Raw genomic sequence first — 576,716 nt, forward strand, 5'->3', positions numbered from 1 at the left:
ACAAGAAGACATAACAGTCATCAATATTTATGCCCCCAACCAAAATATACCAAGCAACTTCTAACAGAACTAAAGGGAGAAATTGACCAAAACACAGTTATACTAGGGGACCTAAATACATCACTGACAGCTATGCATAGATCATCCAAACAGAAAATAAATAACGAAATAGCAGCCCTAAATGACACATTAGATGAAATGGACATAATTGACATATATAGAGCACTTCATCCTAAAATATCAGACTATACATTCTTTTCTAGTGTACATGGAACATTCTCAAGGATAGACCATATATTGGGACATAAAATCAGCCTCAGCAAATTTAAGATTGAAAGCATATTCTCTGATCACAAGGTTTTGAAATTGGATATCAACTGCAAAAAGAAAGCAGGAAAAAACACAAATACATGCAGATTAAACAACACACTTTTAAAGAACGACTGGGTCAAAGAAGAAATTAGAGGAGAGATCAAAAGATACATAGAAACAAATGACAATGAAAATACATCCTACCAAAATTTTTGGGATGCAGCAAAAGCAGTTCTAAGAGGGAAATTTATATCATTACAGGCCTATCTCAAGAAACAAGAAAAATCCCAAATAAATAACCTCATGTTACACTTTAAGGAACTAGAAAAAGAAGAACAAGTGAAACCCAAGGTCAGCAGAAGAAAGGAAATAACAAAAATCAGAGCAAAACTAAATGAAATAGATAACAAAAAGACAATAGAAAAACTTAATGTGACAAAGAGCTGGTTCTTTGAAAAGATTAACAAAATTGACAAACCCTTGGCTAGACTCACTAAGATAAAAAGAGAGAAGACACTAATTAACAAAATCAGAAATGAAAAAGGGGAAGTTATCACGGACACCACAGAAATACAAAGGATCACCCAAGAACATTATGCCACCAAATTCAATAACCTAGAAGAAATGGAGATGTTCTTAGAAACATATAGCCTTCCTAGGCTGAATCACGAAGAACTGGAAAATCTGAACAGAATGATCACCAGTAAGGACATTGAATCAGTCATCCAAAACCTTCCCAAAGGCAATAATCTGGGACCAGATGGCTTCACTAGTGAATTCTACCAAACATTCAAAGAAGATCTAATACCTGTCCTACTCAAACTCTTCCAAAAATTGAAGAAGAGACAGTACTCCCTAACTCATTTGATGAGGCCAACATTACCCTGATACCAAAACCAGTAAGGATAACACACACAAAAAAGGAAAATTACAGACCAATATCTCTGATGAATACAGATGCAAAAATCCTAAATAAAATTCTAGCAAATCAAATGCAACAATGCATTAAAAAGATTATACATCATGACCAACTGGGGTTCACCCCAGGGGCACAAGGATGGTTCAACATATAGAAATCAATCAATGTGACACACCACATAAACAAAATAAAGGACAAAAATCATATGATTATATCAATAGATGCAGAAGAAACGTTTGACAAGATACAACATCCATTTATGATGAAAAAACTTAATAAAATGGGTGTAGACAGGAAAATGCCTCAACATAATAAAGGCCATATATGATAAACCCTCAGCAAATATCATAATTAATGATGAAAAACTGAAGTCCTTTGCTCTATGTTCAGGACAAAGACAGGGCTGTCCCCTATCACCTCTGCTTTTTTGTTTTTAAATTAGTTTCAGGTGCACAAGACAAAGTAATACTTAGACGTTTATCATTTATATCCCTCATACTGTATGAACCCCCCTCCCCCCATCCACTATCCCTCTGACATCGCACAGAGCCATTACATTTCCACTGTCTCTATTCCTAATGCTGTACTCCGCTTCTTGTAAATATATACATATACATGTATACATATATATACACATGTATATATATATACACACACACACATATATATGTATGTATGTATATATATATATATATAAACTTATAGTTGACATTCATTATTCTTCAGCTTCAGCTTCAGGTGTACAGTGCAGTGATCGGGCATCTACATCATGCCTGAGGTGGTCTCCCTAATGAGACAAGTGTCCATCAGATACCCTACAAAATCTTTACAACATTATTGATTACATTCCCCAAATTAATTTTCAAAGCCCTGTGGCCATCTTGTGGTTACTGACTGTTTTCTAATCCCCTCACCTTCCCCCTTATCCCCACCCCCCTCCCATCTAGCAACCCTCAGTTTTTCCTCTGTCTCCAAAACTGTTTCTGATTAGTTCATTCACTTATTCTTTTCTTTAGATTCCACATATAAGTGAGATCATATGGTATTTGTCTTTCTCTATCTGACTTATTTCACTTAACATAATGTTCTCTAGGTCCATCCATGTTGTTGCAAATGGTAAGATTTCTTTCTTCTTTATGGCTGCATAATACTCCATTGTATAAATGTACCACAGTTTCTTAATCCAGTCATCTACTGATGGGCATTTCGGTTGTTTCCATGTCTTGGCTATTGTGTATAGTGCTGCAATAAACATAGGAGTGCATAAAGTTTTTTGAATTAGAGTTTTGGATTTCTCCAGATAGATACCTAGGAGTGGAATTGCTGGATCATAAGGTAGTTCCATTTTCAGATTTTTCAGATTTTTCAGATATCTCCATACTGTTTTCCATAGTGGCTGCACCAATCTGCAATCCCACCAACAGTGCACAAGGGTTCCATTTTCTCCACATCCACACCAGCACTTGTTGTTTGTTGATTTATTGATGATAGCCATTTTGACTGGGGTGAGGTGGTATCTCATTGTGGTTTTTATTTGCATTTCTCTGATGGTTAGTGAGGTTGAGCATTTTTTCATATGTCTGTTTGCCATCTGTATGTCTTTTTTAGAAAAATGTCTCTTCATGTCCTCTGCCCATTTTTTAATTGGGTTGTTTGTTTTTTTGGAGTTAAGTTGAGTGAGTTTTTTATAAATTTATGATATTAACCCCTTATCAGATATATCATTGGCAAATATCTTTTCCCATTCAGTAGGATCTCTTTTTGTTTTATTGATGGTTTCCTTTGCTGTGAAAAATCTTTTTAGTTTGATGTAATCCCACATGTTTATTTTTTCTCTTACTTCCCTTGCACAAGGGGATATATCAGTAAAAATCTTACTCCGGGTAATGTCTGTGAAGTTTCTTCCTATATTTTCTTCTAGTAATTTTATAGTTTCAGATCTTACATTTACGTCTTTAAGCCATTTTGAATTTATTTTTGTATATGGTGTAAGGAGGTGGTCCAGCTTCATTTTTTGCATGTGTCTGTCCAGGTTTCCCAGCACCATTTATTGAATAGACTGTCTTTACCCCATCGTACATTCTTGCTTCCATTGTCGTAGATTAAATGGCCATATAGGCATGGATTTATTTCTGGACTCTCTATTCTGTTCCATTGATCTATGTGTCTGTTTTTATGCCAGTACCATTCTGTTTTGATTACTGTAGCCTTGTAGTATAATGTGATGTCAGGTATCGTTATACCTCCCACTTTGTTCCTATTTCTCAAGATTGCTGAGGCTATCCGGGGTCTTTTATGGTCCCATATAAATTTTAGGATTATATGTTCTATTTCTGTGAAAAACATCGTTGGTAGTTTGATAGGAATTGCGTTGAATATGTTTATTGCCTTAGGCAGTATGGACATTTTAACTATATTAATTCTTCCTACCCATGAGCATGGTATGTGTTTCCATCTATTTGTATCTTCTTTCATTTCTTTCTTCAGTGTCTTATAATTTACTGAGTACAGATCTTTCATTTCTTTGGTTAAATTTATTCCCAGGTATTTTATCGTCTTTGAAGCAATTATGAATGGGATTGTTTTCTTAATTTCTCCTTCTGATGTTTTATTATTGGTATATACAAATGCAACTGATTTATGAATATTAATTTTGTATCCTGCTACTTTACTAAATTCATCTATCAGCTCTAATAGTCTCTTGGTGGAGTCTTTAGGGTTCTCTATATATAGTATCATATCAGCGGCATATAATGATAATTTTACTTCCTCCTTACCGATTTGGATGCCTTTTATTTCTTTTTCTTGTCTGATTGCTGTGGCTAGAACTTCCAGCACTATGTTGAGTAGAAGTGGAGAAAGTGGGCAACCTTGCTTTGTTCCTGATCTTAAGGGGAATGGTTTTAGCTTTTCCCCATTGAGCATGATGTTAGCTGTGGGTTTATCATATATGGTCTTTATTATGTTGAGAAATGATCCCTCTATTCCCACTTTCTTAAGGGTTTTTATCATAAATGGCTGCTGGATTTTATCAAATGCTTTTTCTGCATCTATTGATATGATCATGTGATTCTTATTTTTCATTTTGTTAATGTGGTGTATCACATTAATTGATTTGCAGATGTTGAACCACCCTTGCATACCAGGGATGAATCCCACTTGATCATTGTGTATGATCTTTTTAATGTATTGCTGAATTCTGTTCACTAATATTTTGTTGAGGATTTTTGCATCTATGTTCATTAGAGATATCGGCCTGTAGTTTTCTTTTTTTGTGGTGTCTTTGTCTGATTTTGGGATCAGGGTGATAGTGGCTTCGTAAAAAGTGTTTGGAAGCCTTCCCTCTTTCTGGATTTTTTGGAAGAGCTTGAGAAGAATAGGTGATAATTCTTTTTTGAACGTTTTGTAAAATTCACCTGTAAAGCCATCTGGTCCAGGGCTTTTGTTTGTTGGGAGATTGTTGATTACTTATTCAATTTCCCTGGTGGTGATCAATCTATTCAGGTTTTCTGTTTCTTCTTGAGTTAGCCTTGGAAGGTTGTATGCCTCTAGAAAATTGTCCGTTTCTTCCAGATAGTCAAATTTGTTGACATATAGTTGCTCATAGTAATTTCTTAAATTTTTTTGTATTTTTGCAGTGTCTTTTGTCACTTCTCTTTCATTTCTGATTTTATTAATTTGGGTCCTCTCTGTCTTTTTTTTAATGAGTCTGGCTAAAGGTTTGTCAGTTTTGTTTATCTTCTCTAAGAACCAACTCTTGGATTCATTGATCTTTTGTATTGTTTTTCTGGTTTCTATTTTTTTATTTCCGCTCTGATCTTTATTATCTCCTTCCTTGTACTCCCTTTGGGCTTATTTTGCTGTTCTCTTTCCAGATCCCTTACGTGTGAAGATAAATTGTTGATTAGTGATTTTTCTTGTTTCTTTAGGTAGGCCTTCAATGCTATGAATTTCCCTCTTAGGACTGCTTTCGCTGAATCCCATAGATTTTGGGTCGTTGTGTTTTCATTTTCATTTGTCTCGAGATATCTTTTGATTTCTTCCTTGATCTCCTGGTTGACCCATTCATTATTTAGTAACATGTTTTCCATGAATTGGTGTGTCTTCCAGTTTTTTTCCTGTAGTTCATTTCTAATTTCATAGCACTGTGGTCAGAGAAGACAATTGGTATGATTTCAATTTTCTTAAATTTATCAAGACTTGTTTTGTGGCCTAATATATGGTCTATCTTGGAAAATGTTCCATGTGCACTTGAGAAGAACATGTATTCTGCAGCTTTGGGGTGAAATGCTCTGAAAATATCGATTAAATCCAAGTGGTCCAATGTGTCATTTAAGGCCGTTGTTTCCATATTGATTTTCTGTCTGGAAGACCTGTCCCTTGTTGTCAGAGCTGTGTTGAAGTCCTCTACTATGATAGTGTTACTGTTGATCTCTGTCTTTATGTCAGTCAATATCTGTTTTATATATTTAGGTGCTCCTATGTTGGGTGCATAGATGTTTACTAGGGTTATGTCCTCTTGTCGGATTGAACCCTTTATTACTATATAGTGCCCATCTTTGTCTTTTAATACGTTCTTCATTTTAAAGTCTATTTTATCGATATAAGTATTGAAACTCCAGCTTTTTTCTCATTTCCATTTGCATGAAATATCTTACTCCAACCCTTCACTTTCAGCCTGTGTGTGTCTTTTGACCTGAGGTGAGTCTCTTGTATACAGCATGTACAAGGGTCTTGCTTTCTTATCCACTCAGCCACCCTATGTCTCTTGATTGGAGCATTTAATCCATGTACATTTAAAGTGATTATTGATAGGTACATAGTTATTGCCATTTTTAAATTTGTAGTTAGATTGTTTTCATCTTTCAACTATTTACAGAAGTCCTTTTAGTATTTCTTGCAATGCTGGCTTGGTGGTAATAAATTCCTTTAGCTTATTCTTTTCTGGGAAGCTCTTTATCTCTCCATCAACTTTAAATGATAGCCTTGCTGGATAAAGCAATCTAGGTTGTAGGCCTTTGTTTTCCATCACTTTCAGTATCTTCTGCCACTCCTTCCTGGCCTTCAAGGTTTCTGTAGAAAAGTCATTTGATAGTCTTGTGGGAGTTCCCTTGTATGTAACCCTCTGTCTTTCTCTTACTGCTTTTAGGATTCTCTCTTTGTCTTTAAGCTTTGCCATTTTAACTATAATGTGTCTTGGTGTGGACCTGTTTGGGTTTATCCTGGTTGGAACTCTGCACTTCCTGGGCTTGTATGTTGGTTTCCTTCATCAGGTTAGGGAAGTTTTTGGACATTATTACTTCAAATATGTTCTCAGTCCCTTGCTTCCTCTCTTCACCTTCTGGTATTCCTATGATGCGCACGTTGTTGCTCTTGATGTTATCCCAGAGGTCTTTTAAAACATCTTCATTGTTTTTTATTATTTTTTCTTTCTGTTGTTCTGTTTGGGTGATCTCTGCTAACTTGTCTTCTAAGTCGCTGATTCGATCCTCTGCTTCATTTAACCTGCTGGTAATTATTTCAAGTGAGTTCTTTATTTCAGTAATTGTGTTCTTTAGTTCTAACTGGTTGTTCATTATGATTTCTACATCCTTATGTCGTCTCTAAGCTCCTTAAACATTCTTATCACCAGTGTTCTGAACTCTGTCTCTGATAGGTTGGTTACCTCTGTTTCATTTGGTTCCATTTCTGGAGGTTTCTTCTGTTCTTTTATGTGGGACATGTTTCTTTGTTTCCCCATTCTGGTTGACTCTCTGTGTTTGCTTCGATGTATTAGGTAGATCCCCTAGAGTTCTTAGTTCTTGCTGTATTATCTTATGTAGTATGTGTCCTTTATATTTGACTTGCACTACTTCCTTTGTCTCCTCTGCATGTGCTCCAAAGGTGACTCTTGTGTTGTATATATTGTACTGTTTAAGAAGATCTTTAATTGCTTTTCGCCTGTGAGTAGGTGGGGTAACTCCTAGGCTGACTAGTTGTGAGACTTGGCTCTGCCCACTGCAGGGTGTTCTGCTGCATGAGTGTTGACCAGTTAAATGTTGTTTGGCCTCTATGGGTTCTTGTGCCCCCTCGGCGGGAGAGATCAGCTGTGGCACACAGGGAAAGAGCCCACCTCCTGGCTTTTGTGTTCTCTGTTCCGTCCTGGGATCCCCTGTGTCTCTGCAGCTGCGGATGCTGGCCGCATTTCCACCACCGCAGATGCAGGTAGCGTCTCCACAGCCTTGGATGTGGGCTGTGTCTCCACTCCGCTCCCTTCCCTCTTCCCTTGCTCGCCCAATTTGCCCACCTTCAAGTAATCCTTGCACAAGTCTCTTAGCTGTTCTGAGTGATGAGCAGAGAGTCCTTTGATGTGTTATAGATGTCCCGTTTGTGATAAGATCTGGAGGAGAACTCAAAAAGTGCGCCCCGCTACCGCCATTCCTATGACGTCATTCTGTGAATCATCTCCTAGTACTCTGGTCATTCACTCCACTCCAGTTTCACTGCACCTTCTCCCACCTGTGCTTTTTAACATAGCATTGGAAGTACTAGCCAGAGATATCAGGCAAGAGAAAGAAATAAAAGGCATCCAAATTGGGAATCAAAAAGTTAAAGTCACTTTTTGCAGATGACATGATGCTGTATATAGAAAACCCTAAAGACCCCACCAAATAATTATTAGAAACAGTAAACAAATACAGTCAAGTTGCCAGCTACAAAATCAATGTACGAAAGTCCATTCATTCCTATATGCTAACAATGAAATCTCAGAAAAAGACATAAAAAGAACAATTCCTTTTGCAATTGCAACAAAAAGAATAAAATACCTAGGAATAAATTTAACCAAGGATGTGAAAGACTTATATACTGAAAACTATAAGGCATTTCTAAAAGAAATTGAAGAAGACACAAAGAAATGGAAAGACATTCCATGTTCATGGATTCAAAGAATCAACATAGTTAAAATGACCATATTACCCAAAGCAATATACAGATTTAATGCAATCCCCATCAAAATCCAATGGCATTTTTTAAAGAAATAGAACAAAAAATCATCAGATTTGTATGGAACCACAAAAGTCCCCAAATAGCCAAAGTAATCCTTAAAAAAAAGAACAATGTTAGAGGTATCACACTCCCTGACTTCAGCTTGTACTACAGGGCAACAATAATCAAAACAGTATAGCATTGGCAGAAAAACAGATACACAGACCAATGGAATAGAATTGAGAACCCAGAAATAAACTCACATAAATATGGACAGATAATTTTTAACAAATAAGCCAAAAATGTACAATGGAGAAAAGACAGCCTCTTCAATAAATGATGCTGGGAGAATTGGAACACCACATGTAGAAGAATGAAATTAAATTGCTATCTGTTACTGTGTTCCAAAATTAACTCAAAATCGATCAAAGACCTGACAAAAGGCCTGAAACAATAGAATGCATAGAAGAAAATATAAGTACTAAACTTATGGACCTTGTGTTCAAAAAGCATTTTATGAATTTGACGCCAAAGCCAAGGGAAGTAAAAGCTAAAATAAATGAATGGGACTACATCAAATTAAAAATCTTCTGCACAACAAGAGAAACCATCGAGAAAATACAGAGGCAACCAACAGAATGGGAGAAGATTTTTGCAAACAACGCCTCCAATAAGGAGCGTTGATATCCAAAATATATAAGGAACTCATACAACTCAACAACAACAACAAAACAAACAACCCAATTGAAAAATGGACAGAGGACCTGAAGAGACATTTCTCCAAGGAGGACATACAAATGGCAAATAGACATATGAAAAAATGTTCCACATCACTAATCATCAGAGAAATGCAAATAAAAACCACAATGAGATATCACCTCACCCCAGTCAGAATGGCTATCATCAACACCACAAATAATAACAAGTGTTGGAGAGGCTGCGGAGAAAAAGGAACCCTCATACACTGTTGGTGGAAATGAAGATTGGTGCAGCCGCTATGGAAGGCAGTGTGAAGGTTTCTCAAAAAATTAAGAATAGAATTACCATATGACGCAGCAATCCCTCTCCTGGGTATCTACCCAAAAAATCTGAAAACATTTGTCCATAAAGATATATGTGCTCCAATGTTCATTGCAGCTTTATGTACGGTGGCCAAGACATGGAAACAATCAAAGTGTGCTTCAATAGATGATCAGCTAAAGAAAATGTGGTATATACACACAATGGAATACTATTCTGCCATAAGAAAAGATGAAGTAGTACCATTTGCGACAACAAGGATGGATCTTGAGATTATTATGCTGAGCAAAATAACTCTGAAAGAAAAAGTCTAGAACCATGTGATTTCACTGATACTATGTGGTATATAAAACTGAAAACAACAAAGGAACAAGGTAAACAAATGAAGAAACAAAAACTCATATACAGAAAATAATTTAGTGGTTATCAGAGGGTAAGGGGGAAGAAGGGGGTAGATGAGGGTAAAGAGGATCCAATATATGGTGACGGAAGAACTGACTCTGGGTGGTGAACACACAATGTGATATATAGATGATGTAATACAGAATTGTACATTTGAAATCTAAGTAACTTTACTAACAGTTGTCACCCCAATAAAATTTAATTTAAAAAAAAGATCTGACAATCAAGTTCACGAACTCATCCTCGAAAAAGTGCTACATATCTCATCGCTGAATATCAACACAGTCACCTTCAAAGTACTCCCCTTAGGAAGCTATGCACCAATGCCAGCACCTAGTCCACCCTTCAAAGCAATTTTGGAACTCCTTCTCTGGAATGGCCATCAGAGCTGTTATCTTATTATTCTTGATGTCCTGAATGGCATCAAAATGTCTCCTTTCAATATTTCCTTTATCTTCAGGTAAAAAAAGAAGCCATTGGGGTCCAGATCAGGTGAGTAGGAAGGCTCTTCCAATACAGTTTTTTGTTTACTGGCTAAAAATTCCCTCACAGACAGTGCCATGTATTGTCATGATGCAAGAACCATGAATTGTTGGCAAAAAGTTCAGGTCATCTAACTTTTTCATGCAACCTTTTCAGCCCTTCCAAATAGTGATCTTGGTTAACTGTTTGTCCAGTTGGTACAAATTCATAATTAATAATCTCTCTGACATAAAAAAAGATTAACAACAACCTCGCAACAAAGTTCGCGAATATACTTGTCAGAGCTCGTATGAAAGAACCATCACAGTAACCTCCCTTTATATGCCTCATTGTTTGCAAAACACTTTTGTGAACATTTTCTCATGTGGTCATTTAACAAGGAGAAGTAGCTGCAGAGAATGATGAGTGATGACCCTGACTCGTGACACTGGGTCAGGCTAATACTCTTGTTCTCTTTTCCCCAGCTGTCCTGGTGTTCTGGAACAGGAGTGACATGGCATGAGCAATTCTTGTTCTCCACCCCACTTGTGCAGCCCCACTCCCCTCCTGTGCTCGCCCATCCTCCCTGGCTCACTCAGCAGGTGCCGTGAAGGCCTGTCCCTGTGCCCACTCCAGTCTTGGCCTTCAAATCCTCAATGGAAAAGAAAGCTCCCACCTGGCCGCTCTCGCCAACAGCTTTGGGACTTGATTTCCTCCTTTCCAAAAGGACACAGAGGCAAATGACCACCAGGTTTTCAGGAAACAAAGGGAACCTGATTTTCCAGGGACAACTGCTCAATAAGTATTTTCTAATGTTACTACCAAAGGAGGCACGGTGGTCTTTTCCCGAGACCCTCTAGAGCTCCACAGACCTCAGGAGAGTCTTCAGTCCTCTACCAGGTATGCACACCACCAGACAGATTTAGGTCAGATCTTTCAGAGCCCACCATCTAGTAAGTGACATGTCCCCCGACCCGATGAAATCTGACCTTGCCAAAGTGTTAAGGGTGGGATGGAGTACCAGTGGGCAGAAAGAGGGGGAGTTCAGGGAGGAGAGAATCTGAACCCCCTCTAGACAAAGCCCAGTTGCTTTGGGTCTTCACTCACAGAGTGAACCGATGTATCTGAAAACAAACAAACAAACAAAAACTCCTGGTGCATGGGGAATTAGACATTTTCTAGGGAAGGGTAAACCTCATTCAACAGATTTTAAAATGCCAGTCCATTGAACATGACCTTCCTTCTTCTGCAATAGGCAAGACCAATAACCACCCAGTCGATCAATGCCCTTTGGATTCCAGGTTCACCTAGCCGTGTTGCAATCATGATGTGGCTTCCCATCTAGCTCTCTCCCTGTAGAGAGAGATGTGTTGACCATGCTATCGTGTGAATCCACTTCCCAGTACAGGTATAGTGCTCATTGTAAATTAATGAGTTAGCATTCTCATGCTAACTCATGAGAACATGCTAACTCATGAGAAGCTAGACTTTAATGCAGACTCTTGGAACTGGTTGTGCGTGAAATCAGATGAGTAAATTTGCAAGTAAATTTGCAAATGTTGTAAGCTACATCACCTGCTGGGGTCTCTTGGAAAACAGCCAACTTGACCTCAATGGAGACACCCTACCATCACCATTAGCTATGTGCCATTTCTATATAAGCTTGTGTCACTGTTTATTTATCTTCTACCACAAGGGTAGGCATCCTTGCAAGCAGGAAATATGGACTTATTCATCATTGTACATCTAGAACCTGGCACAGAGCCTACTGCATAGCGAGGGGTCAACAAATGTCTGTAGATTGATGATTAAAATTGAATGAATTACTTAAGTAGAAAGAGGGTGAATTAAAGAAATGCTTCTACTTTTGCTCTCTTCTGAAATCTCAATAAAATAACCATTTTTCAAAAAGGCATTAAACCTCAAGGGTAAGAAGAACTGGACAGGAGACAATAAACAACATGTTTGAAAATCAGAAAGCAGATGCATCCTATGCTTGTACAGGAAAAAAAAAACAGGAATCACCACAATTTATACCTCAAAATCCCCAAAGGATTAGCTACCTGTAGCACTGACTACCTCTACCTGTGGGGGCTGAACAAAGCAGCTGAAAAGAAGGAGGATTGAGTGAGTCTATTTAGGAAGGACTACTAGATCCTCTTCCTGACTTAGCCCAGGCAACAAACTTCTCTGGTCCTGCCAAGCACAGGACTGGAGATTTGTTTTCTGGAGAGGGTAAAGCACTTTTGGATGGAGGGACACATAGCACCATTAAGGATGAGCTTATCATATCCCCCAAATGAGGACTAAATAAACATATCCAGAAGAGATGTAAAGCCTCCAGTCCTCTTTCCCAACTTGATTCCAGAGGCAGGCAGTCAAGCCTTGACCCTCAAAGCAGAAAATTGAAAGAGTTGTTCCTGAAGAATCTGACTATTCCCCAAAAAGGAGAAACTGCTATCAGAAACTGAAATGGCCCAGCCAGAGCATCCTCCAGGGGGCCTGACAGTTGTCAAGCCTCGTCCTCTGGTTCCCAGAGTGTCCTTTTAGCAAGTTACCAGATATCTGAGGTGCTAAAACAAACAAATATGAAAAAGCGTCTTGGAGGAAACAGAGATTGTGCAGGAAGAAGAAAACTTCAAATAGAAAAGATGCTACAAAAAAAATAATACTAAATGAATCTTAAGGAAATAAAATTATGGGCTCTTGGAAATTAAAATATGATAGCAAACCCAAAAACTCAATGGGAAAATTGTAAGAAAAAGTTGAGGAAATCTTCCAGCACATACAACAAAAACAAAAAGAGATGAAATTGGGAGAAAAAAAGATAAGGAAATGAGAAGTTTCAGAGATTCAACATCTAAGCGACAGGAATTCTAGAATGAGCAAATGGAGAAAATAAGAGGAAGGAAATCATCAAAGAAACACGACAAGAAAACTTTCCAGAACAGAAGGCAATGATGGAAAGGTCTGCCTAACGCCCAACACGGTGGATATACATAGTCCCACGCCAAGACCCTTCATGGTGACATTCCAGAACACTACAGGCAAAGAGAAGATCCTGCTCATTTTCAGAAAAGATGAAAGGATGAGGAATGAAACTGACTCTTGACATCTCAATATTATAGAAAGGTGGAAGAAAAATAAAGACAATCTTTTAACATTCTGAAGGCAAATGATTTCTGATTTAGAATTTTATACCTGACCAAGCTGTCAATCAAGTAGAATAGAGATATTTTCAGATACACAGTCTCAAAAGAATATACCTCGTATGCTTTTTTTTCCCGAAGAAACAGCTGTAGAATATATTCCTCCAAAGTTGAGAGAGCAAACCAAGAAAGAAACACATGGGAGACACAGGAAACAGGGGATGCAGTATAGAAGAGGCGAAGGGACAGAGATGCCAGGAAGCCAGCCCTACCCAGGCAGACCACTCCATACCAAGGGGGAATAGAAGACTCTAAGGGAGATGTTTCCATGAGATGAAGTTAATAGGACACCTGATGTATCTGGACATTTTGAGAAGAGATTGAAACTGTCAAAATTTTTTCATTGAGATTGGTGTTGAGAGCAAAGAAAACTAAGCAAACAGCCAAGAAAATTATGACTCCAGGGAAAACAAAAACTCATGCAAAACAGAAAATGTAGTCTGGTTTACTGCATGGATTAGCTATGAGTAGAATTTTGTAGACAAAATAATTTCAAACCTGAATATTTATCTAACAAAAATGATTATGTAACTCCATTGGGTGAACAGGAAATGGGAAGGATATGCATGTGTGGTAGGGATGAGGGAGAAAAGAGAGCTAAGTTCCCATTTTTAGTGATAGCTTCTGAAATGGAAGCATCTGGAAGTATTACTACAGTCGTAGCATTTAGAGATAGATGGCAAGACCAAGGGGGGAAAATAGCCAAAGAGAAGAATGTGGTAGCTTCTGGAGACTGGGAGAGGGAGAAAAAGAAGGCCTGACTGTTTTCCTATCAAACTAGTTAGAACAATGTGATGCTTTGAATATACACACATATTACTTTAATAAAACAAAAGCTAAAGACAAAAATGAACGAATGAATAAATAATGCATGCTACCTAATGAGAAACCTTTCAACCACTAGATGGTGCTATTGGCCACTTGTGGAAACTGCCAAGGAAGGACAAGTGCTTGCTGGTCAGGATTTCTATGGAGTTCTCTACAAAACAGAATAAAGTGAGATTTTTATCAATAAAGTTAGAAAGGAATTAAAGTTGTTCATTTTCTTTCATTTTCAAATACTATCCCTCTTCACGGAGTGAGAAGAAAAAAATCATTTGCTCCTAGTGGTGCAATAATTGAAAGCTCTACTCTGGGGACAATATTCAGTCGTCTTAACTGTTGAGTGCCCCACCTTCTAGAAGCACAGATGTTGGCTCAATAAAATCAACTGTGCAGCCAATTGTGTAAATGTCTCCCTCAGGCACCTAGGCCTGGACTCATAAATAAGAGGAAAATCAGGAATCGAAAGTTTGTTTTAGGAAAGCTGAAGCTGCAGTTGGTGCTGATGTTGGAAATCAATGAAACTCAGTGAAAAGTGGATTTGGGATCCTCAGGTGACAGGTGGAATGCTTATCCACTCCGGAAGCAGAGGCACAGGCATGGCAATCAGGCATGAAAAGGGAGTATGTTAGCACATGCTGAAGTTACTATGGAATGACATCCTGATAGTCTGGTCAGTGGGGGTTTTCTGTTTTGTTTTTTATATCTTAGCCCTATTTTCCTTGACTTTTCTGGAACTGTGGTGAGCGGAAACTGTGGGCACACATTTCTTACCTTCTGCAGTGCTGAACACAAGTCTATATGCAGTAAGTACTATTCAATAAATCTGTATTCATGAACGATCTGGTACACTGACCACTCTGTTTTTTTGCCATCCTTATCCTTTCACCATGGTGCCACCACATTGGCCAGGCTATCCTCCGGCCAGTCTGATCACAGCTCTATGTCCCATTCTGTATCCTCTTCATCCCTCACCTCAGACGAGAGCATGGTCCCAGCTCTGGCCTCTCTTCCTCCTTTCCACTCTCCTCTAGATATCTAAACTAGCCGCAGAGCTTCAGTCTTCTCTTCTCAGGAGATGGCATTCCAAAATCTATACCTCTTTCCCTGGCTCCCTTCTCAACTCCAGGCATCCATTCCCTCCTCTTCTCAAACAATTCCTTTTAGGTGACGCATCCATCCTTTAGTTAGTGTCTAAAATCAAATCTGAATCTCTCCTTTTCAAGCCACCTGCTCCTTCTGATTTTCTTATTCTTGTCACCAAGCATGCATGCATTCAGTAAGAATTTATGGAGTGAAGGGCACGATGCATGAGGCCAGACACTGGGAATTCAAGGATTTTTAAAAACAACAAAGTCCCACCCTCAAGGAACTTGTAGGTTGCAAGTAGAAGAGAGAGACGGGTAATGGATCCCCCAGCACCCTGTGATCAGAGCTGGCTGGAGGGAAGTGGCAGTGGCAACATGGACACTCAGTATCCCTGGGGACTCCTGGGAGCTTAGTGCAGCTCAGCGATAAGCGATCCACTTCTCCTTCTTTTCTCCCTGTTCCCCAGATGCTATTGTTACCAGAGAGCAGACCCTTCTCTGCACAGTGTCCAGGTTCTTGGTATCCTGAACAAAGAATTGAATGGGATACCAAAAGGCAGTGGTGAAAGAGCAGTTTATTAAAAGTGAAAGTACACTCCAAAGGGATAGGCGCCGGCCTGAGCAACAGAGGGGCTCAAAAGCCGCCGACTGGTGAGGACTTGGAGTTTTTATTTTCTTTTTTTCTAGAATGGGCTACTCCTCTCCAGGTGTGGGACCACTTGATTGGCACCTGTGATTGACAAGAGGCTATTACCTCATCTTTTTAGACTGCACATGTTCCTTCCCAGAGTTCAGTCTGCTATAATGACATTAATGAACTTCCGGTCATACGTATATTATAACGATGCTATAATGAGGCTCAGGTAAGGAGAAGGTTGTTGTAGCCTTTACTGCGCAGATGTGAGGGACCAGTCTAATCTAGTTAGGTATTCTGTATCCTTTAGCTTCCTCATAGTGGTTGATGTTTATAGTGGATAAGAGAAATGTTTGAGCAGAGAGGGGACGTCTTCTGGGTGGTCTTTCTTTTTTTTTTTTTTAAGATTTTATTGGGGAAGGGGAACAGGACTTTATTGGTTATTGGGGAACAGTGTGTACTTCCAGGACTTTTTCCAAGTCAGTTGTTGTCCTTTCAAACTTAGTTGTGGAGGGTGCAGCTCAGCTCCAGGCCCAGTTGCCGTTGTTAGTTGCAGGGGGCGCTGCCCACCATCCCTTGCGGGAGTCGAGGAATTGAACTGGCAACCTTGTGGTTGAGAGCCCACTGGCCCATGTGGGAATCAAACCAGCAGCCTTCAGAGCTAGGAGCACTGAGCTCCAACCACCTGAGCCACTGGGCCGGCCCCTGGGTGGTCGTTCTTCGTAAGCTATGTTGGACGTGCAGAAATGTTACCTGACATGTTCAGGTGTATCGGAGACCCAATTCCTGTCTCTAACTGCCTGCCTTATGTCCCCCTTGAAAGACGTGATCCCCATAAATTTCTATGGGCATCTGAGGGACAGGAGATCTCTTCTTCTGTGTCTGCTTCCTGCTGAATGTGGTCACTGTCCCTGCCTATCAGGGATTCACGGAACTCTCACCCTATCTGATCTTAAATGAGAGGAAGCGGTCTCGAGATCCACCTGGGAGACCACACTGGCTTTCTTGGTCAGGATGTACTGGAAGTCTTGCTGGGGCATCATTTGTATCCCATCGGCCCCTAGATGAGGAGAGATAGATTTTTGTTAAACAGGGTTAAAAATGTTGGTCCAAGAAGCAGGACCCAAAGCTATTGACCCAAGGTGACTGTGTGATGGAAATTTTGTTTAGCTTCCTGGAGTCTGTGGCCTTTTTCTCTGGTTTAACCAGTCATTCAAGTGGCGTTATTCACCCAGGAGCTGGGCCTGGAGTGGCCTGGAGCAGGGGCTAGGGGACTGCCTATGACTCAGGCTAGGAACAATCTTCTGTTTAAGATTAAAAGGCTGATTTGAAACGTGATTAAGATCAGGAACTAGGGAGCTAAGAAACTAGGGAAAAGGAGACTTAAAATTCTTATAGTGGCAGGGGGCGCGGGGGAGGGGCTCTCCTGTATCCCTGTCAGACGCTGGGTCTGTTGAGTCTTTCTCAGCTATGTCTTCTACACTGTGCTTTCTCTCAAACCCCAGTGTGCATAGGAATCACTTGGGGCTCTTGCTAAAATGAAGCTTCTCTTTGAGAAGGATTATGGTGGAGCCTGAGATTCTTTATTTCTTACAAGCACCCACAGGGCTGGTGCTGATGCTGCTGGACTGTGACCACCCTGAGTCGTGAGGTTCTGTCTTCCACTGTCGTTGTCGTCAGCTCAAGCCAGCCCACGAGTGTACTCCCTGCCCCTAATTCTGGATCGTGCAATATGGTAGCCCCCAACCATAGAGTCTATTTAAATGAAAATGAAATAAGATTTAAAATTCAATTTCTTATTCTCAGTAGTCACCTTTTACATGTTCAATAGCCACACGTGCCACATAATACAAAACAGATATAGAACATTTCCTCCATTGCAAAAGTTCTATTGGGTGGCACTGCCTAATCTCTGCTCCATTTTAACTGACTACTTTGTGGAACTAGTTAGACACTGACAAACATCCTCACCACACTCTAAACTCCTTGAAGGCAAGCTCTGTGTTTGTCTTGCCATTGTTTCTATCCCCAGAACCTGGCCCCTAACTTTCCTTTCATTTGACAAATATGTATTGATGGCCTATTATGTACCCAATCTGTGCTTAGTACTGGGAGTGCCTGGTGCTCAGACATGAACCACACAAATATGGTCCCTGCAATTGTGGAGGTCACAAACAGGTGCTCAGTAATTATTCATTGAAATTAATAAGTGCATGAGTAAGATACAAACCACCTCCAGGGAAATCTTCACAAAAATGACTTTCACAATTCTCCCCTACAGAAATCTTGAACAGATACTTCTCATCTGCAGAGTATAAAGTCCACATTCGATGATGGCCTGGGACACAAGGTCCTTCTGAGATGCAGAGGTACATCCATCATGCCCTGTGTACTGGTTTGCGAGGGCTGCCATCACAAAATACCACTGACTGGTGGGCTTAAACAACAGACATTTATTTCTCACAGTTCTGGTGGCTGGAAGTCTAAGATCAAGGTGTCGGCAGGTTGTTTCTCCTGAGAACTCTGTCCTTGACTTGCAGATGGCTGCCTTCTCACATGTGTCCTCTGAGTGCACGCATCTCCAGCGTCTCTCTGCGTGTCCGAATTTCCTTTTCTTAAGAAGTACAAGTCGGTAGTTACAAAATAGTTTTGAGGATGTAAAGTATAGCAAAGGGAATATAGTCAATTATATTGTAAGAACTATATACGAGATAGTGCTAGGGGGGTACTAATCAGAGAATCACTTCATAAATTATATAAATGCCTAACCATTATGCTGTACACCTGAAACCGATATAAAATAATATTGAATGTTAACTATAATGGAAAAATACGTGCATAATACATACGTACGTACGTACACAAGACAGATTGGATCAGGGCCTATTATAACAGCCTCATTTTAACTTAATCACCGCTTTAAAGGTCTTATCTCTAAATACAGCTATCTTTTGAGGTACAGAAGATTAAGGCTCCAACATGTGAATCTGAGGAGCTGGTGGTGGGGCACACAGTTCAGTCCATAACGGTTACAAATATGATTTTGGCATCTAACAAAACTGGGCTCTGAAATTTACTATTAATAACTGTGCCAATGAGAGGATACTTTACTTGTGTGAGCCTCAGTTTCCTCATCTGAGAAATGATGATAATACTACTATTCTTACCACATTGTTAGCAAGATTAAAACCTTTTATTTATGTGAAGCACTTAATAGAGCTCAGCACACAGTAGGCTCTCAGTTAATCAGAGCCACTTGTCATCATCACTTCCTTACACATCACCTCTCTTTAGCCCCCAGCACCAACCCCCGTTACTTCAGATCCCTGAACTTGCTTGGGCTTTGCCTCTCCAGGATGTTTTTCATACACCAAACGCCTCATATTCAAATCCTGGTCTTACTACCTGGCTCCCCCCAATGCCCCTTCGTTCTCGAGTCAGATGTCAGCTTTCAGCTCCTACTCACCAAGATTTGTTGGCTGGTACTATCTATTCTACACCACCAGCCCATCCAATTAACATCTATAAATTAAAACTCCAACTTGTGAATTTGTCTGCTAATTTTTCCTGCACACAGGTTGACCTTCCCAATTAGATTGTAAGGCATGTTAAATCAAAGCCCACCGTAATACTATTTAGTTTTTCTCACAGCTCCTACCAAAGTGTCTTAAACATAACAGCAGGCCTTAATTAATCAATCAAAAGATTTTGTGAATATAAAAACACTTATATATGGTCAATACTCACAGATTGATTAGATGTATGTGTGTATAAAGTTGGGGCTGGGGGTTAGCATAAAGAAACCATGAGAAAGAGAAACACCAAATTCAGTCTACTTACCGATTTTCTCTTGAGGGAAGAGGAGGTAATCCAGGGCAGATTCAACAGTGTTGGCAATGTTGTGTTGTGTTATGTAAGATGGATGATAGCTTCATGATTATTTGTTATACTATTCTCACACCTTTTTGTATCCTTAAATCTTGCAAATTGATGTTTATTAATTGACTTCTATCTGCTGGACATGGACTTATTAACGTACACAACTAATATATGAGGAATTCTCCTGACATGAGAGAAGATACTTAAAATATTTGTTTTAGAAGATTTTTGGTTAGGACTTCAGAGTACTCAACAAACTCTTTTAATTAATATTTTATCTGGCAGAAAATATTTATGAGACATTACCAGCCTCATAAATGCAAATGGAATTTCTATAAATAGGAGAAAAATAATTTCCTGTGTGTCATATTCTAAAGAGAAAACTTAATTGCGAATTCATCTCTTGCTCCATGAAGGAAGGTAAGCGAAGCAGATGACAATGGAGAGAGGAAGCAATTCTGTGCTTTAATTAACATGAGAACACACAAGTTTTCCGTTGCTTTCAAGCACTGCCTCATCAATTTTCACACAATGAAATGCTTAGCATCTTCCAAGACCCCCGTATCCCCCACTTGTAGTTCTTTGATTATGTCCACTACCCTCAAATGTCACCTGTGCTCTTTGAGAAACCTGGGCATGGAAAAGTTAGGCTCACCTACATTTGCAAAAACCAGTCAGGGCTAGAACCACCGTATTTCTCATTTTTCAGGTCCAGGCCAAGAACTGGACCCAAGTGTTCTGTCTCTTGGTCCAAGGTCCTATCACTGTGAGAATACCTACAAAACGACATTTACCAGACCACCCTACATTTTGCTTCAAAGTCAGCCAGGCTTCCCCCATCAGGACAGAAGAAATCCCATGGTCATTATGCTAAGGAATCTCAACAGATTGAGAAAATGCTCCAGAGAATGGTAGTTTTGCAGCTGTTTTATAGGTTTATACAAAGGAGGAGAGGTAAGGAGGGTTACATGAAATCCACTGGTGGTAGGTTAAGAGGGTGGGAGAGAGCAAAGGGGGCGAATCCCTGGGGTTGGATAAAGATTAAAACAGAGAGAAACACACTTCTTTTACATTGGTGGGTGCAGGATAGATAATACTTCACATTTACAGCACATAGAGATGGTGTTCGGTGGAACGAGACAAGAATGAGGGCTGCTGTAGTCCCAAGCTCTGCTGCTGTGGCTGTGCCGCTGGAGGTCTGGAAAAGGAGATTACGCAGACATTTAAAGGTGTGTTATCTTAGTAGATGCAAAAACACAATAGATAGATTCACTTAAGGTAAAGATCGACCTTTGTCAAGGAAGCTACAGGCCTAGGAAGTGACTCCCCACCATGACCTTTTCGTTAGGAATTTTCATGTTCAGACCATCCTATGTTGCTTTCAGTCTCTGAGTTTGTAAGGCCCACGATGCAGGCCTCCCTTGAACTTGTCAGGTTTAGTATGTGGCCCCTTTCTCATCCACACTGGTCGACATGGCAAAAGGAACCCCGGATTGTCATCATAAGACTAAGCTTTTATGTGGCGGTCACGTTTCTGTGCTTACAGGAAAAGACAGGCTTAGTACACAAGCATCTGTCCCAGTGACAAGCATCTGTCCCCTTATAATTTAATAAACCATTTTCTTGTTGTTGACAATGTTTACTTGATATTCATTGAGCACCTGTGCTAGGTGCTGGGGACACAGCAGAGAACAAGACTGTCAGTGTCCCTGCCCTACAGGCTGGTGGACACTGGTCTCTCAGGCTTGATCAGGTGTGCCTGCCCCCTACAGAGCGGAGACACATTCAGGGCCTAGGGCAGGGGTGTTGAACCCAAAAGGCTGAGCAACAGAGAGGTGCCCTAGGTAATGCCACAGGCTAGGAAGGGTGCCCTGAATGGACCTGTACTCAGGGAAGCCTGTCCACCCTCTGCAGACAGCAGCCCTCCCCTTGCAGGGTCTGTGATGTCTGCAGCTGCCTTTCCTACAAATCACTTGAATTAAAGAAAAAATGCATGCCATTTTCTTTCCTCAAGTCAGGCAGGAATCCAAGAGGGCCTTGGCTCTGCCCAGCAGGGTGTGCATTCAGCTCAGTCCCTGCCTCTGCGCTGTGCGGAGATTTGAGTGGAGGGAGAATTTCCCACTCTTTAAACTCAGCCACAGGCCACATGATTCTGGAGAGGACGGCTAGCCGGTGAGCAGAGAGCCAGGGTCCTAGAAGATCTGATTCCTGTCTCTGGACAGGCTCAACCTCCAGCAAGGGCTCAGGTACCCCAGACCCTCACAATATCCACAGGAGCCAGGGTCATCGGGTGGTGATGCAGTGCCCAGCCTGTGGCTTTCCCAACTTCCCCAAGGCATGCCTCCCACCTGCTCTGTTTCAGCTATAGAAAGCAGCTAAATTTTGCCAACCGCCCTCAAAGCACCGAGGAGTGACTGAGCAGCCCCTCCCAGGCTCTGATCCAAGATTTCTGCCCTCCGGGTTCATTCCTTCTTTCGGTCTTATCTGCCGCACCCCCTAAACACGGGCGCGCTCACACCTGCACCTATGAGCTCTCACACTCATGCACACACGCGTACTCACACCTGCACCTGCGGGCACGCACACACATGCACACGCGAGCGCTCACACCTGCATCCACAAGCGCACAGACCTCCGTCCTTTGCAGCTGCAGGACCAGAGGCACACCCAGTACCGCTGCCGAGTGTAGCGGGAGGTGGCGCAAGCCTGGGGGAGGGAGTGCAGAGCCACCCGCCCTTCCCTCGCTGTGGTTCTCTCTCCACCTTCCAGGATCCGAGTCTTTCAAAACTGATGGTGTCCCCGGATCACGTGGGAAGTCCGCCCCCACCTCCCACCTCCACCCCCTCTGCCTTTGCCTGTGGCCCTTTAAATCGGTTATTACACATTATTGCACAGAGATCCGTTTGTAGTAAGGGGCAGAAGGGGAGGAGAACAGGGGAAAGAAGAAGGCGGAGGGAAGAGAGAAAGGAGGGGAGAGCGAAGAAGGGGGGTGGAGAGAGAGAGAGAGAGAGAGAGAGAGAGAGAGAGAGAGAGAGAGAGAGAGAGAGAGAGAGAAGAGAAGAGCGGAGAGAGAGCCTCCCGTTGCTCTCGCTGGAGAAGGGAGTGACTGAGGGGCTGGCGAGGAAGGGACAGGATGGCTTAGAAGCCTCTGCTCACAGAACCCACGACAGGGAGAGGCTCTAGGCAGAGTCTGAGGCTGCTGTAATGGCTGGGGCTGGTGAGTCCCCTCAAGGGCCCTGAGAGCCCCCTACCCCGCCTCTAAGGGACACCCCAGAAGTTAGCATCAGTGGGACTTGGAAGCTCCGATTGCAACAAGTAAGTTGTCTTCTTTTCCTCTTCCATTCCTCCCCCAGCTTACCAGATCTGGAAGGCAGGACTGCACTCTCAAGGTGCCTAGTACCCCTAACAGCTAGCTTTTACCAGAAACCAGCTTGTTTAGGAGCTGGTGGGGACAGGAAAGGGCTAAGGGTGGGTCCAAAGTTCAGCCAGGAAATCTGAATTCGCCGTTGCGGGAGGGCTGCCTTGGGCAGGGTAGTTTTGCCTCCAGACAGCTAGCTGTAAGGCTATCAACATCTCTGTTCTGGTGCTAGAGCAGGGATTCCTTAGGGTCTCCTGGAAAGCCCCCTCCGTCTTGTGAGAGGCAGAGGGGGGAGGAGCATCGTTCCCCTGGGAAGTGGAAGTGGCTTTGCCTTTAGGTGGGGGTGTAGAGGGCCAGGGTCGGGTGGTGAGCTCTGTCAACCTTAGATCCTCAGCTTAATCTTGCTTTCTTTAAAGTCTGGCCAAATTGGATGCATGGCCTTGCTATTTCTGTCCTCTTGTTGCCCAGTCACTTCCTGCATGCCTCTCTATCTCTTTTTAAACATCTTTCAAACTGTTCAGAAAGGCCAGGGGTCAAGACACCAAGGGCAGGGAGAGGGAATAGGGTACGGCCTTGCCATTATTCCCATTTTCCCAACCCACGGATCTCCCTGAAGAGCTGTCTGTGTCTACCCTCAAACAGGGCTTCCCTCTGCGGCGCTCATGTGGTGTGGGCTCCCCAGATCACCTCTGGCCCTCAAAGGCTCAGGGCCTGACTCCCAATTTCAGGTCAGGTAAGGCCAGTCCGGCAACACCAGAAGATCCGTGGGCACATAATGTTTGCTTTGTGTCAGACTGTGCCAAGTACTTCTGAAGGATCTAAAGCTCTCCTTTGATCCTTTTAATGGAACAGACATTATCATCCTCAGTCTATAGGTGAGAAATTGCAGCTTAAGAGGATGTGTAACTTTTGGAGGTACACAGCTTACAAGTGAGATTCCCACCCGGGTGTCTCCAAAATAGACCTTTTTTTCCGTCACTAAGTTAAGCAGCGTAGGGCTTTCTAGTTCACAAAGCACTTTTCCATGGGGGAGAGAGGCAGTGAAAGAAGCTAATATTTATGGAACCAAGTACTGAGCTGGACACATTCATATGAGTTAATTTGGACACAATCCTGAGGTAGAGGTCATTTCACTGGCTTTATAGATGACACCAAAGCTTAGAGAGTTCTGAGCACTACTCATAAATGGCAGAGTTATTAACTTCTAAACCTTGTCCTCTGACTTCAAATCCAGAATCTTTCCACTGTCAAACACTAACCCTGGAAGGTGTTCTGGCCTTCCCAAATCCATGCCTTTTTCTCAAACCCAGGTATAAATCATATCAGCTGGCTGAATGAGGCCCTGGGCTTCGTAGAATCTGAAGGAAGAGCCAGTGATGTGGGGGTTGGAGAGAAAGGGCCCTTGGTTGGGTTCCGACACAAAACTCTTGGTCAGCATGACTGCAACCTTAAACTATTGATCTGATCTGAGGTGGCATCACTCCACTTAGAGGCCGAAGGCAGCGCCTTCAGTGGGGTACTCAGGCTAGGGTGTGTGCTTCTTTGCAATAATATCAAGGAACTGTCACTTAATGAATGCTTACTATGTGACATTAGGCGTTTTATGTATGTGACGAGATTGTTTTTGTTTATTTTCCCACCCACTGCTTTTCCCATGACTCTTCCCTCTATCTCCCTTCATCCCTACTCTACAGAATCCTGTACCCAAACACTCTGAACCTAAGTTCACGGGATAGAGACTTACGACCTAAGGCTAGGGGAAAACAATCAAACAAACAAAACCCCATTCTTTTAGCTTGGAAGGAATTGGGGAGGGGTCATTTAGCAAGTGATTATTACTTGTCAGGCTCTGTTCATTTATTATGACATTGATAATAAATTATGTCCACAGAATAAATGATTAGAAAAGCACCAGAGCCACCATTGGAAGACAAAAGATCACACAGAGATCTTGTCTGCATGGTTCACAAAAGCACAATGCTCCCTATCCTCCCCAACCTGTGTCCTAGATTCATTCACTCGAGCTTGCCGACAGACAGGGGATCACTCAGACACAGGTTCTCCTGTCCTCTCCGAAAGGCAGGACACAGTGCTGGCATTCCTCACAGGAGGTGCTTCTTATTTAAGCAGCACACCCTGAGTAAACAGAGAATGAGTGCACACCATCCCACAAGCAGAACCGCCATGGGAGGAGGAGGAAGTGTGAGCAGACAAGGGGCTGTGAGAAGCTAGCTGCCTTCATTGGTGATAAAGTCAAGTCCCAGTGGGATCCCCAACCTGGGCGCCCCTGAGTCTGCAGGGCACATCCTGAGCAGTGCAGAGCTCAGAAAGCCCAGCAGAAACATCAGTGTGACTCTGTCACTAACATTATCTCAGCCTCACTGCCCCTGGCAGACAGTGCAGCAAGATCCCCTTGGAACTCTCCAGAAGCAGCTCTGGTCACCTGTGATGAAGTTAACCCTATAGCAGACAAGAGATGACTAGATAGCCCATTCTCTACTTCTCATTTGCTCTGAAAATGATCTAGTCCTCTATGCCTTCTGTGGTCAAAGCGACGAAAGGTGTACTGTGCATTCAAGTACTGAAAAACCATGTCTACTTCTATTTTCTGTTTTTAAATCAGTTCAACAACCATTTATTTGATCACCTAGCATCTGCCAGGAATAATTAATTTTTGAAAACCTTGGAATGTGGTTATGCTTTCCACTCAGGAGAACGTTAGCAAAAGCTTGCGTTTTCTAAGTAATATAGATTGATTATTTAGGCAGTGGGGTGGAGGGTGATGGAGAGGAAGGAGGGGCCCAGTAATCCATTCGGTAGTTGGAAGGAGCCATTTTCACTGTGTTTGAACTACAGACAGGCCACTGAGAGCTGGCAGTGTTTCTAAGAGAGGGCCCATCATCAGATCTCTGTTAAGACAGTTGTCAGCCATGGAGGAATTTTCCTGTTTTTCCTAAAGACAAGAAGAATGGGAGTTCAGATACAAAAAATTGTAGGGAAACATTTGAGGGGGAAAAAAATACCTGATTGTATTTCTCTAGGAGACTTGTGGAATGGCTTTCACTGGAATAATTTAAAACAGAGGGGACAGCTTCCCTTTCCTGAGACCCTGGCTGCTATGGTGGCCCTGCCAATAGCTTATCTAGTTCCTCCTACCTTGACATTCTGATAAGTGAGCTATTCTAGTCAACAGAACAGAGGCTGGCAGCAACCCTTGCCAACAGCCATGTTAAGTTAAATGTCAGAGCCAAACCTTTAACACATGACCCTGGAGATCCAGGCTGGTGCATAAATGTTAAGTTCCATTATCATTCCAGACTAGAGTGGGCTGCGGGGCAACGGTCAGGGACAATCTGATCTGTTCAGCAGGTGGCAACAGCACTTCCTGGTCACCCAGGGTCAACCCATATGGCGGCCAGAGGCTGGGGTGGGGGTGAAAAGGGAAATGTAGGGGGAGTGAGAGCATGACAAGCTTTTCTCACCTCCTGTGACTTGGTTGTTTGTGGCTGGCTGTGCTGCTCACCCCTTCGTCTTTTCTCACACTTCAGGCTTCCTCCCTTAAAATCAGGTAGGCCCTGAAGCCATCATCCTGCTTTATCACTTGCTGCTCATAAAGGAAAAGGGGGGAAAAGCAAGGGCTGAGAAATGCCACCTGGGAACAAACCTGTGTCCTGTGCCTTGCCCTCAGAGTCTGCTCTCCTCCCAACATGTGCTATTGAGCACTTGATGCTCAAAGCCTGGCCAGGAGGAAGGTCGTGAAAGCACCAGGGGTGAGGCGCTGCCTCTGCTCCAGGAAGCTGGCCATCCAGTGGGGACAACAGATCCCACAGGTGCCTGGGTCCCAGAGACCCTTACAGACAAAGGAATAACAGCCAGCTACCATGGGCTATGGCAGAGCAACTTCACTGGACGTCACGCTATGCTGGCCTCCCAGTCCCAAGTCAGGCTGCCTCAGTCACTTTGGAAAGTTCCCTCTGTTGGATGAACTTAAAATCACTCATATATTCCTCCAAAACTGTGTACAGAGCTCCTACCACAGGCCAGACTTTGTATAGGAACCTGTTATAGAAGATTAGGTCACATACACACCCTGCCTGCCCTACCTTGGATAGCTCTCTCTGAACTGGGGAAGGCAGGCGTTCTTGTGAATACATTACAACACGACAGTAAGTGCTATTAAAGAGATGGAAGGAGGACAGAGGAGGGCAAGTGAGAACCAGGGAAGTCTTTCCAAAGGGGCTTGGAAAACAGGAAGGTTTGCAGAGATGGTGGAAAAGAGTAGGGAGCCCAAGGCAGGGACCTGTAGAACCCAGTTCCGTGGCCCTGAGTGAGCTCTGGGGAAACCGGCCCTGGTCCTTTTCTTCATCTGTTTGGATTTCCCAATTTCTCCTCTTAAGTGCTCACACTCAGCCACATTTTATTTCTTTTTTTGTCCTTCCTTTTTCTTTTCAGTTTGTCCCCTTTTTTTCCCCTTCATTTTTGTCTTTTTTTCTCACTCATTCTCTTGACCATAAATGCCCTTTATGGATTCTCTAGTTCAATTCCTTTTCTGCTGCATTCATTCTTTTATTTCTTTTGAGATAATTATAAGTTCACATGTAGTTTAAGAAATCATGCAGAACTCTCCTATATTCTCTACCCAGTTTCTCTCAATGGTAACAGCTTGCAAAACTATAGTTATAATATTTTTAAAAATTGACAATAAAACAAATTTCCCACAGCAAAAGAAACACTCAACAAAATGAAAAGAAAACCTAAAGAATGGAAAAAATATTTTCATACTACACACCTGATAAAGAGTTAATACCCAAAATATATAAAGAACTCTGACAACTTAATAGCAAAAAATGAGAAAAGAATTCAATTTAAAAATGGGCACAGGACCTGAACAGACATTTTTCCAAAGAAGATATACAATGGCCAACAGGCATATGAAAAGATGCTCAGCATCACTAATCATCAGGCAAAGACACATCAAAACCACAATGAGATATTACCTCACACCAGTTAGAATGGCTGTCATCAACAAGACAAGAGATAAATGATGGCAAGGATGCGGATAAAAGGGACCTGTGCACTGCTGGTGGCTATGTAAGTTGGTGCAGCCGCTATGGAAAACAGTATGGAGATTCCTCAAAAAATTAAAGATATAGCTGCCATATGTCCTAGCAATTCCACTTGTGGGAAAATATCCAAAGAAAATGAAAACACGATGTCAGAGATACTTGCACCACGATGTTCCTCACAGGAGAAATATTAGCAATAGCCAAGGCATGGAAATAATATATATATATATCATCCTACTTTATCAATTGCATTTCCCTAATGGCTAATGATCTCTTCATTCCATATAATTATTATATGGAATATAATGGACTTAGATATATATGTGGAATGGAATTATATATATAATGGAATTGTGTGTGTGTGTGTGTGTGTGTGTGTGTGTGTATAATTATTATTCAGCCATAAAAAAGAATGAAATACTGCAATGACATGGATGGACCTTGAGGATATTATGCTAAGTGAAATAACTCAGACAAAGAAAGTCATATATTGTTCGATCTCATTTATGGTGGAATCTAAAAAACAAAAACAAAACAAAGACATAGAAAAAGACATCAGACTTGTAGTTACCAGAGGTGAGGGGGGAGGGAGAATTGGGGGAAAAAACCTTTCCATCACCACAAAGATCCCTCATTGTTGCCCTTTTTATAGCCACACCTACTTCCCTCCCCTCCCATCCCCTCCTTAACCCCTGGCAACTACTAATTTGTTCTCTATTTCTACAGTTTTTGTCAGCTCAAGAATGTTATATAAAATAGAATCATACGATCTGTCACATTTTGGAATTGGCTTTTTTCGCTCAGCAGAAGTCTCTGGAGATTCATCCAAGTGTGCGTGTGGATGTGTGTGAATTGCTGTGTAGTATTCCATGGTGTGGATGTGCCATAGTTTGCTTAACCATTCACCCCTCGAAGGACATCTAGGTTGCTTCCAGTTTGGAGCTTTTACGAATAAAGCTGCTTTAAATATTTGTGTACATGTGAACATAAGCTTTCATTTCTCTAGGATAAGTGCCCAAGTGCAAGTAATGGTTCATGTGATAGTTAAATGTTTAGTGGTGTTTTTTTTTTTAAGAGACTGCTTTCCATAGTAGCTATACCATTTTACATTCCCCCCAGCGATGTATGAGTGATCCAGTTTCTCCACATCCTTGCCATCACTGGTGTTGTCGCTATTTTTAATTTTAGCCATTCTGATAGATATACAGTGATATCTCATTATGGCTTTAACTTCCATTTCCCGAACGGCTAATGATCTCTTCATGTGCTAATTTCTTTCCATAGATCTTTATGTCTTTTGCCCATTTTCTAATTGGATTGTTTGTTTTACTGCTGAATTTTGAACTTGGAGTTCTTTATATATTCTAGATTCTAACCCTTGTCAAACGTGTAGTTTGCCAATATTTCCTAGAACTCTGTGGCTTGTCTTTTCATCTTCTTCACAGGGCCTTTTTGGAGCAGATGCTTTTAATTTTGATGAGGTCCAATTTATCAGTTTTTTATTCTATGAATCAGGCTTTGGGTTTTGAGTCTAAGGACTATTTGCCGGCTATAGATCTTGAAGTTTTTCCTATACGTATTTTCTAAAAGTTTTATAGTTGTATCTTTTACATTTAAGCCCATGTTTTGCTCTGAGTTAATTTTTGTATAAAGTTTTAAGTCAAGTTTCACTTTTTTTGCCTATGGATGTCCAATTGCTCTGGTACTGTTTGTTGAAAAGACTGTCTTTCCTCCACTGAATTCCTTTTTCACTTTTGTCAAAAATCAGTTGGGCATACGAGGTGTGACAATTAAATTTGCAAACTTATTGCAACGATGTTGCTAACCTTTTTTTTTAATATCAGAGGGATTATTCGTTTTAAATTTGTACCAACTGGACAAACAATTAACCAAGTTTACTATTTGGAAGTTTACTTTTCACACAGCTGAAAAGACTGTGTGAAAAAGCTAGACGAAAACGACCTGAACTTTTCGCCCAACAATTCATGGCTCTTGCATCATGACAATGCACCAGCTCACACGGCACTGTCTGTGAGGGAGTTTTTAGCCAGTAAACAAATAACTGTATTGGAACACCCTCCCTACTCACCTGATCTGGCCCCAATGACTTCTTTCTTTACCCGAAGATAAAGGAAATATTGAAAGGAAGACATTTTGATGATATTCAGGACATCAAGTGTAATACAACAGCTCTGATGGCCATTCCAAAAAAAGAGTTCCAAAATTGCTTTGAAGGGTGGACTATGCACTGGCATCGGTGTATAGCTTCCCAAGGGGAGGACTTCGAAAGTGACCGTAGTGATATTCAGCAATGAGGTATGTAGCACTTTTTCTAGAATGAGTTCATGAACTTAACTGCCTGACCTCTTATCTGCGAAGGTCTTTTTCTGGGTTTTTCTGTTCTGTTTCTTTGATTTATGTATCTGTCAATACCACATAGTCTTGATCACTGTAGCTATATAATAAGTTTTAAAATTGAGTAGACTGATTTTGTACACTTTATTCTTGTTCAAAATTGTTTTACCTCTTCTAGTTTCTTTGCCTTTCCATATAAATTTTAAAATAATTTTATCTATATCTACAAAAAATCATGTGGTATTTTGATAGGAATTGCATTAAATCTATATATCAATTTGGGGAGAACTGACATTTTACTGTACTGCATCTTCCTATCCATAAACACAGTTTATTTCTCCATTTATTTAGATATTCTTTGAAATCTTCCATCAGCATTTATAGTTAACAGCAGTTCCTTTTTATCAGCCATGACCTAACTCTGTGCCCTTAGCATATCACTTAGTTTCTCAGACCTTCATTTTACTTTCTGTAAAATGGGTACAATAATACCTACCTTGAAATAGCATAGAAAGGGTCAAATGAGACAGCAAATGAGAAGTGTCTGGCTCTAAGTATTCAATGACTTGTTTCTCTTGGACTGATTCTCTTACCTGTTCTTTCTGTTCTTTTTCCCAACTCTCATTTTGATGCCTACATTTACTTTCACTTCTCTCACTGTCTTTTCTTTTCATCTGTTGTTTTCTTAATTTTCTTTCATTCTCAACCCCATTCTAATTGCCTTCACTCTAGTCTTCTCTTATCTCACTGGCTTTTCCTGTTACATTCATTCTGCCATAATTTTTGTCTCAACCCTGTTTTTTGGATCATTTGGGGGTATTCTCTTTTCCTTGTTTTCCTTCAACTTAGAGTGTGACTCCAGAGTCAGTCATCCTGGGTTCAAATCCAGATCAAGAACACTAGCAGTTTACACACCATCCCTTGTGCCTCAGTTTCTTCATCCACAAACTAGGGGAAACAGAACCTACCTCATATCTTTTCTGAAACAATGAAATGAGTTAATTCATATAAAGCTTTTAGAATACAATCTGATATATGGAAACCCCAATAGTTTTCAGCTATAATTATTAGGATTTTACCTTTTATGTCCTGTGTCTCTGGTCCTTTCTCACTGGCTTTCTTGCCGTCTATCACATCTCCTCCCCACCGCACCCCCGTTTTTTTTTTTTACTTGTATATAAGTATTTTCATATTCACATCATCTTGGTTTCTTGCTTTCACTATACCCATCTCATATTCCCTAATCATCATTGATAAATTGGCACCATCCCAGGAAATCTGTCCCTTGGGCTGTAGAGAGGAAACAAGTGGTTTTTCATTTTGATTTAATTATTAATCTCCTTTATTATTTAATGCAGATTACATACTCGCAGTGCAGGGTTGCAGTGAAGAGAATGTATTATAACTGTGCTGCTTGCTTTCAAAGAGATAGCAGCTTAAAAAGGAAAAATACTGGATAGACAGATACAAATATGAGGAAAATGTAAAATAAATTAATTTGATTTCCATGCCCTTCTATTCATGATTTTTCAGACATCTTCTACAGGGGTTTTGGAAGGTAACTCTGGATCATGGCCAGTAAACCATGGCTAAGTATTAAGATTAGTGAATGGATGTAAGGACTCCATGGGTGGCCCACAGCAGCTTTCCAAGGAGGGAAATGAAATATTCCATCTTAAACAAATGAGAGCCAAATAAGTTGAAAACCTTTAGTCACAAGCTTACAGCCTGTTCCATAGATGCATTGCTCAATAATTAGCTACGTATGAAATGTTAAATTGCTTGAAAGGTACTCACATGTGATTAAGCCTTTCAAATCTACATTCCATACCTTGCATTAAACCTAATTTTGCCATTTTAATAATTGCTGAGTATATTTGGACTCACTTAGATATACTCAAATGGATCTTTTAAATACCACAAAAAATGATCTTTTTGTCTCTGTATTAATTTCTCCAAAGATTTGAACTCCACAATCAAATGCCAGATCTGTCGGCTCCCACTTCAGATGAGAACTCTGTCTTCCTTTAAAAACCCTAAGCGAAACACCATTTAATGCTCCTTTTTTTCCTTTCATCTTTATTGTGAACTCCCAATAGTTTTGTTTCTTTAATGACAAAGTAAGCGTGGGATTAGTCCATAGCACTCCTAGCAGGTGCATGTTTCTCTCCAGATACCATAAAATAATGCCCAGGGGTTTATCACCTCCTTAGAATTGTGGTGGAGAATGCTCACCTGGTGCCCCTTATGCCACCAACTGGCCCCCTTCACTGTCCAGCCAGAAATCAGGGCCACCAGTTAGACTTATTGTTAAATCTCTCAGTGTTTACATTGCATAAAACTTCACATTCTCTATTTCTGTGTCTACAATGCCATCATCTTGGGAGTTGACCCGCACTCCTGTGCCCTGAGCAAGCCACAACTATCCAACCATGAAGTGGGACTAATAATATAGGGTTCTCATGAGCCAATCCAAGAGTTTTGAAAGAACCCCACAGAGAGGCAAATTACCATTATTATTCCACATTACTTCCATCTAATAATAATACTGGAGTTATTTCATACCTCATACCTGCTCTTAACCTGTAACAGTTCAGGTAAGGGGGCTAAGTACATTATACTGGTACTTAGCAGGGTAGGATATTTCTGATAAAATGGCAGATATTTCATTGATATTATGATTCCTGTGGATATTTCCATTTCTTACATAGGATAGAGACCCAGGGTTGGGAATCTATGGAGAAATGTATAATCCAGGCCCAGGAGAGTCAGGATTTATAATTCAGGACCAAGGTCACACTCTGTTTATTGCTCTGGACTTCGATGGGCATCGAGTGGGAGAGTGGGAGAGCATGGGCTCTTTAGTCAGGCCAGTGTCATTCAAAAGCCAGGTGCTGCTGCTCACTAGCCATGTGACCTTGGGCCAGTTCTCTACCTTCTCTGAGTCTCAGACTCCTTATCTGTACAGTGGGCACATTGCACTCACTCCACAGTGTGGCTGAGATGATTAAGTGAGTTAACATAGATAAGGCAGCTAGTGCAGAGTAGCACACACAGAAATGTCACTTCTGGGGCTATCCTGCAAAGAAAAACAAGAAGTCAGCAGAAGCCGCTGCAGGAAATACATTGAACATATGTTTAAAACAAAAGCAAACAGAGTGCAAAGGGCATAGGGAAAGCGGCACAGATGGATAGATGTTCCCTAAGAGCTTGCTCTGGTCATGGTGTCTCTGAGTGAAAACTAGGGACATCTAAGTCACTCTGGGAGCAACTTCAGTCCTACATTCACATTGCCACCCTGACTTTGATCTAAAATATAATCCCACTCATGCTGAGGACCAGATTCCAGAGCTCCTCTTGGAGGGACAGAGGCAGCCCCAGGACGGGGGCCTGGGATGCTTGGGGAAGTGAGACCTGTGACACCCCCAGGAAAGTCATTCTGAGCAGTCTGATGCAGCAGGGCCCCCATCCCCTGAGACTTCCTCACCCGCCTTACCCAGTGGCTCCCTGGCAGAGGCCTTAGCAGCTCAGGAATCAAGAACACGGTGTGCAAGGGTGAGGAAGTGTCCCATCTGACACAGCCTCCATCCACATTATCCCTGACTCCATGTTCCACTGAAAGCCCCTCCCCCTGCTCCTGGCACACGCTCCTCCTCACACAGCCACGAAACACTTTTGCACTCCAGAGAGAGGGGTGTCAAAATTCCCTTTGGCTATGGCACACCTCAGCAGAATCCTCTCTCTTGGGAACTCGGCTTAAAACAGAGCTAGCAGGAGTATGCATTGCTCGAGCCCGCGGGACTCCATGACAGTGAGGGGCATTCTGGGCATAAAAACCAGCACATGTGGTCTACCTCCACTCCTCTCGCAAAGCTCCGCCGTCCTATCTTCCCAGGATGCCCTAATTGTTGGTACTCAACATCCATGACATCTGAGCCAGAGACAGCTTGGGAGGTGACCTAACCCACTGTCCTCTGGAGAGGGAGCTCCCGCCACCTTCTCTGAAGTATTTATAGTCAGAAATCTCTCCCCGTTGAGAACCACTTTTACTGGCAGTGAAATGGAGGACTGTAATGCCTACCCAAGACTGATCTCTGCAGCATACTTACAGGGGTGCAGTTGGAAATGGCAGCCGGGCAGAAGATGCATTGTAAGAACAGGCGTGTCATGGCAGCCACCTGCATGATGGAGGGGATGCGGGGTGGGACATCGCTGTGGGCATAGAAACGGGGCTGGTGGGAACAGAGGGAGAAGCTCAGTGACCCCTGCTTCTGCTATGGTGTGAGTCCCAGATTGGCCTCCTGGTTTCCTTCGTGGCAGACTCCTTAGTGCAAACAGGAAAGCTTTGAGGAGAATGTATGGACGTTACCACAACCTCTTACCTCCACGCTCAGTGTGACTCAAAGGACAACCCAACATGTGCATGTGAGGAAAGACTCTCTCCGACTCAGGAGCCCAGGAGCATAAATTGGTAGCTGACAGAATGAATCTGACTCACAGATACGTTTTCGTAGGCTAGCTCAGTGTTTCAAAATTGTTGAATTAGTTGGTGACATTAACAAAAGAAATTTCATATGTAAAAGCCTTCATTTCTAGATTTTTGGAGAAAGAAAATGGAAGATCGTGCAGCACTAGCTCCACGTTCGTGCACGGCTAGAGCTTGTGTAGCTGGAACTGAGTCGCTGTGGGCCCCTTTACGGTTTCATGTGTGCTCAGCTCAACCTCAGTCCCTATGGGTCCCCAAAACCCAGAGCAAGTTTTGATTGACCGTGTGTTCATATAATTAATTGCTTTTCCTAAAATAAAGAGAATTGTCCCTTTTTAAATCTTTTTCTCTCTCAAAAATATGAAAAACGAAAGTCTGAGAAGACTTCATATTTGAATGAAAACAGGAAAAAGTGTATCATCTGATCGATAAGCATTGGCAGTGTGTCTGTGTTGAAAGAAGCAGCAGGTCCGTTCACTGACCTCACTCATCTGCCTTTGTAGGCAGCAGAGTTTGGTACCAACCTCATAGGTTCTGGTTCCTACAGTGTGCACACCCCAGTAAGCTAAAATATTCACAAGTGACAAGGTATTCGCACCCCCTCCTAACTTAGATAGAGGAAAATCCAGCCATAAATTGTTATGAGTGACACTGGTGGCTGCTAGTTAGTGGTCTCTGCCTCATAAGGGACCATATTGTCCAAACAGAGACTCTTCTAGGATTGAACAGGGCACTCAATGATTATTCCAGAACAACAGATGTTAGCTGGGACATGTGGACACCCTGTCTCCCTGGAGCAATTAGTGACCTGTGGGAGCAAATATTGCTGTAGTTAAAAAAATTCAAGGAGCAGCTGTAAGCATAAACAGGGGACTTTTAGCTCTGGAGGAAAGCAGAAGAGCGGGTGGAGGATATAGCCCCAACAGGAGGAAAGGGGGATGGTCGCAGCTCTGCAGTACAGCCTGGGCACAACGGGCACAGAGCCACAAATCATAAACTGGTTTCCTGACACAGATCAGGATGTGTCGGCTGGCTGTCTCCTGTGCTATGCATTTCAAGGCCTGACCCCCGCGGAGGCTCAGAACCACTGATGACCGGGTCAAACCCCAAGGGCCCAGGAGGAGCAACCTCAGAGGCAGCGGTGGCTGCTTTTAGAGGCTTTGGAGTTAGACATACCTGGTCTTGCCACTTAAAAACAGAGTGGTCTTAAGCCAATCACTCTGCTTTTGTGATCTGTCAACGAGACTTCTAAGACGGACTTAATAGATTTGTTTGCATATTACATGAGACGGTGCATAAAAACCATCCAGCACAGAGATGGCATATAATGGGTGCTCCATACGTGACTATTAGTATTGTCTGCTCCCCAGTTTCTCAGGTCAGGAAGGCTCACCCCCCCCTTCACCAAGGCTTTTCTGACTCTTCCTCCCCCACCCTGGCCAAGCAGAATTAAGAACTGTGCCTTGGTCTCTCTGTCACTCTCTCTGTTGCCCTGATTGTTGCCTTTGTGTTGCTGGGCATACATGAGCTCTCTGAAGGCAGAAAATAGAGCTGTGGTCCTTAGTCTAGGTGCCTGCCTGTTAGAAGCCCCTGGGGTCAAGTTCTCTGGGCTGGGACATAGTCCTCAGCATGGCGTCCAGCTCCCAGCTGATTACAACCTGCACCCAAGGTGGGGGCTGGATTGAGGACCAGCAGCATCCACGTCACTGGGAGCTCCTTGAAAAAAGTGCAGACTCTGGTGTCCATGTCAGAAACATCCAAACCTGTAGAGAATTTTATGAGTTTATTTGAGCCAAACTGACGACAACTGCCAGGAAGCAAAATCTCAATGGATTGAGAAACTGCTCCAGATAATGGCAGTTTTGCAGCTTGTTTTATACATTTATACAAAGGAGAAAGAGACGTAAGGAGGGTTACATGAAATCCATTGGTGGTAGATTAAGGAGGAGGGAGAAAGCAAAGTGGGGAAATCTCTGGGAAGGATAAAAAGTACTCGTAAAACAGGCACATAATTCTTTTACATTGGTGGGCACAGGAGAGTTAATCATTAACATTTTGCAGCACATAGGGACGGCATTCAGGGAACAAAATAACAATGAGGTGTTTTGTGCTCTGGTGCAGTGGGTTGTGCCCTGAGGGGTCCAGAAAAGGGGTTACTCTGACATTCCAAGGGTATGTTATCTTAGATACAAAAAGACAATAGGCTTACTTCAGGTAAAGCTTGGCCTAGGTCAAGGAAGCTACAGGCTTAGGACTGGACTACCTGCCACCACCCCCTTTTAGAGTTAGGAATTTTTATGTTCAGATGTATGTGGCTACTTTCAGTCTCTGAGTTTGTAAGGCCTGCCATGCAGGCCCCCCCTGAGCTTGTGAGGTTTAGTATGTGGCCCCTCTTTGTCCACACTGGAAACCCCAGACCTGCTGAATCAGAATTGCACGTAACAAGATCCTGTGAATGGAAAGCACAGGAAGGCTGGTGAAGGGCTTTTCCACTTCCTCCCACCCCCAGGGCTCAGCATAGTGCCAGCTTGCAGTAGCTGTTCATTGGGGGTTTCACTGATTGACAGAACTGATCTGCGACACAGTTTCCAGTGGGCTTTCACGCCTAACATCTCATGTACAATCACCTAGATATTTTTTGAACCCAAGTTCAAAAAGTAAAACCATGAAATATCCAGGAATTAAAGAATAGACTTCCACCTAATTTGTTAAGAACAAATAGCTGCAAAATGATGACGTTTTAAAATAAAATACCTGATGGGTTTTTAAAGATTTATTACTACTGAGCTCTTTGCCATTAAACCTCAGAATGCACCAAAAAGAGAGTTTGTTGTTGTTTGTTGTTGGTAAGGTTAGTAATGTTGAAAGCTGGGAAACCAGGTTTGGTCCCGTGGGAGGAGCCTCCTCATCCGTGTGGTGTGGGCACAGGCTCTGGGTGGCTGGGGTCGCTGGCGACCCCTTCTTGGCATAGAGAGGGTCAGACACTGGCTTTCGGCCACCTCGCTGGGTCCCCAGAGACAGGGCCTCTGTCTCTGCTCGCAGACCCCCTTGGACTTTCTCAGCGCTGTGTTTATCCCGGGCTTGGGGGAGGCGATGTGCCTGCCCGTCTTCCCCCACCGCCGCCGAGGGGCAGCTGTCCCGGGACTAGAGGCAGAAGAGCAGCTAGAGCTGCCCTTTACATCGGGGCGGGGGCGGCATTTGTCCCGGGATAGCTTGCTGAGAGAAGGGGGTCATGGAAAGCCGAGCTCACGGCAGGGCGGCCAGGGCCCCGATTCCACATTCCAGGCTGCCGCTCTCGGGGATCCCTGTCCCCTCTGCGTGCTAGGTTCCCCGGTCCCCTCCAGGCTTAGGGCTCACTGGTCCCTGCTGTGGTCTGGGACAAAACCAGTTTCCTGCCGCAGTCGGGTCTCCCGTTTCCCAGTTGCCTCCCCTACTCCTCTCCCCCAACGCTCCTGCGGGTAAGGGTCGGGGTAGGGGCTCATCAGGGACCCAGGAAGCCAGGAGCGGAGGAGAGGCAGGTCATGGAGCAGGAGAAACGCCCGGATCTGAGCTCCAGAACAGTCTCTGCCTCAATGTGGAAGCGCCAAAGCAAAAGTTCTAAGAAAATTTTTCATGCCCAGCTTCTTGGGGGAAGGGATCAAGAGGTTCCCAACCAGGATCGCACCGAGATGGAGCGTGCTAAAGACCTCCTCTGGGAGAATCAAGGACAGCTCTCTTGTGCAGACACCGGAGTCTGGAGCTGTGTTTGGATCTCAGCTCCACCGCATTAGCTGTGTGACTATGAGCAAGTTATTCAAGCTCTCTCCCAGTAACCCCCTTTGTGGAATGAAGACAGTCCCACCCTTGTAGGAGCAAATGACATGAAGCCGTGGAAGCATAATGCTGACACACAGTCGGCCCTGGGGACCAGGTGGTTCTCTTTCCTCATTCTTGAATTGCTTGAAGCACTGGGGTGGGCATCTCCTCCCGTCTCCCAGCCCTACCCATAGATAAAACATAATAATAATAATATAGCTACCACTTTAAAGATCTTCTATAAGCCAGGCACTGTACATGCACCTTTCATTTAATCTTCACAGCAACTCTCTTTGGTTGCCACTGTTATCCCCATTTGGCAAATAAAGTAACTGAGGCTTAGAGAACTAACGTCCCCAAAAGTCCTGGGCTCAAGATATAATAAGGAGCTAGACAATCTGATGCCAGAGTCCGTTTGCCTGACTCTTCACTACCTGGTTCCCCTTTCTAGACTGTGTTTTATCTCTGCCGTAGTAAGGTACCACCGACGTAGTGGCTTAAAACAACACCCATTTATTAGTTCACAGTTCTGTAGGTCAGAAGTTCAGTCACAACTGGACTCTGCTCAGGGTGCTACAAGGTGTCAGCCAACCACCTTCTCCTCTGGAACTCCAGGCCTCTTCCAAGCTCCTGTGGTTGTAGCAGAATTTAGTTCTTTGTGATACTAGGACTGAGGACCCCATGTCCTTGTTGCTGTCAGCTACAGGCCGCTCTCAGCTTTTAGAGGTCACCTACATTCCTTGCTCCATGACCCTCTCCATCTTTAAAGCCAGCAAAGGAGAATTTCCCTGTCGTCTAATTCCTCTCATGCTTCCAATCTCCGGCTTTAGGAAAAGCCGAGTCCCTCACCTGATTCGGTCAGGCTCACCCCAGATAATCTCCCCTTCTTAAAGTCACCTGTGCCATAACATAACCTAATCATAGGAGTGAGTGTCCTGTCCCCAAAGTCTGGAGGCATATACAGGGAGATTATTCCTGGAAGAGGGGGGCAAGAATCTTGTAAGCATCTTAGAATGTGACCTTTCTATGCCTAGTACATGCTCTATTGATAATACCTTCAATACCCCCTGCAAACCTGGAAGATCTCTGTAGGCATTGGGGCAGCCTATTCAACAACCTGTTTGCAATATTTCTGTATTTTAACAACCAGTACAACCATCTAGATTTATATAGAACAGTATACAAATATCTCAGTGTGAGATCTTAGTATATCCTCTACATTAATCTTCCAATCTCATCTCATATCCCAAATCTTAGAAAATGAAGACTGACCCCTCACAGTTAAGAGAGAAAAGAGGAGATCGTTAAGCACATCTGCTGTTTCCATTTTCACAGCAGGGAAACTGAACCTGAGACAAGACTCCCAGCCCAGTGCTCTCTCAGAAAACCCTGTTGACTCCCCAAGTACAGTGCCTATCAACCTTCTGTGTCCATGACTCTTGACTTTCTAGAGCATCTCCACGGCACAGTTTTCTTCACTGGGGGAGAGGGGTTAGAATTTTTAATACAGAAGTCCATTCATTAATGGATGTCACATTCATTAATGTATCATTTAAAACACAACTTCTTTTGATTTTGCCTCTTTTGATTCTTTCTCCACTTGTGTTTATATATCAAAGAGATTAAACCACTTTGTTGGACTTTAAGCTCCATCTTTCCCAAGAGCTTTAATCGCGTCGCGCCACAGCTTCCCATCAGGAGTAAAGATAAAAAGTGGTGACGGGCTTGCTGAGGTTTAACAGGATCAGCTCAAGTTGGTGCCTTTCTCTGATCCTGCAGAGAGCAGCCGTGGTACTTGGCTTGCCTCAGCCAGACCACATCTTTCTCACTGCCTCTCTCTCCACAGGCTGTTCTGCAGAGACCCCCGGGTTCAAAGGGTCAGTGATAGAATATAAACTACACAAAGGCTGAATATGCATTTATCTTATTCACTGCTTTATCTCCAGCTCTTGGCACAGGAGCTAGACTATAATAGTTCCTCAACTAATGCTTGCTGAATAGACACATCAATTAATAGAATGGATCTTGAAAATCTCATTAAATAAGCTTCATTGTCCCTGAATGTTCTTTTGACTCAGCGGGCCCCCAGCACTGGAGGCTAGGAATTCTAGGATGGGCATTTTGCTTGCCCTTTGAAGAAATCTGGTTAGTAAAGGCTCCAAGCCTTTCAGCTCCAAGCCTGCCCTGCAAATCGGCTACTGCAGGGTGGAATGGTGGTTGGGGGCAGGGGCGGTGCTTTCCATACATGCTTAGGCCTCTTTCTTCATCTTTAAAATGGCATTAATGGGATATTGCATTAAATTTCAGTTCAAGGAGAGTTGAATACATATATTTATATTTACATTTATACTTATATTTATGTTTGTATTTAGACATCCCCCTAATGGCACCCAGGGCTGGATGAGCAGGAAATATTATCTGAGGTTTATAGCAATAAACTGAGACAAAGAAAGTTAGGACTGTTTCTTTGGATCACAGAGTGAGTTTGTTGGAAGCTGGGCTGGAATCCAGATCTCACCTGAGCTGAGCGAGGAACTGCTTCTGCAGACAATTCCAGCGCACTTAGAAAATGTATGCCAATATCAAATTGGAAGTAAACCTCCTTTTCCTCTCTGCTGAATACAAGAAGTTTTCCAACCAGGGCTGAGGTGTCCTAAAAAACCTTTTTCTGTTTCCAGGACAGCACAAACCCTTCTCCTACAAGAACATATGAAAGTATGTTTAAAAATAAAGAAGGAAACAGTGCAGAAAATCAGCAAAAAGCAGTTTTTCCAAAAGAGCTGAGGGCAGGAGGACGTACTTGCCCAGGTACCCTGGCCAAGGACTTCACTCTTGAGGGCACTGTGTCTGCCCTGCCTAGCATCAGGTGTTCAGGGAGTCCATGGCAGCACTTCTCCCAGACCCTTTCTGGGTTCTAACAGCTGAGGTTCCCGGGGCACACAGGGCCTTGGGATTCAAAGCATTTCTCACTGTTTCTGGGCATCTCCCATCAAGTTTTCAGTAAAAAGTCTTCCACTAGGGGCAGAGCAAAATCTTGCTTGGGATCCTGCAAAGCAGCACCAAGTGCTTCCCTCATTTGTCTTTGTAACTGTCGTGTCAGGGAGCAGGTGGCCCTGTGCAGAGTGGGAAATGGGCATCGGATGTCTGAGACAAATAGCCCTTCCTGTGACCCTTCAATACAATATTTTAAAGATTACCTTGAAATTGCCACAACCACCCAGGCAGCAGAGGAAAAGGTCTGTCAGCATCATCTGACTTTCCATGGTGGGTGAAAGCTTCCTCGTATAGTCAGTGAGGCGGTTGGCTCAGTGGTTTATAGAACATTCACCCAAGTTGTTCTATCAGGGACACAATTTCCGGGCAAGGTAAGAACCTGGGAAATCAAGAAAAGCTTGGCTTATAATGACAAAGAAGTGCTGAATGATAGCATCCCTGGAGGTGACTTCTCTCAGGATCAGAAGCTCATAGAACTTTCTGGAGGGAGCAGCTCATCAGTCTAAGCACAAGCCATAGAACTGCAATTTCTGCAGGCCATTGTACGGTGGGTGCTGTGAACCCTCAGGCTGGAGCCAGATGAAGCGAGATCCAAACCTAAATCAGTCACTTACTTGAGCTTCATTTTTTGGATCTGAAGATTGGAGAGTAAATAACAGTACGTGTTTAATAGCTTTGTTGTGAGAATTATAAACGAGTTAATGGATACAAATTACCTAGCACAGTGCCTGGCTCATGTAATGATCAGAAATTCAGGTTGCTATTATAAGCTGCAGAGAGTCTCATGGTCTTTTCTAGCCTCATTAGTATCTCAGAGCATTTCAAATGGGTATGAGCAGAATAGCAGAAAAACAGACTGAGTACTATAGGTTTCTGGGTAGTGCTTTAAAGTGCAGTATATACTTCAAAAACATTTTGCAGCCTTTTTAAATTTTAATTTTTATTGAGATATAACTGACATATATTGATGTATTAGTTTCAGGTGTACAACACAATGATTGGGTATATGCGTATATTACGAAATGATCACCACAATAAGTTTAGTTAACCTCCATTCCCACACAGTTACACTATTTTTTCTTGTGATGAGAACTTTTAAGAGCTACCCTCTATTCAACTTTCGAGGTAACTATAGTCATGATGCTGTGTATTACGTCCCCAGGAGTTACCTTACGACTGGAAGTTTGGACCTTTGATCCCTTCACTCATTTCACTCACCCCTTCATGCCTTCCCCACCCCCTCAACCACCAATCTATTCTCTGTATCTCTGAGTTTGGTTTTATTTTTCGATTTCATGTATAAGTTTATAGTCTTTTGAAAATCTTGGAGTATTAATATCATGCCCACCGCCATTTTTTAGAGGGCAGGGAATTACTGAAAACAATTTTTAATGGTGGGGCTACACAGCAAGTTGTCATATTAGTGCTCAGACAGCCACAGACTCCCCACTCAGACAGTAAGAATGACCAAATGGTGAATTAGATCCATGCTACCATTTCCTTTCTGTCTGCTGCTAAGATCTGATAAAAGGGGGATATAAAGGAAAGAGCACAGGCTTTGGGCTCAACGAGCAATAATTCAAATGTCAGCTCTGCCACTTACTTGTTTGGTAGCCCAGGTGTCACTTGACCTCTTTGGGATGTTTGCATATTTATTTACCCATGTATTCACTAAGTATTTTTTGAGTACATAAAATGTGCCAGGCTATGATCTGGGTGCTGGGAATAGCTTAGGGAGCAAAACAGATCAAAAGTGTGCCTTTGTGGCGCTTACATTCTAATGGAGGGAAAGAGATTATTAGAAATTAGCATGATGCATAAGCAAACAATATAGTATTTATATGATGGAGATTACGAGATTAACTCTGACGGGTTGTTGTGGTGGATACCGGTGACAGTCCATGTATAATACATGGCCTACAGTAGGCATTTAATAAATTGTTGCAATTGTTATTTTTTAAAATTGCTCTCAGATTTCTTGAAATCTTTTAACACTTAGTGTATACTTTGCACTTAAGAACGGTTCATTTATTCATTCAACAACTCTAGAGCTTTTATTATATGCTAGACCCTATACTAGTCACCAGTGATACAAGCCAATAATAGAAGAAAACATAGTCCCTGCCTTTGAGAACTCCACAGTCTTGTCTGCTGTATACTAGATGTGAGACCTTTGAGTGCACAGAGGTGGGAGTCATGTCAAAGTCTGGCATTTCTGGGAATCAGAGCAGTCCACTTCACTGATGATGTCTTTTTGAACTCAGCATAGCCCAGCTATGGCTGGCGATTCTAGGAATGCTATGAACCAGGATATGGAGATTGGAGTCACTCCCTGGGATCCTAAGAAGATTCCCAAACAGGCTCGAGATTACATCCCCATTGCCACTGACCGCACCCGCCTGCTGGCGGAAGGCAAGAAGCCCCGCCAGCGCTACATGGAGAAGAGCGGCAAGTGCAACGTCCACCATGGCAATGTCCAAGAAACCTACCGATACCTGAGTGACCTCTTCACCACACTGGTGGACCTCAAGTGGCGCTTCAACCTGCTGGTCTTCACCATGGTCTACACCATCACCTGGCTGTTCTTTGGTTTCATCTGGTGGCTCATTGCTTATATTCGGGGTGATTTGGACCATGTTGGTGACCAAGAGTGGATTCCTTGTGTTGAAAACCTCAGTGGCTTTGTGTCTGCCTTCCTGTTCTCCATTGAGACTGAAACCACCATTGGGTACGGCTTTAGGGTGATCACAGAGAAGTGTCCAGAGGGGATCCTACTCCTCTTGGTCCAGGCCATCCTCGGCTCCATCGTCAATGCCTTCATGGTGGGGTGCATGTTTGTCAAGATCAGTCAGCCAAAGAAGAGAGCGGAGACGCTCATGTTTTCCAACAACGCGGTCATCTCCATGCGGGATGAGAAGCTCTGCCTCATGTTCCGAGTGGGTGACCTTCGCAACTCCCACATCGTGGAGGCCTCCATCCGCGCCAAGCTCATCAAGTCCCGGCAGACCAAAGAAGGGGAATTCATCCCCCTGAACCAGACTGACATCAATGTGGGCTTTGACACAGGGGATGACCGTCTCTTCCTAGTGTCACCACTCATCATCTCCCACGAGATCAATGAGAAGAGCCCTTTCTGGGAGATGTCTCGGGCCCAGCTGGATCAGGAGGAGTTTGAAATCGTGGTCATTCTAGAAGGGATGGTGGAGGCAACAGGTAAGACACTTCATCCTCCTTGGGCCTTACCACACACAGTAGCTTAGGTTACTGGGATTCCAGAGGATGAAAGTTCATGCCTGAGAATCCTGAGATGGCACAGTCAACGAGCCCAACCCCTAAGTTGTGATCTAAGGCGTATAGTTATTCAAGATGGAGTAATAACAGCAGGTAACAAAGGTTCACTGAACTTTCCCAACTTCCAGGCAGGGTTCTAAACTTTAAACATTTATCTCATTTAATGCCCTCCCATGCCCTCTGAGATAGAGTTCCTTACATCACAGATTAAGAAACAGAGGCACAGACAGGCAATTTATTTGTCCAAGAGGAGTGCTACTAGGTTGTAGAGTTGAGGAAGGGGGACCCGAAAGCCAACTCTTGTTTCCAACAGGCTACATCGCCTGCCCTTCCCATCCTGGAGCAGGTAAGTGTTTACCCCAAAAGAGGAGTGCAATCCAATAACTTTGGGAAACACGGGATTAAACAAAGGTGACCTGGTTTCTTAAAGGTACGGCTTCACGGTGTCTTACATGTTGTGAATTGCTTCATGAGGGTGAACAGTGAGCAGAATTTCCCAAACTTAAGGATTCCCAGTGTCACAGAAACCTCTTTTTGAAGAGACCTATGCCCTAGACCTGTGGGAGCAGTTCTTCTTGCTGCTACTCTCCAGAGCAGCCTGCCCCCCGGCTCCCCTATGGAAGGCTGGTTCAGTGATCACTGGTCATGCAGAAAACAGTGCATCCAAGTTCAATTATGCCCAAGGCATGACCTCTCCATGGCCAGCCTGGCATCTCCCTGCTTAACTACCAATTCTCACAAGCAGCTGGCAGCCAAGACTTTCCACCATTCCTCACTCATGGCAGAGCTCTGTGTGGGCCTCCAAAGAGTGCCAGGCCTGACAACCCCAAATGCCCACCCCCACCACTCTCTGGACCGCCTGGAGAGAAGAGCGCTCAGCAAACTCTGCACCCTGCTTCTTAGTCCCTTGCTCTTGCTCCCTGTCTCTTTTTTTCACTGAGTAGGCTAAGCACTTGTAGAAAACTCAGTCAGGCTTGGAATGATATGTCTTTTTCTAATTCTTGCAACAAACACCTCGGGGCTGGCTTCAGTCTTACTTTACAGTTGTGAAAGCTGCATGGGGCAGCTTCATGTAGACAGGAGGTGGCCAGACCCAAGTCTTCCACTTACAAATCTAGAGCTTTGTCTACCACACCACACTGCCCCATAAATATTAGGAGCCTGCCAAAAAGGTGGCCAAACAAGCCTTCTTCACCTTTCAGAAGCTGGTTGCTGGGTGGGAGAGTTAGAGAAGGGCAGCCACAGACCTTCCCATGCAGGGCCAGTAGGACCTGGCTGGGGGGGGCGGCAAATGGGCTCCAGGGGCTGGTGTAGCTGGGCTGCTTGGCCATCTGCTGGGCTAGCGCCTGTACAGGCAGCATATGGTGGCAGCCACAGGAGTCCCTGGGGCCAAGGACAGTCGGGATGCTGGAAGCTTCCTCCAGCCGGGCCAGGTGCTCACAGGTCATACCGCCCTTGGTGCTAGGCTCAGGGTCAGACCACAGGCTGAGTTTCTGGGGGAGGAGCTCAACTCCAAAGCCAAAAAGGAGGGGTCAGGTCAGACACATGGGGACAAATAGGAAAGCCATGCATTACCATTCCTCTGGCTACCTTCACTGCCACCTGAAGCGGGGAGAGTGAGTGCTGAGTCTGCCCAGTTGGCTTCCTTCATCTGGACTCCTACAAAGTCAGTGGCCTGCGGTTGACCTTCCCCATCTGGTTGACCTCCCTTCCCATGACCTGGGTTACCCTTGCTGCTGTCCTTGGGACTGCAGGGAGACCAAAGACACAAGGGAAGGAGACCACCCACCCACATTTGTTGTGATCTCAATGATCTCAGTGGTTTGATTGCTGCATTATGGAGGCCAGCATCTGCTGTGATTTCAGGCCAGGGTTTGACTGCACAGCTCTGCCATAACTTGCCTGTGTGAGTTGAGGCAAGTTGCTTAACTTGTCAGGAAAATGAAGATAATAACCTCACAGGATCGTTGAGGGAATTGAATGATTAAATGGAGTAACATATTCTAAAGCACAGTGCCTGGCACCTAGAGGGGCTTCTGTCCTTTACAAATGCATTGGAAGATGACTACAAGGGGCACAGGTAGGGTTTCTAGCTATACGTTTGCCCACTGCCACATCCCAGGAGCAGGGACGGAAGAAGAGCAGGAAGAGCTCCAGAGGCTTGGCCCAAAGGCTCCCACAGAGGTACTGTCCAGCTCTTAGTGAAGCCCTGAAAGTGTAGACATCTGACATTCCTGCATCTAGGCTGGTCAGCGCCCAGCTTGAGCCTCCACAACTCTGCTGAGACTGGGCTTTGGGCAATGAGGGGCAAGGACTGAATGGCAAGGCCTGACCCAGACAGCCCTGCATCCCCACCCCCAGAGCAGAGAGCAAGCTATGAGCCCGCATTGGGGTTGCCCAGCACAGAGCACAAAGGGATGGGAAGCAGCCTTCAACCTGGACTTGTTTGTATGAGACCCCCACCAGAGAAAGGCCAAAGCTGGAGTGAGCTTCTCCTTCAGTTCCCAAAGAGCACTTGCTCATACCTTCCTTGGCCAGAAGATTAAATATCAGAAAGCTGCTTTCCTGTGACCCTAAGCTCCCTTCTCTATAAACAAAGCTGCCCTCCCTCTCTGAAGAGAAAGTAACACCTAAAAATAACACAGGCATGTCAGGGCTGAGTGGACAGGGAATGGAGGCATTGGAGCATGCTCAAATCAAGAAGCCAAGCTGTGTGTGTGTGTGTGTGTGTGTGTGTGTGAGTGTCTGTGTGTGTGTGTGTGAGAGAGAGAGAGAAGGAGAGAGAGAGAGAGAGAGAGAGAGAGAGAGAGAGAGAGAGAGAGAGAAGAAGCTTCTGCCCATATGTGTCTATCCAAAACAATCCCCATGTGTTCGAAATGCCTGTCAGCTTCTCTGAATTCACTCTCTGAATTTATCTTTGTTCAAACCATTTTCCTACCTCTTTTCTTGTTTTGATCTTCCAAATCTTAATGCTGTTTTCAGGAACCATGTCTCCAGGTCCAGCTATTCCAGAATTATCCACTCCAGTCTCTAGGAACCTATGCCAGAATCTTGCGTTTCTAATTTTCTGCCTTCATCACACCTTGCGCTCCTTCAGGGCAAGGACTGGTTCTTAATTAGCTTTATATATCCATCATGCTTAGCACAGAGCAGATGCTCAGCAAACAAATGCCTAAATAATCAGATGGGTGGACGGATGGATGGATGGATGGATGATAGATGGAGAGATGGATAGATAGATGAATGATTGGATGATGGATGGATGGTTGGATGGATGGATGGATGAATGGACAGATGGATGGATAACTGGACAGTTGGATGGATGGATGGCGGTGGCCAGTCCTAATACATGTACCCTCTGTTGCCCCAGGCATGACTTGCCAAGCACGGAGCTCCTACATGGATACAGAAGTGCTCTGGGGCCACCGGTTCACACCAGTCCTCACCTTGGAAAAAGGCTTCTATGAGGTGGACTACAACACCTTCCATGACACCTACGAGACCAACACACCCAGCTGCTGTGCCAAGGAGCTGGCAGAAGTGAAGCGGGAAGGCCGGCTTTTCCAGTACCTCCCCAGCACTCCCCTGCCAGGAAGCTGCGCTAAAGCAGAGGTGGATGCAGAGGCTGAACAGAATGGAGAGGACGAGCCTGAGGGGCTAAGTGGGTCCCGGGAAACCAGAGGTTCCGTGTAAGGGCTGCAGTCTCCTCACCACCTCCCTTCACTGACTTCTATGAACTCAGACACTGTAGAGCCAGGGGTGAAGGGGCTGAATCAGCTGAGTGTGGTGTTTGGGGCACCCAGAACCCATCAGGGCTCTGTGGGGAGGAACAGTATATCCAGTCCTGGAATCTCCCAGCTCAGGGCCTCTCCCAACAGGTGGCCTGTTGCCTGGGCCACCACAGCAATGCTGCCTCTTCTCTTCCAGCCTCTGTGGGCGCTGGCTAAGGGGCTGGCCTGGATGGGTTTCCTCACTGAAAATTACAGGGTGGCCTCTGTCTCACACACACCTCTGACATCTGACCCTAAGACGTAAGGATCACCTCCCTCCTTACGCCTCACAAACCAACCGGCAGCTCCCCGCTGGAGGTTGACACCTAGAGAGAGCTGTCACCCATCCTCTCATTACAACCACCCTAAGGCTCATCATGGATTTAGGGAGGAGAGATTCTGCCCTCCGGGAAGCTCAAACCCCCATCATAGAGTGAGTCACAGACTTCGTGGGTAATGGTCAATCCAAGTCACGCAGGCACTCCCTTTCAAATCTGAGACCAGTGACTTTTTGAGAGCTGCCATGTCCAAGGCCCTTGATGATCTGTCAGTATTTGGGAAGTGTGTGTGTTTTTCCTCTGCTGTGTTCTCCATGTCAAATGTAACCTACTGGATAATTGATCTCCTTCAAGTAACTCTTAGAAGGCAGCCTGCACCACAGAGCACCTCTGAGCACGTGGATAGTTGCCTTAGCCACTTCCTGGCCACCCCTAAGTCACACTGTACTCTCTACCTTCCCCCACAGGCAGAACCCCAGAAGCTGGTTCTTTTTTGTACTTTTGGCCCAAGAATCTCAAAGCACTTCGAACCTTCACTGTGGTTTTCTTACAGTCTCAGGGAGACTGTGAGGAATCCAGGTAGAACGCAAACTGAGTTTCAGAGGGCAAGATGAGCCAGTCAGTGCTGAAACAGGGACTGTGTGAAACAGGGAGAAAGGCAAGCAACTGCAATTTTAAAATAAGCATGGGCACCTATTGTTGCCGAGGTGTCTGACTTCAGGGCTCAGCACATCTTTGTTATCCGGAGAATTAGGGGAGGCGACGCAAAGGGAGAGTTGACTCCAGAGGCAGCTTCACCTTCAACCTCACGCTGGACAAATTCTCAGCTGGTGCGAAGAAGCCTCTTCGGCAGGCCCAGGTCTAAGAAGGCAGCTGGGCTGGGAGAGCAGGAATGGCGCCCAGGAAGGGGAAGGGGAGCACCGCCTCCTCCCAACTGGCAAACATGGGGTGAGGGGAATCAGCGGGAGAATCAGGATGGGGTGAATGTTAAGAGAGAAAAGAGCAGAGAAGAGCCTTAAAACTGACAGCTTCAGAGGGCTTTTCATTTCCAGGATAGATGGCATAGAAAGCGGACGGACAGATGGACAGATGGATAGTGCATGTTCTCATGTTGATGGATGGAGCCTGTCTGGTACATGTTGAGACAGAGAGGCTTCAGATTAACTGACTTAGACCTGGAGAGAGAATTCTGTTCCTCAGTCACAGAATTATGGAAGCCTCACCCACAATTTTCATAGCTCTCAATTGGCCTTTGAAAATGGAAGTATTTTCCTGCCCCAAATATGATGCGCCTTCCCCAGGAGTAAGAGTAAAGCCACAGTGAGGCAGAAAGTTAGGGTAGAGCAAAGGGGAATGTGTGTGGACCTCAGGCCCAGGTCCCCTCAAGCTGGTCTTCTAGGTTCTGGGACAGATGAGAAGAGAAGGCAGGCAGCCTGAGATGAGGACCAGTCACTCGTGGACTGCCACCCTCAGGGCAGGGGATCCCTGTGCTTGGGCCCGTGGCTGGATCTTGAGAGGTGGGCACAGGGAAGCAGTGAGCAAGCAGGGGTCTTCTCCAGGGGCATAGTGCTGCGTTGAGGTTCCAGGCATCCTTCTGTGGTGAAGAAGGGACCACAGAAGGAATGGAGGGAATGGGGAATGGGCTGGAATCCTGCCCTTGGGTAAAGGAAGCAGACAACCTACAGCACCCCAGTATGCAATCAGGAATCTAAGGCAGGGAGTCCATTACTGAGACTGGATGCCTTGGGGTGAGAAGAGCCACCGCTGAACTGCCCCGGTGCTCACCCAAAGCTGGCCAGATCCAAGGCTTACACAGCAGGACTATTTCCTTGCCCTCAACTGAATCTAAAACTCGGCTTAATCATACTGATTAGTGCCTGCAAGCCACAGCCCTCAGACAACTAAGCAAGGACAGGGAAACCACAGATAAAAGTAGTCTTGTAGCTGGACTGGGGCCTGGGGCCTGTTTCACAACTGTCTCTGTTTATGATTCTAAACATCGCGCAACTCACCAAGCAAGCCCCTCTCCCGTTCTCTAACTCTGCGGTGCCTCCATGAATACAAATCACATCTCTTGGCCAACTACAGAAGCTACAGAAGAGGAAGATACTGTAAAGGCTATAGAAGAGGAAGAGATCAAAGTAGTCCTCTTCTAAAGCTCCCTGATCGGCCAGAGCCCACGTATATTGGGATTAGTCACATACTTATCTAAGTGTTCATATTAGCTGCTTTCTCTCATGGAAATGCCAATGCAAGATGACTGCCATTCATATCTCTAGGAAATCCTTCTTCGTGACCAGTTGATCCAACTAAAGCTTGGAATGTTCTTCGAATCGTTTTCTGGAAGTGGACTTACTCATTGTAAAGTCTGATGCGGTCCAGAGCTTCAGTGGGTCGGTCACTTTACAAACATTGTGCCTGCACACAAGCTACTGTGGGTCATAGCACCGAGCTGCATAGTTCAAAGCCCACCCATCGCTTCTGACGGGCCACACATTGTTCAGCCGCGTAGTAAGGTGGAGTCATTGGTAACTCCCTCAGGCCTCAATATCTCCAAAGTCCCAAAGCATTATTCCCTGATCAGATGCTAAAAGCATTGGGAGCTAACTTCCTGCCTTAACTTTTATGTCCTTCCTTTCTGAGAACAAACATCCCCTGTCAGGAAAAGGCCCCAGGAACTCTGAAGAAGGTAAGTTCCCACTAGTTCTCCTCTCCCCGTCAATTTGACATCTGACAGATGTTGACATCATTGCCCAAAGGACCCTGTTCTCAGGCCAGGGAGAATGGGCATCGTCCATGATTCAGACGCTACACTAGCTGTGCAGTCAGAACCCAGTTCCTGGCATTTCCTTCTGCTGCTTTGAGATGATGGCTTGAGCAGTTGACCTTGGTGGAGGAGAAAGATCCCTTGTGTGTCTGGGGAGAAAACTCCCTGCTCGTGATCTATAACAACTGAGCACCTTCTTTCACATTAGTTATCCTATGCCCTGCCTTCCAGCAGGCCTCCACCATGTGTCTCTTTTGAGTTGGAGCCATAGAAACTTGAACTTTTTGTATTGAAGTTGCTAAACACAAAAACAGTTGGCCTGTTGTCTTTTAAGAATATGCCCTGAATACATCTCTGCACATACACCATTTACTAAGCACCTACTATGTGCCCAAAGGTGGATGTGGCACTTCACCTGGGTGATTGCATATAATTCTCAAAACACTGCAGAAAAGCTCTTAGAAACCCCTTGTTACCAATGATTCCACTGAGGTTCAGAGAGGTTAATTAATTTGCTCAAGGCCACAGATGATAGGTGCCAAGTGCCCCCAAGCAAACACAGATGCGCCGTCATCCTGCCTAACACCCACTTCTGAGGCATCTTGGTGAGCTTGGGCAGCAAACATAAGGACCCCGCGGTTCTTCAGACGGCCAGTTTGTGTGCCCTGCCATGCCATGCTGTGACGTGCCAGAGGGCTTTAGATTCCATCCACCAGCAGGTTCTCTTGTGGCAGCATAGTTGGGAAACACCTTTCTTTGATTCCTAGAGAATTAATGAGCTATGAAGGGAGATTAGATGGGGAATTATTGCTTTCAGGAAGAAGCCAGTTGTTCTGCTTGGGTTGGTTTTCACTAACATCTCCTTAAACTACCATGTCAAATCTTTCTCCCTGTGTAGGATTTGTCAGTCTTCTTATTAAAAAGAACATCACTGTACTGCCAAACATTCATCCAATAAAGTGGATTTGATCTTACTGATCTTTCTCATCTTAAATAGATGGCCATTGGCTTCCCATTGAAATTTACAGCCAGTTTAAGCAAGCTTGTCTGTGTTGTTTTCATCAGTCTAAAAACACAGTAGCAACATCAAGACTAGTGTTGGGGTGAGAGCGTGGGCAAAGGTGAGTAGGAAGAAGCTGGATGAGGAGAGCTGGACCAGGAGTCAGGGCACAGCCTCCATGGGCAAAGTGTGGGCATGGGTACAAGAAATGCAGAGAACATAAGCAGTGTGACTCTCATGATAGTTCCTTTGTTCCCTCTCCCAAAATAATTTCCACATATTCTCTAATGCTAAAGATACAGAATCTACATTACGTAAGTAATGCGTAAGTAAAAATAACCACTTTAGGGAGCCCCTGGACTGGCAGTCAGCATTCATGGCATGAACTGGCAAAATGACCAATGTTACCGAACAATGCAGAAGAGCCAGAGGAAGTTGTAATGTTTAATATTGGCAAAAGACTTTAGCGGTTTTGCAAGGCCAAAAGTCTCTGTTGAAAATGTCAGTAGTAGTAGAGGATTTCAGATTGGTGTCTCTTCTGCTCTAGCTGACCCAATGGGACTTGAACAGCTCAGATTTGCAAACGAGGTTAACTGAAGATCTTTCACTTAAACCCACTCCAAAAGGATAAAACAGCTCACCAAGGCTTTGATTTAGGAAAAGAAGCACTATTTTAAGTTGTGAAAGGCAGCACAGCAATGATGCGTGTGGGAGGTTTCCCATGTCTGGCTCAGTGGCCCACCACGTATGGGCTCAGTGGCCCACCATTGGTAACCAGTTATGTCTTAATCCATTCCGGCTGCTATTACAAAAATATCCAGCTGCTTAAGCAACAAACATTTATTTTTCATTGTTCTGGAGGCTGGGAAGTCCAAGATCAAGGTACCAGCAGCTTTGGTGTCTGGTGAGGGCCTGCTTCCTGGTTCATAGAGCCATCTTCTCACTGTGTCCTCACGTGGCGGAAGGGATGAGGGAGCTCTCTGGGGTCTCTTTTGTAAGGGCGCTAATCCCCTTCATGAGGGCTCCACCCTCACGACCTAATCACTTCACAAAAGCCCCACCTCCTAATCCTATCACATTAGGGCTTAGGGTTTCAACACATGCATTTGGGGAGGGCACATTCAGTCTGTAAGAAGGCATACGCAGTTAGTGCCTGTGACCTAGGCCAAAGCAGGTGCAGAGCCTCCAAGTTGCCTTTGTGGTGGTAATGTAAAATATAGACATACGCAAAGGCCAGGAGGTTCTGGGAGCAGTTGTCTGTTTGTCTGAGGGGAAGCCTATTGGCTGCAGATGGCACTACAAATACTGTTCAATATCAGAAGGGAGACGTGAAGTCAGAGGGCAAGAAGTGGGCCCCTCAGTGGACACATTTGCCAGGCAAGCCTGGATTGCAATTTGGGAAAGGAGAACAATACCCACCTTTCTAATAAAAAACAAAAATCTGAACACTACCCTCAGCAAACACACCCTGACCTAAAAGGTCCAGACTTTGCTTGTGCCAGTCAGAAGACCACTATGAGAGACACACCCTGGATGTCCCTACAGAGCCTGTTAGATGCCAGCTATAAAGTATGTTGACTTCTTCATGGCAAATAAATGTCTAGGAAGTTTCAGAAACAGAAATGTTGCTGACTTTTTCCTCTAACAGACCATTTACTTTCACTCAAAGCTGCTACTAAAATAACCTTGCCTCCCTTAATTGAGGCAAAAATCCTAAATCACAGAGGAGGAATTAATGAGAATTTGGATACATTAGCATACGCTTTGAGCTGTATCCTTCTACCAAGTGGCAAAAGCCTAAGTGAAGAAATCTAGGGCTGAGTGGGGTGAGACTGCGGGTAATAAGAAAGCAGGTGATACATTTAGAATTCCTTTATGTGCACGCACGACTGTCACTGTCACATTCCAAATTGACTCTTAAATAAACATGTTCATGGAAGAGTCGGCAGTCAGCCCTGTATGATTGGAACCTTCACAGTGGTAACCATTTTCCCTCTGAACCTGAAGAAGTTATCAGCATGGTCATTCAGGAATTCACCCACTATCCGTTCCTCTCACAGTCCAGCTGGGTCTGGTCCATGGAGCAGATGGGAAAGAGGGGAAGCGTGTTTGCAGAACCCGGACTGCACCCTGATGGAGAGAAACGTGGCTGTTTACATCCCTGTCATTCCCACTCAGGAACTGTGTTGGTAGAGCCCTCACCTTCTTATTCTTCAGATTAAGCACCAGATTAGAATTCCGCCCAATGGGCAGGCCCCGTCTTCAGGGGTCCTCATGGTCTTTTCATGTAAAAGGAGAGAATCCTGTGGGGGAGCTGTTTCTCTTTACTTGTCTCCCAGAATCCCAGTGAAACCACAGTAGCTGCGAACCTGGCCATCAGGCCAGTAGCCATCCATCCCAACCATTCCCACCAGGCCCAGTGGACCTATGTTAGGAGTTCCAACAGCCATCTCATGTCAGAAATCACGGGGCCAGCTCCACACGATGTCCAAAAGGTCTCTGATTTTTCAGTGTCTCCATTTCCCTACACATTCTTTCATTCGACAGATACTAATTGAGCACCTTCTATGTGCCAGAAGCAGGAATGTGTGCCATGGATTCTGATGCAATCAAGACAGGTATGATCCCTGCCTCCAAGGAATTTGCTGTCTGTTGGGGAGTGGGGAGAGAGATGGAAAAAGAACACCAAAAAATGAGAAGATTAGAGTTTGCAATAAGGGCTGTGGAGAAAACAAACAGGGTACTGAGGTCAAGAACATCAGGGGGCTACCTGAGGAAGGACGTAGGGACTGCCTCCCCAAGGAAGTGCCACTGAGCTGAGACATAAAATATGAGGAGGGATGAACTGATCAGGCAAAGTGGTGGGAGGGATTGATTCTGGGCCGAGGGAACAGTGTGTATTTAAGAGTCCCCAGGTGGGGGCACCCAGATGGCTCAGTTGGTTAGAGTGTGAGCTCTGAACAACAGGCTTGCCGGTTCGATTCCGACATGGGCCAGTGAGCTGCGCCCTCCAGAACTAGATTGAAGACAACGAGCTGCCGCTGAGCTACCGGAGGGGCGGCTGGATGGCTGAGTTGGTTAGAGCGCGAGCTGTCAACAACAAGGTTGCCGGTTCATTTCCCACGTGGGGTGGTGGGCTGCACCCCCTGCAACTAAAAATTGAAAATGGCAACTGGACTTGGAGCTGAGCTGCGCCCTCACCCAACTAGATTGAAGGACAACGACTTGGAGTTGATGGTCCCTGGAGAAACACACTGTTCTCCAATATTCCCCAATAAAATTTAACAACAACAACAAAAATGTCCTCAGGTGGAAGAAAGGGAAAGAAAAGGCCAGAGAGGCTGCAGCACTGGCATCAGGGGAAGCACTGGAGCTCAGGCACTGCCGGACTGGGAGTTATGGCTGTGAGTGTGGACTTTGTCCCGAGTACACTGGGGAGCAGTGGAAAGGGTTTTATCAGAGGGGTGACACGATGCGATCCTACACTGAGAGAGTGTGGTCTCAGATGCATGGCCCTTTCATTCCTCAGAGGTCACAAGTTATCAGCCACATTGGGGCACCTTCTGAACCTCTCAGGCTGGCTGTACCCAACCTTGGTCTCCGTGCCACAGGCCTAAAAGCCACAGGTAATTCTAAATGCTTCTTTATAAACATTTCCAAGTTGTACACTCAGGGCTATTTCTGAACATTCTGAGCAAATTCATTCCAGGTATTACCGCACATCTCTTGCATGTCAAGACGCGGATAGAATTGTGTGAGAACTCTTCTAAGTGCCACAAGCCACACCCCATGTCCATTTCCCACCTGTGCCTGGCAACAGCCTCATTGAGCCGCCGGCACTGGTTGTCATGCTACGCTTGGGCAACTTAAGAATATCCAGAAAGACTTCCTGCTGTATAGCACTGACCTTGACAGCTCATTCCACATTTGTTTCAAATAGGTAGCAGGCTGTTTTCATTGCAACACTTCCAGGCAGTATCTGCAAGAGAAAACTAGTCTCTTTTCAAAGCCTTTAAAGTTTCCACATTAAAAAAGAAATTGCGTTCTGTGAGGAGCTGCTGATGTGTATGACGTATGCACAACATCTTGAAAATTGTGATTGGTTGTGTGACAATCAGAGAAGTCCAGCTCTCACCCCACTTCCCAACTCCTTTCCCCTTCATGATCTCTCTTCCCCATTCCAATCGTGGACCCCCTCGATGGCTCACACTCTGCCCTACCTCCCCACTTCCCTCCCACTGCTTAATGCCTCACTGCCCTCTGAGTTTTCCCTCTAAAGCTCTTCCAAGTATGGTGTACCCCAACCCGGTTCAAGTCATTATTCCTTCCTCCTCCCGTGTTTCCCCGAAAATGAGACCTAGCCGGACAATCAGCCAAAACACATCTTTTGGAGCACAAATTAATATAAGACCTGATATTATGTTATATTATATATTATATCATATTATACCCAATATTATATCATATTATATTATTATATTATACTATATTATATTATATTATACAGTATTATATTATATATTATATTATATTATATTATTACATTATATTAAAGACCCGGTCTTATATTATAGTAAAATAAGACCAGTCCTGTATTAATTTTTGCTCCAAAAGACACATTAGAGCTGATTGTCTGGCTAGGTCTTATTTTCGGGGAAACAGGGTACGTATATGACAATAAGATTGTATTTAAAAAACAAAAACCTTTTCAGGATGGAAGAGTTCAGGAGAGTGGAATTAGGTTGTGTCCAGCAGTCCTTTCAGGCCACCCTGTTAGGCCATACATAACTCGTAACCATTCACTCACTTATTCAGCACCTTCTGTGTTCTGAGCATCCTGCCAGGAGCTGGGGAAACTGCATGGAAGAAGACCTGGCCTCTGCCCTTTGGGATCCCAGAGACAAGTTGGATGGCAGGTTGCGAACTGCTTTGACTCGTCTCATTGACCAATCATCTTAATCTTTTTATAGACACAGACAAATGTGCACGTTGTTGGGTACTAGAGGGAAGAACCAGATAAAAATACATGGGTACATTCAGGAAAAATTATTGAAAGAAAAGACTCAAAATGAAGGTTTTGTCTATAAAAGCAATAATTTGTCATTGAATCAGTATTAATGATTTATATATTTAAAATGTGCCATTAAAAGGCAGTACCAATTCCAGGCAAAACCTTTATATCCTCCACACCTACTACTCTCTTCACTTTAATCTGTGGAGAACTGGTAAACCAGCAACAGTTAACCCTGTGTACCATCCGTCATTTGCCATCTGTGATGAGTACAGAGTTCACAGTATGCAGAGAATAAGTCAGTATTGTGAGAATTTTTCTGAGTTCCTCCTGGCTAAGTCATAGGCATGGATTAGATCTATGCATCCCTTTTTCTTGTGTTGTAATTGTGAACACAGTTTCCAGGATTTTTTTTCATGCTGCAAGTGGGGAAAAAAAAAAAAAGGGAATCACAGCCATTCATCCCCAGACCTGGAAAAACTCTGGTGTCCAGACCTGCGGTCCTGCAGGCTCTCCTGAAGCCCTGTCTTGTCCATATCACTGCAGACAGCCAGGGAGAGGCACCATTTCCCAGCTGGAAGCTCACAGCCCACAGAGGGAATTTCTGCAGAACATGCAGTCCAGGGTTCTCACTCACTCCCAGCATTGAGCAAACCTCAGTGAGTTCTAATGCCAGGGAACAAGAACACGATGCACCTGGCACCGCACTTGGGATTGGAGTTCCAACAATGAGCAAAAGATACAGCTCTTGTCTTTCAGGAGCTTATATTCCAGTCAGGAAGCAAGCATTAATCTAATCAATTTGCAGATACGAGTAGTGTAAACTTATGCTTACACTTTTGCCCTGTCCTTTGAATTAGAGGTATATATATGGGCAATGAAAGTATGAAAAGCATGGGACAGAGCATCTTACCTGGTCTGGAGGAGTGGTATTTGAGCTGAAATCTGAACCATGAGAAGGGCTTAATCAGGAGGAGTCGGGGAGAAGAAGGGCCCTCCAGGAGTGGGCATTGCTTTGAGAATGATTCAGATTGGGTGAGAAGGGGGAAATGATGCTCTGAAAGATCTAAAAGCAAGCCAGGGGAAGGGGCTGGAACATGGGGGCGGGGGGAGGCGTGAAGCAGGACCTGGGCTGCACCGGAGCTACCATGGTGGTACAGACTTTGATTGTTATCTTAACAGCAATGGAATGCCACTGAAAGGTTTGCATTTTTAAAAATAATTTTCTGGCTAAGAGAACAGAATAAATTGAAAGGGTCGAGAGGACATTTTAAGGGGCCAGGTGGGTGAGAAATGATGGTAACTTGGACAAAGAGGCATCAGTGGAGCTGAAGATACATTGATGGATTTGAGAAAGTACCAGAGCAATAATTAACATAACAATGGGATCCTGGGGAGGTGGAAATGTTAGGGTGGATGCACAGGCCTCTGTCTTGCAGAACCAAATGGATGGCTGGGTCATTCCCTGAGCCTAGCCACAATGGAGTGGAATAGAATTTTGGTGGTGGTTGTGGAGAGGGGAAACTGGCATGGGTTTGGTTTTGGACCCCATGGAAGAGTCACGAGATGAAAACATAGCAGAGCCAAGCAACATGAGGCAGCATACATTTATTTGCCCCCTAAGCAGAGCGAGTTCTTCAAAGCTCCCACTGCAGCCACCTGCATGTTCCCAGGCATGCCAGCATCCCAGGGTGGCCAAACCAGAGAACCCATCGTCAAACAAGAGAATCTCTGTGTTTCACACTTATATCCTCTTCTCTTCCTCTGAATACGGCCTATTTTTCTACTTTCTTATATGTCACCTGATCTAGATGGCTCTGAATTCCTCTTAATTAGTTCTTTTTACACTGTATCTTTGCAATTTCTTTTGTGCTCCACTGCCCATTTAAGCACCTTATTTTCATTTTTGAAGCATTCCTTTAAACTTGATGTCATCGTATTGTTTTCTATTGTGGTGTATGACATGTAACAAGCTTAAAAGAGTGAATTTCCATATTCTCCTTACAGATTTGCATTTCATATAAGCTGGAGAAACGACAGTTAAATCCTATGAAATAGCTGGTGGGCAGATAGGTGCATGGAATGAAACAACTGGCTTTTTCTGCCAGTGTGAGATCCAAAGGAGAAAATAAGAAATTAACCGTGGGCAGAGAAGTTTGATTATCAACAGTTCATATAAAATTCCATTTCTACAGAGGCTCTTCGGTCAAGATGGTGGAGTAGGTAAACACTGTGCTTATCTCCTCTCACAACCACATCAAAATTACAACTAAACTACAGAACAACCATCACTGAGAATCACCTGAAACCTAGCTGAAGTCCCTAGTTAAGGACATACAGAAGAAGCCACTTGGAGACTGGTAGGAGGAGCAGAGATGTAGCATGAGTTGGTCTTACAACTGCATGAGGTGGTTAAAAATCGGGAGGGATATTTCAGCTGCATAGGTCCCCCTAGGGGAGTGAGGGGTTCCAGCCCCACACCAGACTTCCCAGCCCAGGGTTCCAGTGCCAGAGAGAAAAATCACCATAACTTCTGGCTGTGAAAACCAGTGCAAATTGTGGCTGAATGAGACAGAGGGCAACTTGATTCCCAGGAGTTCTTCTTAAAGAGCCAGCACATAGATTTACTTGCTGAAGGACTTACTCGCTCTGAGCTCCAGCGCAGGGGTGGCAGCTCGAAAGAAGAGTAACTGAGTTGTCTGGCTTCAGGGCAAGGGTAGGAGGGGCAGCTTTCTCTCAGAGAGAAGTGCTGGCAGAATCCAGTATCTTTGTTGAGCCCTCCTCCCTCTCAGCATGCAGACACAGGCATCCACCATATCTGAGTCTCCACCAACCTGGCTAACACTGTTGACCACACCCTGGTGTTTCCCTAGAACCCTCCCTACCCAACTTGTGGACCCACTCAAGCTTGCTTTCAGTGGCTTCATCATACAAATGGCCTGTTGGCTCATGCTTCAGACTTTCTTAAAATCTCTCAAAAGGTTACAAAACACAAACAAGCAGCATCCAGCGTCGGCATGTCTAATGCCTCTTGCTAAGAAGCCTAGGCCTGGCATTAGTGGCAGCTAGCCTCAGTTCACAGGTTGGCCTCTCCCAGGTATCTCCAAGCCTAGCATAGGTGGCGGCCATCTACAGATTAGTTTGTGCCCCATTCCAGGTGTCCCCAGGCAGGGCACAAGCTATGGTTGAAACTGTCTTGTGACGTGGCCCATCACAGGAGGCCTAGGACCAGCATGCACAGTGGTCAGCTTTGGATCAAGCCAGAGCAAAACCCAGCTTTGCCTGTGGGTCATGCACACCCAAAGGGCATACTGGACAGGCACCAAAGCACTGTTAAAGTGAATCCTGCTCTGTAGAATCAGCCCATACACAATAGCTTTTCCACTGAAATCACAAGCAGTCCTCACAACCAATCAGATCGAGGGACAATCTGTCCTATTGACATGCAAACAGAAACCAAGGCTCAACTACAACAGGAACACACACACAAACCATACAAAGGACATACCTGGAGCACCCGGCTCAGGTGACCAGGGAGAGAGTACCACTGGGCCCCACAGCAAATCTACTACATAAGACCACTCTACTAAGACTGGGAGACATAGCAGCTTTACCTAACACATAGAAGCAAACACAGGGAGACAGCCAAAATGGGGAGACAAAGAAACATGTTCCAAATGAAAGAACAAAACAAAGTTCTAGAAAAAGAACTAAACAAAATCTAGACAAGCAATCTACCAGATGCAAAGTTCAAAATATTGGTTATGAGAATGCTCAATGAACTTAGAGGAAGTATAGATGAATTCAGTGAAAACTTAATCAAAGAGATAGGAAACATAAAAATGGAGATAGAAAACATAAAAAAGAACCAGTGAGAAGTGAAGAATACAATAACTGAAATGAAGAATATATTAGAAGGAATCAACAGTAGATTAAATGAAGCAGAGGACTGAATCAGCAATTTAGATGTTAAGGTAGCAGAAAACACCCAGTTAGAACAGCAAAAAGAAAAAAAGAATTTTAAAAAATGAGGAGACTTTAAGGGGCCTCTGGGACAATGGAATATTAGTCAGATAAATGAATGAAATCTTGCCATCTGCAATAACATGGACAGACCTAGAAGGTATTATGCTGAGTGTAGTAAGTCACACAGAAGGGCAAATGCCATATGATTTCACTTTTATGTAGAATCTAAAGAACAAAATAAACAAACCAGAAACAAACTCATAGATACAGAGAACATTTTGATGGTTGCCTGCTGGGAGGGGTTTAGGGAGGGTGAGTGAAAAAGGGGAAGGGAGTAAGAAGTACAAAGTGGTGGTTACAAAATAGTCATGGGGATCTAAAGTACAGCATAGGGAACATAGTCAATAATATTGTAATAACTATGTATGGTATCAATCAGGTCATTACTAAATTTATCAGGATGATAATCTTGTAAGTTAAATAAACATCTAATCACTACGTTGTACACCTGAAACTAATATAATATTGTATATCAAAGCTAATTGAAAAATAAAACAATTATTAAAAATAAATAAAAGAGAAAAAAGATTTTGTGAGAATATTAAAATTATACTGCCAGCAAAAAAAAAGAAAAAAAAATTCTTAACTGTGTTTCCCCGAAAATAAGAACTAACCAGAAAATAAGCTCTAGCATGATTTTTTTCAGGATAACATTCCCTGAACATAAGCCCTAATGCGTCTTTTGGAGCAAAAATTAATATAAGACCCAGTCTTATTTTTGGGGAAACACAGTATATTACTGCCCCTCACTCCATCCCATCTCCTTTAATTTTTACTCACTATGCCTAGAATAGCCTATTCTGGAAGATAATCCAGAAGCAGTTTGGGTGGCAGTTTCAATGAACCATCCCAAATAGTTCCACTTTATTCATTTTATTTTATTCACTTAGGACAGCCTTTGTATGTCATGTGTTGGTGCCTTTTATTTCCAGGGAATCCATTTATTGTTACTCCTCCATTCTCAAGACAGTTGTGCTTCAAGTTTCTATAGCAAAATCCTCAGCCAAGTTTCATGAAAATGTCCAATAGATGGTAATGGTTCACTCACACATTTACAACACAGATACACAAGACACACACATCCCCTCCAAGCTCTGTAGCCATCATTAATTCATAATTCTTTAGCTCACTTTTTTCTTACTGACCTTTGAGTTGATTACAATGAACATTGCCTTACACACTAATTTACAATTAGACTTATAACTAGAAAACCATGCACAAATACTAATATCCTACTGTTACGTTAACATATCACCATTATCTTCAGATAACACATAGGCAAGCAGCAGGAAGTGCTAAAGCAGGGAGCGTTTTTGTCTGAACTTTGAGTGTTCACACTGCCTTGGAAAGAAAAAAGCCTTTTTGATCAGACAGACCCAGATTCAACCTCTGAGCCTCTCTGCAGTAGAACAGTGATAACTACCTCATGGAAGTCGTAGAATTAAATGAGGTTTTATGAGAAGGCCCCATTGAAAGTGACATCTCTATAAATGTTAGCTCCTCTTCCTTTAAATTGGGGGTCATGTGTAGAGAAAGCAACTGTCTTTTCCGCCCTCCTCTCCCCTCAGGTTCACCCTGCCCTTTAGTCAGCTACTAACGAAGGCGTCCCGGTCTGCTACACCTTTTCCTTAGTCCCTCTTATTCCCTTTTTTTCCTTCACCATTCCACTGTTTTGCACCTAATTACTGGCTTTCCAAAAACCTCTTGGGTCAAGCTAAGTACCTCTTATCCTGGACCTGACAGCCTTGTTCTTATAGCTATTCCTCTAAGCAGGATGCTCCCTGTCTCAGAGGTCCTCCCGCTCTATAACGTAACTTTGGCTTTTCATTCGTTGTCTTATTTCACAGTGATTTACTGAACACCTTCTGCAAACCTGGTCTGCTCTGTGCCTGGCACTGCATGAGGTCCTTATTCAGGGATTTACAGTAGGTAAATCTAGTCATGCCTCACACATGCTGTCTCTGCAGAGCAGCAGGGCAGCACACCCATCTTGGCTGAAAATATTCAGGTCCCCTATTCTTTCCGCACACTGGAGGGCAGATTAGAGGGAGGGACTCAGCTTTCGAATATCAGAAATCACAAGAGGCCAGCCATGCTCAGAGCTTCACCAGGTTCCTGATCTCCTTGCTCAATCAGCTGCCACCATCTGTTGACCATGAGGGTGAGGGCTCCCTGCCCTACCACAGAGACAGTGCTACCCAGCCCACATCTACACAGGGTACAGCCACAGAACTGGGTTCTCAGCTCTGGCCCAAAAGGGGATGGTCAGGAGCAACAGGGCAGCCTGGCCCTGGGAGCACAGTGCTGCCGTAGGGGCAGGGGACATGGGGAGGTGGTACGTGGCAACTAAAGAAGCAGTGGGGTCCTGGACTCTGAACTGATGGTGGCCACTAATGTGAGCGAAATGAACTGGGAAAGACTGCTGTGGGGACAGAGCCAGGAGTGCAGTTTCCAGGCTCTCGCCCGCATGTGGAAAGGTGCTGGCTCAGGTAGTAAATGGCCATCACCTGTGATTGGATGGCTATCAGCTGTCGCTAGTAGGCTGTCAGCTCTAACCAGTGAGCCATTGGCCACCAATATAACTGCTGTAGCTACGCTGGCAGCAAATGGGGGCTAGCAAGAAGACGGTGGCTGGCAAGCGCGGATTGCAGTTAGCACGGCGGACTGCAGGTTGCGGATTGCAGAGAAGTGGACGGAAGGTTGCAGATTGTGTGGATCCTGTTTCCTGTGTCTGCAACCCAGCCGCCAGCGAGAATACAGTGGTATGATTCCCCTATCTATAACTCCGTGGATATTCCTTTTTGGCCTCACCATATCCTGCGTTCTTATGTGGGGAGCGGGAGCTGAGATCCGCATGACACTCTGCATGACAACCGCCTTGGGCTTCCAGAGCTCCGAAATGTCCCTGACTCAGATGGCCTCAGGTATATTGCAGATGTACTGTGGAACTGTTATCCTGCAGTTCTCATAACCATTAGGAGTCAACCTGGCCTCTTCAGGCTATTGGTGCTGTCCCAGGTGCACCTAAGAATTCTAGTAATATCCTAACTCCTGCTATCAACAAGAACCCAATCTTGCTCTGTTTGGTCATCATGTTTGACAGCACAACCACGTCGTCAATGACACATAGGTTTGCAATTAAGCTCCTGGATCCTGAAGCCGGGTAACCTGAAAGCAAGGCCTGGATCCACAGCTTGCCTATGACGTAGTATCAATTACTTAACCTCCTCTGCAAAAGGAGATAATGATCTCCCTTCATGACAGAACTGACCACAGGAACGCAATTAGCTGACAGCCTCCAGCTGCAGGTGCCTTCAGACCCTACCTCAGCTTTCCAAACCAAGACAACACGTTTCACAAGCAGTGCCAGTCAGAGACGAGCATGGCGGGGCTCCTCACTGGGCGATCTGGTGCTGGAGCCCTCCTTCAGGTTCACTGCGCTTCTCCAGGCTGTACTGCAGTATGAGGATCTTCCTGCCCCATCTTCCCTCCTTCTCCCTCTTCTTTCATAGATGCAAGACCTGCATTATGACCTGAAGGCTCTCTCTACCCATTTTTGTTTAATCTCCCATTTATCTTTCATCCCCTACAAATCTCTTGTAGTTCTAATTGTAGCTTGACATAGTCTTCCTAGGAGACCTAACTGGCTCATAATTGGCCTACCAATGGAAACTGGAGGAATATACACCAACTCTTTGCCCTCATCAGTTGAGAGTTGCTTTGGAGTTTTTAAATCAGCAGAATTTCAGTGTTGGGCTACCCTGCACACCAGCTGAGCAAGCTCTTATTGCACTGAAACAACAGCCCTCAAGTGCATGAGGTGGGGATTCATCAGCAGGAATGGGGACTGTATACTGCATCTGTGGAAAACCCGGAGATGGAACAGGGGGGTGGGAGTGGGTCTCACCATCGTCTTCTATAAATGACATCAAACTTAGGTACTTATATTCCTAGTGCAAGGTGGTCCTGATGGTATGTGACCCTGACCCAGTTTCCCCTTCATTCAAGGGGTTCTGGGTTTATAAATTGGCCAAAGTCTAGGAATTGATTAAGGGGCCATGACTCTCGGTTTTTATGATTCAGGTTAGACTTTTGTGCACTTGAGTGAAAACCTTTGTTCTTATGCAGATCGAGTAAGAGTTTAGGGACACCAGGACTAACTAGCCAATGCCGCAGTTCTGTGGAAGTCAGAGTATTATGATTGCTGCTTTGATTCTGCCGTCCATTATGGTAACTATGCCCACCTTGCCTTTGGTGGTTGCCTCCATTTGGGCCCTGCCACCCTGAGACCCAATTACTCCCATTGCATTCAGGTTTCCCAGGTCAGTGACTGCAGCTCCCGCTGTGAGGTATGGCCTACAGAAAAGAGCGATCACAGAGCTCTTCAAGGATGCCAGGGCTTCCCTCACAAATTTATTCCTCACAGTGATGGTGAAAGGTTCGTCTTCCGGACTCTCCTAGTGTGGGTGAGTGGGTCTTAAATGACAATCCACTCAAACATTCTAATCTCCCTAAACCTTTGAATCCCTTCCTTTACATTAAACCAAAGCATGTCTAGCCTTTCCATTTTGTTCATGGTGGGCCACCTTTCAGTCCATGTTTCAGCCAGCCAACCCCCAAAAAATGTTAGACACCTTCTAACCCCTGAGCTGCAACATTCAGTGTAAACTATGTGCTTAGTGAGTTCATGTCAATAATTTTGGCCTAATCTAACATCATGTTCCTTTCACCATTATCCCACACATGTTCCCCAGATTTCTGTCTGTATAAATTAGAAAGTTCAAGTACTTCTTTTGGAGTGTAGTGCATCTCCTCATGGGTCACACTTTGTACCTCACCTTTATGGGTCTGCTGAGACTTGAGTCTAGTTATAGGTCTAGAAGCAAAGAGGGATGGTGGGGTGCGTCCTGAGGAGAATCAACAGTGTCTTGCATGGTAACTGTCTCAAAGGAGGCCATTATAGTTTCCTTAGGCAATGCAGGGTTAATCCCCTCAGCTGGGGGTATAGATGCTACTACCCCTGGGGGAAGCTGCTACCACTAGTGGTGGGAAGCCACTTCCACTGAGGTTGGAGAGACCTCTTCCACTGGTAAAGACTCATCAGAATTCAGGGGCTTAATGTCTTCAGCTTTATCAGACTCTTCCCACGCGTCCCCATTTCAACTTACAAGATCCCATTCCTTTCTAACCAATGCCCTCACTTTAACAGAACTCCCTGCAAGGCTGGGAGTTCAACTTGCATTATAAGTCAGCCACTCACAAGATGAAATCCTGCATTTGATTTTCAGCCATCTCAGCCCTGCAGCTCCAGGAGATAAGGGTCTCATCAGGGCACACGTAGAAACTGTTAGGTCATTTATTTGGGGGTTTCAGCTGGGAATTCAAATCCCTGAGCTCATCCTTTTCTTTCACCACTTTGTCCAGTGATGTTAGGAGCAACCAACCAATGTCATTATATTCATCAGTTTTCCAAAAATCTTCAAGTGTCACATACACAGTCACCCAGCATCTTGCTTCTTATAAGTGGTTAATTAGGAGAATCCAATGCATATATTCTGTATGTCTCTATAAACAGTTCATGTTATGGACTATCAGTATTCTCTTTACTACTACCGTGTTTCCCCGAAAATAAGACTCGGTCTTATATTAATTTTTGCTCTAAAAGATGCATTAGGGCTTATGTTCAGGGGATGTCATCCTGAAAAATCATGCTAGGCTTATTTTCCAGTTAGGTCTTGTTTTCAGGGAAACACAGTAGAAACAGAATCATTAGCGTCTTCAAATCTAATTAGATTATGAGCCATTTCCAGAAAGCCCAGAACCAATTCAGAAAATCCATCCTTAATATTCTATTCCTTTAGACCCACTATCAGGACCAAAATCTGTATTAGTCAGGGTTCTCCAGAGAAACAGAACCAGTAGGAGTATTTATTTATTATGACAAATTGGCTCACATAATGCTGAAGGTTCAGAAGTCCACAATCTGCCTTCTGCAAGCTGAAGACCCAGGAAAGGCAATGGTGTAACTGAGTCTGAGTCTGAATGCTGAGAACGAGGGGAACTGACGGTGTAAATCCCAGTCCCACGGCAGAAGTAGATGAGAGGAGGTGTCCCAGCTCAGCAGTGAGGCAGGAAAAGAGGGATAAATTCCTCCTTCTTCTGCTTTTTGTTCTATTCGGGCCCTCAATGGATTGGATGGTGCCCGCCCACATTGAGTACGGCAATCTATTAAGTCCATGATTCGAATGCTAATTTCATATTCAGAAACAATGTTTAATCTGGGCACTCTGGCCAGTCAGGTTGATACATAAAATTAACCATCACAATGTTAGAAGAAGTGGACAGCTTCAGGTGATTTTCAAGAAGTAAAGTTGACAGACCTGGTAAGGAATAAATGAAGTGGACAGAGTAGGGCAAGAGATATAAAGAATGACTCCCTTGTTTTGGGCTTGAGCAACTGGGTGAATAGTGATAACATTTACTAAGAGAAAATAGTGGAGAATGATCAGGCTTGGAAAAAAGTAAATCTTACTTTTTCCATGTTGGATGCGAAGTACCTGCGATACATCCAAGTGAAAATGTTGAGCTGGGAACAAAGTCTGAATAGGACAGCCAGCAGGTAGGAGACAAACCAGCAGAACCTGTCTGAGGTCACTGAGAACAAAGGAAAGAGCACTCAAGGAGCAGAGAGTGGTGAACAGTCTTGTGTGCTGCTAGGAGGTAGTGTGATGAGGATTGAGAAATGTTCCTTAGCAAAGTTTTCTCAGGGGTCTGCGGGCACAGAGGCCAGCTTATTGGGGGCTGAGGGGTGTGTAAGGTGAGAAAATTGAGATGAATGCCATGTAACTCCTTCTGGAAGACTGGCTCTGAAACAGAGGAGAGAAGTAGGGCAGTGGGTGGCAGAGAGAAATGGGTGGGGGGAATGGTTTTAGAGTTTGGATTGTGTGCTGCTGTTTTAAGATGCTAGAGACTTAGCATGTTTAAATGCTGATAGGAAATATTAAATGCTTTCTCCTAAAGAAGAAAAAGAAGAAGATGCTCAACGGTGAAGGAATCATCAATAGATGATCCCAGAGAAAATGGGAAGGGTTAAATGCAGAGCACATTGTCCAGACCGCAATGGAGAATACCTCTCCGTGGGACGCTTTGCTGTTCCTTGGTTTTCCTAATTGACTTCCTTCACCTTTCTTTTTGCCCCTTTAAAGCCCTATTTATCCTTCATTGCCCAGATGAGGTCAGCACTCCTTTTTCCTTCTTACCCAACCCAACCCTCGGTGCTCCTTATCTCACCAAATGTCCACAATCTTAGCAGTGCTCATCGCTTACACTCATGTCCTCTAGATGTTCCAGAGGTCTCATTTACCAGTTGGCCTGTCAATCAAGGTAGTATTTCCTTTCTTTTATTGTGACTCCCTCAATATCAAGCCCTGGCAAAATAAATGGGCTTTTACTGTAAAGATATCTCCATACAGGAGTCAGGATAAGGAGAAAGGCAGCTCCCCTGTGCTCATCAGGACTTCAACCTTTGAGTGAATGTTCAGAGACAGATGTCTTACTAACTAGGTCCATGTTTCTCATGAGGATGGTAGGACTGAACTACTGGCAATTAAAAGAAGGCGCAAAACGAAAGTACAGGATGGTGTGCCTAGGAGAGCCGGAGGTGTTGACAGCATTCCTGTTCCTGTGTATGTCCTCCTCTCCTCATCAAATGTGTCAAACTAAGATAGGAGCTAATCCCAGAAGCCATTAGAAGGTGCTAAGAACTGATGAGGTGTGAACACCATGTATACCCTGAACAGGCATTAATCAGTTGTTCAGTAAAAATAGCAGGAAAGAAGATTGGCAGGTGGGAGTGAGATAACTAGCCCCAGGCAGCACAGAGCCCTCCTGGGTGTCCATGCCCAGGCATTGTTGACTGCAGGCATTTCACACCTTCACATGACTTATCACATCTGTCTTCAGAATTCTAGGTGATGGTTAGGATATTAAGAGAGTTAATGTCTGTAAAGTGCTTAGAACAGTGCCTGAAACATAGTAAGCATGTGGTAGATATAATAATAAAATAATAATAATATTAATAATATTTGTTATCATCCTCAACAAGCAGGACATAAAAAAAGATAAACTTGTATTTGAATAATATAGCTTCTAGTTTTTCAGAGTTATCTACTAAGAAATCATTTAAACTAAGCAGTGAATCAAACTCTGATTTCTGTTTCTTCATTTGAAAAAATTAAGGTATTCCCATCTATTGTGCAGGATAGTTGTGGGGATAATAGAAAATACTACAGTGAAGTTTAGCCCCGCCCAGCAGTACTTCACAGGGAGGTGTCTCCCCAAGGTAATGAAGATCTTCGACAAATGCAGCACCTTCACTCTAGACATCTTCCTCAGAAGGCACTGTGATGCTCAATTTATGTGTCAACTTCATTGGGCCAAGGTGCCCAGATATTTGGTCAAACTTTATTCTGGATGTTTCTGTGAGGATGTTTAGATACAATTAACATTTAAAACAGTGGACTTTGAGGAAAGCAGATTGCCCATCAGAATATGGTGGGCCTCGTCCAATCAGCTGAAGGCCTGAATAGAACAAAAGACTGATCTCCCTGAGCAACAAGGAATTCAGCAAATAGCCTTTAGATTGGAACTGCAACATCAGCTCCCTCCTGGGTATCCAGCCTGCTAACTTACGCTGCATATTTGCAGATTTTGGACTTGCCAGCCACATAATCCCAGGAGCCAATTGGATATGTGTGTGTGTGCGTGTGTGTGTGTCTGTGTGTGTGTGTGTGTATAGAGAGATGCAGCTATATATACACACACATATATATATATACATATATATATTACTATATATACATACACACATACAGAGGGTGCCAAAAAATGGATACACATTTTAAGAAAGGAAAACTGTATGAAATTTGTAACACTCAATATATACTGACAACAAAAGATGAATACAAGTCACGTTTGACTTCTGCAAGTACAAGAGGTGCTCAATGTGGTTACCATCAGTGTCCAGACACTTCTGATTACAGCGAACTATGGTTTGAGCCACTTTGACCAAAGTGTCCACTTTGTGTACATTTTCTTGGCACCACCATATAGATGTGTATATTTATATACATATGTATAAATATATTATATATGAATATATACACACATATATTACACATAAATATATATTTACATATATAATATACATCCTACTGGTTCTATTAGTCAGAGGAGGACTCTGACTAATACAAACACAAAACTCCCTCTGTTGTCAGAATGGTGCAAAATGAGGCAACCTACCTACCCCATCCGACACTGAAGAGCCAGGTGAAACGTCAGTCCTGATGGCTAAGAAGGAGACAAGGTGATCGCATGTCTCGTATCAGTGGCTGGTTGTCTGCCTCATTGAGTTCCTATTCTGATCATCACTTAGGGCACACTGATGATCCCAATGGCACTATAACTCCAGGAAAGGAAGGCATAGGGAGACACCTAAGAGGGAGAGACGTTAGTCTATCCAACGGTATGTGGAGTTCTTGTTATTGACCAGACATGTGCTAGAGGTGGGATAATAACAAGAACAATGAATTCAGTTGAATCTAAAATACAGTCCATTATAAAGCACACCATATTTAATGTATCAGCAGGACAGAAGAAAGGAATCTTCAGATTTCAGAGAGCTGTCAAAATGGGGAAAAAATGCATCTCAGAATGATAATAACATAGGATAATAATGGTAATCATAAGATGTATAGGACTTAATATGGGCAGGGATTGTTCTGAGCACTTAACGTGAATTCATCTATTTAATACAGCAGATCTATGAGATAGAACCTGTTATTGTCCCATTTTATGAATAAGGACACTGAGACTCAGACAAGCTAGGGGCTCTGCCCAGGTTCATGCAGGTCCTAAGTGGAGGCAGTAGGATTTGAACCCAGGCAGATTGGCTCCAGAGTCCATGCTCTAAACAGTGTTATAAGAACAAAAGTTCTTCTGCTCATTTCACGTATGTCCCATTGTCCAGGATCCTGAAGAGCAGCTCACAGCCCATTCCAGAAAGTTCAGTGGCAGTCTATCAGCGTGGCTGCAAGTGACTACTGCTCAGTATACCATTAGCTTTTTTGAGAAGTTCCAATAAAATATATCTACAGCAGTTCATGACTCTGTCATGAAGTCACTTTGTCAGATGGCAAATTTGGAAAGAAGCCTGAACTCAAAGATCCCTGTCTGGTTACCTGGATTTATTGAGAGGACATCAAATTATTTCATTTGATCACAGCCCTGGCCCATGAATTCATTCAATAAGTGATTATAACACACCAACCAGCTACAGGACAGTCGCTGAGCACCAAAGAGCCAGACAAAGTGGAAGAGAGTGACTATTCCCCTGCGGCCTCTGTGAACTTGAGAACACAAAACCAAGCACCTAAAACTTAGGAGAAAACGGAAACAGAGTGTGAGGAGGTACCCTGCAGGGTAATTTTTGGAATGGTTTATTCTTTTCCGATAGGTTTTCCCTTAGGGATTCATGGCATCCTGGGGGCATTTCACCTCAGCAGCCTGATGACGCTGCCACACCGGTTCCCATAGAAACTGAACTGGGACAGGAGGAACAAAAGGCTCTTCAAGGTCATCAGAGCAAAGAAGAGTGGAGACAGAGACAGCCAATAGCTGGGTGCTCTTCCTCCCCTTCTCCTCAGTGAAACACATGGCCTCCCTCAGCCTGCCGTGCTGGGGCCCCCAGACCTTTGGGGCTGCCGTGTGTACAAGTTCTGAGGAGAGGGAAGTGGGCAGCTGCGCGGCCTCCACCCCAGCAACCAGGCTCTGGGGCTGGGTGTGCCTGGCTCCTCTCAGTCTCACCCACCCCAGCCCTGAATCTGGGCCTCAGGACATGTGCTACATGCTCTGGGACTGAATGACCGTCCCATGTGCCCTCCCCTCCTCAGAGCCACAAAGCTTCCAGTGTGTCGTCTTCATTATTAGGTTCAGGAAAAGACTTTCTGGAGTCAAGGACGGCTGCTTGAGGATGATCTGCTCCGAAAGCAGAGTTGTGACAAAGTTGGAGCTCCAGCCTCCACCCGGAATTCTCCTCACCACGCTTTCCTTTCCGTACGTGTCTGTCTGCTTCTCCCCTTAGCGCTTCCTTGCTTAACACCCGGCCAGGAACTTGTCCTTGCTTCCAAAGGCCCAGGCTGTTTCTCAAGAAAAGACCTTTCTGCCTTCTAGCCACCGAGGACTGAGAGGAGGCTGGTCCTTCCCAGAAGCTGTTCATCAGGCCTGTCCAGTCCCAGAGCGGGGCACAGGTTGACAAACCTTGAGGACCCTGCTAATGAGTCACAGCAAGGCGGGGAGTCAGGGCCAGGACTCAGAAACCATGGGACTTCCATGAGAACAGAGTCCTCCCGGGGTCACTGGCAAAGACAAGTCCACGTGGTCGCCTCTAGTTTTTATTAGGATCCAAATTGTGTGAGGCTTCTCTCCAGCTGGACGGGGGCACCTGGGCCTGCCTTTCCCGGGTATCACCGCAGAGCTCTGGGTGTCCTGTCAGCCCCAGCTCTGCTTTCCGGACCCCACCATCTGAAGCTTGAGTGCATCTAAGCTCACTCCTGCAGAGACCCTAGCTGCAAAACATGAGGGAATTGGCGGCAGCAGCCTGGGGTAAATCACGATGATTGTTACGGTTAGGGTTCATTTATTCTTTTTGCAGTTTTCCTTGGATCACCGAGGGAGAGGTCTACTACCAAGAGTGAAAGAGCAGGGCTGAGCTATAATCACACACCTTAGAGACGCTTTTACAAACTCAAACTGAAAGCCATTTGTATGTGATTGGGGGTGAGGGTGAGGATGGTGGGGATAGAAGCCCTGTCAGTAACTAGCCAGGTCACTTTAGGGAAGGCCACCACCCCTCCGTTTCCACAACTGCAAAGTGTGTACTACACTGAGTCTTTAAGGCTGCTTCCAGCTGCAAAATCTTATGACTCTCCGGAAGGAAATCATATTAATGATTAACATTTATTTATTCATTGGGTCCCAGATGGAGAGCAGAAATCTGCCTGCCTGAACTGGAAGTCCCTACACACCTACCCAGAAACTAAGTGCCAGCTGCCCAAATGGAGGTCAAGGCCGTGGTTGGTGCCAGGAGCAAAGGAGGCAGGGGAGAAGGCTGCAGGTTAGGCTCATACGTCTTTGCCAGCATTCAGCATGTGCCCCCTCATGTATCCTCATGACAAGTCACCACGGACCTGCCTTTATTGTGCTCATTTTAGGCATGAGGTGAGTGAGGCTCAGAGAAGTAATGCAATTTGCCCAGAGTCACAGCTGGGGAGGGTGCAGACAGGATTTTATCCTGACAGCCTGGCTTCAGAGTTCATACTCATAAGAGGGACCAGAAAGTCCCCGGGAATTCTGGAGAAGGTTCACCCCGTTACTAGTCTTGGTCTCAGCTGGAAACAGATGGCATCTTCAAATAGGTAAGGGAGTTCCATGAGAGAGCCATGCGCAAAAGGAAAGCAGGGATGGTGCAGTCCCTGGAGTTAAAAGAGTAAAGGTGAGGGAAGGGGACCTGAACCTGGGCAGAGAGCAGGACGGAGAAGTCCACCAGCCAGGAACTTTGGCATCTGTAGAGGGACATAACCCACTCGACCCAGCGAGGAGGGAGCCCAGCAAATGGCACCATCTTCTCCTCCGCCCACCTTCTGATCGTTAGCTCTTCCACTGGCCAAACCTCACCAATGCAGGATGTGCAGTCAGTGTCAGGGGAGCTGACTGGGAACAGGGACAAGCCGCTCTGGAGAGACAAATGGAAGGCATGGCACGCTGCTAATGCCCTCCCATGGAAGGCCATTGCTCCGCCTGGATGGGAAGCACGCTGGGGGGTCACCAGCCAGGCAGCCTCCCCAGGACGTGCCTCATGAAAGGGTATCCAGCCCTGGGCCTGGCACCCTGCAGCAGGTTGGGGTGCAGGAGAAGCGGAGCTCCACGGAATGCCAGCAAACACTGTGAGACAGCCAGATGCAGTCAGAGGGAGCCCGGGGCAAGGAAAGGTCTGCACAGCTCCCAACTGTTGAAATCATTTCTCTTAAAAAAGGATTCCCAATAGTCCCCTTGTCTCTGACACCAAGACTAAAAATACTGTTTAAAGTCAGGGGTCACTGATAAACAGAGAAGCACTCAGGCTGGGGAAGAGCGAGCTACCCCTGCGCTCTAGGCCCGACTTCCTTGAGAACCTCCATTAGAAACTCTCAGATTCAGGGACAGACAGGTCCCATCTCACATGACAACCTGACACCATCCTGGGCCTGAACAGGTGAGGGCAAGATGCTAGCTGCCCTATCTACTTCCCACTTTCCTGCTTCCTCTGCCCAGGGCTTCTCCGTTCTTTGTCTTCTGCTATCCTCTTGGTGGCCCTCCTCAGTCCAGGGGAGCTGCCCCCTCACTGGTTTCCCACGGCTCCCTGTGGGCCCACCCCACTTAGGGGGCTGCCTGGTGACTTCCTTCCCATTTCTCTCTCCCACACAAGTCCCTAGTTGCTCAGGCCTCTAGGGAAGAGTTTCGTCTGAAGCCAGTACCCACGTTGCAGGGCTCATTCTCGACATTTGTGCCTCAGTGTCCATGGTCACCGCCTGGAAGGAACCAAGGCGCTGAGAGCAGAGAGTCCACTGAAGGTCACCCAGACCCCTTAGGGGACGAGACAGAAGCAGCAGGGAATGTACGTTCCAAGCTAGAAGCTGAGACCAATAGAGCCACACACTTCAGGTTTTAAAAAAAAGGTAGAGATCTTCCTTCCTGCCTTCCCCATTTCCAATCAGACAAATTTGCCAGTTCAGCCAATTTGGTGAACACTAAGCTAAGTACTTTCTTTACGTGTATCATTTCTTAAAATCCTTACCATAATCTTATGAAGTTCTCTCTTAATTTGATCATGGAAGAACCAAACCCAGAGGGAGCCTGCCCAGTGCCACGTTTCAGGAAAATGTGAGAGAACTGGGGTTCAATGTCAGGAGGGCACTCAAAATTCCTGTTCTTTCCAGGAGCCTCCGTCTTCCAGCTGTTTTGGGGGAGGTACTGCAGCCCCCAACAGTTTCCACACCCTGGGGCTCTGGAGGCTCAGTGATGAGGTAGTCCTCCTCTGAAGAGCTGTCCCCAGGACAGTGGGGCTTGCCATCCCGTCCTCGCTCCTGCTGCAGGTGATGCAGCTGCCCCCTCCCGATCACTGCAGAAAGCCAGGGGACCCACGATGGTCTGCAGGGGAGGGGTCGGGAGCGAAGAGCTTGAGCTGGCGCCTCTCTCCCCATCTCCCAGCCACTGAGAACAAGAGTCCCCAGAGTTTATTTCTGGCTCACCGCTGGTGTTTTGTCAGGCGTCAGCCAGCAAAGGTGCCATGACGCTGCCTCGGGGGCCACCTGCTGATGGCCAGCCTCAGAACTCAGACCCAACCTAAGGGACTCGTTTTCCCACCCTGAACTGGCTGGTTCTCTAAGAGGTCCTGCTACGACCCACCTTAATTCCAGAGGGATAATTGGTCAGGACACCTAGGTGGCCCTTCCGGGAACGTGCCACCGGGAATGTGCAATGAAAAGACAGCCACTTCTTTTGGAGAATTCGGTTGTTCCTACGGTAGCTAGAGTTGGCTGCACAAATAGTGTTTCCAGCTCATATACTTGGCTTAAAAGTTAAAATTTTCATGTCTAAACAAGCTTTATTCCCTTCCATTCTTTGTTGGAAAAGTGCGGTAAGTCGGCATAGGAAGGGTTTCCAGCTGTGTTTGTGATGGGATTCAGGCTGCACACAGCTTGAGGCAGTGGGTTATCCACGGAGGACTTCAGAGGTACAGCTTCCATTTGTCGTACAAATTTATCATGGCTTCTCCCTCCATGTTCTGGACCTGCCCAGAGGATCCTCACATGGTGCCCTGAGCAACCACCCCAAAACATCTGGAGGCTAATATGAGATGAAACCCATTTGCCATCCCTGGTCTATTATTACAATGAAACTACGAGGTTCCTGGAAGGGAAGCCACTCCTTAGATGGTGCAATGGGTAAGTTTTGGTTAGGACCCTGAGCTGGTGTTGGAGGGGAGAGAAGACCCTGCTTGTCTTCCCTTCCGGCTCCCAGGGCCCAGGCGGGAGAGCTGCTGCTTGGGCCCCCTTCTCTGACACAGACATCAGCACACTGTCTCAGGCAGAAGCAGCAGGCAGTGGAATGCCAGTGGGCGCCAGCAACCTCACCCGCACCCGCGGGTGTTTCCACCAACACCCTGGACAGCAGGCATCGGGGGTCTTGGCGCATCCTCAGTAGGCACTTGTTGCAGGAAGGTGCCTGTGGCCGGGGCTGGCTGTGGCATCGGCAGTATCAGAAGTGTCACCCACCATGAGCCAATGCAAGAGAGGAAGGGAGTACAGGGGAGCAAAGGATCACCTCCCGTGAGGTCCCCAGATCACATCCTGGAGTCTAGGGAAATGTGAGGGGGGCAGAGCCAGGGGAAAGGAGTGGCAGCTGGTGGGGTGGGAAGCAAGAGCCTACTGTGGAGGAGGGGGTGGGAAAGAGTGACAACAGCTTTCTTTTCTCTTTTGGCCCAAGGAGGTGATGTTCTCTGCTGAAATGAAACTTTGAAAAGCTCAGTATCTGCAATTCTCTCTCCCGAATGGCTTTTTGGGAAAGTTCATCATCCCCCACACTCTTACAAACTATTCCTTCTGCCTGCAGTGCCTTCTCTCTCCTTCCTCTGGCCAGTTTCTATGAGTTCTCCAAGACAGAATAGAAAGTATTTCAGGGAATATCTCACTAATCACCTTCCAACACAAGGCCACCATCCTTCTCAATTCCAAAAGACCATTCACATTGTAGTTTAAGTAAGTGGGTGCCTGGTGTGTGCAGTTTTCAATTTATTCCCTCTCAGCCCTAAATGCACCCTTCAATGCCTGACTCTGTGATAATGAAAGTGGGCCCTGTAAACATTTCTCCTTTGCCATCAGGCATGCTGTGAAGCTTGTGGGAGAGGGCACTGAAGGGACACTGCAGGAGCAAGGGCCCTCTCTCCTTGGTCCATGCTTCTATTTCTGCTTGTCCTTGGCTGCCAGGGGTGTGTGGGCTGAATACCCAGTGGTGCTCACCTCCAGGAAATGCCAGTCCCAGCCTGGGTTCCTGGCCTGCTGACACCCCAGGAGGTCTAGCCAGCTCTGGTCCACGATTCCCTGACCGCCCGCGATGGCTTACTGGTAACCCAGTGGGACGCTTATGGCTTGTCAGTCCCCGCGTGTGTGTCCTCGTTGCTCTCCACCCACAGTCTGTCAGCTGAGGATCAGCTGTGGTCTGGAACAACCCAGTCAGCATCTTCACCATCTGGTGGGCTTAAGTCACACATTCTCCACAAACGTGGGAATTCTAGGTGTGGGGAGGAGCCGCCTTGCAATATTCTACCTCAGTCTTGGGATGTTCTTTAGGGTTCTGTTTCATTCCCTCTCAGTAGCTAATCTTCTAAAAGTAGTTAATATTTTATATTAAACTTTCCCTGTATAAAAACAGGGTACCAACTGATACATGTGGAGAGTAGTTTTGCTCCAAAAACAGAGCTGGGAGGAGAAGGAGGCGCTATTTACGTGACTGGAACATGAAGAGACACCTCTCCCCTGACCCAGATCTACTGAATCAAAAACTGCATTCTGTGTTGTGACAAGCCCTTCGGGTGAATCTGATGTATGCAAACGTTTGGGAACCACTGATATGGGGTAACTTCTCTAGACCTAGTCTGCAAGTGGCAATAATTATACCTTTCTCACACAATTGTTGTGAGGGTTTGATGAGATAGCACAGAGTAAGAGTACAATTAGGGTGGCTACAGTATAGCCATAGATATATAGTTATAGAAATATAGATGTAATATAAAGCATCAGGACTTTTCCACTCCCTTCTCCTCTAGCCTCTTCTCCTTCCTAGAATGTAGAGGACCCATGGAAATGGTCTCCTGCATTCACCTCAATCACCAGGGGGTGCAGGTCTAACGGGACCATTTCTGAATGTGCCCAGTTCAGCTCAGTCTCTCTGTAAGCAAGCTAACCGATGCTGGAGCACTCCCTGGAGAGGCCTGTGGGTCCTTGGTTGGGAATGTCCCTGCCTGTTCTGGGCAAGCTGACAGTAGTTGGAGCTGGCTTGGGCATGACTCCATTCAGATCAGTGCTGTGACAGGGGAGGCATCCGGTGGGCAAACAGGGACAAAGTGCACAGCATTGCCAGGAGGTCTGGAACGGGCAGCTTTGCCTTGTGTGCAAATCGTTTTCATGTGTGTACTGGAAGTTGGGCATCTCTCCAGAAAGCTGATTTTAACGCTCTTCACCTCTTCTTCCTTAGCTTTCAATAGGCCTCTCTTGAGGGACAAGATGGCACTCCATAAAGCTTCATGAAGGCACAGCTAGACCAGATGAGGCAGGTTTCCCATCAGCCTCTGCAACTTAAGTTTAATGTGTTTACTTTGCAGATTGGTTTTCCAAACCCTCCATGCTCTGCCTCGAACACTTCAGCCTTCCTCAGGAGCTGGCACTCATCTTTGGCACCCAGCGCTGACTTCATCTCATCCTAACCACCAGGCCTGACCAAAAGACATTAATCAGATCCCAGCTAAAATGAGACCAGGAAAGATGGCCTAAGCTCAAGGTGAAATTCAGCTTTCCCTGGGAACGGGGCTGCCTTGTGCTATGCATCCTAGTTTTGGATCAGCTTGAATGTGCTTTCTGGTTACCCAGTGATATTCCAACTCCTACCTGGAGAGGACACATGTCTGATTTTGAATGAAGCGTCATCCACTAAAGATATCATCACAGGCAGAATGTTAATTTTTATCCCTAATACATGTTTCCAATTTTCAGATGCACAATTTCTTCTTATACCTCCAAATTCCTTGAAAGATGCTCATATTTTGGAGCTCTTTGTTCCCAGTCCTGGGTAGTTTCTCACTGGCTGTGTTTTTATTATAGAGCAAGGAAACCTGATGTGATGAACATTCACTGACTAGAAATCTGGGACTCTTAAGTACACCAGATAAAACATCTTACCCTGAGAAACACTCCCATTTGCTTCTAAAAACTAATTTATATTCTCTAAAAGATAGAATTCATATTTCCTTGTCTCATTCCTGAATCAGAAGTTATAATTTTGCAAAGAATAATTTTTGCCCAAATGTGTCTTCTTCCTAATATTCCAAAGAGTCTCTGATGGTGAGGAGAATGGACTCTGTCCATGAGTGGTTCTGATTCCATCATTCCTCCGACAACCTGGGAATTACAGGTGTTGGGAGGGAGGGAATCTCGGCCCTCTTCCCAGACTCCCAGCCTTTTCCCAACACTCCTTCCAAGACCCCTCCCCTAAAGTAAGGGAGGAATAATTACTTAGCCACATTTTACTAGTGAACAATTACTGTCACTTAAAGACTGGTAGCCGTGCGTGGTACTTCTCTTAAACTTTGTGCTTCCATGCAATAAGTGCACATTTATGAGGCGTGTCTCCTTAGACAGACTCGGCCAACTGTCATTCTCTACTCTCAGATCTCCTGCCTGGGCATAGGCCAGCCATGCTCATCACTTGGGAAAATGAATTCGGGGTCTGTTTTGTAGACTTGGGTACTGTGGACTCAGGTGAGGCATCTTGCTTTCTTCCCTTTATCCTCTGCTAAGCCATGTTGAGCATTTCAGTTTTTATAAGAGAACCAAGAACTCAAGGGTGTTGAGCATAACCTGGGCTACTAATAACGTGGTGCTTTTCTTACTTTTGCCTATTATAGCTTGCGGGGTAGAGCTTCTTCATTTAGATCTTCAGAGTGAAAGTGAGCGAGTGGAGGGCTGAGATCCAGGCATTCTGGGCTCCTAGCCTAATGCCATCCTGGTCCTTGACCCTGAATGCTGGGATTTAGGACATGAATGGAAGAATAGACATACATGAGGTTAGAGACGTGAGTACTACTGGGAAATGATGAGCAAGCATGCCATAGCAAGAAGATGGAATGATCCTTCCGGCCAGTGCTGCTCAATGTGGTCCAAAGACCATCTCTATCAGGGCAGTATGACATGTTTGTTTAAAAGGCTAATTTTTGAGGCCCATTCCCAGATCTACTGAATCAGAATCTCTGTGGGTGGGCCCAGGACTCCGCATATTTACAAGATGCCTGGGTAATTCTTAAGCACACTTTAGTTTAAAAACACTGGCACTATTGCTTGAGACATTAATTCAAGAACCTGTGCAGATGGATGACGTAATCAGATTGGTCACTTGTGTTGCACTTTATTTAAAAAAACGGAGACCTAACAAGGTATGATTATAATACTCCAGGTGAGAAATGATGAGAATCTGCCTTAAGCTACTAGTAGTGCGGCTGAAGAAATAAGAGGAGATCAGCTCTAGGGTGTCTGGCTTCAGTGATTGAGTCAATAAAGGATAATCAGGGAACTCCAAAGGAACTGTAACTTGGGGAGAAAAATTATTAGTTGCATGTTGAGTTTGAAGGGCCTGTGGGATATCCAGATGGGAGCTGTTCAGGAGGAAACTAGATTCAAGTTCGGAGCTCAGGAGGAAGTTCTGCGCAAAGATACAAATAAGCAGAAAAGGAAATTCTTGGCATAGATGTGATTTCCCAGGGAGAATGTGAGGGCCAAGATCATACCTGAGGACAAAATCTTTAGTAATATCAACATTAGATGTCTAGGCAGAAGAGAAGTTACCCAATGAACGGAGCTTATTATTAGGGAAAGTATTTTTTGTGTCCATTTTAGATAAATTTAAATTTTAACAAGACAGAATGTTTTGGTGGGTCGTGATTGGTAAATATAGTTCTATTCAAGTATCATCCCAGGCTATTTAATAAATATACTCAATCATTAAAGTGAGATGAATGCAATAACCATAGTTAAATGTTCCAATTAGAGACAGGAGGAAAGAGGACTGAGTTGGGTGGGAGAACAGTATACCATCAGTGAGAGTTTAGGTGATGGGGCATAAACAAATCCTCTTCACTGAGGCCCAGTCCCCATATGCTGAGAAAGTAAAAATTCTTTCAGTGAAATTGACTTCAGTAAGAAATGTCACTAGCCAATTCTTTCAGGCATGAGTGCAAGAAAAATAAAAAAGATATTTTGGAAGAATAAATGGAAACTGTTTTCTCCACCTTACATTTGAGTGGGAACAGAAGGGATATTTATTTAAATGTCTCTTGGTTGGGAACAAAATGGATTTTCCCCTTTTCCTTCTCTATGTGCATGCTGTTGCTAATAATGCACAAAACATTTTCCTATTTATACTTCAATTCCCCAAGTAAGTGTTTAACCATGATTGCACCTTAAGAAAAATAAGAACTTACATTGAGTGCTTCACCATGCCCCAGAATTCTTTCTAAGTGCATTATTGGTCTCAATCCATTTGTTCTGCACAAGCACGTTGTGGAATAGGTACTATTATCCTTATTTTACAGAACAGTTAACAGAGGGACAGGGAGGTCAAATGACTTAACCAAGGTTTCTCAACTTGTAAGATTTCACACCCAGGCAGTCTGACTCCTGTACCTGCTCCCTTGCCTATTATTTTATACCCCTTTCAGTTCATAGATCCTAGTGGCTATTAATAAATGAAGCTACATAGACCACACATGTACTTTTGATTTTCTCAGAGGAAGCCCAAGGCAGTCAACAACTATGAACTACTGTGAGAGTTTATGATAAAAAATCAGTGAAGCAGAATAACTCATAAATGTTCCTTCTTACTATTAGGCTCTATAATATATGTACATTTCATTACATGATCTTATGCATATTTATCACTTTAGATGATTTTCACCTGTCTGGTTTTAGCTAGATTATAAATTCTCTGAGGCTAAGAAATGCATACTCCCAGTACTTGGAGCCCTAGCATAGGAAAGCAGTGAAAGCCCAGTGATGCATTTTAAATGAATGAGTCAGGTAATGACAAGGAGCTCAAAAAAGCTTCTTTTAGTCACAAAAATATTTTCAGTTATTTTCCAAATTGCCTAAGTTTGGAAATCTAAATCTAAAATATGTTTTAGGGTTTAATATTTATTCTCTTTTAGAAGATATTTAAACCACATTTTTATAACTTCAAGAGAAATGTATCCATACAGACACAATTCATTTTGAAAGAACCCTATGAGATCCATAGTATTAAAAGCTTTTGTTTAAAGAAAAAAAAAAAAGAAACAAAATTTCTTGTCCAAGCCAATCTATGAGCCAAAGAGCTGCAAATGAAGGCTGATTGTAATCCAAAGTTACCTCAAACCCTTGTGCTCACATACCAAATCAAATGCCTCTCTCTTTTTCTCTCTCCATCAATGATATTCTCAAATACAACTCCTGCTTACTGAACAATGTCTGAAATTTAATGTTAAAGAATGAATGCTGGTGATCAAAGCTCCTCTGCTGAAAGTCCTAAGAAGACTTCTGTTCCTGCTAATGGAGAACTCAGTAACTTAAAATAATTCTCCTACTGAGAACAAATATAAAAGGTAGATAAAATATTTAAAAACTGCTCTTGAATGCATCCTTAGCTCTTATTTGTGAGCTAACAAGATCATGAGGAATTACTGGGGAACAAAATCTAGAAGAGAGACCAGAGACCCAGATTGATAAGCCAAGCAGTTGGGGCCACTTTTCTTCTGGGGTATATGTTGATTCTAAAGGAGTTGGCTGAAAAGCTGAGTGGCACAAAGCAGGGCTTAGTGTACCTGGATTAGAGTATAAAGCTTACCAACACAGGGGTGAGCCACTTTCTTTCAGTTGGGATCATTGGAAATCTACACACTAGCGAAGTGAACAGAAGTAGATTGCTCTCAAGGAGACTGCAATTCAGCTTCAGGCTATCTCAGTGTCTGAGACTGGATTAGGTAACTCCACATGTTGGCATTCCTAGACACATAGTTTAAGCAAGCATAAATCCTTTCTGGAGGAATGTGATATTATTCTAGTCCTTAAGTTATTTTAGCAAACATTTTTTCAAAAATAATGTTCACCACACAATAAGAAATAACAAGCACACAGTAAGAAAACAAGCTAAAAGAAAAAAAAAGGCAACAGAAACAGACTTACATGGACTACAGAAATAGGAGTTATTGGACATGGACTTTAAAATATCTATGCATGTGTGTTTATCATGGCAAAAGACAATACTGAGAATTTTGGCAGAGAACTAGAAAAAAAATTTTTTTTAATATTCCAGAACTAAAAAACATAAAAGTCTACTTGCAAAACTCAATACAGGTATTTAATAATAGACTGATCTAAAAAGATGATTACTGAACTTATGAACTAGTGAGACAAAAATATCCAGAATAAAGCATTGAGAGATAAAACAATAGAAAACATGACAGTTAGAGACAGAGAGGATATAGGGCATCTAACACACATATACTGGAATCCAAGGACAGGAGAATGAAAACAAGGCAGAGATAATATTTGAGAGATAATGGCTGAGAACTTTACAAAAATGCTGAAAAACATTAAGTCATAGATGTAAGAACTTCCACACCCCTGAGCCAAATACATTAAATATATATATATATATATATATATATATATATATATATATATATATATATATGTAACATATATGTCTACATCTAAGTACACTATAGTAAAGAAAAAGACAAGATCTTACATGCAGCCTGAAAGAGTGAAAAAAGCAGATTACCTTCAAAGGAGTAACAATTCGACTTAAAGCTGACTTCTTAATAGAAACAATGGAAATCAAAAGACAATGGAAAGAAATAATTGCCAGCCTGTATCCAGTGAAAATATCCTTCAAGAATGAAGTTGACATAAAAATTACAACTAAACTACAAAACAACAATCATTTACAATCTCCTGAAGTCTAGCTGACCAGAAGTCCTACAATTAAGGATACAGAAGAAGCCATGTCAAGACTGGCAGGAGGGGCAGAGACACAAAATGGGCTAGACTCACACTCGTGTGTGGCAGTTAAAAACTGGGAGGGATGCCTTGGCTGCACAGGTCCTCCCTGAGGAGGTAGAGATCCCAGCCCCACACCAGGCTGCCCAACCCAGGGTTTCAGTGCTGCGGAGAGAAAGTCCCACAACTTCTAGCTAAAAAGAACTAGTGGAGATTGTGGCTGAGTGAGGCAGAGGGCTGCTCGAGTCCCAGACATTCCCCTTAAAGGGCCCACACATGGATTTATTTGCAGCTGGACTCACTCCTTCTGATCTCCAGAGCTGGTGCCCCAGCTCAAAAGTCACCAGAGTGAGGGTTGGAGGGGCAGCTTTTTCCCACACAGAAGTGCTGGCAGAATCCATTGTTCCTGTGTTAAACCCTTCCCAGACCTAGGCGGGCACATGCTCATGCAGGTGGGCACCATATCTGAGTCTCCACCAACCTGGCTAACACCATTCATCCCACCCTGGTGATTCCCTGAGAACACGCCCCACCCAACTTGTGCACTCACCCAAGCTACTTCCAGTGGCTTTTCCATACAAACAACCTGTCTTGCTCAGCTCATGCTGCAGAATTTCCTAAATCTTTCAAAGGTTCACAACCCCAAACAAGCAGCATCTGGCCTCTGCATTCCTAGTACCTCTTATAAGGAGCCCCAAGCCTGGCACTAGTGGCAGCCAACCTCGGTTCACAACTTAGCCTCTCCCAGGCACTTCCAAGTTCAACACAGTGGCAACAACCTGCAGATCACACTGTAGCTCATAACAAGTGGCCCCAGGCAGAACACAGGCAGCAGCTGACATTGGTCTGCAACAGAGTCCCTCCCAAGAGGGCCCAGAACCAACAAACCCAGTGATCAGCTTCAGACCACACCAGAGCACCACACAACCACCTCCACAAAAGACACACCAGAGGGCAGACTGGGCAGCCACCAGAGGCCTGCTAAAGTGAATTCTGCTCCATAGGGTCACACAACAACTGCACAACAACTCCTCCACTGTAGTCATATGCAGATCTCATAGCCAATCAACCTGAGGGTCAGTCCCTCCTACTGATTTGTAAACAGCAACAAAGACTCAACTATGAAAGGAGGACACACACAACCCATACAAGGGACACATCCGGAGCACCCAGCTTAGGTGACCAGGGAAACTGCACCACTGGGATCCACAAGACACCTACTACATAAGGCCACTCTAAAAAGACCAGGAGACATAGCAGCCCTACCTAATACACAGAGACAAACAGTAGGAGACAACCAAAATGGGGAGACAAACATGCCAAATGAAAGACCGAAATAAAGCTCCAGAAAAATAACTAAACAAAATAGAGATAAGCAATCTACCAGAGTTCAAAACACAGGTTTTAAGGATGTGCAATGATCTCAAGGAGAAGTTCAGCAAAGAGACAGGAAACATAAAAATGGAGATAGAAAACATAAAAAAAGAACTTGTCAGAAATGAAGAATGCAATAACTGAAATGAAGAATACATTAGAGGGAATCAACAGTAGATTAGATGGCGCAGAAGACTGAATCAGTGATTTGGAAGATCAGATAGCAGAAAACACCTGATTAGAACAGAAAAAAAAAAAATCCAAAAAAATGAGGATAGTTTAAAGGGCCTCTAGGACAACATCAAGTGTACCAACATTTGTATAGGTGTACCAGAAGGAGAAGAGAGAGAGCAAGGGATTGAAAACCTATTTGAAGAAATAGTGATGGAAAATGTCTTTAACCTGGTGAAGGAAATAGACATATAAGCTCAGGGAGCACATAGAGTCCCAAACAAAATGAACCCAGAGAACACCACCAAGACACATCATAATTAAAATTCCAAAGATTAAAGGCAGAGAGAATCTTAAAAGCAGCAAGAGAAAAGCAGTTAATTACCTACAGGGGAGCTCCCATAGACTGTCAGCTGATTTCTCAACAGTAAGTTTGCTGGCCAGAAGGGATTGGCACCAAATATTTAAAGTGAAGTGATGAAAAGCACAGACCTACAACCAAGCTTATTCTACCCAACAAAGCAGAATTACAGGAGAGATAAAGAGCTTCCAAGACAAAAAAAAAAAAAAAAAAAGCTAAAGCTAAAGCAGTTAATCAACACCAAATCAGTATTACAAGGAATGTGACAGGAACTTCTTTAGGAAGAAAAAAAAATTTTACTGTAAATAATAAAATGGGAATATCTACATATCTATCAATAATTACTTTTTAAAATTGTAAATGGATTAAGTGCTCCAATCAAAAGACAGCATGGCTGAATGGATAAGAAAACTAGACCCTCATATATGCTGCCTACAAGAGGCTACTTCAGATGGAAAGGCACACACAGACTGAAAGTAAGGGAATGGAAATAAGATATTTCATGGAAATGGGAACAAAAACAAAAAGCATGGGTAGCAATACTCATACGAGACAAAACAGACGTTAAAACAAAGGCTATAACAAGACATAAAGAAGGACCCAGTAATCCCACTTCTGGTATTTGTCCAAAGAAACCCAAAACACTACTTCGAGGGGACATGTGCATCCATATGTTCATTGCATAATTATTTACAATAGCCAAGATATGAAGACAACCTAGGTGTCCCTGAATGAATGAATAGATAAAGACAAGGTGGTACATATATACAATAAAATATTACTCAGCCACAAATAAAATCTTGCCATCTGCAATAACATGGATGGACCAAGAGGGTATTGTGCTGAATGTAGTAAGTCAGACAAAGACAAATGCCATATGATTTTACTTATAAGTGGAATGTAAAGAACAAAATAAACAAACAAACAAAACAGAAACACATTCATAGGTACAGAGAACAATTTGATGGTTACCAGATTGGAGGGGTGTTGAGGTAGATGGAAAAGGGGAAGGGATTAAGAAGTACAAATTAGCAGTTACAAAAAAATAGTCATGGGGATGTAAAGTAAAGCAGAGGGAATATAGTCAATAATATGGTAATAACTGTATAGTGCCAGGTGGGTACTAGACTAGTCAGGGGGATCAGTTCTTAAATTATATAAATGTCTAGCCACTATGCTGTACACCTGAAATTAATATAAAATAATATTGAATGTCAACTGCAAGTGAAAACCTTAAAAGGGGAGGGGAGTAAGAGGTTCAAATTTCCAGATATAAAACCAATAAGTCATGGGAATGTCATGTACAGCATAGGGAATATAATCAACAGTAGTGTGATAGCAGAGCACGGTGTCAGATGGCTGCTGGACTTATCCTGGTGATCACTTTTTTAGGTACATAAATGTTGAATAACTATGGTGTGCCCCTGAAACTAATGCAATATTGTATGTTGGCGATATTTTAATAAAAATCTTTTTTTTTTTAAAAAAAAAAAGCAGTATCATCCCAAGTATAAGGGGAGTTGATTTTCAGACTAGAATCTTATATTTGGATACCAAACCAATAAAAAATATGCGAGTTTAAAAAAAAGATATTTTTCAGACATGAAAGAATTACAAAAGTTACTTCCCCTGCACCTTTTTTCATCACAGAGAGAGAATAAAATAAAACAGGAAGATGGGGTCAAGGAACCAAGTTATTCTTGGCCTGAGAGAGGTCAAGGGTAGTCCCACAGTAATCACAGCTGTGAAGGCTACCGCTCTAGATTTGAGTGGGAGGAGGAAGGTCTCCTGGAGAGAGCTCATTACTCCCCACCTCCAAGAAGAAAAACAACAGAAACATTATCTGATATTTTGGCTATATTGAGAGGAAATTTACAGTTCCACAGCAGAGGCTGTGGCTGAATTAATAGGTACATAGAAAATATTAGATATTGATTAGAGTGTACAGTAACTACAATAGAAAAATGGAAATGAAATAATGGAAATGTGTGTTGTTGGGACAGGGGTGGGGCAGTGACCAGGCACAGCACCAGAAAAAGTGGATTCCCCTCATCCTTCATTGAAAGTCAATACACAATGTTTAAAATTGAAAAATCAAGAAATAGTGCATTATTTAGAAACTGGGTGGTAAATAGCAGAAGAGACACCTAAAAGAGTTGAAAAAGGTTGTCTCTGGGCAGTAGAAAGTAGAAAATGAATGGGAACTGATGTTTCATAAGCTTTGTTATCTTATTTGCCTTTCAAAACTAATTACTTGAATGACTTTTATTACAGAAACTTTGTTTTGCAGATGATAGCTATTATAATAAGATTATTATAAATTTCTATGCTAGCCTGAAAATCTTCTACTCTGTGGAGGTATTGGAGTAATTCTGACATTCTCCTGGACATACAACCACCTTTCACTTGCATGCTACTTCCCTTGTGTCAGAGCACTTTCTCATATAGCACTTCATTTGTCCCTCAACAGTTGTGAGGTGGTCATGACTGCAGTTACTATCCCCATTTACAGATAAGGCAATGAAGACTTCAAGGGAGGAAATGACTTAGCCAAGTTACATGGCCAGTTTCTCAAATGCGGTGTGGAATCAGGTGGGTATAAACAGTCATGTTGTTATTAATAAAGCTGTGGCCAGAAACAAATACTCCCGACACCAAGTGCAGGTCGTATTCAATGAGACAGTATTTCCTAAAATGTCTTCTGAGGAGATGCTCTGGGAGCAGAATGCTCTGCCCCTTAAATACTCCTCCTAAGAGGCTGTAGATCTTTCCAGGATGGGGCTGGACAGGCTCCCATTAACAATGAAGATCATGAAACAAAACTCGGGTGACAGCACAGCAGGGTCAGGCTAAGCCTTGGACAGGCAGAGGAGTGGCGGGCAGAACTGGGAGTCTCTAGAGGGGGGACTGGAGAGAGAGCTCTTCTCCAAGAATAATGGCTCTTAAAGCACGGACGACACTGAATCTTCTGGAGAGTTCCTTCTAAAAATGCAAATTCTCTGCCTATTAAAGAATTCTGATGTGCCTCCAGGTTTGGAAGCTCTGCTGAGGTTCAGAAGCCCTGTCTGGACTCAGTATATGAAAACAGAGAAGCCAAACTAATACTTTATGCCATTGCCTCAAACTAGGAATAAACAATGTTTGAGAATTTAGAAACATGAAATCATCCTTAGAAATTATGGAGCCTCATAATGAAAGCAAACTCCCACGAGACTTCTTCAGACAGATGGCATTTTTATCCAAGTCCTGGGTGCCACAGTTCAAATCTTACCCTCTTTTTTCAGTGCTGGCTCCAAAGAAGTAGCTCCTTTTATCAGCTCCCAGTATTTGCTGCCAGGTCACTGCCCTTAAACTGCTTTTGTAAAAGTACGGTGAAAAGAGATGAGGAAGAAAGCCGTAGCCTATTGAATCACATCGGGAGGCCTAAGCGAACTTTTCAATAAACAGGAGCCCTTGAGGATAAAAAGTGTCAACAGCACCATCTGGTGGCGTCTTCCAAATACCAGTCTCTATGCAGTAGGCATGTCGTCTCATGGTGCCTGAAGAGACTCCTTGTGGTGACAAAGGACAGCTCTTTTCTGTGGGGCTGAGCATAGGCAAAATAACATAGTTTATTCTAAAATTATTTCCATGACCTCTTTCTTTCTTAAACATCATTCATTCATTCATTCATTCATTCAACAAATCTATGTGAGTACATACCATGTGCCAAGCTCTCGTGGAACTTACAAACTAGCAAAGCGATAGAGACAATTAATAGATAAACCAATAAATAATTATTTCTGAGTGATCAGTGGTATTTAAAGAATTAAGAGGATGATGTGATTGAGTGGCTACCTCCAGCTGGGTCATCAAGGAAGGTCTGGTGGAGTGAGATTTCAGTGAGAAGTGGCCTCTGTGTGAAGAACATTATAGGCAGAGAGAATACCTTGTACAAGGAACCTGGGATAGGAACAGATTTGGTATGGGAATAAAAGAAAAGGCCAGTGTCATCTGAACTGTAATGAGAGAGGGAGAGAGAACAGAGGGAAGTCAGCTCTAAATCGAATAGTTTGGATATAATTTTAAGTGCTATTAGGAGTCTTTGGATGTGGCAGATGCCTCAATGGGGGCAAGGGAAGAAGAGTGCTCTGGGTGGAGAGAATAGAGCTCTCACTGGGCAACACAGCAGATGATCCCAAGATGACCTCCAGGTGGCACAGGCCATCAGTCCTTACGATTTCACAAATATAACACAGCCCAAGGGTTGGGAGGGACTTCAAATTATACATCCAATGATTCAGTCCCTCCTGTAATGTCCTTGCTCCCTGTTACCCATTTCTGAATGCTTCCACCATTTAGGGTCAATCAGAACAAGTGTAAGTCCTATCCTGAGAGCCCTGCATATACTTAGGCTGACTCTCACGCTTGTCACCTTCCTCCCAAATCTCTTTCTCACTGTAGTGTGGGTTACAGATTAGCTGAATATGTTGCTGAGAAACTCAGGAGGAGCCAGAGTAGGTGACGAGGTACCTTCTCAGACAGTAAGGAGGACTTTGGACAAGCGTCACATTCTCTAAGATAGGGGACAAAAGGCGTCTATCATTGTAAGGTGGAAATGTCCCAGAAAGCCAAGGAGATTACCGTAAAGCAGGAGAGTGATTGTTATCAGTATGCTATCCTGGAATACCCATTTGTTACCAATGTAGCAAATTATTTTTTGAGTCTAACATTGGATGCTTTTGCCTAGCCCTAAGGAAGCTACTCCTACATGTTTTAATTAGGTTTTTTTCTTTTCTTAAGGGTCATAAAAATCAACAGTCAAGATAGCCTTTGGCACCCTAATAATCATAAACTCTGGTAGGACGAGAACAATTTCCCACCATAACCAAAGTAAAACACTTGCTAAGTGGCATCGACAGGATCACGAAGGGAAAGGAGGGGCCAGACAACAGCAAAATCCAGAGCCATGGCAATGACTCCCAGAGTTCTTGAGGCTTCTGGGGTCTTGGAGTCCCAAGTAACTTTATCCTGTAGGGCCGACGTAACTTCAATGAGATTATTTCCTGCACTTTTATCTATCTCATTTAAAACTCATGTAACTTAGAAAAGTACATCATTCGGGGACTAACTCATTTATGTTTTTTTGCATTCTACCATCCTTGCTACATAGGTTACTATATGTTTGCTGAAAACTATCCAAGCCTTAATTTTTTCTTCTCCTCCAAAGTTGTTATGGCCTAGAAGAAAAGGACTCATTACATCTTCTCAGGCCCACACCCTAAGATGCTTTTTAGGGTGGATTTGAGTGTGGGAAGAAAGTCTTCCCTGGACACTTAGAACATCTCCATTCCTTTCCTCCAAGTAACTCCCCGTTACCACTTTCCAAACACTTTTCAAAACTGACCACCTTTAAAAATATTTTCTAATCCTAGCAGTGTCTAATCACTCTGGCAGTTGAATTTGAGATAATCTAAGCCTACTTGTTTTCCTTTTGGGGGCCATCAGCCAACGCCAGTAGTCCAAACGTGCTTATAACAAAGGAAAGCAGACCAAAAAAGTGATGATGGGCTCATTCTTGCTGCTGAAGAAAGATAACCCATTATGCTCCAGGACCCAAACAAAGGGTGTCCTAGCACGTGCCTCCCATTGTGTTACCATGGATAACAGACCCATCAGTTCATTCGTTGAACAAATACCCATACACATGTTATTCTATAGCACGGCTTGAGGCACTAGGACATAACAGTGAACAAGACAAAGTTCTTTTTCTCTTGGAGTTCACATTCTAGAGGAGATAGAGATTACACATATACCAGAGAAAAGCAGAGTAAGTGCATTGAGAGTAATAAGAGATGCTACTTTAGACAGGGTGGTAAAGAGAAGTCTTTTCTAAGGTGGTGACATTTGGGAAAAGACTAAAAGTGAGGGAGCAAGCCAGGTAAATGTATCTGGGACCTGAGCAGTAGGTGGCAGGACTGACAGTCAGTGCAAAGGCTCAGATGGAAGAATGAGGAGGCAATGAGGCCAGAGTGACAGGGCAGGGGGAGGGTGACATTATGTGATTCAAACGTGCCCCTTTGCAAGCCTTCCTCCATTTCCCTGGGACTGGAGCAAGACACACCCTCTGTTTACTTCCAGAAGCTTTCCTCCAATATATGAACAGCAATTTATGGGTGCAGGGCCAATTTCTTGCAACCATTGTGGAACACTCAAAAGTGACACCTCACCAGGCAATCTGCCAGCCCTACACTGCCCCTCAATTTTTCTTTTTTGTTTTTGTCTGAAGAACTGTTATTCCTTGACTTTCTGTCAGGGGGTTTTGACCATGTTGTAGCACTGTTTCCCCACGCTGTGACTGTCAGTAATTAAAGTTAAGTGGAAGAATCTGAGTAGAAAGCTAAGTGGTGGCAGACGTAAATGCTGTTCTCTGCTACCCATTTGGGCTCGCCTTCCAGGCACACAGTACACAACACTGAATGTGCCACCTTCCTTCTGGTGGGGCAGGGCCTTGAGACTAGTTCTGGCTCATGAGCTATGAGCAGGGACGACTTGTATTACTTTTGGGCCACATTCTTAAACTACTTGCACAGTGGCCTGCTTTCTTGCCACAGCATTCCAGAATATGTTTCAGATGATGTAGCCAGTGGATGGGGCAGCCCCTTTCAGACTAGTTGGCTGAGTGGCCACAGAGGACTGTTACCCAGGAGAGCCACCTGGACCTGCAACAGACTTTGCTTGAGCAGGAAATACACCGTTTTGTGTGTTAAGGTACTGAGATTTTGATGTTACTACAGCATAAACTAAGCCTATCCTGATAGGCAGGGTTTGATTTTCCTGCAAATGAAGTGTGTCTTCACCGTTCCTGTGTTAGGGGCTTCAAGATCTTTGGAGATCCACTTTGGGCAGCAGAGTGAGAAAAACTGCAGGCTCCGGGAGTCAGAGAGCTTGGTCCTGCATCCCACTTAACCTCAGAGGGATGAACTTGGGCACATATACTTAAACTTTCTGGGCTGCAGTTTCTTTATCTGTAAGTGGCAACAAAAGTAATACTACTATTAATACTTTGCATCATTATTAGGAAGACTGAGTTAGTATTAACATATGTGTAACACTTACAATAGCCTGGTATATGGTAATTGAGCAATAAATTGTTAATACTATCAGTGCAATCATTGCACTCTCTTCTCAGGATAAGTGTTTTAACAGATCTTGGATCAGGAACAAAGTATGTGTGTTTAAGAACAATGAAAAGGCCCTCATTATTTACTGTAAGTTTCACTATTCAAAAATGGAGAGACAAAGTTATCTCTCTTTATAGCAACTCTTCCCTAAAATACCATACTTGTCCCCCCCCCCCTCCCATTTCTTCTGCAGCAACGCGGAGTGCTGCTTCTCTTCCAGCCACAGTGTGTATTAATAAGCACACGAGTGTTAGGGCAGTAGTCAGGCACACCTGCAGAAAGCAACTCCCATCACCACAGAAGGCACAGCTCTCAGGTTTTCGTAAGCCCGCTGCCCTGAACTGCAGTTACCACATTCGATGGAAGGAAAAGGAGGCTACGTATCTCTAATGCAGAATGTCGACATAGTTAGGTAGTCATAATCAGTGCTATCTGAAGGTTTCCATTGAATAACTGCAAAGCATTTTTTTTTTGAAAGCAAGGCCTCTCCACTACCATGTCATACTCTGTTTCTTCAGTGTGAAGTTTCATTTTAACCACTACATTGTGTCTCGCGTCTCTACTTGCCAAGGCTCTCTTCCTGCAAGATACATGTCAACTATGTGAAACTTTTCCATTTTTCTTTAAAAAGCACAATATAACCCTTTTTCTTTAACTGCTGTGTGGTCTTGTACCATTTCAAGTAAAAACACTGGATAGCTTTCATTGGGCACTTGCTCTCTTGCTAAGCCCTTTAGAAACATCTATTATCTAATTTAGTCCTCAAGGCAATCATGAGCGGTAGGTACTATTATAAGTTCCATTTTAGAGATGAGAAAGCCGTGTCTTCGTAAGGATTTTAGAAGGTTTTAGTAGTTCAGTAAGGGCTTTAGAATTGGTGAAGTAGCAGTCCGGATTCAACTATCCAACTTTAAACCCTGATTTTATGAGAGCATAAGCTCCTGTCAGGAGTGCCTGGGTCTGAACTCGACTCATTACCAAGCTGTGTGACTGTGTGCCGTGGGTTCACATATAAACCCCTGGGTCATGAGGAACAAATGAGTCCATCGATGTTAACATGCTCACAACAGTGACTGGCACTACAGTAGTCAGCGGTGTCAGTTATCAGTAGCTGTTAAAAACATTGCTATACTGTTGCTCACAATTGGTAAAAATACATAAAATTAAAATCAAATAATTATACACTAGTAGTGCTTGTAAGTTTTATCTAATTTAGTGATAAAAGAGAGCACATCACTTGGTTCTAAGTTGTTTTCCATGAATACAGTATTTGAAAGAATTGACAGCCTGAACAGTAAATATACATTAACTATACTTCCTAACCAGCCTAAATGTCTCACTCCCAAGACTTAACTATATAAATATACGAGGTCTGACAAGTTCGCGAACTTGTAGCAACACTATTGCTAACCTTTTTTGATATCAGAGGGTTTATTCATTATGAATTTGTACCAACTGGACAATTAACCAAGTTTACTATTTGGAAGTGCTGAAAAGGCTGCATGAAAAAGTTAGACCTGAACTTTTAGCCAACAATTCATGGCTCTTGCATCACGACAATGCACCAGCTCACATGACACTGTCTGTGAGGGACTTTTTAACCTGTAAACAAATAACTCTATTGGAACACCCTCCCTACTCACCTGATCTGGCCCCCAATGACTTCTTTCCTTACCTGAAAGGAAATATTGAAAGACATTTTGATGACATTCAGGACATCAAGGGTAATTTGACAACAGCTCTGATGGCCATTCTAGAAAGAGTTCCAAAATTGTTTTGAAGGGTGGACTAGGTGCTGGCATCGGTTCATAGCTTCCCAAGGGGAGTACTTGGAAGGTGACGGTAGTGATATTCAGCAATGAGGCATGTAGCCCTTTTTCTAGGATGAGTTCATGAACTTAATTGTCAGACCTCATATAATTGGAATCAATACTATCTATCGTCAGTCATCAGTGGTTCTTTTTATTTTTAAACCAGTTTAAGAGAATGTTTTCCTATATCGCTCATCAGCTCAATTAGTCCTAATTTCTGTGATTCTTATAAACAATTGAATCTGGGCTTAATATTCAAACACTGGGGACAGAGAAATTAATGATAAATTTCTGTGCTAGTATGACTAAAGTGATGGGGAATGAAGGTGCAAATGAGGATAAGTGGTAGTTAAGTGAACTAGAGATGGATTCTCTTTGAGAAAAGTCTGAAATATGCTGTCTAGATCAGTATTTTTCAACTGTCTGCATCAGAATCACATGGATGGTTGCTGAAATTTAAATTCCTGAGTCCAGTTCCAGACCTACTGCATCAGACTGATGTTTGCTCAAGGAATCTTTTAACTAGCTCTCCAGGTGCTTTATGAATTCTAAAGTTTGAGAAGCACTTGCCCAGTATGAAACATGAATCAGTGACCCAGAGATCTCAGGATGCTTTTCAAAATGCTTTTAGGAAATGAAAAAAGAACACTGACTGATTAAATGACTTAATGACAGGTAAAGCTGTATGTGTATGTGACTCTTTTCTTCCCACTAGAGTTAAGTGTGGACTCACTCAATGTCTTCTATGAATTAGCATTCTGCTGTGGGGAGAAATACTTGGCAGTTATTAACATGGAAAATGCCATTGTGTCTAACCAGTTTCCTCACAAAGTGTCAAATGGAGGGAGAATTTATAGTCTTTGTTTCATTCTCCCTTCTAAGCATCTATATACAATATCTGACCTCTGAAACTTCGCTTCTCAAGCACTGCTAGAATGAGGCTCTGAGTAGTGAAAAATAGATGACACAAAGTCCAAATCTTTGAGCCCCAGTTCAGAACCTCTTTTGTTCACCATTTCGACAAGCTTATTTATTTTGAATGGTTATTTATAGGAAGAAGAAGGTTTTACAGGTAGTTCACAAACAATAGCATCAAGTGGCATTAGAAAAAAAAGATATAGAAAAATTAAAACATGATGCAAGAACCTGAAAGAACAGTAGGGGTACATCATTTGGTATAGAAGCCATTTTTTTTTTAAATCTCCATGTGTCCCCAAGGGTATCCTGATATTACAGTGCAGTAATCCATAGGTATGTATATAAATGATTCTTTGGGTGTATTGACAGCAAAATTTGTGATCTGAAATATATTCTGGAAACATTTTAATTATTTAAAATAAAAGTCAAACCTTACAATTTTCTTTTTAAGAGGTACACTCTCAACTATGTGAGAAACATGGCCAACTAAAATGTCTTATTTCAGGTGGCTGCAGATGTCCAAAGTTTTCCTGTAATGGGGAGTCGATGTTACTTTAAAATTTGCCTTTTCATATAGAACCAGATTATTAAAATCTCAAACACCATTAATGTATTTGTGACCAATTATTCCATGATAAACACATTTTAAGAGGCACATACTATATTTTCATCAGTATGATGGAAGTTTGGTGACAAAATAGTTGGTATGAAAATGAGTCCCAGAAAATTAAATGGAAAACAGTGGAATTTTGTCATACATGTCTTTGCATTAATCCCTTCTGAGCAGTTTCCATGGGAACACCTGTTCAGGTCTGGGTGTGTTTATTGAAAGCAGTTGATGTATCTTTGCTTATGGTTTCTATTGTGTTATGCAGGTATATAAAAGATGGCTGATTTACCAGGATCATTGTACTGAACAGGCAACTTTCTTTATTACTGGCAAAAAAGGGAAAAACTTTAATATTTTAGAATGAAGAATGGTTTGTAATTTATGACTCTCAGGAAAACTAGGACTTCAATAACTGAATATTGTTGTGAGTTTTTTCCCTTCAAAAAAATCATGGTTGAAATTTCTTTTTGAGAACTCTGGCACAGGAATACACTCTGGATTCCATCAGGCAGCTAGCTGAGTGACGCAGCACTTGTCTTTTTAAAAATATTTTATCTCAGTTTGCCATAAACCAGCCTGCCACAGGTGAACAAGTGTAAGAGATGATTCTTTTCTGGTCATTCCACTCTGAAAAGTAAACAGGATGTTGAAGGTACTTTGTGGGAATCTTTAGAAATATGGATATTATTCAGAATCCCCTTCTGGAGAGTCCTGAAATTAAGAAGCCAACTCAGTTTCTTGAACTGCCAGCTCGGGAGCCAGGTGGCAGCAGCAGCACAATTCCTCAGGGCAGCCCCAGGTACCATGTCTGTCTAGACTTTCCAGTAAGATCAAAAGGCCTCTGCCGTTCTAAGATTCTTGTTTGACCCGGGGAAAATTGGGCCAGGCAACATACCGTGGCAAATAGATATAAAAAGGAGACATTAAACCCCTTCCATCAAATTACATACCATTTGCAATAATTTGCATCATACAAACACTTATCTTTGGGTCTGAATACCCCCAATTACCCGTTCTAGTTGTGGCTGGTATTAGGTTGAAAAGGAAACACACACGGAGAAATCTGTTTTAACCTGAAATAATTTTGTTGATATTTGAATTGCTTTCAATGGGACATTTGCTTTAAACCAGAGTTCTCCATCTGGATTATCAGAGTACAAAATCCCTCTTCTCCCTCCACCCCCAACCAAAACAAAGAAACAAACAAAACCCCAAACCCACAACTCAGGTTCAAGTAAGTTTTGAAGAAATGATACTCTATTTACATATGGATCAAGAAATAAATCACAAAACTATTTACAAAAAATACACAAGCTTATATGCATTAACAATTTACACCAGTTCACAAAAATATTAAAACATAAAAAAACCACTATATAAATTAAAATTAAGAACTTAAAAATATGATCTAAGACTTCCTAGGATGCTTCTCTCATGCAGGTCATGGTTGAAAAATCAGGTTTTGCTACCTTATAATCTAAACTGTAAAATAACCATTTTTATTCTTCGAACACTAACAATACTAATTGGAAAAGGAAAAAAGACCTCTGTGTACACTGACATTATCTTGCAGTTAAAATATACGATTCCTGACATTCCTGTAACACACAGTACTGAAAATCACATGCCTCTAACCATTTGGAAGTAACTTTCTGACACACTTTTGCTTTCCTTAGTATTTCCTTACACACACTGCTCAGACAGACGATACTTTGCCAACACGTCAAGTGGGTGATTGACAGGTCTGGGAACAGACATAGGAACTTGGCAGGCTCCTTTTTTAACTAAAGGGGCAAATTTCACATTTACATTGTATGCATGTTGCTGCTTCAAATATGTTAACCTACTCTATCCCCACTCACACTAATGGTCCCTCTTCTGTACAGAATTAGTCCTAGAAATTTTCAACCTGATCCCAACTTTAAAAAATGCTTTACCATTATAAAAATGTGCAGGTAGGCCCTATCCTTGGGACCATCCCAGGGACTGCATGTTTAAAAGGAAACTGAACACAGTAAGCAGTAAGGCTCGGATGAAATTTAGTAATAAGAAAATGTAATCTCTGGGGTTGTTAGCAAAGTCTCTGGCTAGACATCCAGGGAGTATATTTCAATCAAATTGAACTGTGCCATCAGAATTTTACTAGAAAGACCAAATCTGGAGATATGAATATGAAAATACCAATAGAATTAAATTATGGGTTTAATGCATAAGGCAGCTCCATTTCCTTGATCATAATGCTCCATGTCAAAATTTGAAATAGTAACATTTAATTACTCTATTTGTGAAGTCACTCACAAGGTGAACTATACTGAGGTAACCTGGCTCACAGTGATTTGCCATCCAATTTCTACCCTACAATATCAGAAAGGGAAAGATACAGGCAGAGTCCTTCAAATAACTGAATCCAAAGTTAAGGCTGTATCTACATACATTAAGTGAAACAACTCCAGATTTTACCTAAAGTTTGTGTTTCACACTTATACCAGTAATGAGTCACTATTCTGTATTCAAAATATTTACCTGATATTTCTAAGCCCATAGAAACATTAATAAAGTAACTGCTTTGAGGAATTAACCTTAGTATTTATAAAACAGACTTCAATTTCAGGAGTAAACAATGTGTGTGATGACAAATCCACAAATATTAAAACTGGATAGGACTTCTTCAGCCACATCATTGTTTTTTTAATGGAAAAAAAAACACATTGCTATAGAACAAATGGTCTGAAATGTTTTACTAGAATTACAGTTTACCAAACACTGAAAAAAATTCTGTTACTAAAGCCATCTGTATGTCCTTGTCACACCAGCTCCTCTTCCTAATCGTCATGCTGCTGGTGACAACTTACAGGGTTTATGTGATCTCAAAGGGGCACTGGGTTGCCTAACTTGACAAAAAAGATGGTTAAAGTAAAAAAAAATGAAACTAATGCTGCCTATTCGCCAAAGACCAAATTCCTGCATATGGCACCTGATGATGTGTGCTAAATGGAGGTATGCCGCCAGCTTTCCCAGCATTGTGATTTACATACCATTTGGGCCTGCACTTTTAATGCAGAGGCCTAAATTTCCACAGACCTTTACACAAATTGGTATTTCTAGATTTATTCCACGATCTTTATTGAATGCCTCTGATCAATTCTGGGGCAACAAAAGAAAATATTATAGAGTAGTTCCACATATAAATAAATGTGTTTTTCTTTAAACTTTATTTCTTTTTCTAAATATAAATCCTTAAAATGCAATCACATGATTTTTTTAAATAAAAAAAGAGCTGGCATGACTCCTAATCTTTATACAATTTCACAGCAACAATAGCAGCATAAATTTAGCTTCTTAAAAGATTTCCTCCTTTGCTCTAAATAAAAGTTAATTCCAAGTTTTAAAAAGCCAGAGCAGCAACCATCCAGTAAACGGAATGAAATTCTCCTAGTGTCTTCTACAAATTGAGCATTTAAAACATGAATGTACAAAAATCAAGTATTATTAAGAGTTATGGAATGAAATGACCACCTAAACTTGTTTTGTAAATGGAGGACTGCCTTGCTAGTCTGGCATATACTCCTATGTTATGGGAGAGTTGAGAAAATGGAGTGGAGTTAGTCTAGCGACTTTGCTCCAACTCTAATCAGGAATGTAACTTTCAGACAAAAGTTCTGGGTACTGAACATGTTTACCATGTCTACAGAGTTGTAAGAACTATACCTGAAATGCTGGTGTAGATGGCAATTACAGTAGACTGTGATTACAGAAGTAGAGTGAACAAACAGCAACTAATTCTTTACAATGGAAACATTTACTGCCCAAAATTCCAACAGGTAAAATAGGGCTGTGTACGAAGAGGTTATTGCAGGAAATTTCAGTTTTACTCACAGGTAATAAGTAGCTACTTTAAGAATTCCGAGGAAACCTGTACACTCTGGTTTATAAACAGAAAGTTAAAATGTAAATTTGTAATCATGATAAATTATGTGTTTACCGAGTTAAACCATACTGGGTTTTTCTTAATGAAAAAAGTTGCTTTAGGAGAAAAGGGGTGTGAAATGTTTTACTAGGATTACAATTTACCATATAGTATTTAGAAAGGAACTAACAGAAGGCAGGCAACACGTTCAAAGCATTGACCTAGTTTTCTGGTGCTAACAGTGTTCACCGACTTCCACCTGAGAAATGCCTGTAACTCTGTTAACAATCCCTTCCACAGTGAGAGGAGCCTGTTTACTGAACCGTGAGAAACAGCTATGAAAAATAAGAAGGTGAAAAACATGGTACAGCGTGGGTCTAAATGGTCTGACATTGTACAACTCTTTACGAAATGCTTAGTCGTAATTCCTCTATTTTTTAGTTATAATTTGCTAAATGTCTATTAAGACTTATCTGAATGATCATGGAGAAGTTTTTCTCGGTTCTAATTTAACACAAAAGACCCCGCTAAGACAGGGAGAATGATGTGAGAAAAATGGAGTGTCACTCTGGGCAAGCGTTATGGCTACTGATAAAGTCAGTAGGAATGCAACAGAAAATGCAAAAGCCTCCTAGGAAATAGACAGATGTAAACTGTTCTGCACTATACAGCTAATACTAAGAAGGACAAAGTCAAATTCAAGTTCAGGTAAAGGCAGTCCTCAGGCTCTTACAAATTAGCTCTATATGGCAAGTATGCTCTGTGACAAATTTCTTTACTAGGTTTTCAACAGTGCTTTACAATCATTCAGATCTCTTTTAATGACAAAAGTGACTGTCTATATAGAAGGAAGAGGTGGTAATGAAACAGGAAGGAAAAAAGATGGTGATTTATTCTTCTTCTTATATTTTTTAATGTGGTCGGGGGATTTGTAGCTTTTTTTTTTTTTCTTTTCTTTAAATCTTTTTGGTTACTGAAAAAAATAGAACAGTCCACTGTCCAGCAGAGGCTGCTTCAACTCTATTGCTCCCAGGGCTCATTCCGCATGGATCTGTGTTTCCGGATGCTGCAAGGATAATTCTGTGGGCAGGAAGGCCCCCTGACCCAAAGCTGTGGCGTATGTCCTGTTTTGTGGGTGGGGAAAGCCAGAGGGAACATACGCGCCCACTGCTCCTCCTCCAAAGCCTCCTCGCTGGGGCTGGGGCTGGGGCTGGGGTGGGGGCTGGGGCGGGGAGTGGTAGCCCTCCAGGTTGTCGTACTGGGACACAGCAGTCATGCTGCTCTGGCGCTTGCCGTGTGCTTGGTACTGGAACAGCACAGCGGGGTCCCTCTCCACGTTCTGGGTGTGATGGAGCTTCAGGCTATGACTCCTCTCCGGTTTAGGGGGTGGGATTATGGGCTGACTGAGGTGTTCCTCCTCCTTGTAGCAGTCTCTGGAGTGTTTGTCTGGGGCAGGAGGCTGCCTAACCCGAGGCCTCTCCAGATCTTTGGAGAGCCTCACCTCTTTGTGGTTCAGTCTTAAAGACTCCTGCCCTGGTGTAATATACTTCCCTCCAGAGTTATGGTAGCTGACAGGCTCAGAAGCGTCTGGAATCCCTTTGGACCCATAATCTAACTGGCCAGCTCCCTGGGGGTAAGGTGGCCCATTTTTGGATTCACACAGTTGCCTATGGCTTGCTTCCTGATGTGCCCTGTGCTCAGGGAGACTACAACCCATGTCATGAAGCTTCCTGTTCCTGAGACTGCTCTGTTTTTGCGGGAGGGACGGTTTCTCTGACTGTCCATTGCCATGTCCTCCGTGGTGGTGGGCTCTATCAAACTCTGGCTCTGGATGCTTCCTATAGAAGCGATCATCTCCCTCGGGACTGATGGCCTTGGTTGGGTGCCGCCCCTCCTTTCCCTCTGCCACTGAGAGAAGTCCAGTTTTCCCAGGATCTGATTTGCTGCGTAGATGGATGACATAGATCCCACCCAAGTCATCCTGCACTGCTGGGGTCATGTTATCATACTGGGACATAACAGGCCCTTTCACCTTCTGCCGAGCCCGGCTCTCTCTCCGGATGGACTGCATACGGTATTTTTCCATGTCCTCAAAATCCCATGAGGTGTAAGTGTGCTTCACATCTGCAGCTGGAGGCATGTTTACTACATTATGGTCATTGCCAGAAAAGTAGCCAGTCACGGTGGCCCGGGGACGTGGAGGCAAGCCAGCGTAACTGTACAAGTTCTTTCCTTGCAGCCGAGGATTGTAGAAAGCAAAATCGCGATTGGGCAGCCGGTGAAGTGGTCTCAACTGCACGGTGCTGTAAGTATCCATGTCACACAGGGCTCCGTCGGGACTGAAATAGGAACTAGAAGAACTGGAATATGGGCTATAACGGTAGTGGACGCGACCATTCTCAAAGTAAGGCTGAAGCTGAGTGACATGATAATCTGAGCGGGCCTGGGAGGACTGATATGGCTTATACTGATACAGGGGTCTTGAACAGTAGGCTGGCTCATCGTCTGGGGGAACTTCTGTCCGTGAAATGGGAACAGAGCGAATCATGGCAGGTGGAGGAGCATGGAGAGACTGTACTCTCCGGATGGTAGGGTATGGTGGAATATCGTCAGGGTAACAACCACTCCTGATAGATGAGCTCAAAGAAGAGACATACTCAACGCGGCTGCATGGCTTGGAGTGATGTCCAGATGCACTTCTTCCTGGGGCCATGTATGTGTTGTAACGAGGACCCATGGAGGCTGGTGGCTCTGATCTGGAACCATACACCTGGTGTTGTTCCAACTGATTGTGATGTGGAGGTACACTCTGGGGACGGTACTGGCAGTTTGGAGTCATACTGAAATGCAAACAGTTTTCTGGACCAAAGGGCTCAGTGGTGACATCAGGCCTAGCAAACGTGGAATAAGTAGTTTTCTGAGATGCATGCTTAGGTTGTGGGACGGGAAGTGGTAAAGGCAAAATATCATCCACAGAGGCTGAGGAAGCAGTGACAAAGGGATGATAACCGGAACTACTGGTTGCGTCTGCAATGTTGGAGTGTATGGTGGCAGCCACTTTACTCTCCATTGTCCTGGTGGGGGGAACTGGCACAGTAAAGCCACAAGAAGTGTGCACAGGGACAGACTCAGCACGCAGGTGCAGCGGTGGGGCCCTGGCACCTTCCCGCACCTTTTCAGGGAGGCCTGGCTGGAGAGCAGGAGCAGAAATGGGACACGGAGCAGCTGCACTGCCGTCACTCACAAGAACAGGAGCAAGGTCATCCACGGCTCTGGGTTCAGGTGGCCTCTCTGGAATTGGAACTACTCCTGGAACCTATTGAAAGATAGGAAAGATGATAAAATTATGAGTTTATTTTCTATGCTCTCCTCTATGGAACCAAACACTGTTAAATTTGTAAGCCACAAGTTGAGGCTATTTGGGTAGCAGCCTGAAAGTTCCTAAGCCATGCAGTCACCTTGGACAGGACAGTAGGCCAACCTGTCGCCACGGCCAGGAAATGGCCTATGTTGCTATCTGGTGTAACAGCCATTACCATCTTTGGAGAACTGCTCTAATTTATGACAGGTTTTAAATGTGAGATGACATTTAAATTGCCTATGACATTATCTTACTGTACAGACCAAAACAGAGGTTTAGTCAAATAACAGTCAAGCTTAAAAATATATACGCAGTCTATCTGTCTAGCTCAGGCTCAAAACCAAGAACATTCTGTTAAACAAAGAGAGTTGATTCTATCTGGAGAGATTTTTGAGGTGACTCACAGTTGCACACAGTAAGCCATTGTGAGGTCCCAAATTTAGAGGACAATAAAAGGACTTGTCTAAGGTGGCATTCGACTCATTCAGTTCCTGTCTTCCCTGCCTTCTATTCCCCCACTGCCCACCCCCTTCTGCGGAAGCAGAGACCACACATGATCCACAGAGCAAGCCTGCAAAAATGGCGTCCTTGAGAAGCAGCTGCTGGAAATAGCGTCCTCCACTAAAGGCTAAATATTGAAGTACTTTTAGTTCAAAGCGACCGCAAAAAACCTAGGGCACTTTTTTTAAAATATGAGAAAATTAGGAAGAAACAGTTCTGCATACAATATTCTCTCACCCAAACAGGTGCTTGACTACAGAACAACCTGGTTAGCATTGAGAAAATAACAAAAAGTCCTAAGACACTGTGACCTCACACGTCTGAAGTCTGCAAGGCCGAAAGTCTTAGAAATGTCTTGAGATTAAAGCACTTCCATTATGTAGATGTGAGTAACTGGCAGACGGTGGTTAAATGACTTGCCCAAAGTCACAATGAGTCAGTGATGGAGATGGGAAAAAAATAAAATCATGCAACCCTGACACCTAAAGCCCAGTATGACTCATTTGATCCTGATCTCTTGGTATTGCTATGAAGAAACTACCTAGGTGCTCTAGGCAGATGGCAGGTATAGATAAACCATAGTCATTGTGTAACTATTCCTTTCTTAGAGAAAAACCAGCATCCAGGTAAAGGCATATTCTAACCTCAAATAGGATGTTTCATGGAAACCCGCCAGAGGACTGAAAGATAATAACCCTGATGAAAAGAGACATACCTTTGGAAAAAGTGTATTTCACCTCACTGATGTCCCCCCCGTCTTACCTTGTGGGAATTATTTAATCCTACACTGGTGACTGGCAACTGCTCTGCTGATCTCTGGGAAGGAGGTGGGGGAAGAGGACGATTAGTTCTATGAGGACGCTGAAGGGTGGTGGCAGCAAAGTCAGCTGCAGTGGGTTGTTCAACCACATCCCAATTGGCTTCCCTGGTGCTCATTTCTGTTGTTGCTGGAGCAGTCGTCACATAAGCCATGGTGGCTATGCTGGTATTCTCTTCAGGGGACCCAGAAGGAGGATAGACTTTGTCCCTAGGCAAATTAGAAGGTGTAGGAGATTTGTCGGCAAGTTCTGAGGGGTGATGGGGCTTATCCACACTTGCACCAAGAAAAGGAGGAGGCTGATCGCCACTGTAGAAATGAAGTTGAGACTGGTCCTGATCCGCAAAGGAGACAGTCAGCACACTGGTCTTCCCAGACTGGTCTTCAGGGAAACTTATGTGATCAGCAGACTTAGAGTCTGTTAAGGGAACTGAAGTGATTCTGGCCTTTTCTGGGTCCCCAGATAAATAGGTTTGATGGGGCTGATTCCCTAGGAAGTCTGTCTGGTGGAGCTGCTCCCCAGACTCAGTGGCATTGGAATGGGTATGATCCCCAACAGCTGCCGTGGCTGGTATAGGCTGGTCACAGTCCCCAGATGCACTGCTCTGAAGGGGGAACTGCTCTGCAGGCCTATCGGTTGGGAAACAGGCTTTATCTAGAGTAACATGAGAGTAAGAACCAGGCAGCTTATCTTCAGTTGCAGCCACTGCTACGTCTCCGTAATTTGTATAAGCAGCCTGGGAAGTCCCTGGTCTCTTCAATGACTGAGTTGAGGCTTGCTGTGCAGACTCAGCTAAGGCCAGTGCCAACAGGCGGGCAACATTTTTCGGAGGCGGTGGTGGTGGGATAAGTGAGACTGAACTGACAGGAACGGAATCCTGAGGGGGGTCATGGGTAACTGCTCCTGGTGGGAAATCGGGAAAAAAAATGAGAGTGAAAAGGTAGCTTGTGTTATCCTGTACGGAAAGCCAAACACTCCCCATTTGATCACTAAAAAATAGGTGCCTTCCATATTTCAAAACGGCAATCCATGATCTTCCATCCCACATGCAAATGCTGTAGAGAACACATCTGGTTCAGAAGGAAAACTAAAACAGTGTTTAAAGATTGCAATCTCCTCTTCAATTGCTAGAGATGGGGGAAAAGCAGGTCCCTCATCTGGCTCAGAAAAGATTGCTTAGAAAACAAGCTTCAAGTGCTTGCAGATGGTTAAGAATAGTTTTTACATTTGATGGTGCAGGCTGGCTGGTTAACTTGTAAGGCTATAATACAGATACTTTATTAGAAGAGAAAACAGAATCAAGAGCTACGAAGCTGTGTAAGAATTATCCACGAATTCTGACTGTCCAAAGAGACAGGGGACTTTATGGAGCTTGGAAGCAGGACAATCGGCCCTTCGGGGGATTTTGTTTGATTGATTTTAATTTAGGGCTTTGAGCCATTGGCACCACCAAGAAACACATTCTCTTTGATTAAAGGCTAGCTGTGGAGTGAATTTCTCTTTTAAAAGGCACAGATGGCACACAGGATTGCAGATCCCTCTTAGCTTAAAGAAAGAATGGAGGAAAACAAATGGTACCTGTCTGAGTCTGTCCAGAAGGCACAGCCTTACTTTGACTGCTTGGGACGGACTGCTCCTCCTTCCCTGGAGACTCTACTTGTGCTGCAGCCACCTGCTCCAGGGGCTGGGCTTCAGACTCACATCCTTCTTGGTCCTCTCTCTCATTTGTTTTCATCTTTCCTACCTGGGTGGGGGATCTATTTACAACAGCACTTTCGTCAATACTTCTGTTCCAGGTTGGAGAAGATGCAGTCTGGGCTGCTGGAGTTGGGGCTGTACCAATGACTTCTGACACCCGAGTAGGAAGGGTCACTGAAATTGGCTCAGATATGTTCATAGAAGGTGATTTACTTAATTTCCGTCCAATCTTTGGAGAGAAAGCATAGACAACCTTTTCAGTGAATGTTGGCTTAGATGATTTCTCCTCACTTGGACTCAGGTCCAGGGTAAAGAATGGACTCAGTTTCTCCTGAAGAGGAGAGACAGGTTCAGAACTTGTAGTGCTTCCTGGCGTCTGAGACTGGCTACCACCCGCTTCCGTATCCTTTTTAGTGGTACTTGGTTTATCCTTGGAGTATCCTAATGAATCTAAAAAGGAAGCACCGCTCTCCAGACATTCCGATTCGGCCTTCGGAGGACTGCATTGAAATGACATAGGATCAAAATCCAGGCTGGCTACTCCAATGTCTGGTGGGCTCAAATCAACATCCTCAGCTGAATGAGGAGACACCAGAGCTGGAATATGGAGGAGCCCCACTTCCTCCTCACTTTCATTGTCATGGGGCAGATTATCATAGGAATTGCAACGGTTCCCCAGCATTTCTCCATTAAAAGAGGCACTCAGTGCATCACTGCTAGATCTCGGTCTTCTGGGTCGGAATAGCTTGGAATCACCTGGTGAAATGGACAATATTAAGTATGAATGTCGTAAGATCACAATACCACAAATCACCTACTTAGTACATATGGGGTAAGAAAATGTTACTTCTCATTTTCTCTCAGGTAACTGTTTTGGGGCACCCAGATAGAACTCCCACACCAAATGCTAAGTAACAAACACATTTAACAAAATCATAGGGAGAATGCAGCAGTTGATGGTTTCAATGGGAAAAAGGACTCAGAACTCCTAGGTTCTATTACTAGTCCAAAACTGACTCTTACTGTGACTTTAGGCAAGTTTTTTGTTTCTTTTTGTCTTATTTTATCACTGACCCCATGCATGACTTGTGAGGTAGAATTAATCACTTTAAATAGTACTTTGGATATACAGCAGCAAAAGCTTTTTGGTTTTTTTTGGTAGGAAAAAACTCCTCATAACATCCAAATTTCTAAAAAAAAAAAAAATTCTCGATTTAAAAAAATCTCTATAATCCCATAAAGAATTGACATATGTTTAGTAAAAGATTCCTTTCAGACACTTAACAAAAATTATTTCATATTTTTCCTTAACAATAGGCTTTAAGTTTCTCAGGTAGAGTCCTCAAAAGTGGGTATTACATAATTTTATGACATTGCTAAACATCCAACTGGTAAAAGTACTCTATCTCAACATTTGATTACAATTATTAGACTTGCCCATGAAAATGTACTATAAAGAGGCAGAAACTATCTTAACTAATGCATTGGCCTCTTGTAAAATTAATCTGCACTCAAATATTATTTTCTGCCCAATACTAGCATCTACCCAGCCACTGCATTGTTTCATGAAGCATTCTCTTAACTGCTGTCAAATGGAAAATCCTGGAAAATCCTTAAGGTGTTAAACACCCAACTAAAGTGATATGCAAGAATTTCTTCAATCACAAGCACAGCTACTGTTCAATGAGGAAGGATGTGGCAGTTAGAGGAATTACTAAGTGAAGATGAGAAAGTTGACCAGGATGATGACATCCCAGGATTCTTCAAAAGAGCATGATTTGAACATCAACAGATTAAGAAAAGCCCTTGGGAAGTCAATGTAGCTCTTGATTATTTTTGTAAAAAGGGCCTTCGTTACATCCTGCTGCACAAGCCAAACATGATGTAAAGGATGTCCTATTTGCTATTACATGGGTTTGTCAAAAAGTATTATTTCCTTCCAAGTCAACATTGAAGTAATCCTTTGTTCATTCTAAAAGTTAGTACACCATTAGAACTATAACCTGAATTTTACTACATAGAAGGTAAAGCAAACTTGTATTTGTAATTTTTTAATTTTTGTTTTTCAAATTACAGTCAAACCGTTTTGCACTATTTAGCATAAAATTTTGGTCCCCAATTTAAGCAGACTCACTTTAAGTTGTCTTGTCCTGATACTAACTATCCTCAGATAATGAGGATGGCCTGTAATTAATCTGATCTATGAAATTTAACATCAGGTTAAGCCATTTTCAGGACAAGGCTACTGGTCTGAATATCAAAACTGCTTAATTTTATGCTTTGCAACATTGTGCTCTCATTGTGAAATCTAAAGAAAGAAATACTAATAATACAATTTTCTCTTGTGCACTAATAAACATAAATGGTTAACATTTCTCCTCTTCTTACGCCAATTAAATAGCAATCATGTTAAAAGTGAAGAAATTTAAAACTGGTACCATATTAAAACATTAATGGACAATACTAAACAGATACTAGAATTCTTAAGAAATGATGGTTTACAGCCTATTAAGCATATATTTATAAAACATTCTCAATTGTTGTGTTCTTTTATTAAATAATTATAGAATAAAACAATTAATGCTTTTAATCTTACCATCAACTGCATGGAGAGAAGTAAGAGACTCTTCACTTTTAGCTGAACGGAGGGTTCCTTCTGCCCTGCCACCTTAAGAATCAAAACCAAATAGTATGAAGTTTTATTCATTGTTACACATGTAGTGAAAAGAAGCAGTGTTTTTCTCTACACATATTTAAACTTCCAAAAGTGATTAGCTGTACATTTTGACAATCATATTCAATTTAGCATCATATTATATAATGTGTTATATTGTTCTCAAATGGTTTCCTATGTGAAAAAAATCTCTTTTCCAATGGACTAGGAACTTGAGAATAGAGATGAATTTAAAAACATCTTCCTTTTATATTTCCTAAAGACCAGTATGATGTCATGCTGGATTTAAGATGAGCCCTTGAATCCAATGACTGGTGTCCCTTTAAGAGGATAGGACACAGAGAGACATAGTAGAACGCTATGTGAAGACTGAGGCAGAGATTGGAGTGATCCCACCACAAGCCAAGGAACTCCAGTGACACCAGACACTGGAAGAGGCAAAGGAGGGTTCTTCCCTGGATCCTTAAGAGGGAACATGGTTTTGCTGATAACTGGATTTCAGAGTTTTAGCCTCCAAAACTGTGAGGAAATAAATTTCTGTTGTTTTAAGCCACCCAATTTGTGGCAACTTGCTATGGCAGCCCTAAGAAACCAACATATGTACTTTAATTATACATATTGAATCTGACGTGTTAAATATCTTCATTCTCTTTCACCTCTGGGCAGCGTTCAACACTGCCGACACTTTCTTCCCAAGCCCCTCCTCCATCATTTCTAGTGATAAGCACTCGTCTCTTTTGTTCCTTGGCTGCCTTTCCAACCATTTCTTCTCACTCTCCTGTCATGACAACAGTGCCTTTTCCAGTCCTTTAAACACTGCTTTTCTTGAGGATTCAGCCCAATCTGCTTCTCTTACTCAACAGACTCTCCTTGGGCCAAAATCTATCTCTAGGATTTTCACTCTTAGCTGTTGCTGATGATTTCAGTCTGTATTTGTAGTTATATTAAACACCTTTATTAAATTCCAGACTCATACTACTCATCATCTCTTGGGCGTCTCCAACTCACTATGTCCAACGTAAACACAGTATTTTTCTTCGTTATTTAATCAAAACCTGAAAATTAACTTCGCTCCTCCTTTTTTCTCATCTTTCACAATCATTTGCTCATGCAGCACTGTAGATTCTAAATATCTCTCAAAACTATTTCCCACTCCCATTGCTTATTCCAGACACTCACTGTTTCTTGCCTGAATGACAGTGACTGTCTCCTATTAGTGTCCGTCCAGCCTTCAGTCTTATTCTCTTTCCATATACTCCTTACACTGTTGTCGAAGTCATTTTTCTTAGACCCAAACCTAATCATACTGAAGCCATTCAATAGTTCCCAAGGAATGCAAGACAAAAACCAAAACTCTTTGGCAAGCATACAAGCGCTCCCTAATGATCTGAACCTCTTCTTGTACCATACTACCCAGCCAAGTTCTTTAGAGTTCCCTGTTTCACACACGAACATACACTTTGCTCCTGTTTCCTGAACTGGGAATCCTGAATGAAACCCAAGTCAAAGGTTATTATTTTCTGACTACCAGCTCCTCTCCCCACATGAACTAATAATTCCTACCATAACTATCTCACGCAAACCTCTATTTCAATAGCTATGATTCTGCATGAAATTAATTTCCTTACACATATGACTTTCCAAGTAAGATTCTGATGGCAGGGTAGTGTCTTAAATTTCTTTCTACCTGCAGAGGCTGCTACCAAAATACCGTGTTTCTCCAGAAGGAAGAACTGGTCAGACAATCAGCTCTAACGCATCTTTTGGAACAAAAATTAATATAAGACGTGGTATTACATATATTATATATTCTATTATAATTATTATGTTATGTTATGTTATGTTATGTTATGTTATGTTATGTTATGTTATAAGACCCGGTCTTATTTTATTATAAGACCGGGTCTTATATTAATTTTTGCTCCAAAAGACGCATTAGAGCTGATTGTCCGGCTAAGTCTTATTTTCGGGGAAACATGGTATCTAGCACATGCTTAGTATACATGATTGCAAATTGAATGAATGAGGAATTCAATGAACTTAACATTGTATTTACAATATTACTAAGAAGAAAACACTGCTATCCTTTCTAGATTTAGAAGCTGTTAATATCAGTAGAACATGGGTTTTAAACTATTTTTAAGAGTAGTATTTTCAACAACAGTAACAGATTCATTTGACCCAATAAGATACTCTCATTAATGAGTCATCTAGGGAAAAGATAACTTCTTTGGTTATAAAAGTTAAAAACTTGAAAGGAATATTGAAACATGGTTTTGTCATTTTTTATATCTGTAAAAATATAGATCAATATTAATAAATTTAAACACTACATAAGTATTTATTACCAACAATATACAAATGATGCTACAAATATGTTATGAATTTTAAAACACGTTCATAAAATATATAATCTATATCGTTCCACTAAGAAAGTAGGTATTCTACATATTTACATATAATTTATGTATTTGGGGACAACTGTGGACATAGCATATTGAAGGACATTATAACAGTACATTGAGTCTGTATCCAGAGTAAGAGGAGAGCTGTCACGACAGCATGGAAAGTGTGAACCTACCGTGCAAACTGATCTTGCAGCAGCAGCACACAGGGAAGGTGTGAATGTACTAACCTTTCAGAGCCATGGCTTTCATCTCGGAAGGCTCACTCTCATTACGCTGCAACTTTCGTTTAGAAACAGATGATGATTTCCCCAAGTTGAAAAAGGAACGCCAGCTGCCCACGGGAGATTTTTTCATTTTATTTTGAGGTCTCCTTCTATGAGAGAAAATAATCTGTAGTAAGATATCGAAGGGGCTATCTTTACTTATAGAAAATGAACAAATGATGGAAAGAACCAAACAGCCTGGAGAGGCACAGCTGAAATAATACATATCCACCATTCATATAGCATACTCTACACAGTGCAGCTCAACTGTATAGATAAAGCACGAAACGGAAATTAAACGTATGGATTTCAATATTAGTAACTAGTTTCACAAAAACAATTTTTATACAGATTTTCATATTTAAATTTAACCTCACAATCTGAGACATAAGCGAGAATAAAACATATTTAGGAATAGGAAATATTAAAACTCCAAAAATAAAAGTTAAAGGAAATGCTTTTACATGTGAGTAAAGAGAATTAAGCCCAAAATGAAGACAAGTTTTAAAAATAATAACTAATATATACTGAATGCCAGGTACTGTGCTAACTACTTTATTTACATAGTTTACAGCTGAGGAAATTATGACACTATGAAGTTTAATTAAATTCTTAATGTTATAAAACTAGTAAATAATGGGAGTCAGGATTGGAAACCAGGTCCATATATATCACAGTATCTACTCTCTTGATTACTACTCTGTAAAGAGATTTTGAGACAATTATGGACCTAAATATAAATTCAAGTAGCTGAAGACGAACTCAGAATGACAAAGTAAAAGCGTGTTCTGACTTTTTGTTGTCAAGACATTTTAGTCATGGGAAGTGAAAGGAAGTTAGAGAGGTATACTAAAATATGTAAAGAATAAATTCTCAAGTTTTATTAATACTACCCAATCCAGGGAATTGAAATCCTGACATTCATGTATAATAGCCAAAGGAGTAACGGAGACACCAAAATTAACTTACATACATTAGCCTTCCTACCATATCTTAATAAAGAAGATACAGAAACCATGTTATCATTTCTTTAGAGACAGAAAATTTCAGAGCTGGAAGGGACACTAAGAGAATAAACTGCAGTGGTTCTCAAACTCTGGCATGTGTCAGAATCACCTGGAAGGCTGGAGAAAAGACTGATTGATTGCTGGACCCCACCCCCAGAGTTTCTGATTCAGTGGCTCTGGGGCAGAGTCTGAGAATTAGCATTTCTGGTGACTTCCAGGTTATGTTAGTTGGGAGCACACTGTGAGAAGCACTGGTCTATTCTAAACTTAATGTGGTACGAATGTCAAATAAGTCATTATCCATTTATTACCTTCTGAATACGATGCTCCAACAGTTTATTTCTGAACAAATTTCTAAACAATGTATCTCAGAGAGAAAAACCACACCCTATATAGAGGAAGTGTATTATTTTTCCTAACAATTTTCCCTGTACAATTGACTTTTCTTGTTCTTTAAAATGACATGATGTTGTAATGCTTTTCAAGAATCGTTTTATCATTCCCTGTGAAGTATCATCCACAGTCAAATGAATGGGTTTTTCTGGGACTGGCCCAGAATCAATATAGTAACTAAAATATCAAAGTAAAAGTGAAATAAAAGCATACATAGCCATGCAATCACATTTATGAGGATTTAATGAATTTTACCTTTCAAGTGGGAACTCAATTATGGTATGAAATTTTCCCTGAAGTGCAGCTGGTCCTTCTCCTACTTCAATATATTTATTTTCAGTCACAATTGGAGAATTGACCTGAGCTTGTGTTCGTGCCTGGGCTTCCTCCAATGTCAGCAGCTTGGCAGATGGAGAGGAAACCAGCAGAGATTTGGGTCTTGATAGAGAAGCTTTGGAAACAAAGAAAAACAATGAAGAGAATCAAAATTTTCTTCATGAGGAAAAAGTATAAATATGTGTGTGTGTATCTCAATCTATTTATCTGTCTATCTGTGTTGTTTTAAATTTTCTTCATTATGTTTTTTAAATGGCAAAAATAACAGAGCTTTATACTAAGTGAGGAATAGAAGGTGACACGCCAAGTTATTTGTTAACAGTGACACACACACACACACATATATAGAGGGTGCCAAAAAAATGTATACACATTTTAAGAAAGGAAAAAAAACTGTATTAAAATTATGCTGATTGTAACAACTTTGAGCACCTCTTGTAATTGCAGAAGTTAAACGTGACTAGTATTCATCTTTTTTAATGGGTATATATTGAGTATTACAATAGTTTTTTTTTCCCTTTCTTAAAATGCATATACATTTTTTGGGCACTCTCTTGTATATATTTAGAATTCTTACATAATTTAACTATTTTCCTTTCTTAAGACCTTGCCCAGCATCATTCAGATATTTTTATTTTTGGAAGGAATCTTTCTGCTGCTGCTCCATAATCTTCTGCTGCTGCTCTTAATATGTCATGAACTTTGATCATAAAAGTTCTACTACGCAGTATTCACTAAGTATACATAAAATAACTGTTAAATTGTGCATTTTGGGAAACAGACATAAATTAGTTGCTTTCTACCAAAGACAGATTTATTAAACTGAGATACAAAATGCAGTTTTCCATTCCTGTAGAAGTTCTGATGCATGTTCCGAGCAGTGAACAAAATCCGTGGGAGCCATACCTGCACCTTCCTGGATGACCGCACTGATTTTCCCACTGAAGAGGACATCGACATGGTTGAGGATGAATTCAACAACCACTGACTGAATTCTCACTTCCATAAAGGCTGCTGTTCCACTAAAACAGGCAGATTCTATCTGTTTTGATCTGTGGGGAAAACAATGTGACCATCAAAGAGTTCCAGTCTCAAAGGGCATTTTTTTTTTAAACGTGTAAATCACAGACAACCCAGAAGAAGAAAGCATACTTTGACAATGCCTTGACTAAGCCCCAATTGCCTGTTTTGGAAAGATGCTCATAAAAACAACATATCAGTTTTACTTTTAAAAATTGTCCTTAAGGAACACTGACGAATTCAACTTTTATTTAAGATGACTGCTTCTATTTAAGTCATAAGTCAAATGCAACTTACCTGAGCAGGTTTGGAGCCCAAACAATTGCTAGGTTTTTTGCATGCATATTTGTGATGGAACAATAGTCAGCTAGAAGAGACAAGTGTCTCATTAGGAACTCCAGTGTTCTGCAAAATGAAATATAACATATTAACAAAAAGAAATATTATGTAGCAGTACAGAGCACTAAAAGCTCCACTAATGAATTTGTAAGTTCTCAGTGGCAAAATGGAAGAAGAACCATACAAATGCCAGCAATTTTTTGTGCTGCCTATTAGGTCTGAATATTAGTATTACTACAGAACTGTGAGAAGAATGAGTTCGAAATTCTATATATAGTAATTACATCTACAGAATACTAAGAAAAAAAGTCTAAGGCAGATACAGCAAGAAATGAAAGTTTCTGACGGGACTAGTTCTGAGAAAGTAGCCTTCCTTAGTTAAAAAAAAAAAATTTTTTTAAATCTTTAGGAATATTTGTTCCTGGCTGCCCGACATCTAGTTTCAAGAACACCAGTGAAGTGAATCCTCCACAAAAGCCAGTTTCTAGACAAATGATATCATGAAGTTATGCTATTCTACTTGCAGCAGGCAAGCTAACAGGTAAAGATTTAAACTTTTCTTCTACATAAGAAACCAACAATGTTTCCCAAGCCTTAAAAGAGTTAAAAGAAAAATTCCAGTAGGCACCAAGGGGGAGATTATTTGAGCAAATAATGTGCTTTTAGAATAGAAAACCTACTCCAAATCCCAATTATCTTGGTTAATCTTATATATCCTGTTTGTTTTATTTAAACAAACACACACGTAGAGGGAGGGAAGGAGGGAAGTAGGGAGAGAGGGAGGGAGAACAGAAGGGAAGGAGGGAGAGGGAGGGCGGGGAGAGAGAGGTATAGCTAGATATAAAACAACAGGCCAAAGTATTTTTGGAAATAAAGTATGATCAGCTTAAATGTAAATTAAATCAGATAAACATACAAAGGTATTACCTATCAGCTACCACATCTCTCAAAGTGTCCCTACCTAACTGTACAGAAATTTAAACGATTAAAAACAATGAATGGGAAACAGAATTTTTAACTTTCTTAGTTAAACTGTGGTCAACACATGAGCCTCAAAGATACAGATGAGCCTAACATGAATTTGAGAAGAAAATGAAGATGACAGCTAGAGGCATTGTTCAAGATGCTTTTACAGAGAGTCTCATCTAAATCTCACAACAGCCCAAACAAGAACAGTACCATTCCCCATTTTATGGAACAGAAAGCTACGGTTTCGCCCAGGTTACACAGAGAAGCGGTGCTGGGATTCAAATCAGGGTCAGCATATCTCATTTATCAGAATCTACTGTAGCTTCTGTATGGTAAAAATAGTAATTCTCTGTCCCTCTTGTATATGGTTAAACAAGGAAAGACAGACAGGAGTGGGGCTGGCCTGGAGACAATGTAGCGGTGCGCAGCTTGAGAAATGTGTTTAGAACACAATGTAAAATTTCATTAGGAATGGGCGAGGTAGATGAAGGAAGGCAAAGATTAAGTGCTTCAGAAATGTATTTCATAAGAAATGCAAATTAAGAGCACCAAAGATACCATTTTATTATTCACATATCTAATTATAAAGATGCTTTTAAAAGCTAGTGGAGAATTTTACTCAGAGTGTCATAAAATGAGCATTTTCATATTCAGCACAGTGCAAATTACATAAACCCTCATGGAATACAATTTGGAAATTGCTGTATGTTGGGAAGAAAGTTTCAGTATCTTTTAATTTCTAAAAATTCCACTGTCAGGTCTTTATACTAAAAAATAATCTAGATTCCCTAAAATATTTATTTAAATGGATGGTCCTTATGGTAATGTTTAAAATTGGGGGGAAACCCCTGATCATACAAATAGATTATAGGTAAATTAGGGGAAAGGTTAAATGACATATGGGTCATCCACAAGAAAGAACACTTAAAAAATCATGTTTTTCAAGAACACTTAATAAAGGAATTAGGAAATGTGAATGTTAAAATCTTAAAAAGTCTGAATCAAAAGAGATATCTAAAGTAGGAGATACACAAATTATGTAGAAGAAGCTAGAGTTTGAGAACACATTACATAGCAAGAGATGTATGACAAGGAATTATATATAACATAGAGTCGTAGATGTGTGTATAGTAATCAATATATACAAAACAAGGGGACATACATAGTAGATAATATACATTAGGAGAGACAGCAGATAATAGGGTATACACACCATAAATAAATACACATATATATCAGCAAGGCATAAAAATGTCGTGAACAAAATACATAAAATGTACATACAATACATATTATTGCACATTTACTATATGCGTTCTATGAGAATACAGTGACAAACAAAACAGAATTCATGACCTCAAGAAGCTTGTGCTTTGGAGGGGTTATGTATAAAATAGGTAATACAGTGTGTGTGTGTGTGTGTGTGTGTGTGTGTGTGTGTGTGTATGAAATACACAGTAGGATGTATGTACAATATATAATATATAGCAGGTAAAGTATGTGATGTTTAACAGAAAAGATCAAATAGATATCAAAGGAGCTATATGTAATTAGTAGGGGAAATATCTATAAAATATCTGTATATAATAAAGGACAATATATAAGATAGTAGGGGAAATATAAATGTAATTAGAGTAGATAAACATAAAATAGAAGAAAAACTATACATATCAATATAGGAGATATACATGTATGTGTGTGTGTGAGATACACACTTATGTTTATGTACGTGTATGTATAGATAAAACATAATGAAGCAAATACATGGATATACATTAACAGACAGTAATAGTAATTAACTCATATAAATAGCACTTATTAACAGGCCTTGTTCTAAGTACTTTTCCTTTAATATTCATAATATTCCTATGAGAATACTATTGATAATTATAGGTTTTGTTCCAATTGTTCTTTGCTAATCACAGTATTTGTTTCTCCCTCATTTGGCAGCTCACCGTTATCAAGCCCTACAAAGAATTCAACTGAGGTTTTATAGAAGAAACAAAAATCCTTGTTTAAAAGAGCTGTGCTTTATACATGTTGACAGCATTTAACTTAATTATGAATTAAAATAACCTTGCATGAACAGTTATAGAAGTACTGTAAATTGCTTTTAGATAAGTTTGTAATTCAAATGATATTAGTCGAAGTGTTCAGCGATACCACAGAGAAACCTACTAGCCAATAAAACGTACTGTGCCTTGAACACGAGTCATTGCATTTTACAGAGAGAACTGCACTTGTCGGTGAATTAAGAGAACACCAGTAAGAAGAGACTTTGTCATATATATCTTCGTGGGTCCTTAAGAGCTCTTTAATTTCCTCACGGGCTACATTACTAGGACAATGACTCAATGCTAAGCTACCTTCTGGCTCTTGAATATCATGTGTTTATAGCGATAGTGCTGACTGAAAATATATGTAATTTTTAATGTTGATTAAAAATTTTAGTGATTTAGTGCCAAGTTTAACTCAGATTTTTGATAAACAGAGGGTGCCTAAAAATATATATACACATTTGAAGAAAGGAAAAAACTGTATTAAAATTGTAATACTCAATATACGGTAACAAAAGATGAATACAAGTCATGTGCATACTTTTTTTTGGTACCCCCGGTATATACATAAACAATATGATTTTGAAAAAAATCGGCACTAAATTACTTAATTTTTATAGTACTAAAACATCGACTGAATTTAATTTTTCATCAATAACTAAAATTTAAAAATTGTATCTTTTACTTTTTTGCATACTATAACCCATAATTTATGTTTTCTTTCTCTCACCAGTTTCATTCTAGTCTTCTCGGATATAAGCAAAAATATTTCTAAGAGTGCAAAGCAACATACAAATTAAATTGGGTTTTAAAAAGTAGCAACAACAACAACAAAACCAATAAACAATAACAAAACTTAAAACAAACCGAAATAAAAAACAGGTTTACGCATCATCTGAAAGTCTCATGAGGAAGAACTGAGACGACTGTTAGGTTTTGTGGTTTTATGTGGCTTGAACACCTTTTGAAAAACAAGAGGGCTGGAAAAAAGGAAACAAGGCACACAGCAGTGTGTCTGTATTTTGGATTCAAGCAATTCACAAGTATTCACAGTAGTGGGCATACACCCTAGCACCTTCAGCAATATTTCTGTTTCTCAAAAAAACAAACACAAAAAATAGGTTTAGTCAACCATTCGTTATCTATCCTCCTATCCAACATTTATTAAACGCCTACTGGGTGCCAAGCCCTGTGCCAGACCCTGGGAATACCAAGAAAAGTATACAGAGAAATGGAAGTTTAAATAGTTGGTATTCCCAAGAAAATTTAAATAGTTAGAAACCCAAAGACAAAAAGCACTTTTACACATCAACGGCCATCTACTTTTGCCTAGTATTTTACAACATGAGGTTTACCTGTAGTGTGGGGGGGGGAGTTGTTGGATGACATCATGAATTTTTATCAGCCTTTCTTCATCTGTTGCTGCTGAAACAGCATCCTGTAACAATCATAATACAAAATAAACGAGTGGGCTTTGTTGGTAAAAATGAAAGTTCTTTACTTACAATTTATAGTTTTCACTGAGATAATTCACCCTATCTACTCTTTGATGTAAACGGCGAGGAAACACCATATAGTATCAAGAAAGTAAACTGTTTCCACATTATATGGACATGGAAATCTATTAAATGATAATTGTTTTAAAAACTTTATGGTAACCAATGATTACAGGTGATAAGATTAGTGGCTCAAAGTCAGAAACTGAAAGAATGAAAACATGAAAACAGCAAAGACTATGTATGGACTAGCTAGCAAAGAATGCTTTTTGATTTTTTGTTTCCTTTCAGTCATCATTTTAGTCATAAAATTATTTCTTATATGATCAAATCAATTTTTACACGTTTTGCACAAAACCACAACAAAACTCCAAACAGAATTGATTTAAAAGTGACTTGTACTCACTGAAAATTTCTCATACAGCTGGTAGGTGAGCAGAGGGTTTGGGAGTTCTCGGAAATAGAGCTTACAGAGGGAGCCCACGGAATGAATGTCTTGAACATATGGTTCTTTTGTCAAGTCGGGAACATGTTCGGAGTCAAATTCATGGCTAAAAAAGACAAAAGAGAGACACAATTATTTTATAAAGGAAAAGCAAGTATATGAGTTTAAAACAGAAAGCAAAAGCACAAAGCGTTAACCTCTATCTCAGTGAGTTAATGTTTTCTTCAAATGATTGTATTTCATGTAAGTTATATTTGGATGTCTGATCATCAGGCACGTTCTGGTCTATGTGGAAATTAAGGGCATAGGTTTAATATTAAAATGGACAACAATCTCTGAAATGCATATGAATAAGCAGCTCTTAACACATAGATCTGAAAACAGGACTGCTAATTCCTAATGGTTTGCATAGCCAATATTGTAGCAATTCTGGGAACGAGGGATGAGTGGCAGGTATTCCATGAACAAGTATGCACAGGAATTCCTTAGATACAAGAAGTACGGTTCAGAAATGCTTTACTGTAAAGGGCCTGAAACACGTATATACTTCCCAGCTAACATCTCATTTTAATAGATGGTAAAGTCCGTAGCATTAAAGTGAGTGAATGAAAAGTTGTGCTCAGAATACAAGACAAATTAAGCTCACTTTCCTAGAGGTTAATTAATATTAATCTACAGGCATGAAACCACTTATTAACCTAGAGGATTAGTGTATGTGGACAATATGAATATGAGATTTGCTGCACAAGAAACTAAAGACTGAAACTGTCTTTAGGACAAAAATCAATTTAAGTATTCTCCAAATGTGTATTCTTGAAAATAGAGAAGAGCTCTGTGGTCCATTAGAATATTAAAGTCCCTATAGAGTGTCAACTTCCATGCACCACAGTGAAAAATAAAGGAAAACAACGTATTAAGAATAGACTAGAGAGCGGCAGGTTTGCTCAGTGGTTAGACCACAGTGCTCATAACACCAAGGTCGCCAGTTCAATTCCCACATAGGCCGGTGAGCTGCGGCCTCCACAACTACACTGAACAATGACTTGACTTGGAGCTGAGCTGCGCCCCCCACAACTAGACTGAAAACAATGATTTGATATGGAGCTGATGGGTCCTCGAAAAACACACTGTTCCCCAATATTCCCCAATCAAAAAAAAAAATAGACTTCAATCTAAGAGACTGAGCAAAAATAAAATTTCTCTTGCTGGTGTAAAGGATACCACTGTTTTGTCTGAGAAGGTAATGAGAATGTGAAATATTTAACACATGCACACCTGAGCATACACTACAGAACTAGTCAAATGAAATCTGAAGTTTCCCTCTCCTCAATTTTAATTATAAATTAAATAATAATTCTATTATAATGTAAATTTTCATCTCACTATTGTCATGGGGTCAAACTCAATTTGCTAAAATCTTCAAATACTGTAAAAAGACAAAATACAAGTATTGAAGAGGTTAAGGGGACATGGTTTTCTGATACTACAAATGAAAAAACAGCATTTAGAAAAATATATAAAGAGAACAATATAGATATTATTTCCTACTTTTTCTAAACCATCATACTGAAAATTATGGTCATTAATGTAAGAGACTTAATTTTGAAATAATTTCATTTTAATAAATTACAATAGGAATGAAAAAGAAAATGCCATATAAGGTTTTACCGTAGTCTCTGGATATTGGAGGCAACGCCAGAGAGACGATATATTCCATCCACAATGCCATATCTTTCAATGAATGCTGTACAGCTTTGAAGAACCTGGGGTACTAACGACAATTTTTAAAGACATGGATTAAATTGGGAGTATCCAGCAGAAACAAAGTCAACAAAAAAAATGAGAATATCTTAAATTTCCATAAGCAAAAAAAAAATTTGTAAATTAAAATTCTAAGGGGTGGAGATTAATCTACTACAAAAAAAATGATGAAGGCATATTTGCTTAATTTCACACCTCAAATAGAAAACCACTTCCTGAATAATCAAAACTGGCTCTACCTTGTTACATTTAGGTAAATGAAAGAGTTCCTACATTATTAGGATAGTCTAAGACCTTCTGCAGTAGACTCATTTAGATCATGTTCCAAAAGTAAAGTGAACTGTTAGTCCTAACACCATACCAGATTAAAAAAAAAAAAGAATACAGCTGTCCAGCTGAATTTCATACATAGCAAATAGATACGCGAAGGTAAATGCTTATCCCAACAAGACAACTGCCTGTAAGTACGGTAATTTTTTACTTTTAAAAAGTTTCTTTTACCTTTTCATAGTTAATGTGACTTCTATTTTTATCCAATAAACAGAACACCAACATAATGCAAAGGTCAAAGCAATTTCAAGTAGATGGAATCTTAATTTCCTGCCTATCTGTACTTTATAATTTCTGACCTTCTACAATATTAACCAGCTCATCATAAAGGGCACTCTAACAATAAGTAGAAAGAAAAGAAAGGTATTCTCTCTGGTTACCTCACTGAATATCTGAAATAAATGGACAGTTATTCTGGGCCTATAGTCTACAAAAGAACATTCAAAGTATATGATAAAAAAATTTATAGCTATTCAAAAATTTAAATAGCTGAAATTTGAACTTTGTTTTTCAATGCAGATTGATGAATTTACAGTCTTTAGTAACTGTTCTTTTGATAGTTTAGTTGAAATCCCAAAAAGAATCACTTGGATGAACATTATTTAATCTGCAAAAAACTACTATTCTAGGGATGAAACATACAGAGTGATGAGTGAAACAATTAAGATATTTTAATAAGATACTTTTAACTAATGTATTTCATTTATAGTATACAGTAACTTGTCACTTAAGGATGTTGATAGGTTTTGCATCTTTAAGTGAAAGGATGTATAATGAAACCAACTGTACCATAGGCTGATTGATACACACAAGAGTTAGGTTCCTAAGGTGGCATCTCATCGATGTTACAACAAAATGACATTGAAAGAAATGTTATTCCAGGAGCTGCTGTATATCAATCCTTTATTATTACAATAGACTTCTCCTTGGTTTTCTTGCCTTTTTTTGCTCTTCCTGCATTCTATCCTTTCAACTGTCAGATCCTATAACTTACATTTAAACTTAAACTCCTTAGCTTTGAATAATTTTTTTTAAAGTAGTTATATTATTGAACATATAATATGTGCCAGGCTACGTGTTTTATAATGGATACTCTCATTTAATTCTCACAGAAATTCTATGGGGAAAGTTCTCTCATTATCACCATTTTACAGAGAGGAAATGGAGTCTTATGAGAGATGAGCTTTTACTCAAGTTGATAAGCAGGAAACAAAGGACAGAAATGAGATTCTAAACCAAGTAGTCCAAGTACAGAGCCAATTTTTAACTGGCAATATACTGCCTAGAATATAAGATCCTTCACAATTTGCATTTATTTTATTTATTGTGTTTTTTCCATATTCCTCAATTCTAGACCAAGTGAAGTCTCATCTTTTGCCATATAAACCAGCCACTTTTTAAGCCCCTCAATTTCCACGTACAATTTCCTTGGTCTGGAGTCTCCCTCTACCACCACCTTCTTATAGAAAACTCTTGGCTACTATTCAAAACCCAAATGAACTCTTAAAAGAGCTTTTGAATATCTCCAAGTAGAGGTAGCTGCCTAGATGCCCACAGAACAATTTCATTTTGAATTATTATTTATTCGTTTATACAAATAAACAAATTACCCCTTCTTAGTGAAGCTTTTAATGGGAAAATCCATGCTCTGCTCATCTTTGTATATTCAAAATCCAGAAGCACTGTCCTGACACAATATACACAACTAGAAAGTGAATTAACTTACAGGTACCCTGTAAGCCTGACAGTTTTCTCACCAAGTTAGCAGAAGAGGGATCTTAGTTTTCATATGAAACTGTATTTATTTTCAACTGTTTGCTTTCTATATCTAAACACTTTCAATAATTTTACTAACAAGAAAAGGAATACGTTTATGTAGTGGAGATGAAGGGCAGGCAGAGTTGCTGGATACCTTCTGTGAATTGACTTTAATTTTATAAGCAATCTCTATGTCATAATGATATGCAAAATATAAAATATCTTTATGAGCTTGAGTCCTATTTCTAATATTATTCCATCAATGATAATCTCAAGTGCCTTAGGCTGCTATCCCACAAACTAGAGGTATAGTAATAAAATTTGGAGCTGGAAAATTTCTATCACAAAGGATATATATATTTAGAGATTACTGAGATAATTAACATAATTTCTTTAAGCAAAAAAGGAAAACAAAGCTTCAATTTTTTTTCTTAAAAGACACCTCTCATCATGTATGCATCAAATTAGGATGCTAACTTTCCTAGGTATACAAAAGGTTTTATTTTGTATAACTAAAGAGCACAGGGTTTTATTTCTGTACTATCAGGCTCTCCTAGCATGCATTATAGAATTTTCATAAAAATACGCTACCATCCATTAAAAAGTAAAGATAGCTTTTGGGATTCTTACAACCATGTGATATTAGATTCATACCTGCTTATGTGCTCCCAAAAGTATGCAAAATTTGAAAACAAGGAATTCGAGGTCTTTCCCTGGTAATATGGCTAAGCCTCTACAGACATAATACTTCAATGAAAACATTTGAATTGTTTCTTACATTTTATGTTCCCTAAGTAAAAGGATGGCATGTTCACAAAACAATCGCATAAGGAGTCTTCATAACTAAAATTATGTAACTAAACACTGCTATTACTTGGAACTTTAAGAGAGGCAAATGAGATATTTAACTAAAATAGAGCAAAATTAAAGAGAAAAAGCATAATCTTTCATTTTGAAGAAAAGAGAAAAGAAACTACAGAACGGTGTCTGAAGTTAAAAAAAAAGATATGGTTTATTCACTAACATATAAGAAAGCAACATAAGAACCCAACATATTAGAAAAAAATCTTAGTTAAAAAGACATCTTAATGAGCCACCTTTCCCCCCAAACCATCTAATAAACCACTCTAGTGCACATGAAATAAGGACCCACTGAAACTCCAAAATAGTTCTGCCAAAAAGTGATACGTCTTTAAGAATTATTTCCACACTCTCCAAGTAAAACACTTCTGGTCCACTTTTATCTATATTTTTTATCATTATATGACAATATAATAAGAAGTAAATGTTTACATTAAAACTGATGACCCTTAAGATTAGAATCATGGCTAAAAGAAATATGAGATAATATGACAAGAATTGGTCCTTGATTTTTCTTGACAGTTCTAGTTTTATTCGTTCTTTTCTCTTCATTGATTCACTCACTCACTCACTCACTCACTCATTCATCAATGATTTATTAGATCCCTTCTATATGCCAGGCATCACGCAAGCAATCTGTCACGCAAGCAATCTGTGATATAGATCAAAAAGTAAAGGTCCATTCTCAGGGTGGTAGCTTCCAGGCCAGAAGTACATTGGTGAGTGGTATTAGAAAATGCATCATGATTTTTGGTTAGGAAAATATGGTTACCTAAAAGATTAATTTCAGGAATTATTTGAGCCTTATTTTTTTTTAGTGTGCTCTCATTATAAAATACCTGCAGATTTACAATAGTTACAAAAACCAAAACAAACAAAAATACCTCTTGCTGAAAGGGCCAAATAACCTCAAACACAGAGAAATATGTTCAGGCAACAGAGTTTTAAATATTTTTTTATATTTTGTACCAAATATAATTTTACCTAGTTTTCTATAAAGTTCTCATTTTTTTAAAAAAAGCAATCTCATTTCAAATCTCATTTTAAGGAAATTCAGTTTCAAACATGTGCAGCAAATAAAACAAGTCCTATGAAAAAAATCAATGACACTTGAAAACTTTGTTTCGCTGGAATAGATTTTACCATAGTTATGGAATGCATGAAACTAGTTACTAAACTTGTTATTTTTCAGGCATCCATTTTCTCCTGTCATACTTACTAAGAATGGAAGCACACCACAAACTTCTCAGTACAACTAAAATCTGCTGAACTGATGTTTGAAAGCTAATGAGCATAGCGGAACAAACTGGAAAACACTCCCTCATATTATCATATCCAAGCAAGGTTGAACAAAAAGAAATACAAAATGAAAAAGAAATACAAAAAGAAACCAAGATAACAAAAAAACATTTTGACTCTAAAATTAAGGATGCCCACGAAAATGACAAATTAATCTGATCTAGCCACACAAAAAACACTATGTGGACAGATTTTTTTAAAAAAAATCAGTTCTATAGATAACTGTGATATTTTAATCAACTCAATTATAAGCATTGTGGTTTACTGTAGGTCTGTAAGATCATCCTGAGTGATTTCTGGCACCAGGAATCACAAATAAAATAATTTTTAAAATGCCTTGTCAAGCTCCTACATGTTGTTTTTTTACAACACTTTCTATAGAAGAAACAAGTCAGGTTTGTCACTTGCTCCAAGAGGGAGGTGCTTAAAAGTTTAGAAAGTATAACAAGATAATCTCTCTATAAAGTTGATTATTCACCAGGAATACAATTCAGAGAATGAGTCACATAGTAAAACATTGTTCTGATAAGAGCTTCCTTCTTAGAAAATTTGGTATAAAATCTATTTCATATAGAGTAAGGACACTAAAGTCCAAAGTACAACAGAAAAATCATGAGAAATGATTATACACATTACATTTCTATGTATATATCATCTCTCCTCACAATTATGTATATATGTCAATATATCATTCTTCCTCTTCATGATTATTATAATTATTTTCACTTAGACTTTCAAATAGTATATATATATATGTATATATATATTCATTGAATTAATTTAGACTTTAAAATAGTCTATATATACACAGTATAACTGTAGTTATAGACTATATACAGTATATACGAAGTCTCAAAAATCTTAAAAAAAAGTTTAATTCCTCACACATTTATTAAATCTATACAAACTAATAAATCAATTTAATATTAAAAACCATTTTATTTCCTAATTACAATTTTAGTTAATAAACTTCAACAGTTTCCCTTTTCCTGTTAATGTTCATTTGCATATTTGAATGACTATCTTTCATATGAATATCTATTTATTTTTCACCATGCCCATCAAACAGTAAGTTATTTTAATGTAGCAATTAGAATGTATCTAGCTTCGGTCTTCAAGGTTTCTGCCTTTTAAAGTTTATCAAATTACAATTATACTCTAATGTCACAAGTTAATATTTTTTGTTTTTCTAAATACTTGAATAGACTCTCCTCTGGGTCAGCCATTAGTAGAGAGTTTTCTCTTCCAAGATTATTAAATTCATTTCTAAACTCTTCTAGTGTTCTTTTCCTTTTTAATTAAAAACGCAAAAAAACTAAGAAATAAAGCACAAAGATATGCTCTATATGTAACACTCCACCATAACTGTATTCACGTTACATATCACCTAACTATTTATACTTTCAAAAGGGTAAATTTACTGTTTACATATATAACATTTTTCAAATTTCCACTTCATTCAAATTTAGTTTTAACAGCCTCACAAGATAGAACAATTTCCCTAAATTTTGAGTATTCAATTATTTTGCTCTCATACATAATGCTGTAATGAACACTTTGTTTCTATTGAAATATACCCTTAAATCTCTAAGAATTGCAATATGGAAAGAACACTATAAAGTCTCTTGCTATGAAGTACCAAATAATGTTTTTCAAAAAGGCAATAATTTACAGAGCTACCTGAAACCAACAATTTTTACCTCCAGGTGAAAATTACTGCTATTTTTAATGTCACTGGATATTGTGAAAATTAATAAACAAACATCTCATTTAAAATGAAGTTGGGAGGCTAGAATAGTGAGCTCTTATGCATGTGTCACTTACTGCACATTACAAGAAACATACCTTGCATCTCTAACAGGAACTGATCTTTTATCACAGGAAGTGATACTTCACTACCTCAGCAGGAGGAAGAAAAGATTCCTCCTTCCCAGTAACAGTTCAGCCAATGGGAGAATGCCTTCACTCGGCCAATGAAAAGTCACGATACTTTGAACTTTCAGTTTCCTCGAATGGATATTAGACTTAGAAAAGACTCTCCCAAGTCCATAAAAAAGCACTCCTCTCCTTTGTTTCTCTGGATTTGGGCGTGATTCTCAATTAGACACGTGCCCCAAACTGCAATTCTTTGTTGTTCCCAAATGAACCAATTTTGCTGAAGTATCTGGCTGTCGATTTGATTAAGGTGAACATTATCATAATTTAGAAGAGCAATTTTGTTAGTAATGTTTATCTATATAAAATGGTATCTCAAAATTGCTTAAAGGTACATTTCCATGATTACAAATGAACAGAAACACTTTTCTGTATGTTGTTTACTATCTCCTTGTGAAAATTATGTTTGTATCTTTTCTACATTGCTCTACTCAGGGGCTTTATTTTCTCATAAATCTAAATGATATTGTCATATACTATATTAGGTGCATTTCATCATATCCCCCCAAATATTATTTCACCAGTCTGTGGTACCTTTCCTTTACATTTGTTATTTTCATTATGGAAATTATATATTTGAGACCACATCTTCCTTTGTTTTTTTTTAATATGAGAAAGCTATTATTCCTCTTTGACCTCAAAACAACGCCATATCATATTAGCATTTCTATGAGTTTAAAACAGTTAACTCTTTTATACATTTGGAATTTTTCAGTGTCATGTATGTAAGAATTTTTTTTCAAAAACTGCTATTTCATTCTCTTAATATTTATTTAATAAGTAATTCCTCCTCATGACCTGGTTTTAAAACCATACTTTATAATAGTGGATTTTTATCTACAGTAATGACACTTCTGAACATTTTAAGCTGTTTCATTCATACCTCATTCTCTACACTAATAACATTGTAGTTTTGAATAGTGTTTTAATATTTGGGAAAGCTAGATGTTCCCTATCGATCATTGATTTTTCCCCCCTCTACAACACTCTTGATATTCTCATTTTGTTTCATGCACATTTGATTAATTACAAAAATAATCCTCAGGTTTTTTTGTTTGTTGCTGGTTTTTTGTTTGTTTTTAGTAACTGTAATCAGTTGATATTAGTTTGGGAATAACACCCGTTTAGAATAATATTGTGTCTTTTCTAAACGAACATGATACAGTTTGCACGACATTCATATTATAAGTACATTGGTATTCTTTAAGCATTGAGCAAGGCCTTAATTTAAACTTGATATTTATTGGTATTTACACTAGTTTCCATCAGTGGTCTTAAAAAGTACAATGGGTATTTCTGACCAGGATTCAGAACTTCACAAATCATCTATTTCTGGTACTTGTCAACATTATAGGTACTCCAGGCACTTCTTTAATAGTTTAGCACCTCTAAAGGAACTAGTAGAGGAAAGCACTATTTTAAGAAATCAAAGGAAAACCTCCTTATTACCTTTCTTTCTATCCTCTCCATCCATTCAGCTAACCTCTGAATTCTTGAGTCAGAATTTAATTTATAGAGAAAATTTAAATTTTCAGCTAAAAACATTAGGAGACTGGTCTGGGTACTTTATAGTCTCAAAACTATGACTGTTTTCCTCAAAAAAGAAATTAAAAATATTTTGGAATAACACATGAGAGGGAAAACTGGCTAAGGAAGCTGTCTGGACAGATACAAAAATAATGCAAATTAACAGTGCTGTTGTAGCCTTTGTGTGAATGTCTTACTCTTCCTAAAAAGTTCAGAAGTATTTCTGATGTCAAAGTTCATTCTTAGACCTCTCTTTACTCTCAGCTATCTCCAGAACTAAGGTAAATACGTGAGAATGTTCAATGTACGCTGCTCAACTTAAATGGAACAGATATTATTTGTCTAATCTACTGTGTTATTGATTATATAAAGTCAATATGGAGAAGTCAGAAGCTGAAATTATAAGATTATGAATGTTATTTTTACCTTCAAAACCGGAATTCAGAAGGTGCTCCCCCAGGTCACAACCAAATACCCTCTCTTTCAAGATCCCCCGCTGCTTCAGCTTCTGTTTTGTTGGACGAGACTTCATGAATGTGCGTAGGAAAGTAATGAGCTTGCCGTGCTTTTTAGACACTGAAAAATAGTAATACAGAGAAAATACCTTAGTTGTGGTAAGAGGTTACATTTTTACTTAGTGTGAAAAGAAATGGAGATCTTGACAGGCTGACTGCAAAATAATCTATTAAAAGTATATTCTGCAGGAAATTTTCAACTGAAGTTTAGTAAACAGTTCCTTTATAAATAATATCCTATTTTTGTACTTTCTTCTCACCAGTCTGTGATCTTACTTGATGGGACTGTGAGCAAATTTAAGTACTGTAATCCGTGACTTTTAAATCAAGCTTGGTAAATCAGCCATCTTCCCAATGCATGCCAAAGGATGCTACAGAATTATGACTGGTACCTGAGTCTTACTCTAATATGTTGCTGTAGAGATTTATAATAAGTGAGACTTAAAACAGTGTAAATGTGGTTTGCCTTTCTAGCCAATTTCTTAAATAATTTACTTCATGGTTAGAAATTTTCATAGCATTTGTAATGTGAAAAGTAAAACAGAAAAAAGAAACAACTTCTTTTTCATTTTATAAAGAGGACAATGCCATTATGATAGAGAACACACTTGTCCAACTCATTGTTATAAATTAAAAACATGCACACATAAAAAGCATTAGATCTTCTATTAACATTCATCTAGAGTATATTAAATATATCACATTAAATCCTTTGTAGATGAAGGCAAGAGATAAGTAAATTAACAATAATAAAATATTTCCATGGATTGACATATTAGAAAGACAACAGCGAAGGAACGGAAAGCAAACAAATCTCTAGAAAAATGACTTTTGCTGAGAAGTGCATCCTGCAAGGAAAATTAATTCTAAAAGTCAACATACAACAAATAATCAGAAGCCCAGAGATTAGCTGCTGGATGGAAGGCTAAGCCATATGGCCTCAATCCTCTTACTCAGTTTGCAGATGATTACTGAAAGTCTTACTGGATCCTACTATATAGATTGAGTGAACCTAAATCTTAAATCCCCTGAACTGATGAAGCCTCCTATAGAAATTCTGTATGCTGACAGTAACTTGTGGCCTACATGGACCACTAGATGGATTACTCTGGACCACATCAGGTGTTTGCCATCCATTTCATTTTATAGGAAATATTATGTACAGACATAAGCATTTTTTAAACTGTAGGAAGGTGAATAACTGTAACTGGTTTGGCCATAACTGAGAGGTTTCCTGAGACATAAGACTTCAAGTGCTAAAACCAGGAAAGTCCTGGGCAAAGTGGGACAAAAACAGTCATCCTAGACTGTATGCAGATTAAATAGGAAATTTATTTTTTCTATATCAATTATTAAAAATTTACTTAGAATCACCAGTATAATTTTGATGCTATCTCTGACATACTGGGTAAACTACAACCTCTCCTGTGTCTGAGATTCCTTGCTATAAAATTAAATGCTGTAAAAAAAAAAAAATTAAATGATGTGCTTCCTTACCTGCTAGTGAGACATTTATAGCACAGTTGGGTAACTTCAGAAATATGTCACACAGATCATAGTATTACTATATTAAAAGTTACTGGACTTGTACAATTTTTATTCTACCCTAGTTGCTGGGAGATAGTGTGCTATGAATCGTTGGTAAAGAGTGGCCATCAAACCATTTATGTTCACTTTCAAACATTTTCTACATAAACTTTAAAATGATTTTGACAAGATTTACAAAAAAATACAAATGAGTTTGGCTTACAATCATTTAACATGCATTTATATATATCATTAATGTATTAACATTACACTTATATATTTGTATATTCATATATTTGAAAGAATTTTAATTTCTACAATCAATATTCAATATTTCCACCTGGAAACAGGGCATGTCTTCATTTTTCTTTATTTTTATATCTCTCAGTAAAGTTTTTAATTTTCCTTATGAAAGTATACATTCCACATATTTCTCTGGGATACTGCTGGATATTTTACATTTTTTCGCTGCTCTTGTAAAATAATGCTTTTCTTCAAGTATGGCCTTAACTGGTAATTACTAGTATGCTAGAAAATAATCTTTCTTTTTTTTTAACTTTTAATTTTAAGTGTGTTTTTCCAGAATCCATCAGCTCCAAGTCAAGTGGCTGTTTCAATCTAGTTGTGGAGGGCACAGGTCACAATGGCCCATGTGGGGATTGAACCAGCAACCTTGTTGTTAAGAGCTCCGCGCTTGAACCAACTGAGCTAACTGGCCGCCCCGAAAATAATCTCTTTACAAGCTCAAAACTGATCCTTTACGAAACTCTCCACAATTTTAGAAGGACTTTAGTTGATCCTTTTGGATTTCACGGATATATAATTGTGTCAAAAATATGGTAATTCTATCCTTTTCCTGATAGGAATAATTTCTGAGTTGTTTTAGGTTGTAATAATTGGCCAGAACTTCCAAGATACATGTTAATAGTAGGCATTCATATTTAGATGCCGAATTTGATGAAAATCTGTTGAATTTGGCAACTGCATATTATGTATATGAGAAAGCATTCTTTTAGTCTCAGATTTCCAAGAAGCTTACAAAGGAATGGGAATTAAATTTTAACTATTATTCATTTAGCAACAGATACATAAGTGCCTAGTATATCTCAGTAACTGTTCCAACTCCTGATATTACAGTGGGAAACAAGCGAGACAACTTTCTTGCTGTCACAGAGCTTACTGAGGGGAGAAAGACAATGAATAAACAGTTAAATAATACTAATATAGCCAGCATTTATTTTATTCTTAGAAAGTGCCAGCAACTACACAACTGCTTATATTTATCAATCATTCATTTCTCACTGACCCCTATAAGGAAAATACTATTATTATCCCCATATTTTGAAGAAACTCCACCACAGTGTGCTACATGTCCATGGACACATAACCAGGACTTAAAATCAGGTGGTCTGGCTCAAAACCCAAGCCACTGTATGATGCTGCCCAAGTTAAGATAACAAGGTAAGTTCAGACTGCTTTCAACTGCTAGTAAGGGAAGGAAGAGAGTGAACTAATAGCCACAAAAAAGAAACTACATTGAATAGGGTGGCCAGGAAGGTCTGATGAAGTCACATCTGAGTTGGAAGATGTGAGTGTCCCGAGCAAGGAAGACGGTGGTATGCACTGAGGCTGAAGAAAGACGTGAAGGCCAGGTGCTAGAGGCCGTAATACAGAGCTTGGATTTTACGCAATGAGAACACAGGAACAGTTTGAACATTTTGAAAGGTTACTTTAAAAACAACCCCAGGGTGTATTAGAAACCCAAATGTGCATTAATAGGGAACTGGTTGAATAAACTATAATACATCTGCATAGAGGATTACTGCTTGATTTTTTTTCTTTTTTTCTTTTTTAAGGAGTATCTCTACCTACTGATATGGAGTAATCTCCAGAATATAATAGTCAAAAAGAAAGGTAATATTGGGGGCCAGCCCAGTGGCTCAGGCAGTTGGAGCTTTGTGCTTCTAATGCTGAAGTCTGCCGGGTCGATTCCCACATGGGCCAGTGGGCTCTCAACAACAAGGTTGCCGGTTCAGTTGGTTGGAGCATGTCCTCTCAACCACAAGGTTGCAGGTTTGACTCCCGCAAGGGATGGTGGGCTGCGCCCCCTGCAACTAGCAACGGGCAACTGGACCTGGAGCTGAACTGTGCCCTCCACAACCATGATGGAAAGGACAACAACTTGACTTGGAAAAAATCCTGGAAGTACATACTGTTCCCCAATAATGTCCTGTTCCCCTTCCCCAATAAAATCTTTAAAAAAAAAAAAAAAAAAGACGGTAATATTAACAATGAGTTGGAAATGTGAACATGAACCCAAAATTAAAAGATAGTCATGCCAATGACAAAGCACATATACCAGGGTGGTCCCATAAGAAGAACCCCCAAGAAATTTCACTGTAAAGAGTTTAGCGGAAGCTTTTGCAAACCACAATAAGCTCCTTAAAAAGTTTAAAAACACAGACCTTAACACCAAAAGGTTTTCATTAATAGAGAGGAATGTTCATGGTACATTATCTGCTTACAAGCAAATCTATGATAAAAAGAAGAAACAACCAAGCAAATCATCATGGTCATATTTCTGAAAAGAGTGACATCTCATCAAGTAGGGCCTCAGGCAGGTCCTTCAGGAGGTATTCCAGAAGAAGGTATTTATTGTCATAGGAGACGACCGCTCCATACATGTTAATGTCCCTGAGACCTTCCAGTGAGACGAGATGTGGAGGTGGAAGCCAGTGATATTAATGATTCGGACCCTGTGTAGGCCTAAGCTAATGTGTATTTGTGTCTTAGTTTTATCAAAAGTTTAAAAAGTAAAAAATGAAAAACTTTAAAAGCAGAAAAAAGCTTATAGAATAAGGATATAAGAAAATATTTTTTCACAGCTGCACAAAGTTTGGTTTTAAGCTAAGTGGTATTACAAAAAAGTTGAAGTTAAAAAAATTAAGCTTATAAAGAAGTTACAATTAGCTAAGGTTAACTTATTATTGAATTAAAAAAAAATAAATTTAGTGTAGCCTAAGTGTTTATAAAGTCCACAGTAGAGTACAGTAATGCCCTAGGCTTTCCCATTCACTCACCACTTACCCAGAGCAACTTCCAGTCCTGTGAAGGCCATTCATGGTAAGTCTCCTGTATAGGTAGACCATTTATCTTTTATATGGTATTTTTACTGTAACTGTTCTATGTGTAGATAAGCTTAGATACACAAATGTCATTGTGTTACAACTGCCTACAGTATTCAGTACAGTAACATGCTGTACAGGTTTGTAACCTAGGAGCAATAGGTTATACCATAGAGCCTAGGTGTATAGTAATCTATACCATCTAGGCTTGTGTTAAGTGCACTCCATTATGTTTGCATAATGGGGAAACTGCTTAATGATGCAATTCTCAAAATGGATCCCCAGCGTTAAGTGGCGCATTACTGTACACACACATTTTCCCTAAGCTCTAGCCACTGAAAAGGCTTAAAAACAATGACATTACAGTTGCAATGAACACCTCTGGTCTCAGATCTGGGTTTCTAAATATCATTCCGTAATAAAATAAACCAGGATTCCTTAAAGAAATGCCTGTTTGCAAATTGACAGTAAAACACTAGGTGAGACTGGGAAATTTTGTGGTGACAGAAAGGGAAACACCTACACCCATTAGGAGCTATGCCAACAGGACTGAGTTGCACAGACTCCTTTGGGCAGATATGGGACATCATAAAGATTCAAACATCACACAGATTGACTGTAACTTAGTGTGAAACATCAAATAAATAAAAATCCATTAAGTCCATGATAACACTTCCTAGAAGGAAGGAAGGAAGGGAGGGAGGGAGGGAGGAAGGGAGGGAGGGAGAGGGAATTTTCAGCACAAATGGAACTAAAACATTTAAAATACTGCATGAGTAGTTTGTCACAGTGAACTGGGAACCTCACTATTAGAGAAAGAAATATGTTTATTCCTTTCACATCAATTAGCAATATCATATCTGGAATTAATGATTGGAATTAATTACATACTAACCAGAAAAATACACATTCACAATTCAATGATAGCTGTATGGAAACTGATTTATAATTATGATCCTCCAACCAAACTCTCATACACAATAAAATCACATTAGTCAGAAAGCAGCCTGTGGAGAACTGGGCTTTGCAGAAGCTATGTAGCTTTGACTCTGCTTTTGGTGTGCTAAGTTTGGCTCAAGAACAAGGAAACTTGGCTATCTTTTCATGTTAGGGTAAAGACTTTATTTTTCCTAAATAATGACATACGAGTCAATTAAGTAAGGGTTCCAATATGACACATTAAACCCAGTGGAAAGTGTCATTAGCAACTCAGTGTGCCCATTTGGCACTTGAGCATTCTGGAAATTGTGTTGATAAATGTGCAACCTGGCTTCCTCGCTGTGTGGCCAACTAGCTTCTGTTAGCTTTCCCCAAAATTTACTAAATTAATGGGGAACTTTAAATCTAAACTTGTAATGAGAGAGGTGGTGGGGGTGGTCTTTCCTGACTATATTCCAATCTGAGACACTGAAATAACGAATATTCACACTTAAGACACACAGTCTTAAATGATTTCTAAGTCTTCAAAGAAAGATTAAAACTGTGTTGTACAGTTTTAGTGTCGCTATTATTTTGTCATTATAAATGGCATTCTAATTCACTGTGCTAAAATGTTTTTGTAAGCACTTAACTGCCTAAAACCAAACCCGTATTCTACCTTAACTGATTAAAACCAAATTCCCTTTCTACTACCCTCAGTAAAAGTCTTTTGATATTACTGACAGTATTTCAGACTTCTATTCCTCAAAAAGTAATTTTACTAGTTTACTAGCTTGTTATAAAAGGCAATGGGTGGGGGACAGTGTAAGTCTAAAATAAGCTCATTTGAGCCATTTTGTTGTTTAAGAAATGAGAAGAAAATATACAGTGAAGACAAAATTAATATGAAGAGACATTTATATTTGGAAATGTTGTTAGATCTTCAAATTTGAATATAACTAAATTGAATGTTTTTATTAGTTTAAATTTCCAATGCAGTGCAATTTACCTGTCTTGACAGGTAATTGATTATTTAATTCCAGCTGCCAGAATTTTTGATCACAACTATCTCTATCACAGAAAAACACTGGAATGCAGTGGTAAGGGCGGAAGGGCTAAGATCTACCAAATATGCTAGATTAGAGAAATAAAAATGATAACAATGGCATTTCCACAGATAAAATACATCAAAAATAAAACACAAAACAATACTCAGAAAAAGCAAACCATACCATTTTATATTCAAATTCCATATTCTAAGAGTTATAATGCAACATGTGCCACGATGTTAACTTCTTCCATATTATTTAGACATAATAGATTTTACACCTGCAATCTTTTCCAAACCTGAGACAAACTCAACCAGACCAGTCTTTCTAGTAGTTAAAAGCTTTAGCAGTATGACACATAACTTAATATCTCCAAGGCAAACCTTTATGACACCAATAACCAGTTTATAGGGATACACTAAAAACATATAGCTCAGTAAGCCATAGTGAACCTTGACATGGGGAAGTGGGGCACTGGGTGTTTTTAAGTACACAAGTATAATATTTTTCCTGCAAAACCAAAGAATTGTTACTTTCTCATAATACTTCACCTAGAGTTCTCGAAATTGGGTCTCAGAAATCTCCTAGACTGATTTGAGAGAACTCTGCGTTTGAATTAATTTCTCAGGAAATTAAAGAAAGATAATTCGTGCCAGATAATGGCCTCAGGATGAGGTTTATTTGATTGTATGCATCAAGTTCTAAGATCTGTAATAAAGTCAGAGAGTCAAGCAGACTTACTGAGAGGGCAAAGGTGGGACGCATAATAACGAGCTTGTCCTGAGTGAACCTAAGGTATAATAAAGCACGAGTGTAATGTGCAGCATTTCCAACGGATTTTCACAACTGTACACAATACCCTTCTTTTGCTCAAAGTTTTCAAACACAGACTAGATGACCACTTGGTGGAAATCTAACTATAGGCAACTGGACTACGTGATATTTAAGATTCTCTTACAACCTCCCAAATTCTAACTCTGTTGCATACTTTGAAATATTTGGATCACGATGGTAGAAGGAGAGGATCCCTTTGTATCTATCTTCCCTTCAATCTACAACTAGTAGGACATTTACAACCCAACAAAGGTTCCTCTGTTCAGCACAGAGGAGCCTGAAAGATCCACTCAGCAGTACATCTGCAGGCGTGGGTATTAGCACATTTAGGGAAGGCAGAATGTGAAAGGGACACAACCCACAACCCCAGCTCCCCAGGTACCTGAGCTGAACCCCCAGCCCCAGCACACATGGTAGTGGCGGAAGAGTCAGATGTACGCCTACACCACAGCCCAGCCAGCAGAGGGTAAGAGGGGCAGCAGCAAGCTTCGCAACCAAAACTATGGCTCTCTCCCTCGATTACAGCAGTGCTCATACCACGGGAAAGCCTGGTAGCAGCAGCAGAGATGAGTCTCCAGCCTCCTGTATACATCCCAGTGGTGCCAGCAGCCATAGGGAATCAGGTAACAGCATCGGGGCTTATAAATTTGGCTCCCTTCCCAACTGTCACATCCCCCCACCACGGTGGGGTGCTGGGAGACTCAGGTAACCCAGAAACAGCAGGGGTACCCAGTTACACGGGCAATGATTCCCACTACCATGGCAACATTTCCCACTCCCCCACCTCTACAAAGACACAGACAGAGGCAGGGCACAGAAATCCCAGAGGCACAAGTGAGCAGGTAAGAGAAAACCAAAAAATGCGATAGCACCCACTATCTACTGGAAAAGACCTCTAATTATCAACCTGCTGATTTGTTAAAATCAAAATGGCACCTAAATAAGAAAGTTGCTCACTACCTCAACTGTGCTGGCAGGGGAACAACACATCAAACACCATGAATAACCAAGGTAACACAGTATCTCAAAGAGAAAACAACAATTCTCCAGAAAATAAACTCAAAGTCATGTAAGATTGTGATCTAAATGATAGAAAATTCAAAATAGCACTCATGAAGAAACTCAATGAGATACAAGAAAACTGAGGCAGTTCAATGAGCTCAGGAACAAACTTAATGAACCGAATGAATAATTTATCAAAGAGACTGAAACTCTAAAAGACAACCAAACAGAAATTCTCAAGTTGAAGAACTCAATAAATGACATGAAGAATGCATTAGAAAGCATTGGAAATGGGGCAGACCAGATGTAAGAGAGAATTAGCAAGCTTTAAGATAGAAACCTAGAAATGATTCAGATAAAGGAAAATAAAGATTTTTTCAAACTGAAAGAACTCTCTCTATGAGAATTATCTGACTCCATTAGAAAGGGCAACATAAGGATAACAGGTATCCCACAGGAGGAGAGAGGGAGAAGTGAACAGAGAGCCTATTCAAAGAAATAATAGATGAGAATTTCCCAAACCTGGGGTAGGAACTGGACATTCAAGTACAAGAAGCTAACAGGATATCTAATTATCTCAACACAAAAAGACCTCCAGGACACAAAACTGACAAAAGGCAATGATAAAGAAAGAATTCTCAAGGCAGCCGAGGAGGAAAAGTTACCTGCAAAGGAAACCCCATCAGGCTAACATCATATTTCTCAGCAGAAACTCTACAGGCTGGAGAGAGTGGAACGATACATTTAAAATATTGAGAGATAAAATCATCAGCCAAGAATACTCTATCCAGCAACGTTATCCTTTAGATATAAAGGGGAAATAAAGGCTTTCCCAGACAAACAAAAGCTGAGGGAATTTACCAACACACTAACTCGCATTACAAAAAAGTTGAAAGGTGCTCTTCTATCTTCTGAAACAAAAAGACAAAAGTACATAAAACTTGAGGTAAGGTGACAAACAAACAGAAGCAGAAAACTGCAATTTTATAAAGCACAGGGTGTTAAACAATTATAACATAAAGGGGAAGAAAAGCGTTAAAAATAACTATAGCTACTTCAATTTGGAAGTGAGCACACAACACAAAAAGGCATAATTTGTGACAGCAAAAACATAAAAAGGGAAAGAGAAAATAATGGAATTTGTACAGGCAAATGAATATATAAGATGCTATCAGAAGAAAAAGGATTATTTTATTTATGAGATTTTATACAAACCTCATGATAATCACAAAAATACAGAGCTGAAACATGAAACAAAAAAAGAAACTTTGCTAAGTCAATATGAAAATATTTGAATTTTCATAAGAAATTCCATTAACTTGTTTTTATGTAAAGTATAACAATGCATTTATTCATACCAATAAATATAAAGAAATTTTCTCTAAGCAGTGTCAAGTTGATTTTCTTTTTACTCTGTTTTTGTATACATACTAATGCAACAACAACAAAAAAAATCGGCTCTTCAAAAGAATATCTAAAAACTGAATTTTAAGAAAGAAAAAAAATTGCTGAGACCAAAAGCCTATTGCATTATGCTTAGATTTAACCTGTTTATTATTTAAAAGGCCTACATACAGCTTGCTTAGCTTTGTACTAATATAAGCCTTTAGAGACTGTTTTCAGGACAAACTAATTGAAAAACACAACCAGGAGAAATAGTCCTGGGGTCACAACTGTCCTGGGTGAGTAAAAGCTAAGAAACTAATAGAATAAAGTATTAGAGCCCAAAGTAGATATATTTTTAAAAAATTCCTCACTACTTTGATCATACAGAAACGTTTAAGAGAATATGACAAATCTATGAAATTTTGCATTGTTTTTATGTATGGTTTCCAAGCTTTAAGATATCTTTCCTTACCTAAGGTCAGAAATATATAGTCCTATTTCTTCTAAATCTTTTTTTCCCTAACACTTTTTTACTTTTTTTAGATTTTTAATTGACTGAACTTTTTTATGTGTTTAGAGATAGATATACTTGTGTTACTTTTTTCCTGATGTACAACCATTTTATTACCTTTTATTGAATAATCCTTTCTCCACTGATTTGTAAGACTGATTCTTACATGACAAATGTGTGTATAGTATGTGAGGGGTCAGAGTTCTCTCAATTCTATCAGTCCATCTCTCCATTAATACCTCACTTTCTTAACTTCTAGCAATTTATAAATCCTAGTATCTGGAAAAATAAGTCTCTCCACTTATTCTTCAAAATTGCCTTTATATTTTCAGCCCTTTACTCTTTCATAAGAAGTTTAGAATCTGCCTGTCTCGATTATAGGAGGGAAAACTCTTTTGGAAATCTGATTAAAGCTGCACTGAATTACAGATTATTTTGGAGGACAGCAGATTCCTTTATGATTGTGAGCCTTCGCATCCATGAACACAGTATACTCTCCTTTTACTGAAGATTCGTTTATGTCCTTCTATAAATTTTTCAAATCATTTCCCATAAAGCTCTTACATACTTTTGTTATAGATATTCTTAGGAACTTCATGATTTTTGTTGCTATTGTAAGTGGTACTATTTTCTAAATTATATTTTCTAATCATTTATTACTAGTATATAGAAAGACAATTAGCATGATGTGTCAGACTGCCAGGGTTCCAACTGTGCCCTTGAGACTTCAAGCTGTATGACTGCGAACAAAGTACCTAATTCTCAGCCCTTCTTTTTCCACATCTATGAAAAAGTTAAAAATAGTAACTACCTAACTAGACTATTGTGAGGATTACGTAAGAGTATAAAACACTTAGTACTGGACAGAAAAATCTTAATCAATGTCAGGTACTATTATTGTTATTGTATTATTTATCTTTTATTCAACAACCCTACTCAACTCTGTTACTACTCCTAATAAATTAAGTATAAATTCTTCTGGATTTGTAGACAATCAAAGACTACAGATTTGCTTCTTCTTTTTCAATCCTTTTATTTCTTTTTGTCTAATATCACTAAACCTTCAGTAAATGACTACCTTCTTCCTGGCTTTAAATAGATTGTTTATGTCTCACTATTAAGAATAAAATCTTGGGTGCCGGTCATCTCAGTTGGTTAGAGCGCGGTGCTCTTAACAACAAGGTTGCCGGTTCGATCCCCACTGTGAGCTATGCCCTCCACAACTAGACTGAAACAACTACTTGACTTGGAGCTGATGGGTCCTGGAAAAACACAAATAAATAAAAATTTGAAGAAAAAAAAAGACTAAAATCTTCTTGGGGTTTTGCAGTAGAATCTTAAATATATTAAAGAAATTCCCTATTCCTAATTTCTAAGATATATAAAATGAACAAGTATTGATCTTTATCAAATAATTTCTCTACATGTATTAAGATAATCATTTAGTTTTTTTTGTTTAATTCTTAAGTTTTGAATGTGGCAAACTAAACTACTTTTAAGAGTCTTGCCTTTACACTTAGGAGTCTCCTTTACTCCTACTTCCTGTGTCCTTTGCAGGGATGTAAATGAGTGCAAGAGACTTGAGAAGGCAAGTAGCAAATTAAAAAAACTAAAGTCTTATGCCATGGCAAAGTTCCCTCTTAGAAATTGTAATAAATGGGAATACTGTAAATATATTAGAAGTGACTTTCAGTAAAGGAGCACAGACATAAAAGAATGCCATAGGGTACAAATGTAGGGAAAAAATGCTACAGGGTACAAATGTAGAAAAAAAAGAATTCTAAAAACAGAAAAATTATATATAATAGGTTGCTAGTGCCTTAAATACTAGCAGCAAAGAAGTATGTCACAGATTTACACTTACAGTCTTAATAGCTAAAGTGAAGTGTTACTTAGTATTTTCAAATTTATTAAAAGGAATATTGGTAAGAGATACGAAAATTAACATTTTTAACATGCATTGTTGTATGTCCTGAAAGGATCTTTGGGCAACTGAGAAACACAGCTTTTGAACCAGTTTAGTCAGCACTCATGCTGAGGAAAATGTGATATTCTTATTTAGCTTATAGCTTTGAGTATACAAATTAGTTTAAACTAAACAAACAAAGCTTTTATTTGAAAATAAACGGACTCAAAAATTAAGCTGGATTCACTGGAGTAATAACTCTACAAACCTCTTAGAGAAAAATTTCTAGATAGTTGAGCAAGATTCTTACATGTGACTCGAACATTATTAGTTAACTGAACTAAAAACACTTTTTCCAGTAACTGAAATATAGAATTTCTTGTAACTTTTCCTCTTGTATAACATAAAAGAGCTTTAACATAAATAATGCCTTGAGGGTGAATAATGACATAAAGAAAGTTCTTTAAGCCAGTAACTGAAAATACAATTGAATAATTTTGATAATGTGCTTTTTTTGTTTTATAAAAAAAAAAACACCCTTCAAATCAGTAAGGAGTTTCTTACAAACCAAACTCTGAGTAAGGTTTTATTTGATGGAATAAGGACATGTCCAAGAAACTCTGTCACTGACTCTTTTTTTATATCAATAAATCTTTTGGTGAATCTTATATTAGACCTGCCTTCTCCCTGGCTCCATCCACTGGCCTGTTCCCAGCCCTACAAAAACAATATGAAGATAAAGATAAACTGAATCCTGAACCAGATATCCAACAAAATTTGATGGAAAATCTAAAAACTACAGTAATATCATAACAACAGTTATATATTAACTAACATTTATTGAGTGTTTACTATGTGCCAGTGCTTTACATGGCTTAACTAATTTCAACTCAATGTGTGTTAGCATCACACTCTAAATGATTTAAATTCAAAATATAAACCAGTATCTGATCACTAGAATTCAATCCTTAATAGTTTATGCCACAAGAACAGATACATTGAATAAAATCTAATTAATCTCCCATTAAATTCAATGTAATGACTTCTAAATGTAATAAAGGTTATTAGAAGAATAACACTTTATACCTTTCCTCCCTTCTACGTATTCAGCTCTAACTATCAATATGACCTAATACTCATATTTCAATTCCTTTTCTTTAGTTTACTTGTTACTATCCTGTAATGTCTAAATATATAGTTTCGTATATGGGAAAAATATTCAGTAAGCATAAAATATTAGCAACACTATTTAAAGATTTATAAATACATACTTGAACCAATGGCCTAGTAGCTAAAAGCTTTTATGCTTTCCAATAATAAAACAGATAGTCTGATGAAGGTCATCAATCCAATCATGCCAATTATTGGCCAGGCATGAGCAAGTGAAAATGTGGAGACAGGGTTTTAGTTCTGATTCTGCCAATAACTTGCTGAAGTTTAATAACATGAAAAAACAGAAGTTAAACCAAGTAATTTATGAATTCTAGGTTTCAATGAAAATACCTTGCAATGAGAAATCATGCAACACTGAGCAAGTATAAAGTTAGAACAGTATAGAAAGCTCTAAAGACTGTGAAAAATGCCTTTGCTTTAGGAAAATTTATCAGGAGGTAAAAAGGACATCATTTAAAACTTTATTGGAGAGCAGTGTCAAAAAAATAAATTAGGCTTTCTAAATTCTCTTGGAAAGCGTTAGTATAAAAATTTAAGATCGAAAGATCATTGTAAATGTTATGTTTTATGCATAGTATATTAGGTTTAGCACTTTTTAAATTATTTTAAATTAAATATTTATTTTTCTCCACGAAAGCAGTATATATAACTAATTTATACAATATGCTTATAACTATTTCCAGAACTTGATGCATAATTGTTCTATCTTTAATTATGAAAGCCATTCACAGTTGTTGACCATGCCATATAATACACTATTGTTTGCTTCTTTGATTTATTGCTTGAAAGTCCTTGGTGAACAGCACGGCTATTTATAATACTGTTTTTACCAGAAAATGCCATATGCTTTATAGAGATTAATTTTTGAAATAGGTTTTAGAAATTCACTCTAATAAGAGAAAAAAGGTAAATATTATCTATATGTTCTGAACTTCTGAAAACTTATATTCTACCAGATTGATACTCAAAATGCAAAATCTTCACTGTCTCCAGGAACTACTGAGTTTACATCTAATTTTAAAAGGAGAATATAGCAGTTACAACCTTGGATTTCATCTCTCCCCACCCCGTCATGCAGATGTCCAAGAAAATCTTTAGATGAATTTGAGTATTAAATCTTAATATATGTTGAAGTTACTGTGGAACAAGCAAGTACAGAATATTTTTTGATCAATCTATCATAAACAATTTTGAAAGTAAGAGAAAAAACACAATTCTCTAACCGATGTATGTAACAGCTGCAAGGAACTATCTCCACAGAGAAAATATCTAGGACCAGCCCAGGGATGAAGTTCTAGAATATGGATGACTGCAACAGTTCTGTTATCTGCACATTCCAAACTCAACGGGAGGAAATCAGGTATTTGAGAAATGTCGTGTACATGCAATGCTAAACTAAAAATAGCATACAGTAATGGCTCTTGCTTGAAAAACTAGAAAGTTACTAACAGTTACATAAGTCAAACTGGCTTCCATTTATTTATGAGAGAGAAGAGGCATTTCAAACAGCCTTACTAACTGGAATGCAAATGGATGACACTGGGGATCTAGAAAATAAATCTTCAGTAAATTTTAGAGAAGAACCTTTCAGACACAGAAGAGATAAGCCCAATTCACTTGGAAAAAGAGAAGCAGAAAACAGGCAACAAATTGTTTCTTCACACTGTACCCAGCACAACTCTATGTGGAATAACATAACTAAACTATTTGGGTATTTGAATAAAAATGTATCTCTTTCTCAGGATTAAGAATGAAACCAAGGCGGCTGCTCTTCCTAGAAGAGTACCTGAACAGTTACAAATTAGAATGGGCATGTGTTAGATCTGAAAAATCACAGTTCCCTTGGGAAAATGGTCAGGTTAAGATAAAACACTCTTATTATTTGCAATACATATTTACTTTTCCAGGAGTTATAAATTTCAGTAATAAATATCAAAGAAGGCTAAAATTTAGCTTAATGTGATTTTTAAGGGAGATATAAATAAGCCATACATTTTTCTTGCTAAAACGGATTCTGGTTTTTATTTAAAAATATAAATTACAAATTAAAATAATAAGTGATTGGTTTTGTTCCTCAACTTTGTACAAAAACTAAGTAAAAAAATTTTTTTAACTTGGTGACTTTACCACCTCAGTTATTATATAAAAGACTCTGACTAATTAGATTTCTAAATACAGAGCAAAATGATTTGCATTTTAGCAGAGAGTAGGAGGAAACATGAGGTGGATATAAATTCCTGACACTGAAGGATTCTAACACACTAGAATAGGATGTAACATATAGACTATGGAAGTATCTCCACTAAGGGTTTTAAAATAATCTGGGCTCTTATTTTTCTAAGATGGACGAGTACTGTTTGATAATAAAGTTTACAAAAACTAGTACTCTATCTCAGGAGGAGATTTATATATTCTCTCATAAAGTTAAAATACAATAACTATACATTCTTAGGGATTCAGTAACATAAAAGATGAACAAAAGCACGACATGAATTTCTAGAAATCTGAAAATTTAGAACCTTAATTTTAACAGTGTGAAAACTCTCTTTTCTTGAAATTCTTTTTCTATTAGATCAAAATGTAATCATATTCACGTTGATGTCATATAATCTCTTGCACTTTACTAAGCCATGAAGTTTGCTGTAGAACACTGATATAATCATAGGTGGTTTCAGCTCCTGGTGTGGGTTGGGTTCCCACCCACACCAGGAGCTGGAGGGGAAGGGTTCTATATTTGGAGAGCACAGAAGTGATGATGAAAACTCTTTATTTAAAGGCAAAGTCTTAGAATTTTGCCCTACAAAAGACCTGACCTTTAGCATGGGGAAATAAGAACGTGGGCTTCAGAGACAGATAGACCTTGAGGGTTTAAATCTACTCGCTAATCATTTCCCAGTTTGCAAGATCTTGAGCAAATCACTTATTTTAGTCTCAATTCCCTCAAATACACAAAGAGAATGACAAATAATATTACATATCACTCAGGGTTATTATAACGCTTACATTAAATCATATATGCCAAGCACTAACTCAGTAAGTGTCAATAAACAGGAGCTATTTTCATTATTGTAATTTCTCTTTACCTTTGGTCTGAAAACTTTTAGAATCCTCTATGATACAGAGCTAACCAAAATCTTTTGGCTTTCCAAACTAGGTTCAATTGAAACTGGTTGTACTTCCTAAATTCAGGGCTGAGCTCACTCGGGAAGATACATACACACATGATCCACTTTCTAGTTCTTCCTCGTTTAACTGTCTTAAATGTAAATTTAACCTAAAACCTTAGATTTCTGCTCTCTTCTACTGAATACCATATAGTACTACACAATACTTTAAAAAAGAGAGGTTATGGTCTCAAACCATTATCATATGAGCCAACAGGTACATTTTTAAAAAGTTGACAATGAAAAAGAGCTCTAAAATTTGAAATTCTCCCATTTATTTTTTTAAAAATAAAAATACTGATACCATTTAAATAGTAGTAGAACATTCCTGGGAGAAAAATGTTCAAATTCTTAACAGGGTTGATCTGTGATTGAGAGACAATTATGGTCTCCATGTTATCTTAAAATGAAAAGGTCTTACTAAAGAAGCAACCAGATAAATATTGACTACTACCCTAGTGGTAAAAAAATTTCTGCAAGAGGAAAAAGAGTTAATGCAAACATTTTATGGATAGAGATGGTTATCGTGACCAGTGCCAATGAGGAAAAAAACCACACAATACTTAAAGGTAAAAGGTCAGAAGGGTTACTTCCTTGTGCTAATCTGAGCAGCTTCTTTATACAGTCCACTGAATTTTTTTTAGTAAATCAGATTTAGTAAATCCCACCTGTTTTTATTAGTCAATAATTGAAATATTATTAACTCACCAGGAAAAAAGTATTTATATATGATATATACTGGTGGCTTATGAAACAAAGGTATGCTCTTTTAATCATGACAACTTCTGTACATTAACCTAGTAAGGTCTACAAAACATTAAGACATAAGCTGATTTCAAATAGAAAAACTGGTAGCTCCTGAAACTGACTCTGAAAGAGACACATTGCCCAATATCTACTTCAAAAATAATAATCTCTCTACCCTAACATGACAAATACTGAAGCTCAGTTATTCAATTTCTGGACAATTGAAAACGTAACCATTCACACAAAAGCAACCAAGAACACAAGTGCCCAAGTATAATGTAAAAATAATCTTAGTGAAATATCCTGGATGTTGTTGGAGGCAAATGTTTAAATAAATAATTGAGATAGCCTTACCTTTTGCTGTGGCACAGGTTTTAGGATCAATACTTAAGACTGTTTCAAATGACTACACTTAGCAGTCAATCCCACAGGATACAACAGCTCCGGATTCCGTGTGAAACCGTCCAGAATGAATCATAATCACACCGGCTCAGACCTTTTCCAGCCGAGGATAACTCCAAGTCAAATCTCCACTTTTAGGCTCCTGCTCTGTTTTCAGGCCCCCCCTTTCAGCAGTTTTCTTGGTCTGGTTTTGGTCCCTAATCAAGCTGAGCCGGCTAGCGTGTGCGCGCAGGCAAGAGCTCTCGCCTTCAGCAGCTAATCCTTCCTTCACAGCATGAACTGCTTTAGGATTCCACAAAAACACCCCAGCCTGAGCTCACACTTGCAGAACAGGCTTCACCAGTATAGCTCCACCCATGAACTTCACACAGGTGAATACTTCCTGCTCAGAAAACACCAGGATGAACTTGATATGTAATTATGTTTTTAATCTTTTAAAAGTTACTTACTATTCAGTTGTTTATGTTTGTTATCTATAAGGGAGACAGTGTATCCAATAAAAATGATGGCACTTAAAAGGGCCAAATAAATAAGAAAAGTAACTGATCATGTAGGAAGTACTACCAGTAAAAGGCTGAATCATTAAACTAGCAGCAACAGGCTAAGAAAACATACCCTTTCAAATCTTTGCTGATAATGACCTGTAATTATTATTCTACTAACACGTAAAATAAAAAACTATCAATTTATACTGCCTCTGTGTGAAAAATCTTGACAACAATCTCTTAAGCATCTATTAAGGGAAAAAATAAAAAAGTTTTTTTCACAATTGAAAATCCAGAATTAAAGAAATTTTCCTGAGTATGGCCTCCCCCTTTATACACTGTCCAAGTATTAAAATTATAATTCTACTTATGTAAATAAGTAGAAGAGATTCAATATTTATATTAAATAATAGTACTGTACTGTGTGAATCTATTAGAATTATTTGTTCTTGGTTGCTTTCATTTATTCGTAGAAATAAATGAATTGGAAGAGATTAACATATTTTCTGTCCCAAATGACTTTTTACTAATACCAATGTAAAATGACATTCAGATACCTGTTTTTAATAAACAAAATAATGTTATTATGTGCCAGACATGATTCCAAGTACTTTATAAACAGTCTTCATTACAGCCCGATGAAGTTGATGCTAATATTATTCCCATCTTAGAGATGAGGAAACCAAAGCAGAGGGATTAAGCAACTGCCAAGGTCACACAAGCAGGAATTGTTGGATTCAAGACACCCAGGGAGTATTTATCATGGGCCTTGCCAAAATCTGCTACTGATCAAATTTATTCTCTCCTTCCTCTCTGAACATAGTTCTAAATATAAAATTGTTGGTAAATGGTAGGCCACAATAAGAAAAACCATGAATTGATGTGATTTTTAAAACATGAAAGAATATAGAGAATATGTACGTGGCAGAAACAAAACACATTCATTTTTACCAATGGAACAGCTGTGGATTTATGGATTTTATCAAATAGGAAATGAGGCTCTTAAAATGTATTCATACATTTTGGAGATGACAAAGTCACCCTTCTTTTGTTAAAATTTAAATTAAAAGCACTGCTCCTCCCACCGTTTCCTTGGTTAGTACTAAAAGACAACAAGGGAAGGCAAGGGAAAGAAAAAAGGAAAAGGAAGAAAAGACGGAAAGAAGAAGGGAGACTGGAAGTCTATTCGTATGATGTAGTAAAGCCATTTTGGGAATAGTAAAACTCGTAGTCTCCTCATATTACCTAGCATATAAGCACATATAGGAATAAGTAAATTCAACAGAGGTCTGCCTGAGTGCTGGAGAATTACATAATTAAAAATACTAACTCTCACCTGAAACCCAAAAGGCTACACTCTACGCCATACAGAAATACATGGTAAGAAAATGAGTGTGTACAAAAGCTGGTGAAATTGGAGTACGGTCTGCAATCTATGCGTAGTTCACTGAATAGTGACAATATTGACTTTCTGGTTTTGATAATGAGTTGTGTGAGATGTTATAACTGAGGGAAGTTCAGTTCTTAGAGTATGAGGACGGAAAAGGGGCCACAGGTTAAACCTGACAAGCTCAGGAGACTGAAAATAACCACATAGGATGATGTGTACATAAAAACATTTCATAACTAAGGTGGGCCATGGCGGGAAGTCACATCTTTACCCTAAAGCTTCCTTAATAAAGTCAATCTTTACCTTTAGTGAGCCAGCCTGTCTGTCTTTTTGCACCTAAAATGACATCCTTGGAGTGTCAGTAATCCCTTTTTCCAGACCAGAGCAGGAAACTACAAAATCCCTCATTATTATTCTTGTCCTCTGATTACCATCTCTATGTGCTGTAAAACGCGAACTATTAACTCTCCTGCACCCACCTACATAAAAGAAGTACCTGTCGCTCTGTTTTACTTTTTATCTATCCAAGTTACAAACCACTATTTTGCAGAGCATTTTTTCAATCTATTGAGACTTTGCTTCCCAGCAATTGTCAGTTTGGTTCAAATAAACTCATAAGCTTTCTCTCAGGCTGGATGTTTTTTGTTGACAAGTATATGGGACCTCTGCTATTTTTGCAACTTCTATAATTATTTCAAAATAAAAAGCTAAAAATTATGGCTGACTGAAAAGCATTGTACTTTGTCTTCTAAAGACTGTTCATGACACAGGAGAGATCACTTGTTTTTCTCTTGTATTTAACAAAATGGAGGCTTTACTATGAAGGACTGTATGTATCTGGGTGGATGGGGGTCGGTGGACAACACGAGAATTCACTGGAAAGGCAATGAAAAGACATTCCAATCATTCTATTATAAAAACTACCTGAATTATTCAAACACTTCACAGTATGTCTGCAAATGCTGCCAGCTTCACAGCCAAAAATACATCCAGAATCAGATTACTTCTCACCACATTTATAGCCACCACCCTGGTCTAAGCCACCATCATCTATTGCCAGGCTCATTACAACAGCTACTGCGACACTCTCTTCTTCTACCCACCCTCTCCTATCCTTAACACAGCCACAAAACTGATTCTTTAAGGAAAGTCAGGTCAAACAACAACTCTGCTTAAAACCTTCTAATGTCTTCCCATCTAATTTTAAATGAAAGCCAAAATTGAACAGTGGCACCCAGGCCCCCCAAAGAATATGATCCTCTTTCACCTCTAGACTTCATCTCATGTCTTCACATGCTGCTCTAGTCAAACTAGCCTTTCTGCTGATCCCGTAACAAGCCAGACATACATCTTACAACTCAGTATCCTTACACTAGCAGTTCCCTCTCTGGAAAGATCTCCCCCCAGGTATGTGCATATCTCCTCTCCTCATTGTTGTGTCTGCTCGCTCATGGGCCACGAAGGAATTCACGAGTCAGGTAGAAATATAGAAGGAAGATTTATTCAAGAAAGAGAAGGATCGGCTGGACAGAGTCTGTGGCAAACTACTGCATCGAGTCTCTGTTTGGTCTCAAGTTTTATATTTTCTAACCAGAATGTAAATCGCTTCAGCCTGTAGTAGAATTTTCTTTTGATTTCGGCTTTGTCTGTTGGGGTGGGAGAAAGTGCAGTTAAGCTGGTTATCACAACCTTTGAAGATGTTATGTAGATTTAAGTTGGAGCTAGGAGTGGATCCCACAGATGCAAAACCTATCCCAACTCACAGGGCCTGCCCTGGGCTGAGGTAAACAGAAACATTGAAACTGGTTTGCATATTAAATGTATGGGAAGCAAAGACAGAAAAGAAAGCTTTCAAGAAGTTCCAACCAAAATTACACTTATTAATTCGAATTATACCAGAGATACAAATCTCAAAATAGAAGACATATAGTGCCACCATTACAATTGCTCTGTCTTAACACTCATCACCTTCAGGTCTTTGCTCAAAAGTAACCTTCTAATGAGCCTTTCCCTGACCACTCTACCCTCCTTTGAAATTCTAACCCCACCCCACACTTCTCCCCTGAAACCCCTTTCTAGGATTTATTTTTCTCCATAACATCATCTATCACACTATATATTTCACTAGTTTACCTTTTTCTCTCCCTCTCAACACAACTGACTACAAACACCAACATGACAATTATTTCTATTTGCTGAGTTCATTGCTTTACCCCTATTACTTAGTATGCACTCAATACATTTCTGATCAATGAATGAATGAATGCTGGAAATGACCAAAAATGGAAAAGCTGCTTTACTTAGTTGCAAAGAGGAACCTGATTAGGGCCTACTCCTAGCACTGGCTAAAGAGCATATGGGAGTTTAGGAAACATTTTTAGTAACTGCAGTGGAAACTGTTCATGTTTATAATTATCAATCAACTGTTTTGGAGCAAACAACATTATGTATAAAGGATGCAAATTAGTACAGAATAGAATATCTGCCCACAAGCAAAACAATCTTGGTTGAGGGAAAAAACACACAAAAAGCGAAATATCGGGTGGCCGGATGGCTCACTTGGTTAGAGCCCGAGCTCTCAACAACACGGTTGCCGGTTTAGTTCCTGCATGGGATGGTGGGCTGTGCCCCCTGCAACTAAGATTGAAAACGGCAGTGACGTAGAGCTGAGCTGCAGCCTTCACAACTAGATTGAAGGACAATGACTGATGGGTCCTGGAAAAATACACTGTTCCTCAATATTCCCCAATAAAATTAAAAAAAAAAACATTAAAAAATAAGTGAAGTATCAAATTCAAAATAAGATAACTTGTCACTGTTTCCAAATGAGTGACACAAAAAATAGCTACTGAAGGCTGAAATGTAGTCCCTTGTCATTCAAAAAACTTAAGTCGCAGGGCTAGTGTCAAGGAATTACCTGGATGCTTATTAGAAATGCAGAACCATAGATCCCATGCTAGATCAACTGAATCATGATCTACAGCTTTTAACACTATCTCTCAGGCAAACTGAATGCGCATTCAAGTTTGTGAAGCAGTGGCCTAAGGAGCCTTTGCAAAGAACAAACTTAATTCATTTCAGGCAGGAGAAAGCAAGGGAAGGGGTAACCCAAAGCACAATGAGAGAAGAGTAAGAAACATGTTACTGATGCCGAATATAGATAATAAAAGGAAAAAAATCAGTTACAAAGATAAGTTCATTCTATTATGTAATGGAATCCTTTAAATTCTAGGCTAAAGATTTTGCATATAATTCTGGTACTGAGGGAAACTACTGAAGTGTTCTGAAGTCAGAGATTACAAAATAAAAGTTGTATTCTAAAAATTTATTTTAGTAGTAACTATTAAGATAGAGTAATTCAACATTCATTGTACATCCACTGTACATGCAGCTCCTGAGGGAGAGAACGATGGAGGAGACATTTGTGAGGAGATTGCAATTTAGTAAGCAAGTGAAATAGCTACTGTTAAATTTGACTAATAGGGGTTTGAGAGAGCCAGTCTAGGAAGCTTTCATAGTCAAAGTAGACTAGGGGCTGGGTCTTGACAGGAAGATTTCAATCCACTGACATGGTTCTGGAGAAGTGCATTCAGATTGAGGAACAGTAGGAGCAGATGAAACCTATGAAAGCACATGATGTGTTCAGAGAACAGACAAGCAGAGTCCAGCAGAGCACACAGGGAAAGAGACTAGAAGAGGAGAATAGAAGAGGAGGGCAGCTAGAAAAGCCATAATAAAACAGAGTTTGAAGTTATGTTTTATACGTAATGAGGAAAGACTAAAAGATGTTTTTTAAATTAGGCATTAGAAAGATGATGACTGAAACAAATTAACAAATTAAGTAGGTGCCTATATAAGCACTTCTCTTCATCCTCTGTTTAACCCATCTTTCCCGTAATTTCTATTCTGCTCTGTTCATATAGGCCTTGTGGAAATCCAAATAGATTTTTATTTACTCCTATTGCAATGAAAGCAAAAGATATTAAATAAATATACGTTTTGAGAGAAAAGAACAGTAAGCTTTCTCTTTATTCAGTGTAGTATAGTGGGAAAAATTCTAGGTTTTGAGTTAATTAGTCACAAATGAGTTAATCCATGTCAAGTACTTGGTACAGTGTTTGGCACAGAGTAGTCTGGCACACAGTAAGACTACGTAAGTGCTGGCTATGATTACTATTCGATATCAGGAGATTTCATTTGATAAGTCCTACTTGAGAAACCTCAGGCAAGTTGTTTAACTTTTCTGAGTTTCTGTTGCTCCCCTTATTACAAAAGGGGTGTGGTGGGAGACAGAAATACATTCCATGCGGTATACCCCCAATACTTCAGAGGGTTATATCAAGATTCAAATTGCAATTTAAATAATGTAAATACAAGTATGCATAAACTCTAAAGCACTTTACAACCAGGTGGTATTATAAATTTTCTGTTTTTCCTTGATACATAGTGAGAAAATATTATCTTGATCTATGCCTTGCAATGTATTTGGAGAGAAAACTTCCCTGGGCATTCTAGCACTTTGATATTCCTTTGCATATTACATCGATGTTTCCTAGGGTACTGATTCTAATATCTCATTCTTAAAGTATCATCCTCCAAAATACAAGTAAGCATATGTTCAATGGGAAGAATATTCAATACAACATTCCACATGGGATGAATAAAAACCTGGACCTATTTAATTTGATATAGATTGTTGGTCACTTCATACTAAAGTGATATATAAAGGAACATGGTAACAGAAGAGTAAAGTGCTGGAATCTCAAAGATAGAAAATAGAATCAATTGAGAAGCAAAAATAAAAAATAAAAAAAGGAAAAGAAAATAAACGTAAAAAAACTATAATTAGGCAAAATTGCAAGTATTAGGTTGGTGCAAAAGTAATTGCGGTTTTTGCAATTATTTCTAACCTTTTAAATCACAATTACTTTTGCACCAACCTAATACTTGCAATTTTGCCTAATAAAACAACAAAAAACAAACGAACAAAAAAAGCAAGATATTAGAGGACAAGTTTCCTAAAAGAATACTACAATTTTTTATTGCAAAATTATACTAAAAATACAAGCTAACTTATTACCTTATAAATTATTTCTTAAATTAACATAAGGATTTCACCAGCATTACATCTAATTACTAATCTTCCCCCAAAATGAAAACCTCAGCTACTTCAATGTCTGCTAACCAAAAAATTCACCTATCATCAAAAGAAGACAAAATTTTATGATGTAAACTCTATTCCAGTAACCATCGAAAGAGACTCCCTTCTCCACCACTGTCCCATGAAAAATATTGTAATTAATTTGTTTCAATGGTATGCCTCTGTATAGATTTACATCAAAAAATAATATGTTAACTAAGTACATAAAGTAAATAAATCTAGTTTCTGACCCTTTGAATGTAAATGACATAACATAGTAGACAAACATAAATTGATATATAATAACGGCTGGCACTTATTAAGTACTCAGGGGTTTTAAATGTCTTATTCTTAATCTTCAAAAGAATCTTGCCAAACTTTTCAGATAAACAAATTAAAAATCAGAGAAGCCAAATGACAAGCGAAGAGACAGAAAAATGTGGAACAGGGATTAAAGCTCAAGGTTGGAGCCTGTGCTCTTGTCCTTTCAACTGTACTGCTTTTCACACAGGTATATAAATTAAATGAAATATCTGCATTAAAGCTAGCATCAAAAAATATCTATTTTATAGAGTGGTTGCATGAAGAAGGACTCTTGGAAATTATCTATTTAGACAGACTGGAGTTAAGGGGAGACTATAATCTATTTTTTTTTCACATTTTATAAAGTATACATACTCATTTAAAAGAACTTAATACAGAATAAAAGAGAGAAAAGTTAAATGTCTTCCGCTATCTTCATTCTTCTTTCAAATTAGGTATGTATCCTTTCAGATCCTCTTCTATGAATTTACTGTTCTGTGATTTCCTTTTTCATTTAACAATACATCATAGAAAAAATTCCCCAGATTAGCATATATGACACTTTTCATTCTTTTTGACAGTTGCAGAGTATTTTTCACAGTATAGAAGTATCATATCTATTTTGAAATGTGATTCCAACATTTGCGTATTAAAGCAATACTGCAAAGAATATTCATTTGGATAAGAGAGATATTTTTAAAATTCTAAGTGACTAATTCAAATACGACAAAAGCATTTTCTGGTCAAGATAGTGGAGTAGATAGACTCTGTGCTCACCTCCTCTCAGGACCACATCAATTACAACTATACTACGAACAACCATCATTGAGAATTACTTGAAGTCTAGCTGAACCAAAGCCCTCTAACTATGGACATACAGAAAAAGCCACCTGGAGACTGGTAGGAGGAGCAGAGACGCTGAACGGGTTAGTCCCACACCCACGTGTGATCATTAAAAATCAGAAGGGCTATCTCAGCAGCAGAGGTCACCCCCAGAAGAGCAAGGGGTCCCAGCCCCACACCAGACTCCCTAGTCCAGGGTTCCAGTGCCAGAAAAAGAAGTCTCCATAACTTCTGCTTGTGTAAATCAGTAGAGATTGTGGCTGAGTGAGGCAGAGAATGGCTGGAGTCCCAAGCGCTCCTTTTAAAGCACCCACGCACAGACTTACTCGCTGATGGACTCACTCACTGAGCTCCAGCATTGGGGTAGCAGCTCAAAAGGTGTCAGGGATAGGGACATACTACATAGAAGAAACTGAATTGTCTGGCTGCAGGAAGAGGGCTGGAGAAGCAGTTTTCTCCCAGATGGAAAAGATGGCAGAAGCCACTGTTTCTTTATTGAGCCCTCCCCTCCCCCTGCATGCAGACAAAGGCAGACACCATAGCTGAGTCTCCATCAAAAGGCTATCATTTTTCATCTGCTCTACCCTAGTAATTCCCCAAGACCCTGCCCTATCCAAATTTTGGGTTCACCCAAGCGGCTTCCAATGGTATTTCCTGACAAACAACCTGTCTTAGTTCATGCTGTGGACTTTCATAAAATCTTTCAAAGGGTCACAAACCCAAACAAGCAGCATCTTGTGTCAGCGTGTCCCAAACCTCTGGCTCAGCAGCCCTAAGCCCGGCAGTAGCAACAGCCAGCCTTGGTTCACAGCTCGATCTCTCAAGGTATCTCTAAATCCAGTGCAGGAGGTGGCCATATGTAGACTGCTTTGTGGCTCATAGCAAGTGACCCCGGGCAGAGCATAGGCATTGGTCAAACTTGGCCTGTAGCAGGGCCCCTCCCAGGCTGGCATACCTGGTGGCCAGCGTCAGACCAAGCCAGAGCATCACCCGGCCACTTCCAAGGATGACCACACCCTAAGGGCAGAGTGGGCAGGGACCAGAGCCTGCTAAAATGAACCCTGCTCTTTAGGGTCAGCCCCAGCATAATAGCTCCAACACTGTAGTCACAGCCAGTCCTCATAACCAATCAGCCTGAAGGTCAATCCCTCCTACAGACGTGCAACCAAACTGCATCTACAACAGGAGGGCACACACAACCTACACAAGGGACACATTTGGAACACGCAGCTCTGGATACCAGGGAGACTGCCCTACTAGGTCCCGCAGGACACCTACTATATAAGACAACTCTACTAAGACTGGGAGGCATGGCAGCTCTACCTATTACATAGTAACAAACAAAGGGAGGCAGCCAAAATGCGGAAACAAAGAAATATGTTCCAAATAAATGGACAGTACGAAACTCCAGAAAAAGAACTAAGCAAAATGGAGACAAGCAATCTACCGGACATATAGTTCAAAACACTGAATATAAGGATGTTAAATTACATCAGGGAGAACTTTAACAAACAGATAGGAAACATAAAAATGGAGATAAAAACACGAAAAAGAACCAGTCAGAAATAAAGACTATAATAACTGAAACGAACGATACACTAGAAGGAATCAACAGCAGATTAGATAAAGCAGAGGACAGAATCAGCGATTTCGAAGATAGGGTAGTAGAAAACACCCAATAGAACAGCACAAAGAAAAAAGAATCCCCCCACCCAAAAAAATTAGGAGAGTTTAAGGGACCTCTGGGACAACATCAAGCATACCAACATTCACATTAAAGGGGTACCAGAAATTCCTTGAAAACCTATTTGAAGTAATAATGATGGAAAACTTCCCTAACCTGGAGAAGGAAATAGATATACAAGCCAAGGAAGCACAGAGAATCCCAAACAAGATGAACCCAAACAGGCCCACACCACGACGCATCATACTGTATTTTGCCATGTATAATGCATACTTTTTTGCCCAAATTTGTGAGGGAAAAATAAGGATGTGCATTATACATTGGTAGTACTAATTCTGTATCTATATAAACATTTTTAATTCTTTTATTGATGCTTATGAATTAAAAGTGTAACTCTAGAAATCAACAACATCTGTATGCAAAATAATACCCTGGGATATGATAATTCGTTTTGTTGAACTTATGACGAACTTGCAACAACGAAGAGTTCCTGACCTTCTATGATGTATAAATATTATAAATTTGTTACCGGTATGTAAATGTGTTACCGGTACCTAAAATTTCTTGTACCTTGTATATGTTCTTGTGTTCTGTAATTATTTGTTATATAAAGTCTCTTTTATATATCATAATATGTTAGAAAATAAATGCTAAAATCCTTTATAATACAAAAAAAAGTACCTAAATGTAAACATATGAAATTTGAATTAAAAAATTAAAATGAAATATTTTTTCCCCTGAAAGTTTGGGCCAAAAACTTGGGTGTGCATTATACACAGCAAAATAAGGTTAGTAAAATGCCCATGATTAAAGACAAAGAGAGAATCTTAAAAGCAGGAAGAGAAAACCAGTTAGTTTCCTACAAGGGAGCTCCCATAAGACTCTCAGCTGATTTTGCAACAGAAACTTCGCAGACCAGAAGGGATTGGCATGAAATGTTCGAAGTGATGAAAAGCAAGGACCCACAACCAAGATTACTCTACCCAGCAAAGCTATCATTTAGAATCAAAGGACAGATAAAGAGCTTCCTAGACAAGAAAAAGCTAAAGGAGTTCATCAGCACCAAACCAGTATTACAAGAAATGTTAGCAGGACTTCTCTAAGAAGAAAAAGAAAACAAAGAGGATCAAAAACATGAATAATAAAATAGCGTAACTACATATCTACCAACAATTACTATAAGTGTAAATGGATTAAATGACCTATCAAAAGATAGGGTGGCTGAACAGATAAGAAAACAAAACCCTTACATATATTGCCTACCAGAGACTCACTTCAGATCTAAAGGCATACACAGACAAAGTAAAGGGATGGAAAAAGGTACTTTATAAAAATGGAAACAATAAAAAAGCTGACGTAGAAATACTTATATCAGACAAATAGACTTTAAAAAAAAGGATGCAACAAAAGGACCCGGTAATCCCACTTTTGGATATTTATCTAAAAAAACCCAAAACACTACTTCAAGGAGACGTGTACATCCGTATGTTCACTGCAGCACTGTTTACAATGGCCAAGATGTGGAGGCAGCCTGAGTGTCGGTCAATGTATAAATAATTAGTAGGTGGTACATATATACAATGGAATATCGCTTGGCCTTGGATGTGAATGAATTCTTGCCATCTGCCGTGGCATAGATGGACTTGGAGGGTATTGTGCCGAGAGGAGTATGTCAGACAAAGACAGATGCAATGTGATTTCACTTATGTGTGGAATCTAAGGAACAAAATAAACAAAACAGAAACAAACTCAGATACAGAGAACATTTTGGTGGTTACCTGATGGGAGGAGTGTTGGGGGTGGTTGGAAAGGGGAAAGGGATTAAGAAGTACAAATTGGTACTTATAAAATAGTCATGGGGATGTAAATCATAGGGAATATAGTCAATAATATGGTAATAACTGTATAGTGTATAGTGCCAGGTGGGTACTACACTAGTGAGGGGGATCACTTCTTAAAATATATTAATGTCTCACCACGGTACTGTACACCTGAAATTAAAACAATACTGAATGTCAAAACAAATAAAGTTTAAAAAAAATGACAAAGTACTTGAATAGCATCTCCCCAAAGTACATATAGAAATGGCCTATAAGTACATGAAAAATGCTCAACATCATTACATTGCTGTATAATTACCACCTGGAAAACAGAACATTAAAGGCACTCCAAAATCCTCTCTCCTCTCCATGGCAATCACCTGCCCCCTCTGTCCTCTCCAAAGATAACCACTATCCTAACTTCTAACACCACAGAACAGTCTCGATCTCTGAGATGAACTCTTTCTTTGTATATATGGAATTTTACACTGTAAGTATGCATGTATATCAGGCTTCTTTCACTCAACATTTATTTTTGTGAGATTCATCCATGTTGTTGCATATAGCTGTAATCCATGTCATTCCATTGGTTTAGAGCAATCCTCCTGAAAGAACATGCTTTTATTTCCCCATTCCATTATGGATATGCCTTTGAATTTTTCTAGTTTTTTTTCCCCCCACAATTAGGAATGAGGTGGCTATGAATACTCTACATATGTACCATAGAATTCATAACCAATGATTGTCCCACATTACACTCCCACCTGCAGTGTATGAGAATTCCCACTGATTTATATCCTTACCAACTTTTGGTACTGTTTTCTTAAGTGTTAACCATTCTGGTGGGTGCATATTGGGGTGGCAACAAGGTTTTAATTTGCATTTACCTAAAGAGAAATAATGTTGAAAATTTTATATGCTAATTGAGCATTTTGGATATTTGTTGTGAAGTACCTGTTCAAGTTTTCACTCAATTAAAAAAATCACTTTATCTGTTTGTTATTCGATTCTTCACATACTTTGGTTACCTACCTGACCTTTGTTAGATATGTGTACTGCAAATGTCTTTCTACTTGGTGATTTGCCTTTTTCACTACCTTAATAACGTATTATGGTGAAGCATATTCTGAATATGTATATTCTTAAGTTTAATTAATTTTCATTATTAAGCTTTTCAATTATGATTACTGCTTTATGTTTTAACCCAAGATCATGAAAATAGGTCATGAGGATATTCTACTGTATTAACTCTCAAAAGTTTTGTTTTACCTTTCATATACAGATCTATAATTTTTCTGGCAAGGATTTTGTGTATGAGGTTAAATAAGGATCGGATATGTATTTGTCCAGGTGACCTAACACCATTTATTAAAATGAGTGTCCTTTGGACAATGCTCTACAATGCTACCTTTGTCATAAATCAAGAATCTGCATACACACAGGCTTGTTTCTGGACTCTGTTCCACCGAACTATTTGTCTATGCTTGTATTAATAACAGTATCTTAGTTAGTAAAGTTTTAACAATAAATCTTGGTATCTATAGTAAGTGTCCCACTATTTTTGTTCTCCAAAATTGTTTTGAGTTCTTTTGGCTCTGCATTGCCATATTAATTTTAGAATAAGTTGTCAATTTCCACAAAAATTCCAACTCAAAGCTGAGAGCATTTATCAGCAAATCTGTCCTACTCCACTCTGAACTCCAATTTTTGTTCCCCTAGCACTGTGACTTTCTCTACTCCGTCAGCAGATACACTAGGGGAATAATGTCTCTATCTACTGGGGTCACTCCTCTGGATTTCCTTCTTCTTCTCCTTACTCAGTAATTGTTTACTGTCTTATTAATTCTCCAGTGCTTCAAAGAAATATTTTTATATTTCTGTCCAACTTTTCTAACTCTTCTCAGAGGGAAGGTTTGTCTAAATTCCCTAGTCTTTCATTTTTATAAGTTTATATCTCAAGAGTAAGCTTTGCTTTTCTTCTCGCTTCACCTTCTCTCCCCACTCCCGTCTTTCTTTCTACAAAAAAATGTGGTTAACGTCAAATGGAGAATTCCACCACGGAAACTATAAAAAAGAACCAATGTTAATCCTAGAAATGAAATATGTGACATGACAGTTGAAGAACTTATTAGATGGGCTTAAGAAGACACCTACAGAGAGGGAAGAATCAGTAAATTATAAGATAGGTCACTAGAAAGTATCCAAACTGGAAAGACAGGATGTGTAAGACAGTATCAAAGAATGTAACTAACAGGTATAGGAAAGGAGGGACAGAGAATTGCACAAAAGAAATTTCATAAGAGATGACAACTGAGAACATTAAAACTTGAAGAAATTAATAAATAGATCCAACTGCTCAGTAAACTCCAAGCAGAACACAGTGACTCATTAATTTTATTTTTACATACACAAATAATTGAACATATTGAGAGCATTAAGAAGAGCTCCAAAGGGAAATTTTTCCTATTGCTCTTGTTGTGTAATAATATAGGGAGCTTTACATTTCAGTTTCAGACTATGGCTGCATCTTTCAGATTTGGCATCTAACAGTGACAGATGGCAATGTTAAAAATAAATAGAACATTCAAGTTGTTTATACTGTAGGCAAAGACAGTTTTAAAGTGTGAAACAGCCTGAGGTTGATAGAATTCACATCGCCCTTTACAAAATGTATTAAGAATGCACATTTCCCTATGCCAACTCTGCAATGTTGCTCACGAAAGATAAAAGATTTGCTTTTGAAGAGGTACTGTCATCACTAATTTAGAATTAACAATGTCATACAGGTCCACTAATAGAAAACTATTTTCCAGAAATATCAATAACTGATTAACTTTCTCAAGTTTTACAAGCTTCTGGAGGTTACCACAATTAGAAATATTACTTTCTCTTTCAAAACATGAGAAAGTATTTGATTGACATACACAGTTTAATACCATTAAGCTAATTTTTAAAAATTCTGTTTACAGTATATCTGAGGCAAAATTACCAGTGATGAGAATTACTAACTAGTAAAAGTTAAGCTTATACAGAGGTGATGTATAAAAACAATGCACAAGAAATCACAATATATTTCTGATGTTAAATTAAAATTTAATAACTTCAAAATAGTGACCACAAAACCTATGATAATCTCCATAGATGGATGAAAGGTATTAAAAAAAACCCAATATCCTTTTACTATGATAAAAGCCACACAATAAATTAAGAATGAATGGGTACTTCCTCAACCTGATAAAGGGCGTCTGCAAAAACCCACAGCTAACATCTTAGCTAACAATGAATGAATGGATGTTTCCTCCTAAGATCAGGAACAAGACAAAGATGCCCATTCTTGTATCTTCTATTCAACAATATACTAGAGGTTCTTCCTAAAGCAATTGGGTTAGAAAAAGAAAAAACATCCAGATTGGAAAGAAAGAAATAAAAACATCTCTATTCACATATGACATGATCTTGTATATAGACTATCCCAAGGAATCCACTAAAAAAATTATTAAGATAAACATAATTGTATTTCTATGCACCTGCGATGAATAAGAAAATGAAATTTAAAAAAAGAAAGTATATATACTACCACCAAAAAGAAGAAAAATAAATTTAACAAAAGAAATGCAAAACTTATACTCTGAAAACTGCAAAATGTTTAACAAAATTAAAAAAGGTCTAAATAATGGAAAAACATCTCATGGTCATAAATTAAAGATTTAATAAACATTGATAAGATGGTAATACTTCCCAAATTGATATACAGATTCAATATAATCCCTATCAGCATCTCAGCTGACTTCTTTATAAAAACTGAGAAGCTGATTCTAAAATTCATATGGAATTGCAAGGGACTCAGAAAAGCCAAATCAATTCTGAATAAGAATAAGGTAGGACTTCCCAATTGCAAATTTTACTAGATAGCAACAGTTGCCAATTGCAACAAGGATGGATCTTGAGATTATTATGCTAAGCAAAATAAGTTGGACAGAAAAAGTCAAGACCATCTGACTTCACTCGGATGTGGGATATAAAACTGAAAGCAACAAAGGAACAAGACAAAGAAAGAAACAAAAACTCAGAGACACAGACAACAGTTTAGTGGTTAACAGAGGGTAAGCGGGGAGAAGAATGGTAGAAGAGGATAAGTCAAATATATGGTGATGGAAGGAGAACTGACTGCGTGATGAGCACACAATGTGATACATAGATGATCTATTATAGAACTATACACTTGAAACCTATGTAATTTTACTAACCATTGTCAGTCACCCCAATAAATTTAATTTAAAAAAAAAGAGGGTGGTATTGGCATAAGAACAGACAATGGATCAATGGAATAGAATTGATAGTCCAGAAGTAAATTCATGTGTCTTAAGTCAATTGATTTTCTACAAGTGAGTCAAGCCAATTTAACGGCAAAGGAGCAATCTTTTCAACAAATAGTGCTGGGACAATTGGATCTCCAATGGAGTTGGACTTCACTCCACACATAAAAATTAACTCAAAATTGATCATAGGCTAAAATACAAGATGTAACACTATAAATTTTTTAGAACACTTAGGAGTAAATCTTGACCTTGGGTTAACTAAAGCCTTAGATAAGACCAAAAGCATAAGCAACAAAAGAAAAAATAAATTGAACTTCATCAAAATTAAAAACTTTCATGCTTCAAAGCATACCAACAAGAAAGGGAAAGACAACCCACAGAAAATATTTGCAAATCATATAACGTGATAAAGAATCTGTATCTAGAATACATATAAAAACTCAACAACAGAAACAAAGCAATTAAAAAACAGGCAAAGGCTCTGAATAGACATTTCTCCAAAGACATGCAAATGAGTAATCAGCACATAAAAAGATGCTCAACATCATTAGCCATCAGGGAAATGAAAATCAAAACCACGAAGATATACCACTTCATACCCACTAAACAGCAATAATAATTTTAAAAAAAACCAATAACTAGGATATGGAGCAACTGGAATTCTCATACATTGCTGGTGACATTGTAAAATGGTGCACCTACTTTGTAAACCCCTCTGGCAGTTCCTCAAAAGGTTAAACAGAGTTACCGTATGATCCAACAATTCTACTCCTAGATATATTAGAAGATAAAAATATATCCACATAAAAACTTATAAACAAACATTCACAGTAGCATTATTCATAATAGCCCCAAATGGAAAAAAACCCAAATGAATCGATAAATAAAATACGATATAGCCATACAATGGAATATTATTTAGCCATAAAAAAGAATGAAATACTGATACACGAATGAACCTTTAAAACATTATGCTGAATGAAAGAAGCCAATCACAAAATACCACACGTTGCATGATTCCATTTATGTGAAATATCTAGAATAGGGAAATCTACAGAGACAGAAAGTAAGATTAGCAGCTGCTTAGAGCAGGGATGGAATGGTTGGGGCAATGTCTACTCATGGTTATGGGATCCTTTTTTTAAATTACTGATGCCATATTAAAAAAAATTATAAAGAAAGAAAGAAACCTACAGTCATCAGACCACTAATGAACATCTACTGACCAAGTACACACTGAGGAAGTCTTTTAGTAAGTTTACCCTACTAAGGGGGATTTAACAGAGGATAAAAATGCCTTGAAATGAGAGTCCTGACTCAAGTACAACTGCAGATAACACTGTTTTGAAGCATTTTTCTCTACTGAACAATAAGGGTAGTCTGTCTAAAAACTTTTAATTCCTAAGGGAAAAACTGGAACACTTCTATGAAGAAATAAGCTTTGAGAGGGGCTATTATCCTTTGCTTTTACCTAAATACTATAAGCAAAGATGGTTTGATGTATGCTTTGGGGGTTGAGTGGGAAAATACTAAATAAGGAAAGAATAAACTTTGTTTTTTCCTAATTCTTATACATAGATTCTAAACCTAGAAAATACGTTAAGGAAAACAGTACAAATAAATTCTGAGGCCTAGAAACTTTTCCTTTTATTGGTGGGGAGAGAGGGATAAAAAAAAAAACTATGATAGGGAAAACCAAAGGGAATGTAATACAGCTAGGAAAAATAAATTTGATTACTTCCTCTTCCCTCTAAAATCTTTTAGTCTTTGTTTTTATTTTCTTTTGAAAAATTTATATTACATTAAAAAGTTTCAGACTAGATATTCTGTAGAATTTGCCAAGATTAAATCACCCCAATAAAAAAAAATTTCCATTTTATTGATTTTTAACCCCTGTAACATTGCCTTTCTTATTTGTAAACTACTCCACATATTTATATAGCACTGTAAATATACTGTATAAGTAATAAGAAATGCTGTTTAAAATAGTTTTGATATCCAGTTACCGATAAAATATGCATTCCTTTCAACTATTAATTTTCAGCTAATCATACCACCTCCATGCCAGTTCTTTAAAACTGCTATTTTCTTTTGTCATTACATTGATTATAATCTATATTCCTACTATATAATTGTAACAAAAATGACAAAGCTTAATGGAGCAAGTAGTTCTTTAAAATTGCTGAAATGCATGTAAATGCATGTAAACCTTTGTGAAATGATCAATAGAGACATAAGAATATATTAAAAATCAAAACCATATAAAATTAAGAATGCACATTATGTCATTAAATACAAAGAACACCAAAACAAGCTATATACTTGTCTGGAAGAAAAATTCTGTATCTTTAAACAGTTGATAAAATAACCACACTAATGAAAAAGTGTACTCACCTGGTTTTGGCACTGAATTGGTCACTGACTGGGGAACTTTCTGATTAATTAACTCAACACAGTGTCCAGGGAAGAGTCCCACCTAAGGAAGAAAAGCAGCAAAGAGAGGATTCTAAGCCAGAGAACAGACCAGTGTGTGAACACTGCCAATTTAATTCCAGTAATGTACTCCACAGTCCCTCCCCAATGATTGTCATTCCAAGATTCAACATCACATACAATGCCAATTATACAAACAAATAATAAAACAATCTGTTGCTATGAATATATAGAGTTATGTGTTTTATTTGTCCAAATATCTAAGTCTGCTTTTTTAGTTTTAGCTTTTAATTTCCCACAATTTTTATACCAATTAAAATCTTTTATCTGACACCAAGCTATGCATGCAGTAGGTATAATTTTTATCTCAATAATTTCTCTGCTGAAACATCAATCTAGTTGTGTTGACATCTCTACTGCCAACTTTTATATTTATTATCTTCCCTATGATTTTTAAAAAACCTACACTAAACCAAGTTCAAATATTTTATAAATTTTCATTATCTGACAAGTTTCCCCAAAAAATAACAAGACTAAAATAAATTGGTTAAACAATTGCTCATTTAAAATTCTGGTTCTTACTGTTGTTAAAGAGGTAGTAGTGTGTGGATAATTGGGAAAGCAAGAGAGAAAAAAAGAGCCAGTCTCAGCAGTGGTGAAAGAATCTGGCTTTGAAAAACACAACTCTTTGACCTGGTAGAATTACTCATGGCATTAGGTCAAATCCTAAGAAAGTCGAATCCTGAGAAAATACCGCGCCCAAATCACCCAGACATACTGTACAGTACAGTCAACAGCCTGGAATCAAAAGTAAAAGGGAAATCTTTATCAATATTTACAGATGTTTCCTTAGACAGTAATATTATTGAGCTGCCATGCAGCAGATGTTAAAGCTGAAACATTAAAACTACATCACTTTGGACATCCTTCTGTTGAGAGACTCTGGGGAAGAATGGAATGGTCTTCCAACAGTATGATTCATCATGAAGTTCTAAGCTGTATAACTTCCATCTGTGTGGGATTATTTTCACATACTCATTTGCTGTATTATCAATTCAATTTCTGGATCAATAATTTACGGTAGTTGTTAAAATTATAAAGACGTAACCAGTTATCGTGAGCTGAAAGGGGTTATTAACAATTATCAGTTTTGTTTCAAAGATCTGAATTTGAGATTATTAAAGTCCCTAATGCATTGCCTCCCAAAGTGATACTTTAAGATTTGTTTTTGGTGAAATTCTATACCATATTTTACTGAACTTCCTATTTAACTAGACAGTTCTTCCAAGATTTAGAACCAGATAAGAATCAGCTTGAAAAATCCTTCTCATTCTCTCTTAAACAAATCAGTTATTCTGAGAGGGTGTATGGTGAATGTTTAACAGTGTAGCCTCAAGAGTAGGAGTGCCTGGGTTCAATTCCAGGTCTTCCACTTACTAGATCAGGTTTGTAACCTGGCCTCTGTGTTTCAGTATATTCATCTAAACATAATAATAGTGCCTAGCTCATAAGGGTTGTTATGAGAATTAAATACATCAGTATAAGCAAAATACATATAGTAAGTACTCAAATGTTATCCATTATTATCCCAGTATGTTGGCTACTAGAAGACCTAGAGGGAACCACCTCTTCCACTAAATGGATATGACACATAATACTTAACCACCTTTTGCATGTGTGTACTTAAGTTTCCTCACTATCAAATATCATTATTTCCATAAAAGTCTACTTCATTTCAACTTATAAATATTTTCTGCAGTTTACTATGGAGAAAAGACCAGGATCTAAACATGGCCCATCCATTTATCAAAGTTCTGTGATCTGGAGCAAATTGCTTAATCTTTACCTCAGTTTCTTAAATTTGTAAAAATGGGGATAACATTAGATACCTCAATAATTGTGGGAAAACCCCTAGCCTAGTTTCTAAATTCAAATATCTTTCAGCAAATAAAAACTAATTTTCAATCACTTCTTCACAAAGACTGAACAAAGCTTAGTAAATATCTTACAATAAATAATATTATATTATTTATTGTATTATTTATTGGGGAACTTACAATAAATAATAGTTACATTTTTATCTTTCAAATTTGTCTCAATGTTATTACGTTTAAATATAAGGGAAAATATTATTGTGTATTATGTAGAGGTCTATAGTAGGTTTAAGTAATGCCTAACTCTAATCCCTACTCACTTGTCTTCCTTTTTTATAAAGTGTAATATCACTAAATATTAGCTAAAATAAATATTCACTTTTCCAGACTCCTTGGATCCAGGTGTAGCAATGACATATGTAAACACATCTCTACTGCAACTATTCTGTCTTCTTTCTGCTGTGAATGCAGGCATCAAGTTTGAATTTGTAGGAGCTATCATTTGACCTTGAAAAAAAGGCCAAGAGCATCTTAGAGGCTTCTACCTGGCATCTTCAAAGCTGCTGACTCAACAGTAACAATCAGTCACCTTTTCTGTTTACTTTTCTGTTTCTTGAAGCCCAAAGAAGTCCTAACCATTAAGGCTTTTTTCTTTTTTTAATTTAAAAAACTTGATTGTATAAATTTTTGAAAGGCAAAGAGAGTGTATTTTAATATTAAAAAATTCCATCAGGGTGGCCGGTTGCGGTTTGATCCCGGCATGGGCCACTATGAGCTGCGCCCTCCTTAAAAAAAAAAAAAATTCTATCACAAGGAGCGATGCCAGCATCATACGGGAGTGAGAAGACTGCTTTCTATTTTCCCTTAAATTTACAAGTTAGACATCTCTAATCCAACAAAGGTTCCTCTCCTCAATATACAAACACACCTGAGAAATCCATGCACAGGTACACATGAATGTGGGCATATTAAAATGCATAGAAGAGGCAGGACAAGGGGAAGGACAGGGATGGTGTCCGTGGACATACTTTGGTACCTCCCCTGTGGCCCCAGCTAACTGGTAGCAATGGAGAAATTGGGGTGCAGTCCCCACACTAACAGCCCAGCGGAGGGTAAGAGGGGCAAAAGGTGTGTATATGCCAGCTCCATTCCCTACCCCTTGCATTGCAAAGGAAACATTCTAGGAGCAAAGGAGATGCGGCTATAGTTCCTAGGCTATGGTACTGCAGTGCTAGCAACCAGAAAGAACAAGGGAGCACGAGGTGCCTTCCCCAACCAACACATCCCCCACCATGGTACTGGTGCCCCCAGATGGAGGCGACACAAACACAGCAAAAATGTCCAGCATCCCGGTCACCCAGGTGTCAATTTCCACAACCACAGTGATGTTCCCCCATCAGAACCTGCTCAGGCACAAGTAGCACAGGTAAGAGAAAACGAAACCTTGATCACCATCTACTGGAAAACGAAAGAAAAATTTCTAATTATCATCCTGCTGCATTTTAAATATTAAAATGGTATCTAAACAAGAGTGCCATTACCTCAAATGTGGAGGCAGAGGAAGAATCCACCAAGTACCATGAACAACCAAGGTAACATGTAACACAGAAATAAAATGATAATTATCCAGAAACCAAATTCAAAGTCAAGGAAGGAAGACTGTGATTTAAATGACAGAGAATTCTAGTTTGCAGTGATGAAGGAACTCAATGACATACAGGGAAACTCAGAAAGGCAGTTCAATGAACTCAGGAATAAAATTAATGAACAGAAAGTTACTTTACCAAAGAGACTGTCACTCTAAAAGAGAACCAAACAGATATTCTGGAGCGGAAGAACTCAACAAATGAGATGACGAATGTATTAGGAAGGACTGGCTGGGAACAGAGAAGACCATGTGGAAGAGAATTAGCAAGCTCAAAGATATAAATCTAGAAATGATTCAGGTAGAAGGAGAAAGTAAACTAAGATTTCTTTTTTCTTTTTTTTTTTAATGAAAGAACTCTGTAAGAACTATGTGATTCCATTAGAAAGAGTAACATAAGAATAATGGGTATCCCAGAAGGAGTAGAGAGGGAGAAGGGAACTAGCAGCCTATTAAAAAAATGATTGAGGAGAACTTCCCAAACCTAGGGAAGGAACTGAACATTAATGTAAAAGAAGGTAACAGAACACCTAACTGTCTCAACACAAAAAGACCTTCTCTAAGACACATTATATTAAAACTGACTTATATTAAAAGTTAATGATTAAAAAAAAAAATTCTCTAGGCAGCCAGGGGGAAAAAAGACAGTAACTTACAAAGGAAATACCATCAAATTTCTCAGTAGAACCATTACAAGGCCAGGAGAAAGTGGAATGATATATTCAAAATATTGAAAGACCAAAACCACCAGCCAAGAATAATATATCTAGAAAAGCTGTCCTTTAGATATGAAGAAGAAATAAAGACTTTCTTAGACCAAAAAGTGAGGGGAAAAAAAAAAAAAAACCCAGATAATTCAGCAAAACAAGACCTGCATTACATGAAATGTTGAAAGGATCTCTTTTTACCTGTAACAAAAAGACGAAAATAACAAAACTTTGAGTAAGGTGACAAAAGAGACAGAAGCAGGAATTTGCAGCTCTATTATAGGACAGGGAATTAAACATTTAATTATAACAAAGGTTAAAGGGACTAAAGCATTAAAAATAACAATAGCTACTGCAATTAGGTAATAAACACACAACATAAAAAGGGATAATTTATGACAATAAAAAAAGTAAAGCGGGCAGAGGAAAAGGATGGAACTGTATGGGTACATGAAGCTAACATGCTATCAGAAAAAAAAAAGACTATATTATCTGAGACATTTTATACAAACCTCATAGTAACCACAAAACAAATTCAGCGCTAAGACAAGAAACATGAAAAAACAAAGAGAAAAATTGAAAAAAGTCACAGAAAACCAAACTAAAATATCAGACAGAAACACAAGGGAAAAAGAACAATAGAGATAGAGAGCAATCAGAAAAAAAAGAAAAAATGGCTGTTGTAAGTCCTGATAGATCAATAATCACCCTAAATGTAAATGGACTGAACTCACCAATCAAAAGGCACAGAAATAGTACGATGAATTAAAAACGAGACCCAACTATATGCTGCCTTCAGGAGACCCATCTCAGCTACAAATACAAACACAGGCTCAATGTAAAAGTGTGGAAGATGATACTCCAAGCAAGTGGTATCCAGAGAAAATCAGAAAATCGGATGTAGTCATACTTACATCAAACAAAATAGATTTCAGTAAGAGTCCAAGATGGACATTTGATAATGATAAAGAGGACAATCCATCAAGAAAACATACTATTTATTAATATATATATAAGCATATATATATATATATATGTATACACACACACGCACACACACATATATGTATATGTACTCAACTTAGGAGCATAAAAATATATAAAGCAATTATTAACAGACCTAAATGGAAAAATTGACGGTATAAAAATAATAGTAGGGCATTTTAATATCCCACTTACATCAATGAATATACCATCCAGGCAGAAAGTCAGCATGGAAGGATCAGCCTTAAATGACATTAGACCAGATGAACTTAGTAGATATTTATAGAACTTCCCATCCAAAACAACAGAATACACATTCTTCTCAAGTACACATGGAACACTGTCAAGGATAGACCATATGATGGGATACAAAACAAGTATTAATAAGTTTAAGAAGACTGAAATCATAACAAGCATCTATTGTGACCAAAATGGTATGAAACTAGAAATCAACTACAGGAAGAAAGCTGGAAAAATCAAAAACATGTAGAATTAATCAACATGCTACTGAAAAACTACTATGTCAAAGAAGTAAAAGAAAAAAATCAAAAGATACATATAGACAAATTAAAATGAAAATATGGCATATCAAAATTTCTGGGATGAAATAAAAATTTTCTGGGATGCAGCAAAATCAGTACTAAGAGGAAGTTTATACCAATACAAGCCTATCTCAAGGAACAAAGAAAATCTGAAATAAACAATCTAACATTACACCTTCAGGAGCTAGAAAAGGAGAACAAATGAAGCTCTGTTAGTAGAAGGAGGGAAATAATAAAAATCAGAATGGCAATAAATAAAGAATAAAAAGACAATTGAAAACTTAATGAAATGAAGAGTTGGTTCTTTATACAGATAAAATTGACAAATCTCTAGCTAAACTCATTAAGGAAAAAAGAGAAGACTCAAACAAATAAAATCATTGACTAAAAGAAATAAAAGAGTTGAAGTTACAATTGATACCACAGAAACACAAAGGATTATAGAAGAATACTATGAAAGGTTATAGGCCACCAAATTGGATAACCTAGAAGAATTGGACAAATTCTTGGAAGCGCACAACCTTTCTAAACTGAACCATGAAGAACTGGAAAACCTGAATAAACTGATCACTAGTAAGAAAATTGAAACAGTATTCAAAAACCTCCTAAAAAACAAAAGTTCAGGACCAAATGGCTTCACAGCTGAATTTTACCAAATATTCAAAGAAGATTTACTATATATCCTTCCAAACTCTTACAAACAATTGAAGAGGAGGGAATACTTCTTAACTTTTTTACAAGGCTAACATTACCCTGTTATCAAAACCACACAAGGACATCACACAAACACAAAAATTAGAGACCAGTTTCTCTGATGAACATAAATGCAAAAATCCTCAACAAAATACTAGCAAATAGAATACAACAATACATTAGAAGATCTTACACGACAATCAAGTAGGATTCATTCTAAGGATGTAAAATGGTTCAACATCCACAAATCAATAAATATGATGCACCACATCAACAAAAGATAAAAATCATATGATCATCTGAAGAGATGCACAAAAAGCATTTGACAAGATACAACATCCATTTATGATTTTTTCAAAAATCTCCAAAATGAGGGTCAAATAAATGGTCAAGAAAGGAAAGTACTTCAACATAATAAAGGCCATATATGAAAAACCCTCACCTACCATCATATTCAATGGTGAAAAACTGAAAGCTTTTCCTCTACAATCAGGAACAAGACAGGGCTGCCTACTCTCACCACTGTTATTCAACATATACTGGAAGTATACTCAGAACAATTAGGCAAGAAAAAGAAATAAAAGGAATCCACACTGGAATGGAAGAAGTAAAAATGGCACTATTTGCAGATGACATGATTTTATACATAAAAATCCCTAAAGACTCCACCAAAAAATTATTAGAAATAATCAGCAAATACAGTAAAGTTGCAGAATACAAATATAAATATCTGTTGTTTTTCCATATACTAGCAACAGAATATCGGAAAGACAAATGAAGAAAACAATCCCATTTATAATTGCAACAAAAAGAATAAAATACCTAGGAATAAACTTAATAAGGGAGATGAAGGACCTGTACATTGAAAACTACAAGACATTGTTGAAAGATACTAAAGAAGACAGACACAAAAAACTGAAAGATATTCTGTGTTCATGGATTGGAAGAATTAACACTGTTAAAATGTCCACATTACCTAAAAAAAATATAGATTCAGTGCAATCCCTATGACCCCTGTGTCATTTTTCACAGAAATAGACTAAAAATCCTGAAATTTGTATGGAACTACGCACATTGCCAAAGCAATCCTGAGAATAAAAACAAATCCAGAGGTATCACAGTCCCCAATTTCAAACTATACTACAAAGCTACAGTAATCAAAACAGCATGGTATTGACAGGAAAACTGAAACACAGATCAATAGAAAAGAATTGAGAGTTCAGAAATAAACCCATACATATAAGGACAAATAATTTATGACAAAGGAGACAAAAATATACAATGGAGAAAGAAAAGTCTTTTCAATAGTGGTGCTAGGAAAATTGAATGGCAGTATTCAGAAGGATAAAACTAGACCATTGTCTTACACCATACACAAAAAAATTAACTCAAAATGGATTAAAGATCTGAATGCAAGATGAGAATAAATACATAGAAGAAGAAAACAGGCACTGAGCTTCTGGACATTGGTCTCAGAGGTGTTTAATGAATTTGTCTCTAAAGGCAAGGGAAACAAAAGCAAAAATAAACTAATGGGACTACATCAAACTAAAAAGGTCTGTCCAGTAAAAGAAACCATTAACAAAACAAAAAGGCAACTGACCTAATGGGAAAAGACACTTGCAAATGATACTTCCAGCAAGGGATTAATATCAAAAATATATGAAGAACTCACACAACTCAACAATACAAAAAATAAACAATTTGATTAAAAAATGAGCAGAGGATCTGAACAGATTCTTTTCTAAGAAAGACATATACGTAACCAACAGACATATGAAAAAAATGTTCAACATCACTAGTCATTAAGGAAATGTAAACCAAAACAACAATGAGATATCACTATTATCAAAAAGACAATAAACAAGTGTTGGAAAGGATGTGGAGAAAAGGAAACTTTCTTATGCTGTTGGTGGGAATGTAAACTGGTGTAGCCACTATGGAGAACAATCTGGAGATTCCTTTAAAAATAAAGAATAAAACTACCATATGATTCAGCAATTCCTCTTCTGTATATTTACCAAAAACTATATAAAAACACTAATTCATAAAGACATATATACCCCTTTGTTCATCTTAGCACTATTCACAATAGCGAAGACATGGAAACAAGCTAAGTGTCCATCAATGGATGATGGGATAAAGAAGATGTGGTGTACACACACACACACACACACACACACACACACACACACAAAATGGAATACTATTCAGCCATAAAGAGATGAAATATTCCCAGTTGCAACAACATGAATGGATCAAATACAATCAGTATTATGCTAAGTGAAATAAGTCAGACGGAAAAGGACAAAAACTATGATTTCACCCATATGTGGAATATAAAACAAACATTATTAAACGAACTACTAAGACAAATAAAAACAAACTAATAGATATAGACAACAAAATGTTGGTTACTTAAGGGAAAGGGGAGTAGGGTGGGGTGAACTGGTTAAAGGGGGTCAAGTACATGGTAATGAAAGGATATAGGCTTTGTGTGGTGGGCATGCAATAGAGTATATGGATATCAAATTATAATGTTGTACACCTGAAATTTATATAATGTTAATAACCAATGTTATCTCAATAATTTAATTTTAAAAATAAAGTATATGAGAAAACAATGCCAACACAAAAAAATGAAACTTTGTGCTGTTCAATATACAAGAATGTAACCAACCCTGAAAATATAACTAATATTTATACTTATCTGATACCAGATTAAGCTAATATTTCACCAAATATAAATAATTCTGATAAACTAAAAATGGCAAACATTAAAACTGATTGGAACTCTGCAATATGATCATGAACTATGTCATCCTGTTTCATATACTATTCTTTCTTCAGCAGTAGCAGTTTCTAAATCTCTAATTTATTGAACTGGCAAGAGTGAGGGGAACTGGGTATACTGGCAGGGGTCAAAATGAGATTCAACTCTAGGAAGATGAAATGAGAGGGGAAAAAAAAGACCAGTATCTAGGGCCCATAGGGGTAGAGGAGTAAATAGGTAATAAAAATATAGTAATAGAAGGAAAAGAACAATAAGGCTGGAACAGGTTAGGAATGGGCTTACAAGAAGAGAGGATCTTCAATTTAGTAGTTGTCTCCCAAGTCTCTGAGATAAAGTGAGAAGCCAGAGATGCTATTATATACTATCTGTGCTGGGAAATGTTTAACAACTGGCTCCTCAGGAGGAAAGTCCTTGATTTACAGAGTTTGCTAGTGTTTACAGCATAAATACTCCCACCATGGCTGGTCTCACGCTACCGATGTGACACAACTGAATGCAGAGTTGAAAAAGAGATGCAGAGTAGCCTGTTACGTAGTATTTATACCATAGAGTGCACTAAGTGTAAATAACCTCCAGAGCATAGATAACAGTAATATATTATTTTAAAAGCTTCAAGTATTTATTACCTTTGTTTTTAATAATAATTAATTGTAAATGTATACACTTAATAATGGCTGTGTTTAACAACTGCCCTATAAAATTCCTAAAAATTTTGCAACTGGCTCCAGCTCATCACTAACCTATTTCTATACACTTGGTCCTGTGCCTGCCCTACCTCTAATAATTCCTGGGAATAGGTTTCTGGCAGCTTGATAAATATATGGCTTGAGGAAGAACAGATATAAAGAAAACAGAGTGTAACCTGATTCTTCTGATCTTCTACATTGAGAATATGCTCACACTATCAAGAGTATAGGTTTGGCTACAAAAATGAATGTTCTGAAAAATATTTTGAAACAATTTAGATGGAATGTTAGATAAGAAGCTACCGCAAAAAAAATAAGCCTGGAGCTTTAGTAGCAATGGGAATGTAAAGGAATCACTGCTTAGCAATGGAGCCTAATCCTAACTATGGTCTCTTTGAGGCAACCAATCAAAACCTAAAAAAGAATTTCAACATAACAACAATGTGCTTATCACTGATTTTTCTAAAAATTTCTATTTTAATGGTTTACTTATTTTATTTATGGCTAGTGAAACTTTAGGGCTAATAGCATAACAAAATTTTGTAAATAATTTTATTTTTCAATTATATTTGACATACAATATTATATTAGTTTCAGGTGTACAACACAGTCATTAAACATTTATCCCCATAATAAATCTAGTATCCTTACGACACTAAATATCGTTACTACAATATTATTCACTATACTCCTATGCTATACTTTACATCCCCATGACTATTCTGTAACTACCAATTTGTACTTCTTAATCCCTTCCCCCTTTTCACTCAACCCCCAACCCCGTCCCATCTTGCAATTTTCAAAATGTTCTCTGTATCGACAAGCTTATTTCTGGGTTGTTTTTTTTTTGTTCATTTATATTGTTCTTTAGATTCCACATATAAGTGAAATCATACGGCATTTATCTTTCTCTGTCTGACTTACTTCACTCAACAATGACCTTAAATGTAAATGGTTAAATACTCAATCAAAAGACATAGGGTGGCCGGATGGCTCAGTTGGCTAAACCACGAGCTCTGAACAACAGGGTTGCAAGTTTGATTCCCACATGGGCCAGTGAGCTGTGCCCTCCACAACTAGATTGAAGACAACGAGCTGGCGCTGAGCTTCTGGAGGGGCAGCCAGATGGCTCAGTTGATTAGAGGGCAAGCTCTTAGCAACAAGGTTGCTAGTTCAAGTCCTGCATGGGATGGTGGGCTGCACGCCCTGAAACTAAAGATGGAAAACAGAGACTGGACTTGGAGCTGAGCTGCGCCCTCCACAACTAGATTGAAGGACAACGACTTGGAGCCGATGGGCCCTGGAGAAACATGCTATTCCCCAATAAAATTTATTTTTAAAAAAAAGACATAGGCTGACTGAATGAATAAAAAAACAAGACCCTTACATACTCGTATGCTGCCTACAAGAGACTCACTTCAGATCAAAAGACACACACAGACTAAAAGTAAAGGGATGGAAAAAAGATACTTCATGAAAATGGAAACGAAAACAAAAAATACCAGACGAAATACATAGACTTTAAAACAAAGGCTATCTCAAGAGACAAAAAAGGACCCAGTAATCCCACTTCTGGGTGTTAAAACAAATATATACATATATAAATATATATAAATATATATATATATATACATATATATATATATACACACATATATATATACATTTTTTAATCAAGCTTAGTAAAGTACTGCTCCTTAGTCCCGGAACTATGTCACAGATTTTTTCAATTGAAACCATTTGGCCTTAGTTTCCAATTTTTTATTTTCTGACTACAGATTCTTATCCTCCCAGGTTTGTAGTGTTCCTTCCTATTCCACAATACATGACGTTCAAATTCAGAGACATTACATCCCTGCCTTCCTGTATTTTTCCCCTAGGGTACGTATAACTTTTTTTTTATATACCCAGTATGTACCCTGTGCTTGATCATTTGAACTTTTAAAAAAATCAGTACCCTTATTTTCTTTGCAATATTAATATTCTGCCAAACCAATCCAGCAAACCAAAACTGAGTCAATATACTTCCCTACTTGTATGTTTCTCTATTGCTAGAGAAAAATCACATCACTGAGGAGACTCAAACCAAGACAAATTCAGTCTCTCACCTATAAATGCCATTTTTTCTTCTCCCCACTCCGCATACCTTCTTAGAGAATCCACTCCTCTTTAGAGTCTCTGTCCAGTGCCACCGTCAGGCCCCTGCCGAGACCATCCCAGTGCAAGCTAATGAGTCAATTAGTCTGTCTCCTAAGATTTTGGAACTAAATCAAGAATCTTTATCATCTCCATTCAGCTGTTAAAACTAGGAAATATCTTTTAGAAGGAAGAAAGGAAGGGAGGAATGGAGGGGAGGAGAGGATGAGACAAAGCAGCAGCAGCTGCCAGGGACTGAAAGCAGCAAAAACCGGAAGCAAATTCCCTCAATTCCTTACTTCCCAGTTCCTGGTTCCATTTACTTGTGGCCTAACAATTCTTGTACTGGGTTTTTAAAGATATTCTTATTTATATCTCCCCTTCTTCTCACTCCCCCTAAAACACCACATTGCTGCTGGTTTCTTTGCCTTATCTGTGTTTTTACGAAACCTTAAATGCCAGCTCCCTAGTTTCCACTTTTAAAAACATTGTTCTTGCAGTAGGATGCACAGCTTTGAGACTCAGAAACAAGGTCAGGGATCAAGATATAAATTTGGGAGTTGGCCATATATACAGTATTTTAAGCTAAGAGACTGAGTAAGATAGTCTAGAACAAGGACAATAGAATGCGTAGGTAGTCCAACCCAAACTTGCAGAGGTCTAATAGAGGAGAATGAGCTGTAAAAGAAGACTGAGAAGATAGGAGGAGCTCTAAGTGTTGTGTCAGGTCTGCGAAGAGAAGAAATTGTCAGGAAGAGATAAATCAAATACTGACGAGAGTTTAAGTAAGAGGAGTAATGAAGTATCCATTTTTGCATTAAGCCAAACAAAGACCACTAGTGACACAAGAGAAGAAAATGGGTGAGGATATATTTGTGATAGGTGCATGTAATAATGATGGTCCTAACAGAGTCTAAGTTGGATAAGAAGGCAAGTGAAGGCAGGAAGTGGGTGATGGCAGAAACTGGAGTGGCCAATGGAATATACTGAGAATGAGTATTGAGCATAATTGCTTATTATACAGCAAATAACTAACAAACAAGATGGAATTTCCGTTCCCACTTAGTGCAATGAAATAGCAAATAAGACAAAATTATAGTTGCTTTAAAATTTTATTTATTTTGTCTTACTTTTCCTCCCTGGAATGAATAAAAAAGAGGATAGAAAAAAGCATTGTAAGTGGAAGGAGAGGTAGATGAAAAGAGCAACTTGTGTAATGGGAAAGAAATGATAGTTAAATTTGTCTGAAACATCAGAGTAGTGGAAAGTAAGATTGGAAAAGTATAATGGGGTCAGAGATCATGGATAGTCTTATATATCATGATAGGAGTTTGACGTTTCTTCTGAACGAAACAAAAGTGATAAATTCTAAGAAGAGAGACAGGAACGGCAAGAAAATTCTTGTAGCCGTGTACACTTTCAGAGTAGAAGGAAGGGAGGAAGACAAGAAGCAGAAGACCATTTTAGGAAATTGCAAACATAGCATGAAAATGGCATGAAGAACGAAGAAAAGGATATGAATATAAAATAGACAGAAACTAACAAGTGCATGAGATGAATGAGAAATTAAAAATGCATCAGCAAGTTGTTTGCCCATTTTTATTAAGGTACAATTGACAAACAATAAACTATACATATTTAAAAAGTACATTTTGAAATGTTGTAAAGATTATGTAAGGTCCATATGGGCGCTGGACTTATCAGGGGGAATCGTTTCATAGACTGTGTAGATGCCTGACCACTGCACTGTACACCTGAAGCTGATGTAGAATAGTATTGCATGTCAACTATATTTAATTATGTATTCATTCATGGAATGTAAAGTATAGCATAGAGAATATAGTCAATGGTATTGTAACAGTTATATAAGATGTCAGAGGGGTAGTAGATGGGGGACACCGGCATCATCATTTTGTGAGGGGTGTAAATGTCTCATAAAAATTAAAAAAAGAAAATTATGCAAGGATTCCCCATGATAAAAACTCAAGTCCTGAAAAAAATAAAATGCACACTTTGATAAGGTCTGATACCCATGAAACTTTAACCATTATCGAGATTATGAATATATTTATCTACCCCAAAGGTTTCTTTGTATCTCTTTGTAATATCTCCTTCTACCTACCTGCCCACCCCCATCCCTGCTCATTAGGTAACCAGTGATCTACTGTCTATGACTATAGATTACTTTGCATTTCATTTCCTACAATTTTATATGAATGCACTCTTTACATACAGAATGCACTCTTTTATTGTCTGCATTCTTTCATTCAGCATAATTATTCTGACAATAAATCATGTTGCTGTATGTATCAATAATTCATTTCTTTTTATTCCTGAGTAATATTCGATTATATAGACACCACTATTTATTTATTCATTAATCTTTTGTTGATAAGATATTTGGGTTGTTTCTAGTTTGGGGCTATTATTAGATATAAGGCTGCTATGAACTGAACATTCATGTATGACTTTTTGTATAGATGTAGGCTTTCTTCTCACCTAGGAGTGGAATGGCTAGATTATGTAGCAAGTGCATGTTTAACTTCAGAAACTGACAAATTGTTTTACAAATTGGTTGTAGCATCTTACATTCCCACCAGCACTGTATGAGAATTCCAATTTCTCTATATCTTCACCATCCTAATAAATATGTGGCAATACCTCATTTTCATCTTAGCATTTCTCTAATAACAACTGTTCATATTGAGCATCTTCTTGTGTGTTTCTTTGCCATATATCTTTTTCCTGAAGTGTCTGTTCCAATTTTTGCCCATTTTTAAAGTGAGTTCTGTTTCTTACTGAATTTTGAGAGCTCCTCATATTTCATGGATACAAATCCTTTATCAGATATAATCTTTACAAATATTTTTCCCCAGTCTCTGGCTTGTCTTTTTATTCTCTTATTAGTAATGCCTTTTAAAAAGCAGAAGTTTTAAATTTTGGTGAAATTAAACTTATTATTTTATCAATTGTTCTTCTGATGTTACATCTAAGCAACCTTTGCCTAACCCAAAATCACAAAAGCTTTATCTTATGTTTTCTTCTAGAAGCCTTTATAATTTAAGGTTTATATTTGGGAATATGACCCATTTTGAGTTAATTTTTCCACATGGTTGCAAGAAATAAAGTTTTTTGGAGGCATGTGGATATCCATTTGTTCTAGTACCATTTGTACAATAGACCATGTTTTCTTCACTGAACTGACTTTGAACCTTTGTTGGAAATCAGTTCTCCATGAATGGGCTTATTTCTGGACTATTTTGTTTCACTGATCCATTTGTCTATCATTTCACAGTATTAAGTTCCAAAGTTCCAACTTTGTTCTTCTGTTTTCAGATCTGTTTGGCTGTTCTATTCTAGGTCCTTTGTATTTCCACAAGAATTGTTTAATCTGTTCATCGATTTCCACAAAAAAGCTTGCTGAGATTTTGACTGGGATGAATTTAGGGAGAAATGACATCATAGCAATATAAAGACTTCCAACCGATACACAGAATATCTCTCTACATTTATTTGTATATTCTTTTATTTCTCTCAGAAATGTTCTGTAATTTTAACTAGAGATCTTTCATATCTTTTTTCAAATATATCCCTAAGTATTTCATATTTTGATGCTACTATAAATGTGTTTTATTATATTTTTGACTGTTAACGCTGCTAATCTGTGGGCTACATTTAAAGGAAGATTCTCACACAGTAGCCCCAAGTATTTAATTTTAAATATGTAAGTTAGTTTCCTTTTTTCTCCATTATTATATGTAAAAAATTATACTGACTTTTTGGAAACTGTTTATAGGTAGTTATCTCATTTGCAAATTTATATCATTTGTAAATTTCACTTCAGAATCTAAAGGAAGGATTTCAGAAAATATTTAGCCTAACAAGGGGTTGTAGGGTTTGATGAAGTTAAGAGCTACTGCTCTAAGCCATGCTGTCAATAATTTTCACAAAACTGAATGTTAAGCATCATTTGGTAGGACATATTCTGATGTTATAAATTAACAAAAGACTATCAAGAAACAAATTTCTCTCGAAACATTAACGGCACCTGCTAATGATACTACAAAGAAAAATCAAAGTAAGAAATCAAAGAAACAGAGAAAACAATTTAAGAAAATTTACATATTTTTGTGATCCAAGGGGGAAAAATACAAAATTGGAATTCACCAACCTTGTGTTTTGGTCCTGCCTGTACTATTATTTGCGTCTTTGTGAATCAGAAGAGTTTATCTAAATTCGTTTGTCCGTATAATTTTAAATGACAGTTTAGGCCCAGATGATCCACTATTATCTTTTCCACTATAGAAATCCATGATTCATACAAGTAGACAAGTAGAAGCCACAACTGGTTCATTAAATTACTACTATGACCTGTTCTTTGCCCAGAACTCTTAGGTTTCTACCTAAGCTCTGACACTAAACAGCGGAATAACAAGTGGCTAGTTGTTTATACCCTGTATGCGTTAGTTTCCTCATCAGTAAAACAGAGATAATAGTAGTATCTTATTCATAGATTTGTGAGAATTAAAGGTTAAAACACCTAGAACAGGATGACGTCATAGGAATGGCGGAAGCGGGGCGCACTTTCTGAGTTCTCCTCCGGATCTTATTACAAATGGGACCTATAACCCATCAAAGAACTCTTTGCTCATCACACAGAACAGCTAAGAGACTTGTGGAAGGATTACTTGAAGGTGTGCTAATTGGGCGAGCAGGGGAAGAGAGGAAGGGAGCGCAGTGAAAACGTGCGGGCCTGCGGTGGGGTCTCGGCCGGCGGGGTCTTGGCCGGCAGCAACGGCAGCAGCAGCGAAAACCGCGGTGGCACCCGCAGTTCCAGGCACGCACGGGATCCCAGGGCGGAACGGAGAGCACAGAGACCAGGAGGTGGGCTCTTTCCCTGCGTCCCACGGCTGATGTCTCCCGCTGGGAGGGCGGCTAGTGGGCCCTAGGGCGAACAAAGAACACAGACTCCATACCTGGGCCCCTCCCCTCCGCTCTTCCAATCCTACCCCCGCCCTTCCAGAGACTTTTCTTTGTAAAATTTGATTTTTCTTTGTAAAATTAAACTGGCCCCTGAACTGAGGAGTAGTGTCAGATTACAGAGGAGCCGTAGTAGTGATCAGGCTCTGGGAAGACTGACAGGCAGCCCTGACCCAGGAAAGAGGCTGGGAAGAGTGTGATTTTGGCTGGGCTAGGAGAGAAGAGACTCCTCCACCCCCAGCCACCACCTTTTCTGGCCTGCAGGAAGAGGGTGACGCGTGGCTGGGCTGGGAGAGAGAAGACCCCTCCATCCCCAGCCCCCACCCTTTCTGGCCTGCCTAGTGCGGGGCAAGTGCAAGTGCAGAGACACTCCCAGGGATCAGCAGTAAGGCAGACCCAGCTCTGGGCTTTCAGCAGCTCAGAAATCTCCCGCCCGCACTCCCCCATACACACACACACTGAAGAAGTGCCCTAAGACTCAGGAGTACTGGACACGGGGCTGATGGTGCTACTCTCAGTGTGCATATGTGCAGGCAAGGGCAGAAACTGCACTGACTTTGTAAAAACTATCATCCAGACCCCTCAGGCCCCCGCATTTAAATCTACAGTCCCAAAGTCACTCTGGGCACCAGGTGACCGGCTCTGCCTGCGCAATAAGCAAGGGCCTCTTTGGTACAGCAGAGGACAACCTGGACATTACTTGGTGGGCTTAAGCCAGGAATGGCACTGCTTTTTGTTTCGCTTTGTTTTGTTTTGTTGTGCTTTATCTTTACATCTTTTATATCTTTGCTTGTGTCAAGTGGGGGTTATCGGGTGTTTTTACATGTGAATGTATTTGAGTTTTTTCTTTGTTGTTGTTGTTGTTGTGCTTGGTGATTTGCTTTGTTCTGAAACTGCCCTACCAGGGCCCAGCTTAAGAGGCACAAGATTCACCATATCCAGAGGCCAACTTCAGACCAAACCAGAGTACTACTGGGTTTGACCTACAAGTCACACACCCAGAGGGAATTCTCGGCAGGCACTAGAGCCCATAGAGGCCAAACCACATTTAAGTGGTCAACCCTCATGCAGCAGAACGCCCTGCGGTGGGCAGAGCCAAGTCTCACAACGAGTCAGCCTAGGAGTTAAGCCCACCTACTCACAAGCAAAAAGCAATTAAAGATCTTCTTGAACAGCACAATATACACAACACAAGAGTCACCTTTGGAGCACACGCAGAGGAGAAGAACGAAGTAGTGCAAGTCAAATATAAAGGACACATACTACATAAGATAACCTAGCAAGAACTAAGAACTCTAGGGGATCTACCTAATACATCAAAGCAAACACAGAGAGTCAGCCAGAATGGGGAAACAAAGATACACGTCCCAAATAAAAGAACAGAAGAAACCTCCACAACTGGTACCAAATGAAGCAGAGGTAACCAACCTTTCAGAGACAGAGTTCAGAACACTGGTGATAAAAATGTTTAAGAAGCTTAGAGAAGACATAAAGAAGGATGTAGAAATCATAATGAACAACCAGTTAGAACTAAAGAACACAATTACCGAAATTAAGAACTCACTTGAAGGAATTAACAGCAAGTTAGATGAAGCAGAGGATCGAATCAGCGACTTAGAAGACAAGGTAGCAGAGATCACCCAAACGACACAACAGAAAGAAAAAAGAATAAAAAACAATGAGGATGGCCTAAGAGACCTCTGGGATAACATCAAGCGCAACAACATGCGCATCATAGGAATACCAGAAGGTGAAGAAAGGAAGCAAGGGATTGAGAACATATTTGAAGTAATAACGTCCGAAAACTTCCCCAACCTGATGAAGGAAACCAACATACAAGCCCAGGAAGTGCAGAGAGTTCCAACCAGGATAAACCCAAACAGGTCCACACCAAGACACATTATAGTTAAAATGGCAAAGGGTAAAGACAAAGAGAGAATCCTAAAAGCAGTAAGAGAAAGACAGAGGGTTATATACAAGGGAACTCCCATAAGACTATCAAATGACTTTACTACAGAAACATTGAAGGCCAAGAGGGAGTGGCAGGAGATACTCAAAGTGATGGAAAACAAAAGCCTACAACCTAGATTGCTTTATCCAGCAAGGCTGTCATTTAAAGTTGATGGAGAGATAAAGAGCTTTCCTGAAAACAATAAGATAAGGAATTTATTACCACCAAGACAGCATTGCAAGAAATACTAAAAGGACTTCTGTAAATAGAAGAAAGATCAAAACAACCTAACTACAAATTTAAAAATGGCAATAAATATGTACCTATCAATAATCACTTTAAATGTAAATGGATTAAATGCTCCAATCAAGAGACATAGGGTGGCTGACTGGATAAGAAAGCAAGACCCTTGTATATGCTGTATACAGGAGACTCACCTCAGAACAAAAGACACACACAGGCTGAAAGTGAAGAGTTGAAGTAAGATATTTCATGCAAATGGAAATGAGAAAAAAGCTGGAGTTGTAATACTTATATATGACAAAATAGACTTTAAAATGAAGAACATATTAAAAGATAAAGATGGGCACTATATAATAATAAAGGGATCGATCCAACAAGAGGACATAACCCTAGTAAACATCTATGCACCCAAAATAGGAGCACCTAAATATATAAAACAGGTACCGACTGACATAAAGACAGAGATCAACAGTAACACTATCAAAGTAGGGGACTGCAACACACCTCTGACAACAAGGGACAGGTCTTCCAGACAGAAAATCAATATGGAAACAAAAGCCTTAAATGATACATTGGACCACTTGGATTTAATCCATGTTTTCAGAGCATTTCACCCCAATGCTGCAAAATACACGTTATTCTCAAGCACACATGGAACATTTTCCAAGATAGACCATATATTAGGCCACAAAACAATTCTTGATAAATTTAAGAAAATTGAAATCATACCAATTGTCTTCTCTGATCACAATGCTATGAAATTAGAAATGAACTACAGGAAAAAAACTGGAAGACACACCAATTCATGGAGGCTGAATAACTTATAACTAAATAATGAATGGGTCAAGCAGGAGATCAAGGAAGAAATCAAAAGATATCTGGAGACAAACGAAAATGAAAACACGATGACCCAAAATCTATGGGATTCAGCGAAAGCAGTCCTAAGAGGGAAATTCATAGCTTTGCAGGCCTACCTAAAGAAACAAGAAACATCACTAATCAACAGTTTATCTTCACACTTAAGGGATCTGGAAAAAGAACAGCAAAATAAGCCCAAAGGGAACACAAGGAAGGAGATAATAAAGATCAGAGCAGAAATAAATGAAATAGAAACCAGAAAAACAATACAAAAGATCAATGAATCCAAGAGTTGGTTCTTAGAGAAGATAAACAAAACTGACAAACCTTTCGCCAGACTCATTAAAAAAAAGAGAGAGAGGACCCAAATTAATAAAATAAGAAATGAAAGAGGAGAAGTGACAATGGACACCACAGAAATACAAAAAGTTTTAAGAAATTACTATGAGCAACTATATGCCAACAAATTTGACAATCTGGAAGAAATGGACAATTTTCTAGAGGCGTACAACCTTCCAAGGCTAACTCAAGAAGAAACAGAAAACCTGAATAGACTGATTACCACCAGGGAAATTGAATCAGTAATCAACAATCTCCCAACAAACAAAAGCCTTGGACCAGATGGCTTTACAGGTGAATTTTACAAAATGTTCAAAAAAGAATTATCACCTATTCTCCTCAAGCTCTTCCAAAAAATCCAGAAGGAGGGAAGACTCCCAAACACTTTTTACGAAGCCACTATCACCCTGATCCCAAAATCAGACAAAGACACCACAAAAAAAGAAAACTACAGGCCAATATCTCTAATGAACATAGATGCAAAAATCCTCAACAAAATATTAGCAAACAGAATTCAGCTATACATTAAAAAGATCATACACCATGATCAAGTGGGATTCATCCCTGGTATGCAAGGGTGGTTCAACATCCGCAAATCAATTAATGTGATACACCACATTAACAAAATGAAAAATGAAAATCACATGATCATATCAATAGATGCAGAAAAAGCATTTGATAAAATCCAGCAGCCATTCATGATAAAAACCCTTAAGAAAGTGGGAATAGAGGGATCATATCTCAACATAATAAAGGCCATATATGACAAACCCACAGCTAACATCATACTCAATGGGGAAAAGCTAAAACCATTCCCCCTAAGATCAGGAACAAGGCAAGGTTGCCCACTATCTCCGCTTCTATTCAACATAGTGCTGGAAGTTCTAGCCACAGCAATCAGACAAGAAAAATAAATAAAAGGCATCCAAATTGTTAAGGAGGAAGTAAAATTATCATTATATGCAGATGATATGATACTATATAGAGAGAACCCTAAAGACTCCACCAAGAAACTACTAGAGCTGATAGATGAATTTAGTAAAGTAGCAGGATACAAAATTAATATTCAGAAATCAGTCGCATTTGTATATACCAATAATAAAACATCAAAAGGAGAAATTAAAAAAACAATACCATTTTCAATTGTTCCAAAGACTATAAAATACCTGGGAATAAATTTAACCAAAGAAGTGAAAGATCTGTACTCAGGAAATTATAAGACACTGAAGAAAGGAATGAAAGAAGATATAAATAGATGGAAACACATATCATGTTCATGGATAGGAAGAATTAATATAGTTAAAATGTCCATACTCCCTAAGGCAATATACATATTCAACGCAATTCCTATCAAACTACCAAGAACGTTTTTCACAGAAATAGAACATATAATCCTAAAATGTATATGAGACCATAAAAGACCCCGCATAGCCTCAGCAATCTTGAGAAATAAGAACAAAGTGGGAGGTATAACAATACCTGACTTCAAATTATACTACAAGGCTACAGTAATCAAAACAGCATGGTACTGGCATAAAAACAGACACATAGATCAATGGAACAGAATAGAGAGTCCAGAAATAAATCCATGCCTATATGGCCATTTAATCTACGACAATGGAAGCAAGAATGTACGATGGCGTAAAGACAGTCTATTCAATAAATGGTGCTGTGAAACCTGGACACATGCAAAAAAATGAAGATGGACCACCTCCTTACACCATATACAAAAATACATTCAAAATGGCTTAACGACTTAAATGTAAGATCTGAAACCATAGAATACCTACAAGAAAATATAGGAAGAAACTTCACAGACATTACCCGGAGTAAGATTTTCACTGATATATCCCCTCGCACGAGGGAAATAAGAGAAAAAATAAACATGTGGGATTATATCAATCTAAAAAGTTTTTTCACAGCAGAGGAAACCATCAATAAAACAAAAAGGGATCCTACTGAATGGGAAAAGATATTTGCCAATGATATATCTGATAAGGGATTAATATCACAAATCTATAAAAAACTCACTCAACTCAACTCCAAAAAAATAAACGACCCAATTAAAAAATGGGCAGAGGACATGAAGAGACATTTTTCTAAAAAGGACATACAGATGGCAAATAGACATATGAAGAAATGCTCAACCTCACTAACCATCAGAGAAATGCAAATAAAAGCCACAATGAGATACCACCTCACCCCAGTCAAAATCATCAATAAATCAACAAACAACAAATGCTGGCGCGGATGTGGAGAAAAGGGAACGCTTGTGCACTGTTGGTGGGATTACAGATTGGTGCAGCCACTATGGAAAACAGTATGGAGGTATCTCAAAAATCTGCAAATGGAACTACCCTATGATCCAGTAATTCCACTCCTAGGTATCTATCCGGAGAAATCCAAAACTCCAATTCAAAAATCTTTATGCACTCCTATGTTTATTGCAGCACTATACACAATAGCTAAGACATGGAAAGAACCGAAATGCCCATCGGTAGATGACTGGATTAAGAAACTGTGGTACATTTATACAATGGAGTATTACGCAGCCATAAAGAAGAAAGAAATCTTACCATTTGCAACAACATGGATGGACCTAGAGAACATTATGTTAAGTGAAATAAGTCAGACAGAGAAAGATAAGTACCATATGATCTCACTTATATGCGTAATATAAAGAAAAGAATAAGTGAATGAACTAATCAGAAACAGTTTTGGAGACAAAGAGGAAAAACTGAGGGTTGCTAGATGGACATGGGGGGTGGGGTTAAGGGGGAAGGTGAGGGGATTAGAAAACAATCAGTAACCACAAGATGGCCATGGGGTTTTGAAAATTAATCTGGGGAACGTAATTTAGTGGTTACCAGAGGGTAAGGGGTTTGGGGGGTGGGAGATGAGGGTAACGAGGATCAAATATATGGTGATGGAAGGAGAACTGACTCTGGATGGTGAACACACAATGTAATTTATAGATGATGTGATACAGAATTGTACACCTGAAATCTATGTAATTTTACTAACAATTGTCACCCCAATAAATTAAAAAACAAACAAAACAAAAAACTGAAGGCAAGAAAGGAACAAGACAAACAACAACTCATAGACACAACAGTTTAGTGGTTACCAGAGGATAAGTGGTGAAGGGGGATGGTAGAAGAGGGTAGAGGAATTAAATATATGGTGATGGAAGGAGAACTGACTCTGGGTGTACAGGTGATGTATTATAGAATCGTACACTTGAAACCTATGTAGTTTTGTTGACCATTGTCAGCCTAATAAATTTCAATTTAAAAAAAATTAAAACAATTAAAAAAAAAGAAAGAAAAAATAATAAAATTTATATGGAAATATAAAGAATATAAAATAGCCAAAACTTTAAAAAGAAAAAGAACAAAATTGGAGAACTAACACTATCTGATTTCAAGATTGATTATAAAACCACAGTAATAAAAACAGCATAGCATTGGTATAAAGATATAAAAATACACCAACAGAACAGAACAGAGATTCCAGAAATAGATCCATATGTATATGGACAACTAATTTTTGAAAAAGGTGCAAAGGCAATTCAGTGCAGAAAGGATAACCTTTTCAACTTGGAACCATATGTATCCATATGCAAAAATATACTTCAATCCATACCTCATATTATATAAAAAATTTAACTCAAAATGGACCATACACCTAAGTGTGAAATGTAAAACTATAAACTTTCTAGAAGAAAACAGTAAAAAATGTTTGTGACCTTGGGTTAGGCAAGGCACAACTCATAAAAGAACACATTGATAAATGGAACTTCATCAAAATTTAAAATTTCTCTTTAAAAGATATTGTTAAGAGAATACAAAGGCAAGCCACAAACCGGGAGAAAATATTTGCAAACATTTTAAATATAGGACTTATACCCAGAACATTTAAGAATTCCTGAAATTCAATAATAAGAAAACAAACAGCCCAACTTCAAAAATGGCAAAAGATTTCAATGGACAACTTGTCAAAGAAGATACATGAATGCCAAATAAGCACATGAAAAGATACTCAGCAGTCATTACGCCAGTGCAAAAGAAAAACCACAATGAACTACTACAACACACCTATTAAAATGGCTAAAATTAAAAAGACTGACCATATCAAGTGTTGGTGAGGATGCTGAGGAAAGAAAACTCTCTCATACACTGTGGAGAAGTAAAATGGTACAGTTGCTTTAAAAAACAGTTTGGAAGTTTCTTAAAAAGTTAAATATACATATGATTCAATCATCCCACTTCTAGATATTTTCCCAAGAGAAATGGAAATATATGTCCCAAGATTTGTAAACAAAAGTTCATAGGAGTTTTATTTGTAACCCAAAGACTGGAAAAACCAAAAACAAAAGCCCCTCAATAGATGAATGGATAACAAATTGTGGTATATCCATATGATGAAATATGATCCAGCAATAAAAAGGAACAAACTATTGATACACGTGACAACATGGATGAATCTTAAAATAACTATGCTAAATAAAAGAAGCCAGACCAAAAAAAAACAAAAGAATACATGCTGATGATGCCTTTTAAAAAAAAAAAAGTCTGAAAAATGCAGGGACTCTGTAGGGAAAGAAAGCAATGGTTTCCTGGTAGAAGGAGTTGTGCGGGAAGAATGGGAGGAAGAGATTACCAGAGGGCACAAGGAAACTTTTGGGATGATGAACATGTTCATTACATTGATTGTGGTGATGGTTATATGGTGTGTACATAGGGTGAAACTTACCAAATGATATGCTTGAAATATGTGCTGTTGATTGTAAGCCGATTGTACCCAAATAAGCCTGTTTGTTCACTTATTTATTTATTTATAAAAAAAAGCCAGTCAACTCCACAGGGGGAAAAAAAACACCTAGAACAGCACACATAAGAAGCACTCAAGAAGTATTACAAATTCCTTTTATTTGTAGTATCGCATACTCCCTTCTTCCTTTCAAATTATATAACATTATAGCTAAAAAATAACAATACATGATTTCCCATTACTGAATAATGGAAATATTTTGCTATTTAATTTTGAGTAATGAAAAAGGTGCCACTTTGGATTCCATACCTAAATATAATGGTCTTTATATAAATAAGCATGTAGATTGCCTTCTCCATTAAACTACTACAAGGAACAAGTTTCTGAATATCTACCATTTTCGATAAAGAATACTTTTCTGAAAATAAGTTATTTGAAATCACATTAAACTCCTGAGGCAAGAAAATGTTTATTGTCCGAGAACTGCTACTCTGATGCTTGTGCACAGAAACATTCACATAACATTCTGGGGGAACTGAAAAATAAAATAGCTGATCCTTGATGTCTTGTGCAGAACAAGGAGAACGTGAGCTGTATAAAATTCTGCCAATCTCTAAATGGTATTTTACCCATTAGATTGATGGACTTATCCGAAATGTGTTCTGAGGAAGATTTTCTGAGGGGAAAAAAGAACATTTGCTAAACTGTTTTATTTTTTGTTTTTTTCTGTGCACGGGATAAACAAAGGGAGGCTGGATCGCTGGTTCTCACATTTTATGCTTACTAATCATCTGTGGAACTTGATAAAAGTCAGATTCCTGTCCCTATCCCTTGAGATTTTGATTAGTAATATCTAGTTTAACACAGCACCTTCTGATGCTAGTGGTTCCCAGATAAAACTCTGAGAACCTCTGCACTAAACAAACAAATAATCCTCAAAGATATCGGCATTTTATATTTGTGTAATAGCTTGAACCTAAGAGAAAAAGGCTTTCCAGACACCTCATCTCACATTCACAACAGCAGTCTACAGATAGGCACAAAAGTAGATGCAATTTAGTTTAGAAAAGAAGATTAAGAAAGCAAAGAGGTTTTTTTGCTTTTTGGGTTTTTTATCTTTTTTCTATTTTTTTTTCTAAAGTACATTATATGATGAAACACCTCAGGAAACAAAGATCAAAGATCTAATACTCTCTAAGAGACAAAAAATAAAGAACAGATTTCAGAATTTCAAATTATTATAGTTAATACAATTTAACACTCCCTACTCCCAGAAGTTTAAGAAAAGAAACAGAGTCATGGTAAAATTTAAACACATGGATAAACTAATCCTTCTGTTCCCACAGCTAAATTATGGTCTAGGCTAAAACAATATATAGACTAGAACTTGGCAAATGCTGATCTTTATCAACCATTAGCTGATTCACAAGTTTACCTACAGCACAGAGTAAGCACCATTTCTGGAAGAGTAGTCTGAGGAACACCTGGACCAGAATCACAACCACTGAAACAGCATTTTGGGGATTAGGTCCTGGGATTTTATATTTTAACATGCTCCCCTGGAGATTCTTAAACACATACAAGCTTGAGAATCTGTGGCAAAGGGAGAATAGAAAGAATTATTGGTAATAGAAGAATGAAGATAGCAGTATAGCACCCTTTAGTATGTTAGTATGATATTCCTTTAACTTTATTTGCAAATTAAGAAAATAATGCAATACTACTACTACATACCTATTAGGATGGCTGAAAAAAAAAATTGAGAACTAGGGAATGCTGGTGAGAAAGAGCAGTATCACTGCTGGTGGGAATGCAAAGTGGTACAACCAATTTGAAAGACAATTTGGTTTCTCACAAAGCTAAACATAGTCTTACCATCTGATCCAGCAATTGCGCTCCTTGGTATTTACCCAAAGGAGCTGAAAACTTATACACACAAAAAAACTTGCATGTGGATGTTTATATTTATAGCCGCATTACTCATAACTGCCCACAACTAGAAGAAACCAAGATGACTTTCAATAAGTAAGTGGAAAAATAAACTCTGGCACATCCATAACAATGAATATTAGACAGTGGTAAAAAAGGAACTATCAAACCATGAAAAGACATGGAGGAAACTTAAATGCATATTACGAAGGGAAAGAAGCCAGTTTGAAAAGGCTACAGACTGTATGAGTCCAACTATACGATGTGTTGTAAAGGGAAAAACTACACAGACAGTAAATGATCAATGGTTTTCAAGGGTTAGGAGGAGAGAGGGATAAATAAGTGGAACACAGGTCATTTTTAGGGCAAATTACTCTGTATGAAGCTGTAATGGTAGATACATACCATTAAATATTTGTTAAAATCCATAGTTCTATACATAACAAAGAGTGAACTTTAAATAATGGGCTATAGTAACTAATAATATGTGAATATTGGTTTATTAATTGTAACTAAAAACAAGCCCCAAAATTGTTTCAACCATTGTGGAGCGGATGTGAAACTGACAACTATTTTTATCCATGTGATTCTGGCCCAGGTGTTCCTCAGACCACTCTTCAGAACAGTGCTTACTCTGTGCTATAGGTAAACTCTGCGAATCAGCTGATGGTTGATAAAGACCAGCATTTTGCCAATTCTGTTCAATGAATTATAAAGCAAGATGTCAACAACAGGAGAAACTGTGCTTGTGTGCTTGGCGGGGGGGCGTATTATATGACACTTTGTGTACTGTCGGTTCAATTACTCTATAAATTTGTACTAAAATCTAAGGTCCATCAATTATTTTTTTAAATAATGATAAAAAAAACAAAGTCACAGCCCAGCAACTGTAAACTCAGTTCCTAGCAATGTAAAGGAATGCCTTCCACACTGAAACCTGTACCTAGTCACACCCTATCAGCAGTCCAGAAAGCACACAATAAGCACACACGTGACTGAGAGACAAAGAAAAAGTGGAGTCCATGCAAAATGTCAAAACACATCAAGTTGAGCGGACCTGCAAGTGGAGACAACACACAGGGCCTTCATACCAACATGACACCACATTTCCAGAAAGCTTTCCAGCAGTGCTCAGGGCATGACACTTCAGACTTGGCCTCCATCCTGGGAAGCAGCGGCCTACATTCTTGCTCCCCTTCACTCTCTCTCCTAAGAGTAGTCTATTTTAAATGGTCTTGATCCCCAGGAAGACCACCAGCCAAGCTACCCCAAGGCCAGTCCTAATCTCCTCCTATACTATTAGATTAAGACAGAATTCCTGCCTCTGTGCTTCCTCCTTCATGGTCTACTGACAAAGGCAAATTTATAGAGTTCATCTGTGTGACCAGGACCAAGCTGGCTAACCAGTCACATGGCTATTCCATGTCTGGCCCATCTGCCTGGGTCATGTGCCCATCCTCTCCTCAGAAGGCATACACAAGACTCTGCATTCCACAGGCACCTCCTCCAGGAAGCCCTCTTACGCCTCCCAGGGAGTCCTGCTGGGCTCTGAACCTCCCACTCATCTGAGAGGCCCTAAGGAGAGCACCGAGGCCTGCTTGTCAATTTGTCCTGCCTCAGGGCACAATGCCCAATGTGCAGAGGGCCTTCTGTCATATATGAAATGAGGGCCCAAACCCAGCCTTTGGGTTCAAGGACAGCCCCTCCTGAGATGCTGCCCAGCCTTCTCAGTGCCCGAGGATAGCAGGAGGGCAGAGCAGTTATTCTCAGGGGACCTTTCTCCTGAGGCCATCAAGCTCTCAGCAGTCATGTCCAAAGCCCCTAAGCTCTGCCTTCCCTTGGCCTAGGGGCCAGCCTGGCTCAGGTAGGACCCTGTTCCGTATCAAGTCTGTGTGAGAGAGTCCTACCTGTGTGCAGGGTCTTCAAGCCTGCCCAAAAGGCGTCCCCACCCACTCATCCATCTAGGGCTGTTTGGCATCTATTCGTATTTTGAAGCCCTAACCCCCCAAAATCTCAAAATGGGACTATACTTGGTGATACAGTCTTTAAAGAGACTATACGGGTAGGCCTGTTTCAATCTGACTTGTGTTCTTACAAGAAGAGATTAAAAACAGGACAAAGACCTCAGGGGTGTGTGCACACAGAAAAAAAAGCATGTGAGGACACAGCAAGAAAGTTGCCATCTGCAGGTGAGCAGAGAAGGCTCAGAAGAAACCAACCTTGTTAATACTTGATCTTGGACTTCCAATATCCATAACACTGAAGAAATACATTTCTATTGTTTAACTCATCCAGTCTGTATTATTTTGTTATGGCAGCCCTAGCTAACTAATAAATCACTTAACAGTCAAGTGAAGGAATAGAAGAACCTTAGAAACAGCAATACTCAATAACAGATTAAAAAATCTCACAAAAATTATGGATGATTGATTATTCTTCGCATTCTGAATTTGTATCATCCATCTACACCAGAATGTATGAAATACCAGGAATTCAGACATAACTTACATTAGAGAAATTTAAAAACCGAAATATTATCCTTCTAAAAGGAGTCACATGAAAAATGTTCTTATAAAGAACATGTTTCTATAATACCTTTAGAATGTTAATTTTTGAAAGTTCAAATTACAAAATAGCCTTTGATTTAATATATCCACTACATAAATTAAGGTCTACTAGTAATCCAAGCTAGTGGTTTCCCAGCAGTGTTACTGGTACACACTCTCCTGAGGCCCCTCTGGGATGTTGTAGGAGGTCTAAGAGAGGTCAACCTGGTATGTCTCATGGGGCACAAGGTCCAGGATGCTTGACTTAAACTAACCAGGGCAGCTCCCCTGTTACTTTTTCTCACACTGAGGTTCTATATAAGTTCTGTTTGGTTAACAATTCCACTGGATTTTTTTTTAAAATAATGAAAACCGATGGACTAAACCATTGTCCTAGTTATTTCAAATTTAAAAATCAGGATTTTAAAGGGATCTGACCTACAATTATCATATATAGCAGGTCCTCAAATAACATTGTTTCAATCGATGTTGTATCGTTTTGTTATAACGTTGATGAGATAGTAGGAGCTTAACTCTGTTTATATCAATTAGCCTATGGTAAAATTGGTTTTGTTATACATTGTTTCTAATAAAGTCACAGAACCTATTGACCATGTGAAGTGAGGAAGGACTTGCTGTACTTAGAGTAAATTATGATTATCTCCCTCTCTCAACAGAATATGGGATGGCATACGCTCACAGTTTAAAAATACTTAACAAGGGTAAAACTCATCAAAAATAGCCTGAAGAGGAGTTTTTCCCTATATATATAATGTATTAATTACCACATGAAAACCTAGCACTTGGTGACAGCAATCTTTCCACCAGTAAACCAGAAAGCTTTGCAGTCCATAGTAGCTTAATTTTTACAACATTCCTTGTTGGCTGGAAAGAAGGGATGTTCCTTTCTATAGGGCAGAAAACTGAGGTGGAGAAAGTTAATAATATGAGAGTAAATGTAGAAATTCTGCTTAGTGCTTTTCAGGCAATGTGACTGAGCAGACTTGGTAGGAGCCCCTACTCCATCACTTACTGATTTTGGCATCTTGGCTGTTTATTAACCCTCTCGAAACTGTTTCCTCTCCATAAAATGGGGGTAATAACTACCATGAAGTTCTGTGAAGATTAAAGAAAACATTGTGTACACAGTGCCTCATAATACTTTCACATAACATATTCAATTTATGCCTGACCCTGCAATAAACGATAAGGTGCACTTACAAATTGCCTACGTGCTTAGGAACAGCAAGGAAGAGTGAACTGTGTGGATTCCTTCCTTGAAGTATTAGATTCCTTTCTTATATGAAGTTTTGAGAGAGACATTTAAAGACCTGCCCCTGGTTTTATGGGGATCCCCATCAACCCCCCTTCCCACAGGTATAATCTAACATGATTAAAACAGATATGACTGCCTTTCTAAGACCAGTCAGGATGGAAAAACAGCATATCTATGTGAAAACCATTTAATTATCAATTATAAATCATTCTTGAAGTTTAAAAACCTGTATTTATTATAAATAATATGTTTTGGCAACAAACTAATTTTTAACTAGTTACTTTACACTAATTGTTTAAAAAAATTTGTTTAGGCAATAAACTTATTTGTGTGAATCTAAATAAGAGAGTCAGAAAGATAAATCTATATATAATACATGTTTGTCACATGAAAGAAGGGAAAACCAGCTACCATTTTTACAATCATAGGTTTAAAATGGTGAGAAGAACTAGAGGGATTATGAGTTGAACTCTCTAAGAAGAAACTAAAGTCGACAGAAAGCATGTGACTTCTCTAAATTTATAAGAAAGATAACAATATCGACCAAACCATAACTGTCATTTTAAAGCCAAATTTATTTCTTAATCATCTTTGAGACCCTAAGTTTATAGCTCATTTCCATGAATATGTAGAATTGACCCCTTAATAGAAAAAAGATAACCCCAGTCTTCTACTTAGTTTTATATGTAATCAAAGACACCAGTTATTCATATCAATTAAGAATTCAGAGCCCAGCTCTTCAGTCAAGATGACAGGGTGGGTAAACACTGTGCTTGTCTCCTCTCATGAGGACACCAAATTACAACTACACTACAGAAGAGCAATCACTAAGAATCACCTGAAGTTTAGATGAACAGAAGCCCTCTAACTTAAGGATATACAAAAGAAATCACATCGAGACTAGTAAGAAGTGCAAAGACGCCGAACAGGTTGGTCCCACACCCACGTGTGGTGGATAAAAAGAGGGAGGGATAGCTCAGTTGTGAAGGTCCCCTTGAGGAGTGAGGAGAACCCAGCTGCAAACCAGACTCCCCAGGCAAGGGTTTCAGTGCTGGGAAGGGAAATCCCCACAGCTTCTGGCTGTGAAAATCAGCAGAGATTGTGACTGAACGGGATAGAGGGCAGCTGGAATCCCAGGCGTTCCTCCTAAAGAGCCTGCACACGGACATACTTGCTGACAGACTCACTCACTCTGATCTCCAGTGCTGGGCAGCCACTCAAAAGGCTCCAGGCACATAAGGGGAGGAACTGAGTTGTCTGACTTCAGAGCAAGGACTGGAGGGGCAGCTTTCTCCCAGACAGAAGTACTGGCAGAAGCGACCGTTTTTTTGCTGAGCTCTAACCCCAACCACCATGCAGACACAGGAAAGCACGGATCTGAGTCTACACCAACCTAGCTAACACCATTCGCCCCCCCCAATGATTCCCTGAGACCCCTTGCCACCCAAATTGTGTGGCCAACCAAGTTGCTTCCAATGGCTCTTCCATACAAACGGCCTGACTTGGCTCATGCTGTGGACTTTCTTAAAATCTTTTAAAGGTTTATAAACCCCAAACAAACAACATCTGGTCTTGGCATGGTCTTGCTAAGCAGTCCCAAGCACGACAATAGTAATAGCCAGCCTCAGTTCACATCTTAGCCAATCCCAGGTACCTCCAAGCCCAGCATAAGTGTCAACCATTTGCATGTCACTTTGTAGCTCATATGGAGCGGTCCCAGGGAGGGCATAGGCAGTGGCAGACATTGGCCTGCAACACAGCCCCTTCCAAGAGGCTACAGAAACAACACAGCGGGTGGTGAGCTTCAGACCACACCAGAGCACCACACAACCACTTCTACAAACAACGCACAAAAGGGCAGATTGGACAGGTACCAGAGCCCTGCTAAGGCGAATCATGATCCGTAAGTTGAGCCGCTGCACAACAGCTACTCCACTACAGTCCTGACCAGTCCTCACAACCAATAAGCCTAAGGGTCAATCCCTCCTACTGACGTGCAAACAGCAACCAAAGCTCAGATATAAGAGAACAGCAAAGACAACACACAAGGGACACACCTGCAGCATCTGGATCAGGTGACCAGTGAGACTGCACCATTGGGCCCCACAGAACACCTAAGGGCCCCATAAGACCACTCTACTAAGACTGGGAGGCATATCAGCCCTACCTAATACACAGAAACAAACCCTGGGAGGCAGCCAAAATGGGGAGACAAAGAAACACATCCAAAATGAAAGAACATGACAAAGTTCCAAAAAAAGAACTAAACAAAATGGAGACAAGCAATCTACCTGAGTTCACAACACTGGTTATAAGGATGCTCAATGATCTCAGGGAGAACTTAAACAGAGATGGGAAACATAAAAATGGATATAGAAAAGATAAGAAAGAATCAGAAATAAAGAATGTAATAACTAAAATTAAGAATACATTAGCGTGCCTTTCTGTCTGTGGATGCCGCTGACTAAGCATCACTAAATCTCCCCTCCCACGGTTGTCACGTCTAAATCAGAGTCTCCCAAAGAGCCTGAACAGCTGCGGAAGCTCTTCATCGGAGGTTTGAGCTTTGAAACAACTGATGAGAGTCTGAGGAACCATCCTGAGCAATGGGGAATGCTCACAGACTGTGTGGTGATGAGAACCCCAAACACCAAGTGCTCCAGAGGCTTTGGGTTTGTCACCTATGCCACTGTGGAGGGAGTGGATGCAGCCATAAATGCAAGTCCACACAAGGTGGATGGAAGAGTTGTGGGACCAAAGAGGGCTGTTTCAAGAGAAGATTATCGAAGACCTGGTGCCCACTCAACTGTGAGAAAGATTTTTGTTGGCGGTATTAGACCCTGAAGAATATCAACTAAGAGATTATTCGAAGTGATTGAAATCATGACTGACTGAGGCAGTGGCAAGAAGAGAAGCTTTTTTGCTTTTGTAACCTTTGATGGCCATGACTCTATAGACAAGACTGTCATTCAGAAATACCATACTGTGAATGGCCACAACTGTGAAGTAAGGAAAGCCCTGTCTAAGCAAGAGATGGATGGTGCTTCATCCGGTCAAAGAGGATGACGTAATTCTGGAAACTTCAGTGGGTGTCGAGAGGTGGTTTTGGTGGTGATGACAACTTTGGTCAAGGAGGAAACTTCAGTGGTTGAGGTGGCTTTGGTGACAGTTGCCATGATGGAGTACATGGTGGCAGTAGAGATGGCTGTAACAGATTTGGTAATGATGGAAGCAATTTTGGAGGTGGCAGAAGAGACAATGGTTTCGGCAATTACAACAATCAATCTTCAAATTCTGGAACCATGAAATGAGGAAACTTTGGAGACAGAAGCTCTAGCCCCTATGGTGCTGGCCAATACTTTGCCAAACCACGAAACCAAGGTGACTATGATGGTTCCAACAGTAGCAGTACCTATGGCAGTGGCAGAGGGTTTTAATTATTGTCAGGAAACAAAGCTTAGCAGGAGAAGAGAGCCAGAGAAGTGACAGGAAAGCCACAGGTTACAACAGATTTGTAAAGTCAGCCTGTCACAGTGGTGACAGGGCCTATCTGCTACAAAGAAGGCATGTTTTAGACAATGCTCATGTGTATGGGCAAACAAACTTGAGGACTGTATTTCTGACTAATTGCATAACAGGTTATTTTAGTTTCTGTTCTGTGGAAAGTGTAAAGCATTCCAACAAAGGGTACTAATACAGATTTTTTTTTTCCTTTTTTTTGCACCCAGGCTGTTGATTGCTAAATGTAATAGTCTGATCATGACGCTGAATAAATGTGTCTTTTTTTAAATGTTCTGTGTAAAGTTAGTCTACTATGAAGCCATCTTGGTAAATTACCCCAACGGTATGAAGTTAGAATTCCTTCAGGGTGATACCAGGTTCTATTTGAAATTTATTTATAACCTGCTTGGGCTCAGAAGCCATTGTCTTCAGAAACTTTGGTGTAGCTGAATTGACAGATACTGTGTTGGTGACCTGGAGCTCACCCACATTAAAAGCCTAATAGTTTTTATTTAATATGCAGTTAAAGCTCAAGATACTTATATAATCATTACTAATATTTCTAATTATATAGCATAACCATTGTATTTATGCAGCATTTTAGGAACACTTTTAAAAATAGACTAAAAACAACAGGTTATATATTAAGAATACAATCTTAAGGCATTGTTAGATGCTCTTCTAGTTTTAAAAGATTAAAGAAAATTTTTATTTCCTATGGAAATTACTGCTAGTCAATCTAAATGATGTCCTTATCAGGTCTCAAATTATTTAGCCATATATGGAAAAGGAAATGAGACTGCATTAGATTCTGTTGCTGTGCAAGTAGCACAATGTATAAATTAATAGTTATAATGAATTTTTAAAGAAAAACATCAATCAAACTGACAATTCTACTGAGAAAATATACATGAATTATGATTTAAAACCAATATTAAAAGCAAGGTGAAGTCACAGTCCTGCTAATTTCAAAGTGGTTGTCAGGCCTCATACTTTGGCTATATCACCATTTAGAGAAGAAGAAGGAGATTAAAATAACCACAATAGTAACTGAAACAGAAAATCCAAGTTGAATTTCATCTACATTTCTCCATCACTGTGTTAAAATTTCTGATGATAAAGTCCATTGCCAGTATATGCTGAAAACCAAAATATTACTGAAGAATCAAGAAAAACTGTTTTTTTGAACTTTTCCACACCTAATTCTCTGTTGCCTACCTGAAATCCATGCTTGCCTCTCCACCATGTGCTTAACACTTTGGGGGGCATGTCAATGACGGAAACAATGTCGCCCACCTAGGAAAACAAATTTAAAGTGGAATGCTTTTAGTCAACTTTTAAACCAACTGCTATATCTAGAATTTAAATGTGAACTGTAACAAAAAGGTTAAGTACTATTTTATTCTCTGGCTAACTGTTCATGGAAAAACATAATAACGTACTTCTTTCTGTTAAGAATTTAATAATCTTAACCATTTGTTAAGGAGAGGTCTACAAAAAGTAAAGTAGTACAAAGACTGTGATCCAATTATCACATTAGTAACTTCAGAAAGCCAGATTTACAGCATAAGATTTTTGAAGGTTAGGCTTCATCAACACTTCTGTTAGAATATTGTTATTGCTGTTACTAAAAGTGACCAGATACACTTATAAAAGACAGTTTTAAATACTCATATGTAGAGCAACAGTAGCTTCTATTAATACCACATTTAGTGAGCACTTACTATATGCCAGGTATTGTGCTGAGCACTTGACATTATTTTATCATATAGAAAAGGTATAAGATGTCTACAATTACTGGGTTATTCTTAGTAAGTGTAACATTTGATGACAATTACACTTCTTTCAATAGATAGTACAGCATAACATTTCCACTATCTACCTTATGACCTTCACTCTAAAACTCAAACTAGTGTATTTATACAAACTTTTACAAAATAATAAATATAAAATCACAATAACAGTTTTTAATAACATATTTAATGAAAGTTATCTTCTATCAAAATACTTATAAGTGATGATCTCTAATAAAACATAGTTATGTACTTCAGAGGAATGTTACTACTGTATACAATATTACTTTAAGAATTTTTCTTTGTTTATTCACAATTAATTTTTCAAGTCAGGAAAGTCATCTTCACAGCCTTATTTGCTAACAGACTTGGTATCTTTCAAGATCTACATTCCTTTGTGTACAGAACCTAAAAATTGAGTATGAGAACAGTTCAAATTCTATACAGTAAAAATTTAATACTGTTTTTTATTAAATCGAGTAACTGTCAGCATTTCGGGTTTTGTCTATCATCAGCCAATATTAAAAGAAAATTAATTCTCCTTTTGCATCTAAAAGTAAAAAATGTTCATTTCTCTTCTCATCTGTCCTTTAATTCAATCTATGAACAAATAATAAGAAAAAAGTATCACTGGGTATCATTTCTTTAGGTACTTTAGAAATGATACTTTAGGTATCATTTCTTTAGATATCATTTCTTTAGGTACAATGGGAGGGAAAAAAAGCTGAGACCTGGCTTTCAAGAAGCTCACAGAGACAAACAGAACAATTATGACTGAATGTAATTAAGTGGTATGTCAGAGATAAGCCATGAGAATGCTTCAGAATGATATTCAATCTAGACTTTGGGTGGGTTTGTATTTGCGTGGAGCAGAGGCAGGATATCAAAGATGACTTCCTAGAAGAAATGGGAGACATTGAAGCTGAATTTTCAAGGATGACTACAGTCACTTAAATAAAAATAGATGGGTTTCAAGTATACATTTCTATAATACATCATCTATATATTGCATTGTGTGTTCACCACCCAGAGTCAGTTCTCCTTCCATCACCATATTTACTAAACAATGTCACCCCAACAAATTTAATGAAAGAAAAAAAAAAAAAGAAAAACAAGAACTACATACAGGGGGAAATTTTTGACATTTTAATTGTCTCTGGACAATGGGATTACAGGTGATTTTCACTTTCTTCTACATATATGATTTTTAAATTTTCTTTAAGGAATTATAGGAATAAATAAGGAAAAGGATAACACAAGTTGTTCTAAAAATTGAGATAATGGAATAGAATGCATATCCATGGAAACTGACTACAGGAAAAGTTTGGGTCACTAACAGTTCTTCAACATTTAGAAATTTTGGCCAATCAAATGTTATTAATAAAAATAAAACTATTAAAAAATAGATAGATAGATAGATAGATAGATAGATAGATAGATAGATAGATAGATAGATAGATAGAATGCCAAGCTATCAGATGATGGGGTATGAAAAACCTGGTGCTTTTAATTTAAAAATGATTAAAACAGTTAAAGATAAGGCTGGAAAGATAGCAAACATTGAGCTAACACAGCATCTTTAGGAATTTACCTCTAAGGTCAACTCATCAGGTGCCCGAGCAGTGTATCTCTTGATAACGTGGGCAGCACCGACAGCAGGAGTGTTAATGGATGATTCTTCGTGTACTAGAAGGTGATTTCCCTTATTATCAATCTATAACAATAAAAAATGTACTATGAGATGGTTAAAGACATGGGACTTGCAAAAGTTTCTTGACTATCTATAAGAGATAATCCAATTTGATTTAGGGAAGCTATAACCCAAAGAATCTTTTAAAAAAGTGTTGCCATTTCTTGAGTACTTAATATATACCAGTCATTGTGCTATACATACAACATACGATTTAATTTAATCTGCATAACTTTAAAACATATTTATCATTATCATCATTTAAAGATGAAGATGCTAAAAAGGAAGATGTTATGTAATTTACAAGAGATTAAATAATTTCTCCAAGACCACATAGACAATAATGAAAGAGCAAAGATCTCAATGCAACTTGGCTCTAAATTCTACATTCTTTCTACTTTTCATCCTATCTTCCCGACTTCCAATGGGAGGACAGAATAGTATAACTCTGCATATACAAATTATGGAAAAATACCCAACAGATTTACTGGACACTATATAACCCAAGACATACTTTTTTTTTTCTATTTTGTTTACTTTGTTTTTTAGATTCAACATACAAGTGAAATCACACATTTGTCTTTCTCTGTCTTATTTCACTTAGCATAATAATACCCTCTAGGTCAACCCATATTGTCACAAACAGTAAGATTTTTTTTTATGGCTCAATAATATTCTATCGTATATACTCATATATATAACACTTCTTTATCCATTCATCTATCAATAGTTAGATTGCTTTCATATCTTGGCTATTGTAAATAATGCAGCAATGAACATAGGGATGCATATATCTAATTAGTATATGGATTTCTTCAGATAAATACCCAGCAGTGGAATTGCTGAGTCATATAGTAATTATATGTTTAATTTTTTGAGGAAGATCCATATTATTTTCCATTGGCTGCACCAATTTACAATCCAACCAACTGTGAAGGAGGGTTCCCTTCTCTCCATTCTCACCAACACTTGTTTGATGATTTATTAATGATAGCCATTCTGACAGATGTGAGGTGATATAGTGGTTTTAATTTGCATTTCCCTGATGATTAGTAACGTTCAGCATCTTTTCATATATCTGCTCATCACCTGTATGTCTTCTTTAGAGAAATGTCTATTCACGACCTCTGCCCATTTTTTTAACTGAAGTGTTTGTTTTTTCGGTGTTAACTTGTATGAATTCTTTATATATTTTGGATATTAACCCAGTATCAGATGTGTCATTAGGGAATATCTTCCCCATTCAGTAGGTTGTCTTTTTGCTTTCTTGATGGTTTCCTTTGCTGTGCTTCTGTCTTTACTTGATATAGTCCCATTTATTTATTTTTTGCTTTTGTTACGCTTCCCCAAGGAGACATACCCCCCCCCAAAAAAAAAAGTTTCTAAGAGTGAGGTCTAAGAGTTTGCTGCCTAGGTTATCTTCTAAGAGTTTTACAGTTTCACGTCTTACATTTAGTCTTTAATTCATTTTGAGTTTATTCTTGTATATAGTGTAATAAAGTGGTCTAGTTTAATTTTTCTTTTTTTGCATGTATCTTTCTAGTTTTCCCAGCACCATTTGTTGAAGATACTGTCTTTACAACATCACATATTCTTGCTTCCTTTGTCAAAGATGAATTGAACATACAGGTGTGGGTTTATTTCTAGGGTCTCTATTCTGTCCCATTGATCTATGTGTCTGACCAGGAAAAATGCTGTTTTCACTGCCAGAGCCTTGTAGTATACTTTGATACCAGGCAGCATAGTAACTGCAACTGTTCTTCTTTCTCAATATTACTTCAGCCACTGAGGTCTCTTGTAGTTTCATACAAATTTTGGGATAGTTTGTACTAGTTCTGTGAGAAGTGTCATTGGTATTTTGATAGGATTGCACAGAACATGCAGATGGCTTTGGGTAGTGTGGACATTTTAACAATGTTAATTCTTCCTATCCAGGAGCACATTACAGCCTTCCATTTATTTGAATGTTCTTCAAATATATTCTTCAATTGTTTTTGTTTTTAAAGATTTTGATTAAAATATATCTAACATACAATATTATATTAGTTGCAGGTGCACATGATAGTTATTCAACATTTATATCCCGAAAGAAGTGATCACCATGATAAATCCAGCAATCATCTGACACCATACCATGCTATTAGAATATTACTGACTATATTCCCCATGCTGTACATTACATCCAACAAAGACTTATGAGTATTTGTTTTATACCTGAAACTTTGAATCTCTTATTCCACTTTATCTTTTAACCCCTTACTTAATTTTTCAATTACATTTAATATTCAACATTATTTTATATTAATTTCAAGTGTATACATTGCATAGTGGTTAGGCAATTAAACAATTTATGAAGTGATCTCCTTGACTAGTACCCACCTGGCACTATACAATTATTACCATATTAATGATTATATTCCCTATGCTTCAGTTTACATTTCCATGACTATTTTATACCTACCAATTTGTGTTTCTTAATCCCTTCACCTTTTTCATCCTGTCCACAAACCCTCCCATATATCACCCCAATAAACATAGTATCCATCTGACACCATACACAGTTACTTCAATATTACTGACTATATTCCTTATGCTATATCCTGTATCCCCATGACTACAGTGTAACAACCAATTTGTACTTCTTAATCCCTTCCCCTTTTTCACGCAACCCGAACCCCCTCCTATCTGGTGACCATCAAAGTATTTTCTGTATCTATAAGTTCGTTTCTGTTTCATTTGTTTATTTTGTAATTTAGAGTCTACATACAAGTGAAATCACATGACATTTGTCTTTCGCTGTCTGACTTACTACACTCAGAACAATATCCTCTAGGTCCATCCATGGTGTCGCAGTGGCAATATTTCATTGTTTTTTATGGCTGACTAATATTCCATTTATATATGTCCCACCTCTTGTTTATCCATTCAATCATTCAGAGACACCAGGTTACCTTCATATCTTGGCTAGTGTAAATAATGCCACCATGAACATATGGATGAGCATGTCTTCTCAAAGTAGTGTTGTCCATTTCTTCGGATAAATACCCAGGAGTGGAATTGCTGAGTCCTTCATTGTCTCTTGTTATAATCTTTGTTTTGAAGTCTACTTTGTCTGGTATAAGTATGGCTATCTCAGCTTTGTTTGTTTGTTTCCATTTTCATAAGGTATCTTTTTCCTTCCCCTTACTTTCAGTCTCTGCATGTCTTTCAATGTGAAGTGAGTCTGTTGTAGGCAACATCTGTAAGAGATTTGTTTTGTTATCCATTCAGGCCCTAGTTAATTGAAGCATTTAATCCATTTACATTTAAAGTAAATGTTGACAGGTATATAGCTATCGCATTTTATTCTTCATATTTTTACTTTTTTTTTTTGTCTTAAAAAAGTCCCTCTAAGGTTCCTTGTAACACTGGTTTGGTGATGATGAACTCCTTTAGATTTTTCTTGTCTGGGAAGTTCTTTATCTGTCCTTCGATTCTAAATGATAGCTTTGCTGGGTAGAGAAATCTTGGTTGTAGGTTCTTTCCATCACTTTTTAATATTTCCTGTCAATCGCTTCTGGCCTGCAAAGATTCTGCTGAGAAATCAGCTGACAGTCTTATGGGAGCTAGCTCCCTTGTAGGTAACTAACTGCTTTTCTCTTGCTGCTTTTAAGATTCTCTCTTTGTCTTTAACCTTTTAATTGTGTTGTGGCATGGGCCTGTTTGGGTTCATCTTGTTTGGGACTCTGTGCTTTCTGGGCTTGTATGTCTATTTCCTTCACCAGATTAGTGAAGTTTTCCATCCTTATTTCTTCAAATAGGTTTTAAATTCCTTGCTCTGTATCTTCTCTCTCTGGTGCCCCTATAATGTGAATGTTGGTAAGCTTGATGTTGTCCTAGAAGCCCCTTAAACTCTTTTTTTTTTTATTGTTTTTTCTTTGTGCTGTTCTGTTTGGGTGTTTTCTGGTACCTTGTCTTGTAAATTGCTGATTACATCCTCTGCTTCATCTACTCTATGTTGATTCCCTGCAATGTATTCTTCATTTCAGTTATTGTAGTCTTTTATTTCTGACTGGTTCTTTCTTATGTTTTCTATAACCATTTTCATGTTTCCTATAGCTCTGTTGAAATTCTCCCAGAGATCAATGAGCAGCATTCTTATAACCAAGCTTTGGAACTCTGTCTCTGGTAGACTGCTTATCCCCATTTTGTTTAGTTCTTTTCCTACAGCTTTGTTTTGTTTTATTTGGGATGTGTTTGTCTCCCCATTTTGGCAGCCTCCCTATGTTTGTTTCTATGTATTTTGTAGAGTTGCTATGTCCCCCGGACTTAGTAGGGTGGCCTTATGTAGTAGGTGAGCTGTGAGGCTCAGTGGTGCAGTCTCCTTGTCTCCCTGGTCACCTGAGCCATGCACTCCAGGTGCATCCCTTGTGTGGGTTGTGTGTGCCCTCCTCTTGTAGTTCAGCCATGGTTGCTGTTTGCATGTCAATGGAAGGGATATGACCCTCAGGCTCATTGGTTGTGAGGACTGCCTGGGGAGTTTTGGCACAGGGAGTGACCTTGCACAAGGACAGAATCACAGCAAGGCTCTGGTGTCTGCCAAATCCATCCATTGGGTGTGTTGTCCTTGGAGACATCTGGATGATGCTCCAGCTCATTTTGAAGCTGGCCACTAGGTGCACCAGATCCAGGGCCACCTGGGAGGAGATCCGTTGCAGGTCAAGTTCAGCTGCGGCCCATGCTCCACCCAGGGCCACCTGGTAGGAGCCACAAATCAATCCACAGATGGCTGCCACCTGCACCACGCTTGGAAGTGCCTCGAGAGGCCAAGCTTCAAACCAAGGCTGGCCGCTGCTAGTGCCAGACTTAGGGCTGCTCAGCCAGAGGTATGGGTCACACTGAAGCCAGATGCTGCTTGTTTGGGTTTTGTGAGCCTTTGAGAGATTTTAGGAAAGCTTGCAGCATGAACCAAGGCAGATGGTTTGTACTAAAAAGCCACTGGAAGTGGTTTGGATAGGCGTAAAATTTGGGTGTAGTGGGGTCTCAGAATCATCAGTGCCTAGCTGATGCATAGTGTCAGCCAGCTTGATGGAGACTCAGATATGGTGGCCATCTGCATCTGCATACTGGGAAGGGCAAGGGCTCAACAAACAAATGATGGCTTACACCAGATTCTCTGCCTGGGAGCAAGCTGCCCCTCCAGCCCTCTTTCTGAAGCCAGACAACTCAGTTCGCCACCATATGTCCCCTACGCTTCTCCAGCTGATGCCCCAGCACTGGAGCTCAGAGTCAGGGATGACATCGGTGAGTAAGTTCATGCTCAGTCCGTTTAACAAGAGCACCTAGAATTCCTGCTGTCATCTGTCTCACTCAGCCACAATCTCTGCTGGTTTTCACAACCAAAAATGGGGACTTCTCTCCCTGAAACTGGAACCCTGGAATGGAGAGTATGGTGTGGTGCTGGGACCCCTTGCTGCTTTGAGGGGGAACCTCTGCACTCAAGATATCCCTCCTGATCTTAATGGGTGTGGGACCAGCCCATTCCGCATCTCTGCCCCTCCTATGAGTCTTGAAGTGGCTTCTTCTCTATGTACTTAGTTGTAGGGCTTTGGCTCAGCAAGATTTCAGGTGATTCTCAGGGATGGTGGTTTTCTAGTTTAGTTGCAATTTTGATGTGGTTGTAAAAGAAAGTAAGCACAGCATATATCTACTCTGGCATCTTGACCAAAGTTTCTTCAATTCTTACAGTTTTCAAAGTACAGGTGTTTTACCTCCTATGTATTTTATTGATTGACTGATACAATTTTAAATGGGATTGTTTTCTTATTTTCTCTTTCTGATAGTTCATTATTAGTGTATAAAAATGTAACCGATTACTGAATATTAATTTTCTATCTTTCTGCTTTACTGAACTCATTTATATCTTCTAGTAGTTTTTGGTGGAATCTAGGGTTCTCTATAGATGATATCATGTCATCAGCAAATAATGACAGTTTTACTTTCTTTCCAATTTGAATGCCTTTTACTTCTTTTTCTTGTCTCACTGCTGTGACTAGGATTTCCAATACTATGTTTAGTAACAGTTACGAAAGTGGGCATCCTTGTCTTGTTCCGGATCTTAACGAGAACACTTTTAGCTTTTTCCCATTGAGTATGATGTTAGCTGTGGGTTTGTTGTATATGTCTTTTATTATATTGAGGTATGTTCCCTTTTTTCCCCACTTTGCTGTGAGTTTTTGTCATAAATCGGTGCTGGATTTTGTCAAATGCTTTTTCTGCATCTACTGATATGATCATATGATTTTTATCTGTCATTTTGTTCATATGGTGTATCACGTTAATTGACTGGTGGATACTGAACAAACCTTGCATCCCAGGAATAAATCCCATTTGATCATGATATATCATCTTTCTCTGTATTGCTAAATTCGGTTTGGTAATTATTTTTTTGAGGATTTTTGCATCTGTGTTCATCAGGGATACTGACCTATGATTTTTTTTTTTTTTTTTTTTTTTTGTGTGTGTGTGTGTGTGTGTGTCTTCCTCTGGTTTGGGTATCAGGGTCTTGTAGAATGAGCTTGGGAGCCTACCCTCCTTTTATATTTTTTTAATAGTTTGAGAATAGGTGTTAATTATTCTTTGAATGTTTGGTGAAATTCACCTGTGAAGTCATCTGGTCCAGGACTTTTGTTTGTTGATAATTTTTTGATTACTGATTTGATTGCATTAGTAGTTAAAGGTCTGTTGAGATTTTTTGTTTCTTCCTGATTCATTCCTGGAAAACTATATGTTTCTAGGAATTTATCCATTTCGTGCTGGTTGCCCAATTTGTTGGCAAGTAATTGTTCATACTATATTCTATAATCCCTTGAATTTCTGTGGTATCAGTTCCCACTTCCCTTTTATTTCTAATTTTATTTATTTGGGCCTTCCTTCTTGTTAGCTTGATGATTTGGGCTAAAGGTTTATCAGCTTTGCTTATCTTTTCAAAGACCCAGCTCTTGGCTTCACTGATTTTTTTCTTTTTTCTTTTTGGCTCTCTTTTGTTTACTTCTGCTCTCACCTTTATTATTTCCTTCATTTTACTCACTTTAACATTTATTTGTTCTTCTTTTTCTAGTTCCTTTAGATGTAAGGTTAGGCTGTTTCTTAAGGTAAGCCTATATTGCAATGAATTTTCCTCTTAGAACTGCTTTTGCTATATCCCATAGATTTGGGGTCACTGTATTTTCAATTTTGTTTGTCTCCAGGCATCCTTCAATTTCTTCCTTATGAATGCATAAACGCATTTATCGTTTAGTAGCATATTACTTATAGACTCCACACGTTTGTATGTTTTTCAGTTTTCTTTTTATAACTGATTTTAGTTCCATACGATTGTGATAGGAGAAGATGCTTGATATGGTTACAATCTTCTCACATTTATTGAGTCTTGTTTTTCGAACTAACATGTGGTTTATCCTGGAAAATGTTTTATGCACAATTGAAAAGAATGTATATTCAGCAGCTTTCGGGTGAAATGCTCTATAACTCAATTAAGTCCATCAGGTTTAATGTTTCATTTAAGGCTGCTCTTTCCTTGTTGATTTTATGTCTGGATGATCAATCCATTGATGTCAATGGGATGTTAAAGTGTCTTACTATTAGTTTTTTACTGTTAATATCCCTTTATGTCCATCAATATTTGGTTTACATACTTAGGGGTTCCAGCACCAGGTGCATAAATGTTTATAAGAGTCATATCCTCTCGTTGACTAATACTTTATCAATATGAAATGTCTTTGTTTCATGTTATAGCCTTTGTTTTAAAGTCTATTTTGCCTGATATAAATATTGCCACTCCAGCTTTTCTTCATTTCCATTTACATGAAATCTTTTTCCATTCCTTAGTTTCAGTCTACGTGTCTTTTGATCTGAAGTGGGTCTCTTGTAGGCAGCAAATGCACAGGTCTTTGGGTTTTTTAATCCACTCAACTACCCTATGTCTTCTGATCAGAGTATTTAGTCCATTTACATTTAAAGTAATTATTGATAGGTTAGTAGTTATTACCATGTTATTAATTATTTTCTGATTGTTTTTGTAGTTCCCTGTTTCTTTTTCTTATTCTCTTGTTCCCTTCCCTTTTATGTTGATGACTTTGAATAGTATTGTGTTTGGATTCCATTCTCTTTTATTCTTGATACCTCTTACAGATTTTGGGATGCAGGTTACCATGTGCTTCATATATACCAAGTTATGTGTATAGCAGTCTATTTTAAGTTGATGATTGCTTAAGTTTGAAGACATTCTAAAATCATTACCATTTTTATTCACCACTGCCATACTTATGTCATATTTTTGTCATATTTTTTTCTTTCTTTCGTGTGTGTTTGTGTGCGTATCCCTTAATTTGCTGTTGTAATTACATATGATGTTCCTATTTAGCCTTTTAATTTTTGTACTGGCTTTCTAGTTCGTTGATCCACTGCTTTGGCTAAATGTTTGCCTTTGTCAGTGAAACCTTTTTTCTTTCTTATATTTTATTATTCATATTTTTTATCTTATCTACTTGAAGCTCCTTTAACACTCCTTGTACTACTGGTTTAGTGGTGATGAACTCTTTTAGCTTTTTCTCATCTGGGAAGCTCTTTGTCTGTCTTTTGATTCTAAATGATAGTCTTGCTGAGTAGAGCAATTTTCACTGTACATCTTTGTTTTCATCAATTTAAATATTTGTGTCAATCCTTTCTGGCCTGCAAAGATTCTTTTGATAAATCAGCTGACAGTCTAACAGGCACTCCCTTGTAGGTAACTAACTGCTTTTCTCTTGCTACTCTTAAGATTCCCTTTGTCTTTTGTATTTGGTATTTTAATTACGATGTGTCTTGGTGTGGGCCTCTTTGGGTTCACTTTGTTTGGGACTCTCTGAACTTCCTGGACTTGTATACTGTCTTCCTTCATCAGGATAGGCAAGTGTTCTGTCATTATTTCTTCAAATAAGTTTTTAATCCCTTGCTCTCTCTTTCACATCTGGCACTCCTGTGATGTGAATGATGTTTTCCCAGAGGTCCCTTAAACTACCCTCATTTTTTAAAAATTCTTTTCCTTTTCACTGTTCTAATTGGGTATTTTCCACTATCTTGTTCTCCAGATCACTGACTCAATCCTCTGCTTCATCTAATCTGCTGTTGATTACATCTAATGTAGTATTCATTTCATTGTTCATTTCTGACTGGCTTGTTTTTACCTGTTTTTTTTTAATCTCATTTATTATGTTTTCTATCTCTTTGTTGAAGTTCTCACTGATTTCATCTATTCTCCCACTCTGTTCATTGAGCATCCTTATAACAAGTCTTTTAATCTTTATATCTAGTAGATTGCTTATCTCCATATTGTTCAATTCTCTTTCTGGAGTATTGTCCTGTTCTTTCATTTGGGACTCTTTTTCCTTTTGGTTTCATTTTGGCTGACTCCGTGTTTGTTTCTGTGTATTAGGTAGATCTGCTATGTCTACTGGTCTTGACAGAGTGGCCTTATGTAGAAGTTGTCCTATAGGATCCATGGTGCAGTCTCCCTGTTCACTTGAGCTGGGTGCTCCAGAGGTGACCTCTGTGTGGGTTGTATGTGCCCTCCTGTTGCAGCTGAGCCTTGATTACTCAGTGGGTAGGGCTGACCTTGACTCAAGCTGAGTGCCTGTGAGGGTTGGCCATGACTACAATGGAGAATCTGCTGTGCAAGGGATGACTCAACAGAGTGGGCGTAGCTTTAGACGGGCTCCGATGCCAGCTGAGTCCATCCTTTGGGTGTGTCATTTGAGAAGCTGGTTGGGTGGTACTCTGGTGCGGTCTGAAGCTGGACACCAGATGTGTTGGTTTTGGAGCCTCTTCGGAGGGGCTCTGATGCAGGCCAAGATTAGCCACCATTTGTGCTGAGCCTGGAGCCTCTCGGTAGGAACTACAAAGTGACCTAAGGTTTGTTGCCACTTGTGCTGGGCTTGGAGGTGCTTGCAAGAGGTGCTTGCTTAGTTGAAGCTTTTTTTCCGGCCAAGACTAGCCACTACTTATGTTAGACTTGGGGATGGAGACACCTGATGGGAGTTACAATGCAAGTTCAGACTGATCACAGCTTGTGTTGGGCTTGAGGCCACTTAGCAATAACTCCAAGGCATACCGAGGACAGCAACTGCTCATTTGGGATTTGTGGAACTTTGAGACATTTGGGGAACATCCACAGCATGAGAAAAGACCAACTGCTTGTGTGGAAGAGCTGCTGGAAGAGGCTTAGTTCAGGTGGGCAAGTTGGGTTGGGTGTGGTCTCTGGGAATCACTAGAGCCTGGTGAACAATATTAGCCATATCCACGGAAAGTTCAGCTTTCGCACTGTCACGTGTTGGGAAGGTTGGGTGGAAGTAGAGTTCAACAAACGAAAAATGTCACCTGCTAGCTAGCACTTCTCTCCAGGGACAGAGTTGCCCCAGTATCTGCCACTCCAGCCCTTGCCCTGAAGTTAATCAATTTAGCTCCTCCCCATATGTACCTGGCACTTTTCAAGCTGCTGCCCCTGTGCTGGAGTTTCAAGTGAGTGTGTTTTTGATCAAAGGAGTCTGTGCATGGGTTCTTTAGGAGGATTTCCTCGGACTCTAGCATTCCTTCATCTTTCACAGATGTAATCCCCACTGGTTTCCACAGTCAGACGTTATGGGGATTCCTCTTCCCAGCACTGATGCTTCTGACGGGGAACTCTGTGTGGGGCAGGAAACACTCCTCAGGGATGACTTCCATTAGCAGAGATATCCCTCCCATACTGTGGGTGTGGGACCTGTCTGTTTGTGGCTCTGCCCCTCCTATCAGTCTTGATGTGGCTTCTTCTTTATGTCCTTAGTTATAGGAATTCTGTTTAGCTAATCTTCAAATGGTTCTCAACGATGACTGTTCTATGATTTAGCTGTAACTCTGATTGTGAGAGAAGGCGAGCACAGAGTCTACCTACTCCACCATCTTGACTGGAAGTCACTCAAGACTTATTCTTAAATCAGATCCTTTAAAAGGTTCATTGTCTCTTGTTCAAAAACAACAGAAAAATATTTTCAACTACTAAGTCAACTGAAAATATACATATACCTGTCTAACTGTATACAATAATATATTAAACACCAAAATAACAGGTACTGCTGCAATTCATAAAACAATATTAAAATTAGTTATCTAGATTATCAAAAAAAGATTTGACATGAAAAATATTTAATATGTCACATATCTATCCTTCCAGAAGATGAGAATAAACTCCATTTCTTCAATTCTTGAAACTTAATAGCTATCAAAATCAAACTAACATTAAATTTCTTAAGTAGACAATTTAAAAATAAACTTCAATAAGCGGTGAATTATATAATACCTCCATCCAAGTAAGGGCAGGTCCACAATTGATCTTGTTGCCAGCAATAGCTGAAAGGCGGGACAGGTAAGCCATAAGCATCTGAGTGACGGACTAAAGAGAAAAAGAAGATTCAGTGGTAACTCAGAGAAAAGATACTATACTTTCTCTCAGAGGAACTACTGTAAATTGGTTGTTTCTAAGGGGAGAAATCTACAGATTTTTCAGCATTTTAATACTGCAGAGAATTCTTCACAGAGGCTTAACAGTTCCACGAACTGAAACTACGGCACTTACATAGTAATTCCATCTTGTGTAGAACTTTAACTTTTAGCCTCTAATCAAGGGATATACTATTTTATAGCTTCTAATTTTATTGCTTTCTGTGTCTATTTTTGTACTGAAAATGTAAAAGATAATTATAGCTTTTCTGCTATAATTGGCTTTTCTGCCCAGTTTCCTCCAGCTATTCTGAAACTCTTTCTCCGACTTACTGTAATCTTCCACGCACTCAGCTGTGGCAGGACAGCCATGTTCATGCATGATCCCACACCATGGGTCAGCTGATTCGTCCAGGAATGTGAAGGAACATGAGATGGCCTAACGAGTTACTGCGGGAATTAGGAACTGTAATACAAATATTCAGCTCAATCTGGCTGCTGTCTTAAAAGAGCTAAAAACCTGGGACCTGTTGGTAGTGACCACATTCTGAGACAATACGAGAAAGAAAAATGCAACATATAGGACAGAGATGAGAAATGGAGATCGAGTGTTCTGGGTTTTCTATAATACAAAAGAATCTGTGGTTTTAAGGCATTCCTGAGACTCTGTTGCAGTATTAGTTCTTACATGACTGATAATGTCACTGCTTTGCCTTACCTACTTAATTGCCTTGGAATTAATTATAAATTTGAAATGGCTTCGCCTCAGGATATGGAACACATTTTGCACTGTTTTCAAGCATCCATTTTAGCTGCAGAGCAGTCTAACACCAACACAATTCTTGTTCTTTTGAGAAAATCTGTTTTTTACTCTCTAGAAGCTTTTTGGATTTTCTCTGTTTTGGCATTTTGCAATTTCACTACATGTTTTTAGATGTGTATCTTTTCACTCATTATATTTAGCAGTTAAATGGGCCCATTTAATCTGAAAACATGCCTTTCTTTAGCTTTAGGGGATTTTCTTATATTAACTTTTAGTTACTTCCGTCCACTCTTTTCTCTGATAACTCCAATGACAGGGAAGCAGGGATCTCTTCTCCATGATTTCCAACTACTCTCTCCCAACTTATCTTTTTATCCCCTTTGGGGCTGTAATCTTATGAAGCTTGATCTTCCAGCTCACTAATTCTCTTTTCATCGGTGTCTATTTTGAATGTAATCCAACTAATCAAATTTGCAATCATTAAAATTAATTTAAATGATGATATGTTCATTTCTAAGATTTTTGGTTATTTTATTTGTGTAAAACTCTGCTTTCATTTCATGAATGTGATTGCCTTACTTTCTCTCTAAAGATAATAATCATGCTCCTCAAGGCCCTCTGTTTGCTCTTCTCAGTTATTTTGTTCAGTTATGTGCCACTTAACTGACAAGGATATGTTCTGAGAAATACATCCTTGGGCAAGTTTGTCATTGTGTGAACATCAGAATGCACTTACACAAACCTAGATGGTATAACCTACTACACACCTAGGCTATATGCTATCGCCTATTGCTCCTAGGCTACAAACCTGTACAACAAGTTATTATTCAAAACAAAACAAGATTAAATCAAACACAAGAGAAAATGATGCAATCAAGAGACAAGGTAAACATGAGATGAATGAGGCTGCTGCCAGCATAACACAACATACTGCTTTGGGGCAAACTTTTTTTAAGTAAAAAAAGTACACTAAATCAATGATTAAAAGTATATTATAGTAAATACATAAATCATTAAGATATTTGTTTATTATCATGATCAAGTATTATGTATTGAACATAATTGAACATGCCATACTTAGAGTGGCAGCACAAGTTTGTTTACACCAGCATCACCACAAACACTTCAGTAATGCATTTCTCTATGATGTTATGATGGTTACTGTGTCACTAGGCAACAGAAAAAAATTCAGCTCCATTATATTATGGGACTTCTGCCATATATGCAGTCCATTATTGAGCTAAATATTATCAGGCAGTGCATGAGATTTTAATATATAAGATTTCTAGTTTATCTATCTTCTGCAGTCCTCTTGTACATGCATTTTATTCTATATTTCATGCCACCAAAAGTCTTATCCCATCTACTTTCAAATATTCCTCACAATTCTGATTCCCTGATGGTTCTTTTTATTTCTTACTGTTATAAAAAAAATCTCCTCCTTTTACTTATTTAAATCTTTTATATTTTTACTACAAATTTTTTACAGGAGTGGAGATGGATGCATAGACACAGTCTGCCATCATAAAACAAACAGCATTGTTTTAATATGCATTTCTTTGATTATTGGTGAAGTCAATGTCTTTCCATATTTTTGCTTTCATATTATATACTCTCTTTGGAGAATGGTCTACTCATATATATTGCCCATTTATATATTATGATATGAGGATTTTCCTTATCAAATTATACACTGAGTCTCCTTTATTAAACATCCCACATAGCATTATTAATTTCTCAGTCATGAAATAATTAAATAATCCCAGGAATCATCCTGAATGTTCTATATAAGCTTTTATTTAGTATACAGGCAAAAATTTCTGTTAATTTATATATAATGATTACCTCCGGACTGTCCTTCAGGGCATCAGAACGGGGAAGCTCGGAGAGCTGGGAGAATCGTCGGTCATAAATACACAGATGAAGATGTTTATCAAGCACTCGAAAATCTTCATAACTTCTTTTAACAATCCAACTTTTGCCCTATGGATAAGAAAAAAAGACTTCTATAATTCATCTCTATTAGGAAATGCTTATGAATCAGGCCGTATTCTGAAATGTTATTTCATTCATGAGTTTTTATAACTTCTAACGAAAAGTTTCTATTAACTTAATAGTAAACAGTTCAACCCCAAAACAATCTAGTGAGTTATATTACATTAGAAGGTTAATAATGGCAAATAACTCTCCATTACCCTCTTCCTACCATGGATCAAAGTCCACTGGCTCTATTTGGGAATAACTGTTAAATGGTTAAGAGAATGTTTGACCTTAAACCCACAGAAAGAACCATAAAATAATTTTGGGTGAGAGAATATTATCAAAAACTAAAGAAAAATGAAACCAGGTTATTGGTTACTTATCACCAACATTTTCTGTGACTGAGATTGAAAATATACTAAAAAATCAGAACTACTTAAGTCTTCCCCTATAAGGATTTGATATGTGTATATTACCTAGAACCCATTATTTCTCCTCACTTCGCAGGGTTTCTTCCTTTCCTTGCCCAATCTCACAAAGTCACTAAAAATGAAAAATTACATACTGTCTTGTAATTTCCCTTTAAATCTATCATTTCCTTATAGCCACAGCTTTAGTAAGGATTGACATCATTTTTTACTTGGAATATTTATTGCTAACGCTCCTTGACTTTTATCTTCTCCCCTATAATGCAAAAACACAGAGCTTACCAAATCACACTTCCAAAAATCCTTAAAAAGTTGCCATGGTCAGCAAGGATAAACATATCCCGACTGCACACCATTTAGTTTTGCAATTTAATCTAGGTTTGTATGGAGACTTTCATATCATAAAAATCTGGAGGGACTAGGAGAATAAGCCTCCAGAGTAACCATGTCAGAATGGAAGACAACATTTTAGTGTAGTTCTTCTCCATTTGCCTCAGCCAAATGGGGCAGAAACAGAAGGTATCACTTCACGGGAAAGGTGAATTCTAAACACAGGTATGTTGAAAACTAACATGATAAACTTGTCTAATCCTGCTTTGGACAGCAATTCTCCATTTTGTAGATCTCCTCTTTCAAGGGGTTGTTAGAATGAAATAAGAGACTAGATGAGGCAAACTCTTTTGAGGAACAGTATTCTATTCTTAAAGTCCCTATTCTAAGATATGCTAGTGCAATCAATCTGGAATGGGATCCAATTAATTCTGATAATCAGCCTAAATTGGGTACCACTGATCCACAGGATTAAGTCCAAACATATTTGCACATATCATGGCTTTCATCACCTGGCTCCTGTCTAAATTGATAGTATGATATCAATCACTATTCCTCCATACCCTTTCTTTGCTTCTAGTTATGCTCAATTACTTCCATTTCTTCAATTTATGAGATGTATTTTCCTTTTCTTGACTCCATGATTTTTCAGTGCTATTTCTTTTGCCCTGGAAAGTCACTCTTTTACTCTTGGCTAAACTAAGCTCCTTTGTATTCTCAATTCAATAGATGCCTTCTACCAAAGCTTTCCTGAATCACCAGAGAGTTAAATACTTGTTCTTTTGGGATGACAAAAAAAAATAAAATAAACATAAACATAAAATAAACATAAAAACAAACAACAAAGGAAGAAAAAATAAAGACAAACTTCTTATCACGAAGTTGCAATTATTTTTTCTTTCACACTTAGACACATTAAAAATTATGCAACACTTCAAATATCAGGAAAGTACAAAAAATAATTTAACACATACTTATGTCTCTATCACAGAGATTAAACATATGTTAACTTTTGGTTTTAAAGCTGGATTTTTTTTAAAAGAACCAATTATTACAGAGCTTATTAAAGCTCCATTCTCTCTCCTGTTCTTCTAAAAGTAAGGAATGGAGTTGACGTGTATTGTTATCGTGCGTACATGCATGTTTTATATCTTTAATATATATTAATATATCCATAAATAATGTATATTGTTGTTTTGAATCTGTATATAAATTGTATCATATGATTCACATCTTTTTGAACAGGAATTTTCACTTAGATCATGTTCATGTTTTTCCAGGTTGATACAGATAGCTCTATTATTAGATAAATAGTGAAGTGTAATTTATCATAGGAATAAAACCCCAATTTATTTTTCCATTCCCCTATGAAAGAGGAGTATTTCACATGTGGCATTTTTGCATGAAGTGCTACCATGAACATTTTCATGTCTCAAACATGATGGATGTTCAAGAGATTCTCCACAGGAGCTATCTGCAAATGAAACTCTTATTCATAATGTATGACCACCATCAACTTTATTTCAAATTTGCAAAACTGGTCTCCAGAGTGATAATACCAATTTGGTGTGAATTGCTTATTCCTAACCAAAAACCAGTTCATTTTTTCCATTAAAATTATGGCTTTTACGCTACTTTGAAAAAACATAAGCACCCCTATATTTATTACAGCACTATTCACAATAGCCAGGACTTGGAAACAACCGAAATGCCCATCGGTACAAGACCGGATTAAGAAACTATGGTACATTTACACAATGGAGTATTACTCAGCCAAAAAGAAGAATGAAATCTTACCATTTGCCACGGTATGGATGGACCTAAAGAATATTAAGCTAAGTGAAAAAAGTCAGACGGAGAAAGACAAATACCATGTGATCTCACTTATATGTGGAATCTAAAGAATAGAATAAACGAGCAAACTAATCAGAAACAGCCTCAGAGATATAGCGAAAAAACTGAGGTTGCTAGATGGGAAGCGGATGAGGATGAAGGAGAAGGTGAGGGGATTCGAAAGCACAAATTAGTAACCACAAGATTGCCACGAGGATACGAAAGACAGTTTGGGGAATATAATCAATAATGTTGTAAAGATTGTGTAGGATATCCGATGGACACTTGGGTTATTAGGGAGTCCACTTCATGGATAGTGTAGATGCCTGACCACTGCACAGTGTACACCTGAAGCTCAAGCTGAATAATAATGAATGTCAACTATAATTTTATATATATATATATATGTATGTATATACATATATATACATATATATATATGGTCACAGGATGTGGAGTACAGCATAGGGAATAGTCAATAGAATTAAAACAGCTATATACGATGTCAGAGGGGTAGTAGATTGGGGGAGGGGATTATTACTTCGTGAGGGGTGTACATGTCTAACTATTACACTGCTTTGTACACCTGACACTAATTGTAAAAAAAAATTTAAAAATGATGGCTTTTCATTATTGGTTTATAGAAGATTTTTTTTTTCTTTGCTTGTTTGTTTGCTAATATGTTGGAGGGGATCCTCTTTTATCACTTATACACTGCACTGCAAACATCTACTCCATGTTTGGGACTCTCACCTCAGATTACAGTGTTTTGTCAAAAGAAGTAACATAAGATTTTATTCCCTTTTCTATGGATCTAATCACACACTAAGTAGGTTGCTCAAAATCTCACATAAGTATGTGAAAGAATAGGGATTAAAATAAGTGTCATATAAAATAATTTAAATTTGCATTAGGATAAGGTCTTGCTGCCATCATCCACAATATTTTAAATTTATCTATTCTATCTTCTGATTTTGATTTGGCCTGTACTATTTTTTTAAATGTTTATAGATACCATTAGGTACAGCACAGCAAGCCTTGTAGCTTTACCAAATCCTGAAATAAAGAAACAGCTAAAAACTAGACTCTGGGATCATAATGTCCCAATTGTGAATCCTGACTGTTTAAGAATTAAATGAAATACATTAATACGAAGTGCTTAGTAGAGTACCAGGTAATAGAAATGGCTCAATACATGTTAGCCATTACTATTCTTTATTAATGTAACACACTTTTTCTGGGCTGAACATATCACAATTAGGGAACAAAGATTCAAAACAAAATCTCAAGATATTCAGCAGAACAAATGAATGATAACCAAAAGCTCAGCAAATAAAAGGACAATAATACATTCTTATTGATTACTTTTAAACATACCAGAGTTTCAACCAGGAAAGAGATAATATATCTTCAAAGGTCAGTGGTTGTTTTCCATATTGGCTGAAATATTAACTGCAGTTTTGGAGAGTACATTTTTAACTTTAATATGGAGATTTTATATAAATTATAAATTTTACATAAATTATAAATTTTATAAATTTAATGGAGAAAGATGTACAATGCTAGCACTAATGAAAAGAAAATGGAAAGAGCTACATTAATTTCACATAGACCCAGCTTCACACCAAGAAAAGTTGTCAGGGAAGAAGGGCATTTCATAATAATAAAGGGGATACGTCTCCAAGAAGACAACAATCCATAATGTGTATATATCTACAACAGAGCATCAAAATATGTGAGGCAAAAACTGACAGAACTGCAAGAGGAAATAGAGGGAGAATTACAGTTGGAGAATTCAACATCCCTCAAACAGAAATGGACAGATCCAGCATTTGAACTCAACACCATAAATTAAATGTATATAACAGACAGCTATAGATTACTATATCCAACAACATCCCTCTCAAGCTCACTGGGACCACTGCCAAAATGGACCACACTGTGGGCCATAAAACAAATGTTAACAGATTTGAATTTTAAATACAGTGTCAGGGATTTGAGTGAAAGGCCAAAAGAAATCAGAATCTTCAGAATGGAACAAAAATTCAAAATGCCTTCACAAGAAACATCCACTGTGAAGGAACCCAGCAAAATAAACTCTAATGCTAATACTGCAGTATTGGATTTCCAATCGAGATGGTAGAGGAGAAAAATGGAGTGCTCATATCCTCTCACATCCACATCAAAATTACAACTAAACAACAAAACAACCATCACTGAGAATCGCCTGAAATCTAGCTGAACCGAAGCCTTTTAACCAAAGACCTACAGAAGAAACCACCTTGAGACTGGTAGGAGGGTCAGAACATAGAATGCGTTGGTCTCACATCTGCATGTAACCATTAAAAACCAGGAAGAATATCTCAGCTGCAGAGGTTCACCCCACCCCTGATGAGCAAGGGGTCCCAACCACAAAACAGGCCCCCAAACCCAAGGTTCTAGTGCCAGGAAAAGAAGTTCCATAGCTTCTGGATGTGAAAACCAGTGGAGACTGTGGCTGAGTGAGACGAGGGCAGCTGGAGTCCCAGGTACTCCCCATGAAGGGTCTACACACAGACTTACTCACTGAGGGAATGACTCTCTCTCAGCTCCAGAGTTGGGATAGCAGCTTGTAAGACGCCAGGGACATATTGGGGAAAACTGAATTGTCTGGCTCCAAGGAGAGAGCTGGAGGGGCAACTTTCTCCTGGACGGAAGAACTGGCAGAAGCCACTGTTTCTTTGTTGAGCCCTCTCTACTCTTGGCATGTAGTCACCAGTAGTTGTCATATCTGAGTTTCCATCATCCTGGCTAACACTTCTCCCCCCACCCTAGTGATTCCGAGTCCCGGCCACACCCAATATTGAGGCACAACCAAGCCGCTTCCAGTGGCTTTTCCATACAAACAGCCTGTCGTGGCTTATGCAGCAGACTTTCCCATCTCTCAAAGGTTCCCAAAACCCATACAAGGATCATCTGACTTTGGTGTGTCCATACCTCTGGCTGATCAGCCCTAAGGCTGGCACTGGACACAGTCAGCTTCAGTTTGTGACATGGTCTCCCAAGGCACCAACAAACTTAGAGCAAGTGGTGGACTGCTTTGTGGCTCATGCCAGGTGGCGCTGGGCAGGGCACACAGGATGAGGCTATACTTGGCCTGCAGCAGGAACCCTCCCAGGAGGCCCTGGGGCTGGCACACCCAGTAACCAGCTTCAGACTAAGCCAAAGCATCACCTGGCCCCCTCCAAGGATGACACACCCAAAGAGCAGACTGGGCAAGCATGAGAACCCTGCTAAAGGGAATCCTGCTCTGTAGGGTCAGGCCTTGCACAACAGTTCCTCCATTGTAGTCATGGCCAGGCCATGGTGTCAGATGGGTACTAGATCTATTGGGGTGGATAGATGGGAGGGAGTTTGAAGGTCTGGGTGAAAAAAGTGAAGGGATTAATAAGTACAAATTAGTAGTTACAAAATAGTCATGGGGATGCAAAGTAAAACATAAGGAATATAGTCAACAAAATGGTAATAACTATGTATTGTGCCCGGTGGGTACTAGTCAGAGGGATCACTTCTTAAGTTATATAAATGTCTAATCATATGCTGTACACCTGAAATTAATATAAAATAATACTGAATGTCAACTGTAATTGAAAAATTTTTAAAGGGGAAAAGGTTCAAATTTCCAGGTATAACACAAGTAAGTCTTGGGGATGTAATTTACAGCATAAGAAATATAGTCAGCAATATTGTGATAGAATGGTACGGAGTGAGATGGTTGCTGGACTTGTCATGGTGATCACTTCTTTATGTATATAAATGTTGAATAACTATGGTGTACACCTGAAACTAATATAATATTGTATGTTAGCTATATTTTAATAAAAATCTTTAAAAAATAATACTGTAGTATCAAATATCAAATACTCTGGTTATAATGAAAATCCCAAACTGTCAGTGTTCACCAGCTAAGTTCCCAGGTGTAAACACAAGAAGAGATTGGGCTTCCCAGCAGCTGCAGACCAACTCCATCAAAAATTACTTTCAGCCATTCACCAAAAAAAGGGAAAGAAATAAAGTCATGAAATTTCTTCACACAAATAAGCAAGAATGGCAATGTCTTGTTCTCTTTTAGAACAAACTCAACCTGTTACACCCTCAACATGGAAAAATAAGGATTAGCATCTATCTCAGAATGAGCCTATGGGGGAAAAAAACAGATAACTTATTTACAGCATAGATACAGATTTAAAATCCACTGTGAAAAATTCTGCCCATAAATCTCTTTGTACGGAAAAACAAGATGAGAAAAAAGGAAAATTGATGATTTAGCCATAGGAAGTGAAGTATTGGAACAGTTATTTAAGAACACAAAACCAAGTTAGAAATTGAATATAAAGTTCAAAAACCAGAGGAAAATGTCAATATTAGAAAATGGCTAAGATTGGATATAGAAACAAATGGCTCTTGTAATGATGAAAGAAACCCAGACAGTAATAAAATATCTTCATAAAAGGAAACTGAGAAGAAATATGAGCTCAAGAAAGAATTACGATGATAGACTAAAGAAGAACCGTCTAACAATGACAAGCTTCAGGCTGATGCTAAGATGCTTCCAAGGAAGATGCTATTATTGACTGAATTTTTAGATCAGTGGTAGTTAGTAACCATGTTTCCAGAAATGCATCCAGTGCAAATGATGATTGTATCAACTAAAGAATTTCAAGAAATTCAGAAAGGTCACATTTCCTGGATCAGAAAAACTTCCATACATCACTGGAGGATCAGATCTAATAGCTCTAATATCATGCTTGAAAGAATGCAGAATTAAAGGAGTCGTAAAGACAGGAAATGGAGGTGCAAAACCAACATGCAAAAGAAGAGTCTCTTGCTAATGATCTCTTTAGATACAATCCTAATGTAAAAAGCAGAAGATAACTGAAAATTTTACAAAGAAGCCACCGATAAACATTTCCAACCAAGCATTTACTTCATGTTTCCTCTGGGATATAAGTATGTAGTATATAGATGGGGTTTAAGTTATAAGTACTCTATGGCCTGAATTTGTTAAATAAAATGTGTAATACTCCAAAAACAATGTCTGCTCTCAAACCACAATGCAATTAAACTAGAAATCAATAACAAAAAGATAATAAGAAGGTCCTCAAATACTTCGAGATTAAGTAAAACACTTCTAGGTAACACATGGGTCAAAGAAGAAAACCCAGGAAAATTTTTAAACTACTTTTAACCAAAAAAAAAAAAAAAAAAAAATGTATCAAAATGTGTGAAATGCAGCAAAAGCACTGCTCAGTGGAATACACATAGCACTGAATGCATATATTAGAAAAGAAGAAAGATCAAAACTTAATTAGCTAAAATTCCATCTTAGGAAAATAAAAAAAGGACAAATTAAAAAAAAACAGAATAAAAGAAACAATGAAAATTATAGCAGAAATCAATGAACTTTAAAGTAGGAAATCAACAGAAAAAAACCAACAAAACGAAAAGCTGGTTCTTTGAAAAGATCAACAGAACCATAAACCTCTATCCAAGCTAAATAAGAAAAAAAATGAGAGGATACAAATTACTAATATCAGAAAGGAAGAGGGAATATCACAGCAGATATTATAAACATATAAAGGAATCCTATACTATAAACTCTATGCCCACAAATTTCATAATCTAAATTAAATGGACCAATTCCTTGAAAGACACAACCTTCCAAACTCATACAAGCACAAATGGACAATCTGAATAGGCTTACATCTATTAAAGAAATTGAATCAATAATTAATAAACTTCCAAATAGAAAGCAACATGCCACGATGGGTTCACTTGTGAATTGTACCAAACATTAAAGGAAGAAATTATAAATTCTCTATAATCTCTTTCAAAAATTGAACTGGAGGAAATACTTCCTAATTCATTCTGTGAGGAAAGGAAATTAAAGGAAAACTGCAGACCAATCTCTCTTGTGACTATCAATGCAAAAGTCCTCAACAAAATAATAGCTAATAGAATCCAACAACATACAAAAATAATCATACACCGCCAGCAAGTTGAATCTATCCCAGGTATGCACGACTGATTCAACATTCAAAAATCAATTAATGTAATCCATCATATCAACAGGCTAAAGAAGAAAACTCACATGATGCCCACCAACAGATACAGAAAAGCATTTGACATTTCAATATTCATGATAAAAAGTCTTTTAGTAAACTAGGAATAGAGAATTTCCTCAACTTGATAAAGAATATCTATTATAAATTTACAGCTAATATCATAGTTAATGTTGAGAAACTTAAAGCTTTCCAATTAAGATCAGGACTAAAGTAAGGATGTCTCCTTTCACCACTGCTTTTCAACACTGTACTGAATTCCTAGCTAATGCAATAAGAAAAGAAAAAGAACTAAAAGATATACAGATTGGGAATAAAAAATTAAAACTTTCTTTGTACTCAGCTGGCATGATCATCTAGGTAGAATATGTCCAAAAAATTCCTGGAATAAACAACCTTCGAAGATGTGGTATATATACACAATGGAATACTGTTCTGTCATAAGAAAAAATGAAATAATACTATTTGTGACAACATGGATGGATCTTGAAATAAGTCAGACAGAAAAAGTGCTGAGTAAAATAAGTCAGACAGAAAAAGTGAAGAACCACATGATTTCACCGATATGTGGGATATAAAACTGAATACAACAAAAGAAGAAGACAAACAAATGAGTAAACAAAAACTCACAGACACAGACAATAGTTTAGTGGTTACTAGAGGGTAAGGGGGTTGGGGGGTGGGAGATGAGGGTAAAGGGGATCCAATATATGGTGATGGAAAGATAATTGACTCTGGGTGGTGAACACACAATGTGATACATAGATGATGTATTACAGAAATGTACACCTGAAATCTATGTAACTTTACCAACAATTTTTACCCCAATAAACTGTAATTAAAAAAAACAACTCCTGGAATAATAAATGATTACAGTAAGATAGCAAAATATAAAGTTAATATACAAGTCAATTGCTTTCCAATATACCAGCAGTGAATGGAATTTGATATAAAACACACAGTACCATTTACTTTAGCACCCCCAAAAATGAAACCCTTAGATATAAATCTAACAAAATATGTGCAAGATCTATATGAGGAAAACTGCAAAACTCCAGTAAAAGAAATCAAAGAAGAACTAAATAAATGAAAAGATGTACCATTTTCACTGGTAGACAGATTCGGTATTTTCAAGATGTCAGTTCTTCCTAACTTGATTTATACATTCACAATGCTATTACAATCAAAACACAATCAAAACAAGTTATTTTTGTGGATAACAACAAACTGATTCTAAGGTTTATTTGGAGAGGCTAAAGATGCAGAATAGCTAACAAAATACTGAAAGAGAAGAATAAAGCTGGGAGACTCAGAATGTCTTATTTCAAGTTTTACCATAGTGTGAAATCGGCAAAGAACAGACAAATACATCGATGGAACAGAATAGAGAGCCCAGAGATAGACCTACTTGGCTGATCCTTAACAAAGGAGCAAGGGCAATACAATAGAGAAACGGCAGTCTTTTTAATAAACGGTGCTGGAACAACTGGACATCCAGAGGCAAAACAAAAAAAGAATCTAGACATATAGACTTTACACCTTTCACAAAAACTAATTCAAAATGGATTACAGACTTTAAAGTGAAATGCAAATAATAAAACTGCTAGAAGATAACATAGGAGAAAATACAGATGACCTTGGGTTTCGTGATGACTCTATTTAGCTACAACACCAAAGGCATAATCCGTAAAAGAAACAATTGATAAGCTGGATTTCACTAAAATTAAAATTTCCTGCACTGTCAAAGACACTGTCAAGAAAATAAAAAGACAAGCTACAGAACTGGAGACAATATTCACAAGACATGTCTGATAAGGGATAGTTATCCAAAATATGCAAAGAGCTCTTAAAGATCAAAAATCAGAAACCAAACAACTGATTCAAAAATGTGTCAAGGACCTTAACAGATATCTCACTAAAAAGATGCACAGATGACAAATAAGCCTACCAAAAGAAGTTCCACATCACATGTCATCAGGGAAATGCAAGTAAAAACAAGATACCACTACACACCTACTAGAATGACAAAAATTCAGAACACTGATAATACCAAATGCTGACGAGGATGTGAAGCAACAAGAACTTTCCTTCAGTGCTGGCACGAATACTAAATGGTACAGCCTCTTTGGAAGACAGTTTGTCAGTTTCTTATAAAACTAAACATACTCTAATCATCGGATTCCAGCAAATGTAATCCTTGGTGTTTACACAAATGAACTGAAAAGTTACGTCCACACAAAAACCTGCATATAAATGTTTACAGCAACTTTAATTATAATTGCCAATACTTTGAAGCAATCAAGACGCCCTTCAGCAGGCGAATCGATGAATAAACTATGGTACACAGACAGTGTAATATTAGTCAATGATAAAAATAAATAAGCTATCAAGCTATAAAAAATATGGAAAAAACTTAAATGCATATTAATAAGCAAAAGAAGCCAACCTGAGAAGGCTACATTCTGTATGATTCCATATGACATTCTGGAAAAGACAAAACTATGGAGACGGTAAAAAGATCAGTGGTTACCAGGAGTTAGTGGGAAGTGAGAGATGATAGGTGGAGCACAGATGATTTTTAGGGCAGTGAAACTATTCTATATGATACTGTAATGGTGGATATGTCATTATAAATTTACCCAAATCAGTAGAATGTACACCTTGAGTACACCTTTGATGACAATGGTATGTCAACATAGGCTCATCAATTGTAACAAATGTATCACGTTGGTGGGGCCAGTCCATAGTGGAGGAGGCTGTGCTATAGTGGTGGAGGTATGTGGGGACAAGGGGTGTATGGGAACCTTGTACTTTTCCCTCAATTTTGCTGTGAACCTAAAACTGTGAAGTTTGTTAATTTAAAAAAGTAATCATGTTCTCTTCCATCTAAGCAGTCTTGCTCACAGAAATACATATTAACAACCAATCACATAAGTGCAGTAATCTTCAGAGCCTCCACAAGTAAATGCTGGTGACTAGATTTCAAAATTCACTTCCTCATATATCAGTGAATTGATTTTTTTCAACTTGTTCAAAATGCTTGTGTGCCAGGAAAAGTCTGCTTTTTATATAGATTTTCATTCATGAAATTAAATAATTTGCAAATCATCCAAAACTGTGTTAAATTCACTGAGTAAAATTCTAAACATAGCGAAATACCTCATTTTTTAGCAGATAGTAAAGAACTTTAAATTTCATATGTAAAAAAAATAGCCTTAATCATCCAAGTTCCAAATAGACTGAATAATGTAGATGATCAGGGTATTTTAGAAGTTCAATTATTTTTTAAAGAACAAAACAAAAAACTCACTATTTACATCTGCCTAAATTGTAAGTTGCCACTAATTTCTAATCTTAGTAATTATTACTATTAATTATTGCTATTCAAGGGTTAACAAAAATCAACAATTCCTGATGAGCCTGAAGAAGGAGAATAAGAGAAAAAGAATATCCCTGTATATATAGGATCAAATTTCTGAAACAAAAATTTGTTCTTCTGTCTCATGCATTTACCAGGTAATTACTGAGTACTTAAATAGTACTAAGCACTGGATAAGCCATTAGAGATGCAAGGACCATCAAACCTCTGACTTGTCAGCATTTATTTCTGGTGAGGAAACAAATACTTTTCAAAATACGTAAATACAGAAATAAAATGATACTTTTGTACAATAAAGAAATAAGCAAGACCGTACATCATTTAGAGTGATCAGGAAAGCCCTTCTCAGGATGTGATATCTAAACTGTGTCCTGAAAACTGAGAAGACACCAGACACAGCAAGTGCTCAGTGTGAATAGTTACGGGCTGATCCAAGTTCAATGCCTTGTTGCAGGAAAGAACTTAGGGTCTTTAGGAAATGACTGAAAACCAGAGCATAGGAGTGAGAAGATTATCAATCATGACATGATGCAGAAGAGGTAGACAAGTCCAGATAGTGTAGGGCCCTCACACGCCTTGGTAAGCAGTAGTTTGGGTTTAGCTCTAAACACAGTAGAAATCTATTGTATAGTTTTAACCATAACTCTAAGAGTAACATGTTACAATTTACATTTTACTTCATTTTGGTAATTTAGAGGGTTATATTCTATGGTAGGGTGCAAACACAGATGCTATCACAATGGTCCAACAAGAGATAGCAGCTTGCACTAGCTTGGTAATAATAGAGATGAAAACAGATAGATAAGGGGCAGCCAGATGGCTCAGTTGGTTAGAGGACGAGCTCTTAACAACAAGGTTGCAGGTTCAATTCCCATATGGGATGGTGGGCTGTGCCCCCTGCAACTAAGATTGAAAACAGCGACTGGACTTGGAGCTGAGCTGCGCCCTCCACAACTAGACTGAAGGACGACGACTTGGAGCTCATGGGTCCTGTAGAAACACTGTTCCCCAATATTCCCCAATTAAAAAAAAAAGCCAAATTCTAGAGAAGTCTTCACCCACGTATCATGGAAAAATTATCTTTAAAAGAATTAATGCTATGAATCATGTATTTAACTATATGATGAAGTGCAGTGAAAAGAGAGACCTGATTTAAATCTCAGTAGGAATCTCAGCAGGGTTTTTAGCCTAGATACTTTACACAAGTTACTTAACAGGTATGAACAACAGTTTACTCATTTATAACATGGGAACAGCAACACCTGCATTTCGCAGAAGAGTGACGAGGTTTAAATAAGGATGTTCCCAATCTGCCTATATATTTTGTTCATACACAGATGCTCTACAAATGTTAATATGCAACCCCACCTCTTTAGTAACAGCATTTTCTAAATGGACTGAATGGAAGAGATATTTAATACTGAGGAATGCATTTCTGATGGTGGAATCTCAAGCATCAGAGTACAGGAGATATTTTGAGGAGGAAAGCATTCCCCTAAAACCAACTGTTTACCTCACCAACTGGGACATAATGGTGCCTTCATATTACTGTAAATATTTATGACAAATTTGATCTTCAGAAAAAATACACAATCGTGTTGATAAATTCTGGTCAAAATACAAAGGTAGTTAATACAATCCAACTTCAGTAAGAAACATTAATTTCAACTACTCTAAAGCTTACTATGGAACAATAAAACACTAAGTATTTTATTAAGCAACAATTATTCTTACACTAACATAACTATATTTACAGAAGGGAAAAATCAGAACAGGATTTTCATTACAGAACATGTTAGAATAAATTCTTGCAACAGCTAGGTTTAAATTTGCCATTTAAAATTAACACTTAAAAGCTGATGTTAGCTTATTTGCTATACAGAATGCTTTTAAGACTCACTACCATTGACACTGCACTTATAAATGCTTCATTCTATGTAGTGGGACTCAATATAATTAGTGTCAAGGCTTATCTAACTTTGGTCTTTTAAGAATTATTGAATTTTCAACATTTGAGACAGTAAAAATTTTTCCTCTACCTTGACATACTCCTGAATTTCCTAGGATTTTCAATCATTTTAATTGATTTCAAACTAAATACATTATGTTTCCTAAAAAGTAGGAGATATACAGAGGAAAAATTAGTATGATTTTTCAGAAAAGAAAAAGTATTCCCACTCAGATAAATATCACAACACATACTGAAAAAATGTGTTTCTTTACCACACTAGCTGATTTGTTTTTTCTACATAGCACTTCTTTTTCCAGTTTGTCAACTTGGAGAATAGAATAAAAAGATAACGGAGAGAACACCTGAGGTACAACATGCCTATATTGGTTAAGACAACCTATCCTAAGTAATAATTAGTATAAGGGAGGGAGTTGAGGGCTCAGGCAGGCATTAAAAATCTATTTTTCAAGGCATCCAAGATACTTGTTTTATCCATGGTTAATATTCAGCTGAGGCACACCAATATGGCTAACTGAGATTTGCATGACAAGGTATCTGTTCCAACTGCATTGGGCCCATGCTATACCAACTATTAAATATTCTTACTGTCACTTACACTATATAGTCTCTTGGCCCAGGATTACACCCAGTTGCCTGGACTCTCCCTCATGGGCTCTTGATTTGAGACTTCCACTTACAGTTCACTCTGCATGTATCTTTACATATATAGAATGCCACCTAGGCCCTGTCCACTGAAGTCACGCAAAGAAACTAGATTGTTAGTTTCAGTGCATTTCTATAATTCTTTATTAACATTTGGGATGTGCTTGCAGATTTCAGAGTAGCTAACCAAGTAGAAATCATATTAGAAAATGGTGAAAGAATAGATAAAGACACTAGACTGAGGTTCAAATCCTGGTCTTTCTCTTTAATTAACATTCCGGAGTCTTAAATTCATCATCTGTAAAATGTAAACCAGACTATTTGCCTCACAGAACGGTTGTTTGAATTAAATGATATATTGCATGTCCTAATATCCGTGTACTACACATTAAATGATCAAAAAATGCCTATTGAATTTGGATCTATTCGCTATGAAAGACACGGTTTACATTTCTGGGTTCACAATTTTTTAAAAAAATTAAAACTTTAAAGGGCAGGGGCAAAGACACAATTAAAAGTTTCAAAGAAAAGACCTAAAGGAATTGGTATCTTTCCTTAACCTAAGGAAAGAAAAGAGATCACAATTTAATCGGCCATTTTCTAAGATAAAGAACAAGGGAAGAGACTGGGTTAAGATGAAGGACCAAGAATTTTGGCTAAAAAGAATTTTAAGACAACATTATTAAAAATTAGAAATTAGCAAGATATGAAATATGTGCATAAATAGTTTCCAGAATGGATTGATTCCATCAGTAGGTAATGATGACCTTATCTGAAGACTAAGAAATCTCTCAAATTTGTTGTAGCCAAAGAATTCCAAGGATATGCAGGAAAAGCTGGCAATCACAAAACTGAAGTCCTTAGTAGCTTCTGCTAAGATTTCATATAGCTTAGGAAAAGCCACTTCAGAAATTGGGCCTCAATTTCCTCATTTGCAAAATTAGAGGGTTTGATTGAGAGTCTCTCTTAGCTATAAAAAATATGATTCTCATTTAATATAGTTTATGGCTAACATATAAGGCAAAAATACAGAAGGTAATCCAATGGAATGCATCAATGCCTACTTATGGTGAGGCAGAGAAATGCGATGGCATTATTACAATGCAGTAAATTACTACTTGAATGTTGTAAATAGTATCCCAAGTAGTCTGAAATTTTCTAAGCAGCTTGACAAGATACTTACAACAACGAAATAGCCTAACTATTTAGGTTACTATTCGTGGAAGCATAATCAAGTAACAATTATACATTATAATGCATGGTACCAGTTAACTTTTGAAGGTCATTTTTAAAAAACAGCACAGATATATGTGACAGTGTGTTTTGTGTATGAGAATAAAAATAGTTGAATTGTTAGAACATATGGAAATTAATGGTGAGAAGAAAAGATGTTTGGCTGTAGAGGGATTAATAAATTCATTACAACATGCCAGCCATGTACTCTAGATAAAGAAGATATGTTTTATATTCTTCTATTCAGTAAAGCTTCATCATATAAGCACTTGATATTTTCACTTCAAAATTAACTCACCATATAGAAGAATTTTATGAAATATGACATGAAATTTAGTGATTCAGAGCTGCCTACTTCCTCAAAGGAAGCGTGATAACATACGACAAAACATGGATGAATAATATGTAACTTTAGACATCTTACTTGTTATATATGCAAGCTAAATTCAATTTTCAATATCATATGCTGACATCTATAAATAAAAGCATTTAATTTTGAAAGGTTTTCCTTATGGTCACCAAGACTGAGATCATCATTAGACTTTTCCAGATTATTTAATTTTTAACTTCAGGTACATGAATAATACTTTTTGGAAAAAACCGTAAATGCCCTTATCTTACTCTCTCTCCCCCTAAAAAAACTAAAAATTTTGTATACAAGAAAGTTTTCCTTGAAAACATTTGCTTCACAGTGGCCAATTCAAAAGCAGGAAGAAGGCTCAATGAACATCGAATAAGTAAATTATACCGTTTACTTGAGGAGGAAATAATGCAACAAACGACGTATTTTAAATCTCATTATGAACAAGTCATGGTAATTACCCTCAAAAAAGTTCTAACACTATGCATCAAAAAACAACACACTTCTATAACATGCACACATCCTATAGTTACACAGTGGAACTTACCGTCTTGGTTAGAAAAGTGAGCATCTGAGACAGAGACAACTTCATCTGCTCATTTATTACGTGTGCTCTTATAATCTTATCATCAATAAGTAATATATTTCACTTACTCGTAAAAGAACATTTTTCATTTAAGTTTGTAAATTAAATATCTACAAAACTGAACCTTTTTAATTGTTTCAATTCTTCAGTACATGCAGAAACACCAAAATGACTGGGAGAAAGAATAAAACAAACATCTGTTACTATATTCACTGTTATCCATTTACAAATGTCAAAAGCCTTAAAAACTTTCTGAAAATGCAGAGAGAAGATATGCAGTTGTAAAACTAAACTATACATTGCACTTTGTACTGCATGAACACATTAATTTCTCTTTCTTAAGTCATTCGTAGTCCAATTTCATTTCAAAATTGTACAGGTATCTTTCTGTGGATTCTATTGGGCAATGTGAGAAAACGCATTATAGAAATAAATTTAATACTGAACTTAAAATAATTCTAATTGAATTTTATGTGAAATGGAGAACACATCCACAAAATTACCTGACAAGCAATGTGCACGAGGTAGACCAGCTCTTTAGATTCACAGCCATTTTTCGTTACATCATTCTGTTCTTCTGAAAGTGAAAGCTGTATCAAACAAGCAAGGGCAGAAGAGAGGGAGTCAGTATTGAGGAACAAGAATAAACTAAGTATTCAGTAATGCTCGGACCGTCACATCAATTTAATGTAAGACATGCTTCATAATATAACTCTACCGTTTAAGGCAGATAAATGAAGATATCAGGATTTTATTTAAAAAGAAAAAATGTGTTTCTAAGAATTGTCTTTGTAGCTTATATCTAAATCAACACAACAGCATAACAGCAGCAAATAAAATACATTCATTCCAGAGCAGGTGTTCACTTCCTTAATTTATAGCACACAGGCAAAAGGAAGGCATGAAGGTGGGCACTGAGAGACAGCGTGACCAACTGGTTTAACAGAACTCAGGCTCTATTACAGAGATTGCAAACTGGTGGCCCAGAAAACATGCTGGCTCTGCAGATGTTTTATTTTACATTCACCATATAGGTCTAAACATTGGATTTTATTTTATTTTTATTTGAACCATCAGCTAACATTTATTTAAAAACTGAGTGATTTCATATGAAAAATACAGATTTCTGACTTCTATTGAAAAATCAGGAAATCTGAAATATTGGACCCATAATCTCATATGGGCAACAACTGGCTAAAGCTGAGAAGTTACTAACCCCTTTAAATATGGCATGTGTTCTCCAAGAGACTCTGCCACAGAACTGATTACTCTATTTTTTTCACCAGTGTCTAGGCTGAATGTTAGCTTTCAGTCATCATGCTGCTTTCTTTGTTATTTTCTATACCCTACTCAATGTACTCATTTATCATGCATAGTACCTGCCCTAACTAGAGATGTGAATTTGCAAACTCTGCTCCAGAGACAGAAAACCCTGAGTCAAAAGTGTCACTAACTAACTGGTTGTGTAATATTGACCTTCTTACTCAATCTCTCAACTGGAAAATGGGGATGACATAATAACACCTATTCTCAAGTTTGAGAGTATTAAATGATATAGTGCATTTAAAGTGTTCACCAAGGTGCCTGACACTTGGTCCTTAATAAATATCATGTCATTACAGTTAATATTATAAGAAATGTAAGGTTGATGAAGATATATTGTTTTTGAAAGCAGTGTCACTGTGTTAAAAAAAAAAAACACCCCCTGATTTAAGAGTTTACAAGAGATAACGATCATTCTACACTAGACAAAATAAGTCAGAATACCTACAAAATCATAAGTTTTTTTAAGCCAAAAAAAAAAAATTAACGGTGAAAACCTATATGAACTAAGTTGCAGAAGGTGACAAGACTTTCATGAGACAAAAGAGATTCATGGATGTGCCCGGATGCCTGGCAAAGATGGAAGAGGATAAAGAATCTGACTTAGGCAAGATAAGGAAAAACCAGCCAACCCCTGAGTTGCTGCATGTGGACTGGAGTAATAAACTAAAGTTCAAGGAATACCTTAAAATAGACATGGACCCACCAACTGATTCCCCCATGTACTCACCAAGTGTATAAGGTAGCGCACCTAAGGCTGGTGAAGAGCAGCAGAACTGACAGAGATGAGCGTGTGCAGTCCCCCAAGCACAAGGCAGCTAACGGCTACAGATGGGCCACAGGGCAATAAAACTGAGATAGGGCAGAGCTGAGATAGGGCCGAGCTGAGACAGACATCTCTGAGGCACTCAGGACATTCAACAACTGAAGGAAGTTGGGGGCACAGAAAAGCTGAGGAAAACCCCACAGAGACAACCCAGGGCAGCTATACACCAAGATGTGGGGTAGAACAGAGTTCTCCTTTGGCACAGAAAGCTGGAGAAAGGACTGGAGAGCAAAGAGAACTAGCAACCAGGTGGTAAAGCAGAGATAAAGAGGAGCATGTGCTCTCTACCAGTTCAGAAACTTGGTGGGCTTAGCAGTAAAGCACAAAAAGATCTTGAGACATCTCACCAATTTTCAATTCTCCCTGATGGGAAAAAACAAAAACGAAAAAAAAACAACCTCCTGAACTTACACTCAAAGTATTTAAAAGTAATGATAAAAGCAAACTAAAGCTGCCACAAAGGCCAGATCTACATAAGCTATAGGTCAGCTTGATTCAGTCCCGCAATCAAATAAGACTACCATAATCTAACGTAACTATCTAACAGACTAAAAGAAAAAGGGATAAGCCCGTTTCTGGAGATAAAAATTTATTGACTTTACATATTTGGCATATGAAAAACACATATAAGAAACAAGAAACTGTGATCCATGGTGAAGAGAAGAAATAATAAATCAGACACAGAAATGACCCGGAAAATGAAATAACAAAGAGAACATAATTATGATAGAATTTCTAAAATTTATTTGACAAGACAGTATGTAAGAATACATGGGAAAATCTACCAGAGACTGAAACTATAAAAATATTCAAACTAAAATGCTAGAAATAAAAACTGTCAGATATTAACAGCAAACTGGACACAATGCATGAAACATGAAACAATCAGTGAACTTGAAAACAGATCATTAGAATGTATCCAAGAGAAAAACATTAAGAATGACCAAAAATAACAGTACATCTGAGATCTCTGAGAGATCACCAGACAACTACATGTACCAGAGGGAAATGAAAGAGAAAATAAAGCAGAGAAATATTTGGTGAGACATCAGATGAGAACTTTCTAAAACTGGAAAAGATATCAATTAACAAATTCAAGAAAACTCCATGAACCCCAAATAGAATAAATTTTAAAAACCAATACTAGGCATATTATAATCACACTTTTGAACAACAAAAATAAAGACAAAACTCTTTAAAATAGGCAAAGGAAAAAACATATTACATAAAGAGGAAAAATATAAATCACAGCTGCATTCTCGCAAGAAAGAGGACAAGAGAAAGAGAAACATCTTTAAAGTGCTGAAGAGTGTCAATTCTATATCCCATGAAAATAACCTTATGAAATTTAAGAAACATAAGCACATTTACAAATGACAAAAGCTGAGACTCTGTCTCCAAAAGACCAGTGCAAGAAAAAAAGTTAAAACAGTTTCTTCAGGTTGAAGGGAAATGGTACCAGATAAAAACCCGGAACTGTAGGAAGAAATAAACGATACCAGAAGAGATAAGTACTTAAACATAAAACTCCTAGTCACTACGATAACAGATAAAACAAGTTTGGAAATATCTTAATAGTTCTGAAAAAAGAAAATAAATTAACCTAGATTTATTCATACCAAAACTACAAAAAAAAAAAAAATAAGAGCAAAAAAATATAGTATTTTCTAATAAAAACTTAAGTTCCCACCAACAAATTCTCAATAAAAAAACCTTCTAAAACATGTGCTCAAAAGGATTCCAGGAAAAAAACCAAGATGTAAAGTAGAAACACTGAGCAAAGAATTCGGCAAATAAGTATTTCATCTAAACAAATTTTAACTGTATAACAAAAAAATGATTATAGGAGATAAAGAGATGGCACTATAATCCTGGGCAAGACCAGCATGGAAGACAAGAAAGAGTGATCCCAATTAAAACACTCTAAGTACTGGTATTGCTTGAGAGGAGTAGATATAGTGATAAACTTTAGGCTGAAAATAATGTATTCAAGTTAAAATTTTAATGGTAGTCATTAAAAGAACAGAAAAATCACACGTAATTTCTAAACCATAAGGAAAGGGATAAAATTTTAAATGTTAATAACTGAAACAGAAATTATAAATAGAAGTAAAATGAATCTTCCTAAGCAGAACTGGAGGGAAGAAGGGGGAAGAAAAAAGAGCAAACTTCCAAATTAAGGCAAGGAGACAGGGAGGAAAACTAAAATTAAAAGCAAAGGAAGATAATCAATGGTGTCAACAAAATGGTGGAATAGGCGGCTCCAAATTCTAGTCCATCCACAGAAACATGGAGAAACAAGCAAAAACTCTCAGAATCAACTTACCAAAAAAAAAAAACATGAGAAGACCGAATCAGGAAAAAGCCAACTTAAAAACTGTAGGAAAACTTTGTAGTATTTGTACTTGCTCTTGCTCCAATGCCTCCCTAACACAGCAGCACTGTTGAAAACGGCAGCTCTCATTCCCAAGTGTGGGACCGTGGTCCACGGGCCAGAAGGAGTAAAGATAGGAGTAAAACTATTGTGTTTAGCTGTCCTGATCTGGTGACTACCTGAAAAACTGACGCAAGACAGAAACCTCTGCTTCATTGAACTTGGAACTGACGCTGGGGGAAAAAGCAGCAGCATTTAAAAAAATGTATTGTGAACTAAACAAGAAACCTGCAGCCACCTGCAGCAAAGGATTATAGTTAAGACATAAAATAGCTTAAATCCTAGGAAGAAAAACTCAGGGGAGAGGTTATTTGTGAAATTAGGGTATTCAAAAGTGCCTGTGTATTCTGGGGCATTTAGAAACCCATGAACATGTCCAGCATGGGACACACGCACACACGAAAGATAGAAGAATATCCTAATCTTTAACCTCTAACTAATCTTTGGTGTTGAATGAGTGTCCTAACACAAAAGCAATGTGCAAAGACTGTAGAAAGTGGCTTTTTGTTTGTTTTATTTTTTCATTTTTAACCCCTAGCATTCAAGGAATTCCCTGAAAAACCATTACTTTAACACAAGCTAAAAGAAGAGAGACTTTAGTGAGTAGCCATGACAGAGAATAAGGACTTTGTAAAAACAGTCTGGAAAAGTTACTAAACAAACAGACAACTATAGCCTTCATGAACAAAAACAGCAAACCTATAGAAAAGGGTGGAATCTGATTTCCACGATTACCACATTATAGTACTCAAATGTTCAGTATGTAACAACAAAAACAAAAAAAATCACAAGACATACAAAAGAACACAGGAAGGCATGGGTCATTCACAAGAAAAATTAAAAATAAAACCACAGAAACTATCCCTGAGAATCCAGACATAGGACTTAGTGCATTTCAAATGAACTATCTAAAATACACTCAAAGAGCTCAAAGAAACCACAAAGAACTAAAGGAAAGCAGGAAAACAATGTATGAAAAATGAGATATCAATGAAAAGAACTAAGAAAAAAAAAGAATCAAACACAAATTGGGGGATGACAAATCAATAACTAAAGCAAAAATTTCACTAAAAAGGACCAACAGCAGATTTGGGCAGGAAGAGGAATCAGTTTACATAAGGAAAGGACAAATAAAAGTATACAGTCCAAAAATTAGAAAGAAAGAGGAATTTTAAAAAGTGAAAAGTGCATAAGGGACCTGTAGGATACCATCAAGAGGAACAAAACATGTATTATGGAAATTTCAGAAGAAAAGAGAGAGACATAAAGAGATTATATGAGGAGCGATACCAGGAATAGGGAGGAAGTGGAGAATACCAACTCCAGATCCCTTCACAAAAATAAGGATTAGCAACTATCCATTAACAAGAATGCCTTTGGGAAAATACTAGAACACAGGGGGTAAGGCCACAGCAAACCTTGGAGTAAAAAAATTGAGAAAAGTTGCATTTGACGGGTAAGAGAAGTGGTCTCACTTTGACTGCATTGCCTCTCTCAGGCCAGCAGAGAATCACACTAAGAGGGACTCTCTGGAAATATTTCTCCAGTAGGTTTTTTCAAAAAAAAAAAAAAAAGCCCAAGATGGATATCTGGCTTCCCCAGTATTTGGGAGCAAACCTCAGGAGGCCCACCTCTGTCTTGCCTCACGGGGAAATGGCAGAGGTATGCCCCTTGAAGTCACCTAGTAACAAAGAAGAGGGACAGGGCACAGAGCTACCAGTGAATGAATCTTGGAAGTGGCACCGTGTCCTTGCTGGTGACCTTGCCCAACCAGAGGACCCAGCCAGCAACTCAACCCAACCACAGAGCCAAAATGTTGGCCATGTAAGACCAGGGACACAATCATTATTTCACACTATTTGAGTCCCCAATCAACAGACCAGCCAACCACGGAACAGTCAGTGACCCTAACCAATTGCTAGTATGAACTATACAGCAACACCCAACTGCAAGGCATTGCTTACAGCCCTGCCCAGCCTGGGAATCTAGCCAGTGATCACTCTTGACCGGCAGCCCTGCCTGGATGGGGAATCCAGCCAGTTACCCCACACATATGAATGGCATGGCCTACAAGTCCCAACCCACCGTCACAAAGCCAAGCTTGTGACCCCACCCAAATGTACAGAACAGCCTTCAGCCTCACCCAATCATGGAACCCAGTCTGCAGCCCTGCCTGAACACCAAGTCATTCAGAGGCACCGAATGATCAGGGAGTCTAGCCTGTAGCACAAATGACCCGACCAGTGATGATTACAGAGCCCAGCAAGTTACAGCCATAGGTAAAGAAGCCCAGAAAGCGGTCCTGCCTGACTGTGAAATCCAGCCAGAGACCCCATCTGACCTCAGACAATAGGCAGCAGCCCCATCCACCAAAGACCCCAGCAGCAAGCCCCACCTTCCTTGCTACCAGGTGGCCCACTCAAAACCACAAGTTGGGCTGCCTGATGAAAGTCTTTCCCTACCAAAACAAACCTGTAAAGACTAGAACACAACCACTTCTGCACATGTGCAGACATGAATGCAAGCACATAAAGATAATAAAAAATCAGGGAAACATGACACCACCAAAGATAACAAATACAAATCCAATAACGGGAGCCGGCCCAGTGGCTCAAGCGGTTGGAGCTTCGTGCTCCTAACTCCGAAAGCTGCCGTCCCACGTGGGCCAGTGGGCTCTCAACCATAAGGTTGCCAGGTGCGATTTCCCGCAAGGCATGATGGGCAGCGCCCCCTGCAACTAAGATTGAACACGGCACCTTGAGCTGAGCTGCCGCTGAGCTCCCGGATGGCTCAGTTGGTTGGAGTGCGTCCTCTCAACCACAAGGTTGCTGGTTTGACCATGGCAAGGGATGGTGGGCTGCGCCCCTGCAACTAGCAACGGCAACTGGACCTGGGGCTGAGCTGCGCCCTCTACAACTAAGACTGAATGGACAACAACTTGGAAAAAATCCTGAAAAAATACACACTGTTCCCCAATAAAGTCTTGTTCCTCTTCCCCAATAAAAAGAAAAAAATCAAAAAAAAAAAAAAAATCCAATAATGGATCCTAAAAAATGAAGATCTATGACTTGACAGACTAAGAACTCAGAATAGTCATGTTAGAAAAGTCCAATGAAATACAAGAAAACACAGACAACTAAACGAAATTAAGAAAATAATACATGAACAAAATGAGAAGTTAACAAAGAAACAGAAACCATAAAAAAAAAATCATACAGCTAAAACACATAATGACTGCACAGAAAAAAATTAACTGAGAGCTTCAACAAGGCTGTAATGCTTAGCGTAAAACTGGATGTAATTAAGTGTTTTGATCACGGTGAATGAATGAAATAATATTGTGCGGGCAATGAATTTTTGGTTCTGGGAACAATCAAAATTTTTTCCACAAAAAGTAGTGGTAATTGCTTCTTTATGCCATTTGTGCTTACAAAAGGTTTCATAGAAAAGCTCTACTTTCAGATAGCAAGGGAACCCTATACAAATTTTGGCAATCATACCTCAATAAAGCCGGGGGGCGGGGGGAGGAATCTATGCACCAAGCAAAAGAGCCCCAAAATATATAAAGAAAACACTGACAGAATCGAAGGGGCAAATAGATAGCTTTATGATAATAGTAGGAGACTTCAATACACTACTTTTAATAATGATTAACATCTTTTCATGCTTATTGGCAATCTGCATATCTTCTTTAGAGAAATGTCAATTCAAGTTCTTTGCCCATTTGTGAATTTTTTGTTTTGCTTTTTGGAGTTGTAAGAGGTCTTTACATATTTCAGATATTAATCCTGTATTAGATATATGATTTGCAAATATTTTCTCCCATTACACGGGGTGTCTTTCACTCTTGATAATGTCTTCTAATGTACAAAACTTTTTAATTTTGATGAAATCAAATTTATCTACATATATTTTTTGCCTTTAATTTTGGTGTCACAAAGAAATCACTTGCCAAATCCAACATCATGAAGATGTTGTTCTAAGTTTTATGATTTCGTTTTCACATTTAGATCTTAGATCCATTTTTAGTTTATTTTTGCATCATGGTTTAAGGTAAGGGTCCAGCGTCATTCTATTGCATGTGGATATCCAGTTTTCCCAGCATCATTTGTTGAAAGCTATCTTTTCCTTCATTAAATGGACTTGGCAATCTCATTGTAAATCAACAGGCCATAAAATCTGAGGGTTTACTTTGGGGCCCTCTATTGTATTCCATTGGTCTATGCGTCTGTCTTATGCTAGTACCATACTGTTTTAATTGTTAGCTTTGTGGTAAGCTTTGAAATTAAAAAGTATGAGTTCTTCAACTTTTTTCTTCTTCAAGATTGTTCTGGCTATTTAGGGTCCCTTGAGAATTCACATGAATTTTAAGATGGGCTTTCCATTTCTGCAAAAAAAAAAAAATGTCACTAGGATTTTCACAGGATTACACTGAAGATATAGATTGCTTTGCATAGTACTGTCATCTTGGATTGGAAGACAATATGAAGTCTTCCAATCCATGAAATCAGAATGACTATATTTATTAGGATTTCTTTAAATTATTGCAGCTTTCTGAGTACAAGAAATTCACCTTCTTAAGTTTATTCCTAAGTATTTTATTGTTTTTGATACTACTATAAATGGAATTATTTTCTTAATTTCCTTTTTCAGATTCTTCCTTGTTATAGAAACATAACTCATATGTTACATTTTATATTTTACATGATATATTTTACATTCCGTAACTGTTGAATTTATTATTTTTAGGAGTTTTCTTGTAAAATCTTTATGATTTTCTACATATAACATTATGTCATTTATGAACAGAGATCATTTTACTTCTTTCTTCCCAATCCAGATGACTTTTTTTTTCTTATCTAACTGTTCTGCCTAAGACTTCCAATACCATGTTGAATAGAAGTGGTAAAATCAGGCATTTTCACCTTGCTCCTGATGGTAGGAGAAATGCTTTCAGTTTTTCACCATTGGCATGATGTTAGCTGTGGGTTTTTCATATTCACTCTCTTAGTTTGTTGAGTGTTTTCAAAATGAAAAGGTGCTAAATTTGTCAAATGATTTTTCTGCATTTACAGAGATAAACATGGGTGTTTTTTTTTCATTCCTTCAGTTACTGTGGTGTATTACACTGATTATTTCATGTCTTCAATCATTATTGTATTCCTTAGTTTGTGTTGATGAAAAATTCTGGAGATAAATAGTGGTGATTTTTGCACAACAATGTGAATGTATTTAATGTCAACTGAATTGTACATGTGAAATGATTTAAAAAGAAAGAAAACTCACCAGTCTACTCCATCTTCCTAAAAGCCAAAATCTCTCAGAAGTATCCAATTTAAAATGCAAAATTAAAAATGCATAAAACACAGTGTGTAGCCATACAATGGAACATTATTTAATGATAAAAACAATGAACTATTGATGCAAGCTATATCTGAGATAAACTTTGAAAACATTATGCTAAGTGAAAAAAGCCAGTCACAAAAGATTGCATATTGCATGATTCCATTTACATGAAATATCCAGAATATGCAAATCCATAAATACAGAAAGTAGACAGTGGTTACCAGAGCTGTAGGGGGAGGAATAGGGGCCCGCAGGCTTGGGAGGGAAAGTGAATGACTGATAAGGGGTATAGAGTTTCTTTTTGGAGTGAAAAAAATGTTCTAAAATTAGACTTTGGTGATAGTTGCACAACATTGTAAATATATTAAAAACAGTGAACTGCATACTTTAAATCGGTGAATTTATGGTATATGAGTTATATCTCAATAAATCTGTTTTAAAGTGATTTTTTTAACTGTGAAGAAAATCACCATCATTTCAATAATCAGTAAAATCTAATTTTAAATTGAAATTTAAAAATATCCCATTCACAACAGCAATCAAAACTATAAGATACCTAAATTAACCAAACAAAAGCTGCAGAATATAGAGGAAATCACTAAACATTACTTAAAGATGTAAAGGAAGATAAAAATAATCCAAATAGATTTGAAAATTCAATACAGTAAGTGCAATAATTATCCCTCAAGTAACCTATAGATTAAATGTAATTCTTATCGAAATTTCAGTAACTTGGTTTTTTCTTCACAGGATTTGTCAGGGGGAACCTAAAATGTATACAGAAAAAAACAATTGGCCAAAAATAACCAAGGCAATTTTGAAAAAGTTAGGAGATTTGCCCTACCAGACATCAAGACTTGTTATAATATGAGGCTACAATTCAGTGCCTCTCTGTATGAACTTGCTATTCCGCCCATCAAGAGACAGAGCTTCATTCCCCTCCTTTTGAATTTATGCTACACTTACGAGTATGATAGTTTGAACCAGTAAAATGTGGAGGAAACAATGTTCTCCAACTTCCAAGACTAGTGATTAAAAGATCTAACAGTTTCTGCTTACTTCCTCTTAGAGCCCTAGCCACCATGTCAAAGGTCTACAGTACGCTACTGGAGAGAGAGCACATGGAAAGACCCTGAAGGATGAAACATCATGTGGACAAGAAGACCACATGCAGGATCACTGGAGCACCAAACATCCAGCCCCAGCTGCTATCACATGACTGCAAATGAATGAGAGAATCCAAAGGAAACCAACAGAGAACTACCCCATCTGAGTCAACCCAAGGAATCATGAAATAATAAAATGGTTGTCATGTTCGGTCACTAAGTTTTGAGGTGTTTGTTATACAAAAGCAAACAGAAAGCTATTAATTAAAATAGTGTGACACTGTCAAAGGGACAGACCATGGATCACAAAAAACAGCCAAATAACGGACACACATATTTGGACACTGATGGATGACAGATTGGACCTTATTAACCACTGGGAAAACAAAATACTGCTAGTATTAGTCAATGGTCTAAGATAACTTTAAAAATAGATATCCAAACAATAATTCCAGGTAAATTAAACACTGAAGTGTGAAAATCGAGTTTAAAATGTAGAATAAGAATAAGAACAAGAATAAAGATATAGGAAAGTATCTTTATGCCCACAGGGCAGGGAAGACTTTCTTAGCTATTAGGTTGGCACAAAAGTAATTGAGGTTTCTGCGATTATTTTCAACTTTTTAAACTACAGTTATTTTTGCACCAACCTAATAAAACATGAACAGCGCAAAATAAAAGACTGATAAAATTCACTACATCCAAAATTTTAAAGTTATCACAAAGGGGACACCATAAACCAAGTGGAAAGATGAGTTACCAACTGGAATAAAAATGTTTGTAATACACATTTGACAGATATTTTACCATAATATATAAGGAAAAAATGAGATAGGTATATTAGCCTACACCAACATCTTGAAAAGTATCTGGAATTTAAGGATCACTAATTATTTTATACATAACTGAATAAACATTGTTTCACTAGAATATAATACTCAGTTTCAAAACTGAGTTATCTTTTGTCGCATGTTCTTTTCTTCCTCCTTAATTCCCAAAGTAAATAAATAACATAACCATTCACACAGCTGACCAACCTTATCATCCTAGATTCCTCTACCACTGCGCCGCCTCTCCACACATCCTTTCTTTTTATATACGCAGGGTCAAGCTCTACTCTCAGCCTTTGATTCCTTCATACCCCCTGTCTCCCAAAACTTGCCTCTCACACATATCCCTCTTTTCCCATCTCGACTACTACTTTTCTGGTTCTGGGCCTCACACAAATGGTCTAGATCAGGGGTGTCCAAACTACGGCCCACGAGCCAACTGCGGCCTGCGATCCATTGTTAATTGGTCCGCAGCAAATTCCAAAAATATATTTAGTTTACTTAAATAAACCAGGTGAGGCAATACGTCCTTCACCTCGAGTGAGTGGCCCGGCTGTGTGTGTATTTTACCGCATATGGCCCTTGGTGAAAAACGTTGAAAAAAGTTTGGACACCCCTGGTCTAGATTATCGCAGACTGGATGATTATAGTAGTCTTCCAACTGTCTCTCTCCATTTCCCTTACAAACTGATCATGGTACTTTCTTCTCAAAATCCCTCAATAATTTCTCAATTCCTACTAAGAAAGTAATTTAAATATAAAGTTCAAATACCTTAGATGAAACTTGAAGAATGCCATTTCTCCAAATATATTCTAAACCACATTTTCCCACAATTATTCTAACCCATTCATTCCCTTCCTTTCCAGGCACCTTTGTCTATGCCAATTTTCCTTCTCTAAATTCTCTTGATTTCTATCTCTGCATATCCAAAACCTATTCAATCTCCAATAAAATCTTCCTTGAATGCCACAGGAAATAACCTCTCTTGCTTTTGAACACCTAAAAGCATTCTTATAACATGTACTACATTTTTCTTACCTTACCTTTAATGGTATATTGCTTGTTTCCCCTGAGGAAAGAATCTCTCATCTACTTCATCAATGATACTCAAATAAGTATCTAGCACATAAAGCATTCAATAAAACCATTCTAAATGAGTTGTTTTGGGGTTTTAAGACATTCTATGCACAAGTCAGACATCAGGGTTTCATACAATACCTCAACCACGTGTTCCAGAAATATATGTACACTATGAACAATTAGGCTACATTTGCTTATAAAATGACATGAACGTAACAACTGAAATTATTTTTACTTCAACTTAATGCTATCTCAATCCTTTGTCTATAAGGAAAGGAAAATAGAATCTCCAATTCCCATACTTCTAGATTTCTTACAAATCTATTTCTGGAGTTATTTTTCCTATATTGAATTCACTTTTCTATTACCATGGAAATCAATCTGCAATTAGTGTTGTTAGGATCTTTAAAAATACAACTCTACTCAGAAAGCCTTCAAATATTAAGAAAAGTCCTTCCTCTACATGGAGAATGGGAATCAGTGGTGTAAATCAGGGTAAAAATACATCACCCCACCCACATAAAAAAAAATTCATCAAAGCCTAATCAACAGATTGCATGGGGGCACAGAAAGAGTTCTCATCTTTTATTCATCTTTTATAGTTTTATTACGGTTGCAATTTCACTGTGACATTCCCCTGGAATTTGTAAACGGTATCCATCACCTCTGTAGCCTGTAGTAGATGTGGAAACATGAAAACTAATTTGTTTCCACAATATTATGTGGTCCACTCACGCCCACTGTCAACACCCTAATATTCATCACTGAAAATACTTTAAAACACCTAAGTTGAGAATGTAAAGTGGAAGAATACCTCTACATTAGAATTACATCTTAGATAAAATAGACAAAACTGTACTTCAAATTTGTTTGGAAAAAGCTAGAGACCAATATGCATCATAATAAGCCTAATAGTCTGTTTTTCCTTCCAGAAATAGAATAGAGCACTGTTTCCTAGGTTGAGTACCAGATTAAGTAACTTATTTGCTCATTTTCAGACACTAGAATAACCCTCACTTCAATGCATGAAGAATACATGGGAAATGACATTAAATGACAGAACAGCAGAATCATAGCTCCCAACTAATAGATGCTCACTCCAGAACATATACTTGTCAGGAAACAATGCTTCCTGAATATTTTTACATTTCTGTATGTTCAGGACTTTCTGAGCACATAGTTTTAGCACCTGGGTTAAAGGATGACTGAATAGCAACCCTACAGGTAGAACCCTCCATAGAGAGAAAAGGTTTGCTCTCTCCCCAGAGCCACATTTATATCCCAGGGTATTTATGAAATAGAGACCATTTCTCTTTTCCCCAGAGAGGATCTGTTTACAATCGAGAGCAAAGGTCCCTCTCTCCACATGCAGAGAGGCAAAAGGACAGAGTGTCAGCTATCCTATATAAGCTCCAAGTTTCATAATTTCAGAGTTTGTCTCTTGTGGTACAAAACCCCACAATACACCTAAGGTATATGTGGTTCTCAATACAGAACTGGGCATGAATACAGTTATTCTGCAAGTAAATAAAAGGTCTAATCTCTGATGTAGAGACCTCATGTTTGGCAGGGGTGGAGGGAGAGAAAGAAAGTAACTGTAGCAGGCTGACTTGTTAGCATATAAGCAGAGTAACATCTCAGATGCTTAACAGTTTAAGACTCAACAAAACTATTTTATGAGCATATTTGGTCAAATTTGTGGAAGTAAATTACATGCGTAATGTGACCCCAATATATATGATATATTTTTTCATTTCTCAACCAATTTTATACACCTAACTCTTGGACTGGACCATCTCAAACGAGATACTTGGATGACAGCAGCACTAATAACTCACTATGTGAACTTATTTCAAATGCTCCCTGTAAATGATAATGAACTCTCTTGGCTTAAGAGAAAGTATTACTACAGAATGTACAGAAAAGTATTGCTTATATTTTTATTTGGTTTGGTTGGAGGAAAACTTAACTTTTTGGTTGGCGTGAGAATAGTAAAATTATCATGGCTTTTGTTTCAAATGGTTATACACTACTGGTGTGGTGTAGAATGGGTGTGGCCAGCTGGTAGTATGTTCTCATTGTACCATACTCTCTTCTCTCTACCACTAGAGAGATTGTCAGTTCATCTTGGTCTTGTTTTCCTTATCTTTACTGAAAAGGAAGTGCAGTTCCTGGATACGCTAGAACACTAGACGACAGATAACTTTCCTTCTAGTTAAGATGATGTAGATGAACTGTGAGCTCAGATTTAAATAAACTGGGGATATGACAAAGTGAAGAGGAAAAATAATAACACAGAGTCAGGATAAGCTGTACCATGTCATGTTCTTATTTCAGTACACTTTATTATAGAGCATGAATAAGCTATCCTTAAAAATTAGTACAGAGAACTACTTTGGTCATAGAAATAGATTGTTGAGACCAATAGATTGTTTCCCTTTAAATTCCTGGGAAACACTCTACTAGGTTAAATATTATTAAAATAAATTCTTTCTACTAAGATGACAATATTCTGCAAATTGAACTACATATCGACGTAATTCTTATAAAAATGTCGACTGCCTTTTTACAGAAATGGACATGCTTATCTTAAAATGCACATGGAAATGCAAGGGACCCAGAATAGCCAAAGCTTGAAAAAGAAGAATTAAGTTGGAAGACTCACAGTTCTCAATTTCAAAACACATTACAAAGTTATAGTAATCAAAATACTATAGCACTGGCACAGAACACATATAATTGAAAAGAATAGAATCGAGAGTCCTGAAATAAAGTTATACATCACATGGTCAACAGCTTTTCAATAAGGGTGTCTGGACCATTCAAGGGAGAAAGAATAGTCTTTCCAACAAATGGTGCTGGGAAAATTGGATATCCACATACAAAAGAATGAATCTGGACCCCCTACATCACGCTATATACAAAAATTAACTCAAAATTGATCAAAGATATCGATGTAAGCACTAAAACCATAAATTCTTAAAACAAACCATAGGTGTAAATCTTCATGATCTTGGGTTAGGCAATGGCTTCTACGATCTGACAACAAAAACACGCAAAAAAGGAAAAAAAAACATATGAATTAGACTTCATTCAATTAAAAACTTTTGTGTTTTAACGGACACTATGAAGAAAGTGAAAAGAACCCATAGAATGTGAAAAAGTATTTGCAAATTATACAAAATCTGATAAGGATGTAACCTTCAGAATAATATAAAGAACTCTTACAACTCAACAACAAAAAGACAAACAACCCAATTACAATATGGACTTGAATAAACATTTCTCCAAAGAAGATATATAAATGGCCAACAAGCAAATATCCATCTAGTCACACCCACTAGGGTGGCTATATTCAAAAAGACATATATATCAAGAGAATTGAAAACATGTTCACACCAAAAAAAAAAAAAAAATCACACGATTGTTTACACTAGCATTATTCATAACAGTCAAAAACTGTAAACAACTCAAACGACCATGAAGTGAAGAATGGTTAACAATATGCGGTATAGCCACACAGTGGAACATTATTCAGCCATAAAAAAGACTAAAGTACTGATAAGTTGTGCAACATGGATGAATCTTAAAAATACTATGCTAGTAAAACAAGCCAACACAAAAGACAACATAATGTATGATTACATTTATATGAACGATCCAGAACAGACAAATCCTTAGAGACAGAAAGCAAATTAGAGGCTATCAAGGGTTGAATAGAAGGGTGATACGGAGTGACTGCTAAAAACATACGCGGCCCCGTTCGGGGTGTAAAGAAAACATGCTAGAATTCAACTGCAGTGATGGTTGCACAGTTTGAATGTGCTAAAAGCCACTGAACTGTATACTTAAAAATGGTTAACATGGTAAATGCTGTATTACATGAACTTACCTTAATAAAAAAATGATGAATTTTATGTTATATGAAATTTTTTGTCATGTAAATTATATCAATAGTAAAACATACAATGTGTTAAGATTAAGAAACCAATTCATCGGCTGAGAATTGGAGGCAGAAAGAGAAGTAGATCAGGAGAACTTTTAAAAATTTTGTTAAGATCTGATACATGCCTTGAAGGATACGCAAAATTCTTGATATATGATAGGGAGAAAGGGTAAAACACAGGAAAGATCATTTAATGAATGGCTCATTTAATAAATAGACAGTTCAATTTGATACAACACAGAATCATGAATAAAAGTCAGAAAAGATGCATTGGAACCATAGTTGCGGGGGGCACAGCCCCCATCCCTGGTAGGAGTCGAACCGGCAACCTTGTGGTTGAGAGGACGCGCTCCAACCAACTGAGCCATCCGGCCGCCAGGGAGCTCAGTGGCAGTTCGTTGTCTTCATTCTAGTTGTGGAGGATGCAGCTTGCTGGCCCATGGGGAAACAATGGCAACTGGACTTGCAACTGAGCTGTGCCCTCCACAACAACTAAGATTGAAAGGACATGGGTCCCAGGAAAAGCACACTGTTCCCCAATAAAGTCCTGGAAATACACACTGTTCCCCAATAAAGTCCTGTTCCCCTTCACCCCCCAAAAATATTTTAAATAAATAAATAAATATTAACCCTTAAATGATCATAGATAGCCTAAGATGACAGCAGAGAAACATGTAGGTGTGGGCAGATGCTGGATTCATTTTCAAGACTGAGCCAAGAATATTGTTGATGGACTGTATATGAGGAGTAACAGAAAGAGAAAAGTCCAAGATGACTCCAAGGTTTTCACTGATCTCAGGAACTGGAAAAACAGAGTGGTTATTTACCAAGATGATGAAGACAGCAGGAGAAGCAGGTTTCAGAGGAGGCTGTTCTAAGCATGCTAAATTTAAGATGCTTATGAGTCATCTAAGTGAAGATGCAGAGAAGTCAACTACATACACAATGCTAAAACTCAAAGGAAAGATCATTAAAATTTCCTTTGTAAGCTATGTGTATGTTATTACAATGAAATGTCAAGTTTAATCAACAAAAAACCAGAAGGCATACAAAGAAATGGGAACGTACGGCCCATTCGTAGGAAAAAAATAGATCATCAGAAACTCTCCCTAAAAAAAAAGTGACAGTGGATATACTTGAAAAAGACTTTAAAACAAGTCTTAAAGACACCCAAGAAACTAAAGGCAGATGTGAAGAAAGTTTAAAAAATGATATATTAACAAAGAGCTAGAAAATTAAAAAAAAAAAAAAATCTGTACCTAAAAGTAAAACAACTGCAATGAAAATTTTCATAAGAGGAACTTAGGGGAAATTTGAGCAGGCAGAAGAAAAAAAATCAGCAAACTTGAAGATATGATGGAAAGTACTCAGTTTGAGAAACAGAAAGAAAGAAAAGTGAACAGAGCCTAAGGGACCTATGGGACACCATCCCATACCCATTGTGGGAGTACCAGAACAAGAAAAGGGACAGAGAGAATGTTTAAAGAAATAATGGCTGTAAAATTCCCAAATGTGAATAAAGACATGAATATAAACATCCAAGAAGGTCAACGAACTCCGAGTAAGATGAACTTGAAGAGACGCATTCCAAGAAACATTATAATCAAACTTTCAAAAGGCAAATACAATGAGAGGATCTTAAAAGCAGCGAGAGAAGCAACTAGTCACATATGATGGATCCTCAATGAGATTATCAGAATATTTCATATCAGAAACTTTGAAGGCCATAACGCAGTTGGTAAACATATTCAAATTGCTAAAAGAATAAAATTGTCAACCACGAATACTATATCCAGCAAAACCATCCTTCAAAAGTTATTTGAAAATTTCTCCTTAAAGATAAAAAAAAAATTGGTTAGATCTTAAAAAAAAAAAAAAGTTAGACATAAATTAACAAATGCCCAGATAAACAAACGCTGAGGAAGTTCATTATCATTACACCTACTCTGCAAGAAATGCTAAGAGGAGCCCCAAAAGTTGAAATGAAAGGATACTTGACAGTAAGTAGGAGCTATATGAAATGAAGACCTCAGTAAAAGTACATACATAGGCAATTATAAGGTTAGTATTATTGTAACAACTGTTTGTAACTCTACTTTTCTACATGATTTAAGAGACATACTTTTTTAAAATTATAAGTCTAAAAACTAGTATTGTTAACGTCAGTTTATAACTCCACATTTTGTTTTCTACATAATTTAAAAGACTAATGTATTTAAAATAATTATTAGTTTATATTTTGGGGCACACAATGTATAAAGATGTAACTGTATTACATCAACAACCAAAAGGGTCGTGAGAGCAAGCTGTGAAGGAACAGAGCTTTCATTTGTTATTGAAGTTAAGTTGGTATAAATGCAAATTAGAGTGTTATAAAACTTTAGGATGTTAAATGTAATCCCCATGGTAACCATGAAGAAAACAGCTACAGAATATACACAAAAGGAAATAAAGGAATTTAAACATTACACTACAAAAAAATCCATTAAAAACAAAAGACAGAAATACAGAAAACATAGAAAATGAGGAAAATCTGTAATACATATGAAGAACAAATAGCAAAATGACGGAGGTAAGTCTTTCCTTATCAGTCATTTTAATAAAATGGATTAAATTCTCCAATTGAAAGACAGAGATGGCTGAAAGACAGAGATGGCCAGAATAGATTAAAAAACATATTCCAACTATGTTACACCTTATGGACAACAAGCACATGAAAATATGCTCAACATCACTAATCATCAGAGAAATGACAATCTTATTATACTCATTAGTTTGACCAAAATGTTTAAAGAAATCACACAGATGGTCACCAAGAAGCTTGTTTCATAAGCATTTGAGTCTGAGAATCCAATGGTGGTGTGCTGAGAGTCTCTGTTGCCCCATCATGTCATGGGCTATCCATGCTCTCCTTACTGCTGGAAATAGTCCCTAGTGTCTTCAAATTTATCAGATTGGAGAACCAGGACTCAAGGGGTAGAAATGGGAGTGGCACCACTCAATATTACTCATGGTGACTCACAAATTTTTGCTTCCTTTCCCCAAGACTATATGCTCTCTTGGCCTAAAGGTCTCAGTTCCAAAGGAAGAAATGTTTCCACCAGAAGATACACAATGATTCCACTGAACTGGAAGTTAAGACTGCTGCCCAGCCACTTTGGGCTCCTTATGCCTCTAAATCAACAGGCCAAAGACGGGAGTTAGAGTGTTGGCTGCTGTGACTAGTTCCTGACTATCAGGGGTGAAATTGGACTGCTACTTCACAGTTGAGGTAAGAAAGAGTATGTCTGAAATATAGGAGATCCCTTTAAGGTATCTCTTAGTATCACACCCTGTGATTAAACTCAATGGGAAATTATAAGAAGCCAATTCCAGGAGGATTATCAATGGACAGACCCAGAAGGAAGGTTTAGGTCACCCCGCCAGGTAAAGAACCACAACCAGCAAAGGTTCTTGCTTAAGGCAAAGAGGATATGGAATGAGTTAATGGAAGAAGGCAGTTATAACACCATCTACAACTACATGACCAGATACAGAAAAAAAGGACTCTAACTGCTTATGAGTATTTCCTCATTATTTTCTTATGAGTGTGTGTGTGTGTGCGCGCGCGTGTGTGTAGCATATAGCTGTTTTCTTCCCTCTCTTTTTGCCTTATATAACATAAGACTTCTATCATGGTATTTAAGTATTTTTAACTGTACATCATAGTATTTAAATTATGGAATAGCAAGAAGAGTAAACATCACCCAAGGACTTTGCATCCTCTTCTGGGAAAAGTGCATTTTTTACTGTATTAAAAAATAGCTGATCACATTAGGCAGAAGTATGACCTTGGGGGTGGCCAGATGGCTCAGTTGGTTAGAGCGCAAGCTCTTAACAACAGGGTTGACGGTTCGATTCCCACATGGGCCACTGAGATGCACCCTCCACAACTACACTGAAGACAATGAGCTGCTGCTGAGCTGCCAGTGGGGTGGCCAGATGGCTCAGTTGGCTAAAGCATGAGCTCTCAACAACAAGGTTGCCAGTTCAATTCCCACATTAAATGGTGGGCTGTGCCCCCTGCAACTAAGATTGAAAACGGCGACTGGACTTGGAGTTGAGCTGCGCCCTCCACAACTAGATTGAAGGACAATGACTATTGGATCCTGGAAAAACACACTGTTCCCCAATATTCCCTAATAAAAAATCTAAAAAAAGTATTTTTTTTAATTAAAAAAAAGTATCATCTTGTTATTGTGTTTATTAGGAGATTAAGTGTGGTTTAAGCAGTGCCAAGTTGACAAAGGGTAGACTGACAGTTAATTTTATGTGTCAACTTTACATCAAACATTATTCCAAATGTTTCTGTGGAGTTATTTTCAGATAAGATTAACATTTAATTCAGTAGCTTTTGAGTTAAGCAGATTATCACCCATAATGTGGGTGGGCCTTATCCAATCAGTTACAAGTTATAATAGAAAAAGAGACTGACTTCCACTGAAGAAGAGGGAACTCTGCCGGCAGAATGCCCTTGAACTTAAACTACAACATCAACTCCTCCCTGGGTCTTCAGCCAACTCTGGACATTTTGGAATTACCAAGTCTCCACAACCACATGAGCCAATACCTTAAAATAAATCTCTCATTCTCTAATTACACACACAAATTGGTTCTGTTTCCCTAGAGAACTCTAATAAAGCAAGTCATATTTCAAAATAATAATAAAATTGGACTCCTTCCCAAAAAGACTGGTGGGTGTCACAGTATTAAAATACCGAAAAACTGGGAAGACTGCCTGGAGGATGGCGGAAAGTAAACACTGTCCCTGCCGCCTTCCATGGCCACATTAAAATTACAACTAAATTGTAGAACAACCAACTTTCAGAACCATATGAAGTCTAGGTGAACAGAATCCCTATAATTAAGAATATAAAGAACAGGCCATGTCGATACTGGTAGGAGGGGCAGCAATGTGAGACAGGCAGACACCAAACATCAAATGGGTGGTGGTTGGGCATCAGGAGAGACATCTCAGCTGCGGAATTCAGTCAACTAGCAGGATACAAAATTAATACTCAGAAATCGGTTGCATTTTAATACACCAATAATGAACTATCAGAAAGAGAAATTAAGAAAACAATCCCACTTACAATTACATTAAAAAAATAAAATACCTAGAAATAAACTTAACCAAGGAAGTGAAAGACCTGTACTCAGAAAATTATAAGACATTGAAGAGAGAAATTGAAAAGATACAAATAAATGGAAGCATATACCATGCTCGTGGATAGGAATTAATATAGTTAAAATCATCATACTATCCAAAGTGATCTATAGATTCAGTGCAATACCTATTGAAATACCAATGACATTTTTCACAGAACTAAGACAAATAATCCTAAAATTTATAAGGAACTACAAAAGACCCTGAATAGCCATGGTAATATTAAGAACAAAGCTATCATGCTACCTGATATCAAACTATACTACAAGGCTATACTCATCAAAACGGCATGAGGAGAAAAAAAAAGACACATAGGTCAGCACAACAGAATAGAGAGCCCAAAAAGAAACCCATGCCTGTATGGTCATGACAAAGGAAGCAAGACTACGCAATAGAGTAAAGACAGCCTATTCAATAAATGCTGGGAAAACTGGACAGATACATGCAAACAAATGAAACTGGACCACCTTCTTACATCATATACAAGAATAAACTCAAAACTGATTAAAGACTTAAATGTAAAACCTCAAACCATAAATCTCCTAGAAGAAAACATAGGAAGTAAACTCTCTGCATTACCCTTAGTAATATTTTTACTGATATATCTCCTCAGGAAAGGGAAACAAACAAAAGAAAAAATAAACAAATGGGACTACTTCAAACCAAAAAGTTTTTGCACAGCAAAGGAAACCATCAATAAAATGAAAAGATATCCTACTGAATAGGACAAGATATTTGCCAATGATACATCTCATAAGGGGTTAATACCCAAAAATTATTTTAAAAAAACTCATACAACTCAAAAACAAAAAAAACAATCCAATTAAAAAATGGTCAGAGGACCTGAATAGACATTTCTCCAAAGAGGACATACAGATGGCCAACAGACATATGAAAAGATGCTCACTGTCACTAATCATCAGAGAAATGCAAATTAAATCCCAATGAGCTATCACCTCACACCTGTCAGTATGGCCATCATCAATAAATCAACAAGTGTTGGCAAAGATGAGAAAAGGGAACCCTTGTGCACTGTTGGTGGGATTTCAAATTGGTGTAGCCACTGTGGAAAACAGTATGAGGTTCCTCAAAAAATTAAAAATAGGGCTATCTTATGACCCAGCAATTTCACTCCTGGGTATTTATCCAAAGAAATCTAAAACACTAATTCCAAAAGATGTATGTACCCCTACATTCACTGCAGCTTATTTACAATAGCCAAGATATAGAAGCAGCTGAAATGCCCACCAACAGACAATTGGATAAAGAAGATGTAGTTACATATGTACAATAGAATATTACTCTGCCATAAAAAAAGAATGAAATGTTACCATTTGCGACAACATGGATGGACCTCGAGGGTATTATGTTAAGTCAGACTGAGAAAGACAAATACCATATGATCTCCTTTATATGTGGAATCTAAAGAGCAAAATAAATGAAGAAACAAAACAAACAGACTTATAGATACAGAGAACAGACTCATGGTTAGCAGATACGAAGGGGGTTAGGGAGCTAAGTGGAAATGATGAAGTGATTAAGAAGTACAAATTAGCAATTACAAAATAGTCATGGAGATGTAAAGTACAGTATGGGGGATATAGTCAGTAATATTGTAAAAACTATGCATAGTGTCAGTGGGCACTAGACTTATCGGGGGGATCATTTCATAAATTATATAAATGTCTAACCACTATGCTCTACATCTGAAACTAATATAAAATAATATTGAATGTCAACTATAATTGAAAATAAAATAGTCATGGGGATATAAAGTACAGCAAAGGGAATATAGTCAATAATATTGTAGTAACTATCGACAGTGTCAGATGGGTAATAGACTTATTGGGGTGATTACTTTGTGAGGTATATAAATGTCTAATCACTATGTTGTTTTGTACACCTGAAATTAATATAATACAGTATGTTAATGGTAACTGAAAAATAAATTTTTAATAATTTTTATATATATATATATCTGCCACCAGTTCCTGTTGCTATTTGGTCTCTGACCCCAGTTCCTGAAAGAGCTTCTGAAACCCTTATAATTTTCTGAGTAGTAGGAACATTTTTGTTCCAATGAGGTGACAGTGGCTCCTGGATGGCTCCTGGATAGGGACTGGTCACCAGAAAAATGAAGCCATGATTAGAAGCTTGGAACTTTCAGGCTCACCCCCCACCACACACTCTCCAGACGGGAGAAGCAGCTTAAAGAATGTGAAAAAAAACATGCTACAACGTGGGAGAAGGTGTTTTTCATTCACATGAAAAACAATGAAGAACTAGATGCAATATGAAAGGACTAACATCCAAAACTAAAGCGCTCCCTATAAATAAATAAGAAAAATACAAGCAAATGTATAAAACAACATAAGCAAAAGACTTGATCTAGAGTTAAAAAACAGGAATCTCGACTGCCCAATAGCATTTGAAAAGAGGCTCAGCCTCATTAGAAATTAGGGTACTGCAAGTTAAAATACAGTGAGAGAGAATTACGTCCCCATCCGACTGGTGAAATTAACAAGTATCAAAAAACCAAGAGTTGGCAAGGAGGTGGAGCAACAACTCTCATTTATTGTTTGTGGGAGTATAAATTTGCAAATCACTTTAAAAAGTAGTTTGGCTTTACTCAGTAACGCTGGACATGTGGGAACACTATAACCCTGAAATTCCACTCCCAGGTATACACTGTGAGAAACTCCTGCATACATGCACCAGGATTTGTGTGCAACAATGTTCACAGAGAAGCTGTTTAAAATAATGAAACACTGCCAAAAACCCAAATTTCAAACAAACAAACAAAAAAGGATAAATTACTTTTGATATATGCACGCTACGAATTAATATACAGCAGTGAACAAACTGAACAAACTATAACAGCATACATACATCTACAGGCATAAATTTCCCAATGAAATTTTCATGTTAAATGAAAGTAGCAAGAAAGAAAACATTCAATAATAAAGCCTACCCTGGTTTGGTATTCCAACCTACCCCCAGTACCCCTGATCCTTCTTGTCTTATTCTTTCTTATCATAGCTTTTATCTTCTTGGCCTTCCTCTATGCTCTTTAAGAATGGGTCTTTTGATTTCTGTTGTTATTGTTCACTAATGTAGCCAAAGCACATAAAACAGTGCCTGGTTACTAGTACTTGCTCAGTAAATATTTGCTAAATGAATTAGAATAATTTCAATTATGTAAAGTTCAAAAACAGACTAACCTAAATATCGTATTAATTAGGGGTACATACAGATAGTAAAACTGTAAAAAAATGTAAGATAATGAATATTGCAAAGGGAAGGCAAACACGACACAGGAAGGACACAGGAAATTTCTGTCTCTTAACATGTGTTTTCAAATACACACACACACACACACACACACACAAGATCTACTTCACAATAAGAAAAAATGGGTGGGGGATCCATTAGCACTTCTATCCCTAACCCCTACTCCATTTCACCCGGATTGTGATTTATCCATCACTACTACAACCTAATCCAAGAGTCCAGGTAAGAACTAGAATAGTTCATGCTATAAAGCAGTGGCAAACTCTGCCTAGAAATCTGATAGAAATTCTGAGATTTACATTGATTTTATTATACGATTAAAATAGGAGTCATCAGAAATCAAGTATTAATAAACATGAGAATAAATGTTTTAACATCATGCAATAGAAAAAAGAAATCATTAGAAGAAACTACTTCTTAGATTCAACAGTCTGATATATGGATATAAATACAGAGATGTAGAGAGATAGGGATAGAGATAGACATATATCTTAATTCCGTACGTAGGAAATATTTCAAACATACCTGTATGCTGCCAAACTCAACATTCTCATAATGGAAATGTGCACATTCTGCCATCTTCGGAAAGTGACCTTTAGTGAAGGATAACCTGAAGTACATAAAAGAAATAAGTGAGATATCAGATACTGGATTCATCAAAATTACTAAGCCTAAGGAGAAAATAAAATGGGTTTAGGAGCTCATGCAAGCAAAACTATTTAATAAGCACATGCGCATGAGCACACATATACTCACACAAAACTTCTCAAAAATACAATGACTCAAATGAAAATTACATTTAGTACAAAGGTGAAAAGGAAAGAAAAAATTAAAAAGCATCACTATACTCTCCTAATTATGACCTAACTCAACGCCAATAGAAAAACTATGCTTTCGGTAAATGTTATGGAAACTGAGAAGAGCCAGCTTCTGACCAGAAGCAGCATTCCCACCACAGAATACAAAGCCAAATTTTACCTGTGAATGTTGTCACAGCCCATCAGTCCTGGATTGGTGGGTCTGGATGCAGAACGAACATTTTTATCTTTGTCTTTTCTCTGCTTACAATGAAAACATAGCTATCTAACCCTCTACCAAGTGAAAGATGGTTTTTCTGTTTGAAACTGAAACAGATATCTTAACAGCTGGCATTCATTTCAGGCCCTCTCAAAAACAAAGCTGAGATACAGCAATCTCATAACTCAAACAACAAACTTGATTTTTCTGAATAAATGAGAACACTTATTAAAGGTACCAAGAAGGACATACTTGGGTTGTTTCTGTTGAACAAATGTAACCACACAGACAATGACATAAAGTTGCTGCAAGAACAAAATTCAAGTGTATTTTTAGACCAGTAGATAATCGTCACTATTCCACTAATTATTGAGTCATAAATTAAGGCTTAACAGTATAATTTAATGTATGGACAAGAGCTTGCTTAGTACAAAATCTAAATAAAAGTTTTAAGAGAACTAAAGAACTAATTTCCAGTTATAGGAATTCATTTCAAACCTACTGTAAAATTATACTTACTTTTTCACATGTTTAACCTTCATACTAGCTGTAGTGCCACATGTCTTTAGGTTAAGGTCTCCAGGAATCTCAGGAACGTCAGCTCCTCTTGCCTTAAAAATAATAAAGACAAAAGATTTAGGACTATTCCTTTAGTATGAATATGTTTTAAATAACAGATTATAGCTATTTTAATGGTTCTGCTGACTCGGTACTAACAGCAATACATACTGATTTAATAATTCCTTCTTAATATTATAACTTACTTGAGTTTTAATTATTAAGAATAAGGAAAAAATATTCACTTAATTTAAATATTTAACTTGAATGTATAATGAAAAATTTTCTGTGATAAGAATTTTCATGCTCTTAGGAGTATACTCAAAATTTCAAAGTCAGCTATTACATTATGTGTCTCAACACAAACTTAAATTTCCCCCCGAGAGTTGGTAGAATAAAATAGGATATCACAACATGCATTTATTTCGTACACCAAAATTTGAAAGTGACATCTATGTAACTTTTTCAAGCTTACTTCTTCGTCTTCCACAGTTTTCAGAGTGATTTTTTAACTTTAGGGTCACATTCAGCTGTATTACTTTAAAAACAGAAATTGAAAATCAAAATGCTCTTTACTCTGAACAAAATAAACAGCAAATCCAAATACCTATCTTAAAACACATTTTTTCTGTATTAGCTATGATCTGTAACATAAAAACTTATTATAGCCAATGTCACATGATGCAATAGGGGAGACTAATATGGGATAAGCAGTTAATTTGAGTCAAGAGAAGATTCACAAAGAAGATGTGGTATATATAAAATGAAATACTATTCAGCCATAAAAAATCATAAAAAAAATCTTGCCAGTTTTGATAAGGTTGGATCTTGAGGGCATTATGATACGTGAAATAAGTCAGACAAAAAAATACGAATACTGCAGGATCCCACTCATATGTGGCATCTAAAAAGACAAAACAAACCAAGCTCATAGATATAGAAAAGAGATTCACCGTTGAAGGAACAGGAGGCTGAGGAGTGGGTACAATGGGTGAAGAGGGTGAACATGTACAAACTTCCTGTGATAAAATAAGTCATGGGGATGTAATGTACCGCATGGGGACTATAGTTAATAATACTGTATTGCACATTTGAAAGTTGCTAACAAAGTAGATCTTAAAAGTTCTTATCACAAAACCAATTTTTTGTAACTACATATAGTGACAAATGTTAACTAGATTTATTGCGGTGATCATTTCTCAGTGTGTACAAATATTGCATGATTATGTTGTGCACCTTAAACTAATATAGTGTTATATGTCAATTATATCTCAAGTTAAAAAAAAGGAGCTTCACAGTATCAACTGAGTTTTTTTTAATATTTTCTTATTTAAAAAATAGCAAAGCCAATTCAGATAAATGTTAAAAACCATGACTTTTCAAAGACATGACGTAATAATATCTGAACTTATAAGAATTAACCCTTGATATATATATATCATCACCCAATTTTTGCTATTGAGGTTTTTCTCCTTATCATGGTTAAACTTACTATAGTTAATAATGGCTAAAACTGCTAAGTTTAACTATTTATAAGGGTAGATAGTTCATGATCAATCATTAATAGAATTCGTTTATTACTTTCTAGAGGTCTTCCAAAGGGGGGGGAAATCACTGTATTTTTTAGTAATGAAATAAAACTCGCTCTATCTTACAATTACTATATGGATCCATTGGACCCTTTTACAAATCTGGATAGAATCTTGGTCTTTTTTTTTTCTATCTTAAAACAGTTATTTCATAATATTTCATCAGTATTCATCATCATTCATCGATTATTCCCCACCTTGCTAGAAAAAATTAAAAATGATTCTATTTTATTTTGTTTAGGAAAATGAGAAAATCACCTAGAACAAGGGTTGGCAAACTTTTCCTAAAGGGTCATGGACTTGTGGACCACACTGTCTCTGCCACAACTCAACTCTATTATAGCACAAAAGCAGCCATATCTAAATCACTGAACATCATCATTTTCCAACGAAACTTTATTTACAAAAACAGGAAGCCAGTAAATTGAAGCTTATCAACGCCTGACCCACAATTGTGATGCAACAGTGAAAGAAATCATCATCCAGTCTTTATGTTGTGTTGTCCAAACGGTTGCATCGTATTTCAAGAAGGTACTTAAAAACTTGAAGACACACCACCTTTGTAGTCGGCATTGCGCTTTTATTGAATAACTACTTGAGAAGTCCTATTTTTCATTTTCCATACATAACAGGAAAGAGGAAAAAACTGCCAAAGAAAGATATTTTACAATATTTACACATCAAAGGATGGATGCAGAGACAGATAGCAGACTCTAGACTCTGATAATGGTGGTCAAATGGATCATGTAAATGACATCTCAGATTGATGATAACATCCTAGATGAACACTGTACAACTTAAGAATTATGAGTGCATAAAATATTTGTGAACAAAAAAAAATGTGGTATTTTCATCTAGTCAGTCATTCACCTGAAAGAATTTTATCACACAGTATTTTATAACAACCTGGATCACGGTGTTTTGCTGAAATAATGTGTGACAATATTCTTTCATCTTTTATGTTTGTGCACCAAAATTTACTTGACAGAAAGAGGTTTGCTGTGCTTAAATTCTTATTAAAAAGTCTAATAAAGTGGTTTTCACTATTTATTCTATAAATTGTTCTAAAATTGACTTAAAAATATAAAAAAGTGGAAAAAGGTACACTGGACCCAGTTGCTAAAGGAAGACTACTTTGGTAGACTGAAAATTAAAATATTTTGAAAACAAGCTCTCTGTGCTAGTTAGTTAGGCCATTGTCCCTAACACACACCTAAGAAGAAAATGAGGAAAACCACCTATCCTATCATCCACATGAGGGAGTTACACTGTGGACCGCACACCTCTGCAACAACTGACTGGACTGTTGGTAGAAACGTGATCCAAAGATAAATTCACAGCCTATCTAAAGGGGCATGATAGGACAACTTCTACCTAAAAAGACAAAATGGCAATAATTTGGCAAATGAACCAAACAATGGTCCATAAAGCCTTAAAGGATTCAAGATAACATTTTAAACCAATAGTTCAATAAGCCAGTAACCATGTGTATTTTGCTAGAAAAGTCTATTTTCCCAGAACATCACTATTTTCCCAGAAAAGTCCAAGCACATTCTGACCACTCAGTATATTTCTGTAAATGAATAAATACAGTATATTTTAACATAAAGTGTTATCATTTATTCTTTAAAGCTTCGAAAAATATAGTACTATTCCTCTATTGCCTGATAAACTAACATTTTCACCTATGTATTTTAACTAAAATAAATTTTCTTTGATTTCTACTAAAAGCCCATAGTTTAAGTCATTTTATTCCACTGCTCTAAACCAAAGATTAAAGACGTTCTCTTTTAGAAGATATTAAGTGACATTCATTCGTAGAAAATACACAATTTTTCTAATTTTTCATGTTTTAATCATCACTTAAGTATGCTCCAAAATAGAATTTATATCAACTTCACAGAAACAACACCATTAATCAAGAGAAAATTAAAAACACAAAAGAGGCAATGGAACATACCTTCATAAAAGCACATACCATTTACATTTAAACTCTCTAACAATAAATTGACTTCCCAGAAAGTTAGACCCAGGCATTCATCTTTAAATTAAAAGTATCAGATACAAAAAAATATGCTCCTGTTTAGGGAATTAATAGATTGATTGTTAACTATTTTTATCTCCGGACTCTCCTATATTCAGTTTTTCACCTCTTGTCTTCACTGTGTAATTTAACCAATATGTCCATTACCCCTATAAACACAGCCCTATCTTCAAAATGCAATTAAAATCTACCTACTCTTTTTAAGTTTATCCCAATAACTTAGCCAATTGCTGATATTTCTTTTATTAATCTTGTATCGGACTCACCCTATATACAGCAAGTTGAAGAATTTTATTAAATTTTTACTCATTATATTGCAATTGCCTTGCCTCACTCTCTAATCAAAGTTTTTTCCATTTATGAAAAGAATAAATTTCTTAAGCAAGAATCAATGGGTTCTCCTAGCTAATAAACAGTATCTATGTAAACCTATAGTTAACAAAACAAAATTCTTCATTTTAACAGCTCTCTTCTTATGAGTAAAAATACTTTACAATTTTGATGCCATGCTAAATAATCCTCCAGAAACACTGATCCAATTTACAATGCCAGCAACCAGGTACATAAGTGCCTATTTTCTCACAACCTCACCAACAGTGGGTATCATCACTCTTTATCAATTTGATAGGATTACTTCATCGTTTTTTAATAATGAAATAGGAAAAAGTTGAATAATTACTGGGTATCTGTATTACTGTGTATGATACATTTTATTCATAGATTCTACTTTTTAGATTTTTTTCAAAGAACATATTTTAAGAACATATTTAGTAATATTTGTCTGGCATATAAATATCAAGATATTTAATAGCTTGCCATTAAAATTATAAACCTGGAAGTTCTAGGCCTTACACCTCCTGATTTCAAGACTTAATGTAAAGCAGTAGTAATTTCAGTGTGGTACTGGAGTAAGGATAAACAAAGAAATTAATGAAATACAATAGGAAGTCCAGAAAAACCTCACACATAAACAAGACTTGTGACAAAAGCAACAACGCAATTCAAAAGAATAGTATTCTGTCAATAAATGAGATTGATGTAGTTTTTAAAAGTATGCAAAATAGGAATAAACCTTGAACCTTCTCTTAAACAGTACACAAAGTCATTCACAGTGGAAATTCACTCAATATAAAGATTAATACATCTTCTAAAAATAAACACAGCATAAATCTAAGGTAAGTAAAAATGCCTTAAACAGGAAACAAAAAAGTACTACTTATAAGAGAAAGAAAATTAATGAATTCAACTATGTCAAAGTAAAACAAAGAAGTCATATCTAGCATATGAAAAAAAACCTTCTTACAATAAAAACTAACAACCCAATTTTTTAAATGCCAAAAAGATCTAAACAAGTACTACATAAAAGAGGACACCAAATGGCCATTTAATTATAGATACTCAATGTCATTACTCATTAAGGAAATGCAAAATAAAACCATAATGGGATAACAATGCATACTCTCCAAAGAGTTAAATTTGTTTTTAAAAAATTAAAATACCAATGTTGGCAAAAATATGGAGAACTGAAACTCATATATTGCTGACTTAAGTGTAAAACAGTAACAACTACTTTGGAAAATTGTTTGCTAATCCCTACACTAAATTAAATATACAACTACCCCATGATCTTGCAAATAACACTCCCAAATATAGACCCCAAAAAATACTCCACATGTACACAAAAGATATGTACATAAATGTTCATAGGAGCTTTATTTATGAACAAAAAAAAATGGAAACAACACAAATACACATAAACAGGGGAATAACTGAATAAATTATGGTATATTTATATAATTGAATGCTGTGCTTGGGGAAAAAAGGTATTAACACAGTAAACAACATGAATAAATCTACCCATTACTACAAAATGTTAAAGCGTATGTGTGTATTAAACTTCAATTAAAAATTAACAGAAAACAGCAGGCACCAGGGGCCAGCCTGGGGCCTCCATGATGGAGAAGCGAGAGGCCTCAGCCCCCGCCAGCTCCTGTGGCTGTCCCCTGGGCTCATGTGAGGCCCTGGTCATGGGGGGTGGCTCCAGTCTCTGATGCTGCCCCCTGCCGCCGGCCAGGCCTGGCTGCTAAGAGAGGTGGTGGGGGGGCAGCCCGGGCCCCAGGCAGGGCCAAAGCCCCTGGGCCCGCCAGGGATCCTGCACTTTATCCAGCACGAGTGGGCGCGCTTCCAGGGGAGAAGGCGCGCCGGGAGGCTGAGAGCGCTGAGTTGCAGGCTCAGGTGGCCTTCCACGGAGAGAGGAAAGAGCAAGAGAATGTCAAGGCAGACCTGGTACAACAGATCAAGACGTTAGCATATGCGCTGAAGCAGGAGAGCGCCAAATACCATACATCGAAGTTTGGGGCAGACCCAAACCAGGGGCAGAAGAAACTGTGACTGTCAGAACAAGTAAGTCCCCAATGGCCCTGTGGACTCCGTCACCATCACCGTGGAGAACAGCCCGCTGGTGTGGAAGGAGGGATGGCTGCTTCTCCAACAATACGTGGAAGAGGTGGGCTATACGGACACCATGCTGGACATGTTGTCCAAGCCCGTGCAGTCCCTACTGGGACGCTCATTGGAGACCAATGGGGCTGTGGAGCCCAGTGAAGGGGGCCCCAGGGTCACACTGGACCCTGGGGGGCTCGGGCTGGGAGTCACTGCTGGTGGAAGAGATCGAGGAGCAGATCTTGAGGAATGCGGCAGGCAGAGATGGCAAAGAGAGCTTGGGTGGCTCGGTGCTTGAACGGATTCCCTTCCTGCAGAGCTGGGAGAATGAAGACAGCGATGAGGACGACGAGCTGGGCCGTGTGCAGCACAAGAAGCAGCGCGTGAAGCTGCCATCCGAGGCCCTGGTGCCCAAAACAGAAGACAAGGACGAGGAGGATGACTCAGAAGATGCCATTAATGAGTTTGATTTTCTGGGCTCAGGAGAGGACCGGGAGGGCTCTCTGGACCCTTGGCGACGTGCTGGAGAGGGGACCCACCGTGAGCTGGAAAGCCAGCGGGTCAAACTCCAGGGAATTTTGGCCAACCTTCTGGATGTGCGTGGGCTGCCCCACAAAGTGACTGGCCCGCTTCCTGGCACACCCCAACCCCAGCCACATGAAGGTTCCTTTGGCTTCTCCTCAGACGTTTTCATCATGGACACTATCAGGGGTGGGGAGGTGAGCCTGGGGGACTTGGCAGCTATTACGGTCACCAATGACAACGACCTCAGCTGTGACTTGTCTGACAGCAAAGATGCCTTTGAGAGGACACAGAATCCCAAATTCACCCTCCGCTCACACTAGACGGCATCCACTCCCTGGCCTTCCACCACAGCCAGTCGGCTTTGCTCACTGCTTCCGAGGACGGCACACCTAAGCTTTGGAACCTGCAGGAGGCTGTCACAGCCAGGAAGAATGCTGCACTACATGTGGAACCTATCCATGCCTTCTGGGCTCACAGGGGCCCCATGTTGGCAGTAGCCATGGACAACAACAGTATTGTTACAGTGGAGGGGCAGATGCCCACATCTACAGCTGGAAGATTCCAGACCTCAACATGGACCCCTACAATGGTTACGACCCGAGCATGTTCAGCCACATCCTGGAGAGCCATGGGAATGCTGCGTGGGGCCTGGCCTTTAGTCCCACCACCCAACGCCTGGCCTCCTGCTCCGATGATGACGGCACAATCCGCATCTGGAACCCCAGCACCAGCAGCCCGACCTGCCTCTATACCTTCCCCACAGCCAGCCATCACAGGATTCCCACCTCAGTGGCCTTCACCAGCACTGAGCGTGCCCACATCATGGCTTCCTTCCGCTCTGGCCACACAGTCCTGTGTGATCTGGAGGCTGAGAGTGCCCTCCTCACACTGGAGTCCCGGGGAAGCAGCGACCCAACCCAGATCAACCAGGTAGTGACTCATCCAAACCAGACTTTCACCATCACCATCCATGATGACAGAGGCATCTGCTTCCTGGGCAACTGGAAAGGGAAATTCGTGCACTCCATGGCTGCCCACATGGACAGTCACATGCCTGGCCGTGGAACCCAATGGCGTATTCCTGATGTCGGGAACCCATGATTGCTCCCTTTTTCTGTGGAACCTGGACAACAAAACACGCATGCAAGAGATCACAGCCCACCGCAAGAAACATGAGGAGGCCACTGACGCTGTTGCCTGCCACCCCAGCAAGTCCCTCATCGCCAATGCGGGCCCAACGCCCTGGCCAAGGTCTTCGTACGATGCCCACCTGGCCCTGCCCTGGCCAGGGATCAGGACTGGGCAGGTGGCACTGAGGTGACTCCCAGCCTCAGTGTGGAGGCCCAAAGGCCAGCCTCTTCCCGCCTGCCTTGGAGCCTAGTGGTGCTAAAGGCCATTTCCCCAGGAGGCCCTCCCTCACGGTCCCCCAGCTCCCAGCCTAGGGAGTTACCTCCAGGAATCACCCTCCAAGATGGCCTCTGGGAGTTTCCTCTCAGCCCTGCCACCCACTCCTGGTCTCTGAACTGCCTTCCGGTGGTAGCACAACCAGAGCTAAGTGTCCTAGGGGATCAGCTTTTCCAACATTCCAGAAGGTACCAAGTTCTCTCTTTGAACCCCAGACCCCTCCTTTCCATCCTCCCAGACCTGGGTGGGAACTGTGCTGGGAGGAACCCCAGACATCCTTGCTGTGGGTCTTTTGGGGAGCCATGGAGCCAGCTGAACCCAAGCTATCCCCAGTGTGAGTGGTAGGCCTGGCCCATCCGGAAGAACACCCAGTCCACCACCCTCCCTTCCATTTTCCTCAACATAGCTTTCCAGACACTACCCAATGCCTCCAGGGTCAATAACTGCCTGGGGAGCAGGTGATGCCCTCTAGGGAGGTACCTGCCCATACCTCCCTAACACTCCCCCAAGGGCAGCCCCCTCCACCCCAACCAGGTCACCCATGGAGAGAGATGGCTTTCTCTTGCCCCTACCTGGGGCATGGAGGGTGGAGCGGGGTCCCCTGGGTCATCCATAATTCCCTGTATATCTGTATAAACAAATGGTATTTTAATGGAAAAAGTAACAGGAAAAATGTCAATAGAAATGTTTGTGTAACTTAAGCACGTTTTACATTTGTCTGGAACAATTATAACCAGGAAAGTAACGAAGAATGAGGAAAGAATAGTATTTCAAAGAACACAAAAAGAAGGCTGTTTTCTAACTTACTTTATGATAACAGTCAACACAGACATTAAAACTACACAAAAGACTTTTGACACTAGCAAGGACAAGAATCAAACAATCAGAAGAGCTGGATAAAATGCATAAACCAACTGTTTTAAGCACTAAAGTTCAACCATACAGAAAACACGTAAGAGGCTACAATCCTTGAGAAAAATAAATTCTATAAAGTGAACTCCATATTCAGCCAAACCACTGATAAAAGAGAAAATCTCAGCAGAAGCAGGGGTGCGAGGGAGGATATGCACACATTACATTCACAGGACTAAATAAGAGAAAGGCAGAACTCCTGGACTGAGTTCTTCCAATGGCTTTTTAAAACAACTGGCAACACAGAATTCTATATCCAGCCAAAAATATTTCAAAAAACAATGTGAGGCTTCCAGGCTCTTCCTCTATTTACAATAAAAACTCTGCAGGAAAATAAAATAAAATAAAATAAAAATATGCAACTACCTGAGAATTCTAAAAAATTTAATGAGAGCACATAGATTGGGAAGCAAACTCAAAACCTGAAGAATGACTAATAATATAGAGGCAGTGTGCTTCCTGGATTTTCCCCGTTACCTCCTGGAATTGACCCAAGGACAAGCTGAATCAGGCTGTAAGTAATAGGCATGGCTAGCAAAACTCTTAGGCCAGAGGACTTGAAAAATGGCCCTGCATGTGGGGGAAATAGCCAAGAGGTTCGTTTGTTTTCCTCTTTTATATCTTCCAACCTGGCCGACGATGGACCTGTAGAGCAACACTTCTGGGTTAGCATGGACACATAAAATCCTGAGTGAAAACTCAGTCTTCTAAACAGAGAAACAATAAAAGAGGACCCTGTTGTAAAGACTGTGAGGATAATCCTTTTCTTTTCTCTCTCTTTTTTCTAACTATTTACACATGACAGCAGCCCCAATCAGGAAAAACTGTATATAGCACAGATGCTAAACTCTTGAAGAACTATTTCCTTTCAGCCAGAGAAACCAGGAAAAGCTTCTTTTGAGAGCAGACAGTGTATACAAAATCCCCAACAAAGATAAGAGTACAGCAAAGGCTATGAAACTGAACTGATGTTGAAACCTCCAGATAGAAACTTCAATCTGAACCCAACCAAGCTGATGTCTGATAAGACAGAAAAGTCAACATTCTCCAGAGGATTTCTATAGGAATCAATCTCACAACATAATATTTAAAATGTCTACAACATCATCAAAAATTCCTGGATATACCAAAAACCATTAAAATATGAGCAATTCCAAAAGAAAAGACATTCAAGAAATACCAAATATGAGATGAAACAGATGATGGACTTATCAAAGACTTTAAAACATATATATTATAAACATGCTGAATTAGATATTGAAACTAATGGAAAGACAGAAATTCCTTGATGAAAACTGTAAACTATACCCAAAAAAAGGCCAAATAAAAATTTTTAAACTGAAAAATGTAGTATCTGAAATAAAAAATATTGGCTTGACTCAGTACAGATGACAGAATACCTGACATGAGACAAAAATAAAATATCCAATCTGAATAAAAAAGTATGTTAAAATATTTTTAAAGATTCAAAAATATGAATAAACCCATATATACTCGTGGAAAAGAAAACATAGTGGCACGGGGGAAAAAACACTCTATTTGAAAAATAATTCCTGAAAACATAAAAAATTTGTTGAAAGATATAAATTTACAAATTCAGGAAGATCAGCAATAAAAATTGTTTAAAAAGATAATCAAAGAAAACCACAAACCAAACATCATAATCAAGCTCCTGAAACCAAACATAAAAAGAAATATCTTAAGAGCAGTCAGAGAAAAACAGATGTATTACATATAGTGTAATACAGATGTAAAGGACTGGATTTCTCATTAGAAGCCAAGACCAAAAACAGTACAACAGTTACAAAATTCTGAAAGAACTCTGAACCCAGAAAACAACATCAAGTGAAAATATCCTTCAGAAATGAAGTAAAAACAAGAATATACACAGATGAAAGAAAATTTAGCAAATTTATCGCTAGTAGATGCATCCTAAAAGAAATGCTCAAGAAAGTTCTTCATGTAAAGGAAAATGATACCAGAATAAACCGTGGACTTAATGGTATGAAGGAAGAGCAACAAAACTGGTAAATAATTAGGTAAATGTAACATCATCAATCTCCTCTTAAGCTGTTTAAAATGTATGTGCCAGTTGAAAGAAAATATAACCCTGTTTGATGAATGTAGATGTTAATACTTATAAAGACTACAACATAGAGGGGGGAAAAAAAGGTACCTAGACAGTGTCAATGTGTTTACATTCCACTTGAAGTATAAAATAATAATTTTAACTACAATATAAAAAGTTAGAAACATGAAACCAACAATAATGAAAAAGATAAAACACCATGATCAGGTAGGTTATCCCAGTAATGCAAGTTTCTTTAACAACTGAAAACAAATCAATATAGTTCATCACAATAACCAAAAAAAAGAAAGAAAAGAAAATCATGTGATCATCTCTGGGGCAGTAAATGCATTTGAAAAAATTCCAAACCCCACTGATGAAAAAAAAAATCAGTAAACTAAAAATAGAAGAGAATATCTTCATTGTGATAAAAAGTGTCCAGAAAGAAACTAAAGAAACATCATACTAAATGGGGAAATATTTAAGGTTTCCCTCCATATCAACAAAACAAAGATATATGCCATTACCACATATATTCAACATCATTCTAGAGGGCCTAGCTAGTGCAATATGAAAAGTTAAAAAAGTAATAGTAACAAAAGTTTGTACATATATATACAATTCAAAAGAATTAACAAACTCTTAGAATTAACCATAGAATTTATCAAGGTCTGTGCATAAAGTACATTTACAAAAATTAATTACATTTCTAGCTACTAGCAACAAAAAATAGAAACTAAAATTTTAAAGGAATACCAATTATAACATTAAGAAACTATCGAATACCTAAGAATGTATCTTTCTAAAATATTTGAAAGACCTCTACACTAAAAACTACATTTTTCAAACTTTAAGAAAATGTAAATTAATATATATACACATACACACATTGATTTGCAGAGATTGAAAGATACAATACTGTCAGTGTGCCAGTTCTCCCCAAAATTATCTATAGATTTATCTGTATGAATTAGTAAGCTAATTTTAAGGATATATATATGGAAATGCAAAAGACACAGAAGAGCAAAGATAAGAACAGCAAAGCTGGAAGACTTCCTCTACCAGATAACAAGATTTACTACAAAACTATAAATACTAAAACAGTCTGATATTGCCCGAGAATAGAAAAAATGGACCAATGGAACACATTAGAGAATTCAGGCAGCAGCCAATAATATGGTGATCTGATTCATGATAAAGGCAACACTGCAATTAAATCGAAAAGAAAGTCATTTTAATACATGGAGTACGTCAACTGGATTTCTATAGGATAAAAATGAATGTTGATCCCTATCTTACATCACACACAAAATTCAATTTTTAAATAGACCCAAATATAAAAGGTAAACATGTTCTTCTATACAATACCTTCACAACACTGGGGTGAGAAGAGATTTCTTTAAATTACAGACAAAAAATAATAATTATAATCAAAAAAATTATTCTTTTAAGTTTATTGGGCTGACAATTGTTAGTAAGGTTACATAGATTTCAAGTGTACAATTCTGTAATACACTATCTATATCTCATATTGTGTGTTCACCACCGAGAGTCAGTTCTCTTTCCATCACCATATATTAGACCCTGTTTACTCTATTCTAGAGGCCCCATGACTCCTTACCCTCTGGTAACCCCTAAACTATTGTCTATGTCTATGAGTTTTTGTTCCTTCATTTGTTTATCTTGTTCTTTTGCTGTTTTCAGTTTTATATACATATGAGTGAAATCATATGGCTCTCTCCTTTTTCTGTCTGACTTATTTCACTTAGCATTATAATCTCAAGATCCATCCATGTTGTCACAAATGGTACCGCCGAATAGTATTCAACTGTGTATATATATAACACATTTTTATCCATTCATCTATTGACGGACACTTTGGTTCTTCCCGTATCTTGGCCACTGTAAATAAAGCTGGAATGAACATTGGAACACACATGTCTTTATGGATAAATGTTTTCAGATTTTTTCGGTAGATACCCAGGAGAGGGATTGCTGGGTCATACAGTAATTATATTTGTAATTTTTTGAGGAATCTCCACACTGCCTTCCATAACGGCTGCACCAATCTGCATTCCACCAACAGTGTATGAGGGTTCCTTTTTCTCGACAGCATCTCCAACACTTGTTATTATTTGTCTTCTTGATGATAGCCATTCTACTTGAGGTGAGGTGATATCTCATTGTGGTTTTCATTTGCCTTTCTCTGATGATTAGTAATGTTGAGCATTTTTTCAGATATCTATTTGCCATTTCTATGTCCTATTTGGAGAAAAGTCTCTTCAGGTCCTCTGCCCATTTTTGTATTGGGTTCTTTGATTTTTTTTTGTTGTTGAGTTATATGAATTCCTTGTGTATTTTGTATATTAGCCCCTTATTGAAGGCACTGTTTGCAAAAATCTTCTCCCATTCAATTGGTTGCCTCTTAATTTGGTCATTGGTTTCTTTTGCTGTGCAGAAGCTTTTAACTTGATATAGTCCCATTCGTTTATTTTAGCTTTTACTTCCCTTGCCTTTGGAGTCAAATTCATAAAATGCTCTTTGAACCCAAGGTCCATAAATTTAGTGCCTATGTTTTCTTCTATGCAGTTTATTGTTTAAGGTCTTATGCTTAGGTCTTTGATCCATTTTGCATTAATTTTGGTACTTCTTTTGCACGTGGCTTTCAATTCTCCCAGGACCATTTATTGAAGAGGCTGTCTTTTCTACATTGCATGTTTTTTACTTCTTTGTCAAAACTTATCTGTCCATATTTATGTGGGTTTATTTCTGGGTTCTCAATTCTATTCCATTGGCCTGTGTCTGTTTTTCTCCCAATACTATGCTGTTTTGATTACTGTTGCCCTGTAGCACAAGCTAAAGTCAGGGAGTGTGATACCTCCAACATTGTTCTTTTTTCTTAGGATTGCTTTGGCTATTCGAGGTCTTTCGTGATTCCATATATATCGGATGATTTTTTGTTCTATTTCTTTAAAAAATGCCATTGGGATTTTGTTGGAGATTGCATTAAATCTGTATACTGCTTTGGGTAATACGGGCACGTTGATTCTTCCAATCGATGAGGATGGAATGTCTTTCCATTTCTTTGTGTTTTTTTCAATTTCTTTTAAAAATGTCTTACAATTTTCAGCATATAGGTCTTTCACATCCTTGGTTGTTTATTCTCGGTTATTTTATTCTTTTTGTTGCAATGGCAAAAGGAATTTTTTTTAAATTTCTTTTTCTGAGATTTCATTGTTAGTATATAGGAATGCAATGGACTTTTGTACATTGATTTTTTGGCCGGCAACTTTATTGTATTCGTTTATTGTTTCTAGTAACTTTTTGGTGGGGTCTTTAGGGTTTTCTATATATAGCATCAAGTCATCTGCAAAGAGTGACAATTTAACTTCTTCATTCCCAATTTGGACACCTTTTATTTCTTTCTCTTGCATGATTGCTCTGGCAAGGGCTTCCAACACTATGTTGAAAAGCAGAGGTGACAGGGGACAGCCCTGTCATGTTCCTGAACATAGAGCAAGGGGCTTCATTTTTTCACTGTTAATTATGATATTAGCTGAGGGTTTGTCATATATGGCCTTATTATGTTAAGGCAATTTCCTTCTATACCTATTTTATTAAGTGTTTTAACCATAAATGGATATTGTATATTGTCAAACACTTTTTCTGCATCCACTAATATAATCCTATGATTTTTGTCCTTTACTTTGTTTACGTGATGTATCACATTGATGGATTTGCGTATGTTGAACCATCCTTGTGCCCCTGGGATAAACCCCACTTGGACTTGGTCGTGATGAATAATCTTTTTAATGTATTGCTGCATTCGATTTGTTAGAATTTTGTTTAGGATTTTTGCATCTGTATTCATCAGAGATATTGGTCTTGTAGTTTTCTTTTTTTGTGCCATCCTTACCAGGTTTTAGTATCAAGATAATGTTGGCCTCACAAAATGAGTTAGGGAGTATTGTCGCCTCTTCAGTTTTTTGGAAGAGTTTGAATAGGACAGGTATTAGATCCTCTTTGAATGTCTGGTAGAATTCACTAGTGAAGCCATCTAGTCCCACACTTTTGCTTTTGGGAAGGTTTCAGATGACTGATTCAATTTCCTTACTGGTGATCGGTCCATTAGATTTTCCCATTCTTCGTGATTCAGCCTAGAAAGGCTATATGCTTCTAAGAACTTGTCCATTTATTCTAGGTTATTGAATTTGGTGGCATATACTCCTTCATAGTATTGTTGGATGATCCTTTGTATTTCTGTTGCATCCATTATAATTTGTCCTCTTTCATTTATGATTTTGTTTACTAGTGTCTTTTCTCTTTTTATTTTAGTGAGTCTAGCCAAATGTTTGTCAATTTTATTAATCTTTTCAAAGAACCAGCTCTTTGTCATATTAATTTTTTTATTGTCTCTGTTCTCTACTTCATTTAGTTCTGCTTTGATTTTTATTATTCCCTTTCTTCTGCTGTCCTTGGGTTTCATTTGTTCTTCTTTTTCTGGTTCTTTCAGGTGTAACATGAGGTTATTTATCGGGATTTTTCTTGTTTCTTGAGACAGGCATGTAATGATATAAATTTCCCTCTTAAAACTGCTTTCGCTGAAGCCCCAAAATTTTGGTAGGATGTATTTTCATTGTCATTTGTTTCTATGTATCTTTTGACCTCTCCTGTCATTTCTTATTTCACCCGGTTGTTCTTTAAAAGTATGTTGTTTAATCTCCACACATCTGTGGTTTTTCCTGCTTTCTTTTTGCAGTTGGTATCCAATTTCAAAGCCTTGTGATCAGAGAATATGCTTGGGATTATTTCAATCTTCTTAAATTTGTTGAGGCTACTTTTATGTCCCAATATATGGCCTATCCTTGAGAATGTCCCATGTACACTAGAAAAGAATGTATAGTCTGATGTTCAAGGATGAAGTGCTCTATAAATATCAATTATATCCATTTCACCTAATGTGTCATTTCATCTAATGTGCTGCTATTTCTTTCTTTATTTTCTGTTTGGATGACCTATCCATATCTGTCAATGATGTATTTAGGTCCCCTACTATAATTGTGTTTTGGTCAATTTCTCCCTTTACTTGTTAGTAGTTGCTTGGTATATTTCAGTGCTCCCTGATTGGGGACATAAATATTGATGACTGTTATGTCTTTTTGTTGTATAGTCCCTTTTACCACTAAGAAATGTCCATCTTTGTCTCTTGTTACCTTTTTCACCCTGAAGTCTGTTTCATCTGACATCAGTATAGCTACACCTGATTTTCTCTGGATACCGTTTGCTCGGAGTGTCAATTTCCACCCTTTCACTTTGAGACTATGTTTGTCCTTGTAGCTGAGATGTGTCGCTTGGAGGCAGCATATGGTTGGGTTTAGTTTTTTGATCTAGTCTGCTACTGCTACTCTGTGCCTTTTTATTGGTTAGTTCAGTCCATTTACATTTAGGGTGATTATTGATATGTGATGATTTCCTATCATCTATCTTTAGTTTTCTAGTAAGACTGTGTCTCCATTGTTTCTTTTCCTTTTTGTTGTTGTCTATTATTTCTGTGTGGTGGTGTTCTATGATGTTTCCTTCTGTTTCTTCTTTTATTACAGTATATATTTCAGTTCTGGATTTTTTTTGAGTGGTTACCCTTAAGTTTATGTAAAAGAAAGTTTGATATTTAGAGTATTCCATTTTCTTCAGTATGCCTACTTTCTCCATTCCTATATTCCGGTTCAGGCCTTTACTCTCCCCCTTTTATGTTTTGGTTGCCACAAATTGTCCTTGTTGATGGTGGTCAAATAGCCTCCTTCAGTATTTCTTATAGTGCAGGTCGTGTGTTAGAAAATTCCCTCAGCTTCTGTATGTCTGCAAAGGTCTTTATTTCTCCTTCATATCTAAAGCATATCTTTGCTGGATATATTATTCTTGGCACACAATTTCTGTCTTTCAATAGTTTGAATATTTGGTTCCACTCCCTCCTGGCTTGTAGAGTTTCTGCTGAAAAACCTGATGATAATCTAATGGGCTTTCCTTTGAAGGTTATTGTCTTCTTTTCCCTGGCTGCCCTGAGGATTCTTTCTTTGTTGTTGATTTTTGACAGCTTCAATACAATGTGCCTTGGAGAAGACCTGTTGGGATTGAGGTAATTAGGTGTTCTATTTGCTTCTTGGATTCGAGGATCCAGTTCTTTCCACAAGTTTTGGCAGTTCTCGTCCACTATTTGCTTGAATATGCTCTGTTCCCTTCTCCCTTTCTTCTCCTTGTGGTATGTGCATTGTTCTTACATTGCTCTTTCTGATGGAGTCAGAAAGTTCTTGTAGAGTTCTTTCATTTCTTTTAAGTCTCAAGTCTCTTTCTTCTTCCATCCATGTCACATCCAGATTTCTATCTTCGATGTCACTGATTCTTTCCTCCATCTGGTCAACTCTATAACGTAAGGGGCTATTTCATTCTTCATTTCTTTTATGGAGTTCTAAATCTCCAGAAATTCTATTTGGTTCTTTTTTAAAATTTCAATCTCTTTGGGAAAATGTTCATGTTGTTCTTTGATTGCGTTTCTGGGTTCATTAAACTGCCTGTCTGTGTTTTCTTTCATCTCATTGAGTTTTTTAAGAACTGCAATCTTGAATTCTCTGTCATTTAAGTCACACATTTCCATATCCGATTTCATTTCTGGAGACTTTTCATTTTCTTTCTGAGCTGTCTTGTTACCTTGGTCATTCATGGCAATTAATGATTCATTATTTCTCTTCCTAGACATCTACAGGAGTGGGTTCTGCAACAGGTTGAAAGAAAGAGGTCTCTCTTTTGTTCTCCAGTAGGTGTTGGTAGAATGTTTTATTTTCTCTCTGACTGCAGCCTTTTATTCTCTCTTACACTGTAGTGTTATATCTTTTCTGCACTATTCCGGCTTCTCACACCATGGGGGGATTCCCTGGAAGGCGGGCTTCTCCTCTGTGAACAGTTCCCCTGAGTCGTAGGACGCCACCTCCATGGCGGTATGGTGAGAGCTTCTGAAGTTCCAAAGCTCTTCCTGCACCACATTCAGAGCCCGTGTGTTTCAGCAGCTCTGTTTACTCCTGCAGGGATCCACCCAGATAGGTGGTGACAGGGTTTGCGGTGGGTTGTGAGAGGTGGCCCAGAGCAATGGCAGCAACCACCACCACAGCCAGTCCTGCTTCCACGGTTCCCTCCCCTTTGCTGGAACTAGTTAGGCTGCGAGTCCTTGTCTGTGGACCACAGTTCTCAGAACTGCAAATACTCTGTTCTTTTGATCTGACACTGCTACTTCTTCGCTTCTAGAACTGGGGCAGGTAGGGGCAGGGTGAACTCTGGGAGGGCAGTGAGGCGGCAGTTAGGCTCAGTGCCTAAGGCTTCCGTTCTCTGCTCGGCAGTGAGGGCTTAAACCACCATTTTCAGCCCTCTTCCCTCAGTCTTTGCTCCGAGGTCTCTGCCATGAGCGCTGGGTTCAGCCGTGTTATATGCTGTCCCCTCAGTCCTGTGGGCCATAAGCAGAGCCCTTGCAGTCCGAGTTCTTCCCTCTCCTGCAACTGCAGTAGTTCTGGAATGCAGCGAGCTCAGAGCACCGAGCTAGGTCTGCATCCTGCGCCCGCATATCCCTGTCTCCGCACTTCTCCCTTCCCTCCTCCCCTGCTCGCACAATTTGCCCAACTTTAGATGATTTCAGTAGTGAGCCTCTTTGTCTTGCCTGTCTGCTGTGCAGTGAGTCCTTTGTGGAGTTATAGTTGTTCAACTTTTTGTAAATTCCAGGGGAGATTTCAGGGTTCACCTCACACCGCCATTTTTATGACCAAAAAAATTTCTTAATGAATTGGACTTCACTAAAGCTAAGAATTTTTGTTTACCAAATGAAATCATTAAGCATGTGCAAACGCAAGTCAGAGTCTGAAAGAAGAAATTGGAAATACATATATCTGATAAAGAACTAGTACCGTTAATTTATAAAGAACCTCTAAAATTCAATTTTAAAAAAGACAGGCAATCCAGAAGAAAAATGCAAGACTTGAACGAACACATCACAGAAAAAGACATCTCAATGGTCAATAAGCAAATGAAATGGTAATAAACATAAATCATCATCATAGAGACCCAAATAAAAAGTGAGATTCTGTTATATACACAAAGAATGCAGACACAAAGAATACATATTGTAGGGTTTCATGTAAAAGTACAATGGTTGCCTTTGTTGGGAAAAGTACTGACTGAGAAGTATTTAAAGAAGCTTCCTGAATATCAGGAAAACTTCTATGTTTAAAGCTGGATGGTGGTCACATAGGAAAAACAACTGAAAGTTTATCAATCAAGCACTACATATAAGATTTGTGACTTCTCTGTATGTTACTGAGACAATGACAAATGTTAGGAAAATATTAAATGTGAAAAACAAACATGAGAATAGAAAATTGTAGGCCAATGTCATTTATTAAACAGATGTATAAAAATATACTAAATAAAAAAATAAAAGTGACCCAAATCAATCATTGTATTAATTTTTAAAAAGTACAACTAAATTCAATTTTTCCTAGGAATGTAAGGATAGATTAACACTAGAAAATGTAATATTATAATTGAATCTTAATAATAATTAAAATCAACTAGGAAAATCATTAGATTGTTAAAATAGATGCAGAAAAATTATCTGATAAAACTCAATACTTATTTGTGATAATAACATCTAACAAGACTTCTCATTGAGAATAGTAAACTGAAGACACACATTTATCTCTTCTCTGTCACAAATCTTTCCAAAATAGTAAGAATTTTTGTTTTTACTATTTTCTTCTTATATTGGCAGAAGTACAAGTGCCATATGTATAAGGTCATTCTTTGCATGACTATCTCTAGTAACTGAAAAAAGAGATGACAGGCCCAAAATGGAGTCACTTGTGCTAAAACCTCACCACCAAATTGTGACTTAAATACCTAACCTAATTGCACTTTCAGTCTCTTCTAGGAATGCAACTTTATCAAGTCAATTTGGAATTTTCTGGTCAGCACCAATGAGGTCATCTGCCACATAGCCCCTTTCAATCACCCAAAGGAACAGGAGGTAATTAATCCATATTTTCCTTTTCCCTAGCCCTTCTGCCTAGAAAAGCCCTCCATTTTGTTGAGCTCCTCAGAGCTCCTTTCTACTTGCTTGAGGGGATGCTATCAGATTGATTCATAAATTGTTCAAAAAAGTCAACTAGATCTTTAAACTACTCAGGTGAATTCTGTTATTTAACATAACTTAAGAATGAATACAACCTAGATGTCCATCACTGAGGGCTGGTTGAATAAAACTGTTGAGTCCACACAATGGAACAGTCATCACTATAAAAGTGTGGACAAAAAAGAGGCCGCATACTAAACATGACAAGCTCAAGGGAGGACTGCAGGGCAGGCCTTAACAAACTCAGAGACCAAAATTAACCACATAGATGGTCTGAACATAAAAACTCCTAACGAAAAGTGAGTCATGGCAGGTTTTCAAGTCCTAGACCTATAGCTTCCTTGACAAAGGTTAGTCTTTACCTTAAGTGAGCCTGTCTTGTCTTTTTGCATCTAAGATAACATACCCTTTGAAATGTCAGAGTAATTCCCTTTTTCCGGACCCCTCTGAGCACACCCACCACACCAGAGCAGAAGACCAGAGAACCCCTCACTGTTATCTTATTTCTGAAATACCATCTCTGTGTGCTATAAGTATTAATTATTAACTATCCTGTACTCACCAATATAACAGATGTGTCTCTTCGTTTTACTTTCCCCGTTTTGCTTTCTCCCACCCCCTGAAGCTACCACCAAGATTTCATGTAACCCTCCTTATGTCTCCTCCTTTGATTCTAATGCATATAATAAGCTGCAAAACTGCCATTCTCCAGAGCATTTTTCCAATCCATTGAGATTTTGCTTCCCAGCAATTGTCAGTTGGCTCAAATAAACTCTACAGGTTTGGACGTTTATGTCAACATTTACTTGGCGTAATCCACAAGATTCCAAAGAAGCCCACCCAGGACCAATCACCACGTGGACCTGAACCCAGTGCTAGGTACCAGCAGGGGCCCGTGTGCCCTGTTGACTCCCCATTTTGCACTGGGTGAATTTGAGGATTGTTTTTTTTTAATTCTGGACCTCTATGTTTTAAGTTAGGAAGCCCTGACTTTATTTGAGCTGTCCTTAAAAAAAAAAAAAAAAAAAAAAAAAAATCCTCACGGTGGCACAAAAGGTCAATGATTGAGATAACCCAGGCTAAGGATAAGAGTTGAGATAACTCAGGGACAGGAAGGAAAAACTAGGTGGCTGTTTTTTTATTTTGGCTTTTCAATTGTGATTGCTTTCTGAGTCTGAATAAAACCTTTTGCTAGATAAATGAGAGTCTAAATTCGTTCAGCTCAAAAAATAAGGGACATTTACTCCTTCCAGCTCGAATTTTGGGTATTCTTAAAGTGACTTAAATCTATGTGGAGGTGTTAGAAGGTACCCCTCAAAATGAGCAGGGGCCCATAGGGAAATCAACACACTGTGATTAAATAATTGACTCATCCAAGGATGGTCACATAAAGGCTGGTTACCTAGCGCTCTGAATCCTCCTCAGGTTGTATTAGACAGCCCAGGAGACATGTAAAAGGGTTGAAGAGACTCGGGAGGTCAACCCGTGAGCAGCACACTTCAACCCACTACACAATATCCTTAGAAATTTGTGCAGACTCTGCAGATCTCAGAAGAAAAACTAAAACTAACATGGGAAATCGTGCCTTCAAGGCCAACATGCCCTCAACTTCCAGCCCCCATTGCTCCTGCAGATGTGTAATTCATAGGGAATCTTTATTTGCAAATACTTCTAGAAATAGGAAGGCTTACTTGAAGTGATATCAACTGAACACGGCCCCAATGATGCTCTTTTGACACCTAAATTAATTTTTACTTCGTTGTCCAGATTTACTCTCCTTTCCTCCTCCCCTTTCAATCTCTCTTGTACAGCTCCTCCACCGCAGCTCCCTAATGACTTAGAGGACCCTCATAATAGAAAACCAGACCAGGATAGACAAGAAATAAGGGGAGAAAAAAAAAAACACAGAAATTCTGGCAGCTCCCTTTGGGAAAAAAAGCCAGTCTCGGGTAGAGGGGAACTAGCGATTCTATGTGTTACCTTGGACTAGAACAGAATTAAGGAATCTACCTAAAGATTTCCCCAACCCTCTCTGGGACCCTCATGAGTTCACAAAGGAATTTGATTGAACTGTTAGAACATATGATCCTGGCTACTCTGACCTATCCCAATAAATACACCTACTGGTTTCTGAGAGCAAAGCAACAGAATTACTAAACAAGGTTTGCTGGGACACTCCTGTAGAGGAGTCTGTTTTTATTGTAGAAAGCCAGATCACCTTAAGAAGGATTGCAGAAAACTGAAATGGGATTTAGAAAAAGAAAAGAAAGAGAGGCAAGCACAGGGCTGCTACGAAAACAATGACAGTGCATTTTGCCTTGTCTTTACTAATATTATACTTTAGGAGAAATTGAAATGATTATCAAAGGGTAAACTACTAAAGCCCTTGCAGATAGTGAGGCTATTTTATCTGTTCTTAACCTACTCAACTCAGTTGCCCTCTCCCTCACACTGAGCTTCTGTACAAATGGTAGGGACATCTAATCAACAAATGTCTGTTTTCAATTCAGAACCTGTTCTCTTCCAGCTAGGGAATGTTACCGGGCAACATATATTTTCACTTAGTAAAATCTGTTCCAATTCACCTGACAGGGAGAGACTTTCTTGAAACCAATGATGCTCACGTAGCCTCTCCTAGTTCTAAAATGTGTTTAGAACTAAGTGAATCAGATACTGAACCAATTGGGAAAATAATGATTTTAAAGGAACCTCTGCAAGAGGAAACTAATCTTGGGACTGACTGAAAGTTTGTTACGGGACATTTCAATCCAACTTTGGGCCTTCTCCCGTCACCAATATCCTTTATGAACAAGCTGGAATTGAGCCCATTATACAAGATTACTTTTAAAAAGGGGGCTTATGGGGCCGGCCCGGTGGCTCAGGCGAATAGAGCTCCGTGCTCCTAACGCCGAAGGCTGCCGGTTCAATTCCCACATGGGCCAGTGGGCTCTCAATCACAAGGCTGCTGGTTCTACTCCTCAACTCCCACAAGGGATGGTGGGTTGCACCCCTGCAACTAACAACGGCAACAGGACCTGGAGCTGAGATGCAACCTCCACAACTAAGACTGAAAGGACAACAACTTGACTTGGAAAAAGTCCTGGAAATACACACTGTTCCCCAATAAAGCCCTGTAAAAACAAAACAAAAAATAATAATAATTATATATATATATATATATATATATATATATATATATATATAAAATAAATAAATAAAAAGGGAGCTTATAATTCTAGATATGAGCCCTGTAATACTCCTATACCTCCAATAAAGAAACCAAATGGGAAAGGATAGAGACTTGTACACGATCTCATAGCTATAAACAGCTATAAACAGGTATCCTGTGATTCCAAATCCACATACCCTATTATCGGCTATTACTGTAGACTGCCAATATTTTTCAGTGATAGATTTATGTAGTGCCTTTTTCATTCCTGTAAGACAGAAATTATCTCTTTGCTTTCACCTGGGAAGATCACAAGTTTACTTGGACAATAACGCCCCAGGGATATATGGAGAATCCCTATTTCTCTCAGATATTAGAGGCTGATTTGCATGATGTTCCACTCTAATCCACTCTAATCCAATATGGATGATTTACTTTTATGGTCTAGGGCATATTATTAGACTCCCAAGAGGACACAATTTACCTATTACAAAACCACGTTTCCCCGAAAATAAGAACTAGCTGGACAATCAGCTCTAATGCGTCTTTTGGAGCAAAAATTAATATAAGACCCGGTCTCATTTTACTATAAGACCGGGTATTTATGATATGATATGATATGATATGATATGATATGATATGATATATATATGGTATGATATGGTATGATATATGGTATGATACAATATAATACAAGGTCTTATATTGATTTTTGCTCCAAAAGACACATTAGAGCTGACTGTCCAGCTAGGTCTTATTTTCAGAGAAACATGGTAATTAGCCAATACAGGGACACACGGTCTCAAAGGGCAATCCTCAATTCTGTTTACCCCAAGTAAAATACCTTGGTTATCTAGTATCTAAAAATGGGCTACTAATTAACCCTGAAAGACTTAAAGGAATCTTATCCTTTCCTCTTCCAAAAACAAACAAACAAAATAATCAGCTGAGAGGGTTCCTGGGTCTGAGTGCACACTGTCACAATTCAGTTCCAAATTGTTCATTAATGGCCCAGCCTGTATATGTCCTATTATAATCAGATCGACCCGATCCAATTCCATTGGACCTGATCCAATGTAACAGAAACAAACTGAAGAAGCTCTAGAGGAAGTATTATCTAAAGCTCCTGGGGAATATAGTCAGTAATGTTGTGACAGTATGGCACAGTGTCAGATGGTTGCTAGACTTACACTGATCACTTCTTAAATGTTGAATAACTATGGTGTACACCTGAAACTAACATACTATTGTATGTTGGCTATATTTTAATAAAATATTTTTTTTAAAAAAGATATACCACATTGGGTTAAGTGTGAATGTTCTGGTTTTTTTCCCTTTCTCAGAATTTGTGGATAAATGTAAACATTTTTATTGTTATTATTAACATTACTTAACTGGACAGTAGTACCCTTCTGTAACCAAAAGATATAGGGGGAAAAAGTCACATAAGTTACCTGTCCAAATACAATTGATTTGTTCAACAAAGCAATAGCTGCCAGAGGAAAAAAACTAAAAAAAAAACTAAAAAAAAAACCTAAAAAAATAAATATATATATATATATATAGCTCTTGCTCTGGGACACCTTTATTATAAAGTTTCTTCCTTTTATACATACATGGAAATAAAAGAAACGCTTTAGGAGCTTTAACTCAAAAACACAGAGATCATCATAGACGTGTAAAATATTATACTCAGCAATTAGACCGAGTAGGCAAAGGACTCCCTCCCTGCATGACAGTCATCTCTGCTACAGCCACATTATGCAAACAAATGGAAAAAAGAGTTACAGGCTCTCCTTTATGTTTCTCATTATGTTGAATCTCCACTGAACTCTCATCACACTCAACACCACATTCTGTCACTCGACTGGCTTTTTATGAAGTACTCTTGCTTTCCTCACTTAAAATTATTTTAACTCAATTTAACAGTCGTAACTCGGCATCTTTGCTAGCTTCTTTGCAGGATGAAGACTCCCTCAATTGTGTTTTGTTTACCGACCACCTTCTTGTTCCTAAGAATGATTTACAGGAAACTCTATTGATAATACTGACTTAATTTGTTTTATAGATGAATCTTATCTGAAAAATGAATAGGGACATTATTGAGATGGATATGCAATCACTTCCATGGTGGACATTACTGAAGGTTTCTATTTATCTGAATAAGATCTGCCCAACAAGCTGAATTAATTGATCTAGCTTGTCAATCAGACAAAGATCAAATAGCCAGTATTTACATTGACAGTCGCAATGCCTTTGGCGTAGCTCACAACTTTGGAGTGGTGCGGAAGCAGCAAGGCCTCTGAACTTCCTCAGGGCAGCCCATAAAGAAAGGAGAACAGTTGCAGAATTATTAAATGTCATACAGCAACCGAAACAATTGGCAATTATCAAACTTTCAGGACATTGTAAAGCTGCCACCATGGAAGCAAAAGGAAATAATTTAGCTGACACTGCAGCTAGACAAGAAGCAAAAAGCGGCCAAATTACCCAGGCCTGAGAATGTTTCTTCCTATTAAATTAATAAAAGACACTCTTTTACAGTTCCGATGGACAGCTACAGAAGAAGAAAAGAGGATATGGCAGCAAAAAGGAGGAATCTTTGACTCCGACAAACAGATATGGCTTGGACCCAATCAGAAATCAATCTTACCTATAGGGGCTCAATTACCTATATTGCATCATCTACATGAGCTAACACAGTGGGGTCCTGAAGAGATGATTTCATGGAGTAAAAAATATTACTGGAAACCTTCATCTACTGTAGCTCATAAAGTGCATAGCAGATGTGCTATCTGTCCAAAATATAACCCAGGAAAATCCCAAGGACATTTCCCACTTCTTTTAGGTCTATTTGAAGTATGGCAATTGGATTTTATCCAAATGCCACCACCTCAAGGATACAATCATATGCTAGTTATGATTTGTATATTTTCTCACTAGGTTTCCCTTGCAGAAAAGCAACAGCCTCAATGGTAGGTAAATTATTATTGGAAAACAATAATTCCCAGTTGAGGAATTCCCTATGAGTTACATAGTGACTGAGGGACTCATTTCACTGGGCAAAGGATGCAATCCCTCTGTAACATGTGGCCGATTCTACAGCATTTCCATTGAGCTCATCACCCCAGTCCTCTGGATTGGTGCAATGTACAAATGGTACCACTGAAACTCAACCAGGTAAATTTTCAAAAGCTTTTAATCTCTCTTGGCCAAAAACTCTTCCTACTGTGCTCCTCAACCTGAGAGCTCCTTTTGATAAACAAAGCCTAGCCTTTCTCCTCATTAAATAGTCACTCGTCACCCTATGCATCTGGATAAAGGGACATGTGAACCAACCTTACTAAAAGGAGACATTCTGCATTATTAACAAGCTTAAAGAAATTGATAAATTGGTAACTGATTCATTTCAAAGTGTTCTTCCGGGAGATGAAGACTTCGAAGAAAACCACTCATAACAAGGAGATTTTGAGATATCAATTAGACTCTCTAACCTCACTGGAAAGGACCTTATCAGGTATTACTAACTAATCCATGTGCAGCTCAACTTAAAGGTGTTAACTCAGGGAATCACATTTCTCACTTAAAAAAAAGGTACCTAACCATTAATAGACATCTGCCCCTGAATGACACTTGCCTCCACCTATAGCAAACTTCAGACTCCTTGAAGATGAGAAGCCACCAACATCAAAGGCGGACAGCTATCCCAAGACATTGAGAAAGCCTGTATACCTACAAATTGATGTGGCACTTTAAAAACCATTCATTTGATTGTCTTTCCCTTTCTGCTAATAGTATTAGTCATAATAATAGTTATACTTGTTCTTTGGGCTTTTCTCAAACCGTGTTCTTATATAGCCCAACTGTTGACAATTGCTGAAGATGTGCAAGGTAACTTTTATATTATGAATAATACTCTTTGTATGATTTCTCTCTTGAAATTTAGAAGGAATATTATTGCAGAAGGAAGGAAAGCAATGTGTGTGTTTTTGAAAGAAGTTAAAGGAAGTAATTTGTCCTAATAAGTTGGTTATTTCTGAATGACTAAAATAAGAAAAACTGAGAAGGACAAAGGAAGTTGTAGAAGGTTAGTGGAAAAGGAATACTGAGAAGGGAATTTAATGTATAAATGCTAGAACCCAATTATGGGAACATGCTTAATCCCTAGCCCAATAAGGACTACTAATTAATTCTGATGGAAACTGAAGTGGCTATAAAAAAAAATGACCCTCTGTAACTGCTGCTGAGGCACCAGAAATTTACTTATGAAATTCTTACCGCCCTCCTGGCCTCTGGAAATTTTTAGGTAGTAACTGTAATTTACACCCATCTGTTTTTAGAGCCTTGACCCCATTTAAACCTTCAAGTTACAGTTCCCAATTGCACAACTAGCTGGAATCAGATTAATAACGAAGGACACTTCAGTGTCTCCAATGGTAAGTAGATGGACCATATTAAATAATAATAATAACACCAGTAAATGAGAACCCATCTCATGGGCAGATTATGAAAACCAAAGAGGTGTATGGTTGTGTCCTCAAACTATACGTGTATGTTATGCTAGATGCAAAATACAGAAAATATACCTTAATCTACCACTAATGGATTTCATGTAACCCTCCTTAGGTCTCCTCCTTTGATTCTAATGCATAAAATTAGCTACAAAACTGCCATTCTCTGGAGTGCTTTCTCAATCCATTGAGATTTTGTTTCCCAGCAACTGTCGTCAGTTTGGTTCAAATCAACATGACAGGTTTGGACGTTTTTTACATCGATAAAAGGAATGAGGAAGATTTCAATCTATTGCTATGAAGTAATCTGTATTATTCAGCGGTGTGGGGAATCGCGGTGTAAGAATAGGCTACCCTTTAACTAAAAACAGGATAAATATAAAAATTATGTGTCTTTTCTTATTCTTAAAAAAATGAGAAAGGATAAACCCAAAACAATTAAAATGCTTATGAAGGAGCTTGGGACAAAAGAAACTGGGACTAAAGCTAGATTTTCCTGAATGCCTTATTTTGTAGTTCAGATTTTGGGGCCATGTATATATTTTAAATATTTGTAAACCTAGGGCCGGCCCAGTGGCTCAGGCGGTTGGAGCGCCGTGCCCTAATGCTGAAGGCTGTCGGTTCAATTCCCACATGGGCCAGTGGGCTCTCAACCACAAGGTTGCCAGTTCGACTCCTCGACACCCGCAAGGGATGGTGGGCTCCGCCCCCTGCAACTAAGATTGAACACGGCACCTTGAGCTGAGCTGCCTCCTGGATGGCTCGGTTGGTTGGAGCGCATCCTCTCAACCACAAGGTTGCCGGTTATACTCTCGCAAGGGATGGTAGGCTCCACCCCCTGCAACTAGCAATGGCAACTGGACCTGGAGCTGAGCTGTGCCCTCCACAACTAAGACTGAAAGGACAACAACTTGAAGCTGAACGGCACCCTCCACAACTAAGATTGAAAGGACAACAACTTGACTTGGAAAAAAGTCCTGGAAGTACACATTGTTCCCCAATTAAGTCCTGTTCCCCTTCCCCAATAAAAATAAATCTTTAAAAAAAAAAAAAGATTTGTAAAACTAAACTATATTAAAATGGGGGGGAGGTAAATTAGGTTCCTGGACCCAATTCGAAGGGGGAAAAAGGGGTCGGTGAGCCTTCCCACAAAACAACAAGCAATTCTCACACACTATCAGGGTGGCCACAGGTTAAGGGTTCAGGCCTACAGAACTACCCTCTCCATCTACCTTCAGAAGCCAGCAGTGAGCCCAGGCTGTACTTCTGACCAATGGCCTACAGATTAGAGGTTCCAACAACCCACTCCTTGGCAACTTAATTCAGACAACAGTCAAAAGCCCAGGTGGTAACCTATATTAGTACTTCTGACTGACTGGGTATAAATCAGAGATTCCCAAAAGCCCCCACCTCAGGTTCAATTAATTTGCTACAGCAACTCACAGAACTCAGAAAACATTTTACTTACTAGATTACTGGTTTATTGTAAAAAGTACGTAACTTAGGAACAGCCAGATGAAAGAGAGATGTATATAGGGGAAGGAATAGGAAAGGGCATGGAGCTTCCATGCCCTCTCCAGGCACAGCACTCTCTCCAAATCGCCACATGTTCACCAACCCAGAAGTTCTTTGAACCTTGTCCTTTTGGGTTTTATGCAGGCCTCATTACATAGGCATGAGTGATTAAATCACTGGCACTTGATTCGACCTCCAGCCCCTCTTGCCTTCCAGAAGGTGAGATGCGACTGAAAGTTCAAACCTCTAACGGCACGGTTGGTTCTCCTGGCAACTAGCCCCCATCCTTAGGTGCTTCCAAACTCCACCTATTCCACATAACAGAAAGACACCTTTAATCACTCTCAGCACTTAGGAAATTCCAAGGCATTTGGAAGCTGTGAGCAAGGAACTGTGCACAAAGACCAAATACGACGTGTGATCAAAAAATATGGTGAATGCTGCTGCCACGTGCCATCCAATGGAAAGGCAGAGATCTTCAATACGGAAAGTGGAGTGCTGAATCTTAAAAACAGTGTGTGACAAGTTTCAACTTGTTCGGTATAGTCAGTCGGGTATGAGCTAAGGTTGAGAGAAGGTATGTTTTAAAGTGTGCTGTAAATCATAAGTCACGAACAACGCAGTAACATGAAATGGGCAAACAGTTTCATCCTCCCTCATGACAATGTTCCATGTAACACATTGCTTCTGATACCGCAATTTCTGTCAAATAAAAACATTACGGTGTATTCTCATCCACCTTATTCACCCCATCTGGCAACATGCAATTTCTGGCTCTTCCCCAAAGTCAAAATGATTCAGGACATCGACAGCCATGACAGTGCTACTAAAGACACTCACGAAAGATGACTTCCAGAACTGCTTCAGAAAGTGGCAAGAATGATGGGATAAGCATGTTCCAAGTAAAGGGGAATATTTTGGGGGGGGATTAATGGCAGTGTGTCTTTTGCTGCAGTAATTTTTTTTATTTAAACATTCACCATATTTTTTTTATCACACCTCATATATACGTGACAAATATATTTTGGTCATCTGAATGACCAAATATGTATTTCTTATAAATCACAATATCGTAAAAGGCAATCCCTTAAAATCCAAAGCCAAATAAAACAAATGCATCTAATCAGTTTAAACTGGAGGCTTAATCACACAGAGAGGAATGACTTCAAATGACAGTACTACAAAGTAAAAGATCCCAAGTTAGATATATCCTAGAGATGGAAGGAAATAAACTGCTTTAAATAATATTTGCATTATTATTTTGAAACTATTAAAAGTAGATGATTAAATTAAGCAATTGATAATGTCAAAAACTAAGGTTTTCGGCATAAGAGATACAAATATAAATCAAAAAATTTAAGTAGAAACCCTTACTCTTTTATTTTGGGGATGGATAAAGGGGTGTATTTAAGTAAGGCTGCTAGAATGACAAAACAGACAAATGCAGAAGACATACTGAAACTTGATTTCAGCAAGGCATACAAGCTGAGTCCTTTGTGATATACCTGTGGATAGGATTTTAAAATGGGATTACATTATTAATACAGTTAAGAGTAATTTGAAGCTGACTAAATACTCAAGAATGTTAAGTGTCAATTATACTGCAAATTACTCTGCAGCAGGAAGGTAGCAGATCACAAGGCACTTTTATTCCTAATTTCTCAAAATTTTTATAAAAGACAAAAACATATGACATATTTATCAAACTTATTGATAGAAGATAACTGAAAAGGATATTAATACTACAAATGACAGAGTTCAAAGAGATTTCACTTTAATAGGCTGCCAAAAACTAGAATGACTGTGAAGTTCATCAAGAATAAAAATTAAAGCCCTGAATTTATATTCAAAACTCAATCACATAAGCATGGCGGGGAGCACACTTTGTTTGACAAGAATTCAAGTAACAAAATCTAAGGCCTATAGTTTACCGCAAGCTAAACAGAAGTCAAAGGTATATCCTCACTGGTTACAAGCAAATGCAGTCCAAAAAAATGTGGCATCTACAACAAGGAAAGTATTTGTTTCTCCATAATCCGAACTCGTTAACCATACAGGGAACAGTTCATCCACTTCAGGAAAACATAATTTGATACTGAAAATTTGCAAAAACAGGAATTGGCAGTGTTTTATCCTGTTTGCTTCACTGCTCCCTAACCAATAAAAATACTTTCCCATTCCTGCCACTGGCACATATCTTCACAGTATCTTTCAAATGCCTATTCTCTTGATCCCAAATCCAAGTAAAGCTCTAATGCTGACTGAGTAACTGTGAAGTGATTTAACAGTAGTGTAACACTGTGTTCTGACACAGAACCATAAAGCTGACTACTTTACAGTCACCCTACCACAATGCCCACGTCTTCCGTATTGTCTATGTGTATGACTATCTTCTCCAAAAGGCTATATAAAGTCCATCTTAACAGGTATGAGCAAAATGCTAATGGGTACTACAGATTTTTAACTAAGGAAAAAATACGGTATGGGAAGGTTTTCAATATATAATCACAGAACTGAAAGAAATTTCATTCAGCTATTCTACTGCAAAGAGGAAACCGAGACCAAAAAAGAAGCAAATTACTATAGTGTGTTAGTTGCAGTACTTAAACTGAATTTTTATCACAAAAACTACTGTATCTAATATAGGCATACGAGTATGGTAGGAAAAAGTTCAAAGGCTGTCAAATTTTTTAATAAAAAATAACAACAAGGAGAAATAGTTTTACTCCTATCAAAATACTAAAGACTAAAAACGTTTAAGACTGAAGAGATACTGCACTAAAGACACTAAACATTACTGTCTAGAATATGAATTAACAAAATCCTTTTAACAAGTAATGTGGGGATCTTCAGATTCTTTAGATAAGTAATTCCCCGTAAGATGATAATAAAAAGAAAAGGCAAAATTCACCATAAATATATCAATCAAAGTGAAAAACATAAATCAAAGTCCTACTAATTAATGCAACATAAATAATACGTTCCATATGATAAGGTATTAGTCATTAAAGTTGTTTATTAAGAGTTTTCACTTAACACCAATTACAACACATTGTATACATAAATTTCTCCCAGATAATAACTTTTATGGAGTATTAGTGGTTTTAAAATTTTGGAATATTGGTAATTTCCATCAACTAATGTTATATTGTAAACATACTGTGAAGTATAACAAAGAAAAACTATATAACAATGTGGTAAGCAAAACTGTAAAGAGAGCAAACCACCCCCTTCCACCTCTGCATGTTACCTACCTTAAGGCAACCACGGCAACCATTTGCAAATTCATAACAAACTATCTTAAATAAATGAGATTCTGCATGACTACAATGGGCAAAACTAGGTATTCATATTTACAGTCAATTTAGGAAAGAACAAGAACAAAAACGTGTTTATAATAGGATGTACCCATGTTATGGTAATAAAATGGATTTTTTTGTTAATCATCGAGCCAAATTATGAAATATCTGATGGGAGTTAGAACCACAGTGGAGATGCCTCTCATAATCAAACCAATGCAGAAGTTTGCTGGCAAAGGAGGCTAGGAAATGCAGTTTGCAGAGATCAGCCTCCTGCCATAGAGAACAAAGCTTAAGGGCAGGAAATCCTAACCCCATACCAATGGCATTCATTACTAAACAACGAAGACATAGTGGTATATGTAGTGCAACAACAATTATTTAAAATAGATTGTTTTATATAAAATGCCTTCATATTTTGAAAAGGCACATTAGCCAAGTAATATCCATATACATATATACATTTATGTGATCAACAATAAGATTGTAATACTAAATTTGTACTGTGAATAAAGACAAACTAAGGAAAATGAGTAGTTAATACTTAAAAACAATAAAGGTAGATCTGAAATTGTTACAGAAATTCAACAATAACTTCACTGAATAAGCATCCACAAAGGACATGAAAACGCAATTAGTGTAAGAATATACTACTATTATAGTGGCCCAGGAATGTTCTTTTCTTCAAGAAACAAAAACCCCAGTACAACATGCGTGGGGAATGGAAGTCGGGACTAAAATCATCTTTATGTACAAGGCTAGCAAAAAACATCTGAAAATAAGTCATACTGAAAAATAGTGACTTTCCACCACTTTTCACTGTTTTGCCTTTAACAGACTCAAATCTTATTTATTATATTCCTTTTATTATTTCTACTCTGAATTTGAGGGAAAACACAACAGCTTTAGACTACTGTTATAAATATTTCTTCATGACGATGAAAAATAACATTAGTACTATTTTCTGCTTAAAATACAGTAGTAAAAGGGAAAACCTTTAGCCTCTCAAGGATAAAACTTTGTAGGAGTGTTCTCTACGGCAGTATGACTATATATATATATGAATATGCATATGCATACACACAATCAACTTGAAAGGCAAGATTTGAATACAGTATTTGTTTTGTCAAGAAAGAAAAACAGGATTGCCAGTTTCCAAACTCAGACATAACTTAACCACAGGAAATAAATGCAACAAATCTCTTTAATACAACATATTTACAGAATTTTAATTGGTCTAAGTATTACTGCCTTTCTTACAAAAGAACGAGACAATGGAGTAAAATCTAATAATCATCCAATACCACTGAAAAGCTAAATTTATTAAGTCTATAGTATATTATCCCTAAAGTGATTTTTTTATTAGTTTCAGGTGTACAAAACAACAGTTATTAGACATTAACACCCCTCACAAAGTGATAACCCCACCAAGTCTACTACCCATCTGACACCATACATAGCTATTACAGTACCATTGAGTATATATTCCTATGCTGTACTTTACATCCCGTGACTACATATGTATGTGTGTGTGTGTGTGTGTGTGTGTGTGTGTATATATATATTTTTTTAATTGGGGAAGGGGAACAGGAAGAGGAACATATATTCCCTATGCTGTACTTTACATCCCATGACTATATATAAATATATATGTGTATGTGTGTATATACACACATACACATACATTTTTTTTAAATTAGGGAACGGGAACAGGACTTCATTGGGGAACAGTGTGCATTTCCAGGACTTTTTCCAAGTCAAGTTGTCCTTTCAATCCTAGTTGCAGAGGGCGTAGCTCAGCTCCAGGTCCAGCTGCCGTTGCCAGCTGCAGGGGGCGCAGCCCACCACCCCTTGCGGGATTGGAAGAGTGGAACCAGCAACCTTGTGGTTGAGAGCCCACTGGCCCATGTGGGAATCGAACCGACAGCCTTCGGAGTTAGGAGCATGGAGCTCCAACCGCCTGAGCCACCGGGTTGCCCCCCCCATCCCGTGACTGTATTTTTTAAATTATAGTTAACATTCAATATTATTTTATATTATTTTCAGGTGTACAGTGTAGGGGTTAGGCATTTATATAATTTATGAAATGATCCCCCCAGTAAGTCTAGTACCACTCTGACACTATCCATAGTTCTTACAATATTACTGATTCTGTTTCCCATGCTGTATTTCACATCCCCGTGACTATTCTGACTACCAATTTGTACTTTCTAATCCATTCATCTTTCTCACCCATCTCCCCAACCCTCCACCCTTCTAGCAATCATCAATTTGTTCTCTGTATCTATGAGTCTATTTGTTTCATTTATTTGTTTATCTTGTTCTTTAGATTCCACATATACATGACATCATATGGTATTTGTCTTTCTCAGTCTAACTTATTTTCACATAACTTATACACTCTAGGTCCATCCATGTCACTGCAAATGGCAAGATTTCACTTTTTATGGCAGAGTAATACTCCATTGTATATATGTACCACAATTTCTTTATCCAATCATCTGTTGATGGGCATTTCGTTTGTTTCCATATCTTAGCTATTGCAAACAGAGCTGCAATACACATAGGGGTGCATATATATTTTGGAATTAGTGTTTTGGATTTCTTTGGATAAATATCCAGGAGTGGAATTGCTGGGTCATAAGATAAAGTTCTATTTTTAATTTTTTGAGGAACCTCATACTGTTTTCCACAGTGACTGCACCAATTTGAAATCCCACCAAAACTGCACAAGGGTTCCCTTTTCTTCACATCCTTGCTAACACTTTTTTGTTGATTTATTGATGATGGCCATTCTGAAGATGACAGGTGTGAGGTGATATCTCATTGGGGTTTTTAATTTGCATTTCTCTGATGATCAGTGACAGTGAGCATCTTTACATGTCTATTGGCCATCTGTATGTCCTCTTCGGAGAAATGTTTATTCAGGTCCTCTGCCGATGTTTTATTGGATTTTTTTTTTCGTTTTGAGTTGTACGAGTATGAGTTTTTTTAATAAATTTTGGATATTAACCCCTTATCAGATGTATCACTGGCAAACACCTTGTCCCATTCAGTAGGATGTCTTTTCATTTTGTTGATGGTTTCCTTTGCTATGCAAAAACTTTTTGGTTTGATGTAGTCCCATTTGTTTATTTTTTCTTTTGTTTCCCTTTCCTGAGGAGATATGTCAGTAAAAATATTACTAAGGGTAATGTCAGAGAGTTTACCATCAATGTTTTTTTCTAGGAGTTTTATGGTTTAGGGTCTTACATTTAAGTCTTTAATCCATTGAGTTTATTCTTGTATATGGTTTAAGAAGGTGGTCCAATTTCATTTGTTTGCATGTATCTGTCCAGTTTTCCCAGCACCACTAAACTGATTATTAAAGAATAAGTACAGGTAACCCCCGTACAACACGGTACTTCTGTATCATGGTTTTGCTCTAACATGGTGGATAATTGGGGAAATCCTCGTACAACACAGCATCCTAGAACACGGTTTCACTCTAACACGGTTTGACAATTAGAGAAATCCCAGAACAACACAGAGCATAATAAGAGCTTTTAAGAGCAAAAAATATTCTCAATCGAAATTAGGGAAATCCCCAAACAACACGGAACGTAATAAAAGCTCAGTAGTGATGACGAAGAAAACATTATTTAATACATATTACTATGTTATACTTTTGGAGAAAATCACCTTAATAAAGATATTTCTCTTAATTATAAAAATATAGTAGCTTTTTTTTTCTTTTTTGAAACCTAACCCCCTTTTTTATACTAGTTCTTTGTCACGTATATCACGGATTCGCATAACAGGGCACTTTTTAGGAACCTGACAACCATGTCATACGGGGGTCACCTGTATATCAAAAAGAAATTCAATAAACTGAGTTATTGGTGTGAATATTTCCAAAGGAATTTTGATATAACAAAATAACCTTTATGTTAAAAACAGATTACATATGTAATCTATTTATTTATTTCCTCCAATATGTTATCTAGAACTACTAATGCGTAAGTGCTAAAAAACAAATAGGTATCAAAGAAGGAAGCAGGTAAGTTTAAATACTTAGATAATTTACAAATCATACAAACAGTCATTACATAAGCCCCAGAAGTGAGCTATATATTTATTCCTATTTAATTCTCTATGGTGACTGAGAATAATAGGATGGGAATAGTAAAGCAAGACAACATGCTTTCTGATACTGATTAAAAAACTGGTTATTTTGCAGTGAATGAGTTGCCTTTAGAGTTCACTTCTGCTAGAAAATATCTCCTCAGAGAGAACCAATTAGCAGCAGGGAAACAATTATTCAGGAGCAATGTTTAAAATAATTTAGGAAAAATTATTAGCAACTGCCTTTAGTATAATTATCACAAATTCTCTACTGGGCAACAGGGGCTAATCAACTTAAAAATTAACACATCGACATAACAGCAAAACGTTTAAATATCCTGAAATTTATACTTTTTTATACTGGCTATTCATCTTTTCCTTCACCTCACTCCCATCTGCCCTGATCATGAAAGATAATCCTATTTATCCAGCAGATATTTACTCACATGAAAATATGGGGTTGCAATGTTGTATGTAATTTTATCAGACATTTTATAAAGTGGTCCCTAAGAAAAATCTAAAAATAGTATACTATTAACTTTATAGGTACTTTATTCAGGTAAATTATTGCTAGTTTTCAGTGCTGCTAGAAAATTATACTGGTCTGTTCCTACATTTGAATTTTGTACACCAGGTCTGCCAATAAAAATGTGTGTATAATATTTAAACACATTATAAAAACATAAAATATAAATTCTTTCTGGAGTAAGGCAGGGTATGACTAGAAGAAGTATAGAAGGGAAGGAGAACCACAAATGATGGACACACTAAATTAAAGGAAGAAATGGCAAGGTACTAGACTATCCATGACACTCCAGTTGAGACCTGTAAGAATAATTATTCCTCCAATAGCACATGTTTTATATACTTTCTCCTTCAACATTTCGTAAGTGTAATGTTTTTGAAAAGCCACATAACAAATTCTATCAGTAAAACTAACATCCAGATCACCTAAAGATTTAAATAGCACAGTATTTGGAATGTAGTTTTCAGTTTAATAATTAACAATAAAATGTTGGATTTAAGATCAGTTCACCAGTTCCACGATTTTAAACCTAACTTTATAAAACTGCCCCTTTTCAACACTTTTTAACCTATAAAGTTAACAATGCATACAATTCAACCTAATACCGGGGGTGCCAAAAAATTTATACACATGACTTGTATTCATTTTTTGTTATGGGTATATATTGAGCATTACAATTTTTATAGTTTTTTCCTTTCTTAAAATGTGTATACATTTTTTTGGCACCCTCTGTATAAATTCCAAAACTCTCAGTAGTGCATTAATTGTCTTCAATAATTAACACCACTTGATTCATGCCAGAGAATTCCCACAATCTTCAGCCAGAAAAGGATTCACCATGAAATGGGGTAGGCTTGGAGTTGTTTATTGAAGAACTCTGAATGTACTGGCAGAAATTCAAAAGGTGGGCTTTGCATATTCATCAGTGGTCTCATTTGTGATTGTTCCACAAAGCAATACCAAAAACATTCAGCTTTTAAAGGCTGTGAAATGGTAAACATCATCAGTTTCTCTGAGTTATAAGTAAAATTCACCCATCAGTCAAAAACAAAGCTAAACATCACACAATAATAAAGACCTAAAGATACTCACTGAAGGAGTATTTGTGAAGACTGCTTTGTGCTTTTATTCAAATTGCAAACATTTTTCTAGATGATCAGTAAAAGGAACCATAGAGAGTGGACACTTATCAATCCAAGAAGCAATAATAAAATACACATCTCTTCCAAAATTACCTCTTCTTCAAGATTATTAAGGAAGAAATAATCCTGCTATTCTATCAATCCTCATTTCTCCTTATAAAGCAAGCAATAGAAGGAGGGAAATGGTCCAAACACAAAGGGTACCTTTGAAGTCTATGAAAAATGTAATGGTTTAACTTTTGTTTTAAGAGGTAAAGAAAATAGAAGAGGGGGGAAAACAGAAAATAAAAAAGAAAATTCATGTTAACATACAACAAACGAGATAAAAGAAAACAGGAAAATTCAGGGCATTTTCTATGGAAAACAAGTGGTTCAATTAGTCCAGAGAATAACAGTTTCATCATTTAAAAAATATTTACTGATGATGCTGGGAAACCTGGACAGACACATACAAAAAAATGAAGCTGGACCACCCCCTTACACCATATACAAAAATAAATTCAAAATGGCTTAAGGACTTAAATGTAAGATATGAAACCATAAAATTCCTAGAAGAAAATATAGGAAGAAAATTTGCAGACATTACCCGGAGTAAGATTTTTTTACTGATATATCCCCTAGGGCAAGGCAAGTAAGAGAAAAAATAAACATGTGGGATAACATCAAACTAAAAAGTTTTTTCACAGCAAAGGAAACCATCAATAAAACAAAAAGGGATCCTACTGAATGGGAGAAAATATTTGCCAATGACATATCCAATAAGCGCTTAATATCCCCAATTTATAAAAAAACTCATGCAATTCAACTCCAAAAAAACAAACAAGTCAATTAAAAAATGGGCAGAGGACATGAAGAGACATTTTTCTAAAAAGGACATACAGATGGCAACAGACATATGAAAAAATGCTCAACCTCACTAATCGTTAGAGAAATGCAAATAAAAATCACAATGAGATACCACCTCACCGCAGTCAAAATGGCTATCATCAATAAATCGACAAACAACAAGTGCTGGCGAGGACGTAGAGAAAAGGGAACCCTTGTGCACTGTTGGTGGGATTTCAGATTGGTGCATCCACTATGGAAAACAGTATGGAGGTATCTCAAAAATCTGAAAATGGAACTACCTTTTGTCTCCTAGGTATCTATCCGGAGAAATCCAAAACTCCAATTCAAAAAAATTTATGCACCCCTATGTTTATTGCAACACTATACACAATAGCCAAGACATGGAAACAACCGAAATGCCCATCAGTAGATGACTGGATTAAGAAACCGTGGTACATTTATACAATGGAGTATTACGCAGCCATAAAAAAGAAGGAAATCTTACCATTTGCAACAATATGGATGGACCTAGAGAACATTATGTTAAGTGAAATAAGTCAGACAGAGAAAGACAAATACCATATGATCTCACTTATATGTGGAATCTAAAGAAAAGAATAAGTGAATGAACTAATCAGAAACAGTCTCAGAGACATAGAGGAAAAACTGAGGGTTGCTAGATGGTGGCGGTGGGGATAAGGAGGAAGGTGAGGGGATTAGAAAGCAGTCAGTAACCACAAGATGGCCACGGGGTTACGAAAGTCAATTTGGAGAATGTAATCAATGTTGTAAAGATTTTGTAGGGCATCTGATAGACACTTGTCTCATTAGGGAGACCACCTCAGGGATGATGTAGATGCCTGATCACTGCACTGTACACCTGAAGCTGAAGCTGAACAATAATGAATGTCAACTACAATTTTATATATACATATAGTAACAAGAAGCGGAGTACAGCATTAGGAATAGAGGCAGTGGAAATGTAATGGCTGTGTGTGATGTCAGAGGGGTAGTGGATGGAAGCAGGGGGGTTATCACTGTGTGAGGGATACACATGATAAAAAAATTTTTAAAAAATAAAAATATTTACTGAGAATTTACTGTACCAGATACAGGTGACAAAACAGTAAATAAAAGTGACAAAGTCTCTGTACTCAAGGAGCTTACAATCTAATGGAGAAGAAAGACAACATTCATACAAATATTCAGCATTTCCAAGTACTATGGAGACTTTAAAACAGAGTACGAAAGAGAGGAGGGCAGGGTCATTATTTCATCTAAGACTGTGACTAAAGGCAGCACTTAACTAGCATTTGATGAGAGACATGAAGGAAGAGAGACAGCAATCTTTGCAGATCATACAGGGAAATCACTCCCAACAGAAAAGAGCATAAACACAAAGGCGTGGGAGTGGGAAAACGCTTATATTCCATAAATAAACAGTAAGGAGGTCAACGTGACTGCAGTAAAGTGACGAAGTAAGGAAGAACTTCAGCTTTTAAGGAAAATTAACTAAAAGCACCATTTCATTTATAATAAATCCAAGGTTTTGAAAGTGGGTGACTGGAATAAAGTTAGTGTTATTAACATAAACTGTAAAGTTAAAAAAGAAGAAATTCATTTCAGAGAGCAGGAAAGATGAGATTTAGTGAAAACCTGTAGTTCATTGTTGCTATGGGACCTTCAGGTGGGAAATAAATTCTTATGGGATTAGAGATATGGACACAAAAGTTATTTGTATAGAGATGACAGTTAAATCTGCAGGAACAGTAAAGAACTGGGAGGAAACAAGTATAAAAAGACAAGTACAGACCCCTGTGATTGCCTGCATAGCAGGTAGGAAGAAGAGAGGCAGAGGTAAAGAGCCCACCCTCCAGGAGTGATAGCTTGTGATAGCGCATGGGGAGTGGGGGCGTGGGGGAGAGAGAGAACAAGAGAGAGAGAGCACACGCTGAAGCACATGAGTTTGTTGATGAGAGAGGAAGAGGTAGAGAAAAAGGAAGGGAGGGAAGAAAAGAGGGGAGAGATGTTTATGAACACACAGTGTTGACACCGAACTATTAACTATTTATCATCCTTTTAAAATTTTTTGATATATTGGAAGTTCAAAATTTGTAACTTGTTTTAATGTTCATGACCCTAGTTGTTAGTATATGTGAGCATTTTCAGACAGGAACACTGATTTTATTTTATCAATAACAATTTTGTTTGCTATAACGTGACCTACTTTAGCCCTGGGCCTTGAACACATTAACTTTAATGGTAGAAAGCATAACAAGTGAGACTGTTCCTAACAACAACAAAAAAATTCAAGAATTAACAAGATATAGTCTAATCATATTGAAACGATCACTACTAAAAATAAAATGAATGGAGAAACACTAAGAAATACGATGATTAAAGTGGTTTTAGTTAAAATATTCAAAACTGGTGAAAGATTCCCTCTCTCACTTTCTTTTCAGGTTTTTTATTTTTTTAAGAACCTAATATTTACTTAAAAAATAATTTCACTGTTAAATCATTGCAAGTAAATATTTTACTCTTAATTTTTAAAAATTCCATAGCTGTTTATTAGATTTCTTTAAATACTTATTGTGCAACAAATGTTTGAAGGATAATAAATAAATCTTGAACCATAAAGGTTTTAGGGTTTGTTTTTGTTTTGATTTTAAAATAGCTATTTAGAACAGACCTATTACTAATAAAGGGATTGAATCAGTAATCAAAATCCTCCCAACAAATAAAGCTCCAGGACCAGATGGCTTCAGTGATGAATTCTACCAAACATTTCAAGACAAGTTAATACTAATCCTTCCCAAACTCTTCCAGAAAATGGAAGAGGGAACACTTCCAAACTCATTTTACGAGGCCAACATTACCCTGATAACAAAACAAGACAAGGAAGCCACAAGAAATTACAAGCCAATATCCCTGATGAAGATAGATGCAAAAATCCTCAATAAAATATTAGCAAACTGAATTCAACAGTACATTAAAGGGATCATACATACACCATGATCCAGTGGGATTTATTGCAGGGATAAAAGGATGGCTCAGCATCCACAATTCAATCAACATCTGCAATTCAATCAATGTGATATACCACACTGACGAAATGACAGATAAAAATCATATGATCATCTCAATAGACAGAAAAAAAGCATTTGACAAAATTCAACAAACATTTATGATAAAAACTCTCACTAAAGTGGGTACAGAGGGAAGGTACTTCAACATAATAAAGGTCATATATGACAAGCCCACAGCTATCATCATACTCAATCATGAAAGCTTTTCCTCTAAAATCAGGAACAAGACAAGGATGCCCACTCTCACAACATCGATTCAACATAGTACTGGAAGTCCTCGCCAAAGCACTTAGGAAAGAAAAAGAAATAAAAGGCATCCAAATTGTAAAGGGAGAAATAAAACTAGCACTATTTGCAGATGACATACAGAAAAACCTAAAGACTCCACCAAAACTGTTGGAACTAATAAATGAATCCAAAACTGCAGGATATACAATCATTATACAAAACTCAGTTGTGCTTCTCTACACTAACAACGAACTCTAAGAAAGAATAATTAGGAAAGCAATCCCATTTACAATTACGTCAACAGGAATAAAATACCTAGGAAAAAATTTAACCAAGAAGGTGAAAAACCTGGACACTGAAAACTGTAAGTCTTTGATGAAAGAAATTGAAGAAGACACAAACAAATGGAAAGACAGTCCATGTCCATGGATCAGAATATCAGTATTTTTTTAAATGCCCAAACCCAAAACAATCTACAAATTCAATGCAATCCCTACCAAAATTCCAATGACACTTTCATAGAAACAGAACAATCCTAAAATTTGCATGTAACCACCAAAAAACACTAAATAACAAAAGCAACTTTGAGAGAGAAGTACAAACCTGGAGGTGTCATGCTTCTTGATTTCAAACTATATTACAAAGCTGTAGTAATCAAAACAGTGTCATACTGGCACAAAAAAAAAAAGATCAATGGAAAAGAATAGAGTCCCCCTACCCCAAAATCCCCATATATATGGTCAATTAATTTATAGCAAATCAGCCAGGAATATACAATGTAGAAAAGACAGTCACTTCAATAAATAGTATTGGGAAAATTAGACTGCCACATGCAAATGAGTAAAACTGGACCACTATTTTATGCCAAATTAACTCAAAATGGATTAAAGACTTCAACGTAAGACATAAAACCGTAAAACTTCTAAAAGAAAACATAGGCGTAAGTCCTTGAAATCTATCCTGATGATTTTTGGGGATTTAACATCAAAAGCAAAGGCAACATGAGAAAAAATAAACAGGTGAGTTGGACTACATCAAACAAAAAATCTTCTGCACAGCACAGAAAACCATCAACAAAATGAAAAGGCAACCTACTAAATGGGAGAAAATATTTGCAAAGTAGATGAATGATATGAGGTTATTATCCAAAATATAAAAGGAACTCATACAACTCTACGGCAAAAACAACAACAACAATCTGATTAAAATGTGGACAGGGGATCTGAAAAGACATTATCCCAAAGAAGACATATAGGTGGCCAACAAGTGTCTGAAAAAGTTTTCAACATCACTAATCATCAGGAAAACGCAAATCAAAACCACGGATAAGATACTGCCTCACACCTGTTAAAATGGCAATTACAAAAAAAGATGAGATATAACAAGTATGCACACTAGAAAGTGGAGAAAAGGAAAGCTTTGTGCATTGTTGAGGAATATAAATAGGTCAATGGAAAAGTGCAGCCACTATGAAAAACAGTATGAAGGTTCCTCAAGAAATTAAAATAGAACTATCATATGATCCAGCAATTCCACATGTGGGTATTTTTCTGAAGGAAATAAATACACTAACAAAGATATCTGCATCTACACATTCATTACACCACTATTTAGAACAACCAAGATATGGAAGCAACGTAAGTGTCCATCGATGGAAGGAGGGATAAAGAAAATGTGATACACATACGCACACACGCGGGCACGCGCACACACACATGCACACAGCCATTAAAGAAGTAAATCTTGCCATTTGCGACAACATAAATGAACTGCACGGCATTATGCCAAGTAAAATAATTCAGAGAAAGACAAATACCATATGTTTATTTATATGTGGAATATAAAAAAATTAAAAATAAAATAAACTGAACTTATACATACAGAGAACACATTGGTGGCTGTCAAAGGAAGGGAGTTGGGCGTAGGTAAAATGAGCAAAAGAGGTCAAATGTACAAACTTCCAGTTACAAAAATAAGTCCTGGCGATGTAAGGTACAGTACTGTCACTATAGTTCATAATATTGTATTGTATATTTGAAAGTTGCTAAGAGCTTAAATCCTAAAAGTTTTCATCACACACACACAAAAATCTATCTATAGCTTTTTCGCAACAGGTTTGCCGCCAGAAGACAGGTGTAGTGAAAACCACCGCTGAATCTAACCCAAAATGGGAAAGGAAAAGACACACATCAACATCACTGTCATTGGACATGTAGATTCCGGCAACTTTACCACTACTGGTCATCTGATCTACAAATGCGGTGGGATCGACAAAAGAACCATCGAATAACTTGAGAAGGAGGCTACTGAGATAGCAAAGGGCTCCTTCAAGTATGTCTGGGTCTTGGATAAACTGAAAGCTGAACGAGAGCATGGGATCACCATTGATATCTCCCTGTGGAAATTCGAGACCAGCAAGTATTACATGACCATCATCGATGCCCCAGGACACAGAGACTTTATCAAAAACATGATTACAGGCACATCTCAGGCTGACTGTGCTGTCCTAATTGTTGCTGCTGGTGTTGGTGAATTCGAAGCAGGTATCTCCAAGAATGGGCAGACCCGTGAGCATGCCCTTCCGGCTTAGACACTGGATGTGAAACAACTAATTGTTGGCGTTAACAAAATGGATTCCACTGAGCCGCCTTACAGCCAGAAGAGAGATACGAGGGAATCATTAAGGAAGTCAGCACCTACATTAAGAAAATTGGCTACAACCCTGACACAGTCGCATTTGTGCCAATTTCTGGTTGTAATGGTGACAACATGCTGGAGCCAAGTGCTAACATGCCTTGGTTCAAGGGATGGAAAGTCACCCGTAAAGATGGCAGTGCCAGTGGAACCACACTGCTTGAAGCTCTGGATTGCATCCTGCCACCAACTTCGTCCAACTGACAAGCCTTTGCATCTGCCCCTCCAGGATGTCTACAAAATTGGTGGTAGTGGTACTGTCCCTGTGGGCTGAGTGGAGACTGGTGTTCTCAAACTCGGCATGGTGGTCACCTTTGCTCCAGTCAATGTTACAACTGAAGTAAAGTCTGTTGAAATGCACCATGAAGCTTTGAGTGAAGCTCTTCCTCGGGACAATGTGGGCTTCAATGTCAAGAATGTGTCTGTCAAAGATGTTCGTCGTGGCAATGTGGCTGGTGACAGCAAAAATGACCCACCAATGGAGGCAGCTGGCTTCACTGCTCAGGTGATTATCCTGAACCATCCAGGCCAAATCGGTGCCGGATATGCACCTGTGCTTGACTGTCACACAGCTCACATTGCTTGCAAATTTGCTGAGCTGAAGGAGAAGATTGATCGTCGTTCAGGGAAAAAGCTGGAAGATGGCCCCAAGTTTTTGAAATCTGGTGATGCTGCCATCATTGACATGGTTTCTGGCAAGCCCACGTGTGTTGAGAGCTTCTCTGACTACCCTCCTCTTGGTCATTTTGCTGTTCGTGACATGAGACAGACAGCTGCTGTGGGTGTCATCAAAGCAGTGGACAAGAAAGCAGCTGGAACTGACAAGGTCACCAAGTCTGCCCAGATAGCTCAGAAGGCTAAATGAATATTATCCCCAATACTTGCCACCCCAGTCTTAATCAGTGGCGGAAGAACGGCCTCAGAACTGTTTGTCTCAATTGGCCATTTAAGTGTAATAGTAAAAGACTGGTTAATGATTACAATGCATCGTAAAACCTTCAGAAGGAAAAGGACAATGTTTTGTGGACCTTTTTTTTGTGTGTGTGGCAGGTTTTGTTATTAGTTTTTAAAATCAGTACTTTTTAATGGAAACAACTTGACCAAAAATCTGTCACAGAAATTTGAGACCCAAAGTTTAATGAGAAACCTGTGTGTTCTTTTGGTCAACACTGTAACTTCCCATAGTACTACTTAGGTAAGACTTAGAGTTGCCCATAACCTATTTCTGGTGTTACATCTGCTGAAACTAGAATTTGATAATTTGGGGTTAACATTTTCTGGGTGGGAACTTTGGGTTTTTTCACCTTGTTTTAAAGGGAGGAATCATCTGTTTACATAGTAAAAAGCTATGGGAGGGGGTCTGTTGGTGCAACTTATTAATAGGTTAGGACAGATAAGCAAAGAGTAACTGTTGATGTGTAAGCTAGTTTACAAAGGCCAAATTCTGTAATAAAGTCCACATGTTGCATATAAAATTTTGTATAGCTAACATCAATATTGAATAAATTTGTTGGTATGTCAAATTTTAGTTTTTCAGTTACCTGAATGTGAATTCTCACATTTACAAATAAATACTGAGGTAGTTCAAAGAGCCTAAAGTAAATGAGGGTTAAGTAATACTGAACACTGTCTTGCTACAGTTAATTGTATACAGATTCTAGGAAAAATAAATGATACTGGAAAAAAAAGATCTATCTATACCTATGTGTGGTTATGGATATTAACTAGACTATTATGGTGATCATTTCACAATATACACACACATCACACATTATGTTTGTACACCTGAAATAAATAATGTTATCTATCAATTATATCATAATCAAAAATGACAATAAATTCTTTTAAATTCTTAACAATTCAGAAACTTCTGGCTTTCTTTGAAAGATGCAATTTTTAAAACCTAATATTCTGGCTATGTCAGACAAATCATTAAAAGCTGAATGTTTAAGCCCTTTTATTTCTAAAGCAACTCAAAAATTAACTAAATGGAATTGTTCACAAGAAATATTTTATAAGGTCTTAAGTTAGGATGGTGAAATAGGTAAATACTGTGCTCGCCTCCTCCTATGACCACATCGAAATTACAAATAAACTACACAACAACAATCATTGAGAAATGCCTGCAGTCTAGATGAACAGAAGTCCTACAAGGATATACAGAAGAAGCCACATCAAGACTTATAGGAGAGGTGAAGAAGCAGATTGGGCTGGTCCCACACCCATTTGCGGTGGTTAAAAATCGGGAGGGATGTCTTGGCTATGGAGGTACCCCCAGAGTAGTGAGGCATCCAGCCTCACATCAGCCCAAGGTTCCAGTGTGAGGAAGAGCAGTTGTAATAACTTTTGGCTGTGAAAAGGAGATTGTGGCTAAGTGAGATTAAGAGCTGCTGGAGTCCCAGGCATTCCTCTTAAAGGGCCCAGGCACAGACTTACATGCTGACGGACTCATTCGCTCTGAGCTCCAGGGCTCAGCAAGCGGCTCAAAAAGCTCTAGGGACATATTGGAAAGAAGTGAATTGTCTGGTTTAAGGGAGGGGGCTGGAAGGGTAGGTTTCTCCCAGATAGAAGTGCTGGAAGAAGCCACTGGTCCTTTATTGAGCCTTCCTCCCACCCAGCCTGCACTCAAAGACAGACACCATATCTGAGTCTCCATCAACCTAGCTAACACCTTTCCCTAATGATTCCATGAAACCATGCCCCACTCAGCTTGTGGACCCAACCAAGCCACTATTAGTGGCTTTTCCACACAAATGACCTGTCTTGACTCATACTGAGGATTTTCCCAAAATCTCACAAAGGTTCACAGACCCCAAACAAGCAACCTATGGCCTCGATGTGCCCCATCCTCTTGCTAAGCAGCCTCAAGCCCAGCACTAGTGGCAGCCAGCCTCAGTTCACAGCTTAGCCTATTACAGGCACCTCCAAGCCCAGCACAAGTGGCAACTATCTGCAGATCACTTTGCAGCTCACACCCACTGGTCCTAGGCAGGTCACAGGCAGCAGGTGAACTTGGCTTGCATCAGAGGCCCTCGCAAGAGACTACAGAAACAACACACCTGGTGGCCAGCTCCAGACCACACTAGAGCACCACCCAACCACCTCCAAAACGACACATTCAAAGGGTGGACTTGGAAGGCACCAGAGCCCTGCTAAAACAAATCCTGCTCCATAGGGTCACCCCCAGCACAACAGCTCCTTCACTGTAGTCACTGCCAGTCCTCACAACCAAACAGCCTGAGGGTCAATCCCTCCCAATGACATGCAAACAGCAACCAAGGCTCAACTACAACAAGAGGGCACACATACCCCACAAAAGGGACATAACTGGAGTACCCAGCTCAAGTGACCAGGGAGACTATGGCACTGGGCCCACAGGAAACCTACTATATAAGGCCACTCTATCACAACCAAGAGACAGAGCAGCTCCACCTCATAAAGAGAAACAAATCCAGGAAGGCAGCCAAAATGGGAACACAAATAAGCATGTCCCAAATAAAAGAACAGAACAAAGTTCCAGGAAAAAGAACCAAATAAAATGGAGACAAGCAACCTACCAGACACAGGATTCAAAACACTGGTGGTAAGGATGCTGAATGATCTCAGGGAGCACTTCAACAAAGAGATAGGAACATAAAAATGGAGATAGAAAACATAAAAAAGAACCAGTCAGAAATGAAAAATAAAATAACTGAAATAAAGAATACACTAGAAAGAATTAACAGCAAATTACATGAAGCAGAGGATCAAATCAGCAATTTAGAAGTAGCAGGGAAAAAAGTATTTATTTAATAATAAAATAGTAACATCTACGTATCTCTCAACAATTACTTTAAATGTAAATGAATTAAATGCTCTAATCAAAAGACACAGGGTAGCTGAATGGATAAAAAAACAAGACCCTTACATATGCTGCCTACAAGAGGCTCACGTCACATTGAAAGACACACACAGACTGAAAGTATAGGGATGGAAAAAAGTTATTTCATGGAAATGAAACAAAAATCTGGAGTAGCAATACTTATATATAGCTGACAAAATAGGCTTTAAAACAAAGGTTATAACAAGAGATAAAGGAGGACCCAGTAATTCCACTTCTGGGTAAAACACGAAATGTAACACATGAATTCGAAAAGACATATGCATCCATATATTCATTGCAGCATTATTTATAATAGCCAAGATATGGAAGCAACTTACGTGTCCATTAACAGATGCAGGGATAAATGTTATATACAGAGGGTGCCAAAAAAATGTATACACATTTTAAGAAAGAAAAAAACTGTATTAAAAGTACGCTGATGGTAACCACTTTGAGCACCTCTTGTAATTGCTGAAGTCAAACATGACTGGTATTCATCTTTTGTTATTAGTATATATTGAATATATATACATATACATCTATATATACATATAAATATATAATAGAATATTACTCAGCCATAAAAAAGAATGAAATCTTGCCATCTGCAACAACATGGATGGACCTAGAGGATATTATGCTGAGTGAAATAAGTCAGACAGAGAAAGACAAATACCATATGATTTCACCTATATGTGGAATCTAAAAAACAAAATAAACAAACAAAACAAAAATAAAGTAATAGATACAGAGAACATTTGGATGGTTGCCAGATGGGAGAGGGGTTGGTGTGATGAGTGAAAAGAGGGAAGGGATTAAGAAGTACAAATTGGTAATTACAAAATAGTCGTTGGGATATAAAGTATAGCATGAGGGATGTAGTCAATAATATTGTAATAACTATTAATTATTAATATGTACAGTGTCAGACAGGTACTAGATTTTTAGGAGTGATTGTTTTGCAAGTTATATAAATGTCTAATCACTATGTTGTATACTTGGAACGAATATAATATTGTATGTCAATTGTAATTCAAAAAGAAAAATTTTTTTTAAAAAAAGAAATATTTTATAAGGGTTTCTCCTAATAATAAACTTCATTCTCAGTGTGGTATTTCACTTTATTATTGGAAAAGAAAAAGGTCCCAAACTTTCTTTTCTCTCACTTCATTAAAATCAATGTGATTTTCTAGAGAAAGTATAGTAAAATAATACTTCTAATCTCATTTATATCTTTTTCATTATTCACTGTACACTTTTTGCAACCTAGCAAAGTATGGAATGTGATTTTTTTAAAGAGAATTATAGCACTTAACAACTAACACCACCTTTCTTCCCATTCAATAAATTCACTGTAGATTTTTATGGAGGTTATAAAAATTGTATAAGATTTTAAAATGGGCAAAAGAGATTACTGAATATCCTTTCAATGGAATGTTGGCACCTCCAGGGATTACTTGATTCAAGTCCCTGTTGAACTGGGACTTGCTTGTCTTTTCCTAGGCTATTTTACATCTCTGCAGAGTAAAAGTTAACTTGTAGAAAACTCACAGTTGAAATAATTCTCATCCATAGAAATGCAAATTGTATCTAGTGGAAATAAAGAATTTTGCTAGTTTTGCATCCATTTGCATCAATAGCATGACTGATCTGTAATAGTAAGGCTCTTTAAATTCTCCTTTGAACCCATTATAACACTTAACTGATTCCTTTATTAATTAATGAGTTAAATATCTTTGGTGTGTGTTCATTTTATATTTGTATGAGAGTCATGATTATATCCTTTTTTAAATTTATCCTTCAATAAAATGAATAGAAGATGATCCCTGTGTTTCCTCAGAGAGCTTACAATATAGTAAGGGAGATAAATACATTCATAAGTAACTACAATGAGATTATTACAATAGAGATATGAACAACATACTATGAGAAGTAAAATAAAATGATTTTCTATCTGGAAGGTTTAAGAAAGTCTTACATCTAGAGTTACAATTATATGATAAGGCAGGGGTCAAGAAACCAGCGGCAACCCAGCCCACTGCCTGGTTTTGTACAGCCCATGAACTAAAATTAATTTTTACATTTTTAAATGTATGGAGGGGAAATCAAAGAATGATTATTTAATTACATGTAAAAATTACATGAAATTCAAATATCAGTGTCCACAAATAACCTTTTATTGGAACACAGTCACATTCCTTTATGTATTATCCAGGAGTGCTCTCATATTACAATGACAAAGCTGAGTAACTGCGAAAGAGACTTTATGTGGCACTCACTCTCATCAATTCACACTGTTGCTCAGCACACCATAAATCGCAGTATTAGCTCAACAGCATTTCAAGTTCCACATGTATCACCATACCACCACTTTTAAATTACCGATTAGTACAGGTCATGTAAAAATAAGCAGAGATAAGTGGACTTTGAATGTCATGCTTTTAAAGCACAGAAAAGTGTGAGGTCTGTTATCAAATTGGATGGCAAAACATTGTTTACTATGTAGTGACACTACAACTGTGCTAAAAGAATAGAATATACATCAATGTTACCAAACTTTGCACTCATCAAAATATTCTCAACTCACAGAAAAGCAACAATCTGAAAAATTCAAAAATTCTAAAACAGTATATATCATCAAACAGAATTTCTTCACAAAAATAGAAACAAGATTATATCCAAAGTAAATTTCCAGGTAACTCCTTTGTTAGCCAAACAAGGAAAGCCATTTACCATTTACTTTACCAAAGGTGGGTCAATTAAACCATGTTTGACTATAGCAGCCAAGAAATGCATCCATTGAGAAAACAAACTGTGCAAGCCTATTAGACTTTTCAATGAGAACAGTTGCTTGAAGAGTTGAGGTTTATGGGGAGCAAAATCAATAGTAAATTTTTAAAGAAGCAAATGATTCCAAGTGGTTTTCCTTGACTCTTGATGAGTCAACAAATGTAACCAACATTGCTCAGTTGTTGAGGAGCCAATGCTGACTTGAAAGTGGCTCAAGAATTAGCCTCTATGAACAGTCTACGTGGGACAACTACAGGTGACAATACTCTCAAATAAACTCAGCAAACATTCATTCAGTACAACCTGAAGTAGAATCTACTAAGATACAGTATAACAAATTTTGGTAAAAAATGTGTGGAACAGAAAAGGCTAACTGGATATACTTTCAACCTCTGTTACTGAACCTGTTATTGAATGGCTTTTTTAATTAGTTGCTGCTGCAGATTTGATGTTATTTCTAAAATTACAAGGCAAACCATTGCTTCTATGAGAAAGTTACACTACGGTATTATATAGAATCACAAGTAATCATGAGCTGCTATACATACTTCCCAAATATCAAACATTAAAGCAAGATCAGAGACCCCCATCGCCACATAAAGTTGCAGACAATGTATTTTCTAAGCTCAAACTACAGTTCCAAAAGGGTTTTTCAGACCATATTACAAATGCAAGCTAATTTCTCTATGGCAAAATTCATTTAACTATGCAACTGAGGAGCTTCTACCTAACCTTCAATTAGAAGTCTAACATATATTGTTATACTAAAAGGCAAATATTAAAAGAAAAATCTAAGCGAATTCTGTAAATGCCTTCTAAGTGATGAATACGCCCAATTAAAATCACATGCTCACAAACTGATGTTAGTATTTGGCAGTACATATCTGGCTGAAAAGGCATTTTCAAAAATGAAATACATAAAATCTCATTACAGATGAGTATTAACAGATGAACAATTTGCATTCAATTTTGATAAGAAACACTAACTTTCAACTACGATTAAATAAAGGGTTATTCTCCACAAAAAAGATTTTATTGTTCTTAGTAATAGACCTGAATTACAAAGAAATTATATTAGATTAAATGGGTATTTCAAACTTATGTGGAAAACTATACTGCATAGTATTTTTCCACCTAACCCTCAACAAAAACTCATTTTCAGCATCTCAGTGAATGTAAACTCCATTCTTCGGGTTGATCAAGGAAAAAAACTTGAACTCATCCTTGAGATCTCTTTATTTCACTCTCTATGTCCCATTTATCAGCAAAAATGGTTGGCTTTATCTGTAAAACTGTACCTAGAATCTAACCATTTTTCACCAAATCTACCATCCTGGTTCAAGCTACCATCACTGTACACTATTACAGTAATCTTCTAACTCGTCTCCTTATTTCCTGCCCCTTTAGCCTACTGAAAGCAACTAGAGACTCCCTTTAAAATGTTAAGCCAGATCATGTCACTTCTCAGCCAAAAATCCTCCAGTGGTTTCTCATCTCACTCATCATAAAAAAATCAAAGTTCTTATAATGGGCTACAAGAAACTATACGATCTGCTCTCCACCCATCCAAATCACTTCTCTCACCTCTTCTTCTTCTTTCTCCCAGTTCTATTTAAGCAACCTGTCCTACTTTTGTGTTTTTCCAACACTTTTTAATCCTACGCATAATCTTTAACTTGTTCTTCCATTGCCCAAAATGACCTTTTCACAGATAAACACTACTTACTCCCTCATATCCTTCAGGTGTCCGCTCAAATCTCACCTTCTCCCAGAGGTCCTTTGTGACCACCCTCTATAACTACCAACTGTCCTTTCACACTCTGTCCCTACCATTCTGTAAACCTACTACTCTGCATTAATTTTCTATAATAGTACATACCACCACTTGACATATTAGCTATGTAATTAATTGCTTTCTCTCCTATCCCATTAAAATATAAGCTCCACAGATTTGTGTTTTATTCAGGGTGCTGCTCACAAAATCTAAAATACTGCCTGGAATAGATTAATATATATTTCCTCAATGAATGAACAATGCAACAACAAAAAAAATTTTTTCTGTAAGTAATGCTTCCTCAGTTCCTTTAACTTACGTAAGTAAAATATATATATATATATATATATATACACACACACACACACACACACAACACACATATATATACACATATATATATACACATTTATACACATATATATGTGTATAAATACATATATATATATATATACACACACATAAAACTGATTTACCATTGCACTAAGTGTTTCTTCCCAGTCAGGCCGTTCTCGAGGGTGAACATTTCTGTGTAGTTCTGGAACAAAATCATCCTCTTCAGAATGTACCGAGGACTTCATCTTCCTAGAGATCAAAACATGAAAAACTGTGATAAGAATTCCTATTTCTAAGAAAACTTTCCAATGATCACAATTCGAAGAATAGAAAATTATATGAGATTTAAAGTTTAGTTAAAAGTTTAAAGTTTAGTTAAAGTTTAGTTAAAAGTTTTATGGCTAGTATTATTCCTCCATTTCTTCTAGTTTTCTGAGATCTTTCCTGATGTACCAAACACCTGCATTTATTCCAGAGACAAAAGTAAGGTTTATAACTAGTTAATCTTTATGGTCTATGTTAACTATTACATAAGGACTGATTTTATCTGTTCAGCACAGTTGAAACTTTGAAGAGATTTCCAAAAGCCATCAATATTTATAGTACTATGCTAAGTAAGCATTAGTAAAATTCCAGGATGAAAGAAGAAATACTTCTGTTTCCAATTTACGGAGCATGGTGTATTAAACTAGCACTTCCAAGGAGAACAACAATGAATACTTAGACCAAACATACAAAATTACTTGTCAGATAGTTTAGTGGTTACCAGAGGGTGGGTGGGGGGGGTGGGGGGTGGTAGATGAGAGTAAGCGGGATCAAATATATGGTGATGGAAGGAGAACCGACTCTGGGTGGTGAACACACAATGGGATTTATATATGATGTAATACAGAATTGTACACCTGAAATCTATGTAATTTTACTAACAATTGTCACCCCAATAATTTTTTTAAAAAAAATTACTTGTCAGAAGGCACAGGAAAGCAATCAATACAGGTAGGATTTCTGGGTCTACATTCTTTGAGGTAAGAAAACCCATGAAGCGAATTCCACATTTAATCATTCTTTTTGTATAAAGGATTTTCTGAATCATTGATGGAAAATAGAGGTCAAGCATAATATTGTAGTCTAACCTGGCTAAGGAGGCAGAGGTTGGACACTGGGGTTGCAAAGCAGGAGGGGATTTAGGGTAAAAAACTGTCGCCACTACCCCAGAAAAGTCCTGTAAAGAAAAAGCCCAAAAAATCTACATGGAAATTCCCCTAAGTTGTTAACTGATTCCTCAACATACAAGTATATAGGAAAAGATGTCAAGAAACCTATCAAAAAACAGCTGATGGGCAACTAAAGAGCCAACTATGTATTTCACAGCCGGCCATGTTGAAGACATGGAGGTTGGCAAGCAAGCACTGACAAGATGGAGGAGACGGGGTAGGGGTGCCGGAGGACCGTACCTGGGCTTTCAACTGAGACTCCAGAAAAGCTATGCCTTAGGAGTAAATAGCAATAGACAAGCTCAAACAAAGCCTAAAACCAAGCTTTAACATGATCTGAACTGACAAAAGAAAAAATAACTCTCTTCAGAGTAAAGTAATATTCTACAGTCCCCTTGTGTATTTTTCATCCACCTTATCTGGTACAAATAAACATGATAAGGCATGCTTTTTTAAAAAATGAATAAAAGTTGAAAAAAATGTAGTCAAAACAGAAAGAAACACACAATTGATTCAGATTTTAGAATTATTGGAAAGGGGATTTTAGATGGCTATGGTTATGACGTAGAAAGCTGTAAAAAGCATAACTCCCAGCCTAACAAGAAGAAAAGACAGATAATCTATGAAATTATAACTTTTCTATTTGGAAAACTGAGGTCTTGGGGCAACCAACAACTTTCTAAACTCTAATATCCAAGATGAATTTGAATCACAAGCAATTTCTTCCCTAGGGCAAAGCAGGGATAGAAGAGAGATATGCAAGCTGGTAAGAAGAATTTATTTAATTTTTTGTTAAGTTTCTAAACACATTTATGATGAATATGTTAAAACAATATCTTCATATGAAAAGAATGTCAACATAAAATTGGAATCTATGAAAATGATCTAATGTCCATCCTAAAAATGAAAAGTAAGATATCTGAAATTAAAAACTTAGTGGATAAGTTTAAGAGAACAATGGACATGGCTAAAGAGAGGATCCGTGAATTGGAAGATAGTTCAGTAGGCAATATCCATATTGAAGAACGTAGAGAAAAAAGAAAACAGAAATACATAAAACACAATACACTTGGTAAAAGGTCTCAAATATGTCTAAACTAGCAACTCAGCGATAAGAAATATGATCAAAGAAAGGGACAAAAGCAGTATTTGAAAAATAATGGTTGAGAAGTTTTCAAAACTAATGAAAGTCATCGAACTGCAGATTGAAGAAGTCTTCAAGTAAGATTTAAAAAACCAAAAACCCTATGTATGTTATACTCAAACTGCTATTTTTAAAAAGCTAAGAGAAATTCTTATAAACAGCCAGAAAATAAAACAAGTTGACTTCAAAAGAGAAATAGTAAGAAAGTGAGAGAACATTTCAATAGAAATGAGAAGATAATGGAGTGAATCTTCCGCATAATAAAAGGAAAAAAAAATACCGCCAACCTAGAATCCTCTCCTCACAAAACTCATCCATTAAAATAGCAGGTAAATGAGTTATTTTCAAACAAAAGTTGAAAAAAAATGCCACTAGGAGACCTGCAAAGAAAAGTAGCATTCTTCCAACTGAAAGAATTATAGAAATACACAAAGAGTACAAAACAAGGACAAAAAGTAGAAAAACGTATGTAAATATTAATGTAAAAACTAATGTAAACACACTAATGCAAACATCCTCTGAGGTTTATAATAAACATAAGAAAGCACAAATAGGAAAACTACATGCAAACAGTCTAGAGTCCTCAATTGGTTGGGAAGTGAAATAAGTTCAATTTTAAAGTCAAAGATATATATTACAATCACTATGGCAACCACTAAAAGAATAATAGGTGTATAACTAAAAAGCTGATAGAGGAGAAACTTTTGAAAAATAAAACATACTTGATTACTCTGAAAGAAAGCAGGAAAGGAAGAATAAAAGCAGAAAGAATAAACAAGGCAAATAAAAAAATCAAGATGGTAATCTACAATCCAAGTATATTATTAAAATTTTTAAAATAAATGGGCTAGTAGGCAAACATGTGGAGAAACTGGAACCCTCATTCATTGCTGGTACAAATTTAAATGTTGCAGCCACTGTAGAAAAGTTTGGCAGTTTCCCAAAATGTTAAACAATCATACCATATGATCCAGCAATTCTACTCCTAGGTATTTAACCAAGAGAAATAAAAACACATTATCTGCCAATGATGTGCACATGGAGACTCATACTAGCATTATTCATAACAGCCAAAATGTGGAAACAAGCAAAATGCCCATCAACCAAAAAATGAACAAAATGTACCAGATCCATACAATAAAATATTATCTAGCCATTAAAAAAAAAGAATAAAGAACTAATTCATGCTACCACATGGATGAATCATAAAAACATTATGCTAAATGAAAGAAGTCACACACAAAAGGCCACATATTGTATGATTCCAAATATACAGACGTACAGGTTAGTCAAATCCACAGAGACAGTATATTGGAGATTGCCAGGGACTCGGAGTATGGGAACATGGAGAGTTACTACTAATGAGTAAGAGAGTTCTTTCTGGAATATTCAAGAATTAAATAGTGGTGGTAGTTGTATAACTCTGTGACTGGACTAGAAACCACTTAATTGTATACTTTAAAAGAGTAAATTCTGGGGTGGCCGTTTAGCTCAATTGGTTACAGTGTGGTGCTGGCAACAACTTTGGTGTTGATTGGCCCAGTTCTATCGCCACATGGGCCACTGTTAGCTGTGCCCTCCTTAAAAAAAAAAAAAAAAAAAAAAAGATAAAGGAGTAAATTTCATGTATGTGAATTATATCTCAAGAAACAAGTAAATGGACTCAAAATTCATTTAAAGTAGACAAAGGCGGACATTTCACAATAATAAAAGTGTCAAATCAACAGGGTAATATAATAAAATCTATGTACAACAAATAACACAACTTCCAAATATATAAAGCAAATCTGAAAGAACTAAAAGGAAAAGAGAAAAACCCACAACTACAATTGCAGATTTTAACAAACATTTCTCAGTAACTGACAGAATAACCAAACCATAAAAATCAGGAGATTTGAACCAAATATTCCAATCCAAACTAACACAAAACATCAAACCCAACAACTACAGAATATACATTCTTTTCAAGTGTATACAAGACATTTACCAAGAGACCATACAGTAAACAACAAAGCAAATCTCAACAAATACAAATACACAACTGTGAAGTGTTTTGTGACAACTACAGCATTATACTAAAAATCAATTACAGATAACTAGAAATTCTCCCAAATGTTTGGAAATTAAGAAACAATGCCTGAATAATTCATGAGCCAAATACACAAAATCACAATGGAATTTATAAAATATTTTCATATTATTATCATATTTCATATTATCATATTTCATTATCATATTTCATATTATCGTTTATTCATATAAAATATTTTCATATTATTTTCACAAATAAAATACAACAGGTTAAAATATGAAAGATATAATGAAAACAGAGCAAAATTCATATTTCTAAATGCATATTACTGGAAATATGACAAGTTGAAAAATAAATGTTCTAAGCTCCCATCACAAAAAGCTAGGAAAATAGCAAATTAATCCAAGAAAATTCGAAAGAAAAAATGTTACTATAAAATAATACTGAATGTCAACTATAATTGAAAAATACAAAAAATAAATACAAATAAAAAAATTAAAAATGAAATAGAAAGCAGGTATATAACAGAGAAAAATCAAAGCCAAAAGCACAACCTGTAGGAAGATTCATTGAGAAAAAATAGAATACACAATATAAAGAATGAAAAGGGAGATACAACTACAAAGGTTACAGACATTAAAAAGATTCTGAGAACATCAAGAACAACTTTTTCCCAATATATTTGTAATTTTAGTTGAAATGAACAAATTCCCTAAAGACCACAGCTTACCAAAACTGAAACAAGAAACCAAAAAATGAATAGTCTTATTACAGCTACTAAAGAAATTGAATTTGTAAGAAAACTCCACACCCAAATGGATTCATTGGTGAATTATTTCAAACATTCAAGGAATAAGTAATAACAATCTTACATACATTTTTCCAGAGTATAAAAATAAAAGGAAAACCTCCCAATCTGTTCCATGAGGCCAGGACAGCCTTCATAACAAAAACTGATAAAGACATTACAGTAAAATTACAGGTCAATATCCTGAACATAGCTGCAGAACTCCTGAACAAAATATTAGCAAATCAAACCCACTGATTAAAAAAAAAATTGTAGAGTGACCAAGTGAGTTTTAGTCCAAAATGAAAATTAGTTTAGCATTCTAAAATCAATCCCTGTAAGTGACCACATCATTAAATAAAGCAATAAAAACATACCATTTCACTAGGTAAAATTTAATACCTATTAATGTAATGATTTTTAAATATATATATATATACATATATATACACACAGATAGACAGATTCAACCCTGCACTTGAGGTGTTAAGTCCATTTTTTCCAAAAGGTAAGAAAAAAACAAAAGGCAAAAAAATAGAAAGGAAAAAATACAATTCCCATCATTTGAAGATGACATGTTATCTACATAATCTAAAAGACTCAAAAACAATTAGAATAAGTTAGCAAGATGGCAGGATATAAGGTCAAATGCAAACATCAAATGTATTTATATATATTAGTATCATACAATTACTAAGTCAAAAAAAGCCCATCAAAAATACAACAGATAAATAATTCGGACAATTTTCCATTACTACACAGAAGTGAAAAAGAATTACTGTTGCCACATGCAAGTTGATGAATTTCATAAATGTTCTGAAACAGAAGCCAGACATTGGAGTACATAATGTTTCCAATATACACACGTATATAACCATTCAGGTTGCATATCTTAAACTTGTGTCTATTATATCTCAGTAAAACTGGGGGAGGAGGGAAAGGACTATATACTGTATAATCTTATTTACATGAAGTTCAAAGACAGGCACAACTAATCTATTGTGACAGAGGTTAAAATACTGATTACCTTTGGGAGAGGTACTGACTAGGAGGGGCAAGGGTCTCGTCAGGTGCTGGAAATAATCTATATCATGCATGATTGGGTTGTGATTACATGGGTATACACATTTATATAAATTCTTCAAGCTTTACACTACTTAGGATCTGTGGTCTTTATGATATGCAAGTTATACCTGAATAAAAGTGGAAATTTATTGGCAAATACTACAAAAATTATGTTTATATACACTGTCATATAACAATTAACTCCATAAACACTTAATATCTGTTTATTTAATTGACTCTGTTGTTCTCTTTAAATTATGAACAGATTTTACCTTAAAGTGATTACAGTTTCATCTTTAACAGAAAAGACACACTGTTAAGATTACCAACCATAAAACCTGAAGAATCTAGTGCTATATTTACAAGTTTTCGTTAACATATCTCCAAATTTGAACCTGGATATTTTTAATGAAAAGGAAAAACAGGAGGGAAAAAAGAAAAAAACACTTTTCCTCAAATTGTGGGAACCAGACTTACCACCTTGCTGCTTCCCTCATTCAAAACTTATTTAAATATTGACACACACTCACTTTATACTTGTATGAGATTCTTGTTTGTAACTTATGAAAAATTATACTTGGCAGTATTAAAGTTCCATAGAGAAGTCCAAGTGATACAATGCCCTAGACCTACCTATGGGATTGCTTTGTCCCATGTATATATTTTCTTGATCCCTGGAGTAAATTCCAACCAGCAATAGAACTTTACCTTTCTCCTTTTATTCCCCTAATTTTTGTTTCCATTTATTTCTGGTTCTTGGCCAAGTTTGGTTATGGGTCTGCAACACTTTTGGCCAATAAGTTATTTCCCATGGGATGGGGAATGGCTGGAAAGTCTTTTTATGGTCTGACATTATGGCGGTATTTGACAGAGATAGGCATCTATTCTCTGTCAGAGAGAGAATGTGGTTAAGTCAGTTTTATGTCTGTCTGTGAAACAATATGTCTCAATTCCACTGGAGAGAACAGCTCTGAGATCATCTAAAGTGGTATGTCTGGTGTTCTGTTTATTTTACACATGGCTGAAGCCGTAAAACTGAAGCTACGAGGTGTCTATATGAGTCTGTAACTGATAAAAAATCATTACCTGTCATCACAGGTAGTGATATATTTTCCTACCTTCAGAGGATATTAATAAATTAGGTTATAAAGCCCCTTAAAATGTAAGAGCTCTGTTCTAGTTGGTTTCTATAGACTAGTAACTAAGATAAATCTAATATTCCCAGAATTCCCAGAAAATAAAGAAATGAACTTCTTACACTAATGGGATCAGCTATATTGATGGTGGTAACAGAATAGAAGTTTGCTGAATCCAGTGAAACTGAGTTTTGGTCACCTCCAATTGACAATGCCAGATATACTATAATTATTAATAAGTATTATCATTTCATCAAAAATCAAAGATACAGGGACGGCCGGATGGCTCAATTGATTAGAGCACAAGTTCTGAGCAACAGGGTTGCCAGTTCGATTCCCACATGAGCCAGCGAGCTGCGCCCTTCACAACTAGATTGAAGGCAACAAGCTGCCAGAGGGGTGGCCAGATGGCTCAGCTGGTTAGAGCACGAGCTCTCCACAACAAGGTTGCAGGTTCGATTCCCGCATGGGATGGTGGGCTGTGCCCCGTGCAGCTAAGATTGAAAATGGCGACTGGACTTGGAGCTGAGCTGCGCCCTCCACAACTAGACTGAAGGACAACGACTGGAGCTGATGGGCCCTGGAGAAATACACTTTCCCCCAATATTTCCCAATAAAATTTTTTTTAAAAATGTATCTACAGTCATTTTAAAAAGAAAAATCAAAGATATAAAACGGTATACTTTGAAAAATATTCCTCCCTTCCCTGTCTCCAATCTGCCCAATTCCTACCCATTAAACTTCCTACCTTATATATTCTTCCAGGCTTCCTTTACGAATACAGGCATAGCTTGGAGATATTGCAGGTTCAGTTCTAGACCACCACAATAAAGCGAGTGTTACAATAAAGCAAGTCACACAAATGTGTTGGTTTCCCAGAGCATATAAAAGTTATGTTTACACTACAATGTGGTTTAAGTGTGCAACAGCACTATGTCTTTAAAAAAAGTATATACCTTAATTAAAAAATATGTTACTGCTATAAAATGCTAACTATCATCTCAGCCTTCAGTGAGTTGTAATTTTCTTGCTGGTGGAGGGTCTTACCTCCAATTTATTAAAAACAGTATCAGCGAAGTGTAATAAAATGAGGTATGCCTGTATATACACATATATTCATATGCATATGTAATTTTTCATATATTAAAGAATATATCCAAAGTAAAGTAAAAAGCAATGTGTAAATATGCTACTCTTTATGTAAAGCAATGGGAGAACGACTTTATTCCGTCATTACCACGCTACTTTTCCACATAAAAAGTATTTGTCTATATATTCTTGTATAGTTTTCTAATATTTCCTGGAAAGCTTTCCATGTCAGTATATAAAGACCTGCTTTGCTGTTTTGCAAACTGTGTAATATTTCACTGTGCAGATATGCCATAATTTATTTAATCAGTCCCCTACTGATGAATATTTGAATTATTTCCAATCTTTTGCTATTATAAACAATGCTACAATACGTTTGTAAATATGTCACTTCCACACATGTACAAGTACTTCTGAAAGACAAATTCTCAACAGTGAAAAAAATTCTTTTGATACATTAGCCCATTTTTCTACTGGGTTGTTGGTCTTCTTATCTATTTTTAGTTCTTTATATGTACATTAAACAGATTAGAACTTTATCTGTAATATGAGTTCCAAGTATTTTTCCAAGTGATTTGTCCTTGCTTTTTTTTATATATAATGCAGATATTTTGTATTTTATGCAGTTAAATTTCATAACCATTTCTTTTATGGATTTGCATTTTAAGTCATAGTTCAAAATGTCTACCAGATACAAAATATTTTTTTAATTTACCATCGTTTTCTTTTAAAATTTTTATGGTTTCATTTAATACACTTACATCTTTGATCATCTACAATTTATCTTGGTATGAGTTAGAACTCCGATTTTATTTTCTATAGATATGCACCCAGTTTCCCCAACACTATTTACAGAATAGTACATATTGTCTCCATTGGTTTTGCAGAAGACATCTTTATCATATCCAAATTTTTCTATGTATTTGGGTATATTTTTATGCCTTCTATTCGTGACAGTATCACAAAGTTTTAACTGCTCGTATTGAGACTTTCTAAGTATAATATCGGGTTGCACTAGTCCTCTATCCACCACCCATACTTTTTATCCCCCAAACAGTCTCTTGGCCAAGTTATTAAGTCAAGATCAAGTTATTTCAAAATCAATTTACCTAGGTTTTTAAAAAGTATTCTTTCCATCACATTAAATTTATAATAAATTGATATCTTTATGACGTTGAATATTCCCAGCTATGAATTTCATTTGTTCCAGACTTCTTTTATGTCCTTCAATAATGTTTCACATTTTTTCATACAGGTCTTAAAGTTCTTTATTAAGTTTGTTTCTGTATTCTACCTTTTTGTTAATCTTAAAAACGGCACTTTTTCTTTCATTATATCTTATAACTGGTTACTGTTTGATACACTATCATTTTAACCCTGTTTTGAAGACGGGGAAAACTGAAACACATGAGCACATCTCAGTCAGTCCAGATGTGGTAGACCCTTTTCTCCTGAAAGACCCCATTTTCCAGCTCAAAGAAGACACTGAAACAAGCTTTTCACATCTCTAAAGACCCACTGGACTGGGTAACAGACACCAAGATTCTGCCTCAGTGCTTTCTTCAGAAGTTTCCTCTCAAAAGCCATGACAAAACTACCAATGGACTTCCGATTCAAAACTGCATATATGTTGAGGAACAGATCTCTCCTTCTCCAAGTGTCTGAAAAGTCAGTAAGCTAAATAAAAACAAATCCTTAACAGAATGGTCTGGGTGGGATCAGCAGGCAGAAATCTTGATAAACTTCCCCACAACAAAAAGCAAGTGAGGTCATACTAAATGGTAAACCAACGGAGAAAAAAATGAGGTTCAAGGAGGCTACACTCCCATTTCTCTCCACAACAAAAAGATAGTTGCCCACAAGCAATTAATAAAAGCTGGAAAATTATCTGTAAAAAAAATTTAACAACCAATTAGAAGGACTTGGGATCCTAGCATGGGTGTTTGTACCTAAGAGGCAGAAGCTATGTGCATCAAGGGACTACTAAAGAAGGAGGCAAAGAAGGATGGATATTTAGCTTAGCAGTTAAAAACATAAATTCTGTTCAGTTAGAAAAAACAGAACATGTGCACTGGGTGAATAAAACTGCAAAACTGAAGAAGAAAGACAATAACCTAAATGTATTATTACCGTAGACTTTGAGGTTTCAGCTCCCTACAGTCAACTGCCGTCTGAAATATTAAATGGAAAATTCCAGAAATAAATGATTCATAAGTTTTAAGTTGCACGTCATTCTGAGTAGCATGATGAACTCCTGAGCCATCCCGCTCTGTCCCTCATGGGACAGTGTATCATCCCTTTGTCCAGTGTCTCCGTGCTATAAGTGCTCTCTGCCCATTCGTCACTTAGTAGCCCTCTCCATTATCAGATCAAATGCCCTGGTATCACAGTACTTGTGTTCAAGTAATCCTTATTTTACTTATTAATGGCCCCAAAGGGCAAGAGTGGATACTGGCAATTTGGATGTCAAAAAGAAGCGGTAAAGTGCTTGCTTTAAGTGAAAGGGTATGTATTTTCAGGAAAAAACACAGTATACAGGTGACCCCCACATAACATGGTTGTTAGTTCCTAAAAAATGCCATGTTATGCTAATCCGTGTTATACGACACAAAGAACTAGTACAAAAGAGGGGGTCAGATTCCAAAAATTTTTAAAACATACCATTATATTTTTACAATTAAGAGAAGAATCTTTATTAAAGCAATTTTCACCAAAAGTATAACATATTAATATGTATTAAATAATGTTTTCTTTGTCATCACTACTAAGCTTTTATTATGTTCTGTGTTGTTCGGGGATTTCCCTAATTTCGAATGAGATATTTTTTGCTCTTAAAAGCTCTTACTATGCTCCGTGTTGTTCGGGGATTTCTCTAATTGTCAAACCGTGTTATAGAGTGAAACCGTATTCTAGGATGCCATTTTGTATGAGGGTTTTCCCCAATTCTCAAACCGTGTTACAGTGAAACCGTGTTATAGAAGTGTCGTGTTATACGGGGGTTGCCTGTATATAGAGTTTGGTAGTACCAGTTTCAAGCAACCACTGGGGGTCTTAGAACATATCCCCAAGTGATAAGGGGGGACTACTAGATATAAATAGTATATGCCAGTATATATGTTATATCTATATATTAAGAACCCTTAAAATTAATTCTGTACAAATTGAATTTGGAAGGTTAAAGAGGATAGAATTAGCGGCCTACAAAACAAGTGCAAGAAATACCAAATCACAAAATAAAAAAGTAAAGAGAAATGTAACATGAAAGAAAGGATAGATTAAGGGCAATAAACAGGACCTACGAGAATATAACTACGATAGAAAAGAGCTAATGATTAAATTAATAGAAATAAATTTAATGCAAAGACTTGAATATGTAGATTTAAAGTCACTGAGCTCTAAGCTGAAGAATTGATGGTAAAATATACATGACTAAGAATAAAAAGAAAAATCTTACAAGCATTCAGACAGAAAGTATAAGTTACCTACAAAAGGGAAAAAATGGCATTTAAGTGTATGCAAGAAATCAGAGTACATCATCACTCAGGATTTATCTCAACAAAATGTTCAAGAAAATATCAACCAAATAGAAACTGAACGAAAACAGACACATTAAGATGGAATATGATAAAAAGGAGAACATACAACAATAAGCACTGAGCAATGATACATACAGGCATACTTCATTCCATTATGCTGTGCTTTATTGCACTTCGTAGATACTACATTTTTTTACAAATTAAAGGTTTGTGGCAACCTTGCATCAATGAAGTCTATAGGTGCCATTTTCCCAGCGGCATTTTCTCACTTCATGTCTCTGTGATAGTTTTTTATAATTCTCACAATATTTCAAAATTTCTCATTATTACCACATTTGTTATGGTGATCTGTGATCTACGATGCTACTATTGTAACTGTTTTCGGTTGCCATGAGTTGTGCCCATGTAAGATGTAAAACTTAATAAATGTGTGCGTTCTGACTGCTCCACCCTGTCTCTCTCCCTTTCCTCGGGCCTCCCTAACCCGAGACACAATATTAAGATTAGGCCAATGAATAACGCTACAGTTGACTCTAAGTGTTCCAAGTGAAAGGAAGACATACACATCTCTCACTTTAAATGATTAAAAAATGATTAAGTTTAGTGAGGAAGACATGTCGAAAGTTGAGATAAGCTGAAAGCTAGGCCTCTTGCACCAAACAGTTAGCCAAGTTATGAATGCAAAGATAAAGTTCTTGAAGTAAATTAAAAATGCTACTCCAGAGAACACACCAACGATAAGAAAATGAAAATAGCCTTATTGCTGATATGGAGAAAGTTTTAGTGGTCTGGATAGAAGATCAAACCAGCCACAACATTCCCTTAAGCCAAAACCTAATCCAGAGTAAGGCCCTAACTTTCTTTAATTCTATAAAGGCTGAGAGGGGTGAGGAAGCCGCAGAAGAAAAAGTCTGAAGCTAGCAGAGATTGGCTCATGAGGTTTAAGGAAAGAAATCATCTCCATAGCACAAAAGCGCAAGGTGAAGCGGCAAGTTCTGATGTAGAAGCTGCAGTTAAGTTATCCAGAAGATCTAAATAAGCTAATTAATGAAGGTGGCTACACTAAACAACAGATTTTCAAAGTAGACGAAACAGCTTATAGGAAGAAGATGCCATCTATCTAGGATTTCCGCAGCTAGAGAAAAGATGCCAAGGCCTGGTTTTCAAGTTTCAAAGGACAGGCTGACTCTCGTTAGATGCTAATGCAGCTGGTGAGTTTAATTTGCAGCCCATGCTCGTTTACCATTCAAAACCTACTAGGGCACTCAAGTACAGGCTAACTCGACTCTGCCTGTACTCTATACATGGAACAAAAAAGCCTGGAGAACAGCACATCTGTTACAAAATGGTTTACTCAATATTTTAAGCCCACTGTTGAGACCTGCTGCTCAGAAAATAAGATTCCTTTCAAAATATCACTGCTCACTGACAGTGCAGCAGGTCACACAAGAGCTCTGATCGAGATGTACAATGAGACTGATGTTGTTTCCATGCGCGCTAGCACAACAGCCATTCTGCAGCCCATGGATCAAGGAATAATTTCGACTTAAGTCTTATTATTTAAGAAATACATTTCATAAGGCTATAGCTGCCATAGATAGTGATTCCTCTGATAGATCTGGACAAAATAAATTGAAAATCTTCTAGAGAGGATTCTCCATTCTAGTTGCCATTAAGAATATTCATGATTCATGGGAAGAGATCAAAATATCAACCCTCATGGGTGACTTTAAGGTGTTCAAGACTTCAGTAGAGGAAGCAACTACAGATGTGGTGGAAAGAACAAGAAAAGTAGAATTAGAAGTGGAGCCTGAAGATGTGATTGCATTGCTGCAATCTTGTGATAAAACACGTGAGAACTTGCTTCTTACAGATGAGCAAAGAAAGTAGTTTCTTGAAATGGAATCTACTCCTGGTGAAGATGCTGTGAAGATTGTTGAACAAAGGACAAAAGATTTAGCATATTACATTAACTTAGTTGATAAAGCAGTGGCAGAGCTCAAGATGACTGACTCCAATTTTGAAAGAAGTTCTACTGTGGGTAAAATGTTATCAAACAGCACCACATTTTACAGAGAAATCGGTCATGAAAGGAAGAGTCAATCAATGCAGCAAACTTCACTGTTGTCCTTTTTTTAAGAAATTGCTACAGGAACCCCAACCTTCAGCAACCACCACCCTGATCAGTCAGCAGCATCAACACTGAGGCAAGGCACTCCACCAGCAAAAAGATTAAGACTAAATCTCAGATGTTAGTATTTTTTAACAATAAAGTATTTTTAATTGTTTATTTAGACAGAATGCTCCCATGCACTTAACAGACTACAGTACAGCGTAAACCTAACTTTCATTGCACTGGGAAACCAAAAAAAGTCGTGTGACTCACTTTAGTGAGATATCCACATTAGCGCATGGTCTGGAAACAAGCCCACTATATCTGCCTGTATAATTAAATCTGAATGAACGATGAAAAATATTACATCATCTCAACAAAAAACTAGCGTGAGGGTAGGGTAGAATAGTGACAAGTAAAAGTATCAAAAGTCTTATCCAGGCAGAAGGGGATTGAGAAAAAGAGGAAGTAAAAGTATTCTAAAGATCTTAAGAGAAAAAGAAGTAGAGAAGAAAAGAGAGAATCATGGTAGGAAAATACAGAACACCTGGGTGGAAGAAATTATTTGATTTACAAATAATAATGGAAAAAATACATATACGATATTAGAGCATGGAAAGGGAAGCTAATCATTAATGGAAAATAAAACTTCTACAATTAAATATCTAGAAAGGTTTTACTTATTCTGATTGTAATCTTGGTAGACTAGTCACAACACATTTTTTTAAAAAGAAAATTGACTATATTTATAAACAGAACTTTAAACATTTCAAAGATTTCATTTACTAAGTTTGAACATACAATTGACTGATATCTAACATTTAAGTTGAATGCAAAGGTTAAGAAAAACAGGTTTCTAAACTTTTAACTTTATGTAAATAACTTAATGACTAGGAATTTTTATATAGTTTTATATAGTTTCTGTGTTCTACGTCCCTTTTTGAACATCAAAAACCTTGTCCAGACAAATATAAGAAAGGCTCACCTTGGATTCCACCGCAAAGAGTTTAAAGACTGAAATACCAAGAAAGTCTTGTACTAGCATGCCTCATGATTAAAACAGATTCATTCACAGATTATGAAGACAGCCAGACTAATGGCTATACTCCAATGGGACATAAAATTTTCTGAGATTAAGTGATGTTCATATCACACTCTGATTACAATTATTATTTTTGTGACACTGATAGGAGTATGTTCGGTGAAAGTTATATTTAATATTGAAAGAATATGTGGGGGGGTGCCTAAACTATACTTCACATCACACATAAAAGATTATAAAGTTATATAATCTTTTTTCACAAAACACCTCTTTTTTTGGTATGGTACGTAATAGAGTATTAAGAGTGAAATGCCTATGAGAAGTCAGAAAGTATAAAAAAGGTCTGGGTATGATATTGGTATATACGTCAACGGTTAATTGTTAATGGTATCTCTATCCTTCTAGGCTCATAAAAACTGATGAAGAATCCCCAAATCAAGAATTTCTACTGAAGAAAAAGGAACAGTCATGGTATTAAAAACAGGAAGTTGTGAGATAGCTTTATGGGCCTCCAGAAGAATTTAGCCATTAAAGTAAACCATCCTAGATGTGAAAGACAAACAAGAACGAGGAAACGTAATACCATATTCCAAGCCCTTGTTACCTATTTGGACTGCTGCAACATCTTCTAAGTCCAATAAGGCAGAGAATGAGTAAAGCAACCAACCAACCAATCAACTGCATGAACTACATTAGTCCTTAGATGCCATAAACCTACAGATATCCCAAGAAAATTAAAATATGGTCATGAAATCATCTAGTTAAACTAAAGTCAGGAGTTTCTCATTTCACTTAAAATCAATTGTCAACTTAAAATCAAATCTACAATGGAGATACGAGTGAAAACCTGATTGAGAGACTTGGGCATCTTCAGGCTCTGATTTTAGAGATATACAAGTTCTAAAAATGTGGTTCAATTATGCACTATATATCATCTCTGTAACTGTTTCACACTAAATGTCATACTTGGCCAGGCCATGTATCTGACAATAATGTGATACCAGGAAAGACAAGCAAGATTATGTGAGCATTTCTACCCTCAGCTGCCACAGAACTAGAACCTTTCATGATCGTGTGTGTTAGTTATAATTCCTAGGTGTCCTAGAGGTTGTATCTTTAAAAGGTTACATTATTGTATACATTCACTTTTATATTGGTTACATAATCTGTACATCACTGGTGTTCAAAAGCTCCTCAAAGAAAGAATTTCAAAACTGAGATTATCAGCGATAGCCTCCAAAAGTAATTGTTTAGCAGGGAATAATATCTAGCAGCCGATATATTAAAGTTTTTTTTATAAAACTAGTCCTGCACTTTCAATGTCATTATATCTGGGTTCAAATTTTTGCTCTACTATATACTGCCAATGTGGTCATGATTTCCTCATCTGGAAAATGGAAAAAATAAGTCTTACTTCATAGGACTGATATGCAGGTAACTAATATACTGTATATAACTAATTTGGCTTAGACTGCATATAACTCCTAAAATGAAATTATTCTTTCTTAAAATAATTAAAACATTTGTTTTTCCTTTTCTGCCTCACTTTCCCCCTTCTGATTTATAAAGTGTTCTTTTAATGATCCCTGAGAACTATTCTATTCTAAGGTTTCCAAGCAGCTCCAAATATTCAGCCCAAGAACTATTTTACCACGGCAGCTAGAGATTCAAATGAAGACATTAACTTCACTCTACAAAGCAGAAATCAGAAAATGAGAGATCTGCGAATCAATGGTAGACACGTCTGAACTACTACCATGAAGAAGATTGGGCAACTTTCCACAGTGCTAGAATGTAAGAAAAAAAAATATCTTTTCCTCCAAACAAGTCCAAAAATAAATGCTGTTCTAAAAGCTACTGGATAAACATTAATATCTATCTATGAGTACGTCTTCCTAAGGCTGACAATAGCTGGGAGTACCAGAACCTACATTCTAGGTATGGTATGATTTTACGCTCTTAGCCATGGTGCCTCAAATGACACAATGCTATTCTTTTTGGAATGAATTTAAAACCAAGCTTAGAAGCTATTTGGAGAAAAGGAATAGTGCACAATCTTTTGTCCTCGTGTGTGTGTGTGTGTGTGTGTGTGTGTGCATGAATGTACGTGTGTAAGTGGAAATTAATGAGAATGTAATCAATAATGACAGCTTTGTTTAATGTGTATTAGCATAGATTTTAAAGAAACACATAGACTTCTCTGTACATTTTTTAAATTATTAAGTTGATTTTACAAAAACAGCTGTCATATACAACACTGAGTTTACTGTTTGGTTCTCCCAAGATTACAGCTAACGCTCCTACTATGCAACCCTTCACCTTTGCCGCCCACACACACATTTTTTTCTACGAGGCATTTCAGCTGGAACAGCCCTGTGGATGTTGTGAAAGCACCCTGCTGCCACATTTCCTCATGTCTTGCTGCTTAATAGGTGAGACAAACTACATGAAATGTGTATGCTGATCTCTTTGTTGCTTTTATAAATAAAATAAAACCAAATCTCAAAGACATAACTGGTTTGGGAGAGCCACGATGATATCCAGATATGAAATATCACTATAAACAAGACAAATGCTCTATGGATAGTATCATGGTTTCCTAAAACAACGCACACACTACCTCAGGACGAAAATGCTGTTACATAGCCCTGAGAAAAAGAAAAGCTCAATCTTACACAGATTTGCTTTTAAATTTAACTGTCAAAAGAAAATTCCAGGCAGGCTCTTGTTGCCCTAACAAGTTAACCGAGGATCACAAATCTATTACAACAACAAAGTGAAGGTTATTTCTTCCTTTGACAAATACCCCCAAATAACTTCCACAATTTTAATACCTGGTCAAACAGTTTTAATAAAAACAAAATAAATACTTTATTCCTACCAACTGTTCATGAGACTGACCACATTAAAAACTAAGGAATATGAGTACAATCAGCACACCTTAGGAGAGAAGTGGCTTACTCAAAAAAGAAAAGCTACATAAAATTATGGGGAGAAAGGGGACACAAGAATGTCATTTTCTAATAAATAGATCCTTTGAACATTGAATTATTTTTTAAAATTTAAAACATACTTCTTATTCATTTTAACAAGTGATTAGCAAGTTGAGTGTGGGTGGGTTATCAAGAGTTCCTAATATTCAACCCGTTTTGTCATTTAACCTAGACTTTAAAAATAAAATCTATGGATAAAGAAATCCTTTACCTTGAGAGAGGGAGAAACTCTTTTTGAACATTAAACATAAAGACAAGATCTGATGAAAATAATGGTATGCTCACCTACCCAAGTACTCATAGGTAAAATTATAAAAAATGTTTAATTGCCCCTGTGGGTGGCAGTGATGATATGTAATAAATACAAAGTTCTTCACAAGATTTTGTTAATGCCTGCAAAAATTAACTTGCTAACCCTGTTTGAAAAACAAAAGCCAAAATAAAGCCTCCTAAAATTTGTAACAGTACACAGAATTAATAAACAAATGGCAATGTTTCCACAGCTGAGTAAAACCTCCTTCTTCACCAATACCACTGAACTTTGAGAGCTGCTTAATCAGGATGCATTCTCTAAAAACTTCAATTACAAAGTTATACTGTTTCCCCGAAAATGAGACCTAGCTGGACAATCAGCTGTAATGTGTCTTTTGGAGCAAAAATTAATATAAGACCCGGTATTATATCATATTACATTACATTACATCATATTATACAAGGCCCAGTCTTACATTATAGTAAAATAAGACCGGGTCTTGTATTAATTTTTGCTCCAAAAGACGCATTAGAGCTGACTGTCCAGCTAAGTCTTACTTTCGGGGAAACACGGCAGCTAGAGATTCAAAACCAAGGAAGATAGGCAAGGGAGGATAGGGAGTGAGATACAAGGTCAGAGACAAGTAAGGATCAAAGCCATGAAATAATGAATTTGCAGTTAATAAAAATGTTTCATACACATCAATAAGGCAACAAAAGGAGCCACCCATATATTCTCTCTCTGTTTCTCTCTCAGAGAAAGAGAAGGAAATATCTATTACATTTAAATTCAGATCAAATCTATCAGGTACAAATCAGATGCAGGAAGGGGTAGGAATAGTTCACTATGAGTCTCTACTTGAAATTCCTGAAATGCTACTACAAAACCTGTCTAACGTCTTCTCTTCCTGGTGTTCTAACAAGCCATTTAGAAGCATTTTACAAGCTCCAGGCAAGTTGAGGAATGAAGGGTGCTATATACAACTAGAAACCTGTGTTCTTCAGTGCCAAACCTTCCCGCGGAGAAAAGAAAAGTCTTACTGGAGAAGATTAAAACAGTAGATGGGAATGGGGGTGGGGGAAGTGAACAGAGGGACAAAGGTGAGAGAGAGAGAACTAGGAATTAATTACCTGAAATTTGCTTCCCTTTCACCCTCTTCACTGTCAGTCACCTGGGTGATAACTTCAGAATCCAACCAAAAGACACTGTCATCTCCTAAAGTGCTGCTCTCACTTTCAGTCTCCATCGTGTATTCAAATAATGTAAACTTCAAGGCATAGAATAAAGAACACCGATGTTCAGCTCCTTCAGCTCTGTTTATGCACACTCAGGTGTGTGGCCGATACACCAGTGATGTGTGATCATGCTGGGCCACAGTCTATTACGCACCAGTTTAATTACAGCTGGGGTAAAGACAGGAAATCGCACAGCACACTCACTGCATCTGACTGCTACACCTGTGACATCCAGACCCCTCCCACTGCCTGAGGCTCTGTGACCTACATAACTAAACACAGAACACAAATGAAGGTGATTTTTTCACTAATTATTTATTATTTATTTAATCACTACTGTTCTCAAAGTTTCCAGTTAAGTTGAAAATAGATGTTTTCAAAATTCAGGCTTCTCTTACTTATATCCTTTTGCTATCTCCGACTTAAGAAAAGTAAACAGAAAACTAGAAAAGATAGCACTATGTGTAAAAATTTCCTGGGCCAACCCCAATGAGTGGCACTGTTATAGATGTCACAGTTAAGGAGGATCACAATTTACGGAGAAGGTAAGTCTGGGGACCTGCCCAACTTTCCTGCCTTCTAATATTACACCTAGCTCTCCTTCCCTCAGTAATAACTGTCATATACACCTTTGCTCAGGTATCCAAAGGAGGACATTCACAGCCAGGCTTGTCCATGGCCTTAAAGAAAAAAAAGATATCCCAAGTTAAAAGACGCTGACAATTATATCAAATAAAAAGCATGCAACATTTTTACACATCATTTAAACTACAGACGCCAATGATAGCAATAAAATGACTTGCCGGGAACTGGGAATTGAGTGAAAAGTATAGCATTTATAACTCTGGCAACAACACAAATGTTACTTAGAAAATGGCGATGTTGGTACCAACCACTGACATGTCAGATATTCATGGGTTTCTGCCTTTTTCTGAGTAGGAGCAAACTGCTGAGCCCTGATTTTCTATTAAATCTGACCAGACATTTTTTAAAAGGTACCCACTGTGATACCCTTGAATTTTCATAGTTGAAAACAAGGGAAATGAAACAAATAGCCAACTTTATTTATACTTTTTTCCTTTCTACAAAATTATGACTTACCTAATGTGCTACTGTTTTAATTTTGCTACTTCAAAACTCTGTGTAGTTTTAATCTACTGACTGTGGTCATTAAATGTATTCCTACTAGAAACCAAAATTTGTTTTCAAGTTTGGGAATAGATCTGCTCTTGATAGCAGCTAATTTGGAAAAACTCCTGAGAAATTAACACAGAGACATCTTGCAGACTAGTCTAATAATTTCCACTTAAAACAAATCCATAGCAAAGTTTGGCCTGAATAATTTTAAAAATTAAAGGATTACTGAGATTTCTCTATGCCATAAATCCCCTACCATCTTCCACAGGTTCTGAAGAGATGGAATTAAATGCAATCCCTTCTTCACTCCATCTAATAAAATTAATTCCCAATGGATCAAAGATTTAAATGTAAAAATAAAACCATAAAAGAAAATCATGAGAATGTTTTTATCATCTCACAGCGGGAAAGTCCTTTCTAAGTATAATTTTAAGAAGCCCTGAAACCATAAAACACTGATACACTTTACTACAAGCAAATTTTACAATCTTTCCTAACCAAAAAACAACAAAAAAAAAATTGTGAGCAAAGTCAAAAGTAAATAATCGAGGAAAAACTATTTGGAACATATTACACAGGGTTAATTTCCTTAACATACAAAGAGTTCCCACCAATATTTAAGACCCAACAATCCAAAAGATAAACAAGAGCATACAGAATAAAAGAAAATTATTAAACATAATAAAAGATAAACATTAAAACATAATAAAAAGTAATTTCCCTCATAATAGCAATGCAAAAAAAATCACAATAGGACAGCTTTTTTAATTTAATCCATCAGGCAAAGATTTTAAAAGGTTTTAACAAACTGTTTGGAACGAGATGTGGGAAAATAAATATACACTGCTGGTGGGAATATAAATTGGTATAACCTCTCTGTGCAGGGCAATTTGGCAAATTCTACCAAAATTCAAAAAGCACATATTTTTGGCCCAGTAATTCTCCTGCTAGGAAGTTATCTTATTTTCATATGTGGAAATAAGAGATGAATAGAAATATTCATTCCAGTAAACTTTATAACCACAAAATACAATAGCAAAAACAACCTAACTTGCCTATTAACATAACACTAGATAGTTAAATTATGGAATATCCATAGAATGGACTGTTATTCAGCTGGGTAAATGAGAAACACAAGGCAGTCCAATCTGTTGGGATAAGATAAGGAACAAATCCTAAGGCACATGATTAAGGCAAAGAAGAAAGAGGTAAAGGTGTGGAATAGCATATATGAAATGCTGCCATTCACATTTTCAAAGAAGAGGAGGAAGAAATATGCAGGATTACATATGTGCAGAACAGCTACAGAAGGACAGCACCAGTGATACACGTTGCCTCCAAAAGAAAAAATATAGCTAGAGAAGAGGAATGAAAGGGAGACAGCTTTTCACTATATCATGCACATATAACCCTTGCAAAAAAAAAAAACTAATTTTAAATATACTCTTTCATATCCCTCATTAAAGAATCAGATTCTTAAATATTAAGACACTAGGTTTTCTTCTCTTCTGAACAATTCCAACTTCATAATGTGTTTTCATTAATCCTATTTACCTTTCCCTTTAATCATTTATTTTGCTCTTTCATTACAGTGGTTGATTTACCTCACTTTCTCAAGCCCTTCAAACATGAAAAAGTGAATTGTAAGCACTATTTTTACACAGCACACTGCGCAGTCTGACTCATCGCCCATCGATGTGACATATGCACCAAAGTGGGCCTTCCAAGACTTGTTCTCACAGTTTTGACTCTGCTATCAGAAGTTTTAACAAATGTTTTTAACTTCCAAGTCAATATGTGGTCTGTTTTGTTTCCTTCTTCAGTAGCTAACAAAAATCCAGCAGAAACAAAAGGCAGGAGAGAAGAAAAACAGAGTCAATCACTCAGGCCATGAAGTTGAAAGAGGGACTCTATTCCTGAAGACCATGATTGCTTTAACCCCTTTTTTTTCCTGACTGGCTTACAACCTGATCGTCAGGAGTTAATATGAACCTAATCCCTTCTCTGTGTATTTCCCATCCCAACCTATGAAAAAACAAAATCCATGGTATTTGCACTCCATTAATAAAGAAATCTAACATCCATATTATCAGTGCAGAGACTGCATCTACTTACTGTTAAATTCATAAATCACATCACTTTCTTTCATTGTTTCCCTTTTCAAAATCCAACCCAATAATGCTTTGCTCCAACACTCAGGAGGCTCAAGGTGCTCTTGCACAAAAGGGAGATGGGGGTGAAGAACATGGTATCAACGCTGACATAGTCTACCAAACAAAATTAAAGTAGTCAGAGGCTGCAGAGAACAACTCACACATCTACCTAGCCAGGGACACATACAACAAGTTGTATCAGCTTCAGCATTCCATTGGCTGACTCAGTAAATAATAAAATAGGCATATTAGAATCTAGAAATCTCAGGAAATCCTGATTGGTCTGAGGGAGTACTCATTTTTGCTTTCAATCTATAGACAAAATAAATCAAAACTATACAACTGTTAACATATAAAGGCAAAGTTTGAAGTAAGTGTAATTCTAGCAATGAGTTAAAGACCACTAAAATACAACATCTACATACAGCGGTTAAATGAAAACACTGGCCAAAAGTAATAAAATTTAACAGAATTAATCATGTTTTTCAATGACCATTCAACAGTAAAAGTATTTCTATCGGAGTAAATCTATAGGACTAAAGGAAAGAATTGGACCACAATTAATGTAAAAGTATAGTATTAAAATTATACAGTCAATTAAGAATTAATTATGCCACAGTTGATTTGGTAAAAGGCCTTATAAAGATAATAAAGGTTGAGTATCCTTTAATATAATGTTGAATTAAAGGAAATGTTTCCTGAGCTGGAATTTAGACTGACTACGCTATAGCCAATGAAAGATACATTACTTTCACAAATTTAGGGCCCTAGAAAATTGTGGTCTTGGCAGAAACTGAACTATATATGTGTATATAACTGAACTATATATTACGTATATATAATACTTATGGTCACCACTTTAACTGGACCTCCTCCTAATGTTAATAATACTGCAAAGAAAATGCTAAATATAAATTTAATGAATAATAACCAGGGGAGAAAGCAAATTATCTTACTAGATTCCATCTAAGTGGAAGATCTAGGGAGAAGTGTGGGAGGGACTAGGATGAAATCAATAGGGGTAAAACAGAGCTATGCAAAATGAATGAATGAATGAATGAATGAATGAATGAATGAACGAACAAACGAAGCCTGTATACTTGAAAAGCTCAGGGTATTGCATCAACTTTCTAGAGTTTCTCCAACTAAACTACTTGAAAAAAATGCCAATAAATCGTGTATTTTCAATCTACTGTTTTGCCTATTGGTATCCTTACCTGGATAGCTCAATCTGTGTTGATTTGAGACTGAAGTAGTTCTAGCAGCCTGCTCCGTACCTTATTCTGCCTCCTCCTGTGCTATCACTCACAGGGAGTGAGTGGCAAGAGCAAACGTAGGAGTCAACAATAACTAGTTACTTAAAGTTTTAGAGAACACTCAACTACTAAAATTAAAAGCATTTTAAAATTATAAGCATTTTTCTCAAATAACACTCATCCTATCCTCCAGTAAAAGAAGCTAAACCCATACTACTAAACAGTACTCTGAGATATGTTATTCCGATGTAAAATAAGTATACTTCTATTCCTGGTATCAGTAATTCTTCAGTTTTATTTTCGTAAAAAGAGAATCAAGTTCCGAACTGCTCAATTAAATTTATTTCAGGAAACAGGTATTTTTCCCCTTATCTTTTGTTATAGAAATTTGTTCTGGTAAATTTTGTCAATTGCAAAAATAATAATAATGTAAATCTTTTGAAAAGTCAAATATAATAGAGAAGCAAAAAGTTAATATAGGTAGCTCTTTAAAACACACACATATTTAAATTTGAATGATACATTAATTAGGAATTGCATATCTGCCTATTTCTTCTGATTTTGCTGGGACCAGACATTAATATTATTTGTGGTACTTTTCATCTGACATTCTCAAAAGATACAATATATGCAAAGTACATTTTATGATGTCTCAAACAGTACTTGCAAAATAATAAAACTATTTTTTAACTTTCAATTCAGAATCTTCAAGTTATATCACTATTCCCTTGTGGTAAGATAAGCAGGTTTAGAAAGTAAACTAGCTGCTTACTGACACGCAATTCATTAAGCTACTGTTTCACTATTATAACTAGTAATCAAGTTACTTATGCAAAGTAATTGAAAACAACGGTAGTACTTTTGAATATCTATGGTTTCCATTTTAGAAATAATGTTGGATATTTTTTAATTTACTGAAGCTTAAATGGTTCAAATTCCTTCTATGCCACTTGTTACCTTAAGTAATTTACTTAAGATCTCTGAAGTTCAATTTCCTCATCTGAACAGAATAACCAGGCCTACTGCAACGGAAGTGATTAAATGAAACAGTATAGTATATAAAGTATCTATGTAACACAATATTTATAAATAATAGATGCTAAAAAAACTGGAAGGTATAACAAAAGAAAGATGTTTCGTGAATCTAGGTTTGGGATCTACTAAAAAATGTTAAACTCCTTTAGAAGAGGAATCAAAATTTTCATAAAAGCTTTTTTTAATTACAAAAATATCATTATCTCACTTCAAGATACTAAGCCACAATCCCTTAATATCACAAATATCCAGTCAGTGTACAAAGTTTTCCAGTTGTCGGGAATCTTTTTTTTTTTAAGAGTTGGTTTGTTTGAAACTGAAACTCCATACATGGTATTTTAGCTCACATGTTGCTTATGATTTAAAGATTTCCCCCTCCCCCTTTTTCTATCATGTATTTGTTGAAGAAATCAGGTCCTATATAATCTCTAACATTCTGGATCTTGGTGATTATATCCCTCCCAATGGTGTTTGTTATTCTACAGGTTTCTCTAGCTGTCATATTTCCTTTACAGGCATTGATTCTTAAATGCTATCTATATTAGATGCCTTAGTTTGATGTTTTATGCCTTAGCTACCAGCCTTCTAAAATATTAAAATATTAATCAAATGAACAGCAAAATGATAGAAAATACAAAGAAGAAAGTAACTAAAGGGCCATAGATATATTCTTGCAATGACTTAACCAGGTAAAAATGAGGCAGCTATCCATGGTAACAGCATATTAAGAGGTTTTGAGTGTTGTTTGATTTCTAATCTAAATGGGCCCTTGCATCTTCTGCTGCCATCTATGACATTTCTACGTCCTCCTACACAATCTACTAAGGACAATGGCAATACCTGCACACATCTAAACAATCTATGACTAATAGGAACTCTACCCAGTATGCTTGCCGCTAATTACTTCCTACTATTTTAGAAGGACAACATAAAAGCTGCATGAACTAGGGAATGTCTCTGAAGTAGAGGACAGAAACGTTACAGATCACTGCTACTTGGGCAGGATGGAACTGATATCCCAAAATAAATTATCAATTACGTGAAAACAGTTGAAATGCAGGAATATCCCATTCTAGTACACTAAACTTAGTTCGCCAACTCTTAAACATTTAAGATTAAATGATGGTAGGAATCAAAAGCTCAAAGACTTAACCTGTAATCGGCTGCATATCTGAGAATACATGGACTCATGACACAATGTAACACAAAAGGATAAATATTAATAAACCTTCATGAGCTTGGAAATCCAACATGTTAGTACCACGTGTCATAAATTTGCCAAGGAAAACTAGACAATCTCTTCCCTGTACACCAAAAAAAACAGTTACTATTTCGCCAGTGCATCAGAATCTCCAAGTCAAAGAACAGTTAAAACAGTAAAGATTCTACAAATATCAACTAGTATATCCACACATTCGGAAGGAGTTCTTAAATGAAATGGAAAAGACAATTCATCATGCACCGGTTTTCCTGCCAGCATCAACCAACCATCCAGAGACTACCATCCATTCCATCATTTTCAAATATAAAATACAAAAAAGAGGCCAGCACAATAAAAACATAACCTTAGACTAGCACAGCAGTTTACTATTTCCAAAGCACTCTGCCACATTTCAAAGCAAATGACAAGTGACAAAGAGAAATTAAACCAAGGGAAGGATAGGAATTTTATATCTAAAATACAGATAATAGGAAACTAAACTTTTAAGAGAAGAAAAATCATTGAAAACTGAATTTGTTAGAATCTTTCAATATCTACATAGCCTAACATTAAAGAGCTTAATAAAAACAGGTGCAACATGTTCCAGGAAATGAGTATACAACAAGAAAATATGGTCACTTACAGCTTTGTTTTCCAAAGAGGGGAAGAAAAATACTAAGGCTGTTTCTTCAAGTCTGGCTTTAAAACAGAGATTCTCAATCCTATTTTTCTGCCCCTAAAAAGGTCCGGGATATGTACACACTCATTAGTAACAACAACTCATAACCTATTTAGAGATTTATTTTGACTAAAAACAATTTTAAAAAGCAAATTCTTTGACAGTGTCAAGCTTGTTGAGCATTCAAACCTTAAGGTGGAAATTATTTTATTTAGAACTTAATTTATTTGAAATTGGCAGCACAAAAGAAGTTAAAGAGGGATAAGAAAGAAAGAACTGGATGGAATGAAGTCTCTGGTAGGCTAAGGGCGTATGAGGGCAAAAGGAAGAAGGCAAAAAGTAAACTTTGAAAAACTCCTTAAAATTCATGGATGAAGCACACATAAATCATTAATCAGAATGTCTAGGTTATCATAAGGGTACCAATACCCTTCAAAACATTCTGGAAATGACACCAAGGTGGCACAATACTCAACTCTGCATGGAACGTGGTTGTGCATTGTTATGGGGGCAATTCCCATGCTTGTTGTTGACACTTTTGTTAGGCTATGATCTCTGAAATGAGAAACATTTGCATAACTGAATATCTGGTACAGACGTCTGATAGTAAAGAAGAGTCTGGCCACTGGCTATTTACTGCTGAAAAGAATGAAGGGCTATAGAAATATTTTTGTCAGAGAACATAAAGAACTTGAAACAATTGGCACTTATATAAATTTCAGAGATTCAAATACTCTCAAAGTTAGAAAAAAATCTTGAAGACCATCTGAGCAGTCAGCTAGTAAACTAGACTCTAGAAATTCATGTTTCCTTTTTCTACCTTACAATTGTATGGTAAATTTTCACGCAGTATCTCACGGTAATTCTGATACCCACAAAACCCTAGTGATGTGATCAAGGAAACAACATGGTTCCTATATTACTTACGAGGAAACTGAGGCTTGCCCAAGGTCACACAATTTTTAAGTGGTATTTACCTCTTTGGTTATCGGTGAAGAAACAGAGTGCCTCCTCCACTAAGAAATTTTCAATTTATTCCCCAGTCCAAAGAATCTCCTTTCTGCTTTCCTATATAATACTTTCAAAATGCTTTTCAAAATACAGGAGAGGCATAAAGAGGTTAAGTGATTTGCCCAAGGAGACAGGGTAGAGCTGGGTGTCTGACTCCAGACATTATACACTTAACCGCTAAATATTTCCCAAAATAGCTGCTAAGTATGATCTCTACTGCTACAAAACATTTCTGTACCATGAATTTGTGTATATGAGGTTGGCAAATAAGGGAATGAGTCAATGTAATTCAAATTATATATAACAATTTTTGCCCACACATTAATGTTTTCAGCCAGGTACATCCAGCTTAACACAAAGTTCACTACTATAATACAACAAAATGCAGGGATCACCATACTCTACATGATGCCCATTCATGCCTCCTTGTTGTTAGTTCAATTTGGTAAGGCTTTTACATGGTACTTCCTCATTTTTCCATACTTTGCCTTTGTCTCTGTAATTCAAGTCTCAACCCTTCATTACACCTCTTTCTATTAAGCAACCATCACCTCCATTTAAAGGTAAAATCCCTTCTTTACTATAATATTTCTTTACTTACTAACAATTTGACATATCTTTTTAACTGTGCTATTATAATCTGGGCAATTATAGCTTTTATTAGTGCTCTGGATACAGACCTGTATAGATTTTGAGTTATCTGTGCATCCCTACTTTTACCAGACCTTGTATTTTTAGTGTATGATTTTTAAAACCACAAGATTTTGGAGAAATACATATACCACGTTACAGCAAAAACATTATATAAAAAAATGTTTTAAAACCAATATCAGTATTTACTGTATATGCCTTTATGGACAGCCAGATCTTTCAGGTCTTACTATAGAATAAAATTATTACCACCAAAAATACTAGGTATCATCTCTCGGCCTTAGCATCGTCTTCTTAGAAATCTCCACGCCATGAAAGCCAAGTGGAGCAAATGCAAAGGCTGAAGCGCAAAAGAAGAAAGATGAGGCAAAGGTCCAAGTAAACCACTAGCTTGTGCACCCGCAGAAGCCACAGAAGCAGAACTGAGGAAAGCCAGAGGCCAGGGACACTGGTACAAACTGTTGGACTGCATGCCTGCTGTCTAGAACTTCTCAATGGATCTAGAACATCCATCGCCATCTGTTCCCCGCAGCCACCTTTTGAGAGACTCGTCTTGCTCATATAAAAACAGTCCTTTGCTCTGGACTTCTAACATCCTGGACAAGTTCTGTTCTCAGTTATGGCTGAATGTAACGTGTACAATAAATCATCTGCTGTCTTAGCAGAAGAAAAATATATATATTAGGCATTTAACACAACATGCCCTACTGATCTCAGTGCCTTCTATATTAGCCAAAAGCCCGGAGGTCCTCAGAATGTATGTGAAAGAACTACACAAACATGCTATGACTGGCTCCTAAACTTACCTGAGCATCAGACTCACTTGCGTAGCTTTCAAAAATTCTTCCACCCCAACAAAGACCTGCCGAATTTCCAGAGACCAGATCCTAGGATTTGCATTAGATGTTCTTCAGTTGGTTTTATTTATCTTTCAGCCCAGCTAGCTATATAATGATTGGGTATTTACATAAGAAAGAAACAAGCACAAAAATTAAGCCCCCCAAAATGATATGCTTTTACTTTCTGAAATGATCAATAATTCAAGTAAAAGAAATAGCATTCCTAAATCAAGAGTATTAAAATTGTATAGTCATTTTTTTAATCCCATACCTCAGAACAGATTGATTCAAATATGGAATTTGCTATATGTGGTTAATGTGAGGCTTGAATGAGTGGAAATAGTAACATTATCAACGATACCCACTTGCCTGACATACTGTTCAAATAAGGCCCTCATTGTAGGAAATGGAAGCAAAACTATGGTGTTTGTAACTTATGCACATGTGGGAAGTTGTATTTTTCTTGGCACAGAGCTCTGGCAACCCGAAAGAAGGAAAGTCACTATCTTCTGTTAACTTTTTTATTTTGGAATTCTTGGGTCTGGGGGCAAATTATTCTCGTGAAGTCTGTACCAATATCACTAACACTATTACAAACCATACTGCTTAATTTACCTCAATGTAATTTTCACTTATGTCTCCATTAATATTTATTTAAATGCTTGTATGAATCGATCACAGTTGGTAGAATATTATAGTATATAACATAATACAACTGTAAACATTTGAGGTGGCAGTTAGAGCAAGTTCAGCTTATATAAAACATCCAGTAAAACTTCATAGCATTTTATGTACTTAAATAACATGTACTTAAGTACTTGTGATCCAGAATATGTACAAGAAGGCAACAAAGTTTGAATCTAAGGGCTAAAAAATTACTCATTTTACATATAAAGAACAAACCTCTTTGGGCTACCAAACATAATTAATTTGGATCTTAAATATTTTTATCTGAACTTTACCTAGTTGTTCAAAAAAAATATATCAGGGGTTCCAAAAAAATGTAAACAAGTAGACACTTTCGTCAACGTTGCTCAAGCAGTAATTCACCATAATTAGAAGTGTCTGGATGTTGATGGTAACCACTTTGAGCACCTCTTGTAATTGCAGAAGTCAAACATGGCTTGTATTCATCTTTTGTTATCGATATATATTATTACAATTTTAATACAGTTTTCCTTTCTTAAACTCTGTATAATTTTTTTGGCACCCTCTGTATATGATATCTTAATTTTATTTTCCAAGTCTCACCAAAGGTTTATATCTCATACTAATACATTTCAAATAAAATATAGTATACTTAAAGAATCTGAGCTTTCATTTATCTAAGCTGCAAATGTTTTGACACACTTGGTAGTTCTGATGTTTTGAAATTTACATGATATAAACTGAGATCCAGGGTAATCAAGAATTATCCCACAAGGCACTAGCATGCTGCAATGCTCAAGGAAACTCACATTTCATTGAAAATGGTCAAAATCACTGCTTCAGTTAAACCAGAAAAATATCTCAGGAGGTATTTTATCTGACACAAAGGATGTGGTGTACCACCTGTAGCAGATCAATTTTAATCTTCCATTTGTCAGAACTACTTGCCAAAGGCAAATGACAGCATGTAATAACGTACTGAAATTTCCTGCAATTGGCAGCAGGTACTGTGACAGTAATGGAAAAAAGCAACTGATGCAAGAGTCCAAAATGTCATCACAGCATCCTTAGAACTTTCATTAAATAACGTATTACAGGATATGTCAAAAATAGTGTGCTTTATCTCAGCTGCATCTAATGAATTCTGCATTACTGAAATATAAATATTAGACTAAAACTCCTAAAAATGTGACAGGTTCCCTTACCTGGAGTTAAATTGTATGTTGCAAATAACATTTTTAATAGTGCAATATTTTCATAAAGCTACGTACGCCATATAAAAACAGATTTACTTCAAAGACATCGTGTTCTATGATAGCCAAAATGACAAATCTTACATGAAGATACCATAGTGATGATAAATTGAGATATTAAATGAGGGTAGGAAGAAATAAAGAATGATACTATACACTCTCAGTGTTGTGGGAGGAAGGTGCGTATTGATTTAAATGATTTCTTAAAATAAAAATTATAAAAATCTTGAAGATACGAATAATATCTCATATTTACCTTATCTTGTCCATGCTTGTTCCTCAAGAAGCAATTTTTAAAAGAGAACTACAGTAGTACCCCTCCCAAAAAACCATAACCCCTGTCTAACCATAAGAAAAAAGTCAAACAAACTCCAACTGAGGGACATTCTACAAAATAACATACCAATACTAGTCAAAACCATCAAGGTCATCAAAATGAGAGAAAGTCTGATAAATTGTCACAACCATCAAGAGTCCACGGATAAATGATGACTAAAGGTAATTTGGTATCCTGGAACAGAAAAAGAACATTAGGTAGAAACTAAAGATTCAAATAAAATATGGACCTTAGATAGTAATTATGTATCAATATTGGTTCATTACATGTAACAAATGTACCATAATAATAATATAAGAAGTTAACAAAAGGAAAAATTGGATATGGGGTAAATAGAAACTCTCTGTACTATCTAAATTCTATTACTGTAAGTGAAAACGCAACTCAAACTGGTTTAAATGTAAACGAAATTTATTGGCTCATATAAGTGAATATACCTACTAAGGATTGGTCTCACTTTAAGCAAAGAGAGATTTAAAGGGTTCAAATGGCTGCAGGAAGGTATCTCTCATTTGTTAGTTTTACTATGCTCTCCAGATACTAGCTATAGTCTTAGGTTTCATGTACAGAAAATTTAGCTGTAACATTTGTTTTTAACAATGCAAATTTTTCCTAAGTGATTAATATCTCAGGGAACAATTTGAAGATACCATGAATTTTGTATTTGCTTATGCATGATTTCATCTGCAGGAGTCGGCAAATTTTTTCTGTAAAGGGCCAGATAATATTTTACGGTTTGTGTCACAACGACTCAACACGGCCTGTGTGGAAGGGACGCAGCCATAGACAACAGTAAATGAGTTGGCAGGGATCTTTTCCAATAAAACTTTATTTAAACCAAAACAAGCAGGGTCTTAGCTTGTCATTCGGGCACTAAGTGAATGCAGAAAACTGCACCCAGCTGAACTCAGCTGCTTAGGAACATACAGAACGCACCAGGACAATGAGCCACAGCCATCCACATGTTGTGTCCTATCCCTATCCCATTTCTGATCAGCCTCCTTCCACCACTTCACAACTCGCAAGCTACAGCCCTTCTAACCAGAGAGTGGCCGGGTCCTCCACCCTCTTCTCTTCTGGTAGCCACCAGTGATTCAGTTTAATTGGGCCAGGCCAGATTTCTTACCTGTTTCTGAACCAATCACCATGTCCAAAAAGGCATACTGTGCAGACTGGCCTGGTCTTGCAACAGGAAGGTAGAGTCCCTACTCGGTCCCTAAAAAAACCAAGACTGGGATGGGAAAGGATTCCCAAACAAAAGTCAAGGGCTATTGAGAGAATAAGGTAGAGGGTGTGGGGGGAGGAGAAATCTACTACAACTTCTATGTGCAAAAGCTACAGAGTGGCATGGCTTCATCCATCCACATGTGATTAATTTATGCAAATTCAGCAATACCTATTCAGTACCGGGTATGATTCCAAGTAGTTTAAAGACATGAATTTTTAATATAAAAGAGCTTCCAAGAAATCTAACTCAGTGTATTTCACCTGGTACTCAACTGAAAAAAAAACAGCAAATCTGTTTCATTGCTGGAGAGAAAAAAAACTACAATGCATTTAGTGAAGACAGGATGCTTTTATTCTGTTCTTTACAGTAAATTTTAAGGGATTTTCAAGGATACTTGCAACTAGGATTACTTCCACCTTGCCCAGTTACTTCAGAACTAACCTATGGATTAAGTGCAGCTCCTAGATATTAAAGTAAGAAATCATAAAATTTCCCAATATACAAGGTCAGACAATTAAGTTCGCGAACTCATCCTAGAAAAAGTGCTACATACCTCAATGCTGAATATCACTATGGTCACCTTCCAAGCACTCCCCTTGGGAAGCTATGCACTGACGCCAGCACCCAGTCCACCCTTTACAGCGATTTTGGAACTCTTTCTGGAATGGCCATCAGAGCTGTTGTCATATTACTCTTGATGTCCTGAATGTCATCAAAATGTCTTCCTTTCAATATTTCCTTTTTAGAAGTTACCTCCGTTTATGAACTCCACTCAAATCATATTGAAAACTCATTTCCCTGGACTCATCAATTTTTTCTGCATCACTGTGCCTTTCTTTAAACTGTTTAGTCCCTCCCCTTTGAAAAGCCTTTCACTTATTTGCTTGGTAAAAAAGACTCATCCTTCAAGGGTCAACTTAAGCAACACTTTCTTCTCAGACGTCCTTTTTCCCACTGATTATCATTGTTTCATTCTGGTTAATGATAATATTCCCAGTGTTCATGATGCTGCCTTTTGGAAATAAGACACACATATACACAGATTTTTATCATGTTAAAGCAAGTAACCATCTATTCCTTTTATCAAGAATGGATGTAGAATTTTAACAAATACTTTTTCAAAATCTATAGTAGTGATGAAATGAAATTTTTTTTCATTTGATTTATTTATATGGTGATTTATAAAAGAACTATCTTTTTATTCTGGGGGTCGGGGGACGGCAATAATTACATCTGATCAGGGTGTAGTATTCTTTCATGAGCTTTGGATTCTGCTAATAGTTGAAGGATTTTTACATGTATATTCATTTGTGAGGCTGATAAATAACAAGCATCGGAGAGGATGTGGAGAAAATGGAACACTTGCACACTGCTGGTGGTAATGTAATCGGTGCAACCACTATAGGAAACAGTATAAAGGTTCCTTAAAAAATTAAGTCTAGAACTACCATATGATACAGCAATCCCCCTTCTGGGTATTTACCCAAAAAATATGAAAACACTAATTCATAAAGACATATATACCCCGATGTTCACTGCAGCATTATTTATAATAGCCAAGACATCGAAAGAACCCAAGTGTATGGATGGATGAATGGATACAGAAGATGTGGGGTGTGTGTGTGTACGTACACACACACACACACACACACACACACACACACACAGGGATACTACTCAGCCATAAAAATAAAAAAAAATATTGCCACTTGCAGCAACATAGATGGATCTTGAGGGTATTATGCTAGTGAAATAAGTCAGATGGAAAAAGACAAAAAACGTCTAATTTAACCTACCAGTCTTTATTAAATTCTTCTTTTGTTCTCTTTGGATATATTTTGGTATTTTTTCTCTCCTTGACTTAGATGAGTAATTCATTTATTCTAATTCTTTCTTGTTTATTAACATGCATATTTATGACAAATAATCTTCCCTATAGTTTTAGCTAGATCCCATTGATTTTAATATATTTTTTTCATTGTCCTTTTTCAAATTTCATCTTTGATCCAAAAACTATTTTAAAAGTTTTAATTTTCAGGTGATAGTGTTTTTGTGTTTTATACTTCTTTTAATTAATTTCCACATTTATTACAACGTGATCAGATAACACTGCCTCAACTATTTCTATTTTGGGGGATTTCTTGAGTGTTTTTTAATGCCCCAATTTATGACCAGTTTGGATAATGTTCTAAGAGAACTTGAAAAGAAGAAAGAAGGTGTGTTGTTTTTAGAGTATAAAGTTCAATGTATTTTAATTAGATTTACTTTATGTTATTGGATTTTCCTAAATCTTTTTTTTTTTTTGTCTACTGCTATTTCCAATATGTTTCTATTTTTTTCTTATTTCCCAGAGTTTTCACTTTATGTTTGTCAGTGTGGTTATTTGAAGCATAAATAATCGGTGTGTACCCTTTAATCATTATAAACCTTCTTTGTCTCTTTTAATCCTTTCTGCCCTGAATTCCACCCTTTCTGATGTCAAAACCTACACTCCTCCTTTGTTAGCTATTGCTTCAACTAATCCGGAAAACTTTCTATTCTCTGAAAACAAAGCTGCCATGAGCAAGTAACACTAACCATATACAAAGTTAATGGAAGACACTGATATAAAACAGTGGTACAAGTTAGGGTACCCATAGCATGTCATACCCAGGGTTACACCTTGCCAAATCTAACATTGCACAAGAGGTAAGAAATTGTTAAATCCTGGGAAACATTAGTGTTTTTAAAGTTCAGTATAAAAGACATCTCCCATCTACAAGTATTTTCTAAAGCTATCTACTTTTATAACCATGTACACATATGCACCACAATTCATGTATCATGAGTCACATAACAATTGCTTCTGCAATGTGTTTCTAGCTTCACTAGAAATACACTGTATACTCAATAAACAAAGGGAAAAAATGAGTACTATCTATTCTCCATTTCTGATTTCTGAATCATTTTAATTAAAAAAGACTAAGAAAACAAATACTATGTATCCTCAAGAATTATTCTGACCTTTTAAATAAATACTCCTGTCTGGGAAACAGAAATATACTTATCACATATACTTATCAGCTTTGCAAAGTGGTTAAAAGCACTAGCTTGGGTGCCAACCCTGAGCTCAAATCCCAGCCAGCCTTTGTGATTACCATGGGACCTGGGGCAAGCTCTTTAATGTAAGCCTCTATTTTCTTATATGCAAAATAGAATCAACACCACCTATACACTGACAGAATTAAATGTGACAACGTACACAACAGACTGAACAAAATACTTACTCTATAGTATTTATAAATTTGTTTTTGTGCAGACACTCAGGTAAAATATCAACACCAACTCTGACTTACATCTACTTTTAAAGTCTGCTAACATTTAAGAGGAATTAACTCGATGTTAATTCAAATTCTGATTAATATCATTATATGATTTTAAATACACTATGAAGAATTAAACGTTCATATCTACTTATTATAAAGCCGATACTGAAAATATAAACTCATCCATAGTATCCAATTGCTAAAAAATGGATTGCAAACTTCCTTATATCATATACATGACCTTTGCATATCTGTCTAGTATCACAGCATCTTCTGTCAATGAGCCACAGCAACTGTTTATACTTCTCCACCCTTATCATGGTGTGTCAAGCTCTTTACAGAGGTGGTTCCCTATACCTTTAATGCACTCCATCATCCATCACAACTATACCTACACATCCCCACACCCCTACACACCTGAAAAAGTTCTTTGTCCTAAATTAACCTATGTCACCTCCTTTAAGAAGCCTTCCCTGATGTCCTCAGATGTAAATTTATATAAATATAAGTGGTGACAATCAAACTATAAAAGGAGGCAAGAGAGATGAGATAGGAAAAAAAGAAGGAAAAATACATACCAAAGGAAAGACAGATTGGGGGAGAAAGGACCTGAGGAAAATAGTTTCTGAAAGAATGCCTCTGAAACACAAGAGGAACCCTAATGGCAAGTAATAAAGGCTACTCAGGGTTACAATTCTAGCCAATGAAAACGTAAGACCTAATAATAACACAAGGTGGATATTGCAGGTTAGATTCTCCAGGAAGCAGACTCTGACACATTTGGCAATGTTTATTAAGAAGTACCAGTGGGATCGACATCTACAGTGCGGAGAAGAAGAAACCCTAATTGAGCCAAGGGAGAAGGTGACCTTCACTGCAGACCCAATGAGAGCAACAGCCACGCCCTTGAGGAACACCGGTGTGTGACCCTTCAGAACTGAGTAGGGACCTCAGTCTTTCGGCTACACTGGGAAGGGGTACTGAATTCACAAACACATCCCAACTAGATTTCAAACTCATTATGCTCTTGAGAACTTGATAGCTGAATTTTTTAAGTTCTCTTCACCTTTTAGTTGTGGTTTATTTCAAATAGAAATAGCTTATTTCGAAAGCTGTACTTTTTTCCTACCAGAAATAAATGCAAATTTATATATGTATGCCTATGTACATATAACTGATTTTCAGTTATATGTACATAGGCATACATATATAAATATTTTCTCATACTTTATCCACTATGTTTACTTAATTGTAATTATCAAATATAAAAATGGTTAAAGATTTATAAAGCATATCTTTTCCCTCTGTTCTTAATGTTTTATTGGGTTCAGATTGAGGTAACTTTCCTATAGCTTTTCTAGCATTCCTGTCCTCCAAATGAAAAACAAGGAAGTTTAAACCTATTTTTTAGCTAAATGTTTCTGAGGTCTGTTATTGCAATCTATGCTTTACATAAGAAGCACAACAGAGTAGAGAATTAAAGTTTCACAAACCAGCAGAGAGCATGCTCTTAGGCGATCTCGCATACTAGTTGGCCAAAATCTATTCTTCTGAACCCGAAATATCATTTCTCCAGTAATTTTCAAACTCCTCTAATATTTTGATAATTTCAATAACATTAACATATTTGTAAAGATAATTACTAAGACTTACCTCAAACTTTGTTGGATTAGACCAGGGGTGTCCAAACCTTTTTCAACGTTTTTCACCAAGGGCCATATGCGGTAAAACACACAAACAGCCGGGCCACTCACTCGAGGTGAAGTAGTATTGCCTCACCTGGTTTATTTAAGTAAACTAAATATATTTTTGGAATTTGCTGCGGGCCAATTAAAAATGGATTGCGGGCCACAGTTGGCCCACGGGCTGCAGGTTTGGACACCCCTGGGTTAGACCATAAACTTATGTTTCTACAACACTATTAATATTGTCTCCCAAAGTTTAAAAGGAAAATAGAGACTTGTTCCTACTTACAACTAAGTACCAGAAATTCAGAGATTACTAATATTCACATTAACTACCCATCCACACAATGCTCATTCTCAATCCCACATAATTTAGTCTGCCTCAAAGAGGAATCCATAACCACTCTCATGAAAAAACAAAAACAAAAAAATCCTGGCAATCCGATTTCTAAATCTCTTTATCCTAAAGCTCATAGACAAACAATGAAAAGAAATTATACTCTGGGCACATACGGCTTTTGAAATTACAGCGCTTGCACAAATTGCTTAAGAAACCTAGATCAGGCAAGCAAATCATTTCATCAACTGAGATAATGTGGCTTAAGTCCCTATAGCATGTCTAGTCACCATTGGAGTGTTCATAGGAGCACAGAAAAAAGACACAAACACTGGAGTTGAATTTTAAGGCAAAAGAAAGGGTCTGTATATAGCATGAGATTGGAAATAAGAAAGAACTATGATTGAGATTAACAATAAAGATATGTGACTTAAGCTTTGGGAATAAGAGAAAAAGGTAAAAATTATTTTATCACAACAAAAAACAAAAGGTCACCATTCACTTCTAGGTAAAAAATAAATAAATAAATAAAAACCCAGTGTTAGCAGGGGAGTATTAACTCAAAAATGTACCCAGCATGTTACTCTCAGTATTTTTTGCTTAAGGGCAGAGAAATATATCTTATGCCCAATAAAGGCTTTTCACTGAGTGTTAGGGCAGAATGTTGGAGGATCCTTTTCAAAAGGATCATTGAAAGACAGAAGTGGGTATAAGGTAAAAGCTCCAGTAAAGTTACTCTGGTCCAAATAAGCCTAGGCAGAGATTCATTAAAATGAAATTGTGAATTGTGACTAATAACTAACCCCACCTAATAAGTCTTTCATATCAAACTACTTTGTTTCCAATGCAAATAGCAAAAATGTCATCAATTTTTCTAATAGCTACATATTGCTGTTCCAATACTGCAAATCTGAGAGAATATATATTTAAATGTTTACCTTTCCAGAGTCAAGTTTTCTCAATACGCAAATATGCAAACTACTCAGTAGATTTATATCCTCTGATTAGAATCTAGTCTGGCTTAATGAAATGGATCATGAACTACCTGCATCACTATCATCTGCAAATCATTAAAAAGGCTCGTTTCTAGGATAGACCCTAAGTTCAGTAAGACTCAAAAACTCTGCCATGTTAACAGCTTATAGGTGATTCCTTTACAGATTAAAATCAGACTGTTGTTTTTGTGTAGAATCTATAATGGTAACGTATTGGCTCCAAGCTATATTTACTCATTTCCATAACTATTTAACAGATAAAATTGAACCAAATGGTACAAGAGTACTCAACTACACAGGAGAATTACCTGAGGAGCTTTTAACACAAACCAAAGCCTGAGACCCACCAACTAAATTAGATTCTGTAAGGATGGGGTGATAGCATCAGTATTTATCAAAAGCCTCCTAGGTGATTCTGTAGTGAGGCCATGTTTTAAAACTACTGACACAACTGATGTTACACATTCTAATTCAGGTAAAAGGTATACAAAAAATAAAAATGAACAAAATAACTTCTACAAACTGAGGACACTGATGTTTCAGATACATACTTTTCCCAATATCACATAAATACAATTTTAAAATTACATTGCTTACCAAAATAAGTCTATGTAAAATTATGAAGTCTTACTTTAAAGAGTCAAAAGATTCTGGCTTAGAACAGTTTTTTAGAAGGCTTTCCAGAAAAAAATCACTAGATAAATTTATAATTGAAAAGTTGACAACCAAGACTTCTATATCCACCAAAACTACCCTCCAAAAAGGAAAAACAAATCAAGACACTTTCAGATAAAAATAAACAAATTCATTGCTGGAAAACCTGCCCCATGAGAAATACTAAAGGGAGTCCATTAGGCTGCAATAAAACAAAACGGTAACTCGCAAAACTGTAACTCAAATGTGGATGAAGAAATAAAGAGCACCAGTAAGGCTAACTGCATAGGTAAGTAAGAAACACAGTATAAATGTTATGTTTGTGTGTAACTTTTTTTCTCCTATCTGTAATAATTACAAACCTGTGCTAATAATTGCATACGGTAATAATTACAAATGTACAAAGAGTAATTTTTATGAAATAACAGCACAAAGGAGGGATTAGAGAAAGAAACTATACAAAAGCAATGCTTTTATATACTATTGAAATTAAGTTAATATTAATTCAAACTACACTGCTACAAGTTAAAACATTAATTTTTTATAATTTCCAGAGTAACCAATAACAAAATAACTGAAAAATGTAATATAAGATGTGGAAAATAAAATGGTGCACTAGAAAATATCTAACAGAAAAGAATGCCATAATGGAGGTACAGAGGAACATAAAAGACATAAAACACATAAAAAATAAATAGCAAAATGGCAGATGTAAACTCTGTCTTATCAGTAATTATATTAAATGTACATGGATCAAACACTTCAACTAAACATTTCATTGGCAGAATGTTTCTTTAAAAAAAAAACATGACCCAACTATATACTGTCTACAAGAGACACACTTTAAATATAAAGTGAAAGGATGCAAAAAGATATGTCATACAAACTACCAAAAACAGAGCTGGCTATATTCATACTAACAAAGTAAGACTTTAAGGAAAAAAAATTGTTACTAGAGAAAAAGAGCATTTTATAATGATAAAAGGGTCAATGACAAAACACAAATATACATGTATCTAACAACAGAGTCCCAAAATACATGAAGCAAAACTGCCAGAATTGAGAGGAAAAACAGGGAATACAATAATAGGTGGAAATTTCAATAACCCACAATTAGAAGATTAACAGGAAATAGAAGACTTAAACAACATTATAATCCAACTTGACCTAACAGACATCTACAGGATATTTTACAAACACCATCCGAATACTCATTCTTTTCAATTACACATGGAACATTCTCCAAGATACACCATATACTAGCCATAAAACAAGTCTTGATTACTTTTAAAGGACTGAAAGTATTCTGAAAATATGCTCTCTGAACACAATGGAATGAAATTAGAAATTAATAACAGAAAAATTTGTGAGAAATTCACATATAAGTGAAAATTAAACAACACAATCCTAAATAACAAATAGGTCAAAGAAGAATTCACATGGAAAATTATAATTATACTGTGAGACAAATGAAAAGAAAAACACAACAGCCAAAATTAATGGGATACAGTGAAAGCAGTGATTAGAGGAAATTAAGAGCCTGTATTTAAACTAAAAAATCTCAAGTCAATAATTTAACCTTCTACCTTAAAAACCTAGTAAAAAAAAAAAAAAAGTAAGCCTTAAGTAGGCACACAAAAATAATAAAGATATCAAAGCAGAAATGAAATAGAGAACAGAAAAAAAACATAAAAATTGATAAAACCAAAAGGTAGTCCTTTAGAAAGATTAACAAACTGACCAACCTTAAGCTACTACTGACCATAAACTGTTAAGCAATACATGTCATTTTATTTAACAGTTATGACCACCTATGAAAGTACATTTGGCCCTACCCAAGTCACACAAAAATAAAGTAAGGTCATGATTTATTACATCATTTACCCTATGACAAAGAACCAGGAAAGAGAGAAGTCAAAACTTAAGCCACATGTTCTTTACATCATGCTGCAGTGCCTGGATCAGTCTTTGAATTTATGAAAATCTAAAGTATTTTTAAAGAACATAACTGTATTCGATGAGGGTAAAGGGGATCAAATATATGGTGACGCAAGGCTCATAATACCACATGGGCCAGGGAGCTGTGTTCTACACAACTAGACTGAGAAATAACGGCTTGCGGGGGGTTGGGGGGAAGGATGTATTACAGAATTGTACACCTGAAATCTACGTATGTAACTTTACTAACAATTGTCATCTCAATAAACTTTGATTTTTTTAAAAAAGAACATAATTGTATTAATTTCTTACTTTTGTCAAACACAGGCTTTTCATTATAATGTTCTTTTGGCTTAAATTGGGCATTATTACAAAACAGTCTTCATTAACTTACTAACTTCTCATATTTAGGAAAGTGTGTACTGATAGAAGGCCTTAGGGAATCAGTATAAATGAACCGATGCAAATTACTGGTAATTAAGTCACATGTAATAAGCATTTGAAAGGAATATTACTTTTACTTTAAATAATTTTCCTGAAATCATATTTATAGTAATTTAATTTGTAATCTTTTAAGAAAACATATTTCCTAAACTTCATACTATTGACTCAAGTATCCAACACTGAATTACCAAAGAGCTAATTAATATTGTTTTTATCTGTGTTATGGTTAAAATCTACCCCCACCACCATCACCATAGAGCAGCCCCAATGACTCCTACATTCACTGCCAACTGAGGTTTGGAGCTCTGTAGAGATAGCAAGGGCAAAAAAGGTGTAGTGGAGAGGCTATCAGCAAGGTATGAGGCCACAGGAAAGGAATCATGTATCTGAATCCCTTAAAATAAGTATTTTTTTTAATTAAGTTACTTAAGGATTTTAATTGTAATCATCTTGACTTTAATTGTAATCACAGTTTCCATATTAAGAGATGTGTATATGTAACATTAATGTGGCCAAATAACAAGCAACAAAAATATTTTAAGCTGCTACATGAAATAAGAGCCAGCTGTTAATAAAGAATTGGAACATCAGGTGGCACTCTTGTAAAAGAAATAATTACTGAACCAGAGAGGCTGAGAACATGAACCTAAAATTTTACACTGTACTGTTTAGCCAACCCAGATTATTTTATAAAACATAATTAAAAAGAAACCACTTTTTCCCCCCCCAAATCCATCATCCACATCTTTGAGGAAATGCTTCAGATGCTACTGAAAAATGCAACTCTTTTTGGACCTGGATAAAAGTCAGGAAGCTTTCATTTTCACTCTCCTTAACCTCTCCCTCTTGAGTTTTTAGTGAGAATGCAAGTAAAACATGTAATGAATGATGCAACTGTATTTCATAAAATATTTACCAGTTTATTCTATTTACTGTTTTTAAATTTGGTTACAAAACATCTTAAGGAAAAGCATTTTGGTAGGAATATGGCAGGAAAGCAAACAACTATTTAATTTAGGTATATTTGTCTTCTCCAAGCTAAATCTGACATCAAAATAAACTAGAAAATACTTTTAAAATAATATTTCTAATGAGTAATATTTCATAACAAGTGTGTGCCTGTGAGTAAAAGTTTTTTAAAAGATTAAAGTATCTTTGAACTAAATGATTTCAAAAGGAACTGTGTCAAATACTACATATCAAATCAATTCAATGATTGGCTAACTTGTAAAATATAAAAATCTATCAAATAAGAGCCTAAAATTTAATACAGTATTTAATACTATAAAATAATTTTTCATAGTTATATAGCATATACTTTATGGTTCTTGTGCAAATATTTACTCTTGTGTTGTGGTTTTATGTTAAGAAATCCTTCCCTGTTTTTGACAGCTATTAAACATGTAGCTAACAATTATGTTTTCTGGTTACAGATGAAACCTCCCTCAGTTTTGAGAAGCACTTTTTTGTTCAATTAAATACACTAATAAGCAAGTAGTTCAAAGTAAATGCAAAATACCTGGAATGTCTTCCCCATGTCAAATATAAGCATAATATACTACCAGCAAACCAAATTTATACTATATGTAACTTTCCATTTTAAAAACTTAGGAATATCCTGGTTCTGGTAATGGTGGAATAACCTGTATTTCTCCTTCAAGTTGTGTATCTCCATCAGGTTAAGAACCATCAATTGTGGACATTAAATATAAGAAAGGTACTTGAAAAATTGAAGAGGGACTATAGATGTACATCTAATGAAGGGATATAAAGGTCTGCCCTAGACACTCCAACTGGAGACAACTCTGAAGGGCCATCCCATTTCCGAACCTCCTATAGCTAAGGCTTTTTAAGACCTCATCACAGCCCAACTTCCCCTTCTACCCATTTCTTCCTTCCACAGGTGTTGACAACAATAAAATCCTAATAAACTTTCTTCACATTAATCTCTGTCCAACTGAGTAGGCAATAACAACAAAAAGCCAGCAAAACTATGAGGGATTCCACCATTTAGAAAGCACTCACCCAGGAGAGTCCTGGGTGAGATCCACACTGCTAAGCTTTTCCCCTGCGAGCGCATCCCAGTTCCATAGTGTAGGAGTGCCTAGAGTTCAAGCAGAAAGCCACAGTCTTGTTTCTTGGAGATTATCAAATGACAGTCTGGAGTCACCAAAGTGAGTGTAAATTTGAGGGTGGAAATTTCAGAAAGGAGAGGGCTATGGAGGAAACCTACCTCTAAAAATAAGCTTTCTTCAAGTCCTTGGCTATCCTCTTACTTAACTCATGTGCGCGAAGTCTCCATGGAACCCACTGGAAAGCAACAGCTGGAAGGGTGATAAAGGATGAGCAGTACCTCAGCTGCTGCCCACCACAGGGGAAACAGAATTTTCTATTTGAGTTAAGCTAAGTTACACTGCTGGGTAAACACTTCAGGCTTTACACTACATACCTTACAAGTGAAAACTATGTCCCAGAATTAAGAGCCCCTGGACTAGGGCAAAACCAGCCCACCCTGACATAGTATAAAACCAAGGTACCAAATGTTCAATGTGATCAGCCAGTAATTTAACTGTCTACTAGAAGCAAAATTAATACCCAGAGAAAGATAACAGAAGACAGGCTCTCTACAACGCATCATCCGTAATGGTTGGAATACTACAAAAAATTATTAAAGCATAGTAAAGAGAAAAAGCTGACAACAGAAACAAACCGTGCAATAAACCAGATATTGGAATTAGCAGGTACTTTAAATACAAATAAACTAAACACTCTAGTTAAAATACATATATTGCCAGACTGGAGAAAAAAAGCAAGCTGCAACTATATGCTGTTGACAAGCAATACACCTTAAAAACAAAGACAAAGACAGGTTGAGAGTAAAAGTATAAAAAGATAAACAATCAATATAGTGAGCCAAAAAAACAGCTGGCCTGACTTTATTAATAGAGTCACTACAAGAAAAAGTAGATAGACTTCAAAAAAACAAAAAAAAGTATTACCAGAGGTAAAATGGGACCTTTGCAAATAATTTTAAAAAGTCAATTCATCAGGAAAACGTAATAATGAAATGTTTATGCTCCAAATAACATAACTTCAAAGTATATGAAGTAAATACCAACAAAAATAAAGGTGAAACAGACATCCGTATCATAATTTAAAATTTAAAACCTCTTTTCCTCTCTAGAAACTCCTGGACCAAGAAACATTTAAGGATATAGAAAAGTTGAATAATGAGTATATCAAATTGATTTAATTGAAGTTACTATAATAGAACACTACACCCAAATGCAAAATACATTCTTTTCAACTGTACATGGAACACACATCGAGACAGAGCATAAGCTGCGCTGTAAACCAGGGCTCAATTTTCAAAGACTTACATTTTACAGAGTACTGTTTCTTATAACATAAACTAGAAATCAGTAACAACAGAAAAGACCCAAATATTTGTAAATTAAGCAACATATAACCAATGAGTCAAAGAAATTAAAAGAAAATTAGAAAATAATTCATAATACACTTTGTTGAAAATACACAACATCAGAATTTGTAGGATGCAGTTCAAGTAGCAAATATAGAGATACTTATAGCTTTAAATGCTTAAATTAGGGGGAAAAGTGACTTCAAATGAATCATCTAAACTTCTACTGATAACCTAAAATAAGGACAAGCAAATTAAATTCAAAATAAGTAGAAAGAAATAATAAAGATAAGCAAATATAAATAAAACAGGAAATCAGGAAATTTTAAAAAACAAAAGATTAATAAAGGTGAAAAGCACCTCAGTTAACTGATGTTATACTGCAATAAAACGTTTTAAAAACACCAAAAATTACTAGCTTTATAGTAAATGATTTTTTTCTAATTGACTTACAGCTGCCCAGTAAATATATTAAGTGTACTAGCTCTAAAACCCAGCCTTCCAAATCTGTCTCCTTTCATCATCCGGTCCAGAAAAGGCACTTCAAAAAACAGGCCCTTTACAAACTGGATATCCAAGTTGCAATAAGCACATAAAAGGAGGCTCAATTCTCATTAGTTATTAAGTGAAAATCAAAATCACAGTGAATTACAACTGTACACCCACTAGATAATCAAAAGTGAAAAACTGACCATAAAATGCTGAGAAAGATGTGAGGCAGCAGTTTTCAAAGTATAGCTGAGGATACCCAAGAACCTTACAGGGATCGGCCAAGGTAAAACTATTTCCATAATAACTTACTACCTTTTCACTGTGTTGCCTGATGGTATAAAATCAGATGGGTAAAAATGTTGGTTCAACCATGAACAAAAGCGTGTATTAAACTGTGGCAGTAAGGTACTGTATTCTTCACCAATATGCACGCACAATTACAAAAATCAAAATCTACTTTATTTTGAAATACTTAAGTAAGAGAACATTATGCTAAGAGAAATAAGTCAGACCAAGAAAGACAAATACCATATGATCTCACTTATATGTGGAACCTAACAGAGTAAATGAGCACACAAAACAGAAACAGATTCAGATATATATAGAGAGAAAAAATGCTGGCTAGATGGGAGCGGGGAGGGGACGGGGGAGAAGGTGAAGGGATTAGAAAGAGCAAATTAGTAGCCACAATATAGTCACAGGGATATGAAATACAGTATGAGGAATATAAATAACAATGTTGTGAAGATTATGTAGGTGCCAGACGGGTACTGAACTTATCAAGGGGATCACTCCATAGACTGTTAGATGCCTGACCAAAGTGCTGTACACCTGAAGCTGAAATAGAATACTGTATGTCAACTATAATTACACACACACACACACACACAGCCACATGAGGTGGAGTACAGCATAAGGAAGATAGTCAATGGTATTGTAACAGGCATATAAGATGTCAGAGGGGTAGTAGCTTGGGGAGGGGGGTTATCACTTTGTGAGGGGTGTAAATGTCTAACTAGTATGTTGCTCTGTACACCTGAAACTAATAAAAAAATAAATAAAATACTTAATTGAAAAGTAAATAATTTTATTCAATCCTGACCCATGAATCCATGTATCTAATATTCTGTATGGTGCATGGGAAGTATGCATAAAAAGCACTTCAGACTTCAATATACCATGTTAATGGTTGTCTTGAGGAAATCACTTGAGTGCTTAAGATACAAGATGAACTAGCCTCATTTTTCATTGAGTATCATTTTTATTTGAAATGTTCAGCAAATTATGGTTACCCAAAGTATGACATTTGGCAGATATTCTCAAAAATGAAGTGAGCCTGTCACTTCAAGAAAAACAATTGTCAGTATGTATGGCAAATGATGAAATTTGAACTTTCAAGTAAAGTCAGATTTTTGGAAAATTTCTATCTGATACTGACAGCTTGGCAGCTTTTCTGATGAGATAAGTGATATTGGTCTCAGGAGGCCAAAATCAAGGTGTCAGCCAGACTTAGCTCTCATCTGTCAGCTTTGGGAAGAATTTGCTTCCAATCTCATCCAAGTTGTTGGCCAAATTCAGTTCCCTGCAGTTGTAGGATTAAGGTTCCCATTTCCTTGATGGCAGCCAGCCAAGGGCCACTTTCGGCTTCTAGAGGGCACTTACATTCCTCTTCACATGTCCCCTTTCTATCTCTGAGCCAGCAATGGCACACCTAATCCTTCTCATGATTCTATCTGACTTCCCCTTTGGTCACAGCTAGAGAAAACTCTTAAAAGGCAGTCATTAGATGGGGTCCATCTAAATAGCCTCCTTATTTTAAGGTCAACTGACTTGGGACTTTACATCTGCAAAAATCCCTTCACAACAGTACCTGGATTAGTGTTTGAATAGCCTGGGGTCAGGAATCATGGGGGGCCTTCTTTAGAGTTTTACCTACCACACTTCTCAGGGCCTGCTCCCAGCCAATGACTGTGGCTCCCCTGACAGATGACTTTTGATCAATAACTCCCCATTGGCCCTACAAAACTTTGAGAACTACAGCACAGTCTGAGGCTTTTCCCACCCACCTGTCTTTACTTCCTTCTCTCTTCCACAGGGGTCAGACCTGTATAGATCTCTTTCAGCTGGAGGGATTCAATTGTTCTCAATTGTGGTATGAATTACTCAAGTACATACATTTGTCAAAACTCATCAAACCGTATACTTCAGACATGTATTTTATTATATGTATAAAGTTATACTTCAATTAAAAATATCTATGCTTAATAAATATCAATGCTACTAAAAAAGCGCCCTTATCTTTTGGAGATGTGCATTATGCACTGAAATAGTTACTGATGAAATGATATCATGGCAGAGATTTGCTTCAAAATAATCCAGAGTGGTGGGAGTAACTTTGGATCAAACAAAATTGATCATATAATAGACTGTTGAAGCCAGGTGAGGGGTACATGGGAATTTATCATATTCACTCTACTTTTGTATGTATTTCAAAATATCTACAATAAAATGATACTTAACCTAGCCAACTCTTGGCAGTGGATACAGAATGACAGGGATTCTAATACACAATTGGTTTGAGTAAAAACCCTTTAGAGATGAATTTGTCTAAATCTACTAACACTGAAACTGCACATACTATCTTCAACCTAGCAACTCATGTTTAGATACCCTAAAGAACTTACGCACATGTACACAAGGAAACGTACAAGACTGTCCAATGCAGCATAGTCAGCAAAAAATATGCAATAATCTAAATGTCTTTGAATGAGATAATGGATAAAGTAACTGTGTCATATTCATACAGTGAAAATGTTACACAATAGCTAAAATGAAATATATCTTCATATGTTAACATGAATGAATATCAAAAATGAGAAAGCTATAGAGTGATGAATATGACACTTGTTATATGAAGTTTTAATACATACTAATTCTATATATTATTTCTGGTTAGTCTTAATAGCAAGTCTATCATGAATTATTATGATAATGTACAAAATTCAGGATAATGGTTACTTCTAGATAAAAAAGGAAATAATAGCAGGGGTTCGACTTATATGTAATTGTTTATTTTTTTGAAAAAATATCTGAAGCAAGATGGCAAAATATAAGGAATTAATGGAGCTGGCATATTGATTTATGTTCTTCTTGTTTGTTTGAAATATTTCAAAAAAAATTTAAAAGCAAAAAAAAATAGATAAGGCTATTCCAATAATTCAAGAAAGAGAGATTACTACTTGATAACTAACTTTGAAGTTTTTAAATAAGATTTTCTTTTAAGAATCAATTTAATCCATTTCAAATGTTACCTAGTTGATTCATGTTATTTCAGAACTGTAAACTATCTCCCTTCAAAATACCCAGTTAAGTATTGATTTGAAAGAACATCCTACAGACACCACTAGTAACACATACTATAAAAATATTAATTATGAATAACTAAACCCAAAAATATGGTCGAAGCATTGTGCCAAATAATTCTAATAAAAATACATATGTAAAATGAATAGCCTATTGTGTCTATATTATTCTTCTTAAAAATATATATCCTAAATACGGCAAAATGTGAAATTTTAAGTTTAGGCTATGGACACAAGAGCTGTTATTCTCTGTAATTTTCTGTGTATTTTGAAACCTGTTATAAAATGAAGAAAAAGAAATATAATTGAAGTATCTGCAGAAAGAATGGTTTAAAAAACTACTGCTTTCTAGGAAATTCTTTCCTAAGATCTCCTTACTAGTTGTTCAAAAAAGGAAAATGTTTACTTTTTTTTTAACGTGCTGCCTGAATGAATCTGGCAACTTTTATTCAAAAAAAAACATCTCTCCAGGGTGGAATGGGGAGAACTTCTCAGCATGTGAATTTCATGCTCTTTTCAAAGGAAGCCTCTGTCCTGATAACTAGGTTTTGGTGGTGGGGGGAACCCGAAAAGTAATTGTTCCTATCTTTGATTCCCCACTTCACCATTCCCTTCATTTTCTAGGTTTGTAAGTAGGACTTTACAGGTTCTGATGACTGTAGTGGGTTGCATGGTGGCCCACAAAAAGATATGTCCATATTCTTTCATCTAGACCAGTGAATGTTACATCACTGAGAAACAGGATCTTTGCAGATGTTAGGAATCTTGAGATGAAATCATCCGGATTTCAGGTGCGCCCTAAATCCAGTGACAACTGTCGTTATGAGACAGGAGAGAAGAAGACTAGGACACAAAGGAAAAGTCCACGCAAAGGCAGAGGCAGTGACTGTAGTTATGCAGGCACAGCGAAGGAATGCCTAGAGCTACCAACAGCTGGAAGAGCCAAAGAATCCTAGAACCTTTGAAGGGAGCATAGCCCTGCCAACATCTTGATTTCAGACTTCTGCCCTCCAGATCTGTGAGAGAATAAACTTCCGCAGTTTAAAGGCACCAAGTTTGTGGTCATTTGTTACAGTAGCCACAAGGCACTAATACAATCTCACCTTCCCAAACATTCCCCCATACGAATTCAACTAGTTTACCAAACATAGCACCTGCCATGACTTGACTTGCTCTAGAATTTCAGCCCACATTTTCTGTGCTCTTCCCCATATGTGCCTGAGCCCCTACCCACCCTAGATGTTGTATGTGTACATATGTATAATCTATTCTGAAATTTTCATCATCTGTGGCAAAAGTGGGTTTGTACCATTTTTCTGCTACCTGCTGTAATTCAAGGACTGGTAAAGTGATAGAAGCACCATGGACACAATCACAGGTGTGTGGGTAAGAAGACAGGACAATAAAGCACGGTCTTCAAACAAGAGAAGACCAAATTTTGCTCCTGGGTGATGGTAATATTTAAAAAGAGAGAGAGAGAGAACTAGGAATAAGTGGTATTATTGGAGTACAGAGTCTCTGGTCATAAGAAAGTATAGACTTTTGAGTACGAATACAACATGATATGATTTACAAAAATTAATCTGGTTAAAATGTGACACCTACATTAAAAGATGCAGTTAAACCTAACATCAATTTATGAAGTTGTATCTTATTATAATTAGACAGAAACAAAAGTAATTGAATTATGCAGAAATTCTGATAGTTAAGACTAAACTACTTTCCTCAACCCAAATATGCAAGGCCTCAGGCAATTCTGACCCAATCTACATGCACAGTTTCAGGTTTGGATGGCATGGCCCTAATCCTACAAACACAGCTTCTGTGCATCCCTACAAAGGGATGTATGGTAGCAAGAATGCAGAACAAACATCAAGATGTGGCAGGTAGAACAAGGACAGATGTCCCCAGTTCAAGGCCAGTGAAGGGACTGCAACATGAAAAACAGTGGTAGAGTCAGGGTTTATGGCCACAAAACAAGGAACAGTGATAGAAAGTGTACAGGAAAGGATTGGAGCTAGACCCAGGAACCAGTTTTCTCATTTGCTGCAACATCCCATAAAAATCAATTAAAACTACTAAAATCACTGAGCAAATTATTTAAATTAGAGACAAAGATTTTAAATAACTTCTTAAAAAATTTTTAACCACTATAAACTGTTTCAGAAATTAAAAGCTTATTACCTCACTAAAAATCCAAAACTAATTTATCAGCAAATCCTCTCACTTTATCTATAAAATACATCCTGAATCTCACTATTTCTCTCCTCCCCACCGCCATCTTAGTCTAAGCCATCATCTTTCACCTAGACAAGGAATTGCTTCTCATCGATCTCCCTGTTTTCATCCCTGCCCATGCTGGGCTGGTATTTGTTACCAAAATGGTAGTGAGAGTGACACTTTCAAATTTTAAATAAGCTGATATCCCTTATTTCAATTTTTGACGGCTCTTCGCTGCACTGTCAGGCTCTGGCCCTGTCCACCTCACTCCCTTCTTGGTCCACTGCCTCCAACCGCAGTGGCTTTCTTATTCCTGCTACAGACACTGTTCATTCCCTCCCCAGTGCCTGGGTGCTCACTTCTCCTGGAGTCCCAGATTTTTAAGCTGCTGCCTCTTCAGCCAGGTCTCAAATGTCCCTCACTGAGGCCTTCCACAATCACACTTACCCCTCCAAATTACTTGCCCTATCACTCTTCACCTCTAACAATTAAAAACTAGCTGAAGGTCATCCATCACCCAGCTCCCAACACCGCCATCTATTCTTTGCATAACACTGCAATAATTCTACAACTATCTTGTGTATTTATTTAACTAGAATGTAATTCCCATGAGAGCAGGAAACCTATCTATACTCACAACACACAAAAACAGGAATTTATTTATTTGTGCAAGCACTTTGGTAAACACATTGGTATTATTTCCTTACGTGGCACATTCACATATGCTATAACCTAGCAACTCAGTTCCTAGGTATATAACTGAGAGAAACTCTCGTACATGTACAAGAGAAAATAAGTAGAAGAATATTATTTGTAGAAGCACTATTCACAATAACAAAACTGGGAATCAACCCAAATGTCCATAAACAGACAGTTAAATTTTGGTTACAGTTATAGAATGAAATACACATACATTATAAGGTGAATCAATTTTAGTGACAATAATATGGATGAATTTTAGCACTGTAATATTAAGTGGAAGAAATCCCAAACATTAGCTAGAGCATCATGATCTTTCCATAAAACTTAAAAGCAGTTTTTGAAAAAATAAAGTATTTTTTGGAACATATAGAAGAAATAAAACCTATCAGAAGAGCAAGAAAATAATGAATACAGAACCACTTCTTAAACTGTTTACGACGAGTGTTTTGTGTTTTTTTTAATCACAAAAACAATATAAAGTGACTAAAGTAAAAAAGATACTGTCAAGTTCAGAATTTCAGGCTTACCACATTCCCAGTTCAATGGGAATACAAACCCAGATCTCTGGCTGTGCGACACAAGGTTCTCCCAGTAGATGTCTGAACGCTACCCAGGGATGTTCACTTTTTTTTTTAAGCCCTTTCTGTAGCATGCTATCACTACGTACAGGCATGTGTGATAGCAGACTAAGGAAGTGATTTTAAATAAATACATACATACTTAAATGAACTCTTTACCTCTAACAAACAAAAATTGGCTAAAGACTACCCTTCCTCACCCAGCTCCCAACATTCTTCTTTATTCTTTTCATAACTCTGCAATCTGTCTGAAAGCAAGAAACAATGATTTTCAACACTAATATTTTATGGAGTCGAGACATTAATGCAACCTTAAAGTGTAATAGGCACTGGTTAAAAAAAAACTGGGATACACCATTCAAGGGAATACCAGGCAGGCAGTCCTAAAAAAAAAAGAATGAGGCAAAAGGCACTGGAAGTAATGACACAGAATTATGTGTTATGTAAAAAATCTTTTTTTTGTGGGTAGCCAGATGGCTCAGTTGGTTAGAGCGCGAGCTCTGAACAACAGGGTTGCTGGTTTGATTCCCACATGGGCCAGTGAGCTGCGCCCTCCACAACTAGATTGAAGACAGCGAGCTGCTGCTAAGCTTCCGGAGAGGCAGCCAGATGGCTCAGCTGGTTCAAGTGTGAGCTCTTTAACAAGGTTGCTGGTTCAATTCCGGCAATGTGATGGTGGGCTGCGCCCCCTGCAACTAAGATTGAAGACGACTGATGGGTCCTGGAAAAGCACACTGTTCCCCAATATACCCCAATAAAAAAAATTAAAAAGAATTAAAAAAAAACACAAAACTTTTTTTAAGGTAAAGAAGAATACATAATATGCTACAATTTCAGTTTAAAGGAAGTGTATGTGTATAATAACTATATTCATACTTGCAAATGCTTAAAAAATCTCTAGAAGCATTCACAAGGAGTAAATATTGTAAACTTCTATTTATTTTGAATTTTGAACACCTGAATGTACTTACATATTATTTTAAAAATTCTAAATTTTAAAATAATAAAAGACTACACTGAAAAACAAATATACTCAGAAGAGCAGTGATTTTTAACGTGATTTTTTTCAGAGGAACTACTCCATGGTAGCTATTCTTCTCATCTTAATTTTGTACACTCACAATCTGGACGATGAAAATACTGTCTACAGAGAAAGAGTGCACTGTACAGAGATTCTGACAGATCTTATTTGAAGCTTTTTAAGAATTTTAAATTAGGTTTCATCAAGTGAGTTAACAACTCTTTTCACATTTTGAATGCTATATTTCTTACCTATATATAAATTAGATTGGCTTCTATTAGCCTTTCTCTCAGATTGAAAAAAATTTAAATCTATTATTACCAAAACTGTACCAACAACCACCATCAATTTATGTCTATCTTTTGAATCACTAGTGAGACAGTTCACACTTTTAACTGGAAGAAAAACATGGCCATATCTGCTTTTTGATAAGAATTGTGGGTTTTGTTCCCTTAGTGTTAGATAACTGAATATTTACATCTAAAATAACTTGTAATTGTCTTTACACCCAACAACATCTACAAAAGCATGTGTTCAAAAGTGAAATGTTGGTTGTGCTTCCTAGTGTGGAGCATTTCAACTACTAAATTTTAAACCAGATAATTAAATCAAAAACTGGCCATCGGCACATTACTTCTCAAAACTGAAGTATTACAGCAAGTGACAAGGAATACAAAAAGTTTAAATGGCACATCTTCATGGGGGGGGTCAATTGTGATATTTATATCAATTTGAATATATCTTCCTGTGTGTACTGCAAAAGTCACGTGGATTTTTAAGATAAATATGAAATTTCAAAGAAATTTAGAGCTACTTAACTCTCATTTGACATTAAGTGTACCTCGGTAGAAAGTTTGTGATTTACTAACCTACCATCAGCTGGTTTTGAACTAGTTTAGTAAGAAGGTATACAAATAAGAACTTAGCATTGTTTACAAGGTCCTTATTTCTTTTTTCCAGAAATTTGCATTTAGTTTGAAAACAGTTAAGATAACAGATCAACTAAAATGCCTCGTATTTTCCAAAATAGTCCTGATTTTGGTTATCAGTTCTCATTTGGTCTTTGATGTCTGGACCACCACTAAACAGCGATGACATATTTACTTACTTGACAGTATAGTAGTACATGTAATATTCGGCAGAGTATTAATGCAAAAACTGACGAAATAAAATAACCTTCGGCTGTTTTGCTACAATGTCTAAGTTTTCCTTGCTTAGTACCTCAGAGTTCCTTTAAAGACGATGCTTTTGAACCTGGCCTTTACATTCTGCCACCTCCTAGTAACTGATGTTCTCTTCAGGGTAGTACATTTATACACAATGCATAACTTGCTATGTAGAATAGAAACACAAGGTCCCTATTCTTAATGCCTAAAAAGAGCACTGGTGAACCACCACCTTTATATTTGTATATAGAAAATCAAATAAAGGAATGATAAATCATTTCCACACAGATAAAGCACATATTCTGCAAGTAGGTTACAGCTGCAACCTCTATTTGTTTCAGTCAAGTTTTTTCAAATGACTTGCTCTAAGCAAACAGTGGTTGCTACCTAGACTGCTTTCCCTGCTACTATTTTCTGTATATTTTTGCACAACACTGTACCTCAAATGGTACTTCTGTTGCAGTAGCCTCCAGCATTATACCCCTGTGTACAGTACTAAAAAGAGCAAACTATAAGGACCCAGAATTTGCATTTACATTTGCACAAATCCTAACGACAATTTGCAAAATTCCTACACTGCACATTCAGCTTATTCCAAGGCAACATTCAAGTTAACTGCCCTTTATTTCCTGAATGTCTATTCCAATTTCTCACCCAATGACTCATATATTTTTAACTTCACTATACAGCTAGAGAGGAGTAGGATATCAAGAAAGAGTCAAAGGACGTTTCTAAGTATTTTCTATAGATAATGACCACAGTAGTGCCATTAAGTGCTATATCAAGTAAATTTTAAACAACTCGATTTTTTTTTATCAGTCATTTTTGCAACATTGTTTTTATAAGCCCATTATATACATCTTATTGCCTTCTTAAATCATAGTGAGAGGACTCGGGAGAAATAATGTTTTTCTTATTGTTGCCTCTTGGTTCATTAAAAATCTGTATTTCATAGAATGAAGCTAGTTATCTCACCTGAGAGATTCAAGACTATAAAAGCGTTTAAGGAGTAAAACTATACCACAAAATGTTAACCATAAATAGCTTGTAGAAGCATGAAAAGATTATCTAATAAAGCTGATCTCTGAATCTCAAAAATTTCAACATGTAATTTTATTTTGTTGAACTCTATTGTGCACTTGGCTGACACTAACATCAATGAGATGACCAAGCACATCCATGGTATTTTCAAAACTTAAAATTTTTAAATTAGTTAAGGCTTCAAAAATATAGGTCTTAGAAGTGTTTAAAACTTTCTCTTTTTTTCCCTTTCTTCCCCCACCCCAAGCCGTTCTCAGTCTAGTTGTATAGGACACAGCTCCCTGGCCCAAGCTGGTATTATGAGGCTTGCCCCCCACCCCCCCCGAGGCAGTCGGTCACCGGTCGTCAGTTGGCCGCTCACAGCAGCTCACGCCGGCCACTCATGGCAGCACACAGCGGCAGCACACGGTAGCCCACAGCAGCACACAGCAGCCCACGGCAGCTCATGCTGACTGCCAGCTGCTCACAGCAGCCCAGCTCCAGGGAGAGCTGTTGATCACAATCTTAGCTGTAGAGGGTATAGCTTACTGACACATGTGGGAATCGAACCAGCAACCTCAGTCTCCTATTAGGAGCACGGCGCTCCAACCACCTGAGCCACCGGGCTATCGCAGAAGTGTTTAAAACTTTAAAAGCAGAAATTATGTCACTTTCTCATACAAATAACTTCTAATAGTTTTAAATAACATTAATTCAAAATATATCTGCTTTTTTAAATAAAAATGCAAAACCAATTGACTAGATTTCATGACAATTGCATGGATTTAAAATGTCAGCTACTATTGTCAGATATCTTTGGAAAATTAAAATAATATACCACAACTATCAAAATATAAAAACATACACATTCGATATATTATCTACCATTTATTATGTACCAGCTAAATTATACAAATATCTTCTTATTTAAGTCATACATCAACCCTATCCATTAGCTAGGTAATATTATACCCATTTTACTCTTTAGAAAAACAGACTCAGAAAGGTTAAATAACTTGTCCAAAGTCACAATACTATTATAGTAAGAAAGAATTCATATTTAAGTATGACAAATCCAAGACACTTGTGTTATGCACTAAGGTATGCTGGATTTCCTCATAATCCCAAAGATCATTCTGGTATTTGCTATGTGTTTTTCACTTAGCCGTTCAAGTTCAATATAGTTTTCTGATATTTGAAACTGAGATTTTATTAAACCTCTGTCAAAACTTGGCCTAGAGCTGAAATTTGGTATTTCAAACAACCTGAAGCTTAAAAGTCTGAAATGAAAGGCAAGAAGTGTTTATCTGGAATCAAAGAATTGCAATGCAGGAAGCACAAATTCAGGCAGAAACCCAAACAGTGTCCCAACTACAGGGTGAAAGTAAGGGGTTTTTTTGTTTGTTTATTTTGTTTTTGTGAGAAAAAGGAAAAGAATACATGAAAAGAAGAAAAAAGTTCCTATTGGTGCTGACAAGCTGAGCCACTCTTGGCTATACATGACTGGTTACTGATTCTACCTTCAGAGAGAAGGTCCATAATCATCAGTTCTTGCGATCAGGATGTCTGCTTTCCTGCTGACTTTACACATAATTGTTTGTGAAACAACTGTGGTTTAGCTCAGTCCCAAGGTCTGGCCCAGTCCAAAGTTTCACAGAACAAGGTAAGCAATGCAGTTCCTCTGGAATGGCCACTCTGGCTCCAATTTAAAATGGTTCTTTTCATGTCATTTTTTTTAAAACGGCTTTAAGATTGAAAACTTCTAAATAGACACTATTAAGACGTAAAAAATTGTGATTTTGAAGAGAAAACATACAAGATGAAGACCACACCGTTAACCAGAGTCACAAAATCAATCAAACACTAAATAAATTTGTAAGAATCAAACAAGTTTTGCCAGCCCTCAAGCATAGATAATGTCATAAAAAAGACAGTTTATGGCTACAGGAAAAGAAACTTCTAAAGAATACATTCTCTCTATACCACCAAGTACTATCTTAAGCAAAAGCTGCTTGGATATCAAATAATAATCCTTCAGTTCCCTAGTTGCTCCTTTTCATAAATATTTTATATTTTCATTTTGCCTGCTCCAGTACACAGATGAAAATAAATACTGATGAAAATAGTAAATCTCAGATTTAAAGAAATATAAATCTCCCTGTGTTTAGAAATCATTCATCTACTATATAAATATTTACTGGCCATTTATTATGTTCTAGCTCGTGGGCATACTTCAGAAAACAAAATCCACACTCTCTTGGCATTTACATTCTAGTGGGGAAGACGAATGTTCTTAAAAGATGTATTTGTTGGCAACACCCATGTACAGTGCCAGGTGGGTACTAGACTAATCAGAGGGATCACTGCATAAATTATCTAAATGTCTAACCACTATGCTGCACACCTGAAACTAATATAAAATAACATTAAATGTCAACTGTAACTGAAAAAAATACTTTTTAAAAATTAAAAACAGAGGTATTTGTTGGGTCATATTAAGCACTTGAAGCCTGTTAAGGGCCATGGCGAATGCCTAGGACTGCTGCTTTCCAGAAGGTGATCAGAGAGGCCTTTGTGAGGAGGTGACCTGTGCACAGAGACCTGAATAAGCTGAGTAAATTATGTGGCTGTCTGCGGAAAAGGGGACCATCCAGGCAGGGCTACCCACAAGTGCAAAGACCTTGTGGCAAGATCAGCTTGATGGCTAGTGTAGCGCAACAGGGTGGGTGAATGGAGTGACAGGAGAAAAGGCTCAAGAAATAGGGCAAGACCATGTAGGGCTTTTCAAGTTGTGCTAAGATCCCCTGAAATAGGGGGATGCTGAAAGGTTTTTGTAAAAGAGGATCACAACCTCGCTTTTATGAAAAAGGATTAATCTGGATGTTATATAAGGCTAGTCCACAGCAGAGCACAACTCAAACAAGGAGACCACTTTAGGACTGTCGCCTTGCTCTAAACAATGCAGTAAAGATGATATACACGAAAATGGTAGCAAAGGAAGAAGTAAGAAGTGGCCCAATTCCAGATATAGGTATTTTGAAGGTAGGAACAATGGAATTTGCTGATGAAGTGGGTATGAGCCAGAGAAAAAGGAGAGTCACAGTTGACCCTCAAAGTTTTTGATGACTCAAAGTAATTTTTCATTTTCTCAATGATAGTTCTGTTTTTCCTGCAATTTGGATAAAATCAATTCACCCTGAACCTCCCATTTTAGGAGCCAAATAATCATGAAACTTATAGTCCCTACAAACTGAGGACACGGAGCACCTTTATGTTAAAGGATTCTTCCTTCTAACTTTTATACCATATGAGAAATAATTCCTAACTTAAGTATATGGTACCTTTGCCCTTTCACCCTCTTCTCAGTTCTCATGATCCAATAAGAAAAAAAAAGTTGCAGAGCGAGGAAGCACTGGGTGAAAAATCCAGTGATGGTCATTGTTCAATTAATGATTTCCCGGGCAGCTGAGTTTACTAATCATTGCATGTTCTGCCACCACCGTCGCATATCTGTAAATGTTACCAACAGGTGCTTTCACACACATTTAATTTAAAATTGTTCTGATACACAGATTAATGAAATTTAAAATAACCAACTGGCTTTTCATAAAATTTATTTTAAGCATACACATACTAAAAACACAGTTAAGATTTTTCTATAGTGCAATAAAATGTTATCGCCACAATTTAAAAAAAAAAAAAGCCCTAGTATATTATATACCGTATTCAATAGTACAGACTGACTTTCATACATCCTGTGTGGTCTTTCTAACTCTAGCCTTTGTCCTTTTCCCAGAATGATATTCTTCTATAGCTAACATTTTTTTTTATTTTATGTGTGGGCACTTACTCTGTGTTAACACATGCAGTAAACACTCCACTGCATACTCTCATTTATTCATCACAACAGCTCAATAAGTATTATCATTACCCCCGTTTTGCAGATGAATAAACTCATAATTGATCAGATTGTCAAGAGTGACAGGTGTCCCAGGACTGAAGACTCCAGAGCCCATTCTCCTAACTACAATTACACTAATCACCTCTTAATCCACCTAGGATAACCTTCCTAAAATAAAATTTGAATGATATCAGTTCCTGCTCAAATAAAATACTTCCAAGAGCTTTCAAACACCTTTAAAGACCTTTGAATTACCACCTAAATTCACTAAGTTCTACCAGAAGTAACTTTTTTTAATAACATGAGAGAAGAAAAATTTTCTCAGTATAATTTAAATGCCTCCTTTAAAGAGTTGCAAAGAATGTGAAGTCATCTTTGATCCACCTCGCACAGCTCCACGTGGAACCCTGAGGCCGACTGATTCCATCATATGTATCACACTCCTGTCAACCTCTCTTGATCACTGCCACCAAAATGAACCCCATTTTCCTTAGTGTTCTTCTTTAACCTATCTTCCCTCTGCTAACTATCTTCTCATCTTTCCAGTGATCCCTCAGGAAACTTGGGCCATTGGAAATAATTTCCTAACAAACTCAACCTCTTCACAGAATCACCACTGCAATGGTCTTAGGGGTTACTAGACAAATTTCTAGGTGAGGATACAGCAATTTAGCACAACGCTATTACTTCAGACTCTGGAGTCAAACTGCCTGGGGTTCCGATTCCAATTCAAGCACCTACTAGTTATGTGAACTTGGGAAAGAAACTCTAGTCAAACTAAACTTGCTGTTCCACAAACACACCCCCAAAATTTTCTGCCTCTACATTTCTACTGAAATAATAATTCCATTAATTGGGCTATCCATCCTTCAGCAGGCTCATCTCAAGTCACTTCCTTTTCTATAAGTTTTCCTTATGTCTTCAATAAATTCCCATAGTACCTAACTTACCCTTCTTATAGGATTAGAGGCAGAAAATTTTGGGGGTGTGTTTGTGGAACAGCAAGTTTAGTTTGACTTCTTATAGGATCTTCAATAAATTCCCATAGTACCTAACTTACCCTTCTTATAGGATATTTAGATTACCTTACAGTATACTTTTCATTGAATTATCCATAAGAGAAGAGGCTATTTGATTTATCTCTGAATCTCTTGAGATACTGTGTTTCCCTGAAAATAAGACCAGGTCTTATATTAAGGTTTGCTCCAAAAGACGCATTAGGGCTTATGTTCAGGGGATGTCATCCTGAAAAATCATGCTAGGGCTTATTTTCCGATTAGGTCTTATTTTCGGGGAAACACAGTACATAACACAACACTTAAACAAGCACTAAATATTTGTGAGCCAAGCAAGAAGTAAATAATCTATTTGATTATATTAATTTTCCTCTCTTTTCTCCCAAGCCCCAAATGCTTGAGCATGAGATTTATATTTTCTTTTATAGTTTTAGTCATTATAATCGTAAGTAACCACTGCACAAATCTTTTCTATCTTTAATACGACCTGAAAAATTATCTGAGTCTGTGAAAGTGAATTTTGTGTAAATTTTAAAAATTATACTTAAAAGCAACATTTCAGCAGATGTAGAAAAGAATATTCCTGGAGAAATCGGGGAAGCCAGAAGACAATGTATAGCTCAACTTAGCAGTTAAGAATATGGATTTAAGAATCAGACATTCCCAAGTTTGAATTCTGACTCCAATATTTGCCACCAATGCAGCTATGGGCAAATTATGTAACTTCTCTTTGTTTCCTCACCTATACAATGGGGGTACTGGCACCTCTGCATCGTAAGTAATAAATGAAATCATACATACAAAAAACAAAGGTCAGTACCTGGTACACAGCTTACATTTAATAAACAGATATTAGAAAAATTTTTAATTAAAGGACATAGTTACATAGTCACTTACACTTCATTAGATTTTCTTTTGTGTGGAAAGGTAAGAAAAAAATGAAATCTCCAGAAAAGTGCTAAGAGAGTCAGTTTTGACACTATAAATGGAACAACTAAACTCATTATCCTACTGGATTTAGTGAAAACAGTCTATGTAACAAGCTCTTACGCAGAATTCTTTCAAAGTCAACAGCATAATAATTTTGGCTGAATTATTCAACAAAAAACCCAGTGACAAACTAAATCCAAGGTACTGCTTTTCCAGCAAAAGATAAAACAAAAAAGTATTTGATGATGTCTAAATAAATTTAGACATTATCTAAATATGATATAAAACAAAAAGAAATACCAGTAAAAGCATAATACTTAGAAATATGGCAGTAAATACAGTATCAGGGAGAAAAAACTAGAGTTGAAAAGGGTTGCCCCTCCAGAACAGGAATAGGAAGCGAGATGAAGTGAAGTTAGATGGGATGGCATAGTGTCAAGAGACTGCTGTTTTTTTCTTTAAAAGTCTCATGGCGGCCTTGCTTTTTAAAAGTATGTGCATTATTTAGTTAATAAAACAAAATATAAAAGATGTTTATTGTTATAATCATTTGACAGGCAGGGCCAGGGCTAGGGCGAGGCGAGGAAGGCGCCTTGGATCCCTGTCGGGTCGAGCTCCGGCACACACTTGCCCAGCCTCCAGAACGCGTTCCTCCTCCAAGCCCGACTCAGGCTAGAGAGTTTTAGGAATTCAATGTCAGAAACAAACTGACGGATTTGGGCTGTTATAGTCATCAGGATATGAAATAAAATATGTTGTTCAATACATAATAGATTTCTAAAATTATTTCTATCTACAAATGTGCATAAACAGAAATCTAGAATGATCTTCCTGAATATTAATGATAGTTGTTTCTGGATAGTAAGACTTTTCTGGGCGGTGAGATTTTGGATATACCTCCTGTACCACCAGATTTTTTTTTAATATAATTTTTTTAAACTGATGCTTCTTTTTAAATAAAAAATGTGCAGCTCCCAACCTACCCCCACTAACAGCACACACACCCAGACATTCTCCCATGACAACTTAATTCACTTCAGGCGTCATCTACCACCTCTATGGATACAATTTACAAACCTATATTCTTACCATCGCTAGCCACCCCCAGTCCTTACTCCCCCAAGTTCCAATTCCCTATTGCCAATTGCCTCCTAGAGAGTACCAACTGAATATTTCACTGGCAATTCAAACAAAACAAATCAAACATAAAATATCATTTGTCCACGTACAGTGCATTAGGAATAACAAGCGCAATAGGTCCCCAAGTCACTTAGGTTTAAAGCCCAAAAGTTGTCTTTAACTTCTTCCTCTCCCTTACCCATCCATAAAATTATCAAGCCTGTCATTCCACCTCTGTAATGCATTTGACATCTAATCTACCTACAAAAACCACACTACAATGTTTCCCCGAAAATAAGACCTAGCCGGAAAATCAACTCTAGTGCGTCTTTTGGATCAAAAATTAATATAAGACCCGGTTTTATATTATGTTAGATAAGACCGGGTCTTACATTAATTTTTGCTCCAAAAAACACATTAGAGCTGACTGTCTGGCTAGGTATTATTTTCGGGGAAACGGTAGTTTCAGTCTTCATTATCGGTTTTGAAATACTACCAACAATCATAGATCAAGTAGATATGAAACAGTTTATTATCTTCAGTACAAAGCATAAAACATGGCACAGAAGAGGTAAGCAACAAATGTCTTTTTGAATGAATGAATAAATAAAAAACTAGTTTTCCCCCTTCCCATCTCTCCTACTTCCACCAAATCATTTAGCAATTATTGAATCTCCCTAAAACATAGCTCTTATCAGATCACAAAAGCCATCACTTATCAATGTCATGTGAATAAAATAAAAACTCCTCAGCTTAGCATTCAAACCACTCCAACATGAGGACTGTTCCTCTCTCCTTAGTCTATCTTCCATAATTCTATTCCACTATATATATGCCCTATTTTCCAACCTCTGTGTCTTTGTCTCATTTGCCCCATGAAATACCACCTCTCACAGTTTTATCTCTCAAAACTCTATTTATCCTTCAAAGCTCAGTGAAAATGTCACCATCCCACCTCCACAAACCCAAAGTAATCTGCAATCTTCCCTGTATTAGAGCTCTCATAGTATTTTGTAACTTTCTTGTGTCACTTACCACATACTGATCTATAACTAAATTTGGAAATATACTATATTCACCACCAAATAAATTTTAAATCCCTTGTAAACAAGAACGACAACTTCTATTTACTTATCTTCTATTGTAGATAAGTATCTCCTAACATAATGCCTGGCACAATTACATAAAAGACTACAGGAAATAAGACCTATACATCAATAAAAATAAAACAAAACAGCCCTAGCAGCCAAATTTGAGTGCTTTGTATAAGCCAGATACTACTCTAAGGTACATACAGAGGAGGGTGCCAAAAAAACCTATACACATTTTAGGAAAGGTAAAAACTGTATTAATACGTATCGATAACAAAAGATGAATACAAGTCACGTTTGACTTCAGCAATTACAAGAGGTGCTCCAAGTGGTTACCATCAGCATAATGTTAATAGTCTTTTCCTTTCTTAAAATATGTATACATTTTTGGGCATCCCCTGTATATACACATAGGTGTGTGTGTATTTCATTTATTCCTCACAACATGAGGAAGGTACTATTATCTCCACTTCAGATAAGAAAACTGAGGCAGAGAGATAGTTAACTTACTCAAGGTTTAACACTATAATAGTCTTCAATTGTACAAATAATTCTGCAGTTAACATCTTTCTATATGTAGCCAGTTTCTTATTTTGGACTACTTCATTAGATTCTAAAAATTATAACATTGAATCAAACAGTTTTACTGGTTCTCATACTTACTTTTAAAGTATTTTCTAAAAGGATTAACCATTTTATAAAGCCATCAACAAAGTACGAGGGTAACAATTTTACTGCCTCCTTCAGCCTAGTACGTCACCATTATTTCCCCATTCTCCTAGTTTAAGTAGGCAACGAATGATATGCATAATTCTTTATTTTAAATAATAGTATACTAAAGGTTTATAACTAGTGCTTTGGAGTAGTTAGTGCTGTTGTCATAATGGATGTTTTCAGAGATACTATGCCTGAATAATTTATTAGGAGTTATTTCAGAGTATTTACAAAGCTAATAGCAATTCAAGCAATTAATCTAACTCAGATATTCATTAAACCTTTGATAATATGCCATTCATTTATTCAACAAGCTTTTATTGACAGCTCACAGGGACCAGGAACTATACTAGTCCCTGGTCATAAATCAATAAACTATAATCCCTGCCTTCAAAGGGATCACAGTTTTTTAAACATGTTTTCAGAGATACTATGCCTGAGCTTGGGTGAGTTAGTTGACTTAAGAACTAGAAAACTGACTTAAGGAGGGGTCGCTCTCAAGTCGGTTTTGGTACTGATTTCAACTGAAAGTGTTTAAATTTCACACAGAGAACTAATGCATGGTCAAACAAGTTCAACTAAAGTATCATCAAAAAAAGGCAGTTCAAAAATAAAAGTCTTCACTTTGAAAAGGTAATGGTTGGGAGAAAACCATCTATGAAAGCATGGATGGTTCATAGATTTGAGTTCATCAAATCCAAAACCGTCAAACTGGTAGGATCCTTTGATGACGCATAAGATCAACAAGAAAAAGATATATGTTCTATTTCCTGTTGCATGAAATAAAATTATGAAAACCAATACCTCAAATGCAATAAACAGAGGTATAAAACAAACCCAAAAGGATCTGGGAAACATTGAGACAAAGCTATAAACTACAGCTCAAAGAAACAGGACAATACTTAACCTTTCAGGTACTATCAGAGATGAAAATCATGCTCTCCCACAGTAACAGAAAGAACTATTTTTAACTATATATTACTGGTGGCAATCAAATACTGAGATTAAACGTTTGGTCTGATCCATTCTAGCAATTTCTAATTCAATCCTCTTGCTCCATAGGCATATCAAACTGATTTTCCAAGGTGACCAATCAAAACACTAAGATGGGATTTTAACGGGGCCTATCCTTCATCTTATTCTCCTCTCAAACTCATCACTACCATCAACCATGCTACTAAAATGAGCCTTTTAAGAAAAGATGCATACCATAACATCAATGTTTCAATTTAGAATTTGATGGTGGCTGACTTCACTATCAGCTCAAAAGGAGCATTTTGCCCAGGTCTACCATCCATATTCTACTGTAAACACACTGATTTGCTACAGCTAATTCTTATTCATCATTCCCCTACAAACCCATCAGTGCTTTGCATCTAGCAAATGGTTAACAAAGGACACGCAACAGATTAAAAAACAGCAATAAAATGCTTATCCCACAATTCTCAGAAGTGAGTAGAAAACTATCACACTCCCATGTAAACAACCCACAGTGAAAGACCAAGGGTGTTTGCACATTAAAAATGAAAACGATGTGCAGACCTAGTTCTATTTATCATTCAATGCTGGACACGAGGCTAGATACTGGTAATAATAAGATTTTAAGCTGATTAATTAAAGTCATTTATAGGTTTATCTTCTCATGAATTCACACTTCCTGTTTGGTGATTTCAAAGTGTGTAATCCATGAGACTTTTTAAAGGATTTTAAAGAGCCCTCACAATCAACATACATCAAAGGAGAAGGCAAACACAACTATTTCGACAATATTTCCTTCAGAAGAAAAAGGTACCAAATTTTATTAATCTGCCTTCAAAGAAATTTATCTAAAAAAATCAATTCATTTCATCTCCAATTCTACATTAAGTGAAGAAAAATACTTTCTTTTATATGTAAAAGCTTTGCTACAGCAATTTTCCATCCATATTTTGAAGGTCATTGTTAATATTAAAACACTGCAAACTTTATAAGCACAACCTTTGCATTCTAGTAAAGATACTTTCTGAAAGATTAAAAACTCTCGCAACAGCAAAATAGGAAAAGAATTTCATATTTCAAAGTATTACCCACAAATAACAAAAAACTCAAAATATTTGTGGGAGAGGAATGCAAAAGACTGGTTCCTCCAAAACTTCTAAAATTAAACTGAGTCAATGGAAAGTTTTCTCTTAATCATTTATGCTGTCTTCGCTTTAAGTTAACCTTAAATTTGTTTAATAAAAGGCAAGTGAAAAAAACAAACATCTTCCTTCAAAACTACTTACTTCAATCTGACCAAGTCATAGGATCCAATTGAAAGAAAACTGAAAGCTTCTCTCAGCCAGCCTATCTGATCATCTAGGGAAGACCTATTTCTTCCAGAGTCTGTGTAAGCTAGCCATTCCATAATATCCACCTCACAGTATTTTACACCAAGAATGACTTCTTGGGATGAGATCCAGAGTGTTTTTATTTATGTCTTGCTCTCAATATTTTGATTACAGTATTATTTGAATTTTTAAAAATTTACTTCTAACCAAAATCTAATTGAAAATCATTCTACAGTGTTTCACCAACACCTGTAAAAAACACCTTTGTAAGTGGTGCCTACAGCTACCTGTAAGTCACCCGTGTCCCTTCACCTGGGAATACCAGAACATGGTATTCCCTCCTTTTATTTCTTTTGCCGTGTTGTTGTCGTTTGTACTCTCTACAGGTTAAATAAAATGCTACATAGAAAGCTCACAGCACAGTCTAAAATATAAATTTTCAAAAATATTGTTATCACTATTACTCATTTCTCCATATACTTGCAACAACCTGGCTGAATCTTCCTTCTCCTCCTTTTCCTGTGCCCCACACCCCTAACAACAGACTGATGATTCCGGCTGTATTTAACTATGACCCCACGGTTTCTTCTGCTATATCTGTGCTTAGCCATACCCTCATGTACTCAGTTTTACTGTGTGCCTACTGTTTACCAGGAGCCGTGTAAGACACAGTATACAGTGAGTAAAGCTGACATGTTCTCTGCCCTCCTAGAGCTTGGAGTCCACTTCCTCTTTCACGTGGTCATTTAGCAAGCCAAGAGCAAAGGACAACAATGCCACTCAGATTAACTCTTACAACAAATGATGCAGTACAAGAATAACAGTAACACACTAAATCAGATTAACATGTTTCCATTAGATAAAGGGTATAGTCAAAAGAGAATCATTCTGGATTCATTAAAAGTAGTACAAAATTTCTTAGATACCCTATGATGAGTCAAGCAACTGCACAGCAAGTTAAAAATATAAAGATACTATTGAGACACAAAAAACATTGACCAGTGACCAATCTACAAGGTAAGGAGGGTATGGTTTCACTGAAAAGACAGTATATTCCAGGACATTTTTAGCTTTCTAGAAAAAAAAATATATATATATAAAGAAAAATAAATATACCAGAATGGAAATGCACTCAAAGGGATGGATTCTAAAGGATCTGACATATTTATGAAAAGCACTGAATTGCCATTAATACTGAGATCTTTATTCCTAGTAGATACTCAGAAGAGAGGTGCTCCTGCCAGGTCATGACTGCAGACTGCTAGCTGAGACCCTGCCGCTGACTCAGAGTCACACACCAAAGTGGTTTCCCAAAGTCCACTCATTTTCTACCACATGAAAATCTATCCCAAACTGTTTTTTCAAAATGTGGTATTCTTGAAGGGCTGCAATTCAAGAGAAAAGACTGCAGGAAGAAATATAGCCAGAAATGACATCAAATATATTCGAGAAATGTGACTAAATAAGGAAACAAACGGAATTACAGAAATACTTATTATCCACTAAGCCTCTTAGCCCTTTAAAAAATTGTTTCTTTTAGTGAAAACATCTAGAGGCAGCAATACTGAAGACAGCAACGTTGGTGGTTCTGAAGTCCAAAGTATCTAGAATTAAATCCCTACTTTGCCACTTCACTGGCTGTTTGATATCAATTAATCCTCCTCTGAAAGCCTGGGATAATAACTCCTCTGCAAAATAGGGAAGTGTCTGTATTTTCTATTGTACTTCTAATAAACATGTGTAAGAAGAATATAATCACTAACTGCTTTGAGAATTTTATGTTGGTGTCTGTTTTCCCTAATTATCTTATCCACTGAAATATAACCTCTGAAATAAGTGAAGAGATCTCATTTTACATATTGAATTACTACAAGACTTACTATCCTGAAATCCTGAATACTTTTATTTCTTACTAGTCATGATGAATAAAAATAGCAATTTATCTACAACACAGATGTAAAAGAACTAATCAGGTTGAACCTGTGGGAAATTTTTTAAACTATACTTAGAAAAGTATGTTATTGCTAACAATTGGTTCATACAGAGCAGTGAGGCTTCATACCTGCCTCTTCCTACAATCATAAGTGGAAAACCTCTTTGTTTTGCTCTAATGAATATTCTCACTTTCTATCCTGTAGCAGAGTTATTTCTGAAAATATAATGTCATAAGCTATTCGATCTAATTTTTTAATATATTTGGTTTTTTAATAGTTTTATGGTATTTTTCATCTGTTTTGAAGAGCTTTACCTATTAAAGACAAAAACAAAGAAGGAAATTAACATTAGGTTAAGAACCAAATGTGTCAGACACTGTAAAAACTAACCTACATATGTCATATCTCATTTAATATCTAAAAAATATCCTGTAAGAAAAGTAAACCAGTCACCCCACCCCCCAAAGTCACATGGATGGTCAGTGGTAGGCAGGGCCAGGATCTGAATCAAAGCAATCTTTACTCCAGACTGAACTGCCATTATCTGTGGTTTCTGCTTTTTTAAAAATCTTACTATTTCTTCTGGTTATAAAAATAACACCTGTTAATTGCCAAAATTCTGGCAAATACAGAAAAATACAAAGAAAATTTAAAAATCTGAACTCCTACCTTCCAGAGATAAACACAGCTTATATCTTAGTGAATTTTTTTCTTGACAAAATAGAATCTTAAGTGTCAGGGTTTTTTTAATTCTTCACTTCAAATTACAGATTAATATATGAGTACCCTCTCATTGTTAAAATACAAGCAGGAGTCAAAGTGCGCCTTTTCCTGTCTCCAGTTCCAGTCACTGTTATTAACAGACTACACAGACTTTTTTCCTATGCCTATACATGCCTATATATGAATGTAATTATGGTTCATTTAGTGCAATTTTATATATATCTTACTTTTTTCTGTGTGTATGTGTGTATTATTCCATACTCTGCTTTTCTGCATTTAATGTGATTTGATGATTTTTCCAGATCTGCATATACAGGTCTGACTTGTGTTTTTAATTGCTATCTACTATGCGTTTGAGCCCAACTTTTTCTTTTTTATTAGTTTCAGGTGTACAAAACAATGCAATAGTTAAACATTTATCATTTATATCCCTCACACAGTGACAACCTCCCTCCCACCATCTACTACCCCTCTGACATCACATACAGCCATTACATTTCCACCGCCTCAATTCCTAATGCTGTACTCCGCTTCTTGTAATCACATATATATATATATATATATATATATATATATATATATATATATATAAAATTGTAGTTGACATTCATTATTGTTCAGCTTCAGCTTCAGGTGTACAGTGCAGTGATCAGGCATCTACATCACCCCTGAGGTGGTCTCCCTAATGAGACAAGTGTCCATCAGATACCCTACAAAATCTTTACATTATTGATTACATTCCCCAAATTGACTTTCGTATCCCCGTGGCAATCTTGTGGTTACTGACTGTGCTCTCTAATCCCCTCACCTTCCTCCTTATCCCCACCCCCCTCCGATCTAGCAACCCTCAGTTTTTCCTCTATGTCTCTGAGACTGTTTCTGATTAGTTCATTCATTTATTCTTTTCTTTAGATTCCACATATAAGTGAGATCATATGGTATTTGTCTTTCTCCGTCTGGCTTACTTCACTTAACATAATGTTCTCTAGGTCCATCCATATTGTTGCAAATGGTAAGATTGCATTCTTCTTTATGGCTGCATAATACTCCATTGTATAAATGTACCACAGTTTCTTAATCCAGTCGTCTACCGATCGGCATTTCGGTAGTTTCCTGGGCTCAACTTCTTACAAAGTTCCTCATACCTTTTTCATTTTTATATCATGATTTTTCCTTATTAGTTGTCAGAAATAAACTCTATAATGACTAAGTAACATTCCTCTATATGGAAACACTACAATTAACTATTTCTTGTTGCACATTAAGATTCACCAAATTTTCACCACTAAATATACTACAATGAATATCTTTGGTTAAATCTTTTTATTAATTTTATATTACTTTCTTAGGACAAGATCCTAAAAGTAGAATTACTAGGTCAAAGGTAACACTTAAAGGCTCTTGATACATATTCCTAAATAGCCCCTGAGAAAAATCACTAATTCACACACCCATAGGAGTGTATGAATTCCATTACATTATTTTTACCTTTAAACAGTTAGTTATTCAATAAATAGATATTAAAAAGTTACACTAAATGCTAAAATCCAACCTCCAATTTGGTTTAGATTCAAAAATACATTATGTTTTAAACTAGCAAGTTGTGATTTCTTAGATATTGGTTAAGAGAATTCTAAAACAGTAGATAGGTGAGTAAATCAATCCTATCTTGATGAGGCGCCACTAAGTAACTCCAAAGGTGATGGTGATAAGATATCTTATCTGGTTTATAGACTCTCCTTTTATCAAGCATCTCGCCCTTAATGCAATATGACAGTGCTCCAATAACCTTGACTGTAGAATACAATTCTGTTAAATGAATTATTTTTCTACCAGCCTACGTCACAAAATCTTGGAACTGTTTCACTAAGAAAATGTGCCTCTGAATGTAAAAAACACACGGCAAAAAACAGTAAACTTTTAAAATTAGTGGATAATGTTTACTCATGAAAACACAGAAAACATCTAATTTGCTTAAGCTCAATATTTAAATGCAGCTACATTTTAAAATTATACATTTGACAGAAATTTGCCTAATAATCTTACTGAAAAATTCAATATATGAATTGTATATATTTATAACTAAAATACTGAAGAAACAGAGCAGAAAATATTGAAGGTTAAAGACAACAATGAAGGACCTCTGCCACAAACATGCAAGTGTGATTACATGCCTCATCTGGTATTGTCACCACCACAGAAAAGGAGACAATGCATATTTCAGAACCAATTTCTAAACTAACATTAACTTTACATGTACAGTATATTTTTATCATCTTTAACACCTTAATCATCACTTACACTAATTGGTCTATTTCCAGCTTAACAGCTTTACTCTGGGCTGTAGTCATGTCTAATCTTTAATTATCAATGGAAGAAATCACTAGGGTCTACTGTCAAAAAATTGGTTAAGAGGCAACATGCTCAGCTGATTGGTGGATGGTACGTGTGCTAATTGTATTGTGTTAGGATGCTGCCTGTGCTAATATACTGCTTTCCATTAACAGCTCAACTGGCAACTTCGTCCTCAACACCGGATTCAAACTCATCAAAGATATCTGATGAACTGGGCAAAACATTGATCACCATTACATATTAGTTATTTCTATTAACCAAATGAAAAGGTAAAGTGAATCAAATACTCTAGGAAAATGTTAACAGGAAAAAGCTTTTAGGTATAAACGGCAGAACAGGCCTTCCAAATTCAACTGTGTAAGAGAAGCAAGGTTTCAGTGTATTTATATTTGAATTAAAGCTAGGATATACCAACATAAATATAACTGATTTTGCCGCATGCCTAGAGGTAAATGACTATTAGCTTTTAAAAGAACTATATCTTTCTTGGAGGGCCTCTGCTTGATGGAATGATACTGCCACGATTTAAAGCATTAAAGCCTTTGTAAATGCTACTCTCTCTACTTGGTGTGCTTTAGTTAGCCTCTTTTTAGGCCCAACACTAAACCCAATCAGGGCATATCACCTAGGGAAGCTCCCTGAATTCCTGCATGGGCATCTCAGTAAAATTATTCAGACTTCAAAATGGAGGAAGAATGAACTGGCACGGAAAAGTTTTAGTCAGGGAGAGCAACAAGGAGGCTGCTGCAGCAACTGGACGAGAAAAACAAGTATCAGAACGAGGGTAGAAGCAGTGGCAATGGAGGGAGGCAGACACATTTGACATTGGTTTGAAAGGTGTAAAGCAGAACTACATAGATAAATTAAGCCCAGATGTGCTATGGGGGAAGGGATTGGAGAACCAGAGAATTAAGAATGCAGAGGTTAACCTCTTGAAGATTAGCAGAGAGGGAAACAGAAAGAGAACAAGGAAGGGAGGGGCATCAAACCTACCTAATCCTGAGTAAGTGGTCCTAATCTTGCTCTTGTCCTAGACACTCAGGGAGTCATCATCCAAATTTTGTCAGATAAAGATCCTTCTCCGTGTTCATTACATTGCTTTGCTTCTTAACCAGGAACTTAGTGATATAAGTAGACAGATCATCTCTATAGATAAGGCCATATTCTGTGTTACCAAACATGGCTATAGTTTATGGATAGGTAGGTCTACATATTCTCACTATTTTCCAATCCAAGCAAAAGCGTAGCAGACAGGAAGCGTGATATATAAGGAACATGCAGTGCACGTTTGTTTTGGATGTTTTTGCCATGAGTACTCATGAAACAGCCATAAAGCTTACAGACAGAATATGCTCTGCATAGACTGCAAATAGCCCACATGTGACCATCTGATTCTAACACATTGTACTAGAAATTTTATACTTCACTGGAGTAGAAAGCCTGAATAGGGCATTCAAAAAAATTATTTACTCGTAGAAACGGAGAGTAGATTAGTGGTTGCCAGGGGCTGGGGAGTAGGGAAAATGGGGAGATGCTGATCAAGGAGTGCACACTTCCACTTAAAAGAGGAATAAGTTCTGGGGATGAAATGTACAACACAGTAGCTGTAGTTAATCATACTGTATTGTACACTTGGAAGGTGCTAAAATAGATCTTAATTATAAGAGATGAAGGATATGTTAACTAATCTTATATGGTAAACACTTTGATTGTGTGTGTGTGTGTGTGTGTTGCAAACCATCACATTACACACCTTAAGCTTACACAATATTATATGTCAATTATAATGCAAATAAATCTGGGGGGGAAATTGTTTATTGTCACCAGTATGCAAATACACCAAGTTATAAGCCTGAGGCGTACAACTCTAGTCAGAAAGTTCTGTGATGGCAGCAATCACAACTATTTTGCTCGTCTTTATATTCCTGGTGCTTACAAGTTATTTGAAAATCACTATGCACTCAATAAACACCTGTTCCATAAACGCTGCCACTGAGATCTTCAGGCAAAAATACGTACCTGACCCTCTCACACAGGAGAATTTCTGCCCAACATATGGTTGTATAAACGGACTGCTGCCAGCTATCAGAGCAAATGTGGGTTGGTTAGTCATTCTAATTCAAATAGGATATAATTAAGCAATTTTTTGTTCAAGTTGACATTAAAATTACAATAAATGAAATGGCATATTCTTTATTTGTACTTAAAAGCAAATAGGCGTAATTAGGGCCTTATGTGCCTAATTCACATCCAGTTCCAATTTCTAAATTAAACAAGAGCCTTTACAACTCACCATTTATTAACTGAAAGGGGAAAAAATACTCATGCGGCCCACATGCTCTAATCATTTGGCCCCCTATTTTAGAAATTAGAAAAAAGTTTCCCCAAAGTTATTGTAGTGATCATATATTTTCAATTTCTCAAGATAGTCTCAAATTTAAATAATGCATCATGTATGATGACACATGTCACATGGGAATTTGGAACACGTAATCACTGTATCCAGAAGGCTCTCTGCTTCTCTTCCTCCTTTCTATTCTCCACTCCCCAAAGAAAATTAGTAAAGTTATGAATGATCAATTTTGAAGAAAAATTATTTTACTTTGAAACCTTATGATTTTCCCCAATTGAATCAACATGAAATGGAAGGGGGAAGAAGGCAGGGTACTGAGAGAAATTTATTCCAACTGACAATATCACGTTGTTACTAACAAAGATCACTGCCTTCAAATGTCATGCACAGATGATTAATTCTTCCAGATGGGCTCGTCTTATTTTTATTTCACTATTCCTGTTTCATCTTTTTGAAACAAGCTAATTCCCAAACATGGCATCTACAGAGCTGGTCATAATAAACAAAACAGCTGATTACTTACAAATGAGAAAATTAAGCGCCAGTGCAATTAAGTACACATTTAAATTAAATATGTGATTACTGCACACACTGCAGTGATTTATGCTAAAAGTAAGCACTGGCTTTAAATGTGATTGTGTGTGAACCAAGAAATTATTTTGTTTACTCAATAAATCTGAAAATCCATTAAAAGGTTAGAGGTCCTAACTGGATTCTCTTGATAGCTAAGTGGATAGATAGTAAGCCAGTATTTCAGTCAGTTGGTTGAGAGATGTATATGGTAGAAGTTAGAAAGCATACAAAATGAATATTAACTCCACCTAACCGGTTGACAATTACCAAGGATAGCTAAGGCCATCTTAATGAAGAAAAAAAGCTGGAGAACTTAACACTAAGAGTTAATAAAATCTGTTATAAAGTTATAATAATTAAGACAATATGATATTCACAAAAGGATAGAAAAACTGACTAATAGAACAGAATAGAACAGAGTCCAAAAACAATCCACACATATTTGGTTTCCTGACTTACAACAAAGCTGGCAGTGCAGTCCAGTGGAGAAAAGGATAATCTTTTTAATAAATGGTGTTGACACAACTAATATCCACATGAAAAAAAATGTATTGTAAGCCCCCTCATATCATACACAAAAGTCGATTCTGGATGAAAGGCAGACCTAGACATAAAGGGAAAATAGTCAGATATAAAAGATAAAACAATAAAAGCTTTCATAGAAAAAACAATGGCATCATCTTTGTGACACTGGAGTAGGCAAAGATATTTTTTAACAGTACCCCAAAATTACTAACCATAAAGGAAAATTAATTTAACAAGACCTATTCCTCAAAAGACACTTAAAGACTAAAAGAATAACTCACAGAATAGGAAAAGATATTCATTCACAATACAAATATCAGACAAAGTAGGACCCAGAATATAAAAAGGACTCCCACAACCAATAAGAAAAGATATACAACTCAATAGAAAAAAATGGGCAAAAGACTTTAACAGGTGCTTCACAAAATACATACCCATCAGACAGAGAAGGTTACAAACAACGACAACATCAAGCGCCAGGAAAGTACAGAGAAGCGGAAACTCTCATACATTGCTGACACCTGTGATTCACCAATACCATTCCAAGGCATATCCCCAACGTAATATTTACACACGCTTGCTAAAAGATATGTACTAGAATGTTCTTAGCAGTAGTATTCAGAATAGTCAAAAGTATAGGGTGATCACTTCGTAAACTATACAAACGTCTAATCACTATGTTGTACACCTGAAACTAATATAATACTCAACTGTAATTGAAAAAAATCTTTTTAATTTAAAAAATATAAAAATAAAAAACTGGAAACAATCCAAATGCTCACCAATAGCAGATGAGATAAATAAGCTGGGAAACAGTCACTCACACAATGGAATGCTGCACAGCAATAATAATGAATGGTCTATAATTATATATAACGATATGAATAAATCTCACAGAAAATGCTGAGCAAAAGAAACCAGACACAAACGAGTATATTCTGTATGATTCCATGTATGAGTATATAAAATAGAAATACAGGCAAAAACTAATCTATGCTGTTAGAAGTCTGGATACTAATAATCTACAAGGACAATAGAGGAACTTCTTTGTTTCTTGATTAGATGCTGGTTACACAGATATGCTCAGTTCGTGAAAAGTCACAGAGCTGTACATGTATGATATGAGTACTTTCCCTGTATGCATATTACATCTGAATAAGTTCTGTTGTTTTTTAAAGGGAAACAATGTCCATAGTTAACCTTGGTACATCTGAGGGAGATCGGGGTTCATCAGACAGATTCCTGTCCTTAACCAATCCAGATGACCCTAATTGTGCTATGACTACCTGAAATCCCCTCCATTCAGAAGGAGCTCCAATAGTTTCAATACAGATTATGCAGTCAGACGACACCAGGAACTTGAAATTGAAGAGTGAATGAAACGACAGTGGAAAATTCTCGACTATTTATGAATACGCCTGCATTTCCTTCAAATTTCCAGCCGTAACCAATATCCATCCAGGTGAATATCCAGCTGGTCCAATCAAATCTAAAATAAATAATTCCAATGCTCGCTTCGGCAGCACATATACTAAAATAAATAATTCCAAAAATCCCAGGGTCCGGATTTGAAGTTAGATGAAATCCTTTGTTAAATTATTATCAGAAGAGTCCAAATCTCCTGAAGTATGTCACAATGGGCACGTAAATTATTCTCAGTTAGAGATGACGTTCTGATGCATGTAACAGGAAATCCAAATTATAGTGGGTTAAACAAGTTAAGAGGTTTATTCTTCCCATGAAATGGTAGTTCAGAGAAAGGCACTTGCTGATGTTGGTCTGGCAGCTCAAGAATACGTTGGCTAAGATCTCTGTAAATCTCTTGGTTTTCTCTAAAGGTCTCTAGAATTCTGGTCCAGCTTTAGTCATCATGTTTAATTTCTAGGCAGGAGGAAAAGGAAATGGGTGAAAGGGGTTTTCCAAAACCCTCATCCAGAAATCTCTGCCTACTTCTCATTGACCAGAACTATGTCACATGGCTACTCCAGCTAGAAAGGAGGCTAAGAAATATACAGTTTTTTAGCTAGGCATTCTTCTGCTTCTAACAAAACTTAAGGTTCTTATTAGAAAGGAAAAGAGGGGAAATTAATAAAATATAGGCATTTAGAAACTTCTGCCACAGCTATGATGAGATTACTAATGAAATGTTTACCAATACTGAATATGTTTTTTAATCTAGCCACTTACAAGTTTGTGGCTCATGGTAATAGAAGCAATTTTCTGTGGTACAATTCTGGCAACTATTTTTCCAAAGTATCTTTCATACTATTTACCACAGGAAGAAATGTAAAAGTTAGGGCATTATCATATTAAAAGGCCAGTTACAGGCACCATTTCTTCAGCTAGCAACTATAGATCAATGTCCAGATTGCTTTCCTTTCATATTTCAATTTTAATCTTTTATAAAGACAATTACAAAAAAGTTGAATAAAGTTTTCTAAAATACTGTTTCCAGGTGCTGTAAGTTAATAATGAATCAAAAAAAGAAAAAAGAGAACTTCTTAAATCCTAAAGAGAGTAATTATTTCCTGACAAATTTTTTCACAATAAACAATGAATTCTCAGTCTGCTCATTTCTGACCTAAAGCATTATTCACCATTCATCCAAATTACTATTTTTTTATTTTTATTTTAAATTTATTATTATTTGTCATTTCGTAAAATCAAGTAATGTGGCACTTTCCTGCTAAAATATAGTTATCAGAACACAAACTTTTCCTCTTGATATAAAAGATGTGACAATGCCGCTTAGCCAGTATTTCCCATATTCTTCAGTCCTCTTTGTCTTTTCCCCGCATAAACCACCCATTTTAATAAAATGGAGTACACTATTCAAAAAAAATTCTTATTTTTGTCTAAAATAGTGACAACATATTTCACAGAAGATTTTCTAAAGGGAATAGTCAGCTCACTCTTACATGGCAATTTTATAACATTGTGTCAAATATATTCTCTACTTTGTCTAAAGATTTGCTTGTTCTCTCTTAAACAACTGTCACGTTAAAGTCTAAACTTAGTTCAACAGATACCACCGAAAAGACTTTAATTAAAATAAACCAAAGCTATAAATGAAGATATAGTGTGTGTGTGTGTGTGTGTGTGTGTGTGTGTATAAAATCAATTAATCCAAGGAAGTTGAATTTAATTTTTTTTCATCGTTGCAACAGTGAACGATTGTCTCCTCTACCGGGTAAGTTGATCTGATGCCTGCAGTTGTTAGCTCTGATTCTACTCTCATGTCCTTTAGATTGGGATCTGAAAGGCTGCTCCTCTGCAGCTATTTGGCAGTCTACCTTCCTCTTTTTATCACTATCCAGCTCCCAGCTTCCACTCTCTTTCATCCATCTTCTCTGACAATCAAATGTTTCCCTTCATGGCTATAGTCCCGTCCATTCTAAATTTCTACCTCCACTGCGGATCACAACACTTGGAGGCCTCACTCATCTTATGCATATTAAGACAAACCTAAAAAGAGTCTGAAGAACTTCTGCCAGTAAATTGTTATATTTCGTAAGAGGAACTGATAAGGCAAGACTCAAAGCTAAACTTCCAAAGTAATTTTTCATATAAGTATGATGAATAAAATTCTCCAAGTATTAATGAATTAAGAATTTGTGTTAAACTTCTGGTAAATCAGTATTTCCATACACACATAAACACGTTTAAAAAGCTACTAAAAAGTCAATCGTTTTCTTATCATAACCACCATACTGATTTTTCACACCTTATCCCTTATCACTCACATAGACAAAGGTGCTAATGAAGTCACAGGTTCAAGCCCAAGGACTCCAGTTAAGCAATATGATCACAGATCTCTGCAACATACCTTAACCGATAAACCAAATTATGGTGCTGAGCAACGATCAGCAACAAACTACCTAAAAGCAAATGAAAAGAAATGAACAAATGCAGTATTAGTAGGGAGGACCACCTCAGAGCACAAGCACTATTAAATGGTGAATCGGTGTACTAATTTCAAATACAAACATCTTGTTTTATTAATAATATGTAATTATGCAACAATTAATCACATACATAATTCAACAACATAAGCCTGAGCCAGCTTTTCTCCAAAATGGTAATAGTAGTATTGATTCCTCATACTTTCCTAGGACAACACATATGAAATAAAATCTTGTTATCTGAGCCCAATTTGAACACTGGCTAGTACAACTAACAGAAGTAAACTCAAGGTTGAGCTACTCTATATCTGCAAAAGATCTTCTCTAGATCTGTATTTATGGTACTCTCATATTGAGAGATGTTACTAAATTTTTATTAACAACCTTGTGAGAACACTAAAAAAAAAAAGAGTATCAAGAGTACCGTAACTGCCATTATTCCTATTTTCTCACACACACAAAAACACCACACTTTTCCTATTTATTCATTAATTCAACTCATTCAGTTGACAAATGTTTACAGGTTCCACTCTCTGAATAATACCCAACTTTTAAACAATGTAAAAGAAAAAAAAGCTAAGGAATTAGTATGACCCAGATACAGAAGGACGTTTCGACTAGTAGAGCTGGAGGATAGCTTTTAAAAAGAAGATAAGAATTGCAGAGGAAGGAACCACAAGCATCTACCAGCCTTGTCAATTCATAAAATGGGAGTAATGTTGCTATTTTTGTAAGCGGAGACAATATTTTTATAGAGACTATCTCATGGAATATGAATATCTAATGAGATTTAGCTCAATGGACACGAGATTCTTCTGACACTAAAAAGAATTTCTTCCAATTAAGCTTTTTGTTTTTTGGTTTCTGCTTTTTTGTTTTTCTGGAGTAGGGTCATTCAACAATTCCGTAGAAAGCATATCCCAAGTCTACTGGCAGCTTTTCCCATCCTCAAACAATTCCTTGTTCAGATGCACAGCCACAGAAGTTCAAAGGGCACTGGCGTCTTTATACTCAGTTCCATGGTAGTAACAAACAAACTTTTGTCCCCATTCCTTCAATGACATGGGCTGCAACAACTACACTGACTGAACTTTTACAGCTGAGGCCTGCATGTGCATTACTTAACTGAAAGGCCATAGTATTTCATTTATGCTTCAACCATAAATTATTAAATATCTTTTGTGGAATAAAACAATTTATTTACCTGGGCATAAATGAATGTTGATTCTAGCCAAACACAAAGAACATCACTGCCAGTAATAGTGTTATGATTTCTTGTCATAATTATCATATTTCTTACAACATTACTTTATAAACCCTTTTGTCTTTCTCTATCTAAATCATACATGATAAGAGTGAAGAAATTTATTATGGCTTTTTATACAGAATTAAAAATCTAAAAATTCTTTTTTAAAATACGACAATAAATATACCTAAGAAATCTCAAAGTTATAAAATTTATTTTAAAATAAAAAAGAGCCTAAATATATATATATATATATATATATATATAACATACAGTACAATTTAGAATACAAGTAATTTTACCTTTATATGTCTAATAATTCTTTAAGTATAAAAGTCAAACAATTAATTGCTAAAACTCTCCTTTTAAACCTCCAATTTTTAAACAAATTCCTACTACTTTCATCTGCTAACAACCTCTAAAATCTATTCTAATACAATAAAATATTGTTATTATAGCTGAATAACGAATCAAAAATAATTACCCCCTAAAATTAACCAATAAGTAAAATTACATAAGCATCTTAGAAATAAAAATATTTAGCAGCAGAGCAGAGAACTACACAAACACAAATCAACTGAAGCATGATACTAAAAGATCTTTGCCAGTAAAGATAGGAAACAGTTTCCTCCACACAGAAAACTTTCCATAATTGTTTCTAAGGCAAATGCTCCTAGAAGGCTGGAAATACTACTTAAAATTTACTGAGCCACCAACACTGTGCTGAACATCATACTCTCAGACAAAATGGATCCAAACTCTTTTTTTATTTTATTTTAATGAGCATACAGTGAAAAGAAATACAGCTGAAAGTAAAAAAGAACAAATCTCAAAGATCATAGGAATACAGAAATATTGTTGAAATTGGGTGTACAGTGGCTCTGGACAGGGTTAAACAGAAGAGAAAGGCTCTAAAGTAAAAAAGGAAAAGTTATTCCAGATTTTGTTACATAAAATTCAGTAACTCAGAAATATTTCTAAACCACCTGCCTTTATAGGCTCATTTAACCAAGTTTTTTTTCTACTTCTACTAAAATCCATAATCTTGAAACATTAAGAATATCATAATATTTTTCACATCACTATCTAGCTAAAACTAATCTGAAGAATTTTATAAAACTTTTCTCTTATTTCAGACCTTCCCTTCCTACCTTTCAAGAGGTTAGTTGATAAAAGAACAGTTCCAGCTACATGAATTCAGTTCTCTACATGCTAAAGCCACAGTCCCTATTTTGATTAAACAGGAATGTTAAAAGAAATAAAGCCAGTAAAAACCAAGCATATTTTCTGTTTAGACCTCTTTCCTATGCCAAGAAAGCGGATGATGAGGAATTCACCAAATAGTTTTAAGGACATACTCCTAAGGAAATAAATGTATGAAAACTGCTTCCTACCAGGAGCAAAGAGTTGATAAAACAATTTGTTCTGTTAATCAGAATAATTTACACTTTAAACATCTCACTAAACGATTCCCAGAATATTAATGGTGCAATGAAAAAAAGGCAAATAAGTACCTTAGAATCTAATTTAGCAGGAAATCAATACGCCACCAGCAATGACAGAAATCCCTTTTACAGTGGTTAGAAGGAAAAAAATCTTCATATTCTTATGATTTTTATAACTAAATTTGTTTATGTTTAGCCATTACCATATCACCATATGAAAAATGAAGATAGAGCTTTTTATAAATGGGAAAATTATGTCTGCCCTTCATACACAAAGTAGGAGAAAGTATGAAAATCTGACAAAATGTTCACAATGTTTACTTAAGGAAGACTAAATTGGGCATGCTGGACATAAACTAGAATTAAAATATACCTCTTGAGCTTTCAATTTTTCCTCAACTTCTAAAAAGGTTTGTATTATATTATATTTTAAATTATTTTAGCTCTTTTATGCTTGTTTTTAATTTATAATAATATAAATGGCATAAAAAAAAGCCCCTACTTTGTATCCCCTACCAATCTATTTCCAATAAATAGGTAGTAAATATCTACTGAATTAAGGCTGAGATATTAGTTTAACCCAACTTACAAATAAAGAGCTGTAAAATCTGGCTAAAGCTAGCATTTTAAAACCATTTCTAAATACAGCTTTATACACCCTTTGGGAAGTTTTTAAAACATCAAGTCAGAATGTATCCCAACAAGAGAGAACAGTTGAAACCACATATGGGAACCTACTTGTTTTCCCAAATGAGTTCATTATTATACACTACATTTTAAATACACCAAAAAAGAAAAACAGCATTAAAAAAAAAAAAGATTAAAAAATAGACAGAGGACTTGAATAGAATTCTTCCAAACAAAACACACAAATGGACAACAGGTACAAGAAAAGGTGTTCAACATCACTAATCATCAGGGAAATGCAAATCAAAGACACAATGAGATATCCCCTCACACCTTTTAGAATGGATGTCATCAAAAAGACGAGACAACAAGTGTTGGCAAGGATGTGGAGAAAAGGAAACCCTTGTGCATTGTTGATGGGAATGTAAATTGTTACAGCCACTAGGGAAAACAGTATGGAAATTCCTCAAAAAAATTAAAAATAGAACTACCATGTTTCCCCGAAAATAAGACCTAGCCGGACCATCGGCTCCAATGCGTCTTTTGGAGCAAAAATTAATATAAGACAGAGTCTTATATAAGACTGGTATTATATTTATATTATATTATATTGTATTGTATTATATTATAACTGGTCTTATATTAAAATAAGACCAAGTCTTACATTAATTTTTGCTCCAAAAGACACATTAGAGCTGATGGTCCGGCTAGGTCTTATTTTCAGGGAAACACGGTATGTAACTTGGCAATAATATCTCAAGCTGGGAAGGGGGGGATAAAGTGCAAACAAGAAATCATTCAAACAAAAACCAAAAAACCCTTTTTTCCAAAGCTTGTATTATATATCCTGAATAGGTCTTATATAATAAATGAGTATTTCTCATTGTTGCTAAATTTAAAATATCACCCAGCTACACCAATTTTCAAGCATCTTGGGCTCTAAATTAATGCCACTACACAGTAATTAAGTAATGATTACAGCTCTAAAACAGTCTATTTCATTATAAATACAGTAATTTCATGGGAGACATTCCATTAGGAAAAAGAACTTTAAGAGAGATCTGTGTCTTGGAGACCTTACTCTAAGAATGCTGAAACCCAAAATTACTATCTCCCATTACCAAGTTAACAAATGCTGCTGATATAGTACTTAAAATTAAAAATCAAATCTCAGACGACGGGATAAAGAAGTTTGTTTGCTAAATGAAATAAGCCAGATAGAAAAAGACAAATACCATATGATTCCACTTACATGTGAAATCTAAATAACAAAATAAACAAAATGGAAACAAACTCATAGATACAGATAACATTTTGATGATGCCAGACTGGAGGGGCGGGGTTGGGGGGATTTGTGAAAAAGGTGAAGGGAGGGGCAGCCGATGGCTCAGTTGGTTAGAGCATGAGCTCTCAACAACACGGTTGCCGGTTCAATTCCCGCATGGGATGGTGGGCTGCGCCCCCTGCAACTAAGATTGAAAACGGTGACTGGACTTGAAGCTGAGCTGCACCCTCCACAATTAGATTGAAGGACAACGACTGGAGCTGATGGGCCCTGGAGAAACACACTGTTCACAATATTCCCCAGTTAAAAAAAAAAATTTGGTTTTTAAATAATATTGTAATAAGAACGTACGGTGTAAGATTGGTGCTAGATTTATCAGGGTGATCACTTTGTAAGTTACATAAATGTCTAATCACTATGTTGTACACCTGAAACTAATATAATATTGTATGTCAATTATAATTGAAAATTTTAAAAATATTAAAAATGTAAAATCAAATCTCAAAGAATAAAATTCTTACAAATAACTACAAAATTTCTGATATCTTTATCAACCTCAGTATCTTAAAATACAAGATGTGAATTGCCCTAAGTGTAAACCACTTTAAAGCACAGAAAAATGAGGTGGCTTTTGACATTTATCCTTAGATCCTTAGTAAAGAAGTGAAAGAGTCGGTCTGGACTAGTTGTTAGGCTATTCAATTAGCCCCACATTTCAGCACTAAAGTCAAGACCTTAACACTCTAGTTAACTCTGCACAGAGAAAAATGATTCTCCATCATCACAAACCTCAAAGATATTTAAGTAAGCTAGGGTTTTTCACACTGATATCCATGGCAGAGCTTCAGGCATTCTGCAAACATTTGATTTGAAGGTGTTCCCATACATCTTTACCCATTTTAAAAAATATAACAGGAACAAATGTTAAAAAACATAACATGCACGTTTGCAACAAACTGGAAACCACAAATGCATAAACTTTTGTTACCATCAATTAGCAAAAATAGGTAAATATTATACATGGATTTCTTAGATGAATATATACTAACAAAATACTAGTTATCACTAGAACACTGGAGGTCCATCTAAGATTTTGTTTGGGGGATAAAGGGGGTTTTGTTGCTGAAAGAGTTTGAAAATCACTGGCTGAGTGCATGGAGTTGGCAACCTATTGGAGGAGGTTACTGACACTTATTCACCTGGAAGAATACACACACACACACACACACACCACAAAACACACAAAAATAAACCTCACAACCCTAAAAACCTCCTTCATCTTACTGCACCAAATACAGATTATTTTGGGGTTAACTCTTTTTAAAATGTGTTAATACTGTCTATCAGTCACACCTCAATGTAAATCACCTATAAAATCAGTATGAGTACTAGCATACAGTCAAATGATTTTCAACTAGGGTTCCAAGATCATTCAATCGGGAAAAGGCAGTCTTTTCATCAAAGGTACTGGGAAAACTGGATATCCACATGCAAAAAGTAAAATTGGAACCATACTTTACACTATTACAGGAAAATTAACTCAAACCTCATCAAAGATCCAAACAGAAGAACTAAAACTATAAAACTCTTAGAAGAAAACATAAGGGAAAACTTCATGACACTGCATTTGGCAATGATTTCTTGAATATGACACCGAAAGTAGAGGCAACAAATGACAGAATAGATAAGCTGGACTTCATCAAAATTAAAAACTTCATGCATCAAAGGATACTATCAACAGAGTGAAAAGCCAACTCAGAATGACAGAAAGTATTTTAAATCATATATCTAGTAAGAAAGAGATCGATACCCAGAATATATGAAGTTCTCTAACAAAACTACAACAAAAAAAAAAAACCAGGGCTGGCCCAGTGGTTAGAGGTTAGAGCTCCATGCTCCTAACTCTGAAGGCTGCCGGTTCGATTCCCACATAGGCCAGTGGGCTCTCAACCACAAGGTTGCCAGTTCAACTCCTCGAGTCCCGCAAGGGATGATGGGCAGCGCCCCCTGCAACTGAGATTGAACACGGCACCTTGAGCAGAGCTACAGCTGAGCTCCTGGATGGCTCAGTTGGTTGGAGGACGTCCTCTCAACCACACGGTTGCCGGTTCGACTCCCGCAAGGGATGGTGGGCTGCGCCCCCTGCAACTAGCAACGGCAACCGGACCTGGAGCTGAGCTGCGCCCTCCACAACTAAGACTGAAAGGACAACAACTTGAAGCTGAATGGCACCCTCCACAACTAAGATTGAAAGGACAACAACTTGACTTGGGGGCGGAAAGAAAAAAAAAACACCTACCCTGATTTTAAAATGAGCAAAGGAAAAAGACTACAGCGGGTGGAGAGAGAGGAGACTGCCAAGATTTCCAGTTAGGGCAATGGGAATCTTCTCTGACTGTGAAATATTGGGCAAGAGCTTTGCCACTGGCTGGCCAAAGAGGATGCCGAATGTCTGCGTTGCCATACCATAGAGTTTAAGTTTCAGAAGACTGGTTAAGCAGTAACAATCACTCTGTAAATGATTATGTCTTCGCCTGTCCTCTATGATCATCACAAACTAATGAAACACGTTTTAGATCTTATGAAGTCAGATTATACTGTTTTCCGGATGCTCTGGTAACTGATACCGGGACCTGTGAAAAATGGAACCAAATTCTCTAAGGACTTCATCACCTGGTTTGAGGAAGGCCACAATGAGGAGAATCAGAAAGTGTCCCCAATGCGGCACATACAATGGAACCCAGGGACTGAGCTGGAAGAACCATAATCCGCTTTGGTGCACGGAAGCAGCCTAGTATTGAAGCTGTAAAATCACAACAGGCTCTGATCTGCAGGTTTACTCTGCAGCAAAGAGACCAGGGCCCCGATTACCAATGCTTTGTGGAGCTACCATGTTTCCCCAAAACTAAGACCGGGTCTCATATTAATGTTTGCTCCAAAAGACGCATTAGGGCTTATGTTCAAGGGATGTCATCCTGAAAAATCATGCTAGGGCTTATTTTCCGGTTAGGTCTTCTTTTCAGGGAATCACGGTAGGTGTTTCAGAGACGACAACCCGGACGGTAGACGACATGATCATCACTCAGCTGAGTTCTGGATGGTGTTATGTTCCCTCAGACCTGAAAGCTGCCACCCAGAGCTTCGTGGAAAATCAGTGCCAGCACACCAAGATGGCAGTGAACAGCCAAACAGAGGCCGCCCCTCTGACTCTGAAGAGCTCAGTTCTGAATGCAATGCAGGCCTCTCCAGAAACCAAGCAAACCATCTGGCAATTGGCCACGGAACCCACGGGGCCCCTTGTACAGAGAAAAACTAAAAACATTTTAGTGGTAAATGCAAGGCAAGCCAGAAGCATAGTTTGGGTATTTGCATACATCCTTTGTGCAGAAAATCAGTGCCAAGAGCTTGCCTGAGCGCCGTTTCTTCTGCTCCTGCCAGACTGACATCTCACAAGTCGAATGCCTCCAAGTATGAGGCAGCCCAGAGATGCATTCATTTCCTTTTATCTGTGCCTTTGCCAGTGATGAGACATTGGTTCAAGAAATCTCAGACTTCCCACATTTTTATTCCAGCCGTCATAGAGATTATTGTGCCTCAGCTGGGTTGCCATTCAGAATCAACAGTGTCAGCTTGTGAGCCCACTGCCTCTGAGGCAAAGAAGAGAAAAACAGGTAAAGTATCTGGTGCACAGTCGAACAGTTCACTGTTGCCTCAAAATGCAGTCAGCAATAATCTAAGGAAAAGTGGCCTGAAAAAGACTGTGGTTGCTTCTTCATTAAAAAGGCAGGCTTGTAGTTAGCTTTAGAAGAGGTACAGGTGACCTTATCCTTCCAAGACTGGCTGGTCAGCGTCACAAGACGCATCCATCAAACCAAGCACTGTCAGTTTAATGGCAAACCAGAACCACTGGTGTTCCACATTCCTCAGGCCTTTTTGGATGCCTTGCAACAGAGAATATCTATAGAAAGTACAAAAAAACGGTTTCCCAACTCTACCACAGCTTTTTTCTTCGAAAAGATGCCTTCCCACTGGGAACGCTTTCCAAGTATACCTGGCATATCCTGCAAGTTAAACAAATAAATACCCCCAAGATGCCCTTGGAAATTACCCATGGGTTTATCCAGAACTGAGATGGGGCGTATGAGCTGTTTAAATGCCCTAATGTGGAAGTAGAGAGCACAGCAGAAACCTACAGTCATATAGCAAAGCAACCAGCGCTGCAACCCTGGAATTAAAAACTTTCCTCAGTTTGCAACACTTCCCCAGACCAAAAGGAGCCAACACATTTCATCATCGAGTGGATCCCAGATATCCGCCCCCCCAATCCAAGATTGGTGGGGTGCAGATCAAGTTTGAGTACCACTGGAACAGGCATGTGGGGGATACCAAGACCACTGCCTCCCACCCCTAACCCATCCTTGGAATTGGCCCCTCTGGCCACCATCACTTTCCCTTCAGGCAAAACAAAAGTCTTTTGCTGCTAAATTTACACATCCCTACCCCCTTGACAACTTCAAATACTAGTTAGGTACTTAGATGGCCCTGATCCTTAGTGAACTGCTTTTAGCTAAGATACATTTTTCAACATATTCAAGTGGATTCTGTTGAAGAAAAACTTTTCTTGTAAATGGCCTTTTAGTGCCGCTGTGTATAGTCTTCATTATAAATGGGGGGTATTACTGGTTAGGGTTTTTAAAGAAACAAAAAGTAAACCAGCTCATTTTCCTTCTTAAAGTACTCACCTTTAGAGTTTGTTTCAATCTTTCTCTAATTCTCTAAGTAGGTAGAAGTACTCCACCTTACACTAACAATGTTAGAAAGTTAATGATACCCTGGTTAGGGCAGAATGTTAAGCACTATCCTGGCAGTTCCTAATATTCTGTTATCAAATAAAACACAGTGTCACTAGTTTTACCAAAAACAAAAATAAACAAAAAAAATAGGCAAAAGACTTGAATGGATATTTCTCCAAAGATGATACACAAATGGCCAACAAGTGTATTTTAAAATAGTCAACATCACTATCTTAAGCAAATCCAAATCAGAATCACAATGAGGTAATACCTCGCATCCATTAAGATGGCTACTAGCAAAAAACAGAAAATAACAAGTGTTGATGGGGATGTGAACAAATTGAAACTCTTGTGCACCACTGGTGGGAACGTAAAAGGGTACAGCTGCTGTGGAAAACAGTATGGCACTTCCTCAAAAAATTAAAGATAGAATTGCCGTATGACCCAGCAATTTTGCTGGGTATATATCCAAAAGAACTGAAAGCAGGATCTCAAAGAGATATCTGTACACCCGTCTTCATAGCAACAATATTCACAATAGCCAAGAGGTGGAAGCAGCCCAAGTGTCCATCAATAGATGAATGGATAAGCCAATGTGGTATATAGAGACACGAGGAAATATAATTCGGCCTTAAAAAGGAAGGAAATCCTTTCACATGCTACAACATGGATAAACCCTGAAGACATTATGTTAAGTGAAATAAGTCAGTCACAAGAAAACAAATACTGTACGATTCCACTTATATGAGGTATCTAAAATAGTCAAATTCATAGAAACAGAGCAGAATGGCAGTTACTAGGGGCTGCAGGGAGGGAGAAATGAGGCATGGTTGTTTAATAGACAGTCCTGCAAGATGAAAAAGTCTGGAGATCTGTTTCACAGAAATGTGAAATATATTTAACACTACTGAATGTACACCTAAAAATAAGAATGGTTGAGATAGTGCATTTTGTTATGTAAATTTTACCACAATAAAAAAAATTAGTACCCTGAGTACTTCATGGAAGCAATTGTGATGATTAAACCAAATAATACATGTAAGGGGCTAAGAATAGTTTCTAACATACTAATAATATTAATGTTAGCAATAACAGTAGCTACTGATAATATTAATAAGGCAGATATTTACCATTTAGCAAAACTGAATTCTGAATTGAGGAAAATAGAAAAGCGTTCCCTGAAAATCAAACGAGTTTAGTAAGTATATTAAGAATAGGGAATCTCTGTTGGTTCTGGATCTGTTAGACTGACGTAATAAAACTTAAGGAGATGGTTATGGCAACCTAAATCAAAGGAACACAAAATCAAGTCTGGGAAACTTACTGTGAAGAAATTGGGAAAGTGCTACAATGATGTTCTGGTCATGCCTTGGAACTCAAACACAAGGAAAAAGAGAAAGAACTTGTACTAGAATGCTAAGCAACTATTCCTTCAAATCTGTGCTTTCACTGATAAACACAACTCCTCATAGAAGTCACATTCTTAGCAAGTCGATACACAAAAGCCAGCTTAGTTGCATATGTATGTTACACAAGTTTTTTATTATTTCCAATCAAAAGTTCTAATAAAAATAAGCATAAAAACACAAAAGGCCTAACCTTCACCACTAAGAGGCACAAGGAGTTACGCATCTCTCATATATTCTAATACCTATTACCACGATAGTCAGCTAAAGAAACACACAATCAAGTAAAATCTTAACTATTCAAAACCCTTAGAGCGAGGTTTCTCACCCTCATACACTGACATTTACACCAGATAATTCTTGGGGAGCAGATGGAGGGGGAAACTGTCCTGTGCATGAGTAACTTTAGAGAATTAGTTATTCTAAATGTAAGACTATATATACATCATCCCTTTCCCAGCCCAAGTTAAATGTTTACAAATCATTTCACATTATTTATAGAGGAAAACACAGGTACTCTGAGGTCAAACAGACCTAGATTTGAATTCTGAATCAATCCACCACTTAGTTGGGTAACTTGAGCAAGTGACCACACTTTCCTGAGGTTTAAATAACATTTGTAAAGATCAATACATAGTGGGTATAAAATTAAAAGGAAGTGAATTACAAGTAAGTGCCAGAAGTTTTTTTTAATAACTGGCTTATGAAAGAACTATTTCTAAAATGTATTACACAGTTTTCTGTCTTAGTGTAATCTAACCTTTTATAAATGACTCAGGGTGACCATTTCAGACAAACATCACTGTAATAACTAAATAGGACACTAATCTAGGGAAGAGAGCTATCAAAATGGATAACACACAGAATCAAGTTTCAAGACACTGGATCAATTGTTTGATGCCCATAAAAATAATACCATTTAATAGGTATTAAATGGAAAGTTGAGTGTTCAGGCTAAAAAGTAACAATAAAGAAGTAACATAAGTTGGGATAGAAAAACTCTAAAAAATGTTAATTGCCTGCATGCCCTAAATGAACCAGAGGTGATAGCTGTCCAAAAAAAAGTACAAAAAAACCAATTTGGGTTAGTAGAGAGAATATATCAAAATAAGGGTAAGAAGAATGGAGTTCTAGTTTCAACTGCCCTACTTGAGTGAGAATATAATACGTAGCTAGATTAAGCCACTTAACCTGGATCTACATCCTCATTAATAAAAAGGGCATACACCTACTTTGACACCTCCAACATCGTCAGACAGACCAAATAATGATGCTGATTAAAAAACATGCTCTTAAAGCTAAATGTAAAACACTTTATACTGTGAGACCTACATAGTCACCATGCATCAGTCCAGAGCAGGGTTTCGCTGTACTGGTGCGCTGTACTGGTACAGGCACACTGGGGTAAATAAGCCACGCTGTTGCTGGCCAGTCGTGATCAGCCTAGAGAGTCTTGCCACTCTGTCACTGACAATACTCTCTGAGGACTCAGGAAATCAGTATTTCTGGCCCATCTGTAACACATTCAGAGCATCGCCTGGCACACCAGTTAAGAAGCTCTAATTAGAATACCATGTCTAATGTGGAGCACTATAAGAGGGAATTTAACATTTTCCACAATAACTGGCTCTGGCAAACAGAATCGAGGCCAGAGTTTGACTACGATAGAACAGTAATATCTTGGACCTAAGCAAAAGGGATCTGTGGAGGGCTATGAACTGGCCTCCCTCTGGCCACACCCGTGACCATGGAGGCAGGTGTTCTCAGGGCCTAAAAGGTGTGCCCACCTGCAGCCTACACACCCCCGCCCTCATCTTGCCCAGCACCCCAGAATTTCCTGCCTACTTCCAGGGTCTGCTCAGGCCTCTTCTCTGAGTTGGTCCTCCCAAGGGCAGACAACCCCATCAGTATTTATAACCCTAGTCCCAAGACATGGTCAAAGAGCTGCTGTCTGAAAGGTATGTGGGCTGGAGTATCCACATATGTACACAGGCAAAGCAAGAAGCCTGAACTGAGAAGAGGTTCTCGGATTGGAGGCTGGTTCTCTCTTTGCACTTTGCCACGTCCTGCAGCAGAATGCAAGAGAGTCTGAGAATTCTCTGACTTTGATTTAGGTACTTATAAAGTTTTATTTGTTAAGGTAGGCAATGGAACAGTTTTATCAGTTAGCCTCATTTATAACTTGTAGATTTTTAGACAATATGGCATATGGAACTCCATGTGTATTCTTGCCCTGAGTCCCAAAAATGTTAGGGATGGGCCTGGAAAATGATCTAAAAACCTTGCCATATAAGTAACAGTTGAAGAAAATGAGTACATTTAGTCTGGAAAGAAAAAAGGCTGATGGGAAGATAAAAGAACCAACCATTTTTCACATGACAGCTAAAGAACTATCATGTGAAAACTAAAGCAGATCTGTGTGGTATTGGAAATTCAGGGAGCGACATTCCACTTCAATATAATGAGGAATTTTTAAACAATAAGAACTCTTTTTACAAAGAGTTGGGCTGTCATATGAGTAACTAAGTGTTCAGACCCAAAAATACAGGAGGACAGGGTAGATGATTATCTTCCAAGGATAATGTGGAAGGAGTTCTGATACTGGGGAAAGGTACAACCACATATTCCCCAGAGGCCTATATAACTGCTGTATTCACCAGTCTTAGGAAGATGTAGCTCTCTATGCAGAAACAAGTGGTATGAGACACAAGGCAAAATGAAAATTAAACCCTGAAGTAACTTTTCTTTCCTAAAAGTCCCTGCTGTCATGTTATTCTTGTCCTTTGCTGCCTAACAAAATGGAGGTGAATTCCTCCATTCTACAAAAGTAATCACTAAGTAAAGGCAAAAGCAGCTTTATCTCAAGTGATTTTTTTTTCCATCCTCCAGAAAATCATAACCTTCCCTACTGCTCCCAGATGAATCCTGATTTATCATTATCACTGAACACCTTGTCTTCAATTCCCATGATGGACTCAGGCATCTCTCTGTCTCCAACAAATTATTTATTAAGTAGGAAAGCTACAGATACGCCAAGTATCTAGACAGAGCCCCACCCCTCAAATAGCTTATGAAGAAAGGGATTATAAATTACACACATAAGCAAATAAATGATAAACTAATATGAAGAAGATAAATGGGATAATAGAGAAGAGAGATTGGGATGCTGCATGTTTACAGGTAATCACAAAGGCCTCTCTAGGGAAGAGTCAGTCGTGCAAAGATCTGAAGGAAATACATTCTAAGCAAAAGGAACGGCGATTGCAAATCTCTAAGAAGGTATGTGCATAGCTTGTTCAAGCGATTTAAAAAAAAAAAAAATTATCCACTACACATCTATTAGAATGACCAAAATTCAGAACACTGGCAACACCAAATGTAAGAAAGGAACTTGCACTTGTTGCTGGTGGGAATGCAAAATGATACAGCAACGTCGGAAAACAGTTTGGCAGCTTTTTATAAGGCTAAACATACTCGGAGCATACAATCTAGCAATCACTCTCCTTGGTATTTACCCAAAAGAGTTGAAAACTTATGTCCACAAAAAAGACCTACACATGGACACTTAAGCTATTTTATTCACAATTGGCAAAACTTGGAAGCAACCAAGATGTCCTCCAGTAGATGAATGGATAAACTGTCATACATCCAGACAATGGAATATTATTCAGTGCTAAAAAAATGAGCTATCAAGCCATGAAAAGACCTGGAGGAAACTGAAATACATATTAGTAAGTTAAAGAAGCCAATCTGGAAAAGCTACACACTCTATGACTCCAACTATCCGACTTCCGGAAAAGGCAAAACCATTAAAAGTCAATAAACAGATTGGTGGTGGCCAGGGGTTGAGGATGGGGGAAAGGTGAGGGAAGAATAGGCAGGGATGAACAGAAGATTTGTACAGCAGTGAAACTATTCTGTGTAGAATATACAACACGAAGAGTGAACCCTAATATAAACTATGGACTTTGGGTGACAATGGTGTATCAATGTAGTTCATCGACTATAATAAACGTTATCACTCTGGGGGATGATGATAATAAGAGTGACTGTGCCTTTAAGGGGACAGGAAGCACTTGGGAAATCTCTGTACCTTCTGATCCATTTTGCTGTGAAACTAAAACTGCTCTAAAAAATAGTCTATAAGAAAGAAAAACAACACCACCACCAAACCAGAACTACAAGAAATCTTAGAGGGACTTCAAGATGAAAAAAATAAAAAATAAAAAATATGAATAAAATGGTAATAACTACATATCCATCAACAATTACTTTCAATGTAAATGATTTAAATGCTCCAATCAAATGAGGGTGGCTGAATGGATAAGAAAATAAGACCTTTACATATGCTGCATACAGCACATTTCAGATTAAAAGACATACAGACTGAAAGTAAAGGGATGGAAAAAGTTACTCCGTGAAAATGGAAACAAGCAAAAATCTGGGGTAGCAATACTTATACCAGACAAAATAGACTGTAAAAAAAGGCTATAATAAGATTCCAGATACAAAGAAGGATCCAATAATCCCACTTCCAAGTACTTATCTGAAGAAACCCAAGCGTTACTTCGAGGGTACGTTTGCTTCCATTATGTTCACTGCAGCACTGTTTACAATGGCCAAGATGTAGAGACAGACTGGATGAATGGACAGAGGAGGTGGTACATACACGTATATACAATGGAATATTGCTCCACCAGGGAAGGGAATGGGTTCTTCCCATCTGCAGAAGCATGGATGAACCTGGAGGGTATTGTGCTGAGTGGAGTATGTCAGACAGAGAAAGACAGATGCAGTGTGATTTCGCTTATACGTGGAATGTAAAGAACAAAATAAAAAACAAACAAAACAGAAACAAACTCATAGACAGAGAGAACATTTTGATGGTTGCCATGTTAGAAAGGGGAAGGGATTAAGAAATACAAATTGGTTGTTATCAAGTAGTCATGTGATGTAGCATATAGCATAAGGAATACAGTCAGTACTACTGTAATAACTATGTATGGTATCAGATGGGTTCTAGATTTATGGGAGTGATAGACGGGAGGGTGTGAGGGGAAGGGTGAAAAAGGTGAAGAGATTAAGAAGTACAAATTGGTAGTTACAAAATAGTCAAGGGGATGTAAACCATAAGGAATATAATCAATAATACAGTAATAACTATGTATAGTGCCAGGTGGGTTCTAGACTAGTCAAGGGGATTACTTCTTAAATTATATAAATGTCTAACCACTATGCTGTACACCTGAAATACAAAATAATATTGAATGTCAACTGTAATTGAAAAATGTTTAAAGGGGGGAAAAGGTAAAGGGGAATAAGAGGTCAAAATTTCCAGGTATGAAACAAATGAGTCATGGGAATGTAATGTACAGCATAGGGAATATAGTCATAATATTGTGGTACCATGGTCCAGTGTTAGATGGTTGCTGGACTTAAGGTGATCACCTCTTTAGGTGTATATGGCAAATGTTGAATAACTATGGTGTATACCTAAAACTAGTTAATACTGTATGTTAGCTAAAAATCTAAAAATAAATAAAATAAAGGAAAAGAACATTATTGTGACTGCAGCCCCGTGAACAAAGGAGAGAACAGAAGATGCAATTAGCAAGGAAGCCAGGAGCCGGATCATACACTACAGACATTCTGAACTACATTATTCTTTGTTGTTGGGGATTGTCCTTTGCATTGTAGGATGTTTAGCATCATCCTGGGCCTCTACCCACTAGATGCCACTAGCACATTCCCCTACTCCCCCACCCCCAGTCCTGACAACCAAAAATGTCTCCAGACATCGCCAAATGTCCCCTAAGAGCAAAAATCTTCCCCCGTTGAGAACCAATGATAAAGGACTTTGTAAGTGACTGAGATGGAAGTTTTGTTTCCATGATAAAATGTTTAAGTTTTAGTTTTAGTGTTAAGTGCACTGGAAAGCCAATAAGCAGGTGATCGGATTAACATTCAACATTATATTTAGCTCCTGTGTATGGGATGGGTGAGGAGGACATAGGAAGTCTGTTGGCAGTTTTCCAGGGGAGAAAGGACGAGCCTAGGTTTGTAATAGTGAAAAACCTGAGATGTAGTCAGGTCCAGTTTATATTCTGAAGGTGGAGCTGACAAGACGTAACATAAGGGGAAAAAAAAAGGAAGATGACTCCAACGGTTTGGCCTGCACAACCAGGTATATGGTGGTGCCACTTATTGAGACAGCAAAGACTTGGGATAGGCGGAGGAAGGAATAAATGAGAGTAATTTCTAGTTCTGCACTGTTCATGTTACATTTGAGATGACTATTAGACATCCAAGTGAAGGAATGGAGCTAGATGAGTCTAGAGCTCAAGGGAGAATAACAAATCAGTAGTAGAGTTTTTTGTTGTTGTATTGGGTGTTTGTTTTTCGTTTGTTTGTTTTGAGGAATTTAAGCCTCATCAGCATATAAATCGCATTTGAAACCATGAAAATGGATGAAATCACCTGAGGAAATGCCAGAGAAATTCCCAATTTTACAGTTGGGTGGGGGGAGTTATTGGGAGTAGAGATAAGCTGGCAAAAAGACATAAAGAATGAGAGGTTGGGTGGCAGGTTAGCTCAGTTGATCAGAGTGTGGTACTAATAATACCAAGGTTGCCGGTTCGATCCCTGATCCCCGCATCAGCCAATGTGAGCTGCACCCTTCTTAAAAAAAAAAAAAGGAAAGAAAGAAAGAATGAGAGGCTAAGAGCTCAGAGGAAGTAGTAGGCCAGTGTGAAATACTGGTGAGAGGTCAATAAGTTGTAGAGAGTGAACTGATCACCCGCTTTCGCAAGATACAGGGCATGACAGCTTGATTACAAATAACTTCAGTCGGGTTATAGAACAAGAGCTCAAATGATCAGGTTAAAGAGAGAATGGAAGGCGACACAACAAATATAAACATCTCTTGCTGTAAAAGGTAGCAAATAAATTGGGCAACAGCTGAGGGGAATCGTAAGTTGGAGGAGAAGGAGTTTTAAGATGGGTGATTTATTGATTCAGTTGAAGTATTAGTAGCTCAAACAAGATAGAATTTTATTCTTCTCTCACTTAACCATCCAGAGATACATGAGTAGTCCATTGCTAGGAGATGGCTCTGCTCCACAAGATCATCCAAAGAGCCATCTTATTGATCCTGTCCCCCTAAAGTGTTGCTCTCACCTGCAAGGTGGAACAATGTGCACCAGCACTACATTCTTCTTAGCAAAACAGGGAAAAGAGAAGTAGAAGGCAAGTAGCTCCCTTTCTAATTCCATGACCCAGAAATCGCACACATCACTCACTTCTGGTCACATCTATTTAGTCAACAGTTAGTCACATGGCCACATCTAGCTGTAAGAGAAAGGCTAGGAATAGTAGTCCAGCCATGTGCCCAGGTAAAACTTGAGGGTCCTATTACTGAAAGGAAGCCACAGAGAATGGCATTTGGGGAACAGTTAATCATCACTGCTGCAAGTAACAAAGCATAAGGTATGTTTGCATACCAAAAGAGAATGACAATTTAAGAAAGAAAATAACTGCAGAGTGAAGGGCTTAAGAAGGCAAATATGAATGAGATCAGGGCACAAATTTATTGCCTTAAAAACAGGGACACGTTGGTCTCCTGTCACTTCTCACATACTTGACTTTTCAGAAGAAAGGTTGTCCCTTGAGTGTATTTCCAGAAAATTAAAGTAACCCTTTCCTTCCATCTAGTACCATGATTCCCCAAAAATAAGACCTAGCTGAACAATCAGCTCTAATGAGTCTTTTGGAGCAAAAATTAATACAAGACCCGGTCTTATGTTATAGTAAAATATTACATTTACTATATTATAGTAAAATAAGACCGGATCTTGTATAAATTTTTTCTCCAAAAGACGCATTAGAGCTGATTGTCCGGCTAGGTCTTATTTTTGGGGAAACACAGAATTACACAGAATGAGTGTAAAAATCTAGCCTGAATTGAGCAGTTCTCACTTGGGTTGTCTCCCGATAGGCTGATTCAGGGCTGCTGCTTCTCCATCAAAGAGAATGTGGCCAATTTCAAAGCTGGAAGGAGTCTATAAAGCTCATTTTACGAATGTTCAGTCCACAAAGCATCCTCTCTCCCCAATAGTACATCCCAGGTCCTCGGACTGCCAGATAAGGGATCATCCCACTGTTCCCTTGCCTACTCTTTTATAATATTCTTTTTCATAATATAGTTTATCTTCCCAACGAAATGAACACTTTCTGAGCACAGACAGTCAATGCCACCTTATTTCATATCTATTTTCCATTGCATCTAGCATAGAACAAAATACACAGTATGTACTCAGCAGATACTTTTCAGTTAACTGATAAAAGAGACTTGGTTTCCCTCGTCTTACTGGAGCCTCGGCTTGCTCTTGAATCTGGAAGACCACTGTATATAAAGATACTAGTAAGGACTGTCAGATTCTCCTTGGGTAGATGAACGGAAACTAGTCAAGTGTAAGAGGATGGTCCCTGATTTAAAAAAAAAAAAAATCAGAGAATCATAGAATTTTAGAGCAAGAATCTTACAGACCTCTAGTCTAACGCCCTCATTTTAGACACAAGGAAAATGAGGTTCAGAGAGATTAATTACTTGTCCAAAGTCACAGCCTGTTTACAGCAGAGCCAAGACAAGAACCCAGGTCCTCTGACTTCAAGTCCCAATCTCCTTTACCTGTTAAAGGTTACTTCATTTTTTAGTCTTTGCTTAACTGGGTAATTACTGGACTTCACATAATATGTTATTCACAGTTGTTGAAAATGCTACTCATCTTAAGAGTTATTTGACCACATATGTCCCCAATGAAAAGAGGAACAGGAATTGACCGTTTCCATCCTACACACAAAGGACTATGAACAATGCAGTTAAATGGCTTGCCCAAGAATCACAAGGCTGCATCCCAGAGAATAATGATTTTACCTTTTAAGTGCAAACAATGGAATATCTACTTTAGAATTCTTTCCCAGAGTATAGTGCCTACCTCTTCTAATAGAGACAATGTAAACATATCATAACACTTCCATAATATGTGGATCTCACATGCTTTCCTTTCAATGCTTTCCATCTCCACAACCTCTAATATCAATGTATATTATAATCCATAATACAAAATAAGGTAGGAAAGGGATATATGACCATAAGCCAAATAATAGGATCTCTGAAAACCAGAATTCTACCTCCACACTGAACATTCTGGTTCATATATTTGTATGAGAAATAATTTCTCACTTCCTTTCACCTATCCTAAAGCAGTCTCCTTTAAATACCAGCGGAAGCCCCCTTGTCCAGTACACTATGAAACTGTAAACATCTAGTTTATCAAATCTTTACTACATTGGGGAATATTCCTTCTCAACCTTCATCTCTTCAGATAGGCCTCTACCTTTCTTGAGTTGCTACATTAGAACCCGACAGTTTAGTTTTCCAGGTGCTGCTGCTCTATGATTTTATGGAAGAGCCCCTCTGCCTTCATCCCACTGTTCCACCAAGGACAGTGCTCCTCCATCTCCCTTGGCTCAACCACACTGCATTTAAGCATCATCCAGCGCATGAAACTACACAATTTGTAGGACTGCAAGAGCCACAATGACCCCAATTCTGTTTTAACTCAGTCAGAACAATGGCCAGTGTTTATTTGCTCAATCTTAGTTTGAGATTAATGTTAAATAAACCAGCACTTGAAGTTGAAAAGCACATCTAATTTCTCAATTGTAAGATAATTTAAACCAAAAACTTCAAAAAGTAGCTTAATATGTCTCTAGGTAGTAAACTAGATCTACCTTTAAAAAAAATACTAACTTTCATTACTCCACGTTGAAGAGGATGTTATAAGATGCTAATACAAACAATAAGGAAGACTTAAGAGTGTCATACACATGTAAGGAAAGTTACCTAACACTGGCCTAATTAAAACAGGTTTTTCTCACATACCTTTCTCAAAAAAAACAATGTCAGTACCAAAATAGAAGTCGGATTTAAATTCAGTTTGCAAACTTAGAATAGTATCACAAAATTGTCAAGAACCAGGATCTCAAAAAATAATAAGAGAAAAACTACCTTTCCACCCATTCTTAATCATCCAAATAAGCGATTAATAAAAATGCAGTGTAACATATGGAAATTTCTCATATTATTCCAATTATCAACTGTTATCTAAACTAGTTTCAGTAAAGGAGAAAATTTGGTAACATATAGCATACGACTCCAGAAAACAACTCTATAACATAGGGGGCAAAGGTGACATAGTATAATGTTTCAGGCATATTGTTTAGACTAGAATTTATAATCAGCATCATCTATGACATATTGAGTGCCTACTACACACTTATATCTTATATTGTAGTATGCCTTGACATACCCTTTCACTTAATCATCACTACAACCTTCTAAGGTCGATTCTATTGTTATTCGGATTACAAAGAAGGCACCTGAGGCACAAAGACGTTAGTTTGTCCAGGATCAAAATTTATACTACAGCTGGCAAAATTTATACTATAACGCAAGTCTATCTGGCTCCAAAGCAAAAATCAGTACTTTTCCAGGGGTCTTAACCCCTTAAAATGCTATGATAGGAAATAACGCTCGTGCTAAGGAAGACAAAAAATTTTAAGCCCTAAATCAGGATTTGGCAAACTTTTTCTGCAAAGGGCCAGATGAAAAATAGATTAGGCTTTGCAGGCAATACTGTCTCTCTTGTAATAACGCAACTCTGCTGTTGTACTGCCAATGCAGCCACAGACAATCCATAAAGGAATGAGTGTGACCGTGTGCCAATAAAACTTTATGGACACTGATATTTGAACTTCATGTAACTTATACATGTCATGAAATCTTATGATTTTTTTCAAGCACTTAAATTTTTTAAATCATTCTTAGTTGGTAGGCCATACAAAAAACAAGCAGCAGACCAAATTAAGCCTATAGATTGACTTTTGCCAACTTCTGTCCTAAATAATGCAGAAAAATGTGAAATACATTTTTACTAAAAAGATTTTCTCATAAATACTAACTTGTGGCCTCTTTGATATTCTGAACTGATGATTTAAAGAAGCTCAAAGTCTCAATAAACTTCACATCTGCCTCAGAATAATCAAAAATTCCAAAATTTCAAATTGTAGGTACTACATATGGATTTCCTAAGAATGAGATGGAATCACAAAATTCTGAAACTGGAAGAGATCTAACACATTCTCTTTCCTTATGAGACTAAACAATGAACAATATTTATTTCATTTCATGCCATTTTTCTTCGACTACCACAGTCTTCTGAAGAAAACAGTTGCTAGTCCCTTACATTTGTTAAATGCATTTACAGTCAACAATGAATCTATATATACCATGCAGAAAATACACCCAGACCAGCTTGGAAAGGGAAAACACTGCTGAATAAGTCACCTAAAGAGAGAACAAGAGAGAGAGAGAAAGAAGTGAAGATGGATGTACTGACATTAAAGTCTCAGCCCAACTGCAGAATAGCTTCTGGTGACTGGAAAATGAAGTGGGGGTTGGGAAAAGCAAATAAAAGGAACATAACTACTGGAATTGAACCCAACATCAAAGACTTTAATGACAGTTGAGCCTGCCTGGCTGTTTCTTAGTCTCTCCCTAGAAAACAAAACAGTTACATAACCAAAGAAGGCTCTTCCAACCAGCATTTCCCCTCTGGCCCACGTACACCCTGTCACCCACCTCAATGTACACCACCATACAGTGAACTGGGCTGCCACCCCAGCCATCTTTGGACAAGTCTCTGTCCAAAGTGCTGCTTTATTTCATTGCCTGCTATAGAGACCATGGTATGAAGATAACTGGCTTGAGCACAGTTCCAACGTCCCACCACACTAGATACTTATTCTATAAAGTTTCACCACGTAACCAATTTCAAGAATGAGGTAGACTCTAGATATTACTGAAAATGGAAATCACAACAGCATAACGCCCCATCTTCACAAATAGCCCCATTTAAATTTAAAAAAAAAAAATCCACACCAATGAGTACTTGAAAACTTTGAGATCAAGTTGTAGCAGCAATTAAAGCTTCTATTTCCTTCACTCTCAAGTCCAAGGAGCAAGTGTCAAGATTCTGAGTTAGATTTCAATTTACCCAATAAGGAAAAACATATTAATGAAATCACAACCACCACTACCCCAAAATATTGCAACAAGTCCAATTACTGGACCAAACTAGCACATCTTTCTGGACTCCAAGAGCCACTGTACGCTAGCACCACAAGTTTTTTCTTCTTCCAGTAGAAATATGAATACAGACAACGTTTACAAAAGCAACCTATGTGTCAGAAGTTACATAGGAAAGTCGCTCCTGTTCAGAGGGACTTAAGAAGTCTAAGAAATCTGTGCCAAATAAAACTCTGAAAGAATGGAAAATAAAAGAGATGTTGACAACAATGCAATGTGGCCCAGCTGCCAGCTATCCATGTAGCATCATGCAGTGCCCCAAGCATTTTAAAAGCAAACTGCAATTCTGCAAGCAGATCAAAATTATAATTATCCCAATTCTATTTCCTAAAAGCTAACTATTAAACTGCATCCCAAGCATCCTCCTGCCGTGGGTCTCCTCTCCACCTTCTTTAAGCTTCAACAAGAGATGAAGTTATACAGGGTTCAGAAGTAGACTAAAGCTAAGAAATCGGGCTTGACTTTCTCTTCCTACCGTTTCTTGTGATCTGTTTGCGAAAACCTTCAACATAAATACTTACTCAACAAAAGGAGAAAGGCAAGACACTGGGGTGGCGGGGAGTTCAAGGGGGAAAAAGAGGTACTAAGTCACCAATATCATCCAATATGTAGCCAGTAACTTCAGCCAATTAGAAAGATGAGAGGGAAAACTCCACGGGAGTCCCCCCGGGACATGTCGCCGACCTGCCCCCACGCACCCCGGGGACAGCACCGGAGGGGAAAGCTCGCACGGCGATCCCCTGGGAGAGCTGTGTCCCCAGAACCCCCTCTGCCATCCCAGGGAGTCGGGACTCTGGGTTGCCTGGAGCCTCCGGCTGGGAGCACCGCAGCAGGCCAGAAACGCGTCCGAATCCCTCGTCCGCCGATGCCGTGGGCAACCGGAGATGCGAGCGCGGGAGACAGTCGGCCCGAAGCCCGGTCCCCCCGGGAGGCTGGGGCAACGAGTCCGGGGGGCACGGGGGAAACTCGAGATGGTCTTTTAAGAACATTAGATCTGGAACCTTTACTTTAAAAAAGAATTTCTTCCAAAAAGGAAAGCAACTCCCCCGCAGCCTTCCCCGCGGCGCCTGCCCACGTCACCGGTGCCCCCGGCCCGCCAATGGCCCCCGCCTTACCGAGCCCCGCGGCCCCGCCGCGCCGCCGCGGCCTCGCTGCGCCCCGCTCGCCGCTCCGTGTCTGCCTTCCGCGGGCGCCGGGCCCGCCGCCCTCGCCTCCTCCTCCTCCTCGTCCTCGTCGCCGAGCACCGCCCGCGACGCGAGCCTAGCGCCTGGCCGCCCAGGGCAGCCGCGGGGGCTCGGCCGGGCGGCCCCCGCGCCAGCGCCTCATCCCGCCTCGCCGCCCGTCAGGCTCGGGGGCGGGGACGCCGGGCTCCCTGCCGCGGCCTCACAATCCCCACCTCCGACACGCACCACGCTTGCCCGCCCCGGCGGAGTCGGCCCGGATCCGCGGCCCTCCGGCTAGGAGCCCCTCACCCGCCGCCCTCAGGCCGCCCCCGCCCCGTTCACCGGCGCGCGCCCGCCAGAGCCCGCCGCCTGCCCAGCCTCCGCCTCCTCCAGCACCTCGACGCCCGCAGCAGGGAGAAGAGGCGCGCCGCTGCGGCCGCGGGCACGAGCACGCGCGAGGGGGGCGGGCGGAGCGCGCGCGCTGCCGCGGGCAGCGGGGGCGCGCCTAGGCCTCGCCTGCTGTTGTCCCGGGAGTGCACGTGCACTGTGGGGGTGCGCGGGGGTTGGCCTGGAGTGGCAGGGGCCCTGAGATGTTGCACTAGAGGTTTGGGCGCGGTCAGTTGCTTCGGCTGTCTGCATTGTGCTGCGGAGCAAAAACGAAAAACGTGCCGCAGCAGCGGTATCACCGGGAAGAGACCTCCTCTGAGACTACGGCAGTAGCTCCTCTCCACTCCCAGCTGACCCCTGAATACTGTCACCGAGCTGGGGAAGAGAGGGAGCGTTCCCGCAAGTCAGGAAGATCGTCGTCTCTCCATCTCTTGCGCATTTTTATCTAAAATCAACTCATTGCTTTTTATTGGGAATGGGAGGCCTAAAAGTTCCTTCGGTTGCTTCTTCATTCAGAGTTATGGACCAGAAGATTGGAACAGACATGGCAGGGGAGAGGTAGGACAAGAAAGGATGAAAGTAGCAAACCTGAAGGTGCATGGCCAGACTGAAAAGAGATTTTGGAGATGAGTGAAAGAGCTCACAGGGAACCCCAGCCTGCAGATGACAGTAACCTTGGTTCTTCCCCTATTCCTTTTGTTCAGCCTCAAAAGGCTGTGCAGCACTTTCACCTGTAATAACCATCTATGTAACAATATATCTTGACATTCCACCATTTTCTATTATCTTTTTTTTTCTTTTATATATGCACCTTTCACTCCTGACTCTTTTGGTATCTAAATATCGGGGGGTGGGGGAATAATTACCTACATAATTTAACTCCTAGTCCTCAAACCTGATGCCAAATACTGCATCATCTAATGTCACTGCAGTGTTTTGGGTCCACTCAGTATTTAGTCATTGCAATGGGAGTCATTGAATATAAAACATGGCCTTGACCACACTTAGCCGAATTTCAAGGACATATACATGAAGCAGGATTTCACCACATCCTGGAGAGATAATTAGAGAGTGATCTTGTACAATAATCCCACTCTTGCCGGCTTAGTATAATCAACGTTCCTTTAAAGACCAAGAGTCTGGATGTTTTCTAGCAGAAAACCAGGGAAGGAATAGAATGAGAAGGCTAGCATAGAGGCACAAACTGGCATGGGAAATTTTAAAGAAGACTACTTTAAATAAATGTATCTTGATATAGCCTTCTACTGGAAACAGGTGCGCTTAGGATCCATAAGTCTTACTGGGCACTTCCTGAGTGCTGGTGAAACAGCAAAGTAAAATAAGGAAAGCTAGAGACCTTCAACTTCAATGTAAACCCACAGTTTAAAAATTACTCTTCTCCAATCTACAACCATTCCATGGGTTCACCATTTGGCCACAGAGAGCCACCTCTGCCAGAGAGGGGCAAGCATGCAGAGAGGGGTTCAGCAGCTTGCGCTGCTCCTGCTGTCTGTTATCATTAAACATGAAACCTCCCATGATGTCAAGAGCAAGTCAGTATCTCACATTAAACCAAGTCACCAAGCAAGTTTTGCCCCAGGCTCCCAAGGCTCCAGTCCCTTGGCTGATCTCAAGTAAGATAATGACATTCTGTATTCTTTTCGGAATGTAAAGGAAGGCCTTTACATCCCTTGGTTTTGCCATCACACCCCAAAATTCAGCTGTAGTGACTGAATGTTAAATGGTTTATGCTCAGCTGATGGAGAAGGTGAATAATACATATATAAAGGAGCTAGGATCTATGCATACATTAGATGACAGACATTTTACTTCAGAGTCTCAAAACATTTTGGTAACTTTTCCCCCATTGGTATTATATCTAGTTAAGAGAAGGAAGAAATGGATTCCACATGTGTATTCCAAGTGTCAGAGGTATCTGAGCAAGCTCCAGGGGGCAGATGCTCTTTACTCTCCTTCGGAGCCAGCACACCCTCTCCTTGGAAAGAAGCATCCAAATATCCTATGAATAAATGGATATTATTGTAAACGTACAAATAAACTGAAGGCTGTGACTTCTGGGCAACTCTGCAGCCATCTGAACTTGCTGTTTCAGATGTTTGTAACCAATTACCTCTGTCCTAATGATACCCTTAGTGATTCAATACATTTATCCCCAAAATTGCAAGATTCTCTAAAAAAGAAAAAGCCTATCCAGCTGTAAAATAATGTTCAATAACTCTGTTTTGGTTTGATTTAGTATTCCCAAGGTGAGGGGCAGGAGGGGAAAGAAAAGGCAAATCCCTTCTCTCTGAATCTGTTGGAGGCCTCAGCCTGGCCTCTTTTCTCGGCCTTGGCACTGTTGTCTTCCGGCAGTAGCATCTGGGCTCACTCCTGGCATCTCAGATCTGTTGCACTGCAGTCCCCTCCAGGCACTTGAGCAGAGTCATGGTGCAGACAAGTAGAGCCAGCAAGGAGGGCAGCCACACAGACGACTGCAACACTTACCTACCCTTGAGTTTTAGAGAAAGCCTGGGAACTGAGCAAGGTAGAGAGAACAAACTTATTTTCATCCCCAAATTGAATACTCAACAGCTGGCTTGAGAAAAATGAGTTGCTGAGACCTGGCCAGGCTTAATAGAGAATTTTCCCAAAGTGACATTTGACATTGCCTTGTTTATTTTTTTTCCTGCCCAAAGGGCCGGTGCCATATTGTGTCCCCATAAAACAGAACAAAATAGATTTTTGAAAAAGACATGTTGTCTCTATGTAGCATTCTTCTAGCTAATATGGATGCCCATGGAGTAGCTTCTTGAAACACTGAGCCCTTTACAACAAAAAACTATTGGACAACATTTTATGAAGCAGTCTGTAGTCCTTTTCCTAGGATGTGACAAATCCTTAGGGCATTCATTGAAAGGATAAACTTCCCATCTTCTCAGGAGATGGTCACATTTGGGTTCATTAGTCTCCATCACGATAATTTAGAACTTTTGTTGTTCTCCCACAACTATTTTTTTTTCCAGTCTTTAAACCTTAACATTAGCTGTACCTGTCTATATGTCTGTTCTTAAATGGTTCAGCCAGATAGTATCTCCAAGGCTGTCTCCTCCATTGAGTCCTCCTCCTCTTCCAGAATTCTGAATGTTGACTGCCCCAGGGCTCTGACCTTCAGCCTTTCCCATTCTCTTTGTACACTCTCTCCCAGGGCAGTCTCCTCCAGCCCTTGGCTTTAAATAGCCTTTATTCACTGATGTATATCATTAACCTTGACCTCTCTCCGGCACGCCAGGCTCATATATCCAGCTGCCTACGTGACATCTCTACTTGGATATCTCAAACTTAATGTGTCCAAAACAGAACTCTTGATTTTCCATATTAAAAACGAAACCCTAAATTGCTTCCTGAAAGTCTTCCCCATTTCAGACCAAAAACATCTTTTTCTCAAACACCACATTAATTTTAGCTGCAAATTCTCCCAGTTCTACTTTGAAAACATATACTGAATACAATCTCTTTCCTCCCTCTTAACCACCAACACCCACATCTGCCCCCATAACCTCCCTCCTCGGTGACTAACTGATCTCCTTGTTTTTATTTTTTCCCCTCCATGGTTGTAGTCACAAGTCAGCGACCAAAGAATATCTTTTAAAACATTAGTAAAATGGCATTCTCCTTGCTCAAAACCCTCCAGTGCTCTAAGCTTCTAATCACACAACAATAAAATTCAAAGTCCTTTCCCTAGCCCTGCAAGTCCCTTTAGCTCCTATTCACCTTTCTAGTCTTTACCTCTTAACAGTCTGTTCCAGCTTCCAAGGCCAGCATTCTTCTGTTCCTTAAACTAGTGAGGGCCACTTCTTCTGGCTTTTACATTAACCTTCTCAACTACTATCTAAAATAGTTTTGCCTTCTCTGTCCCCTTATTCTGTTTTGGTTTTGTTTTTGTTTTTGTTTGGTTTTCACTGAACTTATTCACTACATGATTGTGTTTGTAAATGATTATTTATTATTTGCCTTTTTTACTAAAATAAATTCTCCATGAGAGCAGGGACTTTGTTTATTCACCATTTTTTCCCACATTGCCAAATAAATGAATAAATAGTACTGTGAGAGTACAGAATTGATATGCTCACTTATTTTCTGTTGTTTTTTGCTATGGATGTATCTTTACACTTACTACAAGTGGGGACAACTGCAAATTATAAAATTATATAATTTGCAATTCACTGCAAATCAAATCAAAACAAATTATACTGAAAATCTAAGAAAAGCTCAAGATTCAGCAGAGAGGGTTACATAGTAAATGAGTAATGTAATGCCTACAAGGCAAACTCATAGTCTAACCTTGCAATTAGGTTTTGATATATAGAAGTTAAAGGTACAGAAAATTAACAGCAGTTTACATGAAGAGCCTTCTCATTCCCAGATGAAGTAATTACCGTGTTGGAAAGGAATGTGGTAAATTTTGGGAGATGCTAGTTATCCCTTACCTTATTTGTCTTGACCCACTATATAATCTTGAACAACTCAATTAACATCTCTGTGTTTCCATCTGTTAAATGGGCCTGCTTGCTTTCTTCTTTAGTTGGGTATCAAAAAAGTAGAATAATTTAATTATTATGAAAAAACTTTTGAAGAAAGGAAATTTGGGAATTAACAGTGATAATTATACTTCCCAAACTTCTTTGTTTAATATTTTGAAAATTGGGAAGAAATACATTTTTGAAATACAACTAAAGACTTAAGAAAATCACTATTTCTAAAATGGTCAGAAAAAAATGTGTGAGGCAGCAAAGCAACCTTAGTCACCCGAGCATATCACCCACTGTCTGAGGTCTGTATCAGCATAATCATGAACAACACAAATCCATTTTATAGTCAGATGTGAACTTCGCCCAGGAAATGAAAGGAATCGTGTTGAAATATGTTGTTGTATAAAGTATTGATTCCACTGATCAAGCAAAATTATGTGGAGGCTCCTGAAAGAACTAACAGAGGCAACAATAACATTTATATATATGAGATCCTCAATCTTTTGAAGGGTAATCAGGTCTAGGAGATTTTTTTGAAGCTGTATTTCTCTAGCAAACATGCTGCTTTCTTGAAAATGTATGTTTGATACACAAAGGGAAAACCATGTGAAGTCACAGGAAGAAGAGAGCCATTTATAAGCCAGAGAGGCCTCAGAAGAAACTATTCTTGCTGACACATTGATCTTGGACTTCCATCCTCCAGAACCGTGAGAAAATAAATTTCTGTTGTTCAAGTGAAAAAAAGTATGTTTAATTGAGGTTACTTGGAGGAAGCTAAATTTCCCATTGGTGGCCTTGACAGTGGTAAGGTATTGTCACTTCTCATGAGAAAACACTCACACACATATATTTACACACACTCACATTTCACTGCAAACACAGTGAGTGCTCTGCTCCTCTCTCAGAGATGTGCCTGAATCAGCACTCTACTCAGCTGCTGCGTGATGCTCCCAACCCCAAAGCCTTTTACTAGAGCTAAGGAACTGAAACCAGTGCTGAGGAAGTGCATGGGAAAGTGACTTGGGAAAGCAAGAGATCAAAGGGAGGTCATTCAACTCCAGGGCTGCTGATTTCCCAGGGTGCTCCCTGCAATTCCCCTCCCACGATTTTGTCTTTTATGGCTTCCAGTTTCCAGAATTTACTGCATCTCAGAAGGTCTAAAACATCTGTGTTTTCCTGCTATGTTCAAAATACATGTTGGCTGAGAATTTCCTATGTTTCTGAAACTTAATGCAGTAGACACTAGGTTTCCTGGGCAACTTGAGAAGACCAATATACCATTTTCTTATTTTTCAAAAATCACTTGTACTTGGCTTTGGAAGTTATTTTGTATTTAAGTTTAAGTATGGTTGATCCCTGGAAATGCTGGGGGTTAGGGGACCATAATGTATCAGACGAAACAGTAAAACTACCCTATCAAAATGTTATCCCCCGTTCCTCACTCAGTTTTTTTCTCTATGTAAAAGAAACAGCTGAAAACAAACAGCATTACTCCTCAGAGTGATATAAAAGGCCAGTCTTAAGCAGAGCTGATAATAGACACAAACTTCCTACTTCATTCTTTTTCCTGGGTCATGACCTAATTTAAAAAGTATTTCTCTTTAGTTCTTGATGGATTTTAACAAAAAAGCAACAGCAACCATCTTATTCATGGCAAAAGAATATTTTGTTAAAGAGGACTACATGCATGATAGAAAGGGTCAAGCAGCTGAGAAAGTTATAATTTAGGTAACTCAAAGTTTTTCGTGCTTGTGGAGCACCTTTCAATAGCCAATCTAAAGTTTTATCAACAAGTATGAGGCACTATTGAGAGAAAGTAAGGCACAGAGAGAGTCAAATTCAGACTGAAATTCAACCTGTACCTGATCTTTGTTATCTATTTTTTAATAAATATATGTTGATGGCTAGGTCACACAAAACTGGACAGGACTATTATTTAAGAATAATGTTATCTGTGCATTGCAGGAGAAAGCCCATCCAAACAGAAAAACCCCTTTCCACCCTCTTTCCTTCCCTCCACTGCTGGAGGGTAGCAGACTAGGGGGTCCTTGAATTTTGCATTTGCATTCTATTACTGCCTCCAGTAACTATACCCAGGGCAGTTAGCTCTTCCCACACCCAAAAAAGACAGCATCAAAAACAAATTCACGGGGCTAGGCCAGTGGCTCAGGCAGTTGGAGCTCCGTGCTCCTAATGCTGAAGGCTGCCGGTTTGATTCCCACATGGGCCAGTAGGCTCTCAACCACAAGGTTGCCGGTTCGATTCCTCGACTCCCACAAGGGATGGTGGGCTGCGCCCCCTGCAACTAACAACGGCAACTGGACCTGGAGCTGAGCTGCGCCCTCCACCATTAAGATTGAAAAAAAAAACAACTTGACTTGGAAAAAGTCCTGGAAGTACACACTGTTCCCCAATAAAGTCCTTTTCTCCTTCCCCAATAAAATCTTTAAAAAAAAAAAAAAAACAAATCCCCATGCAGGAACTGTGATTCAAGCTAAGGACCGGTATATTGATTAGCCAAACCATTGGCATTTTACATACCCAGCCTTTTCTCAGTTTCTTAAGTCTCCATAAGAGAACAATTTTTCCATCCTAATCCATTCCATAATTTCTAGCCCTGCTTCCATGCTAGGTTTCACATCCTACTCTCCTCAAATCCTTTGGGAGAGACAAAAACCTCATCAGCATCACCTTGATAGTATAATGGTGTGCTTTTAGGAGGAAAACAAAGTCAACCATCATGTTTTCCTTGAGCAGATGACGAGATTCTGGCACTTCTCTTTGCCAAGGGAGAAAAATATCTTCAAGGAGATGACTAACTCTCAAGATCTCATCTGTATGGTACCATGCTAGAGGCTGGGCAAGGAAAAGTGAACTGGGAGCTCCTTCATTTCTCAATGCTTAGCGTTTAAGATAGATCAAATCAGCAAAGGCTAACCTATGGGTTACACAGACGTCAAACAGCTGTGCAAACACTGGACAGATGCATAAATTAAGTACAAAAGTAAATAAAGTACTTACATTAAGTAAAAGTCATGCAGCTGCTGTTATTATTCTCTGTTAAGGCTCAGGAGGGAAGGAGGCTCATTAGGCAAAGCAGATTGCATTTTTCTGTTGGGGATGGTGTCAGCAGGAAGGAGTGGAAAGGTCACGTATGGCTAGAGGAACAAAGACAAACTGTTACGTAAACTGTTGTCTGCTGGTGCACAACATCTAAGCTGGGTCTTCAGACTGAAATGACTGTTTCTCAGAAATTACTTTTAAAAGCCAGACGATGCTTTTAGGAATCTGTGTCAGTAACTAATTTTAAAGTGTCAGAGACCACCCCAGTGGCCAGCGACAGCAGGAATCCAGTGAGGTGACCTGAGAGATGCAACAAGGTCTGTCCTACCTCAAAAAATATCTTGCCACTCTCTATGTGTCCACAGTCAAATGAAAGGAACGACAGCCTACTGCCATTGGAAAACCTGCCTGGTAGCCTGGCACCATGGAAATTTCCTGTTTTCTCTATGGAGGAACCTGGGATGCAGCACAGCTTTATTTAGCCTGGATTCCTATACTCGACACTTGGAACATAGGAGACACAAATAATTGATGAATTCCTAAGCTGCTCGTGAATCTCTCCTTACTGTAGGAGGTGAAAGGGAGCATGGCCCTTTGTGCTTATTTTAAATGAAAATATTTTTATTCAGAGACATTATGTGTAGTGTTCTATATTTTAAAAATATGATAAAACAACCAAGCTTATTGTTTAAAAAATTAGAAATGGCAGTAAAATGGAAAAATCAGCAATTATACAATTCAGAGATAATCACTTGATATTTTAGTACATGTCTCCTATATATCTTTATGTGTGTATATATGTATACATACATACATACATACATATATATATATATATATTTAACAGAAACAGGATTATATTGATTATATTGAAAATAATGTATTCAATCTGCTTTACTCCATAACAATTTTTTTCATTTTCATGTCAACAAATATTTACCTACATTATTTTTACATGACTATATGTTTCATACCATATATCCTCTAAATATTCTCCTATTGTTGGACATTTCTAGTGCTGACTTTTTTTTTTTTGCTCTGATTAATGATGGTTTGTGGGTCATCGTTGCTATATTTGTTTGCTCATCACAGACCTGTGAGAGTTGAATGTCTTTCTTCACCTACCAGCTAATACCTAGAATTCCGTGCTCAATGCCCCATCCCTTTGGCTTAAGGATTCTGTTTAGTTAAAAAGTGAGAACCCCAGGAGAGGTGTTTTCTTAAACACTATCCAACACTTATTTCCCTTTTTTCCTTGGGAAGCCCTGAGGAGGGTCTCAAAGACTGGTTCTATGCTCAGGCCTTGGCCCCAGACCTTGGCTGCTCAAACCAGAAAGGTTCCAAAGTCCATGTTCCAGTAGAACTGTTATATTTTTATAATTGACTAAAATCCTGAGCAGTTGGAAAGGCAGTTAATGCTGTCGGGTACTAATTCCTGCCTACATTTATTATAAGAAATACATTCAGTTTTAGCTTATTCCCTCAATACCTGATCCAGATACTCATGATTTTTATTCTCATGGTTTTAATATTTTATATTTGGTTTTCTGTAAATATAAATTTATTTACCTTATAGTCTATGCTCATTACTGCATAGTCACTGTATTAACTTTACTAAGATCTCAATTTTTTTTCACTTCCCAGAAATATAACTGTGATCAGTGGTCTTCAAAATTTAGGTCTGGTATACTCTAATTCCCATAGAGATGGTATAGTTCTTTTTATTCACCTACCCAGGACTGTCTTCATCCCAAGAAGTATGTCTCTGAAGTGTGTTATCAAAATATACTGCTTACTCTGTAAAAGGCAGAGTCTAAGGAGAAGTGAAGGTTCTTGCTTCTATGCAGTTGTGTGTGTGTATGAGAGAGAGAGAAAGAGAGAGAGAGAGTTATTTCTTATGAGAAGTGGTGTCCATCTCTAAAGACTGAGGGTTGGCAATGTCAAGGACTGCCAGGTACTTAAGACGTGCTAATTGCTTTTACTAAAGTTCTGTTTCCACTAGAGACTCACAGAGTAACCTTGGGGAAATGACTGAATGATTCCATTCCCTTAATCTCACACCTGAATACCAAGGACAAAAATATTTTCTGACTCCCTCCATTACAAAGGTATAAGAACGAATTAGTTTACAGTTGGTGTTTTGAGATTCTATGGCAACATTATTACTTCATGCTTCTTTCGTATTGCTTGTATTTCCACTCAACCATTATGAAGGACTACTAAGCTAGAGATGTTTCTTTTCTATACTACTCTCTTGGGAAGAGTACACAGTTGCTGAAGCTTAACAAGTATAAGAAGTGCGGGCAGGAGAGAGAGAGAAATCATAACCACCCACTCACACTCACACATATTTGGCATTTCGAGTTTTGAGCAGTTAATAACCAACTCCTTGACTTGAAAGCTGTCGTGCTCACAATGCTGGTTTAATTGTTCTCACACACCCTACTGAGCACACCTTCTTTCCTGAAAAGGCTCAGCACAAACCCACGGTTCAGCTTTGAAAGGCAAAAGGGTGGAATGGAGTTTTAAAGGAAATACAAATAAAAATGGAGTAAGGACCAAATGTAATAACTCCAGGAGGCCAGTATTTTTAAGCAAATACTCCAATTGTATGTATCTACTCACAGAGAATTAGGGTTTATAATGTAGTTTGTCTAGATTCCCTTCCTCTGACAAGGGTCTGAGGACCTAGTCACACCACATTGGGAGATCCACAGGAAAGAGAATGGATGAGGGAGTCTTTTATACAAAATTGTGAGTAATGCCGAAATACAGATCACATGCAGATTAGAGCGAGGCAAGCATCATGAGCCAGCAAAGGGAGGCTGAAGAAGCTACCAAATTAAGCAAAGCAGCAGATGTGGAAGCCAGAGAACAGAGCCAGGGGGCAGAGAGAGACCAAGGCAGGGAGGGAGCAGAGGGGACAAGAGCTACAGAAAAGACTGTCCTTGCAAATACTTGGGACAAGGGTTTAGGTCAGTTGGCTCCTCTTTGCTCACTGAGGCAGAGGGTGTGAGAGGACTGGCTATTGAAAGGCAATGGAGCAGTCCTGTAAGGTGTAAACCAGTTGTTGATCTGCAGCCACTCTGGAGACTCTGACCTTCAAGAAGTTTTATTGAGATGATAGCAAATATAATCACTAACATATATTGAACTTTTACTCTGCCCCATGGTAAACTGTGGACATTAATTAAACATGTGGTACTTCGTATTTGTAATAACAATATCAAATAGGTATTACCCCTATTTTGCAACCCAGAGAACTGAGACAGGTTAAATAATTTGCCTAAGATCACACAGTAACGGGCAACACTACGGTGTGAAGTCAGGTCTTTGTGTCTTCAGAGCCCCAGTTCTTTTAAAACTTAAGATAATTAAGTATGCACGTTGCTCCCAGATATTCTGATTCAATAGTTTTGGGGTGGAGCCAGGGAATCTGTGTTTTAACATACACTCCAGGTGTTAACACATGGGTTCAGTTCCACATGCCAGACATACCAAAACACTACCCTACACAGCAGCAAAGTTCAGAAACAAGCACATAGGAAACAAGGATGGAAATAAATTGGAAGGAAAATACAGAGGTTTCACCTGATCGTCTGTGAAAGCCATGATAATCTACTTATTTTTCTCCCCAAACATGTGTTTCCTGTCATTTGGAAATAGCCGAGAGTAATCAGTCTGATAACTAGAAGGATCAAGCTTCCTCCTGAGCTCAGGTCCCACAGACCCTAATCCCATGTTCAGACCCGGATTAGGGATACAGCCAGATCTCCCCTAAACATCCCTGGGACTGGATTCTACAAAGCTCCCAGGGCAGCAACATGAGGCACAATCATTTCTCAGATGTGAGAATCCCATTTCATTCGTTCTAACCAGAGAAGAAAGAGAGGAAGGACTTGCTTTTCGAGCAACCCAAAAGACAATTTTTAAACAAAGGGACTAGCTCTCACAATTACCCACCAAACAAAGCACATTGATAAAAATCACTGCTAGGTTTCCCAACATCATTATCATGCATGAACAGGCATTTCTCTTACTTTGGTTAAACTCTTGAGTTCTCGGATCAAGCTTCAAGGGAGAAGTTTGTCTTGCTCACGATGTGCTTTTCTCATCTCCCAGGGTCCCACTTTTCAGGGCTGATAACTTTCTTTTTACTGAGATTTCTTTAAAGAGGTTGGGAGACAGGATTCCAGCAAACCACGGGGGAGCTGTAGCTAGTTTCTTTGCAATTTTCATTTCTCCAAATGAGAGCAAAGAGGCCGTTTGAATAACTCATAATCTACATCAGCTGGAAATGTTCTTGAGGATTTGTTTATTTCTTCTTAAAATTTCCTAAGTCTTCTCTCCCCTTTCTCTGCTGCCCTTACACTCCAGTATGTCTGTAAGCGCCTTTGTGGCCTCCACTGCAGGCTTCGGGCCAAGGCAAAAACAGATTCTTTTCATCTATTCAAGTGTGATCTGGGCCAGACAAGCCTGCTCTACAGGCAAGAGGCACAGAAAAGTATTCTGTATTCAGCTTTCAGCTCCACAGAGTCTATAGTGGCCGCCCTGCCCTTGGCAAAGCCAAAGCAGTGACCAGGGCCATTTGGCAGAAACAGGAATGCTGTTTGTTTGGCCCCCTCCCTTTACCTGGACAGGGCACCCTGGTAGAAAGAGCAGCAGGAATGGTGCATCCTGTTCCAACCACTTCCTCTAAGTGCAGTTTCAATTTTAAAAAGCATCTTCTTTTACCTCTCAAAGCAGCAGGGTTGTTTGTTTGTCTGAGATACCAGGTAAATTTTGAGAGCATTACAGTTGCGATATATTGAGTTAATATAATAAGCTGGTATGGTATGTAAGTATGAAACAGAGCTCCCTATTAGTCTTCAATACACAGAGGATTCAACACAGAGGTATATTGACAGGAGAAGGGAACTGGGTGAAAATTGAGATTGTGCTATATAAAGATACCTTTCCTTTGGGTCAATTTACTAAAAATATGCTTTTTCTCTAGTGCCTTTTGAAAATTTCACCTCAAACTAAGTGCAATGATGTTATGCAAAACAAAGGTGACTACTATGTTGTTTATTATACATTGTTCTAAATGTGTTTTATGAGAATAAAAGAAGAATTATAAATATTGGCCGGGGGGTGAGGGGACAGCAAAATTATCAATGTATCATAACATCATATACTGGAAAAACTGAAAAAAGCATTAGAAATAATATAAGAATTCAGTAAGAGGGTAGGTTATAGGATAAATACACACACACAAGTAAAACTTTCTTATATTCCAAAAAATAATCAGTTAAAAAATAAAAATGTAAACAATTCCCATTAACAACAAAAACATATGAAGAATAAACGGAACAGAAATGTGTAGTATCTCAGTGAAGGAAACTGTAAGACACTAAGGGAATACAAAAAGACTCGTTCTTGGGTAGTAAATTCAGTATTCTAAAGATGCCAATGTTCACTCACCAAAAGTATCTATAAATGGGATGAATTCCAATCAAAAGCTCAATGACATATTTTTTCAAGAGATACTAAGAAAAAAAATTGATTCTTTTAAAGGATAATTTACAAAAAGGTAACATCATAACTATCCACAAATGTAAAATGTACGTTTGGCAAAGATCATTAATGAGGAAACCATTATATAATTATAACAAGAATTATATAATTGAATCCGAGAACATTTGAAAAATTCAGTACAGAGAAGCCATTTCACACAGAAATTCTAGGTAAGATAAGATTGCCAAATTTGATTTAAAAAAACAAAAAACAAAGCAACAGATTAATTCCTAATAAGCCATAAATCTTAGAGATGATCTGTTTCACAAGACAGAAATTATTTGCATCTCTACCAGAGAAAAATGTGTAAGTTAAGAAGTAATTTCACTAAGTCTGGGAACTTTGATCAACAGCAAGCAATAAACTAAGTACACTTCTCTACAATCCTAAGGTAACATTAAAAGGATGTGCTGCTCACCCTTGCCTTATGTCCAGAATTGGGGTGATTTTCCTAAAAGTTCTGAAGGTCATTGAAATAATAAACTTGAGAGTAACTAGGTAATTTTTGAAAAACAAAAACAAGGGAAGGGCAATTTGCCTTACCTGTTACAATAAGGCCTTTAATAAATAGGAGGAGAGTGCCTTACCTTGGTGAGATTAGTGAGAGTCTGCCATCCATTTCACCAGCTGTCCCAGCTTTGAAACTTAGGCTGTGCACGCTTGTTCCTGCATGATTCTCCCTCTCCCTCTCCCTCTCCCTCTCCCTTTCCCTCTCTCAGAACAGCTGCTGTGAAGGCGAGCTGACTCTCCCCTCTTGCCTTTCCCCTACACCCAGCCCTGTCATTTCCAATCTAGTCATCACTAAAGTCCCTATGATGCTATGCTTCAACTCCCATCGAGCCCAGTTCTGTCTTTAAACACCGTTGGCCAGAACCCTGAAGGTGGGGAGGACTGAAGGATGTTTCTTAGTGATCTTGACGTTTGCATTAGTCCTTCACACCCAAGTGAGACTGTGTGTGGGGATAGAGCCACGAGTGCAGTTTCCAGGCTCTCGGCCTCGCGTGGAAATGTGCTCACTCAGGTAGTAAATGGCCATCAACTGTGATTGGATGGCCATCAGCTGTGGCTGGTTGGCCGTCAGCTGTAACCAGGGAGCCATTGGCCACTAATATAACTGCGGTGGCTAGGCTAGCAGAAAATGGGGGCTAGCAAGAAGATGGTGGCTGAGCTAGCAAGCGACAGAGTAAGGGTTGCGGATCGTGTGGCTCCTGTTTCCTGTGTCTCCAACCCAGCCGCCAGCAAGAATATAATGGTATGACTCCCCCATCTATGGCTCCATGGGTGTTCCTTTTTGGCCTCACCATATCCTGTGTTCTTATGTGGGGAACGGGACCAGAGACCCCACAAGACACCCCGCATTACTCCCCACACAACACATGGCGCAGCGAGCAGGGTTCCCCGCATGACTCCCCACACAACACTGTTATTTGGGGGAATATTTTGGCATTTTTTGGGAAGTCTTTATAAGTCTATAAAATATTCCTTTTTATTTTCTTGTGCTTTTAGGAGTCAATTCCTATAGATCATTGATACACAAAGTTGCAGCATCTCCTTTTGTTTTTGTTTTTTTTTCTTTACTCTCCTAATAGCCTGCCGTGCAGGGTCTCAGCTCCTGCTCCCCTCACAAGAATGCAAAATATGGTGAGGCCAAAAAGGAACACCAACGGAGCCATAGATAGGGGAGTCATACCACTATATTCTCAATGGCGGCTGGTCGACACAAAAACAAACATCCGCCAGTCCCCCAACGAGGCGTCTTCCTGCACCCCAGTCTTGCTAGCGGCCTGTTGAGACACAGGAAGTAGGATCGACAGGATCCGCAACCCACCGTCCGTTTCTCTGCCAATCAACCAACCCAGCTCCTTACTGTAGCCATGGCAGGTATATTAGTGGCTAATGGCTAACCAGTAACAGCTGATGGCCACCCAGCCACAGTGGATAGCCATCTGATTACAGCTGATGGCCATTTAATAACTGAGCCAGCACCTTTCCACGTGAGGCCGAGAGCCTGGAAACTGCTCTTTGGGACTCTGTCCCCACATAGTCTTTTGGTGTACTGGAGGAATACGTCATTGAATGAATTGAGAAATCTGCGATTTCATCCAGAATAAGCCCCTGGATGTGTTTTCTCATTTGTGAAAATGAAAATGATTTCACTCCTTAGATTCCTTTCTGCTCTGGTTCTATGACTATTGTTCTTCAGTCACATGCTCTCCTATACCTCTTGTTTAATATTGGCAGGGTCGCTGCTGGGGGATAGATTAGGGATACCAGTCGCTCACCCCCCTCCCTAGGGTTCTTACTAATAGAATAAAAACGAAAAGGTGTTCTGAATTGGGGTCAAAATCCTCTAGTAATTGCTAAACGAAGAATTTAGCTGATTCTTATTTAGACCAAAGTTCGTTTCTGACTGACTCAGAACCCTAGTCTAAGCCACTATTTCTTACTAAATTAGTTAATCTCTTCTAAAAGATAATTCCCAAATCTCTATTTAGCAGTCTTTCCTCTTGGAATACTGCTTCAGCATTCAGGAAGCTTAACACTCTTGATAACAATATGTGGTTGTAATACACAGAGACACAGTTTTATTTTCCTTAACTATAATAAGTCAGAGCTTTCCTCTTGGTCATTTCGTATCTTCTTCAGGAAAAATAACAAAGACTGTATGTCCATCTTGCCAAAATCTCTGTGAGAAGTAAAAAGTTCAATCATTCCAAAGCATTGCCTATGAGTCTGAAACTCATATTCAAGTGATTGACTGAAATTTTCACTTTTCATTCAAGTATTTTGTGCAGGTAGATAGATCTGGAGTTGTTCATTTCAGAATTGACCCTCTAAGTAGCTCTCCTGTCATTGCGTGAAAAGAGACTGAAGAACAATTTTAAATGTGTATTTGAAAGTTTGGATAGAAATAATAAATATTCAGCCTGTTTATCCCATAGTCCCTACCTGATTTGGAACATAAATTAATACCACCAGATTAACTAGGAGCAAATATCTCAGCTGGAGATATATTAGGATGAGCCAATAGAAATAAGATACTCACTTGTAGCAAATAAAATATTTATCCTTTGGTGTCTTGTTTGAATGATATCAATTGTTTCTAAAAACCTACAAATTATTTTTATGTATTTCAATTAGGTGATAAAAGTTAGGACTATGTTTGACTCCATACACGTATTTCAATTTGTTTGTAGATTTTTTAATATAATTCTGATTTTTGTAACAATCAGGTTTCCCTTGTAAATACTTTTTATCAAGCATCCAAATTGTTTTGCTATTTAAAAAAATGATAGCACACCCACAGTGGTTATTGTATTAAAATCTGCAATACTAGAAGGTCAAGACTTAGAATGAGGATCGCTTTGAGCATGTAAAGCAGAGTCCCGACATAAAGCCTCAACCATACTCCTTGCTGATTCAGACCTGTCTAAGCATGTTTAACGACCAGCAATGCAGGCTGCTCATAGATCTATACATGGTGAAGGAATTCAGAAGCTTGATTTAAAGAAAGAAGTCTAGCAACTCTGCAGTGCACAGCCAGCCCTATTCTGACACCCCTGTGTCACTTAGAGTTCTCTCAAGTGCCAGTAACAGAATATCTCCAAATGGGGTAAACACTAACCAGATGTTCAAAGGTAGTTAATGTCCAGGATTGGTGGTATGACTGGAAGATATACCACCCTCTAAGTAGCTCTCCTGTCAAGGACCCAAGTGTTTCCATTGATTTCTTTGCCATCCTCACCACGTCACTGATCACAAGATGAGTCAGAATATCTGGGCAACAGTCCCACTGAAGAAGAAGGGGCATTTGTTTCCATTGGTCCCTTTTTATAAGAGAAGTTTCCAAGATGCTCCCCCTGCCCACTGCCAGATCTCTTTGGATAGGGTTAGGCTACATGCTCATACCCTTACTGTAAGGGAGACAGGAAAGCAAGTTTGTGGCATTTTCAGCATTTATCACTGGAAGAACTCCCCACCAGCAAGGAAGAAAGAGTCCTTACAAGCCTCTAAACCCTTGGGTAATATCTCATATCACCCACAGAAAATTCATGAGACGGAAGAGAGGCACAGTGGTCAAGCGTGGTATGTGGACACTAGAGATCTGACTCGGAGAATCATTGGGCCTTCCTTCGGGATAATCAGACTTTTTCCTATCAGGCTGCCTTTGAACCAGTGCAAGATTCTTCGAAAAAGAGGTATGTCAAAGGCAAACAAACAACAATCAAGATTTGAGTCCGACTGTATGTAATAGATAACATGAAAAAAAAACACCAGTAGTTGAACAAATTAGAGGTTTTATTTTTTCTTACCTTACAAAGCATCTAGAGGGAGCGATAGTCCAGGGTGAGTATGGTAGCTCCATGATGTCATCAGAGACCCAGACTCCTTCTACCTTTGCATTCAGCCATCCTTAGAGTATGTTTTCTTCATCTTCATTATACTGATATGGCACCTGTTCCACCCCTAGCCCAGGCATCATGACCCCATTTCTAGGCAGGAAGAAGAACAAAGGACAAGGGGCAATGGTGAGTGTCAGCTGACTTATTACTGAAAGTCTTATGAAGTCACTTTGACTTTCATTTTAATGGCAATAACTGGCACATAAAATTCCAGCTGCCAAACAGATTGGGAAATGCAGTTTTATAGGTCGGTCCATGCCATCCAAAATAATGTCAAAGCTCTGGTCCTAAGAAAGAAGAAGAAATTCACTTTTGTTAAGCAACTAGTAATTTTTGTTATAACATGGGGTTTTTATGTGAAAATTAAGAATGGAAAATAGTGTAGTGTAACAGTGTTAGGAAGGGGTATTTCTCCCAATTCATTTAATTTGGGGGGGGGGGAGCGGGAGAAAAAGATCATTTTCTGCTAGGAACCCTGGTTATTCAGGGCACAAGCAGGTGGTTGTTGAAAGATCACTGATGACACCCACAGGGACGCAGGCTAAGGCGGAGCAGAGGCTTCCACAGATGCACCTGGGAACTGCCTCATACTTTTTAACATCACAAACTCTGAGTCAATAAAGATATGTGTAACTAGTTATCATGCAGAGTGTCCTGCGGGGTCTCTGCTCCCGCTCCCCACATAAGAATTCAGGAGATGGTGAGGCCAAAAAGGAACACCCACAGAGCCATAGATAGGGGAGTCACCACTATAATCTCGCTAGCGGCTGGGGTGGAGACACAGGAAACAGGATCCACATGATCTGCAAACTGCCGTCTGCTTCTCTGCCAACCAACCAACCCCACTTGCTACTGCAATCCGCGCTTGCTGGCTCAGCCACCATCTTCTTGCTAACCCCCATTTTCTGCTAGTGTAGCCACGGTAGTTATATTAGTGGCCAATGGCTCACTGGTTACAGCTGACAGCCAACTAGCGATAGCTGATGGCCATCCAATCACAGTTGATGGCCATTTACTACCTGCACCTTTCCACATGAGGTTGAGAGCCTGGAAACTGCACTCCTGGCTCTGTTCTCACACTAGTGATAGAGGAATTTTACAAGATTGCCTGGATACATACGTTGTGGAAATAATGCTTGTTACATAGTTCTTGTATTAGTGAAATCATTCTATAATCCTATAGAAAACTGACTTGAAGAAGTAGGTAAGACTGCCGGTGAATATTTGATTTTCCCATAGGTGCTGGGAGAGTGTAAGTCAAATGAAGGCCCGAAACTAGTGACCTCCTGGAAGGATGAGGCTGGCTAAACATTACACATTTCATTTGCCTGATTTCTCTCTCTGGAAACATAGAACATAACAGAGAATTAAACTGAATATAAAACAAGCCTCTAAACAAGCCCCAGATGAAAGAAAGGTAGTCAAAATGAGCAGAGACACATGTATGCTAGATAACTGGAAAGGGCTTCATGGAGCAACTAGGTCTTAATTTGGACCTCACAAAATGGGAAGAATTTGGATACTTGCAGCCAAGAACAGGGAGAGCACTCTGTTGAGGTGCACTGAAAACTGGGGGAAAAAAAAAAAAAAAGAAGAAGAAGAAGAAGAAGAAGAAAAAGGACGCAGTTCAGGGAGAAGATTCAGAGAGAAATTTTCCTCCAGCAGGTTCTGGAACAATCTGAAAGGAAGAAGGAAAATAGGACAGGATAGGGGAATGGGAGAGGTAAATCCCTGGGGGAGGAGACCAGGAGGTCCATAAGTCACCCAACTCCTCACTACCTTTCTTTGTTAATACTTCCAACTGTCTCACCATACAAACACTTTCAATTCAAATCAATTCAAATAAAACTTGGATGAATAATATCAAGAATGTGTATGCATTGCTGGTAGGAGTGTAAACTGATGCAATCACCTGTAAAGTCATCTGGCAGTACTTAGCGAAGTGAGGATTCCATATGTGCTATGACACATCAATTCAACATACATAAATATGATATATATATATATATCATATATATATATTGCACATATAAAGTCACCTTAGTGTCCATAACTAGGGGAATGAATACATAAAATGTGAAGAATGCATACTGTGGAATAATATGCTGCAGTTTGAAGCACAGAACTAGACATACATTTAGTGGCATGGATGGATATTAAAAACGTAGTTTTGGGCAGCCGGATGGCTCAGTTGGTTAGAGCATGAGCTCTCAACAACAAGGTTGCCGTTTGAATTCCCGCATGGGATGGTGGGCTGTGTCCGCTGCAACTAAAGCCCGAAAACGGTGACTGGACTTGGAGCTGAGCTGCGCCCCCACAACTAGACTAAAGGGCAATGACTTGGAGCTGATGGGCCCTGGAGAAACACACTGTTCCCCAATATTCCCCAATAAAATTACACAAAAAAACAACACGTAGTTTTGTGTTTAAAAAGTAAGGAAGAGAATGAGATGTAAGTACAATGCCACTTGTATAAATTAAAAACACATAAAACACACATAAAAAAACACATAGACACAAAACGTTACATCATTTAGAAGAATTCATGGAGAAAAGAATGAAAGGAGAGGTTGGGGACGAAGGGAAGAAATTAAGTTTTCAAGCGAGGAGCCTTCACACACCGTTGCTAATGGCATGTGCTATGAACTCACCTCTCTGTACCCACTGTTTGCCCCCAGCTCTCCTCTCCAAAAAATAAACATTGAGGGAAAGGGCACATTCTTGACCTCTAGATATTTTAAATGTGTGAATAGCACTAGAACATATATTTCTCTCATGCGTAAAACTGCCATAAGAAGAAGAATCTCACTACGCTGTGAGAAGATGAAAGGAGATCTTGTATTAGAGGCCCACATGGAGCCACACTCGGGTAGTAGATGGTCGACTGTGCTCGCTCACTGGCAAGGGGACTCGCTGTGAACTTGATACCAATCTCAACAGTATTTGTGTTCAATTCCTGACTCGGCAAAACGGTAAATCATTACATCATGAACTTTCAGAGTCAAGCCAATAGTCAAAACCATGTACAGCGTGTTAAGTCCTCAAACGCAAGGGTACAAGTCCTGTTCCTTGTTGGCTTCAGCCCTACAGAGAAAACGATACAGCTGTTGATTTAGGCTGAGGGAAACTTGTTATTCTCCCCTACAGTCAGTTTCAGCTCAACTCAGTGCTCCTTTCTGACCGTTACTCACCAGAGAAGGCCGCCCTGCCAATTCAGTGATTACCAGGCAGCATGAGCTGGGTGGTGAAGACTAATGTAGCCAACTGACTCTGTGGGGAGGAGAAGACGGGCCAAAGTGTAATGACCGAAACTGGCATTTGATCAGATGATGGGGATTTTGCTGGCCTTTGGTCAACAGTCTGGCCCTGTACCATTAGGTCTTTTGGAGAACAATGCCATGCCATAGTATAATCTGAAAAAGTAATTTAGAGCAGTCTATTGGGGGTAATGTATTTTTTTGTAGCCAAGTTTACAAAAATTAGAGGTCTGAGAAGCATTATAGTGTTCTCTCTTTTACAAATACATGAGCAGTTCTGAACATAGTCCAAGGCCTCTTAAAATTGAAGTGAAATGTGACCTAAATATTCTTTGCTACAAAACTACTATCCATGCAAGAGGAAAGTACTTTATCTTCCTACCCTATGAAGGAACTTTTTAGATATCCTATCTATCCTGCTACCGTACATTATTCATAAAACATGTGAATCATGTACTCAGCCTCAAAAATGTGGGATTCTTAAAAGGACGTGGTAATCTAAAAGAATTCTCAGCCATTTACTATAGATGAAGTCTGGCGAAAGTCCAGATCTCCATCGGATGATCCCTCAAGATCTCTTCCAGACTGAAGTTAAAGGATTACTTAGTACGTGAATGGGGAACAAATTTAGAGTTTTAAGAGATCTAAGTGGTCTTTCAGTCCAATTTCTTCTTTGTCTTTGTCTCAGCTAGCTCATTTCTGTTCAACATACATTTATTGAATAATGGCTACATTCCAGGCATCCAATTAAATGCTAGGAATACAGATAGAGTAAATAATAATAAAGCATGGCATATTAGTTAAGCATGCGTGCTAGAGCCAGACTCCCTGGATCCCATTTTAGCTTTACTATTTACTAGCTTTGTGACCTTGGGCAAGTCACTTAACCTCTCTATGCTTCAGTTCATTATTTGTAAAATAAAGTAATAAGAGAATATAACTCATAGGATTGTTATGACTCAAAAGAAGCAATATACTTAATGAACCTAGAGCAGAACAGAGCCTGGCACATAGTAAGAGCTCTGTTAAGTATTTGGTAATTAAAATACCAGGTTTCTGCTCTCTAGAAGCTCTTTATCCTTTGTTTAGACAGAGAACCCAGCACGTAGGGGGAAGTGCAACACTAGCCAATCTCATTAGTGTTATATATGATTTGAGGGCAGATCTGTCTAGTTCAGCAGTAAAGTCTTCCCATCCTGTGCCTAGTATAGTGCCTGGCATGTGATAGATTCAGTATTTGCTGATGGGTGAATAAATGGACCACAAAACTAAAGAGTCAAGAAACAAGCATCCTGAAAAGCAAGGATTTGAATAGGACCTTAAAGAATGAGAAAGAAGAAGAGCATTTCTTCATATAGAGAAGGGATGAGGAATTCTAGGCAGTTGAAACAACCAGAGCAAAGGCACGGGAATGTGATGATGACTGGCTTTCTTTGCCTATATTTATAGCCTACTTTTCTCACTTCCTTTATTTGAGGGATTGGTGAATTAGACCTAGGTGTGTGATGGAATTTGCAGCTCTCAGCTCCTGCTGTGTTACATAGCACCATTCTGGTGAAACTAGGTGCTAATGAAGACACTCAAGGGGCTATCAGTTGCGCTTTCCTTTAGCACGTGTTCACTCCGGAGGAGTGGGCTGATTTTGGAAACCCAGTAAGGATTAAAGCACTGAGTGTGTATGGACTTAGCCCATCTGTTCATTGCGAGAGTTTGATTACATTTTATTGTTGTCTATTGCATTATCCTTTTGAAGGACTGAAATAGTTTTATTCAACTAAAACTACCTGTAATTGGATTATTTCCCTTTGAAAATTGTTGACGTTATTAATCACCTGGTGGTTCTTACGGCAGAAATATCTGGTTGTCCCCCAATATCCATTCTCCCTTCTTCCATATCAACAGCATACTACTCAATTTCTATCTGGGCACATGGACACTGAAGATAATGACTACATTTCCCAGTCTCTCCTGAATCTATATGTGGCCAAGTGACTAAGCAGTCATGGTATGTCCAATTTCCAAAAAATGCATTTTAAAAGAGTAACATTTTCTTCTTCCTTCATATCCTCTCCTCTAGATGGAATGTAGATGTGATAGCTAGAGTTAAAGCAACCATTTGACCGTTTGAGGTGACCTTGGGAATGGAAAAGAATGCTCAGGAAAACAAGAAGTTTGGGTCTTTAATACTCTATGGAGTGCCATATAGGCATGCCTACCTCTAGACTTTCGTATGAGAATGAAATAAACTTATGCCTGGTTAAGCTACTGTTACTTTAAGTTTGTTGTTGTTTTTGTTTCTTGCAGCCACATCTAATGCTAACTTAAACAGTTTCCTCTTGCTACTCATCCTGTCATCTCCTTTACCCTTTCCAAGTCAGTTCTTACAGCTCAGAGAATAAAAATTAAGATTTCTCCAAGCAAATAAGAATAATTAGGAGGATGAATACATTGTAAAAACTTTACTTTTTCCTTCCCCATCCAAAAATATCACCTTCTGAATTTCATGGCCATTTTAATTACCTCTGGATTGTTTCATTGACCCTACACGAATGTATATGTTTAAGAGTCAGTTTATGAGTGGGAGGGGAAGAACAGGAAAGGAGAAAAGGAGCAGAAATGTTACTGAAGCAATTTAGCAGAAGAAGATAATAGACTCTCCAACAGTATATAGATTATGATATGGCTATAATGTAATGCTATGCAGTGATTAAAGATTGTGTTCTAGAATAATATTTATTGCTTTGGGAAAATGGCCAGGATATTTTGTCAAATAAAAAAGTAGATTCCAGAACAATATATAAATATATATTTTATTTATTTATTTATTTATATGTACACATATGAAGTATAGACACCAAAATGTTAACAATAGTTATCTCTGGCTAAAATGATAATTTTTACTTTCTTCTTTTTTTTTTCCTGAGCATTCTTTTTTGTTTATTTGTATTTTGTAATTTACCATAATAAACATCCATGATTTATATAAATTTTAAGTTTTTAAAAAGGCAATTCTTGGGTGGTGGCAGAAGCAGGAATAAATCCCTACACATGGTTAAGGTTTCTATATTTCATTAGTCAGAGTAATGTTAAGCTCTGCTTTGATGACGAACAAACCCTAAAATCTCAGTGATAAACACACCAAAGGTATATTTCTTATTTATGTAAAATCTGATGTGGATCAGCAGGGATACCTCTCCACTGGGTGACTCACGGATCCCTCTCAACATGTAGCTATCAAGGTCAATGCAGAGGGAAAGAGGGATAGAGAAGACACTTCCACTCATAGTTTTTTGGTCAGAACTTACACATAGCTCTTACCTAACTTCAAGGGAGGCTGGGAAATGTGGGGAAGTATATGAGGTATCTGGCGAGCACTGTCTCCACCACATATACTTATGGTGATTATGCTTTCTCATCCCCAAATCAAAATTTACAGTATGGCAAATAAGTAAGTGACTCTAGGACTGATTTTTTAAAAATACACATGCAACAGAATATGTGCATGCTTGCTACAGCTTTTAAAATAGTCAACAATGGACTTGGCTGTGAGGATGCAGCCAAGACGAAAGGTGTCCTCTTCTCCCTCAGGCTATTTCCTCCCTCAGGCTCTTTCAGGCATAAAGGTCAGTCTCAACCATAGCTGGAATGGAGAGAGCAAAGCCTGTGGATTGAGCCATGAAAGGGCTGGCCAGGAGAAGGAGCGAGGATTTCTGAGAGACTAAGAAGTACAGCGTAGACTTTCACTCAAGACAATGCAAATACCAGGCAGAAGGGTGAGCTGGCTAGAAATCGGGGAGGAGAGCCAAGGTACAAATAGGATGGAGAAAGTTATGAAGACTGCCAGATTTGGGCAGTGCCAAAGGCAGGAATTAATTCCAGAGTAGAAAGCCAAGAATGTAGGGTGGGGATGAAAGTGGGATTTGAGCAATTCGCTTCAAATACACAGTACCATTCCAGTCTTGCTCTCAAGAAACAGCAGGTTGTGATGTGTAGTCTGACTGAAATGGCCATGGGTAAGACAGACAATAGAAAGCAACTCAGCACTCATGGCCCACGAGAAGAGCCTGGAGTCTAAATTAGGGCCCAGGGCTACATGGAAAACTTAAGGCTACCCTGAGCATCATTCCAGACATAGATGGAGGCAAGCTGTGGAGACACAGGGGGGATGGATGGTTGACATCAGGAAGGTAGCAGTTATTCCAAATGATGTGAAGGGTTGGATCAGGACACCAGCAAGTAGCTGGGGTGAGAGTGATAACAGAGTGAGAGAAGAGTCCAGCTCCTCAAGAGTTTCTCGCAAGAGAGACTGTGATGGGGTCCTACTAAGGGACAGGGCTTCACAACAGCTACTACCCGGGAAGGATAACTGGAATACAAATGAGAAAAACCAGGAAAATAGTAAATGTAGACAAAAGGCAAAGGAGGAAGGGAGACCTCAGCTTTGGGGGTATCTGGTTGCCTAGGGCCTCAGCTCTGATAAAGTGAAGACCAGGATGAGGACAGAAAGATGAGGCAGCTTCTCTCTTGCTAACCTTGGCCTGCACTGGCTTGGGAATGGAGCAGAGTTGGGCCTATGGACAGAAAGCATCAGTGCCTGAAGCAAAGGTTTGGTGAGGTTGGACTCAGATTTACTAACAGAATTTGAACAGCAGTTCAGAAAGGCTTTTCCAGGATAGCCTTGTACATATGTAGCTACATGGCTCTTCCATCCAGCCTTTCCTACTAGGCCTAGTAGTGTCCAGGTGTATGTGCGTCATCTGTTACTGACAGAGGGGATGGTATTTAAGATGGGAGAAAACACCTAGACTGGCTAACCTGTCATTATTTACCAAACTGCTGTCACTGGTTTACTGAGATCTTGAATGAAAACCCAAAATCCTATGTTTTGTCTATTTAAAAAGATATTTTAAAACACACAGAACTTCTTTTTATTTTTTTAAGTTTGAAGTTTTTACCTCTGTAGTCAAATGTATCTCTCGTGCGTGGATGCCTGTTTGATTGTTTGGAGATAGCATGGTATGAAGGGAAAGCTCTGAACTAGGAATTAGTTAGAAATTTTAATATGGTTCAGGTGAGGAGCAAATAAAGCAATAATTAGGGATGTATTTCAAATGTCCCAAAGTAATTGAAAAAATAAGGAGTGTGTGTATATCTACCCATCGAGCAACTTTGCAGAGCTGAGATTCGGGGGACACAAATGAGGTACCTACTTAGAGTGTAAAATTCAGGGTCATGCCAGCACCCTGCTGGCAAGAATGAGAACTATGTATAACAGGACCAGGAAGCCTTTCAGAACAAGTATCCCTGTCTGGTACTCAGGACATGAGAGGAAGGAGTGGGGTCTGTATGGATTTCTGAAAGTTACCCTTCCAGAAGCTGCTGAAAAGTGAGGTGATTGAGAGGCTGAGAGAAGCCCAGTAGACTGAGTTGGGTGCTTTGGCCTCCTGGCAGCAGATTAAGAGATGGCAGAAGGGTCAGGGTCAGGAGGCAAGATCTTGCCTCCATTCCTCCGCTTCTGAGCTGCCACGGCGTCACTGGCCTTAGGGGTGATCAGCACCTCTCACTGCCTCTCCATCCACTTTCATCCCAAGTGAAAGGTTTCCTTTGGGACTGTTTTAGAAGCAGCTTTGCTGATGTGATAGGACGGCTGGCGGAAACAACTCAGGCTGGGTCCTTAAGCCTTTATCAGTGAATGCCTTATCAGTCTCGCCTGATCCGTTAACACCTCCATTGGAATTAATGAGTTGAATGTCAGCTGAAGGCAAGAACAGGTCAGGAGAGTAAGAGGAAATAGCTGGAGAAAGATCCTTCTTAATGACAAGGAAGAGCATCACAATGTGTCACTGCAATCTTGCTGGCATTGGCCCTGAATGTGCCACTAAAGTAGTTTACTCTGTCCCTTCCAACCTACAGGGACCATCAGGTGCAGATGCTCAATTATCAGATGGTGTTATCTCATTGTCAGCGTAATTTGTTGATGCCCAAAATTACCCATTTGTTGAGGATCCCAAAACAGATTCTAAAAATCAAGGCATGTCAGTTGGCATTAATTAAATGTTCCTGTCCTCAGAGGAACCAGGTGCTGGGAGAAACAGAAACATATATGTAGAAGAAGGAGAATGCCTAAAGAGTTTGCATTCTAGGATTCAGATTCAACTAATACTTGACAAACTCCTCTGATGTACCAAGTAGATCTCATTCAATGTTACAAAATCCCTTCAATATAAGTATTATTATCCCAATTTTTATTCCCAGGGCACTCGAGTCCAAACCAACTGCTGTTTCTACTATGTTATGGGGGGGGGGGGGAGAAAAGTAAATATGGGTAGCACACAGAAGCCCAAAGAGCTGAAACACATAAACACACTCATGAGTCACTAACGCAGTTTGAGATAGCCATAATTAAGTGTCATATATTTGGGAAGAGGTATGGCAAAGGTAGAAGCTGGGAGAAAGGAGTCGACTGAAGGTTTGGGAGGATTGAAGCAAGGTGGATCTCCTGTGAGGTTTCCTGAAAGAGGTGAGGGTAGAGCCGATTATCAAGCGGGAAAGGCTGTGGTGTATGTGGAGAGGCGGTGGGGGCAGGAACAGCCTGCCATCTGAAATAACAAAGCATGAATCAGTCAATGACATCCTTTTAATATGTGGTTAAGGGTGGGTGCCCCTAGCCTCCTGGATACAGGTAACCAAGGGACACAACTGTAGCCAGAGCTAAACTGTACCAGCGGCAGCTTCCAACAGCAGGGGTCCTGAGTTGCGTAGACAGACACCAGTGTGCTAATTCCAGCCCAGACTGGCAGACAGCAGGGCTCTGTGTCAGGGAGAAAGAGCACTAAAGCTGGGAGGACACATTCGAAAGGAGGGGATAAGCTCTGAGCTATTTTTAGTGCTGCATCTCTGTGCACAGCGGACCTAAGATAAGTGCGTGCCTGCGAATTCATCAGATGGAAATATAAGCATGCAGAGCCTGCTCCCTAATGTCCTTTCCACCCATAAGAATCCTTTCTACAACCTGACCTGTGGTGGCATCATGTCCTACTCACTGTCGTGTACTGATGCTCTGCTGGTCAATTCCTAAGGCCTCTGTCGAAGATATGTACAGCAAAACAGTGGACGTTGGGGCATCAGCAGCTTTTGACATCAGAGGAAAAGGAAGTTTCTTGATTTCCCAATTTTTAACGCGTGCCAAATATAAGCTCAGCTTGGTTGGAAATATCAGCACAATGGAATTCAGTAGAAACTTAAACGAAGCCACAGACAATTTTCCCAGAGCTGCAGTGGAAACTCTACGCCCTCACAACACCTAAGAGCTTCCCCACCAATAAAACTTCTTTGCAGAGCATTACGTCATCAGCAAAAAATCTGATTGGCTGAGTCTATCTTCAAGGACACTCCCATTTGTCACAGAGAAAACTTTTCCAAAAACCTTTTTGGGCATCAGACACCACATTTAGTGCTCTCCTTTTAGTGCAATGCTTTAGTACAATAATTGGCATGTAGGTCCTTTAAGAGGCTGCTTCTACTAGAACTTCCGGCAAAAACTCTGAAGTTGCTTTTCCCTGAGTACCTTAGTGCCAGCACCTATACGGGCGGGCAGTACCCTACCTTGGTAGGTGGGAAATTGCAAAGCAGTTTAGTGAGGAAACTTGCTACTTAGCTTCCAGATTGGACATGCCAATAGTGATTCTGAGCATCAGCCAAAGAATGTCATGACAGAGGCTACTATTAAACCAAATTAAAGGAGCCCGGGGAGCCGGGGGAAGTCTTCGAAACAGAAATGTTTGTTAATTGCTTGTATGTCGTGTATTAGGCTAGGCAGGTGGGCCCTTGCCTTCAAGGAAAACACAAACATCCATTCAGGCCGCCTTTCCCACGATTTACTGACATCACTAGAAGAAATGTAAAGAAGAGAGCTGAACTACTAGGACAGCAGCACAAGTCACACACACTTCCTAACACATAAAATTGATCTTTGGCTGGAAAATAAGTAAAAGGAAGTATATACCCACTGCTTCCACTAGGTTCCCCCACCCCCACCCCGTGCTTTTTTGGGGCCCTATTTAGTTTCTATTTATCTATAACTGTCTCTCAGTTGAAAACTGCACTTGGAAAAAGAGACAAGTTATAATCCGTGTCGCACTGCTATTACCACTGCTTTATTACTCTGTATTCTTCCCTATTTCCCTTTTCTCCCTCCCTCTCTTTCCTCCTCCTTCTCTTCCACCTCTCTCTCTCTCTCTCTCTCTCTCTCTCTCTCTCTCTCTCTCTCTCTCTCCCCTCCCCTCCCTCCCTCCCACCTTCCTCTCCCTCCTTCTCCCTTTCTTTCCTTTTCATTTTCCTCCCTGCTCTCTCTCAACCTCTGGCTCATTCAGTTTCTCTCTGTCTCAGTCTCCCTGTCTTTCTCTTTCTTAAAAGCAAGTAGATCTCCTTGGTCTTCCCTTAGAGCCCTCCTCTCTTTCCTCCAGATGGATTTCACACCTGACTCTGTGGTCAAGAGAGGACTTTGTTAAAGGAGATTTGAGTTACCATTCCTGAATTAAAATATCCTCCGTGGGGGTGGGGTGGGGTTAGTTTCCCAGGAGACCAATCAGTCCCATTCCTATCCGGATGGCACATTTTCTACAGGTCTGTTTCTAGGTAACCACAGCAGTGGGGGGGTGGGGGGGGCACTGGGTCCTTAATCCAGGTAATGTTTTCCCAACACTCAGTGTCTAAAGGGAAAGGGAGAAGGAGGCCATAAATCCTCCCACAGGAAGTAGGAGATGGATTACATCACTATGGGTAAAATGAGGGTAAAACTGTGGCTTTTCATGCAATGAAATCTTTCTGTCTTCACAGTTTGAGTTTCAGAGGAGTGAAGATAATAACACAAGTAGAAGAATGCAAGTTTCTTGTGATAGAGAATTGCACTTGGGAGGTGGGTAAAAAATTGAAGGGATCACAGGGACAAAATCCGAGCAGGGTGGCTGCAAGCAGCACGTGAATTCCAGGGCATGCAAAAGCAGTGGGTGTATGGCAAAATCAGCCCCAAACATCTAGGGAGAGGCTGCCAGGTTTCTGGTCAGGTCTTGTTCTTTTAAACTGAACGATCGAGATAACCCCAGGCAGCCAACTTTGGTGAAAATGAACTGTTACCTGGCTTTATCCCCAGGTTTCATCCTGGACTCTGACTTTCTTCCCATCTCCTGACCCGTTCCTACTCCCACAGGCTCCTGCCCTCTTCATATACTGCGATGAACCTCAGGTTTTTTGCTATGATCTCTTCCTCCAGGACTGATCTCTGCTTGCTTCTGTTAGTCCAGCAACTGGCCCTTTAAACGATGCCAGCTCAGCAGGCCCAGGCTGGCACAGAAAAGCCTGTGGCAGACAATAGTGTTTATTCTAGGCAATTGTCATAGACTGGTTACTCCCTGCATACTCCCCACCTGCTGCTGTGTGCTGTCTTCTTTCCCAGCATCTGAATTCATCATCCCCAACCAAGCATTGGCTAAGAGGTTCCCTTTCCCAGTCCGCCCAGAATTACCTAAGCCCCTCTTTTGGGGGAAGGGAATAGAAACAGCAGGTCAGATGTGACTTACACCTGTTCTAGGTAACAACTGCCCTGGGTCAGGGCAGTCTCCGGGCTTCACTCCAGCACAAACCTGCTAAGCCAGGTTTCCCTCAGCCTCCTCAGAGCCCACAAAGGGCAAGGCTTCAAAGTAGCCTGGGCTGAACGCTGCACTTTCAGTTACTGCGCCCAGGTGAAGAGAGCTGGAGAGGTGGCGCCACTGCTCAGCTCAGAGGTTCTTGTCATCCTCTCGTCCTTCTTGCCCCCTAACTGCAGGGTTTCCTGCCCTGGAAATGGCGTCTGCCAGCGCAAATCCCAAGCACAAGTTCTGGAAGCCACGCTGCAGTTTCCTCAGAGCGTCAGCTGTGTCCTTACTCTGCCTGGGTTGGACTTCCCACGGAACCGAGCGAGGCTTCTGAGCCCCATCCTCGGTGTCCCCCGGCTCCCCACCCTTCTCACTCTTTTCAGCCACCCTTCCTTTCCTGTACTGAGGTCCCTTCCTTTCCCAGAGATGATTCTTTTTAATCACGTGGACTTAGAGATAAAGGAAGAGTAAAGGACAGAGAGTGGCTGGAGGCGGGGCATGAAGGAGCAGGGGTCAAAATGGTGGCAGTGACAGACTGGATTTGGAGGGAGGTGGGGAGACGGCCTCATTTCAAGTTTTACTGTGAGTCTTATTATTTCCACCCCACCTACAGCAAATAGGAGCTTCAATCCTATAAAGTGGTGGTAATGGGAAAGGGAAGGAAGGATAAGACTTACCGAAATTCTTGCTACATTTTTATGGCACTTCTATCTGTCTTATACTGCGTGGTTCCCCGTTGTCTCATCTAAGCTTCCTGAGGGTAGAGAGCATGTCTTGGAGACCCAGGAAGTGGTGCAATATGGTGGAATCAGGCCACTTAGTGTCTGAGTGACTGCAAGCAAGTCACTCCATCTCCATGAACTTCAGTTTCTTTATCTGTCAAGTACAAATAATAATAACTCTGTTTTGTAGGGTTCTGTTCTGAGGACTATGTTTAAGACACATCAAAACCCTGCCACCTTGTAGATACTTTATAAAAATATAGCTATTATGATCAGGCTTTAGTTTCCTCTGCTGTAAAATCCAGATAATAAAAAAACCCGTCTTATTCAGTTGTTTTGAAAATTAACAAAGTTAGTATTTTAAAAGTTTTTAGAAAGGTGCCTAGCACATGCTAAGCTCTATCCAAGTGCTGTGACATAAAATTAATCATCCTGTCATTTTTCACAATACCTGGACGCTGCCTTGCCCAGGTAGGTGCTTTCGTAAATATTGCTGACATCAGTCTGACGCACACACCAGGGTTAGGAAAGAGACGAGGGCAGACACTCACAGAAGCGGCGGTGGATTAGACTGGGTAGCATACTTCTGTTTTGTTTTTTTTCTTCTCCTTGTTTCTCCTCCTATTACTGATGGCTCATTCTGGACCATCTCCATCAGCCCTCTCCTCCATTCCCTCTGCCCAGGACTTCTTCTTTCGAGAAAGGAACAGGAACTGATTCCAGAGCTCCCCACATTTTCTACAAAAGTGTGCGAGTACACCCCACAGTTCTGCCTGCACCTTCTGTTTCTCTCTCCCCCTGTCCAGCTTCCATCTGAATTTCCTTTTGTGACCTCTACTTAAAATACCCAGAGCTTCCACTGGATGTAGTGTCCAAGCTTAAATATGTAGTGTACATATTTATTAAATTTGGTGAGGCATTCAAAAGCCTAATCCAGGGTATAAAGGAAATATATCCACCAGACACAATGTAAGACCAACCCAGTTAGTCACTCTATTGACTTTCTTCCCAATTCATCCATTGCCCAATTCATTTGTAAGATAATATTTACTATGTATTTACTATGTATCAGGCACTCCCTAAACTCTTACATGGTTTCCCTATTTCCATTTCACCTTCAAATCACTCCTATAGAGTAGCTAGTATAATGTCTATTTACAGATGAAGAAACTGAAGTTTAAAGAAGTTAAATAACACATCCTGGGTCGCACAACTCAGTGGCAGAGCCACTCCTTAAACCTGCCGCCAGTTCACTATACAACATTCACAGGTACCAGCAAGTTCCCAGGGAAGTTAGACTTGACTATTCTCTTGACTTTCTCATTTTTGATTTTTAAAATATATAGGAGTCTTTGGTGACATTTTTGGTTGGCAAAGAAAATGTGTGCATAACTTTCATCTAAAGGGTCTTCCGCTTCACCCGTTTTACATCCAGAAAGCATCTTTCCTGCTGTACGCCCTCAGCAATGCCAGGCCTTTCCTACTCTCAGCTTCACAACCTGTCACTAACTCGAAGAGAGTTTTAACAAAAGAACTGGAACAGGAAGAGTTTTTAAACAGGCTGTCCCTTTCTTTAAATAATTAAAGAAGATGTTATCAGGGAGATCAGGTTTTTATTAGCTCTTCTCAAGTTCGGTGTCATTCACTTTCATCTAAGGCAGGGTTGAAGGTTGGGGTGGATGGTGGACATAGAAAAGTGCCCTAATTTGGACAGAGTGTTGAGGAACACATTGTAGAGTGCAGCTATTCACCACCCGCCTTGATTCTTGGCAGAATAGAGGGTGGGTTTGAATGGCAGGTTACGGTTCTTTGGAAACAAATTAAGAGGAAATGAATGAACGAAGTAATGAATGAAGTAATTGTTGAACCCTGACAATAGCGGGTGTATCATAGGCATTGAGGCTTTGAGAACACTAGCTCCAGGGCCTTGGAGAGTGCAAAGCAACTAGATTGATGGAAAAAAAGCATCAGGAAAACAATTTCTAAACTGGGGACTTGGGAACACAACTCCCATTCAAATGCGTCTTCTAAATCTCGGTCTCAGCAACTTGTTTTCTGCATTTTCACTCTCTTTGGTGGAACGAGCAGGCCAGCAGCCCATGTCACACAGCAGGGTGTCTCACAGCAGCCGATAGGACAATAAGGAGGAAATTGGTTTTCCGGGAAGCAATTTCTCTATCAGCAGAGTAGTTCTGCATTTGCATAGAGTAGAGGTTAGGCTGACAGTTGGAAGGATTCCATCTGCTACTTGGAGTCCTAATTTGGATAGCTGCAGTGTTAAAAGGACACTATGAAACGTATTTTTCAATGTGGGAAGGAGTGTAGGTCCAGAGGTTGGGGGCCTCCAGGCCAAAGAAACTGGCAGGAAATGGACTCGCCCTGAGACCTTGAACTGATTCCTTACTCTTTTTTTCTCTTACTAAATATGAAATGAGGTCAAACAGTGCACGAAGCAGGGGTTTGGGGAAAATTGAAGATTTAATAACAAATGTTTATAGAGCCTAACTCATTACAGGGCTTATGCAGATCCTTATTAAGTACTTGTCAGTTTGACTTGTTTCCTTGATTTACACTAGAATTTAGAAAGCCAAAGAGGTTATTATTAGCTTATATCTTGTCGTTCTAATGTCCTGTTTCTGGGAGAAAAAAGAAAACCGTAGAAAATATCATCTGCTTTCCACAGAATGTTTCCCTCCTGAACTACTTTTAGTTCTCTAGATTCCTTTTGGCCTAGCTGCCCCCATCTGCAAGAGCTCAAGACCCTGAGATTTATCTGGCTTCTGATGTTATTTCTCTGGTGTTTCAGGGACAGCTCACACATTCTGAATTAAAGCAGGCACTGTGGAGTTAGGTCAGTCCACTCAGGGAAAAGCAGTCTGGAACAATGGCCCCTTCTTGCTCTCCTCAACCCACGCCCTGTTGACTCAACCTTCAGAGTTGAGAAAACAGAAAACATTTCTGCCTACGACCTCCAGCAAGTCATTTAGCCTCTCTGGGCTTTGGTTGCCTCAACTATGAAATGAGAGGGATTAGATTGGCTGATCTCTAAGAACCCCAGCTACGAATCCCCTTTTCTAGGGCAGCAACAGCTCAAATAATCTGTTCGCTGTCTCTGTAGGTGCACTTGGGTTTGTCAGGCTAAATGTCCTAGTTTTGGGTTCTGAAAATATGGTCACTGTATTTATAAGATCACTTCAGCACTGACATTCTATGCCTCTAGGATTCTAAGTAGGTAATAGCCTTAAGTGACTGTTCTCATTACCAATGATATGACCTTGGGCAAGTCGGTTAACCTCTCTGGGATTCAGGCTCTTATTTGTAAAATTAGGGATAATAAAATCCTGTTTCAAGGCAGGGAGCTGAACTAGATAGTGATCCTTCTTGCTAAAGATTTATGATTCAATGACTTGGGGCCCATCTGCTTGGACAAAGGCATAGCTACACCCCTAGATGTTTAAAAGAGGTCTATAGACTGTCTCCCAAATGGTAGAGCAGAGGCATCAATGGTGTCCCTGAGGACAAATTCCCTTTGCAACCTGGAAAAGAATCAGAAGCATTATCCCAGCTGTTTACTATGGAGAAATGAATTCTTATGGGGAGATATCAGTGGCCTCTGAAGCAAAGCTTCCTGTGCATTCCTTCTTTTAGGACTTTGGAAAGCCTCTCAGGAATTCACAAGGTAATAGGAATTTCAAAGTATTGCCTCTCCTTCCCTCCAGTATTTCTATTATCAGAGGTGTGTGTGTGTGTGTGTGTGTGTGTGTGTGTGTGTGTGTTTGAGAGAGAGAGAGAGAGAGAGAGAGAGAGAGAGAGAGAGAGAGAGACACTCTGGTCCCAGTTTCCTCATATGAAAAATTAGAATGTTTGATTACATACATGAACTCCAAGATCTTTTTAGAGCTTCATTGGATTCTAAAATGGTGGGTTTCAGGCATCAACAAGGGATTATTTGGGGGCAGAGAGAATTTCTTTCCCCCTCAAATCATAAATAGGCAATCATGTCTTCCATTACCCTTCCAGGCTATCAATGGAGTGGGTTTTTTTCTGGGAGACAGATTTTTATGTTCGTACTTTTATCCATGTCTCCATCAATCGTCTAATCCTAGCCCTGTGTCCAGCACACAGCATATGTCTCCTGGTAATTTAGGTTTCTGTTAAAAAAGAAAAGTAATAATGGGATGCTTTGTAAATATTCCAAGTTGATTCTTTATTGGTAAAGATAGGCCGTCCATAGTGTATGGAATAGAATTTAAGTTGAAGAACTGTGAGACGGCTGTGCTAGTCCCTGCACAATGCAATGAGAACTGGGAATAGCTCCCAGTCTTCCAACCTGAACACTGGGGTTGACTCTTGCTTCTTCTCCCTTATAGCTCACACCTCATTCAACATCAGTTTGGGTGGGTTCTCTGTCCTCGATGGTTCTCAAATCTGTCCACTTTTCTGCATCTTTCCTGCCTCTGCCTGAGTTCAGGACATCAGGAGGGCTCCCCAGGTGGTTCTCCTGCAACAGACTCCTCACATGTTCTCTGCATCCAATCTGTTCCCTTTCTGGTCCATTTAAAAACAATTATGGACTATTTTGAGCATGGAGAAAAGTACAGAAAATGGTATCAAAACACTCAGGAGAGGCAGTAAGTTTCACTTTGGAAATAGTAAGAGAATATCACTTTAGAAATAAATAGTTTCAGCTCAAATCCTGGTTCTACCACTTTCTGGTTAGGAAACACTGGCAAATTCTTTGATCTCTTTGTACCTTAGTTTCCTCATCTATAAAATGGAGGTGATGAGAGCAGTGCACTGAACTCACAGAGTTGTGAAAATTAATTTATTCATTTACATGCTATATGTGTTAGCCTTTTTCTCTATCCTCTGATTTTGTTAAACTTAACCCAATCTATTTTTCACTCTTACTCTAGAGAGAGCACAAATCAACAGCACAAATTTAATCCTGTCACAAACCTTCTTAAATGCTCTTGTGGCTCCCTGTTGCCATTAGGAAGGACACAGTCCAAACTCGTTCACAGAGTTTACTAGAGTCTGGGAGGTGTGACCAAGTGTCATCCTGCATTTTCATTGGAATGAGGCAGAGGAAAGAGGGCATTCCAGGTTGGCAACACTTCATGAAAAAGTAGAAATGAGGCAGGCGGACTGCAGATGCCTGCAGAATGGCAGCTATGAGCAAGCAAGTCTTTGTCAGCAGCTGGACTGCAGAAGTTCATACTGTCAACAAAAGTTCGCTGCCACCAATCTATGTCAACAAAAGCCCCAAAACTGGGGTGCAGAAAGAGGAGAAACTTGATTCAGATAAACACTTTGCAAACTGAGAAATGCAGGTTCTGGTGGAAACCAAAAGTGTGCTCCATGGAGACAACATGAAGGCCTGCTTTTATAAAGGAAGTTCCTGCCCCAGTCCCTGATTTGTCCATTTATGTGCAAATGAGAAATACACATTTGCAGTCTGATTGGTCCAAATATCACTGTCCTGATTGGTGAAAATCACACATTCTGATTGTTGTTATGGAGCTTCTATGATTGGTCAATAAAGATACAAATGAGGATATAGTTGTGCAGTTCTGACTGGATGGGGCAGGTCTCAGCTCATTAGTTGAAAGACTATTCCAGGGACTCCTTTATAAGGGTAGGCTCAGATGGCAGGAACATAGGGCAGGAGGCTGGCAGTTCAGTCTGTGGCTTTCCCCTGAAATGCCAAATGTGTGAGAGGCCCCTGTCAGCAATGGCTGCTACACTCTGATAATGAATTTGAGCCCCATTAACCACAAGGAGTCCTTTTTGGCAGGTGTATTATTTTTGGGGATCAACAATACTGTGGTCCTTGCATTTATTAGCTATGTGACCTCAGGCTAATTACTGAACTTCTCTCTATCTTGGTTTTCCTGTTTGTCAATTTTTAAAGGAAGCACCTACTTTATGAGGTTGTGAGAGGATTGAATGAGCTGATATATAAAGTGCTTAGAACAGTTCTATGTATGTAGTGAGCACTCAAGAAATATTCATTCCTCTTTGGGTTAAGAATAAAGGTATATGGTGCAGATTTTGTAGGATCTCAAAGGCAGAGAGAGGAGTTAAACTGAGCTTGGTAAGGATTAGGCAGTGAGTAGTACGCAGAATAGAGTTCAGGTTGAAGAACCTGACTTGGGCAGCCCAGCCAGGAGGTTACCGCTGGGTTTAGGGTAGTCGGTGGCAGGGGAAGGAAAAAATTCATCCGAGACAGATCTCAGGACTGAATGCCAGACCAGATACAGGAGTAAAATATTGCTTTTGAAATGTTCCAAGGCAAAACTTGAACACTAGGTCCAGAAAGCTACCTGTGAGTAGTACACATTCATCGAAATTTGAGAAATGCCACTCATTTCCTAATTTGGAAAGCCACAGTGTACGCTAGCAGGTTAAAGCAGTCTAGAAACCCTGCAGTAAACAAGCCGTCAACATTTTGATAAATCTATTTCCGAAGTAGTTTGGTCACAGGACATCCCTTTCTCGTCCCCCCAGGAATAACACAGATTAACGTTTTGAAGAAGAATGAGTGTTCCAGGGTTTGGTAGGATCCCCTTTGGAATACAGTGTCCTGAGGTAACACCAGTGAACTGGATAAACAGTTCTGGAGACAGGAGAACACACACACTCACAGCTACACAATGGTACTGTTTTCCTCCCCTCGGTTTTCTGGTGGGCTCAAGCAGTGGGGAGGCCGGGGCAGTTTAAAATGAAAGGCAGATTTCCCTTGCCTTGCCTGCTTCTCTCACCCTCCCTCCTTCCCACTTCCTTCTCCAACAGTGTTTTCTTGCCCTAGAGAGAGCCATCTGGATATTAATGTTGCAATATTGACTATTTCAAGGGACCTCCTTTTGGCATCCATTCTAGTTCCCAGTGGTTTTACTTGAGTCTCTCTGTTAGAAATTTATCTCACTTCTTTAAGAGGTTTTTTAGGGTAGTATCCTTATTATAATTTTGCCTTTTTTCCCGAATTAAGGCTGTTTTTCCTCCTCACGGACGTCATGGCATTTCTGTGAGGTTTATTATTCTGTTGTTCTTGAAGTATGTGGCATCCTGTTTGCACTGCAAACAGTAAAGTAAAATTCCACCTCTGATCACTAACGAGCCTCAGTCACTTCTGCTGAAGGAATCCCATCTGTCCTGGGTCAGCATCTGGACCCAGGAGACATGTGGAGATTGGCAAGGGAAATCAGACAAGCAGAGGCGATGCTGACCTTTAGGCTGGTGTTTAAGTTGTGAACGTGAGTAGATACCAGTACAAGCAATGCAGACAGGGCCAAGAAGTAATGAGGTTGTGTTAACCACTGACTGAGCTTCATGAACCTGGAGTGGATAGTACGAGCTGGTCCCACTTCTCTAAGTCTCATCAACTCACTCTTATGTGTAAAGAAAGGCCTCCAGCGGATTCTCCTGAAAATTCTGTTGTCAACTCATGTGATGGAGCAGCCAGGAGCTACCTCAAATGGCAGGCTCCGTGACTTGGTCTCTGGTCAGTTCTGCTGTGCTGAGTTTGGTCTTCATTAGTCTTGAACCTTCAGACACGGTCTGTTCTCTTTGCTCCTGTAACGGCCCTGAGCAGAATGGCATCGTCAGCACACTTCCGTTAAGAAGCACACACAAAAAGGGAGTTCTCTCAGTTTGTACAGAAGGATCAGTGATTGTCCGTGGCTTTGGGAACAGTCTGCTGTGCACAACTTACTACACCAGTACCTTCCAAACTTCTCCCCCGTAATGTCAGCATTCTTGGCCTGGTTTTCCGGGCAAAGCAGGTCCTTTAAGGTTGGGGTTCAAGTAACATGCCCAGCTCCACCTCAAAACTATCTATTCAGCCACTAACTTCTGAAAGGATTTTCCACCCTCCAAGTCGCCTGATGAGCCTCACCCAGTAGCGTACAAGTCCCACACCAAGCTCCAAAAATGGCTTCCCCCTCCTGCTGTGATTGTAATTCTGTAGCTTGCTCTGGAGTGATTGCCATGGTTTTCTGTCCACAGCCTCTCCTCTCCTTTCTTGGCCAGATAAGAAAGTTTTATTCTAGAAGACTGAGAAATAACTGAGAGACACTTTAAAACGGCTAATTTCTGCATAGGCAGATGGGCGTTGCTGCTGAAATAATTTTAGTATATAAAAAGTTGACAGTGGCTGGTTAGCTCCGTTGGTTAGAGCATGGTGCTAATAATACCAAGGTTGCCAGTTCAATCCCTGCATGGGCCACTGTGAGCTGGGCCCTCCTTAAATAAAGTTTAAATAAAAGTAAGTTGAGTCTTATTTTGTCCTCATAGGCTGGTGAGCCTAGTGACCTATAGACTACTCATAGTGTTGTTCCTTGTAGATATTTTTTTCCTGTCCTACAAAGACCATAACCAATTCAGCTTTACATCTCAGAAGCTAGCCCAGTGCTTGACAATAGATAGTGTTCAATGTGTGGTTATTGAACAAATTTCAAAAATAATTCCTCAGTGTGAAAGGTTAGTCTGTACTGGATTATCTTCAGCGAAGGGCAAGCCCCTGATCTCACAGGTTAGCCCATTCCACTAACAGACACTTCTAACTTTTTAGGATATTTTTCTTACATAAAGTTGAAACCTGCGTTTCTATAACTTACAGATATTCTTCCTACTTCATCCTCTGGGATCACAACTACAGGTCCAATACCTCTTCCTGTGTGATATTTGGTTTCCTAAGTCTTTTCCATGTTCAACATTTCTAACTCCTTGAATTTTCTCTTAAATGGTAAGTTTTCTTAATGCTCATTGCCCTGGTGACTCTCTTTAAATATCAGTTTATATTAATGGGCGTATGTCAGAGGACTCTCTTCTGAAACCACTCCTGTTCATTAATAACCCTTGTAAGGGTTAAAAGGTGAGCTCCAGGAACTGCCCTCCAGTCTCTCCAGGACAGAGCATCCCTGTGTAACCCCCTCCTTTGCCACCTGCTGTCTTTTTCTATTGAGGCACCTGACATGGCACTTAGGTTTTTCAGAGGCTAGAAGGAGCCACAATAGACTACAGATTTTGAGGAATGTAGTACTCGGGAAATGGAAGATAGGGCAGCCTAATTTCATGAAAGTAGGATGGAGAAATATCTGGGGAATTGGAGGTTTGGGGGAAAGGCCAAGCCATGTTGGGAATTGTAGTAGGTGGAGAAATAGGGAAAGGGGAGGGATCCTGAAAAGCTAATGGACAAAATGAGAGCAGGGGGCCTGAGAGGTCATTAAAGTGAGGTTGTCACTGGGAATGACATTGTACTTCGGTTCTTTGTTTTCTTGAGGGAAAGAATTCAGTCAAGAGACAGGGTTTGTGCAGCATAGAAAAGCAAGTTTATTTGTAAAAGCTAGTACATTCCGAGACATGGAGCGGGAAACCTCTCCTTAGACTGTGTGCGAGTTTTTATTTCTATGGGTAGAACTGTCTACCTCCCTCTTTTCAGTATCTCTGATTCTCCCAGCTGGCGTGCCTCATACTCCCTTCTTGCTCCCACGGTTGTCTGAGCTTATAATGGCCCTGAGAAGCGGGGTGTACATTCTGATAAGCAGGATGGGATCTCTCTCTCCCTCTCTCTCTCTGACACCCCCACCCCCAACAATATATCCCTTTGATTTATGGATGTGTGTGAGCCTGGAGTCCAGCTGAGCGAGTAAGACATTGGTACCATAAGTGAATGCAGCTGCAAGTGGTCTTGACCTAAATAGGAGCTGCAGCATGGGGCTTTCTAACCGGGGCTAAGTCTCTCCTTCTGCTCATTTCTATCTATCTACCTGCCCTATCCAGGTTGTTGAAAGGAAAGGGGGTGAAGGGAGAGAAAGATAACTTTCCCACAGCTCACAGTTCTTCCTCAGTTGACCCACAGTCCGGTGCTTAAAATTTGTTTGAAGTGTGGCAGTGTCTCAATTAAATCTGAGACTAAAGTTATTGAATTAGTCGTCAAGGAAAAATTATGTTATTTAAATTTCATTTTAATATGCTTCTGTTCTATGAATTTTGATCAAATGTGTTTTACATTTGCACTCACACAAAATGTATGATTAAATTAAGAATAAAAATGATAAATTAGAGAGAAAATGTTAGAAGTTTTATTCAAATGCCAGCCTTTTAAGCAAATTCAATCTTCAATTTAATTATAGTAGACAAGAATTTTCACTAAAAACTGAAATATAAATAACTGTTTTCACATCTGTATTTCCTTTCCTAGTCAGTTGGTAGGATAATGCGCTGTGAATTTGGTGTTTTTCTTTTTTTTTAACTTTTTATTTATTTAAGTGTGTTTTTCCAGGACCATCAGCTAACTGGCCACCCAATTTGGGGTTTTTCTTCAAGAGAAAGCTGTTAAGCTATAATTCCCTTCCTCTTCCTCCTCTTCCTCCTCCTCCTCCTCGTCTCCTCTTCCTCTTCCTCTTCTTCCTCCTTCTCCTCTTTCTCCTCCTCTTCTTCTTCCTCCTCCTCTTCTTTCTCCTCCTCCTCCTTTACCTCCTCCTCCTCCGCCTTTTCCTCCTCCTCCTCCTCCTCCTCCTCCTCCTCCTCCGCTTTGCAAAAAAAGCTTCTTTACTGAGAGCATTGAGTGTAAACAGCAACAACAATAAAGGTGTGAGGCAGGGGTGGCTTCCCTCCCCATGTCCTCCAGGGCCCACCCTTCCCTCCTGTGCCCGCCCACCTACTCCACGCTGCAAGTACATACAAAAGCCACTCACGGTGCATATAGAAAGGGCAGGTTATATAGTGTCAAAATCTTCTGAAAACTCTTTCATTTGCTAGGCACTTAGGATGAGGGAAGAAGTGTGGGGAGGAGTCATGGGGCCGGGTCAGTATGCACAAGTCCATGCGGGGAGGACCCACTGGCTACACTCTTTCTTCTTTCTCTTGAAAGTTCTTCTTTCTTCAGGAAAAACGCCCTGGGGTGGATCAGCAGAATCAGGCTTCCTTAGCTAGATGATCATCTTGGAGATCAAGGAGTACAACCCTTATCTTTTTGCAGATGAAAGAACAAGAGATGTTGCTGATTTGCTTGCAATCATACAGCTGGTTGCTGGCCACTGTTAGTCCTTTAGTGAATGTTCTACTGCCAGTTCTTGGACTTCTGGCATTTCAGTTTGGATTATTTGTCTTCTGTGCCAGAACTCACAGTCCTTCATCTCTCCTCTAGATCCGGCTCCCTGATTATAACAAATGTGTACACTTTGAATGAAGAGCAGCTCTGCCTCTTCCAGGAGAAATGTGAAGACCACACAGAGTCTGAATATAGGGCCTATTTCTAACACATCATCCAAATCAGGTGCAAAATATTGGTGTGGAGGATGCTCAAGAGAAAAATACAACCTAGTAGAGAGTAGCCTGGTTTGCATCTGGTTATGCTTTATGTCTCTGGTTATTCTCTAGGTATGTCTGTCTGATGTGCACAAGGAGATAGGGAAGAGTGGGGAGAGCGTGGAATGAGACTATTCTGCTGTTTTTAATTTGATACCCTGGATGATTGTTGATGAATAAATGCTGGTCTCATCTACCCACTGGGGTCATCTGGAGAAGGGGCATTTGGGAGTATTGCTCTACCTTAAAAGTAACCTCCTTGGCACATTCTGACATAAAACAAAGCTGGTCCCTGGGACAGAATGGGAGCATGCAACTCTGAGTGATAATTTATAGTTCTTTGTCATTGAGGCCAGGTCGTGATTAGATACACTATGTTTGCCTAAACACTTTGAGGCCTGGTATAGTGGCTGCCAGGGTCCTGCTAAGTGAACGAATACAGAGTTAGGAAGAAAAACTGAATTGGCCGTGCTGGTTAGAATCTCTGACTGGTACTCTGAGGGACTGTGGTCTTTCACCTGCCCACAGGACGTGTCTGGATGAACAGCCTTTGGCTAGGGCACAGCCTCACAGAGAGCATTTACAGAATTTTGTTATTGAAAACAAATGGAAAAGATTGCCCAATGTTTTTTATACCTGACGTTGAACTTTACTACAAATATGGGGTGCAGCCATAGCCAATTTCAGCACCCATTTTCTGTTTCCTCTTTTTCCTCCATGTCTTCGCCCCTACCTCCCATTTTTTCCCTTCCATCTTAATTTGCTCCTGTTTCTTTGATTTCTGTTCCGCCTGTCTTTTACTCTTTCCCTGTTTCGCTCTCTTTTAGATGAGAGACAAGCAGAAACATTAGGAGCAAATTGAGAATGATACAGGAGGTTGTAGAGTGGAGTATTAAGCACTCTGGCTCTGGACTGAGGTTCAAACCCTGATTTTGACCTTTCCTAGCTGTGGAATCCTCAATGAATTGTTTAAACTCTCTGAGCTTGTGGTTTTTCTTTGGTAAAATGAAGACAAAAAGAGAACCTACTTCATTAGTTTTTGTGAAAATTAGAGAACACAATGCATGTTCAGGCCTTAATAGAGTGGTTGGACATTGGTTAATGGTAGCTACTTTTTAATAATAAGAGAAACAGAATAGGCATTATCAAAACCATGCCTATATTTATTCTCTGTGTATGAAGCATAGGACATTTAATTCTTTAACAAAATTGCACGTTTCAAATGTGTGTTGTTAGGGCTATGGGAAGAGACCTCCCATTTGTGTAGGGTACTTTTTAGATGACTGACCCTTTGGAAAGGTGTCCCACTTACCTAACGGTTCCCCTCCTCTATTCTGTGAAACTTAGTGGCTTGAGGACCAAAGAGAACAGGGGAAGGAGGTGGACACTTCTAAATTTGGAGCTGAGATATGCCTGTAATTATTCGAAGTCAGCTGGGCCAATCTCTTATCCCACGCCGCATCCCATGGACAACCCCACCGGACTACAGCTGGACTTGGTAGTTTGTCTGGATTTGAGCACTACGGACTGGAGAAAGGATGCAGTGGGGACGACAGGTGATGAGTGCAATGGGAATGGGGAGACACAGGGAGGAGAGAACGTGCGAGGGACTACACGCTCAATAAATTATAGAGAGTTTGAATGACAGAGCCGTTTATTCACTATGAGACTACCTACCAGGGGCCATGTCCTGTGCTAGGCTGCAAGAAATAAGATGAAGAAGAAATGGTCTTTGTCTAGTGAGACACAGAAATGTAAACAAATAGTAATTACAAAACAATGAATGCAGTGTAGAATTTACTGCTTAATGGTTTGCTAAGCCTCTGCCGTTGGACAGTGTAGTTTGGAATCCTAGTTCTATCACTTTCTGAGTAAACTTGGTCATGTTAACTAACCTCTTTGTGCCTCAGTTTCTTCATTTGTTAAATGGGGATAATAACAGTACCTTTGTTCCTCATAGGGTAGGTGTGAGGATTGAGTGAGTTCTTATACATAAAATGTGTAGACCTCTGCCTGGTACAAAATAAGTGCTATGTACCTGTTGGCAACTATTATTATTATCACAGGTAAGGTCACCATGTGCTATGTGGGCACAGAGACAAGAGCAGGTGACTCTCTCTGGGGAGGTCTAGGAAGTTTATAGTGGAGGTGACATTTGAGTTGAGCCTTGATCTAGTTGTTTGCCGTACAGGGATGGGTGCCTGACAGGAGAATCCGCACAGAGACAATATCACATGCATGGATAAGGACTCTTGAAAGAGGATATGGTGACTGGAAAACTACCAGTAGACTGCTTACTTGTGGGATCCTTAAATATAATACATTTCTTTGTTCTTTCAAAGATGCAATAAAGGGGAAATCTCCAATGTACATGGAGAAAAAATATTCTTACTGTGTTTTGTTCTGATATTGTCATGAAAGCACTGAGTGCATGTGTATATGTGGAAGGTGGCCTCTGTAAGTAGAAGAAAGCTGTTTATATGTATGCAAGAATATATAGAATCACCTATTGCATACACATGTCAATTTCCATGCACTGAGACAATTGTCTTTTGTGGCTGGTTTGGAAATCATCCTGTTCCTGGGCTTGCAAAATTCAGACTTGTACTGAATGTATTGATCATAGACTTTTAGACCACAGAGATGAAATAATCCAACAACCTTATTTTGTAGCCAATAAGCCCGAGGACCGAAGAGTGACTTGCTTAGCATTACAGCATTGCCCAGTCAGTTAGTGGGAGAACCAGGATGAGAATTTGGGTGTTGTTATAGGCTGAGTTATGTATCCTCAAAATTCATATTTTGAAAACCTAATCCCCAGTACCTCAAATACGACCATAGTTGGAGACAGGGATTTTAAAGAGGTGATTAAGTTAAAATGAGATCATTAGAATGAACCCTAGTCCAATCTGTCTTTATAAAGAGAGGAGATTGGACACAGACACCTACAGAGGCAAGACCATGTGAAGACATAGCGGGAAGATGGCCATCTTTCAGCCAAACAGAGAGGTCTCAGAAGATATCAACCTGCTGTCACCTTGATCTTGGACGTCTGGCCTCCAGAATTATGAGGAAATAGTTTCTGTTGATTATGTCACCAGTCTGTGGTAGGTCATTATAGTGGCGCTAACAAACAAATACAAGTATCCTCACGATGAGACCCATGCTCATGTCACTGCCTCCAGAGGATAGTAGGAGGTGACTGTGATGCCAGGCAGGAGTTCTGGGCAAGTCTTCAGCTTCTGAGGGAAGACTGGGGCCTGCGCTTGGTGCAGGGCGAGGCTTCTAACTCCACGGCACTTCTCCAGCTTTGCACTACTCTTGGAATGAATATTATCCCAGGCTGTGCCTACACAATTTACAACCTCACCCAGTGACTTAATTGCTATCCACAAGACTCAGAAATTTCACCGAGGTCAACTCAGTGAAATGTTGATACAAATGGTATTTTGTAGTTGATGATGATGATGATGATGATGATGATGATGATGATTTAACTTGTGTACATAGGCTATTAATAAATATTACTGTTTTATTTACACGTCAGCTATCTTGATTGTAGTCTTATTGTGGGCAAGGACTTCAATAAAGTACTTCTTTTTATATTCTTTGCTCTTGGTAAAAAAAAAAAAAGTCCTCATTAAACAATGAGAAGAACAATGATCAGTAATAATCCAAACAGTGTCTCTGTTCTGGAATCAGAACAAGGTCATTCATTATTAACTCTACATTGACATACTGCCATCTGGTGGAGCGGGGCCTATGGCTCCGCTTGCGCAGTCTGATGTGGCATGTATTTTGATACAAGTTTTTTTCCCATTTCCTGCTGGATTTTCTTGACAGCTGTCCAAATCCAAGGGTAAGAACCACTCAAGTCCAAGTCTTTGCTAAATACCGAAGGAGGTAAAAATGGTCTTTGGATTTTCTCCTGCTTTGCCTAGCAGCCTGGTGTTCCCCCTCCTCTGATGAAATTTTGAACTCTAGTCACCAAATTAACAACTCTCTCTCCCTCCCTCAAATGTCTCAAAGTTTTATTTGCATACTCAAAGTTTAGAAGTTGCTTCTGAAACTACTCTCTCATTTGGTTTTAAAACAACTTTTTGTAGTAGGCTGGTCTAGAATATTAACCTCATTCCACAAAAATGTATTGAATATTGGTTGGGCTCATACTGGGAAGTAGGGATACAAAGACGGACAGACCAGGGCCAACTTAATATTGGGTACAGAAGGCCCAGTGGCTGGCATCCACAATATTTTTAAGGAATGTCAAAAATTTTAAAATAACAGAAGTAAAACCAATGAACCACCAAAGTAGTAATTAGTAAAAGTATCGTGCACACTCCAAAAAAGACAGTTTGCAAACTGGGAGCACTCAAGCCAAAACATGGAGTGAAGCTCAGGGGTATATTGTTATAAAGGAGCTTATATCGTGAGAAAGCAGTGACTGTTTACTCTTCACGGTGACTGGTTACAATATTAGAATTTTCTTGAATGATAGGGAATTGGTCAGTGCTTACCTCATACTAACCTTGGGAAACAGTTTAAGTTTTGCTTATGATTTTCAGAAGCACAAGAAAGAAATGACCCAACTCAATTAACCTTACAAAATATGTTAAACTAATCTTTGCTTATATGACTAAACTGGTTTTTGTTTGCTCAGGGAATTTTCAAGATTGGTGTCTGTTTTATTATTATTATTATTATTTATTTTAACAGGTCCCATGAAAATGTTTTAATTTCCTTTAAAATCAGAAGAAAAAAATGAACTTTTAGGTGGAAGAAAATATTTTACTCTGTAATGGTCATATATTTACCTTTATGTCAATACAAATTTTTAATACACTGTTAATATTTTAAAAATATAATATTTAGCATTTTTTGTAGGGGAAGAAGTCCATGAAAGCAAACTTGCCGAGGACCCACAGCAATCATAATGCAGCTCTGGAAAAAACAGGAGTAAAATTAAACCGTCATTTAAGCAAATAAAAGTAATATGAGTAAGGGCATTTTAGTTTGTGTCTAAATGGGACCGAAACATGTTTGGCTGAACACATCAGGAAAGCCAGAAAGTAACTTGTATGTGGGTTTAGAAAACTCCTGGGCAAGAACCAGAATGATGGCCAGTGCTGGGGTTCAAATATATTAAGAATATCTGGTGAACTAGTTGTGAAACCCAACAGAGATTCAGTACTCTAGAGATAACATGCAGGAGAGTTGTAAGGAGTTTCCTGGGAGAGAAATCACTCTAAGAAAGAAGAAAACAGCCACAATATGCTTGACTCCACAAGATAGTCCCATTCATCCTCCTGAGAAAGAATTTGTAGGATGCCCACCACATGAATTTATTACCTGTTCAGTTCTGTGGAGAGCATGAAAGTGACCAGTTTATTTGTGAGCACTTGTGAGACCCTGTTAGAACTCTCAGAAGCACTCTAGATAGGGAGAACTTACGGGGTAGGGCTGCCATCCTGGTGGGTATAAAATGGTATTTCATTGTGGTTATAATTTCCATTTCCCTGATGACTAATGATGTTGAACATCTTTCCATACCCTTATTTGTCATTTGTGTATCTTCCTTGGAGAAAAGTCTAGTCAGACCTTTCACCTATGTTTTTTGAATTTTTATTTCAGCTTTACTGGAGGTATAACTGACATGTAAAATTACAAGATATTTACAGTATACATCATGGTGATTTTATATACATATAGATTGTGAAAGAATTCTCCCCATCTGGTTAATTAACTCATTTATCATTTATACATATATATTCATGTATGTGTGACTGAAAACTTCCCTATCCTGGCAAAGGAAATAGACAGACAAGCCCAGGAAGCACAGAGAGTCCCAAACAAGATGAACCCAAACAGGCCACACCAAGACACATCATAATTAAAACATTAAAGTTTAAAAACAAGATAGAATCTTAAAAGCAGCAAGAGAAAAGCAATTAGTTACCTACAAGGGAGCTCCCATAAAACTGTCAGATGATTTCTCAACAGAAACTTTGCAGGCCACAAAGTATTGGCAGGAAATATTCAAAGTGATGAAAAGCAGGGGGTTATAACCAAGATTACTTTACCCAACAAAGCTACTATTCAGAATAGAAGCACAGATAGTTTCCCAGACAAGAACAAGCTAAAGGAGTTCATCACCATCAAACCAACATTACAAGAAAGGCAAGAGGGACTTCTTTAAGAAGAAAAATAAGAAAAAAAGATAAAAATATGAATAATAAAATGGCAATAACTACATATCTATCAACAATTACTTTAAATGTAAATGGTTTAAATGCTCCTATGAAAAGGTAGGGTAGCTGAATGGATAAGAAAGCAAGCCCCTTAAATATGCTGCCTATAAGAGACTCACTTCACATCGAAAGACACACAGATTGAAAGCAAAGGGATGGAAAAAGGTATTTCATGAACATGGAAACAAACAAACAACGCTGTGATAACAATACTTATACCAAATAGACTTTAAAACAAAGGGTATAACAAGAGACAAAGAAGGACCCAGTAATCCCACTTCTGGGATATTTATCCAAAGAAACCCAAAACACTACTTCAAAGGGACACATGTATCCATTTGTTCATTGCAGCATTATTTACAATAGCCAAGATATGGAGGCAACCTGGGTGTCCATCAGTGGATGAATGGATAAAGAAGAGGTGGTACATATATACAATGGATAAAAAAGAATAGAATCTTGTCATCTGCAACAACATGGATAGACCTAGAGGGTATTTTGCTGAGTGGAATAAGTCAGACAGAGAAAGACAAATGCCATATGATTTCACTTATGTGTGGATTCTAAAGAACAAAACAAAGAAAATAGAAACTTATTATATATATATATATATATATATATATATATATATATATATGTAAAACATTCCACCCAAAAGCAACAGAATACACAGTCTTCTCAAGTGTACATGGAACATTTCCCAAGGTAGACCACAAAACAAGTCTTCATAAATTTAAGAGGATTGAAATCATATCAAACTCTTTGCCAACTACAATTGTATAAAACTAGAAATTAATTACACAAATAAAACTGGAAAATTCACAAATATGAGGAGATTAAACAACGCCACGGAACAACCAATTCCAACAACCAAACAACCAACAACCAAACAACCAAAGAAGAAATCAAGAGAAATAAAAAAATACTTTGAGACAGATGAAAATGGAAATACAACATATCAAAATTTGTGGAATGCAGCAAAAGCAGTTCTAAGAGGGAAGTTCATAGCAGTAACTGCCTACCTCAAGAAACAAGAAAAGTCTCAAATAAACAGTCTAACTTTACACCTAAAGGAACTCGAGAAAGAACAAAGCCCAAAGTTAGTGAAAGGAAGGAAATAAAGATTAGAGTAGAAATAAATGAAATAGAGACTAAAATGAAAGTAGAGAAGATCAGTGAAACTAAAAGCTAGCTCTTTGAAAAGATAAACAAAATTGACTGCCTTTAGCTAGACTCACCAAAGAAAAAAGAGAGTACGCAAATAAATAATATTAGAAATGAAAGACGAAATATTACGACTGATACCACCGAAATACAAAGGATCATAAGAGACTGCTATGAATTATATGACAACAAATTGGACAACCTAGAAGAAATGAATAAATTCCTAGAAAAATGCAATCTACAAAGACAGACTCATGATGAAATAAAAAAATTGAACAGACAGAAAACTAGTGAAGAGATTGGATCAAATAATCAAAAACCTTCCAACAAACAAAAGTCCAGGAACAGATGGATTCACTGGTGAGTGCTACCAAACATTTGAGGAAGAATTAATACTAATCTTTCCCAAACTCTTAAAAAAATATATATATATATATATATATATATATATGGAGGGAAAATTCCAAACTCATTTTATGACTCCAGAATTATCCTGATATCGAAACCAGATAAGGGTGCCACAAGAAAAGAAAATTAGGCCAATATCTCTGATGAACATACACTAGATAAAAAAAATCCTCAACAAAATATTAGGAAACCTAATTTAATAATTCATTAAAATGGTCATATACCATGATCAAGTGGGATTTATTCCAGGAATGAAGTGAGGGTTCAACATTCACAAATCAGCCAATGTGATGTACCACATTAACAAAATGAAGGACAAAAAATCATTTGATGATCTTCAGAGATGCAGAAAAAGCCTTTGACAACATTCAACATCTGTTTATGAGAAAAACTCTCAACAAAATGAGAATACAGGGAACATACCTCAATACAATAAAGGCCATGTAAGATAAACCCACTGCTAACATCATACTCAATGGTGAAAAGCTGAAAGCTTTCCTCTAAGTTCAGGAGAAGGCAAATGTGCCCACTCTTGCCACTTTTTTTCCCTTCCAACAGAGTACTGGAAGTCCTGGCCAGAACAATTAGGCAAGAAAAAAAAAAGGCATCCAAATTGGAATGGAAGATAAAGGAAGATAGCTATGGGAACTATTTACAGATAACCTGATCTCTCTCTCTCTCTCTCTCTCTCTCTCTCTCTCTCTCTCTCTCTCTCTCTCTCTCTCTCTCTCTCACACACACACATACACACACACACACACACACACACACAAATTGTGGCAAAATATATATAATATAAAATTTTCTATTTAAGCCGTTTTAAGTGCATATTTCAGTGCCATCTCTACATTCACAATGTTGTGCAACCATTATCACAATCTATTTCTAAAATTGTAATCACCCCAAACAGGAATTCTGAAATCATTAAACAATAACTCCCCATTCCTCCCTCTCCCCAGTCTCTGGTAACCTCTAATCTACTTTCTGTCTCTATGCATTTGCCTATTCTAGGTGTTTCATATAAGTAGAATCATACAATATTTGTCCTTTTGTGTCTGGCTTATTTCACTTATATTTTCAAGGTTCATCCATGTTGTAACATGTATTAGAATTTCATTCAAATACATGGCTGAATAATATTTGAATTATATGTATATACCACAGTTTGTTTAATTTTCTGTTGATGGACATTTGGGTTGCTTCCATCTTTTGGCTATTGAATATAATGTGCAATAAACATTTGTATACAAATATCTGTTTGAATCCCTATTTTGAATTATTTTGTACACATACCTGGCAACTGAATTGCTGGCCCATATGGTAACTCTATGTTTAGCTTTTTGAAGAACGGTTTTCCGCCGCAGCTGTACCATTTTACATTCCCATCAGTAATGTACAGGGTCCCAATTTCTCCACATCCTCGCCAACACTTGCTATTTTCCATTTTTTATTTGATTATAGCCATTATAGTAGGTATGAAGTGATACGTAATTGTGGTTTTCATTTGCATTTCCCTCATGACCAAAGATATTGGGCATCTTTTCATGTGTTTATTAGCCATTTGTATATCTCCTTTGGAGAAATAGCTGTTCAAATCCTTTGCCCATTTTTAAAATTGGGTCATTTTGTTGTTGTGGTGGTAGGAGTTCTTTTTATTTTGGATATTAAGTAGGTGGATATTAAATGGGTGTCACATCAAAATAATCCGAGTTTCATGAATTCTATTTTCTTAAGTGCTCTTCAATCTCTCCTTTTAAAAAATCTCCATTACTTCAGAAGCCCATAACCTCTCAGTTGGATTAATGTAATAACATCTTAACTAGTTTCCGTGTCCATTCCTGCTCTGCTCTAATACCATATATACTCTACAAACTTTGTGAGCAGGGCTTTCAGGAGCACAAATCTGATTATGTCATTCTCCCTCTATAAATCTTTCAGGTGTCTCTTGTTCAGAATAAAATATAAATCAATAACATAGCTTTAAACATGCTTTATGATCTGGCCCTACTTTTCTTCTTTGACTCTCTCCTGACACTTGCCTTTCCAAAGCTATGCTTTTGCTACTCAACTACCACAGGGCCCAAGACAGAAGACACTTTCACTTGGCTCTAGGCCTTGGATGTTTTTCACATCTGCCTTGAGTGCTCTTCCGGTTCCTTTACCCCTTGCTAACTCATACTCTTCCTTCAGGTCTTAGCTTAGACAACAGTTCCTTCTAAAATCCTTCTTAATCCCTCTTAAGACTAAGTTAGGTGCTTTTTTGGGCTCCTAAGGTTCCCAGAATATCTTGGTATAGCTGCCTGTTGAATCCTCTGTCTCCACTAGGGGTCTATTATTCTGAGGATAGGGAGTGTGTATTGTGCACCAGTATATTTCTTTGAACCAGCACAGTGCCTGGGGCAAAGTGGATGCTCAATAAATATTTGTAGGATAAATTATCTCCGTATTCAATTTGTATACATTTGTCTGTACCACAGAACTGTAATGCATGATCACAATTAAGCCAATATAGTGTAATGCTTAGAAGAAAATTGTGCCATTCAAGAACGTGGTAGTTCTTGATGTAGTTCTTGAAATGCCCTGAAATAGAACAATATCGTGTCCCCAAATTCAGTTATCTGATTGGCTGAAGTGATGAGGAATGTAGCACCTCTGCCATCTTCTTAATCATTGTCCATAGTTTCCTGGTACTTTCAGCAAGTCACATGTAAGCTTTTTGATGGGACAATAGCAAAATCGGTGGCAGTTTTGAATTTGCAATTTATAGGGTCAGGGCTTTCTCTCCTGGTAGGAAAAAAATGAGTTTTTCCTATTTCTCTTCTTTTATTTTCATCCTGCTATTAACATTTTGCCTCTTACAGTTTCCTTTTTTTTTTTAAAAAAAAAGTTTATTGGGGTGACAATTGTTAGTAAAGTTACATAGATTTCAGATGTACAATTCTGTAATACATTATCTATACCCCACATTGTGTGTTCACCACCCAGAGTCAGTTCTCTTTCCATCACCATGTATTAGCAGTTTCCTTTTTTTTGGTCAGATCCTCAACTCTCTTTTTTCAGACCCTCAACTTTAACCTAAGTTAAAGGAGACCAGATGTCATCTATAAATTCAGAGTACCATAAGTGCACCCAATTCATAAAAATTGGGTATATTAAACTATGTAGGAAGTTAGAAAAGTAGAAAAACATATGTAATTAAAATGTAAATGTATGTACATATTGCTGAACATACGCGAGATTTAGCACAATAAAGTAATTAGCTCTCTGAGACAAACTGACTTGGGAAAGTAGGCCTGTTACTTATGGCTGAGATCCACAAACCTAGGTTGGACTAAAGCTGCATTCTCTTTGGTGGTGGTGTGGGGACACAGTCCTGGGTCTTGTGATTGTGTGCTGTAGACTTTCTACTTTTATCATGTCCTGCTTTCACATCCTCCCTGTTAAATCCCTTATTCAACAGAAGTAGAATTAAGTTGTATAAAATTACCTTTGATGGAGAATTTAAATCAGTGATAGGGAGGATATTAGGACTAAAACTATCAAAGAGCCTTCCTTTTGAAATCTAGGGTGTCCCTTGATCTGCTTCACAGTTTTAGGTAAGATTAACAACTAGTGACCCTTCTGACACAGAACTGAGATTAAGGAGCCCCCAAGAGAACTCGATCGCGGTTGGTACAATGACTCAAATGTCTGCGTTGAAGATCCATCAAATGATACCTACTGAAGACCACGTGAGCTTGTGAGCGCCAAGATACGGTTCTGAGACCAGCGGACAGTAATGAGCGCCGACTCAGCATCTCCTTAAAGCCCGTTTTCGATTTTTTTCTGCCAGTAGAGGGAGACATGATTCCACAGCACAGACGCCGAACTGCCTTTTCATCCGGTAGAGGGCAGTGACCGCCACACTTGTAAATCAAACTTCGCTGCGCCTTTAGAATTCTCTCCTGATTCCAGGCATGGTAAAATGCCACACCTGCTTGACCCTAAAACTCCGTGAGATGCCTGGGCTTGATTGTTAGAAGGTGAAAAACTTGTAAGAACTCAGAGAAATATCGTTGACAGTCCACATTCTACATAACTATCAATTTATATTCCTTGCTCATCAAATTTGTTAACTTTTAACAAGTCATTGGGACTCTCTATATTTAGAGGATTGCCTAGTAGCCAAAGCGGCAGGACACGGTTAGGGTTTCTATCAGAGACCTAACTTTGATATTTCCTGACTTTAATATGTTTTCATATCAGCGTTCTTAATATTCAGTTTATCTGAACTTTATCAAGTGCTTACCATTTCTTTAAATTGGGGAGGATTAAGTGAAAAATAGGCGTTTGTAAAACTGGAATCCCATTTTTTTTTTTTTTTTGGAGGGAAAGATATAACTGGGATCAGTGAGGAAGCATTAACCAGTAGAAAGTATGGTGAACTTGGACTCAAAAGATCTGAGTTTGAGACCAGTCTGCAACTTCAGCTGTGTGTTGTATCCTCAACTGAACCATTTATCCTCAGTTTCCTCATCTGTAAAGCAGAAATGAGAAGACACCTCCTTTTTCATTCACAGAACTGTGTGAGGCTCACATGAAGTAAGATAGTTGGAAATTTTCTGTAAAGTGCTCTGAAGTGTTATGCAAATATAAGATATTATTGAAGTACCCTTTCTATTTTTGAACTTAAATACAATATTGGGGGAGGCTATAGTAAATGTTAATTCTAAAACAATTCAAACAATATTCAAAACTACAGATAGGAAAGTAAGTCACTCAAAATCCCACTATCAAGAAATTATCATTGTTAATATTTGAGCATACGTTTGAACATCTCTGCATGCACATATATACATATACATATATAAACAATGTTTTAAGAATTAAATTGTATTATACATTCTATTATTTAAATTTGCCTTTTTCCCCACTCAACATTGCAGTAATAATAGCTAACAGTTATTGATTTTTAACAATGTGTCTATCAGCCACTGTCTAAACCATTTATATGAATTCTTATTTAATCTCACAACAATGGCATTGAGTATGTACACTTATTGTAAAGGTAAGGGAACTGAGGTTCAGATAGGTGAAATAACAGATTTTCCCATTTTCTGCAATTTTAAGGAATTTTACAACTAACCTATTTCCTTCTGCTTATGGTTTTTCCCACTTTTATCTCTTTAGCACCCTGTTTGTTAAACAGTAGCCAAATCAAGAGGGCTGCTTGTTTAAAAATGTCAATTCTTAAACCAAAAATACTCTGGGGGAAGAGACCTAGGAATTGGGAGTTTTTAAATAAGCTCTCCTAGGACATTATTATGTGCACAATCATGTTTGAAAACCTCGATCTTGGTTTAAATTCTTTGACTGGGATTGCTGGATTTTGAATTTGAGACATAATGCAAAACTGGTCTCCAGAAATTTCATGTCAGTTTACATTCCCACACACAGTGGGTGACTAATTTAGGCTCTTTTGTTTGGGTCTCTGTATTTTACAATATTACCTTGTAAATTACATTGTAGTTTGTCATCAGGACAGTAACCTATTTGTAGGCTATTTAACGTTTATGTGCACGCATGTATGTATTCTGAAGGTTGTACACTTTTCTTCAGATTCGTTAATCATTTTGAGGTTCTCAGGAGCCTATCTGCATATCCTGTTCACTGACACCCATGCTTTCTTTCTCTCTCATTTGTTCAACGTGCCCCCTCATGCCCTGCTCCCTTTCTGTTCTCCACGCCATTCTCTTCAGGGCTGTAAGATCTACTTTTCTAAAATTATACTGGATAAATGAAGGTATAAACTCTGCAGAATTAGTCCTTAAAGATGGAAAACAATTCTAGTTCTTGTCACAAGAAGTCAAGTGCGATCTATCCTCTGCTCCCTCCCCCATTCTGATCTCCCTAGTGTATGCTGTTCTTAGTCCAGAGTCCTTCTGCCTAATCTCAGAAAAGTCTTGATTCTCCCAGCCTCCAATCTCAAAACAAAAATTGTCAAAAGGAAAATCATCCCCTTGGCTACATGATCGTCATTCCTTCAGGGAACCCGACATTTTACCCTGTGTGAGCTATTAGCTGTAATTTCTAGTTTTTCAGAAAGTAAGATTCTCCTTATACTGAAGTTCTAAATACAACTCTTTCGCTTTATCAATAATAATTTTTTTCCTGCCTAGAAAACTGATTTCTTTTAATTTTTTCATCCTTGAGGTAAAGAGCTATTTTCTCTCCTGAAGGAGATAAACAATTAAAAAACAAACAACAACAACAACGAATTCATTAACAATTAGCACTTGACAATTAAGCTACAGACATTTCACAAGTGACGCACACACATCAGCCTAAGAGATCATGTACGTGGTATGTTCAGTAGGAGGGTGAGTCATCTCAGACCTTAATATAAAGTTTACATTATTCAGTTATGACAATTATTTCTAATTGTCTGTGGCTTTATAAAAACTTCACATCTATGCACAGAAAACAAAGCCATAAAAAATTTGACACGGGCGGGTTATCTGTACTTAATGTTGCTCCCAAATGAATATAAAAATGTTTTCTTTTTCCAGTGCATTTATTGAAGTGAAAGCCTGCATTCTAATACAGATTTCTGAACCAAATCATTTTATAGAACGTTTCAGATCAGAGGATTTTTAGTTCATGAGTGAGAGCATTAACGTAAAAGGAAAATGAGGTAATATGAGCAGAATGTTGGGCTGGGATCCTGAAACTCTCCCTCCCCTTCTTTGAGCATTTGTTTCTCTTCGGGACTATCTCTACGTGATACATAAAGATAATGATATGAATTCCAAATATCCATAGATGATATCATATAAGAGACTGGAGAAATAAAAAGATAGGATTGTTTTGATTTTATAGAGAAGCATGTTTTGCAACAGCGGGTCAAATGAAAAGCTGTATTTACTGATATTTGGTAATTCAAATTACATGTCAGATTTCCTTAAAGTGAGGACACACATGCACAGGAATGCCAGAAAGTTACAGGGGAATAAGCATTATTCTTATTTCTAACTAGTGATTTCTAGCACTGCTACTTTTATTTTTTAACATTTAGTAAACACCAGTCTGGCTTAATTCTGGCGTAGTCCCAACTTTGAGATCATAGAATTCAGATGAGCACAGAATTGTCTCAGAGATGTGGCTGACATCTTCCTATCCATGGCATTTCTGTACTGAAGTTCTGTCAGAACACCTTCCAAACATTAATTGATAAAAACCACAACCTTCTTCAAGAACTATGGACTCTGTTCTGGTTTCAGAAGAGGAAACAAAAACCTTTTGAGCTCTAGCCACTTACTGTCTTCCCTGAGAAAACAACCCATTGTTCTGCCTATATAAATGACTAATTTGACTAATTTTTACCCCTGACTTGGCAGAATCTTTTATTGAACTGATTGAAATGACCAGATGTTTTGGCAGCTTATGTAGACATAATCTAAGAGACTCAAAAATTGACTTAAGTAAACGTATCAGATGTGGACTGGCAATAGAATTGGGGATTCTCTGTTCTGTGATGACTTCAAATCCCATTTAAAAGGGCAGGCTGCTTGTGTAATTGAAATGCACAGAGACTGGCAGCAGCTCATTCATTTGCTTTGGTAATTTATAGTCTATTTAGATCTGAGCATCCTCATAACTTGTGAACATAAGCAAGGAAAAGTTTCAGCAGTAGAAGTCTATAAAAATTGTCTTTGAGGCTTTGAATAGTTCAAAGTGAAATGAAATATTTCTCTGCATAAAAAAAATCCCCAGGTAAAATATTTAAGCAAAATTTCAGTCGACTCAGATTATCTGGAAAATGTTTGCATTTTTCTTAAGTTTTTGAGCATTTTATGTAAGAATGTTTAATATCAGAATTTTCCATATTTTTTGATTCTTCATTTTGCTTTGAGCACATTTGCTACGTTGTAATCTCTATTGATGATAAAAATATTCATTATAAATAGCTCATAGAGGTCAACTTTCTCTTAAAAGCTTATCATCGTAAGAAACATTTCAAATTGTGGTTTATTTCTTAGGAAAAGAAATAGTCTATAGTATTTCCATGCAGAAAGTCTGCTAACCTAGGCTGAGAAGTTGGGCTAGACAACTCATGTGGCTCTATTTTCTTTTCCCCCCCTCTAAGATTAAGGATTTATTTTTAATTTGTTTAGTAAACACGATTTTCAAATCTCTCTCCTTTCCCTTTTTCCATTCTTCTTTCCTACCCCTCTCTTCATTCCTCAAAAAACAAAACAAAACAAAAAGCTTACAGAGCATGGCACAGGCACGCATAAACACACACACATAATACCTCTACATTTAGACCTAAGTAGGTGATTAGCATCTATGTCCAGGAGTTTGTACAAAGGTCCTCTTTAAGGACCTGAAGAGCAGACACCATTACATTCTCTGACTGACACACTGCACCCAGTGTTCTTGGTAAATATTGTTCTGAATTAGCCTAATAACCATCATGTCACCAAATTTCTTTAATCATTCAAAGCTCTCTGTGAGTTGTTTTTCCCTTCATGTGTTCAGAAGGCAGACCGGCTCCACAAGTCTTTCCCTATGCTGGCTGACACAGGACCCTTCCTGTTCTTGATAATAGGCCATGTGAATGACCGACTCACCAACCACTTGATCTCTGAAATCCTGCCTCACTGGGTTGCTGACTGGCCCTGTGTTAGGGAAGACTACAAAAATGCACGTGAAACCTATCTAAGGCCTGCTGGAGGCAAAGAAGAGAATAAAAATATTTTATGAAATGATTTGTCTGAGATGTCACCCACTAACTAGTTGCAAGATCATGCCTTTTTTTTTTTTTTCCGTACGCAAAAGAAGTAACTATAAATGAACCAATCTCTTGTGAAGTGCTGGTTAGAATGATTGACACCTGCAGATGTGCTGAGTCTGTGGCTATAGATGCCAGATGTTAAGTAGCACTTAGGGACACTTGGTCGCCAGGGCCATTTACTTTAGTTAAGGAGAGTCCCCGTTCCTATGCCTGCTCCTCTCATTTTTGTTTGTTGGTTGATCTTTGGTTTTGAACATTGAGCAAAAACTAACCCCAAATACATCTGAAACAGCTGAGGCTCTCTGATGCTTTTTAAAATGCATTTTATTTTTGTGATGGTTTTTGATAGTGAGTTGCTTATTTTATTGAAAGTAAAGGCGGGGGGAGACTGCATTTCCTGAGTTAGTGCCAGGCACACGGTCTTCCATGGGATTCTCCAGCAAACCTGAGTTGCCTAGCATCACCCGCATGTTATGGTTGAAAACTAGAGGTCGGGGAAATTACTAAGTGATTGGGCTGGGAACAGAACCCTAACTCAGAACCCTCCCTCAAAAGTTCTTTCCACTTACCCACTGCATATTTAAGTTTTCTCTCTCTTGTTGCAGCTTTCTCATTAGTGAAGTGACATCATGTGGGGAAAAACAGGCAAACTCAATGTTACTCAAACTTCCATATCTATTTTCATAACATTATGACAAAGATAGGAGAGATTAAATTTTATTTTCCTGGCTATATCTTTGGGATAATTGAGGCACACCGGCTATTGGCAGAAATAGGGCTGTTTGATGTCAGGATAGCACAATTTGAAACAGGAAATAATCAGTAAAACAAACAATTTTAATCTTCTAAAAATTTGGAAACATTCACGTTTTACTGCATTTTCACTCTTCATGTAAATGTTCGGTGCTCTGTAAACATAGCCATTGTCTTATGTTTTTTTCCAGTTTACACTTTTCCTCCAGAAAGATGATGTGAGAAAGGATAGAAGGACCTATCCAAGACCTTTCCAAGCCCATTTGTCAAGTGGACTGCATTTGTGCCTTCTCTTAAAAAGATGCTTTACAATGTATGAGAGCAGTTTTTGTAAATTAATATCGTCATTAAAAATAAGCTGGACTCCGTGTGCACCTCCTTTAACTTCTTGTTATGTAAGGCTGCCGTGCCCGGCTCTGCAGACAGCAGTTTTGGCATGGGCCCTGGGGCCCAGGGGAATATTAACTTACAAGGCTTCCCCTATTTTGCTTTTGCACGTCTGAAACTATTTCAAAACTTAGCGACTGAAATACAAGTTATTAAGTACACTTTACTAGCATGTAAGAAGTCCTTTTGTTCTCCCCTCCCCCCCACCGTTTTGAAGAAAAGATGGTTGGGAAGGAATTAGTGTATTAAGACTTATATAATGGTTGTTTCTGAATATCTTCATGGACAAATAGGCCAAGATTGTAAAAGGATATAGTTAAATAAAAAATCAGGCTGAATTCTCCTAGGCTTAGATATTAGGTACAACTCAAATGCAACTCTAGGATTTTTAAAAACCAATTTGTTTTATTAAATTTTATATTCTGGTTGAGTGGGGTTACTGGGTGTGAGCTGAAATGGGAAAGAGGGGTTCTTTGGTTTCTAGTCGTCGACAGAGCATCCTAACTTTGCAAAGGTGTCCTTGCCCCCTTCTTTCTGGCTTGGCTCTCTCTCCAGGAATCAGGTGCCAGATTGGGGAGGGGAGCTGCCTGATCTGAAGCCTCCTGGAGGGTGTGAATTTTTATCCCCTTCAATACCTGCCTAAGCGGCTGGGTACAGACTGGTCTGTTCCTCTGTGCATGTGTGTGTTCCTCCCCAGTACAAGGGCAGACAGACACTGCCTGGGTACAGTCACAGGAGGCTGGAAAGTGTTTGCGGGTCTCCAGCAGCTGGAAAGGTTTGAGTCTTTTTGGCAGATGTTTGCTGTTTCAGCCACTTCATTAATGTTGGAAACTAAACCCCTGACTTTTCCTGACCAAAGCCCCACATAGTGATTGACAGCTGGGGTGTGCTTCCTCCCACAGAACTCTTTTACAGTCTGAGAGCAGGAGAGAGGGAGTGAAAAGAGGGAGATGGGAGCAAAATGAGAATTAGGCTAAATAATATTGCTGAAAAACCAAAAATATCAAGGAAGGAGAGGAGACACACATTTAAGGAGAAAGACAAATTCAGTGCAACTAGTTAAGATTTGAAGTCTCATCACATGCTTGGGTCTTTCACACACATTATATGATTATCACAGCTTTCATGCATTCATGACACATTTCCTGACAACCTACTTTGTGCCAGGTGTATGCTGGTATTGGTGATACAAGAGGAATAATAACACACAAGGAATTGGCCCCCCAGGAGTTCATTGCCCAATGGTTGAAATAAACATGCAAAAGACAGTAAGATAGTAAAGGAACCATTAAGACAGAGGTAGAAATCACAGTCTTGAGGAGTGGGGAAACGTTTCACAGAGGAGGTGACATTTGAGAAGGGTCTTGGACTAGTTTTTTCAGGCCAGGTGGGAAGGAGGGTCTGGGCTGTGGAGGGCATTCCTATAAAGGGAACAGCTTGTGTAAAGGCATGGATTATGAAAGGCCAACCTTGTGAAGTAGGTACCATGATTACATTTACAAATGAAAAACTGAAGCTCAGCTTTGATTATAAACAGCACAGAGGTGGAGGCTCCAGACTCCAAGATCTGGAATCACTTTCCCCATTACACTCGGGGACTCGTGCCCTCAGATTTCTCTGATACAGTTTGCCACTGTAGTAGAAAATAGAAAGATGGAAAATCCAAGGGTTTGTTGACTCGAAATGTTTTACATCTTTGGCTCTTTAAAACACTGCAGATTTCAAATCAAAGGACCAGTCTGCAGGAGATTCTGGGAGAATTTTGTGCCAATGGTGGAGTGGAAGGGGGGAGGTAGGAGACGGCTGGAGGGCGCTGGCCGCTCGCAGAGGCGAGGCTGATTCAAGCCGGGCCTGGAGTCCGGTGCTTTTGCGTTGTTCCTCCCTGTGAGTTGCCTGCAGCCTTCGGTGTGGGACTGCCTCAAGCTCAGGGGCACAGGAGCGTGGCTCCAGATCCGGATTTGAAGAGAGGGAAGGAGAAGAAGAGGAGAAGGAGCAAGGAAAGGAAGAGAAGGAAAAAAAGATAAAGAAAAACGGGGTGTAATATAGGGAGAAGAGAAGCGAGGGCAGAAGACTGAAGAGACGGGGGGCGGGGGGTGGAGAAGTTGAACAGAGGAGAGGAGGGCGAAAGTGTTGCGAACAGTGGGAGAAAGGGAGAAATGGGAGAGAGAAGAGGTAGAGAGTCAGCGGCGGTGAAAGGAAAGGGAAGAGCCCGAGAGGGTAAAATAGTTTGGAGGATGAGGAAAGAGGTTGAGGAAAAGAAGGACAGTGCAAAGGCAGGCCCCCCGAGAGTAACTAGGAGCGCACGCATTCCGCGAGCTCACGGCGGGGTCTGACAGTCCAAACAGGTAACGCTCACTCCCTCGCTAGAGTCGCTTGGTGGAATGGAGAGGCTGGACCGCGAGCGCTCGAGTCCACCGCGCTACTGGTGGGGTGGCCCCCGGCCACGCCGCGCTCAAATCCCGCCAAACTCATTTTTCGGCGGCTGCCGACAGTCCGCACTTTCCAAGGGGCAGATGTAACTCCCCACCCAAGACTGTCCTGGCGCTTATGCCGCGCCCCTGGGACCCCTCTCCGGCTCGTGGCACAGCGGGTCCTTGCTCCGCCCTCTCGCTGGAGAACCCCTGTCTTGGCGCGAAGCGGCGAGGCCCGCGCTGAGCGGAGAGCGGTTCTTGGCCCCAAGCGGAATAGCGGACAGGCCGCGGGGATCGGCCACCAGAGCCGGAGGCGCTCCGGCGCTCAGCGCGGCGACCTCTGGGCCTTGCGGCGGAACGCGCGCCGCCGCCGGGACACCTGGCCGCAGTTCTGGCGGGCCTTGGAGCCACCTCTGCGGCTCCAAGAGAAGAGAATAAAGATTACGAGATTAAAGGCTCCAAGATTAAGAGAATAAAGGAAAACGAATATAAATGGAGAGGAAGGGACAGAGGGGCTCCAGGATACACACAGACGCTTTGGGAATGAAATTCCTCAACGGCCCCTTGCGGGAGGTGTCTGATGCTTGGCTCTGATTCGGTTTGTTACTATTTTTCCAAAAGCCTAGCGATTATTGCCCCAGTTGTGTCCCTTCCCTCTGAGTCCAACCACCCACCCAGGCACGGGTCGACTTGCTTCCGCGGGGACTCGGGCTCCTGGGCAAACAGCTCCTGAGCGAACCGGTCGTGACTCGGGCCGCTTCTAAGTTTCGAGTGAGGAAATGTCATCATCTCCAAACTCGGTCTCGGAGAAGGCCATCTTCGTACTTAATTCTTAATTTCCCTATTACACGTTTTCCTCTCGGCCCCGCGCCCAGCAAATCGGAGACAGATCGTGGGAACCCAGCGCCTCCGGCCGGTTCCGCGGACCGCCGGCGCGGTGGCAGGACAAGGGCAGTGGGAGCCGCCCCCGCGCGGATGTTGGGCGGTGGGCCCCTCACCCAACGATTACAACTGAAAACAAAATTTCCTAAAGATATGGATTGGAACGGCCTGCGATAGTAGGCGCCGGGAGGAAGGAGGTCAACCGCCTAACAAACACGTGTCATCGCGGCTCCCCAAACCCTGCGCGAGGCGAGGGACTCAGAACCAAAGTCGCGTTGCGGGGAGTGTCAGTCGCTCGGAGCAGCGAACGCACTGCCTGCGAGCGAAGGACACGCAGGCGCCGGATATCGCGCTGCACTGGCTCTTTCGGCGACTGAAAAAGTTTATAAACAGTTCAAAAATAAAATAGAACACATGCTTTTGTTGGTTACTTTTTTTCCTTTTTTACAATTTATTGCTGGGATAACGGACAGGGCAAAGGTCAGGTATGTTCTGGGATATCCGAGGGGCAGTCAAGTTGCAGCCGGCGCAAACTCCCCACGTTCCGCGCGCACGGGCTGGGCTCGGACTGCGAGCGTAGGGAACCGGAAGGGTGGCCGTAGTTCTCGGGAAACGGCCGGCGGGGGTCCACACAGGGATGGAGAAAGGTACACTGGTCGCCAGGGGCGCCAGCTCTGTGGCCCGCAGCCTTCGGAGCCTCGGTGAGGACTCGATTTCTCCCACTCGGAGACCTAGACGCGTCGGCCCGCTGGATTGCGGGCGGCGGGAGCCGGGCTGGGAAGGTTCCCGCGCGCAATGGAGGTGCGCGGGAACCAGCCCGAAGCAGCGGCCGGCGGAGGCCAGGCCCACGGGCGGGGCGGCGCGCGCTCTCCGTACCGCGCACACACCCGAGCGCGCACACTCTACAAACACACACCTGGAGCTCGTCCCAGGAGGGGGGCGGGGAGGAGAGCTGAAGCGAGTGTCTTAAAATAGAGAGGCAGGCGGAGGAGCGCGAGACGCTGATAGGAGGGAGGAGGCGAGGAGAGCAGCGGGCACGCGGCGCGCAGGCCCGCGCCCGGGTGGCACAGGCGGGCTGGGCGCCGACGCCCCTCGGCGCGACTCCGCACCCGGCCTCGCAGGAAGCGCGCGCTGATTGACAGCTGCGCTGTCCCAAAAAGGCGCGGCGAAGATGCTGATCTGCTGGTGGGTCTAGACGTGCGGCCCGCGCGCCGGGTGCCCGCTCCCCTTCGCGCCCCTCCAGGGCTCTGCCGCCTCCCCCGCTGCCGAGGCGCCGGGCAGAGACCCCACCGGCACGCCAGCCCTCGCTGCCCCGGCTCACCATGCACTGCCACGCGGAGCTGAGGCTGAGCTCGCCCGGCCAGCTCAAAGCAGCCAGGCGGCGCTACAAGACTTTCATGATCGACGAGATTCTCTCCAAGGAGACCTGCGACTACTTTGAGAAACTTTCCCTCTACTCCGTGTGCCCGTCATTGATCGTGCGACCCAAGCCCCTGCATTCCTGTACCGGTAAGGCGTCCCGCTGGGGGAACGGTGGGGTGCGACGGCTCTCAAGCCGGTGACGAGCGCTTTACCTTCTCTGTCCTTCCATCTGAGGGGGAGAGGAAGGGCCCCGGGGAGTCCTTTCCCGTGCCTCTGCAGGAAACTAGGCTCGTCAACCCCTGGCGTTGCACAGGCGTCTGCAGCCTGGCAAGGGCCGGTCAAGGTGTCGATCTCCAGGTTGGAAATGAAGGGAAGTCAGCGCGACGCATGTGCGGGTTGCCGGAGCGGGAGGACGGAAGCTCCCGTCTTCCCAGCGCCGCTTGGTTCTCAGTCAGAAAGTTCAAACCCTTGACCTGGTTGAGCGCCTAAATCATTTTTTCAGGAAGTGGTGTTGCTTCTCACTTTAAGTTAACTCCAACCTCTTTCCGCGTCCACTGGGAATTTTACAAGTAAATCGGTATCCTGAGGTTCTCAACAAAATCCTGTATTCTCCGAACTTTCCTTAGAAGGAACTCCTTTTGAGGAAATAGTTCTGGAATATGTCGGTGGTGGTGAAAGCAGAGGAGGTCAACCCCCGTTAGTTTTAAGTGACTAAAAAACAACAATGATAATAAAAAACATGCCTCAAATCTAGTTTCCTTTCTCTACAAGAGCTAAGACCAACAGTAAAGATAAAGAGCACTTAGTAAATATATTGAAAAAGTCGTAGGTTTATGTAGAAAATCCAAAGGTATTTAAAAAAAAAAAGCTTTGAGTGCATTAAGAGAGGATTTAGGCTATCCAAACATAAGTATAGCAAAACAAAAGAAAACAAAAAAACGAATAAAACAAAAAGTTGAATCAATTTTTATCACAGTTATTGAGTGTGCTTTCAACTCAATGTAAAAAGTTAGTATTCCCAAACCAAAAGAACCTTTGAGGTTATGTTTGTTGCATGGGTGGCATGAAATACATTAATTATACTTACATTGAAAAAGTAAAGTGAAGAGGTAGCAGTGTTTTTGAAAAACATTTTTAGAACATTCAGGCCAAGAGCTGCTAGTGGACAAAGCTTGGAATCCTGTATTTTCTGTTGGTTCCATTGATAGTTCCTGTAGGACAATCAGTAAATATCTGTATAAATGCACACAGTAAAGTTCTTTTAAAACTAAGTTGTTCCTACATATATTGGTTATAAAATGAATACTATACTCAATTATGCCTTTGTAAAATAAATTTTGTCTGTAAGGTGGAATCAGGCCTGATAGCCCATAACAAGACTTGTAATGCTGAATTTAAAAAACCGACAAGTATGTGAAACAAGAAACAAAAAAATTTTAGAAACAATATAGATATCCTTGATGTTGATATTTTTACACGTGTGTCTGCCATGTGTAAACCCGGGATGAATAGTCTACATATATATTGGACAAGTGAAGTAGGCTGAATCTTGTGAGCATAAATAATTGTTTGCTACAATAACTCAAATCCCTTTGAGGAAAAAGAGAGGATTCATTTTATTTATTTATTTTAAGGTATTTGTTTTATTTTTATGTATTTCTTTTTTCTTTTTTTAAATTAGTTTTAGGTGTACAAAACAATGTAATAGACATTTGTCATTTATATCCCTCACACAGTGATAACACCCACCCCATCTACTACCCCTCTGACATTGCATACAGCCATTACATTTCCAGTGTTTCTATTCCTAATGCTGTACTCCACTTCTTGTAACTATATGTATATATAAAATTGTAGTTGACATTCATTATTGTTCAGCTTCAGCGTCAGGTGTACAGTGCAGTGATCAGGCATCTACATCATCCCTGAAGAGAGGATCCATTTTAATCACAAATCTCAGTGTACCCTGCAAAGATTATATACTTGGAGATTTCTAGGACAAAACAGAACAACTTCTAAACACCTACTTAAGGTAGAGTGTAGTTTTTAGTGAATTTGTGCAATGAGTTGATTTGAAGGCAGCTTTTCCTGGCTTTTAGCAGTCACGGAATTGGATCATAGAAGAAAACATGCCAGAAAAGGAATAATAAATAGCCTCCAAAAACAGTGATCCAGTCATTAGTTGAGGCTGAGTAAGTTCTGTGTTTTATTGAACCTTGTGTGGGATATAAATCAGAGGAAAATAAAATGGTTCATGTGATGTTTTATGAGCATTAAAAGTGAACTGCACGTATACCATGAACTAAGAGTTTTGCTTAGCCTTGTACTTTTGAAGTTCATTGATGGTTTGTGGGAGAATATGGTTGTTGGCAGTGGTTTTCTTGCCCTCTCATTCCAGCGCTTGGAAAGAATTTCTCTTTCTTTACATTGTTCTTTTGAAAATGTGTCGTGATTTTGCTGTAGTTGAGATTTAAAATACAGAAACTGGGATTTGCCAGTGGAATTAAACCCATAAAACTGGCTACAATAGTCCACACTTTCAGATCCTAAGCTTTCAGTAGGTTTACGATTACAGTTAAAGCCTTACATGTATTAGATCATGGGAATCCCATTAGTGACTTTGCAAAGGTTTTGCAAATACCATACTTTGAAAGCATTTTTGTTGCTTTTAACAGTTATGTTCAGGATCAAAATCTTACATTGGATGAACTTAGTCTTTTTTTATTAATTAAAAAAACAGCAATAAATTCTGGCATCCATCATCCATAATGAAACCGTAATTTTTTTTTCTTTGTTTGCTGGCTAGAGATAACTATTTAACACTTTTGGTGGAACTAATGCATAAAAAGTTCAAATAAAATGAAAGGCATAAATTGGATTTAAGTTACTGGACTTTCTCATCCTTTGGTTTGCTGTTTTAAGATTTAAATAACCAACAATTGAAACTTGTCAGGTAAAATAATGAAAACTAAGGTAAAAAGTTACCAGCTTGCACAATAAGTACATAAAATTGGGGTGGAAAGAATACTACAGTATTTAAAAAGCCTCTACATAGTAAAGCAGTCCATGTTGTTTAGATTTAGTAATTTAAATGTAAATTTATGAATCTCCTCAGGCAGAAGAGCATGAATTCAGGTAAACGGAGAAATGGAAACATTTTTCATCAGGCAGATAACCACCTGACAGTAATTTCTTATTATTAGACACTAACCCTGACAGAATGCTCATCTTCAAAAAAATTATTCTTTATTTTACAGGCCCTTTCTTACTATAAATGTGGTAATTTTAGTCTTAGAAAGCTGTTTCTAAATTTAAGTTTCCCAATAGATCTCCTAAACCACATAATAGACATTGAGAAAGGGGAATTCTTTTCTTCTAAGCCAAACTAAAGGAACATTTATCATTAAATTTAAAATAAAATTTAAAAACTAAGCCCAAAGAGAGCCTCCGTTTGAAAACAGTTTGTTATTCAGACCATCAATGAGATGTAGAAAATGTTTAGAAGTAATTTAAACAAAAACAAGACCATGTTTTTTAAATCTGATAACAGTAATCCCCATTCAGAATGGAAATATATTGCCATTTGGAAATCAGTAACGATTGCTAGTAAACATTAGAACATTGACAGTGATTGAAGACCAAAAATGAGGTGCAGTTTACTACATCATAAATACTGTTTAACTCTTGAGTGCATTGTTTGATTTTTCTGGCTGTGATTTATGTTTCTTGGTGGAAGGGAAGAGTTACTTGGAGAAACTCAGCTTCTCAGGGCAGAATAGATTGCAGATAGGGTATCGGCACAGTAACTTTTGAAGGATCTCTTTCAGTTTGATCTTTAGAAATAGGCAGAGTCTCTAAGTTTGAGGAATATTTGGAAAAAATGAATAACTTGTTTCACACAAAAAGGGATGTAGCAATTTAAGAGTTTTCATATGAGGATACTGAGAAATCAACCTACTGTGCTAATTACTTATAATTTATTATAATTTATATTATATCCTAGAACTACCCTAGACTTGCACTTTTGGGGGGAAGTGAATATAGATATTTGGACATTTTACAATCTGTGACCACTACATGACTTTTAATTATTGCACTAAAACCATAGTCTAATTATTTTCCCCTTTTCTGGCAGAATGGTTCTGTTGAATCTCTCCGTGACCCTTATTGGCCAGTCTTATTATATAGCTGACTGGAGTTGTAGAGCTGTGATCATAGCCTAGTCTCCCCAAATAGAAGATACTTTTTTTGCAAAGTACCAGGGTCACATCTGTGCTTAAACAGTTTCAGTCCATGCTATATACACTCCTCCTCGTTAGGGTACTCAGAAATCAGGAAGACTTTTCCAACTTGGTTATACACCCGGGATAAATCAGTGCAGTCACACCCAAGGAACAGTCAACCAGCCAATTAAAAGGGGCATCTGGGGAAGGGTGTTTATCTTAGGAGGTAGCATTGAGAACATTTTATCCTTTGGTGGGTCCAAGAGAAACAAGTTCTTTGGGGTGGTGTCCTTGGGTTCACTTTTATCACAAAGATTGTGTGTCATCGCAGTGAAAAATGAAATGAGGTGCGGACGTGTATAATGACTTCTTTAGGAGTTAGGGAACTGCTAACTGCTTCATGGAATTGGCTCCAGTGATTCCCCAAACTCAGCTCTCTTTTAGTCAGAGACCAAAACCCGTAGGATCTTGGGAACTGAGAGTCAGGCACTGGAATGTTAATGGAGAAATGTAAACTTGGGTTTGGGAAAATGATCATTATGAACAAGCATTTGCATTTCTGCCAGAGGCAAACAGGCTTTTATTACAGCTGCTTCTCCTGTCCCCATTCTAAGGGTGAATAAATCGAGGGATGCATGGGGAAACAGGACTCATCCAGGGTCAGAATATATTTGGGGCTGAGTTCTTTTGAGATCCTCAGCTGTTGTCTCATTACTCCTTAAATTTTGTAGGTCCTTTGTTGAGTACAGATGCTGAGGGCTTCCTTAGAAGTCAGTTTTACCTAGTGAATGGTTCATGAGGAGTTTCTTCTCTGATTCTCACTTTTCTAATAGCAAATGGGGAAGAGATTAGAAATTTAGTTCACAAGTTAAAATGTCTCTCCAAATGCTTGTCATCTTCAGTATCATTTAATTCAACAAATGTTTATTCTTGCTTGGTGATGGCATTGTTATCGAGTCCTTATTTTTAAGTTTATTCTAAATCTTGACTAACAGTTGGGGTATTTAAAAATTTCTCAAAACTACTGTAGAACCATTGACAAGCCCTTCTTTGTTCTCTCAAGTATATGATGGGCATTTTGGAACTGGGATAGGGGAACATTATGACAGTTTAATACTTTTGCTTACCATATGGAATTTTCTCTTTGAACTCCACCTAAAGAGTGTCATCACCAGCAAAATTGTCATATTAACCTCCTTAAATACAACTCAAATGAAACTGCATATATAGTAACTCTTTTATGAAATCACTTTTGTACAGATATGCTAGTGTGCTTGTTGGTTGTACTTATGAATTTAAACAGAATTTGTGATACAAGTGTGGACAGTGTAAAGTTGCTAGTTTTAACGTACTTCAGGAATCTAAGTGAAAAGATTGTTAGGTTTGATACATCACAGGAATCTATGTGAAAAGAAGTGAAGATTGTAAAAGGTTCTTTAAATTGTAAAGAGCGACTAAAACGAAAACAAGAAAGGAACAAGGAAAAGAAGAAAAAGCATTTTTTTTTTTTTTTAAACTCTTGAAGCCACTTGATTCAGCCTTGTATGTAGCAGGTTCCTGCTGGGCATTTAGCATTGACTATGGAGGACTGAATAAATGTTAACCCAGGATCATTTTTAGGTGTTATTGGCACTTTGTTTTGAGGTAAGGGAGGAAGAGGAACAGCGTTGAAAGCTAGGTAGGTCACAGGATCTGAGGTTCCCTCATTTATGTTAAGCCCACGAAGTTCTGTGGGTGCTGTGAGCCTGCCCCACCACGCTTGCCACTCGTTCTACCCAAGTCAAATTAATTCGGGTCCTATGGCTAAGCCTGTTGACCAACTCTTAACTAGAATATGGTTAGAGGGCTGCAAGGATTTGGATGAGACATACAGATTTAAGCTTCACTTTACATTCTTTTTTGGGGAATGCTGTGTTCCATTCTGGTCTCATGGAGTTGGTGTTATTGTTGTGGCGTTGGAGATGGACCCCACACTCACAGCTAATTTAGCCTTCTTCTAACTGAGAACTTCCACAGAATGGTCACCAACCGCTCTGCTGCAAGTGGCACATTTCTCTTGGAAGCAGCATGACAAAGAGGAGGAAAATAAGAGAAGGACTGAGAAAATTTGTATGAAGACTGTTCACATGTGGCAAAACCCTTCTGTCCCACCTGGCTGGTGTCTGCCTCTGCTTTAGGGGCCTGTGACATTGGAATGGTTCTTTCTTCCTCCACAGCACAGATGACAGTGTTAGAATTGGCATTAGTGTTTATTAACAACGGGGTTCAGATCAGGACCTTGTACAAACTTAATATAAGACCTAGTCTTACTTTACTAATATAAAACCAGGTATCATATATCACATCTTGTCCGGTCTTATTTTACTATAATGTAAGACCGGGTCTTATATAATATAATATAATATAATACCGGGTCTTATATTAATTTTTGCTCCAAAAGACGCATTAGAGCTGATTGTCCAGCTAGGTCTTATTTTCGGGGAAATACAGTAGTAGCAAACTAAATATTCTGTTTCCAGGAAGAGGGGTTTTCAAAAAAATTTTTTTAGCCAGAAAACCTTTGCACACCCTCAGGATTTAATTTATTTTTATTGCAGCTTAATAACAGTTAGAAGAAAAATGTCTTGTTAAAATTAATGCTCTAAATAAAAACATAGTTAATTTTCCATTACAGTGTCTAATTACTCATCATCACCAGGGCATTTTTATATGGCAATTTAACTTCTTGAACGTGGAAACTTGGCACACATTTAAGGAAGAAAGCACTGCGCCTAGATAGATATCAGAAGATGGTCTAATTATATTTGGGCTACAGTTGACTCTCATACATGATTGCTCTGAAGACGATAGGTGGATAGGTCTCTTTCTTTAGTCGGTAAGGAAAATGTCTGCCTTCTTTAGTGCCAGTTGAAAGTGAATATGGAGGGAGACAATTCTGAATGTTAGATAATGTACAAGTACATCTGAAAAGAGACCCTGCCAGCCACCAATTGAAGCTGATGTCAGGACTACTTGATAGGCCTGGAGGACAGCTATATATGCTTTCTGACTCCACTGGCAGAGTTCAGAAGGATGAACCGGCCTTTCTCCAAGGAAAGGTCAAGTTGTGACTGAATAGGAGCCAATCTGGGAGGATCTCAGCACCAAACTAAATATGTTAAGAGTCCAAGCAGAGAAGCTGACGTGATTCCTTTTTATTGCATCTCTCTAGCTTAGCAACATGTCCTTAGGAACATGTTCTTATTGGGGATGGATGAATATTTTCAGTGTGCATTGAATAAGATTGGCTATCACCTGGGTGATGTCAATGTACTTTTGGTCATTATTACAAAAAACTTGTGTATGTGATAAGTGATATGATGATTGTCCTTTGGCTTTTCTTTTACCAGGATCGCTTATGACATGTGGGGAAATGCAGTGGTCTTGGGCCTAGTGGAATCTCATGAAGTTATGGCTGTATTTCCATTTTAGGAATACCTGACAGGTCCTGTCCCTAAAATTGACATATCTGCCAGCCTCCACAATCCATCTCCGCCTTCCCACAGTTCTTTTTATGCTTTAACTTAACCAATTCAGGCTCACGGTCGTTTCACAGAGGAGGTTACAGCCCCTGGTGGATTGAAGGAAGTGTTTAGTTTAAGCAATACGTAGGGGAATAGACTGCATGTTTCTCTAATGGTAACTTACAAACAACCAAGGACTGATATTATGTCTTCATCTCATGGGGAAATCACCTGGGTGGGGAGAGTTGCTGAGACTGCTCCTCCCCAGTCCTGCAGTACTTATTCCAAAGGGGACTATAAACTTGGGGGAAATACTAGAAATACTTTAAATACTTTAAATCCTGAGCCTTATTTATATTCATAACAATCATAGAAACAGTGACTGTGTTTTTTTTTTTTTGAGTACCTAACGTGTAATAAGCACTGGACTAAGTGCTTTATCATCAACATTTTATCATCCCTAAGAGGTAAGTATCATTACTCCGATTTACTAATGGGAAGCTGAGATGTGAAGTAACATTCCCTAAGTCACAGAATATGTACAGTCTCTTACAAGCAGTAAGAAAAAAGGCAAGTAGCAAACGGGCAATTCATAGGCATGAAGATCTAGATGGCTAGTAAACAGGAAAAGATGTCATGCCTCACTGGTAATCAGGAAAATACAAATTAAAATGAGATACCATTTCATACCCATTAGATAGGCAAAAATGAAAGAATCCGACAATATCAGTTGATGAGAAGGATGTGGAGCAAGAGACATTCTCATACACTGATGGTGGGAGTATTGTTTGGTATAGTGACTTTGGAAATCGGTGTGGCAACACCACAACCTACAACCCGGCAGTTCCACTGCTGTGTGTACGCCCTGAGAAATCATTGTATGTGTGCAAAAGGACACATGTGTAAAAACACTCATTTCTACTTTGTTTATGATAGTGAAAAATCTAAAACAATTTAACTGCTTTTCAGAATGAAAAAGGATAAATCATAAGGGCTGTATTTTTCATGCAGTGAAATCCTATCAGTGATGAAAATGAGCCAGATCTACTCATGTTAATAAGGATAAATTTTAGAAATATAATGCTGAGATAAAAAACAAGTTGTGGATTGATACTTACCCCTTACAGAATGCATGAAAACATGCAAACTAATACTATATATTGTTCAGGGAGGCAAGGATATGGGATTGGGAAGGCTACCCACAGGTTTTTATTTTCTTGTGTAATTATTTATTAAGGAAGAGAAAAGGCCTAATGTAAATATGGCCAAGCATTAAGATTTGACAAAGTTTGGTCATGGGTACACAAATGTTCATTACATTATTCTTTGTATTTTTCTTTATGTTTGAAATTTTTTATAATATAAACATTGAAAAAATAATAGTATGGGAGACCCCCACATATCCATGAAACTCTTGATTTTTGTGGAACTTTTGATGGCATTCTTAATAGCTTTTTTATCCTGAAACAGAAGCTTTTCAATACAAAGCTTGTTGTACACAGTCTCACAGTGGAGAAATGAGAACACTTTATAATTAGACACGTGTACAACTCACTAAATCAGCCACTGTGGCTTCTGTAGTTGGCATTTGGATCTCACTACTTACCCTGGCTGGGTGGGGATATTATTTACCATCCAGATAACTGCTGTTCCCCTTCAGTAATGCTTTGGTTTATGAATAAAGTGTCTCTGAGCTTGTGGGCACCAGGGCTCAAAGGAATTGCTGGGAAATACTTGGTTTTTCCAAATATATCTTAATAATCATGCAAGCAAGAGTCATTACGGGTTTTCCCTCTTCTTAATGTTTAAAATCACAGTAAATTTCCTTTGATTTCATCTTGCTTTTATAATATTTGCTGGTATGATATACCACCCTTGGCTTTTGACTGTGGTCCATTGCTATTGGCAATTCAACTTAAAAAAATTGTCTTGGGACAGCTGTGAATACCAAAGATCTGAAAATTTAAAAATGTAGCTTCTGAGCAGGGAAGAATAATGTTGATACCAGCGTATAAATTGGCTGAGTTCTCTTTGTATTCTGTAACCATGATTTGGTTTTAAAATTTTGATGTGTGGTATCAGGGATTGTTAGGAAGGGATGGGAACTGTCACCATGGTAATCGCACAGAGAGCTGTCTGTTTGGGATAATAAATTGTCCTGTGGTTTGGAGAAGTTAACCTAGACCACATTACTCTACAGTGACAACCGTAGTGGCAGATGTTGTGTTCAGCCTATCTTAACAGCCAAGATATTTTTCTCTTCTTTGCAAAATATGTAGTTCCAATTTGGAAATATTACTTTTAAGACATTTCGACAAAAATGCGGCCCTTTGGGAGCTCTGTCTTTTTGTGTCCCTTCAGAAGTTCTCCTTAGTGTGGGTAAAACAGTCTGTAGAGTCAAGAGTTGGCCAAAGGTTTTCCCCTTCCCAAACCAGCCCTCTCTGCTTAAGTACATACACAGGCAGAGAAGGAAGTACTAAATCAAGGCACTCAAGGGCCCTTATTAGACCATTTATAGCCAGTGTCACTGTACTTTGTTTGGCACTTGGCAGTACACCACGGTCAGCGGGAATTGATGACCATATCTAGAGAGTGGCCAAATTGGACATGACTGAAAGGACGGTGGATCTATCAAATGTGTTGCCAGTGAACAGACTTTCCTTGGTGGTAGGAGCATTTTGTCTTATCTAAATAGGTGCGCATGATACGATGGCTGGGATCAAATCCAACGGACTGAAACTTTCTCTTGTGTCATACTCTGTCAGCCTCCTGAATCCTTTGAGGGAAATCTTATCCCTCATAAAGTGAGGAAACTAGCTAGGCCTGGGACTGTGAATAGAGGAAACCTTATTAACAAAGACATTCCAAAGAGCCACCATGCAGTTACATAAGGAAGATAAAATGCAGAAGATATAACTCAGGTTGTTTCTGCAACCCAGGAAAGCCTGTTTACTGGCAGCAAACCTGAGAGAGCCACCTTGGATCTTCATTTTGGAACTACTTGGGGAAAAGACAAATGAGGATTTAGGACATGTATGGTAACTTTTAGCACGTTTCAGAGAAAGAGAGAGAGAGAGGGAAAGAGAGAGAGAGAGAAGAATATATTTCATTAAGGCTCCAATCCAAGTCCTTTTTTTCCTCATGACTAAAAATTTTGTTGAAATATTTGGTGAATCACCCCAGAAGAGATTTTTTTTTTTGGTGGGAGGAGGCTGTTGTTAATTTTTTTTTTAATCCCTGGCTATCATGGTAACTCATTATTGCTCTTAGCATGTTAGACAGCTTTGTATCTTGGAAGCCTGTTTTCAATCCTCAGTTTAGCGTACAGCATAAAGGAGCATCCTATTGGAGTGTGTGTGTGTGTGTGTGTGTGTGTGTGTGTGTGTGTGTGTTTTAAACTAGGTCACTGGGCCTTGGCAGTTAGAACAATTAGCTGCATAAACAAAATCTGTTTCACTTTTTAGGGCACTGAAAAATAGAAATAACAGTAATTAAAAATGGTAATTATGTACCAGGCACAAGGTGCTTGTCTCCATTAAGGCATTTAAACTAAATGGAGACTCTATATAAAATAGAATTACCACTGCTTTTCAAGTGAGGAGAATGAAACTCAGGAAAGTTAACAGATAGCAACAAGGTTACATGAGTAAGTGGCTGAGTTGAGACTGGAACTCAGGTCTGTCTCTTTCAATATATAATTCCATACTAGCTATAATCGTATGAAAGTATGTGAATTAGCACCCAAGTCTGTCCCTTGCAATGGATGCTCCCATATATATATATGTATATATATATATATATGGCAAGGTCCATTTAATATGCCAGCTGCATAGGATTTTATTTTGAGCCTATTAACTCCTTTATACATATTTGTAATCATTTAATGTGTGCCAGTCAATCTCTCAGTGATGATTTTGGTTTCTGAGTGATTCCAGAAGAATTCCAAGAAGCAGTGCCGTTTTTGGAGGAAGTGAGGTAGTTGGGAGATTATAAACTTGATGCCGTCCGTGACACTGAACTAACTCATCTCATAGCCTCTGGGCTCCTTTGGACACAGTGTGCATCCATGAACTGTGATTCTCTGAATAAAGCTTTCCTAGGATAGTCAAGGGTGGCATTCCCATTCATTCATTCATTTATTCGTTATTGTGAACCAGAGAGAAAATACTTAACAACTAAGTATCACACAAATAAATGCCTTGAGAATTACAATTTGGAATATTTTTTATGAAATACTTGTTATTAATTTCAGTGAAAAAAAATTCTGGCCATTAGTTTGGTGTCATTTAAACAAAAGAATAAGAGACTAATTTTTCAAATTATATCTAGTTGGTCTAGGGCGCTTCTGGGAATCTCTTTTTAAAATGCTTTCTCTATGATTGTATTGAACAATCAGGTTTGGGAACTACTATAATGTAGATAACAACTTAAAGATGAGAGTGATGTAATTTGCACGCCATGACTCAAATATATGAAGCCATTTAGTGGAGTGATCCTAGTTGTATGGGTTTTGAGTCAAATGGTCCTGGGTTTGTTTGCATTTTATTGTCTGTGTGACCGTAGGCAAGTCATTTAATCTCTCTGACACTCAATTTCTTCATCTGTAAAAGGAAGATAATAACTACTTAGTAGGGTTAGTCATGTAGGTTAAATGAGATAATGTGTGTAAAGCTTTTAGTGTAGTTCCTGGCATGTAAGTGTTCAGTAATTGATAGCTTCTATTAGAAATAATTATCTTATAATAATAACCTCATCTTGGTTGAATGAAGCACAGTCCTTCAGGGAAGGATGACGATTCTTGGTGAAGTAAACTCAAGAAAAATTAAATATCCTTAAAAAACTACTTTAGCATTCTTGTAGGTTATGTCATTATACGAGCTGCCTTTTAATGCCTCTTGCAACCTGGGTGGCCTGTGAGCTGTTCAAGTTTGAGTCTTCATGAACAGGTATGTTTCATTCCCCCAACCTTTCAGTTTTATAATATGAATTCAGCATTTTGTAAATTCATAAATGAGTGGCATAAACAGGTCAACACTACAGCATCACAAAATGTGCTTTGTTACTTTATTTTTTGCAGGAGTTGCTCAGGATTAATTACCCTTAGGAAATGTTTCATCATGCAGCTGTGCATCTAAAAAACTGTTTTAGAAAAGTGGCAGGATTTCTCAACAGTTTAATTTCTTTTCTTCTTTGAAGAGTAGAGTTAGGGATAGTCTTTTCTTTTAGAAGAGAATATAATGTGGGAAAAGGTAGCAGTTTGGGGCCTGTGATTCAGGGGGAGTTCCAAATGAAGGCTCTGTTTTACAGCTTTTAAGTTGCTGGTGGGGCTTGTTTAGGATAGCATTCTAAGTGGTAATGATGACCGTGTGTGGAAAGGTCTACATGGACAGGGGTTCTGCGTGGATTTTTTTCCCCCTGGAATTGTGTTTCTCAACTAGTCACTGATGTCTTAAGAAGTCAGCTATCTGTTGATGAAATACTTTACTTGGTGAATCCGTTTCATAGTATGAGAAAAATTCTCTTGATGAGGAGTTCTCCTTTTAAATGGTGTGAAGGAAGCCGCAGCGAATAGGGTGTTACCTCTACCCAACCATTTTTAGTGAAGACTCCTATAAGCAATCTCTAGTCACCTCATCTGGGTTCAGTGGGGGGCGGGGGGCCAGGTGGAAGCAGGTGGGATAGGTCATGTGAGCGTTTCATCGTGGCTGCCATGGAGCGGTGTTGATTTGTGTAGGGAGGAATAACTCGGTCCCTCAAGATCCTTAGAACATTGTTCAAATAGGATTCAGTTGGAGATACGGATCTTTTGCAGCTTGTTGAGAATACTCTATTAAACCTATGAATTCAAGGAATCAAAGTGCACGTGTTAATGTTCCAGTAGGAGAGAAGTGGGCAGGAATGGGTGGGGGTGGGAGGTGGGAGGTGAGAAGGAATGTTGGTAAACGGGCAAAGAAGAGTTAGGGTAAGCAAACAAGTTATTCTATTGAAGCAGGGATCTTTAGATGTTTGTTTAGCATTTGTTGTCCCCAGTAGGAAAACAAATTTTAAATTTTAAAATGAGAATGGACTATTTCATTTTGGAAATTGCCTCGTGAGTACGTGCTTATTATTAGAGGCGTTCCTCATAACTGACAGCAGCCAATGACTTCTGATTGGGTAATGGCCTGCCCAGCCACACATGTAGCCTAATTATTATGTATATTAATGATGCATTAAAGAGTTTCATCATCCTGGGTCACAAAAGATCGTTATTATTATATTATAATACAGTAATGGTATTCATGCAGTGCCATGCAGGGGATTGTGTGCACCTGCTGTAAGGAGGCACTGTGGGAGCAGAGGTCCCGGGGTAAATCTTGTCAGAAAACCTGCCTTCTTGGGGCCTCCACTGACCTGTTCTGTGACATTTCCATGCCTCAGTTTCTGCTATTGATAAAACAGACCTACCCCTTCTGTGTGTTAGGGAGGAGTGGCTGATTAAGGAGTATTAATGTAATGCTTTGAAAAGATAAAAGTGTGGTGAACATATTGTAAAGACCTAATGTGAGGGAAGCTGGCAATCTCCAGGGAATGACATATGTTACTGTGTTTTTCTAGGCAACTAGACCAGAGGTAGGCAATATTTGACCTACCATCTCTTTTTCTACTGCCACAAGCAAAGAATGGTTTTCACATTTGTAAATGGTTGAAAAGAAATCAAAAGAAGAAGAGTATTTTGTGACATGAAAAATATAGGAAATCCAAACATCGGTGTCTGTAAAGTTTTTTGGAATATAGCCACGCCCTTCTGTTTACGTGTTGTCTATGGTGGCTTTTGTGCTACAACAGCTGAGGTGAGTAGTTTCTACAAAGAAAGTATGGCCCAGGAGCCTAAAATATTTACTATCTGGCCCTGTACAGGAAAAGTTTGCTGACTCTTGAGCTAGACTATTGGAAGCATGGTTCCTCAGTTGTCAAATAAGGTTATTAATGATCCACAATGGAGGATGTCATTCTAGGCCACAAAAATACCTCCTTTGATTCATCACAGACTAGGGTTCTGTTGTTATCCTGTGATGTATGAAAGGCCTGAAAGTGGAGTGTAGTGGGGAATTTTGCAAAGACTCCCTTAAAGTGAGATCTGGCTCTTAGCTCTAAGGATACATTTTTAAACCTTTCTAGAAATAACACAAGATTTCTTTGCACTGAAAGAGGGGTCAGAAATATTTACAATAGAGTGGTTGTGATTCAGTTGAATTTAGGGGACTTTTCTTTGCTCTTCTAACACTCACTGGTTTTTCCAGAGGAAATCTGAGGATGACAACTTATGTGAGGTTGGGAGTATCAAAATTACTGACATTTTTCAGTTTGAGGGTTCAGTGACATTTTATATGCTTCTTATTTGACTTTAATTTGTTGCCTGTCCTTTGAAATAGTAGTAGTAGTAGTAGTAGTAGTAGTAGTAGTAGTAATAGTAACAATTATTATTATTATAATACAATTATATTACCACAGTCCCACTGAGAAGAGTTTGTATAGCTGGATAAAGCACTTATTGCTAACGTACATTCTGCTATGGAAATGCATGTCTGTATGTGTCTGTTGGAATTTTCAACTATTCAGGGTCAGGCCTACCAGACCTTTCAGGAAGGATGAAGCATGATTATTTAGGTGCTTCAGTAGCACTCTTATTTTCATTTAGGCACTTGGGTTAGGGTAAGGCTTCTAGTTTCCAAGGCAGCCTTTGAGTTAATGAAGCCCATTGGGAAGTAGAAGATGTGCAATTAATGTGATTCAGCTATAACTTCTTATCCATTGTTGGATTTATCCAGGCACTAGGTTGAGAATCCTTTCGATTTAGCCCTTACCACTAAAAGGGACTTGGAGAGGGGTGTGTACAAGTAGAAGGTAGACTAACTTCAGAGGAAGAAATTATTGGCGTTGCTAGGTAAAATTTTATTTCAAAGAGACGTGTGTACATGCTACAATGGGTTTTCTTACTCCATATCAAAGATGAAGTTCACAAAACGACAGTAATAAAAAATATAACAGCAAACACTTATTATGTACCAGGAACTTCTCTGAATACTTACGTGAATTAACTTATTTAATTCCTACCATAGTCATATGAGGTACTATCATTCTCCTCTTTTAATAGATTAAGAAACAGAGAGAAATAGATAGACCTCTTCTTGGGTGGGATAGTGTGGAAGAGGAGAGAAGTAAATAACATTCTAGGTTGTGTAGAGATCAACTACATTAAGAAATAATCTCTGATTTCTATAATGCTAATAAAAATATAAAGCCTCAAAATATATGGGTGAAGGAGCAGAAGAGAAATCCAAACTTTGTCACACATAGGGAAGTCTGCTGCCTAATTTGGAGCTTAGACTCCTGAAGAATGTCTTTTTTGTTTTTTTAATTAGCTTCAGGTGTACAAAACAATGTAATAGACATTTACACCTCTCACAAAGTGATGACCCTCCCCCAATCTACTTTGACATGTGTATAACTGTTGCCATTCCATTGAGGGAATGTCTTATTTTTAAAAGCACAGTAGATCTTCAGCAATACATATATTTTTAATTTCTGATTTTCTTTTATTAAAACTCATTAGATTTTTCCTTACTTAGTTATTTATTGCCAGGTTTTCAAACTACCACTGGAATGATTAGGATATGTTTTTTTTTTTTAATGATAGAAACAGTACAATATTTTATCCATTCTGTTTCACTGCCTTAGATACTGTTCCAGGATGGATATGATTTAAATAAATTTCATCTTATTGTTAATATTTTAAAAAACTAAATGTTGAATAGATAAAAATATTTAGAAGATCTGCATAGGATATAAAGAATAGCAATATAGTAAACACTTGTATACCCACCACACAGTTTAAGAAACAAAATGTTTCTTCTGAGGTTGCCATGTTCCCCTCCCTGTCTCTGTCCCCCTCCTTCCCCTGTTAGAGGTAACCAGTACCGCAGTTCTGTATTCAGACCCTGCTTTTTCCTGTAGTTTTACCATATGTTTGTTTAGCTTTCCTCATTTTTGAACTTTCTATAAGTGTTATCAGATTGCATATATTTTTTGTGACTTGTTTTTTTACATAGCATTGCATTTCCAAGAATCTTCTATGTTATGTGTAGCTGCAGTTGACTCAGTTTCATTGCCATGTAATATCCAGTGTATAAATATACCACAATATATTTACCCATTCCACTGATGGCCTTTTGGGTTGTGTCCAGTTCTTAATATAAATATTGCTGCTTTGAACAGTCTTGTTAAATTCCTTTTTAAAAAAACCAGTGATCAGGAGGACTCATTTAATTAGTCTTTCTATGAAAAGAATAGTCTTACAGACTTAATGAAAATTATATCTACTCCTTGCACAGATGAATGCAGTTTTTATTTTGGGAAACATACTACATACTAAATGGGTTTATTTTTTAATTGCTTTATTAATGAGTTTTTTCCATACTTGATAATCATTTGTACATTTTCTTTTCTAAATGAATTGAAGCATTTCTTGTAAAAATCACTGGAAAATAAGTCTGCCCAATTTCACAGTAAAGGTTTTATAAATATTTTAATAAAACAATTAAAAATAATAATTTTAATTAGAATGTAAAGTACTTTCTTCTCTAAACATGAAATAAGCTTTCGTCATCCAGAGCAACAAAAATTAGTGCTTTATATAGATAAGATGGTCTTTGCCACACTCTGGTTTATTTGCAGACTTTTTAGAAATTTTTATTTTTAACATTTTTCAACTTAAAAAGACCTTAAACCTTTTCAAATAATTTATAGAGTTGTGCAAAGGCACAGAGGTTTAGAGCAGGTAAGAATTATAGTCCATTTGCTTTTTTGACTGGGAAGAAAACCAACGCCCAGAGTAACCAAATTACTTAACCAAGATTGCAGGGAGGCCCGCTATGCCTTTTAAATACCACAGCTCTAAAAGAGCTATATGAATCTGTAGTTTCATTTCTAAGTTAGAAGCCACAGGCTTCTTTTCATAATAGTATTTTTGCTTCAATGCATCCGAAATTATTTAGTATGGTTTTAAAAATAAAATTATTAATAAAATCTGTTAAGATAGTTCGATGTTTGATTTTGACAATTGCTTTTCTCTACCCCTGGAGAGATTTTATTTAGTTTCTATAGCCTGGTTTCTGACATTGACAATATGTCCATTGTCTTACAACACGGCTGCACCATCGGTTTTAGAAGACAAGCACTAAGCTGGAAGGATCCTGCTGTAGTGTCAACAAAGAATATCACAAGCATCTCTTCCACAGCTTGTCCACACACTGTCCTGGGGCTTTCCCTCTAAGGAAGCGGCAGCTTTGCAAGAGAGATCTTAATGAGGTCATTTGGATTAGACTGGGTTAGTGGGCAGTAAGTTCCATGCATTTAAGGTTGGGTGTGAGGCTTTTAAATGTTCTTGGAATCTCCCCTGGTCCTCCTGTCACACCCCTGCAGTGCCACATCCAGCCCTCTCCCTCTGCCCCCATCCTGAAATAGCCATGGTTCAGCATGGAAGAAATTTACTCCCCTAATCCTCATGAGCTGGTGAGCTCTGCATCTGCCAAGGGGTGGGTTTGGACTGTCTTCCCCTTAAGGAGAATCTCTGAAAATTTATAATCTGTTTTAAAAACCTCATAGGAACAACAGGACTGGGGTCGCATGGCATAGATTGAGTTTCTAGCTCTGCCACCTGCTTGGTAACTTTGGGCAAGCTGCTGTGCTTTTCTGGGCCTCTCTTTTTTAACTGTGAAATAGGTATAACACTAATGCTCCTGGGTTTGCTGTAGAGATTGAGTGAGCTAAATCTCCTGAATCTCATGTGGACAAAGGATTTTACCTCTGAAATAAGTTGAAGCAAACAATAAATATATATCCTACATATTTGTTTATGTTTCTACATCAGAAGGGCAGGGGACACATCTGCAAGAAGCCAGAGTAATAATAGTTTTTAAATTCATAGCAGCCGAGCATCGTTGTTCACCAGCTGCCCCCTTGCCCTGTGCTCCCTCCCCACCGGAAACTTTTTGTTTGACCATCTCTCCTGTAGGGCTCTGAGCTTCCATCAGGCAAGATTCTGCCTTATTCTTTGTGTCTCTATAGCATCTAGCATATTTTTGGCATATAGTAGGTGCTAAAAAACACCTGTGTGGTTTTGAAACTTACTAAACTGTTGAGAATTATCTTTGCCCAGTGTTTCCTTATAGTGATTTTCTTACTTTAGGCAATATATTTTTCTCTTGCTCAACCCATCTCTGCTTTCTCCACATAATCGAACTTTCTCCTGTCTAGGGACCATCCTGATCATATACCTGCAGTTTTCAGAAGTTGCTACTCCTCTCCCCACCCACCTTTTAAATTTTTGGTTCAAGAATTTATAATATGTGGCTTGTTAAACTTAGCTAATGGACTTTATAATCTGGAATGGTCTGCTCCAGCATTAAGATCCTTAAATTTAAGGCATTATTTATCTATGGTAAAGTATCTACTGTTTCTTTAATTCTCTAAGTTCATATTGATTGTATTGCACCATGTGGAATAATGGTTCATTTCAAGTTCATCTACAAGACTAAAGTGTAACCTATTTGGTTGGGGGACAGGAGTTAAATGGCAGCTGTTAAACAGTGCATAGCAACTCCTCGCAACGGCTTAAACATGAAAAAGGAATTGGAGTAATAGAATATGCTGGAATTTGAGAGGACACTGAGTGCTACAGGACATGGGATTTGAACTTGCAGTTGTAGACAATGATTACACCTCCTAAGACCAGAGCCCTTGAACCTTTAGCCCCTCAGTGCCCCAGGAGAAAAGCTGGTGGAATTACCCGCAAGGTGCCAGTGTAGCTCGTGGAACTTCACACTCCCTTGTCATACAACATTCGTTCCTTTCTTCCTTAAACTTCCATATAATCGAGACATATAGTCTTGCCACCTTCATGAACCATGAAGTTGATGATCAGAGTAATTGCATAATCTTTTAAAACTTTCAGAGATGAAAATTGCTAAGAAACTGAAAGAAGTCACCTAATACATATAACTGCTATTAAACATCATTTCATGAAAGAATCTAGCCTAAGTTAGTAAACATTGAAAAATGCCCTGAAATGTTTATAGCATCATTTAAGAGTACTGACCCATTAGAAATAAATTTATTAATGAGCTTGCTAACCTCTTTTTGTGCATAGGAAATTGAACAGATGGCTGTGATTTTTTTGGATTTTATACAAAATCAGATTCTAAACAAGTTTATCAAAAATTTACAATGTCTACATTAAAAACCTTAGTGAATTTAATGTAACCCTTAAATGTTGGAGTAACATTAAACTTTCTGATTAAAACAAAGAAAAGCTAAACGCTAACTATTGTTTCAACTAGAGTTCATTAATTAAAAATGTTATTGTTCATTTACCACCCCCAACCTCCCGCCCCAGGTGTTGTGCTAAGACTGGAGATATGCTGGTGACAGTTCCTGCCCTCATTCTCATGGGGGATGCAAACGAGTAAATATGAAGCCACCAGTACAACATCATATGACAAATTCTGTGATGAAGGAAGGTTGGTGTGCTGAGGGGCGCCCGACATTGACTGGACTTGAGGTAGCAGTTAGGGCAGGCAACCTCTAAAGTGAGACTGCAGGATGAACAGGCAGGCAGGGAGGAATGCTCTAGCAGAGGCAGAACAATGCTAAAAGGAGTTCCTTTTCCTGAATGCTGTAATGAACATAATGGAACACTTTTTGTGATGGTTGAAGAACTCATGACCTTCAGGTAATTATTTTTATCACCAATCTTTATATAGTGTTGTAGGAATAGTTGTATGAAATGTAATAGAATATTAATGACGCTATCTGAAATGCATCTTTAGAAGTTGTGTTTCAAAAGTAAACCTGCATAAACAACCTAAGGACAATGCAAACCATTAGGGTCAATTGTGTGTTTTTGAATCATGACTTATTATTGCTTCATAAATCCATTCTCCCCCGCCCCACCCTTCATTGTTGCCTTGGATAATCAGGGTATTATCTGTGCCACTTGATGAAAGTAGGGCTTTATGTTTTACCAGGAATGGAGGCTCATTGGATATACTGAATTTACTTTTAATTTTATAGTGAGCCCCTAGAATGACATGGGTGAGTTGTTTAATTTCTTTTGAACTTTTTTCTTTTTTTTTAGCAGAGATATCATGCTCGTTGGTAAAGTACATGGAAGTTCTTAAACATCAAATAGGAAACGTAGGTGAATGCAAAATATGATTACCTATGTACAAATGTTTGCCTGTTTGCCTGTTTTAAGCAGACGCTTAATAAATGTTTGCTGAAGTAAATTTGAGAGTTAACCATTCACGTTCATTGTAAAGTGTTAGTTCCTAATTGCAACAGGTGAATTAAAAAATACATCATTGCTGTTCCCATTAGAATTTTAGAGCTTCATGTGTGAGTATTTTTGATTCTGGTTCATTCATCATTTGTTAGCTAAGTTAATCAGAATCTGCATAGGAGATCAAGAAGTGTTAGTCCACTTTGTAAAGAACACAGTACAGCATATTGGCAAAAGCTGGCTTTGATTTCAGTTCTAATACTTGGCTTATAAAATCTCAAGAGAGCTGTGATGGGGTTTGAGAGGGAAGGGGCGTAGGTGGCTATAAGTTTTCTTGTACTCAGAAGGCTGGGGATAACTGTGTTTTTTTCCTTTGTACCACAGTGGCTCAGGGAAAATCATACCAGAAGACTTTACCCCCTTAACCTATTATTTTGGGATTGCAGTTCAACTCTACGGATACTTTCAGAAAGAGAAAAAATGTAACCACTTTTGTCAGTAGCTGCTCCGCGAACATCATGACAGAGTACCAGAGTACGGGTACGGTGGTCCATGGATCAGCTCCTGTCCCCCAGTACATTAGCCCATTAGTATTGCATTTGCCATACCTAATGCCTCAGCACTGGAGGCTCTCGGGGAGTGTCGTTAGACGGCTTGTTCTTTGGATTACTGTTCTCGTGGGAAGACTGTCAGATTGAACTAGAGGGGCAAAGTGGAATGACAGGTGGTTCTGGAGAGCCAAGAGAACAAGTTCGACTGTAAGCCATCTGCTTTTCTTGAATCTGGAGAGCTGGTTCTTTGATTAGAACCATAGAGCCTTAGAGCCAAAGGTACTAGTGACTGCTCATCTGGTAAGCACCTTCGTTTGGCAGAGGACAAATAGAGGTTTAAGTCAGCTCAAAAAGCATTCATTGAGTGCCTACTCTTTGCCCTGTTGAAGGAGCTGCTACAAAGATGAATTATCAGAGGACTTACTAAGTAGTAAAGGGATACAAACATATTATAAGTCAATTTAAATACTCCTTGGTAGAGCAATGTGAAAGATTAAGCCTGGAGGCACCATGCGAACACAAAGGAAGGGATTTAACTCTGTGTAGGAGGTAGCAGGAAAAGGCTGGGGAAGGTTTTATGGATGAGAAAACCAGAGCTGAATTTTAAAGGATGAATAAGAATTAGCCATGGGAATGAGAATCCTGGAGGTGAGGCTGGGGACATTCAGGGAAGAGGGGAAATATAACCGAAGATAAAGTGGCTTGAGACAGCGTGGTCTATGTCTGGGAACTGGGCAGGTCGGTATTAATAGAATGTCAAGTGTGAAGAGAAAGTGCTGAGACGTGAAGATGGAAAGGGAGGGGGCCTATGTCATGGAGCTTTTATTCTATAAGCTCTGGAGAATCACTGCATGCATTTAAGCAAGGGAATAACAATTGGATTTGGGTTTGGGGAGAATCATTTTGAATTATGATGTTGACAGGAACAGCTGAAGGCCGGAGAACCAGTTAGGAGGCTCTTGCCATCATACAGACAAAAGCTGATGAACTAGGGCATTCGTAGGCGTGGCCAAAGATGGAGCCATGGGGCATCCCGGGATTTAATGGGCAGGAGAGAATTAGGAGCCTAAGCAAAGCCCCAGTGGGAGAGATAAAAGAAAAATCAGAAAAGAGTGTCAAGAAGAGAATTTCAAAAGGAATAAGTGATCAGCGGTGTTAGATGCAGCTGAGGGATGCAATTGACTAAAAACTGAAAAGTGTCCAAGGGCAGCAGTACTCAGTGTGGTCTGTGGGCCAGCAGCACCAGCAGCATCTGGCAGCTCGTTAGGAGCCCAGACTCTGATCCACACCTCAGAGACACGACCTGCATGTAGAAGTGGAAGTGGTTGTTGATGACCTGGACATATATTCACTGGGATGGTTGGGACAGAAACAACATCACAGAAACTTTTTGAGTTAATGTGAGATGAGAAAGTAGAGATAATATAGTCTTGAAAGAAACTTGGCTAAGATAGTAAAGAGAGAAATTGTTAGAGAGAGATGAAAATCCAGAAAACACGTTTTTAGCATGGCAGAGACGAGAGCGCCTGTTTTTTTTTTTTTTTTGGCATAAAGAAAAGTAGAAAGATTGAGGTTTATGATATGGAAGATGGATAAAAAAAATAAATGTGTAGAAGACATCAGTATCTTTACAGAGAAGTGTATGAACAACTGTAAATTATAGTAGTTTGGGATGAAGTGAAATGATTGCTGCCCTGGAGTTATGAAGCTTGGCTTTCAGTTCTGGCTCTGTTTTTCAAGGTTTCTTTGAGAAGCATCATTGTATATTAATATTAACCTACAGCTTTTTACGGCACAGACCTGGTTTGCATTCTTAATCCCTCAGCAGTAAGTGTGTAAATTTGAACAAATTATTTAGACAATGAGCATTTGTTTCCTCATCTCTAAAAAAGGCATAATAATCTCCACTCCCCAGGACTGTAAATGAGAAAGTGCATGTATGTAAACTCTTGGGTGTCCCGTACCAGGACAGTTGACCCTGGTACAACATGATCCACTGACATGCGGATTTGTTTCAGTAAATACCCGTGCTGTTTTCAATTGGGAGTCCGTGGGTGCGGAGGGCCGAGTGTATGCATTGATCTATATGCCATTTTACGTAGGGAACCCTAGCATCCACTGATTTTGGTATCTGCTGGGGTTCCTGGAACCAATACCCTGTGGATACCAAGAGACAACTAAGTTTTTGGGGAGCCAAAAGTTATACACGGATGTTTGACTGCACGGGGGTCGATTCTCCTAACCCCGCATTGTTCTTCGGTCAATTGTATAAATATAATAAGCTCTGAACAAATGTTTGGACGAATGATTGAGTGAGTTGATGTAAAAATCAGTGCATGACTAGGCAGGCCATTTAATATTGGAAAACTGCAATTTCCCCAGCTGTGAAAATGGGCCAATAATAGTGCCCTCTCATTTATAGGACTTTATAAAGAGAAAAATGAGCTAATTCTGAAACACTTTTGTGAAATTTAATGTTTCAGAAGTTAAAGGAGACATTTCACTATGTTCGTAAGTACTGAGACTTTAGTGATCAAAGGATTAACTGATTAGTTAACTCTTTTTGTGACAGGTTCCTAGTAGATCCTCTAAAGGATAAATCGATCAATTGCTATTTGAATGTCTAAATGTAAGATAACATTCTAGAAACTGAGGGAGATCCAAAACAAAGAAACAAACAACAACAAAAACCCACCTGGAACTTAAAGTCTATCAAATATAAGCTGTTCCAGGAAGAAAGTGATTCTGGCCAGGTGAGGAGCTGAAACAGTACACAGTAAGGAAGTTGTTCAGAGGAGGATAGCACTCTTTATGCAAATATACAATATTTTGAGAAATTGGCATATATGTAAGACCAGACCTTGGAATAAGATGTCGTAGGCCTTGAGTTGAAATGGCCTCTCCTGCGTCTCCACTGCTTCATAGAGCTCCGAGCTCCAGTGGCTTTCTCAGCCTCCTTGGGTTTCCTAGTCAGGAGTTAACTGTTTGGAATGGTAGTCACTGTCGGTAGTTTACTTTGAAATTTTTTCCTCTCTACTACTTCTTGCCTACAGAGTGGGTGGTGGAAGAAACAGAAAGGGATATACCAGGGCAATGTTGCAAACTTAATTTTTATCATTGAAATTGTAGGTGAGCCCTGCATTGTCTTCTTGGAAGGAGCCGTATTTAAAGTCTGTGTGAAATCTGGATCTGCCTCTGGTGTTATTCCCAGTTTATCCATGAGGTTGCTGCCGGCTTCTCAACCTTCCACCTTCCAATGGCAGCCTTCATTAGACTATTATTTTATTAGACACAGTGCTCACTCAGCACGGGTGTTTCCCAGGCCAGTGGACATTGTGCAGAGTGTGTCCCTCCTACCACACATGACTGCCCATTTTATGTTCATCACTGACTAGCATTTCCTTCGGCAGATTTCATGTGGAATTGTGGGTGCCTGGATGTGAAAGCAGTAACTTAGCCCCCACTCTGTTTCTTGATTGCCACCACTGCAACTGGATTTTGGATCAAATGGCAACTTGTACTTTTCTGAAGGCACAGAAAAGTCAGCAGGGATAAGGACAGCACTAGAACAAGGTTTAGGGTGCTGAACCAGGAACCAACTCTAAGTAATGATTTGATCAAAGCTTCCATGAGAGACAATCTAGTATTCATTTCACCTTGAAATTCCCAAAAGGAGAACCATTAAGACCCATAGCCACACATGCTGCCATTTTTGTTACAATTTTGGCTGCTATTGCCACATCCTGAAGTAAACGCCAGTCAAATTGGTGAGGGCACTGTGGGAGGCTTCAGGCAGACGTGGTGAACAATGCCCTATTTACAGGTTACAAAGGCAGGTTACAAGTTTGTCTCCTGTGCCAACCAAAATGGTTCTGGGAATAGATGTCACTATCATCTTGCTTCAGGTGATAGAACCAATTAAGAGGGTGACACATAGTAGAGACAGGGAAAGAAAATGCAGAGGGCATGAATTTTTTCCTCTTGGCCCAAGAGAGAATGCGAGGGTTTGCCATCTGCTTCCCAAGTCCACTTATAAATTGCTGGATAACTTTAGTTTGTCAGTTGACCTTTCCTGGCTCTTCTCCCCTTTGGTTCATAAAACAGCAATGATGCTACCTGTTCTGTGAGAGTAATGTCCTAATAAGCCTGGTGGGAAATACTTTCCTCTTTGCAGAGTCTAGCTGTTATTCCATGTCTCAGTCCCAGGAAAACACAAAGCCTGTCCATTTGGTGTGAGCAGTGAAAGGAGGATTCCAACAGGTGCCATTGTAAGCTTGCTGGTGGAGGAGCCATTCAGAGGGCACCAGGCTCGTTTTGATCTTTGCTCAGATGGAAGGCTTTAGTGCAATACCCTCTCAGGCTGGGCAGGGGACTCTTTGATCTCCCTTTGCCTAATAGGCAGAACCCTCTTCTCTGTTTCCTCTAAGGACAAAAATAAACAGAGAAGCTGAGTTTGTGAACAGCTGCATAAACAATGCAATTTGGAAGTATGCAAAAAATATGTGGGTTATATATACATTCATACATATATCCTCTTGATCCGTATTTTGCTTCCTTGTGACCATAGCTTGATCTGAGACAGATTTCCATCGATGCAATGAAATCCAGACCCTTAATGCTCAGAGGGGTTTAAAGCCTCAGAGCATTTGGGCAGAAGCATTTCTTTCCCCTGGACATGGAGCAGTTCTGAGACATTCCAACTATCATATAATAAAAGAGCCCTTCTTACTCGGTAGAGTAGGCTATTCACACTCTGAAAGGTAGGTAACTTGAGTTGATAGTCTAGCAGCGGTGATAGGTTTACACTTAGATGATGGAGTCTATAAGTCTGAAACCAAAGTCATCTCCTCTCCTGTGCCCCTCCTTCCCAAGGAGGTCTTTCTTTACACATCTATCATTTATTTAATGGGATCACCATTTGCCTGCTCCCAGGCACAAAGCTCTGAAGTATCCTTCGTTTGTCTCCTTTACTCCCTACCTCTGATCCGTCTCCATAAACTGCGTAGTTTTTCTTTTTTGTCTGTCTCTTCATCGACACTCTTAGGTTAGGCCATTATTCCCAGGACTAATGTAACAGTTTCCTAGTTGACAATAAAACTTTGCATTTAAAGATGATAAATAAAGATCATTTTGGTAATACATATAATAGGATGGGAAGCTCAGATATACCCTTTAGGCTCTTGGGGAGAACATAGAATAAACAATGACTTTCAAAAGGTAACAGAGATTAAAAGTATAGAAACTCTTTTTGACATCTGATGTTAGTCTCTAGTTATCTTCTGTGACTTTTCCTCCCTAACCTGTCGTAATGTTTTTATCTTTATACCTCCGTCACAATGTCCCCTCTGCCCAGAATGCTTGCATTTCTTCCTTCTACTGATCAAAATCCTCTGTTATTCAGAGTGTAGATCATTTCCATCTCATCCTCTCAATATTCCAGGCAGAAGTTTTCACTCCCTCTATTGAATTTCTAGAACGATTATATTCTTTATTCCACATTTAATTGAATGCCTTGCTCTGTGGGTACATATGTATATTACTTATCTGTATCTTTACTAGATTATGAATTCCTGGACAAGAGGTTTTTTTTGTGTGTGTTTTTTAAAAAGACATATTTGTTACCTGCAGAGTATAGCATAGTGCTTTGCATATGCTAACTCCTAAATAAGTACTTTAAAAAAAATAAATGGATGGTATAAAACTATGATCATCACATTCATCTATTATTCCTTGTGCCCATTATTTTTTCCAGGTTTACTGAGGTATAATTGACAAATAAAATTGTAAGATACTTACAGTGTTCCATGTGAAGACTTGTTATATACATACATTGTGAAAGGATTACCCCTATCAAGTTAATGAACACACCCGTCACCTCACATATTTACCTTTTATTTTGTGAGAACATACTTATGTGTGTGTGTGTGTGTTACCATGACAGTTGACCTGATAACCGAGAGGGCTACTAAGTGACTAACGGGCAGGTAGCATATAAATAATGGGCAGGTAGATACAGTGGACAAAGAGATGATTCACATTCCAGGCAGGATGGAGTGGGACAGTATGAGATTTCATCACACTACTCAGAACAGCACGCAGTTTAAAACTTATGAATTGTTTATTTCTGCAATTGCCCAATTAATATTTTTAGACCGCGGTTGACCGCAGGTGACTGAAACTGCAGAGAGTGAATCCATGGATAAGGGTGGACTCCTGTATTGATACGTGTTGATTTTAGCCCGCTCCATGCTTTAAAAATCCTGTCAAGCGACATATTATTTTTTTGTGACATAGTAGGATTTGATAAGAATACCTTTCCTGTTTCTAGACAAATTTTGGATAAAAATATTGAAAAAGGAATACTAAGACAAGGGCTGAAGTCTTTAACATGGCCTGGAAGGGAGCTGTTAAACAGCATTGCACGTGGATGGTTGTGGGGACAGAGCCCCAAACAGCAGTTTCCAGGCTCTCAGCCTCACATAGAAAGGTGCTGTCTCAGGTAGTAAATGGCCATCGACTGTGATCAAATGGCCATCAGCTGTGGCTAGTTGGCCGTCAGCTGTAACCAGTGAGCCATTAGCCATGAATATAACTGCCGTGGCTAGGCTAGCAGAGAAAAGGGGGGAGCTAGCAAGAAGATGGTGGCTGGGCCTGCAAGCGGCGCAGTGAGGGTTGAGAATTGTGTTGCTCCTGTTTCCGGTTTCTCCAACCCAGCCGCCAGCGAGAGTATAGAGATATGATTCCCCTACTTATGGCTCCGTTGGTGTTCCTTTTTGGCCTCACCATATCCTGTGTTCTTGTGTGGGGAGCGGGACCAGAGGCCCCGCCTGCCGCCCCGCACGACACTTGGCGAAGTCGGCAGGATCCCCTGCACTACAATGGTCTTACAAAGCCTGCTTCACCCTGCCTCACCTGGTCCTTGCCTGTCTCTCCAAACTCCTATTGTGCTTCATTCACATCCTCTTTGCTGTTCTTAGAACATGCTAAGCTTTTTCTTGTTTCTGGTCCTTTGCATATGCTGTATTACTACCTGAAACACTCTTTTCATGTTTCTTCTAAAAGGTCTCCTCTTAAGAGACTTGAACTATCTCAGCCTTCTCACGCCCAAACCTCACCCAGATATTCTTCATCACTCAACCTGTCTATTTCTTTCATAGTACTTATCTCGAGTTGTGACTAATTGTTTATTGTCTTATTTGTTCTCTCTCTCTCTTTCTCTTTCTCTCTCTCTCTCTCTCTCTCACAGAAGCTCTCTAAGTGGAGAGACCATGTCTATTTTGTATATCACAGGTGCTCAGTAAATATTTAGGTGTTATTAATCAAAGGTTTCTACAAATACCCATGGAATATGGCACACGTGAACCCTAAGAGATGGGCAATGACCTTTACTATCCTCAGGCTAATCAAAGGGAGTTTAATCACTATCCAGAATCTGGAGTGATGGCTACATTATAGACAAGCCTGCATTATAACAAGATTCTTTCCATGTACATTCTTGGACTGGCTTGAAATAGGTCTGTAATACAGCAGATTTCACAGTCTCTGTGGTTGTGTTACAGTGACCCTCCATGTTGAGCTGAGAATCCATAAAGAATCTCAGAGATAATCTCATATAAATGAGAATAATATGGGCATGATGAGGTTATGCTCAGCAAATAGTCCTGTATTTCTTTGGGGGAACTGTGCTTATATGGGAATTCTGTTACTGAATTATGGGCTAATGGGCTAGGTGGAATCAGGTGGAAAACAGTAAGAGCTGGGATGAGGCTTATGTAAGACAACGTTCAGAGAAAGCAGGTGCATTCACTTAGTGACAGGAAGATTGTAGGATTCATTATGGTCCATATGCATGCCAGTCAATAAATCAATAAGAATTTTGGGCCTTGTAGTTTGTACTTGGTGATGAGTTACCTCTAAACCCTGGTTGCACAATGGAATCACCAGGCCCCCCACAGGCCAGTTAAATAAGAATCTTTGTGGGTGGGGTCTGGGAATTCATATTTCTTAAGAGCTCCCAAGGTCATTTTAATTTACAACTGGGATTGAGACTCATAGGGATGGAGTCCCTGTGGAAAATAATCAGATATAAAACAGGACTTCTGTCCTTAAGATGCTTGATGGTAGCTTGAAACTGAATGCTGAAAACTTAAGTGATAACATAAGGTGTGCCACATAAGTAGTTTATAAAACACATGTAGACAAGCTTGGAATAGGGAGATGTTTTTGTGCTTGGGATAGTTAGGATCTAATAATTGAGTGCCAATTATGCACCCCCACCCTGAAATAAGTTCTGAAGGAGACACAGAAAACAACACGAAGTTTGCATTTTAGACAGAGAAAAACAAAATGACAAGCTTAAAGAAAAGTTATTTGCTACTAAATTATGATTGGAAATTCAAGTGCATTAAGAGTTTGAAGAGGTATCCTTAGATATATTTGGAAAAAGTTTCTAGTTGCAGGTGGAATTTGAGTTTTGCCTCAAAGAATTGAAAAGATTAACTTAATTTTATAATTTGAAAGGCAGAGGACATACTTCTTCCAAGGCACCATGCTAAGCACTTCATGTGGATTATCTCATTTAGTTCTCATAGTATCCTTATATATAAGCTATGTGTTATTATTATCTCTGTTTTGCAGGTGGCAAACCCAAGGCTTATCGAGGTTAAAGAAATTTGTCAAAGGTCACACAAGGTATGAAGTGATGGAGTTAAACTCAAAACCAGGGCTGTTGAGCTAGGCTTGTAACCACCGTTGATAGGACCAGGGTGAGCAGAGGAGGGAGGCCCGAGTGGGCGAAGTATGTTTCTTATAACATATTGAGTAAGTAGCATGTTAGGTTTTAGTAGATATTTGATTGGAAAGGTGAACTGTGGCCCACTTCAATTTATCAGGGTTTTTGATTGCCATTTCCGAGAATTTAACTTTATCTTCTAGACACTTGGGGAATCCTTGAAGGCTTTTTGAGGCAGGCAGTGCGAGGATGAAAAGTATTTTTTAGAAAGACCATAGAGCTTGAAGACATAGAGACCAATTTAAAAGATGTCTCAGTGGTCAAGGCATAAAGGCTGAAGGGCCTGAACGAGGTCAGTGACAGAGGAGCGAGAATGTATGGGATCGCGTGGGGCACTCTGGGGAAGCATGCCTGTTCTTTAGGTCCAGTGACAGCAGGCGTGTAGGGATGGACAGTATCTACCTTAGGGGTTATTTTGGTTTGATACTAGTTTGAATTTCCTTACATTGCAGTAAGGTAGGGAGGTTTTAGAAGGTATATTCTTCTTTTAAGAAAAAGGCAAATGGCGATTTTTCTGAAATTAAGTTTAAGTTCTAAATTAGCTGTAGGCTTATAAAGACTCTATGACCTTTGATTCATTTCAGTTCTGAATATTATTTAATTTAGGCCCCGTGACTAAGCTATTTTATATGGCTTATCTAAGAGCTTCTGAGATAAAAGAATTACGTAAGTCCAATCTTTGACTCTAATGTAGGACGCTGGTAATAATTCTCAGCATGCCAGAAAACCTTCTCATCCCCCTGCTTTCTTTCTGTAGTATTAATTACAGCTACTAGCTTGCGTACAGAGCTCTCTTTAACAACCGGAGATCTTTCTCTATTGAAGATCTTCTCCAAGTCGTGGATGGGAAACTTCCACAGATCCTTTTCCTAGGCTTCCCGAATGCCGTGTTGACATCTGTGTCTTCAAGTCATGTGTGAGCCTTACATGGGGATGACAGCAGTGGGAGCATCAGAGTCTGCTTGTAACTCTACTGTGCTTGTTGTCATGTGCTAGCGTAGGGAAGACCCTGTGCCTTGATTACAGGTATCCTAGGTATGTGAAAATGCTACCTGAGCTAGGTGTGAGAAATTTAAATGCATTATTGCTAATGATTTTCGTAATGGCTGAAGAGTTTAGGCCAAAAATAATTAGAGTGAACAATAGGGCTGTCAACATAGTTCCCAAATAATGAGATAGCAGTTAATGAATGGGCTTATTGTTCTTTTTGCCTCCAGGGCATGAAGCATTTCATTTTAAGGCGTGATAAGTAGGACACTATTGCTCATTTGTATCTTTATTTAATTCTGTAATTTTAATTTTAATTTATTTTAAATTTAATAATAAATCTTTTAATTTAAAACTGAGATGATTTCCCTCTCCCTGCCCATTACAAACCTTATGAGCAAGAGTGATTTGGGTCCTTTTTAACTTTCTCTGTTTATTCCTGATGATAGGCTCCAAAATTAGGCTCTTAATAAATGTGTAATGGTGTTAATGATGATAATGACCAGTTTTAAGTGTGCTAGTATTGCCTAATGACGCAGACACTGATGTTTTCAGTGATTTCATTGTGTAGGGTCAGGTTTACCAGTTGTTCTCTTCACGGCCTTTTCCCCTTTTAGACCCAGAAGTATCAGGAAAAGCCTTTCCCCTTGTTTTTTTTAGCGAAGCCTGGAGGATGTCACAGGAAATGCTCTCCTTGAACGATTGCAACCAGCAAGCGCTCCTTCCCACAGCTGTCCAGAGATTTCAGATAAGCAATATTGGTTGCTCTGCTGAGTCCATTCGTTATAACTTGTATATTAAATGCGTCTACCATCACCTTCAGCATCTCTTCCTGCTCCTCAAGAAAGACCAGCTGCTTATAAACCATTTCCCAGATCACAGAACACTGGGTTCAGAAACCTTTGGCTCCTTCTTATAACTAAATTGTTCAGAGAGTCGTAAGCTAAGGGGTCATATCCTTCAATGTGCAAGATACGTTTAGACAAAAATTTATCAAGACTTGATTTAATAAATTCCTCTTCCGTCACCCCAACTTTCCTTTGTACCATCCTCCTGAAGAAAAGATGCCAACATGCCATTAGAAGCCCTATCTGAAGCCATAGAGGACCCCAGGTGTTTTTGAAGTAAATGGGTGGCTTAAGTCCCACTAATTTTCCTGCATGTTCCAACGATACTGTTTTTTGAGACTACTTATTATGGGGTCTGACATCACCTGGGCTTTTAGCTCCCATTTTAGGCTACTCAGAGTCCATGCCAAAAAAGACCCACCCAGTTTCAGAGATACGGACTTTCTTAGAACCCCCTACCCCTTGTTTTATCTTTGTCTTTTACAGGAAGGATTGCATTAGATGGGCTGGCTGTTCTCCATGTGGGCACTTGAAATACAAGGCCTTCCATTTGGTCTGAAAGGTGGGTTCAGGGCCAGGGGCTGGTCCGGAGGATAAGGCCAAATGTGCTTTTTAAATCTTCACACTGTGATTCTGTGGGTTCTGTCACTTCATCTCTGTGTTTGGGAATCATGCTGGTGTCTTCTTCCGAGATTGTTTACCCAGCCCTGACAGATGGGTGACACTCAGTGGTTGTTGTGGAGAGAGCAGGGTGTGGTTAGGGGCGAAGGTGGGAATGTTGGTTAAGAAAGACAGCAAATGTTAGTGTGTTGAGAAGTAGGAGAAATGGTGGTGCTGGCATGGAGAAGTTTGGCAGGCAGCCTATTCCTACAGAAACTTTTTCAGAAATTACTTGGGAAAAAAATGAGTTGGCTGTGTTTCTGATTGATTATCTTTAGTTATAATACCCAAAGAATTTTGAAACTAAGAATTCTATAGATCCTTGCTAGTTAAGAATAATAAGAAATTGTAGAGTCTATACTTGGAGTTGATATGTTAGGGCTGATCATTTTCCCCTTGAATTCTGACCTAATTAGGTAGAAGCCCTATCAGTAAGTGAGTGGGTTAACAAGTTGTCACCACTAGCTTATGTTTAATAACTAAGAAAAGTGACAACCTGAATCTGATTCTAATAGCTTCATTACATGCCTAAAAATATAAAAGACCAACTGTGGTTCTTTCTCTCCTCTGGGAATGGATGGTTTCCACTGAGATTTTGGTATGGTATAATTTGGCTGCTGCTTGAGGCTATTTTTGGAGGCTTTTGGAGTGTCCTAGGAGTATATTTATCCAGTGTCTTTATCTGTACTTAAAAGACATTAGAACACTCCTGCCTTCTGCTCGTTCTTTGCTGAATTGTGAGGTAATAATGTAGACATGGCCAGATCAGAGAGGGACACTGCTGCGCCCTGACTCTCAGCTCTGTTCCCCAGGACAGGGGAGGCGCTTCCGCTGGAACAGCCTCATCTCAGCCTCTCACACATGTGATGGATGAGAGGGAAGGCATGATCTGGCCTGAAAGGACCTGAGTGGGCAGTGGGATGAGAGTCTGCAGGGTTGGGCCACGAGAAGAGAGTCCTGGCCCGATTGAAGGAGCCCGTGCCTACAGGGCAAAGTGCATGTTCCAGTTCTTCTCTTTTGGGACCTAAAAGTTGCTCTTGTCAAAAATCCTCTTTTCTGTGCTGAATCTGAATAACAGAGATGAATATACATTACAGTTGTCGGAGGAATGTGGGCCTGTGGCAGAATCACGTTGAGTCCCTGCTGGTAGGTGTACTTGGTGTGGGAATTGGGTTTTGTAATGTTGATGGTTAGAAGGGAGATGTTCCAGGAAGGAGTGTGCTGGCGCAGAGATCCCCTGTCAGATGATAATGACACCTACATTTGTATTGGCCTTTTCAGTTTATAATACTGTGTTTCCCCAAAAGTAAGAGGTAGCCGGACAGTCAGCTCTAATGCATCTTTTGGAACAAAAATTAATATAAGACCTGGTCTTATTTTACTATAATATAAGACCGGGTCTTAATAATATAATATAATATAATATAATATAATATAATATAATATGCCGGGTCTTAATTAATTTTTGCTCCAAAATACGCATTAGTGCTGATTGTCCGGCTAGGTCTTATTTTCGGGGAAACAGGGTAGTATATACAAAGTGTAATATGTGGATTAGTACATTGACATTTTCATTCTTTTTCATTTTTTGATTAAATTTTAAAATCTTGTTCTGATTTCCATCTTATTAAATAGGCAGAAGGGATTCTAAATTTTAAAAATATATACTTATTTTAAAAATCTGTGTTTTGTAATAATCTTGGTAACATTATGCACTACAGTTTATTGACCTTATTTTTTTTCTGTTGCTAAAATAACAATTTTTGAGCCTATAATCCTGAGCTCAGAATCTCCTGAGGAGAAAGAGTACTTATTTGTTTATTGCATTTATACTTCTACGGTATTTGTTAACTTTTTAGCAGCTGGGGAAATAAATTTGACTAATTAGGGGAAATCCAAAGCAATATTGGTATATGTCTCTAGGAATAATGGTTACAAGTTCTATAAAAATGCTCTGCTTCTCACATGGCCAATGGGGAAATGGCTCATGGAAAATGAGAAAATACCTGGGCATCTGGCTACAAATCTTTTTGCCCATGTGTGTAGCTTGGCTCAGTTCTTTGGTCTTGGTAATAGGGTCATTATTTCTGTGTTAGATGGATTTCAGAATGTCATATGTTGTTTAAACCCAAGCCGTTCCCCAGGAAACACAACTGTTTGTCCTCTTTTCTTGCCTAGACTAAAACCGTAGTGCCATCTTTCTTCCAGACAGAGCAAAGCCTCTCCAATAGCACCTCCTTCATCTTTCAGAAAGCTGTGTATGTCACTGGTTTTTCTGTATGTGGGAATGAATATACATACTTTTTTTGGTGTATATACTTCTATAGATTTAAATTTTCTACATTGAAACATATTGCTTCCTACTGGGAAAAGTTACTGTGATCTAACAGGAAACAAACATATATCCTTTACCTGCCTTTTTCTTTTGGGAATTGGGTGCTGTGTCATGAATATTGTGGGGGCTCTGAGATACATATTAAATCTTCTTGTGCAATATGAGCTAATAACAGTCAGTGCATAACTCATCAGCACACCCTGGAAGAAGCAGAAGGTTCTAATGAGGTATGGATGTACCTTGACTGGAACAGTGGAATATCAGAAAGGAAAGCACCTGGTAAATGTATTTTAACATTTTGGAAGGCAGGATGATGTAATTAAAAGAGCTTGGCTGAGTTCAAACAGATTTCTGTTCAGATCCCAGGTATGTGCCCTCACTCACAATGTGCACTCACAAAGTCTGGCCCATGATGGTGCTCCAAAGTCTCCTTCTTTGGTCCCCCATCTGTCCGTTGATAGTATAGGTGGAATTTAAGAGACATGAGATTGAGTTAGTGGTTTTTTGAGCCTCTCTTCTTTTGGAGAGATTGATGCTTCCTAAGGCCCTTACCACATGTTGGTGGTATTATTATTACTATTGCTATTATTAATTATTTTAATGAACAAATCAGTGCCAATGTTGCAGGCCAAGTTGTAATATAATCGGAGGTTTACCCTAACTCTCTTCTTTTCTCTCTTCCTAAACATCTATTAGCCCAATTTAGGAGAAATTTCCCAGCAGTCTTTCAGATTGGCTGCTAATATATCAGATTATTAGTTGTTCTCCTCTGATACACTCAAGCTTCTTAAAAAATAAACCACATGATTACAGCCACTATGGAAAACAGTATGGAGTTTCTTCAGCAAATTAAAAATAAAACTACCATATAATCCAGCAGTCCTATTTCTGGGTATATATGCATAAGGAAATAAAAACACTATCTTGAAGAGATACCTGCACCCCCATGTTCATTGCAACATTATTCACAATAGCTAAGGCATGGAAGCAACCTAAGTGTCCATTGAAAGATCAATGGATAAAGAAAATGTGATATATATATATGTACTTTATTCTGCTTTAAAAAACAAGGAAATCTTGCCATTTGTAACAATATGGATGAACCTGGTGGACATTATACTAAATGAACATGTCAGACACAGAAAGATAAATACTGCATGATCTCACTCATACATGCAGCCTAAAAAAGTTGAACTCAGAGTAGAAGAGTAGTTAACAGGGAGCTAAGGGGTGGGGGAAATGGGGAGATGTTGGTCAAAGGGTATACATTTTCAGTTATAAGATGAATAAGTTCTGGGACCTAATGTGACTATAGTTAATAGTAATGTACTGTATACCTAAAATTTGCTAAGAGAGTAGATCTTAAGTGTTCTCATCACACAAAAAAGGCAATTATATGAGGTGATGACTATGTTAGTTTGCTTGATCATGGTAATCATTTTACAATGTATATATCAAATCATCATGTTGTACATCTTAAATATATACAATTTTATTTGTAAATAATTCTTCAGTAAAGCTGAAAAAAAATTTCAAAAGCCCAGACACTTCCAAGGTAATATTTACCATGTCTTCTCAGATTATTAAAATCAGTGTTTTTAACACTGGGTTGCAGAATAAAAGAGGTAACCATAAAAGAAAAAAACAAAACAAAACAAAAAACAAAACAAAAAAACACATGAAGGAGGAAAATAAGTTTCCGAGGCCAAACAGTGCTCAGCATTTTGGTGGCTCTTGCCTAAAAAAGGCAATATAGTGACAATATAGAACAGAACATTTGGCCTTACCTCTGGAGGTCTGAGCTCTGGTCCTAGTTCAGACATTGACTTTTTGTGTGACTTTGTTTAATACCCTCTGCCTCATCCATCAAAGGCTGGGTTAGGAAAAAGAATCTCTGTGTTCTGTTATTCAGTGTGTCAGTTGCTACAAATCACAAGGCCTCAAAGTTTTAATTTTGCATGGTGAAATTTATGTAAAGGTCTTCTGTTGCCTTTAGTATTAATAGTTACAAACTGGATCATCTATGGGGATATCAGATGAGTAAATAGTTTATCACTCTTGTAAACTGAGAAGATTTAACAGTGCTGGACAAGATTTGTGTGCATTCATTAATACTCTTGTTCTTAGCACTTGTTTAATTCAGCGAATATTTGTTCAATTGATATCCTGTGCAAAGTATGGGAAGTACACTGTGGGAAATAGAAATAGAGTGCAAGAACTTTACAATCGTGTTGAGAAATGTTGGAGAGACACACTGTCTCTGGTATAATAGTGCATAAAATAATTGCATCTCGCTACCAAAGAGGGATAATTAAAAACCATCTAAACTTCACCATTTACAGATGAGGAAAATTTAGAGAAAGAGAGAATTCCTTATGGATTGAAGGCTAAGCAAACTTAAAGGCATTAAGGGCAGAGGGGAACTTAACAGACAGGATTTGGCTCAGTGCAGAGAAGGAGAAAGCCTTCTTGCTATAGGGAGCAACTAACTGTCTTTGGCTCTGATTGGCCCGCTGGATACCATGGTCCATGTGATTCACGTTCATTGTGTTGCAGAATCTTACTGCTGTTATTCATACTATTATCCCTTATTACTGTTATCCCTTATTAGACTCAAACATGAGTAAATATTGATGTCTGCTATATAATTTTCTCAATACTGTTTGGGGATACACTGGCTGCCATTTGATCTTAATGGCTTGGGCAAAAAAGAGAGGGAGAGGAACTTTTTCATTCTATCTAACAAGATCCTTCCACCAAATAGAACTTCTCTTTCCTCCTCTCTTTGATGGGGTAGATTCCTCCAAAGTTTGAATCCTTCTGGCATCATAGTTCTCGTCCCCTGACTGTGTTAGCTATATAATCTCTAAGAGTAGACTTTTATCAGAAAATAAGGGCTTACTAAGAATAGACTTAACTATAGAAATCATATGACTGCATCATAGTGAGACATCCTGATGAAAATGCCTGGATTATGCCAGTCATCACGGCAAAGGGAAATATTCTGATCATTGACTATATTTTGGGGGGGAGGTGCTTACCAGACACTGGTTTGAGAGTGCTCTCGTTTAATGACTTGCCTTCCTGTTCCCGCAGAGAACTCGTGCCACTTCTCCCCACTCAGCGGAACCAAGTTTAACATCAGAAGTTCTTATTTTTTTATTTTAATTAAAAAAATTTTTTTATTAAATTTATTGGGGTGACATTGGTTAGTAAAATTATATAGGTTTCAAGTGTACAAGTCTGTAATACGTCATCTATATATTGCATTGTTCACCACCCAGTCAGTTCTGCTTCCATCACCATATATTTGAACCCCTTTACCCTCTTCTACCATCTCTCTCCCCCTTTGTCTGTGTTTATGATTTTTTTTTTGTTTATTTGTCTTGTTCATTTGTTGCTTATAGTTTTATATCCCACATATGAGTGAAGTCATTGACTTTTTCTGCCTGATTTATTTCCCTTAGCATGATAATCTTATGATCCATCCATGTTGTCGCAAATGGCAATATTTCATGTTTTCTTACAGCTGAGTAATATTCCATTGCCTATATGTACCACATCTTTATCCATTCATCTATCGAAGAACACTTTGGTTGTTTCCATGTTTAGGACACCATGAATAATGCTGCAATGAACATAGGAGTACATATATCTTTACAGATAAATGTTTTCATATTTTTTTGGTAGATACTCAAAAGAGGGATTGCTGGGTCATATAGTAATTCTATTCTTAATTTTTTGAGGAACCTCCATACTGTTTTCTATAGTGGCTGTACCAATTTACATTCCCACCTGCAGCGTATGAGGGTTCCTTTTTCTCCACAACCTCTCCAACACTTGTTATTACTTGTCTTGTTGATAATAGCCTTTCTAACAGGTATGAGGTGGTATCTCATTGTGGTTTTGATTTGCATTTCCCTAATAGCCAGTGAAGTTGAGCATTTTTTCATATGTCTGTTGGCTGCTTGTCTTCTTGGTATAAGTGTCTGTTTAGGTATTCTTTAGTAAAGCCCAAATACCTTTTTATCTATTTTCTCTACTCCTGTGATTTTTGTTTTGCTTAATTGTTTTTTATTTTACATGTAGTGTTTGGCAAATTTGTATACTTTTATCTGTTCCTTTTTATTCTCTATTTGTTTCTGATTGCAATCTCAGCTAACCTCATCCTTCAAATCTCAGTTTAAATGACACTCTTTCAGGGGGATCCTGACCACCTGTACTTGGTTAAATCCTCTTGCTGAATGCTCTTTCTAGCACACTAACTACTTCTTTCTTAACTGGCTGCCATCCTGGCTAGACTATGAGCCGGGCAATGACCAGGCTGGCATGTGTACTGTTTTTGGCCCAGTACCTACACTAGATATTCCATAATTTATTGAATTAAATTTTTATTTTCTTTATCCCACTTTGTTTCTAATTATTTGCAACTAAAGGAAAGCTATAATGACTATATCTAAGCTGGGATTAGAGTGTTTAGAGAGAAAAAAGACATTAAATTGGATTTAGAAAATTACATTTTGGCATAAAATATTCTGAGTTTGGCAGACGATTCTCTTTCTGAGTAATCAGGAGCTTACCTATTGACCCACAGGGCCATTTGCAGAAAGGTAATCTCCTGTGGGGTTTTTTTTTAGAAACTGTGCCCAGTGCTCTGACGTTATGTACATTTTCCCCAGGAGATTCTTACACCAAGAAGACAGGTCTGGAAATGTCAGAGAAGGGGGGAAGTTTCCAGAGTTATGTCAGAAGATTTGCTAGTGAGTAACCCTGTTAAAAGTTTATCATTCTTGAAATTTTCTTTGGCCATTTTCATTGACTCTACTCTTTTGCTACAATGTCTATCTTGCTAATAGGTTCTATTTCCTTTTCCAGCCCCATTGATGAAGGTATAGCCCAAGGCTCAGTCGTCCTTAAGTCTTTCTTCTTGGAAGATGAATTCTACTTTCAACTCTTAATCTCTAGTTCTGTGAAAATCTGCATCCCCATCTCAGAGCCCTTCTGGGGGGCGGGGGTACCAGTTTGTGACTCTCCCTGCCTGCTAGGTATTATCACTGGGTATCTGATTGTTACCTCCAACTACATACTCCTCTATGAGCCTTACTTTTTTTTCTCCCCAAACATTCTCACAGGCAGAGGTACTCTGATTCCAGCAGTTATTCCTAGAGCCTTTGAGTCTGCCTCTCCTCTCCTGCCCCGATCTAGTGGTTTTCCAGATCCTATTGGTTCTTCCTACATAGTGCCTCTGGAGTCCATTCTTTCCTTTCACCCTCATAACCCAGATCCTCCTCTTTTCACAACTAGTCACTGTACTCTCTAGAGTACAGCAATCTCCTAAATTACACTGGTTCATATATGCCACTTAACATTTGCCACATGCTCCTTTGTTTTCTTCTTTACCTTTTATTTTAATGTCACATTTCCCCAATTAGATAATTAGCTTCTTGAGGACAGAGATGAAGAATTGTTTCTCTCCTTGTCTCTAGCATTTAGCACAGTGCCAAGTAGCTGTCTGGTAGAGCTCATGGTGATGGGGACAGGGAACCAGATGATTCCGCCTGGTCAGCTTTGTGCAGACTCTGTCCCTGTGACACCAGGACCTTAACTCGAAATTATGAAGCCCAAGATATGAGGCAAAGGTCAGCAAAAGAGAGCAGTGCTAAAGTGAATAGAGACATCTCTAAAATATGGGAAATTAGTGCTTTTTGAGTGTTTGAAAAAAATTAGTGCCTTTTTTGGTATAGTTCTTCATTGTTTAAAAATATTTATTTTCATAACTTTTATCCAATGTTATCCTTCAACAAGTTTGTGGAGAAGTATTATTATTGCCATTTTATGGAAGAGAAAAACAGAAGCTTGGAAGTGTAGTTTGACCAAGAACTTAACAGCCCAAAGGTGTGAGAACCCTGGGTCCAGCCTTAATCTTCTGATTCCAGGTAAAATCAGTTCAAGTAAGGTATAGAGGTAAACACTCAGAAGAGGCACTTTTTGATTTTGTCTTAAAAGCGTTTGCACTCTAGTGAGCAATAGATAAGTAAACAAATTAGCTCTTACTACAAGGTTTGAGTTAAGTAAGGGTGAGTGAGGACACAAAATGGTGTGGGTGCACGAAGGTAGGAGTGATTAATTCGGTCTTTGTACTGAACAACAGCTGCTCTGGGAAGCTTTCTGTCAGTGAGTGATTATGAGGTATGGAGGAAAGCAGGTGTGGGTGTATGTACAGAGCAGAATGGCCAGGAGGAGAAAGACAATGCCATTTCCAGTGTGTTCTTGGCGGAGGGAGAAGTGGAATGGTGATGGCTAGAGGCTGAATGATGACCACACTGGGATGGTATGGCATTTTCAGCAGGATGAGCAAGTCCATTAACCTATCTGCCAGGCTAGCTTGTTTGAGTTCCCTTAGCTCCCAATGTAGCCTGATGTCTTTGTGGGTGTCTGCAGTTTGACGACATTGCAGGTTGAACGTGATGAGACTTGAGCTTGTCTCTTTGCAAAATCAAGACTGAAAAGATGCCGTGATGATACAGTTAGCCTACCCGGGCTGCTCTGATGTGCTCTACTTATTTTTCAAACTTTCTTCATTTTTCCAAATCCCCAAAATGTTATTTACCCTTCCATCCCTTTATTTTTCAACCTTCTTAATTTTTTTTATTTAACTAGGTGCTCATTCCAGAGTCTACATTATGGCAGTCTCATGTGGATTTTGAAATAAATTTATTCCCTATGTTTTTAATTCATTTATACGTAACTCATCAAAATGCCCTTCCCCCTTTAATGAGATAGTTAATGGTTAAGATGTTTTGTAAGCCTTTGAGTTGGCCTCCTAGAACATTTTTCTCTTTTCTTTAGTCATACAAAGCCACAACCTGTAAAGACTACATCTATTTCATTAACTCTTGCTGAGCTAGAAACTTAGTGTTATCACAAAGTTAAAAGGCCACTCAGAGCCTTTTTATGTTTTCTTTCCTCCCTCTGCCCCCTTCTTTCCAATGCTTTCAGATTATCTACTCGTATATAGACAAACAATGACTGCACTTTCATGTCTGGTTACCACTTACCCACAGCTCAGCCTTTCCTTAGTCCACTTTCAGCATAAGGCAGGGAAAATTAATTAAGCCTCCCCCCGTCCCCATATCTGTTTTTCCTTCAGTTTTTAAAAGTTGACTTGGGTCCGTCTTGTGTCCCACCAAATTCATCCTTCTTTGCTGACCCCTAACTTTGGGTAGGGCTATGCTGTTCAGTGAATTTTTTATACAGGTCTTCAAAGCCACCGCAGTTATTTCTGGAGTCCTGATAGCTCTAGGGGGATGTCTGGCCAGATTGGCCCTTCTGCTGATTTTTTGTAGCTCTCTTGCTGCTGTCAGTTTCAGTGGCTGTACGGGCATTTGAAGACCTCCATTTAGCAAAGAAAAACTGGCAGATTCTCATGTTGCTGAATCTTGCTTTGCACATGGATACACAGATGATAAGAAGATACACTTGTAGTTCACAGATAAGACAGTTCATCCACTTTTTAATTCTGTGCACTCATGCAGTATAGGGCAACAAAAGTGAAAGGAGGAAAGGAAAGGGAACTAGGAGCAATTGCCCAATGGGCGCTTGATATAAGTTTATGCATTCAATCCTCACAATAACCTACAAGGGAGAACTATTATTAGCCCTACTTTTAGAAGACAGAATTGAAACCAAGAAAGGTTTGGTAACCTGCCTTTGGTCACTCCGTGAGTCACTGGTAGAGGTCCTATTCTTTCTACTACCCAACATTACCAGGCAATTTGCAGGAATGTGAGCCTATGGGAATAATTCCCATAGGTGGTTTTATGACTTTCCCCAATAAACAGCCAGAGCTACCCAGTTATCCCCACTGAGTCTCTCTTTCAGGTTAGTTGAATACATCTGTACCCGTGTCTTCATGTGTGTTGCTGGATATATAGGTCGTACATTCCTGGAACATAAATCAGTTAAGCAGGCAGCTTGGAGATTCTTATCCCCTCAGACCTTTGGCCCTTACTGTGTAAACCGGAAGTGTGAGTGTGAAGAGTCCATTTGGGGACTGGTGTGTTGGAGGAATGGAAGAGGAACAGGAGATGAGTAGGAGCAAACTCTATTCTTTGGGGATTCTGCTTTGAAGTTGAAGTACACCTGTAGCTGGAGAGGACTCCCTTCTGCCATGAAGAACTTAACAATGCGATGTGTCTTTGTCTGGCCCAAGCATGTTCATAGCCATGAGCTTACATACAGTTTCAGAATCAGGGCAATGGAAAATGCTGTTTAACCTACTAAGTCCCGCATCTCTCCAAACTCCCTCGCACGTCCGTTGGCATCAGCCTACAACTAAGGTCTTCAAGTTTTCTGATCCAAAAACAGATCCTCAAAATGGCTGACCATTTGGCAGGGAACTATTTCTAGGTATATGATACGCACAGTTATATGATATCCAACCTACAGTAAAACACTGGTTAGGGGGATTGGTTGAAGAAAAACAACTATGAGAAGATGCATTCATTGCGGTCATGTTTACACTCCTTTTGTCAACCAAAAATATGTTTGTTTAAACAAAGTCTTTGGTTTATTACAGTCATTACTCCCTCCCAGTAGCAGATAATGTGCTTGAATTTCACAAGTGTATGTACGTGATCCAGGAGTAGGAGGCAGCTGTCTTCAGTCAACATTTTCACATAGTGAGAATTCTCAGGAAAAGAGAAAGACATACTTAATACATAGTGTTATGTATTACCTGCATTCTCAGTAACCAAGATACCCCGTAATGTAGGCTCTAATTTAGAAATTTTCCCCTCGTTTTAAAACCTAACTTTGATTTTTTGCTAAACAATAAACATATGGCTGGACTATCTCATAGTACTTTTGTGTGACTGGGAGACGGGGGTGTGCAAGTGCTTTGTGAAATTAAAGCTCTGGGCCGGTGGTGTTTTGTTGGAAATCAGGTCATATATTAAAACAAGAAAAGACAGGAAGCAGCTGGCTGAAGTCTTATTTTGTCTCACTTTTCTGTGCCCCATTGGTTTGCCTCTCCAGAGACTCAATGCGTCGCAGCCACACGTGACCCACCCTGACTCCTATTCCAGCCATGCTTGTTCCTGCCTGACCCTAGAGACACATATCACATACCCCAAACTCACAACTACTGCAGTTACATTTATTTACAGTGGCCGTCCTCCTCACACCCCCAAACATTGATCAGCATCACGATGGCCTTGTGTGTGTGTGCCTTCAGCATTGGAAGGTCCTTTCAGCTGTGGGAGAAAGTGCAGTCTTGTCACTGAATTTGCATCAGGACACTGTGTCAAGAGTCCTGAAACGACACACTTCAGTGAAAGGTGTTGCCTTAAATCTCTATCATTCATCATACGTTTTTTTTGTGTGTGTGTGTGTTTGTGTGTGTGAAGGTTTTCATTAGATTTAAGCTTTATGAGACCAAATTGCATAAATATACAAAAGGCATTTAAAAAATAACATCAATTGCTTTCAGTTTACCAGGAGGACAGGATTATAAAAAGAATTGTCTTTCCCTGAATTAATCTATAAAGTTAGTGTAAGTCTAATCACGTTTTAAGTGGGATTTGCTTTTTAAGAGACTAATGAACTGATTCTAAAATTCAATTTGAAAAATAAATTAATGACAATAGCCAGGAAATTTTTGTATAAAGAATAAAGGTGGAGGGGAAACTTGTTCTACCTAATAACAAAACTTCCTAAAAACCCACAATAATGAAAGTGGAGTGGTCCCATAAAGGCTCATATGTTAGTTTCGTAGAATAGAACAGAATCCAGAAACAGACACATGTATACATAATAGAACCCAACTATTTCTAGGGACCCATATGGCCCAGTGTATGTACAGAATTATATTCAAAGACAACAGAAGTCTGACCAGGGAGGCTGGAACATGAAGATCTTTAGTTTTTCTTAAACGAGTATATATTCATGGATTTTACACAACATACCCCCTAAAATGATTTCCAGAAATCCTTTTTAAGTAGCCTTTACTAACTCTCCAGTGTTGCAGACTCATGGGAGCTTCTAAAAATACATCCTTTCTCTGACCCCATGTGATTTCCGCCAGCCCCCTCTTCCCCTCACACCCACACATTCATGTAGCAGCACCCCAGTTGCCTTCCCTGTTTGTGCACCCCAGTTCTACTTCCCCAGAGGTAGCCCTTCAGAAATGTAGTTCTTTTCCCAGCTTGGCTGCTTTTCTGGACATTCTCAGAATTCTGATGACTAAAATTCTCCAGTAGTCTCTCAGAATTCTGATGAACAAAAATTTCCCAACTTCATTTCTTTGGGAACTTACTGCGTCTTAAGCTGGCATTTTAAGTCACTGGACTAGTCCATATAAGGTTTGGGGATTATTGACTATCCACTTAGAAAAAACAAAGTGATATTTGTATTTTACAAGGCAAACACTTTGTAACTATGTATGCCAATCGATTAGCATACATATTACTATATTTGGAAGATGTGTACGTTTGTATATACAGAGGAACAATTAATGAAGTGTGTCTTTAAGATTTGGGTTTGAAAGCTGTGAGGGGAGACTTCTACTTTATATATTTGTGAATTGTTTTAATTTTTTTTAAATAATAAGTTGTGTTACTTTGGTAATAAAAACAAAGTAGCAGTTAAAATATTTATTGCCTATTTTTTGTTTTATTAAAGAAATTTATTTTCAATGAAAATTCTCTATTTTAGTGGAAAATTCTCTATTTTAGTTACAAGTTTTGATAGATGCATAACGTTGTATAACCACTACCACAATTCAGATACAAAACAATCTCATCACTTCACTCACCTCTCTCTCCCAGTTCCCTTGTGTTACCGCTTTGTAGTCAAATTTTCCCCCTATCCTTAACCTCTCAACCACTGATCTCTTCTCCATCCCTAATTTTACCTTTTCCAGAATGTCCTCTAAATGGAATCAGACAACCCTTTGAGTCTGGCTTCTTTCTCTTAGCACAATGCATTTGAGATTCATCCAGGATGTTGCAGGTATCAATAGTTTGTTCACTGTTTATTCCTGAATAGTATTCCATTGCATATATGTATCACAGTTTATTTATTCATCCCCAGTTGAGGGATATTTGGATTGTTTCCAGTTTTTGACAGTTACTAGTAATACCACAATAAACATTTACATATAGGTTGTTGTGTTTTCTTTTCACTTGGATTGATACCCAGGAGAGGGAATTACTGGGTAATATGGTAACATACAGTTTAACTTCATAAGAAACTGTTTGCCAAAGAGGCTATATACCCTTTTGCATTCCCACCAGCAATGTATGAGAGTTCCAGTTGCTCTGTGTCCTCGTCAGTACTTGATATCGTCAGCTTATAAAAAAAAAAATTTCCCGCCTAATCTTGCTCTTAGCCCAGTCTTTCTCATCTTAGTAAATGGCAGTGTCATTCCTCTAGTTGCTAAGTCCGAAAACCAAGGCATCACATGGCAACTGTCTCTCAGAGCCGACATTCAGTCCTTCAACAAGTTCTTTCAATCCTACATGTAAAGTAGACTTGAATCTGACCACCTCTCCCTATTGCATCTGCTACCTCTCTGGCCTACGCCATAGTCACCTCTCGTCTAGAATATCGCCTTGCCTTCTACCTTCCTCTTTGCTTGCACATTTTCTCGTACAGTCAGTCTTCCACACACACATTAGCCATAGGGCTCTTAAAGACGTAAATCAGATCACATCCTTCCCCAGTGCAGATCTCGTCAATGGTTTGGTCATCTTCTGAATAAAATCCAAATTATTTTCCCTAGCCTACAAGACCCTATATGATCTGACTGTAGCAGATTTCTCCAATTTTTTGTTTCCTGTGATTTCTCCCCTTGCTCACTCTGCCTTTTTTCTATTCTTTGAACACAAGCTCATTCCCACTTCAGGGCTTTGCATGAGTTGGTTTTATGCCTGGAGAGCTCTTCCTTGTATCTTCACGAGGCTCCACTGAGACACTTACCTGCCGAAATGTCACCTTTTCCATAGAGGCCTTCCCTTGACTCCCCTATCTAAAATACCTGCCCCATCTTCACAGTCTGCTATATTTATCTGCATAGAATTTACTACTACCTGGCATTATATATTTATTTATTTATTTGTTTTTTGTTTACCTCCCCTACTGAAATTTAAGCTCCATGAAGGTGGGACTTCATATTTTTTCATTGTTATATTCCCAGCCTAGATCAGAGTACAGCCCATAGTAGGTGCTCAGTAAACATTTATGGCAAGACTGAATACAGGATTAGATTAATACATGTAGATTCCTTGTCACCCTGTTTTATACCCATTCTTTCTCCAGAGATAATCACCATTAATAGTTTAATGACTAACTTCCTGGACTTAATGCATGTATAAATGCAGACACACATGCAGATTTTTTAAAATGATAATGCAAACTGTTCTATACTGTCATTTTCCTCTCAATATATTTTAGATATTTTCTCATGTTAGTTTATATGCAGTTTATTAATTTACATAGGTAGTTCTTTTTAACAGTTACATTGTATTCCATACTATAGATGTACCACAATTTATTTAATCATTTTCCGCTTAATAGACATGTAAGTTATTTCCCCCTTTTCACTATTATAAACAAGGCTGCAGTGAATATACTTATACATAAATCTTTGTGCACATAGCAAATAGGTCTTAAATTGTGGAATTGCCTGGTCAGTAATTTGATAGATACTGCTTAATTTGTCTTTCTCAAAGATTAAACTCTTTTGCAGAAATAGACTCATAGATACAGAGAACAAATTGATGGTTCCAGATGGGAGAGGGGTTAGGGAGGTGGGTGAAAAAGGTGAAAGGATTAAGAAGTACAAATTAGTTACAAAATAGTCATGGGGATGTAAAGTACAGCATAGGGGATATAGTCAATAATATGATAATAACTATATATAGTGCCAGGTGGGTACCAGACTAATTGTGGTGATTATGTCATAAATTATATAATTGTCTAACCACTACACTGTATATCAGAAACTAATATAAAATAATCTTGAATGTCAACTATTTGTATTTGAAAAATAAATAACTGAAAAGATTATATTCTTTTTCACAGTCACCAGCAATATGTCTATTTTCCTGTATCCTTGCCAACACTAAATATTACCATACTTCCAAAATATTTTTCAATGTTAGGCAAAAAATTATTTAATTCAAGAGAAAGTTGAAAATCTGGTGATTAAAAACCTTACTTACAGGTAGTTAACTAGTCATTTCCTGTATTAATAAGCTCAGGTTTCCAGATTATAAATTAGCCTACTTAGTAAAGCAAGATGGTTCTTTTTGAAAGAAGTTGCAAAATTAAAGGAGTAAAGTGATGATTTGAGATGAGAAACATCTTATGCCTATTGAAGAAACTTTCAGATACTTTTATCAAGTAGCGTTTCGTAATGTACACTGGGAGATCCAAAACCACCGGCCCAGGCGTCCTCATTTTCTTGCTGTACAACATCATTCCCAGGTGCTTTTTTTCTTTCTTAAAAAGAATCCACAACACAAAACCTCAAGTGCTAACATTGGCTGGAGAGTTACTGGAAGTCGTAGCCCTTGGTGATTTATTATTTAACAATTTTGTGGTTTCTGCTGAGCCTTACTAGAAGTATAGTCAGAGAACAAAAGAAGTCATCTGTTTTAATAACTATGACTGGGTCCAAAACAGAAGCCTACTGATGAATAAGAAGAGAAACGCCAACCCAGCGCGTTGCACCAAGTAGCACCAGGTGCTTTGTGACATTGGTTGGTTTTAACCCAGAACCAGTGTGAGTGTTGTTAGCTCTGGTGATTGCCCTGCCCTTGTAGTGAGTCGTCAGGGCTGGGCTGAGTCCCAAAGGACAGCCCCAAGTCTTCTCGATTTTCATCAGATACCATGATTGGCTTGGGATGAGAGGTGCTTTTGTGGCATCAGTATGTTAGAGTTTGAAGGATTCTTCGAAATGATCTACTTTTACTCACTATATTAATGACAAAACTGTGGCCCAGAGAGTAAAATGATTTATATAGGTAATGGTCAGGACATTTTAAACCTGATACTGTTGAATCATGAAAGGGAAGAACTTTTTTACTTTTCTCCAAAATTTTATTGGGGAATATTGGGGAACAGTGTGTCTCTCCAGGGCCCATCAGCTCCAAGTAGTTGTCCTTCAGTCTAGTTGTGGAGGGCGCAGCCCACTGGCCCATGCGGGAATCGAACCGGCAACTCTGTCTTTCAGAGCCCATGCTCCAACCAACCGAGCTATCCGACAGCTCTGGAAAGAGCTTTATTACTTGAACTTTAAAGATGTAACAGATTCTTGGACAGAAAAATATTCTTGCCTTGCAATTCCTAAAGCAGGATTGGCACATAGAACTAGTATGTCTGCTACCATGTCCCCCGCCCCCTGCATGCCCACGGCAGACAGCATTAATCATCCTCAGCTCTCTTTCCTCAGCCGAGCTCTGACCCAGCGTAGGAATCCTCCTTAACACAGTGCTGTAGGCAGATAGTCGTAATATGTCTGAGTTTTCATGTGAATTAAAATCTTATTTGCCCTCCTCATCTCAATGGATGTATCCATGTGCTTCAAGATGTGGTGATAAGAGCACTGGACTTCAAGCCAGAAGAACTTGCTCTGTCTCCTGAATCTGCTAGTTCTGAGCTCTGTGATCTTAGGCAAGTGACTCAGCCTTTATGGGACTGTTACCTTATGTCTGAAATGAGGGAGTTTAAATTAAATAGCTTTTAAACATGCTTCCAGCTCTGAAAAATGTGATTCAAGGGATAGACCTGTCAGAAGGCATTCATAGTTACAACCATGTATTTTCATAAAGACCACAGGTGGCTCGCAGGCAGTTTGTATGTTACAGATCTATTTTGACAAGATTTCTTAAGTATGCGTTTCTAGTCTTTCTTGACTGCTGCTTTTTATGTGCTCAGCCCTGTTGACCCATATCTTGGAAACCAGAATTTAAGGGTTCAAAAGAGAAAGGGGAAAGAGTCACTTAAAACCAGAGGGATTGCAGTGACCTCTTCTTGGCCGTAGGGGACTTGAATGTCTCACACAGCAGGCTGAGCCAGTCAGCACGTTTCCTGCCCACTCCGCCACCAGAGGCTTTGAGTTGCTTCTTCTTCCTCTTCCTCCATTTATACCTCCTTATGATCTGGAGGCCCCACCTGTCAAACAGTCTCAGCAAGTGGTCCTCCGAGGACCCTGTCCTCCTTCCCCCGCTGCTCTGTTTGTGACTTGCCTCCCTGTTTGTCTTCCAGGCCCCGCTTCCCTCCGTGCATATCCTCTCCTCTCGGTGATCACCCGACAACCCACAGTCATCTCCCACCTGGTCCCTGCCACCCCAGGAATTGCCCAGGCCCTGTCCCGCCACCCAGCTGCTGAGGCTGCCTCTGCTGAGGCCCCAGCTGGCGAAGCTCTAGGCAGCAGTGAGTCGGAGGCAGAGCAGCCCACGCCCCGTCAGAAGAAGCCCCGCCGCAGTCGTACCATCTTCACGGAGCTTCAGCTCATGGGCCTGGAGAAGAAATTCCAGAAGCAGAAGTACTTGTCCACCCCAGACAGGTGAGGACACGGGCAGGGGACTGTCTGCAGTTAAGGCCCTTGAGGAGGGGAGACTCCTTTTGCTCTCGATGTGGGATGCAGCACACTGTGGCAGGAATCTATTCCTTGGCTCACACCATCTCAGCCTTCACTGAACAGAACCCAGCCCGTAGGAATGCATCACACTTGGCCCCATAGGAGCCTGCCTGTTGCCGAGTTTGTACTCCTTACTGCCTCTCCACATGTTAACTACTCCAGTATAACAAGCAAGATGAAATTTGGTGGATGGTTCCCCAGGCTCTCAACCCAGGAGCAGGCTTGGTTTTTAAAGCCACGCACACTTAGGATCAGATGCAGTGGGACTAGATCTGGAATTGGGATCCGTGATCTCAGTCTTTTCCTCACTCTCCAGCTGGGCTCGTCTGCTGCCTGGCTCTTGATGGATGGGCTGGGATTGGTCCGATTAAGGGGCTGTTGGATGTCCTGGTGAATTTGATGGATAGCAAGTGAGAACCACTTGACTGAGACCCGGGAGGAGCTGGACGAGATCCCCTTCTTTAAACCCTTTTGAGATCCTGATGAGGGTGGCTGTGACCCCTGCTTTACTGAGAGACTTCAGTACCTCACCCCCTTTCTTTAATTTAGTATCGTAACTGCAAAGTATGCAAGAGTGTGTTTCTTGTTTCTCAAACTCATTCTAGAAAGGGCTGAGCTCATTATGATTCTGTTTTTATTGGGAGGGTTTTCTGGATCCTTTTTCTGTTCTTTCACTCACTGCCGTGTCTATATCAGGTTTGACCCCAGTCCTGTTAAGGAGAAAGGGAAGGAAACTCAGATGTATCTCTTAAGCTATTTAGTAGCTGTTTGGTAAAAATTGAAGTGAGAGAGGAGTCTGCAAATAACTGACTAAAAGAGAATTTGTTGACTGATTCAATTAATTAAGCACTCATTAGCTGTTTGCTGAGGGTCTAACGTGCCAGGCACTGTGGCAGGGATTAAGGGTCCACAAAGTAGTAGGAAAGAATCCTGCTCTTGAAGAGACCACAGGGAAGGAAGTGAGTGCGATGCTACAACACAGTGAGCTGGGTGCTGGTGCCGACAGGTGACCGAGGGCAGTGGGAGCACAGCGGTGTTGCTGAGTGTGCCAGTGGGGCCAGGGAAGGTGTCTCAGTGGAGGCAACATTTCAGAAGAGCTTTGCTTCCAGGAGGAAAAGGGCATTCCCCAGAGGGAATGCCATCCAGACTCACAGAAGCATGCGCACTGGGCATGTTGAGGGAACTGCAAGTGGTCAGGACATGTCCAGTTTAAGGTGTGAATAGGGCTTGGTGGGAGCTGAGGCTGTAGAGGTAGAAAGAAGCTCATACGCCTGGCTGAAGGGTGTGCGCTTTGTTGTTCGGACCATCCATCAGCAGCTGTTAAACGCTGGAAGTGACATGGCCAGATTTACATTTTACAGTCCTCACATTGGTGACTCCATAAATGATTGATTAGCGAGGGAAGAGATGGAGCGGGGACACCAGGGAGTCCATGGACAGTCACCGAAAACCTGAATGAAGGTGGTGACAGTGGGGATAGGGAGGAGAGAATAGATTGGAGAGCAATTCTGATGATGAAATGGACAGAAGTGGCATTGCCATGAGGAAGAGAAATCAAAGTTGAGAATTCCGTGTTCCTGTATTGGGCCACCAGGTAACTAGTGGTAACAGGTGGTAGGGATACCACCAACTGAAGTCGGAAGGCTGAGAACGGAGTGCGTTTTGCAGAGAAAGAGTAAGTTCTGTTTTGGGCATGAGCGTTTGGGGTGCCTTTGGGCAGACAGTGGAGATGGGTCTGTGAATTGGGGGTTAATAGATGGGATCTCTAGGGATCAAATTACCATTTTGATGCCCCCGGCATATAATGGAGAGCCTCATGTACGTGGGCACCATTATTTATGCATTGTGTGGTGGTATGTTGAAAGGGCTTCAGTGTGCATGGGTAAAATTTTAGGCTTATTTTCTAGAAGTCAGAGAATTTTGTAACAGCGTTAGTTTCTCATAAACCTCCTGGGACTCCTGATACCTGCCCAGGCACCTCTCAGGTGACCTACACAGGATCGATCAACTTGCCTGAGGAGGAGGACACCATTTGGCTGGCATCGAAGCTGCCGCCTCACCTGCCCGCTCCGATGTTCTCTGTACGTGACCAGCGCCATGAGCACTCCCTCCTCCCACAGCGCTCTCCTTCTTCCTCATTGTTTGTTTCTGCAGTTTCCTAGGTGACCCCCTCTAAGCGAATAAGCAGGGAAGTGAGAATTTGTAACGGTGGCAGGTAATGAGAGAAAACTGATGACAGTGAAGTGTGTGTCTGTAGCCAGAGTGAGTCAAGGGTGCATTTTTCCCAAGTGAGCTAATAGCATTTACTGAGCAGTGGCAGAGCTGTGAACCGAACCTTCCATTGACAAACGCACCTGATGGCCTCAGGTGAACTCGGCTTGGAAGGCACAGTGGGAGTCCAGGGAGGGCCTGTCTCCAGGGAAAACAGAAGTCTGTGGGATTGCCCCCTGGGTCCTGGTTCTTAATGAAAGGCTGCTTAGGAAGCAGTGCTTTGTTAGTGGGGAGAGCTGAGTGCTGTTGGCACTGGGAATTTATTAGCTTCAGCCTGTTAATCGCTTTCGATAAAACTGTCAGCTTCCAGTAGCTTTTTTACTGGGACAACCAAGTATATGTGAATGCAGATTTAAGACAGGTCCTGAAGTCCCTTGAAGGAAGACTGTTTTTATTACTGGAGATTTAAATCGTGTGCTCTTAGGGGGCTGGGCAGCTGCAACTGGGAGTGCCCAGAGTCAGCACCTGGAACCTTCATGGCCTGTACCCACTGGTCTTCCTGATGGCGCGATGTTGCCCATTACCCCTCAGGTAGAGAGTTGCAGCAGAGAACTCACGTGGCTCAGCCTTGCGGCTGTGCAGGCCTGTGGGAGATAGTAGACCTTAGATCCACAAATTGCAATCCTCAGAAACCTGGGGACCTTCGTAAGTGGTGGTCATTGCTCAAGCTGTATCAAGGGGGCTCGGCCCAAGTTGCTGCTTTAGAAGTCCACACTGGAGTTCTTATCAACATAGGTTAACCGTTCCAGTCTCAAGGACTGAGGTCGGAAGCCTGCTTCCCTTTTTCATTTCATATGCTCCATTCAGGTTGTTTGCTGCTCCTTGTGGTGTAGCATCCCTGCATTTTCTCCACAAAAGCCTGAGCAAGAGCTTTTCTTTGACAGATCTAATTTGCACAAAAAATATGGTGAGTGGAGGGGAGCCCATATACCAGAGGAGACGTACAAGTTAGACGTAAGTAGATTTGAATTCTGGCTCCACCTCTTATTCTATGACCATCTACCAGGGGTCAGCAAAGTTTTATTGTACGGGGCCAGAGAGTAAATATTTTAGGCTTTGTGGGCCCTATGGTCTCTGTGACAATTACTCAACTAAGACGTTATAATATGAAAGCACTCATAGACAATAATATGTGAACAAATCAGTGTGTCTGTGTTCCAGTAAGACATTTACAAAAACAAGCAGCTGACAGGATTTGGCTGTGGTTGCCGAGCGGTTCTAATCTCTCTGAGCCACAGATCTCTCATCTGTAAAATGGGAATAATTATACCTACTTCACAGCGTTGTGAAAGGAATAAATTATATAGCACATGTCAGGTGATTAGCACATCGTCCGGATGCTGTGGTAACTCAGGAAACCGTTGCCATGTTGGAATTTGCTCCAACTTCCCAGGAATGGCTTGAGATTCAGAACTCTTCAAAAGGCTACAGAGAGATGCAGAACCATGGTTCGCAGTAGAATGGGAAGCAGGAGAAGCCACGGATTTAATGTTTCTTTTGGATTCTGGCATTATAACAACTTAGAGCAGCTACAATGGATGAGTCCATCTATTGAGAAGTATTTTTGAGCCCTAGTTCTGGATTAAAAATGTGATAGGCACTTTCGTGATTATAAAAGAAGCAGAAGACATACTCTACTCTTGCAGTTGAAGTAGGGAGGCAGAAATAACTAAGGTGAAGCAATTAGAGAGCAGTTGAGAATTTGGAGCCAAGTTTTGGTAGCAGTGCCTGGAACCAGTCGACAAGACCCCATCTCTATTGCCCTTCCCCTCTTCTTGATCCTTCTTTTGTGTCTTGTGCTTTCTAGGTTGGACTTGGCCCAGTCTCTGGGACTTACTCAACTGCAGGTGAAGACTTGGTATCAGAATCGCAGGATGAAATGGAAAAAAATGGTAAGAAAGAAGAGAGTGTATCTAACCACGGGCTCATCGTAATGGGACAAATTCTTCCTACAGGGCTGGGAAGAAGGCAGGAAGGACCATTTGGTGGTTTGGGCACCAGAGACTAGAAGGGTGTTTATGGTGCTGGCTGGGAGGGAGGCCGAGTGAATAGAAGGACAAGCCATTCCTCCTGACCTGGATTTCCTGACCAGAAGGAAATTCTTTTTCACAGTTTCCTTAGAAATAAAATGAAAGCCCACAAGCTTCTCAGTTGCTAGATTTAACCCCACCTGCTAGCCTTTTCAAACAACTTCCTTCCCCTTCCCACCAATAGCTAAGAATAGAAGTCAGTGCTCTTTGTTTATAATGACATATAGGGCACATCTGTTCTGGTAGCTGTGCGTCCTCTAATGCAGTGATTCTCAAACTCTAGTGAGCATCAAAGTAACCTGGGTAACAGGTAAAAATGCAGAGCCCTGGGCCCCTGCCAGGCTTCTGATTCCCTGACACAGGACAGGGGTGAGAATGTGTGTGTTAACAAGTACGTAGTTCTCTCTAATGCACGCGGTGGAATGACTACGGTTTCCCTAATATTGCTCTAGTGCCTAGCTAATTAATTGTTCCATCTTTGGTTTTTAAAGGAACTTATTAGAGTAAATATCTCTAAAAAAAGTATAGATATCTACATTTTGAGGAGCTCAATTTCATCACAGCTTACCCACCCCCCTTTTTAGAGGCACTGTGAAATCAAAATTTTCCAGAGTGGTTAACTGTTTGATTTCCAGTTTTGTAAACCACATGGGACAAGATCAAAGCCCAGAGAAAAAAGGCAGGGTGGGATGAGGGTGGGAAGAAATGCTGCTCTATTTAGAGACCAGGTACCCCAGGGCCTGTGACCTGGGCCTTTCTCATATCCTTGCCAAATCTTACTGGGCCTTCCTCTCATATGGACTAGATGGTCCACGCCTGCCTGGATGACGTTCTAATTTGCTAACCCGTCTGGTCCCAAGCCATATTTTCTGGTGTTTCAAGGGCTGGAATGTGAAGTTTTTCCACAACTACCCAATAACTGAGGTCCTTCCTACCTACTTTTCCAAAAAAAAGAAGTTAATAGATATTTTAATAGATATCGAGACATTTTCTCAATTTTATGTTTTTGTCTAATAATTTTTTTCTTAAAACTTTAGTTCTTGCTATGCCTGTTAACAATGATAAAAATAAATTACAAACGAATATTAATGGGAAAAGTAGAAAAAAGCCAACAAGGCAGCATTTATTATATTCCCAGAAAGGAATTCCTGGGCAAATCTCATAATTTCCTCTGGGGGGACCTGACTCTGAAGATGGAATGATTTTCAGATGGAGGCGGCTTAGCTCACGAAGTGCTCTTGCAGTGAGGCAGAGATGCCAGTTGCATGTACAAACATGTATTACATGAATCAGCTAATATGCAATTAGTGTCACGTGAACCATGCCTTGCTTGTCCTAGGCACTATAGGAAGTAATGAAATAAAATATAACCCTGCCTTCATGGAATTTATGATCTTGTTGGAGAATCAAGGTCCAGGAAGCATCTAGGGAGCACATTATAATTAAGTTTGGTTGTTTATTTAAAGATTTAGAACCCCATAAGAGTTCAGAGGAGAGGTATTGGGGACGGTTGCAGGGAGAAGTTGTAACTGAAGAACGAATGGTGTTCAATTAAATATATAGTCACTCTAAAACTTCTAGAATCCTAAGACACCCATGAGAGTTATGGTGGAAACCTTTTGGGGGATTGATCGCTAAAAGAATCAGACTTGGGAGTTAGAAACTGGGCCTTGTTCCCATGCTTGCCCCTCCCTGGCTGATTTTGGGTAAGTCCCTTCACTGCTTTCTGTGCAAGTTCTGCCACCCACCTCCTTCCTCGTCAATCATCGTCATTGAAATCAATGTCTCCAGAGTGGCAGAGGCATTGTTGAAATTGGTTATCAGCAATCTTTTCATGAGTCAGATGATTAACGAACTGACAGGCTGCCATCTCTGCCAGCACCGCCCAGTGCCTGTGGGACGACGCGTGTGCCTGAGCCTCAGACGTCACTTGTTTTTCACCAGCCACTGTGCTGCTGGCACAATTGTGGGCCGGTTATTGACGGTTATCATTGTTGTATAGAACAAGATGGAAGGAACTGAGCAGACTTAACCTCAGAGAGCATTTCACAGGCCAACCAAATTCAGGTTACCTGAGAACACAAGAGTGCCTAGTTTTCAGATAACTTTTGGAGTCATTTATTGAGCACTTACTTTTACCAGGGAACACTGATGCAAAGATAAGACATGAACCTATCCATTAAAATATAAAATTAGAAAAAGGTATCAGTCAAGTGGAGGAGACAGAACTGTAAACTAGTAACTATACAGAGTGATCAGGGCAATAGCAGAAGGATTTACAGGCTGCAGAATCAGTAAAGAGAAGGGAGGGCTTCACAGAAGAGATGCCATCTAAATTAGTTTTAGTAGATGACTAAAAATGTGCCAAGTAAAGGTGGGAAGAGTGGCTCAGGCAGAAGGAAGGGATGGGCGTATTTGGGGGGCACTCAAAGTGCTTCAGAATGGCTGGAGCTAGAATGTGAGGGATGTTGTTCAGTTGTGGATCTGAGTTCTGATTCTCCCAGAACAGCATGGCATTGTTGGGATCCTGATTGCTTCATATATTTTCCTGGTAAAACTCTTTCAAGGCTATCTCTTCAAGTACTAGGGAGGAAAAGAAAAAGATAATTGGGTAATAAAGATGTCTCAAGGCTAGTAACCTAATTGGAACTGGAAAAAGATTAGCACTTGATTCTCAGAGTTATTCACACAGCTGCCAAGGACAGTACTGCCAAAACCAAGATAGCATCTCTGACTCGTTTTTACCAGGCAGCATTTGTAACCTATAGCGGGTTGGGTAAATTTAATCTTGCACATGAGATGGGACACTCACCCTCTATTCCATTTCTGTTTGGCTTTAGTTCCAGTAGGACTCACAGTGTTTTGCAACAGGCCTAATTATTCAGTGTTTTTTTAAAGCTCTGAAATACAATGCAAAAAGAATTCTGTTTTGTGAGGGGATCCAGATGGATACAACCTTCTCCCAGTCACAGGGTTGGGTGCCACATACCATGTTCCATCATCATCTTTTGCACTGAAAGTCTCCAGATAATCAACAGTTTCGTGAAATTGCTACCTGTTGCTATCTATGTAGTCTTGGGCAGGTTACTTAACCTCTGTGTGCCTGTTTCCTCATCAGTAAATACCTAATATATACCTTATAAAGGCATAGTATTAAGTGAGCTAATCCCTGTAAAACTTAGCCAAGAAATATTAGCTGCTATTCTTCTTGTTACTATTATTTTAAAAATTATTTACTTATCCACAAAATTTACGTCTCCAGAGAATCTAGACTTTTGGAGGCCAGGAGAGATAAGCCAGGACCTTGGAACTCTGGTTAAGAGTAGTCCTGAGTGTTTGTCCTTTCTCATTCCACCTGCTTTCCCCCGTCAGTTCCATAGCATCTGGGCTTGTGGTAAGTGGAACGTTCCATCTTCAAGTGGAGAAAGTCTGCTAAACAGTGTGTTGGGAAGAGTTTCATGCTAGAGAATCCAAACTTGCATGTCAGCTCCGTGGAAACTGTCATCAGTTATATGGCTCTCACTTTTCCTTAGAGCTGCAGATAAAGATTGAGGAAAAGGAGCACAAAGCACTCCAGGTAATAAGTCTATGGCCTAGGGACTTCTGGGAGATTGGGTAATTGCAGAGAAATAGTGGAGCCAGACATAACAATGGCACATTTTATGTATCCCTCACATTTTATGCACAGTGCGATACTGGTAAGAGTGTTAGATTCGAATGGTCAGGGGTTTTGTGTTCAAGTCCCGGCCCTGCCCTTGGCTTGCTCTCTGACCGTGATGAACCGCGTCTGTCTGCTCAGCTCAGGTTCCCGTCTGAATAATGGGGGAGGTTGAAGGCCCCTCCCTGCACTGGTGTTCTGGGATCTCCGGTCAAACGGCCTGGCCCCCGCCTGAGCAGCTTGAGAAGGAAGCAAAGGCCTTTTCCTGACCTCCTTAGCAATAGGACATTGGGATCCCTGGTTTTAGAGTTCAGAGGAGGGCTGTCAGCAGGCACGGCTAAGAAAAGTAGATGATGTGCTAGTTTTTCCGAGAGACGTGACCTTGTGTGCAATGGGTTGTCTGGCCTCCCAGGACCAAGGAAACTAAATTGGCTCTGGGAACAATTGGGGAGTATGGCATCCTGGGAGAAGAGCCACAGGGTACATGAGAATGTGCAGCTCCCGGTGTGAGGTGGTTGTGAGATAATTGCATGTCTCAGGTGTGCTGGAGGGCAAGGGGCCAGAGGTCGAGTGCGGAAAGCAGCCAAGAGGGTAGTTATCTCCTAATTATTGCTTGCGCTGGAATGTTTTATTCCATTTAGAAAATGGTCTGATTGTTTTGAATTTTTTTGTGTACGCTGTAGGAAAACAGCCAGGTGGGGTTGATCCAAGCTGTGTGGGTGGTGTTCTCTAATTGCTGGGCTGGACTTTCTTTTGCCAATTAGGTGGCTTCCTTAGACCTGCCCTTTTATAACTTGATTAATACATGGGGCAACTTAATTTTGTATAATCTCTTTCATACCGAGTGAAGCTGCTTTCAACATGTAAGTTCCATCTTGGCACATTTAGGTGCTGTCAACAGCCTGAATTGAAATCAAAATCAGATAGTGACTTATGTGAAAAGAAATATAGGGATGTCTTCTCCCGAAAGGTGGATTCTGTCAGCATCTATACCTTGTTAGAGGTCCCCTTCAGATCTGTGTGTTTGGGTGGAAAGTACAGTGCTTGAGAAGATTCCCAGCTAAAAGGAGGTGTTTATTGAAGACTTATAGTTTTCCTCATACCATACACAGAAATTAACTCAAGTGAGTTGTAGACCTAAATGTATAAGCTAAAACTATAAAACTCTTAGAAGAAAATATGAGTAAATATTCATGACCTTGAATTAGGCAAAATCTTCTTAGCTATAACACCAAAAGCACAAATAACAAAAGGAAAAATAAATTGGACATCAACAAAATTAAAAACTTTTGTGTTATGAAGGACATAATCAAGAAAGTGAAAAGACAACACACAGAATGGTTGAACATGTTTGCGAATCTTGTGTCTAAGAGACTTGTATCCAAAATATATAAAGAACTCTTAAACTCAATAATAAAAATAGAACCAAATTTAAAAAAGGACGAAGGATTTGAATAGACATATCTCCAAAGAAGATATACTACTGGCACATGAAAAGATGCTCAACTGCATTAGGCATCAAGGAAATGCAAATCAAAAACAACGAAGCCACTCACACTCACTAGAATGGCTGTTATCAAAAAAGGCTTAGTAACAAGTATTGGCGAGGAGGTGGAGAACTGGAGTCCTCACATACTGCTAATTGGGCTATAACATGGTGTAATTCCTTTGGAAAATAGTGTGGAAGTTCCTCAGAAGGTTAAAAACAGAGTTACCAGCAGTTCCACTTCTGGGCATATACCCCAAAGAAGTGAAAACAGGGACTTGAGCAGATATTTGCACACCCATGTTCATAGCAGCGTTATTCACAATAGTCAAAAGCTAGAAGCAACCCAAGTGTCGATCAAGTGCCCATCAACTGGTGAATGGTAAAGAGAATGGGGTATACCCATACAATGGATATTATTTGGCCATAAAAAGGAATGAAATACTGGTACATGCTATAACATGGATGAACCTCGAAACCATTATGCTAAGTTAAAGAAGCCCGTCACAAAGGATGACACAGTATATGATTATTTTCATATGGAATTTGTCCAGAACAGGCAGCTCTGTAGAGACAGAAAACAGATTAGTGGTCGCCTACGGTTGGGGAACAGGGAATGGGGAGTGGCTACTCATAGGCAGGGGTTTCTTTTTTGGGGTGATGAAATGTTCTAAAATTGGATGCTGGTGGTACGTAGTTGCACAATTTTCTGACTATACTAAAAAAAAACCACTAAATCGTGTACTATAAATGGATGAAATGTATGGTATGTTAATTGTATCTCAATAAAGCTGTTTTTTAAAAAAGAACTAGGGTTTATCAAGTTACTACATTCATTCTTTTTTTTTTTTTTTTTTTTTTTACTACATTCATTCTTGTGATTCAGCACCTCTGCTGCTCTTACAGAAAGGAGATGTAGTCAATAAATATTTAGTGATTGCATAGAAAGTTAGTTGGAAGTTAGATGCTTGGAGTGTAAAGCCAGGGATAGAAGCAGGATTTACTTTCAAGGAGCTTCTGTTCAAATGGGGAAGATAAGAGGAAGGTAGGTATGTAAGCAGCAAAAATATACCCAACCCCTAATTATTTGTGCTAACCCAGGTCCTCCTGAAGCCCTTCTCACTAGCTGCCCAGAAAGTCAGCAATTACACCAGGGTTCAGAGTCAGCGGAGGAGGGAGTGTCTGTTATATTCCTAAGTAGCATAAAAATATTTTAAAAATTATTCCTGCCTACCCCATGGGATTCTTGTGTAAGTCACATCAGGATAATAAATGTGCAAGTCCTTTGAAATCAGCAAAGGCCATTTGGGGTATTCTTATTTTGCTTGCTTTATATCTTTATTCAACTCTATGGAAAGTGTTTATTTTCCTGCTTGCTACAAATATTGTAATTTTTTTTTTAATTTGTCAACTTTATTGATACCACATTAATATTTTAATTTTATTTCTTTCCTTATTATTGAAGTTGGATTGTGTGTGTGTGTGTGTGTGTGTGTATGTGATCATTTTATTTAATGCTAAAAATATGTGATATTGACTAAAAGTACATTTGAAGGATGAAGATGTCTTTGTAGACTGTAGCTGATGGGTTGAAAATACTGTTTGCTGAACTCTGTCACCACAGGGAAGGAATGGTGGCACTGGGAAGGCTGTTGAGTGGTAAAGTGGGAAGGAGTTATTTCTTAGACTTAATGACCATTTCTCTCCCACGTAGGTTCTTAAAGGTGGGCAGGAAGCGCCCACAAAACCCAAAGGTCGTCCCAAGAAGAACTCCATCCCCACTTCAGAAGAGATAGAAGCTGAAGAGAAGATGAACAGCCAGGCCCAGAGCCAGGAACACCTTGCGCCCTCCCAAGGACAGGAAGAGCTCTGTGACACACAGAAACCTAAAGCATGTGATGTCCCTTTAGAGGTGGCAGAGCCCCCAGGCCAGCCCCAGGAGTTGCCAATAGCCTCTTCGGAACCCCCACCATCAAGCTAAAATAAAACTCTTTGAGGGAACAGGGAGACTGGGAAGAAGGGAAAGAGAAAAGGCAGGGAGAATAGGGAGAGTAAAACTTCCCACAGCCTGGTTAACTGGGGGAGAAGAGATCCAGTGGTATTTTCATCGCAAGCATTTGAGGAAGACTTGCTTCTCTTAGGCCTTTCTCTTCCTGAAAGGATGCTTTAGCCACAGGATGCCCTTGCTGAAGAGAGATAGTGCCTTGGGACTGCCTGCCCCAGCTAGGGTGATGGCTGTGGGGCTGGGCACAAGCCCCACCTGATGTGTGGTGGAGGAAGGCTTTGGCTCTCTCCCTGCCAGCCTCTGGGCAGCCAGTCATCAAAGCAGAGAGATACGGAGGACTTGGGCAGCTTGCCCAGGTTCCTTGCTGACTCAGCACTTATTTCTGTAGTTTTAAAAGAGAATTTAATGTTTTGGTTGTTGTTTTGGGGGGCGGGTGGTGAGGGTGGGCAAAAACGAGTTGGGGGAAGGGAGTTCTGAGTTATTAGAATTGTTTCTGAATAAAGTTTGTTTGTTTGAAGACACGCGTGCCTTTGTACCCATTATAAGATAGTCAGGTGACTCAAGAACTGATAAGCCTTGTTTTTCTTGCTTCATTAAGTTGTCATCGTTGAAGCTGAAATACAGATATGTGAAGATAACTTTTATTTTTTAATTAAAAATAAATCTTTCAAAAGGATTGGGTGTATTGTTTCTTCTGGGGAGTGCATTTAGCCCTTCCTGGATATGTCCTATGGAAAGAGAGACCCAGAGAAGGAGAGCCCGGCTCCCTGGGCTTTAGTTTTCCAGCTAGGAAATAAAAAGATTGGGCCAGGCCAGTGGTGTCCCAATGCAGAGAACAAATGGGAGACACACCGAGGCGCCTTGGGTGAGGAAGGAGCAGGGCAGCCCGGGCTCGGCCCACTACCCCTCCCACTACCTTCTGCCAGAGCAGCTCCACTGTCCGCCGCTGTACATTGTGGGCTTTCCACTTCAAACATTGCTTTACTGTTTTTGAAGAGATAATAAATTTATGTGCTTCAAAAGTCAAACGATAAAACGAAGGTTTGTTTTCCCTCTTGCCCTTTCTACTCTGTGACCCCATCCCCTTTAGGGTAACCATTTTTATTGGTTTCTTATTTATCTTTCTTCATTATGTATCCATTTGGATGACAGGGTTCTGCAACGTTTAACAAAAGATTTGAAAACTACTTGGCTAGATGTGCTCTGTGATTTTACACTTAAAATGATGTCCCACTTTTCAGAAGACCTGGAAAGAGGTGGGCTCTGGATGTCCTAAGGTGAGAACGCAGCTTCTGTTTCTCGTCTGACTGTCATGCAGACTGACCCAGAGGCCTGATGCCACATGGGTTGTCGTGATCATCTTCCCTGGTGTGTGCACTTGTGATGTCCTACAGGGCAGAGGACCCATCTCACCGACTGTCCATTAATTACACGGTAACTCTGCCCAGTGTGGGCTTGGGAAATAAAAACTGACTTTAATAATGGCCGCAGCTAGGAAGCAAAACCTGTTACTAGTTCTGTCAAACAAATCGTATAATTCTTTTCAGAGTGACACAGGAGGGAGCTGCTTGTTTTCAGTACTCTGCCTGCCTGCTTCCATCTATTAACCTGGGCAGTGACTGCCATTTTGACTTAGCTAAGGCAGTGTGTTCACTGCCTTTGCTCTTAAGAGCAATAAAGTGAAAGCAGTCTTTTTCTTAACCTCTTGTGAATAGACAAAGGAGGTAAGGATTTGGCCTCCAAGAACCAGTCTGTGCAGACCACACCCAGCCATCTGTGTGAGGTTTCTTACACGGGGCATGCAGAAAGTTGTCTTCACCTCTAGCCCACCCCATGTACAGTTTCATGATCTGCCTACCAGGTGCTGTCCCAATGGGCCAAAGAGTACACAATGGCCAAAGTAGGCAGGTGGATCTGTGCCAATTTAGTCTCACTGCTGAGGAACTTTTCTGCCTTATTCACGTTCCTCCTCCCCCCAGCCCAGCCTGAAAGGCCTTTCATTTGGATGCTGTTTTCCTATGATGGTTTTTGGTCTTATGTCCTGGGCTCTCATATTGTCCTGTCTGAGGTGTCCAGTACTGACTGTTGTCATACAGATATGTGCGTGCTGTGTTCTAGGCACTGTTTCTGACTTCCAGCCCTGAGTCCTTGGCCTGTCATCTTGGTATTGTCCCTAGGGGTTGAAAGGATTTCAGTGGAGGGTTTAGGACCTCAGATTATCTTTCCTCCTGTTTTGGAAGCCCTGAATCCAAGGTTCAGTGCACTTATAAGCCCTGGGCTTGTCCTTCAGACTCAGCTCTGTATAGCTTTGCCCTGTGACTCAGGATGGGTCTGGGTCTTTCAAATGCGAGTGAGAATTGATTAGGCATCAAGCTCTGCTCCCTCCACTTCCATCTTTCCCTTTACCCTCCAGTTCCCAAGACTTGAGATGGGCATCCAGAAACCCACTCTACAAGTTTTCTGTGGATCGTGATGAATAGGAGGTCGTTCTGTGCGGCTCTGAACAGAGTTACCCAGGGATCTCTGTTGCCCAAGAATTCCTTCTATGGAGAGCAGTTTCCTCACTTTCTTAGCTTCTTTATTAGTTCTCTCGGAGTCATCTACCTTTGTGGGCCTTGCTAAATAAAAGCATTCTTTCCCTTCTCTGGCATCCAGGATGGTGATTCTTGAAGGTTCAGGGTTTTTATCTTAGGGTCCGGTCAGCTTCTGCTTCTTGAAGTTTTTCAGAGGATGGGAGAGGGCCGTGGCAAACTGACCACACAATAAAGGTGACCACCTGGAGTCCTCCGCCCTCCTCTCTTGCAGCCTCTCCTCTGTGAGGATTGGAAAGCACTTCCACAAGCACTTTTAGTTGATGCTGCCTGCTCGGCCTATGAAATGGGCTATGTTGTCCAGTTTTGCAGGAAGTCCATTAATCAGAGAGAAGTGAAGCTCTTTCCCCGGATAGTAGCTGGTCAGGAGCCAAGTCGAGAACCAAACCCAGTGCCAGATCCCTGCAGAGGGCCTTCGTCATTCTCAGCCTTCTCTCCTCCCGTGCAAATAAGTCTGTGCCTTCTCAGGGGGTGGTAGCAGTGGAAAAACTTTCAGCAGCAGTCTGCTCCCTGTCTTTCAGCTTTGTCCTAATGCAGGGATGGGGGTGGTGCAGGGGGGCTTCCACCGAGACACAAGGTGACACAGCCAGGAGCAGTGCCTCTGCTCCCAGTGCTCGCATCTTTTTTAGTAGAAAGTAAAGGACTCCTGGAGCAGGCCCGGGACTCTCCGTAGGTGTCCCAGGGTGCTTGCCTAACAATGAGTTCGTGTTCTGGGTCACTGTGCCTTCTGGTGGGCTTCTACAGTATCCACAAAGCTTTGCTGAGATTCAAACCATCACCAAATGGGTCTCATGCTAAGAGACCCTTTAAACTGAGGCACCTTTGCACCTCATTTTACCGTGCAGTGCCCCACACCCTGGCCTGGGCCTGGGCTGGAGCTGGACTGCAGGGTAGGAAGCTCTTCCCTTAACAGGATGTGCTTCGTCAACTTGGTTGCATGTCCACTCAGCAGAAAATGAGCAGGGACTTCGCAGGACCAGACTAACGATCATCCCAAGGGGTTCTCCCCAATCTTTCTCCTGCCCGAGTCAGTGACTAGGTGATTGCCTGATCCTCTGGCAAGTTTCTGTAGGTGCCCCCTAAATCTAACCCTCCATCATGCTTGAAAGATCCTTTCAAGACTGGAAAGTATTGGGGTGAGAGAACTGAAATGTGCTCTGCACGAAAAGCAAACTTGTTTCTCAGGATTCCTGTGCACTGAGTTGCCTGTTTGCCTAAAGCCCAGAAAGCGGCTGCTGCTGCTGTGTCTGAAATATCCCCACTTCGCTACTCTCTTTTCCGTTGGCCTTGCTGAGTGTTGCATCTTCTAGGCGCAGCGGCTTCTCTCTCCTCTAAGTGTTTCAGTCCCGCCCTGCGAGGCTGCGCCCCAGCCTGCTCTGTGCAGGGAGACAGTGTTCTTTCCCCAACTGCCTCAACTCCCTTCTCCCTTCCACTCCTCAGCGTAAGTGTTTGAGGCCACCTCTTCCTGTTTCTTAATTAACCTCGCCTCTTCTCCAGTCTAACCTGTTCATTCCTCTTTCACCTCTTCCTCTTAATGCACTTTTTGGCCTTGTCACTGTGATCCTGCCACATTTTCTAAGAGGGCATGGATTTGTTTTTTTCTCTGTGAGAGCGTAAATTCCTTGCGGCTGTTTTTCAGTTTGTATGTCTCGAGTTCCTTTTTCTGTGTTTCTAAAGGCCCATAGACAGACAATTTTAGAGGCTCCGGATGCTCCCAGTGTCCTGCTGGCATCTTTCTTGGACGTCCAGAGGTTTTGTGTTCTGAAAAGTATGGTGGGTACAGCCCAATGTCATGAAGTCTTGAGGCCCCAAATCAGGAAACAACGTTCCTGGTTGTTGACTACTGTTAGTGCCACACGCATCGGCTGCAGGACGGGGAGTTGCCAGCGCCTTTCAGAGGCAGGAGGGAAGGCAGGACAAACTCCTTCTGTGATCTGCAGAAACATTCCCATCACCCCAGGGACAAGGGGATGAAGGGTGACGGGGAGCTCGTACGTGAAGGTCCCCATGACCAAGGGCCAGTTTGCCCCCAGTTTGCTAGTTCCTTTTGGGAAGGGATATTGACAGGGCTCTGAAGAAGATGCCCTCAGAAAATTTTCTCTCAAGGAGACTGTGGGTAGTGTCGTCGCCGGCAGCCTGAGGCATTTGTCTAAAACAAAAATTAAAATCCTGTCTTGGCCAAAGTCACATTTGGTAACTGGCGGTGGGTTGGTGATCCTGTTTGACCTGGTTCATGAGTTAATATTAGGAGGTTTCTGAAGGGAGATGAGTTCATCCTAGAGAACAGCTGGGAAGGCAAGAGCAGGAAAGTTGTAGCTGGAGCCAAATCTAAAACCTCGGGGTGGGTAATAGTCAGAAGCATCCTTTCCACTTGCACAGGGGGAACTGGGAGAGATGACAGTGATTTGAGAGAGGGCCCCAACCCATCCAGAGGCAGGAGCCTCCGCCCTTAGTATGCAGAGTGCTTGACCTTCTACCACCATAAGCAGCGCTAGCCACAGTTCAATTCAACCCAACAGGTATTTCCTCAACATCTATTTTGCGAGGAACACTTTGCCAGTGCCAGCAGGGGAAGGAGAGGAGGGGGGTACAGTAACATGTTCCTACCCTCGAATAAGCTAGAATCTTCTTGGAGAAACTTACACTTTAGTGAGTTTGGGGCTGGGGCAGGGATTTCAGCTAGGTTTGTGTGATATTTTACCTGCCCTCACCTGTGAGATGGCGTTCTTTCAGGGCAAGGAAGGTGATTCATGGAGATACATCCCTAAGCATGTCCTCACCAGGCCAGGCCCGCTAAGAGAGGGTTAATGTCTTAGGTCTCTTGTGCACCTGGAAGGGTGATTAACACTGGAACAACAGGTGTTTGCTAAATTCATCTGAATGTGTCTCTAATCCCAGATTGTCACCCAAATCCTGGGTGGAGGGTGGTTTGGGTCAGGCAGAAAGATCCTGGTAATACCATCTGTAATCTGGGTGCGGATCCTGAAGGGAAGGTAGTTGGGCACCGACCTGTTTTGTCTCCTCGCGTTTTGCGCTTGCCTTGCCAATGGGCAGTGGATGCGGTGGCCTTCCCAGCCTCCTCCCCTTGCTCCCTTTTGTGCCCATCCAGCTCTGCTCTGGTGTGGCCTCTACCTGGCTGCTCCGCTGTCAGCCTCTGGTAAATCCAAGTCTGTAGTGGCCAGGAGGGGACGGGGCGGACACTGCCTGCTGAGGGGCTGTGGTAAATCACCATGACAGGCTTCTTTCATACCTGACCTCTTTTCTTTCCCAAACCCTCTCCCCTTCTGTTTATTTTTGTTGCAGATTTATTAGACACACAGTTAAGTGCCCATTTAGCTCTGCAAACTGTCATCACGCCTGCTTTATGAATAAGCTCATTCACTGACAAAACCCTTTAAACATTTTTTTTTTTTAAAGAAGGTGGGGGAGGAATGGGGGAGAAGAGAGAAGGAGGAAATAGTGCCCCAGGTCAGTGAGGAGGCCAAGAAAAACCGAAACCCAAGCGCTGGCCTCTCCTGTAGCTCAAGAATGTAACAAGGGCCCTCAGAGTTGCTTTGAATCACCCTGTTCATCAAGACATGTGTCATCTCTCCCGCAGGACGCTGGGGTCTAGAGTTCACTCCTTTGTCTCAGTTGCCTGGGATCATACCACTTGGGGCAGGCCGAGCAGAGGCTGTGCACCTGCTCAAAATGGTTGCCAAGAGCCTCAAGGCATGTCAGGCCAAGCCCGGGCCCCTTCGGAACCCTCCTGCTTCTGCCAGGGCTTCCCTCCTTCAGGTGGCATTTCTTCCGAACCACCTGGCTCCTTAAACACACACATGACTCTGCCGAAAGGAGCAAGACCCTGAAGCCGTGTCTTTTTATGCACTCTGACGATACGCCACCCCTGTAATGAGGACTGTTTACGTCACTGCATCTAATCATTGTAGTAGCCCTCTGAAGTAGGTGCTATTACCTCCACTCAGAGAGGGGGAGGCTGAGAAAACGTGGTGGCACAACTTGGTTGGTTACTACCTAACACAGCGGGGAGTACGGACTTCTCATCCCTGAACTGGGCCTGTGCCTAAGTGTAAGAAGGCTGAATTGATCGAACCTGATTTCAGGGCAAAACATTGAGGAGGCAGATCCCGTGTCCTCAGGTTCTCCTGCAGGTACCCTTGCCCCTGCTCCCACACCGCTGTCATTGGGGTATCTCTTGCAGCATGCCCTCACCGTGTTGGGTGCAGATAATAGACCGCAGTGTGCTCGGTCAGTGTGAATGATCAAGCTCTCCATCTAGCCACCCAGACCAGCAACAAGTACAGGTCCCCCATCTACCTCTTCATTGTGTGTAGTCAAGGGTGTGGGAGTGTGTTGTCATCTTTTTTTGCAGTGACCTTGGAAAAGGGTGCAAGCATCTGGAGGAAGCATCTGGAGGGAGGGGTCATATCTGAAGCACAGAACAGTGTCCTCACTGTGGAGTGGCAAGCAGTGCCAGGGGATATTGGTTTTTACCCCAGAATGGGAGGGATACAGATAGAAGCTTGTAGAACCTAGGTAGAAGCTGCCTGGAATGCCGAGTCCTCTGATCTAGCTCTGGACACAGATGCTGCTCTTTCTCAGCAGTCCTTGGAGTGACCTCTGAGGTCTAAAGCCAGCCTTGGCGCACTGGCTTTGGACCCAGTGCCTCATGCTTCTGTTCCTCAGAGGCCCCGGAGCTAGTCTTCCTCTTCCTGCTCCGCACCCTCCTCTTCTTCCTTTTGGTTTCTCTCTCAGCCATTTATTTCCTTTTATTTGCATTTGTGTTCAATGCAAATAAATACCATAATATGAGAAAATCATTATGAATCAAAGCATAGTTACACAGGAACAATGTACAATCAAAACAGATGTTCAGCATGCAAACATGAATCAAGAAGGAGTGTTCATTCACACATACCAAAGCCTGAGATGTGTTGGAGCTGGGTGTTTTGTATTGCTTTCTAAGGATGGCAAACATCTGCTATTGTTATCAAAGCTACTGTGCCCACCTGGACCCTGAAATACCAGTGTGGTCATGGCAGTCAAAGAATTTAATGAGTACATAGTTCTGAAAAAGGCATTTGCACATGGAGGCAGCTGTACAAGACTAACTTTCCAAAATCAAGCCAGTTTTAGACTGTCAGGTTCTATTTCAAGCATCAGCTGATACAGAGTGTGCTCCAAAGGCAGTTAGTTTTATTAATAAATTTGAAGACAAAGTATTTGCAGAAATAATATAAAAGAATTTTTGTGAGCTCAATTCAGATGAGTTCCTATTGTTCAATTTACCTTATTTTTGTCTTCTTTCAAGATTTGTGTTCAAAATGGATATTTTAAATTATTACATATTATCTTATATGTGCTGAAATAAAAGAAACTAATTTAAAGTTATTTGGGGTCACATTCTCATTGCTAAAAGAATCTGACTCTCTATTGGTAAATGGGAATATGTGAAAGGAAATACCCAGCTTTTAATCTTTTTAACATGTAAGCAAGATTTAGTAATTATCCTTGGATTTTGGGTAGTTTCTAACTTATCATTGCCTTGGCACATGTCAATTACTTTCAGCAAGTCAACTGCAAAACCCTGGGGAAAACAATTCCTAAGAGAACAGTGAGGGCTTAGCATTGGATAGCTTTATCTAGTCCAGCAGCACTAAATTAGTGCTGATGAAACAATGTGCAGACGATTTACAGTAGAACCTGGCGATTCCTTCCATTGTACACATAAATAGAAACATGGACACTTTTCATACTAATAATTTTATAGCCTTTTAGATTTAATGAGCCAAAATAAAATCGGAGTCTCCTTTTCACATCCTATTCTTTTACTCTAAATCAAGGTAAAATCTTTTTATTTCCAAGATGGAGTTTTAGATGTCCATATTTCCTAAGCCATATTTAATAAATGTACATCTTTCTTCTGTCTTGTATGAGAAATTCCATTAATCAGATTTAGCATTGGCATCTACCATCCAGTTAAATGTTTCAAATGTTTTTCAAACCAGTCACATTTGGGATGCTTAATATTTTCTGAATCGTAATTGTGTCAATAAAATTAAGGAGTGAAATTCAGTAGATTTGGTAGGGATATTTTGATTCTTGATTTCTCTTTTAGACATTCTGGACTTCAAGAAGCAGGCATCTTAATTCTGTCAGATGAGGTGGGGAAGTGTAGCTGTTTTTTAGTCAGAGCCAAGGCCTTACATCTGAGCTTAAGAGCAGGTATGTCCCTTAAATCTCTTTATGTGTGGGTTTCCTTTTCATCTCTTTATTCCTACTTACAATTTATTTGTAAATTGGATGTATTGTTTCCATGAATGTTAAAGTGATTGACATCAGAATGAACTCACCATGTATTTTTTTCTTAAAAAAAAAAAAGAAAGAAAAGTGTTTCCTAGTTCTGTCTTTTAAAAATCTGTAGAAATAATGGTTAACCCAATGGCAATGAAAATGCCTGGTCCCTAGATAATGGTCTCTAAATTCTGTTTCCAACTAAAAGGAACAAGGACTCCCTAGAAATGACTCATTCCAGGTGTGGGGCAGGAATTGCAAATGCTTGGCTTGGAATATCCTGTAGTGCCAGAAAGCAATGAAGCTATTAAACACCAGTGGGTCATGTCAAAAGGATGTAGGGGACGTAGGAGTTCATTTGAAGAGGCTTCCGCTGACTGAAACTGTCAGTAAGAATAATTATTGTGGTCCCTATTTCCAGTCAAGATGGCAGAGTAGATAAGTGCTGTGTTTACCTCCTCTCATGACCACATCAAAATTACAACGAAACTACAGAACAACCATCATTGAGAATCACCCGAAGTCTAGCTGAACTGAAGCCCTACAACTAAGGACATATAGAAGAAGCCACCTCTTGAGTAGTAGGAGCAGCGGAGACATGAAATGGGCTGGTCCCACATCCATGTGTGACCATTAAAAATCAGGAGGGATATCTCGGCTGCAGAGGTTCTCCCCTTCCCCCCCCAAGGAGCAAGGGTTCCTAGCCCCACACCAGGCTCCCAAACCCAGGGTTCTAGTGCCAGGGACTGAAGTCCCCATAATTTCTGGCTATGAAAACAAGCAGAGAGATTGTGGCTGAGTGAGATGAGAGTCACTGGAGTCCCAGGTGCTCCTGTTAAAGGGCGTACAGACTTACTCTCTGACAAAGGCACTTGCTCTGAGCTCCAGTGCTGGGGCAGCAGCTCAAAAGTTGCCTGGGACATATGGGAAGGAACTGAGTTGTCTGGCCTCAGCATGAGGGCTGGAGGGCTGGATGGTGGAGCTGGCGGAGGTCATTTCTTTGTTGAGCCCTACTACCTCACAGCATGCAGACGCAGGCTGCTGCCATATCTGAATCTCCATTAGTGTAGCTAACACAATTCGTTCACCCTGCTCTGGTGATTCTCTGAGACTCTGCCCCACCACAATTTCAGGCACACCCAAGGTGCTTCCAGGGGCTTTTCTGTACAAGCCTGTCTTGGCTCACATTCCTAAAATCCCTCAAAGGTTCAAAAACCCAAACAAACAGTATCTACCTTCAGTGTGTCCCATACCTTCTGCTGCTAGCCCTAAGTCTGGCACTAGTGATAGTTGGTCTCGGTTTGCAGCTTGGCCTCTTGAGGCATCTCCAAGCCCAACACAGGTGGTGGCCATCTTAAAATGCTTTGTGGCTTATGCCAGGTGTCCCCAGGCAGGGGACAGGCTGTGGCTGAACTTGGCTTGTGGTGGGGTCCCTCCCAGAAAGTCCTGGGAACTGGCATACCCAGAGGCCAGCTTTGGAGCCAGCCAGCACATCACCAGGCCAAGGATGACACATCCAAAGGGGCAACTAGGTAGGCATCAGAGCCCTACTAAAGCAAATCCTACTCTGTAGGGTCAGCTTCTGCAACAACAGCTTCTCCACTGTAGTCACATCCAGTCCTCACAACCCATCAGCCCAAGGGCCAATCCCTCTCATTGACATGCAAACAGCAACGAAGGCTCAACTAGAACAGGAGGGCACTCACAACTCACACAAGGTACACACCTGGAGCACCCAGCCCTGGTGACCAGGGAGACTGTGCCACTGGACCCCACAGCACATATACTACATAAGACCACACTACTAAAACTGAGAGGCATAGCAGTTCTACCTCATACATAGAAACAAACACAGGGAGGCAGCCAAAATGGGGAGACAAAGAAATGTGTCCCCCCATACCCCCCAAAAAAACAGGACAAAACTCCAGAAAAAGAACCAAAACAAAATGGAGACAAGGAATCTATCAGATGTGGAGTTCAAAACACTGGTTATAAGGATGCTCAATGATCTCAGGGAGAACTTCAATAAAGAGATAGGAAACATAAAAAATGGGGATAGAAAACAAAAAAGATCCAGTGAGAAATAAAGAATACAATAACTGAAATGAAGAGCACATTAGAGGAAATCAAAAGTGGATTAGATGAAGTAGAGGATCGAATAAGCAATTTAGAAGATAAGGTAGCCAGAAACACCAAAACAGAACAGCAAAAAGAAAAAAGAATCCAAAAAAGTGAGGATAGTTTAAGGGGTCTCTGGGACAACATCAAGCATATACAAATTTGCATCACAGGGCTACCAGAAGGAGAAGAGAGAGCAAGGAATTGAAAACCTATTTGAAGAAATAATGACAGAAAACTTTCCTAAACTGGGAAAGGAAATAGACGTACAAGCCTAGGAAGCACAGAGTCCCAAACAAGATGAAACCACACAGGCTCAAGCCAAGACACATCATAATTAAAATGCCAAAGGTTAAAGACAAAGAAAGAATCTTAAAAGCAGCAAAAGAAAAGCAGTTAGTTACCTGCAAGGGAGCTCCCATAAGACTGTCAGCTGATTTCTCAACAGAAACTTTGTAGGCCAGAAGCGAATGGCAGGAAATATTCAAAGTGAAGAAACAATCAAGATTACTCTACCCTATCATTTAGAACTGAAGGACAGATAAAGAGCTTCCTAGACAAGAAAAAGCTAAAGGAGTTCATCAGCACCAAACCAGTACAAGAAATGTTAGAGGGACTTTTTTAAGATCAAAAAAAAAAAAAAAAAAAAAAAAAAGATCAAAATATTAATAATAAATTGGCAATAACTACATATCTATCAACAATTATTTTAAATGTAAATGGATTAAATGCTCCAATCAAATGATAAGGTGGCTGAATAGTTAAGAAAATAAGACTCTTACGTGTCCTACCTACAAGATACTCACTTCAGATTGAAAGACACATACAGACTGAAAGTAAAGAGATGGAATAAGGTATTTCATGAAAATGAAAACAGAGAAACAAAAAGCTGGGGTAGCAATATTTATACCATATTTTTATACCATAAAAATTTAAAGTCTATAAAATAGACTTTAAAATAAACGTTATAACAAGAGATAAAGAAGTACCCAGTAATCCCACTTCTGAGTATTTATCTGAAGAAATCCAAAATGCTACTTTGAGGGGACAAGTGTATCCATATGTTCATTGCAGCATTGTTTATAGTGGCCAAGATATGGAGGCATCCTAGGTGTCTGTCAATAGAGGAATGGATAGTGAGGAGGTGGTACATATAATACAATGGATTATTGCTCAGCCATGGAAGGGAATGTGTTCTTGCCATCTGTGGTGTCATGGATGGACATGGAAGGTATCGTGCTGAGTGGAATGTGTTAGAGAAAGACAGATGCAGTGTGGTTTCACTTATATGTGGAATCTAAAGAACAAAAATGAATGAACAAACAAAACAGAAAAAAACTCATAGATACAAACAACATTTTGAAGGTTGCCAGATGGGAGAGAGGGATTGATGGAGTGGGTAAAAAGGGGGAAGGGATTAAGATGTACAAATTGGTTGTTACAAAGTAGTCATAGAGATGTAAAGTATAGCATAAGTAATATAGTCAATAATGTTGCAATAACTGTGTATGGCATCAGATGGGTACTAGATTTATTGGGGTGATACATGGAAGGGGGTTAAGGGGCAGGTGAAAAAGTTGATGGGATTAAAAAGTACAAATTGGTAGTTACAAAATAGTCATGGGGATGTAAAACAAAGCATAGGGAATATAATCAATAATATGGTAATAGCTATGTATAGTGCCAGGTGGGTACTAGACTAGTCAGGGGGATTACTTCTTAAATTATATAAATGTCTAACCACTATGCTGTACACCTGAAATTAATTAAAATAATATTATATGTGAAAAAAAGAAAAATAATTGTAATTGGTCAAAGTACATGAAATATTTTTAAATCCATGTGTTCAGAATTTAAAAAATAAAACTAATTCATCACCTTAGGAGGGATGCTAGAAAACCAATTCATGATTTTGAAAACTGATAAATAAAGAGAAAACAAGGATTTACCTTATATGAACTGTGCCTCCAGGTAACTAAGTAATTGATAAGGGAAGTTTCTCTTTATAGAAGATAGTAATGAACAAGGAATTATTGATTTATAATAACACCATTTAGAACTTCATTGAATTAATGAATCTGGGTGAAAATTGCCAATGTATGCTTACATCACAGAAAAAGACACAACCAGATATTACGTATGTCCTGATAAAAGTACACACCTATAAAGAAGTCTTGAAAAAGAAAAAAAAAAAATCAAACCTGAACCCGATTAAGCTTCTGCATTAAAATGTCAATTTATAGGAAATAAAGGGACAGAGAACATATTAAATAATGCCCTGATAACGCAGTCAGCAAAATCCCAACAGTCTTCCCAATAACACGTCTATGTGGATTGCCTTAAATTCACTCCCAAGTCATCCTAAGTGGGATGCCTTAACAGTCACACCATTAATCTTGTCACTATCCATCCAAAACTTATCTTCCTTGAAAATGACTAATTCAAGCATTTACTCTCTGCGCTCAGATCACAGCTTTTTATTCTTCCCATTCTTGATTCAATTATTTCCCCTACAATTATTCTCAGATACCATCAGAAGGTACATTCCATAGGTTTACTTTCTCACAAAATATTACCTTTCTCCTTTCTTGCTTTCACTCCTATTCACCTTAGATTTCATGCTCCATTAATAATCTGAACTTCCTTCCTATTTATCTTTTTTTGTCATCACTGTCTAGCAAAGTCGCCAACCCTGTGTTGAACTACCTACTTCCTTGATGTCTGCATGAGGGCATCAGATTGCTGCTGGAGGAAATCCCGTGGAAGGTCAGAGGGGTACTACTGTCCATTTATGCAGAGCCACCCCAGTGGTGCCCTCAACACTTTGCAGAATCCATTCTTTCTTTTTCTAGACACATTATATTCCATCTGCAATGATTATTCCAAACCTCCACCTCACTCTCAGCAGATGATTTTCCTTCCAAATTTCCATTAAAATGAGCCATTAGGTGGGATTCCCTCAACTCCCTGCCACCAAACTTACAGACATGCACATCTGTCCCCACCATTCTTTTATCCTTCTTGTTGCTGAAGAGGTGTCCCTACCCTATGCAAAATGATTTCCTTGACCTGTGTTTTGGATGCCTCACCTCCACCTTATGGAAATTTACTATATAGATCAGGGGTGTCCAAACTGCGGCCCGCAGGCCAACTGGGGCTGTGGCTGGCAATCCATTGTTAATTGGCCCGCAGCAAAGTCCAAAAATATATTTAGTTTACTTAAATAAACCAGGTGAGGCAATACGTACTTCACCTCGAGTGAGTGGCCCGGCTGTTTGTGTATTTTACCGCATATGGCTCTTGGTGAAAACCGTTGAAAAAAGTTTGGACACCCCTGATATAGACTATACCCTCTCATTCCTTCCTCTTCAATCTCTGCATCTGTCACATAAGTATTATTTTAAATAGCTTTATTGAGTATAATTGACATACAATAAACTTCACATACTTAAAATGTATAATTTGACAAGTTTTATATATATATATATATATATATATACATGTAAAACAATTATCACAATCAAGATAGTGAACATATCTATCACCCCAAAAGGTTTCTTCGTGCCCCTTTTCATCCTCTCCTCTAGGTTCTCCCTGCCCCTCTTCCTCAGGCAATCACTGACCTGCCTTCTGTTATATCACTGTAGATTAGTTTGTATTTTCTAAAGATTTATATATATGGTATCATACGTGTGTACTCTGCTTTTGTCTGCCTTCTTTCACTCAGTATAATTAAGATTCATCTATGTTGTGTATACATAATTCATTCTTTAAAAATATTTTTTATTTTTCAATTACAGTTGACATTCAATATTAGTTTTTATTAGTTTCAGGTGTACAGCATAGTGGTTAGGCATTTATATAATTTATGAAGTGATCTCTTCAATTAGTCTAGTATTCATTCTTTTTTTTATTGCTGAGCAGTATTTCAATGTATGTAAAAACCAAAACTTGTTTATCCATTCACTGACTGATGGGCATCTGAGTTGTTTCCAGTTTTGTGCTATTACAAATAAAGCTGATAAGAATATTAATGTACAAGTCATCATTTGAATGTCTGTTTTCTTTTCTCATGAAAAGAAATATCTAGGAAAGGCTGGATAATAGGGTAGGTAGGCTTATTTTTAGTCTTTTAAGAAACTGCCAGACTGTTTTCCAAAGTGATTATACCATTTTACATTCCCATCAGCAGTCTGAGAGTTCCAGTTTCTCCACATCCTCATCAACACTCGGGATGGTCATTCTTTTCATTATTAGGCATTTTAATAGCTCTGTCATGGTTTCTCACTGTGGTTTTTATTTATTTATTTATTTATTTATTTACCTTTTAAAAAATTTTTTAAAAAATTTATTGGGTGACTATTGTTAGTAAAATTATATAGATTTCAGGTGTACAATTCTGTATTACATCATCTATAAATCCCATTGTGTGTTCACCACCCAGAGTCACTTCTCCTTCCATCACCATATATTTGATCCCCCTTACCCTCATCTTCCACCCCCCGCCCCACTTACCCTCTGGTAACCATTAAACTATTGTCTGTGTCTATGAGTTTTTGTTTCTCATTTGTTTGTCTTGTTCTTTTGTTGTTTTTGGTTTATATACCACATATCAGCGAAATTATATGCTTCTCTGCTTTTTCTGTCTGACTTATTTCGCTTAGCATTATACTCTCAAGATCCATCCATGTTGTCACAAATGTTCCTATATCATCTTTTCTTACCTCTGAATAGTATTCCATTGTGTATATATACCACAACTTCTTTATCCATTCATCTATTGAAGGACATTTTGGTTGTTTCCATGTCTTGGCCACCGTAAATAAAGCTGCAATGAACATTGGAGCACACGCGTCTTTATGTATAAATGTTTTTAGATTTTTGGGGTAGATACCCAGGAGAGGGATTGCTGGGTCATATGGTAATTCTACTCATAATTTTTTGAGGAACCTCCCCACTGCCTTCCATAGCGGCTGCACCAGTTTGCATTCCCATTGACAGTGTATGAGGGTTCCTTTTTCTCCACAGCTTCTCCAACACTTGTTACTATTTGCCTTGTTGATGATAGCCATTCTGACTGGGTGAGGTGATATCTTATTGTGGTTTTTATTTGCATTTCTCTGATGATTAGTGATGTTGAGCATTTTTTCATACGTCTATTTGCCATTTGTATGTCCTCTTTGGAGAAATGTCTCTTCAGGTCCTCTGCCCAATTTTCAATTGGGTTGTTTGCTTTTTGTTGTTGAGTTTCATTGGTTCCTTTTATATTTTGGATATTAGCCTCTTATCGGAGGCACTGTTTGCAAAAATCTTCTCCCATTCAGTTGGTTGCCTCTTTATTTTGTCGATGGTTTCTTTTGCTGTGCAGAAGCTTTTAAGTTTCATATAGTCCCATTCGTTTATTTTAGCTTTTACTTCCATTGCCTTTGGAGTCAAATTCATGAAATGCTCTTTGAACCCAAGGTCCATAAGTTTAGTACCTATGTTTTCTTCTATGCAGTTTATTGTGTCAGGTCTTATGCTAAAGTCTTTGATCCATTTTGAATTAATTTTGGTACATGGTGACAAACAGCAGTCCAGTTTCATTCTTTTGCACGTGGCTATCCAATTCTCCCAGTTTATTGAAGAGGCTGTCTTTCCTCCATTGTATGTTTTTAGCTTCTTTGTCAAAAATTATCTGTCCATATTTATGTGGTTTTATTTCTGTATTCTCAATTCTATTCCATTGGTCTATGTGTCTGTTTTTCTGCCAATACCATGCTGTTTTGATTATTGTAGCCCTGTAGTACAAGATAAAGTCAGGGAGTGTGATATCTCCAGTATTGTTTTTTTTTCTTAAGATTGCTTTGGCTATTCGGGGTTTTTTGTGGTTCCAAACAAATCTGATGATTTTTTGTTCTATTTCTTTAAAAAATGCCATTGGAATTTTGATGGGAATTGCATTAAATCTGTATATTGCTTTGGGTAATATGGTTATTTTAACTATGTTGATTCTTCCAATCCATGAGCATGGAATATCTTTCCATTTCTTTGTGTCTTCTTCAATTTCTTTTAAAAATGTCTTATACTTTTCAGCATGCAGGTCCTTCACATCCTTGGTTAAGTTTATTCCTAGGTATTTTATTCGTTTTGCTGCAATTGCAAAAGGAATTGTTTTTTGTATTTCTTTTTCTGAGATTTCATTGTTAGTATATAGGAATGCAATGGACTTTTGGATGTTGACTTTGTAGCCAGCAACTTTACTGTATTCATTGATTGTTTCTAATAGCTTTTTTGGTGGCGTCTTTAGGGTTTTCTATATATAGCATCATGTCATCTGCAAAGAGTGACAATTTAACTTCTTCATTCCCAATTTTGATGCCTTTTATTTCTTTCTCTTGCCTGATTGCTCTGGCAAGGACTTCCAACACTGTGTTGAAAAGCAGAGGTGATAGGGGACAGCCCTGTCGTGTTCCTGAACGTAGAGCAAAGGGCTTCAGTTTTTCACTGTTAATTAAGAGATTAGCTGAGGGCTTGTCATATATGGCCTTTATTATGTTAAGGTATTGTCCTTCTATACTTGTTTTGTTAAGTGTTTTAATCATAAATGGATGTTGTATTTTGTCAAATGTTTTTTCTGCATCAATTGATATGATCATATGATTTTTGTCCTTTATTTTGTTTGTGTGATGTATCACATTGATGGATTTGCGGATGTTGAACTATCCTTGTGCCCCAGGGATGAACCCCACTTGGTCGTGATGAATAATCTTTTTAATGTATTGTTGTATTCGATTTGCTAGAATTTTGTTTAGGATTTTTGCATCTGTATTCATCAGATATATTGGTCTGTAGTTTTCTTTTTTTGTGTTGTCCTTACCAGGTTTGGTATCAGGGTAATGTTGGCCTCATAAAATGAGTTAGGGAATACTGTCTCTTCATCAATTTTTTGGAAGAGTTTGAGCAGGATTGGTATTAGATCCTCTTTGAAGGTTTGGTAGAATTCACTAGTGAAGCAATCTGGTCCCGGACTTTTGCTTTTGGGAAGGTTTTGGATGACTGATTCAATTTTGTTACTGGTGATCGGTCTGTTTAGATTTTCCAGTTCTTTAGGGTTCAGCCTAGGAAGGCTATATGTTTCTAAGAACTTGTCCATTTCTTCTAGGTTATTGAATTTGGTGGCATATAGTCCTTCATAGTATTCTTGGATTATCCTTTGTATTTCTGTGGCATCCATGATAACTTCTCCTTTTTCATTTCTGATTTTGTTTATTAGTGTCTTCTCTCTTTTTATCTTAGTGAGTCTAGCCAAGGGTTTGTCAATTTTGTTAATCTTTTCAAAGAACCAGCTCTTTGTCACATTATTTTTTCTATTGTCTTTATGTTCTTTCATTTAGTTCTTCTCTGATTTTTATTATTTCCTTTCTTCTGCTGACCTGGGGTTTCATTTGTTCTTGTTTTTCTAGTTCTTTAAGGTGTAACGTGAGGTTATTTATTTGGGATTTTTCTTGTTTCTTGGGATAGGCCTGTAATGATGTAAATTTCCCTCTTAAAACTGCTTTTGCTGCATCCCAAAAATTTTGGTAGGATGTATTTTCATTCTTATTTGTTTCTATATATCGTTTGAACTCTCCTCTAATTTCTTCTTTGACCTAATCGTTCCTTAAAAGTATTTTGTTTAATCTCCATGTATTTGTGTTTTTTCCTGCTTTCTTTTTGCAGTTGATATCCAATTTCAAAGACTTTTGATCAGAGAATATGCTTGGGATGATTTCAATCTTCTTAAATTTGCTAAGGCTAATTTTATATCCCAGTATATGGTCTATCTTTGAGAATGTTCCATGTACACTAGAAAAAAATGTATAGTCTGATGTTTTAGGATGAAGTGCTCTATAAATGTCAATTATGTCCATTTCATCTAATGTGTCATTTAGGGCTGCTATTTTGTTATTTCTTTTCTGTTTGGATGATCTATCCATAGCTGTCAATGATGTATTTAGGTCCCCTAGTATAATTGTGTTTTGGTCAATTTCTCCCTTTAGTTCTGTTAGTAGTTGCTTGGTATATTTTGGTGCTCCCTGATTGGGGGCATAAATATTGATGACTGTTATGTCTTCTTGTTGTATAGTCCCCTTTACCATTATGAAGTGTCCATCTTTCTCTTTTGCTACCTTTTTCACCCTGTAGTCTGTTTCATTTGATATCAGTATGGCTACACCTGATTTTCTCTGGATATCATTTGCTTGGAGTGTCAATTTCCACCCTTTCACTTTGAGTCTATGCTTGTCCTTGTAGCTGAGATGTGTCTCTTGGAAACAGAATTTGGTTGGGTTTACTTTTTGATCCAATCTGCTACTCTGTGCCTTTTTATTGGTGAGTTCTGTCCATTTTCATTAGGGTGGTTATTGATATGTGAGGATTTCCTGTCATTCTATCTTTAGTTTTCTGGTAAGGCTGTGCCTCCATTGTTTCTTTGCCTTTTTGTTGTTGTCTGTCATTTCTGTGTGGTGGTATTCTATGATTTTTTCCCTCTGTTTCTTCTTTTATTACGGTGTATATTTCAGTTCTGGATTTTTTTGTGTGGTTACCCTTAAGTTTATGTAAAAGAAAGTTTGATATTTAGAGTATTCCATTTTCTTCAGCACGCTTACTTTCTCCATTCCCATATTCCGGTTCAGGCCTTTACTCTGCCCCTTTTTATGTTTTGGTTGCCACAAATTGTCCCTGTTGATGGTGGTCGAATAGCCTCCTTTAGTATTTCTTGTAGTGCTGGTCATGTATTAGAAAACTCCCTCAGCTTCTTTATGTCTATAAAGGTCTTTATTCTTCCTTCATATCTAAAGGATATCTTTGCTGGATATATTATTCTTGGCTCATAATTTCTCTCTTTCAATAGTTTGAATATTTGGTTCCACTCCCTCTTGACTTGTAGAGTTTCTGCTGAAAAATCTGATGATAATCTAACGGGCTTTCCTTTGTTGGTTACTGTCTTCTTTTCCCTGGCTGCCTCGAGGATTCTTTCTTTGTCGTTGATTTTAGACAGCTTCAATACAATGTGCCTTGGAGAAGGCCTGTTGGGATTGAGGTAATTAGGTGTTCTATTTGCTTCTTGGATTTGAGGATCCAGTTCTTTCCACAAGTTTGGGAAGTTCTCATCAACAATTTGTTTGAATATATTCTCTGTTCCCTTCTCTCTTTCTTCTCCTTCTGGTATGCCCATTATTCTTATATTGCTCTTCCTGATGGAGTCAGAAAGTTCTCGTAGAGTTCTTTCATTTCTTTTAAGTCTCAAGTCTCTTTCATCTTCTGTCCGTGTAATTTCCAGGTTTCTATCTTCGATGTCACTGATTCTTTCCTCCATCTGGTCAGCTCTACTACCTAAGCTTGCTATTTCATTCTTCATTTCTTGTATTGAATTCTGAATCTCCAGAAATGCTATTTGGTTCTTTTTTAAAATTTCAATCTCTTTCATCAAATGCTCATGTTGTTCTTTGATTGTGTTTCTGAGTTCATTAAACTGCCTTTCTGTGTTTTCTTGCATCTCGTTGAGTTTTTCAGAACTGCAATCTTGAATTCTCTGTCATTTAAGTCACATATCTCCATATCTTTAAGTTCCTTTTCTGGAGACTTCACTTTCTTTCTGAGCTGTCTTGTTGCCTTGGTTATTCATGTCAATTACTGATTTATTATTTCTCTTCCTAGTCATCTACAGGAGTGGCTTCTGCAACAGGTTGATAGGAAGAGGTCTTTCTTTTGTTTTCCAGTACTTGTTGGTAGAATGTTTTATTTTCTCTCTGACTGCAGCCTTTTTGCTCTCTCACATGGTAGTGCTATGTTTTCTCTGTAGTATCGCAGCTTCTCACACAGTGGAGGGATTCCCTGGGAGACGGGCTTCTCCTCTGTTAATAGTTCACCTAGTCACAGGGCAGAGTGCCTAGACGGGAATGCGGAGAGCTTTTGAAGTTCCAAAGCTCTTCCTGCACCAGATTCAGAGCCCGTATGTTTCAGCAGTTCTGTTTACTCCTGCAGGGATCCGCTCAGATAGGTGGGGCCAGGGGCGGGGTGAGTTGTGAGAGGTGGCCCAGAGCAATGTCGGCGACCACCACCACAGCTGGTCCTGCTTCCACAGCTCCCTCCCCTCTGCCGGAACTAGTTGGGCTGTGAATCTGTGTCTGTGGTCCATAGTTCTCAGAACAGCAAATATTCTGTTCTTTTGATCTGACACTGCTACTGTTCCGCTCCTAGCACCAGGCAGGTGGGGGTGGGGCGAGCTCTGGGAGGGTAGGGAGGGGATGGCTAGTCTCAGTGCCTAAGGCTTCTGTTCTCTGCTCAGCAGTGAGGGGTTAAACCACCGTTTTCAGCCTTCTTCCCTCAGTGTTTTCTCCGAGGTCTCTGCCGTGAGCATTGGGTTCAGCGTGTTATATACTGTCCCCTCAGCCCTGTGGGCCATAAACAGAGCCCTAGCAGTCCGAGTTCTTCCCTCTCCCACAGCTGTGATAGTTCTGGGGTGCAGCGAGCTTGGAGCACTGAGGTAGGTCTGCGTCCTGTGACCACGCAGCTCTGTCTCCGCACTTCTGCCTTCACTCCTCACCCACTAGCACGATTCACCCACCTTTAGGTGAATTCAGTAGTGGGCCTCTTCTTCTTGCCTGTCTGCTATACAGGGTGTCCTTTGTGGAGTTATAGTTGTTCGATAAGTTGTAAATTCCAGGGGAGCTTTACAGAGGCTCACCTCACACGCCATTTTGATGACGTCTCTCCTCACTGTGGTTTTAATATGCATTTCCCCAGTGACTAGTGGGGCTGAGCATCTTTTCATGTGCTTATTTGCTATCTATATACTTTCTTTTGTGGAATGTCTATTGAAACCTTTTGCCCATTTTGAAAAAACAATTTTTAATTTTTCAATTACAGTTGACATATAATATTAAATTAGTTTCAGGTATACAACCTAGTGATTAGACATATATATAACTTATGAAGTTATCACCCTGATAAATCTAGTACCCTTCTGACACCATACATAGTTATTACAGTATTATTTACTATAATCCTTATGCTTTCCTTTACATCTCTGTGACTATTTAATAACTACCAATTTGTACTTCTTAATTCTTCTCCCCGTTTACCCCTCTCCACCCTGCCTCCCAGCTGGCAATCATCAAAATGTTTTCTGCATCTGAGTTTGTTTCTGTTTTGTTTGTTTATTTTGTACTTTAGATTCCACATATAAGTGAAATCATATGACATTTTTCTTTCTCTGTCTGACATACTCCACTCTAAGTCCATCTATGCTCTTGCAGATGGAAGTATCTCATTATTTGTGGCTGAGCAATATTCCATTGTATATATGTACCACCTCTTCTTTATCCATTCGTCCATTGATGGACACTCAGGTTGCCTCTATATCTTAGCCATTGTAAATAATGCCACAATAAACATATGGATGCATATTTTCCTTCAAAGTAGTGTTTTGAGTTTCTTCAGCTAAATATCCAGAAGTGGGATTACTGGGTCCTTCTTTGTCTCTTGTTATTATCCTTTTTTTAAAAGTCTATTTTGTCTGGTATAAGTATTGTTACCCCAGCTTTTTGTTTGTTTATTTTCATTTTCATGAAGAATGTTTTTCTATACCTTTACTTTCAGTCTCTGTGTGTGTGTCTTTCCATCTGAAATTATTCTCTTGTAGGCAGCATATGTAAGGGTTTTGTTTTCTTATCCATTCAGCCACCTTATGTTTTTTATTGGAGAATTTAATTCATTTACATTTGAAATAATTATTGATAGATATGTCATTATTGCCATTTTGTTATTCATACTTTTTATCTTTTTTTTTCATCTGAGAGAAATCCCTCTACGATTCCTTGTAACACTGGTTTGGTGGTGATGAACTCCTTTAGCTTTTTCTTGTCTGGGAAGCTCTTTATTTTTCCTTCAATTTTAAATGATAGCCTTTCTGGGTAGAGTCATCTTGATTGTAGGTCCTTGTTTTTCATCACTTTCAATCAATCTCTTCTGGCCTGCAAAGTTTCTGTTGAGAAATCAGTTGACAATTTTATGGGAGCTCCCTTATAAGTTATTAGTTGCCTTTCACTTGTTGCTTTTAGGATTCTTTCTTTGGCTAAAGGCAAAAGTTAAAACCTTCAGCATTTTAATTATGATGTGTCTTGTTGTGGGCCTGTTTGGGTTCATCTTGTTTGGGACCTTGTGTTTTCTGGACTTGTATGTCTATTTCCTTTGCCAGGTTAGGAAAGTTTTCCATCATTATGTCTTCAAATAAGTTCTCAATCCCTTGCTTCTTCTCTGCTCCTTCTGGCATTTCCATTATGTGAATGTTGTTACACTTGATGTTGTCCCAGAAGTCTCTTAAACTATCCTCATTTTTTTTTTTTTTTTTTTGATTCTCTTTTCTTTTTGCTGCTCCAGTTGGGTGTTTTCTGCTACATTGTCTTGTACATCGCTGATTTGATCCTCTACTTCTAGTCTGCTGGTGATTTCTTTTAGTTAATCCTTCATTTCAATTATTGTATTCTTCACTTCTGACTGGTTCTTTTTTATGGTTTCTATGTGCTTTTTTATGCTTGCTATCACTTTGTTGAAATTCTAAGTTCCTTGAGCATCCTTAAGACCAGTGTTTTGAACTCTGTCTCTGGTAGGTTGCTTGCCTCCATTTTGTTTAGTTCTTTTTCTGTAGTTTTCTCCTGTTCTTTCATTTGGGATGTATTTCTTTGTTTCCTCATTTTAGCTGCCTCTCTGTGTTTGTTTCTATGTATTATGTAGATCTGCTATGTCTCCCAGTCTTTCCAGGTGGCCTTATGTAGTAGGTGCCCTGTGGGGCCCAGTGGCACAATCTCCCTGGTCATCTGCACTTGGTTCTCCAGCAGTGTCCCTTGTGTGTGCCTTCTATTATAGTTGAGCTTTGATTGCTATTGGCACATCAATGAGTGGGATTGACACTCAGGCTGACTGGCTGTGGGGTTTGGCCATGTCCACAGCTTATGGGCTGCTGTGTGAGAGTCTTACCCCATAGAGTGAGATTTGCCCCAGTGGGCTCTGGTGCCTGTCGTGGCTGTCTTTGGGTGTGCCACTCATGGGGTAATTGGATGGTGCTCTGCTGTGGTCTGAAGCTAACCTCCAAGTATGTCAGTTCTGGGGTCTTTTGGGAGTGGCTCCGGTGCCAGCCTATATCAGACACTGCCTGTGACTGGCCGGGGACTCCTGGGAGGAACTATAAAGTGATCCAGAGTGAATCACTGCCTGTGCTAGACCTGGAGGCATGTGGAAGAGGCTACACTGCAAACCAAGGACAGCTGCCACTAGTACCAGGTCTGGGGTAGCTCCGTAAAAAGCCAGGAAACCTCAAGGCTTGTTGCCACCTGCCAGTTCCAGTAAGATTCATCCAGTACAGTACATAGTTGGTTGTGGTGGGGTCTCAGTTAGTCACCAGGGTAAAGCTAGCAGAGCTGACCAGACCAATTCAGATTCAGATTTGGCCATGGACAAAGGGGTAGAGCTCAATACAGGAAAGATGGCACCCGCCTGCCAGCTACATAGGAGAAGGTCCCCACACAGGAAAAATGGCAACTGTCCCTTCAGTGCTCTCATTGAAGTCATACAACTCAGTCTAACCCCAGATGTCTGTGATAACCCCCACGCCCACCCCAAGTCACTCTCCCTCCACTGGCACCCAGGGTTAGTGTTTATGAATGAGTGAGTCTGTGTGTGGGCCTTTTAAGAGGATGTCTGGGTTTCCTGCATCCCTCCATCCCACCCTGACAGTTGAAATCCCCACTGTTTTTTACAGCCAGATGTTGTGGGGTCTCCTCTCCCCAGCACCAGTACTCCAGGCTGGGGAGCCTGATGTGGGGCTGGGGTCCCTCGCTGCTCTGTGGGGAACCTCTGTGGCTGATATATCCCTCTTGATTTACAACCGCCACACAGAGGTTTGGGGCTAGCCTATTTTGCATCTCCACCCCTCCTGCCAGTCTCAATAAAGCTTCTTTATATTCTAGTTATAAAAATTCTGTTCAGCTAGACTTCAGATTGTTCTTTAGGTTCATTGTTCTATAATGTAATTGTAATTTTGATGTGTTCACGGGATAAGGCAAGCACAACATTTATCCCTTCTGCCATCTTGGATCACTCTCCTTACTGTAATGTATTTTTATTTGTTATTGTATTCTTCATTTCTGACTAATTCATTTTGTTTTTATTTCCATTTTTATGTTTTCTATCTCTTTATTGAAGTTCTCCCTTCAGTATCCTTATAACCAGTGTTTATTGTTTATTTATCCTCATAACCTGGTATATTTATTTTCTCCATTTTGTTGAGTTCTTTTTCTGGAATTTTGTTCTGTTCTTTCATTTGGGACATATTTCTTTGTGTCCCCATTGTGGCTGCCTCCCTGTGTTTGTATGTATTAGGTAAGGTTGCTATGTCTCCCAGGCTTAGTACAGTCACCTTATACAGTAGGTGTCCTATGGGACTCAGTGGCACAGCCTCCTGATCACCTGAGCTGAGTGCTCCAGGTGTGTTTGGGTTGTTTGTTTTCTTGCTGAGTTTTTTTTCAGTTATTTTTATATTTTGGTCAGAAGTCCATTATCAGGTATATTCTTTGCAAACACTTTTCCCTACTCTATGCTTTGTCTTTTCATTCTCTAACAGTATCTTTTGATACCAGAAGATTTTAATTTTGATGATGCCAAATTTATCAATTTGTACTTTTATAGATTGTATTTTTTGTGTCATATCTAAGAAAATTTTACTGAACCCAAAGATTCAAAGATTTTCTCCTATTATTTTTTCTAGAATTCTATAGTTTTAAATTATACATTTAGGTCTATTATCTGTTTTTGAATTCATTTTTGTATGAAGTGTGAGGAAGAGATCAGAATTCTTTCTTTCCTTTACTTCTCTCTCTCTCTCTCTCTCTCTCTCTCTCTCTCTCTCTCTCTCTCTCTCTCTCTCTCTCTCTCCTGGTTATGGATTTTCTATTTATGTCATAGCCATTTATTGAGAAAATTATCCTTTTTCCCTGAAGTGCCTTTACATTCTTTTTGGTAAAAAAATCAGTTATCCATATATATCTAGACTCACTGATATATGTCTGTACTCACTACTCTGTTTTATTCATTTATTTTCTATCTTTATACCAATACCAGACTTTTTAAACTACTGTAGTTTTATAATAGATCTTGAAATCAGATAGCATTCACCCTTCAATTTTTTTCTTCTTTTGCAAAATTTATTTTGCTGTTTCAGGTCTTTTGCATTTCCATATGAATTTTAGAATCACCTTATTAATTTCTAAAGGAAAGCCTGATGAGATTATGATTGGAAGTGTTTTTAATCTGTAGGGTAGAAGTGACTTTTAACAATATTGAGTTTTCCCAACCATGATCAAGGTACCGTTTTTGCCATGTATAATGGCAAAAAACTTCTTTGCCCAAATTTGTAAGGGACAAATAAGGATGTGTATTATACATGGGTAGTACTAATTTGTATCTATATCAATGTTTTTAATTTTTTAATTTATGCTTATGAGTTGAAAGTGTAACTCTAGAAATCAATAATAATATCCATATGCAAAATAATACGCTGGAATATGATAATTGGTTTTGTTGAACTTACAATGAACTTGCAATGACGAAGAGTTCTTGGCTTTCTATAATGCGTAAATATAGTAAATTTGTTATTTCTTGTGCTTTGTATCTGTTCTTGTGTTTTGCAATTATTTGTCACATAAAATTTCTTGTACCATAAATGTTAAAATATAAAGGCTAAAATTCTTTTATAATACAAAACACAAGTACCTAAATGTAAACATATAAAAATTTGAATTAAAAAATTAAAATGAAAGATTTTTATTCCCTGAAAGTTTGGGCTGAAAACATGAGTGTACATTATACACAGGAGTGCATTATACATGGGAAAATATGGTATATCTCTCCATTTATTTAGATCTTTTTAAATTTCTTTCAGCAATGTTTTGTAATTTTTAGTGTACGAAACTTTCATATTGTTGGTCAGATTTGTCACTAAGGAGTTTATAATTCTTGTATTATTGTAAGTAATCAGTATTCTGCTGAATACACAAGGGGGCAATCTGCAGCCTTCCAGGGATCACCCTCTGGGCAGTGTTCTCCTTTTTAGTACTCTGTTCTGCAAACTCTAGATTCCTTGGTTTCCTTCAAAATTTTGGCTTTGTTTCTTCAAGTTTGGGGGTCTGCCAGGTGTTGCCTGAATTCCATGTCCCCGAACCACAACTTGGAAACTCTCTCAAGGCAGTGAGTTGGGTCAATCATGTGGCTCACATCATTTATTTCCCATCTAGCAGGGCTCTATGTCATGGTTTTCTATATTTATTTCACATATTTTATCTGGTGGTTGTTGTTTTAAGAAGGAGGGTAAATCTGATTATTGTTACTCTATACTGTGCAAAAGCAGAAATCCATCTCATAAATATTGAAATATCAACTCTCCCATTTTAAGAAACAAACAAGTTTTAAAAATATACCTTCATCTCTAGCTATTGACCTAATTCCTCACCCAGCCATGTTTCCTGGGAGAGTTTTCTGTAGTCACAGTTTTCATTTTCTTACTCTCTGCTCACTGCTCATTTGACTTCAATATGGGTAAAATATTTGTTCATTTTAAATTAAAAAATTAAATTAATAAACACTTCTTGCTCACCTAATAAGTCAGAGGTAAGTAAGCAGAAGAGTAATGGGACATCTCATATCCATAAAATCTTTTAGGGAACCAGTCCCTTTCCATGTTGTTGCTCTGCTATTCCCTAAGAGATGGTATAAAGTTGGACAAGGTCAGCACAATCAAATACAGGGTTCAAATTTTATGCAGGCCTGGGGTAGGGGGTAATTGAAGGAAGTAAGTGGAAAGCAAATCTTTTTATCCAAGTGATGCATAAATTGTGCATATCACTTCCACTTACATTTGACTATTGTGAATTTAGCCATATGTCCATGTCTAGCTGCAAGGGAGGCTGGGAACTGTGATGACTGCTTGAGAGCCTATGTGCTCAACTAAAACTCTGTTAATATGGA

The 576,716-nt window shown here is 38.7% G+C and overlaps 3 protein-coding genes and 4 pseudogenes across 7 annotated transcripts; 6 read left to right on the top strand and 1 right to left on the bottom strand.

Annotated features, from left to right (window-relative positions):
- Positions 1-22,728: 22,728 nt before the first annotated feature.
- KCNJ5 (potassium inwardly rectifying channel subfamily J member 5) lies at positions 22,729-49,736 on the top strand. The gene is made up of 3 exons (XM_033097166.1): positions 22,729-23,028; positions 44,032-44,980; positions 48,429-49,736. The coding sequence occupies exons 2-3, from the start codon at positions 44,044-44,046 to the stop codon at positions 48,749-48,751; spliced, it is 1,260 nt and encodes a 419-aa protein (XP_032953057.1). The 5' UTR covers positions 22,729-23,028; positions 44,032-44,043; the 3' UTR covers positions 48,752-49,736.
- Positions 49,737-101,916: 52,180 nt separating this feature from the next.
- ARHGAP32 (Rho GTPase activating protein 32) lies at positions 101,917-421,109 on the bottom strand. 4 transcript variants are annotated; one of them, XM_033097361.1, is made up of 23 exons: positions 421,055-421,109; positions 317,218-317,326; positions 263,022-263,113; positions 262,464-262,505; positions 262,011-262,095; positions 236,600-236,686; positions 219,097-219,234; positions 216,349-216,441; positions 204,897-205,019; positions 202,731-202,808; positions 167,017-167,098; positions 130,806-130,955; positions 122,577-122,679; positions 120,870-121,014; positions 120,323-120,405; positions 115,900-116,007; positions 115,489-115,634; positions 114,502-114,697; positions 112,811-112,956; positions 110,098-110,169; positions 107,382-108,257; positions 105,748-106,706; positions 101,917-104,439 (listed from the first exon to the last, which is right to left on the bottom strand). In XM_033097361.1, exons 2-23 carry the CDS (start codon positions 317,320-317,322, stop codon positions 102,160-102,162), a joined length of 6,189 nt encoding a protein of 2,062 aa, XP_032953252.1. In that variant the 5' UTR covers positions 317,323-317,326; positions 421,055-421,109; the 3' UTR covers positions 101,917-102,159. The 4 variants fall into 4 exon arrangements, with proteins under 4 accessions (XP_032953252.1, XP_032953249.1, XP_032953251.1 ...); XM_033097358.1 differs by lacking the exon at positions 421,055-421,109 and adding an exon at positions 336,612-336,816; XM_033097360.1 differs by lacking the exons at positions 262,464-262,505; positions 421,055-421,109 and adding an exon at positions 336,612-336,816.
- LOC117017800 (nibrin-like) lies at positions 223,780-226,736 on the top strand (annotated as a pseudogene).
- LOC117017801 (striatin-4-like) lies at positions 268,646-271,409 on the top strand (annotated as a pseudogene).
- On the top strand, positions 307,789-309,322 carry LOC117017307 (elongation factor 1-alpha 1-like; annotated as a pseudogene). The gene has a single exon (XR_004422065.1). The product of XR_004422065.1 is annotated as an elongation factor 1-alpha 1-like (transcript).
- Positions 404,175-406,016, top strand: LOC117017802 (uncharacterized protein C2orf42-like; annotated as a pseudogene).
- Positions 421,110-486,014: 64,905 nt separating the features above from the next.
- On the top strand, positions 486,015-549,112 carry BARX2 (BARX homeobox 2). Its single transcript, XM_033097919.1, has 4 exons — positions 486,015-486,502; positions 536,845-537,145; positions 541,299-541,383; positions 548,380-549,112. Exons 1-4 carry the CDS (start codon positions 486,316-486,318, stop codon positions 548,644-548,646), a joined length of 840 nt encoding a protein of 279 aa, XP_032953810.1. The 5' UTR covers positions 486,015-486,315; the 3' UTR covers positions 548,647-549,112.
- The last annotated feature ends 27,604 nt before the right edge of the window (positions 549,113-576,716 follow it).

The sequence above is a fragment of the Rhinolophus ferrumequinum genome, chromosome 25 (genome assembly GCF_004115265.2).
Source record: "Rhinolophus ferrumequinum isolate MPI-CBG mRhiFer1 chromosome 25, mRhiFer1_v1.p, whole genome shotgun sequence".
Classification (NCBI taxonomy): Eukaryota; Metazoa; Chordata; class Mammalia; order Chiroptera; family Rhinolophidae; genus Rhinolophus; species Rhinolophus ferrumequinum.

Excerpts from the sequence above, each read along its gene's own strand:
- KCNJ5 (XM_033097166.1), top strand. The coding sequence starts at position 44,044 with ATGGCTGGCGATTCTAGGAATGCTATGAACCAGGATATGGAGATTGGA. Across the intron at positions 44,981-48,428 it reads AGGGATGGTGGAGGCAACAG|GCATGACTTGCCAAGCACGG; the intron begins GTAAGACACTTC and ends CTGTTGCCCCAG.
- ARHGAP32 (XM_033097358.1), bottom strand. The coding sequence starts at position 336,727 with ATGGAGACTGAAAGTGAGAGCAGCACTTTAGGAGATGACAGTGTCTTT. Across the intron at positions 262,506-263,021 it reads AAGGTTAAACATGTGAAAAA|ACCCACCAATCCAGGACTGA; the intron begins GTAAGTATAATT and ends TTCTGCATCCAG. Across the intron at positions 108,258-110,097 it reads TTCTCTCCATGCAGTTGATG|GTGATTCCAAGCTATTCCGA; the intron begins GTAAGATTAAAA and ends CCATTTCACCAG.
- BARX2 (XM_033097919.1), top strand. The coding sequence starts at position 486,316 with ATGCACTGCCACGCGGAGCTGAGGCTGAGCTCGCCCGGCCAGCTCAAA. Across the intron at positions 486,503-536,844 it reads GCCCCTGCATTCCTGTACCG|GCCCCGCTTCCCTCCGTGCA; the intron begins GTAAGGCGTCCC and ends TTTGTCTTCCAG. Across the intron at positions 541,384-548,379 it reads GGATGAAATGGAAAAAAATG|GTTCTTAAAGGTGGGCAGGA; the intron begins GTAAGAAAGAAG and ends TCTCCCACGTAG.